This window comes from Phocoena phocoena, chromosome 8 (genome assembly GCF_963924675.1).
Source record: "Phocoena phocoena chromosome 8, mPhoPho1.1, whole genome shotgun sequence".
Classification (NCBI taxonomy): domain Eukaryota; kingdom Metazoa; phylum Chordata; class Mammalia; order Artiodactyla; family Phocoenidae; genus Phocoena; species Phocoena phocoena.
The window spans coordinates 96,114,692-96,606,088 of record NC_089226.1 but is presented as its reverse complement, the minus strand read 5'-3'; the positions used below and the strand labels follow the sequence as shown (position 1 = coordinate 96,606,088).

At 46.7% G+C, this 491,397-nt stretch overlaps 9 protein-coding genes and 2 non-coding genes across 30 annotated transcripts; 5 read left to right on the top strand and 6 right to left on the bottom strand.

The window, feature by feature from the left end:
• Positions 1-8,465: 8,465 nt before the first annotated feature.
• Positions 8,466-13,501, bottom strand: ZNF408 (zinc finger protein 408). Its single transcript, XM_065882686.1, has 5 exons — positions 13,437-13,501; positions 12,854-13,131; positions 11,583-11,644; positions 11,101-11,360; positions 8,466-10,036 (listed from the first exon to the last, which is right to left on the bottom strand). Exons 1-5 carry the CDS (start codon positions 13,483-13,485, stop codon positions 8,517-8,519), a joined length of 2,169 nt encoding a protein of 722 aa, XP_065738758.1. The 5' UTR covers positions 13,486-13,501; the 3' UTR covers positions 8,466-8,516.
• A 3,149-nt stretch (positions 13,502-16,650) lies between these two features.
• On the top strand, positions 16,651-41,063 carry ARHGAP1 (Rho GTPase activating protein 1). 2 transcript variants are annotated; one of them, XM_065882581.1, is made up of 13 exons: positions 16,651-16,767; positions 17,530-17,711; positions 17,930-18,025; positions 24,711-24,798; positions 28,841-28,972; positions 29,348-29,434; positions 29,635-29,733; positions 30,105-30,212; positions 30,292-30,368; positions 30,542-30,619; positions 30,993-31,121; positions 31,305-31,408; positions 31,554-33,222. In XM_065882581.1, the coding sequence occupies exons 1-13, from the start codon at positions 16,718-16,720 to the stop codon at positions 31,722-31,724; spliced, it is 1,401 nt and encodes a 466-aa protein (XP_065738653.1). In that variant the 5' UTR covers positions 16,651-16,717; the 3' UTR covers positions 31,725-33,222. The 2 variants fall into 2 exon arrangements, with proteins under 2 accessions (XP_065738653.1, XP_065738654.1); XM_065882582.1 differs by lacking the exon at positions 16,651-16,767 and adding an exon at positions 41,051-41,063 and having other exon boundaries at positions 17,579-17,711; positions 31,554-31,711.
• ATG13 (autophagy related 13) lies at positions 38,417-61,762 on the bottom strand. Of its 7 annotated transcripts, none has more exons than XM_065882573.1 (17): positions 61,694-61,762; positions 60,647-60,727; positions 60,144-60,263; positions 55,545-55,591; positions 53,902-54,042; positions 50,614-50,654; positions 49,571-49,667; positions 49,167-49,265; positions 48,262-48,355; positions 45,480-45,578; positions 44,612-44,722; positions 44,074-44,213; positions 42,110-42,224; positions 41,483-41,560; positions 41,199-41,315; positions 40,317-40,445; positions 38,417-38,494 (listed from the first exon to the last, which is right to left on the bottom strand). In XM_065882573.1, the coding sequence occupies exons 1-17, from the start codon at positions 61,760-61,762 to the stop codon at positions 38,417-38,419; spliced, it is 1,656 nt and encodes a 551-aa protein (XP_065738645.1). The 7 variants fall into 7 exon arrangements, with proteins under 7 accessions (XP_065738645.1, XP_065738646.1, XP_065738647.1 ...); XM_065882574.1 differs by having other exon boundaries at positions 44,612-44,695; XM_065882575.1 differs by lacking the exon at positions 45,480-45,578.
• Positions 59,125-59,197, top strand: TRNAG-CCC (transfer RNA glycine (anticodon CCC)). The gene has a single exon. It is a non-coding gene; the product is annotated as a tRNA-Gly (tRNA).
• A 24,481-nt stretch (positions 61,763-86,243) lies between the features above and the next one.
• On the top strand, positions 86,244-94,180 carry HARBI1 (harbinger transposase derived 1). Its single transcript, XM_065882962.1, has 3 exons — positions 86,244-86,275; positions 87,380-88,198; positions 93,319-94,180. Exons 2-3 carry the CDS (start codon positions 87,529-87,531, stop codon positions 93,696-93,698), a joined length of 1,050 nt encoding a protein of 349 aa, XP_065739034.1. The 5' UTR covers positions 86,244-86,275; positions 87,380-87,528; the 3' UTR covers positions 93,699-94,180.
• A 7,877-nt stretch (positions 94,181-102,057) lies between these two features.
• Positions 102,058-276,778, top strand: AMBRA1 (autophagy and beclin 1 regulator 1). Of its 5 annotated transcripts, XM_065881380.1 has the most exons (19): positions 102,058-102,222; positions 131,842-132,095; positions 132,462-132,520; positions 133,395-133,578; positions 134,215-134,387; positions 135,366-135,432; positions 135,984-136,130; positions 136,401-137,437; positions 162,131-162,217; positions 166,500-166,679; positions 178,244-178,324; positions 178,954-179,054; positions 231,718-231,828; positions 244,361-244,549; positions 245,403-245,557; positions 259,017-259,156; positions 266,360-266,452; positions 267,734-267,927; positions 275,202-276,778. In XM_065881380.1, exons 2-19 carry the CDS (start codon positions 131,961-131,963, stop codon positions 275,684-275,686), a joined length of 3,618 nt encoding a protein of 1,205 aa, XP_065737452.1. In that variant the 5' UTR covers positions 102,058-102,222; positions 131,842-131,960; the 3' UTR covers positions 275,687-276,778. The 5 variants fall into 5 exon arrangements, with proteins under 5 accessions (XP_065737452.1, XP_065737453.1, XP_065737450.1 ...); XM_065881381.1 differs by lacking the exons at positions 102,058-102,222; positions 162,131-162,217 and having other exon boundaries at positions 131,961-132,095; positions 275,202-275,686; XM_065881378.1 differs by lacking the exon at positions 102,058-102,222 and having other exon boundaries at positions 131,961-132,095; positions 135,984-137,437; positions 275,202-275,686.
• On the bottom strand, positions 211,985-212,089 carry LOC136127713 (U6 spliceosomal RNA). The gene has a single exon (XR_010656167.1). It is a non-coding gene; the product is annotated as a U6 spliceosomal RNA (small nuclear RNA).
• Positions 276,779-285,448: 8,670 nt separating the features above from the next.
• Positions 285,449-286,885, top strand: CHRM4 (cholinergic receptor muscarinic 4). Its single transcript, XM_065882242.1, has one exon. It carries the CDS (start codon positions 285,449-285,451, stop codon positions 286,883-286,885), a length of 1,437 nt encoding a protein of 478 aa, XP_065738314.1.
• A 1,328-nt stretch (positions 286,886-288,213) lies between these two features.
• On the bottom strand, positions 288,214-290,247 carry MDK (midkine). 2 transcript variants are annotated; one of them, XM_065882250.1, is made up of 5 exons: positions 290,193-290,247; positions 289,828-289,904; positions 289,511-289,678; positions 289,234-289,395; positions 288,214-288,539 (listed from the first exon to the last, which is right to left on the bottom strand). In XM_065882250.1, exons 2-5 carry the CDS (start codon positions 289,901-289,903, stop codon positions 288,514-288,516), a joined length of 432 nt encoding a protein of 143 aa, XP_065738322.1. In that variant the 5' UTR covers position 289,904; positions 290,193-290,247; the 3' UTR covers positions 288,214-288,513. The 2 variants fall into 2 exon arrangements, with proteins under 2 accessions (XP_065738322.1, XP_065738323.1); XM_065882251.1 differs by lacking the exons at positions 289,511-289,678; positions 290,193-290,247 and having other exon boundaries at positions 288,514-288,539; positions 289,828-289,903.
• Positions 290,248-291,524: 1,277 nt separating this feature from the next.
• DGKZ (diacylglycerol kinase zeta) lies at positions 291,525-333,513 on the bottom strand. 7 transcript variants are annotated; one of them, XM_065882005.1, is made up of 31 exons: positions 333,296-333,513; positions 303,310-303,418; positions 302,919-303,014; positions 302,522-302,596; positions 301,258-301,314; positions 300,790-300,858; positions 299,864-299,935; positions 299,640-299,756; positions 299,469-299,540; positions 299,103-299,198; positions 298,728-298,810; positions 298,564-298,624; positions 298,359-298,472; positions 298,129-298,269; positions 297,607-297,685; positions 297,358-297,413; positions 297,132-297,194; positions 296,958-297,031; positions 296,758-296,869; positions 296,274-296,473; positions 296,029-296,129; positions 295,847-295,926; positions 295,687-295,756; positions 295,505-295,545; positions 294,812-294,951; positions 293,925-293,956; positions 293,616-293,659; positions 293,024-293,144; positions 292,912-292,945; positions 292,558-292,657; positions 291,525-292,304 (listed from the first exon to the last, which is right to left on the bottom strand). In XM_065882005.1, the coding sequence occupies exons 1-31, from the start codon at positions 333,511-333,513 to the stop codon at positions 292,188-292,190; spliced, it is 2,844 nt and encodes a 947-aa protein (XP_065738077.1). In that variant the 3' UTR covers positions 291,525-292,187. The 7 variants fall into 7 exon arrangements, with proteins under 7 accessions (XP_065738077.1, XP_065738079.1, XP_065738081.1 ...); XM_065882007.1 differs by lacking the exon at positions 333,296-333,513 and adding an exon at positions 323,928-324,103 and having other exon boundaries at positions 302,522-302,599; positions 302,919-303,011; XM_065882009.1 differs by lacking the exon at positions 333,296-333,513 and adding an exon at positions 321,660-321,937.
• Positions 333,514-342,812: 9,299 nt separating this feature from the next.
• Positions 342,813-376,977, bottom strand: CREB3L1 (cAMP responsive element binding protein 3 like 1). 2 transcript variants are annotated; one of them, XM_065882244.1, is made up of 12 exons: positions 376,876-376,977; positions 357,997-358,225; positions 354,700-354,884; positions 352,025-352,103; positions 350,060-350,217; positions 349,278-349,427; positions 349,066-349,124; positions 348,809-348,877; positions 346,724-346,823; positions 345,698-345,824; positions 343,211-343,478; positions 342,813-343,024 (listed from the first exon to the last, which is right to left on the bottom strand). In XM_065882244.1, the coding sequence occupies exons 1-12, from the start codon at positions 376,975-376,977 to the stop codon at positions 342,988-342,990; spliced, it is 1,563 nt and encodes a 520-aa protein (XP_065738316.1). In that variant the 3' UTR covers positions 342,813-342,987. The 2 variants fall into 2 exon arrangements, with proteins under 2 accessions (XP_065738316.1, XP_065738317.1); XM_065882245.1 differs by lacking the exons at positions 352,025-352,103; positions 354,700-354,884 and having other exon boundaries at positions 342,988-343,024.
• Between the last annotated feature and the right edge of the window lie 114,420 nt (positions 376,978-491,397).

Genomic DNA, 491,397 nt, shown 5'->3' with positions numbered 1-491,397 from the left:
TTTTTTGTTTTTTTTTTTTAATTTATGGCTCTGTTGGGTCTTCGTTGCTGCGCATGGGCTTTCTCTCTAGCTGCGGCGAGCAGGGGCTACTCTTTGCATTTCGGTGCACGGGCTTCTCACTGTGGTGGCTTCTCGTTGCGGAGCACGGGCTCTAGGCATACGGGCTTCAGTAGTTGTGGCACACAGGCTCTAGAGCGCAGGCTCAGTAGTTGTGGCGCAGGGGCTTAGTCGCTCCGCGGCATGTGGGATCTTCCCGGACCAGGGCTTGAACCCGTGTCCCCTGCACCGGCAGGCGGATTCTTAACCACTGCACCACCAGGGAAGTCCCCCTAAATGTTTACCTCAAATTTGTATGCATACACCCACCAGATCAAGAGAGAGAACATTTCTAGCCCCCAACATACTTGTTGGAGTCATCCCTGAGATAACCACTGGTCTAACCACCATCACCATAAATCAGTTTTCCTACTTTCGAACTTCATGTAAATGGAAACCAGCAGCATATACCTGTTTCTGTCTGACTTCTCTTGCTCAGCATGTTTCTGGGGTTCATCCCTGTTATGTGTATCGACATATCAGCAGTCTGTTCCTTTTAAAACTGTGTAGTATTTCACTACATGAGTATTGTAATTTCATTTATCCGTTCACCTGCTGGTGGGCATTTGGATTAGTTTCCAGTTTGGGCTATAATGAATAGTGTGGCTGCGAATATTCGTATGCAGGTTTCTGGTGTAGATAAGCACTAATTTCTATTGGGTACATGCCCGGGGATGGATTTTCTGGGTCACAAGGCAGGCGTATGTTTTAATAAGCAACTCTGACAAATAGCTGTCCTGAGCGGTTGTGTTGGTTTACACTCCCACCAGCAATGTTTGAAGACTTCTGGCCGCTCATATCTCACCAACCTCGATCTCATCCATCCATTTCACATCAACCATTCTGATAGATGTGTAGGTGTCTCATCGTGGTTTTAATTTGTATTCCCTGTTGACTAATGATGTGGAGCCTACTCTTCTTTTTTTCTTGGAGAGGAATGGTGAAAAGATCTCACCTCACTAATTTCTTTAAAAATTCCATGAGTAAGAGGAGGGGGCAGAGCTCTTGAGAAGTGGAGAGAAGAGAGGTGCGGTTTCGTCCTTCCTGCTTCAAGTAGGTGATCCTCCTTTTTCCGAGGACAGGCTTGGGCCAGTGCTGAGTCAACCTGAGAGGGAGAAGAGAAGGGGGTGTTGCTGGCAGGGAGAAGGACAAAGCACATAACACATGGCACCTCTTCTACTAAGGGTTCGGGCGGAGCCAGGGGCCTGCTGACTTCCCCCTCGTTCCCTCGCTGTCAGAACCCATCACTCCCGACAGACAAGCACCGCAGCATGAATGAGAGCACTGATTTAGGAGGCCGGTCCTGGGTTTCACTATCTGTAAAATCAGAATTATAACAATATTCACTTCACAAGGCTGTTGTCGAAGAACTTAAATAAGATCATACTGGTCACTCTGCAGACTCTGCTTCGGAGCTGCAGCCCCGCTGAGTCCATGGCACACTCACGCACAGACATGGCCGTTAAGGGGCAAGTCTTGGGCCGTGACTACTGTTTACAAGCTGTTTACAGACGATGTTCCAAAGGAGAAAACTTCAGTTCTCTAAGCACTGGGAAGATGAGATCTGGTTATAAGGGTTAAAGCTTTCCAAGGCTTATTCCTGGATTTATGCATCAGGATGATGAGTTTACATGCCATAATGGTACACACAGCAAGTCCATTTAGGGGGAGAACTTTTCTGATGAGAACTTCATTTTGAATATGTCCAGACATCTGGTCCTTGGCAAATGCTGGACCCAACCCAAATGGCTCTGTGGGCTGTCTGCACAGCTAAGACTGATGGGTTGGATGGCAAGCATGGGTTCTTTGGCCGGGAGAGAGATAGCACGGATATTGTGGAGGCCATGGGCATTTTGAGTCCAGGAATGGCAAGACCAGCAAGAAGACTCTAGGCCATTCTGAGAAATTTGATTTTGTGTTTTATCTTATCCCCACCATTCCTTTTGTTCCTGTGGAGAGCACCTCCCAGCTCTCAAATCCTGTTATCTTTGTGCTCTGACTCGCTGTAATTCTTTGGATTCCAGGTTTAGCTGGATTCAGAGTTTAGGCGTTATGAAGTAAAAACTAAATTACTCCCCCAAAGCATATTATGCTTGTAAAGTCTCACAAGTCCTGCCACACAGTAAGCACTCAATAAACAGCACTATTACATGATATGATGCAACAGGAAATCCACAATGCTGCCTATGAAGTGTTCTTCCTAAAAGAGTGAACCTAGGCTGGATCAAACCTCTAGCTTTACTTACTAGTTTACAGGAAATACAGACAACAGAGGAATAAGTTAGACACCACCACGAGGAATGAGGGACACTTGACAGGACAAGTGACCGTGGTTTCTCTAACAAATTCATGATGGGGCAATGCAAGGGGTGGGTGGGAAAGACTGTTCAGAATAATAGAAACCTAAGAGAGACCTAACAACCAAATGCATGAAGGGAATAAAATGACCATGACTGATTTAAACCTTTGAACACATCAACTGTAAAAAGACTATTTTAGAACAAATAAGAAAATCTAAACATAGATTAGATATGCAATGATATGGAAGAATTAGTGTTAATTTGCTAAGTGCTATATGACACATTATTATATATTTTTTAATTTCTCATGAGTTACAGATTACACTGAAGGATTTACAGCAAAGATGAAACAAGCAGGGCAAAAAGTTAGCGATAATTAAATCTAGGCAGTAACAAGATTGTTACATTATTCTTCTAAATGTTCTGTGTTTGACAACATTCACAGTGAAAAGTGGACTTAATTCCTTAATAAATGGAGGCTAGTATTATCAAGTGGGTTCTAGTTGGACAGCCTCCCTGTTTTCCTGGGTGAACACAAGACTGTACCTACCCTCTATTTTGCAGAGAGGACCAAAGGAGAGCACCCCTCTGTGAATGTGACTCTGGAGGGATCCAAACACCTCCATGGGTGCAGGGTCCTAATAGACTGAGCACACCCTCAGGCTGCAGGGCCCCCTGCAAGCCTCCCAGCCAGGAACCGTCTCTCTGGAACTCTCTCTGGGCCCCGTGGTACTTGCAGCCAAGAGTGTCATTCCTGCTTTCAACACAAACACATACCTGCACCCTTAAAACAGATCCTACTTCCCTCTGAGAACAAGGCCATAATGAGGGGTTGCATTTCTGCCCAACAAGTTGGCATCAAACAAAATCACGGGTGAAGCCAGCATTATACTGTAAAGCGAAGCTCTATAATCACTGAAAACAGTTGAAATATGTTCCAGGACATAGAGTTACAGAATTTCAGAGCTGGAAAGGAGATCAGATATTATTAAATCCAGACGTTCTGGGTTTTTTTTTTCTGTTTTCGGTTTTTTTTGTTTTTTTTTCTTTTTTGGCCACGCCACGCAGCATGCAGGATCTTAGTTCCCCGACCAGGGACTGAACCTGTGCCCCCTGCAGTGGAAGCGCAGAGTCTTAACCAATGGACTGCCAGGGAAGTCCCAATCCAGATGTTCTGAAGCCTAGGGCTCTGTGCATGTACTACAGGGTGGCCTTGTCCTTTTGCATATTAAAAAAAAAAGAACTCAAAAATTGTAAATTTATCTTAAGACAAAAATAATTTTTTCCCTTTTGGCTGAAATTATGTCTTTTTAGATGGTTAATTACCTTATTTCTTCCTCAACCTGATCAACAGTTTTCTATTTTGACTCAAAAATATGAGTTTCTATTTAATAAAAAAAAATTTTTTAAATACAGGACCCACAGAAGAAAAAAAAAGTTACCAAAAGGGCTTCACGGTGGAGCCGAGATTGGGATCCACTGATCTGGTCCAATTTCCCCATGTCACTGTGAGGAAATGGAGCCTCTGAGCTGAGAAGCTAATTGGTCAAGGTCATACAGAGAGTTGGGCGAGGACCAGGACTCGACTCCTGCCTCCCACGCCATCGCTGCAAGGGGGACTACGGTACACCCAGAGGACACACACCCAAAGTACAAAACTATTGTGAGTGATGCTGACCTGCCCAAACAAGCACTACCTGTAGGCAACATGTACCTCAATCTTGCTTGTCTTCCAAGTTAAGAGGGCTGATTCCAATACTATTAATAACCAGCTACAACTTATTAATTGCTCACCATGTGCCAGGTATGTAGCACTGATGAGGTACATACTACAGCTATCCCCATTTTATGGATGAGGAAACTGAGGCATGGAGAAGTAACTTGCCTGAGTTTATGCAACTAGTTAAGGGCAGAGCCATGATCCACACCCGAACTTGTCTAGTCCATGATGCTCTGCATTGTTTAAAGGTCCCTAAACATGAATCAAATTTTATTCTATTGTAAGATTTTTTTTCACACTATTAAAGCTGCAAATCAGGATAAAAGATTCTTTATCTCCTGCACTTTCTGACGTTTGGCTCAGCTACACACACACTGCATGGTTTTGTTTGTTTGTTTTTGGCCTCGCCATGCAGCATGCAGGATCTTAGTTCCCCGAACAGGGATTGAATCTGTGTCCCCTGCAATAGAAGCATGGAGTCTTAACCACTGGACCGCCAGGGAAGTCCCCTCACCCTGTGAATTTAAATTTGCATCTGTGTGAAGTAAGTCAGAAAGAGAAAAACAAATATCGTATATGAATGCATATATGTGGAATCTAGAAAAATGGTACAGATGAACCTATTTGCAGGGCAGGAATACAAAGGCAGACGTAGAGAACGGATGTGTGGACACAGTGGGGGAAAGGGAGGGTGGGATGAATTGGGAGATTAGGTTTGACATTAATACACCACCATGTGTAAAATAGATAGCTAATGGGAACCTGCTGTACAGCACAGGGAGCTCAGCTCGGTGCTCTGTGATGGCCTGGTTGGGTGGGATGGGGTGGGGGAGGGAGGTCCAAGAGGGAGGGGATGTGTGTATGTGTACGGTATGGCTGATTCACTTCTCTGTGCAGCAGAAACTAACACAACATTGTAAGGCAATTATACTCCAATTAAAAAAAATTTTGCATCTGTGAAAAGGTGTCCAGCAACATTTTCAATGCAACTTTGCTCTATAGCAAAAAGCAGCATTCAAATTCAGTGCTATATACACCAAACAGTTCAAAGTGACTTTATCAGGGGATGGAGAAAAGGAGAAGTAGGGAATAAAGGGACTTTCAACATTATAATGACACAAGAATTATTTTGATTGGGAGGAGATATTTTCTCAATGAAAAAAATATTCCAGTGATCAGCCTTTCCAAGAACAGTCATTGCACTTTATTTTCATTTTAAGGGCACTAAAGTGAGTTTCAGAAGACCTGGGCCCTGTCCCGGTTCTGCTACTCACTGGTCTCATGCCTTAGAAGGTGACTTCTCTCTCGGCCTCCATTTTCCCATCTGTAACATGAGGAAGTTGGACGATGTTCTCCGATGCCCATTCCCACTTCAGCCATGAGCGCTGGCTGAGCAGACATGCTCAAACCAGGTGGCTTTGAATTTGTTGGCTTTGATCTGACACTGCTCTGCATCACCAGGGACAGTCTCAGTGGAGAGGAAAGTCCCTCATCTGTGTGGGAATGTGACAAAGGGGGGTAAACATCCCAGGTTTTGGTCTGAGGACAGTTGTGGGGTGTCGGCAGGCCTCCCCAGCAACCTAAACCATCCCCACTTCCCTGCACTGTTCAGTATCAAGCAATGGGTATGTCCCCAAGTTAGCTAACAACGCTGGGCAGACACAGCTGAGAGGTTACCTGAGTTGGAATGACCCGCCTGAAGCTGGAGCTGGAAAAGAGTAGGACCTACCAGACTGAGCCAGGGGGTTGGCTGACTCAAAACTAGTATTAGCAGCTGTTTTTCAGGCTTTGGATGGTGTGGCCCTTCTCTCCACAGATCATCGTCACCATCTCTTGCTGTCCTCCCTCTCCTTGGACAGTTTCAGAATGACGCTTTGCCAAGAAGTTATTCACACTGGGTGGGTGGATGGGTTAAAGTCAGTGCAAAGCAGGAGACATGGGGCTGCTTATGACACGGAGATTGAGTGCTGGGAAGCCAGAAGACACGTCATGTCACGGTCCTGGCTCTGCTGTTTACTGAATGTGCGGTCTCGGCAGTTACCAATCTGCTCTGAACCTGTTTCCCCATCTGTGAAACACGCGGCACAACACAATTTGCAGGACAGAAGGAGGATGGAACAAGAATGTAAGTTCCCCTGTCTCTCTTGCCTCCCCCTCCTCAAAGCAATGCCGTCTGGCTCCCAACTGCCCTCACTCAGCTCACCAGCGACTGGCAAATTTCAACCTTCTCAACAGCAAAGGACATCGTTACCCTCTTCTTCCTTGTTGAGATGCTCTTCCATCAGCTTCTGCGACTTACACGTTGCAGGTTCTCCTGTTTCATCGGATGCTGACTTAGTCTCTCCTGAGGAGCCTCCCCTCTCCCCGCAGGTTGTGCCCATTTCCCACTGCTTTCTTGAGATCTCTCCCACAGGCACCTCGACTCAAACCATCCCCAGCCAAAATCATAGCTGTCCCGCACCGCCCCCCCACCCACGGCTACCTAACTTGCTAAGTCAGAAAGCAGGAGTCAGATCTTCCTCTCTCCCTCAGTCTTTGACTTTGGTCACTTCTACCTCTCAGAGAACTTGTCCACCCAAAGCCCTCCCCACAGCCTACAGCCCCTGCCCTCACCTCCTTCCACGCTCCGCCCTGGCCGCTCTGCTCCTTGCTCTTGCTTGAACTCGTTGGGCTCTGCTGGTACTGTTTCCTCTGACTGGAATCCAGCTCCTTCTGCAGACATCAGCCTGGCTCACTCCTCTCCGTAGTTCAGGTCTCTGTCACATTACTGGAGGCCTTCCCTGACCGCCCTCTGTAAAATCACACTCCCCATTCAACCTCTCCACTGCATTACTTTTCTTCACTGCATTTACCATCATCTGACATGTATTTGTTTATTGGCTCTTGCCACACCAGAACGTAACTACATGAGAGCAGAGACTGTTATTACTGCTATACCCCTAACAACCAGCACGCGGGAAGTGCTCAGTATTTGTTGGGTGAACGACAGCATTTCCACTACCACCCATTCCCAGCCACCTAACTGATTTCCCCACAACTGCACCTTGCCCACTAATCCTCTCCAGTGGTCTCTTCAATCATGAATCTGATCGTATCATTCCCCTGCTCAAAACCCTTCAAAGAGCCCCTCAATGTCCTGAGAATAAAGTCCAGTCTCTTGAAGCAAGGCCTGTGTGACCTGACCCTGCCCCCCTCCCCTCATTCTCTGCTCCAGCCATGCTGGTCTCAGGGCTCACACCCAGGGTCTCACCATGGGGCTTTTTCACATGCAGCCCCTCACATCCCCACCTTCCCCCACACCTCCTCATTCAACAAGTCACAGCTGAAATGCGGGACACTAGAGTGTGGAGGTTAAGAGACTTACTCCAGTGCTAAACTACGTGGATTTGAATCTCAGCTCTGCCACCTAGTAGCTCTGTCACCTTGGGCAGGACACTTACAGCTCTTTGTTCCTGACTGTCCTCATAACTATCTCACAGGATTGCTATAGGATTACAGAAATAAACTCACATAAAGGACTGGCCCACAACAAATGCTGTTTATTATCATTATAATTTCTTGGGGACACCTTCCCTGATGCCCACAAGCGAACCCATCCCACTAAACACACCCACAGCACCAGGGAGTGCTCCTCTTTAAACTCTTACTGTTGTTCTTTGCCCCTGGTAGACCTGAGCTCTGTAAAGGGAGCTGCCTCTGTCTTGTCCACAGCTGCGTCCCCAGCACCTCGGACAGGCCAGGCCCGCAGCTGATGAAACATGAAACACATGTTCATTCCTCACTCTTTCCCTCAACAGGGCTGCCTTCGGCCAGATACAAAGAAGGGTGCAGACCCGCCCTAATCCACCTCCAAGGAGTCTGGTGTCCTTCAGCACAGAACAAAAACCAACCTCACAGGCCTTCAGTGGTGAGAAAAGCTGCCAAAACAATCTAATGCCTGACTCAGAGACTTGTCAGCTGAGTGTCTCTGGCCTTTTAACCTTCACAAGTCATTCCGTTTGGTTCCAAATAGAAATGCCTGTCCTTCAGGGAGCTGGATGGGAGTGACTATTCCAGCACTAAGCACCCCAGCAGGGCAATAGTGCTGCCTGCGACCTGGCTACCTCACTGGGCAGGGTCACTTCCACAACGTTTAAAGAACAAGCACCTTGAGGAGTTCCCAGGGAGGGTGGCAGGACAAGCTCTCCTGGAAGCTGATAAAAAGATCTCACATCTAGAAGTGGTTTACCTTATTAAGAGTCTTGGGAAACAAAGTGGTCGTCCATAAGCAGGAAGGGGAGTCCTCGACCTGCTTCTCATACACTAGTCTCTATCAGGGAACCCAAAGAGAAAGATCCAGACACCCAAGCTCAGAAACACCAGTCTTTGTACAGAGCTCTGCTGAGGGAAGGTGAGGGTGGTCAGGTGCCCGTCTCCACCTCTACCACTTCTGCCCAGGTGCTAAAGCCCATGTCCTTATGGATGAGCACCAGGCTGGGAGCAGGACCTGGCTCCTCGGGCACCACAAAGCACTTATCCTGGCTCTCGGAAAGGGTGACCTCGAAGACGTCCGGGGCTGGGGACCCGCCCCGTTCACTGCATGTGTCCAGTAGTTCTGGCTCGGTCTGCAGGAGCACCACGGTGGGCTCTGAAGCGGCAGGCGGCATACAGGGTGGGCTGGAGGGTGCCCCGGGCTGATGACTGAGCTGATGCCGCTTGAGGCTTTGGAGGAGAGTGTAGCCCATGCCACAGGTGGGGCAGCGGTAGGGCTTGTCGGCCAGGTGGGATTTGAGGTGGCGCCTCAGCTTGGTCGCCAGCGTGTAAGCACGGCCACACTGGGGGCACGGGAAGGGCCTCTCGCCTGAGTGCAAGCGCTCGTGCGCACGCAGCGTGTGGGGATCCCGGAGGGCCTTCCCACACACGGGGCACAGGTGGGCCTCCCCGGTGTGGGAGATGAGGTGGCGCCGCAGTTCAGGCAGCTGGGGGAAGGCGTCAGCGCAGTGTGGGCAGCGGTAAGGGCGCTCCCCTGTGTGCAGCCGCAGGTGCCCGCGCAGGCTGCCCCGCTGGCGGAACGCCCGGCCGCAGTGTGGGCACAGGAAGGGCTTCTCCCCCGTGTGGAGCCGCATGTGGTTCCGCAGGGAGCCCTGGTTGGCCAGGGGCCGCCCGCACACAGGGCACGGGCACGGGGCAGGGGTCGCTGGCACCTGGTGTGTCTTGCGATGCAGCCGCAGGGAGGGCCGGCGGGCGAAGGCCTTGCCACACTGGTCGCAAGCAAAGGGCCGGGCACCTGAGTGTACAACCTGGTGCTCTCTGAGGTCTCGCCGGGTGCCGTAGGCCTTGGTGCACTGAGGGCAGGGGAATGGCCGCACCCCACGGTGGCCCAGCATGTGGGCTTTGAAGCTCTCCTCTGAGCTGTAGCTCTTGCCACACTCGGTGCAAAGGAAGGGCTTGTGGCCCGTGTGCACGAATGCATGCTTCTTCAAGTGGCACAGCTGCAGGAAGGCCTTGCCACACTCGGCACAGCGGTACCGTCGCCCCCGCTTTGGGGAGCCTCCCACCGGGCCAGGGGCGCTCCGCAAGCATGCGGGTAAGCCAGGGTGCTGCTGCTCTCCACTCTGCTGGGCCCCGGGCTCTGAGGTCTTCGCTCTGGGTGGACGTTGATCACTGGGGCTACGCAACTTCCTGACTAGGTAAGCACGCAGCTGGGGGCCCCTGGCAGAAGATGAGGAACTGGCCTCACTGCTCTCAGGGCCCTGCTGGGGAGTGGAGCTGCTCTGAGGTTCAGGTGGCATCTGGGTCTGGGGTGGGTCCTCCTCATCTACATGGCCATCCTGAGGCAATGGGCCGAGTGGCTGGCTCTCCTTGGAAACTTGGTCCTGGATTTGGGGCTTAAGTCCAGGGCTCACCGCCTGGATGCGGGGCTGTGACTGGTGACCAGGATCTGCAAGGCAAGAGTGGGGTGCTGGGCTTAGTAGAGACTGTAGCAGGGGGTCATGGTGGTCTCACCAGAAAATTATAGGAATATGTGTCTTCTCCTCCTCAGCCCCTGAACTGCAATGGGAGCAATGACACCAATCTCCTCCCTGGAACATGAGTCACACACTCTGTTTATCTTTCTGTCCAGTCTCAGGTGCCTTCTGGGGAGGCTCTCCTGGGAACCATAGTGTCTAGACATCTGGATAATTTCTAGAGAAAGGCCATCCCAGAGTGCCCTTGTTCTCCCTCTGGAGACATGCACTTAGGATGAGTTGAGACCACCACCTCCTCACTTTAGGTCACGTGAAAAGAAAGGAATCCCCAGCCCCAGCCCAGACAGAAAAAACATAAGAAAACTGGAAACCTTATACACAACTTGCTGTCTTTGTCAGTGTGACCTTACTATTCCAGAAAACTTAACTCAGGAAGATAAAACTTGCAAATATCTATACAGTTGACCCTTGAAAAACACAGGTTTGAACTGCACGGATCCACTTATACGAGGATTTTTTTTCAACAGTAAATACCACAGCACTACATGGTTGAATCCACAGATGCAAAACCACAGATGTGAAACCTCGGATACGGAGGGTCAACCATAAGTTATACTCAGATTTTCAACTGCCCGGAGGGTCAGTGCCCCTAACCCCCGTGCTGTTCAAGAGTCAACTATATTGTTCATTCCAAGGAAAAGACCTGTCACTCTTTAATAAAAAGCATCAAATGACAGTTTACATCCCCAAACTCTCTGAACCTCTTACCTGAAAATTCTAGCCTTGCTGTCTCCACAAATCCTAAACTACTATGTCATGATCCTTACCCAATACTGATCGAGCCCCGACCCCATCCCACACTGAAAAATCCACCTTATACCAGACTTCAAAATTTCGATAAATATCCAGGCTTTGCCCTTCCCTCTCAGAAATGCTACTGTTCTCCCCTACTGTCTTACGTCATAAGCTTTGCTTTGTCTTATCAACAGGTTTTTTTGGTGATAATTGGGGAAGCCAGCATTTATTTGACACATACCCGTGCAAGGTTCTGCTGCATTCTCCCTGGGGGAGGCCACTTCCTGTTGTACAGCAGACTCTACTTCTGTCACCACAGCCAAGGATGCCTCTTCCTCTAGCCTGGGCTGGGTGGGGCTCAGGCCCTCCGAGGGAGGCTGGGGCCACATCAGCAGCTCAAAACCTGGCAGCACGACCCGGTACACCTGCAGGTGGAGCCTCTCGCTGATCCGCACCGGGGCCACGTTTCCCTCACCCTCCAGCCTTCCCCGCTGCACCAAACTGCAAAGCAGAGCAAGAGTTAGCTCAGGAGATCCCCTTCAAGTGGCCCTCCCTGAAAGCCCCAGCTCCTGGGCAGTCTGAGTCCTAAAGGATCCCAGGCCTTTGGAACACTCACTGCAAAGATCCCTGGGTGGGAACCAGAAGCCAGCTTCCGGTTCCATCCCATGCCACAACAGAAAGCCTCAAAGGAACATCTTCACTACATACTCTCCTGTAACTTACCTAGTCCAGCCTGAACTCTGCTCACAAGCACACACATCTCCCCATGGGCCTAGTGACACGTCCTGAAATAAACCAATAAAAGTCTTTCTCCCATGTGTTTGAGGGGACCAGGGTGAAACAAACAACAAAAAAACCCCTGATGTAACCTCTCCTGAGACAGGTCTAAGATGAAGCCCCTAGAAGGTTAATGGTCTCTGGTCTGCCTCTATAGGACTATGCCGTTCGAGTTTTCATTCAATAAAGGCCAAAAGAACTGTCCCCTCACCTCCCCCCAAGGTGTGGTGAATGACTGAATCGCACATATTATTGCCTTTCAGTGAATACCAAACAGAAGAAGTAGTAAGAGGTACATCAACCTTAAATTTGTTTTTCAGGACTTATGCAATGAAATCCTTTACCTGTGCTTTTTCAACTTTTGCTCCAAATAATCCTGGAGAATTAAAATAAAGGAAACGGCCATTCCTTTATTTTACATATGAGTTAAACGAGGCATGCCATCTAACTAGCTATGTGACAAAGCTAGGATTTGATCCCATGGCTTTTTTTTTTAAATAAATTTATTTATTTATGTTTGGCTGCATTGGGTCTTCCTTGCTGCACACTGACTTTAGTTGCTGTGAGCAGGGGCTACTCTTCGTTGCGATGCGTGGGCTTCTCATTGTGGCGTCTTCTCTTGCTGTGGAGCACGGGCTCTAGGCGTGTGGGCTCAGTAGTTGTGGCTCGCCAGCTCCAGAGCACAGGCTCAGTAGTTGTGGCACATGGGCTTAGTTGCTCCACGGCAAGTGTGATCTTCCCAGGCCAGGGATCAAACCCGTGTCCCCTGCATTGGCAGGTGGATTCTTAACCACTGTGCCACCAGGGAAGCCCCCCCATGGCTTTTTAATTCCAAAAACCTTTGCTCTTGACTTTCGTCGTCATTGCTGACACTCTACTAATCCAACTTTTTTTTTTTTTACATTTTGGCTGCGCTGTGCGGCCTGTGGGATCTTAGTTCCCCGACCAGGGATCGAACCCGCGCCCCCCGCGGTGGAAGCGCTGGAGTCTTAACCACTGGACCTAGGGAAGTCCCATCTACTAATCCACCTTTTAATAACTTTTTGCACCTCCTCGGCTACCGCAAGTGAGGGGATGAGACCGTCCCTGAGAGAGAGGGCATAAACCATCTCCTATCTCTTGAAACACCCTGCATCTTCCAACAAACTGGAGAGTTACCGAGAAACGTCTGATCAAAATTCTCAGTCACGGAGACGTAAAGCCCTATCCCTCAATACCTCCTTCTGCTGTGTTTTCACTCCATGGCCCTTCTGCTCGGAGACAGACTCCTCTTCCAGTGGCCCCCAGAGCAGTCCTGGCTGCAAGGGTTCCCCAACACACCAGACCCCCAAGCGCTGCTCCTTGATGAGTGAGGGGCCAAGGGCCAAGCCCCGCGGGAGGCTCTTTAGAGCGAGGATGGCTCGGGTGGGTCCGGGCGAGAGGTCTTTGAGTCCCTGTGCACAGCTTTCTCTGGAAGGGCTCCATCCTGAGTCCGGGCCCAGCCGTGGATCGGGGGCTGCAGGGACAGAGAAAGACAGTGAGGAAGCGGCCCAAGAGGTCGTGGGGCGGGGAAAGGTGAGGGAGAAAACCCGAGGTCCAGCTAGGCCTCAGGAGTCTGAGAGATATGTAAGGGCTCTAAGGGGGCCCCGGAAAAGTTTGAGGCGGTTCGAGGGCTCTTAAGAAGCTCCCAGAGGTTCTGAGGGCACCGGAGGAGGATGCCAGGCTCGGAAGGAAAAGGGTCGTGGGGGGAAAGAGTTGACCAGAGAACGTCAGGAGTATCTAGGCCAGGGCCGAGGGTCGGAGACATCGCAGGTCACTCACCGAACTGCAGTCTCTCCCACTCCAAGGGCAGCTCCTCCGCCTCCTCCATCCCGGGTCAGAAAGCCTCCCTCCGCCGGAAGTGAGACTCACCTTCTCAGCTCCCCCCGGAAACAGTCATTGACTACCAAATTTCCTTTCGGGAAAGAATCTTAAGAGTCAGACCTCATTGGTGCGCAGGACTGAGAGTTTGGCAGGAGCGGTGAAGCAAATCTCTGTCCGAGAACAATACGAGTTTAGAATTCCGGAGGTCTACTAGGGATTTGAGTATCCGGTAGAGAGGAACTAATTGTTTCAAGGGCTTCCTTTTGGGAGGGACGAGTCGGACGGTTATACTGTCTCTCCTCCAGGCGGGAACGTAAGCGGGCTCGTAAGGAAGTGGGCGGGGCTCCTGCGAAGGCCATGTTTGGACCGGGCAGTGGGTCGGAAGTAGGTCGGAGGTGTGGCGGAAGTGGCTGGGGAGTGAAGCGACAGGGAGGGGGTGGTTCCCATTCGACCGCGTAGCCGGATGTTTGCCTGTCCTTGACAGGCGTGGCAGAGGGAGCGGTGCCCCACCACGGTGAGCTGCTGGGCGCGGGGTCTCCCTGGGAGGTGGTGGGGGAGGGAAAGGGACTGGCCTGGTCTTCGGAAGGGATGGGATCCGGATGGGGAGGATCCGACCGGAACCGAGGAAGGGAGCAAGGGTGGAATGGGCCCTGGGAACCTGGCCTTCCTGCTGCGGGGATTCGGCCCGCCTCGAGGGTCTGAAGTGAGAGGACTTTGCTTCCTTGCTGCCTTCTTCCTGGCCTCCTCGCTCGCTGTCATTGAGCAAGCTCGTGGGAAGGGGAAGTCTCCCTGGTCCGATCTGGGGAAGAACTAAGACCAAGATATTTGGGGGAAGTATTCCACCTTTGCCACTTATTAGGCCACACTTTCATATCTATTTCTTAATCTGTGAAATGGGATAATTACACCCAATCCGGGTTTTGTAAACCATGAAGCTCTATGCAAATGTGATTGTAGTTAAAAGTTTTGCTGTTGTTTTGTGGGATTTGCATTTTCACAATTCTGGAGCCCCAACTAGGAGGGCGATCCCCAGGCCAGAGAATACGATTTTAAGTTATTTCAGTTGTCCATGGAGGAGATTAAAAGAGAAGCTTTACTTTGCCCTTTTGCAGAACTTTGAGAATCTCTTGAATGACAGTCCATTAGAGAAGTATTGAGGGATTGACCTGCACAAAGCGACCACCTTAAGGTAGACGTGGATTAAAATCTTGACCTTGCTGTATGATCCTAAGCAACTTGCTTACTTTTTCTGGTCCTCGGCTTCTCAAACTGTAAAATGGGTTTAGTAATACATACCTCACTGGTGCTGTTGTGAAAAGATAATTTGTATCCAGTTCATGGTGGTTGGTTCCCTTTTACTCTTAGGATACAAATTGATTTGTTCAGTCATTCAGCAAATGACTGAGCATCAACTCTGTGTCAGATGTAATTTTGAGGAGGCAGGGTTTCTTAAATGGGAAAGAGGGCCTGTGAACCCCTTAAAATTTCATGCAAGATTTCATGCATGTGCTGATTTTTCTTAGGGAAAAAGTCCATAAATTTCTCCAGAATTTCAGAGAGCTCTAGGACTTCCCAAAGGTTAACATGCCTCCCTAAAGTGATTCTTGAAGATTATTGTAAAGGTAGAGATTTTACCAACTGAGAAGGGAAAAACTAATCTGACAATAAGGATTATTTTGCAGAGTGGAGCAGGACTTGTAAGTGACAGGAGTCTTAGGCAGCTAGGATGCTTCATTTCTACTACTTTATGTTACACTTGCCCTGTACTAGCTTCCCTCCCCCTCCCACTGAGTGGGAGCTGAGCTTCTGGGCTCACAGAGGGCAACAGCTGTGGGTTGGAGGGTAGTGAGGGAGGCTAGGCTGGTTGGGAGGTGGAAACAACTGTGATTAGTTGGGCTGGAAAAGGAGTTTATGGGGTGGGGGAGGGGTCAGTTCTGGAAAAACTGACAAAATAGAAGAGTTACTGGAAGAGGTGGAGTTCAAGCTCATCTCCCTTTTAGAGAGTGTCCCTCTTCCTCCCTCACGCATACTTCAACTCCCAGCTGTTCCTTCTAATCCCGTTGTTCACTTCAGCACAAGTAATTTAGAATGCTGGAGAATTATATTTCTGGGAGGAGCCTTCACTTCTGTAGATGAGGAAATTTAGGCCTAGATAGGAAAAGGACTTGCTCAGCATCTTTGCGACTCAGTCAGGACTATAATCCAGTTCTCCATGTATCTCATCCCATGTTTTTTTCACTGCATCAAGCACCCACTCTGTGCAGAAAGACTTCTCTGGAACTGCTGTGGGCAGGGCTGAAGGAGCTCTTGGTGCCTGGGCAGTAACCAAAAAGAAGGGATGGAGAGAAGGCTCAGGCCTGGGGAGGGTTACTGTGAGCTAAATTCTGTCCCTGTTACCTGACCAGGGGCCCCTTTGGGGGAGCCCTCACAGCTTCCTGGTTGAATATGGGGAGGAGCTTATAGCTGAATCAGGTGTGGATTTCTCAAGACTGAGGGCTGCTTGGAATGGGGAGCTGGGGTGAGGGGTACAGCAGCACTCGCTGGGAGATATGCATTCCCAAACAATAGAGAACGTCTTTCTCTCTGTTTGTGGTAAGGGACTTGTATTTTGGTAGTGAGCAGTGAATAAGGGTAGCAGATAAGGCCAGAGGAGAGGAAGGGGAAGAGAAATAAGTGGGTTTTTTGGGGGTTTTTTTCTGGCTGTTTGGCGGCTCAGTTTTGGCTCAGGAGCTTCAAACAGCTTTTGCTGCTGAATCAGTGTGGTTGCCCTGGTAACAGGGTAGTTGTTGCTAGGTTGTTGCTAAGTAAGTAAGTAGGGAGCTGCCGGTTTGCCATCCGGACGGAGTCTTTGCTGTGATGTGCGCAGGCGGTTGTCACATCGCTCAGAGGTGTTCAGGATCTGGAGCTGGGCCCACAGTTCTCCTCTCTTCTCCCTACCCACGCCTGGGTCTTGTCTGTGCTCCTTATCTGCCCTGCTGATTCTGTGACCATATATGTCATTTTTTGAGGCCGCAGGAATGCACTGGACTTAGAGCAGCCTCTTTGGGGTTGGATGAGTGGGTTGAATTGAAACTCCCGCCCTCACACATATGGTGAGCTTGTGAAGGGAGAGGGATTGGCTTCCGGTTAGGGCTGAGGGCAGAAGGTGCCTCCTCCAGGCTGCACTCAGCCACATCCATGAGGCCACACCCCAGACCTGGGCAAACCCAGTTGCAGAGTTGGCTCCTCTCCCTCCCCGCATGCAACAGCTGTTGTTCTGTTTTCCACCTCCTGGATCTCTGGACTCTGGGTGTCATGGGCTTCCTCCTTGCCCACCTGTACCCCCCTGTCCTTAAGGTGGTCTCTTGATCTTTCCCACCTTGAAACTAGTGTCAGGAGCTCCCCCCAGAGTAGATTGGGCTTGGGAGCCTCCAGATTGTCACAGTGACTGGCAGGAAGATTCCATTTCCTGCTCCTCATTCCTGTCCTGGGGCAAACCCAGCTGGGCCCCTTGGCCATGGCCTTTCTTTTTTAGGTCTTATGGTCTCTGGCTACCTCATCTTCCCTGGGGCAGGAGTGACGGATGGAGTAGCCAGGGCCACAGCTGACCTTTTTCAGGCAGGGGTTTGGAGCAGCCCTGTGCTCCTTAGATTCTTGCAATATCTCTTCCCCATCACTGCTGGGGCCTGGGAAGCTTCTGTGCTCTATGACCCTGGAGGAGAGGGGCATGGCCCTTGAACCTCTGCAGTTGGGACTGCTCGACTGAACCAGCTGGGTGGTGGGCAGTGCAGGGCCTGGCACCACTCTTCCTTATGCAGCTGGAGGGCCTGAAGGCAGGCACTGAGTTGTGCCATCCTGTGCCCCAGCTGCCTTTTCTGGCACCATGCCAGAAAAGTGTGGAGCCAGGAAAGCCAGGAGGAGCTACATGGAGCTCTTGGCAGGGATGAGGAGTGTTGAGGAACAGGGACAAGGGAGCTCAGAGGAGGAAAGAGTGGGAGCAGGAGGGCTTGCTGTAGAAGTTATGGGTGAAAAGATTGTGTCACTGACCTGCCAACTCCCTCCTGTCCCCCAGGGTTCTCTTCAGGTTCTGCAGCGTGAAGCTGTGGGGCAGAGGCTCGGCCATGGACCCGCTCTCAGAGCTGCAGGACGACCTGACTTTGGATGACGCCAGCCAGGCTCTGAACCAGCTGAAGCTAGCCTCCATTGATGAGAAGAACTGGCCCTCAGACGAAATGCCCGACTTTCCCAAGTCAGGTGGGTACGGCTGGATCTCAGCAGCCATAAGCACCTGAGAAGGGAAGACCCCCTTCCTGTGGAAGACCCCAGGAGGACAGGATGTGGGCAAACAGACCAGCCCCAGGGTGGGGCTGGGAGCACAAGCCTTACTGGGAGGAGGGCCAAAGAGCATGAATCTCAGGGAGAAAATTATGCCAGACCCCCAGATGATCCCCTGATTTTGCTGTGTTCCTCAGATGACTCCAAAAGCAGCTCCCCGGAACCTGTCACACACCTGAAGTGGGATGACCCTTACTACGACATTGCCCGGCACCAGATTGTGGAGGTGGCAGGTGAGCACACCCAGCCTTGCACCTTTTCCCTCACAGTCTGCATCCCTGGCTTAAGGAAGCCAGGCCCTCCTGCCTTAGGGGAAGGGGCTGCAGGGGAGGGGCCGCTCTGACCCCTGACCCTGGGGCTATTGAGGCTCCATGTGTCATTCATTAAAAATACAGACTTGATTGTGATGGCCACTTGGTCTGTTCACCTGCAACCACATCCTGACCTGTGACCTCAGCATCTCCACTGGCAGATGGCGTGTGGGAGGCACTGTGAAAGCCCTGGGTTTGATTTCTCGCTCTGCAGTCTGAGCCCATTCCTTCCTCACAGGATTGCTGAGAGGATGACAATGGTGAACGTATATCAGGACCTAGCCCACAGCCAGAACGTAGTTGGCCCTCAATAAGTGTTCATTCAACTCCCTTCCCTTTGCCCTCAGGTCAGCTTTTCTTCCCCATCAGTTATTGGGGAGCAGGGAGGTGCCAGTCCCTCCGGGGAAACCGTACCTCCAAGGAAGTCTAGAATGGCAGAGCCTCCTTCCAGAAGTTAGGAGGCACATGACTCCTGGAGCATCAGGTTCCCTGCAGATGTGCTACCCTGCTACGAATGAGCGCAGAGCCCCCCTTGGGTCTTGGCCTCAGTGAGCTCCCGCCCTCCTGTTCATAATGCAGGACCCAGAAGCCTCCAGGAGCAACCGAGGTAGCAGAGATGTTGATGACCTGGTTTCTGCCTATAGGGTCCTAGTGCTAGACGAAGAAATTGGAATTGTAGGATCCTTTGTCTCTTCTTCAGCTGTAAGCAAGGATGGCAGCACGGCCCTGCCCTGAGGCATTGGGGTGGGCAAGGAGAGCCAGGTAGCTTGTGGCCCCTGGAACCCTGAGTGGTGCTGGCTGAGGGGGCCCTGGAGGCATTCGGCCATAGGGAAGCAGCAGGGAGCTCCGTCTCTCCTGAATGCTGTGCTCAGGGAGGGATGGGGCAGTTGAGAGGGTTGTTCCTAATGTCAAGGTGTTTCCTTGACATCTGTGTTCCTGATGCCTGCCCTGGTCTGGATTGGAGGACTTGGCTATGGCCTCTGTCACCCCTACAGAAGCAAGGCTGAGAGTTCTTTTTTGGCCTGGTCCTGCCATGAGTACAGCAGAGTCACCTGAAGGCTCAGAACTTTCCTCACTCCTAGAGATGGACCTGACTGGGGCATGGGGATGTCTGATGTGAAGGAGTCTCTCTGCTGACATCCTCCTGGCTATGTGGCCAAGTCACAAGGCAGAGCAGGGAAGACTGCCCCCATCCCCACCAGGTGACCCCTGCAAGCAGAGCTGCAATATGTTTCTGTCTCTCCAGGGTGCGATGAGCCTGAGGGGGCCCAGCCAGGTAGGTGTGTAGGTGTGTCCCTGGCTCTCTGTGCTTGGCCTCTCTGGGCTGTGGATCAAGAAGGGCTCTTGGTGGAGGCCAGGTGGATCCAGCTTAATTGCAGCCCCACTCCAGGGAGCTGGGAGCTGGGAGCTGGCGGTACTTGGGAGCTGGAAATAGCAGGGGATTTATGGGAGGTTTGACAGGGTGGGGACTGTGTGGGGAGCCCACACATCCAGAGCCCAAAGGGAAAGGAGCTCCAGGGGAGGGGGGGTCTTGTCCATGGGGGTCGTGGGGCTGGCTGTAAGCAATGGCCGGGCTCGAGTGCTGGCTCAGGGCCCCTCTGGTGGGGTGTCCCCCATGTGTGTGCCTCTCTGACTGCTGAGAAGAGTTTGGATTGGCACTGCCAGAGCAAAAGTTGTTTGATGAGGCTATGGTGACTTCCTGGGAGGCCAGTTTCCTGGCCTTGGAAACCAGAGAAAGAGCCCACGTTGGAAGGAAGGGTGTGTTATGTCCCCAACTCCTCCGTAGCCTCTGTTCTCCCTTGCTGGCAGTAGCTGTCATGCTCCACGGTCAAACCTGACTGGTCCACATGGGTTCTTTCCAGTGGTGTGCTGGTAAAGGTTTAATAGTCTGCCCTCCAGAAAGAAAAAAAAGAAAAGGCTATTATTTGTAACATGTGCAATTTCTAACTACAAATAGCAGATTTCTGGCCACCAACGATGATGTCAGCTGGCTTGCACTATTCCTGACAATTTCACATTTTAACCAATGTGCCCCAGCCCCCCACCTCCCATCTCCTTGGTTGGCCTGCTCTCAGGTCACGGGAGGGTGCTGGTCTGGCGGGTCCCAGAACGCCTGCTGGAGGAGCTGCTCTGTTGCTGATTAATACCCAGGTTCCCCTGGGAAGTTCCTGATCCGTATCTTGGGAATGCAGAGGTTTCATTCTCTGGCGGCTGGTCTTTTCCTGGTGCTTTCAACAAACGCTGTGCCTCCTTTTTGAGCCCTCTCCCTCAGTGCTCTGGAGCCACCAGTGCTGCCAGCTCCTTCTTTCCCTTCTTTTTCCAGGGTAAATCTGTTTGAATCTTCTGAGATGAGGAGGGGACTCCCAGGCCTTTATACACATGCTTCTTGTAGGAGCCATTACCCTGCCTGCTGGCAAATGCCCGAGCCACTCAAGGACTTGGGCAGTGGGACTCCACTCCAGGGAGGAGAGGACGGGCTAAGCCCTGGGGTTGACCATGTCTTGTTCTTTGCTAGTCTGGGAGTCTTGCCATCCAGTCCCTCTCTGAGCCCCCTCCTTTGTCCCCCATCCCCATCCTGACTTTACTTGGCATGCATTTATAAAACACCTACTTTGGGAACAAGTCCAGTACTCAGCACTGAGGATTTTTTTTTTTTAATATTTATTTATGCCTGCGTCAGGTCTTAGTTGAAGCACGCGGGATCTTTCATTGAGGCGCGTGGGCTTCTCTCTAGTTGTGGCGCATGGGCTCCAGAGCACGTGGGCTGTGTAGTTTGTGGCATGCAGGCTCTCTAGTTGAGGTGCGCGAGCTCAGTAGTTGTGGCGCATGGGCTTAGTTGCCCAGTGACATGTGGGATCTTAGTTCCCCGACCAGGGATCGAACCCACATCCCCTGCGTTGGAAGGTGGATTCTTAACCACTGGACCACCAGGGAAGTCCCCAGCATTGAGGATTCATTGAGGAACAATGCACATTCCCTCCTTCAAGGAGCATACAGTCCAGGGAAGCAGTTCTTGAAACTGGTCAGGAGTCCTCCTTGAAAATATGAAAGGTGTGGACCTCTTCTCCAGAAAACACGTGCACGTGCTTGTAATATTTTTTATATAACATCATGACATTGGTGGATGCCCATTGATGGAAACCTGGTTGAGAACCCAAGTTCCTGTTTACAAGTTGCTGGGGCAGCTGAGCGGTGGAACTACAGGCCTCTGGCCTCTCACCTCAGTTGCTTGCTTAACCAGTTACCCCTCTTTAAATACCAGAGCCTTGTGAGCTCAGACTTTCTGCTCTGCCTAAGTCCTCAAATCTGCCGGCCAATGAGGGCTGCCTTACTGTTGGAGGGCAGTGATGAAGAGAATCTTTTAGAATCCTCCATGCTCCTCCCAGCATTTTCCGCTATACCCTGGGCGTTTCCTCTGCTTAGAGGGGAGTAGACAGATGATGTCCCTCCGCCCCAAAGGCTCATAATAGAAGGCCCAGGGGTTTCTGAAGCTCCAGATTGTCCACGAGGGTGGGCTGGGCAGTCTAACCCTTCATCCCTGCCCACTGCCAGTCTGCTCTTTCTTCTGTCAAAGCCTATGGGAAGTGAATCAGAGCAGGCCACAGAGCCACCCCCAACTGGCCTGGAAGGAACCCAGCACCTCAGGATCTGGTCCAGGGTGTGGAGGGGAACAGGTGACACCTGGTCTTTCAAAATAGACCTGCTGCTGGATGGAGCTGCACCGTCTCCTCCTCAGACATACCTGCAGAGGGTTCTCTGCTTGTTAAGTCTGGAGAAATTCTGCCCCAGGCTTTGGGAAGCTGTCCAAAGCAGTCTCATATCCCAGATAACATGGTGAGCAAACTCAGAAATAGAACCGTGCATACCATGTAATGCCGACCTGTGACAGGCTACCAGCGTTTATTGAATACCTGCCACGTTGCTGGGCTCTGGACCATCTGGACATTTAAAGATGGACAAGACAGTCCCTGTCTTTGAGCTGCTCACAGCCACTAGAGGAGACAGACACATAAATAGTTATACAGGAGAGTCAGTGTTGTGACAGAGACGGGTGATGGTTCATGCTGGGAGCTATGAAACGGGACAGCTAACCTGCCTGCGGGGAGGAGGAGGGGACACAGGCTTCTGGGAGATTATGCCTGGGATGAGTCTTAAGGATTCAAAGGAGTTAGCCTAGAGGAGGGGAGCAGAATTGCCTAGAGGAAGTCTGTCTGGCATGAGAGACAGAGGCTAAAGCCACCTGCTGCAGACTGGGCCAAAGGTGTGCATGGTGTGAGCCTGCAGAGGGGGTTGGTGGGGCCAAGCCTCAAAGTCCTGTGAGCCTTTCTAAGGGGCTTTTATACAGCTTGGGGTGGGGTTCAGGAAGAAAGGAGTCGAGGCAGGAGAGTCAAGGGCGGGTAGATGTTTCTAATTCTCCAAGGCTAGAAGCTGGGGCAGTTTAGAAAGGAGAATGGAGCCTCTCTCTGGGCTTGGTGGGCCAGGCCTCAGACCCTGACCCAGGAAATTCTTGGAGGGTCCTGGCTAGGACCTTTGGCTAGGGCCAGCAGAGACTAGGCAGTGTTCTGGGTGGAGATGGAATCACTGGAGGGGTTGATCCAGAGGCTGGACACAGTGGGAGACTGCTGGGAGTGAGGCAATAGCTCAGGCCAGAGCACCAGGCTGGGCCACCAGCAGGGACTGGGGCCATGCTGCCCACATTCCAGAAGCCTTCCTCAGCCCCTCCAATGAGTCTTGCCCCAGCCCTTGAGAAAAGGGTCAGAGCCTTGGCAACCACTTTGGAAAAGCACTGAGTCCTGGGTTAAGTCACTCACTGACCAAGAAGGATCATCAGGATCATGGTTTATTTAACATGGAGAAGACACTCAGCAAGTTGTTGGGGAATCCCTGAATCCTCAGAGGTGGAAGGAGGACAGACTGTGTGGGCTGTGTAAGTGGTCTTTTTATTTGCCTCTGAAGCAGTGGGGATTAGGCAAGAATGACTCTGGAGAGGTGTGAGGGTAAAGATAAAGGGAAGGGCCCTGGGACATGGGGGAGTGGGGACCAGGCCTTGTCCCCATCGAGCTGTGCTTAGAGTCTCTGGTTCACACTGACCCTGGAAGAGCATCTCACCTTGGGAGGCTGTGGCATATGTCTCAGGAGCTCCCCAGCTTCATGACAAAGCCAGATGGTCAGACCATGAAATAGTGACTAGTTTTGGACAGACATCCCTCAGTGGTTACACTCAAATGAGCACCTTCCCAAAGTGTTACAAACTCCTCTCTACTCCATGTTTTTTAGAATATCCTTAATGAGAAAGGAATGATTTTTAGAAATGTCCGGAGGTCAATCAACTGTGGCAAATAATTCTGGCAGTAAAATCAGAAAGTGTTGTTAGTAGTCAAAAACAAGACATGACTGTTAAGTAATCAGACTGATTTCCTCATTGGCCTCAGGCTTTCTGAGAAGGTACCTTCAAGAAGTTTTTCAAATACAGGCTGCTCACAGGAGATGCTTCTGGAATAGGTATGGAGTTTTAAGATGATGTATGGCAAGATAACAGTTGCTTTGGCGGGTGTGACTTTTTTTGTTTTCTTAGTTATGGTGAAATTTATATAACATAAAATTAACCATTTTAGGGGCTTCCCTGGTGGTGCAGTGGTTAAGAATCCGCCTGCCAATGCAGGGGACACGGGTTCAAGCCCTGGCCTGGGAAGATCCCACATGCCACGGAGCAACTAAGCCCGTGTGCCACAACTACTGAGCCTGTGCTCTAGAGTCCGTGAGCCACAACTACTGAGCCTGCGTGCCACAACTACTGAAGCCCGCGCGCCTAGAACCCATGCTCCGCAACAAGAGAAGCCACCACAATAAGAAGCCTGCGCACCGCAACGAAGAGTAGCCCCCGCTCACCGCAACCAGAGAAAGCCCGTGCACAGCAACAAAGACCCAACACAGCCAAAAAAAAAAAATTAACCATTTTAAAGTGTATACTTTGGTGGTAGTTAGTACATTCACAATGTTGAACAACCACCACCTCTATCTAGTTCCATCATTTCATCCATTTCATCCATAGTTTCACCCATACCAACCCCCATAACCATAAGCATCAATCCCTATTCTCCCTTCCTCCCAGCACCTATAACCACTAATTTGCTTTCTTTTGTTACAGATTTACCTATATAGCTCATATAAATGGAACCAAACAATATGTAGCCTTTTATGTCCAGCTTCTTTCACTTAGCATCATGTTTTCAAGGTTCATTCACAATGTAGCGTGTATCAGTACTCCATTCCTTTTTATAGCCAATAGTCCATTGCATGGATACACCACATTTTCTTCATCTACTCATCCATTGATGGACATTTGGGTTGTTGGTGCCAGGCATGACTTTTTAAGAAGTCATGTTATTTTTTAGTGCCCCAGCTCTGTAGCCCTGAGACCACCTGTCCCTCTTTCTTCAGTGACACACCCTTGAGTGCAGGCACCTGCCCAGAGGTCTGTCCGCATGGGCCACTCTGGCCCCAACGCTAAATGGTACAGTCTCCAGGCCTGGCCCCTTTCAGATCCTCACCTGACTTCTCTTGGCTTATTGTTCACCCACTGTGCTCCACCTTTCTCCACACCTAGGAGATGACAAGTATGGGCGGAAGATCATTGTGTTTAGTGCCTGCCGAATGCCCCCGAGCCACCAGCTGGACCATAGCAAGCTCCTGGGGTGAGTACCCATGGGGAAGTGATGGAACCCGTGCTCAGATCCCCACTACAGCCTGGAGCCATTTTCCTTACTGTCCCTTCCTGCCCCGGGGGTACCAAGCCACCTCCCTCAAGGCCTCCCCTCTTCTCCTGAGGGATATTGGGAGCACTGGGCTAGGTGTCAGAACTGGTTTCTAGTCCTGGAAACCATCTGTGTGACCTTGGAAAGTGTGTTCATCTCTTTACCTCTTTTTCTTCACTCTTCTTGGGGAATAATAATACAGCCCTTGGTCCTCATAGGAGTGAGATACTGCATTTGAAAATGCTTTGAAAAGTAAAATACTGTCCAAATGTGAGGACTGATTATGATAACGATATGGTGCACTTCTGAGGCAGTTGCGGTTGTTCATCATTTACATGAATAATTAGTGTTATTTTGTGCCAAATCTGGTGCCAACAACTTCTGTACCTATCCAGGTTCTAATAGCTAAATACAGGTAATAGCTGTTTGGTCTAGAAATCTGATGCAAGTCCAAAGGCTGACTGAAAGCAGGAGTTTGACAGACTGTGTTCTGATAAGTGTTCATCGTTGAGCCACCACTAGGCCAGTGCTGGGTCCACAGCAGGTGCGGGATCCCTGGAGGCAGAGCCATAACTGACTTCCTCCTGAGGCTCCTCAGTGTGTGTACAGTTTCCATCTTGCACTCCTTTCCTGACACTTTAAAGCACTTGCTGCAATTGCAAATGTCTGCCCCGCCCTTACCAGCTCTTTGGGATCCTGAATGGTTGTGTGTGCGGAGGGGCTGGTGTGGGGGTGGGGACAGTCCGGGGCTACAGCAACAGAAGGGGAGGGCCTGACTGCAGAGCCCGTGCAGTCCTGTGAGCCAGGGCCAGGCCCGAGTCTCTCCAGCTTTGTGTGAATGCTTTCTCTCTGGTCTCCTGAGCCCTCCTCCCACTGCTCCTCCACCGTGCAGGCAGGCAGAGCCTTCTCCAGGCCCGTCATGTGGCCCAGCCAGGAACAGGCCAAGAAGCCCAGCCTGAGGGTGGCTGAGTCACCTGTCCCCCTTTCTGGGTTTATTGTCACAGCATCTGACAAGGCAGGTGACAGACTCCTGGCCAGATTATGGGCTGAGTGGGAGGAGGTCAGAGGAGGTGGATGGGAAAGCACCCAGCTTTCAGGAGAGAGCGTGCTGAGCGAGGCTGCCTCCACTCTGGGGCTTCATCTCCTTCGGGAAGCCCTCTGTCACCCATCCTGTCCATCCTCCACTCCTTCCCAGTGGGATCTCCCCGCCACCACCTGGCCGGGCAGGGAGGTGCTTTCATCATGCATCAGTCCTGTCATCTTATTTTCAGTCAGATTATCTCAGACCTGGCTTTTCCCAGCTGTCCAGCCAGATCTGGGGGGTTGAAATAGAAAGTGCCTGAAGCTTGGATGCAGAAGACCAGTTAAACTTCAACTCTGCCTCCTACTAGCTGTGTGCTTGGGGTCAGGTCTCTCCTGAGCCCTGTGAAATGCCATTGTATTCATTTGTAAAGTATCACAGATTTCAAGAATGTAGAACAATGTAGATAGCTATTAAGAAAAAATACAGCAATAAATAAAGTCTCCCATAAACCCACCACCCAGAGAGAAAACCACTGTTAACATTTTAGTGTATTCACTTCCCATTTTTTTCTATAACATATACAGAACTCTATAGTCAGTTTTGTATCTTACATAATGTTTTTATATTCTGAGCATTAAACATTCTTCAAGGATATCCTTTCAAAAAATTTTGACATATGTGTATCCAGAAAAGTGAACACATTATGTATACTACTTGATGAATTTTCAAAAACGAAATACACCCATGTCATCCACACCTACAAACTTCCCTTTGCTCTTCCAGGCAGTACCCCAAAGGGTAACCACTGTTCTCACATCCAACTTCACAGATTGGTTCTGTCTGCAGAAACATCCTGTGAGGTATTCTATTTATAGATCTCCTGTGATTTATTTAACCAACATTCTGTTCTTGGACACTTACTTTGCTGCTCATTTTTTCCCCCCATTATAAAACAGGCTATAATGAACAGCCTTTTACAAAAACATTTCTGTTCATCTTTGATTAGTTCCTTGGGATAAATTCCTGGACATATTTTTATCAGGTCAGAGTATGAACATTTTATAGCTTCTGATAAACATCACTTTATTGACCTCCAAAAGGTCATAACATTCATCAAAGGATGAGTGTATTTTCACTACAACTTTTGCTATTTTATTTATTTATTTTTATTTATTTTTTGCGTGGCATGCGGGATCTTAGTTCCCCAACCAGGGATCGAACTCATGCCCCCTGCAGTGGAAGCACAGAGTCTTAACTGCTGGACCACCAAGGAAGTCCCTAACTTTTGCTATTTTATAGTTGCAAAATGCCATTCTTTTATGTGACAGCTCTTTTCAAACTGCAAAGTGCTCAATGTGTGTAAGGGGTAAATTACTGTATAGTGATAATGATGGGAATCAAGATAATAAATCCAGCATAAGACACCTCACATGTCCACCAGTGCTGGCACCCATGGACCAATGTTTAGGTTAGCCTCTCTGGGATAGGTCAGGTTGTGTCTGGGCACTTAGTCACATCCTTGGGCACTTCCCAAGGCTCCTTCCCGGGCTTCCCTGGTGGCTCAGTGGTTAAGAATCCACCTGCCAGTGCAGGGGGCACGGGTTGGAGCCCTGGTCCAGGAAGATCCCACATGCCGCAGAGCAACTAAGCCTGTGCGCCACAACTACTGAGCCTGCCCTGTAGAGCCCGTGAGCCACAACTACTGAGCCCATGTGCCACAACTGCTGAAGCCCACGAGCCACAACTACTGAGCCCGTGAGCCACAACTACTGAAGCCTGCACGCCTAGAGCCCATGCTCCGCAACAAGAAAAGCCCCCATAATGAGAAGCCCGCACACCACAGTGAAGAGTAGCCCCCACTCACCGCAACTAGAGAAAGCCAGCGCACAAAACTGAAGACCCAACACAGCCAAAAATAAATTAACTAATTAAATAAATTTAAACAAAAGCCGTCAGATTTCTAATTAATAACTGTAAGCTTTCCAAATCATTAAAAAAAAATAAAAAAGGCTCCTTCCCTCCTTTCCCTCCTCCCCTCCTTTCCCTCCTCCCCTCCTTTCCCTCCTCCCCTTGGAAGCCCTTAGCATTCCTGCATGCCCAGCCTCCCAGCCTGGAGTGGTGTTCCTGCTGGGGCCTGGGAGCTGTTGGCCAACCAGAAAGAGGGTTTTCCACTGGGCTCCTCTCCCTTTCTGGAATTCATGTTCACTCAATTTGTACTTCTCCACCTCAGGTGGGCCCAACACCCGTATGTGTGTTTGTGTTGGGTGGTAGGTATTGTGTTGTGAGCATAGGGAACTTGAGGTGTGGGTCTTTGGTCCACAGAACGTCCAGTGACTGGAGCAGGGGAGGGGACCCTCTGACCACCCTGATCCCCTTTCGTGGGCACAGTGTTCTACAGACAGCGCTGGGAGTGTAAAAGGCAGAGCTGTCCCATGATCAACAAGGCGAAACTTGGAGTTAGTTCACCTCCAGTCTCCACCACAAGCTGTGTGACCTCAGAGAAGCACTTGACCTCTCTCAGCCTCACTGCCCTCGCTCGTAAGAAGGGGATAGTATTGGCCTCCATTATAATGAGGAAGGCACGAGATATTGCATACAAAGTGCTTGGTAGACACTAAGCTTTAATACTGGTAAATGGTGACTGTCATCATTACTGTTGACTCAGGGCAGTCCTGTGAGTGAAATGTTATTCCCATTTTTACTGCAGGTATGTGAGATGGCTCCAGTTAGAGTCCTGGTCTCCTGACTCCTAGTCAGTGCTCAAACCTGAGATCTGCTGCTGTTCTTATTATTCCTCCACGCAGCCCAGCCACTACCTCGTTCCTCCTCCACCCCAACATGGTGACTGATGCAGCCAGAACAGACAGGGCAGGAGAGGGGATTCCTGGGGCACTGGTTCTGTCTTAATGGGGCCCCATTTGCATACAGGGCGGCCTGAGGGGGGCTCATCTCTTACAGATACCTGAAGCACACCCTGGACCAGTATGTGGAGAGTGACTACACGCTGCTCTACCTGCACCATGGCCTGACCAGCGACAACAAGCCCTCCCTCAGCTGGCTCCGGGACGCCTACCGGGAGTTTGACCGCAAGTGGGTTAGGGCCTCGGAGGAGCTCCAGGGCCCGGGGGCCAGCAGCTCTGCCGGTTCTGGGCTGCCCTCTGCTTGGGCAGGAACGTATTCCATGCCAGGGGAGGCGGGTCCCCCCTACCTGGGTAAACTAAACACAAAGAGTCTCAAGTTGGAATGGCCTGGGCTTAAATCCCAGTTTCTCTGCTTACTCGCTCTGTGACCTTTCATCTTACTTAACCTCTCTGAGCCCGTTTCCTAATCTGTAAAATAGGGCAACAATGGCACTTACCTCAAAGGCTTACTATGAGTCATCAAATCAGTAACTGTACATTAAGAGCTTAGCTCTGTGCCTCTCCTACCATGCCCACTCCTGAGTTCCCCGTTCTGCCTCTGCAGGTACAAGAAGAACATCAAGGCTCTGTACATCGTGCACCCCACCATGTTCATCAAGACCCTGCTCATCCTCTTCAAGCCCATCATTAGGTGAGTGGGCCCAGGGCGGGGCACTCGTCTCTTGTGCTTCCCCTTGAACTGTGAAGCAGATACCTGAGGAAGCCAAGCATCCTGGGGACCGACCACTTTGGGGCTAGGCCTCAGTCTGATCTGGGTGGGCTGCTGAGGAGAAAGTGGAGGCCTGCTGAAGCGGGCCTACCCTGGACCCATACCCTTTCTTCCATCGGCAGCTTCAAGTTTGGGCAGAAGATCTTCTATGTGAATTACCTGAGTGAGCTGAGCGAGCATGTGAAGCTGGAGCAACTGGGGATCCCTCGCCAAGTGCTCAAGTGAGACCGCGGTGGGGGCTGTGTGTGCCCACCGGGCACACTGTCCACATATATCATGTTTGTGGGGGTAGGATGTGCCGGCCAAGGGGAGAAGCAGCCTCGACAGTGCCAGGATACACAGGGGAAGCAGATGTGATGAGTAAGGGGCAGCACATGGGGTCAGACAGAGCAAGTCCAGATCCCGTATCTGTCACTGAAAAGCTCTGTAACTGAATCTCTTTAAAGTCTTCACTTCTGTGTAAAGCTGGGTTGGTGGGAGGACTGAATGAGGTTATCCATGTAAGATAGCACAGTAAGTGCCTGAAAAAAAGAGTTGCCATAGTGACTGCAGAACCAGGTAGGGGCCCTGACCCTCCCCGCTGCTTCCCCAGGTATGATGACTTCCTCAAATCCACCCAGAAGAGCCCTGCGACAGCCCCCAAGCCCATGCCACCACGGCCCCCTCTGCCCAACCAGCAGTTCGGGGTCTCCTTGCAGCAGTGAGTATGCGAAAGGTGGGCGGGGCTGGCACCTGGGGACCAGGAGGACTGCAAACCCGTCACTGCGTTGTGCCCACAGCCTCCGGGAGAAGAACCCAGAGCAGGAGCCCATTCCGCTCGTGCTGCGGGAGACCGTTGCCTACCTACAGGCCCACGGTGAGTGCCAGGGAGCCCTCTCCCCTCGGGAAGCCGCTGGGCAGGGCTGGGCAAGGTCCCACGTGCGCCAGCACCCACACTGACCCTGACCAGGACCCCAAGACACAGAATGGGTGGGGAGTCTGCACGTTGCCCCAGAGCTCTGAGACTCACCAGGCCCCACTGTTTCCCAGCTCTCACCACTGAGGGGATTTTCCGGAGGTCGGCCAACACCCAAGTTGTACGGGAAGTGCAACAGAAGTACAACATGGGTGAGTGGGCCCAGGGGTGTGTCGAAGCCCAGAGGGCCAGTACAGATCGTGCGTGCGCACACGTGTGTGTGTGTGAGTTTTCTGTGGCATTTGGTATGATTACATGTGTCTCACTCCTGCCTGGTTGTCCCAGGCCTACTTTCTCATAGGTCAGGCTTCTGGAGCCTGGGTTCAGGGTCATTCAGAGGCGAGGAATAACTGTGCTGTGTGCTCGGGGGCCCCACTCCCCAGATGGCCTGACCCTGTGCCCCCTGTCCCAGTGGGAGGAGGAGGCTTGTGGCCAAGGGTGAAGTCAGGCTGTGGGGCCTGCTTGGCCTCCGGATTGGCTGCTGGTCTCCAGGCTCGGCCCAGCTCCTCCCCTCCCCACCCCCAGGGCTGCCTGTGGACTTCGACCAGTACAATGAGTTGCACCTGCCAGCGGTCATTCTCAAGACCTTCCTCCGGGAGCTTCCTGAGCCCCTGCTCACCTTTGACCTCTACTCCCACGTTGTGGGCTTCCTCAGTGAGTGCCCCTCTCCCCCTTCTCCAGCTTCTGCAGGGTGGGGTTGCAGCTGGACTCAGAGCAGGCAGATTTGGCCTGTCCTTCAAGGAAAGTCTGGTTGGGTCTTCCCCCTAGCCTCATGACAGGGCTTCCCGAACCAGTCCAGCCATGGGCCCCTGTGACCTGGGCCCCCCTTCCTCATAGACATTGATGAGAGCCAGAGAGTGGAGGCCACGCTGCAGGCCTTCCAGATGCTGCCCGAGGAGAACTACCTGGTGCTGCGTTTCCTCACTGCCTTCCTGGTGCAGGTGAGACCTCGGCCTGGGCCTCTACCGCTTACCTGGAGGAGAGAGGGAGGAGGAGTTGCCGTGGCTGCTGCTCCTGGGCGTGGTTGCGAGGCGTGGGAGGCGGCATCTGTGGCTTCCTGCTGCAGCCCCCTGATTCCTTCCACAGATTTCTGCCCTCTGTGACCAGAACAAGATGACCAACACTAACCTGGCTGTTGTCTTCGGCCCTAACCTGCTGTGGGCCAAGGATGCTGCCATCACCCTCAAGGCCATTAATCCCATCAATACCTTCACCAAGTTCCTCCTGGATCATCAAGGGGAGCTGTTTCAGCCCTGACTCCAAGGGGCTCTGAGCCCAGCCCCTGCCCCACCCGCCCCCTTCTCTGATAGCCCCGGTTTGGACTCTTCCTCTTGGCTTCAGCCTTACGGGAGCCCAGGGCTCCTGCCCAGAAAGGGGCTGTGAGCCCCCTGGAGACAGAAGCTGGAGCCAGCCAACTGGACAGCTCCTCCTCCCCTCCTGTCCAGCCCACCTCACCAGCCCCAGAGGCCTCGCTGTAACCACAAGACATTTTTCTTCGCCTTATACCTCTCACTGCCTCTTTGGATCCCTGGCTCCCGCCGGGCTCTGCAGAGCTGGCCTTGCTCTTCAGGCAGGAGGACTGGGCCCAGCAACAGCTTGCTTACCTGCTTTCTCCTGCCTCTTCCCCTGGCAACTGGAGATGCCAAAATCACTGCCGGCTGGGATGGTAGCTGGGGCTGGTCCTCCCCTTCCTGACTGCTGGGGAATGAAAGGCTGAGCTGGCCTGGGCTGGCCCTGCTGTGACTCCTCCCTGTCTGGGTGAAGGCCTGGTTGCAAGCACCCTGTTCCTGTCCTCCCCTCTGGTGGCTCAGCCTCTGGTATTTACACAGTTAACGAATGACAGCCTGGAGTCCTATGTCTGCCTTCTCTTCCACACATCCTGGGTCAGCCTTTCCCAAGTGGTACTGCCCCCAGGGTGTCTTAGCCCCCTGGTTCTGCCAGGACTGGCAGCTTGGATGATAGGGCTGAGTCCCAGCATCCATTCAAAATAGACACCCCACTCACCCCTGAGAGCCTCCTAGTGTCTGGTCAGACCACTGACAACCAGTCCCTGCCCACTCCACCCCCCATGCCTTGCCTCCCCTCCCTTCCTACTTGGACAGATCCTTAGGCATGTCTGTTGTGGAGTCACACCGGTCCCTGCTCTGGCCAGGGGTGATTCAGTGCCTCAGGATCTGGGGTGGCTCCTTCCTCCAGTTTTGGACTCCTGGAGGGGCTGGGTAGAGATTTTGCTAATTAGATTGGCCCCTGCCAGGTAAGTTCTAGCAACCTCCCCTTGGACCCTGATGATGATGGATATCCCTCTTTCCAGCTGTCCCTTCCTGGTGAACTACCTTCCTGCAGCCCTGGCCAGAGCCTGTACTGTGGCGGTCCTCATTGACCAGTCCTGCCCCATCTGCGAGCCGGGTGTGGCCTGGGCCTGACCTCACTGGGCTCTTTTCCCAGGACACTAGCATGTCAGGAGTCCCAAGGCCTGGTGTGGCTGCTATCAGTCCCTGTGTCTCCAGGCCAGGCCCAGGCTTCTGATTTCTGCCTGCCTTCCTTTGTATCAGGTGTTGCTCAGAGCCCCATTTACTGGGGAGCCTTGTGGGTCTATTTGGTCTCTCCCCTATCCACCCCCAACTGGTCTTTACCTGGGGGTGGGGGGACTTGTACAGTGAATCAAGTATTCACATTCACAATGACTTCCTTGGCACCAATCATGTATTTCACCTTTGCACTTTTTATACTTCAATAAAAATGGAGATGGAAAACTGCCCATCTGGCTGATAAGGAAGTGGGCATGGAGGCTCATAACTGGGTGGGAGGTGTGGTATGGCTGCGGAAGAAGAGCAGATAGGGCTTCAGGAAGTCCCCTCCCCAGTCAATCTGACCCCTTCCTCATCCTGCTCACTTGTGAGCCGGTATGAAGCCAGCTTTCTGACCATATTCCAGGCTTAGAAGTGTGAACAGTCCCCTTCCTTTTTGCACCTATACATTCCAACTGGCCACCAAGTGCTATATCCTAAAACCAGGACCTCTCTCCCCGAAACAGAACAGACTGTGGTGGACCACAGCACAAGCTTTAGAGTGAGACCAGGGTTTGAATCCTAGTTCCATCACTCACAACCAGCTCTAACTGGTAATTGTCATGTAACTGGTCCCATGTCCGAGACTGTTACTTCATTTCTCTGAAGATCAGACACACAGTCGTCCCTATGTGTGGGGGACTGGTTCCAGCCACCTGACCCCGTCACCAAAATCCAAGGATGCTCAAGTCCCTTCTATCAAGTGGTGTAGTATTTGCAACATAACCTACACACATCCTCTCTTTACATCATCTCTAGATTACTTATAATACCTAATACAATGGAAATGCCATGTAAATAGTTGCCAGCATGCAGCAAATTCAAGTTCTGCTTTTTGGAACTTCCTGGAATTTTTTTTTTCCAAATATTTTTCTATCCAAGGTTGGGGGAACTCTCGGGTGTGGAGCCCACAGATGCGAGGGCCGACCGTAACATATACACTACATAACAGAATGAGTGCCCAGTGGGAACCAGAACGATGGTCATTTCACAGAGGAATGAAGTGATAGTCCCAACCTTGTACAGCAGCCAGGGGTAGAACCCTCATCTCCCAGCCATTCCGGTCCTCCCCACCCCGCCCCTCAGCCTGAGAGCCTTGGCTGTTTCCACCTGCCACCTAGTCACGTGGAGGCTATGAAAGATCCAGCTTTCCTCTTTCGAGCAGTTTTGCTTTGCTTTAAAGGTTAATGTGGTAAATTTTACGTTACATGTATTTCACTACAATTGAAAAACTAAAATGGTTTGTCCCAGGGAGGGCAGGCCAGAATTCCACTTGGCACACTGGTCAAGTTCCAGCTGTCTGCTGCCTGCCTGCTGACTGCAATCAGGAGGCTATGATGGCCTCAGGCAGGCCTGTTCTTTTTTTCTCCTCATTGCTTGTTGGGGATGAGGAAGCGGGGCCAAAGCTGCAGGATCAAGACAATGGTTATAAACACGGGCACTGAGCTCCAGGAAGCCAGTCCGCCTGCACAACTGTGACCTTCGTCCAGGTAGCTCGAACAGAAGGCACTGGCAGCCTGTCTCCCTGGCTCTGCTCAGCTCTAAGCTGGGTGACTATTTAGAACAGAAGGGCAGTGACCCAAAGAAATGACAAGACAGGGAAGCAGGAGACGGAGAGCTGTTTACTTGGGTTGGGCTCCTGGCAGGGCCTCTGCCGAGTGATTCAAAAGCCAGTTTACCCCTGCCTTGGCAACAGTGGGTCTCTGGGGGCAGAGTGTAGTGACATGGCTTAAAAGGGTAGGATACCATCAGATGAGGGGCAATTGAACACTTTGCTTTTGGGGGACCCCTACCTGAAGGTGAGGACTCCGACAGTCTTTCCACCATTTCTGACCCAGGAGTTGGATGCGTGGTCAGGTATCATGGTCAGCGTCACATGCAGTTCACTAACAAGCAAGGGCTCCCAGGGCCCAAAGCGGCAGCAGTGGGTGGGCCCATTCTTTTCAGCCCCAGGTTTGGGTTGAATCTAGAATTTCTAACTAGTCCTCTTCTGCCCTGGGGCGTGGCTTCTGGCCTGAAGGGCATGGGAGACAACCAAGACAGCACTTGCCTGGGTTTGTCAGTCTCCGGTCTCTAGAACCACCTCTTCCTCTGGGACACCAGCTCTACCTTCCACTCCCTCCCGCCACTGCAGGCGAAACAGGAGGAAGGAGCTGTTTGTCAGATCAGGGCAGCTAAACAAACATGCATGGGACCTGGACTTCTACTTACTTCACTCAGTCCCTTCCCTTCTGTCTGGTTTGCTCAGCCACAACCCCTCACACCAGATCAGCAAATATCCCAGCGGTCTGGGGAGTCCCCCGCCCCCTGCTTGGCCTCTGCTGGAAGCATGGCAGGGACCTGTCACTTGTCTTTCCCTCTGAGCCAAAGGCTGTTGCCCAGGGTGAGTGGTGAGCTGTGCTGCGTAGGAAGGATAGAGAGCTGAAGATAACGGCCTACCCGTTCTGAGGTTTTTACTATGGGCGTACCTCACATGCACGCCTACTTCATACATGTTATCTCACTGAATACTCTCACACAACCCTTGAAATGGAAACATTACAGCCAAGGAAAATGAGGCTCTAAGAGGTTTCCTGGGACTTCCCTGGTGGTCCAGTGGTTAAGACTCCGTACTCCCAATGCAGGGGGCCTGGGTTTGATCCCTGGTCAGTGAACTAAGATCCCACATGCTGCACAGTGCCGCCAGGAAAAAAAAAAAAAAAATTCCCGACCAGCCCAAGGCCCCAGGACTCCAAACAGCCTGAATGGCTCTGAAACCTTGCTGTGCCTCACATGGCACCGCTCTTCCCTCCACGGAGCCTGTCGGTGACCCGGGGCTGCCCAGTGGTGGGAGGAAGTGGGCTAGGTTTTTCGACAGCTTGCAGGACAGGAGGCTATAAAGTACAGAAAAAGTTTATTGGAAATCCCTTGAATACATTTTAAAGTATAGCTCAATATTTCCAAATAAAGTAGGCTGGAGGAGCGGGAGGGGCTCTCCCACCTGGAGACATGACTGGTCCCAGCCCTGTCCCGGGGGTGCTGTGCGGGTCCGTCGAGGGCTCAAACCTTTCATTGTACAGGGCTGAGGGACAAGGGCCGGCCTTGACAGTTGCTCTGCTCCTCCCAGGCTCAGCTCAAAGTCAGGGCTCAGCCTCCCTGGCCTCTCACTGATGGGGTCCTGAAGAGAGGCTGCTGCCTGCAGAGGCCAACAATTAGGCGTCAAAGAGGCAAATGGCTAACAGGCCTTTCCATGCTTGGCCTTGGAAGAGGGCAGCGGCTGACATATTGGGATGAGGTGGGGGAGTGGGGGGCAATCAGTAACTTACCAGGGCCTTCGCCCATCTCAGTGCTGGGGCCTGGGGGGTAAGCCTGGATTGGTTTAGCAGGCCACAGATGTGCTCTGGCCCAGAGACAGGATGGCCAGCTGGACGCCACTACTGGAAACACTTTTTTTTTTTTTTTTTAATTTTATTTATTTATTTATTTATTTTTGGCTGCGTCGGGTCTTCGTTGTTGTGTGCGGGCTTTCTCTAGTTGCAGCGAGCGGGGGCTACTCTTCGTTGTGGTGCACGGGCTTCTCATTGCGGTGGCTTCTCTTGTTGCAGAGCACGGACCCTAGGTGCACGGGCTTCAGTAGTTGTGGCTCGCGGGCCCTTGAGCACAGGCTCAGTAGTTGTGGCGCACAGGCTTAGCTGCTCTGCAGCATGTGGCATCTTCCCGGACCAGGGCTCGAACCCGTGTCCCCTGCATTGGCAGGCGGATTCTTAACCACTGCGCCACCAGGGAAGCCCTGGAAACACTGGAGAATGTGTGCACAGAGGCAGGGCTCAGCCCAACTGAGGCAGCATCAGAGCTGACCCCAGCCCTGAGATCAGCCTTGTAGGTGAAAACAATGCCACGTGCACTTGCTAACAAGCAATTGAGGGCCACCTGCTCTGCTGCAGAACAGCTGCTGCCAATGAATACCCGAGGTGGGCCAGAGAAGCGGGGTTGGGCCTATCAGTTAGGCGGGGAGGAACAGATGGTCAGTGGGTGAGGCTGGGCCCTTGACTTAACTCAAGTAACAACACCTGAATGCCCAGTTTTGGTTTCTCAACAAGGAACCAATCCAACTAATAAACCTCAGGGCAGTGTACAGACCCTGGGGTTAAAGAAAGGTGGTGGCTAGGCCTAGCAGGAAAAGGCCCATAACCCAGCCCTGAGAATCAGGAACCAATGCCCCAGGAGGAGGGGCCTCTCTGGCCTTCCCCGGGGCCACAGCGCCCCTCGGGCACTACACGTGCCACAACTCTGGGGAGTCATCACATTTCGCACCCAAGACTTCCTGGGCTGCCAGAACAGATTCAGTCTCTCTGGGGAAGCTGGGAGATTCAAAGTTCTCACCAGGAATATGTACATGTCCAAGGCAGAGTGTGATGTCAGTTCAAATGCAGCAATTCTGGGAGGTTCTGCTGCCCTCAGCCAGCCCTATTCTTGGATCCCACCAAATACACATGGGAAGGGAAATCCTCAGGGCAGCAACCTAAATCCAAGGAACCTCTACAGGAGGAGGCGCTGCCCCAGGAAGAGGCCCTCCAACCTTCCCCAAGTGAAAACGTCTAACCTCAAACATGTTTTTTCTACAAAATATCTGATTTCTCTGAAAGTAATAAATATTTACTGGGTTCTATAACCAAGGAGCAATGACAGGGGAAGGGAGAGGAAAGAGAAGAACCTTTGCTGTGACTCCAATGACAGAATCCTAGAGAGGGAGGCTTCTGTTTCCATGTAGCTGAGCACAGGCAGCCGCCAGGGCTGCTCGGATGGGCTGGCACAGCCTTCAAGGGTGGGAATGGCTGACTTTAGGGTTCTCATCACCTAGGGCAGGAAGCCTGCCATACTGCCAAAAATACAGGCACGGGGCAGAGAGAGGGAGAGAGAGAGGGGAAGAAGATACCAGAACTAACAGAGAAAGACCTTGAAGGAGAGCTTCCTTCCTTCCTCCTCCTAGCACTGTCTCCTTCCTCTTTCTGCCTCCACACCAGTCTCTGGGCCACCAGCTGGAATGTCGAATGGTGGATGGCAACAGCAGGCAGGCGAGGGGCCAGCTGCTGGGCAAACCCGGGGCAGGGGGCCGGTAGGAGGAGCGGGATGACAGCCTTTGTGAAGCAGCTGCTGAGGGCGGTATAAGCACAGGGCCCTGCAGAGGGAGGTCAGAGGGTGAGTCCTCTCAAATGCTACCACTGCTGCCGTGAGTCTCCAGGAGTGCAAGAGCAGGGACTTCCGGGTCCCCATGGGGGAACCAGCCTCCCCTCCACCTGGCTTGAAGCGGGGCAAGGGATGGGAGCAGCTGACGAGTGGGAGGCTCTCTGTCTCCTGGGACCACAAAAAGGGGATGCTGCCGGTACTCGAGGACACCAACTTTTACTGCAGGGTTTCTACAAAGGCATCAAATTCTCGGACATTCTTCTCGTGCACAGCCAGCTTCTCTGGTAGTGAGTCCTGTACCGGGAGGGGAGAGAAAAGCTGCTTATTCAGGTAGGGCCTTGAAGCCAGCTGTCACCCTGGGCTGAAGGGAGCATGGCAAAGAGTCCGGCTCAGCAGTGCTGGGTTGGAGAGCAAAGTGCGGAGCAACTGAGCAGGCACTGGCCAGTGGGCCTTTGCCCAGCAGGGGTTAGTGGGGGCTGGGGAGGCGGACAGAACAGCCTAGGGAATCTAAGCCAGCCACACACACAATGAGATGGAAAAGGACCATGCCAACAACGGGATGACACAGAGAAATTCAACGTGAAGTATCTTTGGCACAGATGAGACTGACATTAGAATAACACAGTAGGTTTAGAGCCCTACAAATTCAGAACGTGTACAAATGATTTCTTCACAGCCTGCGCTGGGCAGGCATCAGAATCCCCCGGGGGCACATGAACAAGGCAGTCCCAGCCATACTCCCAAGAGATTCTGACCCGGCAGGTCCACGGTGAGGCCTAGGAATCTGCATCTTTATATCAGCTGAGAAGGGGATGGGTTAGATGGGGTTGAGAGAGAACAATGAAAACAAAAAAACAGAACCATGAGGAGTTAAGTTTAACTGCCCTCAGGTATCAACCATTAATTAAAATTTGGTCCTAATCAGGTGGTCTGTCTCCACTGATGAATTTGCATTTGAAGAGCTCAGCCATCACAGAAGACTTCCTGATAGGCACGAGATACTTGGTGCCACAGGACTTACAAGGCAGCCCAGACAGGCCAGATGCCCGGGCGGGTTTGGGAGGCTGGGGCAACCAGCCAGCACTGGCTGCAGCCTCACGTTGAGCCTTTGGACTCCGGTTCCTTCCAGGCAAACTTCAAATGAGAGGCCAGGGAGCCAATGGTTAAAAGCCTAAAATCAGAAGCCAGACTCTTAGGGGTCAAAGCTTGTTTTGCCAGCTCAGTGTAACCACCAGCAAGTTATTTGCTCCCAGTGTCATTTTTCTCATCTGTAAACTGGGATAATAAGAAAACCTACCTCTTAGGGTCATTGAAGATTCATGTAAAGCACTTAAAAAATGCTTGGCACCTAGAAAGCTTCAATAAATGTTAATAATAATGACATTATTGCTGTATTATTATTACTGAGCATGTTTACCTGATTAAAGCAAATCAAGGGCAGCTAAACCTAGATTCCTATTCCTAGAGCCATTCCTCTGATTTCGACACATGAGGTGATATACCCACCTCAAGCAGAGGGACCCTGACATCTTGTGGCATGGGGCACCCTGAGTTTGCGGCTGTGCAGGGCACTCCTCTGCCCTTCAGAGACAGGAAATAGGAAACACCCTAAGCGGAGATGTGGTCATTACAGTCAGTATCAGGACATCTGGCTGAACACGAGAACCAGGGAACGATCTTTCCGAGGAAAGGGCAAGAACACCAATGCTGGGGACCTTCTGTTTCTTCTGCCCTGTACCATTGTCATCTGCCTGGCAACCTTAACAGCGGAAGGCAAGAGCTGTTGGAGCAGCCTGGCTTAGTGGCATCAGCAAGCAGAAGACATCAGGCACCAACAACAGGCGTGTGTGAGAAATGCCGTGACAAGAGTGCCGAGAAAAGGAGGAAACGAGCGCAAGCAAATCTGAGATAATGACCGCCAGGCACAATGCAAATCTCAAGTGTGATTCCAGGAAGGTAATGGTCTAAAAGTCCCCGTCCTGTTACAGGGAAGATGGGAGGTGTGGGCATGGAGGAGTAACAGGAAGAAATTTCCAGGCCTGTGGAGTAGGAATGACCATCGAAGGAGGAAAGGAGGCCAGAGGATGAGGTGGGGTGGGGGAAGGGGTTTCCATACCAAGTCCTCAGCCATGGACTGTGCCCCGATATCTATGGAGAGGCTGCTCAGCTGAGGGGGGTTCTGAAATTCACGATAGAAGGTCCCCAAGTCCATCGGAAGAATGTCGTCTTTAGAAAAAGCTGGTTTCTTAAAAAACAAGACAGACTCAAGTTTAGCTTGCCTTGGACCACAGAGGAAAATCAGAGGGGGTAAGCTATCAACAACCCTCTTTCCTTCCAGTAATTAGCAAAGAAAAGGCTCCTCCAGGCTTATCTTAGAGAAATCTTTACACCTTTCTCTTCTGGGCAGCTGAATTAAGCCTGGTGATGACATCCCTCTCCCCTGGTTTTTTGTCTCCTTCCTTCACGCTCCTCTCCTTGGAAAAGGGCTATCCAGGGACTTCCCTGGTAGTCCAGTGGTTAAGAATCTGCCTTCCAATGCAGGGGATGCGGGTTTGATCTCTGGTCGGGGAACTAAGATCCCACATGCCACGGGGCAGCTAAGCCCACGCCACAACTAGAGAGAAGCCCGCGTGCTGCAACGAAAGATCCCGCGTGCCACAACTAAGACCCGATGTGGCCAAAAATTAAAACATTTAAAAAAGGGCTGGGGGCTATCCATTCATGAATAGAACCTATGCAGTTACCACTGGAAAATCCCATGTCAAGTTGAATTTCAATCAAAGACATGGCACAAAATGCCTTACTGCTGATGGGCCTCCAAATGCCTCCCCAAGCAGGGTGTAAGGGCAGGTTCCCCACATAAGATGCACAGCCAGCACCCATTCCCTCTGCCTATACCGACCCATCTGATCCCTGAAGTCCTATTCAAGTGCAACGGATAATTCCAGGTTTATTGCCCCCGAAGCAGCAAAGGTCAAGGAAGATGACAGCAACTTACGAAGTCGATCATGACAAAGTCATCCTGGGTATTGCCACTGCTGCCCCCACTGGAGCCATCAGAGTGCAGGCTGCCCTGAAGAGGAGATGTAGTCTCTGGGGAATCTGGAGGATTCACCTGTTTCAGAATAAGGCAGAGGTAGGGGCTGGTTCTGGGCACTGGCTGTAAACCAAAAGCCAAGAAGCACGGCTAATGGTCTGTGGAGGAATAGTGAATGACTCGCCCAGGAAGGATGACGACTACGGCACCATCTCACTGCAAACTTCAGTCAATGGTGGACTCACCATGGGATCCACATCCTCCAGTTCCAAATTCTTGGCAGCAAACATGGCAAAGGGTATGTCCAAACTGGTCAGGGTCACCTGAAGAGACATGGGAGAAAGTATTAGTGTCCCCCTTCCCCCAGCTTGCCTGCTTCCTCAGAGCCCACCAGAAACCTGGGGGTCCAGCACGTTTGCACACCTCAGCTGACGATGCCATCCCTCAGGTTCCTGTCTTGTTGGAGACCTCTCCAACCTCCCGTGCCTCCCACTGCGTGCCCACAGCATCAACAGGGGTGAGGGCTCCCCAGGACCCTGGGAATTCAGTTTTGGAAGCTGGACCCACAGTAATTCAGTAACAACTGCTTTTCACTGGCAGAGCTGAAGAGGAACTTCCTATTTCAAGTTAGGCTGAGGCAATGCCACTTCAGTGTAACGTGTCTGTACCTAATGGCGTGGTCTCCTCTCCTATGTGATCACAGAACAATAGTTAACTTTTCTGGAGGGATGTCACAGGTTATTAACCCTCTTCACAAAATATTCACACACACACACAATTTCGCATGCGATTTCAGTGGTTCCACAGATCCCAGGTAAGACCTCACTCTAAGGGCTCACACATTCTCAGAGTTGCAGGGGCAGAAAAATCACCTGGTTGATGGGTTTGTTGACAAAAGCCCCCACTTTCCGGACAAAGATGGTCTCCAAGACATCATGGGGGGAGGCCCGTCCCTCACTGCTGTTTGACACAGTTTCAGTATCCTCACTGGAGGAGAAAGGTAATGTTGATTCTCATTCTCAAACCATAGCAGAGCCTACTTGGTTCCCCATAAGTCTACCAACTTGTGAGGCTGCAGCCTAGGGCAGGAGTTGCCCCCCACCAGCTCACACATGTTGGAAATGTCAATATGAGGTCTGGCGGCTGCCACTGTCACCCTCCCTTTTGAATTGAGAGCAGAGGACTGCATTTCCTGGAAAAGCTAAAAATTATGCATATGTTAATTGAAACTTGGTGTTACAACGGTGTAGAGCTTACATAAAATTTAATCTGTAATACCAATGCTAAGCATCAATCACCGTGCATCTAGCAATCATACATATAGGCAAGCAGCTCTCATAAGCAGCTAATTTTAATATTAATCTAATTACAAAGCCAGCCTCAAGATTTTAGATTTTTCCTGTCCTGTTTTGTTTTGCTATCTAAAGCTCCACACCATGTTTCCTCCCTTCTCTCTGCCCCCAGGCATCCCTCTGTTCAGCAGATGTTCCAGGGACACTTTCAATTTGGCTGCTCCCACTCCCTCCCTCTAGACTGAGGCTGAGTCCTGGAAGATGGGGGACTCCAGGCAGCAGAAACAGGGGCCCATACTGTCGCTGCCAGACTAGTAGTCATAGACCTTCAAGCAGCAGGGGATGGGAAAGCCTCAAAGCAGGGGCTCAAGATGGGGAACACTATGCAGTCCACGTGGCCTCTAGACTCCAGCCAGCAGGGAGGACCAGCATTTAAGAACCCCCTACACAGGGTCCTCTGTCTTAAGTTACTCCCAGTCATACCCCAGGAATCAAGGCTCAGAAAACGAGAGTGTAAAATGACCAAGAGGATCCTCCTTTGATTCTCTGACAGGAGGAAGGATAAGAGGATGGAGGTTTGGGGAGCCAGGAATGAAAGTAATTACTTTTCCTGATGGATGGCACAGAAAGATCTTCCCAAACAATCTCCCCCTCCTCCATCTCCACTGTGGGAATGGAAAAAAAAACCCAGGAATTTCTATTATCTGAAAGTTCGTTTAAGATGTGGTGGGGCAATCAACGTCATTATCTCTGAGACCTTCCAGTTAAGGGAGGGAAGGGCAGGTCAAGACAGGCCCAGCTTCCCACAGAACTCCGAGTGTAATGGAAAGAGCAAGCCCAGGCTTTGCAATCCAAGGAGCTAGGCTTGTGTCTGGCCATTTTGTGAGCTAAGTGCTCTCTTAGGCAAATTGCTTAACCCTTCTGAGATCCTCTCATCTTTTAAAAGGAGGTAACCGTGGTGATTTTTGCAGGGTGGGATTATGAGGACTTTTATTTCCACCTAATCAATGTCTTCAAATTTTGAATTTTACAGACTGTTATCACTTCTGCAATCAGAAAAGATTTTTTTTCTTTTTTAATTTTAGTGAGGGAAAATAGTTGTTTCTAAAGGATCTCCATGAGGCATTAACATAGTAGAAAAAGAAGATCAATCCTAACTACCACCACAGACACACTGTGACTCCCGATGTCAGGGTTATGGTTAACGACGCCCTGTTCTGGTCTCAGAAAACACTGAGGATGCCAAGGGAGTCAATCCTGGGGTAAGAGAGAAACATCTGAAAAACACCTTCACTGGATGAGGGTGAGAAGCACCAAGCCCGATGCTTGCTGTTAGCAGCAGTGCCCAGGGAGAGCTTCCTCACGTATCAGCTGCAAAGTACGATTCTTATTGAGAATTTTAAGGATTCCACATTTTCCCCTCAAAGGCCAAGCCTGAGCCAATGCTGAAAGCTACTCTTTACTGATACCAAATAAGCACATGTATCGGGGAGGACAGGTCCCTGGCTGGTCCGAAGAGCAGCAGAGCCAAGATGTGAACTCACCTGCTGGAAGGTGTGGCAGCACAGTGGGCCCCATCAGAAGGGGTGTAGGTTGTCAGTCTCTCCTGGTCACCAGCCTGGGCACCGTGGGCAGGCTGGTTGGGAGCAAGGGGTACCCCACCTTCCTTCCCGGGAACCATTAGCTTTGGGGAAAAATGGAAAAATAGAGCGAATCATGGCCGTGTCAGGTAGAAGGGGAAACTCACGGCCTAGTTCCCATGATGGTATCTGCTTTCCAGCTTTTCCATCACCAATGCTGCCACCAAGTGGGCAGGAAAACTTGGAAATCTTTATCCTCTCTGGGGCTCAGTTAATGGAAGACATGCATGGAAATGACTACAGAGGGAAAGACAGGGAGAAAACACTTGGGAAACTCTTCTTTCCTTTTTTGAAGTCTAAAAGGTCCCCGCTCAGAATCATCTTAGTCCTCCAAAGCTACAGAAGAGCTTTGAACACTGGTGTCTCAAGAGGCCCTTCAAATGTGTCAGGGCAGGGGAGGCAGCATAGGAACCCCTAGTGTCCTCCCCATCTTTAAAGATACCTGGTAAGGGTGTGTGGTGTTTAAGCCGGCAGCAAACACGGCTGGACAACCCAGGTCAGCTGATCCAACGCCCAGGGCAGCAGGCTGACAGGAAAGGCGAGAGCTTGAGAGCTAAGCAAGAGAAAAACAAAGAAGGGCAGAGGAAAGGAGGAGGAAAAAATAGGCAATCCTAGAGTATGACTAATGATCGAGATCGGCAGAGAGGTAAGGAATGGATCCCAGCCCACATCCTCATGGTGCGGGGGGCCTGATGTAAGGGTTAAAGACAGACCAGGCCGTTACTCTGTAAATAAGAAAGCAGACTTGTTTGCAGTGGGATTGAGATTCCCAGCTCTGTGCCTTCCAAAAGCCTCAAATGAGTTCCTTGCGCCCCCTTTTCCCAGGGGCTCAGCTAACTGTTTCAGTTTCCACCCCAGTAGATCTGTAGAGCACAAGCCTGGGCAGAACTCGGAGCCAAAGTCATCGGTTTTTCCCAGGTCATTCTATTTTCTCCTTTGACCTTGAGGTCCCTTTGAAACAGAAGCAGTCTTCTCTAATCACACCCTCCATCACCACTGGGTTTGGGAGGGTTCCTATTTATACTGAAAAAGAAAGAAAACCATTCTTGGATGGTTTATTTGGAAAAAAAGATATAAGCAACTCCATGTATTTTTCACATCAATGGTAGGAGGAGGGGCAAATGACAAATCCTATTTTGGGCTGCTGTGCTATGGCTGCATACTGTTAAAAATCAATTACCATGCCTCAAAATAACCCATAGAAAACTTGGGGATATTTAAATAGCTATACCTTGTCCTTTATTTACAGTTTTTAAATAAAAAGATACCGTCTGATTATATATACCCCCTTCTTCCCAGTATGGACTCACTTGATGGGAAAAGGCCAGTCCTGCCATGGGGACCCTCAGAGTGTCCGTCACCACAGGAGTAGGGGTCTGAAAATGTGCCTTTGTGACAGTAAACACACACTGTGCACAGATACACACAGAGACAGGAGAAACAAGAGAAGAAAAAAGAAAAGGGACTTGAGAAAGACGTGAAAAAACTCTGGAAAGGGCAGTTGCAATAGAGGCTGAAATGTACAATGAAGTCAGGAGGGAAGCAGGGAGAGAGCTGCGTGACTGCCTTTGGAAAAGGACCGCTTGGAAGGATGTGAAGAAGAGATGTTTATCCCTGGTGCTCTCCCTGACGAGCAGGTGGAAAACAAAGCTGAGTTGAGCTGCTATGACTTGGCGAAATCTGAACCAAGCATTAGTCTGTCTTTAGTCAAAAGAAGGTGGAAGTTAGAGAACAGCTTCCAATAGGAAGGTCCTGAGAACAGACACAAGTTGTGCTAAGCAGGAATGAGGACACTGAGGTCAAGATGTTAGACTGAAAGCCTTTTTCTGGGGACTCAGGATCTGCGGGCTCAGATTTAAACAGTTGACGTTTGTTGGCTGGAACTTTAAAATGCTCAGATACCCAGCTGCAAACTTTCCTACATAATCTCAGGGAAGATGAGTTGGGGTGTGCAGGTGTAGGCATCAGGATGTGTGTGTGCACGCTCTTACAGTCCCTGACGGTGTAGGAGAACTTCATGGAGTAAAAGCTAGGGCATTTTCAAAACTCATGATTTCAAAGCTAATTATGGGTATGATGATAGTTTTGGGTCTTGCTGTTCCATCTTTAAGTCTCACCAATTAGCTAATTAACGCCTAGAAATGGAGGTAGGACCTTAAGTCACAGTAGCAGGTTCAGGGTCACAACTATTTCTTGACTCAACTCTGTGCCCAAATGACACAATGATCCTTATTTTGTTGGGCGGGGGGGAACCCAGCTCATTAACATGTATTTACTGGATTCTAGCAAAAGCTCAAATAGAAGTTGTTGAACAATTATGCAATTCCCTAGGTTAAACCAAGGAAGAAACTATTTCAATATTTACAGGAACAAGGAGACCAGATGGCATATGATTTTTCTCTCTCTGTTCTACCATCAAGGTTCTAAATGAGTATTTCTGCACCAAACTGTACTGGTCTTGATTACAGGTACTCAGGGAGAAGTGACAAGGTTCACCCATGGGGTGCTCAGTATTGATGAGATCTTGACGTGATCTACTTTTAAACTGTAAGAAGACACAACTGATACCATGAAAAATACAGACTCTCCTTACGCAGGTTAACAAACTTTTTTGCAAACATCAGGTACAGAAACTACTTAACTTCCCTTTACTTTTGGGGTCAGGTCGAATTTCCACCGTATCAGAGAAAAAGACAAACTGATTTGTTAAGGCCCAGACTCACCATGCCTCATATCTCCCAAGTTTATATACTGTTTATGAATTTATCACGTGTAAAACAAAACTGTTTAATGAACATTACATGACATATTCACATTCTGATGATCTTAAAAAACAATCTACTCACTAATGTGCACTAGTAAGAAAGTGGGCTCTCCCCCCCTTTTTTGGTCAGGATTGTTCCATGTCAGCAAGCATACCAGAAGCTACCCCCTCCCAGAGCAATGGCGACATCCATGCCTACATATACTAGTAGGTGGAGGGAAAAAACCATTTCCACACCCCCAAACCAAACTGTCTAGGTACCTTTACAACAAGAATCTCTTTAACTCTAAACTGGGACAACAGAAATAGTAGTGATCCATGGATTTTGTAAAGTGCTTCACATACCAGTTAGCTTTTGTGCTTAACTTCTGCTTTTAAAACAAATTAAAACTATAATTTTAATCCAATACCTAACAACCCAGGATATAATAAATTAAAATTTTTTCTTAATTAAGAAAACATAGAAAATAAAAATGTATGGATAGCTACTTAATTTGTTGGGTCCCCCAAGTCAGATGGTGAAAAGGGATAATCTGGGCTAATTTCAAGGAAAGTAGAACTGACTGATGTCTAGAACCATCTAACATGAAAGCAAAGAGGAAGGAAATAATACAGATGATGGGCAGGCAATGGGTAGAAGATGAAGACTTGGGGTGGAAGGGAAGAAATGTGCCCCTGAAATTCAGTCAGCTGGCAAAAATGATTCCTTATCTGAAGCAGTCTCAGTACCACATACATCATACACTTCTTTGTGAGAAGTTCTCACATTGTTTGGACACTGTGTTTACTGAAACTGGATTTGACACTGAAGATGGACTCGAGTGGAAAAGTTAATGGTTAAAAATGTTCAGAGAGGGAATGCAGATAGGCAGATATCTGTGTAACTATTAAGAAAAACTGCACAGCTGGTGTCTTACTGGCATTTTATGCTAAATTATCATTGGCTCCTTTTGTGCTCCTTCCATTATGAGGAACCACATTTACCACTTCAAAGAAGAAGTAGCTACCAAATTAACAAGTGTAGGTTAGAGTACCTCTCTGGTACCAGAACACATTTCTGATTTTCTGTGACTGATTTTCTAGGGAATTTTCAGATGTCCCAGGAAGGTAAAGGTTACATGTAATCTTGCAGGTTAAGAATGATTACAGACTAGAAACACTGCAATATTACCAGTTGGATAAGAAGGCTCTCCTTCACCCCTCAAAATAACCTCCTTGAAATAATCACCATCACCACCAAGAGACTGTATCTAAATTTTGACACCATTTCATAAGGCCCATATATGTACCAAATAACTACTGCCACCCCAGATCCTGTTTCCCCCTACCTGGGATGGAGGGGAGGTGGAAAAAGAGGTGGTGCACACTTCTTGAGAATCTTCCACAGAAGGATATGTTACTCCAGTGTCCTCACCAGCGGTTCTATGGTGAGTGGAAAAGAAATCATGAACTGACTGATGGCAGTCAATTTCAGAAAGGATACAAAGAGAGGTCAGATATGGATGCAAGTTGTGACATGAACTGTTTCAGGCAGAGTTCCTAATGGCAAGAGAGGTATGTTGAATCCTTGATAATTTCAAACATTTCCAGAAAGCAGCATCTAGAGGTTGACAATGGCTTTTTTTTTTTTTTAATCCAAACATTTTACCTGACATATCATTTGAGAGGATTTTCTTAAGCCTGGCCAGTGTTGTGACCAAGAATTATCAGCAATAGAGAATGCAGTGAAACAAAAGTCTAGACTCTAAAGACAAAACCTATCCAACTTCATGAGTCCTTTATAGAAAGGGAGTATCTCTCCTGATACAAATCTATTCCAATCTCTAGAAAATTCTGTTATCTGGGATCTAGGTCTGGAGATATTTGATTCTGATGTATAAAACTGCATTGTGCCAGCCAATGGTGACCTGAAAACCATTTAATTTGCAAAGGACATTCTACAAATTACTGCCACTCTCACAGTCTCGAAGTAAAATCAAATCAAAAGTCAAATCACTACTGTCCAGATCCAAACTATGCAAGAATCTTCTGAGACCTGGTCCACCCTGAGTCTTGGTATACCTTATAGGCAGCAGCAAGAATGAAAGCTGGCCACTCCGCTTCTCTCCACATGGCGTCTCCATCAGTGCCCCCTGCCTATCAGTGAGTGCTGATAAAGGTGCTCTATGGACCTGTGCAAGATGGATGCTTCTGCCTAGCTGCAGTTTGGGGAAGTGTTTTTCACATTCCTCACCTGTAATTGCAGGGATGCATGGGCGAGGAGCTGGGATAGGGACGGTCCACAAAGTGATCAATAATAATCCCCATGATAGGTGGGGTCCTCTCAAAGTGCCTGTAATGCAGTAAGCAGATTGCCGTATTTGTTAGAATGCCTTGTCAAGTCCCCCTGAAGTCCTCAGAGAGCCCCTTGCCTCTTATCTATTGGCAGGAACCACAGAGCCTTAACTACTACATCCCTAAATATAAACCACAAATTTTACATTGGCTCTGGGACACTCAGATTCTCCAATCTGGAAGAAGGGTTCTCTCAATTCAGCAATGGAGAAGCTGAATTGTAGGCTCAGCCACAAGGTTTGGAGGAAAACAACTTTAATATCTTTAGAAGAGTTCTATTGGATTCCAAAGCTCTTTCCTCACCTGGTGGACATGAATGCCAAGTTAATTCTGTAAGCACAAGAAAGAGTGATGGTGCCCACAGGGGTACCCACTGTCCCAACACGAACTGTCTGGAAACCTAGGAAAAGAGATAAATAATTAGGTTTTTCCAGAGAATACTTACAGTACCCACAGTCTGTCTTTCCCTGAACCACTTAGCCTGTTGTACAATCTCTGGCATTACCCACTTAGCACCCTGAGTGCAGCAGCCTCAATTTCATACATACGTGTATGTGTGTATATATATATATATTTTTTTTTTCAATTTATTCTATATTGACCTAATATTGCCAGGGGAAACAGCATTCTATTTCCAGATAAAACTACCTTCAAAGAGGTAAAATGATGATTAGTCCTAAAGCTTGAACAAGTCCTAACCAACCCTGTCCAGATGTGCTACTAAGACAGCAAAGGGGCACAGGGAGTTTCTCACACAAACACCTCAATTTATGAAGTAAATGCACTCCCACCCAAGTTGCCACCCCAGAACTAAATATAGAAAAGAGTCAGAGTGTTACAATAAAGTTTTCCTGGTGTTCTTGGTTTCATTTCCAATTTTTCAAAATTGTTGATGCTCATCAGAGACATTTAACATGCTCATTGTAGAAAATTAGGAAAACAGACAGTCGTATAAAGCAGGGGTCCCCAACCCCTATGAGACCGGGCCACAGAGCAGGAGGTGAGTGGCGGGCAAGCGACTGAAGCTTCATCTGCCACTCCCCATCACTAGTATCACACCCACTTCCGTGGAAAAATTGTCTTCCACAAAACCGGTCCCTGGTGCCAAAAGGTTGGGGACCGCTGGTATAAAGAGTAAGAAAGAATACTGAGTTACTGGAATTTTTGGGAAAATTATTCACTCATTCCCTGGTGGCTCTTTGGACCACCTATCTGTCTTTTCCTTACTTGTATCACTCATACTAAAATCACAAGCTATGTATTATTACAGGCAGCATCCAAGCATATCTCTGAAGTCAGGAGAGCTCTTAACAATACTACAAATGTTTTTCAACCTTGATACATACCTTCTCCTAAGCCATTCAGCTGAACTTCCCCAAAATATATTCTGTAGGGAAGCAAGAAAAAAAAATGTTACCTGATTCTTTATTCTAAGGGCCTACATACCAAACACCGAGAAACAAAATAAACAAAACCAACCCTTCTTTTCTTATCTGCATGAACATCTCTCCTAATGGTGCAATATTGCTACCACTTGATTAAGCTGTAGACATGGGCATGTAGATGGAGAGGACTGGTTAAGAAATTAGGAGAACAGGGACTCCCCTAGTGGCACAGTGGTTAAGAATCCGCCTGCCAATGCAGGGGACACGGCTCTGAGCCCTGGTTGGGAAGATCCCACATGCCGCGGAGCAACTAAGCCCGCGCACTGCAACGAAGAATAGCCCCCTGCTCACCACAACTAGAGAAAGCTGGCGCACAGCAACGAAGACCCAACGCAGCCAAAAAGAAATTAATTAGTTAATTAAAAGAAAAAAAAAAGGATCAGTTAGTAAATATTTTATGCTTGTGGGCCACATAGTTTGTAGCAACTACTCAGCTTTGCTGTTATACTGCAAAAGTAACCATTGATAATAGGTAAACGAATGGAGTGGCTATGTTGTAAGACAATCTTATTTATAAAAACAAGGGACTTCCCTGGTGGTCCAGTGGAAAAGAATCTGCCTTCCAATGCAGGGGATGCGGGTTCAATACCTGGTTGGGGAACTAAGATCCCACATGCCGCGGGGCAACTAAGCCTGTGCGCCACAACTTCTAAGCTCACGTGCCTCAACTAGACAGCCTGTGTGCCCCAAACTACAGAGCCCACGCGCTCTGGAGTCTGTGCGCCACAACTAGAGAGAGAAAACCTGCATGCCACAACTAGAGAGAAGCCCACATGCCGCAATGAAGAGCCCGCGTGTCACAATGAAAGATCCCGCATGCCTCAACGAAGATCCCATGTGCCACAACTGAGACCCGATACAGCCAAAAAAGAAAAATAAATACATAAATTAAAAAATATATATTAAAAAATAAAAGCAAGCAAAGGGTCTGCTGACCATAGTGTGCTGACTCCTGCCATGAAGTAACACACGAATGATGTTAATAAACTGTCGCCAAAGGAGACTTTGCTAGGTACCCTGTGACAAAAGCTGACCATCAGCTCGCTACTCATCTGAGTATTGGTACAGTGCTTTAAATAATCTGGTTATGTTCCACTTTTTCTTGGTTACATTCTTTATGACACTCAGGGGCTAAGCAGAAGTTTTCTTCACAGATAGTACACAATAGAACTTTCATGCAGTCTTGATGAACAACAAATTCAGAATGATTTTTGATAACAATGTAGTTTCACAGTGAAATTGTCAGATCTACAGGATCAGGGGAAAAATGACAGTACAGCAAAACAAACAAACGAACAAAAAACCAAGACAAGACTATTGTTTAACGGTCTAAGGCTATACTGTTAACCTGTCACCAATAGTACAAAAAGGAAAAAAAGAGCTAAATCTACCTCTGACATAACGTACTTCTCTATGGTTTAAGCTACAGCTATTTGTATCCAAAAAGCAATCCTAAATGATAAGCAATCAGTGAGCAATAAATACTGTATTACGCCAGAGATACAATGAAGACTTGAAACACAGGTATGAAAAGGACCAGGAGTCCTAGTTAACTAAGCTGATGACCAGTAGTGTAACATGGCTACTTACAGAAGAACCAAAGTGAAGGAAACTTAGCATAGGTAAATGGGAAATAAGAGTTAGAAAGGAATCTATTATATCTAAATAAAAGTCTAATAATTTTCAAATGGAATACTCATCCTGAAACCTGGGAAAACAACAAAAATGTATTAAAGACTTGGAAAAACAAATATAGGTAGGGTTGCTGGATTATTTCAACAGAACTAGTTAAGTCTCTAATCCTTGGTCCTTCCATCCTGCTATACTAATTCTTCTAAATATCAGCTCTAGAGACTTCCCTGGTGGCACAGTGGTTAAGAATCCACCTGCCAATGCAGGGGACACGGGTTCAAGCCCTGGTCCGGGAAGATGCCACATGCCACAGAGCAACTAAGCCCATATGCCACAACTACTGAGCCTGCACTCTAGAGCCCATGAGCCACAACTACTGAGCCTGTGTGCCACAACTACTGAAGCCCACGTGCCTAGAGTCCGTGCTCCGCAACAAGAGAAGCCACCACAATGAGAAGCCCGTGCACCGCAACAAAGGGTAGCCCCTGCTCGCCGCAACTAGAGAAAGCCCATGCGCAGCAACAAAGACCCAAGGCAGGCGAAAATAAATAAATCACTTAGTTAAAATAAATAAAATAAAGATCAGCTCTATAAATAAATGTAAGCCAAAGGCTAAAACCCATGGCTCATCACTAATATGAAACAGACTCTTGGATGATTTAGGAACCCTTGACTTTCCATGCTCTGCTCTCACACTTTGCTACACATCCTCCTCACCACCGCTCTGGTCCATTTGACAATCTGAGTACAGCTCATTTCCACCCCCCATTTCTGTTCCTTGCCATCTGCGGTACACCCCACCTGGAATGATCATGCTCCCTCACTTCCAACAGATGAAATTTTCACTGCCTCAAGGTCTAGCTGGAATGCTACTTCCTCCATGAAGCCTGTCTTGATTCTCCCACCCAGAACAAACTCTTTCTTCCTGTGTTTTCACAGCACTTTTTTTCCTGACACTGCTATGCAAATTCTGCTTTTTACTGTGACTATGCATGTACCAAACCATTTCCCCCATTAGATTAGAAACACCAGTACGGCTGGGCCTCTGTATAGTTCTTCCTTGGGCCTACCACAATGCTTGCCTCAAAAAAGCACTCAAATATATGTTGATGTGAAATACTACAAGGAAAATACTCAAAGAACTGTTAACCAGTTCTTTATATCCACAGACAACTAATTAAAAACACAATGAATTAGCAGTTTGTTACACAAAAAGTTTTAATCTAACTCTGGAATATAGAACATTGTGGAGTCTTCCCAGGATAGCCTGTTTTTCAAAGTCTTAACTTCCTTTTCCAGAAATGAGATATATATCAGTAGGACTTCAAAATCCATTCTACAGGAGTCATGACTGTGTACAAACAAAAGAATAACGAACTTGGTTGCTTTGCAAAAAGCTGAGGTTCAGAAGGGAGAATAGATAGACAATCATAGTAAAGCTACAGCATCAACTATCCAAACGTCTGTCTAAAAACTAATCATGGAATACCTGAATGCTGGTCAGACGATGTGCAAAATGATGAGGCCGATGAGTGAATCATGAAGGTGACTGCTTACCTATACAATATGACATATTCATGCCCTTGTTTCCTGGACAGTCTGTAAGCTGGTGTCACCCTAGTTATAGCAAGGAGAGACTTCAGTAGCAACGACAGTCTGTTGTACACGGCATAGGAAACTTTGATTTCTTTATCACACCTGAGGAGCAAAGACACTATCAGCATTCTCCTACTCCACTAATGAAAAACAAAGAACAGAAATGCAATGAATAGAGATGTTAGTTATGTTCCATCTAGCTACTGAGATTAATTTGTTAGCATTAGAATATATATATAAAATTGAATCACTTTGCTGTACACTAGAAACTAATACAACATTGAATATCAACTATACTTCAATTTAAAAAATCTAAAAAAAAATCTGTTAGCATTATTCATAAATTCTGATAGAATATAATCTGATTTGCAGTCTAAATAACCTTTCACAGAGTATTACAGTCAACAGAGATAGTCACAAATTAAGTGCTGGAACTGTATAAGATTAAATTTATTATTAAAACATGTTCTGGGGCTTCCCTGGTGGCGCAGTGGTTGAGAGTCCGCCTGCCGATGCAGGGGACACAGGTTCGTGCCCCGGTCCGGGAAGATCCCACATGCCGTGGAGCAGCTGGGCCCGTGAGCCATGGCCGTTGAGCCTGCGTGTCTGGAGCCTGTGCTCCGCAACAGGAGAGGCCACAACAGTGAGAGGCCCACATACCGCAAAAAACAAAACAAAACAAAAACGTGTTCTGAACTAACGTTGTAGTTAGAGTTCTTTGTCAGTTTATCAACAGATTGTTGAAGCTAGCCAAAGTTTCACTTTCTCATGCACTACACAAAGGCAGGTGGGCACCAAAAGGTACCCAATATATTTTTTTTCTAGCTTTGAAGCAGTTATCTTTCTAAGAAATAAAGCAACACCCTTAAAAACAGTAATTCAATATTGCAATTGTATTACTAAAGGTGCAAACAATTTCAATGTACTATCTTACGAGCAGTTTACCTCTATACATCTAACAGGAACTCTGGAGAAGTGTTTGGTACTAAAATTTTGGACTATAACTTGGCAGTTGCTTTCTATTTAAGAAAGAAAAATAATGCCCATACCACTCATACTTATTAATAAGATTTTTCTTCTGATGTGTTGCTATTTCCTCAATTTTCCTATATATTCTTTTTGAAAACTAAAGCTTTGGGCAGGAAGTAAGCTAATCTGCCCTGAAAGAAGAAAATGGAGGGGGAAAATAACATGCATTTCCAATCCGTGACCAACACAGCATGTCTAAAGGAGTAGTGAGGGGAAATCTTATTGGATGTCTGCCACATAGAAAACAGACAAAACAGAGTAGTCATGTTACAGGAGCTCAAGGGATTTAATCAGAGAACTATCTGTACTCTGGGAAAACAACAAATCCTTTTTCAGCTTTCTCTCTGCTCCTCTCCCAGTGGTGTCTGAGTCTCTCTGGACTGACACTCCCTCTGAAGGTCATCTCTGTGCCTGGGCTGGAAGCCAAGCATGAAGCAAACTGTAGCAAAGACCTATTGGCTCTGTTAAGTGGTCAGAACACTCTCCATGACTGGTACAAAGCCCTGCTTTTCACATGATGTCGTGCACTTTATCCTCAGCTACCACAACGAAGGACCCTAAAACAGACCACTTACTTTTCATTCATTTCCAGACACCAGATTTCTAGCTCCATGGAATCTCCCTGTAGATGGAACAATTCAAAGATATTTCAGTTTTTTTTTAATCTTTTTCCTTATTATAAAGCACTATACAGTCACTATAAAAATATTAGAAAGTATAAATAAGCAAAAAGAAGAGACATCAACTTATAATCCAATCAGTGATTTTTCTTTCTTTTTTTTTCCAATCAGTGATTTTTCTAAATAAAAGTGAGATCATACTATATATACTATTTTTATCACTTTTTAAAAAAAATTTATTTATTTATTTTTTGGCTGCATTGGGTTTTTGTTGCTGCACACGGTCTAAGCCCCTATCACTTTTTATCAATAAATACAACATAGAATTTTCCTTATAATTAAAAATTCTAGTTGACTTCCCAGTGGCACAGTGGTTAAGAATCCAGCTGCCAATGCAGGGGACACAGATTCAAGCCCTGGTCCGGGAAACTCCCACATGCCGCGGAGCAACTAAGCCCGTGAGCCACAACTACTGCGCCTGCGCTCTAGAGTCTGCAAGCCACAACTACTGAAGCCCACGCACCTAGAGCCCAGGCTCCGCAACAAGAGAAGCCACTGCAGTGAGAAGCCCACACACCACAACGAAGAATAGCACCCGCTTACCACAACTAGAGCAAGCCCACACACAGCAATGAAGACCCAACACAGCCAAAAATTAAATAAATAAAATTTAAAATTTGACATTATTTTTAATGGCTGTGTAGTATTCCAACATATGACAATTATTTTATCCAATCAGTACCCCCATACTTGGACATACAGCTTGTTTCTAAATTTTTACTACTACAAACACTGTGATAAACAGACTTGAGACTAAAATTCTGTATGCATCCTGAATTCTGTATGCATCCTGAATTAGTTTCTTAAGGTAAATTTCCAGAATTAGAATTGTTGGATCAAAGAATATTCATGCTTCTAAGACTTTTGCTATGTATGTCCAAATTGCTCTTCAGAAAGGCCAACACTTCAAATCATGGAGAGAGCCTTTCCCTCCAATTCTATAGAGGATATTTTTAGGTGATACTCACAGTTAAATATCTTAACAAGCTCCTTACTTAAAAGTCTTTTTAGCTATTTGATGTCTTTAGCCAAACTGTTCAGTCTCTCTATGTGTTACTCTGAACAGACTTAGTCTAGTGGGTGGGAAAGAAAAAGAAAAGACCAAAGCCAGAATCCCTTAACCCTGTAACATTCCTGTGTGTCATTTAGTGAGATGGATAGTCACATACTTTTGAACACAAGTAATCTTTTTACAAATCAGCTGTAAGAGGGCCATTCTTTTAGGTTTGGGAATAAACTCGGGTTAGTTTGCGGAGTAGAGATTTTTTACTTGTTCTAGATCAAATTTAAATATGTATTCTTAATATATATCCTTTTCATCACAGTGTCATCTCTAAATGACATGATGAATTTTGAATCCACCCCCCCCCAAAAAAAAAATCAAGGGATGACTGGACAGTAGGAAGTATCCAAGATAAATTGGTGTGGTTTCTCTAGGATAATCACAACCGTTTAGAATAGGATTACACAGATGCCTGAGAGAGGAAAGAGTTCTTCCAGGGATTCCTTTTGGACTCCCTATGGATCGCTAAGAAAAATAATCCACAGTATAAATTGGTAATTCAATAAAGAAAAATACGAAGTTTTGTTTTATTTGGTGCTTAAGGTTGCCATGGAATAAGTACTGACATCATTCGTTCAACAAAATTGAGAGCCTACTGTGTGCCATCCCGGGCACTGTGCCATGCAGAGAGATGATTATTTATTTATATCCTGCCTCATTTCAAAAAGAATTTTTTTTTTAAATTTATTTTTGGTTGCGTTGGGTCTTCGTTGCTGTGTGTGGACTTTCTCGAGTTGTGGCAGGCAGGGACTACCCTTTGTTGCAGCGCGCAGGCTTCTCATTGCAGTGGCTTCTCTTGTTGCAGAGCACAGGCTCTAGTCACGCAGGCTTCAGTAGTTGCAGCATGCGGGCCCGGTAGTTGCAGCGTGTGGGCTCAGTGGTTGCAGCACACGGGCTCTAGGGTGCACGGGCTTCAGTAGTTGTGGCTCACGGGCTCTAGAGTGCAGGCTCAGTAGCTGTGGTGCACAGGCTTAATTGCTCCATGGCATGTGGGATCTTCCTGGACCAGGGCTCGAACCCATGTCCCCTGCATTGGCAGGTGGATTCTTAACCGCTGCGCCACCAGGGAAGTCCCTCAAAAAGAACTGAAGAGGGCTTCCCTGGTGGCGCAGTGGTTGAGAGTCCGCCTTCCGATGCAGGGGACGCGGGTTCGTGACCCGGTCCGGGAGGATCCCACATCCCGCAGAGCGGCTGGGCCCGTGAGCCATGGCCACTGAGCCTGCGCTCCACAATTGGAGAGGCCCGCGTACCGCAAAAAAAAAAAAAAAAAAAAAAAAAAAAGAACTGAAGAACTACACAGATAAATAAGATGTGGCAAAGCTGCTGACCTCAAGAATAAAAGTGCAGGGACTTTTGGTTAAGAATCTGCCTTCTAATGCAGCGGACGTGGGTTCGATCCCTGGTTAGGGAAGTAAGATCCCACAAGCCGCAGAATAACTAGGCCCGTGTCCCTCAACTAGAGAGAAGCCCGCGCACTGCAACAAAAGATCCCACATGCCATGATGAAGATCCCAAGTGCTGCAACTAAGACCCGACACAGCCAAAAAAAAAAAAAGGATAGTATGAACAGGAACATGTAATGATCACCCACCATATGTTATGTAGGGTAATTTACAAGTAAGAATGAAATGAGGAAATATTATAGCTCTGCAAGACTGTGAAGTGTCATGTTACTTTGGTGGTGTTAGGGGAGGTGGGGTTAAGTAATTCGGCCAAAGTTGCTCAGCTAGGATCTGAATTTGGGTCTGTATAGCTCCAAACTCATTTGCCTTTTATTATACCATGCACCCTCACAATCCTGTAGTGGATATCGATTAATAAACATGAAAGCAAGAATATTTGCCTCAATCCTAGCATGGAATAAGGTGAACAAAAACACATTAAAAAAACCCCACAATACAGCAAGTTATACTCTGGAAAGAAATGTAAAGAAAACACACAGGAAATCTAAAGAGGGTTTAGAAAGGGAGATCCTCTAGAGCAGCGGTCCCCAATCTTTTTGACACCAGGGACCGGTTTCATGGAAGACAATTTTTCCATGGGGGGAGGGTGGTGTGGATGATGATGGTTCAGGAGGTAATGCGCGTGACGGGGGGATAGTTCAAGGCAGTGTATACGAGCAATGGTTCACACGTTAATGACAGCGATGGGGAGCGGCAGATGAAGCTTCACTTGCTCGCCCACTGCTCACCTGCTGCTGTGCAGCCCAGGGGTTGGGGACCCCTGCTCTAGGGCATATAAGTCTTGAAGGATAAGTAGAAACATATCACATATAGATGATATATATGAAGATGAGGGTGAAGAGTCTATTCCAAGTTGTTGGAAAAATAGGTACAAAAACTACAACCTCCTCAGAGAATAATGAGGTGATCAGAGAGGGAAGGAGCAGGAATAAGGCTGAGTTGGGGGACTTTCCTGATGGTCCAGTGGCTAAGACTCTGCACTCCCAATGCAGTGGGCCCAGGTTCGATCCCTGGTCAGGGAACTAGATCCCACATGCCACAACTAAAAAATGATCCCGCATGCCACAACTAAGACCCAACACAACCAAATAAATAAGTATTTTTTTTAAAAAAAGGCTGAGTTGGAACCAGAGTGTGAAGAGCTTTGAGTGCCTAGTTAAGACACCGTCCTGGTGGAGGGAAGGGAACCCTCCTACACTGTTGGTGGGAATGTAAATTGGTACAGCCACTATGGAGAACAGTATGGATTTTCCTCAAAAAACTAAAAATAGAGCTACCATATGACCCTGCAATCCCACTCCTGGGCATATATCCAGAGAAAAACATGGTCCGAAAAGATACATGCACCCGAATGTTCTTTGCAGCACTGTTTACAGTAGCCAAGCATGGAAGCAACCTAAATGTCCAATGACAGAGGAGTGGATAAAGAAGATGTGGTACATATATACAATGGAATATTACCCAGCAATTAAAAAGAATGAAATAATGCCATTTGCAGCAACATGGATGGACCTAGAGACTGTCATACTGAGTGAAGTAAGTCAGAAAGAGAAAGAGAAATATCCTGTGATATCCCTTATATGCAGAATCTAAAAAGAAATATACAAATGAATTTATTTACAAAACAGAAACAGACTCACAGACTTAGAGAATGAACTTATGGTTACCGGGGGTGGAAGGATGGGGGGAAGGGGTAGTTAGGGAGTTTGGGATCGACATGTACACACTGCTATATTTAAAATGGACAACCAACAAGGACCTACTGTATAGCACAGGGAACTCTGCTCAATGTTATGTGGCAGCCTGGATAGGAGGGGAGTTTGTGGGAGAATGGATAGATGTTATATGTATGGCTGAGTCCCTTTGCTGTGCACCTGAAACCATCACAACACTGTTAATCAGCTATACTTCAGTATAAAATAAAAAGTTAAAAAAAAAAAGAAGACACCCTTCTGGCCATAACCTTACCTCAGAAGTCTTGAGTGAGATCTCCACACACATAGACCTCCCGATGGCAGGCAGCTGCCCTGCCAGCGCCTTCTTTGCTTCATGTGTAACCTCTGGGATGTCTTTGATTGCTAAATTGAACTAGAAAACAAAAGGAACTTTGTGTTAAACACTCACAAGGAACATTATGGAAACATAAAGTAGTAAGATTGGATGCTGAGCAAAGCAGGCATTGCTCTTGACTGATTAAGGACATTCATTTACTTCTCCCTTCCCCATAAGATATCTTGCATCAAAGCCCCAAAACTCAGGTTGAAAAAGCTTTTCACAGCAGAAAGCCAAAAAACAAATACATCAGACTAACACTGACGAAGAACATACTTTCCAAGTGAATGGATCAAATGGAATTAGGTATTTTAATGTTATGATTTAGTAATACTAGAAATAGCATTATTTATTACTACACGGTGATTCCTTGTGACAAACACCATAGTATATCCCTTAACAAACAATTGGAATTTTACCCAGTCTGAACCCGTTGGGGAAGAAGATGAACGAGTACAAATCTTCTCGCCCAGTCGAGCCTGGACAATCACTTGGACAGTCTAAAAAAAGCAAACAAAAAATCAAAGATAAAAAGTTAAAACAAATTGATCTGGCTCCTAATCAGGGTTAAAACCCTCCCAATGCGGGATTTAAAAGATGCCAATGATCATAACTATACTTCAGGAAAGGGTAGGATTTAAAACCTTCAAGAACAGGTAGGAAAAAAACATGGCACAAGAATAATACTGTAAATATTCCTGAGGGCACAGTGTCAACCAATTAGAGAAATTACAATTTGAGGCTTGTAATCTATAATATTCTCACATGGCAGAAGGAAAGTTGCACATGATGGCTCTGACTTTCATAGAAAAACAAGTCCAACCATAGGTTTAAATATTCACTGCCATACACTTATGTAATCATAGTTGATTTAAACCAAGGATTCCACAATTATTCATATGACTTGGCCCATATGGCAAAAGTCTTCCAACTAATTTTACAACCAGAATCTACCGCATGGATTATTCTTACATAGCAATGGTTGAGAGGAAGGAGTGAGAGTGGTGGAAATGATTTTTAGATTTAGGAAAATATGCCTTCTAAAGCATTCAAAATTCAGTTTTAATTCTTCATTTACCCAGAAGGGAACAATAAGTGAAAGTGAGACATTTCAGAGGTTGTTGATGCTTACGGAAAGATGCCCAAACTGCTGTCCATTCCAGTCCGCAGTCTTTGTTCCCACCCCAAGGGAACACACTGTGCCAATAACCTGGCATAATAAGTTTGACATTTCTGCAAACAGGCTTGCAAAAAAAATTTTTTTTGAACAAGTAGCTGAGGAAAATTGGAAGCTACTTTTTAGTTACACCCCCAGTACCGCCCCCAAATTTCACAGTTTGGTTTACAACAGACAGAAGTATCCCTTAAAATGGGCAAGCTGCAAGCTGTTATGCTATATTTCCAAAAAGGGAGAAGCACGGAAGTTATTTCTAACAGTTCTAGGCTCAAGAGAATGGATATAGTACCTTGAGGGCAAAAAACTTAATGAACTTGTCCAGGTCCTTTCTGTCCTGGGAATTGAGATCAGTTTCCATTGCCTATAGGAATCTAAAACAGGAAAAAAAAAAAGTGTTGAAAAATGTGACTAATATCTTTTAAAAGGGATTGCTACAACAAAGCATACAGAGATGGTATTGTCTACTAGCTGTATGAATAGTCACGTAGGAGGTAAAAAAAATTTCCCCCCTGACTAAAGACACCAAAGTGAAAAATACATACTATCTTTTGAGCAAAATAAATTCCACACAAAGAGCTAAATCTATAGACCTTAAAAATAGATGAGACAAGCCATTTTACCTGAATCTGAAACTTTGAGCTTTTAAATATAACTTATATATTAAAAAAGTTATATTACTTACCTATTAAAAAAGTTTTATTACCCAGCATATTGAAGACTAAGTGCTAATGAGACAAAAAGTTTATTAAAACATAAAGTGAGTTAACATTCTTTCAAAGGGCCAGTAAATCAATTTAACTTTGGGCGGGAGTGGGGTGGGGTGGGGGTGGGTTTTGGACCCCTTCTGAGAATCCAATGACATGACAAGCCCTTTCTCCAAAAAAATGCACAAATATAGAAACTTTGGGTATATTCAGGGAGTTCATGAGTTTCACGAAGTACATCATAAACCCCAGGTTAAAATGTTTTGAGAAGGGGCTGGTATGAGGAAGAAAGCATTTACAGAGAGAAGAGCATGAACAAAGGCGTAAAAGCCACAGAGAGCAAAATGGGTTTGGAACTATTAAGTATCCCAATTTTCCAGCGGTTGTGTATGGCTGGCTGGGGCCAGATCATGAGAGACTTAAATACAGTGCTAGAGACTGACCTACATCTAATATGCCAGAAATGGGAGCACCCTCAAGGCTTTTGAGGAGAGGAAGCAACACAATCCAAATGGTGCTTTAGATGATAGCTTTGCTGGCATATTGTAGAATAGTTTTGAGTATGGAAAGCAGGGAAACCAATTAGGTCCTTGGCAATAATTCAGGCTCGTGGTCAAGGCTAAAACTCTAATACAGATACAGACATGATTTGCAAATAGTATGGATGGGAAGTATTTTAAAGGAAGAGCTAACAGGATTTAAGGACTGAGTGCAAAAAGTTTAATGGGCTTTCAGAAACACAAGAAAGCCAGAGGGACAGCTAGTTTTAAGGAAAGGTATAAACAAAAGGATAGAGTTGAAACAGGAAATAATGAATACAAGTTAAAAAAAAAACATTGTTCTCTATTGAGGTATAACTTACATGTAGTGAAATGCACAAATCTTAGGTGTAGAGATCAATAAACATTTTGTATGTAAACACTCATACAATGACAACCCAGATCGAGTTATAGTACATTTCCAATAATCCAGAAGGTGCCTTTGTGTTCCCTTGGTCAATAAAACCACCAAAAAGCAACCATGATTCTGACCTCTATCACTATAGATTAGTTTTGTTTGTTTGTTTGTTTGCTTTTTTAAGAAAATGTTGGGGGTAGGAGTTTATTAATTATTTTTGCTGTGTTGGGTCTTCGTTTCTGTGCAAGGGCTTTCTCTAGTTGTGGCAAGCGGGGGCCACTCTTCATTGCGGTGTGCGGGCCTCTCACTGTGGCGGCCTCTTTCTTTGCGGAGCACAGGCTCCAGACGCGCAGGCTCAGTACTTGTGGCTCACGGGCCTAGACGCTCCACGGCATGTGGGATCCTCCCAGACCAGGGCTCGAACCCATGTCTCCTGCGTTAGCAGGCAGATTCTCAACCACTGCGCCACCAGGGAAGCCCCTAGTTTTGTTTGTTTTGAATTTCTTACAAATGGAATCAAATAGTATTAACTCTTCTGTTGTGTACCTTCCTTTATTCAACATTATGTCTGTAAGATTCATTTATAATGCTGCATGTAGCAGTTTATTCTTTTTCATTGTTATGTAGCACTCCATTTTATGAATATGCCACAATTTATAAATTAAACTGTTGATAAACATTTGGGTTGTTTCCTGCTTTTAGCTGTTATATTCTTTTTTTTTTTTTTTTTTGGCTGCATTGGGTCTACGATGCTGCGCACGGGCTTCCTCTAGTTGCGGCGAGCGGGGGCTACTCTTCCTTGTGGTGCGTGTGCTTCTCATTGCATTGGCTTCTCGTTGCGGAGTATGGGCTCTAGGGCATGCGGGCTTCAGTAGTTGTGGCTCATGGGCTCTAGAGCGCAGGCTCAGTAGTTGCTGTGCACGGGCTTAGTTGCCCCACGGCATGTGGGATCTTCCTGGACCAGGGCTCAAACCTGTGTCCCCTGCATTGGCAAGTGGATTCTTAACCACTGCGCCACCAGGGAAGTCGGTTATTATATTCTTACATGAGAGTTTTCGTGAATATAAATACTCACTGCTATCAGATGTAGAGCCAGGAGTGTTGTTGTTGGGTCATAGAGTATGCATATGCAGGCATACCTTGTTTTATTGCACCTTGCTTCACAGATATTGCCCCCTCCTCTTTTTAAAAAACAAATTGAAGGGGCTTCCCTGGTGGCGCAATGGTTAAGAATCCGCCTGCCAATGCAGGGGACACGGATTCCAGCCCTGGTCCAGGATGATCCCACGTGCTGTGGAGCAACTAAGCCTGTGCGCCACAACTACTGAGCCTGCCCTCTAGAGCCTGCGAGCCATAACTACTGAGCCCACGTGCTACAACTACTGAAGTCCACGCGCCTAGAGCCCATGCTCTGCAACAAGAGAAGCCACCGCAATGAGAAGCCCACGCACTGCAAAGAAGAGAATAACCCCCGCTCGCCGCAACTAGAGAAAGCCCGCACACAGCAACAAAGAACCAATGCAGCCAAAAATAAATAAATTTATTAAATTAAAAAATTGAAGGTTTGGGTCAACCCTGTGTTGAGCAAGTCTATCAGCGCCATTTTTCCCATGGTGTTTGCTCACTTCGTGTCACAGTGTCATATTTTGGTAATTCTCAAAATATTTCAAACCCTCCACCAGCAAAAAGATTACAACTCACTGAAGGCTCAGATGATGGCTAGCATTTTTTAGTAATAAAGTATTTTTAAATTAAGATATGTACATTGTTTTTTTTAAGACATAATGCTATTGCACTCTTAATAGTCTATAGTTTAGTTTAAACACACTTCTATATGCACAGGGAAACAAAAAAATTCATGTGATTCACTTTATCACAGTGATCTGGAACCGACCCACAATATATCCAAGGTATGCCTTGGTGTTTAGCTTTGATAGATACTGCCAAACAGTTTTCTAGGATCTGTACCAATTTACATCACCACCAACAGTACCTTAGAGCTCCCAGTGTTCCACATCTATACTACCACTTTGTATTGCTGATTCCTTAGCCATCTTGGTAGGAGTGTGGTGGTATTTCATTTAATCTGCATTGAATGACTGATGATTAGAGATGAAATGATGACTGCCTTTCCTCCAATGATACCTTTTCATATGTTTATTAGACATTTGGATATCCTCTTTCATAAAGTGCTAGTTCAAGCCTTTTGCCCACTTAAAAAATTAGGTTGTCTTTTTCTTACTGAATTGTGGGAGTTTTAAAAAATATATAGTGGATTCAGTACATTGTTGGATATGTACTGCAAATACCTTCTCCCAGTTTGTGGCTTGCCTTTCTTGTGGAATTTGTTTCTTATCGTGAGAGTCACGACATACTAACGGACAATGGCCAGACTATATATATAAAGATAGAGCTCTGACCCACAATCTGCAAAAATCCAGCCCAGGAAGCCAACCTACTATCTACACTTACCAGTCAAGGAAGTCAGACTATCTCTAGCAACCAGTGCAGGAAGTCAAATGATAACCCCTGTAAAAACTGGCCCCAAACAGCCAGGACTTGATTAACTGACAGCTTCCCTAATTTTTATCCCTGCTTCCAACTTAGGACCAACCAGAGAAAGCCAAATATGTACCCCAACCAATCATATAGAGTACCCCCACTTGTAGTCAGGCTGCCTACAGCTTCCTTGTGCCAACAGCCCCAAATTAGGACATTCCTGAAGGCTTCCCTGCCTTTTTTCCATTATAAAGCTTCCCCAGTGGTCTACCTACCTTTGCATCTCTGCCAAAGGCAAGCGCTGGAGCGGACTCCTCTGCTACCGAAAGCTCTGAATAAATGGCCTTCACCTGTTCTCATCTGGGTGGTTTTTATGTCCACATTAAATACAGATTTATTGAGGTATAATTGACAATATCAGAAGTATAAGTTTTGACAGGTTTATAACTGTAAAATCATCACCACAAAATAGTGAACATAACAATTACTCCCCAAAAGTTTCCTCATGTTCCTTCGTACTCCCTCCCTCCAGCCGCGCCCCCATAATCCCCCATACCTAAACAACCTCTGATATGCTTTCTATCACTAAAGATCCCTACCTGCATTTTCCAGAGTTTTATATAAATTAAATCATACAGTATGTACTCTTTGGCTTCTTTCACTCAACACAATTATTTTGAGATTCACCCATGTTATATTTTTTTTCACCCACGTTATATTCTATGTCAATAGTTCATTTCTTTTTTTCTTTAATTTTTTTTTTTGATGTGGACTGTTTTTTAAAGTCTTTATTGAATTTGTTACAATATTGCTTCTGTTCCATGTTTTGGTCACAAGGCCATGTGGGATCCTAGCTCCCCACAGGGATCGAACCTGCATCCCCTGCATTGGAAGGTGAAGTCTCAACCACTGGACTGCCAGGGAAGTCCCGATGGTTCATTTCTTTTTATTGCTGAGTATCATCCTCTTATGGAGTTTCCTGATGATCAGAGGTTCTTTATTTTAGTAAGTCCAATTTATCAACATTTTCTTTGATGGTTAGCACTTTTCTGTGTCCTGTTAAAAATTTTTTTGCTGATCTCAAAGTCATGAAAATATTCTCCTACATTTTCTTCTAGAAACATTACTGTTTACCTTTCACAGTTAGATTCATGATCCATCGAAAATTAATTTGTATATGTGGTGTATGTTAGGGATCAAGGTTCACTATTTTTTGCCAATCAGTTCAGTTTATTTAATAGGTGGAGTTAGAAACACCTGAAGATCTGTCTGAAAATGCTAAATCTGAAGCTAATGGAAAAGGTTAAGGCTGAGATTAAAGTTGGAGATAAATCTCAAAAAAGAAGGAATTATTAAAACTATAGCAACAGATGAAATCACCAAGGGAGATAACAGAGAAAAAACAAAACAACGACCTTGGAAAGCATTTGCATAAAAGAACCACAAAAAGAAATGCAAGAACTAATCAGAGAAATAGGAGATAAAATGATTTCTGAGAAGTTTTCATTGAAACTGAGGGGAAATTAAAGTTTCAAGATTGAAGGGATGGTCAAACAGTGTAAGTTCTTGTGGAGGAGGCAAAACTTTACCTCTACGCATATTAAACTTTGAGCTGGGACTCCTTCAACAAAAAGGCAGATTAACAAGAGCAAAACAGTTTACTGACTAATGCAGCACCTACCACAGAGGAGAAATCTCAACAAAAAATAACTCAAAGCAGTGGCTTAGAACTATGGCTCATATGGGGTCTTCAACAAAGAATAATAATTTCATAGAGAAATGACAAGACAAAGGAAAGCAGTTTTAGGCATTCAAGGGTGCAGGCTGTGGGAGGAAACTAAGGGAGCAAGGTTTGTTTGCAGATTTCTCTGGTGTCTTCTCAGGTCTGATAAGATTCTGTCTCCAGTAAAAAAGGGGAATTTATATCCCGCCTTTAGGCAGAAAACGGGAGGGCACAGAAAGGTTCTCCTGCATTTGCTGCTTCTTAACTGCCTTCAGCTCAAAATAATTATGTCAAAGAGGCGTATTTTGGGATGACATATTCTGGATTCCTTCATTCTCAAGAGGAAAAGGCCACTGGACTTGGCATTACGTTGTTAATGACCTTTGAGAGGAGAGTTTCTTAGGGTGGTAGTGAGGAATGGATTCAGCTACTTCTGAGATGTTAGACAGGAAAAAAGCTCAAGCTTTTCTGTTAAAAGGATTTTCCCTGTAGGATAGGAATATCTGAGCAAATTTATAGGTGGGGGGTGGGAAGAAACCAATGAAGGAGAAATAAAACCTTTGAGAAGAAATAATTGATGAGATCCACAGGAGAATCTACTGATCAAATTACAAAGGACTCATCTTTGGGGGCCTATCAAATAATATGCTTGACATGTACACCCACCTTCAGGCCTTCCTAATTTTGGTTGAAAAGAACACTAACAAATATTAAAGTAAAAATAAAAAGACCTTTTAAAGGGTTAAACAGCTCAAGGCCCTGAAGCAACACAGCAACAGATCTGAGATAAGAACAGTGCTGGAGGATTGGGCTGCCCCTATCTTACACTGAAGTGGGGAAGTGCTCCCATTACCAGAGCATCTACCAAAGCACAAACATTATAATGGCACAATGACTCTTGTGACTTTTTGTACCACTGGAAGCACTCAAAGGATTATGTAACTAGAGTTAGTTATTGAGCCAAAAAGGGTGGTCTCCACAGAGAAAAAGTTCTCTCAAAGGTATCAGAGCTTATTGTCCCCTTAGGCCTAGGCTATCTATCAAGGATATTAGTTCATCCTTTACAAAAGAAATGTAATAGAAAGTTTACTTTTGCTTTGCACTTTGCAAAATTCCTTCTTTGAGTGCTCCAAGGAATATAAAGGGAAATTTGGTACAAACATTAAAAACACTGAATTTTTTCTTATTTTCTGCCCTATACTACGCTAGTCAATTACTGAATCCTTCAAACTTATGCTTATACAAAATCCTTTATATTAGCAGCATTTTCATTTCCATAGATAACTACACCTTAATCCAAGTCTCATTTCTTATCTGGAAGAGACTCTCTTGGTTAGTTACTTTACCTTTGAAGAGGATAGGCTATGCCATCCTAAAATATGCCACTTTGGCATAAAGATTATTTTTAGCTGAAGACATTTGAGATTCAACAGATGTAGAAAAGAAATCTTCTCAGAGCTTCCCTTATCTGACTAAAAGCGGAAACTTCTAAGAAATGAGGACTGCCATAAATTCCCATTTCAGGTTGGCTTCTACCCCAGGAGAGAGACCTAACATAAACCTAATATAAATCCCCTATCTGGGGGAGTTTCATAGTCATGAAGAAGATGGAAAGACCATTTGCACCCACACAAGATAAAGTTTGTTATCACAAACTTTCTTATTTCCCATTTGTTCTCCTAAACACCCATTCTTCTTTCCTAAAGAAACTAATTTTTCTTCCCATAAAACCTTTCTCCCCTCTCTTTCTCCTACTGAGTTAGACATTTAAGTCCCAAATTTTTACCACCTCCTTGAGCTATTCATCACTGAGCACTCCTGTGGTATACACTTTGCAGGCATTAATAAACTCTGTCTTTTCTCTTGCTAATCTATCTTTTGTTGGTTTAATTTGCACGCCCCCATCTGCTGAATCCAAGAGGTTATAGGAAAAGTTTCTTCCCCAACACCTCCTTCTAGATTATACTGTAAACCTCAGGTAAACCACTGAAAGGCTAGTCTAATAAAGCATTATGTCATCATATTGCTCCTATGTACCAGAACTTTGGGCACACTCCTCAGTCTGACCTTCAAGAGTCCACATACAAAGTCAGCGGGGAAAATAGGTAAAGTGATTTTGCAAAGGTGATCAGAGGTTTGCTGGTACTTTCAGGAAAGATCTTGGTCACTGAAACTAGCAAATAAATGGTGATCCTGGACAAGGATCTAGTCCTTGGATGTACATGCTCAGGAAACTAATTTTATTAGTTCAGTCAAGGTTTGGGGGACTTCACTTACAAGGGACAGTTTACATACCATAAATCCAATTTATTAATTGAGAAATAAAACTGTCGATAAAAGAAGCATCAAGTGATCAACATGTTGCCTTTCCTACAAGGAGACTATTTTGGGAAAATAAAATCATATCAACCCACTATTAGCTTCATATATCCTTCTCTACCTCAGGAACAAGCACATTGGAATTCTGCCACCAAGAGTCTAGAGAGGGCCTTCTTAGTTGACAATGAATGTATGTGACTTTCTTTCCTTTAGACTTTACAGACCACTGCCCATATCAGTCATTGTCACCAACATGTTATAACTGCCAAAGACCCTTGATGGAACAGGTTTTAAGAAAATATATCAGCTGCTAGAAGACTAAGCCAAAGTAGGGCTTTTAGGTTACCACTTAGTTTAAGTCAAGACCACTTTACCTCTCAGCATTCTAGTCTCAATTACATAGAAAACTCTTCTGCAAGTGAAATACGAGGGAAGGAGGCAGGGCACAACCTTTGAAAGAATGACATAGCCTGAGGACATGACGTAAACTGATTAGAACCAAATGGGTCCAAGATGGCAGACAAGTCGACTTCCACTAGACCTTGAGCCTCAGTACACGCTCACATCAGCAAGCTAAATAACACACCCACAGGCGCCAGGACAGTTTCAAGACGGACCCTAAGGATCAAAAAGTGGGCAGTGGCCCAATTCCTGGAAATCCCCACCCCTTCCTAAAATAGCTGGAATACTCCTCCCACTCATTAGCCTATGAAATTACCCACTCCTATAAAAACTGACAATCCCACACCCTGGTGCCTTTCTCACCTTCTGAGATGGCCCACACTCTGTCTGTGGAGTGTGTTTCTCTCTAAATAAATCCACTTCTTACGTATCACTTTGTCTCTCACTGAATTCTTTCTGCTATGAGACACCGAGAACCTGAGCTTCATTAAGTCCTGAAACCATGTGTGTGATCTCAGTTGGAAGACCATGGGTTTTGTCTGGGTTCGAGTTCCGGCACGTGGGTTCAAGTGCCAATCTGAGGTGCAAGGTTTCACAAGCATTCAAATCTCATGTCCCTTTCCTGTTAATATGTTGAATAAGCAAGTTCATCAGCGCTACTTATTACCTTATTAAAGTTTTTTGCCTTAGAGACATAAACCAATTACTATGTATGATTTTTGGATATTTACAAAAAGTTTTATGTGGTTCCCACCCACATATATTTGATTAAATTTACCAGAGGTCACCTCTAAAATGGCTTAATTAGGCCAAAAGTATATTTATGAATCATAATGCTCCTAATATTGCTGTCCCTTCAAGTTTCATCAGAATCTATTTCCCCAGACTTGCCACTTGTAGCTTTTCTTGTCTGAGAAATACCTCACTTAATTAAGGCCCTTCTTCAAGGCTTAAGACATTTAACAAATAACAAAAACTATTTACTGGACCTTGATTAGCAATTTCAATTTAGCAACATTCTCTACACATCATTTTCATTAACAGAAGTTCATAACAACAAATAATTCTGTCAGGTTCCCACAGTGTTTAGAACATGTGCAGACTTGTGCCAAATTAAAATGTTTTTAAACAATTATCTGAAAATAGAATGGATAAGCAAAATGTGGTATATACATGCAATGAAATATTATTCCACCTTAAAAAGGAAGGAAATTCTGACACATGCTACAACATGGATGAACTTTGAGGACACTATGCTAAAGTGAAAAGAACTAGTCACAAAAAGACAAATACTGTATGATTCCACTTATATGAGGTACTTAGAGTAGTCAAAATCATAGAGACAGAAAGTATAATGGTGGTTGCCAGGAGCTGGCGGGAAGAGAGAATGGGGAGTTGCTGTTTAATAGGTAGAGTTTCAGTTTTACAAGATGAAAAGTTATGGGGACGGATGATAGTGAAGGCTGCACAGCAATGTGAATGTATTTAATGCTGCTGAACTGCTCACTCAAAAATGGTTAAGATGGTAAAATTCTGTTGCGTGTATTTTAACACACACAGAAAAAGAAAAAAAGATGCCATTACTAAATAAATAAAGTTTCCCATTATTATGTAATGGTTGTAGATAATCACCAACTCCCAAATACCAGACAGAAGATTCTACAACACTGTTCAAGTGCAAATGATACAATCAGGTAAGGGAAAAGTACAGTTATCTGGATAGACAGGTTTTTTAGATCTTTTACTTACTTTCATACTGAAATGCTAATTTTAAATTTAAAAAATACGAGTTCTTCTTAGGCAGACAAAACCCATTTATCTCAACTACTTTCCCAATCCTCAATTAAAAGCACAGAAATATAAAAGCTATAAATAAACCCAGAAGAAGAAATAACAATGAAAGATGTCAACAAAATATTGGGGGGAAAAAGTAAACACACTGGTAAAGGATAAAGGTTCAATGTTTTTTTCTGCTCACTCCTAAAAAAAGGGTGGAGGACTTAAAAAGCATACACACAGACAAGAGATAACAACATCAAAGTTCGGGAAGGTAGAAAGTAGAAGGAATACATAACTGACTAAGCAGAGCACAGCTGATATCCAAGCCAGCAGTGGGAGAAACCCTAAACAAAGAAAGCTCTTCTGAACCAAAGAACCTAAGAAAGTCTAAGGAATTAGTCACCAGGTAGCTACTAAAGTAGGGTGGCAGATGGGGCTGAAAACAGGAGGATTATTTGAAAGTCCACGGAAGAAGCAGTTAGACCCCACTCTAAGCCCTACACCCACTCCATGACCCCACTCAGACCAGAACTGCCCTTCCTTCCTAACGTTAGAAGGCTGCACATTGGGAGGTCCCCAAATGGTGAAGTAGGAAGACCTTGATCTCACCTCCTCTCACAAAATTTACAATTATGTACAGAACTATTGAAGAAAAAGACCCTGACCCTAACTAACCCTAACCTACCAGAAAAGATCTTCTACAACTACAGATATAAAGAAGGAACCACAATAAGATGGGTAAGAGTGGGGAGTCCCAGTACAGTCACAATTCATGCCCCCGGTTGAGGAACCCACTAACATAAGAATAATTACCATTGCAGAGATTCTCCCCAAGGAGCAAGCGGTCTGAGTCCCACATTGGACTAACCAGCCTGGGGGTCCTATGCCAGGAAGACAAGCCCCCAGAATGTTTGTTTGGCTTTGAAGGCCTGTGGGGCTTACATCTGGGAGCACCAGAGGGCTGTGGGAAATTGAATGGAATCTCTTAAAGGGCACACAAACTCTCATATGTGCCGGGACCTTTAAGGCAGAAGTAGTAATTTCAGAGGAGCCTGGGTCAGAACTACCTGCTGATCTTGAAGAGTCTCCTGGAGAGGCAGAAGGCAACTGGAGTTCACCCTGGGGACATAGATACTTGTGGCAGCCATTTTTGGGAGCTTGTTCTACCACATGGACACTGGTGCAATCACCATTTTGGAATCCTCCCTCTACCACTAGCATGGTGTGTGTGTGTGTGTGTGTGTGTGTGTGTACACACACACACAAAGGAATACTACTCAGGCACAAAAGAGAATGAAAATTTTCCATTTGCAACAACATGATGTACCTGAAGGGTATTACACTTAGTGAAATAAATCAGAGAAAGTCAAATACTGTACATTACCACTTATATGTGGAATCTAAAAAAAACACAAATGAATGAATATAACAAAACATAAACAGACTCATAGAGAGAGAGAAAAAATTAGTGGTTACCAGTGGGGAGAGGGAAGGGGGGGCAAGATAGAGGTAGGGGATTAAGAGATATAAACTGCTATGTATAAAATAAATAAGCTATGAAAAGTTGCTGACTAACAATCAATCAACCCATCAATCACCTACAAGAATATGAAGCCAATATTTTACATTTATTTAATTTATTTTTTTGGCTGTGCCATGCGGCATGTGGGATCTTTATTCCCCAACCAGGGATTGAACCCATGCCCTCTACATTGGGAGCATGGAGTCTTAACCACTGGACCGCCAGGGAAGCCCAGTAGCCAATATTTTAGGATAAATATAAATGAAGTATAATCTATAAAAAATTTTTATCATACCTGAAACTAATAATATTGTAAATTATACCTCAATTTTAAAAAGTAAAAAAACATTAAAATAAATAAAAATAAAAAGGACTGGACATTAACTTTTTAGAAACAGTGAATCAAAAACATGGTGAACTTTGGTTATCAAAGTCTTTTTTTTTTTTTTTTTTTTTTTTTTGCGGTACGCGGGCCTCTCACTGTGGTGGCCTCTCCCGTTGCGGAGCACAGGCTCCGGACGTGCAGGCTCAGCGGCCATGGCTCACGGGCCCAGCTGCTCCGCCGCAGGCGGGATCTTCCCAGACCGGGGCACGAACCCATGTCCCCTGCATCGGCAGGCGGACTCTCAACCACTGCACCACCAGGGAAGCCCAGTTATCAAAGTCTTTATGAGACACTCCCTCTCCCACCTCTTGAGCCCACTTCCTCACTAAGCTTGAAAAATACTGGCAGCCACAATGGACACTTCTATCAAGTGACTGGTGATCCTTGGCTGTCCCATTCACATCTGAGCATGAGGCACCAAAAAGCCAGAAACTCAGGGTATATGAGTGACGCTGGTAAACTGGTAGGGCTCAAAGAGGGTCATCAGGAACAAGCTGGGCGCAGCCTCACCCTTTTTTCTATGGAAAGAAACCTCAAGTGTCAATATATAGAGGTTTTTCCCTCCAAAGACACTTAATTTCTCCAGAGAAGCCTCCAATCTCCTGCTGAAAACAAGTTTTCAACTCCTTTGGGTGAGTTACAGGAGTGCAACTGTTGGATCATACGGTAAAAGTATGTTTATTTTATAAGAAACCATCAAACTGTCTTCCAAAGTGGCTGAACCATTCTGCATTCCCACCAGCAATGAGTGAGAATTCCCAATGCTTCATGATCTCTCCAGCATTTGGTGTTGTCAGTGTTTTTGGATTTTGGCCATTCTAACAGGTGTGAGATGGCAACTCATTATCCTAAAAGATACCCCTTTTGGGACTTCCCTGGTGGTCCAGTGGCTAAGACTAGGTACTCCCAATGCAGGGAGCCTGGGTTTGATCCCTGGTCAGGGAACTAGATCCCACATGCCACAGCTAAAGATCCCGCACACTGCAACGAAGATCCCGCACGCCACAACTAAGACCAAATAAATAAATATATATATATTTAAAAGATATATCTTTTGCAAATATTTTCTCCCAGTCTGTAGCTTGTCTTCTAGTTCTCTTAGACAACCTTAGTTTTTTGAAAAGCAAATTTATACACGGAACTAATCTAATATTGAAGAGTTAAAGTTTCCTCGATTTATCTTAAGGATGAATGTTATTAAGCAAATTCAGTTGTTTTGAGTAACAGCTCCTGGCATATTAACAATATTGCTTTCATATTTGTTTAATGCCTACTTCTATTCACACATACTCTACAAAACAGTAACCTCAAAACTATTACAGAGATAACAGGACATTCTACCTGCAATTAAAAAAACAAACTTGCTGACAAATGCTCAGCACAGCATTATTTTCAAGACTGATAAGTGTTTAAATAACACTTTATACCCATAAAGTGTTTGTTTGTTTTTTATTTGCGGTATGCGGGCCTCTCACTGTCGTGGCCTCTCCCGTTGCGGAGCACAGGCTCCGGACGTGCAGGCTCAGAGGCCATGGCTCACGGGCCTAGCCGCTCTGCGGCACTTGGGATCTTCCCGGATCGGGCACGAACCCGTGTCCCCTGCATCGGCAGGCGGACTCTCAACCACTGCGCCACCAGGGAAGCCCCCCATAAAGTGTTTTTAAACTCATGTTTGTCATGCAATATGTAAAAGTTTGGGGAACACTGAAATTAAAACTGACAATTTTACATTTGCTTCTTCAACTAACAGTGGAAGAGCAGAGATAATCTTTTCTTGCCGTAGTCATTATTCTACAGCAAGAATTTTCACATTTTCTCCAACACTGGTTTCAAAGGCAGTTGTACAATAAGTGGGGGGAAAAGAATACTTCTTCACAGTAAATTGCCACTTAGTAAATGTATAATAAATAAAGATTTAGGAAAACCACCATTTTGGAAGTTCCCTGGCGGTCCAGTGGTTAGGACTCGGAGCTTTCACTGCTGTGGTCTGGGTTCAATCCCTGGTCAGGGAACTAAGATCCCACAAGCCGTGTGGCGCGGCCAAAAAAAAAAAAAAAAAAAATCACAATTTTGCAATCATCACAGGAATAACTGGTTCAAGCAAATCACCAGTAGATGATAAAACCACTGTAAATATACCTTTTGCCAACAAATTTTCACGCAGTCTTCCTGCTTATTGACTTATTAATTACAAAGAGAAGTCAGATGAACACAATCTTAACAAAGTAATCAAAGAAACATACCAACAACTGAAAAACTGACATTACATCCTCTTGACGTGATGTAGGGAGAAGGACATGTCACTTATATAGCTTTTACATTAAAACTGTATAGGGGCTTCCCTGGTGGTGCAGTGGTTAAGAATCCACCTGCCAATGCAGGGGACATGGGTTTGAACCTTGGTCCGGTAAGATCCCACATGCCATGGAGCAACTAAGCCCGTGCGCCACAACTACTGAGCCTGAACTCTAGAACCCGTGAGCCGTAACTACTCTGCCTGTGTGTCCCAACTACTGAAGTCCACGCATCTAGAGCCCATGCTCTGCAACAAGAAAAGCCACCGCAATTAGAAGCCCGCGCACCGCAATGAAGAGTAGCCCCCCGCTCACCGCAAGTAGAGAAAGCCCGCACGCTGCAATGAAGACCCAACGCAGCCAAAAAAAAAAAAACTGTATAACCCAAATCTAACCATGAGGAAGCAATCAGATGAGCTTATATTGAAAGACAGGGCATTTTACATAATAATGGACTTGTACTCTTCAAAAAAGTCAATCTTATGAGAGAAAAAGTCTGAAGAACTGTTTTAGAGTAAAGGCAATAGGAGTATGACAACTAAATACAATGCTTAACCCAGGACTTTTTTTTTAAGTTGCTATAAAGGAGGGTATTGAAACAATTTGGCAACATTTGAAAATTGACTGTACACTACATAACCAGTATTGCATCAATATTAAATTTCCTGAATTTGATACAATTACACTTTGTTCAATGTTCTTTTTTTTTTTTTTTTTTTTTTGCGGTACGCGGGCCTCTCACTGCTGTGGCCTCTCCCGCTGCGGAGCACAGGCTCCAGACGCACAGGCTCAGCGGCCATGGCTCACGGGCCCAGCCACTCCGCAGCATGTGGGATCCTCCCAGACCGGGGCACAAACCCGCGTCCCCTACATCGGCAGGCGGACTCTCAACCAATGCGCCACCAGGGAAGTCCCTGTTCAATGTTCTTGTCTTAAGAGATACAAGTAACTTTTCTCAAGAGTCCAGAGGAAAAGAAAAAAGTAAGAAATCCTGCGTTGTTCTATTATACAGTATGTGATACATACAGAAAGAAGTAAAGCAATGTGGCCTACAGAGAACAATGTATGAATGTAGGTGAAGAGTATATGAAAGTTGGGGCTTTCATGAGAGTGAAGGAGACAAGGAGTTCAATGCACTGCGCCATGTCAGATATGAGTTCAAAACTCGGAGGACATCCAACAACAATGTGGACTGAACTAATGTTATCAGTCACACCCCACCCCTGCCCACTACAGGTACATAAAAATGCAAATAAGATATGACAATAAAAAGGTTTTGATACGCAGCTAAACCAGAAGGATTGAAACATCCCAGGTTCCAGAAAAAAAGGTAAGTTAAAGCCATAGATATAAGGGAAAATTGATGCCAGGGAGCTGAGGTTTATGGAGAGCAAGGTTAGATTCTTATAATGAACACATGAGAACAAGAGTGGGGTGTGAGGGAATCATACCTCAAGCTTATGGGCAGGTAGAAACCTCCCCTGCAGAAAACCCCAGAGCCAAGTGCTTCTTGATCAGAGGCCAGAAGAATCCTAGAGAAGCAATGAAGAGCTTTGCCATCTATCATGGCAAGGTTGGGAGGTGGGGAAGTTACTCTCAAACCTTCAAAAGAATACATCAGTAAGGTACACAGATATAAGATCCAAAATTACACTACCTACATGGATGGTAAGGAAACAAAAAGCCAAGAAATTAACCTAAAAACTTGTCCAAAACCACTGAAACTCCTAGAAACAGGCAGAAGGAAGCCCGAAGGAGGCCTGAGAAGCTTTCACAGACTTGGATCATCAACAGCCTACTGCCAGGCCATTCATAACCCTTCCTTCCAACTTTTAGCTAGATGAACTCAGAATTTAAAAATCTGCAGATTGCACATGGAAATAAAACACCAAGAACTCAAAGAACAAGACAATGTGAGAGACTACACATCTGAGATAGGAGACTGGGCAAGCTAAGAAGAAATACGCTTATTTATGAACTTGTTAAACACGTTGACTTAGAATGTTAAGGCAGTAGGTTAAAATTTTTTAAAGAATCACTTTATATAGTTTTTCTTAACAGAGTTATAATTCACATACCATAAAATTTACCATTTTAAAGTGTACAATTCAGTGCTTTTTAGTATATTCACAAGGATGTGCAACCATCACCACATTTTTATCACATTGAAAAGAAATCCCACATCTGTTATCCATCACTCCCCTTCCCCTTCTCCCTGTCCTTGGCAACTACTAGGCTTTATTGCTATGGACTTGCTTATTCTGGAAGTTTCACATAAAGGAAATCCTATGTCACCTTTTTGTGACTTGCTTCCTTCACTTAGCATGTTTCAAGGTTCACTCTGTATTTTAGCATGTGTCAGTACTTCATTCCTTTTTATGGCTGAATAATATTCCACTGAATTGGCAGACTACATTTTGTTAATTGACTCATCAAGTGATGGACATCTAAGTTGTCTCCACTTTTTGGCTACTGTGAATAATATTCCTGAGAACACTCATGGGTAAGTTTTGGTGTTAACATATGATTCTCTTGGGTATATACCTACAAATGAAATTGCTGGATCATATGGTGATTCAACATTTAATTTTTTTGAGGAACTGCCAAACTGTTTTCCAAGGCAGCCATGCCATTTTACATTTGGTAATGGCTTAATTTAAGATTAGGGTATATAATGAGTACGGAGATGACAGACATTATGAATGGGTCTTTTTTTTTTCTTTTTTCTCCAAGTATTTCCTTGTTACTCCTTTCCCTTTTAATCCATAATATACAACCCAGATAAATAGGCTAATGCTGTATTCTTTAAGGTTTTTTTTTAATTTACAAAAACAATGGATAGTTCTTCTCTCAGAAGACAAATGTAGTTGTAATTTGTATGACTTCAAGCTAATTTTAAAAAGTTTTTATTATGAAAAATTTTACACATCACTCAGCTTCAACAGTGTAGAATAAGGTCTGCCCTTAGCCTCTGCCAGAAACACAGGTAATTTCTCCCTGGAAGAAAATAATGTTGTCCTAACCCATAAATTATCTCTATAATTTTTCATATACAATTTCTGGCACATGTTAAAGTAAACCAGGCACTCAAGGAGACAAACACAAATGATCAAAATCCAAAAGATATTAGAAACACATTAACAGTTATCAGACACAGACCTTAAAATTACTATGCTTAATATGTTCAATTAAATGAAGCACAAAATTGAGAATTTGGACAGAGAACAAAAATGTATAAAAAGTAGGTATGATCCAGCCAGATTAGTAGGGAAACATAAAAGTGAGCAAAAGAGAATAACAGTAGATTATAGTAGGGAGTCAATGCAGATTCTTCTATAGGTAAAAATTTAGGGACATTAATCTGAATATAGAGAGGGGGAGATGAAATAAAGGGATTAGAGGCAGGAAGACCAGCTAGGAAGCCATTTCAGTAATCCAGATGAGAGTTGGTGATAGCACTGGATTAAGGTGAGGCAGTCAATAAAGGAAGGAAAGAGCAAATATTTTCAAAGAAACAACTGAATAATTTGGCAAGAGATTATACAAAAATGACCCCAGATAATATCTCCAGCCCCTAAAACTGGGAAAAGTTAATTAACATCAATTATTGAAAAAATAATTATGTTTTCCAATTTTTAACAGTTTTTAAATGTTCTGGATTCAGGCTTAAAAGCTGAGTATGGCAAATCAGGAACAGTTAATAAGAAAAAACAGTTAAGGGAGTTCCCGGCGGTCCAATGGTTAGGACTCTGCGATTCAACTGCAGGGCGCACAGGTTCAATCCCTGATCAGGAACTGAGATCCCGAAAGTTGGGTGGTGCAGCCATAAAACAACCCCACCCCCCCAAAAAAACCAGTTAGGTACAAGTTCAAGGGTAAAGAGAACAAAACTGTAATTTCCCTACTTTCTAGGCATCAGAATTAGTAAATCATAAAGATCTTTTTTTCCATTTAGAAAGTTCTTTGTAGACAAATGAGAAACAGAATGGAAAAGTTTAAACAACTGAAATAGTCTTCTACCAAAAGAGTTACAAAGAAAGTCTGAAAATAAAGAAGAAAGCAGAGATACACTCACTTGGGCGGGAGGGGGGAAAGAGGAAGAAAAAAGAAAGAGGGCTTCCCTGGTGGCACAGTGGTTGAGTCTGCCTGCTGATGCAGGGGACATGGGTTCGTGCCCCGGTCCGGGAAGATCCCACATGCCGTGGAGCGGCTGGGCCTGTGAGCCATGGCCGCTGGGCCTGTGCATTCGGAGCCTGTGCTCTGCAAAAAAAATAAAAAGAAAAAGAAAAGAAAAAGAAAGCAGGGCCTTCCCTGGTGGTGCAGTGGTTAAGAATCCGCTTGCCAATAGAGGGGACACAGGGTCGAGCCCTGGTCTGGGAAGATACCGCATGCCGTGGAGCAGCTAAGCCCATGCACCACAACTTCTGAGCCTGCTCTCTCGAGCCCGCGAGCCACAAATACTGAAGCCCACGTGCCACAACTGCTGAAGTCTGCGCGCATAGCGCCTGTGCTACGCAACAAGAGAAGCCACCACAATGAGAAGCCCGCTCACTGCAACGACGAGTAGCCCCCGCTCGCAGCAACTAGAGAAAGCCCGCGCGCAATGAAGACCCGACGCAGCCAAAAATAAAATAAATACATTTAAAAAAAAGAAAAAGAAAGCAGAAGTGTCGATATTTATGACAATTCCAGACCAGAAGTGATGAAATGAGATTAAAAGGGACATTCAGTAACGATAATCTCTGAAAATATGATAGCCATAAACCTTTACATGTAACCAATATAGCAATAAAATACATAAAGCAAAAATTCCTAGAGATACTAGGAGAGCTTGATAAAACCAAAACTATACCTGAAGATTCAACATACCTCTTTGATATATCAAGTAGATATAAAAAATTTGAGGATCTGAATAATAAAAACAAGTCATTCATATATATATATATATATATATATATATATATATATATATATATATATGGTGGCATATAGTGCGAGTCACTCAATCTTTCTGTACTTCAGATTCCTTTCTCATAGGGTTGTGGTGAGGATTAAATGAGATAGTTCCTATAAAGAGTACTTGCCACATATGAGATCCTCAATAAAGCTCTTAGTTATCTAACTCTACCTTTCACATTATTCTCTTAGGTTCAAGGGACACCACAAACTGATCATGTTCTTGACCATTAAAAAAATTTTTTTCCAAGATGTTATTGCCCATAATTCAATAAACTAGAAACATAATAAAAAGTTAACCGTGTATACACTAGGAAGCTTTTTATAATAAACATTAAAATAAAAACCAGTTACAAATGATCTAGAAATTAACAAAATGAAGAATATTGGACAACAAATGAGACACAAAAAAAGAAGAATTCAGAGGAAAACTTATAGTCTTTATAATTTAAAAAAAAATCTCAAATAAGTATGCAATTTAAGAAACCAAAAAGTAAAGTAAACCAAAAGAAAATGGGAAGTGGGAATAAAGATAAAAGACAAAAGCTGTGCTTGATTAACTAAGGAACAATTTAAAAACCAGTCTAAAGAATACATAAGGCCAATATCCGATTTCTTGAAAATTCCAACAGAAATAGATTAAAGCATAAAAACACCCTTAAGCTTATATTTAAAACAGGGCATTTAAACCTCCACAAGTATTTCTCTACATAATCTCTCCTAATGACATAATAGCTGTGGGCAATACAGGAGGAAGGTGAGGGTGGCGACAAACCACCCTGGAAAGCCTGGAAAGAATAATATGATTTTTAACTCTATTTCTTTCATATTTGTATGAATCAAAAGTCAACAGTGAAAACAGTATCTTCCAAAATAAGAATACTGGGTTATCACTTCTATACATTCTTTATTTACCTTTATTTTTAGTAAGATACTGTTGACAGACTGTGCATGTTGAGTTGTTTTTCTATGTAGTGGTGATTCACAATCTTCTCCCTTCTCTTGTAACCAAGGGCATATGGGGGACACCACCAGGGCAAAAGCAAATTTCTTGTGCCACCTATGCTGGTATTTAGAGGCTTTCTCTAACAAACTGGCTCACATTTACTCTACAGTTAAAAACAATTATTTAAAATTAATTTTACATCCTCTTAAGGGATTTAAAATCTGTTTAAAGATTCCAAACTAATTTTACACCCCTTTAAGGATTTTAAATCGTTAAGATTTAAAACCCAAACTTCAAGTTGTTGCTTTTTTTTTTTTTTTTTTTGGTGGGGGGGGTACGGCATGCACCACTCAGCATGCAGGATCATAGTTCCCTGACCAGGGATCAAACCTGTGACCCTCTGCGGTGGAAGCGTGGAGTCTTAACCACTGGACTTTGAGGAATTCCCAAGAAAAGCTTCTTTTTCCCCTTGGTCATAGAGGTCTAGTTAGCCTCCTCTGCATTCTCCCTTTGCATACACTGCCTTTATCCTGTCAGGGACTGCCTGCAGTTTTTTGGGGTTTTTTTTGCTGTACTCGCGGGCCTCTCACTGCTGCGGCCCCTCCCGTTGCGGAGCACAGGCTCCAGACGCACAGGCCCAGCGGCCACAGCCCACGGGCCCAGCCGCTCCGCGACACGTGGGATCCTCCCGGACCGGGGCACGAACCCCTGCCCCCTGCACCGGCAGGCGGACTCCCAACCACTGCACCACCAGGGAAGCCCCACCTGCAGTTTTTACTGCTCTCCACAACTTGACAAAGAGGAGGCAAGGACCAGTAACCCCGTGCACCCTCTCTTCTCTTAAATCCATGCATGAAAAAATGAGGCCCTATGGAAATTTATTTTACTCAACACCCCAAGTTGGAAATTACTTCTAAATTATCCACATATAAAGTTTAGGCAAGCTTTTTCCAAGAAGAAACTTTTAGTAAAGTATACATATTTTAAGACTCTAAAGTCAACATACAAGCCAAAAAAATCTTAAGCAATACAGTAGTTCAAATATTAGCTGAATAGCCTGCATTTCTTACTCAGTGAGTTTCTATACTTTTCTTCCATTAAAAAATAAAACCAGGGACTTCCCTGATGGTCCAGTGGTTAAGATTCCTCGCTCCCAATGCAGGGGGCCTGGGTTCGATCCCTGGTCAGGGAACTAGATCGTGCATGCTGCAACTAAGGATCCTGCAGGCGGCAATGAAGATCCTGCGTGCTGCAGCTAATACCCAGTGCGGCCAAATAAATAAAGTTTTTTTAATTTTTAATATTCATTTTTGGCTGTGTTGGGTCTTTGTTGCTGCGCGTGGTCTATCGCTTGTTGTGGTGAGCGGGAGCTACTCTTCATTGCGGTGCCCGGGCTTCTCACTGCAGTGGCTTCTCTTGTTGCGGAGCACGGGCTCTAGGCACGCGGGCTTCAGTAGTTGCAGCATGCAGGCTCAGTAGTTGTGGCTCATGGGCTCTAGAGCACAGGCTCACTAGTTGTGACGCATGGGCTTAGTTGCTCCACGGCATGTGGGATGTTCCCGGACCAGGGATCAAACCCATGTCCCCTGCATTGGCAGGCGAATTCTTAACCACTGTGTCACCAGGGAAGTCCCATAAATAAATATTTTTTTAAATAAATAAAAACAGGACTTCCCTGGTGGCATAGTGGTTGAGAGTCCGCCTGCCGATGCAGGGGACACGGGTTCGTGCCCTGGTCCAGGAAGATCCCACATGCCGCAGAGAAGCTGGGCTCGTGAGCCATGGCCGCTGAGCCTGCGCGTCAGGAGCCTGTGCTCCGCAACGGAAGAGGCCACAACAGTGAGGGGCCCGCGTACCAAAAAAATAATTTTAAAAAACCAAAAACCAAAAAACTTAATTTGAATAATAAAGGGTCATAGAGTGAGGAATGTAGTGCTCCAACCACAGTGTTATGAATGTCATTTTCATCTCTTCTATAATAATGTAAAAAGTGTTTAAAAAGTAAACACTTTAGGGATTTCCAAGCATTACTAAGATTAAATAAGTTCCCTCCAGATAAAAATTCCAAAATAAATAACTTCCACTCCGAATGGAACAAAATGTAATTGCAGAGCTTTGGTAATGAACCTTATCAAGTGACAGCAATAAGTTCTATAGCGGTTGCACTTTCTGATTAGTCAAAATTATCTTTGAAAACTCACTCATGTAGTAGGACTCATGTCTTTGGAAGCTCAATGTTAATGTCTTAGGCTTCTTTTTGCATTTAGGCTATGGACACCCTGCTCTGAGTCATGGAGGTCATAAGCTGATGCAGCTGGGTGGATGCAAGCAGGAAAGACAATGGAAAAAAAGAGATTGCTTGCCCCCACCTCCATACGGTACAATTCCAGTACGCGTATATGGCAGGACTGAATTGTGTCCAGCTGATTTTTAGTCCTTAAATAAAACAATATAATTTGGAGTATTTAGTAGCTGAAGATCTGCAGTTTTTGATCTGCAGTTTCCACTTGAGGGAAAAAAATACAAATAATAGGAACTGTTAGGTGTAAGTAAAGAAATAGCAATTTTTATGAAATGTAAATCTCAAAAGTTGCCATAGCCGTCTTAACTTCCGACCCAAAGGGGTACAATTTGAAAACAGCAGGAGAATTAACTATATGCATTTTACTACACAGATCAATATATATGACCTTTGCTTCATCACTTATTCATCATCCCCTGGGTATGAAAAATATTAACTCAGGATTCCCTTCCACAAGCACTTACAAGACTTCTGCTCGGCTGAAAAATGGAGTTGAAAGAAACAAACAAAAACATATAATTTAATTGGAGCCATGATATCCACACATGAAAGGACTAACACATAAAACAACACACAATAACCTGGAGTTAATTTAGTGTAAAGAAAAGACCTGTTGTTTCTTATTATTGCACATCTCCCATTGAAGGTGTTCAATAAATTCTACCACCTTAGGAGATGACTTTTAAAGTAAGTGTAATGAAAAAATAGGCACTTTTGTCCTTTAAATATTCGTTCATTCACATCCATTCCCCCGCCCTCCACCCCTCTCTCTCTGGCTGTGGGATGGCCAGAGAGGAAGGAATACTAAAAGTGAAACGCTACACTGAATTGACCAGAAAAACTTAGTAAATAACTGAGTGAGAAAGTGAAAACTGAGATGAGTTAGTGATGAATCCAAGAAGGTGCTTAGCCACTTACCCAGAGATTTACTTAATGAGAATGGATCGCAGGTTTCCACAGGTCATTCCACTGCCAGTAAGAGAGTCGTGAACCTTGGGTCCCTTTTTGCACTAGTCAACAGTCACCCTCACCTACACGCGGAGTACATATTTGGCACTCAACAAATCTTGATTGAACGAGAACCTATCTCATTCATACTGGTACCCAACCACAGAGTTATGGGCCCACAAATTCCTTCCAAAATGCCTTTAACCCAAAGAGCTGAGAAAGCAGAGTCGAAAGCTCTGGGCATCTCTGTAAGGACTGGGAATGATCAAGGGCCAATGAAGCCTACAGTAACCCGACTTCCCAAAGAAAGCTTAGGGGACTGACCTACAGCTAATAGGCTTCGGCTTCGCCAGGACGTACCCGACAGGCCGCAGGCCGCAGGTCCACAGCCTCCCACCCGGGGGCGCTGAGAGATCCGGGGGTATCCCCCCTAAAGTTAGTACCTGTGAAGCTGCGACACAGAGAGTGGCTCGGGGCTCTCATTACGGAGGCCGGGGCCTGGGGCCGGCCAGCTGCGCCTCCTGGCTGAGAGCTCCGCGCTCCGGAGCTGCTCTGACAGCACGGGTCGCAGATAATACCTCACGCCTCAGGAGCCTCGTGGCTCGCAGGCCCCGGGAGTTTCGTTCCCAAGACTGCGCGAGTTGTCGCACTCACGTCTACAGGCGCTCTTCAGGGCTTCCCTCACAGCTCAAGTGATCACTCCTGCCTTCAGCCCAGCAGCCGATCGCTTCCCGGCGCCGCCATCGTTACTGTTTGTTTTCATCCGCTTCGGTGACGGCGGTGGGAGGAAGAGGGCTATGGGGGAAATACAGCTATCTAACCTCAGCCGCCCTTTCGGCACAGTATGGATGACCTACTTAATCTCTTTCCTCTTTGACGTTCCCATAAAAACTGGTTTCCTTACCATGTAAGTCTGATTCACCAATCTCTTCAAGCGTCTCAGAAAACAAAGGCGTAAAGAGGCGGTCTTTGAAAGAGCGTGAACCTTTGGGCCGTGTGTGGAATGTGCGCCGACGAATCGCAGGTGGCGGCGGCAGCTGCAGTGAGGACACGGCTTGGGGCGGGCGGTGACGCGAGAGGGCGGTGCCTACAGAGAGCGCCGTGGCGGCTTGTGCTCGGTCGCCGGTTCCGGAGGAGGGCCGGACCCGGCTGGGTGGGTGGGAAGTGCGGCTGGTAATCTGGCAGCCGCCGAGAGGTGGGTGAGCGGCCTCGGCTGACTTTGAGTGGCCGGGGCAATCACACTTCCGTATTCTTTTCTAAGACATCTTTTTAAAAGCCTTAGAGGTGGAGTGTCCTCTCAGCCCTAGATCTTCCAGCCTCTTCTTTTGCGCCTTCCTTCCAACCTATCTGGTCTTCCCTACTTCCTTGCCCTCAGCCTCACGATTTGGATTTCTTGGGGTGAGGGGAAACGCTTTTGTTACAACACAGAATCTCCCGTCTACCAGCCTGGGTCGTGGGCGGTGTTTTGCCCCTTCTTCCCTTGTTAGACTAGTTTGAACAACGACACTCCCCCCTCCCCACCCCCATCTCTTACCCCTTACTTATCAGGTGGAGCCAGAGGGCTTTGGGTAATGAATCCTGCCGTGACTAATCCCTGTCCTGGGTAGCTATGACTTACGTCAGCTGCTTCGTGGCCTGTATAGTTAGGAGCAGACCTCTTTTACTTTGTGGATAATTATGCCATCACCTCCATTAATCTTTTGTTCTTCCCAATGCAAATGCCAGGCATTAAATGAGCCACCAAAATTCAGCTCCCATTCTCCTTCATACCAAAGCAAGCCTGTTGTATTGCCATGAGTTAGTGGAGAAAAACCGAGTTACAGTTATAGCACCTTTTTTTTTTTTTTTTTGGTACGCGGGCCTCTCCCTGTTGTGGCCTCTCCCGCTGCGGAGCACAGGCTCCGGACGCGCAGGCTCAGCGGCCATGGCTCACGGGCCCAGCCGCTCCGCCACATGCGGGATCTTCCCGGACCGGGGCACGAACCCGCGTCCCCTGCATCTGCAGGTGGACCCTCAACCACTGCGCCACCAGGGAAGCCCTGATGTGGATGATTTTTAAGGTCTTTATTGAATTTGTTACAATACTGCTTCTGGTTTTTTTTGTTTTTGTTTTTTTATGTTTTTGGTTTTTTGGCCGCAAGGCATGTCGGATCTTAGCTCCTCCACCAGGGATCAAATCCGCACCCCCTGCCTTGGAAGGCGAAGTCGTAACCACTGGATCGCCAGGGAAGCCCCTGAATCACTTTAAAGTCTTTGGTAGGTTTCTAATGTTTTTTGTTTTTTTCTTTAACCTTTACAGAGAGAAGATTATAAATGCCAGAGCCATTTAAATGATGGTTAGCTGTTGAATTCTGACACTTCCTTAAATACCTTCTTGCACCAACATCTTCAGTGGGAAGAGTTCAGGAAAAGTAGCAGAGGGAAGGAGAGACAACAGTTACATGTACCATGGCTATACCAATAACAGTACTTGACTGTGATCTCTTGCTATATGGCCGAGGTCACCGCACATTGGACCGCTTTAAGCTGGATGATGTGACAGATGAATACTTGATGTCCATGTATGGGTTTCCTCGACAGTTCATTTATTACTTGGTGGAGCTCTTGGGGGCCAGTCTTTCTAGACCTACTCAGAGATCCAGGGCTATTAGCCCAGAGACACAGATCCTTGCAGCACTGGGCTTCTATACCTCAGGTTCCTTCCAGACTCGGATGGGAGATACTATTGGAATCAGTCAGGCATCTATGAGTCGATGTGTTGCCAATGTCACCGAAGCGCTTGTGGAAAGAGCTTCGCAGTTCATCCGCTTTCCAGCTGATGACGCCTCCGTGCAGGCTCTGAAGGATGAATTCTATGGGTTGGCAGGGATGCCAGGGGTCATAGGGGTGGTTGACTGTATCCATGTGGCAATCAAGGCACCAAATGCTGAAGACCTTTCCTATGTGAACCGCAAAGGTCTTCATTCTTTAAACTGCCTCATGGTGTGTGACATCAGAGGGGCACTGATGACTGTGGAGACAAACTGGCCGGGGAGCCTCCAGGACTGTGCTGTGCTGCAGCAGTCTTCTCTCAGCAGTCAGTTCGAAGCTGGGATGCACAAAGAGAGCTGGCTGCTTGGTAAGTCTGCAGGTGTAAATGCTTCATTTTTGAAACTATAAAAAAAAAGTTTGGGCAGAGTAGAATGAAATATAGGGGTCTATAGACCTGAGACTCAGTCCTGTTCTGTTTTAAGCACGACCTCAGATGAGAGCTCTCTGAGCCTTAATTTTTTTTTTTTTAAGCCTTTATTGAATTTGTTACAGTATTGCCTCTGTTTCATGTTTTGGGTTTTTGGCCTCTAGGCATGTGAGATCTTAGCTCCCTGACCAGGGATGTAACCTGCACCCTCTGTATTAGAAGGTAGAGTCTTAACCACTGGACCACCACGGAAATCCCCAGCCTTAATTTTTTTAAATCAACATTTAAAGGACACTTGTTAACATTTAAAAACATACAATTTGACCCAGCTCTTCTTGGAGGTACATGTTCAGAAATATGTAAAACAAAATTACAGGCATTTGCATTGCAGCAGTGTTTTGTACTCACAAACAACAATAGCAACGACAACCCTACAAAAGCATTCCCCTTAAATATAGCCAAGATACTTATCAATGCAGATCTGGTTAAATATAGTACATCCATACAATTGAGCCTTAATTTTTATCATCTGTAAAATGGTGAAAATAATGCTAAGGGCAGTAATACCTATTGTTAGGATTAGGGAATATATATGAAAGTTCACTCTAAAGTATTGTGAAAATGTATTATTTTTGCCATTGGTGATTGTCACCATGATATCTGTATGAAAATGATAGTAGACAGTGCATTTATTCAGTTCTTATGGAAACTCACTTCATAGATCTGTTTGCCTGAGTGCCCTCGGAAAGCCTGGCTTAATGATCTGAGTAGGACAAAAACCTATTCAGTATTGAGCAGTGCAAATTGATGTGACTGTAGAGCTGGGAGGAATACAGTTAGTTAACAGTGATAAAACCCTCGAGCCTGGCAGCTTTTTTGTTGTCTTTTTTTTTTTTAAAAAAAGAACCATTCTATGTAAGCAATAGGACAAGGGTTATCTTGTACACAACATGTTATGTGGGAGATGAAGGCACATTAAGGATTGGAAGACCTCTCTTTAAGGCCACTAATCACGTCTGCACTGCACATGTTCATAACACAGTGTTTTACATGTAATAAACACTCAGGAATTTTTCTCTTTAATGTGCTGATTGGCAGTTAAAGAAAAACCTCCCCTTGGGACTTCCCTGGCGGTCCAGTGGTTAAAACTGCACGCTTCCACTGCAGGGGGCACAGGTTTGATCCCTAGTCAGGGAACTAAGATCGCACATGCCACACGGGGCAGCCAAAAATAAAGAACCCTCCCACCCCTGCCCACTGTTCCAGGTGAGGAGAAGAGACTGCTGTCACACTGATTGGTTTAGAGCTGCCAGGGTACCATGAGTAGCATCTTGGAACTTAACTGATTTTCTTCAGTTGTTGCTTCTTTTTTTTTTTTTTTTTGCGGTACGCCGGCCTCTCACTGTTGTGGCCTCTCCCGTTGCGGAGCACAGGCTCTGGACGCACAGGCTCAGCGGCCATGGCTCACGGGCCCAGCCGCTCCACGGCACGTGGGATCTTCCCGGACCTGGGCACGAACCCATGTCCCCTGCATCGACAGGCAGACTCTCAACCATTGCACCACCAGGGAAGCCCCCAGTTGTTTCTTCTACACACTGTTGTCAGTGCCCCACCTTCTAGTTACCCTAGTGGAAATTTGTCTTAATCCCACCTTTTGCCTACTCTGAATTTTCAAATTCCATTTTCATACGACTCACACCAAGAAGTGAAGGGAAGACTGTTTGCAAGTGTCTCATCCAACTACTTCTTCAACAGCTGGGGAAGTACTTGGGTTCCAAGCTGATTTCTTATGAAATCACTTTGGTACCCTAACTCTAAAGCCAGCTAAGGGGACTTCCCTGGTGGCGCAGTGGTTAAGAATCCGCCTGCCAATGCAGGAGACACGGGTTTGAGCCCTGGTCCGGGAAGATCCCACATGCCGCGGAGCGACTAAACCCGTATGCCACAACTACTGAGCCTGCACTCTAAAGCCCGCGAGCCACAACTACCGAGCCTGCATGCTGCAACTACTGAAGCCTACACGCCTAGAGCCCATGCTCTGCAAACAGAAGCCACTGCAATGAGAAGCCCTCGTACTGCAACGAAGAGTAGCTCCTGCTTGCCGCAAATAGAGAAAGCTTGCGCGCAGCAACGAAAACCCAACGCAGCCAAAACAAAAAAAGAAAAAAAAAAAGAAGATGGTTGATTTTATCTTAAGAATACCATCAGATTTGTAGAATGGTACTAGATTTGCCAAACCTAGAACTAGCTGTGATTCCCCCTTGTTTTTTTTGGTTTGTTTGTTTAGCATATTTTCATCTTGGGTGTCATCCCTTCATGTCCTCATTCTCGTATGCCCCTTCAGAGGGCATCACCTAATTCCTCTTCTCTAAATGTACCTGCTCCTACAAACAATTCAGCCTGAGTTATTTCTTCAGCCCTTGGGCTAGTCTTGTTAAGCAGCTTTGGGTAAGATCTGCCAGAATGTCTCTTGGATGACTGATCATGTAAGCAATTGTAGTCTGTTTAGGAATTCTGTTCCTAATCCCCTCCTGAGTGTCTGTCTGCCAGTGGTGCTTGGATTATAACCAGTTAATGATGATGCAGCATTTTATAAGAGGTCTACATTAACTAGCTTGTCTTGTATGTCTTCCCAATTAAGGCTCATACTGTTTCTTAAGAGACGTTTAACAAATATCTAGTATCTCTTTGTTTTGCTAGTCATCTTAAATGTTTTTCTTATTCTCTTTTACAGCATTATACCATTGTTTTAGTGACTTTGAGTCTGACATTATTAGCATTTAGTGACTAGCTCCTTCCTCTTCCTGTGCCTAACATATCAAAGGATGGGTGACGTTTATTTTTATTTTCTCACTTGTAAAATAAGGTCAGTAGTATCTGCCTAGTGGAGTTGGGATTGGACAAGTCATAGATATTATTTTCATTATTATTTACAACATCAGTTTCTAAAATTCAGTATTTAGTAGGGATGAGTTCAATTAAAATAGGTTGTACTTAGGAGGAAAAAAGTCAGCTAAATATACAATTTGAAAATTTTGTGAGCCATCTCAGATATTTAAAGTTAATCCAGTATACCTGAAACTAATACAATGTTATATGTCAATATCATTCAAAATAAAGTTGGGACTTCCTTGGTGGCACAGCGGTTAAGGATCCGCCTGCCGACACAGGGGACACAGGTTCGAGCCCTGGTCTGGGAAGATCCCACATGCTGCGGAGCAACTAAACCCATGTACCACAACCACTGAGCCCACGTGCCACAACTACTGAAGCCCGCATGCCTAGAGCATGTGCTCCACAACAAGAGAAGCCACTGCAGTGAAAAGCCCATGCACCGCAACAAAGAGTAGCAGCCAAAAATAAATAAATAAATTTATTTTAAAAATAAAATAAAGCTAACCCATGGGGAATTCCCTGGCAACCCAGTAGTTAATACTTGGCTCTTTCACTGCCACAGGCCAGGATTCAATCCCTGGTCAGGGAACCAAGACCCCAGAAGCCGCATGGTGTGGCCAAAAAGAAAAAAAAGAAACGTAAGCTCCTAAAAGAGAGGAGTGCTATATGTTTGGAACAGTGCCTAGCACTCTCTGAACAATCCATAACTATTTACTGAAATTGATGGTGGGTGAGGAACACAGCAACTATACAGGTTGGTATTCCTCAGGTCTATTTGTCTCAAATTTCTAAGGGGTTGTTCCTCTGAGACATTTCATCTTCTAGATTTAGTGAGTCAGGACAATTAAACATTATAGAAGCACTGCACTATTGTAATGGGACATTGCACCCCAGTTTTGTTTTGGTTTTAGCACTTCCCAGGATTATTCCATAAGGAAGTCACTTAAGGGAAATGCCTTGTGTATATTATTTTAATTGACTTCTGATTTTATTTCTTTATCCCTATTACTACTTGCATCATTATATTTATGGTCTCCTTGTTAATGTGAAATTCTACCTGTTCCTCTATTACAAAGGCGTGGTTCTAATGAATATAATATCTAGGAAGGCAGAACACCTGAGTTCTCATCTCTGCTGGGAGTTTTCTCTTATTCTTCTTAGCACTGGGAGATTGAATGATTATTGTCTATGAAATACTCTGAAATTCCTAGGTAGTGCTTTCAAACCTGACATTTTAATGGTAAAGTCGGAGATTTTTCCTCACAAGTGTTTTGAGGTCTCCTGGCAGAATTCTCTTCTTCTCTCTTGCACTCTTGCTCTTTAGAGATTTTGAAGATTGGCTTGCTATGTGATAGTTTCTATTAACCTTTTTTATTTTAAATTTATTTTATTTATTTTTGGCTGCGTTGGGTCTTCCTTGCTGCGTGCGTGCTTTCTCTAGTTGCGGCGAGCAGGGCCTACTCTTCATTGTGGTGCATGGGCTTCTCATTGCGGTGGCTTCTCTTGTTGCGGAGCACAGGCTCTAGGCACGCGGGCGTCCATAGTTGTGGCTCGCAGGCTCTAGAGTGTAGGCTCAGTAGTTGTGGCGCACAGGCTTCGTTGCTCCGTGGCGTGTGGGAACTTCCCGGACCAGGGCTTGAACCCTTGTCCCCTGCATTGGCAGGCGGATTCTTAACCACTGTGCCACCAAGGAAGCCATATTAACTTTTTCTTAAAGAACAATATCTCTGAATTCAGAAAATCCTGGAATTCCCTGGAGGTCCAGTGGTTGGGACTCCACGCTTCCACTGCCGGGAGCCCGGGTTCGATCCCTGGTCAGGGAACTAGGATCCCACAAGCAGTGCATCGCGGCCAAAAAAAGAAAATCCAGGAATTTCATTTCCTCCAGTGCCTTCACCGCTGTCCTACATTCTTTCAGACTTAGCTTTCTTTAGCCGGGTCAGCTTTTCTCTGTTGGTTTTAACCAAGGGTATTCCCAGCCAAGATTCACTCTGGTCTTCCTGCTCATGACTAGCTATGGGCTCTTTATCACAGCATTTCCCCTTTCCTTTGGCTCCGGAAGCTGTTGCATTTTCTTGTCCATTCTCTGTACATGCTCCTGGATTTTCCTTTTTGTTTGTATTCCAGTTATAAACATCTGTGATGTCTTTGGGCCTTCCCCACAGGTGACAGTTCCTTCTTTCTCCGCACCTGGCTTATGACCCCACTGCACATTCCTGAAACTCCAGCCGAATATCGCTATAATATGGCCCATTCTGCAACTCACAGTGTGATTGAGAAGACTTTCCGAACCCTCTGCTCCCGATTCCGCTGCCTGGATGGATCCAAGGGGGCACTGCAGTACTCACCGGAGAAGTCCAGCCACATCATCTTGGCCTGCTGCGTCCTCCACAACATCTCCCTGGAGCATGGGATGGATGTCTGGTCCTCTCCAGGAACGGGACCCGTGGAACAGCCTCCTGAAGAAGAGTATGAGCACATGGAGTCCTTGGACCTAGAGGCTGACCGTATCCGTCAGGAGTTGATGCTCACTCACTTCAGCTAATGTGGAAGGTGGGAAGCGGGGAGGCTTTCCAGAAGGAGCTGTGACAAACTTTCCCTCTCACCACCCCCTACACAGTTCCATCATCTAGCATAACTGAGCGTGTGGACACTTGTCACAAACTGACATTTAATCTGCGTGTTTTAGAAAGGTTGAGGCTAGGCCAGAATATCTCGATTCATTTGCAAGTTTATTAACTAAACCAAAACCTCCGAGACAACAGTTCTCTACTATCCATTGAACACCAGGTTAGCACCACTCACTCATTTGAAAGTTCTTGGTTGCAGACGTTTATATCGTGCTTACAAAATCAAAGCAGTTGATCTAGAGATTTCAAAAGAAAACAATATTTGTCCTGAAAGATTTGGATGGCATTTTAGCTTTTCTACTTTACTACCTATATAGGCATAATCTGAGGCAAGTGTGAAGAGTAAATTTCAGTTGGGAAATGGTCTTCTGACATAAATAAATGGCTACTAATGTGATTTTTCAGCTTTGTGTTTTTTTTTTGTTTGTTTTTGTTTTTTTTTTTTTGCGGTACGCGGGCCTCTCACTGTTGTGGCCTCTCCCGTTGCGGAGCACAGGCTCCGGACGCGCAGGCTCCGCGGCATGTGGGATCCTCCCGGACCGGGGCACGAACCCGTGTCCCCTGCATCGGCAGGCGGACTCTCAACCACTGCGCCACCAGGGAAGCCCTAGCTTTGTGTTTTTAAGAGGAGGTTAAGGACAGTCCAAAACCTCCATCTTAATTCTGTCTGTAATAACTGAGCTGTGACTTGGACCTAGTTCCCAGGGAGAACATCTAGACTCCAATCTCTTACTTCCAACCCTGAGTAGGAGCTAAAGGCTAAATGGGTTTAAGAATTCAATCAGCTTAAAGAAGACAAGTCAAATAGAGACAAAATAGCAAGCTTACACTTTACAGGGGATCTAAAGACCCTGATAGATTGATGGGCAAAGGAAATTCACCCAGGTTTAGACAGTCCACATCTAAATAGATCACATTTCTTATGATCATGATGTTAGGATGTCTTTTGGGCCATTCTGCTTTGAAGTTCCTTGTTCAGAAAGAAAGTTTAGGGGATACAGAAGACGTATTAAAAAGGATAGGTAAGGGCTTCCCTGGTGGCGCAGTGGTTGAGAGTCTGCCTGCCGATGCAGGGGACACAGGTTCGAGCCCTAGTTCGGGAAGATCCCACATGCTGCAGAGCGGCTAGGCCCGTGATCCATGGCCGCTGAGCCTGCACCTCCGGAACCTGTGCTCTGCAACGGGAGAGGCCACAGCAGTGGGAGGCCCGCGTACCGCAAAAAAAAAAAAAAAAAAAAGGAGAAGTAAAAGGAATATAATTTCTTGGTTTGAAATGAATTTTGGAGTTAGACCTACTTGAATATCTTCTGTGCAAAGTGATGGACAGAATTTCTCAGGAAATAAATAATCCTCCACCAAGTCTTATTCTAAAATTATACTGATATAAAAATAACCTGATTGGAATAATGAAAGTGTGAATTAGGTTCACACATTGGTGCCTTTGCTGGGACAAAATAGAGACTTTCCTGAGGATTGTTTTGTTCCCAGTTTCTCAGCCACTCACCCGTGTGATCCCTCTGAATTGTCCTCATGGATCATTTCCTACCTGCCTTTGGCAGTGTTAATCTGGTGATTTTCAAAGTAAAGAAATGAACAGCTGATGACCAAAGAAATGTGGAAATAAATTGAAGATGACTCATCCACAAGATTAAAAACAATTATGGATTATTATCTGCTGTTTATTTCTACTCCAAATGCTATTTTCCATCATCGTCCTGCTCTGTAAGGAGTGGGTCCATTTGGCAGGAGGTTGAGCTTAACAAATGCAGTGATATTTCTGAGATGGGAGTGGACAATGAAGGGGTGACTGGAAACTTTTGTTCTATTTATTATGCAATAGAGGTGCCCTGTTATGTTTTTTTTCTTTGTAAAGTTTAACCTGTGTCCCAAGCTTGCTTTGTCTCCCTGATAAGGCAATATTTTTTTTTTTAAGGCAATATTTTAACTCTCACAGTCTTTCCAAGTTTCCTGAGATGGGTATTTTTCCCTCTAAAGTTTTGGTTCTATTATGAGTATTGCATGAGGAAAGGCATACTGCCACCCGTGCATCTTAAGAGGCAAGGTGGAGTGTAATCTTGGAAAGTGCCTAGCATTTTAGCTTTAGAAAACCACATTAAAGGAAAATTGGGATTTTCACAACTTAACTCATTAGATGGTGACATGAAGCCTCAGTGGGAGGGACAGTCTGGGGGAGAATAGCAATTTCAAGCCTATTACTTGCACACCAAAGATAATTTCTAAGTGCTGAACAGACTGAGCATTGGCTGGAAGTGTTTTTCCCTGGGAGCATTTTATTTCCTAATTCCACAGAGTAACTGTTAAAATCTATTCCTTTAATCTCCTTTCGACCTGGATTTTTATAGGCCAGGATTTTTTTTCAGTCCAGTTACACTTTCCTCAGAATGACCTAGGGGAGGGATCACAATCTGTATTTCCAAATTGCCAAGGGTTTGCTTATAGGGGCTTTTTATAGGTGCCTGAGAAGTCTTCTCTTGAGGTCCTTATTGTGGATTTATAGTATCTTCCTGGTATAGCTTTGGGACAAAGTCAAGGATTTCACCTGTCTTATATAAGCCTCATCTTCCCGTAGATGATTCCATCTGGCCAGCATAGAAGTTCTCCAGATTTGCCCTTAGCTGTTCCAAGACAGCAAAAGTCCCAGGATGTATTAAGGGAAAACTACAATATTGGGTTATCAGCGGTTTACTAATTCCAAATTATACAAAAGAGGGACCATAAACATATTCTTAGTTTAAAATGAACTAAACAGAGATGGAGCTCCTTTCTTGGACTGTAAAGGATCTATAGCAAGTTAATCTAATTTAGGGACAAAGAAACAAGACACAATTTTAATGGGATCATATATGAAAAAGTATAAGAGATAGGGAGGAATAAAATAGAGACTACGTAGATAATAGACATACTACAATTGTATCCCTACCTGAAATAATAAACTGGAAACTCAAGAACTGAGCTTAACAGTTGATTTCCCTGACAGTGTAGGGGAAGTTAAGAAGAGATCAAGAAAATAAGAAATTGGAGTTTTAACCACTGTGCATGCATATATCCTCAGGTCCCTTTTGCTCCCTAGATTCCACCCAGATTTTACAAAATTGTGGGTATAAGAGATAACAGACTCAGAATTAAGTTAAAATGGCAATGCAGGAAGGAAGAAAAAATACTAGTTGAAGGCTGGAGACACCCCAGGAACCTAACCACATAAAATTCACAGGCTTTTCTTTTTTTAATGTGACTACCATCTAAGACCCTACTTCATGATAATCAAATAGGAGGTATGAGATCTCTTGATATTAAACAAGAACAAGAAAAGTAGACCTTGAAGTCACAGGCTGGTAAACTTCAAAAAGTCTTTTGGAAAGGAGTCTCCATGTTTGCCCAGCAAAACATTCAGTTTCAGTCTGTTGAGACTTTTTCTAACCCTTACATATACAGCTGTCTTTATAGAAGGGCTGATTTCCGTGCCATTCTAGAGTCTTAAAATGTTCATACATTTCAATCCATTGATAAATTCCACCACTAGAAATTTATCCTATATAAATAATTCCAGAGAAGGAAAAGCCTGTTATGGTTCTGTGAATGGTTACCTGCTGTTCTGGGATCTCTCCTCTTCCCTGGGCTGCTCCTACATCACTACACAGCTTCTACCTTTACCGTCCAACCCAAAGTGTGTACATTATGCCACAGTGCCATGAGAGCAGACTACCAAAGAGCAATAGAATTGCAACGCAGAACCTACAAGCGGCTCATCATTTTGGCTGCTCAAGGCCTAACTCCTCTTCCTGGACTTTGTAATAAGATGACTCATGGTACTGCTACAGAATCTCATCTTAGGTTCAGGCCTGATTCCTACCACCCAATGTCGTAGGTTTCTCAGAGCCCAGAGCAAGATAAGGAACAGTCTCCTCCCATTCTCTCCTTTCCCCTCCCTTCACCCTTTATCACAGGCAATTCCCCCAGGTCAGTAAGTCCCAATCCTCATTACTGGTTTAGTCATTTTTTAAAAATTAATTAATTAATTAATATATTTTTATTTTTGGCTGCTTTGGGTCTTCGTTGCTGTGTTCAGACTTTCCCTAGTTGTGGTGAGCGGGGGCTACTCTTCATCGTGGTGCGTGGGCTTCTCACTGTGGGGGCTTCTCTTGTGGAGCATGGGCTCTAGGCGCGCAGGCTTCAGTAGTTGTGGCAGACGGGCTCAGTAGCTGTGGCTCACAGGCTCTAGAGCGCAGGCTCAGTAGTTGTGGCACACGGGCTTAGTTGCTCTACGGCATGTGGAATCTTCCCAGACCAGGGCTCAAACCCGTGTCCCCTGCATTGGCAGGCGGATTCTTAAGCACTGCACCACCAGGGAGGTCCCCTGGTTTAGTCTTTCCAGATTCTTTCCACGTGATTGACAGTGGCTATATTTATTCTTAGGGTGACTAACTCTCCCGGTTTGCCCTCAATTGTCGCAGTTTTAGCATGGAAAGTGCTGTGTCCTGGGAAACCCTTTAGTCCTTAGCAATCTGGGACAGTTGGTCACCCTACTTCAGGGGAAGCATCCTCTTACCTTCAAGGGGGGGTGACTCCTCTAGAAGAATCCTATCAGAATACAATAATCAACAATCAACATAGTAATGAGTTATTGAGTTTTTAACACCAAGGTGTAGGCTTCTGTGTTACATCCCAAGATGATCTTTCCTTCTGCCCACCTGGTTTCTTTTTCTCAGGTCTTCCTCCAGTGTAAAAAGATTTCTGTGTGTTTGAGGGTTTCAACCCCTGATCTTTTGTGATCTACTCTTCTGTCCAAACAGACTTGATAAGAACAAATAGGAGTTTACTGTCACACTTGAAACAGTTTCTCTAATGAAACTTATCTGTAAAGATGCAACTCTGTCTGCAGAAAAAACCATTTTTTGCATGGTTTCACAGAGCAGTCTAGCCTCAGTTTCTCAAACATCTCCATTTTCAGATGTTGATTTTAGGTTTATATTTGCATAACCTTCAGGTGTTTTTCCAAACATAAATGTCTCCAGATTTGAAAAACTGAAAACTTCTTATAGCCTCTAAAGTAGTTTGTTTAGTTTTCCTCACTGAAATCAAGGTTTCAAAATAAAGTCATTGTATGGGTCAAGTTTGAGTGAGGGCTGTAGCTTTAGAAATTAAGCCCCACAAGCCTCCCCAAGAAGGAAGCTTCCCTAAAGCGTGTATTCTAGAAGTAGAAACTCAGCCCTGGGAAACAGTAAAGCAAAGTCTATTTGCCTGCTACTCAGCTGGCTCTAGGAATTTGGCAGACTGCTTATTTAGTCATCTCCTAGAATCCACTTGCCCCTGACTTTTCATGGGTACATGACTTCCCAGGATAAAGACAAATTCCTAGTTAGGTGTGGCTATGTGACTAAATTCTGGCCAGTGGAATGTAAGTGGAAATGTCCTGTGCTATTTTCAAGATGTGTCCTTATGGCTAGGAGACATGCCTTTCCTCTTTCAGCTTCCTGCTGGTTGGAACGTAGACACGATGGCTAGAGCTTGAGCAGCTGTCTTGGATCTAAGACAAAAAAACACTTGTTGAACATGTCACAGCAACCAGATAGAAGCCTGGTCCCTGATGCTGAATGGCCACACCTTACCCTAGATTTCTTTTATATGACAGAGAAATAAACCTCTGCCTTGATTCCTTACTCTTTTTTAAAAAAATTAATTACTTAATTTTTGGCTGCGTTGGGTCTTTGTTGCTGCATGCAGGCTTTCTCTAGTTGCAGCGAGTGGGGGCTACTCTTTGTTGTGGTGTGTGGGCTTCTCATTGTGGTGGCTTCTCTTGTTGCAGAGCGCAGGCTCTAGGTGCACGGGGGCATCCGTAGTTGTGGCACGTAGGCTCAATCGTTGTGGTTTGCAGGCTCTAGAGTGTGGGCTCAGTAGTTGTGGTGCACGGGCTTAGTTGCTCTGTGGCATGTGGGATCTTCCCAGACCAGGGCTTGAACCCATGTCCCTTGCGTTGACAGGTGGATTCTTAACCACTGTGCCACCAGGGAAGTCCTGTGCAGTAGATTCTAATCATTAATAATAAGGTTATAACTGCCTCTTTCCAGGAGCTGCAATACCTATTACACAGAAAATGTTTGGAAGCAAGATACATATTCAAAATGGGAAGCATGTTCAGTAAATCCTTTCAATGGAATATTGTGCAATTGTTTAAAATAACTATTAAAGACTTTAATAGGGAAATTATATAATGCAAAAAAATAACACTATTGTATCTCTGCTTAAATTAAACTTTAAAAATTATGTAGAGGAATTCCCTGGCAGTGCAGTGGTTAGGACGTGGTGCTTTCACTGCTGTGACCCGGGTTCAATCCCTGGTTGGGGAACTAAGGTCCCACAAGCCACACGGCACGGCCAAAAAATTAAATAAAATGAAAAATTACGTAGAATATTTCCAAGGACTTCATGAGAACATGAACAAATTAAAAGTTCATGTTTTGGACGCAGATTGTTAAATTCTTTCTTTTTAAGCTTTTATAAATGTTGCTATAATGTTTACTCATTTGAAAAGTCCTCTAAAACAGTGATAGACAAGGGACTTCCCTGGTGGTGCAGTGGTTAAGAATGGGCCTGCCAATGCTAGGGGACAAGGGTTCAAGCCCTGGTCCGGGAAGATGCCACATACCGCAGAGTAACTAAGCCCATGCGCCACAGCTACTGAGCCTGTGCTCTAGAGCCTGTGAGCCACAACTACTGAGCCCATGTGCTGCAACTATGGAAGCCTGCACACCTAGAGCCTGTGCTCCACAACAAGAGAAGCCACCACAATGAGAAGCCTGTGTACCAGGACGAAGAGTAGCCCCACTCTCTGCAGCTAGAGAAAGCCCGTGCACAGCAATGCAGACCCAAAGCAGCCAAAAATAAATAAATAAATTAATTTTTTTAAAAAAGTGATAGACAATAAAGCGTTTTGTCTTCATATTATGGATGCTGGTCTTATCCTGCATTTTATGCATATGAGTTGTTCCTTAAATATTTTCATGAATTTAAAGGATTAAAAAAAAATTACAGGGGCTTCCCTGGTGGCACAGTGGTTGAGAGTCCGCCTGCCGATGCAGGGGACACGGGTTTGTGCCGGGTCGAGGAGGATGCCACATGCCGCGGAGCAGCTGGGCCCATGAGCCATGGCCGCTGAGCCTGCGAGTCCGGAGCCTGTGCTCCACAACGGGAGAGGCCACAACAGTGAGAGGCCCGCGTACTGAAAAAAAAAAAAAAACAAAAAAAAAACAATAAATTGTAAATAAAGCTAATGTTTTAAGAATGTGGGCTTTCACTTTGATTAGATTATATACTCTTTAAGGGCTGGGACTATCTTTTCTTTTTACACCTTTACTCTCCATGTCTCCTCCCTCCTTCGAAGGAGGTAAGGTAAACTATTATTGCTCACAGTTGGTAACCCATATTGTAGTGATCTATATGATTTACTAAATTGTGCCTGGGATGAACATATTAATCCATGTTTGTGCTGACCATATTAGTCTGTCTACTAAGAGACTTCAGAAAAAGGCTATTGTGATGATAAAAATGTAAACACACTTCGTTAAGTTCAGAACCCAAAGAGACTTTGTTATTACGTAAGAAGAACACCTGTGGCTCTAGGCCTTTGGAATAAAATAAAAGAGAAAAGCAGTACGTGTATTATTTTTGGTTTTTTTTTTTCCTGTCTTAAGATCAGACTGCAGAACCCTGAATTTTCCAGTTTCTCTCTGCTATGCTTATGGGAGCTAAATTGGAGCTTTAATAGAGATTATTCACTCTGTTCCTCAGTCTGGGATTCTCTCATTCTCTCTGTCATACCTCTATCTATCAATCAATCAATCTATCATCTTTTTCATTCACCTGTTTCATGAGGAAACTAAGGTCAAATTTGCTCAGTTGGGATAGTGTTGAGAGTCCATAAGGTAGTCGCTGAACTATAGTTAGATAACGTGTTATTATACTATGACTTGATCTTCAACTCTCAAGAAAAATTCGGTTCTCTAAACAATTTAGACAGCAGGCAGCTGACACAGAAAATGGCAGAAGCCCAGTCTGCTTTACTCCGTGGCTTATGATCTGGGTTTGTTTATTTATGCCTTGGACAGGAGTGGGACCTTGAGTTGGAGCGAAGCTGTTTTTCGACGCTCGACTCTAGTTCCTTGAACGATTGTCTGGGCGCTCCTCCTTTGATGTCTGGGCGTTCGTGTATTCGGTGATCTTTTGCGCCGTCTTCTTGCTTGATGTCTTCCGAGCGGTGGCGGCGCCGGGTGGAAGGCTGACTTATCCGTGAGGCCCCGCGCTCAGGCTGCTTTCTCCCGCTGGTCGGTAGAGCGGACCCCCTGCTTCCTCCTTGCCTCTTCTTCTAGTCTGTGGCTCAGTCCACTCGCTGGGCTGCAAACTGAGCCCCCTCCCGCCTTTCAGGTAGGCCACGGGAGGAGCCTGGGAGGCCCGGCCCGGCCCGGCATCCTTCCGCCGCCGGGTTGAGAAGACCTTGGCGCCGGCGGGTGGGTGGCGGGTCGGCAGCGGAGACACGGCCAGAGGAGGAACTACCCGGCTGAATTCGGGGGCGCGGTCGGTGAGGCGGCGGGAAACTGAGGGAGAAGCCGGAAGGACGCAGAGATGGTGGGGCTGCCCGGTGCGGTTCGTAGGGAGGGGATGTTGGCTCTGGGGCGGGTGTCGGTACCCCCAGTGTGTGGGGAAAGTCGCTTTCCAGGAACGGATAGAGCTTTGCGCGCTTTGGCTCTCCTCTCTTCCTCCCTCTCCGCCCCCCAAAGGCTCCGAGTGTCATGACTCAGTTGCACTGGGGACACTTTCTGACTCTGGCCTTTGAAGGGGCCTTTGAATAGGTGGAGGCTTGTGGAACAGGGCCCTCTGGCTCCTCTGAGCGAAGTGTCATGTTCTCGCCCTTTTTGGGTAGGGAAACTGAGGCTGATCTAGTACGTGACTTTTCCCCGTAGCCCTGACAGATCTTGAAATGCACCGTAAGTCATTTTTTGTTGTTTACCAATTCAATTCCCCCCCCCCCCCAGTTTACCAGTCATTTTATCCACATAGTGATTTGCCGTTTGATTGTCTGTGATCCCTCCTTGCTAGGAATATAGAGTCCGTCACTGGGGATTGCAGAAGTAAAGGGACCACGCGATCTTTGGCTGGTTTGCTTTTGAAAGTCTGTATCATTTTAGCGAGAGTAGAAAGAAACAATTTCTTTGTTTCTTGGTAGAAAATTTTGTTTGCTGTCTGTTTTGCTTTCTGGTTGATACTTATTTCTCCTTCTTCCCCTCAGCCTGCTTCTCTTTGGAAGTCTTTCAACTGTGGTGTTAAGTGGTTAACGTCCTGCAGGGGATGGTCAAGATTTTGAAGTCAGATATTTATCCTCAGAGAGTGCTTTCTAGGAAGAGTCCGAATAAAACACAAGGAGTCTCGTTCGGACCAGTTTTGTATTTGCTTAGTGGCTTAGTTACTGCATATACTAGAGTTAAAAAGCCTGTGTGTAGGAATCATTCAACTATTGAGATATTTAAATGGAAAGTTAGCATTCTGGGGATTCCATTATGTTTTCCTTTTCTCTCCCAGCTTGGAAATTTTGGAGACTACACGTTCTTACTCGTTTTATTTTCATTGGATTCAGTGTCATGATTCTAATTTGTGTAATATCTTTGTTGAAGAAAGTAACCTAGAGGTCATTCTAAGTTGAATAAGTATTTCCACAATACATCTGTAGAATCAGTAGGAGATAGGCTTTCTTAAGGGAGAAGAGACTAAATTTGTAGTCCTTGGATGGAAACTATACAAGTCTATGTTCTTTAACAGATTTAGACTTCTCATATGAGTTTTGGAAGGATTATTGTTCCTTATTATTATTATTGTTATATTATTATTTTGGTGAGGTCAGCAGGATTTAAATGAAGGGCCCTTGATCATGAGTGATTTCCTAGTTACCAGGACCTTAGTGCTCCCAGAAAGGGATTCATGAAGAGTCCTGAGACTATCTTTATGGAGAATCTACTTTGGGAAGTTAGGCTAAGAATGTGTGTTCTCTGGAAAAGTTTTTATGGTAGAAGAGAATTTATATCAGAGGAAAAAATTTAGAGAAGGAAGGGACATTACCCTCTGGAGATTGATAGGTTCTGCATAGAATTTAGAGTTAGTGTAGTATCTCAGTGGCTACTAATGAATGCTAAATAATAAATAGAATTTGCTCTGAGTGTCAGGAAGAAATGTTAGGAACATTTTGTTATGCTTCCGTAGAAAATAATTAGCAGAGGTTTAAGTTGAATTGAGGAGGACAAGAAATCTGGTTGTGCTGGTGGGGAGGGGTAGAGCTTCTTATCAGCTTCTCCCCTGCTTTGTGATAGAAATTCACTCAACTCTTACCTTTCTTGGTTAAATCTTGTGTTCTTTCAAAGTCGATCAAGCTCTCTCCTGGCATTTCTTTTCAGAATTTACAAATTCAGGATGTGACTGAATTATTCTGTCTTCTCTTCTCTTGGGGATTGTTAAAGATGTGAAGTTCTTCGAATGTCTTCTAGAACTTGTCCTAGAAGGAGTTATGTATAGCACTTGAAAAAGATTAGTTATGTATATCACTTTGAAAACAATCAGTTATTTTTATTAACAGAGTAATAACTTATTTTTATACTGTATAATTTTCAAAATATTTTCGGCTTGTGTTAGGATATTTATGAAACTTTTATTCTTTTGATCATGCTCCTTTATGCTGCTTATTAACACTGAATCCAGAACAAACATTTATGGCCTTCAAGGATCTTTATGAACGTTTATGTTGACAGTTTATGTTGACAATTTATCTCACTCTTCCCATTTATCTCACTCTTAAAGGAATTGGAGAAAAAGTTTGTTGTTAGCACACTGAGGTCTCTTTTTTTAAGATACTTCTCATCCCTGATAGAGTTACTTTGGAATGGGATGCAAATCTTTTTGCCCAGTGGTTTGGTTTACCAAAAAAAAAAATACCCTTAAGTTCCTTTAATCATAGTCATGCTCGTTTCTTTCTTCAGTTGTTCCTCATAAACCCAGAGAGAACTTTCTGTTTCTTGTCATAATTTTTGTTTGTACGGAAGTGCTATGGTACAACTGTACTACGGTTGGGGGGTAATTTATATTTTATATTTTCGAACCCCTTCTGCCCCCAAGTTAATTAGATCGTTTTTTTGGGTCCCTTTTTCTCAAAGCTAAAATTAGTTGCTGATAGATAAAAATGTTGTGATCGCTTATTGTCAGAATATATTTATATGCTCAGTAATATGTGGCAGTCTGCCAAAGTGATGTGGCTAGAAGAAAACAGATTAAGGAATCAGGAGACCTGGGTTTAAGTCCTAGGTTTACCAACTTACTAGCTGAGAAATCTTGTACAAACTATTTAAGGAGGCCATAGGGAAGGTTACTGTCCTTTATTGAGCATTTACTGTGTGGTGTTCTTTGCAGGTGTTAATCTCACTGAATGCTCATAACAGTCCCTTAAGGTAGATATTAATTTCCCATGGATACTGGACACACAGAAAGTAAATAATTTGTCCAAGATCACACAGCAAATATGTAGCAGAGCTGGGATTCAAATTCAAGGCTTTGAGTGCTTTTATGTGTCTGTATTTAAAGAATGGGAAAGATAGTACTTCTATCGTAATACTTCTGTTGAGAAAAAAAATACATGAAGCTGCTTTGAAAAGATAAAGTACTCTTCAAATGTTAACTTCTGTGCTGTCTTACAGCAACAATGAACAGATGTCATCTGGGTTCTTGGACAGCTTGCTTCTTTGAAGGCAGCATTATGCCTGACAGTCATGGAGGATAGAGGTGACAAACATTAAATGCATTGGAGACGCTTACTACATGTTTGTGGAAAGGAGTAGGTCCTTGGAAGTGCTAGTGAAAGAAGTTTTAGGTGCTGCATGTTACTCCCTCTATTCCAGTTAGTCCTGGCTTGTTTATGGATTAGTGCAGTCTTTTCTAACTTGTTCTGTCTCTTCCTTCGCTCTTAGAGTTGATAATCTTCACTTCACCTAAATTTTTTCCTTTATTTATTGAGTATTGTTGCACTGCGTTTTTCCCTGAGGTATGAAATATTCCAGTCAGACCTTTTGGATATATTCCTTGATTGTGACTGTATGTTTCAACCCTTACCTTTTCAGACTTTTTTTCATCTACCAAATATTTATGGACGTCTCATTAGATGCTGGGATACAAAAGTAGACATGAGTGTTCCTGCCCTTATGGAGATAATTCCAGTGGGGAGCAGAGTTGACCAGGTATCTGATAAAAATTGAAATTTAGGCTGTGCTATTAAGGAAACAAACAAGGGTAGACACAGAGAGAGATGAGAGAGATGAAGGAGTGAGGAAGGCACTGGGTGTTCACGGGGATTGGGGTCTTCAGCCATGGCATCCTTAAGCCCCCTAAAAAGTTGGAAACATACCATGATTCAGTAAATTAATGTTCCCCTGTTGCCATTGCAATGGAAGTCTTCATTTAAGATTGCTACATAAAATATTTGTCTGTTACTTAATGTATGATGACACTGGATTTGGCATAGTAAAGGATAACTATGACTTAATGAATATCCAGCATGCTTGACTAATGAGTTTAATTTTTTACTTCTTATGTGTTAGTTTTCATTTATTAATTTTTTTCCAAAAAACACTGTTCTTTGGAAGTTGAGTTGAATGAATTTGAAAACTGGATACATGCCTTCAGGTGTTTGTAGCAGGGAATAAGCTGAGGTATTTTGCTTCATATAAAAGGAGAGACTTAGGAGAATTGTCGTGAAATTGAGAGAGGGAAAATGTAGGTTGCTGTTGGGTGTGTATATAATAACACCTACAATCTTGTTTGGTACTTTTCCTGCAAGAAATTAAAAGTGTTTTGCAAACATTTTTTCCTACTACTTACTGGAATTATATTTCTATCTGTAGGATTCACCGAGGCAAATTTCACATTTCATGATTTCATCATTTGTTTATTTCTGCTTCCCAGGATAGAACATAGATTCTCCCATGAACCACAATTACTTTGTTTTAGGTATATATGCCTATGATATAATGAAACATCTGAAATTTTGCTGAATTGGAGAGGATTAATATGCATGTTTGACGTGGGGCAAGAATTGGAGTATTTCTGTCTAGCTGACCTGTGAAAACAAGGCAAAAAAATATGTCTTGCCAAACTCTTGAAATAATAGCATAGTGGTCTTGACTCTGGAGCCAGGCAGTCTGGGTCCAAATCACCGTGCCAGTACTTAACTAGCTCTGCGACTTGGGCAAGTTAATTAACCTCTCTGTGCCTCTCCTCATCTGTAGAATATCATACGGTTTGTTGTGAGAATTAAATGAGTTGACATATGTAAAGTGTTTAGAATAGCACATAGCACTATATATGCCAGCTGTTATCATTTTCAATATTGTTATAATAAGCTAAAGATTATATGTTCTTCAAAAGCAGAACGGATAATAGTGATGCTTAGATTGAAGTTTAGGGTCTTTTGAGAAAGCTTGAATAAGGAATAGGAAGTTAAAGCAGCATATTTGTCCCTCCTTCCCCTCAATGTCCTTCAACTTATAGTGAGAGGATGAGTCTTTACTGGGAAAGAGAAAACCTCCAAAGCAACAGTGTCTGAAAGAGTTCGAGATATTAGATTGAGGGCAAAACTTTGAGGATTTTGTAATATATGTAGCAAAACAGTCTAGAGCTATTTTAGGAACAGAAGAACATTTCTTTGCAAAACAGGTAGAAAATGATAGTATCTGAATTTTACCATCTATCTGAACTGTGCTTGGTGCTGGAAGGATTTTGAAGAAAGTGATTAAAGTTTTGGAAAAGGGTGATATTTAGGGAAAAGTCAAAGCAACCAAATCACCTTGGGTAAACATCTGGAAGAGTGAACATATTTTTTGCTTAGTGGTAAAGACTGAGCATCCCGTAGAGTTAGTTTTTCTGTTTGTTTGTTTTTTAATTAATTTTACTTTTGGCTGCGTTGGGTCTTCGTTGCTGTGTGCGGGCTTTCTCTAGTTGCGGTGAGCAGGGGCTACTCTTCATTGTGGTGCGCGGGCTTCTCATTGCGGTGGCTTCTCTTGTTGTGGAGCACGGGCTCTAGGCACACAGGCTTTAGTAGTTGTGGCACGCGGGCTCTATTTTTTTTTTTTTTTTTTTTCGGTACGCGGGCCTCACGCTGTTGTGGCCTCTCCCGTTGCGGAGCACAGGCTCCAGACGTGCAGGCCCAGTGGCCATGGCTCACGGGCCCAGCCGCTCCGCGGCATGTGGGATCTTCCTGGACCGGGGCACGAACCCGTGTCCCCTGCATCTGCAGGCGGACTCTAAACCACTGCGCCACCAGGGAAGCCCGGCACGCGGGCTCTAGAGCGCAGGCTCAGTAGTCGTGGTGCACGGGCTTAGTTGCTCCACAGCATGTGGGATCTTCCCTGAGCAGGGCTCAATCCCGTGTCCCCTGCCTTGGCAGGAGGATTCTTAACCACTGCGCCACCAGGGAAATCCCAGAGTTAGTTTTTTATTACTGTTATCCCTTTATGCATTATAAATTGTGGGTTTCTTCAGTCTTTGCCTTAACTGTTTATGTTTTCATCTCCAAATCTCTATAATACTCCTGCTCTGTCATTTAAAAAAGCCTATTTAATGACTGTAGTAGAGTCTCTTTTTTCAGTCATTCATCCAGTAAATATCTATTGAATGTTTTTTACCTCTGTGGGAGATGGTGAGGATACCCTAATAAGAGCTGATCAGAGCCAGTGCTTATTGAAGTGCTTTGCACCAGGTACTGTACTGAGTGCTTTGTGTTGTTGATTCTTTTCATTCTTATAACAACCTTATGGTGTAGGTACTTTTGTTCTCCCCATTTTCTAGATGTGGAAATGGTGGCACAGAGAGGTTAAGCAGTTTGCCCAAGGTCATAGAGCTCGTACGTGGCAGAACCAGGATTTGAATCCAAGCAGCCTGGCTCCCCTGCTCCTAATCCCTAAATTATACTGATTCTAAACTATCAATAGTTTAAACAATTCTAAACTCTCTAAACTACTGCCATTATACCAAGAGTACGGTGAAAAAAGTAGACATCGTCCATACCCTTATGGAGATTATGATCCAGAGGAGAGAGAGGCAGTAAACAAAAAATACACCAATAGGGCCTTCCCTGGTGGTCCAGTGGTTAAGAATCTGCCTTCCAATGCAGGGGATACTGGTTCATCCCTGGTGGGGGAACTAAGATCCCACATGCCACGGGGCAGCTAAGCCCGCATGCCACAACTAGAGAGAAGCCCACTGCTGCAACGCAACGAAGAGCCCGTGCTGCAACTAAGACCCGATGCAGTCAAATAAATAAATATTTACAAAAAAAACACCGATAAATGTATAATTACAAAGTATGTAAAGTCTTATGATGGAAAAGTAAAAAAGATTATAGCGGGGGACATGAATTATATTGGAGCTTTGGGGGAGGTTTCTCTGAAGAAGTGATATTTAAGCAGAGACTAGAAGGAAGAAAGGGGAAGGGAAAGGAATAGCATGTGTGAAAGCCTTGGGGTGGGAAAGAACTTGGCACATTTGAGAAGCTGAAAAAAGACGGGTGTGCTTTGAATGCAATGAGCAGTGGGTAAGAATGGGGGGCATAGGATGAGGATAGAGATTTAGGCAGGACTGTGTCAAGGATTTTGGATTTTTTTCCTAGGTATAATCAGAAGCCTTTGAAGGTTTTAAGAATGAGTGTTGTAACCTAATATATGATTTAAAAAAATTATTCTGGCTATGTTGTGAAAATTTTTGAAAATCTGTGGTGGAAAAAATTGGAAATTGTGGAAAATTTGGAAAGAGAGGAAGTGGGGAAAGTCTAATAATTAGGCTGCCTTATAGTGGTCCAGGCAAAAGATGACAATGGTTTGGATTAGGCTGTAGGCAGAGGAGATGGAGGAAAGTAGAAAGATTCAGTAGATATTTTAGAATTAGGACAGAACGACTTAATGATGGATTGGATATGTGGGAAGAGAGAGGTATCAGGTATGATTCCCAGATTTCTGGCATGAGTATCAGCATCTCAGAAGTTGCCATTTCTGAGGTGGAAACATTGGAGGAGGGGTAGGTTTTAACTTGAGTTGGGGAGTGGAATGAAAGCCTCAATTTTAGTCATGCTAAGTGTGAGATATCTGTGAAATAATACACGTGGACCCATCAAGTAAGCAGTCATTGAGCTAATGCTCAAAAATGGCGCTGGAAATAAATCTGGATGCCCCAGTATATAGGTGTTAACAGTCAAGGAAAATGGATGAGTTTACCCAGACGAAAGGCATGTATAGACTAGGAGTAGAAAAGCACTTAGGACCAAGCTGCAAGGAATTTAAGAGAAAATCTCAGAAACTGGGAGAGGAGCATGTTTCAGGGAGGAAGTGATCACCTGTATTTTGTTTGATTTAGCAACACAGAGATCACTGATGATCATAGCAAGAACGGCATTGGAGGAATGTAGGGCCAGGGCCAGATTAAAGTGCGTTTAAGAAGTGGAAAGGGAAGAAGTGGAGATGGTCTGTATATTTAGATTATTACCATGTGTGTCTTCCCATAAGAAGTAAGACTTTAAAAAGAAGTAATATCATAAGGTCCATGAACATAGGAACAGTACCTTTTCATTTTGTTGTCCTTGCCTGCTTAGCCTTGGTGTCTTGCGAAAAAGTTGTATTAAAGCAGAAAGGGGCAGGGGAATGAGGATATTCTCAAGATGGTGAGATAATGATTCTCATGGTCTTTATATGTGACCTTGGAGTTTAAGGCTTTATGTATACTTTTTAGCTTTGCTTTTTAGCTTTGCTATCATTAGCCTTTCTGTTTTCACCTCCCTACCTAATGGATCTTTTGTATTTTAGTATTACTGGTTTTGGATTTTTTAAATTATTATTATATTTATTAACCACCTGCTTTGAGCAAGCACTTTCTTTTTTAAAATTAATTATTTATTTTTGGCTGCGTTGGGTCTTCGTTGCTGCACGGGCTTTCTCGTTGCGGGGTCTACTCTTTGTTGCAGTGCGCAGGCTTCCCATTGCGGTGGCTTGTCTTGTTGTGGAGCACAGGCTCTGGGTTCATGGGCTTCAGTAGTTGTGGCTCGCGGGCTCTAGACCACGGGCTCAGTAGTTGTGGCGCATGGGCTTAGTTGCTCCGCGGCATGTGGGATCTTCCTGAACCAGGGCTCGAACCCATGTCCCCTGCATTGGCAGGCGGATTCTTAACCACTGTGCCACTAGGGAAGCGCCAGTTTTGGTTTTTAAAGTTCATTCCTTACCTTTATCTTTTTCTTACTGCTTTCCTATGGTCATTATTGCTACAGCTAATTAGCTGATATGCTTGGTTATTTACTTTATTTCCCTTTATTCATTCACTTATTTATTGGCTCTTGTTTCCATATGGGATACTATATAACTCTAGACTTTATTTTGGTTTGTATTTTGTTTCCCATTTACATATTCTTTGCTCAAAGTCTAATTGACTATATTGAAGTAATATTAAACATTTTGGCTACCATTCTGCCTAGACTTTCCTGGAAAGGGTAAGCATTTTATGGTTATTGTGCCCATTAGTTCTCCTGGCATTCTTTTTTTTTTCTTTTAAAATAATTTACTGAGGTAAAATTCACATAACACAAAATTAACCATTTTAAAGTGAACGGCAGTTCAGTGGCATTTGCACAGTGTTGTGCAACTACTACCTCTATCTAGTTCCAAAACATTTCCATCATTCCAAAGTAAATTCTCTTTCCAGTTGAGCAGTTTCTCTTCATTCCCCCCTTCCACTAGCCCCTGGAAATGAGCAATCTGCATTCTGTCTCTATGGATTGATATATTTTGGATATTTCATATAAGTGGAATCATCTAGTATGTAACCTTTTGTGTATGTATAGACCATAATTTGTTTATCCATTCATCCATTAATGAACTGTTTAGACTGTTTCCACCTTTTGGATATTATGAATAGTGCTACTGTAAACATGCACGTGCATGTACTTGCTTCAGTTGTTTTGGGTATGTACCTAGGAGTGGAATTACAGAGCCCTATGGTAATGTAACTGTTATGATTCTTCCTAAACCATAGGGATCAAAGCCAACATCTGCAGTTTCTATAGAGTGTGCGATGTGACAGTTGTTGGCTTAGATTGGGAATGAGAATCTCTTTTCGTGTGGTTAATTTTTTGAGGAATTGAGTTCTCCTTTACTCATTTTGTTATTTGCATTTTACTGATGGGATAATTGAGGTACAGCATCTGCATGGTTTTAACTTCATATCTTCTTCAGAGCAAGTCAGTGATGGAACTGGGAATTTAAGACTCTTAATCACGTTCTTTGTCTAGGTGACCCACTGAAAGCCATGTGGCATTTACATGAAGCTGTTTGAAATAGGTTTCCTATATTTTATAGTCTCTTGAAGGTGGTGTTAAGCAGATGTTTTCTTTCCATAGTGGAGAAGACAAGAGGGAATGTGTTTTTTTTTTTTTTTTTGCGGTATGCGGGCCTCTCACTGTTGTGGCCTCTCCCGTTGTGGAGCACAGTCTCCGGACGCGCAGGCTCAGCGGCCATGGCTCACGGGCCTAGCCGCTCCACGGCATGTGGGATCTTCCTGGACTGGGGCATGATCCTGTGTCCCCTGCATCGGCAGGCGGACTCTCAACCACTGCACCACCAGGGAAGCCCGGAATGTGTTTTATTTGCAACGGAAAAGATATAGATTACAAATTAGAAAGAACTTCCTGACTACAAGATACTGGAATGTTACCAAGGAAGGTTGTGAAATATCTTTCCCAAAGACTTTGTAACTGTCTTTCTAGGATGATTTAGGTGTGCACTTGTTAAGTAATGAGGGAGATGACAAAGATGACTTCCTGAGGTCCCTGGTAACCGCAGGAAATAGTTGTTTGATGGTTAATCAGACAGTATCTCTGGCATTTTAATGAGTATATTTTCATTTTCCTTATGAAAAAATAATCATTAGAGAGTAGGTGAATTGCTCAAGGTCTCCTGGTAAAATAGATTAGCATTCTGAATCTTCTTGGCTCCCAAGTTGAATGCTTAGGGATGTGTTCTTTATTGTAAATGAGTCTTTTCATGGCTATATGATGTATTATTGTTATAATTCTTCCTAAACTGTAGGGGGTCAAAGCCAATACCTGCAGTTTCCATAAAGTTGATAGTTTGAGAGTTGTTGGTTGGGCTTAGATTGGGACTGAGAACCTCTTTCCTGTGAAAATGGATTTAGTCTCCTGTTACACATATAGAAAAGGGAACACATTATCAGTAACAGACTAAGGTAATAGATTTTTTTTTTTTTTTTTTGGTTAATAGATTCTTAATGACTAGTTTAGGAAGGGCTAGGTTAAAGTTGCTTGGGTGAAGGTGCATATGACATCAGCATATTTTTGGTTTGTAATGCCTGGAGAAATAGAAGCCAGAAGATGGGCAAATGAACATTAGATTCTGTTGTAGAACTTGAACATAAAAATACTCATTAAATGCAATATTAAGTAGCCAATTTAAATGCTCAGCTCAGGAAGTGCCAAATTTAAGGTGCTCAGAACAACATTAACTCATTCACCTGACACTTGCGGTCTGCATTGTGGTAACTCATAAGGGATCTCAGGTCCATTATAAACATTGTGCTTTGAGATCCATGGGTCATTGACTGACAGGGAAACTATGGGAAACTAAGCTGGGAGGGGGTATTACCATTGGTACCTTTAATGAAGGGTTTGTTAGGTTTGTTTATTTTAGTTGAGCTGTGGGAGCATTTACTTGTTTACTTCTTTGCTACTGAAGATAACCATCAAGTATATTTTATTGAGCTTTCTTGAATTGGCAACAACTGCTACCTCTGCAGGATAAAAGAGGGGGGAGCCAACTTTCCAATACTTAACCATCTGCTGGGAAGTTTATATTTGTTCGTCCACGTAATGTTAATAACAAACCTATGAAGTGGATGGTGGTATCTCTGTTGTAAAGGACAAGAAAAAGTGATCCCTCTTCAGGGGTCTCAGGTCTGTTACCAGAATCGTGCTTTGAGGTCTACTGGTCCTCATACAGATGGTGAGTGGCAAAGCTGAAATGGAGAAGGCAGCCTTCTGTATTAAGCTAGTGTGTTCTTTCGAGGTGCCTAAGGGATGGCCATGAGAGTAAGGAAGAGCTTTGGTTCTCCCATTCTGCTTAAACCAGAGCAGCTCAACTTTGATCGCTTTTATATTTTAGTGTTTTCACATAAGATTTCATTTGGAAAAAGGGTTTTGCTTCTATAAAAACAAAAAAAGGAAAGGAAGAAAACATGGAAAACCACTGTGGAATCATGAAAGAAATTAGTTAAGACAACCTGAAGATTGAAAAGATGGCTAATTACATAACTACCGATCAGGAAATCATGTCAGAGTTTGAAGTGACTTGATGTCACAGCCACCTGTGCAGTGCAGTTATTCTGTTCCTAGGGAGCATAGGATAGTGGGAAAAGAGTATGGACTCTAGAGTTTAAATTCTAGCCCAGCCCCTGGGTAGCTGTGGAATTTGGGGATTCTTCTTTAAACCTGGTGTGCACCAGTGTACAATACAACACCTATCTTTCAAGAGTTGTTGTAAGGATAAGAAATATCATGTAAATACTGTGAGTGCCTGACTCATAGTCGTATCCGCCCCAATACTAGCTATTGCTAAGATGATGATGATGTTGATGATGGCAATTTTTTAGTGTATGAACATTGCCTTCCCAAATGCCTGAAGAGCTGCCTTATCAAGGATAGGCAGTCCTTTACCTCTGCATATATGTATCTCATCATGCTTAGCATGTCTGTTTTTGATAAAGTTCATCTTTAAACTACACATGATTCATGAATGCATCTATCATTGATGAAATGAGAAAACTTGAACATCACTAAGTTTTTCATTGGACTTGAAAGAAAGAAGCAGGAGTGGAAAGGAATTCCATACAATGAGTTGAGAGACCTGGGCTTTTGTCTGAGAGCTGCCCTTATGAGTCTTGTAACAATGGACAAGTGAATTTTTACCTTTTTAAGTCTCTATGTTCAAAATGATGTCTAAGTCACTTTTAACTCTGCACATCCATGATTTCACCAAAAAGGTTAATTTCTTTTCATTGCCAAAATTTCAAAAAATTACAGCATTAAGGAGCTTTCTGCTGATTTGAACTGGCAGCTTCTGTTCATACTAATTGAGCGTGTCTGGGGCAGTGTTTTGTATAGAAGGACATTGCAGACCTTTTGCCAGAGATCACAAAGAGAAATATGTGACTTGTAGAATATGAGTGGAATTGAAACTAAGAACAATTGTAAGGAAGCTAATGTCACTTGATTTCGGGAGGAGAGCTGGATTCTTCAAACCCACAGCACTTTGTACTTCCTTGAGGGTAACACTCGCCACATATCAATATGGCAGTTATAGTTACAGTATATTGCAGTTGCAGTTTGAAAGCTCTTTGAAGTTGGAGGCCTTTTTTGCGTTGTGTTTGTTTGTTTTTACCTCTCTTTCACTGTCATCTATGATAGGTCCTGGCACATAATATAGTCCCCCCAGACATGCTAAATGGAAAAAAAGGTTGAATCAAAGTCAGCAGACATTTAGAAAATGGATTCTGCCTAAATACACTTATTACACTTATTGAATCTCTTCTGTTGACATGTGATATTATAGGAAAACCTGATAAAGTGGAAAAAGCACTTGTACCTTTGAATGCCAGCTTTACCACTTGCTGGCTGTTTGATCATGGGCAAGTAATTTCACACCAAGCCAGGTTTTGGTCTGTAAAATGGTAGTGGGGTAGAGGGCGCTCTAGAGATACAGTACATAAAACATTAAGTGCTTAATCGTGGTAGTTGCTTTTTTACAAATGGATGTCTTAAATGTTATCAACAATATATTTTGCACTTCTGCTTGAAGGAGGAATACATTTTCAGGGAAGTTTGTTTGCTATGGCTTCAGTATGTGGGAGAATTATCCCCCCCTTGCAGTTTTCTGAAAAGAAATCATTTAGCATTTCTTCCTCCATGGGCCCCCGGGATGGTTCCATGGGGGACGCAGAGAGGGGGATGGGATCCTCGAAGAGCTGCTGAAGAACTTGCATTTTTGCAGATCTCTTTAGAATGCTACTTGTATATTGTGCTCTCACTGAATGCACCTGGCTCAGCTATGGCACATTAGCACGGTAAACATTTGTCAGATTTGCCCCAGTCAGAAAATTTTCTATACCTGCCATCCTGCTTGGCACTTAAATTTTTTTTTTTTTTTTTTTAGCTCTCTATGATATAGTGATGATAGGTGAAGAAGATAGGCTGCAGGGTAATGTGTAGTATGTATGATCCCATTTTGATACAATAAACAAAAAGTATTAAATGCATGCCTATTTGTATGAGCAGTGAGTTTGCATGGTTATCTCAAGAGGGAGGGAATGGAATGGGTAGGGAAAGAGATTGACCACAGACTACTGTTTACAAGAGACATGTGTTGCCTTCATTTCTGATTAAACTTTTTGTTTACAGGTTATTGTAGGTTTACGTGCAGTTGTAAGAAATAATAGTGAGATAGATCCTGTGTGTCCTTTACCCAGTTTCCCCCAATGGTAACATCTTACAGAACCATAGAATACTGTCACAACCTGGGTATTGCCATTGACACAGATAAGATGCAGAACATTTCCATCCCACAGGATCTCTCCTGATGCCATTTTATAGCCACTGCTGCTCCCCCCGCCGCCCGCACCAAATCATAATGATCTGATAGTGCAGTGGATAAAGTTGCAATAAAGTTTTTGTGCAGATGATCAAGGGAAGATATCCCCTGGGGAAGATGGCCCATCTCCCACTCCCCCGGCCCTATCTGTCCCTGGCAACCTGTCATTTCAAGAATGTTATGTGGGACTTCCCTGGTGGTGCAGCAGTTAAGAATCTGCCGGCCATTGCAAGGCACATGGGTTCGATCCCTTGTCCGGGAAGATCCCACATGCTGCGGAGCAGCTAAGCCCATGTGCCACAATGACTGAGCCTGCGCTCTAGAGCCCGGGAGCCACAACTACTGAGCCACGTGCCACAACTACTGAAGCCCACGTGCCTAGAGCCCGTGCTCTGCAACAAGAGAAGCCACCACAGTGAGAAGCCCATGCACTGCAATAGAGTAGCCCCCGCTCGCTGCAACAAGAGAAAGCCCATATGCAGCAACGAAGACCCAACGCAGCCAAAAGTAAAATTAATTTTTTTAAAAAAGAATGTTATGTGAATAAAATCATATAGTGTGTAACCTTTTTTTTTTTCTCTTAATTAAAGAAAAATTTTTTTTGCCTGTGCTGCTAGTTATGCGATCTTAGTTCCCCGACCAAGGATTGAACCCAGCCCAGGCAGTGAAAGTGCTGAGTGCTAAACACTGGACCGCCAGGGAATTCCCAGCATGTAACCTTTTAGAATGGCCTTTTTCAATCAATGTAATTCCCTGGAGAGTCATCTAAATTGCATGAATCAATAGTGCTCCTTTCTTTTCTTTCTTAATATTTATTTACTTATTTATTTATTTGGCTGTGTCGGTCTTTAGTTGCAGCATGCAGGATCTAGTTCCCTCACCAGGGATGGAACCTGGGCCCCCTGCATTGAGAGTGCAGAGTCTTAACCGCTGGAACACCAGAGAGGTCCCAGTGCCCCTTTCTTTTTAATTGCTGAGTAGTATTCCATGGTTTGGATATACTTCAGTTTGTTTAATCACTTGCCCATTGAAGAACATCTGAGTTTTTTCCCAGTTCTTGACTATTACTGATAGAGATGCTGTGGACATTTGTGTACCTTTTTTTGTGCGAACATGCGTTCTCTGGGATAAATGCTGTATGGTATATGTTGCTTTTTTCTTTTGGCTATGCTGTGCCACATGTGGGATCTTGGTTCCCCAATCAGGGATTGAGCCCATGCCCCCTGCATTCGGAGCTTGGAGTCTTAACCACTGGACCGCCAGGGAAATTCCTGTACTGCTCCCCCCACCCCACTTTATTGATTGATTGATTGATTGATTGGCTGTATTGGGTCTTAGTTGCGGCACGCGGGACCTTCGTTAAGGCATGTGGGATCTTTTTGGTCGTTGCGGCGCATGGGCTCTTCGTTGCAGCATGAGAGCTTCTCTCTAGTTGTGGAGTGCGGGTTTTCTCTCTCTAGTTGTAGCACATGGGCTCTGTAGTTGTGGCGTGCAGGCACCAGAGCGCGTGGGCTCTGTAGTTTGCAGCACGTGGGCTATCTCGTTGAGGTGTGCAAGCTCAGTAGTTTGGCGCGAGGGTTTAGTTGCCCTGCGGCCTGTGGGATCTTAGTTCCCCGACCGACCGGGGATTGAACCCGCGTCCCCTGCATTGCAGGACGAATTCTTTACCACTGAACCATCAGGGAAGTCCCTGTATTGCTTTTTTAAATTAAAAAAAAAGAAAAGGAAAAAAATTAGAGGTAAAACAACTTATTATATGATTGCCTTTCAAAGTACACATTCAAACCCTACATTCTTGGTGTACATAACCTATTTATGTTGATTTCTGGTGTTTTGCTCTAGCAACAAGGCAATAATAATAACGCTGTAGTTTTCCTTGTTTCTTTCAACTGATAATCTGTGTATTTATTACAAATAGTAATTAACACTCACAGCCTACCAGGAGGCAAGTAATGGTTAGTGCTGGTGTGGTTAACTCCTTTATAGATAGGGAGGTTGAGGCATGGGTATTGTGGAATTTGCCTAAGGTTACAGTACTGTGTTCTGACTCAGATTCACTCAGATTTATTCCTTCTCTTTCTGTCTCCTGAATTAACTCTTTGTAATTTTGGCCTAGGTGTGAGGACACGAAAAGGATTTTTTTCTGTATCTGAGGTTTAGTGCTTGTTCTGTAGAAACAATATAGTGTAGTGGTTAGAGTATGCACTTTGGCATCTGATTTTTTCTTTTTTCTTAAGTCTTTATTGAATTTGTTACAGTATTGCTTCTGTTTTATGTTTTGGTTTTTTGGCCCTCAGGCATGTGGGATCTTAGCTCCCTGACCAGGGATCGAACCCACTCCCCCTGCATTGGAGGTAAAGTCTTAACCACTAGACTGCCAGGGAAGTCCCATCTGATTTGATTTTGAATCTCTCCTCCACATGGACAAATCATTTAACCTCTCTAAGCCTCAGTTTTGTGATTTGTAAATGGGGATAATGATAGTACTTATCTTCATAGTGTTGCTGTGAGAAGTAAATGAGATAATGTGTGGAAAAGTGCTTAGCACTGTCAGGTGTGTAGCACATATTCAGTGAATGTTCGATAAAAGTACTGCTTTAAATATGTGTGTTATACTCTGCCACTGGGCTTGTCTTTATCAGTTGGTGGATGATTGGATAAATATTGGGATCTTACTGCCATGTACTTGTAAGGCTTTAAGATTGCTGTAACTTTTGAGATAAGAATACTTTCTTTTAATGCTATTTCAAATTTAGTCTTATATATAATTATTTAAAAATAGGAAGTGATAGGACTTCCCTGGTGGCGCAGTGGTTGGAGGTCCGCCTGCCGATGCAGGGCACGCGGGTTCGTGCCCCGGTCTGGGAGGATCCCGTGTGCCGCGGAGCGGCTGGGCCCTTGAGCCATGGCCGCTGGGCCTGCACGTCCGGAGCCTGTGCTCCACGGTGGGAGAGGCCGCAGCGGTGAGAGGCCCGCGTACTGCAAAAAAAAAAAAATATATAGGAAATGATGTTGGATTATATTTATTATAGTATTAGTTTGTATGAAAATATTTTAAAGTTTCTCCTGAGTTATTCATATTTTCTCAGGCTCATAGTCATAGAAAACTAGAAAGTGATTCTGAACTGTTGATTTCCTTCCTTTAATCTGTCCCCCCCAAAAACATTACTTTTCATATTTTCTTCCTAACATTTATCAGTACTTGAAAGTGTCATCATTTTTTAAATTACGTAAATAATCACATAAGCTCCTTGAGGGCAGGTATTTCTCATTCACTCTAGTATCCTCAGTGCCTAGAATAGTGCTGAGTACATAGATACTCAGTAAACACTTGCTGGCTGGCTGTTATTGCTTTTCCATCTTTCCAGTCCCCCTTAAGTGTTTTTTATTTGGGAAGTAGGGAAAATACCATCCAACTTCTAGTGAGAGCTTAAAATGAGTAGGGTAGGTTCTTAAAATCCAGTGCCTTATTTTGATTGGCTGAGAAATGTCATTGGCAAGGTAGAAGGGCATCTGGACCTTTTAGCATAAGAGCTCTGCATTTAATAATTTGACTTCTCCTTTTCCTGAAGCCTTGAGGGAAATTTTTCCTTTCCCTATTCTAGTCAGCCAAGAACCTGACCTGGGCTGACTCTAACATTGGAGAACACTGAACACAGTATCTGCTGAGCCAAGGACTGAGAGTCAAGCTCTGATACTATCTGAAGGAAAAGCCTGAATTCAAATCCTGCTTTGCCTACTGACTCATCTTGCAAACCTAGATGAATTTCTTAACCTCTTCCAGGTTTAAATGTTCTTATTTGTCTGGTGAGTAATCTTACCTGTCTGGGCTTGTGAGGATACCTGGCTTAATGTTCTCAAAGCTTTTTACAGTACTGTTGCTGTGGCTCCAGGAGTTTCCAGGAACTACTGGGGGCAGTGTGGTACTCCAGGGAGGAGAGCTGGACTCTTTTTCCCAAAGACTACGCAGAAAACAGAAAGATGTGATCCTTCGTGATTTGAAATCGGCTCTACTTCAGCCTCCTAATGTTGTTGGTGGATGAAAGGTATGTTGTTGCCAAAGCCATTAGGTCTGTTTGCCGAGGCAGCTGGGGTCAGTTCCCATTTCTGGGGTTAAGCTGTTCTTGTTTCTGTGAAATTTCTTCCATCAAAAGCTACTCTTTTTTCTTTCTTTTTTGCTTGCTGGTAGGAAATCTCTTGCCATTTTTGTGCACTTAGCAGTAGCCTTCCTGGTCCTGATTCTGTTGACAGCTTGGGACTCAAAAATTGAGCTTCAATTTCTTTTTGGTTCAGTGGTTTCCTCTGTGTTCTTCCTTGAGTTTTCAGGGGTTCTCAGCTCACTGTTTTCCCAGAAGAGTTTGCAGGTGAAGCTTCGTTTCTTTTCTCTTCATTCTTCTGAGGTAAGTGAGAGTAAGGAAGATTGTCAGTCTCAAATTTGGGTCTTACGGCTTTCTGTTTCTAGCTTTGATCATAGGAGCGTAAACTTTACTATGTTGCAGACATTAGGTTATATCATTGTGAGTTACTTTAGGAAGCCGTAGTCAGCAAAATCTATAGCAGAAAAGCTGGTGTTTTTTTCCTCCCCTTCGTTATAATAACAGTCACTAGAATTTTTTAGTTTTATATGTTCAAAGCATTTTGGAAAGTTGTTAGCTTATTTGTGATATACCCTGTAGTGGTCTTCCTTACACTGAGTTTATATATAAAAAACGCCCTGGGGAGTGTATGAGAAAAAGATAGATATGAGAAAAAGAGGTTACATTGCTTGCTTATCTCTTGGTAAATTTGGGCTGACAACCTTTTACAGGTACTTGATTCACTATTGTCTCTTAGCCTAACTTTCTAGAGGCAGACCAGTTGTATTTTAGAGTATTTATAATTTTGAACATAAATGCTGTGCATGTCTACAGTACAGGTGCAGGTTCTATTAACATTTTTTTTTTTTTTTTTTTTTTTTTTGCGGTACGCGGGCCTCTCACTGTTGCGGAGCACAGGCTCCGGACGCGCAGGCTCAGCCGCTCCGCGGCATGTGGGATCTTCCCAGACCGGGGCACGAACCCGTGTCCCCTGCATCGGCAGGCAGGCTCTCAACCACTGCGCCACCAGGGAAGCCCCTCTATTAACATTTTATTTCTGGTCTTTGGCTGCTTATAAAGGGGCTGTGTATAATTTTGATTGTATAGGTCTTGATTCCATCAAATTATTTGCTTTTAGTTTGTCGGGTGATTAATTAGAGGTACTCTCTGATTCTGCTTCATAGCCACCGTAGTTTCCTTTGCACTTTCTGTTAGAGCTGCATGTGCCGGACTTCTTTGTGTGAAGTCCCATTTATTGTTTATTCTGATTACTGTTGGTTCCTAACTTGACTTTTACTTAGAAAAGTTGTAATCCTGCCTTGAACTTTTTGCGACTCCTAAGATACTCCAAGGATATTATTCCTTTAAGGTAGAAAGAGAGAGTGTTATTACTTTCAGTTTTTATATGTAGAGTGTGATTTGTTCAAGATTATATAACACCTCAGTGGTAGGAATCAGTCATTGAAGCTTCTTACCTATTAGTCTTATCTTTACCCATTAAATCACATCACTTTTATATCCAACACTCTCAAGCTCAGAAGATACAATATCCCATATTCCCAACCTTGCTTTCAGAAGATCCACTGCTTTTGTATTTTGTTCTAAATATGCTATGTTTCAAATATGAGTATAAAGAAGCATTGTTATATGAGTATAAAAAGTACAAAAGACTCCTGTCATCTCTGTATATGTATTTTTTTAGGTTTAGCCCCCCCTCCCCCTTAGTAGTGGTAGGGATGGATTTGCTCTGTTCATACTCTGTTGCCTGGCCTTGTCTTGATTAATGACATGTACATAATGAAATGACTTGTTGAGATTAGTTAATAGTACAAAGTTTTCTTTTTGGAGATATTTGACTCGTAGAAATTGAATTTATGACCTTGAACCAACAGCACTACCTATAACCACTTTTTTTTCACCTAGGTGTTGCTATTTGTGAGAGTTTGGTGTTTGTTTTGGGCTTTCCTCACAGTTGGATATAAATACACACACATATTCATTCTCTTCTATGTTAGGCACTAAAGTAGGTACTAGACTAGGACAGACATGATTTTTGCCCTCACAGAGCTTATAGTCTAGTGAGGAAGATAGAGTCCTAACAAGGCATTACGTACACTGGGTATTAGGTAGTAGTGTTTTAGTTATCTGTTGCTGTACAGAAACCATCTCTGGTGTGTGTTTTTTTTCCAAAACTGGCAAGCATTTCTCCAGTTCTCAGCAGACACTGACCGGGTGTCCGACAAATTTAGCTCAGTTCTGACGCTCTCTACCTGGATATAGCATCTGATCCCCCAGGTTTAAGGGCTCAATCCCAAGAAATTGCACCCCCTCAACTTTAGACGCTGATTGCAAGTCCAGGTTGTAACCTGTGCTTCTGAGTGATGGGCTATAGGTGGTAGGTTCCCACAACCCCCTTTTTGGGTTGGACTAATTTGATAGAGTGGCTCACAGAACTCAAATATTTACTTATATTTACCAGTTTATTATAAAGGATTCAGATGAACAGCCATATGAAGAAGTACATAGGGCAAGATCTGGAAGGGTCCCAAGCACAGGAGCCTCTGTCCCTGTGGAACTGGGGTGCGTCACCCTCCTGGGCTGTGAATGTGTTCACCAGCCTGGAAACTCAAAAAATCTTGTACAGTAGTATGTATGTATGTGTGTGTGTATGTATTTTTTATATCCATTTGTTTACTCATTTGGTTTCACTGGGTCTCAGTTGCGGGAGGTGGGCTCCTTAGTTGTGGCTCGCCAGCTCCTTAGTTGCGGCATGCGGGCTCCTTAGTCGTGGCATGCATGTGGTATCTAGTTCCCCGAGCAGGGATTGAACCCGGGTCCCCTGCACTGGGAGCGAGGAGTCCCAACCACTGCGCTACCAGGGAAGTCCCTTCAGTAGTTTTTATAGCGCTTAATCTGCAGGCCCATCTATCCCCTTTCTTCTCCCAGAGGTCAGTGGGTGAGACTGAAAGTTCCAATCTTCTCATCACTTGGTCTTTCTGGTGACCAGCCCCATCCTGAGGCTTTCTAGGGGTACCTCCCTAAGTCACCTGTTAGCATAAGTTTAAAAGAGACTCCTTATGAATGACAAAAGACTTCTATCACTCAGAAAATTTCAAGGGTTTTAGGAGCTCTGTGCCAAAAATGGGGACTAAGACCAAATATGTATTTCTTATTATAAATCACAGTATCACACCACCTCCAAATTTGTGGCTTGAGACAATGATGTGTTTCTCACGATCCTGTGGGTTAGGAATTTGGGCAGGGTTTGTCTGGTTCGTTCTTCTGCCCTGTGTCGCATCAGTTGGGGTCACTCATTTGTCTACTTTCAGCTGGTGGCTAGGCTGGGTTAGACAGGGCATCAGGGTTTCAACTCATTGGTCTGGCACCTTCAATGTGGCCTCTCCTAGTAGTGTCTTATCATCCAGGTCTCTCTATATGGTCTCTGTCTCCAGTGGGACATCCTGAATTTCCTTGCAGCCTGGTGGTTGGCTTCCAAGAGTGAAGGTGGATGCTGTCAGTCCTGGAACTGGCACATTATCGCTTCTGCCATATTCCGTGGTCAGAGCAAGTCACAGGGTCAGCCCACATTCACGGAGAGAAAAATATGTTCTTATCTCTTGATGGGCAGAGCAGCATGGGAGTAGGGTAGAAGGAATTGATGGAGACTGTCCTTGGAGAGAACCTGTCACAGACAGGTAGACTAAGTTGTGGAGAATCCTAACTCTAGCAATGCACGGAGGTCACTAGCATATGTGTCTGCCGTGTGGATGAGAAAGGGCTGGTATGAGGCTCTACATTGAAGACTCCCCTTTTTCTTTCCTCAGGTGTGTTGATGTCATATTTCATGTTTGACAAAGGGGTATGCACAGACATGACAGTATGTTCAGTCACATTCTTTGTTGACCGTGTTTTTTGGACAGAGTATGTTCAATCACATTCTTTGTTGACCGTGTTTTTTGAGATTTATGTTCTATCCTGGTTGCTGTACAAAAGTAAATTACTGTGGCATCTATCTCTGTTTCCTAATAGGTAATTTTTTAATTTGGATGGAGTTGGTAGGTTTGTAGGGTAAACACATAGTAGCTGAATTTCATGATATAGTCTTATTTGGCACTTTATCAAATTCAGAGTATTTATGGTCAAAGGTTTTGAAGTCCCCTTTTCTCGCAAAAACTATGTAAATAAGTTGCTGTAAAGGAAGGAATGAGAATTTTTTTCATTTTTCCTCAGCATCATTTTTTTTTTCTGGCTGCACTGTGGGGCTTGTGGGATCTTAGATCCCCCACCAGGGATTGAACCCATGCCCTTGGCAGTGAAAGCGCAGGGTCCTAACCACTGGACTGCCAGGGAATTGCCCTCAGCATCATTCTTTAATTTCTTGACCTTTGAGGAAATGAACATTAAAAATAGAAAGCAAGCTGATTTCCAGTTGATATGGTAAGACAGTGAAACATTGATTGAGGGCCTAATACATGTGAGACCACATAGGAGAATTTATCTCAGGCATTAGGGAGTTTTCTGTTGTAATGAAGTATGTAGACTGTGGAGCCAGACTGCCTGGGTTTGGATTCTGAATCCAGCACCGACAGTGTGACTTGTTCTCTTAGGGTCTCATGTACCTGAGGATTGTAAATGAGTTACTTTATGTAAAGTGCTAAGAACAGTGGGAATGAAAAGGACTATGAAAGTGTTAGTTATTATTATTTTAACCATTATCTCGAGATTTTATTATTATTTTTTTAAAGGTTACAGTGGTAAGGTTTTTTTTTTTTAATATGAAATGGTTTGGAGACCTTTGCAGTGGACAGTCTCATTTTGCCTAGAAGAATTTGTCTTTAATTAGTCTGATTGTTTATAGGACTTTGTGGCCTTAACTATTTTATTAGATTCTGTAATTCTTCATTATAGGATGAAGGTATTATTTTGGTACAAGCACTGGAATTATATAGTAGCAAGCACTTTTCATTTGGTAAGCCTTTTAATCCCTGTGGTAATCCTATCATATACATACTGTCTTTTACGATGATGAAACTGGAGTACAGGGAGGTTAAGTAACTGTTCCAAGAAACCTTCATGTACCAAGAAACCTTCATGTACCAAGAAAATGACAGAGCTGGGATTCAATTGCCAGTCTGATTTCAGGACCCATATATCACTATACTATACTATCTCTTATTTAGAAATTATGGATAAAAAAATTAAACAAACATTACTTAAAGTTTCTCTATCTGGACTTAAACCACAATTAGCAGTTTGGTATATCCTAGGATATCCTTTAGTACTCTGCATACAGTAGATACACAACTCAGGTAATAGTTGAAGTTCTTATGCTTCCAGGTGTGTTTGCTTTCAGAGTTTGTTACCTGATAACAGTTCTAGATTTGTGATGCTTTGCCCCAAATTCCCTGCTCCCCTCCAAGTTCAGTCTACTCTAGGAGTCAGGCAAGAGCTATATAGAGGCAGGGATGGTTGCTGCTGTGGTGCTTACATTTTTGGACTCGGATCATGTATGGTGTCATTTGAAGTGTCCTGAAATGCCCTATAGAAAGTCCTATTAATGAAAACCGAGCTGCCAGTTGTAGAAAACCCTGTGTATTTCCACCCACATGGAGTTTCTAAAGAGTACTGGGCCACTTTTAGGCCTCTAATTAAAGGCCTGACATTTTGTAGTTAATTTTCCAGTTGTTGGGAGAACTCTACTTATGCAGGTGATCCTAGGTTTAGTATTTAAAGGATTTTTTTTTTCTTTTAAAGAGTTAACCCTCAGGACTTCCCTGGCGGTCTATCAGTTAAGACTCCGTGCTTCTAGTGCAGGGGGAGCGGGTTTGATCCCTGGTTGGGGAACTAAGATCCCGCATGCCACGTAGTGCGGCCAAAAAAGAAAAAGCAAAAACAACAAAAAAAGAGTTAACCTTGGGTTGAATCCTGTATGTTATTTTGGGATATATGTTGGTATTACATGGCTGATTTGACTCTTAGACTTTGCCTACATGGGCATAGTGAAGTGAAGAGAGATGCAGTTACTCAAATAAATGAGATCATTGGACTGCATTTTAACAGTGCTTCCAGGCCTAATAACTCTGATTCATACCCCTGGAATGCTATTGGTAGGGAGGATTTGGGGTGTGAATTATTAGCCAGGTTTTGCAGATATAGCTCTAAGTTGTTGGTTCTGTTTTTTAATTCACTTTTTATGTAGAGGTAGCCCAAATCTCATTTAATTATTTTTGCCACACAAATGAGTACGGTACTTTCCCTGAGTACTTTTTATTTTGTTGTCTGGTAACAGCCTTTGAAATGTTTCTTAGGAATCTGCTACTCTTGGGAATCGTGGCATCTCAGGTCTCAGAGGTTTTAATTGGCCATATTGTTTGGTGAGGGAAACCATGGTGAACCCCAAAGAGGATTCAATAATAATGACAACAATAACAGCAGTGGTCTTAATGCTCCACCACACTTTTCTTATTGGAGCCTCACAACAACTTGATGAGGCAGATATTGCAATTCCTATTTACAAAGGGGGCAGAAAAGTCTCAAAGAAGTTAAATAACTTGTCCAAAGTCATATTGCTTGAAGCTGGAGTGAAATTGCTAGCATAAGGTGATCAAATTGCAAGGAGAACCTGTAAGTCTGACTTTAGTTTCCACTGGGCTGTGCATAATCTCTAGGTGACTTTTATTAGTGCTCGTTAAATATAATTTTGTCCTAGAATTAAGCAGAGAGAACCTTTCAAGGTAGTTATCTTCCCATCTTTTTAGAGTGATCATCATTATGGGGGGTGGTGGTTAGAAATGGGGTGGAATAACAAATAATATTTGTGTTATGTACATATCCCAGTCGTGCCCTTTTGGTTGTACGTGCACGAGGCTTTTGGTGATTGAGGATTGATTCCGGGGGCCTGTGAAATGGTATCACAAAGACTCTTCTTGGCACCCTTTGTCCCGATCTGGTTTAAGGGACAGATTGGGAAACTTGTTTCTTCCTCCTTTTTAAAAAGAGAAATGAAAAACACACTTGACTGGCACTTCCTCCTCAGCAACAGGCCTGCCTGACTGCAGTTTGATTTAGCTCCTTTTGTTCTTTATGGAGAACAAAGTGAAATTTCTTCTCAGGTGGCGTAAGGAGTGTATCAGGAGAAGGCTCCTTATGCTTTTAAAGAAACAGAGCAAATATTTTTTCTTCAGACAAAAGAGAGACTGTGCAGTTGTTTTAGTTCCTTTGACTTCTTGCCATCAGTCAGACTTTCTCTTGTTTGAACTGTTGGTGTGTTTAGGTCTCTGGGAATTGGTAGAGAGGCTCTTCAGTAATCCTGAGCTTTAGTTTTTGAATTTTCTTGATAACTGGTATTTGTAGCAGCTCTTCCCTCGTCCTTCTGATTCCTGTGGGAACTTCAGACTGCATCACAGTTTTCTGAATCATCCAGTGTTTGTGACCTATATTTTCTTCCTCTTGAGTTACATGAGGTCAGAAGGTCAGACTTCTTTTAGGAATTGGACTGCTGCTGTGTTCACCACATGTTATAAGATTATAAATGGTTAAAAAGTACTTTTAATGTTGCACTATAGGGCAAGGAACCCTCAAAACTCATTTCTGCTGAAGTTCTCTATATTAGGTAAAAGAATGATTGGCTCTAAAAAAATTATAGGCTCAGTTAAGGGTTAAGGTGAATGGATGGGAACTGTATTTCAGATTTGTGGCAGTTTCACTTCCAGACTTTTGGTCTTTAAACCATGAGTTATCAGGGTCACCAAGGAGATTATTTCTTTCCAGTTAGTTCATCCTTAGTTTATGCAGGAGGTTGGCCAGCACTGTGTTGACATATTCATTGTGTACATAGTATTTATATTGTAGGCTACTGGGGGATGAGAGCTGTACTACAAGGATACAGGCTAGAGTGTTCCTCAGTCAATCCTTAGGGAACTTTGTGCTGTATGTGACTAGGAACTTGGAATTATGTTTTTCTGTAGAATCTTTCTGGGTTTTTAAATTTTAATATTCAGGGAGAAAACTCATTTCAGCATAGGCGATAAGTATTTTTCCTTCTGTGTTTGGATGCATCTAGTTGTGTACTTTTTAGATTGCAGCCTTTCGTGAAGTGTAAAGAGCTGATTATTGTTTGACTTTTACAATAAGCATTTATTACTTTTTAAATTAAAAAAATGAAAAGAACACTGCCTTTTCTGTTGATTGTCACCTATAATCCTGCCACCCAAAGAGAACCATGGTTAATACTTTTTATATTTCTCTTCTGTCATTGTTTTTTTTTTATGATTTAAAAAATTTTATTTATTTATTTTTGGCTGCATTGGGTCTTCGTTGCTGCGTGTGGGCTTTCTCTAGTTGCGGTGAGTGGGGGCTACTCTTTGTTGCGGTGTGCGGGCTTCTCATTGTGGTGGCTTCTCTTGTTGTGGAGCATGGGCTCTAGGCGCACGGGCTTCAGTAGTTGTGGCATGTGGGCTCAGTAGTTGTGGCATGTGGGCTCAGTAGTTGTGGCTCACGGGCTCCAGAGCGCAGACTCAGTAGTTGTGACACACGGGCTTGGTTGCTCCGCAGCATGTGGGATCTTCCCAGACCAGGGCTTGAACCCGTGTCTCCTGCATTGGCAGGTGGATTATTAATCACTGTGCCACCAGGGAAGTGCCTCTATCATTATTCGTAAAGATTAAAAAAAAATAAAATTTGGATCATACTGTATATGTAATTTTCTATTCTGCTTTTTTCACTTAACATGTATTTTTCCACATTATTAAATATTTTAAAAATAAATTTTGAATAGGTAATTTCAAAAATAAAAATGACATAAAAACACTGAGAAGTCTAGCTTCTATCTTTGTCTCCATTTACCTTGCCCCTCCAGTTCCTAATAGGTGACCATTAATTTCTCCTCTTTTTCAAAAGTTAGCCTTACTATATATGTTGTTTTGCTCCTTGCTTTTTCCTCCTCTGAACAATGTATCTTGGAGACCTCTTGCTGTTAGTACCCATAGAACCTTCCTTACCGTAGTCATTTAGTCCCCTTTAGAGACTTGGGTTGTGCCCAATTTTTGCTATTACAAACAATAAGAAGTAGTAATTAAAGGGAAAAAAATTAAGCATTTACTCTGCTTCAGTTATTAAGGGAAAGTTCTTTCCAGAAGAATGCCAGCTAATAAATGTAGAAATAATGATGGAATTGGAAAATCAATGTATTCCAGCCCCCAAATGAAATAATTTAAAAAGGAATCATCAGTGACTGCTAAATGATTAAGCAAAAGGTTGAAGAGGAACAGCATATTCACATGGTGCCGAACATTAGCCACAGATCAGTAGTTGTAAAGGGGGAAATATACCTTTATAAAGAGAGCTCTGGCTGTTACAGACTCAACCAAGTGATCATGTTTTGCCAGATGATCATGTAATTTACCAGGTCTCACTAAATGGAACAGTCTGAGAATATGATGTGCTGCATCATGAGATGAGGTACATAGGTAGCATCACCTGAGAAGCATTTTTGCCCAAGCCTCTTAACCTAAATCTAGTCAGTGTTTACAGGAAGTATTAGGGATAGAGATGCAAGCTAAATGGCACTGTGAGGAAATAATCAGACAAAACTAGGATGTAACTGTCAACTGCAAGTCAACAAGTCAACTCTCCTGGTCTTTTTAAAAAGCTTGTGTTGTAAACAAACAAGCATAAACAGAACCAACCAAAATAAAACTTGGAGGCCATTCTAGAGTAAAAGAGACTAAAGAGACATAACATCCAAATTCGTTGCTTGAACCTTGTTTGGATTCTAGATTTTTTTTTTTTTTTTTTTTGCGGTACGCGGACCTCTCACCGTTGTGGCCTCTCCCGTTGTGGAGCACAGGCTGCGGACGCACAGGCTCGGCGGCCATGGCTCATGGGCCCAGCCGCTCCGCGGCATGTGGGATCTTCCCGCACCGGGGCACGAACCCGCGTCCCCTGCATCGGCAGGCGGACTCTCAACCACTGCGCCACCAGGGAAGACCTGGATTTTTTTTAAGACACTTTTTGGTGTATTTGGTGTATTAAAGGCACAAATGATAATGTGTGTGATAATGGTATTGTGGTTATGAAGTTAAATGTCTTCATTCTTAGATGCACAGTGAGGTATATAGGATTAGAGTATCTCAATGCCTGCTGAAATGGTTCGCAGGAAAATTAAAACAACCCTTATATATCTCTATCCATAGAGATAAATGAGGCAAATTTGACAATATATTAGCAATTCTTGAGTCTAAGTGGTGAGTAGTTGGTATTTATTCTACTGTTTTCAACTTTTCTGTATATTTGAATTTTTTCAAAATATAGTTGAAGAAACAGTGTTGCAATGAATGAGGTTTATATACGTATTCCTTTCAAATGCCATTTCATTGGGCTGCATAGTCCATTGTTTGGAGGGACCACAATTCTTTAATTGTTGCACATGTGTATATTTTGCTGCTATTTGACATTTTAATAGGATTTGTGTTTATTTTGTGACAGTTTTATACAGTTAAGGCTTGCAGTGGATGAGAAAAAGGAATTGAAATTTTTTCTTCTCTTTCCTCTGTCCTCTATTCTGGAACTTGAGTGGGGAAGAGAAAAAGAGAATGAGAAAGGTACCTCGAAGTGGTTCTGTGTACTTCCTTTTAGGTAGGAGATAGAATTGAAGCTGCTGCATAAGAACCATACCTTAAGTAATAGCCTTTTAAAATTGGTTACGTGTCCTTTAGTTTGGAGGCTGCCCAAGTGATAAAGAGGACTACTAGCAACTAGGGAAGCAGCTTGGCACAGAGCGGGGAGTGCAGATTTTTTTTTTTTTTTTTTTTTGGCTGTGCTGTGTGCCATGCATGATTTTAATTCCCGGACCAGGGATTGACCCTGTGACCCCTGCATTGGAAGCACGGAGTCCTAACCACTGGACTGCCAGGGAAGTCCCCGGAGTGCAGATATTGTGATTTGTTTTTGACAGGGTTTTAGACCTTTTGGTTAGTAAAAAAGTTTTTACTGCCTGATAAAAAGAATAACTCCTTTAGACAATGGTCTCTTCTTTAGATATAAGGCTGAGCTATGGAGGATATGGGAGGAATTTAAGGATGAAATATTCTTGGAAGAAAAGTTCTGGGAGAAGGGTCTTTTCTGAGAAGATGTCATTAAATATGAAAAGAACAGTACTTTCCTCTTTGAGCTAGAATCATATTTACAGTGGGAACCTTCTCTGACTGCAGAATAGATGTTCTTTGACATTAATGTCTATACCTTAGATTTCCATGAAGGCAACTTACAAGGACCTGAATGGCCTCATTTTAGCTGCTTCAGCGTGTAGAGCTATTGCTCACTCCTTCTCTTCCCGGGCCTGGTGTGACAGTGGCTACTGAGGACCATGAAGGTTGTTCCAGAGAAGAATGCTGTCCGGATACTCTGGGGGCGAGAACGGGGCACTCGGACCTTTGGAGCTCAGCGACTTCTGCAGGAGCTGGTGGAAGATAAAACCCGGTGGATGAAATGGGAGGGCAAGGTGAGAAAAATGGGTGTTTTTCACATAGGAGTTGTAGGGGTGACAGTAGAATGGGGCCTTAGAATGGGTTAATGACATAGAGTTGGGGTACAATTTATTTTGTGTAGGAGAATTGATATATCTAACTTGGTTTTTTGTGGGAGGAGGTTTTAATAAATTTGGAAGCATAATGGGCTAGAAATAATCATTTTTCTTTAGAGCTAGATATTTTTCCTGAAGGTAATTTAGATTTATCTCTCTCAATTTGTAGCTTGATCATTGTCTCCAGTTTTTAGATACTAGTCTGGAATGGTTTGGTGCTTTTGAGATAGAGTGAGCCATAGTTTATAAATAATGTATTTTAACTTTTGTTTGTTTATTTCTCAGAGAGTAGAACTGCCGGATAGTCCACGCTCTACCTTTTTATTGGCCTTCAGCCCAGACAGGTACCACCAAGTCCTTACCTAAACTTTACCTGAGACTTGTGACAGCATTGCTTTCTGTGTATTTGGCCTAGCTTGATCTTCCAAGTCAAATCCCTAAAGGCTCTTTTTTTTTTTTTTAATTTATTTTATTTATTTATTTTTGTCTGCGTTGGGTCTTCTTTGCTGCGCGGGGACTTTCTCTAGTTGTGGCGAGTGGGGGCTACTCTTGGTTACGGTGCGCAGGCTTCTCATTGCGGTGGCTTCTCTCGTTGTGGAACACGGGCTCTAGGCGTGTGGGCTTCAGTAGTTATGGCTCGTGGGCTCTAGAGCGCAGACTCAGTAGTTGTGGCACATGGGCTTAGTTACTCCGCGGCATGTGGGATCTTCCTGGACCAGGGCTTGAACCCGTGTCCCCTGCATTGGCAGGCAAATTCTTAACCACTGCGCCACCAGGGAAGCCCCCTAAAGGCTCTTTGAAGCACTGAATGAACAGAGCTTTGCCAGTGTTATCAGAAAGGGAAAGAAAGTAGATAAGCAGTGCTAACCATAAAAATAATGGGAATAAGCAAAGGAATCTATGAACGTCGAGGATCAGAACTTGGAAAGTTTCTCAATAAGAATCCTTTGCCTGTGTGATATAGGCCACCAATAGTGTGATAGTTTTCCCTGCTGGAAAGAATATTCTCTGAAGGGGTTATGTGTCTTCTGGGGACAGAATGGAGAAGCCGAAAGCTTTTAAAGATGAGAATGTTTCTGTTGTTTGTAATGCCCAAGTCGTAGTATTTATCATGTTGGGATGGGGAATAAGTATCAATTTTCATTTTTGTCCAAAGCTGATAAAGTTTGTTACCCTCCCACATGCTTCACATTTACTTCCTCCTCTTTGATTCCCTAGGACTCTCTTGGCCTCCACCCATGTAAACCATAATATCTATATCACGGAGGTGAAGACAGGCAAGTGTGTTCACTCTCTGATTGGACACCGCCGCACTCCATGGTGTGTCACTTTTCATCCCACCATCTCAGGCCTTATTGCTTCTGGCTGCCTAGATGGGGAGGTTAGGATTTGGGATTTACACGTAAGTGTTTCCTTTTCTTTGGTATTCTAAATGCAGAGACTTGTTTACCCTTGGTTTCTTAACTCTGGAGGAGAGACTAGCCAGGTTCTTAGGACTATATCTGAGTACTTACTCAGTAATCATTGCCTACTTACTGATAGGGAGTCTAGCCGACAGCCCTCCGTTCTAAGATGAACACCCTATTTAACTGTCTGCCCATTGTGACATAGTACAGGACACTCTAAGACGTCTTCAGGATGGATTTCTCTTGTTTTAGATCAAGGATTGTACTGTATTCTGATGATGATCATCAAAGCAACATGCTCCTTGTCCTGGTGACTGGCTAGTGGGTTGTTGTGCACCATGTCATGCACCAAGCTTGAGTTTTCACAGGCTACAGAAACAGGAGCTGTGCGGGTGCTCATTGCTTATGGATTGTAAATGACAAAACTGAGCTGACAGTAATGTTTTTCTGATAAAGTTGTGACACTGCCAGATCACTGGTTTTGTACGTCGTTTTCAGAGGACATACTTTTAAAGTAGGCCCTACAAGTAGTCGTTTTATGTTAAATGGACCCTTTTTTTTTTTTTGAAATTGACATCTCAGTCTGCTGGCAGCTTGTAACCTAAGAATGTCTGGGATTTGTTCATTCATAGGGTGGCAGTGAAAGCTGGTTCACAGATAGCAACAATGCCATTGCCTCCCTGGCTTTCCACCCTACGGCTCAGCTCCTGCTGATTGCTACTGCCAATGAGATCCACTTCTGGGATTGGAGTCGACGGGAGCCCTTTGCCGTGGTGAAGACAGCTAGTGAGATGGAACGGGTCCGGTGAGTGCTCTGCCCACCAGCAATGTCTGGCGTAGGATTAACATGGCAGAGAGCATTCACCCGTGCTTTCACCTCAGGAGACAGATTATTATCTCCGTATTATCCCTGCTTGGGGCAGGGTGTTATCCCTACGGCTCTTCCTACTTTTTAAGCATCTGGCTAATCAGCTAGGAAGCAGTTCATATTGTTCATTTCAGCTGTTCCATATTGGCCTCATCTTCTGATCTCTGTAGACTATGGCTGTTAGAATCTTTTTTAGGTTCAAAGCTATCTGGTTTGGTATAAAGCCTTTTTTTTTTTTTTAATAATCCTGAAAGGTATTCACGTGGTGGGTAGCTTGGTGGCTAAGTTGCTCATCCCTGGTTTTCTGGAAATGGAAAGTGGAGGTGTAGATATGTATCCAATCTGCTAGTAGATATTTACATATTTAGCCTTCAAAATCAGCGCACATATTGCCTGAATTATAGTTGATGCATTGTTTTCCTTTGGTCCTCTTGGTATGGCAGTTGGATATTAGCTAATTTTCTAGCCTCAGCTGTGTCACTTGATGCTGAGACTGTTCCTTGTCACCAGCACTCATGCTTCTTGCCAGTGTAGCTGCTGTGTGAGGGGAGACCTGAACCTGTGGCAGAGTATGGGAGCATTCTCTGCTTTACTATTATGATGGGCTCTTAGACATGAGCAGCTGTGTGCTTAATGTAGCTAGCTGCTTCCTGGGATGGAAGCCCAGGTGTTTTTTGAAATTATTTTTGCGATACGTATTCCCTTATTCTGGCAAGTGTGAGGACGTGAGAAGAAGTATTGAGCTTTATTACTTTAATCTGTTTGAAAGTTTTGGAAGTCTGTAGCATTAAGTGGATACCTCGGTGATCCCACAATTGTCAGTAATGATTTCCAGACGTTTTCTCACAGGTTTCCTCTTCTTGGTTAACATAATTTCTCTCTCTGTGTCTCTGTCCCTTTCTTCTGTGCTTTCAGTCTGGTGAGATTTGATCCGCTTGGACACTACTTACTCACAGCAATTGTTAACCCCTCTAATCAGCAGGTAAGTTAGTCAGCAGTTTCAACTCTGTCTAAACTGTGGGTTATTTTCTCAACTAGTGCTCTAATTCTGATTATATTGGACTTCAATTTTCAATGTCCAAGTGTTTCTTTCCAGTCAAGATTCAAAACTAGCTTCAGACTGTATTCAAAGTTACAGCCATATTGTGACTGGGGAGTCCATTCTGAAACCCCTGAGTGATCGTCCCAGTAGAAGTAACCAGGCCGTGTTGGATAACTTGTCATTCATGTGCCTCTGGCTGGTTGACATTTTGCTTCCCCTTACTGCCTCCATGTCATGGAAATGCCTTTTGTAACAGAGTTGGTTTGCCAGCTGTACTCGTTCAGAAGTGTTGCTAATTGGAAGTGAATAATTTAAAACCATATGATGATTCTGAATCTGGAACCAGTTAGTTCTCAGTACTTCAAGGATGGAGCTGTTGCCTCTCTAGAAAGGTTTTCCTTGGATGATTATCAGTAGTTTTTCTTGATTTACCAGCAAGTTCTACCTAACTACCTGGCTCTGCCCCCGCCCCACCTTGGTCCACGTTGCAGGGTGATGACGAACCAGAGATCCCCATAGACGGAACAGAATTATCGCATTACCGTCAGCGTGCTCTCCTGCAGTCACAGCCAGTGCGCCGGACGCCTCTCCTCCACAATTTCCTGCACATGCTGTCCTCCCGCTCCTCTGGCATCCAGGTGGGAGAGCAAAGCACAGTGCAAGATTCTGCCACCCCCTCACCCCCACCGCCTCCCCCTCAGCCCTCCACGGAGCGTCCCAGGACTTCCGCTTACATCCGGCTCCGACAGCGGGTCAGTTACCCCACAGCCGAGTGCTGCCAGCACCTTGGGATCCTGTGCCTTTGCAGCCGCTGCTCTGGCACTCGAGTTCCTTCCCTCTTGCCACACCAGGACAGTGTACCCCCTGCTCCTGCCAGGGCTACTACCCCTTCCTTTTCTTTTGTACAGACCGAGCCCTTCCATCCCCCGGAGCAGGCCTCATCAGCGCAGCAGGACCAGGGCCTCCTGAACCGGCCGTCTGCCTTCAGTACAGTCCAGAGCAGCACTGCCGGCAACACGCTCCGCAACCTCAGTCTGGGTCCCACCCGTCGCTCTTTGGGAGGCCCTCTGTCTAGCCACCCTTCTAGGTATCACCGAGAAATCGCTCCCGGGCTGACAGGATCTGAGTGGACCCGGACAGTGCTCAGTCTGAACTCCCGCTCTGAGGCGGAATCCATGCCCCCGCCCAGGACCAGTGCCTCTTCAGTGAGTTTGCTGTCTGTGCTGAGACAGCAGGAAGGTGGCTCTCAAGCATCTGTGTACACTTCAGCCACAGAAGGGAGGGGTTTTCCAGCTTCAGGGTTGGCAGCTGAGTCAGATGGAGGGAATGGCTCTAGCCAAAACAACTCGGGCAGCATTCGCCATGAGCTTCAATGTGACCTGAGACGCTTCTTTTTGGAGTATGACCGGCTTCAGGAGCTGGACCAGAGCCTGAGTGGGGAAGCGCCCCAGGCCCAACAGGCCCAGGAAATGCTCAACAATAACATTGAATCTGAGAGGCCAGGCCCCTCCCACCAGCCCACCCCGCACAGCAGCGAGAACAACTCCAACCTGTCCCGTGGCCACCTGAACCGCTGCCGCGCTTGCCACAATCTCCTGACCTTCAACAACGATACCCTGCGCTGGGAAAGAAGTGCACCTAACTACTCCTCTGGTGAAGCCAGCTCTTCCTGGCAGGTCCCCAGTACCTTTGAGGGCATGCCCTCGAGTGGCAGCCAGTTGCCACCTCTCGAGCGGACTGAGGGCCAAATGCCGAGCTCCAGCAGGCTGGAGTTGAGCAGCTCTGCTAGCCCACAGGAGGAGAGGACTGTGGGGGTGGCCTTCAACCAGGAGACAGGCCACTGGGAACGAATTTACACCCAGTCCAGCAGATCTGGAACTGTGTCGCAGGAGGCCTTACATCAGGATATGGCTGAGGAAAGCTCCGAGGAAGATTCACTCAGGAGGTGAGCAGATGCTTTCCTGTCTTCTCCTGTATCCCTTACTTTCCTCCTGATATCTCTTCCTTCAGTCCTGTGGGTGTTGTGGCTGGATCTGGAGTGTCTGGGATCCATGCATCATGCATGTGGTTCTGATTTCCCTAGCTTCCATTGCATCTTCTTGGAAAATCTTGCTGTGGTGGCGGAAAGAGGATAAGGCCTGGCAGTATGAGTCAGGTGACTCGGCTTGCTCCTTTTCTGGCTAAGCTCATGTGACGTTTAGCCTTGGAGGAGAGTTGTAGATGAGGTTAGAGAGGCATGAGGAGGTAAAACCGTCGACTTCCTCTGCTCTGCTTTTTGGCCTTCTCCAAGGATTGTATGTGCAGGACTGGTTATTGTGAAACAACAAAATGTCCCAGAGAGACTAGGAAAAAGTAGTAAAAGAGAACCCTGCTTAGGACATATTAGTGTATTGGCTCTTTGATTGTGTTGCTTTGGACAAATTCTGAAACCATATCTTTTGGAACATTGCAACTTGACAAAAGGAAAAGAAAATAGTACATATATATGTCAAGAAAAAGTTTTTTGTTTTTTTAGAGATATATATTTTTTGGACAGCAAGTTAGTTGCTTAGTTAAGATTCTTTGAGTAGATCTTCCAGATGGACATTCACCTCGAGGTGGAGAAGAAGAAATTCATAGAAGGAAGGCCTCTCCATACTTGGATTGGCATCCCAGGCAACTCTTTCATGGAAGAAACAGAGTGGGTGTAGTTGATCGCCCACCACATGTTCCGTGTATGGCTGTGTGCGCATCTATCTTGATTTATTAGGGACTTCTTTCTGTAATTCTGTAAAGGTCAAATCTAGCATAATCACCAACTCCCAGAATATGCCTGTTGGATCCAAACAGCATATTGCTGTGCATTACATCCTCTGTTGAAGCATCTGAAGTTTCTCTGACATAAGCTTCTAGCAAGGGTGGGAATATGGATTGTGCACATAATGTACTTGTTATTTTGGGAGAATGCTTTAGAGAGTTACCCAGTTAATAAGTATTTGTTGAATTATATATTTTTTTTCTAGCACTGTGCTAGGCACTGTCAGGAGTACAAAAGCAGTATAATACCTGGTCTTTGCCCACTGGCATTATACAGTGTTGTTGTAGAGGCAAGACTTATTTACATGTAATTACATAAAAAATGTAAATGAGCCGAATGCTTCATTGTATGGTACTGAGATTAAATGTAGTCTAATTTCAGAGAAAGGGAAGGATCATCAAAGAAGGCTTTACAAGAATAAGTCTTGAAGATGGGTAGGATTTGGAAAGGGAAAGACCTTTTAATTTTGAGGATATAGCACATGATAAGGGAGGAAAGGGCATGATGAATTCAGGATAAGAAGAAGTTACTTAAGGGCAGTTAGTAACGTGAACACAGGGAAACTTGGTCAGATATGAAAGAGAGATGAGGTAGCTGAGATTGTTACTCTGCCCGTTTGATTGAGGCCAGTTCTGGATTAACATCTAAATTGCCAGCTTTGGAATACTTTGCCTTGCATAATGACCCATATCAGGAGCCTGAGACTCTGTTCTTCCTTTTTGTCAAGAGAGGTGAGACAGTAGCAAGCATAGTGCCTGACATATAGTAGGCATTCAAAAAGTTTATTAAAGGTAGCCATAAAGGACTGTCTACAGTTATTGCTCTAAAAGCCTACCAGTGCCTGTTTCACTAGCATCAGTGGGTTTGTGGTCAGCCTCTGTCCGTTCTGTTCTAGCAGGACCTCTTCATGTGTTGCTGTTCTGAGAAATACCTGAGTTGTTTATTTTTTTTTTTGCGGTACGCGGGCCTCTCACTGTTGTGGCCTCTCCCGTTGCGGAGCACAGGCTCTGGACGCGCAGGCTCAGCGGCCATGGCTCACGGGCCCAGCAGCCCCGCGGCATGTGGGATCCTCCCGGACCAGAGCACGAACCCGTGTCCCCTGCATCGGCAGGCGGACTCTCAACCACTGCGCCACCAGGGAAGCCCTACCTGAGTTGTTTAAAACAAACTCTGTTGTTTGATAATAATTAGAGATACCAGTTACTGAGAGCCTACTACTGTGTTCTAGCTTTGCATTAATTATTTCTAATTTCCACAGTAACTCTGTGCGATGCAGGTATGAAATTTCCCATCTTCCAGTTGAGGAAAGAGTGGCTCAGAGAAGTCAAGTTTCTTGTTAAAGGTCACACAGTAGGTTGCTGAGTGGGGATTTGAACTCCAGTGTGCATGACTAAAGATTTTTTTAGGCTGCCCTCCACGGTGTGTGTTTTTTTAATTAATTAATTAATTAATTTATGGCTGCGTTGGGTCTTTGTTGCTGCATATGGGCTTTCTCTAGTTGAGGCGAGCGGGGGCTACTCTTCGTTGCGGTGCGCGGGCTTCTCATTTTGGTGGCTTCTCTTGTTGCAGAGCACGGACTAGGTGCGTGGGCTTCAGTAATTGTGGCATGCGGGCTCAGTAGTTGTGGCTCACGGGCCTAGTTGCTCTGTGGCATGTGGGATCTTCCTGGACAGGGCTTGAACCTGTGTCCCCTGCATTGGCAGGTGGATTCTTTTCTTTTTTTGCGGTACGCGGGCCTCTCACTGTTGTGGCCTCTTCCGTTGCGGAGCACCGGACGCGCAGGCTCAGCGGCCGTGGCTCATGGGCCCAGCCACTCCGCGGCATTGTGGGATCTTCCCGGACCGGGGCACGAACCCGTGTTCCCTGCATTGGCAGGCGGACTCTCAACCACTGGGCCACCAGGGAAGCCCCTGGCAGGTGGATTCTTAACCACTGCGCCACCAGGGAAGTCCCCATGGTGTATTTCTTAAAGTGATAATCTCATTTTTAGGTGAACCATTTTTATGTTTTTCTTTTCTTTTAACTTTTTGTTATGGAAATCTTCAAACATATAAAAATTAAAAGAAAAGTAGTATAAATGAACTCCCATATACCTATCACCTGGCTTCAGAAATTTTCAACACTCGTCTGTATCCCTTATCCACTCCCAGCCACCCAGACATCATATAATTTTGTCTGAATATACTCCAGTATGTTTCTCTAGAGCAATTCTGTCTAATAAAATGTTCTATATCTGTGCCATATAGTATAGTAGCTACCAGCCGCATGTGGCTATTCAGCATTTGAAATGTGGCTAGTGTGATCTGAGAAACTACATTTAAATTTTAACTAATTTAAATGTAGATAGCCACGTGTGACTAATATATTAATAGTCACTTCTTAATAAAGTGGGCCATTTAAAACCAGAAGCTATTAAGGATGTATCAGAATTTTTTTTAGGCAAAAAGTAGTATGTGTTTGTGGTTTAAATAAAAAAGTTCAAGCATTTAGAAATGTTATGTTGTAGAAAATGAAGTCCCTTGTCATCTTGCTGTAAACAATTTTATATGTATATATATATATATATATATATATACACACAGACACACACACACACACGCTTTTTAAATTTTAAAATATACAAATGCGCAGTTCTCATTGTAAAATAGTATATTAATCCAGTGGTTACATTATTTATGGAGTTGCTTTTCAAATGAGCTTGAATGAGGTATACCACGAGGGTTTACAGCCTATCAAAAATGAGGTATCTTGTAAAATATTCTAAGTGCACACCCATTAAAGAAGGGCCACCACTTCCTCATAAACTGAGGGGCTGCATTCTGGTATAAATCACTAATATATACTTGTGTTAATCAGCATCTTCTACCACCTTCTGAAGGTCCAGTGTTCTCTGGCTGATGAGCGGCCTTGCTTGGATTTCCCCAGCAGGTGTCACTGTTGGGCTAGGCTGGCAGGGAAGAGGTGTCCTTACTGTGTGTGTGCACGTCTACTTGAAGGGAGGGGGTTTATTCTTCAGCCATGTAGTAGGAGATGGACTAAGGAGGCATGTTTTGATCCTTGGTGTTGCTGATATAATCTATAGTGTTTTCAGATAGTGAGAATATGAAGCAAAAGTGTGTATTTCAGTGTAGCTCTATGTTGCTGAACAGTGATGCACGGTTTATCTCCTTTTGCCTCTGGGCAGTGGAAGGTGACTGTCTCTATATAGTCTGACTCCAAGTTACAGTTTATAACTTGGATGGCAGACCCTTCGCTTCACCATGAGAAGCTTCTTTTGGGGTCTGATAGCCCAGGACTTAGCAGGAGAAGATGAAGGTGTTGGGGCTTCTTGCAACAGGGTCCCTGTGGCCGTGAAAGGCTTGTATTAGGGAAAAAAAGAAAATTATTTAAATGGCATCTTGAAACTGGAGAAAACCTAGAGTTTGTTTAGTCCAGTGTCTGTATGTCTGCCTGTCTCTGTCTCTTTCTAATTGATGAGAAAACTTAGATGCAGAGAGGGGAAGTGACCTCCCACTGCTGTGGCCTCTCCCGTTGCGGAGCACAGGCTCCGGACGCGCAGGCTCAGCGGCTATGGCTCACGGGCCCAGCCGCTCCGCGGCATGTGGGATACTCCCGGACCGGGGCACGAACCCGTGTCCCCTGCATCGGCAGGCGGACTCTCAACCACTGCGCCCCCAGGGAAGCCCGGAAGTGACTTTAAAGAGGTGCCTGTAGCAAAGATGGGAGTCAAACTTCTGGGTCCTAAAGAGGGTGCTCTTTCGTCCTCTTCATTTGAAATTAGTGCTTTCACACATCAGTTTTCTCTGTCAAAACTTCTAGGGGCTTCCCTGGTGGCGCAGTGGTTGAGAGTCTGCCTGCCGATGCAGGGGACACGGGTTCGTGCTCCGGTCCGGGAAGATCTGACATGCCGCGGAGCAGCTGGGCCTGTGAGCCATGGCCGCTGAGCCTGCGCGTCCAGAGCCTGTGCTCCGCAACGGGAGAGGCCACAACAGGGAGAGGCCCACATACCACAAAAAGAAAGAAAAAAAAAAAAAAGAGTAAGGGAAGCGTGGGGGAAGATAAACCCAGGCCTTAAAGGAGCGTGGCTCTTGTTATAACCCTGGGAATTGGGCTGGTGAAATAATTACTCTGATTGATCGATTCATTCATTCATAGGTTGACAAATATTTACTAAGTACCTACTGTGTACCATATACTATTTAAGTACCAGCAAGAAGTCTCTTATTCTAATGAGAGAAAGAAAATAAACACATAAATAAAATATCTAGTATGCCAGATGATGTTAAATTCTATGAAGAAAAATATTTGAAAATGTAGGTGTTTCTGGGGTGGAAGTTTGTAGTGTTAAATAGGGTCATCAGAGGAAGTCTGATAAGGTGACATTGGAGCAGACACCTCTTCCTTCCTTCAAGCAAGTAAGGGAATAAACTGTATACATTGGGGGCAAGGGCATTCTAGGCAGAGAAGGGCAAATGCAAAATCCCTGAAACGCTTGGCTGGAGCACAGTGAAGGATGGAGTGATAGAAGATGAAGTTAGAGAGGTAATGGGGACCAGATTATGCAGGCCTTCTAAGATATTTAAGGGATTTTACATCTTACTCTGAGTGATTTGGGAAGCCTTGGGAAGTGGAGTAGCATGATCTTTTATTTTAAAAGGATCATGTGGCTGCTGATTGACAATAGACTGAAGAGGCTCTGCTAAATAGGGTAAATTAAAGTTAGGCCAGCATCACACACTTTTAGATTAATTTGTGTCTTGATTCTGTGGTGAAAACCAGAAGGCGGGAGTCAGTGATTGTGTCAGAATTAGAAGGGCCTTAAATGTTTGGATGAAGACTTGCCAAATAAATAAAGAAATAAAGCCTCTTGGCAGGCGTATTATCTGCAACAAAGCCACCCCCATCCCCCAGGCATGACAGCATGTTATTGAAACTGTGAGGAAGGGAGAGCCTGAAAAATTTGTAGTCAGCAAGGTATCATAAATGGAATTTTGAGATGCCTGTTTTGTTTGCTTACAAAACAAATACAAAGTCATTTGTAAAAATTCAAACATAGAAATGTGTGATTTATCTATCTATAGTGAATGTCCTCTGCAGTGCTAACCACTGTTAGCAATTTGTGTGTTAACTTAAGAATTTTTTCTCTGCAAATGAAAGCACTTTTTTTAATTTATAAAAATGGGATCATACTAAATCTACTCTTCCACCGTTTACATATTTCACTTAATATGTCATGGACATTTTTCCATGTTGATGTGTAGAGATCTGCTACATTCTTTTTAACAATGGCATTGTATTCCACAATTGGATGCACCATGATTAAACAAGTCCTCTGTTGACAGAATCTGTATTGTTTCTGGTTTTTGCGTGCAGAAACAATGCTGTAGCATCTTTGTGTACTTGTGCAGGTGTCTCTAGAGGAGGATGAATTTTCAGAACTACAATTGCTGGGGCTGAAGAGTGTGAACATTGTTAATGGTAAAAATTAATTGTATTCATTATTACTAATTTAAAATGTATAAAATGATATTTTCTATTTTAGTGAGCATAATTTTATAGATATTCATAATTTCATAGATTAGGACTCCTAGTCCTGTGTTTTTTCCCCTCCCATAAGGTCTTACGTTTCTTAGTTGTAAATCCTACCACCGGGCTTTTCAGGAATCTGATCCTCAAGGTTGAGAAGGACTTCTAACATATGCCACCTGGAGGTGTTCATGTACTTTTCTTCTCCAGTAGCCTTGTATGAGGGAGACTTGGTTCCATCTTTGACACTCACTTACTGGCTTTGGGCCACCTAGTCTTCCTGGCCTTGTTAAATGATTGAGAGAGTCCAGATATTTCTTGCCCCATCATAAGGCAGTAACATTTAGATATTTAAGTTATTTGTTTTCGGGGATAGTTAGAAAACCCACTTCTCTCTTTGGCAATATGAGGGTGAGGGTAGAAGAGAGGGTACCTGGTAATCTTTTTCCCCTTCTCTGCTCATCCGCCCAACTAAGTCACTCTGTATTTGAGCCTCTGAATTCTGAGTGTGATCTCTGGTTGTATCCTCTGTTTCAGTGACTAGGACTTTTTCTGTGAAGGGCAAATTTGTAAACACTTTAGGCTTTGTGTAGGCCATATGGTCTCTGTTGCAAATACTGAACTTTGCCATTGTAGCATGAAAGTAGCCATAGACAATAGGTAAGTGAATAAGTATGGCTGTGTGCCAATAAACTTTACTTACGGACACAAATGTGATTTTTATATAATTTTCACGTGTCGTGAAATATTCTTCTTTTGATGTTTTTCAGCTATTTAAAAATACAAAAACCATTCTTAGCACATGGGCTATACAAAAACAGGCAGTAGGCCAGATTTGGCCTACAGACCATGGTTTGCCAATCCCTGCTTTATGTGAATATGACTTGGAATGGAAGAGAGTTGGGTGCTATAGTAATAAAAGGCATTATGATAAGGAGGGCCCTGGAAGAGGTAGGGATGGGACCCCTGCACTTGTCTCTCTCTGTACTTTGGACTAGATGTCCTGAGTATTGGCTCTTGTAAGATTCTTTGACGGTTAAGAGCAGGCTTAAGTGCCTGAAGAGTTTCTTGTTTCCTCTGCTTTCTGCCCTGAAGCAAGGTTTTCTAACCTTGCTATATATCTGTCTTGGGAATTGTTTGCAAGTGAGGAGGCTTGCCCTGGTGTTAGGGAGGGTGTGAGCCTCCAGGTCCTCCAGGCTGTATGCTTGACAGGCAGCCCTTCCCCCACTGCAGGTCAAATTAACACCTGTTGGGCAGATCTAAATTATCCCCCATCATCCCTCTGTCTGGGGCTGAATGGTGTAGAGCAGGCTGTGTGCTTTGTATACACACTGAGAACTTGAAAATATGTAATCGCTTCTGTCAGCTCAGAGTGTTGGAGTGCCACGGAGACTTCAGTGGGATCTATGTGTACTGCAAATATATTTGGAGCAATTTCCCGTGTACTCATTTTCCCCCCTTCAGATCCCCTTCTCTACTGTAATCTGTTCAGAGTAGTGCTCTAAAGAATGTGTTGGAGGTTTTGCTAAGACATTAACACCAGGTGTACGGGGTTTTGTTTGCATAATATATTTTGCTTATTGTAATCGGTCCCAGCCCATTAGAGCTGTGCAGGTAGCTTCTCCTCCTCTAGGATTTCTTATATATTTATGGGGAGGAGGAGGATCCAGTACATCATCTGCTCCTTCTTGGAAGCACTCCTGACAATGTGTTCACATGAGCAAATTTGGCTTTAGCAGGTGGGCCTGTTATATTAGCCCAGAGATTGCAAAATAACCTTCAGGTACATTTGTTTGGCCCTCACGATGTCACTAAAAATTTCAGTTTTTTCTACATAAATCCAGATTTCTGGATTCTCTTGAAAAAAAATTAGATCTGGCTTACATTCCCACATAATAACAATCAGCAGGAGTTGAGTAGCTGTTGCCCCTTTAGTCAAGGTGTGGACTTTCTTTGTGCCTTAGTCTGCACTGGGCTGACTTCATCCATTTACATTTCCTGCTTAATTCCAATTTTGTGTTGGTTACCACTGCATTCATTAGCTCAAGGTCTTCTTAAGTTCCCTACCCCTTGTCTCCACCAGGGGGAGGCACTGGACATGGCAGTGCTCTCTCCTCTACCCCACCCATCCTGCCTAATTCACGCATAAAGGGCTCCCCTGCTGGCAGTAGGCTGACATGCTCACAGCCCCCTCACCTGAAAAGCTGCCTGACTTTTTAATAGCAACATTTAATAAACTCCTCCTTTGTTTCCAAAGAGGGAAGGTGGGGGTGCCAAGCTTATTTGCTGGCTGGGGCACCATTTAGTGAGCAGACCTCTGTCATGTCAGGTTATGCAGTATGAAAGTAACCTTAACCTACCTTTCATGATGAACTATGTGAAATCTTGGACAAGAATGTCTGCACCTCTCCCTGTGAGCAGAGTGCCTTGGACAGAGGGATGGGTTTCCATGAGAAGGCCAAGTGATTTGGATGTCACCCGCCAGAAAATTAAAATCAAGTTAGAGCAAGAGTAGAAACTTGTAATAGTAAAGGAATCAAAGGCTGGGCTGAAAGTATGACCTTGTCATAGAAGGAGAATTGCAGCTTGTTAACATTGTGCTCTTTTCCTTTGCTGCATCAGAGAGTATGAGTTTGAATCTTTTTGCCTCTTTTCCTTTTTTCCTCCCCTACACATGTTCATATACGTTTCTCAATTTTCCTCTATCTCCCTGTTGTCTCCTTGGATCACTTCACCTCAGCAAGGTGGCTTTTATCTTTTGCTTTCTTTGTTCTGGTGGCAAATGTAACCTATTTTGGGGGTCTTTTTTCTTACTGTGATAAAAAACCATAAATTTACCCTCTTAAATTTTAAATGTACAGTGTTGTTAAGTCTATGCACATAGTTGTATAGCAGATCTCTAGAACTTTTTCTCCCTGCAAGAGTGAAATGCTCATTGAACAATTCTCATTTCCCCATCCTGCCATCCCCTGGCAACCATGATTCAGTTTTCTTTTTCTGTGAGTTTGATTGCTTTAGATCCTCATATAAGTGGAATCATGCAGTATTTGTCTTTTGGTGATTGGCTTATTTCACTAAGCGTAATGTCCTCAAGGTTCATCCATGCTGTAGCATATGACAGGATTTTCTCCTTTTTAAATGCTGAATGATATTCAGTTGTGTGTATATACCACATTTTTTTTATCCATTCATCTGTGGATGGACCTTTAGGTTGCTTCCACATCCTGGCTACGTGAATAATTCTGTAATGAACATGGGTGTTCAAATATCTCTTTAAGATTCTGTTTTCAATTCCCTTGGATATATACTAAGAAGTAGTATGGCTGGGTCATACAGTAGTTATATTTTTAATTTTTTGAGGAACTTTTATGCTGCTTGTCATAGCAGCTGCACCATTTTACAGTTCTACCAACAGTGCACAAGGGTTCCAATTTCTCCACATCCTTGCCAACATTGTTATTTTCTGTTTGGGTTTTTTTTGTTTTTGGAGATTGGCATCTTAGCATGCATGAGATAATATGTCATTGTGGTTTATTTGCATTTCCCTGATGATAAGTGATGTTGAGCATCTTTTCATATGTTTGTTGGCCATTTGTATATATTCTTTGGATAACTGTCTATTCAAGTCCTTTGCCCATGTTTTAATTGGGTTTTTGGTTGTTATTATTAAATTGTAGGAGTTCTTTATATATTCTGGCTATTAACCCCTTATCTGATAAATAACTTACAAACATTTTGTCCTATTCTGTAGATTGCCTTTTTATTCTGTTGGTTCCTTTGCTTAAGTTTTAAAAGTTTGATGCAGTCCCAGTTGTCTATTTTTGTTTTTGTTACCCGTGGGATTTTTTTGTGTATAGTATCTAAGAAATCATTACCTATTCCAATGTTATAAAACTTTTCCCCTATATTTTCTTCTGTGAGTTTTATAGTTTCAGGTCATATGTTTAGATTTTTAATCCATTTTGAGTTAATTTTTATCTGTGGCATAAGATAATGGACAATCTTCATTATTTTGCACGTGGATAGCCAGTTTTCCCAGTACTATTTGTTGGGAAGACTGTCCTGCCCTCATTGTGTAGTCTTGGCACCCTTGTCAAATATCATTTGCCCATACATACAAGGGTTTATATCTGGGCTCTCTATTCTGTTCCATTGGTCTATATGTTTGTCCTTATGCCAGTACCATACTGTTTTAATTGCTATAGCTTTGTAATATGTTTTGAAACCAGGACAGGTTAGGCCTCCAGCTTGGTTCCTCTTTCACAAGATTGTTTGGCTATCCAGAGCTCTTTTTGAGATTCTGTATGAATTTTGGGATTTTTTTTTTCTCTTTCTGCAAAAAAAAAGGAAAAAAATGCCATTGGGATTTTGATGGGGATTGCATTGAATCTGTAGATTGCTTTGGGTATTATGGACATTTTAACAATGTTAAGTCTTCCAATCCATGAACATGGGATGTCTTTCTTTTTATTTGTGTTGTTAATTTTTTTCAGCAGTGTTTTATAGTTTTCAGTGTACAAACCTTCCACCTCTTTGGTTAAATTTATTCCTAAGTATTTTATTCTTTTTGACACTGTTGTAAGTAGGATTGTTTTCTTAATTTTCTTTTTAGCAGATGTAACCCTTTTAAAACTAAGACAAGAAAGAACTCTTCTTTTTTTTTTTTTTTTTTTTTTTTTTTTTTTTTTTTTTTTTTAACTTTAGTGTTTTCCCAGAAGTCTAGCACTCTTTCTTTTCTGCATGCTTTTCTGATTCCTTTTTATGCTTGTCTCTTTTGAGTTCTCAAAATTGAGGCAGAAGCTGGGCTGGTCATTTTTTGTTAGCTCCTTGAAGGCAAAGGACCATTGCAGTAATGGTCATCCTAACAGAGTTACTGAATTTTTTTAAAAAAATTTAAATTTAATTTAATTTAAAAAATTTATTTATTTTATTTATTTTTGGCTGTGTTGGGTCTTTGCTGCTGCGCGCGGGCTTTCTCTAGTTGCAGCGAGTGGGGGCTACTCTTTGTTGCAGTGCATGGACTTCTCATTGCAGTGGCTTCTCTTGTTGCCGAGCATGGGCTCTAGGCACGCGGGCTTCAGTAGTTGTGGCACGCGGGCTCAGTAGTTGTGGCTCGCAGGCTCTAGAGCTCAGGCTCAGTAGTTGTGGCACACGGGCTTAGTTGCTCTGCGGCATGTGGGATCTTCCTGGACCAGGGCTTGAACCCATGTCCCCTGCATTGGCAAGTGGATTCTTAACCACTGCACCACCAGGGAAGCCCCCAATTTTTTTTTTAATTGAAGTATAGTTCATTTACAAAGAGTTGATGAATTTATAGTCCCTCCTAGAGCAACTAAATTTGGCAGCTGTGTTAGATGGTACTATTTTGGATGGGGTAAGTTATATGTGAGAGAGAGAGAGACAGAAGGAGAGAGAGAGGTGTAGATACATCAGAATGTGTTTGTCGTGCGATCTTTGGCCAGTGGTTCTCAAAGTGTGGTCTTCAGACCAGGAACATCAGCATCTCCTGCTGATGTGAGAAAGGCGAGTTTCTGGGCTCATTCCAGACCTACTGAATCAGAAACTTGGGGTGGGAGGTGTGCAGTCTGCGTTTTTAACAAGCTCTCCAGATGATTTTGATATGCACTAAGTTAGAGAATACTGTTTTAGACCACCCAGGAACTCTTAACATCACAACCACCACCTCCTCCCTAAATCCCTGAAGTGTACTAAAATTCCTTTGCATCATCCATCACCTTTATTTTTCCTTTTGCTCCTGTCCCATGTGTGATGCAATGTTACTTTAACTCTCATAGTCTCCTTAGGTTCCCCCTCTTTTCTTGTAATGTATTCTAATAGAAGGATTTGGATTTGAGCAACTTAGGATTCAAATTCTGGCCGGATTGTGTGACCCTGGGCAGATTAAATATCCTCTCTGAACTTCAGTTATAAAATCGTTGTTATGCAGGTTAAATGAGTTAAGCATCAGTTGCTTTTACATGTTCAGATGCTCAAGAAATGCCAGCTCTTTTCTCTCTTTCTCCATTATTACTCTGCTGAAAAAACAAACAAACAAAAAACCCAAAAAGCAAACAAAAACTCCTTTTGCCCATGACACATTCCCTACAGGTCATTTTCTTTTGTATCTGTTAGTACCGTGTTTTTTTTTTTTTTTTGGACTTAAGTCTTCATGATCTATGAAATCTCACCATGTAAAATTGGAGTAAACCAAGTGCATAAAAATGTGAGGTGCTGTATAAAGGAAAGGGTAAGGAACAGCTATTGTGATAGGGCTAGTGCCAGTTACTCCCCTTAGTCATTTGCAGCAGACGCAATGAGATTCTATTTTAGAAAGTGTAGTGATACAGAAAGTAGTTTGGCCCATATAGCAAGGGAATGGGATATTATCTTCATTTTTCCTGCACTCTATTATAATGATCTCTGCAAAAGAAACGATTTGCCTCTTGATAAGAGAGGGAGTACAAATAGCCTTAGTTTCCCCAATTCTAGGGTCACCTTCAATATTGAGAGGGAGCCGTCCAGGGCAGAAGTGTGTTTCAAAAAGAAGGAGAGCCTGATTGAGACAAGTAGAAAAGAGTAGAAAGTCTTTCTAAATTGACATTCACCCTTTTGACCAGTACCAAGACCTCATGCTTTGGACAGTGAGCAAGTTTGCACTGAGTTTTATTGTTTAAGGTCCCTTTCCAAATGTGTTGTTTGGTGTTTTGTTTTGGTAGCCGAGTTTCCCTTGTAAACTAACTTTTAATGCTGCTGTTGTAACTAGCTTGAAAGTTCTAGAAGATTAGGAACTGATTCATTCATCTACTGATGCATAACCAACCAAAAAACAAAATTAGTGACTTAACAATTTTATTATCTTTCATTGTTCTTTGGGTAGACTGGGCTCAGTTAAGGAATTCTGCTGGTCTTGCTTGGGGTCTCTCTGGAGTCATCTATCTGGAGGCTCATTTGGAGCAGCTAGGCCTATTAAGGGCTCCTCTCTCCAGTAGAGTAACCAGACTTTTTATGTAGTGGCTTAGCACTTCCAAAAGTGACAGTTCCAAGAGGGAGGAAGCTGTCAGTTCTCAAAAAGGCTTAATCCCAGAACTCACCAGTTTTTGTTTTTTTTTAAATTTTTCACCACGTTTTCTTGATTAAAGCAGTTAACAGGCTGGTCTAGATTCAGTGTGGGAGGAGACCACACAAGGGCAAGAATACCAAGAAGTATGATTCTTTGGAGTCCATCTTCAGATACTAGCTACTGCGGGGACCATATCTATTTTATGTACTAATATATACCCAATAATAGACACTCAATAATTATTTGTGGTTTGAATCAGTGGTTGGATGGGCCAATAGCCAGATTGGTGGATGGTTGACTAACTGCTCTTGTTGGTCTATTTGGGTGAGACTTATGTGATTCTTAGGGCTGAGATACCCATGTCTCTGCCTTTATAGTACCAGTCCTTCTTCAACACATGTCTTTCTAGGAAACCACCTTTGTAGGCATAGTGACTTGGGTGGCTAGGTGTTCCCTGCAGGTACTTTGGGAACTGTAATCGAGGGAAGAAAAAAATAATCATTTTTTATTAGACTGTACTGGCTACTATAGTTATGTTCTTAGTTAATCATAACAACCTTGTGAAATAGGCATTTCCCATTAAATTTGGACGCTGAGGTTAATGAACTTGCCCAAGGTCACACAGCTAATAAGTGACACAAGATGATGAGTTAAACTGCAGTTTGTTTCTGAAGCTAAAGCATGGACTTACCTCATATATTAGTTATTCAGTTTCCCTTTGTTAATCTCAGACTGTTAAGATGTGTCAGAGGATTTCTCAAAAGCAGCACTATTAACGTTTCAGGCTGGATAATTCTTTATTGAGGTGGAGGAGGGGGGAGCTGTCCTATGCATCATAGGATGTTTAGCAGCATCCCTGGCCTTTACCCACTAGATGCCAGTGTACTCCCCCCACCCAGCTGCAACTACCAAAATGTATCCAGACATAGGTTTCCTGGGGGGAACCCCCTCCCATTGAAAACCATGGATAAGTTATTTCATGATTTTCTGTCCCCTGACCTTGCTGTTTTTTGATATTACATTTCACAAGGAACTGGCAGTGGCTTCAAACTATCTTATTTTTATAATAGTTATAATCGTACTGCCTGGTTCTGATGCTCTTGAGTCATGCCTTTCTCTCATTGCCTCTCTTCTCTGTTGCCTTGTCTTTTTGCTTTTGTCTGATTTTGCTAAATAAAATGCAGCTGGATAAAGTGTAAGGACTTTCTACCCAGGTATCGATTCAGCAGGCATTCAGATCTGTGAGATTATAACCATTAGTGCTAGAGAAAAGAAGGCAATTTAGATCTTCTAATTATAGTGGAGTGGGGGGGGGATGCATAATATTTAGGAAGCTGGAAATTAAATGGCTTCCAGGCTTCACAGAGTTAATCTTCATGGTAGTACTGATTGACATGCATGTGCAATTCTTTTGGGAAACGGGGGAGGAGAGTGGAAATTGCAGGTTTTCTCCTAATTGTAGTTTAGGTGTCATTTATGACAATTTCGTGTTGTCTAGACAGAGGGAAATGGTAGAGAAATTATTCCAGTGGAGTCAAATGCTGAGTCCAAAGGGAATCAAGAAGGTTCCTGAGGTCGGGATCAGGGTGGAAGGGCAAGTAGTATACCCCTAGAGGCGAATCAGTGAAAATCAAATGTCACTAAGAGAAGCAGTTCAGAGTGAGCCCAGGATATAAGAAAAGTGATTGTACTCTGAGCTTTGGGTTAATGCAAGGGCTGACAGTGGATTGTTTGGGGGCCCAGCTGGGAGTCTCTGCCCTCTTTTCTATTTCTATAGACTCCAGAAACCTAATTGCTTGAACAGACAGCCAGGAAGGCTGCCTCTTTGCCTCTGGTTAATAAATGCCCCAGCCCACTGTGCATTCCTTTTTCCTCATTCTCTTGTTAGGCTTCATTTACTAACTTCTCTTTGCTTTTCTGATGTTGGCCCTAAGGTTTTATTTCATATTGTAGAGTATGCTGTTTGCAGTATACCAGGGTCAGTAGAACGAATGGCCCTCGTTGAGGGTTTTTAAAATTTCAGGTCAGGAATGTGAATGTGAAGAATGATCTGAGAAGAAATGTGCAAGGTTTGCTGTTATTGAAACAGTAAATGATTATATCATATATCCTTTGTAGTATTAGTAGGTCTAGAGATAGACTTTTTTGGAATTGTCTATTATTCTGAATAAAACTAGCTGAGGGGGACTTCCCTGGTGGTCCAGTGGTAAAGAATCCGCCTTACAATGCAGGGGACGCGGGTTTGATCCCTGGTCAGGGAGCTAAGATCCCACAAGCCATGGGGCAACTAAGTCTGGGTGCTGCAACTACTGGGCTCGCGCACCTCAACTAGAGAACCTGCATGCGGCAAACTACAGAGCCCACGTGCTCTGGAACCCATGCACCACAACTACAGAGCCCATGAGCCCTGGAGCCTGCACACCACAACTAGAGAAGAGAGAACCCATACGGCACTAGAGAGAAGCCACGCGCCGTAAGTAGAGCCCTTGCGTCGCAATGAAAGATCCTGCACGCCTCAATGAAGATCCTGCATGCCACAGCTAAGAACCAGTGCAGCCAAAAATAAATAAAATAAATTTTTAAAAAATTAGCTGAGAATTTAGGATTATTGAATTCTGTAAATCTCTTCTTGATTTGGGGGGAAACCAGTCAATTAGGATTCACTGCCTCTTTAAAAAATTTTTTTTTATTTTTAACATCTTTAATGGAGTATAATTGCTTTCCATTATTGTGTTGGTTGCTGCTGTATAACAAAGTGAATCAGCTATACATATACATATATCCCCATATCCCCTCCCTCGTGCGTCTCCCTCCTACCCTCCCTATCCCACCCCTCTAGGTGGTCACAAAGCACCGAGCTGATCTCCCTGTGCTGTGTGGCTGCTTCCCACTAGCTATCTATTTTACATTTGGTAGGGTATATATGTCAATGTCACTCTCTCACTTTGTCCTGGTTTACCCTTCCCCCTCCCCATGTCCTCAAGTCCATTCTCTACATCTGTGTCTTTATTCTTGTTCTGCCCCTAGGTTCTTCAGAACCTTTTTTTTTTTTTAGATTCCATATATATGTGTTAGCATACAGTATTTGTTTCTCTCTTTCTGACTTACTTCACCCTGTATGACAGACTCTAGTAACTGCCTCTTGATTAAAGTTCAAACTTGCATGTCATGGCTGCTGCTTGTTGGTATGTGTGCATGTGAATATCAGAACTAGCTCTGGAACTTGTTATTGGTATGATCCTACTCATCCTTTGGTGAAAAGCCACTGATCTAAATTCCTAGTTTAAAAATGTCTGTGGTCTGTGGGCAGACCTCCCAAGTCTCCCAGAGAGAAAGAATTGGAGACAGAGTAAACATGTCCATGTAGATCACCTTGGACCTTTGAGTTCAGATGCTGGCAAAAGTGAGTGTTTATTATAAATGGACGTTTCATAACTATAGTGTGATATGTTGAGGATATACAGGAGCTAGACATAGTGCCAACCAATCATTTTACAATTGTATTAAAAATAACCTATCAACTATGCTCCGATATAAAATAAAAATTAAAAAATAAATAAATAAAAATAACCAAGTACCTAACGGTCAGCAGAGGGTCCGCTGTTCTAAGAGGGGTCTGACTGACTTTTCAGGCAAGACTTTCGTATAGCCAGATACACAGTTGCACACCCCGTATGAATTGTTTCCACCTTCTTCCCTCTTGGTGTCTCTGATTATATTGTGCTCTGATATTTTGCCATCAGTTGCTCGCTGCACAGAGACATTGAGGGATATGTTAATGTTTTGTAAGATGTTTGTCTGGTAAAAGGCTTTACTTTGAGCCCTGTGAATTGTTTATGCTGGATGATGATAAAATAAGGCTGATCCACACAGCAGGCACTGTGAGCTCTTTCTGTAGCATGTCTGTTTTTTTCCTGAGGTTAGCCTTTTAGCAGTGCCACCTTGCCTTGGTCTGCCCCACAGCAGGAGCAGGAATTGCCTGCCAGTCTCTTCTGGCAACTGCATCATGTGCTGTAAGTGCACGCCTAGAACTAGGGGGCCCTGCAGGGATCAGATGAGTGCCTATCGTTGGATAACTTAAGCGATAATTGCCAGTGTGTGAAATGGGGAGGCTTGGATGCCTCTGCTTTAAAGCAGAGATGTCAATTTGGAAATCATAATAGAAGTGTCGTTGCAGAACACACAATTATTTTTTTACAAAGAATAAGGGCTTGTCATCTCCCAGCCCTGGCATGCGCCAAGGCAGAGATCTGGGGCTTGCCGAGCAAGATGCAGAAATGAAGGCAATATTGTATCCAAGTTTCTTTGGCCTCCCACCTCTTCATTCCCCTGAAAACATTGCCCTCTTTCCCCTGTGAGGTCTCTTTCGGCAATAAGCTGTCCAGGAGCATCAGTGGTAGTTTCCCAGGCAAGTAGCCAGCCTCTGACTTTATGACTTAACAAGCCTCCTAGGGAGCAGGCTGCACTGCATTTATCAGGATAACTATGTCAGCACTTTAACCTGAAGGGCTTAAGTGACCGAAGGGATGAAGAGTGATGTAAGCAGTTTCTGAAAAACTAGTTCCTTCAGGAATTTCAGTGTGAGTTTTTGGACATCTAGAAACCTTGTCTGAAAGTCACAGGGTCAGTGAGGGGCAATCAGATATGTCTTCTTGCTTATTTTCCAAGTCTACTTAGGCCTGCTGATTTATTCACTTAGATATTTATTGGTCTCCTATTATGTGTTAATTAGGATGTGAGTTTTAATGGGGATAAAAAGATGACTTGGACCCAGTACTTGCTTTCATGTACCTTGTAGTCCAGTAGCAGAGAGAAGACGATATACTTACTAGGAACTGCAGTACAGGTGACTTGGGAGAAGGCCTTTTAAGAGAGGATTCAGATGCTACGGGGTGTGGGGGAAGAAAGGGTGAACATCTGGCTAGAGGAATCAGGTATTTGAGCTTTGAAGGAGTTTTACAGACAGAGATGGGGAAGAACTTTCCAGAAAGAAGAAATGGCCAAGCTAAAGACAGAGGTGAAACAGTGAGGGTGTGTTTAGTTTAGCTAGAGCAATAGTTCTCAAAGTGTGGCCTGGGATCCCTGAAGTCAAAACTATGTTTATAATACTGAGATGTTCTTTGTCTTTTTCACTCTCTTGCATGAGGGTTCAGTGGAGTTTTCTAGACACTACATGATGTGTAATGAGGTTATTACTCTGATGGCCAATGGAATGTGTACTTGTGTATTAAATTTTTCTCAGTTTTAATTTCAAATATAGTACATATTGATAGATAAAACCCATATAAACCAAAACTCTTTGGGATCATTTTTTAAAAAATTTTATTTATTTTTGGCTGCATTGGGTCTTCATTGCTGCACACAGGCTTTCTCTAGTTGCAGCGAGCGGGGGCTACTCTTCGTTGTGGTGCGTGGGCTTCTCATTGTCGTGGCTTCTCTTGTTGTGGTTGTGGAGCACAGGCGCTAGGTGCGCGGGCTTAGTAGTTGTGGCTCTTGGGCTCTAGAGCGCAGGTTCAGTAGTTGTGGCGCATGGGCCTAGTTGCCGCGCAGCATGTGGGGTATTCCTGGGCCAGGGCTCGAACCCCTGTCCCCTGCATTGGCCGGTGGATTCTTAACCACTGTGCCACCAGGGAAGCCCCATCAATACTTTTTTTTTTTTTTGTGGTACTCGGGCCTCTTACTGTTGTGGCCTCTCCCGTTGCGGAGCACAGGCTCCGGACGCGCAGGCCCAGCGGCCATGAGTCACGGGCCCAGCCGCTCCGCGGCATGTGGGATCTTCCCGGACTGGGGCACGAACCCGTGTCCTCTGCGTCGGCAGGCGGACTCTCAACCGCTGCACCACTAGGGAAGCCCCCCATCAATACTTTTTAAGATTGTTAAAGGAACTCTGAGACCAAAAAGTTTGAAAACGATTGCACCAGAGCATATAGTATGTTCAGAAGGAATGAGAAATTTGGCTGCAAGGCTTTGGATGTCAAGCTGAGGAATTTGGATTTTATTTCCTAGGTGGAAGGGAGTTATTCCTTTGGGTTTGGCTTCCCTGAACTGAACTAGCAGATGTCACCCAGACATCAGAGCCAGACTGGGAAATTACTCTTCAGGCATGGGGCACCAGCATCTTAGCTTCTAAGAGCAACTTTCCTTATCAGTATATATAGGTCACAGTTTTAGCAATTGATTGTTTCCAGTGATTGGAGAAGGTCTGTACTTGTTTGTTGGCTTTAGTTTGTTGATTTTCTCTGTGATTTGACAATTAGTTAAAAGAATATCTTTAGGATATAGTTGTTTATTAAGGAAGAGTTGTCACTGGCTTATTTATTTGTCTAGACTGGTACCCAAACTTTCTCCTTCTCTACCCCGATACCCATTGAATTTGAAACAAAGGTTCTTTTCTTTTTTTGTTTTCCAGCCGCGCTGTGCGGCTTGTGGGGGTCTTAGTTCCCGACCAGGGATGGAACTCATGCCCCCTGCAGTGGAAGCGCAGAGTCCTAACCACCGGACCACCAGGGAATTCCCCAAAGGTTCTTTTCTTTTGGGTAACCCATCTCATCTGCCCTGACAACTTTGTTCTTTTCCAGAGCTTTCTTCTACTACTATTTTTTATTGTTTTCCTAGTCATCAAAGGATACAGCTGATATAGGGAACTGTTGTACATATTCAGAGTATTAATTAAGGAAGGAAGAAATAGTTGTACTCATTTAAAATATTAGGAATTTTACAGCTTGGATTGTGTATTGACTTATATTTTAGTAGGGCTTAATATTAATTTTTGATAACTTATTCTAGTGTGTAATACTTTGATTTCAAGCTTTTCTGTTACATTCCTTAGTGACTCCACCTTATCTTTCAAGGGATTTTATGTAAGCAAATGTTTTAGAGCACAGGTGGGCAGATTTTTTTCTGTAATGGGCCAGGTAGTAAATATTTTAGTCCTTTCCCTATTAGGTCTACTCAACTCTGCCTTCCTAGCTCCAAAGCAGCCACAAATGATATTCTTTTTAATTAAAAAAAATTTTTTTTAATTTATTTTTGGCCGCGTTCGGTCTTTGTTGCCACACACGGGCTTTCTCTAGTTGTGGTGAGCGGGGGGCTACTCTTCGTTACGGTGCGTGGACTTCTCATTGCGGTGGCTTCTTTGTTGCAGAGCACAGGCTCTAGGCACGCGGCTTCAGTAGTTGGAGCACGCAGGCTCAGTAGTTGTGGCACGTGAGCCCTAGAGCGTGCCGACTTTAGTAGTTGCTGCACGTGGGCTCAGTAGTTGCAGCGCGCGGGCTTTAAGGCACGTGGGGTCAGTACTTGGGGTGCACGGGCTTAGTTGCTCCATGGCATGTGGGATCTTCCCAGACCAGGGATTGAACCTGTGTCCCCTGCTTTGGCAGGCAGGTTCTTAACCACTTCGCCACCAGGGAAGTCCTCACAGACAATATTTAAATGGGTGGTTGTGGCTGTGTTTGGATAAAACTTTATTTATAAAAATAGGCAGCTGGCCCAGTACCTGTAGTTTGTCAAACCTGCTTTTTAGAGGCAACTTGCTATTTGAAGAAACTCTTTTTAATAAGTGAGTAATTCTTTTGAAAATGAGTAGTTTTCTCTTTAGTTTTCAGTGGTTTACTTTTAGATTTTGTATATTGGATGTTTTAAATTTTGAAATAATTTCAGACTTGCAGAAAAGTGGCAAAAATAGTGCAAAGAATTCCCATATACTCTTCACCCACATTCCGTAAATATTAACATTTTACCACATTTGCTGTATCATTTTCTTTCTTTTGCTCTACCTGTATGTGAATATAGTTATGCCTTTATTTATAGTTTTTGTATTTTATATATTTGTGATAATTATATTCTATAAATATTGAATTTTCTTAAAATAGTGTATAGTTTGATAGAACAGTGGCCTTTAGACTTAAAAAAAACAACCTCTGTTAGTAAAAGGCTTTTGAGCAACCTGTGTGTGTGTGCGTGTGTGTGTGTGTGGCATTATGGTTATACATTTTAAATCAAAAGTTCTATTATTTTCTTCCTGTTCTCCAGTGGATCAGAAGAGCAGAACCCCTGATGAACCTCACTTGAACACCACTAGTTTAGAGAATAAACCCGGCAAACTTGTAAAGAAAGGTTTTTTTTTTCTCTGTCAGAGCTTCAATGACTCTTTAAAACATTTCTAAATAACAGGTCAGAATGAAATGGTAGCTTCAAGCTTGAACAAGCTTGTCTGAGCCCATCCTAAGTCCTACCTGACTTCATATTACTCAACTACTTGATTGATCATTGTCAAGTGAAATTTGTGGTGGCCAGAGCAGAAAGCGCTCAGCTGCCATTCCATTCCTTTTTCTTGTGTCATTTCCCCATCTATGGCTCTTTGCAGGAGGCTAACTGTTAGAGAGAAAGATCTTTCTTTGAGTTTCCTAGGAGTGGTGGTGATATTTACTCGTTATTTCTTTATTCAACACCAATTGGCAAAGTGTTTTGTTTTGTTTTGTTTTGTTTTGCTGTACGCGGGCCTCTCACTGTTGTGGCCTCTCCCGCTGCGGAGCACAGGCTCCAGACGCGCAGGCTCAGCGGCCATGGCTCACGGGCCTAGCCGCTCCGCGGCATGTGGGATCTTCCCGGACCGGGGCACGAACCCGTGTCCCCTGCCTCGGCAGGCGGACTCTCAACCACTGCACCACCAGGGAAGCCCCTGGAGAAGTGTTTTTTAATCCTTCAGATAGTGTTTGTGTTGTAACTGTAGAGAACTTAATGTTTCATCAGTGATACATGTATGGGGTGCTATTCACAGTAATTGGCTCTCCTGATTTTGTGTATTAGCAGTTAACATGCCATATGTGTATGACTTGCTAGTCCACTGTATTGCCTGAGGAGCAAATGGTGCCAACAGATTCTAGTAAGTAGGCACAGGGGTTATATATATGTTCCAAAAGAACCTCATCAGGGACTCCCCAGAGACAAAACTAAACATTTTGGTGTAACTCTGTTTTAAGACGCCTTCCTAATTAAGGTAAGAATTTAGGGTGGGAAGTAGAGTTTGCGGGATTATAAAATGGAATCATTAAAATTGAAATTGTGTAAACCAAGCTCTTCTGGTTCAAGAATCTCCTTCACAGCATCTCTAAAAAGTCATCTCATTTCTTTGAGTACTGTCACTGCCTTGGCAGAGTAGTGGGTAATATTGGCCTCCTAATTTGGCAGGGTCATTTTTCAGGCAGAAGTACTTAAGAAGGATATATACTGGTCACTCTGGAGGATGCCTCTTGTCAAAGGGCCTCTGCTTATTAAGCAGACATTTGGAGGGTAACACGACAGGGCTCAATGAAATTCAAGACTCATTCCAGAACCCTCTGGGATAGAACAAGCTTCTGGGTGTTCCAGGGCAGTCAGCTGCTCTCAAATCTTGCTTCTGTTCTTCAGCTCCCGCCTAATTCCTATAGGACAAATTTATTAGTAGTGAATATATGATGGCCTAAATTGATACTCTTTCAAAATTTCGCTTCTCTTCTTTCTCCAGTCTGTGTACCTCTCACTATCCCTTCCTCTCACAAATAGTCCGTATTTCAAGATTCAAAGACATGCCATTATTTTATGTGCTCCTATGATAGAAAAAAATCTTGCCAATTAAACTGCGTCACACAATTATAAAATGTATCCTAATTTCAGACACATTAAAACGTTGGGGGGGGGGGAAAGCGTGTCTTAGAATTGATGAAACACAGCATTTCTGCTGCTGTAAACAGTGGTATCATTGAAGATTCAGGTTTTCAACCAGAGAGAAGTTGTTTTATTGCTTTCTTCTCTTCCTCATTGGTTTTATTGTATTCACTCCCTTCAGTGGTAGGACTATTTAACTTGTCCTAAGTGTGGGGATTATAAGCCTTGTCTAGATCCAAAACATCATGTAACAGTTATTTTCCTGGGTGGGAAAGGTAGCAAGCCAGGTTGACAGGGCCTCTGTTGTATCTCTTTCCCAGGCTGTTAGGGAAAATGCTTCGGTGAGCCAGTCGCTGGGATAAAGTGACTGCACATGACTATACCTAAAGCCAGCTGGTTTTAATAACAGTGAATTGAATTAACTCAATTGGAAAAGATTGGTAGCTGCTGTCCTTATCCTGCAGATGTGCTTTAAAGAAGAGTCCAGCAGGGAGCTGGAGACCTGCTCCTGGTAGAGCCAGGCAAAATGCTGCTGGAGAGGAACAATATGCATTTCTTTCTGAGTCCACTTCCTTTGAAACGTCTTCTATGGTAGGAGCTTGATTGGCTGCCAAGGCACATTTGAGTTGGGAAGCAGTGTGGCAGACATGGCAAACTGGGGGGCCCCGAACCATGTTTGTCAGATGTTTGTCAAACTGGCCTTTCCTGTACGAAAAGGAAAAACAATGTTTTAGCTAAAATGTAACAGGAGATTTCATGCAAAAGTCCAGATTTTTGGCTTCCCTTAAATAAATGGGAAGAGCCAGTGTTACTGGACCTGCATTCTAGTTGGGACTCACACTGGATACATGTACATAGTGGTTTGAAGCATTTTGGAGTTGACAGGCCTTCACTGGAGTCCTGGTGCTATCGCTTGGTAGCTGTGTGCTGCAGTGCAATACACTTAACTTCTAGGCCCATTGATCTCATGTATGTATAGTAATGCTTACCTTTTCAGGCTGTGGTGAGGTTTAAATAAAGAACTACATGTGAAGTGCTTAGTATTTGCCTGACACTAAAAAAGTGCTCAATAAAATATGTGTGTAACACATATGATCATTGAATTGACAGTTGGGCTAGATTATATAATTAGAGATTTTTATCAGTTGTTAAGAGAACCGTAGGAGTACTCACAGAAAGGGTGTGGGCAGAGCAGAATGTGTAGAAGATAAGGGGCTGTGGATTAGGATGACATGCAGGAACTGAACACCAAGGTAAATGTTGGCACTACATGATAGTCTCTCGGTATGCCTCATTTTCCTCTCCCATGTTGATCCCAACCTCCTATTTGTCTACTGGAGGTACTGGAAATAGAAATAAGATCATGTCTCTACTGCACTGACGGAAGAGCAGTATTCACCATGATACAATGGCATATCCAGCGTGGGAGCTCTGGAGCTCTTCATTTACTTATGCCTCTAAGTGCTTATAGGAAGGGTGTGATCCCAGATAAGAGGTGTTAGCTAGCTGCAAAGGGGGATGTTATTTATCTCTCCCCCCATTTTTCCTTATGAATGACCTCTGAGTTGGTAATTGACAGGGATTATTGCCATTTTTTTAATCTCTGCTAGGAGGCTGCTGGAGTCTTCCCTCATTTCATTATCCCGTTATGATGGAGCAGGATCCAGAGAGCACCCAATTTACCCAGACCCAGCGAGGTAAGGCCAAAGTGAGAAATGGCACTAGGTGGGGGGGAGGGACTGCCCTTGGGGTTGCCAAGCTGTTGGAAGCCCCATTCTGTGCCTCTCTGGTCCTGGTGCTCTTTTACTCTTCAGTTACAGTTTTGAGACAGGTGGTTCAGGTGATTGGGAAGTATTACAGGTAAGTGAACAGAGCCTCTGGTGACAGGGTTATGACTGAGCCCGTGTCCTTTGGGGCTCATTTTTGTAAGTGGGACACTAGAGGAGGGACCTGAGGAGGTCATTGGCAGAATCACAGGATATTTCTTTTCTGCTCATCAGAGAGGCTGTTGCCATTCAGATGGACAGCCAAAAGGGAAACAAAAGTTTTTTTATTAATAGGGAAATCACTTACAAATTAAAAGCAAACAATTCTCTCTCATTTGAGAGAAAATTTAGAACATGAAAAGGCGGAAATCAAGTTCATTCAGATGTTGAAGTTTTGGAGACTATATGACGGAAGAGATGACTGACAAAAGGGTAACTGAATAAAACAAGTTGACACATTATTAAAGTGCTTGCCTTACCCCCATTAGAAGACATTTGAAAAGTTCTTGAAGAGATAAAAAAAAAAAAAAGAATTCAGATGAGTTTAAGGCCCACCTTTACCTTATACTGGTAACTCAGGACCGAGGATGGGGTGTTGAGTTGTTATATAACATTTATTTATAGTGAGCAGCCCTTTGGGGTTGTCACAGCAGGACTTAATAATTCTGTTAATGATCCGAAAGGGGGATAACCTGCACATTCTCTAGCAACAGCAGACCGTACATTGTGAGGCTTTGCCAAAAGAAGAGGGTAATTTATAATGGTGGGGTTGAAGTTAACAGTGTAGGTCAGAAAAGGCTAAATGAGCTTTGCTGTAGATTAAGAATTTCAAGTCCAAGGTTTTTGTTTCCAAGGTTATTGAGTGATTTTGTTGTTACTACAGTTATGTCATGATACTGAGCATTCTTTCTGAGATACTAGTGAAAAGATTCCCTGTTATCCTCTTACTTCCTTTTCCGTACCCCAGAAATGGCAGATCAGGGAACATGGGGATTGATGACTTTAAAACGGGCAGGCAACTTAGATGATGACTGAAACAAGGAAGTTTATGTTAGTCTCTAGTCATATTTGAAAGTAACAAGCCCTAAATAAGAGAAGGAAATATTTTGCATGAATCAAATTCTTTGAAACCCTGAGAGAACTTCTTGCTGTGAAACAGTTTCTTTTAGGACAGTAATGGGAATCTCATCCCCAGAATTTTTAACCTGACAAAGTTTAACGGTGACTCTTAAAGACCATTATTTGTCCTCCTTTCATGTAATAAATTTGTTATTTATTCCTACTCAGATCTCTTTATCACAGAAAGGCCAAATTTTGTGGTGGTGTTATTTTTACATTTTCCCTTTAAACACAAAAAAGGGTTTTTTGGAGGGGGAAGTATTCTTCCTTGAAGAAAACTTGAGTTATTTAAAATATTCACTTGGAACACTTTTAGAGTTTGATAATTATCCACTCTTCAGTAGGAGGATGATTGTTACCTCATTACTGGTTGTTTAATTTCTTTTTCCTCTTAGATTTCACCCTGCATAATCTGTATAGGTCAAAGCCTTTATGAGACATGTCAGCATTCAGATCCTTAGCTTCACTCTGGATATCTAAAAAGATGAGGCTATGATGTACTTGTACTTAATAATTGTGAATCCATTTTTCTTTACCATTGATGCACAGTTATGTAGTTTAGGGAATTCCTGTCCAATGGTGAAATTAAACAATTGAGGTTACCTAGTGCTGAATTTTTTTTTTTTTTTTTTGCGGTATGTGGGCCTCTCACTGCTGTGGCCTCTCCCGTTGTGGAGCACAGGCTCCGGACGCGCAGGCTCAGCGGCCATGGCTCACGGGCCCAGCCGCTCCGCAGCATGTGGGATCTTCCCAGACCGGGGCACGAACTCGCGTCCCCTGCATCGGCAGGCGGACTCTCAACCACTGCACCACCAGGGAAGCCCCCTAGTGCTGAATTTTTACCCCTACATAAAAGGACAATCTTTATTTATTATTGTCAGCATCAACATTATTTCTGCCTCTATCACCATAATATAATTTTTCCATTAGTTAAGGTAGGCTATCAACTCAGTAATGAGTGTATTTATGGTCACTTTTCAGAATCTTTTCAAAAAAAAGAATCTTCATTCTCCTCTTAAAACTTTTTTTTAACATTCTTTTCTACTCTGACTGACTTGAGAATTTAACCAACAACAATTGATTTCTACTGGAAGATTTCTGTATATTTGGTAGCTATAGGAACAACTCAAGAGTATTGGCTTCTGTCTGTTGAAAATTTAGGGTTCTTGATTCATCCTTGCCAAATGCATGGGAACAGGTGCCCAAAGAGACAGTGAAAGTTCCACAAGTTGAAACTTTAAATCTTATTCTCTGATGATCTTGGCCAAGGCCTCTGTACGTCCCATGCCCACCTACTGTATAAAGATAATTTGGATTCAGAGGTGCCAAATGCAGCATATTGTTCCATAACACAGACTTTTGAGTTCCAAAGATTGTCACCTGGCCTGCTTGGAAATTCTGCTTGATGGTTGGCCAGAAGGACACCACCTCTGATGACAGGCATTTCAGAGGCAGCCCTGTTTCGTGAGGCAGTTGACTGCAGGATCTCCTTTGGTCTGAGTGAGTAGATTTACTGAGGATTTACCTAGAGGCTTACTTTGTCCAGGGGTAATGAAAGGTCAGGCAGCAAGATGTTTGTACTTTTCCTACCATTTGGATGTAAATATTTCCATTTCCATTCTCAATCAGTTTTTCCAGATTTCCATTAGAAAAAAAAAGTTGCATGCTTTTTTTTCCTTCTATATTCAAACATTATAGAAGTTAAGGTCCCTAGGAATCCATATCAGGATTGTTGTGTTTCATTTTTTTTGTTCTAATTACAGAAATAAATATTTTTATATACGTATTAGTATATACATATCATTCTTTAATTTTTCCCCCACTTAAAATTTTATTTTAGAGGGCTTTCATTGTGCATATATATTCTTTTCAATTGTTATATAATGTTTCTTTGTATAGATGTAATTTATTTAATCTGTTGGTGGACATTTGGGGTGTTTCCCAGTTTTTCACTAGCGCCAGCAATATATATATATATCTCTTCGTATCCTGGTGTATTTCTGTAGGATAAAATTAATAGTGGAATTGTTGAATCAAAGTTGGCAGGTTTTAGGTCTTGGGCAGGTTTTAAGTCTTGAAATTTCTTAGTAATCCACTTAATATTATATATAAAACATTTTTCTGTTACTGTTCTTCTCTCACTTTCTCAGTTCACAGCCTCAAATTATATGTGTTGTGAAAGATGGAGGAAAAACTTGAGAAAGAAGGGAATGTGCAAATTGTATAGGACAGTAGACATTTTCATGGAGTATGAAGACAGTGAACCATAGCTGGAAGAATATAGACCTTTTACTAATTTAAAGTAAATTAAGTCTTTTAAGACTAATTACTGAGAACAGCCATTGTAAGAGAGAAGAAGAGTGACTGTTGTCTTCTGTGTTGCTCAGTGCCCACGTAGCCTATGATGCTCTGTCATAAGAAATAGAAAAAAGCTGTTGTTTTCTTTTAGATTTTCTGTTCTCCTGAGTATATTTTACTCTCAGTCTCTATCCTGAATATTTTCTCTGTGTTAAAATATCTGGATAATCTGTAAAGGAGAGATAAGAGGTTCAAAGAAGTACTCTTAAGGAGCTAGGACAAATCTGGAGCTACAAGTATTTGTTGGAGAAGAAAGGAGCCCTGCCTGGTGAAGGTGATGCCTGAAGATGCCTTCTTTAGTCATCTCGGGTTCACCATCTCTTGGCCTGTTTTCTCATCTATAAAATGAAAGAAGCTGTGGTCCCTTTCATTTCTTATATTTTGAATATGGATGATTAAGGAAAATCTGCGAATCTATATAAAGGTCACACCCTGAGAAGTTAAAAGAGGTCCCTTAAGAAACTAAAAGAAAGGTCCAGTGTTAAACTCTTGGAAGGGGCAGCTGTTGATCAGATGATGACTGATTAAACAGCTGTTTGCCTTATCTCAGAACAGAAACACTGGTGGTAGTCTGACAAGCATATTGTGCAGTACAAATCTCCTGGTGAGTTAAATGCCGTTTATTTTTCATGTCTCCAGAGTTCGCCTCAGCAGGGAGATGTGATGGGAGAGCTGGATTTCACAGTATTCCCCACATTAGTGCTAGTTTGTGTTTGTTCATCTCTGTTTCTCTCAGATTATCTCCTGCTGCATACTATGCCCAGAGGATGATCCAGTATCTCTCACGGAGAGACAGTATCCGCCAGCGTTCTATGCGCTACCAACAGAACCGCCTCCGTTCTTCCACCTCCTCCTCTTCCTCAGACAACCAGGGTCCATCAGTAGAGGGAACCGACTTGGAATTTGAGGACTTTGAGTAAGTATATATTCAACTTGCTTTCTTACCCCTCCTCCCGAGCTGTGAGTGCTTCTAAGTTGGCCACTGTCTGAGCAATAGTGGTTTGACATTCTTGCTTCAAACCCCTAAGTTATTATTTATGAGAAATAGGATGGGGTGAGGGACAGAGGGTTAAAATGCCCAGGGCACTCCCACCTCTGGTAGTTGCATTGCTGATTCCCTGAAGCCTCTGGGAAGAGACAGCCCATTGGTCCCCAGGCCAGGCTGGGAGAAAATGGCCGCTGCTCTTTAGGCAACTTTTAAATTTCCCATTTGCGTCAACAGTGACTGTGGAAGTGCTTCATGTGGACTGTCTTCATAACATCAGGGAGGCAGGAGGGTTGGTGTTTTTTCTCTTAAGCAGAGTAGATACAGAGATTAACAACAAAGACAATACTCGGATTTCCCTAGGAGACAGATTCTCTCAGTACCCTTAATCACACTGCTTCTCTGAGGTCCTACTCCCTTGTCCCTAAACGTTCTCAGTCTCCCTGTACCCCCAGTAAGGATCCTTTGGAAGTTGCCTGTCAGATTAATGTGGGGGTTGAGAGGTCATTCCTTGCTCTGCTAGTCTCTTTGAGCGGTCGGCTGGGGTACGGGGGTGAGCTAAAGGAGCAGCGTCAGCCCCGGGCTCCAAGGTCAAGCTCCCCAATCTTCCTGCTGGGTTTTACATTCTCTGACCTGCTGCTCCTGACCTTTCTAGCCATGCATTGTGTTTCTTTCCATCTTGAAACTGAGCTTTCCTGGCTTGTACCAGATTGGACATTTGGCTCTTGCTTTGATTCCTATATTTTGATATTCTCAAAACATGCAGAATAAGAGGGAACGGTGGTTAAACATTTTTCTTTCCCCATCTTTTTTGCTGGCAGTACTGGAATAGGACAGCCTGTCAGTCATCTTCCTTTTTTTTTCCCCTTCATCTTGACATAGCCTGGTCAGGTCTGGGATCTTAAGAGCTCCTGCCTCCCTTCCACCTTCCTCTTTCGTGAGCTGAATGAATAGTTCCCCGGGAGCCATCTTGCAGTGGAGCTTTATGAAGTGTTTGAGAAATATCTTTGCCAGAGAGGACCAAGAAGGTGGGAATACCCTTCGTACCAATTGGCCTTCCCGATACAATCCTTAAACACACTGGCCAATTGTGTACTGGGAAGCAGAAGGAGCACTCAGTGGGAGGCTCATTCGTCTGAGGAAGATGTAAATGTGAAAGAAATGCAAGGTTGCCCTCAAACAGCTGTGCTGTGGCAAACGGAGCAGGGGTGGTGGGAGAAGGGCCCAGCTGCTCTGTGACTCTCAGATGTGTCCTTCTGCCTTAAGTCCCTGCTGGGGGAAGATGGACGTGGGCACAGCAGTGAAGGGAGAGTCTCCACTCCTTTAGCCAGGCAGATACCTGTAGGGAAATATGTTCCCCTGTAGAAATGATTATTTTTCCAGCACCGGGGTCTATTCAGGGAAGCAGTTTCAACGCACAGTGCCAAGGCTGCTGGGACTTAGTGCTGCTGAAAAGCCTCGGTAATCCCGTGGAGCTCTGGGAGTCAGTGCAGATTGCATAGCCCTCTCTCCACGCATGTTTGGAAGGCTGTTATCTCTTCGCAGTGGTGAAACGTGGGGCTCATGCCTTTGAGCTGTATCTTGCCTCGTGACTTGTCCTTCACAGTGGAGTTCTGGGTTAGTTTAAAATGTTCTGTTCTCATCTTACCTTCTCTTTCTTCTGTTACCACCTCCTCCCTTTCCCCTTCCTTCCCCCTTGATTTTCCTGTGTCAGACTGCCTCCTCCCTGTGCTCCCCACAGCCCACCTGTGCTCTTGCCTCCCCCTGGCTTCAGCGCAGCCTGAATTTACATCACCCTCTTCACCTTTCATGCACTGACTTACCATTGTATTGCTCCCTGGTTAGTAACAATGGGCTGGTTTCTCTAAAGCCCCTCCGAAAGTCCCTCCCCTTGGTGTGTGCCTTTCTTGTGGGGCTGAAGCAGACTATAAACTTGTTTTTAATAGCAGCTGTGGATTAGTCACCTCAGTATTAGCAGTCCAGGTCTTCTAGTGAAGGTTGTTGCCGGCTGGTTGATGCTGAGTTACCGTCTGTTCATTCTTTCTCTGTCTCTTTCCCCGCCCTCCTCCCCCTACTGTAAACCAAGGGCTGCTTGTGGTTGTGCCTCTTCTCTTAATTTCTAGGTACTCTGAGGAGAGAGAAAGTGAGAAAGTAGGGAATGTACCAGCCCATTTAAATTTCTCTGCCCGAATCCTTTTCCTCAGCTTTGATAACTAGAAAGAAAGTTACAGGCTTATACAGTCATAATTTATAGTTCTTTCAAGTACAGAGAAGCAGATTAACTTAGATATGGCCGGGAATCCTAACACTTAGGGTACCATTAAGAGAGACTGTTCTTCTCCTGGGTTTCCTCACCTTCACAGCACAGCATGGTCTTGCCTTTGCCACCCCACTCCAACCTCTTCACTCTCCTTCCATTTGCTAAGTCACAGATCATTTTGCCTTTCTCTAGCTTGTCCCATCCAGGTGTAGAGGGACCTCAGAAAACAAAAGGGAGACATTACGCAGATCCCATCTTTTTTGGTTCTCTTTGATCATCCATTGAATGAAAGGTATCAGCTATCACATTTTTCATGTATACTAATTTATAACATACACAACATTTGTAGTATATATAAATACACTAATATACATATGTCTTTTAAAATCTTGTTTACTCCTTATAATAACCCAGTGAGATAGTTGTTCATTTCATTGTGTTTTTTAAAATAAGGATACAGAGGCTTGACCAAAGTCAGACATGTCTAAGATTAGAGATCAGGAGCAAGCATGTTTAGTGTCTGACTTTAGTGTCCTGCAGATTTAAAAACCTTTAAAAATGATGTACAACCATATTTGAGCCCTTGCTCCATGAGCTTGCTGTGCAGCAAGACTATCTAGATTTATCGCTAGGGAAGATAGGTTTGAAGGTTGGTCAACATCAGGTTAAACTTTCTATTCTTTTGTGGTCTGGATTAATGACCGTCTTCCCAGGCAGGCATCTTCTCCTGTCATTTGTCTCTGTCTGCGGCAAAGATTGAGACTTCAGGGTCCCTGTGTTTATCAAAATGCACAAATAGGACATCCAGAAACCTGCTGTCAGGTGGTCTGTCCTGAAGCCCTCAGCATCTGTCTTTGCATAAAGATGTTCACAAGCAGGGTAAAGGTGTGGCTGCCCCGACCCTGCTGTCTGCCTCCTTCTGAGCTCAGACCACCTGCTAGAATGTAGATAGCAAATAAGCATAAGGAAAACTCACATTTTTATTTTCACCATCCCTTTGGAAAGAGGGAGGGAGGCTTTTATGAAGCCCAGGTTGAGTGCTGTGTTCCTGTAGTTTCTAAGGCCAGCAAAAGAGGTGGTACCTGTGACTTTATGACTGTTGTTCAACCTACCCTCACCCTCCCCTCTCATTTTATCTGTTATTCTAAATGTAATTATAATCCTAGAATCATCTCCAGTTCATCTTCTTGCCTCATTTTTTACCTGCTTTGCCTTCCAAGGCAAGGATACCCTGAGCTAATGACAGAACTGGAGAAGCTTCAGATTAGATCAGTCACAAATATCTCCAACACTGCGTAATTATATTCAACTTTTTTTTTTTTTTAATTATTAATTTGGCTGCATCAGGTCCTAGTTGCGGCACACGGGATCTTTCTTTGCAGTGCGCAGGCTCTTTGTTGCAGCACACAGGCTTTTCTCTAGTTGTGGTGCGTGGGCTCTTAGAGTGCGTGGGCTTAGCAGTTGCAGCGTGCAGGCTCTCTCGTGGTGTGTGGGCTCCAGAGCGTGCGGGCCTAGTTGCGGATCTTAGTTCCCCGACCAGGGATCGAACCCGTGTCCCTTGCATTGGAAAGCAGATTCTCAACCACTGGACCACCAGGGAAGTCCCTCAACTTCTTAAAAATTGTTGCCAGCACAGAGAGAACAAATCCTTCATTCACAGTTGTGACACCGGTCTGTACTTGGGGAAAACGTCTCAGTGAGAATTCTAGTCTTTCAGCCTGGTCTTTCAGATGAAGTGTCTTGAAGTCAGTTACATTTGTTTTATTAACTCTTCTAATTTATCTCGTTGTATTTGGGTTCCTTTTACCCAGAAATGCATATTGTGACCAAATATGCAAAACCGTTTCATTGTGAAATGAATGACAGTCATTTCTGGTTGCCCAAGATGGGTTCTGGTTCCTTAGTTTGGCATGATATGTTCTAGCAGTACCACATACACATGTGCGGAGGAGCCTCAACCAGAAGGCTTTCATGGTCCCCTTGCTAGACACCTTGTAGCAAGGAAGTCATTAAAAGGTCTTCTTGGGCTTCCCTGGTGGCGCAGTGGTTGAGTGTCTGCCTGCCGATGAAGGGGACACGGGTTCGTGCCCCAGTCTGGGAAGATCCCACATGCTGCAGAGCGGCTAGGCCCGTGAGCCATGGCCGTTGAGCCTGTGCTTCCGGAGCCTGTGCTCCGCAACGGGAGAGGCCACAACAGTGAGAGGCCCATGTACCGAAAAAAAAAAAAAAAAAAAAAAAAAAGGTCTTCTTGGTATATAATGTAGCTGAGGACAGTTCTGAAGGCTGTCACTCCATTCTGCCATCTGACTGGGTGTGGCATAGAAGTTACTCGCCTTTATAGTTCAGAATTTAATATTCTTCATCTGCCCTTTTGCCACTATGGAAATTTAATTGAGTCACACAAAGAAAATATGTTAGAAACCCGATGATGTTACTCTTATCTGTCTATAGGTGAAATCCTGACAGCTTTGTGAGACTCACATACTTGTGTCAAGTTCTCATGGCTAGAAATTCCAGGAGAGCGAAGTCACATGTCCTTGGTAGTGTTTGCCCCTGCTCTCTCTTCTATGCCCCAAATTTCCAGGACTCCTATGGGAGTCAGTGACTACTAATAACAGTTATGTTACTTATAGCCGAGAAAGGGAAAGGGCAGATCTTCAGAGCAAGAAGTTGTGTACTTCATTCTGAAATGGGGTTGCCTTTGTTTCTTCCTTTGACTTACCATAATCTCTTTGATACTAGAAGTGCAAGAGAAACTATAAGGGAACACGCTGTAAAGTGACTGTTCTCTTTACAGACTGGAACCTGCCAAAGCAGTCAAGGATCAGGCAACCAGCTACAGTTATTGAGTGGTGGTATTATATAGAAGTAGTTCTTAAAGTGAGATGAGATAAGAAACCATTCACTTCCTTTTTACCAGAGTTTTAAATAATTTCATTTAATTGATGTTTGTGGTGGTTGATTGTTTTTTACAGCGTGGGTTTATAAAAGAGAAAGTCTTAAAATAGGACTTTTCTCCAGATATACTTAGAAGAAAGGCAAATAAATGCATAGTCATAGAAACATGAAACAGCATGGAGCATGTCAAGAATTCCCTTGTTGACAAGTATGGTCAGGTTGTAAAGTCCAAGATACAGCAGGAGATGAGCCCCGAGAGTTAGAGTGGTACCAGATCTTGGGGAGTCTTGTGTGCCTTGCAAAGGAGGAGAACTGTACCCTGCAGGTGAGAGGGAGTCACTGAAGAGTTTTAAGCTATGGAATAACATCAGATTTTTACACAATATCTTATAAGATAGACTGTAATAAGGTACACCTAAAGTACAGGACAGCATTGTATGAAGGGAGAGAGTACTTGGGGAGATGTGAGAAGGCTTCATGGGTTTCAGCTAGGTGTGAAGACCCCATAGGACTTCAACGAATTGATGTGGAGGATGGAAGTAGGGAAGGAGATTCTAGACAAAGGAGTAGCTTAAGCAAAAGCCCAGACACAGAAGATTTACAGGGTTTGTTCAGAGACCCTGCATACATCTGTGGTTAGAGCAACGGAGTATTTGTACTTTGAGCGATAAGATCGGAAAGACATGGACTGTGGAGGGCCTGAAGTGCCTGGCTGAGAAATTTTGGCCTTGTTTTTGTCTAGGGACAGCCATTATTCAACATGTGTTTTAGGCAGCGAATTCTGACAGTGGTTGTTAGGCAGGTGGCAAGTATATGGATGCAGGAAAACCAGTTAGAAAACAGTGGGCAAAATACATATGCGGACATATGAGGACTGAATGTTAAGTATTAGACATAAGAGGCCTTGGTGTTTTATAAGAGTGGGGCCTGTTTGTGAATGTTCCTGGGGAGATGAGCTGTGTGAGAGCTCAGCTGCCTCACTTCCTACTTCTCCAAATAAAATGTTGCCGGAGTCCTTTTTTACTCTTACTGGAACTGATTTTGAGCTAAGTTTATAAAGTAGCAAGTGACTCCCAGAACAGCTGTGATTGGAACTGGGATCTCCTGTTAGTGCCCACTGGTTCCCAGAGCCTGACAACTATTGTCTAGGGAATAGCCCCGCGTTCCAGTTTCGGCTGAGCCTGTGATATGCCATTTGACCTTTGGCAAGTCCCTCTCCTACCCTAGGCCTCAATGTCTGACCTTGTAAAATTAGATTAGATAATCTCTGAAGTTTATTTTAGCCCTAAAGCTCTTGGATCTTTGTTGGAGCTAACTACCTATCTTAGAAGGATTTCCCTTGTACTCAGCAGAGGTAGAATAATGAAAAGTTTCAGAAAAGTGGAGAGACTTCCTGAGGATTAGGAATAGGATATCTGGTACCTGTGGAGCCCCAACAGATTTATAAAATATATGCCTACCTGAATTCCAGCTCTTTCCTGAGGGTTTTGAGCCTATTGCTTAGAAATATATAATATTGCTTGGCAGCTTTAAAATTAGTATTCTTTCTGGGCAACTAAAATACATATGAATATTTATTATGAGGAATGCTAGGAGAAGAGAAAGAAAATGGAATATATCTGGATTTAAAGAATTAAACAGCTGTGAAGGAAGAGGGGGAAAGGAGGATAACTATCACTTAGAGATATGTATTTATTTTTTAACATAAAATGCACAATAGGAATATGGATTTGCATAATACATGCAGATGAAATTAAAGGTAGAACAAGAAAGGAGAGGACTTCCCTGGTGGCGCAGTGGTTAAGAATCCGCCTGCCAGTGCAGGGGAAATGGGTTCAAGCCCTGGTCCGGGAAGATCCCACGTGCCACGGAGCAACTAAGCCTGTGCACCACAACTACTGAGCCTGCGCTCTAGAGCCCGTGAGCCACAACTTCTGAGCCTGCGTACCACAGCTACTGAAGCCCGCGTGCCTAGAGCCCGTGCTCCACAACAAGAGAAGCCACGGCAATGAGCAGCCCGCGCACCGCAATAAAGAGTAGCCCCTGCTCACCGCAGCTAGAGAAAGCCCGCACGCAGCAACGAAGACCCAATGCAGCCAAACAAACAAATTAAAAAAAAAGAAAAAAAGGAAAGAAAAAGAAAGGAGAGGAATTTGTAAGTGGTAATTATCTGTTATATTACTATTCCTTGGAGAAAAATTAAGGCTCTGAAGTTCCAAGAGACCTATGCTATTAGGTATCCCCTATGAATGATATCAGCTGGGCCTGTGCCTTCCTCCCAGAAATCTAGCCCTGACATGTGTGCACAGTCCTTCGAAGTAGAGTCTAGAGCCTTACTAATAGCACCCGAGTAAAGAAAGGACTTGGCCAAGATCACTGTGCCATCCAAGGACAGGAACACCAGCTAGGCCTTCTATTGTCTGGAGATTGAGTAGAAACTGAAGAGCACAGGGAAACAAGTATTTTTTTAATGGTCTAATTTTCAGCACAGTCAACTGTGTATTGTCAAGAAGATAATGGCCTTTTGAGCTTTGTGCTGCCAGAGCTTTATTTACAAAGGCCCAAGTCAGAGCCATTTGTCACTGAGTAGTAATGGCAGCCTGACTCTCTGGTTAGGACTCAGACAGCAGTCTGTAGGTGTATTTCACATTCCTTTAAAATACAGCTTCTCTCTGAGGCAATTAATCCCAGGCATTTAGCAAGAGTAGCTGCTGTGTTTTTCCCTTGTTCCATAGATGCATTTTCTTGTATTTGGCAGTTGTCTTGGATGCTTGTTTGAAGGGTGATTTTTCCTTACAAAATCTTTATGAGAAAGTCTTATTTTTTTCCCCCTCTCCTTCCCAAATAGCCTTCTGAGAGTTAATCAGAGATGCACAGAGTTCAACAACTGGGAAGGCCATTAATAACTCAGCCAGCTTCTATCCTGCTGGCTTAAAGGCAGCTTCTGGCTGATGAAATTGATGAGGATTTCTCTGGTGTTTCCCTGAAAAGTATTCTGGTGAGAAAGAGTCCTCCAGTGATAGAGGAGTGGTACCAGCGTGCTTGCATACTCTGGTCTTCACTGTTTTTGTTTTTTTTTAAGTACTACCCTTGAAAAGGGCATGGGCTATGTTATGTTAGGCCCAGTATTTATCACCCTCCATTATTCCTAAGGTAAACTGTCTTTCTGGGTCTGCCTTTCTCCCACTGTTCACCTGGCAAACATCTTCTAATCTTTAGTCTCTGCCTAAATTTGCCTTCTTCATCTCGTGGAGGCTTGCTCCATGTTGGTCTTGTATCAGCACTGAAGTGAGTGTCAGAGTCTGTGTAGTTTTCTAAATTGAACATTATTTTAAGTACTTTTAATTTCTTTGCCCTTTTCTTGAAACTTTTTTTTTTCCTTTTCTTGAAACTCTTAACCACTCTTCCTCTCCCCTCACTTCTACCCTGACCCCGCCCTTGCAGATATCCTTTGCATTGAAGTTTGTTTCCCCATCTCAGCTCCTTATTTTGAATTTTCCCTTCTTTCTAGACTATAGAAGCTAGAGTCATTAGTTGCTCTTTTCACCTCTAATTTATTTAAGGCCATGCTTTTAGTCAGGGATTTTTGTGTGCCAGCATTAAAACATGGGGCTTTTGCCCTCTACTTGCTTAACTTGTCCTGTGGTTGGACATTCTGGCCTTTGCCACCTTACCCATTCATGTTTTAAGTTTTTCCTGGTCAGGAAATGTTTGAACTGTTCTAGGCTATTTTCTCCTAGATGCCTGTGTTTTTTTCCTCCCATAGGCAGCATCTCATTTGCGTGTTCACTACATTTCACATTTTACTAATTGTTCTGTGTACAATTCTGTCATTTCTCCTACTTTGCTAGTGTGCTCAACACTTTCAATTTGAAGTCTTCTCTATATTTTATTGAGATGCTGTTTAACTCCTACTTCCCCATCATTAGTCAAGATGTTAAACTGAGGACCAAGAGATACATCTCCACTCACTTAATATTATTGCCTCTTTTGCGGTGCCTAATGTAACCATCATTCTGAGACTGCTTGTATCTGAGCCAGCTGATTTTCATATATATATATATATATATATATATATATATATATATATATATATATATATATCTCTCTCTCTTCCGGTAATCTCTAAATAACATAAAGCCATTATCTCTGACCATGTTTTGCCCTTCCTCCTCCCTTTTTTTTTTTTTTTAGACGGAAGGAGAAATTGAATCAGAAAGAAGTTAATTGTTTTTAGGTTTTAATAACAATTAAAAGAGGCTTGTGAAATATGTCATAGGAGCCAAATTTTCTCCCAGCCCTGGCATTTGTCCATTTTTCTAAGTTATCTTCATATGTCCTTTCACCCAGCTCTGTGTCATGTTTGATTCTGGCAACTGCTGATCAGTACTGTTTCCTGTACATCCCTCTCCTTCCCTGCTCTTCAACTCTGCTAATGCCAGATAGAGCACTGTTTATTGTCCAGAGAGAGAGGGCTCTTTGGTCCTTGTTCAGAAGTAAATTGTCAGCTCCACAGCGTGGTTCTGGGAAGGCCAGCTCTTTCTTAGCTGTAGAATAAAGTAATTGGATTTGTCCCATGATGCTTCTTTCTATAACTTAATTTTCAACCTTCTTGAGGCTTAGGACCCTTCCCCCCCCCTTAGGACCCTTCTTAACTTTAATATGTGTTCTAACTTCTCTCATGATAATTAGTTGCACTTTTAGTGCCCATCTGTAAGTAAAATATACTGTTATGAAAAGCTGTCATGAGTTCACTTGTACTTTTAACCGAGTTGGTACTTTGATCACAACTTGAATCTACATATACTTGAAAAATAATAATATATTTAATTTGGGAGCTGTCTTATTTGTTTGATATTCAGCTACTCCTTATAATAATTTGTGGGCTCCCCAGAGCTGCAGTCTGCTGGTCAGGAACTTCTGATCTCGTTGTTCTTTATAATCCCTTTTTCACTTTCCATATGGTCTTATCTCTCTTTCCTTGCCTCTCCCTTCATCTGTAGAGTTTCAAGTCACAGGAATATGATATGTTAAAGAAAACAGTAATATGCTTTCTCTTCTGGGAAAATAAAAACCAAGTACTGACTTTTAATGGATCAGCTTCCAATATCCCTGATATTGATTTGTCTCTAAATGCTCAGCATCCAGTTCCACCAAGATATAAAAACCTTCCTAGGCTTTCATTTCTGGTTTGTAAGGGTCCCAGTAGTACACTTGAAAGCCAGTGTTGTCTTAACTTTGGTTACAGTGCCAGTTTGAAGATTATCTCATTAAGTTGAAGATAATCCAAAGGAAGAATTCAGAACATACCCCAAATCAAGCTCTCAAGAGGTTCATTTATTTTGTGGAGTTGGTTAAACAGCTAATTAACTGCTCTATCCAGCCAGAGTGCCCTTTGGCTTATTGTTCCTTTGATGCATTGGAAACTAAGCCACGTGAAGTTTCTGTTGTCTTCTCTTGTAGGAAGCAGTGAAGTGTAGTGGAAAGAGCAAGGGCTTCAGAGTCAGATGGATCTTCCTTGAATCTTGTCTCAACCACTTACTAGTTGTGTGACCTTGGGCATTTGCCTCTCTGGTCCTTAGTTTCCTTATCTGTGAAACAGATCTAATGAGACTTAATGGGAAACTCAAAAGATTAAATGGGGTAACATATTAATAACCTTTGTATTAGGACTTAGTAGATTTTTAGTAAATGGTGTTTATTACCATTACTTTAACAGACCATAAAGAAAACACTAGACTTTTTTCTTTTTAATCAAATGACCAAGCTTAGGATTGCCTTGTCTAATAATCTTCATCATTGTTAATTTTTCAGTCTCTAAAAGAAAGGACTGCCTAGTCTTTTTCTTGTGTTGTTTTTCTTTCATATATCTATGCTTTTTCCACACCAAGGACCTAAACAGATTTAAAGATAACCATTTGTTGAATGAACTTGATGGGAGAATTCTTATTCCTTCAAGATCCCGGGAAGCCAAAGTTTCTCTGTCTTTCAGTCTAGAAAGAGATATGTTTATATACATATCCATTCTAAATCCCTTTAGAAGATCTAAACTTGGCCTCAATTTCAGATGCTGCAGAGTTCAGAGACCACATTATTTCAAGAAAAATCTTCCTTCTTACTGAACTGTTTAGTAAATGCTCATAAATATTTTAATTGAGGTACTCCAGAAACATAGTATATTAATGTGCCACCCAAATTAGTAAGCAACCAGATGACTAATTTCTCTGGGACCTTCACCTAAGTGTAGGAATTTAGTTTGCGGGATGTCTGTCTTTTGGGCTGGTGTCTGTTTCTGCTTTAGTGACTCTCTTAGGTGTAGTCTTTTTGTTTTCTCCAGGGACAATGGTGACAGATCCAGGCACCGAGCTCCACGAAATGCCCGGATGTCTGCACCTTCACTTGGACGCTTTGTCCCAAGGTAAGAACTGGATAGTCAACTTTTATGAGAGACTTTTCTGAGGGAGGCTTTATGAGAGGCTGGGATTTTTAAACCTACTTTCTGGTAGGTTTGTCCTGGACAGACCTATTTGGACAAAATTATTTGTCCTGGACAGATAATTCCAGATATGGACAATCTGGTGGATTGTCCATATCTGCAGTTATTTCCTAGTGAGCCTACAGTCCAGCCCTGCCACCTAAAGAATTGACAGGAAATGATTAACCACAATGAAAAGACATAGAAAAATGGATTGGGAGCATCCTGTTCAAGAATAGAAGCCCCGGGAAACTTTAGAAGAAAGATTGGAAGAAGATGCAAACGTGTGAGAGGAATTGTACTCTGCTCTAGGTTTCTTTGGATTCCTAGGCTTAGTGGATCCCTTATCTTTGATTGTTGAGGGTTGGTAGATAGTATATCTCCTTTGTTTTAAGGCAGTCTGTAGTAGGCTTTTAACGCGTGATTCCTTCATATAGGCGTTTTTTTAAATTAATTTTTATTGGCGTGTAGTTGCTTTACAATGTTGTATTAGTTTCTGCTGTTCAGCAAAATCAATCAGCTATGCATATACATATATCCCTTCTTTTTTGGATTTCCTTCCCATCTTATAGGCGTTTCTTGCTGCCTGAGTACTTGCCTTATGCTGGGATTTTTCATGAACGTGGACAGCCTGGCTTGGCTACTCACTCTTCTGTTAACAGGGTCCTGGCAGGTAAGGAGTTGTTTCTTTGGATTTTGAAAATTTAAAGGGGGAGGGAGCCGTGTAAAGCTTTCCCCTCCTTTACCTATGTTGATGTGATGGCATCTTGGCATCTGGCTGAAAACTCTTTTTTAAGGTCTTGTACTTGGTTCCTTACTTCAGGGCAGGAAACTACAGATTGAGGAAAGCTGCTTCTTTTGCCCATTCCCACTTCCTTCAGACATCTCTTTTTTAATTAATTAATTAATTAATCTATTTTTGGCTGCGTTGGGTCTTCGTTGCTGCACACAGGCTTTTCTCCAGTTGCAGCGAGCGGGAGCTACTCTTTGTTGCAGTGTGTGGGCTTCTCATTGCGGTGGCTTCTCTTTGTTGTGGAGCACGGACTCTGGGCACGCGGGCTTCAGTAGTTGTGGCATGTGGGCTCAGTAGTTGTGGTGTGCGGGCTTAGTTGCTGCACAGCATGTGGGATCTTCCCGGGCCAGGGGTCGAACCCATGTCCCCTGCATTGGCAGGCGGATTCTTATCTACTTCACCACCAGGGAGGTCCCCAGACATCTTTTTAAAAATTTATTTAAACCATTTGTTTCTTAATCCAGCAAATAGACTTTTTAAATTGAATGATAAAGATGCCTTGCTCATGTTTTATTGTTGAGGTACGCATGAGCCAGATCCTGTGATTTAATTAGGACTGAAAGCACACCTCTCCAACCCATTGCTGCTGCCAGCACATGGAGTTTCCAGGCCCTGTGGAAGAATCTTCAGAGGAAGAAGGAGGAGAGGGACCCATGGAGCTGGCTTAGAAATTTCCACAGAATAGAAAATGGACTGGACAAACCCAGCCGAGGCAGTTTTATGGTGGCTGAATAACTTAGTGACCAACGTTTGGGGGCTAATATGCGTGATGTGACTGGGCTGAGACCCAGTGTGTGCTGCTGCTTCTGGGCAGTCTAGAGAAGGAAACAAAGCAGAATCTATTTTTTTTCTAACAAAGGTTTTTCTCTTTTCCCCCTTCCCCCCCACCTGCACTGCCAACTTGTAAATTTATGTATGTGAAGGCATTAAAAACTATAAAAATCAAGCCACATTTTGGTGTATTTTTTAAAAAATAAATTAAATTTTTGGCTGTGCTGGGTCTTCATTGCTGTGCGCAGGCTTTCTCTAGTTGCAGCGAGCGGGGGTTACTCTTCATTGCGGTGCACGGACTTCAGTAGTTGTGGCACGTGGGCTCAGTAGTTGTGGCTCGTGGGCTCTAGAGCACAGGCTCAGTAGTTGTGGCGCATGGGCTTAGTTGCTCCACAGCATGTTGGATCTTCAGGGATTGAACCTGTGTCCCCTGCATTGGCAGGCAGATTCTTAACCACTGTGCCACCAGGGAAGTCTCTTGGTGTATCTTTAATAAGCATCTTTATTTAAAAAATTCACATGACATTGCATTTTGGAAAATCTGGGCCACGTGGTGGTTAAAGGTAGAGAGGGATCGGTGTGAGGCAGTAGCACTGTCAGGCTGGGGGAATATGATTTCTGACCAAGCTGTTGTGGCAGCTGGTAAGCCATGGGACCTGGCTTCCTTTAAGTATAGTATCCTTGACCCAGTGTCAAGGCCTAGAAACCCCAGAAACCTCAATGGTTTCTCTCTACTGGACACCAGGGTTTCATAGGCCCAGGCTTGGTGGGGGAGTAGACTGCACCATGGTGTCCTGACAACCTTGACTGAGGAGGGCCCTAGTCAGTAAACAGACCCCATGGCTCTCCTTGCTTGGCGCTTCTGTGTGGCTTGGCTAATGGCACGTGGAAGCTCCTCACTGGCAGATAATCACTTGCTGCCAGACAGTACTACAGAGTTCTTCTCCATCCTTCTTTGTTCCAGACATCTGCCTCTACCACCCAACACAGCAGCTCCCTGCTCCTCTACTGCTGGGAAGTCTCTATTTCCTTTGCATTTAGTTTTTTTGGAACAGCTGTATGTTGTTTTTCTCTCCTTTGATCTAATAACTCTTTACCTCCATTTCTTCTTCCCTGCTTTATGCCCAGAGGTCTGACCCCAAATAGTCCAGTTTCACTTATGGATACCTTTGAATATAGGGGTTATGTTCCAGCAGGCAGTTTACAAACATGAAATCTACTGAGAAAAGTTCTCTAACAAAAGATGTAGAGTGCCTTGAGAGGAAGGAAATCTAGGCTCTCAAGAAGCTCATTCTTGAATTAGATTAGCGGATGGTTTCCATTCACATTTAAACTCATTTCTCCCATTTTCTCAAGATGCATGTTGCAGAGTATCCACTGGTCTTTTCTTCTTTTTTCTTCTTTTTTTTATTGAAGTATACTTGATTTACAATGTTGTGTTAATTTCTGCTGTACAGCAAAGTGACTCAGTTATACACATATATATTTTCTTTTTATATTATTTTTCATTATGGTTTATCCCAGGATATTGAATATAGTTCCCTGTGCTATACAGTAGGACCTTGTTGTTTATCCATTCTGTATGTAATAGTTTGCATCTACCCCACTGGTCTTTTCTTAAATGCCCTCATCATTTGTAGACATTTGGATGTCCCTCCAGATTCTGTTGACAGTTTTGTGTTACTTTTATTCTTCTCTCGAGAAAATTCCAATGATAATAATAACAGCAACAAAAAAAAGCTTAACATTCATTGAGCATTGGCTGTATGCTAGGGAGTGTTTTAAGTGCTCTTCCTAGTCATATTTCATTTCATTCTCACAGTAATCCTATGAGATGGGTGCTATTATCTAACAGTGGTGGGAACTGAAGCCCAGAAGGCTAACTTGCCCAGAGTGATGCAGCTAGAAGTAGAGGAGCCAGAAGTGAACCAGGCAGTGGGACTTCTGTTTCCTAGTCTGCCTGCCTCCCCACAGCTATTTTTAAGGACAGAGCATCAAAATAGCATTCTTCTTCTAGGTCCTTAATCTAGAAAAGGGAAAGAGGTCCCAGGGAACTTGGCTGATCTTCAGGGGTTTTCTTATTTGTTCTAATTCCTCTATTTTAAGTGGTTTCTAGACATAGCTTTTTGTGACCCAGTAGTGCTTGCTAAGGAAAATCTTATTATATAATAGGCCTTTCCCCGAGCCTTCATGCCCTCCTGGACACAGATGTTTTGCTTTCTATTAAACTTATTTTGTGATCATGTAATAGATAGAGCTGCTGTAATAATGGCTTTTGAAGTGAAGACAAATTAGTGTTTTAGCAGTAAGCACTCCCAGTTTTCCTGGAAAGGCACTTTCTCTTATATGATTGGAATGAGGTTGTGATGGTCTCAGAACAATTAGATTCAGTAGACGTTTGTTCCGCAGCTGTGTGCCAGGCACTGTTGTAGGCTACCAGAGTGAATAAGACAGACAAGATCCCTGCTCTTCTGTAGCTCAGAGTTTAGGTGGTTGGCTGTACCTCAGCCTTGCTGTTTGGTTCTTAGCTCCAAATATAAGGCAGAAACCTTTGTATGGTGAGTGGCTTTTTGTAGGGGTGAAGCATGGAAATTTGGCAGACCTGGAGGGACAAAGTATATACACACCTGCAGTTTTAGGAGGCATTACCAGTGGCAAGTGAGTTTTCAATGGACCCTAGCCAAAGCCATTCAGAATCATCAACAAAAATGGATTTGCAGAAAATTAAGATCCATTCTGCCCACTTCCTCCCACAAGAGCCTGAAAGCAGTAATATAAAACAGAAGCTGCTACAGAGAAGTGTTTTGATAGTCTGTTAATCTTCATCTCTTCCGCCTTATCTTGTTGTCTTCTCCACAATTCTGTAGGTTCCTGGTGGCCTCCAGTCACCCATCAACCCACACCAGGCCCCTTCTTCAGCAACACAAATTCTGAACCTGTACTTAAAGAGGTATAACTACATTTAAAGCTACTGCAACTTTACTGGTATATTTTTGGGGAAACACGCAAAAGTCTGGGGCGCTCCCCCTGCTGACTTTTTAGCAGACAGCTCTAGCTCTGTATAGTAATAGCAGTCTGTAACAGAGAAGGAAATGAAGTTAATGACTGCCTACTATGGGCCAGGTACAGTCCAAAGTGCTTTCCCATACATTATGACAGCCCTATGAAGTAGATAGTGTGTTTCCATTCTGTAGGGAAGAAAGCTGAGGTTCAGAGAAGTTACATTACTTGTCCAATATAATGCAGTGAGAGGCAGACCTGGAACTTTAAACCAGGTCTGCCTGACTCATAGTAACTCTGTTCTGCCTTCTGTGCCATGTTTTGCCTGAGTTCGAGTAGGGAGTATCTGCCGAAAGGTTCTTAAGCCTATAATATTTTTCTGCATGCTTGAGACCTGATATAAGTGAAATGAGAAGCCCTGGCATTTGACGTCTTCTTGGTAATTACTGGAAGAGAAACGCTGAGGGATAGGGACCTGGGTAATGTAGTGTATTAGTTATCTGTTCTGTCTAATCTTTTTGACTTTCATCCTAATGAGCATCTGCTCCGAGCAGATGTGGTCCTGATGGATTTAATTTAGTATTTTGATTAAAATCAATGGGAAGTGTCAGGATTTTTTTGCTTCTAGCTACAGGTCATTGGGGCCTGGTTGAGTGTCATGGGCTTTGTGCCCAGTCATCCTAATTTCTCTTAGGATTTCTTCTTTGAGCCATTAGTTTAGGAGTGTGTTTTTCAATTTTTACAAATTTCCTTCTGTTGTTGCTTTCTTATTTAATTTTACTGTGGTCTAAGAACATACTTTGTATGAGTTCAGTTACTGTAAATTTATTGAAACTTGCTTTATGGCTTAGCATATGGTCTGTTCTGGAGAATGTTACCTGTGTGCATGGCAAGGTTGTATATTCTTTTGTCGCCGTGTGGAGGGTTCTGTAGATGCCAGGGAGATCTACTTGGTTGATAGTGTTATTCAAGTTTTGTATACCCTTGCTGATTTTCTGTCAGGTTGTTCTACCCATTATTAAGAATGGAGTATTGAAATTTCTAATGTTATTCCTGAATTGTATATTTCTCCCTTCAGTTTTGTCAGTTTTTGCCTCATATATTTTGGGACTTTGTTATTAGGTACCTATATATTTGTAATTGTTTTGCCTCCCTGATGAATCAACTTTTTCGTTATAAAATGTTCCTCTATCTCGTGTAATATTGTTTTTTTTTTTCAGGTATAGATGATGGTACAATATTATATAAGTTTCAGGTGTACAACATAGTGATTCACAATTTTTAAAGGTTATATTCTCTAGTAATATTGTCTTTAAGTCTAGTTTTTCTTACATCAGTATAGCTACTCCAGCTCTTTTATGGATGTAGGTTGTGTAATATATATTTTCCCATCCTTTTACTTGCAGACTATTTTATATATCAGAATATAAAGTGTGTCTCCTATAGAAAGCATATAGTTGTTTTTTATCTAGTCTGAAAATCTCTGCCGTTTGATTAGATTGTTTAGTTCATTCACATTTAATGTTATTAATATAGTTAGATTTTTGCCTGCCATTTTGCTGTTTGTTTTCTGTATTTCTAATGTCTTTTTTTATTACTGTTTCTCCTTTACTTTTTCTTAAAATTAATTAATTTGTTTGTTTTTATTTTTGGCTGTGTTGGGTCTTTGTTGCTGTGCGTGAGCATTCTCTAGTTGCGGCAAGTGGGGGCTACTCTTTGTTGCGGTGTACGGGCTTCTCATTGCAGTGGCTTCTCTTGTTGAGGAGCACGGGCTCTAGGCGCACAGGCTTCAGTAGTTGTGGCACGTGGGCTCAGTAGTTGTGGTTTGCGGGCTCTTGAGCGCAGGCTCAGTAGTTGTGGCACACGGGCTTAGTTGCTCGTGTGGCATGTGGGATCTTCCCAGGCCAGGGCTCGAACCTGTGTCCCTTGCATTGGCAGGCAGATTCTTAACCACTGTGCCACCAGGGAAGCCCCTACTGACTTCTTTTGTATTAAGTGGATAGCTTCTAATGTGCTATTTTAATTCCTTTCTTGATTTTAAACTGTACTTTATCAGGATCTACTTCAGACTTATAGAGACTTGATTCTGGTAAGATACAGAAACTTTGTTCCATTATAGCTACATTGTCATACCCCTCCTTTGTGCTATTATTGCTATGTATATTATGTCTATATATTACAAACCCAGTGATACAGTGTTACAATTTATTGCTTTATGTAATCTCATATCCCAGGCATCCTTCTGTTTGCCTGTTGTGAGTAAAATAGAGCTACCCCTTTTGCAAGAATTTACTTTTCTTTTTCTTGTTAACTTTATTTTTGGTTGTCTTTTGCCCCTCTCCTCTTTTTTAAAAACAGTGGTCCTCTTTCTTAGATATTCCCCACTTTTCTGGTATCTTAGGGAATTACTCTCAGGAGGCCTGTCTAATCTAGTTTGGCTAGCTAGGTGGACTCTGGGTCCTCGGGCTTGCTGACATTTAAGAATTAGTCTAATTTCTCAATTTAATATCATAGTTGTTTAATACAACAGATGGCTTAATTACTGTATATCAGATCTTCATTTGAGTTGGCAAATCTAGGAAAGATGAAAAGTAGTGAATACAGTTGAAGGCCATCATGGTATACTTACATGAGTATGAACAGAAGTGAATGATAATTCTGGTGTTGGACCCTTTATCTCCTTGGCTGGATGCTTCTCCATGTTCTTTACCTCTCCGGTACCCAGTTGCCAGGCTAATAAAGTAAGTGGCACATTCCAACTCAACATCAATTAAGATAGCTGTTTATAAACCCCAGATTAATGGACAATTAGTGGAGGTGGTACTAGCTACGACCTCTTTAATAATTAACCCAATTACCTTTCATTCTGCTCCAGTGATGAAAGTAAAGGTGATAAGGGGCTGGCTTGGTTGCCTGGGAAGCAGCTCCTTCCAGAGAACCCAGCTTTCATAGATGCCTTACACAGCATCCAGGGCCTTTTACTGATTTGGTTTCCACCAATCACTGGAGCATCCATGCTCTCTCTACCCCAGCCCTTTGCTGCATCTCCTTATTCCACTAGTGAGAAGTATGCTTGTCGAGAACCTAGGTCCTGGTTTCTAAGCTGAATTATCTGTGCTTCTTCAGGCTTTTCTAGGGGAGAATATTGGGCCTTGTCAGCGAACTTTTCTGTTCCTTTTATAATGTGTGACTAAGTTTTTCTGTGCCTCCATCTCTGTCTACCCTAGGAAATTTCCTCTTGAGCTCTCCCCACTGATGCTTAACACCTGTGCTCTTTCTGTACCGTCACTTTGAAATGTACATAGAACTTTCTAAATGCTTAGCATTTTCCAGAGCTCTTTGGGTCTTTTTTTTTTTTGGCTGTGTTGGGTCTTTGTTGTGGTGCTGTGGCTTCTCTTGTTGCGGAGCACGGGCTCTAGGTGTGCGCGCTTCAGTAGTCGTGGTGCGTGGGCTCAGTAGTTGTGGCTCACGGGCTTAGTTGCTCCGTGGCATGTGGGGTCTTCCCAGGCCAGGGCTCAAACCTGTGTCCCCTGCGTTGGCAGGTGGATTGTTAACCACTGCACCACCAGGGAAGTCATCTTTAGGTCTGTTAAAAGAATTTAATGGTTCTGCCCTTAATGGAGTTTACTGTCTAGCCAGGTTGTAGCCTGAGTTTCTGTGTGTTTTTTGTTTTTGTTTTGACCCTGCCTCTAAAAATTTAATAATTCCCCTGAGAATTTAACTGCCAATCCTAATAGATTAGCGTGTGTGTGTGTGTGTGTGTGTGTGTGTGTGTGTGTGTGTGTAACTCAAACCTGGGCTTGGACCAAGAATTTATGGGTTTTGGTGCAGTTTGAAGTGACTCTGAATGTGCCCCCATTTGTGTTTTGCATGGGTCTGTGAGCCTGAGTGGAGCTTGGGAAGGACAGCTGCCACTTGCAGTGTAGAGTTGGTTTGAGAGGCAGTAGAACAAAATGTTCAAGAGTTTGGGCTCCAGAGCTAGACTATCTAAGTTCAGATATTCATGCTGCTACTTCCTAGCAGTGTAATCTTGGTTAATTTATTTTACCTTTTCTTGGGACTCAGTTTCTTCATCTGTAAAATGGGCGTAAGAATAGTATTTAGCTCGTAGAATTGTTTTGAGGATTAAATGAGCTAATATATATGAAACACTTAGAATAGGATTTTTTTTTTTGCACAAAGTAAGTGTTCAATAGATTTTAGCTATTATCATTATGATTTTTATTGTAAATCTTGGGGGCCAGCATGAGTTAGAGCTGTGCTAGTCTCCTCAATGATTATAACCTTGCTCATCTCTCACTGTTCTTCTGTTTTCCTCAACAATGGTGCACTTCCTGGGTACCAAGCAGGGCTTTCTCCCCTTTGCTATGGTCAGAGAGTTGAAAAAACTGGGAGCTTGTGCTCTAAGGCACCAACAGATGGTAACCTGAAGGTCCCTGTGTTGATAGTTTGACATGCTAATGTGTCCATTGTTGCCTGTAGTCATGTCAACCAAGGGGGTTAGATTAGAGGAGTCAGAGTTTGCATTTGAGAAACCGTTTTTTGTCTCCCATCAGAACCTGCGCTCATGAAATAAGCATCTACTCTCCAGACTAAGTGCTTGCTCCTATGTAACCTTGGCAACATGGGACTCTCAAAGTGGACCAATAACATCAGCATCATTTGGGAACTTGTTACAAATGCAAATTCTTGATCCCTACCTCAGACCCACTGAAGCAGAAATTCTGGTTGTGGGCCTAGGAATTTGTTTTTAAAGAGTCTTCTAGGTGATCCTGGTGCACTTGAAAAATTGAGAACCACTGCTCTAGATTCACTCATTAAAGCTAGGAACAGAGGCAGAGGGAAGAAATGGGAAGAGACGACTTGCCACACATTAAGGAGTGTGCCTGCAGGAATCTAAGATTTGTTGGTCCTAGTGAGCTCCTGGCATATAACTCTTCTTGATCTGGAGCTAAGAGTAATGGGGGAAAAAATGAATGAATTTGTTATTACCTACAGAGTGCTCAACTGGTATATAAGCCATTTTTACTCGATAAGCTTTTATTGAGCTTTTGTTGTTTATATGGTACACTGTTAGGTATATGATAGTACCCAGATGAAAAAGACATGATCTCTGCTCTCCATAAGCTTACTGTCTACTGCGTAAGCCCATCGTGCTCAGAAATAGCTATAGGACAGTGTGTATTGTGCTAAATGCTAAGGTAGACGTATACACAGAAAACTGGCTATGAGAGCACAGAAACTGCCAGCATTTCTACAGCAGAAAATATGAGTCTATTAAGCTTTTATGCTGGGACAACAGGTTCTTGTCAGCTCTGCTAGGAGTTTTATTCCTAGGAGAAATTGACCTATAACTTTTCTTGTAACTTCTTAACCAATTTCTTATCTCTTCCCCTTCTTCCTCCTGAAAAAGAAAGGTTAGCATCAACATATCTGTATTGAGACCCCACTGTTTACTTGTACTGTAAGTTCTCTGTACTCTGGGGCTTCCCTAGACCTAGAGTGATCTCAAAGTTTGTTGAGTCCTGTGGGATGTGTACTTCTTAGAAATACTACTCATTTTGAAGGTGCCAGCTGAAGATGCCCTCTAAGGCTATAAGTACCCACTGTAATGCCAGGACCCTTTTACTTTTCTTAGGTTATGATTGGTATGTGCTTTGATATGTTTTGCAACCCCTCAAAACAACAATATAGAAATCTACAGAGGAGATGTGAGGAAAGAAAGAGCAAAATATAGGTCAAAGCCCATTTTTTCCAGTGGAAGCAATAGCCAATCTCCACTTTACTTAAGATTAGAGGTCTTATACATACTCTGGAAAGACTTGAAACAGTCTTCTTTGCTGTCCCATCTACTCCATCATTTTTTACCTAAGTGCTTGATACTCCACCTCCTTCTTTTTTTTTCTTTTTTTTTTTTTGCAGTACGTGGGCCTCTCACTGTTGTGGCCTCTCCCGTTGCGGAGCACAAGCTCCGGATGCGCAGGCTCAGCGTCCATGGCTCACAGGCCTAGCCGCTCCGTGGCATGTGGGATCTTTCCAGACCAGGGCATGAACCCGTGTCCCCTGCATTGGCAGGCGGACTCTCAACCGCTGCGCCCCAGGGAACCCCCAACCTCCTTCTTTTTTAAAACTCTGATCTCATATTAGCTTTTCTTCCTCTTTCTCAGACCATGTCCTTGGGCAGTCTCATTTATTCCAAACTGACTGGAAATGCCATGGGAGCTGACAGACAGCACCTCTCACCCTCTCTACCAAAGTAGATGCAACCCATGGGTGTTAATTTCTTTTCTTTAACACCTGCTGATCCACAACGCCAGCTCTTCCCCAGGGTCCTTGTGGCACTCAGCTAGAAACCAAGAGTAAGCACAGATATCTTGGTATATAAGCCATGAGGTGGAAAGAGGCACCTGCAGGTGGGTGACCAGGGACCTTTTGAAGTGTTGAAACTCTTTGCGGGGGGGGGGGGGGTGTTTCTTTTGGCCAGGTGTTTAGTGTCACCCCAGAGCCAGAAAGTTATCCTGTAACTACATACGTCAGCCTGTAAAAACACTCTCTCCTATTACAGGGGTACCATGATGAATCCCTGGGTTTATCATAAGCCCAGCCCACTGCAGCTGTGTGCCATACAGAAGGGGCCCAGCTTCATTCCTACTGCCTTGAGCTGTGGAGTTGTATACTTTGGGACTGCTTGGCAAGCAAACTCATGATTTTTACTCTATGGCTCATGGCTGGTGAAGCACAAGCCAAAAAATACTCTTCTTAGAGAATTTCATCCAGGCTACAAAGGAACAGAGGGAAAACTGGACAGGAGGTAAAAGGTGGAAGTTCCCAGTGGGAACAAGAGTCTTCAGGGGGGTTGGATATACTGTAGGCATGTGAGGAAAATATATCATTCATTTTCATGAATAAATCTGTCTAAAAAGGTGAATTTTCTCCAGAATCTGCCATATTGCCAGTGGCTGCTTTTGGTGGTATTTGCTTGTTTTTCCAACAGCAAGATTTCACAACAGAGGCTCTTTATTGTAATATCCCTGGACCAGTAACACAAATGGAAAGAATGACATGGAAATATCTAGTCCCTCCTGCTTATCGGAGAGTTTACCTAGGCAAATAGCTCGGAGACTGTGACAGTTTTATAGCAGCATTTAAAATTTTCCAAAACACTGCCCCTTGTGCTGAATTGGCAAAAGGGTTGTGGACAGAAAGAATGCAGTAACTCAAGCTTAGATTTGACCATGAGCTGATGTTAGATCACATTTGCAAAATGTGGAGAGTGTGGTGGAATTCAGTGCTTCAAATGTGCTAAAAACAAAACAAAGACCCAGGAGCACTTACTATATGCCAAGTGGTGCTCTAAGCACTTCTCACATATTTCTTCACTTAATCTTCATAATATTCCCGTGATGTCCTGTTATTACTCATTTTTATAAATGAGGAAACTGAGGCATAAACAGATGAAGTAATTTGCCCAAGACCACAGCTAGTGCTTGACAGAGTAGGAATCAGAACTCAAGCAATCTAGCTTTAGATTGGGACTTTTCAAATAGAACCGTCATGGGGTATGGGTGATTCCATGTTGGTAGAAAAAGAGGCTGAAATGTAAACTCTGGCTTTACTTTAAGAAAACAAAAATAATTTGTTCAGCTACAAAACTGCTACTGGGCAGGGCGCTACAAATTCTCATATACTCTTGTTGCAGCTCCTTTCCACTAGAAAGAGCCCTGTAGAAGAACTACATTCCCAAACAAATGACTTCTGAAGAGGTAATTACACTGTTGCCATCCCATTGGGAAGGAGGCTGGGTTGGTGATTACATTCCAAAACAAAGCTGTTTGGGTATAATTGCACTGTGCTGTTCTTACCAGTCTGGTAAGGCAGGCCTCTGGTCTCTATCCACATTTATTTTTGAGATGGAATCCAAATAGCATTCAATTAATAGGCAAGGCCTAGGCATAGGGAAGTCAGCCAAAAGAGCCAAGATGACAGACATTAACTTGCTGTTGGCATTTTCCTTCCACTGAAGTTTTCCAGACCTTTAAGTACCAGCAAATTTGAGGGAGAGACCATTTGAGGAAATATATTTGGCTAATGAAGGGTTAGAGACCCCCGCTTAGACGCTGTGCCCCAAAGCCCTCATTGGTGTTTATACATGAAGAGGAAATGGTTAGGTGGCAATGAAATTTCCCTCTCATCAGGAGTTTTTGCTCTATCAAAAGTTGGCCCTTCCTTAAAATCTTTCCCTAAAACTTCTGGTGTGTGTGTGTGCGTGTGTATACATATATATTTATATTTATACGTATTTTGTGTGTATAGCTTCTAGTTGTCCATCAAAAAGCCCCTCTCTGGTTCTGTTGAGATTATAAGGCTAATAACTTTTGTCAAATTTCAGCAATAATCTCTAGATCTGGACTGGAAGAAGAAATTAAACTAATTATTTTGTTTTATGATTCAGAGGACAGAAAACTGCCAGTGACCTCTTAGGCATGCTTGTTGAACTGGAGCAGAGAAAGGGGAAATATCTATGTTATCAGGTTGAGGGTTACACAGACCCTTCGGAAGTGGTGTAGCCTTGGCCGTTTTATCAGTTAGCTTTTGCTGCCTCACAAACCACCCCTAAATTTACTGGCTTTAAAAAAGTGTTTACTGTTCCTTAAAATTCCATGGTTCCTGTGTACAGTTCATCTGGTCTGAGCCAACTTGGCTGCTCTGTGTCAGTTGATGACTTGGCTGGGTATTGATGGTCTTAGTTGGTGTAATAAGCAGGACATTGGACTGCTGAAGATCTCCACATACTAATCGCTGGAACCTGTGAATATGTTACTTTATTTGGCAAAAGAAACTTTGCACATGTGATTAAGGTTACAGATTTTGAGATGGGGAGAAGATACTGAATTATCTGGGTGGACCCAGTCTAATCACATGAGCCCTTAAAAGTAGAAGAGAAAGGCAGACAGGTCAGTCCAAGAGATGCAGTGATAGAAGATGGGAATTGTTTGGCCCTCAGCTAACAGTCAGCAAGAGAAAAAGAACCTCAGTCCTGAAACTGCAAGGAACTGAATTCTGCCAAAAACATATGAGCAAGGCAATGGATCCTTCCCTAGAGCCTCCAGAAAATAACATAGTCTTGCCACCACCTTGATGTTAGCCCCATGAGAGCCATGTTGGTCTTCTGACCTGCAGGAATGAAAGCTAGTAAATTTATGTTAAGCCACTAAGTTTGTGGTAATTCATAATTATAGCCGCAGAAAACTAATAAAGATGGCTTCACACATATCTGGCAGTTGACAGGCTGGTTGGCCTCAGCTGGATGACTTGTCTCTTTTCTCTTCACCAGTTTCTTCACAGTGTCTCAGGCTTACAGAGAGAAACGAGCTGTCAGGCCCCAATACACAAGCACTTTGCAAGTCTCTGCTGTCACTTTTGTTATTGTCCTGTCAGCTAACGTAAGCCACATGGTTAAGCCCAGAGTCAGAGAGGGTACTCTCTTTAAGGGCATGGATACAGGGGGGCTTAAATCATTAAAGGCCATTACTGTAACATTCCTCCACAACGAAGTAGATTTTTGAGATCTGAGGTAACCTGGTAACTCATTCTAAACAAACTGCTTTTTAAAGTGTCCTTACAAATACATGAAAGGAAAGTTTCAGCATACCAAGGGATACAGATGTACAGATTTTGAATTCCAGAGAAGCATCTTGGTCTAAATCATTATTTGGTTTATTCAGAGAGACATGAATTTAGAAATAACATCCAAATGGGAAGCTAGATCCTGGTTTTCTAGACATAGCATTTCAGAGAAACTGCCTTTTCTCTTTCTCTGTTTTCTGGGATGTAGCCCTCTATTTCTGTGTGCTGGAGGGTAAAAAGATGTGCAAAAGAGCTCTGTGGGTGGTTGGGCCCCTTGGGGCCACATGTATTTCTGTGTAGGAGTAAGACTGACAGAATTAACTGTGCGAGCACTTACTAAATTGGCTGTAAGTGAACCTGTACCCGTGGCATTATTTATAATCCCCAGCTCCTTTAACAGAAGCAAATTGGAAGAAAAGTTCCTAAGGCAAGGGATCTTTGTGTGCCCAGTCACTGTGGCACATTATGCGTTTTTATAGCAGTAGTTGGGAGAAGCTAGAATTCAGTTCTCCTCAAGCATAGAAGTTAGCTTTTGCTTGGCCTTATAGATGAGATTGGTTAAGAGCTATTTTATGGGCTCCAAATGTGAATGCATGGATTGGGCCTCAGGGCATATAGAGACAAATTTCATATCCACTACTCATGCTTTTAGGACATCCTTGATGTTCAGAGCCATCTCCGTGATTGGTGGGGTACAAGCTCTGCTGTTGGTGAGCTCTGAATTTTGCACTGGGCAGTTGGGTTCAAAATAGGATGGCCTGTGTACAAGAAAGATGTATACTTATCATAGGAGATTTAAGCTGGCTTTCACAAGAACTTCATCCAGCTCAGCAGGGCACCCAGTGGTTTAGTGTGTTTACTGAACATCTCTTTGCTCTGTCTCAAAGCTTAGCCAAGATTCATGAAATGACTGTGAGGCATAAAGGGAGCTGCCACAGCTTGGAGAGTGTGTGTGTGTGTGTGTGTGTGTGTGTGTGTGTGTGTGTGTGGCCATATTTTCTACTAGAAAGTGAAGAGAAGCTTAACCTGACGTGGGGAACTGTAGATTCCACTCCCCAGAGGAGGTGGAGCAGTGGTATGCCTTGGGAAGGAAGAAGAGTGCTGAGAATGGAAGTGTAGAGACTGTTTAAAGAGGCAGAGACTCTCCCCAAATAAAACTACAGATTGTCTCTTATTCCCTTGATAAGAGGTTAGAGTGTGTAGTGATGGGATTCAGCCAGTATCCTTCCATTCCTCTGCCTTTGCTCTTTGGGTCCCCTACCTTTACCTTTATTTATCATGGGTCATTGAATTTGAACTCGATGTTCTTTTAGGCAAAATGAGTACAGCTAACATAAGACCTAACTGAGAGCTTATAAAGGTCACAAAGTGTTTCTTGGTCTGAATATTTTCATTGATTCTGCTGAAATGAGGTGACTGGGAGAAAGGGATAAAATGTTATATTGCTTACTAGGTAAACTAATTAAACCTGAACATATCAATACAAAGCTTGAGATAAGTTTTTTCAAATGCCCAGTTTCTCCACCCGCCATGTTCCAGGTAGAGAGACTACAGGGACAGCTTAAGAACAACTGCTCTAAAGAAGTTTCCAGCTATTCTAATCTTTGTCTTACCAAGGAAGAATTTTAAGGTCCTATGGGGTAAAAGCAGCCAGCATCAAGGGTGAGCTTGGGAATTCTTAGATACCTCTCTGGCACCATGATGCAACCCAAGCTACCCTTAAAAATAACACCATCTAAGTGATGTGGCACATATATACAATGGAATATTATTAGTCATAAAAAGAAATGAAATTGAGTTATTTGTAGTGAGGTGGTTGGACCTAGAGACTGTCATAGAGAGTGAAGTAAGTCAGAAAGAGAAAGACAAATACCGTATGCTAACACATATATATGGAATCTAAAAAAAAAAAAGGTTCTGAAGAACCTAGGGGCAGGACAGGAATAACGATGCAGATGTAGAGAATGGACATGAGGACACGGGGAGGGGGAAGGGTAAGCTGGGACAAAGTGAGAGAGTGTCATGGACATATATATACTACCAAATGTAAAATAGATAGCTAGTAGGAAGCAGCCTCATAGCACAGGGAGGTCAGCTCGGTGCTTTGTGTCCACCTAGAGGGGTGGGATAGGGAGGGTGGGAGGGAGAAGCAAGAGGGAGGGGTTATGGGGATATATGTATATGTATAGCTGATTCACTTTTGTTATACAGCAGAAACTAACACACCAAACTAACACACCATTGTAAAGCAATTATACTCCAATAAAGATATTTAAAAAAAGAAAAAAATAATAATACCATCTAAGTGAAAACAATGAGCTTGCTCTGCTGGCAGCTTCAGGACCTAACCTGTCCCCACCCCACCTATTGAACTGCCAGCCCTAAGACTCATTTATAGAATTTCTCGAGCTGCCACTGGGTGGAAGTACCAGAGGAATTGGACATAGAATTTGGAGGTTATAGTGGTGAAGGAAAGGCTGACTGGTGGTTTATGTCCTTCAGCTTCATGTTTACTTTTTGTCCCATTCTACCATTATTTCCAGGTACACTGTGTTTTAGTTTTGGTTAGTGTGGACTTATTGTTAGTCTTTGTTCTCAGGCATGAAGTGGAGTTGCTTACCTTTTCCTTTGTGTTATTAGTGTCTCTCCTACGTGGGACACTACGTGTTATGTGCTAATGCACTACAGAGAGAGACAGTGTTCTTTTCTGGCACCTGAGGAAAAATTGTTAGAGTTTAGAAATCTTGAAAAAAAATAATCATAGTCTTGGTATCTGGGGATCTCCTTTATTTAAAGATGCCTGCTCGGTGGGGGGGGCTTCCCTGGTGGCACAGTCGTTAAGAATCCACCTGCCAATGCAGGGGACACGGGTTCAAGCCCTGGTCTGGGAAGATTCCCACATGCCACAGAGCAACTAAACCCGTGCGTCACAACTACTGAGCCTGCGCTCTAGAGCCCGCGAGCCACAACTGCTGAGCCTGAGAGCCACAACTACTGAAGCCCGCTCACCTATAGCCCTTGCTCCACAACAAGAGAGGTCACTGCAATGAGAAGCCCGTGCGCTGCAATGAAGAGTAGCCCCCGCTCGCTGCAATTAGAGAAAGCCCGTGTGCAGCAATGAAGACCCAACGCAGGCCCCCAAAAAAATTAATTAAAAAAAAAAAGGAATTCTGGATAAAACATGGTAAATACCCTTTAAATAAATAAATAAAGTTGCCTGCTGGGGATTCCCTGGTGGTTCAGTGGTTAGGACTCCACCCTTTCACTGCCAAGGGCCCGGGTTCAATCCCTGGTCAGGGAACTGGGATCCCACAAGCCTTGTGGCATGGCAAATAAATAAACAAGCAAACAATACAATACGATACAATACAATAAAAAATAAAGATGCCTGCTTCCTTTGCCCTCTTCATTTTGTATGCTAGACTTCCCTCTTGTACGTCTCTCCTGATCTGAGACCTTAAAATGAGAGTGAAAAGGATATGGCAAGAAATTATGGGATTCTTGTAGCAAGAGCTAAGCAATGTTGGTTACAATTTGACTATTTCACATTTTATAATTTTACATGACTCATAACTTTTGTGTGGGGAGCATAACTGAAACAAACTATCATACTTGAAGTGGCCTCAGGGCCCTGTCTGTGAAGGAAAACATTGGAATTTTGAGTTCTTAGACCTCATTTTGACAAATTGAATTATCCTCAGAACTCCTCTTATATCTTTCTTTTTTGTTTCTTTATTGGGCAGTCTGTGATGGGAGGGGATTTTTGTGTGTGTGCATAAATAGACTCAATCAAACAATATTGCAGATTAATACAGGCAAGATTAAGGCCCAGTCTACTTCCCAGAGAAACACATGCCTCCCCATTCCTTTTTCAACCTAGGACCTGGACGTTAAACTTGAATATTTCACTTACGTTCTCCTTTGGCTTTGATGTTCGTAAATGTTGAACGTTAGGAGCTACCAAGGCGTCACACCCATAACTGCTTTCTTGTGAGAAGCCAAAGGTTTGAATTCTTCTTTTAATCATAACGAATCCTTTGTATTCCAGATTATACCTAGCATTGGGCCTTGGAGGCTGCATGCCAGTTACTTGACTAGGATTTAAAGTTAGTTGGTTTGCTATTCCACTTTCAGAAGGACCTAAAATACTTTATTACTTATTTATTTATTTAAAAATTTTTGCTGTTGATAAGACTTCTTTTCCATTTAAAAATTTATTCAGTCCATCTCACTCGCTTTCTCCTCTCCTCCCCTCCCCTCCAGGTGCTTAGGTTGATCCTGTGGGAACATAATGTTTTCATCCTCATTCTGTAGATATCTGTGGACCTTCTTAAGCTGAGCCTTAAAATTTCCATTTCTCAGCTCTTCTCTGTGTTGCTTCTCTTATGACTTTCTTGACTTCAGCTTTTCTTTTTTAATTAATTAATTAATTTATTTATTGGCTGTGTTGGGTCTTCGTTGCCGCGCACGGGCTTTCTCTAGTTGCGGCAAGCAGGGGGCTGCTCTTCGTTGTGGTACCCGGGCTTCTCACTGCAGTGGCTTCTCTTACTGTGGAGCATGGACTCTAGGCATGTGGACTTCAATAGTTGTGGCACACGGGCTTAGTTGCTCCGTGGCATGTGGGATCTTCCCGGACCAGGGCTCAAACCCGTGTCCCCTGCATTGGCAGGCAGATTTGTAACCACTGTACCACTAGGGAAGTCCAACTTCAGCTTTTTCTCCCCATCTTTCTTGCTCTAAAGATCACGTCCAGCATCTCCTTAGAAGAAGATAGATAGGGATTAGGTGTCCTCGGTGAACCAGTACTGTATTTCTCTCCTTGAGCCTAATTTTTATCTGCTAGGCATAGGGGAAAATCTAGAATGAGTATTAGCCCTTTGTATTGGGTTGGCCAAAAAGTTCTTTCAGTTTTAAAGAAAAAACAAAAGATATATTTTTCATTTTCACCAAGAACTTCATTGAACAACGTATTCACTGTTTTCTTCAACTACCTTCTGCCATTTTTTTAGGCAACTTCATAATTCTATCTTCCCAAAACCTTTTATCTTTTTGAGCAAAGAACTGTTCCAGGTGCCTTTTCCAGTCTTCCAGGGAATTGAAACGTTTTCCATTAAGAGAATTTTGTAAAGACCGAAATAAATGGAAATCCAAAGGTGCAATGTCTAGTGAATACGGTGGATGAATCAGAACCTCCCAGCCAAGCTGTAACAGTTTGTGCCTGGTCATCAAAGAAACATGCCATCTTGCGTTATCCTGATGGAAGATTATGCACTTTCTGTCGACTAATTCTGGACCCTTTTTGTCAAGTTGTCAAGTGCTGCTTTCAATTGGTCTGTTTGGGAGCAGTACTTATAGGAATTAATCATTTGGTTTTCTGGAAGTAGCTCATAAAAGAGGACTCTCTTCCAGTCCTACCATATACACAACATCACCTTCTCTGGATGAAGACTGACTGGCCTTTGGTGTGGTTGATGGTGGTTTATTTCACTTGCCCCATGATCTCTTCGTTCCACATTATTGTACAGTATCCACTTTTCATCGCCTGTCACAATTTGTTTTAAAAATGGAACGTTTTCGTTACGTTTCAGTAAAGGATCACACGTGGAAATACGGTCAAGAAGGTTTTTTCGCTTAACTTATGTGGAACGCAAACATCAAAGCGATTCACATAACCAAGCTGGTGCAAATGATTTTCAACACTTGATTTGGATATTTGAGTATGTCGGCTTTCTCCCGCGTGGTATAACATTGATTATTCTCAGTTAATGTCTCGATTTGATCCTTATCAACTTCAACTGGTTACCTGACTGTGGAGCATTGTCCAACAAGAAATCTCCAGCACAAAAGTTCGCAAATCACTTTTGACACGTTCAGTCAGTCACAGCACCTTCTCCATACACTGCACAAATCTTTTTTTGCATTTCAGTTGTGTTTTTACCTTTCTTAAAATAATAAAGCATAATGTGCTAAAAATGTTGCTTTTTTCTTCCATCTTCGATTTTAAAATGGCTACACAAAAATTCACCAATTTTGATGTCTTTTTTTAAATGCACACTGATGTGACAGCTCTCACATGCAATCTAACAAAATTGTTTTGAATGAAGTTAAAGGCAACTAAGTGCAACTAGAGCCATCTTACGGAAGAAAACGAATGAACCTTTTGGCCAACCCAATAGGTTTTTTCTCCCCTCTGTCCAATAGACAGTATAGCTGCATTAGAAAGAGTAGAATTTAGGGTAGAAATTAGGGTCTCTCTTTGTATTTGAGAAGTATGTGAATGGATCTGTTCTGTTCATGTCAATCTTATACCTCAGAACAATGATTTGTTCATTTATTCCCTTATTCATTGGAAACTATTTTCCCCTTGTGGTTCTAATACTTATTAATTTCATTATGAAAATAATCAACCAGGAAAAATACCAAAACTGAATGATTTTACTATTGCTCTCATTGTTTTTCAGACAGATAATATAGTTTGGGGGGTTTTTTTGTAGCCACATTGGGTCTTTGTTGCTGCGTGTGGGCTTTCTCTAGTTGTGGCGAGTGGGGGCTACTCTTCGTTGCAGTGTGTGGGCTTCTCATTGCAGTGGCTTCTCTTGTTGCGGAGCTCAGGCTCTAGGCGCACGGGCTTCAGTAGTTGCAGCATGTGGGCTCAGTAGTTGCGGCACGCAAGCCCTAGAGCGCACGGGCTTCAGTAGTTGTAGCTCACGGACTCTAGAGCGCAGGCTCAGTAGTTATGGCGCACAGGCTTAGTTGCTCCTCGGCATGTGGGATCTTCCCAGACCACAGATTGAACCCGTGTCCCCTACATTGGCAGGTGGATTCTTAACCACTGCGCCACCAGGGAAGTCCTGATAATATAGTCTTATAGTCTTGTTTTTAAGTTTGTGTGTAATAAATTCAGTGGAATATACTTGTTTTTTTTTGGCCGTGCCACATGGCATGTGGGATCTTAGTTCCCTCACCAGAGATCGAACCTTTGAGCCCTGCAGTGGAAGCGTGGAGACTTAACCACTGGACCGCCAGGGAAGTCCCGAGTGGAATATACTTCTTGAGTGCTACAACTTGCTAGGCCCTACACTAAGTGCTGGGAATTTTTAACAGAAAAAAATAAGTTAACTTTCAGGTTCAGTTATTATTTTCGTATCTTTTCAAAAGTGCTTTGACTTACTGTAAACAGACGTCCTAGGTTTTATCTGTTTCCTTACTCTTGATCATTACGTCACTCTGTCACAATTTCCCCCACAGGTAACAGGAAAATAATTAACTTTGATCTGTAACAAGGCTTTACCCAAAGATATCAATAGAATACTTAGCCTATCAGAGAATTGTTACAAAAATGCAAGTTATCACTTCTCTAGTTTTCCTTGTGTCTCTTAACCACACCTAAAGTTCCTACCACTCAAACCAGGCTTCAACAGCCTTTTCTTCAACAAGCTTTTTTGGGAGGTACAGTGTCGTTCCAGCTTAGCTTCCTTAGATGAGGTCAATTGTTTCTCTGGCTGTCAGAGACGCTGTCATTCTGATGTGATACGGGAAGATACAGTCTTTAATGAGTGCCTTTGGCGCTGATTGTCAGTTGCTTATTTCCTGGTGATGTTGCATTAAAGTATTATTTAACCACTAAATTCAAGTTGACCTCTTAGTCAAGGAGGCAGCTTTGCTTTCCTGAAGGGAGGCTGGCTTTTCTTATACAACCTAGCATGCTGGTATGCCACCAAGTTTTGTCTGGTGTGTGAAATGCAGTTTTGCTAAACAAAATTATTTCAGTGTGAGGTTGACTTTGGGCCTGAGGATGTCACACATGTGTTCTAGAGTAGGATATAAGTTGGTAGGAGTAAGAGGTAAGATGCTGGTGCCAAAGACAGAGCTTGTGTTTCCTAGAGCATGTGAGAAGTTAGGTTGGAGTGCGAACAGTCAGGGCAGGGAGTACTGTTCTGCTCATTGATGCGGTACCAAAGGCCATCAGACGTGTGCTGTGAGACACTGTCTTATTAAAATAGTGCTGGCGTTTTTATTAGTGTCGACTTTACTGTTGCGTTGAGTCTTTTAATCCCTTCAAAAATACTGCCAAAAAATCTAGTACCCAAATGGTACATTGTGAACACAAAAAGACTGAGAACTACTGATCTTGTGTGCTAGAAGGTGAACTAGACATTGACGGCCGGGTTTTTGTCATTCTGGCTCTTTCAATAATTCACAGTGTAATTTGAGTGAGTCATTTTGTGTCTTTGTCCACTTGACAGGTGAGGATGGGGTGCTTACCTCCATGTTCCTTCCAGGGATTAAGTGGAAAAAAATGGTAAAGCACTCTACCTTCTTTGAAAAATATATTATCTGAAGTTAAAAGGAATAAAAGTAGATGTTTGCCTTAGCGCCCAGGTTATTTGCAGTACATGAACTACTTGGGACAAGCCAGGACTGCCAACTTTAGATGTTCTGGTGACAGGAATACCTTGATGCTAAGAGACGGTCTTAGGAGACTGAAAAGGATCCATCTCAGCTTAATAAAATGAGTTGCTGAAGCACATCTGAGTTGTGCTAGGCACCCTTGGGACATAAATACTTCTTGATGAACTAAATAGAGGTGGTTACAGCAGCAGTAACAGGAAGCAGGACTTGTCTAGGGTTTGTGCATAATCTTCTCATAGGCTGAACGTAGTTTGTGAAGTGTCCTTTGACTCTCCTTGAGTAATTATTTTGATCTCTTCTCAGCTTTTCCAAGAATATAATGTCAACCAAAGATCTTAGGCCATTCCCTACTCCTTTGTAAAAGTTATGTGGATATGAAATAAGACATCAAATCCTGAAAGTAGAAAGTTATTTCTTAACCACTTTGGGAGGTTAAAAATGCCAACATAATCTTAAAGAAATAATCTGATAAAGCAAACCTGTGTAAATGAATTTATTATTGCCTTGGGGAGAGGCCATATAGCTTAATACTAATGACAGCTGAATTCAGATTTCATCTCACCTCTTACTAACTGGGTGACCATGGGAAAGTTGTTTAACTTACTGAGCCTCAATTTCTTCATCTGTAAAGAGGGGTTCTGTATAAGCCTTTCAGTGACTACGGTATTTAAAATTGCCAACTTTTCACCCTTTGTACTTTCCATTCCTCTTCTCTGTTTTATATTTCTCCATGACAGTTAACATAATTTAACGTGCTGTGTGGACTCATGTCTTTGTTATATGTCTCTTCCTTCCCACAGAATGTAATTCCCATGAAGGCAGGAATTTTTGTCTGTTTTGTTCACTGTCTGGCATGTAGTAGGAACTCACTAAGTATTTGTCTAATGAATAAACAGATTTCCTGTAGGATACTTGTGAAGATTGAATGGGAACATTTATTGAACAAGAACTTATGGTGTCCCTTGGCACAAGATAAATATTTAGAAAATGGTAGCCATTATAGTTCATGAAGTATCTTTCTACATTTTTTTGAAAAATGAACATAAACCACAGTGCTCAGTTATATCTGAATGCAAAGTATGGATATTCGATGATTATAACTTTAAAAAAGTGAAATATATACTTCTGCTATGTCTTATTCTTAGATTTATTTTACTCTCAAGGTAATATATTCAAATTGTACCTAGGGTGTTTAATGTATTTATAATTTTACAATGTTTATCCTTGTATTCTCATATTTGTATACATATTTTCTGTCTCTCACTAAATTATTCGTTCCCTCAAGTCAAGAACCTTGTCTTTTTTCATATTTCTAGTGCCCAGTGCTTCTGTTATAGCCTATTTTGCTGTAATGCAAGAGTTATATTCCTAAGACATTCAGTATAATAAAATAAATTCTGTTTTAAAAACAGTAGTTTCAGGGAATTCCCTGACAGTGCAGTGGTTAGGACTCAGAGCTTTCACTGCTGAGGGTGTGAGTTCAATTCCAGATTAGGGAACTAAATCCCACAAGCCGTGCAGCATGGCCAAAAGAAACAAAACAGTACTTTCATTTGGAGGCAGGAGGGTTATAAGAGCTAGAGAGTTCAACATACAATAACACATTTTACCTGAGGCAATTTCAATTAAAATATATTACAGCTATATATATATAAGCATAAAGCCTATACCAACCAAACCTAACATTTGATTACATCTTCCTTTTCCTTAAGAGTGATGGCTGGGCTTTTTTTTTTTTTTTTTTTTTTACCATTTTAAAACATTGAAGTGTAGTTAATTCACAATGTTGTGTTAGCCTCAGTTACACAGAAAAGCGATTCAGTTATAAATAAATTTAAATATATATATTCTTCTTCAGATTCTTTTCCATTATGGACTATTATAAGATATTGAATATAGTTCCCTATGCCATACAGTAGAGCCCCGCCACCCATCCACTTTATATACAGTAGTGTGCATATGCCAATCCCAAACTCCCAGTTTATCCATCTCCCCCTCCCTGCCCCTGCTGTCCCCCTTGGTAGCCACAAGTTTGCCCTCTATGTCTGTGAGTCTATCTCTGTTTTGTAAATAAGTTCATTTCTATCATTTTTTAAGATTCCACATATAAGTGATACATGATATTTGTCTTTGTCTGACTTACTTCACTCAATACGACAATCTCTGAGTCCATCCATGTTGCTGCAGATGGCATTATTTCATTCTTTCTATGGCCGAGTAATATTCCATTGTGTGTGTGTGTGTGTATACACACACACACACACACACACACACACACACACACACATACATATACACACACCACATCTTTATCTATTTATTTGTCAATGGACATTTACCTTGCTTCCATGTCTTGGCTATTGTAAATAGTGCTGCTATGAACATTGGGGTGCATGTATCTTTTTGATTAGAGTTTTCTCCGGATATATGCCCATGTGATTGCAGGACCACATGGTAATTCTATTTTTAGTTTTTTAAGGAACCTCCATACTGTTCTCCATAGTGACTACACCAATTTACATTCCCACCAACAGTGTAAGAGGCTTCCTTTTTCTCCACACCCTCTCCAGCATTTATTATTTGTAGACTCTTTAATGATGGCCATTCTGCTTGGTGTGAGGTGATACCTCATTGTAGCTATGATTTGTATTTCTCTAATAATTAGTGATATTGAACATCTTCTCATGTGCCTGTTAGCCATCCATATGTCTTCTTCAGAGAAATGTCTGTTTAGGTCTTCTGCCCATTTTTTGATTTTTTTTTTTAATATTAAGCTGTATGAGCTGTTCGTATATTTTGGAAATTAATCCCTTCTAAGTAGCCTGGTGTGCAAATATTTTCTCCCAGTTCATAGGTTATCTTTTCACTTTGTTTATGGTTTCCTTTGCTGTGTAAAAGCTTTTAAGTTTAATTAGGTCCCATTTGTTTATTTTTGTTTTTATTTCCATTACTTTAGGAGACGGATCCAAAAAAATATTACTGTGATTTAGGTCACAGAGTGTTCTTCCTATGTTTTTCCTCTAGGAGTTTTATAGTATCTGGTCTTACATTTAGGTCTTTAATCCATTTTGGGTTTATTTTTGTATATAGCGTAGAAAATGTTCTAATTTCATTCTTTTACATGTAACTGTCCAGTGTTCCTAATACCACTTATGGAAGAGACTGTCTTTTGTCCATTGTATATTCTTGCCTCCTTTGTCATAGATTAATTGACCATAAGTGTGTGGGTTTACTTCTGGGCTTTCTATCCTGTTCCATTGATCTATATGTCTGTTTTTGTGCCAGTACTATACTGTTTTGATTACTGTACTTTTGTAATATAGTCTGAAGTCAGGGAGCATGATTCCTCCAGCTCTGTTCTTCTTTCTCAAGATTGTTTTGGCTATTTGGGGTCTTCTGTTTTTTCCATACAAATTAAAAAAGAAATTTGTTCTAGTTCTATGAAAAATGCCATTGGTGATTTGATAGGATTGCATTGAATCTGTAGATTGCCTTCAGTAGTATTGTCATTTTAACAATATTGATTCTTCCAATCCAAGAAGACAGTACATCTTCCATCTGTTTGTGTCATCTTCAATTTCTTTCATCAGCGTCTTACAGATTTCAGAGTGCAGGGGTCTGTTACCTCCTTCAGTAGGTTTATCCCTAGGTATTCTATTCTTTTTGATGGTAAATGGGATTGTTTCCTTAATTTCTCTTTCTGATGTTTCATTGTTAGTATATAGAAATGCAACAGATTTATTAATTTTGTATCCAGCAACTTAACAGAATTCATTGATGAGCTCTAGTAATTTTCTGGTTGCATCTCTAGGATTTTCTATGTATTGCATCATGTCATCTGCAAACAGTGACAGTTTTATTTCTTTTCCAATTTGGATTCCTTGTATTTCTTTTTCTTCTCTAATTGCTGTGGCTAGGACTTCTAAAACTGTTGAATAAAAGTGGCTAGAGTGGACATCGTTGTCTTGTTCCTGATCTTAGAGGAAATGCTTTCAGCTTTTCACCATTGAGTATGATGTTAGCTGTGGGTTTGTCATATATGACCTTTATTATGTTGAGTTATGTTCCCTCTGTGCCCAGTTTCTGAAGAGTTTTTATCATAAATGGATATTGAATTTATCAAAAGCTTTTTCTGCATCTATTGCGATGACCATATGGTTTTTATTCTTCAGTTTGTTAATGTGGTGCATCAAGTTGATCATTTTGCAGATATTGAAAAATCCTCGCATCCCTGGAATAAATCTGACTTGATCATAATGTATGATCTTTTAAGGTATTGTGAGAGCCAATTCGCTAGTATTTTGTTGAGGATTTTTGCCTCTGTGTTGGTCAGTGGTATTGGCCTGTAATTTTCTTTTTTTGTGATATCTTTGTCTGGTTTTGGTATCAGGGTAATAATACTGGCCTCACAGAATGAGTTCTGAAGTGTTCCTTCCTCTGCATTTTTTTGGAATAGTTTCAGAAGGATAGGTGTTAACTCTTCTCTAAATGTTTGGTAGAATTCACCTGTGAAGCAATCTGGTCCTGGACTTTTGTTTGTCAGGAATTTTAAAATTATTGATTCAATTTTAGTACTGGTAATTGGTCTGTTCATATTTTCTGTTTCTTCCTGTTTCAGTCTTGGGAGATTTTACCTTTCTAGGAATTTGTCCATTTTTTCTAGGCTGTCCGTTTTATTGGCATATAGTTGCTCATAGTAGTCTTTTATGATCCTATATATTTCTGTGGTGTCAGTTGTAACTTCTCCTTTTTCATTTCTGATTTTATTGATTTGGACCCTCTCCCTTTTTCTCTTGATGAGTCTGGCTAAAGGTTTATCAATTTCATTCATCTTTTCAAAGAACCAGCTTTTAGTTTCATTGATCTTTTCTATTGTTTTCTTAAGTCTCTGCACATTCTTATCACCTTAAGTCCCTGCACCACCAGGGAAGCCCCTCAGACATTTTTCTAAATTCTTTCCACTTTGAATGGCCCACAACCTTCTTATGTTTAATACGTTGAAAGCCAAACTTTCTCCCACTCCCTATTTTTAGTAATTTTACCAACATTCTTCTTGATGCCCAGGTGCTAGGCCTGTAAATTTTTGTGGGTTATTACTTCACCCCAGCTACCTATATTCTGTTTCCTACCATGTATAGGTGATTCATCCCTACTGGAGTGTCTCATTGTTTCTTCTTTCTCTTCTCACTATTCTTACCCTGGCCATTGTCATACCACTGCAGTTTTCTTTCTGGTGGCTCCCTGTTTCTAGTCTTCCCACCTTTAAAATATTTGCCAGGGCTTCCCTGGTCGCACAGTGGTTAAGAAGCCACCTGTCAATGCAGGAGACACGGGTTCGAGCCCTGGTCCGGGAAGAAACCACATGCCACGGAGCAACTAAGCCCGTGTGCCACAACTACTGAGCCTGCACTCTAGAGCCCGCAAGCCATAACTGCTGAGCCCACGTGCCACAATTGCTGAAACCTGTGTGCCCAGAGCCTGTGCTCTGCAACAAGAGAAGCCAACGCGATGAGAGGCCTGCGCACCGCAACAAAAGAGTTGCCTCCACTCACCACAACGAGAGAAAGCCCACACACAGCAACAAAGACCCAACGCAGCCAAAAATAAATAAATATGCTCATTGTATAAAGAGAATGGGAAAAGAAGAGTTACGACTAGCAACTTAGGACAACATTTCTCCTCCAGAAGAAACAAAATTGTATACGAAAGGCAATATAAATTTATTATACTATTCCTGTATGCTATGAATATTTATATAGTCATAATACTGTAAATAATTAACATTATTTAACCTAAAAATGGGGTATAACTATTTTGGTAGGATGAGGGAGGAAAGAGAGCAGGAGAAATCATTTCCCATCTTAGGAAGCCAGTAGATAATTGCTGAAATTGAAAAATTAGTAACAGCAGAAATATGACAGTTAATTATCAGAAGAAAAACAGCTAAAAGATTTGGAAAGTAATTGCTTCTGGAGAGCAGAAATCAAGGGAGAGGATGGAGCAGGAGGCTGCTCTTTAACTTTATTAGCCTTGTAATACTCTTTAACTTTTAAAATTATGTGTATGTAGTATTTTGATAAAAATTGAAATTTAAAAACTATCTACCTTGTAATTCCCTTACTCAAAAAATTTCAAAGAGTTTCTATTTCCTGCTGTACAGATGACAAATTCCTTGTCATTTTTTAAGCCTCATATTATATTCTGCTTTATATGAGCCTTTGCTTCCCACTGAACTGATATTAGCCCTTGAACCCTGAATCACCTTGAGCAGTAGCCTCTTTCTTCCTTGAATCATTCTCCCCCTCTCCTCCTTTCCAAATCCTTTGCTCCTTCCTTTAAGCCCTAGCTCCTATTTCTTCCCTAAGCTTTCCTGGTTTCCCCTCCCCAGGCCCAGTGACCTTTCCTAAACAGCTGTGGCTCTAGTCATCTGTACCATTCATTAGACACTTAAGTGGCCTTTTCTTGTTTGTAATGTTTTTTTTTTTAAGATAATTTCTAAGATGGATTATTATTTTTTTTTAATTTATTTATTTATGGCTGTGTTGGGTCTTCGTTTCTGTGCGAGGGCTTTCTCTAGTTGTGGCAAGCGGGGGCCACTCTTCATCACGGTGCACTGGCCTCTCACTATCGCGGCCTCTCTTATTGCGGAGCACAGGCTCCAGACGCGCAGGCTCAGTAGTTGTGGCTCACAGGCTTAGTTGCTCCGCGGCATGTGGGATCTTCCCAGACCAGGGCTCGAACCCGTGTCCCCTGCATCGGCAGGCAGACTCTCAACCACAGCGCCACCAGGGAAGCCCCTGTAATGTTTCTGACATAACTCTTATCTCCCCAACTGGATTATTGGCTTCAGCCAAGCAAGAAGGACATCATATTACCATTTTATGTACATCTTCTACTATGTATGTTTGATAGATATATGTTTAATATTCAGTTCTCATTCAGCCATCAAAAAGCCTCTGGTTTGAGATCACTACTCTATTCTGGGCATGTCTCAGGACTCCGTACTTTGGTCTAAAAATCTATCTCTGTCAGCCTTAGTGAGGTTGAAAGCCAAGGTTTTATCTCTTTGCTGGTGATACTGTCATTGGTTGGCACAGTGTGCCTGTTTTTATAAAACATAACATGGACGGTGATTTAGGGCAGAGGATATATTGGTTGAGGGTGTGGGATCTGGATTGGTTGGTTTGCATGCTTGTAGGCAATTGTTTGCTATCTCTAGGAATTAACTAATACAGGGAGGGGCAGTCTTGTAGGCAATTGTTTGCTATCTCTAGGAATTAACTAATACAGGGAGGGGCAGTCTATCAGTCTGTGTGGCCCCCAAGATATCAAAGCACCATAAAATATAGAAAACAAAACCCACTTGATACAGTGACGTGCACACTCACACAAAATTTAATTTGCTATTTCAGTGGTTTCTTGGAGCTCCTGAAGACTGTCTGTAGACCCAGTGTTTAAAACCCAGTCTGGGCCCTGGGAGCTCTATGCCTTTGAATACAGTAGTTGAGTTTAGGCTACCTCTTCATAAGAAGGTCTGTAGTTAATTATCTATTAAGGCAACAAAGTGTAGCAGCTGCTCAATTTTTTATGGTAAAGCTTTCCTTTCTACTTTCTTTTGACTTTTACCCTAAGAGCTTATATGTGGGTATTTTGTGCCAAGAGGGATAAGCCTGTATCCCCTAATTGCTACATCAAGTCTGTACTCCTAGGGCTTCCTGATGACATTTTAAATACATGGAAATTTGAATGCATGAACTGTCTGGTGCTGATTCTCTGCTGCATTTCTGCTCTGGCACCTGCTCCTCTCTTCTTGGAGTTTATCCCATTGCCTAATTCTGTACATTGTCTCCAAACCTTTCATTAAGCATTGTTGGAAATTTTGCTTTTTAACCTCAGCATCCCCGCTTATCTTTTCAACAGAAACAGAACTGTCTCTGGCTACTAGGCATTTCCTTGAGTGAAAAGCTCCCCATCTCGCCTTTTCTGACTTTTCAGAGCATGAAATGGCTGTGGTAATCCTGTTGGCCTCAAGGCCAGAGCCTTGCAGAGGCAGACAAAGGGGACACCGTGCTCCCAGCTCAGATCCTCCAGAGTCCAAAGGGAGAAACTTTTTAACCTTAAACCAGCTTGCAGTGGAAAACCTGGCCACCCCTGCTTTGTTTTGGCTGCAGTTAAGAAGGAAGTAAATTCCTAGAGTGTTTCTCCTGCATGTAACCATCAATTTCTTAGTGCCCTGAGTACTGTATTTTGTAGATTTCCAGAGGTTGGGTACTTTCCTAGAGTTCAGAAATCAAACAAAAGTGGTTTTAGGAATTCTGGAGGTGTCCTTCTGCTGGTTGAATGGATGTTTCTCAAAGCCAAAGGTACTCTGGCTCCAAGGCAACAAACTGAGTTGCAACTATGTGGTTTGTGCAAAGTGCTCTTTTTAGGGCACAAGGACTGAGAGGTACTTAAGTCTCTCACAGGGATTTAAGATAGTCCGTACTCTGCTAACAATATAGTAGTAAGAGTCTACACATAGTCAAAGAAACCTTTGTTTCTGTGCTTAATACAGAGTTATCGCACACCTTCTGTGGTAGAGCATCAAGATATTTCATACAAAGATGAGAAAATCATGTGTTGTCTTCCTGTCAAAAGAACCTATTTATGGGAATTCCCTGGTGGTCCAGTGGTTAGGTCTCGACTCTTTCACTGCTGAGGGCCCGGGTTCAATCCCCTGGTCAGGGAACTAAGATCCTGCAAACCGCATGATGTGGCCAAAAAACAAACAGGGAACCTATTTATAATGGAGTGTGGGGATTCAGGTCCAGGGACAGTGTTGAGCAGGAACAGAGCAAGTATACTTGGCTTACAGATTTTGAGTTGGACCTCTGGTGGACTGAATTTTGTACTTGTCTTAAGTGGACTGAATAATGGCAGAGTCCTGCCTGGACAGGAGGGTAGGAGATAGAGCAGAAGGAATATGACAGAATAAGAGAGAGAAACAATATGCTATGGGGCTTCCAAAGAGAGGATCATGTCAGGTTAATGAGATCAGTAGACTTCTTGGAAAAAGGGATTGGGAGAGTCCTTGATCAGGGACGGGGATTGGGGGATTTTAGGAAACATTTGTTAGGAGAGAGAGGAAAGAGTCTAGATAGTAGGAACAGTATGAAGCAAAGTATAAAAGTGGAGATATATTTAAAACATATTTCCAGAAACACATGACTAAAGAGCAGTAAGAGATAAGCACAGAAATGTAGATGGCAGACAGATTGTTGAGGGCCTTGAATAACAAACCAAAGAACCGAGCTCAGTTTAGGCAACGAGGAGCCATTAGAGATTTTTGAGCAGATGAGTGACACAATCAAAACTCTGCTTTTAGGGCTTCCCTGGTGGCACAGTGGTTGAGAGTCCGCCTGCCGATGCAGGGGACACGGGTTCGTGCCCCGGTCCGGGAAGATCCCACATGCCGCGGAGCGGCTGGGCCCGTGAGCCATGGCCACAGGGCCTGCACGTCCGGAGCCTGTGCTCTGCAACGGGAGAGGCCACAACAGTGAGAGGCCCGCATACCGCAAAAAAGAAAAAAAAAAAAAGATGGATTGGAGTGAGGAGAGTGGAGAGGAAGATAGATAGATGGTTTTGTAAAGGACAAGGGCCCATAGCTTAGTGATAACTGCAGGATTCTTTCATGATGTTACTTACTCACACCCTAAGTGGCCTATAGAGAAGTTCGCATGTTGTCATGCATTCTTTATGATGACTACAGACAGAGTTCGTCTTTAAAAGGTATGGGTACCATTATGCTCACTGGCTTTCAGGCATCCCTGAAGAGTGATAGCAGGCCCAGTGTTTCCTTAGGAGTTTATATCAGCAGCTCTGGCAGAAAGGAAGAGACTAAAACATACCTTAAACTCCTTTGCTTTCCCTTGTGAAATATCCCTTTCAAAAACTAGAATTTTGCCACAGGCCTGTCTCAGAAATTTATCTAACCTGACATTAAAAATAAATCTTAGGTTTCTTCAACGTAAGATTTTTTTTTTTTTTTTGTGGTACGCGGGCCTCTCACTGCTGTGGCCTCTCCCGTTGCGGACCACAGGCTCTGGACGTGCAGGCTCAGCGGCCATGGCTCATGGGCCCAGCCACTCCGCAGCATGTGGGATCTTCCCGGACCGGGGCATGAACCCGTGTCCCCTGCATTGGCAGGCGGACTCTCAACCACTGCGCCACCAGGGAAGCCCTGGTAAGATGTTTTAAGGTGGCATCTAAGAGAAAAGCTTAGGGCTGGGCATCTGTTTGTACATTTCGTCTGTGCAGACAGACTGTTCCTAGTGTGAACCCAGGAAGCCTATGGCCTTAGAGCCTCCGCTTTTGTTGGGTACAAAGTTTGTGTGACCATATGCCATTCATAGCTGCCTGCTGGATGGTTTCACCAGTGCAGTAGCTCAGGCTTTACATGGTATAATCACCTTTACATGATTCACTGAGACACAGGATATGTTTCTGTGGGAGAAATCTTTCATGTCAAGAATTCCAAGTAAACGGAATATGGCCGTCTCTGCCCACCTTTGGAATTTAGTGGGACTCCACATCCCAGAGTATTTCACTTTAACCAATTACTGCCTCACCCGTTCTTTGTTGGACAAGGCTTGAAGATTGTGGGGAAGCATTTAAAGGTCTTTACCTTGTGTCCCCAGCTTCTTGCTTGTTTACTTCCTTCCTATCCCCTTTCTCTCTCCCTTCAATAGTGAGAGATTTTTTTAATATAAAGAAGTATAAATACATACATACAGGCACACACATATATAACAAGCATCTGTGCCGCCACACCAAGATTTAATAGTTGTTAACAGTTTGCCCTGCGTGCCTCAATTCTTTTTTTTTTTTCTGGCTGCCACGCAGCATGCAGGATCTTAGTTCCCCCGACCAGGGATCGAACCCATGCCCCCTGCAGTGCAAGCAGGGAGCCCTAACCACTGGGCATCCAGGGAATTTCCCCCCTCAGTTCTTTTTTTTTTTTTTTAAATATGGCACACTTCACGAATTTGCGTGTCATCCTTGCGCAGGGGCCATGCTAATCTTCTCTGCATTGTTCCAATTTTAGTATATGTGCCGCCGAAGCGAGCTCCCCCCTCAGTTCTTAAAAATAAAATCTTTTTAGATAAAGTCGAAGTTCCCTTTGACTTCCATAATTATATTTCCCGGTCTACCTAGAGGCAGCCTCTATCATGAACTTGGTTTATATAATTGCAGTCCCTCTTTTATAACTTAATATGTTAGTAAAATATCATTGCTTTGTGTTTGTTTTTTTAAATTTATTTTATTTTTGGCTGCGTTGGGTCTTCATTGCTGGGCGCGGGCTTTCTCTAGTTGCGGTGAGCAGGGGCTACTCTTTGTTGCAGTGTGCAGGCTTCTCATTGCAGAGACTTCTCTTTGTTTTGGAGCATGGGCTCTAGGCACACGGGCTGCAATACTTGTGGCTCGCGGTCTCTAGAGCACAGGCTCAGTAGCTGTGGCGCACGGGCATAGTTGCTCCGCGGCATGTGGGATCTTCTCGGACCAGGGCTCGAACCTGTGTCTCCTGCATTAGCAGGTGTATTCTTAACTACTGCGCCACCAGGGAAGCCCTGCTTTGTGTTTTAAGAGTTGTATTTTTATAAATGGTATCATACCATATGTATCATTTTTACAACTTTTATAATTCAATATTATGTTTTTCATCAATCCACAATGACACAGTTTGATTGATTTGGTTTGTTCCTTTTAATTGTTGCCTAGTATTCATTTATATACATTATTCCCTATTGAAGAACATGAAACTTTCTAGATTTTTACTATAACAACATGCCTTGAACTTCCTTGACATATGTCCTTGTGTACATCTGTAGCATTTTTTGTAAGATATTCACCCAGAGGTGGAATTGTTCTGACTCCTTTTTAGTCAAATAGCACAGATTTATTGGTTACCAAAGACATAACCCTCTTCTTAGATGTATGAAGGGCATCTCAGAGTATCATTCTGACTGTCACTTGGTAAAAATGGAAAACTTGAGGTTTTTGAATTTTATTGCAAACCCAGGATCAAGGAGTTTTTCTCAAGTCCTTCAACTAGTTAGCTTCATAGAACAAATAAATGTATATGTCGAATATAGGGGATATTAAATGGTAAAACGTACAAGATTTCCATAGATCATTATAAAGGTAACTTCTCACTCTTCCTGTTTTCCCTTTTAAATCTTGTTTTAAAAAACCCCAAAACTGGGCTTCCCTGGTGGCGCAGTGGTTGGGAGTCCGCCTGCCGATGCATGGACGTGGGTTCATGCCCTAGTCCTGGAGGATCCCACATGCCGCGGAGCGGCTGGACCCGTGAGCCATGGCCGCTGAGCCTGTGCGTCCGGAGCCTGTGCTCCGCAACAGGAGAGGCCACAACAGTGAGAGACCTGCATACCGCAAAAAAAAAAACAAACCCAAAAACCAAACAGGTCCACTGTAATTCAGCTAATATCAAAATATGTACTGTAAAATGCTTAAGTCTCTCCCCACCACTCTTATCCTCAGTCCCATTCCCCAAAGGGAATTCTAAGTCCTGCGACTGTACAGTATTTAAAATTTAAGTATAAAGTTGACCCCTTTCTCTCAAGGAGTTCACCATCTTTGGAGTATATCTTTCCAAATTTTTCTCTATGCCTCATCACACACATATATATTTATATACCTATTTTTTTCTTCATTTTGTTTTTTTATAGAGATGGGATCATACAGAACAATATATCAAGGACATCTTTCTGTGTCGGTACATACAGATCTACTTTATTCTCTTGGATGGCTGAATGGTGTTCCATAGTATAATTGACCATAGTTTGTTAAGCTGTTTTTTTCTCGATGGATGTTTCAGTTTATTTATAATTAAAGACATGCTCTTTTTGCAAACTGTAATTGCTTAGTCCCATTCCTGGATGTATATACTGGACTGAAAATTAACATATGATTTGGTTCTTTATAATTCAGCCTGTCCCTATAATAGATATAGATAGTAAGGACTGTCTAGGGCATGTCTTCTCACTTGTGGAAGGACAGTTCATAAGGCTAGCAGTGACCTTCCTTGCAGCTCCCATTGGTGCTCCTCACCCTTTGTAACTGTATGAATGGCAAAATTCTAAGTTCTGCGACTGTACAATATTTAAAATTTAAGTGAAAAGTTGACCCCCTTCTCTCAAGGAGTTCACTATCTTAAAGAAGAAAGAGACCAGGCAGTATCAACTGAAAATTGATGGCTAGGTGTACACAGAGATATAAACACTTGAACTCATTGCAGACTTTATATACAGGTAACCTACAAGATGACAAATGTTTTGTGTTATGAAAATGGCTAATGCTGTGTGGGGAGGGATTTCTCCCTAATTCTGAAAAGCTTCCAGAAGGAGGTGAGATTTTATTTAGATTTTATCCAGATTGTTGTCTAGCTTCTAGGTGCATCCTTCTGAGCAGTATCTCAATATGGGGCTTGTTAATAATGCTTTTCCACTTTGTGCCTGATATTAATGTCTGAACAGTGGATTTTAATTAGGAACTATTTCAAATTAGCTATCTTTATGTGACAAGTGTTGTTCTCCCAGGATCCCAGAGCACACGCCTGGCTCTGGGGACTACTCACGTTTCCGAGCAGTTTGTGGTTTGAAACAGGCCCATTTACCAAGGTCTCTCCCACTTATTTTTGCTCCAGACTTTCCACCAGTTGGTGCCTGCACTTTACTCTTTTTTTTTTTTTTTTTTTTTTTTTTTGCGGTACGCGGGCCTCTCACTGCTGTGGCCTCTCCCGCTGCGGAGCACAGGCTCCGGATGCGCAGGCTCAGCGGCCATGGCCCACGGGCCCAGCCACTCCGCGGCACGCGGGATCCTCCCGGACCGGGGCACGAACCCGTGTCCCCTGCATCGGCAGGCGGACCCCCAACAACTGTGCCACCAGGGAAGCCCCTCTGCCTGCACTTTAGAACAAAGGTCTAGAATCTTTTTTCCACCTCTGATCTGGAAAAAAACAGCCAGACTGGGCCAATAGGACAGAATGTCTTTTTGAGTATCTTAAAGGATCTAGTTACTAAGATTTTTATCAGGCTCACTTTTAGCGTAATCAGGATGTAGTTTTTACAAAATGCTCAACCATCTTCCTTTAAGCAGCTGCCACCACATGGATTAGGAATTACTAACCTTTTGACCTTACTCAAAAAACCCTAGTCCCTTTACAAAAACTAAGTCAGCTGGATGCTTTATCTCAATGTCGCAAGTCCTAAAATATGCAATATTTCCCTTGCACTAACTTGCAGGAAACCCATATGATCCTCGACCTTATAGATGTTTCTTTCACTCCAAAGTGAATGTGAAGTTGGCAGTCAAGACCGAGTATTGTATTCTGTATCCACTTTGTGATCTGACTTCACCTTTGCCCTCCAAGCCCAAGGGTCTTCTTTGTTGGCCCTCAGAGCTTACTCAGCCTTTCTGTCCCTGGGTAAATGGTAATGTGGCAGTGATTGCAGTGAAGTGACACCATGCTGTCCTTGGAGCTCGAGAGTCTCCTCTAAACTGAGTGAGCCATGCTTGAGTTAGAGTCTCACAGGCTTGGGGCCTCTGTGCCTTCCCCTCTGGGAGCAGCCTGTGGCCTCTTTCTTATATGCTGGCCCCAACTGACTCAGCCCAGTAATGCTGTACCCCGTAATGTACAGGTGTGATTTGACAGGAGCTTTTCACCCTTTACAAACTGGGCCTCCTAATGAGAATGTAGGCTCATAGAGCAATAATTCACGTGTAGGTGGCCTGTAAGGAAAGTTTTAACAAAAGAGTTGGTTGAGAAGCTGATTTATTTTCTTGCTTTAACTCTCTTGTCATGTGCTGAGTGGGGGCGTAAGAGGAGGGGCGGGTGGGGAATGGTGCTGCTGAAAGCATTTGTCTTCATTTCTGCCATCTCCCAGTGTTTATTACCCTGTGATCGGCAGATGAGGAAAGCTGCCAGTCAAACCCACGTTCAGCACATTTCCATTTCCCTTCATTGCAGATTTTAGGCTTTTGAAATTTGCATCCTCTTTGCAGCAGTAAAGGTCGTTTCCCTCCTGCTGCTGACAAGCCCAAGACCCTCTGGTCCAATTCTTCTCACTTGTGCTTCCACCAAACAATAAAAGCCGCAGGAGCCTCAGCAATCTAAGACAGGTGATTGGTGAGAGCTCTTCAGTGTTTGAGTTGGTCAGTCGCTCTCTTTATCTTTCTCTCTCACCTCTTATCTCCCTCAGTACTTTTCCCCGCCTCCCCCCACCCCATCTCTGCCCATCCGTCTGCTGCTCAGGCACCCACTGTAAGCAGCCCCGTTGTGCTACGGTGAGATGATGACAGCTTTCCGGACTCCTTTCCTGGCTTCACTCGGGGACCTGCCTAAGCCAGTGTCCTTCCAGCAGCAGAGGTTGCTAGGACCTAAATATAGGAAATGCCAGGTTGTGAGGGATGTTGAAGTGGAGGTAGAGTAATTCTTAATACTCTCATCCACCTGCATGTCTTCAGTCAGAAGTAGAGGCTTTGAGGAAATCCCTGCCTGGTGGGAGTCCAACGCAAGGTTTTTTGTTTTTGTTTTGGGGGTGTTGGGCTTTTTTTTTCTCCGTTTCTCCTGAACACATTGGGGTTTGGAATGCTGTTCCTAAATATCTTTCGGTAGCTTGTGTTCTTGTGAGCTTATTTGTGTTTGTCTTAAATAATGTTTGTGGAAGAAAGGTAATGTTATTCATTTCTTTGAAAATGGATGTTCTGCTTTCATAATTACTTGTCCCAATTACATCATTAGTGTAAGTGTAGATAATTGCTTCATTAGGACATACATATCGAAGAAGGGGAGGTCTACAGAATGGGTGATGAAAACAGGCCTCAGCGTCTTCATCTACCCACGCAGGAGCATCTTAGCTTGACTTCAGAGAGCTAGCAGGTACCAGTCACCCTGCCAACAGTCAAGATTAATCCTGGGTTTTAATGTGATAGGAGGAAGGAGTGAGGACCCAGTGAAGAGCAGCTTACTCCTTTGCTTTAGGCTGGTGATGCTTTGCTGAACTCCTGCTGACACTGGTACCATCAAGGCACCGTGATGTAATCATTGACGATCTCTGAATTGGGAAGCAAAGTAGTCTTGTGGCAGCCCCACCACCTTTGGACTTTCTGGAGCTTTCTAGGTCTATTGGCATGAGCCCTGTGCTCTGTTTGACCTCTTTGAATGACTTTTTTTTTTTTTTTTTTGGAATGGCTTTTTAAGGGGAAATGACCATGCCAGGCCTAGAAGTTACATTCTCCCATCAGACCTAAGGACCACCTGTAGGTTTGAATATGACTGATTTCACACCATGTCTGTGTGAATGACTTTATGTGTGCGCTATCTAGTTGTGCATTCTTTTTTTTATATAAATTTATTTATTTTACTTCTTTTTGGTTTTTTTTTTTTTTTGGCTGCATTGGATCTTCGTTGCTGCGTGCAGACTTTCTCTAGTTGCAGCGAGTGGGGGCTACTCTTCGTTGTGGTGCGCGGGCTTCTCATTGCGGTGGCTTCTCGTTGCGGAGCACAGGCTCTAGGCGCACGGGCTTCAGTAGTTGTGGCATATGAGCTTCAGTAATTGTGGCGCGCGGGCTCTAGAGCTCAGGCTCAGTAGTGTGGCACACGAGCTTAGTTGCTCTGCGGCATGTGGGATCTTCCCGGACCAGGGCTCGAACCCATCTCCCCTGCATTGGCAGGCAGATTCTTAACCACTGCACCACCAGGGAAGCACTGTGCATTCTCTCTTTTAAGACACATTTAAAACGAATGCCAATACTACGTACGTGTTTCCACTTATATGAGGTATCTAAAGTAGTCAGATTCATAGAAACAGAAAGAATTGTGGTCTGAGGGGAGAGTGAAAAGGGAAGTTGTTTAACGGGTATAGAGGTTCAGGTTTGTAAGTGTAAGATGAAAAAGTTCTGTTTCACAACAATGTGAATATACTTAACACTACTGAACTGTAACTGTAACTAACTGTACACTTAAAAATGGCTTAGATGGTAAATTTTATGTTATGTGCTTTTTGCCACAATTTTTAGAAAAGCTAATATCAGATTCTGTGTACTACTTACTCCAGATAGGAAGGCTCTATCCACTGCTCTGGCCCTAATGACCATCAGGTTAATTTCTCTTCCTCCTCTTGGCCTGTTACAAAGCTTACTCTGCTATGGCCACATAATCCTGGTTTGAATTGTTGTTTTGAGAAAAATTTCGATGACACTGTGATGCGTAGAAATCTTTCATAGCTGTTTCTTTCCCCTTCCTTGCACAGTATCTGTATTCCAGGCCTTACTAATATCCTTGTTGAGTTCACAGGCTATATAATTTATTATTTTGTTGGCCTCATCTAATGCCTTTGACCTCAACAATATCTTTCTTGGGTCTGCTCCTAAAGTTCATGATTTGTATGTGGACTAATGCTACCCTTGTTTTTATGAGCAGGAGCTTTAGAGCCTTTAGGAGTTTACTGGACAATAAAATTATGTTGGTTTAGGGACCCAATTCCTGCTAAGAGCACGTATAGTCAGGAATTCTCTGGCGGTCCAGTGGTTAGGACTCCATGCTCTCACTGCCTAGGGCCCAGATTCGATCCCTGGTTGGGGAGCTAAAAACCCCACAAGCTGCAGGGTGCGGCCCCCCCACCAAAAAGGGACACATATAGTCAATGACATCTGTATCTACAAAATACTTACCCTTTAATTTATGTTAAATATGTTTCGGACCTGGGAATTCTCTGGTGGTCCAGTGGTTAGAGCTCCACACTTTCACTGCCGAGGGCGCAGGTTCCTGCAAGCTGCACAGTGAAGCTGGGGGAGGGGAAAATTTTATATATATGTGTGTGTGTGTGTGTATATATATATATATATATATATATATATATATATACACACACACACACACACACACATATATATATTTCGGACCTTTACTGTATAATGGTTGATCTCAACATCAGTTTCAGTGACCAGTTAGAACAGTTATTAAACAGCCTAAGTCTGATAGACCACATACCTTACTGAGAATATTTCCTATGTCATAATTATAGTCACCCATATGATATTTTGGGGGGTCTTTTTTTGTTTTAATTTATTTTTTATTGAGGTAACATTGGTTTATAACATTATATAAGTCTCATGTGTGGAATATAAAAAATAAAACAAAAATAAGTGAACAAACCAAACCAAACCAAACATGTAGATACAGAGAACAGAGTAGTGGGGTTTTATTTTTGTGTTTTTACAGAAAATGATGTCCCCTAATACTCCTCTTTTATTTTAGCCTCAGAAAAAAACAAAGACTCGCTTCAGCTATAGGTGATATATTCAGAATTGTTTTGTTTTGTTTTTTTTAAATTTATTTTTGGCTGCGTTGAGTTTTCATTGCTTCGCGTGGGCTTTCTTCTAGTTGCGGTGAGCAGGGGCTGCTCTTTGTTGCAGCGGGCGGGCTTCTCATTGCGGTGGCTTCATGTGGGCTTCAGTAGTTGTGGCACGTGGGCTCAGTAGTTGTGGCTCACGGGCTCTAGAGCACAGGCTCAGTAGTTGTGGCACACGGGCTTAGTTGTTCCGCGGCATGTGGAATCTTCCAGGACCAGGGCTTGAGCCCGTGTCCCCTGCATTGGCAGGCGGATTCTTAACCGCTGCGCCACCAGCGAAGACCCCAGAATTGATCTTTGAAAGCCTACTTTTTCCTTCCTTTGGAAGGACATAAATCTGTTTCCCTCAACACTTTTATGATTGCTAGGTTCCATGCAGTGTGTTTTCTATAAATAAAAACTATTATCTTAATCTCATGTGAACCTGTGGTTCAGTTATAAAAACATACAGTGGAACATTATTCGACCATAAAAAGGAATGAAGTACTGATAAATGCTAAAACATGGATGAACTTTGAAAAAATTATGCTAAGTGAAAGAAGCCAGACACAAACAGCCACTTACTGTATGATTCCATTCATATGAAATGTCCAAGAGAGGCAAAAATTATACAGACAGAAAATAGATTCACTAATCTCTTCCCTTGCTTAGGGCAAGGGAGGGAGTGGGGCAGAGGGGAGGGGAGTAGCTGCTAATGGGTAAGGTATTTTGGAAGCTAGGGAATGATGAAAATGTCCTGAAATTAGGTAGCAGTGACGGTTGTTGTAAATTTGATTTTGATAATGGTTGCACAATTGTGAGATATACTAAAACCCCTTAAATTATATGCTTTAATTAGGTAAATTATATGATATGTGAATTATATCATAATAAAGCTGTTATTTTTAAACAAACTACATATAGTTTGGTCATTTTCCTCAATGTCAAAACCATAAATGAGAACTAAGAGAAACATCTACCCTTGGAGGAAGTCTTGTTATTTGCCACCAGGAACTCTTTCCAGGTCCCCAGGCTATAGAATAGTTGACTATGATCTTGGATGAGACTTTTTAAATTGGTGATAAGGTGATAAAGTGAGAGTTACAACATGCTTAGTTATATACTCCTTCATGGAACAGATTTAAAGACTGCATTTTTTAAAAAATATATTTATTTATTTTTGGCTGCATTGGGTCTTCATTGCTGTGTGGGCTTTCTCTGGTTGTGGCGAGTGGGGGCTACTCTTCATTGCGGTGGCTTCTCTTGTTGCAGAGCAGAGGCTCTAGGTGCGTGGGCTCAATAGTTGTGGTGCACAGGCTTAGTTGCTCCGCGGCATGTGGGATCTTCCTGGACCAGGGCTCAAACCCGTGTCCCCTGCATTGGCAGGCAGATTCTTAACCACTGATCCACCAGGGAAGTTCCTAAAGACTGCATTTAAATAAAGCTTTCTGGAAAGAGGAATAAATGTTCTTCCTAGGATGCCATTCAATATATACTTATGAAGAATGCTTTTTATGTCCAAATAATCCTGTGTTGTATTGTTCTAAGAATTATTTTTCATGGACAAAAACCAATTTATTATTTACAAAGAACTCAGACAATCTATAAAAAAAACAAAAAAACTTTAAAATACCCAAACATAAAAATACACAAAAGGTGCGGGTAAGCAGTGCACAGTAAAAGAAATAAAATGAGCCAGTAAACAAATACGGAACAAAAAGATGCTCACCAATACTCTTAAATTATTAAAGAAGTGTGAAGGGATACCAAAAGTGGAATTGCCATATTTTACTTCATAAATGGAACAAAAGTTATATTGAATACTGTTTTTAAATAATAGCATTATTGAGATGTAGTTCACATACTGTATAGTTCACCTATTTTAAGTGTACAATTCAGTGGTGTTTAGTATATTCACAGAGTTGTGCAATCATTGCCACTATCTGTGTATTTCAGAACATTTTTATCACCTTGTAAAAAACCCCATGCCCATTAGCAGTCACTTCCCCCTCCCCCCTCCACTTCCCCTGCCCACTCCAGCCCTAGGCAATTTCTGATCTACTTTTTGACTGTTGCTTTGCCTATTCTAGACATTTCATGTAAATGGAATCATATAATATGTGGTCTTTTGTGGCTGGCTCTCTAAGAAGAATTTTGAAAAGTTGCTTAGTTCTTCAGTTGGATCTGCCTTGGGGTTTCTAGTTTCAGTTCTACTGACCAATTAGCAAGCTGGTTCTTGGCTTCATATCACAACCAAGCAGAAGAAGAGTAACTGTGTTTCTCGGCTGATGGCGTGTTTTAGCCCCCAGCCCCATTCTTATTCTGTCTTCCCAGCAGCAGCACAGTCAGACGGCTGTTCTGAATTAGGCCGCCTCAAATGCATCAATTTTATAGGACTGAGATATAATTTAATCACTTCCTTCTTTGTAACTTGCCCTTCTTTAACCTCCCGAATTAGCTTTTCTGATAGATTTGCTAATGATTCCTATTGTTGCATATTTTCACTGTACTGTTGAATCATACTCTTCATATCCCTGCTCCTAGAACAGATCTTGGAGAGAGCCTAAAAAGCTCTTTTGGAAAAAAGGGTCCCTGATTCTCCTTTCCAAGGAACAGGAGAGAAGAGTCTGAGAGAAGCAGAGGTAGAAAGATGTATGCAGACTTGGTAGAGCTCACCTACCATGTGACTGTCATGACTATTAAAATTTTATCCCTAGACACATTCCCAAGGCTTCCAGCCTGCAATTTGAACACAGGACTCAGAGAATGAGACTTAGCAGTTTGGTTTTTGCCATGGTTGTTTTCTTTTTCTTTCTTTCTTTTTTTTTTTAAAGAAGAGAAGGTTTTTTGTTTTTTGTTTTTTGTTTTTTGCGGTACACGGGCCTCTCACTGTTGTGGCCTCTCCCGTTGCAGAGCACAGGCTCCGGACGTGGAGGCTCAGCGGCCACGGCTCACGGGCCCAGCCACCCCGCGGCATGTGGGATCTTCCCGGACCGGGGCATGAACCCGTGTCCCCTGCATCGGCAGGCGGACTCTCAACCACTGCGCCACCAGGGAAGCCCGTTTTTTGTTTTTAATATAAATTTATTTATTTATTTTTGGCTGCACTGGGTCTTCGTTGCTGTGCGCGGACTTTCTCTAGTTGCAATGAGTGGAGGCTACTCTTTGTTGTGGTGCGTGGGCTTCTCATCGTGCTGGCTTCTCTTTGTTGCGGAGCACAGGCTCTAGGCGTGCAGGCTTCAGTAGTTGTGGCACATGTGCTCAGTAGTTGTGGCTCGCGGGCTGTAGAACACAGGCTCAGTAGTTGTGGTGCACGGGTTTAGTTGCTCTGCGGCATGTGGGATCTTCCTGGCCCAGGGCTTGAACCCGTGTCCTGTATTGGTAGGCGGATTCTTAACTGCTGTGCCACCAGGGAAGCCCTCCATGGTTGTTTTCTGATGGTTGGCCAGGATCACTGGATTCAAGTTTCTTTTCCCTTTCATTTTGTCTTTCGTCAGAATAATCTTCATTTACTCTTTTGCTCTGAGGCTCCAGAAGAAGAACTCTGTGGTTGTGAGGTAGAAAGTGAACTGCTATGACTAACAGTATGCTTATGGACAGCCACTCTTTCCACCGTTTCCTAGAACATGAATGAGAGTCTTGGGCTCTCTCTCTCTCTCTCTTTTTAAATTAATAGACTTTTTTTTAGAGCAGTTTTAGGTTTACAGAAAAATTAAGTTGAAAGTACAGACAGCTCCCATATACCTTCCTCCTTCCCCACACACCCATAGCCTCCCCCATCATCAGCATCCTGCCCCAGAGTGATACATTTGTTATAATTCATGAACCAACCTTGAAACATCACTATCACCCAAAGTCCATAGTTTACATTAGGGTTCACTGTTATTGTTGTAAATTCTGTGGGTTTTGCCAAAAATATGGTGACATGATCCACCATTATAGTACCGTACAAAATAGTTTCACTACGACAAAAAAAGTCTCCTTGTGCTCCACCTGTACATTCCTCTCTCCCCCCAAACTCCTGGCAACCACTGATCTTTACTGTGTCCACAGTTTTGGCTTTTCCAGAATGACATATAGTTTAGAATCATACAATATATAGCTTTTTGCTTTTTTCACTTAATAATATATACTTAAATTTCTTCCATGTTTTTTCATGGCTTGATAGCTCATTTCTTTTTAGAACTGAATAATATTCCATTGTATGGATGTACCACAGTTTACTTATCCATTCTCCTATTAAAGGACATCTTGGTTGCTTTTAAGGTTTGGCAGTTACAAATAAAGTTGCTATAAACATCTCTGTGTAGGTTTTGTGTGGACATAATGCTTTCAACTCATTTGTGTAAATACCAAGGAGCATGATTGCTGGATCATATGGTAAGAGTATGTTTAGTTTTGCAAGAAACTGCCAAACTGTCTTCCAAAGTGGCTGTACCATTTTGCATTCCCACCAGCAAGGAATGGGAGTTCCTGTTGTTTCACATCCTGTTCCGCATTTGGTGTTATCAGTGTTTTGGATTTCAGCGATTGTGACAATCCGTGTAGTGGTTTCTCTTTGTTGTTTTAATTTGCAGTTCCCTGATGAGGAATGATGTTGAGCATCTTTTCATATGCTTATGTGCCATCTGTATATCTTCTTTGGTGAGGTGTCTGTTTAGATCCTTTGCCCATTTTTTAATTGGGTTTTTTGTTATTGTTGAGTTTTAAGAGTTCTTTGTGTATTTTGGATACCAGTCCTTTATCAGTTAAGTGTTTTGCAAAGATTTTCTGCCAGACTGTTGTCTCTTCATTCTTTTTAACAGTGTCTTTCACAGAGAAAAAGTTTTTAATTTTAATGAAGTAAAATTTGTCAATTTTTTCTTTTCATGGATTGTACTTTTGGTGTTGTATCTTAAAAGTCTTTGCCAAGCCCAAGGTCACCTAGATTATCTCTTATATTATCTCCTAGGAGTTAGAGTTTTGTGTTTTACGTCTAGGTCTATCCAATTTGAGTTAATTTTTTGAAAAGTGTAAGGTTTGTGTCTAGGTTTATTTTATAGTTTTGTATATGGATATCCAGTTGTTTCAGTACTGTTTTTGAAGAGATTCAATTCTCTATTGAATTGCCTTTGCTCCTTTGTCAAAGATCAGTTTACTATATTTGTGTGGGTTTATGTCTGATCTCTTTTTTCTGTTCCATTGGTCTAGACATAGATCAAGACTAGGTCTAGACATAGATCTAGAGTAGACATATTCTTTCACCAATGCCACACTATCTTGATGACTGTAGTTTTATAGTAAGCCTTGACGTCAGATAGTGTCCTCCAAATTTGTTCTTTCTTTGCATATTGCGTTGGCTATTCTGGATCTTTTGCCTTTCCAGATAAACTTTAGAATCAGTTTTTTGATATTCACAAAGTAATGTTCTAGGATTTTGACTGGGATTGCATTGAATCTATAGATCCAGTTGGGAAGAATTGACATCTTAACAGTGCTAAATATTCCTATCCATGAACATGGAATATCTCTCCAATATTTTTTCAGATCTTTTGTGATTTGTTTCATCAGATAGATCTTGTACATGTTTTGTTAGATTTATACTTAAGGTTTTCCTTTTTTTGGGTGCTAATATAAATGATATTATATTTTAAACTTCAAATTCCAATTCCATTTATTCATTGCTGGCATATAGGAAAGCAGTTGACTTCTATCTTGCAACTTAATATAATCACTTAACAGTTCCAGGAGGTTTTGCTTTTTGCTTGTTTGTTGTTTTATTCTTTGGGATTTTCTACATAAACAGTTATGGTATCTGTGAACAACGAAAGTTTTATTTCTTCTTCTCCAATCTGTATACCTCTTACTTACTTTTCTTGTCTTATTGCATTAAGTAGGCTTCCAGTACAGTGTTGAAGAGGAGTGGTGAGAGGAGAGGAGACATCCTTGCTTGTTCCCAGTCTTAGGGGGAAAGCATATACAGTTAACCCTTGAACAATGTGGGGAGAAAGGGACTCTGACTCCCGCACAGTTGAAAATCCATGTATAACTGTACAGTCAGCCCTCCATATCTGCTGTTCCACACCCTGGATTCAGCCAACTGCAGATCATGTAGTACTGTATACGTATTTATTGAAAAAAATCTGCATGTTAATGGACCCACATCGTTCAAACATATATGTTTTTCTAGGGTCAACTGTCGTTTCTCACCTTTAAATGTAGCTATGGGTTTTTTGTAGACATTGTTTATCAACTTGAGAAGTTCCCCACTCTTCCCAGTTTGATGATAGTTTTTATCAAAACTAGGTTTTAGAGTTTGTCAGGTGCCTTTTCTGTATCTATTGATATGATCATATGATTTTTCTTCTTTATCCTGTTGATGTGATGTATCATATTATTAACTGATTTTGAAATGTTTAACCAGCCTTGCCTACTGGAATAAATCCCCATTTGGTCATAGTGTGTAACTTTTTTTTTATACATTATTGTATTCGATTTGCCAGCATTTTGTTGAGCATTTTTACTTCTGTGTTCATAAAAGATATTAGACTGTAGTTTTCCTTTCTTCAATGTTTTTGTCCAGTTTTGGTATCAGGGTAGTGCTGGCCTCAGAAGCAGTCCCACTTCTGTTTTCTTGAAGAGATTATGGAGATTTGGTGTAATTTCTTCCTTAGGTGTTTGGTAGAATTTACCAGTGAACCCACCTGAGCCTGGCACTTTCTGTCTTAAGAGGTTTTTAATGATTGATTCAGTGTAATAGATATAGGCCTATTCAGATCATCTGTTTCTTCTTGTGTCAATTTTGGTAGTCTGTGTCTTTCAAGGAATTGGTCCATTTCACCTAGCTTATCAAACTTGTGGGCCTTGAGTTGTTCATAATAGTCCTTTACTATCCTTTTAGTGTCCATAGGATCAGTAGTGATAGCTTGTCTTTCATTTCTGGTATTAATAATTTGTATCTTCCCTCTTTTTTTTCTTTGTTAGCCTGGCTAAAGGTTTATTGATTTTATTGGTCTTTTCAAAGAACCAGCTTTTGATTTCATTGATTTTTTTTTTTTTTTCCTCTGTTGATTTCCTGTTTTCAGTCTCACTGATTTCTGCTCTAATTTTGATTATTTCTTTTCTTCTGCTTACTTTGGATTTAATTTGCTCTTCTTTTTCTTGTTTCCTAAAGTGGAAGTTTAAATTATTGATTTTAGATCTTTCTTCTTTTCTAGTATGTGCATTCAAAGCAGTAACATTCCGTCTAAACGCTGCTTTCGCTACATCCCACAAATTTTAATTAGTTGTATTTTCATTTAGTTAAAAATATTTTAGGGCTTCCCTAGTGGCGCAGTGGTTGGGAGTCCGCCTGCCGATTCAGGGGACACGGGTTCGTGCCCCGGTCTGGGAGGATCCCACATGCCGCGGAGCGGCTGGGCCCGTGAGCCATGGCCGCTGAGCCTGCGCGTCCGGAGCCTGTGCTCCGCAACAGGAGAGGCCACAACAGTGAGGGGCCCGCGTACCGCAAAAAAATAAAAGAAAGAAAGAAAAAAATATATTTTAAAATTTCTCTTGCAATGTCTTCTTTGAGCCATGTGTTACTTAAAGTGTGTTGCTTAATCTCCAAGTATTTAGGGATTTTTCCAGTTATCTTTCTGTTACTGATTTCTAGTTTAATTTCCTTGTGTTCTGACAGCATACTTTGTATGATTTCAGTTCTTTTAAATTTGTTACAGTGTGTTTTGTGGACCAGAATGTGGTCTATCTTGGCCTAAGCTGTTTTTCAAGGAGAACATTACTAAGGAGTCTGGGTCCTATGCATTTGCTCTTAATTCTGAAATGAAGTGCTTCTCTTCCTTGGTCCTGGCACATTATTTGGGCCAGTCTCCTACAAAAGAACCTCTGTCTATGAGCTGTTGACTCCAGAGCTATACCTATAGAGGAGAAGCATACAGAGATTGGAGTAAATGATTAAATAATTTTAATGGTCATTTATTAGACACTTACTATTTGCCATCACTTTACATTTATTATTTCAGTAAGTTTTCCAAATAGCCCTATAAGTTGAAAGAATTTTTATTATCTTTTTACAGATAAGGAAACTGAGGTTCAGAGAGATTGATTTACACAGAATGATACTAATATAGGTACTAGCAGGAAGAGTCAAAATCGGGTCCATCTGATTCTGAAGCCCGTATTCTCAGAAACAATGTTAAAAACAGACACATGAGATCCCAGTTCAAGCCAAACTCTAATCCATGGCAGAAATGGAAAACTGGAAGTTTGCTAAAGGAATATTTGTATAATGCTGTGCCTTTTATTGGTTTCTCTCCAAAATCAGTATCTCCAACAGTTTTGGTGCCTTTAGCAGCAAGCATTCCAGTAGTAGTGCTTCCTAAGAGCACCTATCTTGGAGTAAAATGTAGGCTGTATTTATCTAACTTGGAGTTTCCCAACCAGGAATGATTTTGATCCCCAGGGAACATTTGACAATGTCTGGATACATTTTTGGTGGTCACAACTGGGTGACTACTGGCATCTAGTGGGAAGAGGCCAGGGGTACTGCTAAACATCCTACAGTGCACAAGACCCACCCTACCCCCTAAACAAAGAATTATCTGACCCAAAATATCAATAGTGGAGGTTGAGAAACCCTGAGTCTAGCTTGTTCCATTCTGTTATTACTGAGAAAACCTTGATCCCTCAGAAATCCCTCAGCATTCTGTCAGGATTTGGTTTCCAAGGCTAAGTGCCTCCTATGTAAATACTTTGTGGGTCAGTCCATTAATTCATTCTGGCACATTTCCGGTACCTTGAGCTTAGCAGCCAGAGGCCTGTTAAATGGTTGGGCTTTTTTTTTAATAGGGTGCTACTTTTTCTTCCTGATGTTTCTTGAGAGACAGGCTCAGTTGGCCTGCAGCTCTTACAGAAGAGAACCTGGTGACAATACTCTAATCTGTTGCTGGCATCTTTAGCTCCCTAATCTATGTTTACGCGGCACTGAAAATCAACTCTTCCTGCTGCCAGGCCCCATTCCTCCTTAACACTCTGGCACCACTGGCAGAGAATACCTCCCTAGTCTCTTCCACACAGTACAACCATACATGATTATTTTATTGCACAGCTGTTTTCCAGAAGACGTTTCCTGAGGCATGGATATACAGGATGCTTCTGGAGCTGTGAGTTGGAGCCTCAGTCATTTCTGTTCCAGTTGCAGATATATCCACAGTGCTCTTAAAGCATCTGGTATTTTCCTTAACTGTTTTCCTGTTTGTAACTCTCGTCCTCTCCCCCAGATTTTAAGCTCCTACGATATGGGGTTTGTTTTTTCAATTTTTTTCGTATCCTGTCTTAGGAACTAGCATTTCTTTCATCATATACTAAGAAAATCAACTTGCCTTCTTCCATTTTGGGTTATATGCTTTTCTGTTAAAAGTTGGAGGAAATTATAAGGAACTAAAATCATTTGAGAGAGACTGGTGGTCAGAGGTTGATATCAACCATCTAGATAAAGATAAGCAAGCCAGAGGAACAATTCATAAACTCAATGGAATTGAGCCTGGTTCCAAATAAAACTGAATAATTCTTTCCTGAGTAGTGGACCTTGGAATTTAAAAAGTTATTTTCATTATCAAGGAGGCCTAGAAAACTCAAGAAAGTTCCTATTAAGGAAGTCCTATAGGGGAACTTCCCTGGTGGCGCAGTGGTTAAGAATCCACTTGCCAATACAGGGGACATGGGTTCGATCCCTGGTCCAGGAAGAGCCCACATGCTGCGGAGCAACTAAGCCTGTGTGCCACAACTGCTTGAGCCTGTGCTCTTCAGCCCGCGAGCCACAACTGCTGAGCCCGCGTGCTGCGACTACTGAAGTCCGTGCACCTAGAGCCCATCCTCTGCAACAAGAGAAGCCACCACAATGAGAAGCCCGCACACCGCAACGAAGAGTAGCCCCCACTCGCCGCAACTAGAGAAAGCCCTCGTGCAGCAACCAAGACCCAACACAGCAATAAATAGATAGATAGATGGATAGATGGATAAATAAATAAATTTATTTATTTATTTACAAAAAGAAAGTCCTATAGGTAGCTTACCCTCCTCATGACCCAGAGGTTCAGCAAAATTTCCCAAGTCAGATATCATTATTACAGAATTTTCTGTAAAGTTTAAGCAAAGGCATATATTTACCTCATTTAAGTGATATGCCACAGGGCCCTCAATAGGGATTTTTTTTTTTTTTTTTCCTGCATTGGGTCTTCGTTGCTGTGCACCGGCTTTCTAGTTGCGGCGAGCGGCGGCTACTCTTTGTTGCGGTGTGTGGGCTTGTCATTGTGGTGGCTTCTCTTGTTGTGGAGCACGGGCTCTAGGCGTGTGGGCTTCAGTAGTTGTGGCACGTGGGCTCAGTAGTTGTGGCTCACGGGCTCTAGAGCACAGGCTCAGCAGTTGTGGTGCACGGGCTTAGTTGCTCCATGACATGTGGGATCTTCCCAGGCCAGGACTTGAACCTGTGTTCCCTGCAATGGCAGGCGGATTCTTAATGACTGCGCCACCAGGGAAGCCCCGTCAATAGGGATTTGAGGTCAGTGGGTCATTGACAGAACCCTCAAATGCTGTCTTTCTTAGGCCTTCAGAGAAATCATGACCATTTTGAACAATGTCTTTGAACCTGCAAGATTATAAAGAATGTATTGTTTGGATGGTATTGGTTTATCTAAAACAGTATTTCTCAACCTTTATTTTATCATTACCTTCCTAAGGAGCCTTTTTAGACATCTTTTTCCCTAATCACCCCCCTCCCATGAAATTTTAATATCACAGATAATGCTGTGTATCTGTTCATGTACTGCAGTACTTTGGCAGGGATTGGGGATTGTACTCTCTAAGATTTTTCCCCCACCATGAACAGTTTTCACCCCCATGGGGGCAGTCCTGCCCATGTTGACGATATGTTAATCTAGAAGTATCATCATCTTGGGAATGAGTTGTTTGTACCTTTCTTAACAAATTGAAACAGGGACAAGGACTCTGTCAGTAAACTAATGTTAAAAAAGAGTCTTCTCATGCAATGGCCTGAAGCAACTGAGGAAGAGTGAGAAGACTACTTTTCTCATATTTCATAGCTTATATGGAGGACATTTTCTCTCTGAACAACCTCTTGACCATCTGAGGAAAGAACAGGGAAACACCAGGAGTAGCAGAGCAATAAATGCAGTGCTCTAAAAGGAGGGGAAAAAAAAAGACAAGACCCTCTTGCAGTGAAATGCAGAGGAGGAAAATGGTGATACTGAAGAATCTGGGTATAGAACTGTCCATTGTTCCAAGGCTAGTCAGCTCTAACAAGTTCAGTTTCTCAGTCAGAGTTGATTTGCAGCAGAGAATACCATTTAGGCTGTGTAGCACATAAGAATGTTCTATTCTCCCAAGAGGGTTTGGCTCTGTCTGATCAGTAGGGTGGGTGTGTATGAAATGCACCTCGGAAGGAGGAGGAGGAAGAGATGACATGTTCAAGTAAAATGAAATACAACTGCAAATTAAAGTGTCACCCTGTTTTAAAAAAATCCCTTTTTTATTTAATTGGTTACCAAGGAAAAAAATGTCATACAGAAGTGTATGTCTCAGGGAAAGTTAAACTGTGAGATGTTACAAGTGAATCTGGATTCAAGGAAGTTCTCCTGGGGTGGGGCAGGGCAGGAGTTATAAAATACTGCCTTAATAAAAATATTCTGAGGGGGAAAAGCTAGGCTCATAAATTTCTATTGTGTTACATGCCAGAGGTCCAGAAGAGATTAACAAATATTACCTCATTTGTTCTTTGCTGTCTCTCTCTATCCTATCAGCTGAATGCTGGCTGCCTCTTCCCTGGGGGAGCCTCCTTTTGAGATGTTTTATTAGGAGGAAGGTCATATACAAAGGAGATGCTTTCTCCCAAAGGGTGCTGCTTACCACAAAGACGTCCAGGGACTGAATGCTTTTCTGTGTTAATGGTGTCCTACCATTTTTCATGTGTCTTTCCCAGAATTTTTATGAACATCCATTTGTCTCTTTAGATTGTGAGCCTACCAGATAGGATATATACAGTACGTGCCACATTGTTGGCACTCAGTAAATGTTATGTAATAATGGGAAGGGAGGCTGATTTATATTATACTATACTATACTATACTATATTGTATTATACTATATTTACATGTAGAATTGTTCTTGAGAAACATGTCTGGTTTCTCTGAGATAGAGACTTGACAGATAGGACTTGTCAGCTTTCTTCAGCCTTAGTTGTGATTCTTCCTTTTCTCCCTTTTCTACTAATCCTAGTTTTGTCTCATGTTTGCAATGGAAACATATAGATAAACACTATAATGTGCTTTCTTTGTCTTCTCCCCCACCAGGGGCAGTGATTGGTGATGGACAGTCTGCCGTGGCCAGTAACATTGCCAATACTACCTACCGGCTCCAGTGGTGGGACTTCACTAAGTTTGACCTCCCAGAAATCAGCAATGGTAAGCCAAGGTAGAACTGGGGATACTGGTGGAAGGTCTGACTCTTACTGGTGAGCCAGAGCTCAGAAACCACATAGCACTGGATGTTTCATCGCCTCGTTGAGCAGCTGACTGCCGTGTGCCATCTCTGCAGTTCTTCTCTGACTCTCGTTAAGCAATTCAGCAAACGTGTGTTGAGCACCCACCCTGAGCAGTGAACAATACTTTGGTACAGTGGTCAGAACAATGATAAGGTGGACACCAAAATGAAGGTATCTGCCCCAGGAGTTTACCAACTAGTAGTTCACTGTCGCAAGCCTAGAAGTGTAGGTGGAACTGAGAGGAAGAGAAGGAGAAGGGAGTGTAGGAACTGAGAGCCAGACCCTTGAGGAAAGACTACAGTGATGATAAACTCATTTATTAATCTAGATCTGAATAGAACAAAGAGAGTGGCCTGATTGATGTGTGATTTACAAACATGTCTGTCTGTCAGTCCGTTTTCCCAGCTTCTACGAGTCCTCAATCCCATGTCCCAGTTGTTCGATTGAAACCACATCATTTTTTCAAAAATTAATTAATTTAATTATTGGCTGCATTGGGTCTTCCGTTGCTGTGTGCGGGCCCTCTCCAGTTGAAGCGAGTGGGGGCCACTCCTCGCCGTAGTGCGAGGGCTTCTCACTGCCACGGAGCACAGGCCCCAGGCGCTCAGGCTTCAGCAGTCTTGGCACACGGGCTTCAGTAGTTGTGGCTCGTGTGCTCCAGAGCGCAGGCTCAGCAGTTGTGGTGCACGGGCTTGGTTGCTCCGCGGCATGTGGGATCTTCCCGGACCAGGGCCTGAACCCATGTCCCCTGCATTAGCAGGCGGATTCTCAACCACTGCACCACCAGGGAAGCCCAATCACAGCATTTTAGACATCTCATTTCACTTTCTATCTGATGACGGACTCTCACACATCCTTGGGAAGTAGTGGTTCAGCCTCTGCTTGAACACTTCAGATAGGTCACACTGTCTGATGAGTTGGCCCTAGTCCATCACTGCTAAATTCCTGTTCAAATGTTTTTTCTTATACCCAGCCACCATTTCCCTTGCTGTCACTTCTTCCCATTGGTCCTAGTTCTACCTCTGAATCTCCATAGAATAAGTTTAATGACGTCTCTTCTGAGTGACAGTTCTCAAGCTATTTGAAGATAAACTGCCATTTCCCTTTAAATCATTCTTTTTGGGCCAGAATTCCTGAGATTCCTTTTACAATCTGGTTTTCAAATCCTTGACAGTTCTGCTCATTTCCTCTTTAAGCTTTGAGGTGGCAGAACAACGTAGAACACTCCAGATGAGAGCTGTCCAAAACAGAGTACAATGATGGTTTGGACAGTGTTAGTTCAGCTTAAGATTTCAACAGCTTTTTCTGAAGCCACTATTGAGTTTGCAGTCACTTAAAATTCCTTGATGGGACTTCCCTGGTTGCACAGTGGTTAAGAATCTGCCTGCCAATGCAGGAGACACGGATTCGATCTCTTGTCCAGGAAGATCCCACATGCCGTGAAGCAACTAAGCCCATGCGCTACAACTACTGAGCCTGCACTCTTGAGCCTACAAGCCACAACTGCTGGGCCCGTGTGCTGCAACTATTGAAGCCTACATGCCTAGAGCCCACACTCTGCAACAAGGGAAGCCACCGCAATGAGAAGCCTGCTCACCGGAATGAAAAGTAGCTCCTGCTCACCACAACTAGAGAAAGCCCGTGCACAGCAACGAGGACCCAATGAAGCCAAACATAAATAAATAATAAATAAATGTATTTATTTATTAAAAAAATACTTGATAACTATTAATAAACCAAGACTTTACTGTCCTGTACTTACTTGTACAGTTCGAATGTTTTAAAAACCAAAGGTTTGTATTTGTTTCTGTTAAGTTTTATCTTAATAGTGTCAATTGCTCTTCTTAGTTCCTGCCTCTCAACATTTTTTTGAACTTCGATTCAGCCCTTTTTTCCCCAACCTTACATCATCTTCTAATTTGATAAACATACTTTCTCTCTCTTTTTTTTTTTTTTTAAACACTAAGTACTTTAATTCTTTTTTTTTTTTTTTTGGCTGCATAGGGTCTTAGTTGCAGCATGAGGGCTCTTTTGTTGTGGCGGGAGTGCTTAGTTGCCCCAAAGCATGTAAGATCTTAGTTCCCCGACCAGGGATTGAACCTGAGTCCCCTGCATTGGAAGCTGGATTCTTAATCACTGGACCACCAGGGAAGTCCCTCTGTCTTACTTTGTTTTTCTGGTTTTTAAAAAAATATTTATTTATTTACTTATTTGGTTGTGCCAGGTCTTAGTTACGGCAGGCGGGCTCCTTAGTTGAGGCATGAGAACTCTTAGTTGTGGCACGCATGTGGGATCTAGTTCCCTGACCAGGGATCGAACCCAGGCCCCCTGCATTGGGAGTGCAGACTGTTTTTTAAATAAAAATTAATACATTTATTTATTTATTTATTTATTTTTGGCTGCATTGGGTCTTTGTTGCTGTGCAAGGGCTTTCTCGAGTTGCGGTGAACAGGGGTTAATCTTTGTTGCGGTGCGTGGGCTTCTCCTTGTGGTGGCTTCTCTTGTTGCCAGGCATGGGCTCTAGGTGCGCAGGCTCAGTAGTTGTGGCACATGGGCTTAGCTGCTCCACGGCATGTGGGATCTTCCTGGACCAGGGCTCGAACCCGTGTCCCCTGCATTGGCAGGTGGATTCTTTTTTTTTTTTTTTTTTTTTTTTTTGGCAGGTGGATTCTTAACCACTGCGCCACCAGGGAGTCCCGGGAGCGCAGACTCTTAACCAGTTGTGCCACCAGGGAAGTCCCCCCTCTGTCTTAACTTTGGATTGCTAGCAAAACTAGTGCATCAGTCAGGACTTTGCACCAAGTGTTGTGGTATGTTCCTGTAGGCTTGCTCTGTGTCAATTTTGGTTCACGAATTTGCACCTAGGCTTGTTTGTTCGCATGTGAAGCCCATATTTTTCTATCTTGTCTCTAAGGTATTGTAAGAGTTGGTCAGATACCTTAAAGTAATCAAGATAGCCCCTTCTATGGCATTTCCCAGTATGCCAATCTTGGTATCCTTATCAGACCATGAAAATGAGGTCAATTTTTTCATGTCCTGATCTTAGTGAAACCTCAGTAGCAATCATTTTTTTCTAAGTGCTTTTAAGCCGCATGTTCAATAATCTATTCTTTACTAGAAATCAAATGCAATCTACCTTTTCCCTTATTAAATACTGTTTGCTTGTTTATAGATTTCTGGCCCAGGTGTTTGCCATAATTTTCCCTAGGTACTTTGTTTCGTTATTTGCTTCGTTTCTTTTATTATAATCTGAAATACATTTACCGAAGATTTTTAAAATATAAAAGGAGATACAGTGAAAAGTTTCCCAATCCTGCTCCCAGCTACCCACCACTCCACCCCATAGGCAACCACAATGAGCAGTGTCTTGCATACCTCTTCAACGATATCGTATGTATATACAAGTACATGCAAATGTTTGTTTTTCCACCTCTACTTAACCTAAATGGTAGCATGTTATACATACTTTTCTTTCTGTACCTTGCTTTCTTTACTTTATGTCTTGGTGATCTTTCCGTATCAGTACATAAAGCATTTACTCAATTCTTTTTTAATGGCTGCCTAGTATCCCACTGTCCTTTATATATATATATATACACACACACACATATTTATTTATTTATTTATGGCTGTGTTGGGTCTTTGTTGCTGCACGTGGGCTTTCTCTAGTTGTGGCAAGCGGGGACTACTCTTTGTTGCGGTGCGCAGGCTTCTCATCGCGGTGGCTTCTCTTGTTGCAGAGCACAGGCTCTAGGCATGCGGGCTTCAGTAGTTGTGGCACACAGGCTCAGTAGTTGTAGCTTGTGGGCTGTAGAGCGGAGGCTCAGTAGTTGTGGCGCATGGGCTTAGTTGCTCCGCAGCATGTGAGATCTTCCTGGACCAGGCAGGCCGATTCTTAACCACTTTGTCACCAAGAAAGTCCCCCCACTGTCCATTTTTTAACCAGTTATTTTTTAACCAGTGTTCTGCTGAGGAATTTTTTTTTTTTTTTTGGTCTGCTCCGGGTCTTAGTTGTGGCACGTGGGATGTTCGTTGTGGCATGCAGAATCTTTAGTTGCAACATGCGGGATCTAGTTCCCTAACCACGGATTGAACCCAGGCCACCTGTGTTGGGAGTGTAGAGTCTTAACCCCTGGAACACCAGGGAAGCCCCTCTGCTGAGGAACTTTTGTTTCCAGTCTTTTGCTATACAAACCATGCCACAGTTTGTCATATGTGCAAGTATATCATAGGATAAATTCCTAGAAATGGAATTGTAGGGAGGAAGAATATGTAGATTCGTGATTTCGGGAGATACTGCTAAATCACCCTCTGTAGAGATGATACCAATTTATACACTCCCTTGTGGTTCATGAGGGTGCATGTGTCCCTAAACTCTTGCTTGTAGAATGTGCTATCATATTTTGGGGTATTTACAAATCTGATGGTAAAAAATACTATGTAGGTGGGACTTCCCTGGTGGTCCAGTGGTTAGGGCTCTGCACTTCCACTGTTGGGGGCAAGGGTTCAATCCCTGGTCAGGAAACTAGGATCCTGCAAGCCGCGTGGTGTAGCCAAAAAAAAAAAAAAAAAAAAATAGTATGTAGGTATTTTAAATTTGTATTTCTCATATTATAAACCAGGTTGTGTGGCTCTGCATACATTTAGCCACATGTGTTGCCTTTTCTTGGCTTGTCTCTGTGCTTTACCTATTTTTTGTGTGTGTGTTGTTGATCTTTTCCTTACCAGTTCTACAGGAGCTCTTTATAAATCAGAAAATTAACTCATAATAGGAGTTTCCTGGTTGTCATTTGTCTTTTGACTCTGCTGAAGGTTATTTTTGTCATAGAACTTATTTTAAGTAGTCAGAATTATCCAACTTTCCTTTTATGGTTCCTAGATTTTGTGGCAGCATCAAGAAGATCAGTTAGTACTTTTATATTTTAGTTTTTTACTTTAAATCTTTGATTCATCAGAAGTTTAACCTAGTCCTAAATAAGCAGAGTATGATCCAACTTTTCTCCCATGTGCTACTCATTTGTCGCAACCAGTTTATAAAATGATCTCTTTGTCCCCATTGATTTGGGATGTCACTTTCATCCTGTTAATTTCCTGTTGAGTATTTGGATGTATTTATTCTGTCTCTTCTGTCCCAGGGATCTGTCTGATTATTCATGTAACAGTACCACATTGGTTTAAGTTTGAGGCTCTGTTTTAGAATCTGGTAGGACTAGTCTCCTCTTGTTATTTTTTTAATCCAAAATTTCTTGCCTGCTTAAACATTTTGGTTTTCTGTATGGACTTTAAAACTACCTCGCTTCTTCCCTTCACCCCCCTGAAAAAATTCTGTTAGTGTAATTAATGCGATCGCATTGAACATATAAAGTAACTTAAGGAGACTCAATATTGTTATGGTATCTTCTTATGTAAGAACATGGTATGATTTTTCAGTTTCTCCAAGTCTCTCTTGTGGTCTTAGGAATGTTTTAAAGTTTTCTTCGTGTAATTTTATACATTTTTAAAGTTTATTGTTACAAGCTTTAAAAAAAATTCTATTTTACTGAATTTGTTTACTAATTATAGTTGTTATTCAGTTAAATCTCATGGGTTTTCTAAGTATGTTATCTGTAAATAGTATTAATTTTACTTCCTCTGTTCCAAGTTGTACACCTGTGATTTCTTCCTCTTGTCTAAGTGCATTGGCTGCTACCATCAGAACAATGTTAAATAATAGCAGGCATGCTCATATCATTCCTCATTTCAGTAGAAAAACTTCTAGCTTTTTCCCAGTAAGCATATTGCTGACTTTTGGGTTGAACCAGAACTAGTTTATTGTTTTAAGGAAGTCATTATTCTTATTTTATTGTGAGTTTTTAATCAAGAATAGATACTCGGAATTCCCTGGCGGTTCAGTGGTTAGGACTCCCCCCTAACCGCCCCCGCAAAAAAAAAGAATAGATGTTAAATTTAGTCCTGCCTTATCAGCATCTCTGAAGATGATCATGTTTTTTTCTCTCCTTTGACCTAATAATGAGATCATTATGGTTTTTTTTAAACAAGTGTCTGGAGACTTAATTGACCTTAAATTAATTTTTAAATCCCAATAGTACCAATAAACTTCCCTTGATTATTATTGTTTTTAATTTATCTATTTTTGGCTGCGTTGGGTCTTCATTGCTGCGCGGGCTTTCTCTAGTTGTGATGAGCAGGGTCTACTCTTTGTTGTGGTGCGCAGGCTTCTCATCGTGGAGGCTTCTCTTGTTGCGGAGCACGGGCTCTAGGCATGCAGGCTCCAGTAGTTGTGGCTCGCGGGCTCTAGAGCGCAGGCTCAGTAGTTGCAGTGCATGGGCTTAGTTGCTCCATGACATGTGGTATCTTCCCGGACCAGGGCTCACACCCGTGTCCCCTGCATTGGCAGGCGGGTTCTTTTTTTTTTTGGCAGGTGGGTTCTTAACCACCACCACCAGGGAAGCCCCGAAATCATTATGTTGATAGATTCTGTAATATTGAACCCAACCTTACATCCCTTGAATAAACCCCACCTGGTTCATGGTATATGCTTTAACATTAAATTCTTTCCATGTAGCTTGCTAATAATTTACTTAAGAGTTTTTTCCTTGAAATTTGTGAGATGGATCTATCCTATTCTTTTTCATAAAATCTATGAGTTTTGGTATCAGTGTTATGCTTGTGTTACAAATATAATTTGAAAGTTTTTCTTTTTGTCTGGAACAGCTTAAATAGTATTGGAATTACTTGGTACTTTTTATACTTTAAAGGTCGGAGCCTGATGCTTTTTTCTTCCCTTTTTTTCACAAGCATAGGGAGAGGTAGTTCTTCGATAACGTTTTCTTTGTGAACTGTCCTGTGATGGTTAAGCAAATGAACTCTTCAGCTACCATGTCCAGGTTCAAGTTTTGCTGAGCCACCTTCTAGCAGTGTGACCTTGGTTACTTAATCTCTCTACACCTTAGTTTCCTTGTCTATAAAATGAGGGTTATAATAGTGCCAACCTCATAGGATTGTTAGGAGAATTAAATTAGTTAACATTGATACATGTCAGGCACTCTGTATGGCATCTGGCACTTTCTGTAGTAAATGGTCAGTAAATGTTAGCTCTTTTTATTATGTCTTTTTCTTGGAAATTATACTGTGATTCTTTGAGAGTATGGCTATAATTCTAAAGTCACCCCTGCCCCTGTTTTCAGTACTCTGAGAGGTGTATTTTCCATCTCTGTAAAGTCATGTTCATGTAAAAAAGATAGTTCTCTTTTAACCTGTTGCCTCATCTGTAATTGGCTTCTGATCCTTCTGAAGCATGTTGTTTCTCCCCAGTTGGAGACAATTTTCTTTGATAGAAAAACCAAATATTCAGAAGAATACAGGCATTGGATATGCTGCTAGCAGAGCTGAGACAGTCTTTTTGGTTGTCCTTAACATTCTTTGTACAAGCCTCCACTTGTTCTGACTACAACTTCCTGTCATTCACCTTCTGTGTTCCTTCTTACTTCCTTTGATCATGGCTGTTGTAAAACCTGAGCTGATCAAAAAGCATCATGTGCAACCAGATTGACTCATTTAGTTTGGCTCACCTTTCTTCCTCATTTAAGTCCTGTGCGGTGTTAGAATTCTGCTTTTTAAAAGTGCCCTATTTTTCTTAGAGTTTTGGCCTTGGGAAATACTTGGCATTCTAGGAGTTTAGGGCGTATATGTCTGATGGTGGCCATTGTTCCTTGCCATGGTATTACCCTCTAGAATGACAGTCACTTTCACCTGAGGCTCCTGTAATTAACTCTAACTGCTTTTTCTGGTTGGTCTGAATAAAGTCTAGTTACAGTTCTGAATCTGGTAGATTCAGCTGTCAGCAGAGTTCAGTTGGGAATCTGTAGGATTTGTTTCTGAACCTTGCATACTTCACAGAGGAGGGAAGTGTTTGGCTTTGGCACAGCTCATGCCTGGGAGCCACTGGCCCTCAGTTTTACTCACGTGTTCAGCAGCCACTGTGTTGTTAAGAGGTCATCTGACTTATCTGAATTGAATTTAACTCTTTTCTAGAATTAGGCTAAAGAGTGTTACCACCTGTTTCTCTTAGTTGAGATACAGGATTAATGAATTACTATCTGTAAAGCGTTTAGAAATTTGTGAATAAGGCCTCATATAACATAGATAATTTTGAAACCGCTCTCATGGGGAAAAAAATAGCTCATTAGATTCACTGTGGTTTTTAAGAGTGAACTCTTATGGGAGAATAGCATTAGTCACCAGGGTGCCCTGACGGAACGGACCTTAAGAAACCCAGGTGCTGAGCAGTGTGGGGCACACACACATCCAGAGAGGATGTAGTGATTGGTGCCGTTGGGAATGCTTATATAGTGTCATTGGAGCTCTGTGCAGGAGGTCCTATTCTGAACTCTGAGGGCTCAGAGATAGTGAAAAGGAAATTTTCCTGCTGATTTAAACCCCTTTGGGTTTTCCAAATCCATATCTAATGCATTTGTAAAAGTACTGCAACTGCTCATCGCTCCCGTGGCCTCATCTGGCCAGCCAGCAACAGGCTACAAACCGATCTTTGTACAAGGTGTTTGTTTATAATTTATGGAGCTGATAGAAAGGCAGAGCCCTCTGCTCCTCCAGGCATCAGTACTTCTTACCCCTCCCATTACCTGCTAGGGCATTTTAACTTGGAAATCATTTATAATTAGGAGGAGATTACATTGCACAGTCTGGAACATGGCTTCCTGCTGTCTTCTGCATCGTTTTTGCTCCTCCTGGAGCTGCCCCCTGAAGCTCTTAAGCAGTTTTGATTTGAAAAATCCTTTCTTTCCTAGACTTTATTTCCATTCTCAGCTGCCCAGCTAACTGCTCCATCATCATTCCCCACATGTGTTTTGCCTTTAAGTGCAGGGCAGTTTGCTGGAGCTCCAGCTCAGGGGTCAAGGACTGTTTGGTGAGACAGCAGTTTTCAAGTGTGGTCCCAGACCAGCAACATCAGACGCCTGGGAACTTGCTAAAAATACAAATTCTCAGTCCTCACCCCAGCGTTCTGTGTTTTAATAAGCCCTCCAGGTGATTATGATGCATGCTGATACTTGAGAACCACTGTGGTAAGGCAAGGCAGGGAGCAGAACAAAGGTTTCTAGTGGTGTGTGGGTTGCCACTGTCTTAAACTGTATTTAACTTCACCTTTTTCTCTACCTGCTTACATCATTATTGAGTCCAAAAAGGATGAGCTCTCCTTGTCATTAGTGCATTACGTTGCTATGGCCTGAGAAAAGAAGTAACAGAGACCCAGGAAATCTCTCCCTTTGTAAATTAACTCATCAAAATTTCAGCCTTACGAGAAGAAGCTGCATGAGCGAATTGAAGCAGTGACCACTCACCACTGTAACTGAACATTTCCATTTCCATTCCATGTTCCATCTGAACATTTCCATTTCCATTGCTTGTTGTATATTAATTTCCAAGAAATTAATATACAACAAGCAATAAATGTAAATTGCTAATTGGAGCTTTGAAATATTAATGAAACTGTAAACACACCACCCACCACTCAGTGAAGCTACCAGATCACTCTGTGCCTATTACATCCCCTTCATTATGGTAGAAGTAAAACCCTAGATCTCTAGCTGTACAAGTTCTGAAAGGGAAACATGCTGCTGGAGAAGCTCCATTTTAATTTTTAGCATTCTCTTTTCACTTGTTATTTGCATATCTCTCTCTCAGCTCACTGCAGGAACTGGGAGCAGTTGTGAAATTGGGTGGAGTTGAGGGGAGGGGACAAAATTTGGGAGATGGCCATTGACTTGGAATCATCATAATACAGTACAAACACAAACACCATGGCTTGAATTTGAGGCTGACAAAATGCTTTTTGTCTATATGCCCAGTTTTTCGTGGGCTTAAAGCCGAGCCTCCCAAAAGATGGAAAACCTTACTTGTACTTTCCCCCTCACCCGCAGACCCCTCTTAGTAATTAATCTGGCAGTATCTAGTTCAGTGCTTTTCTAATGTTGGTGGTGAGTTTTGAGGGTCATCGTAGGCTTCTATATGTTTGACTGAATTGCAGGTTAACACATACAAGCTAGATGTCTGTAACAGCGACATAGAAAAGCCGACTTTCATAAAATACTCACCATGCATTTTTGGGACATTAAATGTAGATAAAATGGAAACCATACAAAGCTGTCTTAAAGCCCACAGAGTCCCATTTCCTTTTCTGTTTATTTTCATGTCCTACTTAATACTTGTCATTGCTTTCTTTCTCTCTCTGCCTTTGATGGTTGCAGTCTAAATTGTCAGTTTCTTTTTACCTTTCTGAGGATTGTGCCAACATAAAGGTTAGAAAACCAAGATGGACTCACTTTTTTTTTTTAATTTATTTTATTTTTGGCTCTGTTGGGTCTTTGTTGCTGCACGCAGGCTTTCTCTAGTTGCAGCGAGCCGGGGCTACTCTTCGTTGCGGTAGGCAGGCTTCTCATTGCATTAGCTTCTCTTGTTGCAGAGCATGGGCTCTAGGCACGCAGGCTTCAGTAGTTATGGCACGCGCAGACTCAGTAGTCATGGCTCGCGGCCTCTAGAGTGCTGGCTCAGTAGTTGTGGCACAGGGGCTTAGTTGCTCCGCAGCATGTGGGATCTTCCTAGACCAGGGCTCGAACCCGTGTCCCCTGCATTGGCAGGCAGATTCTTAACCACTGCGCCACTAGGGAAGTCCCTGGACTCACTGTTGAAGCTCCTGCAGTTGCTTTGGTTCTGTATCCCCAACTGTAATCATGTGTCAGTCCTGGGAAGGGGGAGGAGATTATCTTTTTGGCAACAGGCTTGGGACCCTGAGTAAGGAGCAGACAGTCTCAGTGCTAACTAGATAAATCTAGCCATACAGGCTTGAGCAGATGGTGGGTTGGAAGTTGAGCAGTACAGAGCCCTAATGGTGATAGCAATGAGTATTTGGATGTCATTATCTTATTAGTTAGCAAACAGAACCATCCTTGTGGTCCCTCCTCAGCTTTATGTGTAATGGTGCTGTACGTGTCAGCCCCCAGGAGTTGGCACAATAGCCTAATCAATGTGTTCTGATGTCTTTTTTGATCTCCTCTGTCATCTCTATGGCTTCATTAAAAACACACACAGGGAAAGGGGGATGAATATAGAGTTTTAGAAATCACTCTGAATCCCTGATCCCACAAGTCTCAAGTTCCCCCTGGAAAGCAGCTCTTTGTTTTGTTTTCCTTAAGGTAATTTCCTGGGGAAACTTGCCCTTGACCTTCCTGGTCAGGCCATTTGGCTTCCTAGAGTAGATCCCCTGGAATCTGGTGAGGGCAGTTGAACTTGCCTTTTTGTTTGTTTTAACCATAATGCCTCTGACAGTGGACATCTGAAGTGATCTCCTTCAAATAAGAGAAAGTGAATTAGTCTCTTTGCATGTAAGTAGATCTAAATGAGACAGAGCCCAGAGGAGCTTGGTCCCTTTGGATGTGTTGTGCTGTTCTGCTCATGCCCATGGTGTGGGCCATCTGATTCCAGGCTCACATCAAGGGTAGGCCACTTCCTCCCGGCAGGGATTTGCACAATGGGCCTCAGAGAGGGATTCAAATGAAAACCGGAACAAATCATGCAGGCGCAGCCCCAGAGCTAGCTAACATCTCATTAGTCCTGTCATGTGGCACGATTCTCCCCACGGACAGGCATTCCTCCACCCCACCTCCGACCCCACCCGTTCCCTCGCTGGTGCTGAGCCTGCCTGCTGCCTGGCTGACTGTGCTTAATTCTCAGTAACTGCTACGTGCAGACTGGGGCTGCCCATGGTCATTGGCTTATGGTATGGGTGAGGGATAGAGCGTAGTGAGAAATGAAAATAGTTCCAGCCATCCAGCCAGGGCTAGGCTTTGTTTCTCTTTATCCTCTCTTGTGGAATTAGGGATTAGCATTAGCAAGGAGCCATCCAGAAGACTGAAGTCTCTAAATGCTCCAGTTTTCTTAAATGAGAAAATAAGATGAAAACTGGTGAAATGATTTCCTTCTCCAAGGTCACATAGAGATGGGGAGTAGGATTCTCACCCCCAAGGAAGTTTTACCTGGATCACCTATTTCTTGGAATCAGTGGGTTTACATTTTCATTCATCTCAGTTTTGGACAATAACAGCTGTTGAGTGGCTCTCCAGGAACAATTTTTAATAACTTTTTCCCTAGCTCATCTCTCAAATGATGTTTCCTAAGTGTGAGCTGAGGCTCAGCATGTGGTTATGGTTGTGTTGACTCTCTGTAGTTTCCTATTAAAGTGGTAGAAGAGACATATCTTTTGTGTGTCTTGTGTTGCTTGTTCCATGACATTTTAGTTTGATAAGGCAGCCTTTAGTATTTCTAGAGAGGGTTCAGGTTCAGGCCCTTAGAGAGACCCCCAGATTTCTTGACCCAGAATTTTTTATACCATCAACTCCAAACTTTCTTACCCTCTTTTCTTTCTTTGTCTGATGCAGCCTCCATGAATGTGCTGGTGCAGAACTGCAAGATCTACAATGATGCCAGCTGTGACATTTCGGCAGATGGCCAGCTTCTGGCGGCTTTCATCCCTAGCAGCCAAAGGGGCTTTCCTGATGAAGGCATCCTGGCAGTGTACTCTCTGGCCCCCCATAACCTGGGCGAAATGCTCTACACCAAGCGATTTGGTAAGGGATAGGAAGCCCAACCTGGTGACAAAGGGATGCTGGTACCTTGGCCTGGGCATTCCTGGTGAGGTATAGCTTAGGTGGGAGTAATGGTCACATACTGCCCCTGCTTCACTGGGGCACGTGTCAGAGGAAGATTGCTTTGTGCTGGCTAGTAGCATTGCAGAAGAATCTCAGAATAAGAGTCCTCCCTACCACAGTGGCATCACCAGCATACTCCTGTTGTTATGGGCAGGAATAAGGGAGAGCTTCGTTCTTGGCCATGGCTTGGGGAAGTGGGCACACACACACTGCAAGGCCGTTTGGCATTGTGTATTAAAAGCCCCCAAAATGTATGTTCTCTTTGATCCAGTAATTTCACTTCTAAGGAAATAATCAGAAAACTATGCAAGATTTATTCAGAAGGATGTTCACAGCAGTGTTATTTATCATAGAGAAAAATGTCAAATTGTGAAGAGTTGCTTAAAGAAATAATGGTGCATTAATAAGGCAGAATACCATTTGGCCTTTAAAATGCTCTTACAGAAGACTATTTAATGGTGAAAAATGTTCGTAATGGATGAAGTGAAAAAAGTAGATTTCAAAATAGTATTTACAGTATAATAATTTTTATAATGTGATTCTATGATAATACTGATTAGCATTTATAAAGTACTTTTTATGTGTCAAACACTGTACTCAATACTTTACATGCCTTCTCATTGTACTCTTCACTACAGTCCTATGAGATTAACCCCAGAATGACCAAACAAAGATGAAGATTAGAGAGAAAGAGAAAAGACTAAGAGGGAAAATTATTCCCTTGTAATAGCAAGAACTCTGGGAGATGTTTCTCTGTTTTTCTGGCCCTCAGGTCCCAATGCCATTTCAGTGAGCCTGTCCCCGATGGGTCGATATGTAATGGTGGGCTTGGCCTCACGAAGGATCCTGCTGCACCCTTCCACGGAGCACATGGTGGCCCAGGTCTTCAGGCTGCAACAGGCCCATGGTGGCGAGACCTCCATGAGGGTGAGTGCATTGCTCGTGGCTTCACTGTATGGCGGCTCTCCTAGGCCTGGCTGGCAGGGTAATGCAGGACAAGGTTGTGGTCTCCCAGCCAGGACCAGAGATGTCATGCCCATAAGGAGCCAGGAAGGACTCCAGTCCAGCCTAGTAATGACCAGCAGACCACACTTTTGGAAGCTCTGGACTATTAAAAGGCAGGGGCTTTCTCATACCCTAAATCATGAGCTGGGTCCCCAGAGGCCTGAAAGGATCTTTGCATAAAGACCAAACTGAATACTTCCTTACCTCAACATGAAACCTTTAGTCTGGAGATACACAGAGAACCCAATGAAATATTTATGCTTCTTTTTAAAATAAATTTTTCAGGACGCAAGCTATAAAAAGAGATAAATAGTATACTATGAAATGTTCTTTTCCTGAGGTTGTAATCATGATGGAGGATAAGGACTTTGGGCAGCTGCTATGCTCTTAACTGTCCCATCCATGTCAGTAGCAGAGAAATGTTCTATTTAGGACCCTTTCTTGTCTGAAGCCGTCCTTGCTTGTATTGCCATAAAAGCCTTCTGGGCATCCTGGGGTTAGTGGCCTCCTGGACTCAACCTGTCTAGTTTCTGACTGAGATTATTCCCACATCCCATGGGTGCTCATTTGGCCAGGGTTTTGTCAAGGGGAGTTGAGCATTTGAACACCTCTCTAATTAGATGGTGTTTAAGCTCGGTCTCAATCTAAGAACCTGTGAATTCCCTTAGCACGTATGCTGTGCCATTTATAGTTTTATGCACTTGTTTATGTGTTGTTTTGTGTTTTCTTTAGCAGTGTGGTGTGTATGTTTAATCCACCCAATTAGGTTCAGTGTAAGCTCCTTAGGGGCATATCCCCCGGGGTCCCTCATTTAGTGCCACACATGTAGATACTTGTTGAATTCAGCCTGGAATATGAAGCATTTGTTTTAAAGAAAAAACCCTAAAGATAGGACCCATTATATACAAAGCAATAGAAAGTGGGTGACCAGGTGTGGTGTCTCCAGCCTCTTGTCCCTCCTGTCTCCTACAAGGACCTTCTATCCAACTCTACTGAGCCACTTTCCAAGCCCCCTGAATTAGTAAGGCTCTCTCTTGCCAGGGTACCTTTACCTGGAGTGCCCTTTTCTCCCTGAAACCCAACTGCCTGCAAGCTCTTCCCCTTCTATGGAACCTTCCTAAACAGAATTGATCACTCCCTCCTGTGCCACCCCTGTACCTGTACACTCTCTGTGTTAACACTCATCACACCGAACTGCAGTTATTTATTTCCACATCGTTCTCCTCTCTTGGCCCATGAGCTCCTTGAGAGTAGGATCGTGTCTGTTTCATCTTTATGAACTCCAAATACCTAATAAGAAACCTCTCATTTAGGAGAAGCTGAATAAATGAAAGAGAATCTCAAGAAAAGCATCCTTATTGTTTCTAGGTGGTAACTAGCAGAACCATTGATGGGTGACATCGTGTCCTGCCATGCCTCTGAAAGGGTAGAAACAAGGCATTCTCTGCTCTTGACATCACAATGACAGGAAAGTTCTGATTCTTGAATCCATGTGACTAGAAATATTTGACATTGAGTGATTGGGAGAGGACTTTGCAGGAAGTTCATCAATCCTATTTTCTTACCTAGATAAATGAGGATGGAAGGTGAATTTTAGTTTAAATATTCTTATCTTAAGCAGATTTGGATGGTAAAAGTACCTGGTGTCTGCTTTTTACCACCTAGAATCTTGATCCTTGCTGTTCTTCTAACCCTTCCTACCTAATTGTGGAATAATTGTTTCTAATCATTAAGAGAGGATCTGATTTCAGCAACACTAATGGACATCTTCTGGACATCCAGAAGAGGACCTCCAGCCTCTTCTGGAAGCGAGGGCTCCTGCCCAACTTTTGGGCACAGCCTGCCAGTCTTCCATCCTAGCAAGGTTCCTCTTTTCTAAAAGTAGCCAGAAACATCTGGCTAAAGGCAAACAGCTCCAGGGCGGGAGCCAAGATGCTGTCACATATGGGGCCGTCAGCTCAGGGAATGCAGTTGGAGAAGTCTGCTGTGTAGGGGCTCAAGGCACCTAGCCAGCTGCTGCATGCCTCAGGACAAGAGCTACTTCTCAGCATTCCCAGCAGGGCTTTTTTGATTCTCATTAGACCCCATCTGCCACTTAGGAGAGGGAGCTGAAGTAACTAGAAAGCTCTCATTTGGGAAGCATTTTTCTCACACAAGAGGCAGGATCCGGGCTTCTCAACAAGGTTTTGCTCACCCTGTGTCCACCCAGTCTGACTTTAAACCCCCGTGCTACAGAAAGGTTTCTGGTTTTCCAGGTCTTGGTTGCCCCTTACGTCCAAAGGCACCAAAGCATTCAGCACATGTCCCTGAATTCAGTCACTGGTGGAAGGGAAGACACCAGCTTTTTTGGATAGCTGTGCTGTACCACCGTTTAAGGCAAGAAGTGCATTTTTGTCTGAGAACAGGGAGCGAGGGTTTAATGGGACAGTAGAGCATCTCCCTCTTTGCACAGGTAAGTATAGGTGGCTGTCTCCATCTGTAATGTCAAGCTCTGTCCTTGAAGGAATTTGTGGGTACTGGGCCTGTCCTAGAGCTTTTCTACCCAGAATCCCCCTTCTCTGTGATGTTACCTCTTGGAATTCACCGTGGTAACGTTCAGAGAGGTGAAATTGTTGGGCCGGCAGACATTCCCAGGAGAGCATCCTCCAGAGCATCAACTTATTTTAATTCCCACTAAGTGACCATCTCTCCCCAAGAGATGATCTCTTACACAATCCCATATGAAAACTCCTGTAAAAATGAATTGCTAATTGCTCTTCGCCTTGGCATGCTTATTCTAAGCAGTTCTTCAGACCTCTGGATCAGTGCTTCTCAAACTGTGCTCCTTGGACAACCTGCATTAGAATGCATGGGGTCCTTGTTAAAATACAGACTCCACTTCAGACCAAAATCAGAATAAGAATTGGGCAGGAAGGGGACCGGGTATTTGTATTTGTAAAACAAGCTTTCCAGGGCTTCCCTGGTGGCGCAGTGGTTGAGAGTTCGCCTGCCGATGCAGGGGACACAGGTTCATGCCCCAGTCCGGGAAGATCCCACATGCCGTGGAGCGGCTGGGCCCGTGAGCCATGGCCGCTGAGCCTGCACGTCCGGAGCCTGTGCTCCGCAACGGGAGAGGCCACAACAGTGAGAGGCCCGCGTACCGCAAAAAACAAACAAACAAAAAAAACAAGCTTTCCAGATGATTCTGATACGCACTTGAGTTTGAGAACTGCTGTTCTTAATGACTGCTTTCTTCATTTTAGGTTTCTGCCCTCAGCCTCTTCAGCAGAGGCAGAGATACAGTCTCAGGTTTACTTCTTATCGTGGTTTTATGTGTGATGCTTTGATCCTTTGCTAATTTTGTTGCAGGCACAGTGGTGTTTGTGTTCTATCTCCTATAAAACTCTTAGCTTTTTGGCTGTCCGTGCTTCACCTCCCATTTTTCTCAACTGTTGTTGCTTTACAGGGTTCTCCCTTGAATATCTCTATGTGCTGAATTATTTTCTTCCCCATGTTGAGTTTAATTATTATCCTTGTTTCTAGGATCTAGGGTCCTCAGATATTTCCCTTCTCTGCTTACTAAGGCTAGGCTTAGTCTTCCCAATTTAAGTATCATTGGCAAATCAGGAAAAATAAGACTAGGCACATATTTTATCTCCCCCTTCCGTCTGTCGATTCAAGGCTCTTTCAGGCTGAATATGCTACTATCTCTGCCTCAGGGTCTTATGTGCCATCTGACTCCCTCACACTTGAGCCAGTAGGACTTTTTGTTAATTTCTGTTTGGTCTTTAAGTTAGACATTTAAAGATTGCTAAGCTGAAGTTTTGCTGAATTCTCAAAACACTAAACTGCCTGAGTTCTCTCTCTGCTTTTCATTTTCTAATTGGAACAAGGCACAATATTGTAGCAGAAAACTGCAATTAATCTTCTAAAATTATGGTAACTTACACAATGTAATAACTTTGGTTGTAACCAAGTGAAAGCATAATAACAAAAATATAAAATTATTAATGAAACCAGAAATAGTCATATAGCAAACTATGCCTCCAGTTTGTAATAAGTGCTGTTTTACCTAGGAATGGGGGCAAACGTCAGCAGTCGAGGTGTGGGTGTAGGTGGGGAGGCAGTGCTGGGGCAGTTTGGGCAGAAGTGATGGACAAGGGACTTGGGTGGGAGAAGAAGCCCTGGGACAGAAAGCAGTTTAGCTCTCCTTTCTCCATGGGACAGCATTGTGCTCTTTAAGGCCAAGCCTCAAATATCAATACTTAAGGGTCAATTTTATTGAAAGCTTTTTCTCTGTGGCTATGTGGTGAAACTGTATTCAAGGGTTGAGCAACTATTACCCAGACAGATTGTTAGTTTGGAGGGGGTGTTGGAAAGAAAGCCTGCCCCTCCCTCCCTCCACCCCTCTCTCTCCCCCCTCTTCTCCCCCTTCTTCCGCTCTTCTCTCCCGCCTCCCCCAACCCCTTCTTGACCCTGAGAGTTCTGCTCTTCAGTAGTAGACAGTCCCCTTGTATACCTTCTCCCTCTAGAGCTCCAGCTCTGAAGATATGCATCCCCTTCATTCTCAGTAGGTCCTAGGCAGCTGGAAAAGGAAGCAGATTTTTTTTAGACCTACAACCTACTTATATCTAACTGGCCAGTAGTTCTCAATGTGTATTCCCCGGGACTTAAGTCAGCATCATCAGGGAACTTAATAGAAATGCAGCTTCTCAGCCCTGTCCCAGACCTGCTGAATCAGAAGCTCTGAGGGTAGGGCCCAGCCATCCTTGTTTTACCAAGCCCTCCAGTTGAGTCTGCATGCTGAGTCAAGATTGAGAACCAATCATCAACTGCATGGGGATCCCAGTTAGACCTCATCTGTCAGTATAGCTTTGTCGTTTTCTTTTTTGCTCTCACCTTGTCTCTGGAATCTCATCTGGTTTATTTCTATGGCTCCTTTAACCAGATCTTTCATATACTTTCAGGAAGTTGAGAAATTGATGAGTACCTCCTGCCCATAGCATTTCTGGATATGCTAGCATCCTAGTGATGGTACTTTAAAGACTAATGCTGTGGAGCCTTTTTCCCAATTCTAATTAAAATTCTTGCCTGCCCACAGTTGACTTTGTTGAGGCTCTTAACCGTGATCCCATTCCTGTTTGCCTTCGTGCTATAGAATACAGAGATTCTTAGGCTTAAAAAGTGAGAAGAAATATCTTTCTCTCCAGGACCTTCCCCATCTGAAGGTGTAGTTCTTGAGTTCCTTTTTCCAACATTCAACTCACTGTTATCCTTGGATGGAAGATGCCGCTGTGGTACCCATTAATGGATATCTTAGTGTCACCCTGGTTATAAAGAAACATTAGTTGGCTTTCTTTATTTCATACAATTTCATAGCCATCTTCACAGAACAGCCTAGTGATGACTGATTATTATTATTATAAGTTCATTAAAATGAACCACAGAAAAGGCTTGGTGTCCAGAGTACTCAAATTAGTCATAACTAAATTGTAGCTTAGACCCTGGGTCGGGATGGGTAGCCAGCTCTGTCAGCACTGACCAGCATTATGTAACTAACATGCATAGGCTCTTTTGGCTTATCCTATCTCCATTCTTCAACATATAATCTTTACTGTGGCTTATTCCTTGCCCTGAATTTAGCCTGTGATCAAATCCAGTCATCAGTACTTCCTAGATTCTAAAAGTTTGGTTTTCAAAAGTGACCTAGAGGGCTTCCCTGGTGGCGCAGTGGTTAAGAATCCATCTGCCAATGCAGGGGACATGGGTTCGAGCCCTGGCCCGGGAAGATCCCACATCCTGTGGAGCAGCTAAGCCCGTGTGCCACAACTACTGAGGCTGTGCTCTAGAGCCCATGAGCCACAACTACTGAGCCCATGTGCTACAACTTCTGAGCCTGCACTCTAGAGCCCGCGAGCCACAACTACTGAGCCTGCGTGCTACAGCTACTGAAGCCCACGCGCCTAGAGCCCGTGCTCCGCAGCAAGAAAAGCCACCGCAATGAGAAGGCCATGCACCGCAATGAGGAGTAGCCCCTGCTCACTGCAGCTAGAGAAAAGCCTGCGCGCAACAACAAAGACCCAATGTAGCCAAAAAAAAAAAAAAAGTGACCTAGAACTCTAGTTCAATCCAGAGTATTCTCCAGCAATCTAAGGGAACTGAGCTTCTTCTTAATCTTGTCTGGGCTTGGGAGTGGCAAAAACCAAAAATAAAGATATTTTATTTTTGTATCCTAGAAGGGTACTATTTCTTCAAGGGGAGATTGGGATAAAAGAGAGACAGTTTTGTTGTCAGAAATGATTTACTCCTTCCTAAGATTTTGTCCTCATTAATTTTCTTAAAGCTGCTTGTCAGTTGAGTAAAAGCTGCTCCCGCTGCAATTATCTTAAAGTTGAGTTCTGAGATGTGGTACAAAGCATCTATCCTCAAAAAGTTCCTTTCTTCAGCATGTTGTAGGAAAGGGGGAGGAGGTATGAGAGAAGTCAAGGGTGTCTCTGATGCAGTTTGTCAGAGAAGGGAGGGGGCAAAATAAAAAATTAAAAATAACGTTAGAGCTACAATCAAAGCCATTAATTTAGGCAAATTTTTCCATGACAGATTCCTCCGACTTTGATGCTTTCTTTCCTCCATGGCTTTTTAGTAGAGCACAATCTATGCTGCATTTTATTATTTTCACTCAGCAAAATTTTATTGCGCCCCTACCCTGGGCCAGGTACTTTGCTAGGTCTGGGAATACAATGAACAAAATGGATCTGGACCTTGCTCTCCTGGTGCATACGTGCTGGACACCTGGCTTCTTAACGGGTCTTTTCACTGCTGTATCCCCAGCCTTCACTGTGCTTGGCACACAGGAGGCACTCAGCATTCGTTCTGGGAATATGTCGCTTTGAAATCTTGTGTGCTGTGTATTCCCTGCACGTACATGAACACACACCCCTACTCACCAGCACCATCAGTGTGCCTAGCACGTGCCTCAGGAAATGGTAATTAAACATAAGTATTAGATATAATTCTTACGAAAATATAGAGTGTCTTGCTAGTGACCACAGTTCTGCCCAGTATCAGTGAGTTTCTCAGGGTTCCAGTCACAGCACTGAGAAATGGTGAGAGATTCCCAGTGGCTGTTTCAGAAGTGAAAGGCAAAACATTTTGTTTTTTAAGAATTGGTAGGAGGGGCTTCCCTGGTGGCACAGTGGTTGAGAATCCGCCTGCCAATGCAGGTGACACGGGTTCCATCCCTGGTCCGGGAAGATCCCACATGCCACAGAGCAACTAAGCCCTTGTGCCACAACTGCTGAGCCTGTGCTCTAGAGCCCGTGAACCACAACTGCTGAGCCCGCGTGCCGCAACTACTGAAGCCTGCGCACCTAGAGTCCATGCTCCACAATGAGAGAAGCCACCGCAATGAGAAGCCTGCGTACTGCAACGAAGAGTAGCCCTCGCTCGCTGCAACTAGAGAAAGCCCGCGCGCAGCAACGAAGACCCAACACAGCCAAAAATAAATAAATAAAATAAATAAATTTATTTTTAAAAAAAAAGAATTGGTAGGAGAACCAACTTCTGCATTTGTAGAAGCTGAAAGTATTTTATTTTAACCCCCGTCCTGAGCTTTCTTCTTTCAAAAAAATATGGATCAAGTAAAGTGTATGAATATATTGAAAGACTCCCTTATCTGAGCTGAATATCTAGAACAACTACTCATTTGGCCATTTCCTTTGAGATTTAGAAAACTGAGGAAGTTCAAGAACTTGTGCTGTGCACAGAGGTGTGGGCACAGGAGGAAGCAATTATTTTAACTTCTGGGAGTTCCAGGAGCGTTGAGTGCCTTGGTATTTGATTTAGCACAGAAGTAGATCCCTCAACTGAAGTAATCTCTGTGCTTCAATCCTAATAGCCAGAGATGGACTTTGGAAAGCATCAGGCCGATTGAAAAATAAAATTCTTGTTCTCTGACTGTCCTTGGGATCTCTTTGAGGGGAACAGGTGAATAAGACAAAGTTTCTAGGTCTCAACAAATCACAGGAGATTGGCTGGAAATGACTACAAGGCATCAGGTTATCAGGAACAGAGGAGGGCAACAAGTTCCCAAGAGATAAGAAAAGGAGCTGTTTGCGCTTCTTTTCTGCTGGGGGAGCTTTGGTTTAAACAAGAGTGTTCTAGGCAGATTTGTTCCTGCTTCAACTGAACAAAGAGTCTGGAAAGTAAAGTGACTTGGTATTCCGATTTTTGTTTTTAAATAACCACTTTAAAATCAACATTCTGTGAGTTCTAAACTCCAAAGTAGAATATAAAGAAGGCTTAGAGACAGTAAAAGAAATTAAAGGTTCTGAAAAACAATCACATTTTCCTAGGGATGAAGAAACTCCAGTAATTGATGAATCTAAGCAAATCAACCCAAAAGAAAAAAAGGATGACTATAGTATCCCTCCCCCTGCCTGTTTTGGGATGTGTGCATTTCTCAGCCTGTGACAAGAAGTGTAGCCATCCATTTCCAATGAAAAGGTCAGCTGTCTCTTAGCATCTGCTTTCCACTGATGTTTTTTCCTCTTTCCAGAGAGTTAATTCTCCTCTAGTAACCCTCTCTAAAAGCTTAAAGCCTCCCTTGATTCTCATCACGACCCAGAAGGCATTTCTCCTCCTCACAAGTCCTTTCTTCCTCAAAGCCCGTTTGGCTTGCGACTTCTCTCATGGTCCTTCTGGCCTCAGTTTCCAGTTGTCCTCTTCCTTCAGCCAGCTTTCATTGTCTTGGTTAAAACAAGGGAGATCTGCCGACCGCACTTGACCTCTTGCCACAGTGGCAAGGTTCCAGCTTTTAAGGATAATGAGATTCCCAAATGTAAACAAGAAAACTGCAAAAGTTTTTTTTCTTTTAGCTTCTTATTTGGGCTGATCTGAGCAATGCAGTTTGCTACTTGGACTAATGGTGTGAGCTTTATTGACATGTGGTAGTAAAGAAAGCATCTTGTTGAGGGCAGCAATACATTTTTCCTCTAAATTTTAGAAGGATGGAGAGGAAGGTTTCCCACTGAGTTCCCCTGGCTACCTCTCGTTCTTTTCCTGTCTATCTTTGAACAAGAAACAAGACGCTTTTAGTTTTGATCTGGGAACTGTTTTCTTTTGTTCCTACTTCCTATTAGAGACTTTGAGGGATAGAGGCAAGTGGTACAAGAGATTGTCTTGGACCCCTGAAGTAGAGGAATTATCTTCTCCCACTCCTTAGAACTGTAAAGATCTTGGTGACCTGACTCATTCCCTATTGACATGCTGAGACTGCACTGACTCTAAAAAATTTGTTCCTTCTAGCTCATTGATCCCAATTCCCTTCACAGATGTTAGACAGAAATGAGAACAGCCTGCCTGGGGAGGGGGGTTTCTGTCAGCATTTGTCATCTACCAGGGAATAGCTGCCCTGGAGACAGGTTGAAACCAGGCCTCTGCAAACATGAATCAGCCAGGTTTTGTATCCAGCCCCACAAAGGGACCCCAGAACCTGATAATCCTCCTCCAGTATATGGAGTTTGGTGGTGTAGCTTCATAAGGTGTCACTTTTGTCAGAGAGGGGGAGGCATTTTTGGCAGGTCCCCGGCTTTGTCCTTAACATCTGACAGGGAGCTTCTGGGCACCTGACTAGCGTTAAGGAAGGTTTTACTGGAGATATATTTGGAGTGCCTTAAAATAAAGACCAGAGCTTCCTTTACTGTCTCGGATCTTCTTTCTTGTCAGTGCTGATGAACTTTGGGTTTATGGAGCCAGCCCCCATTGAAATCTGGGAGGAGGCTCACAGATCACCCAGTCACTGGGTTGGAAAAACTGATGGCTGAAACCATAAATGGTTTGGGAGTAGCCAGAGCTATAGCCATCTGTCAGCATTGGGGAACTTGTTGCCCAGTATTGTCTTGTCTCTAGGGCTAATTGTGAGGAGTAGTTCCTGTCCGTGAGGTACTTTCAGAGCTGTTAAACTGCGGCCAGAGAAAGGAATGGAAACTATACCTCTGGGTGGTTTTCCAAATGGGCCAGATTCTCATTCCCCTAGGGTCCTTTCATTCCAGGCATGTGTGAAATAGGAACATTGGATCAGATGACCTCTCAGAACCTGTAAATCAGTGATCCTACCCATCCTGCATCCTCTGTGTCATCTCCTTGTCATCTCCTTCCTTCTCACCCCCACATTAGAGTGTGATAAGTAAGCAAGTGCTTATCAGGAATTCTGGAGGCTACTGATCTTCACGTGGCATTTTCTGGCTTCCTGCCACAAAGCAGGATTTAGCCTAATACCCAAACACTGGAGGAGATGGGCTCTTGGGAGCTGCCCTTTCAACACTGTTTAAGGACTTGGGCAGGGTGGGGAGCTGCCAGAGTCGGAGGACAAATCAATACCCCATGACTCCTATAGCCATGGAGGTTGTGAATATCTGTGTAGCAAGGTCTAGGGGTCTCAGCCTTTAATTACTTCTCTCCAGTTGCTCTGACCTTGTCTCACCTAAGCTGGGTCACCCATCATACTGGCTTCTTGATGGTTTTGTCCCCAGAGCAAATTCCTGTACTTAGAAGCAAATTGATAGTATTTGCTTGTTAATCCCTCTGCAGCAACAGACTATAAAAGGTAAATTTGTGACGTGTGAGAGGCTTTGTTTGCTTCTTTCCTGGTCTGGAACATTTCTAGAAAAGAATCCTTATTCTTGTGAGACCGCGGTCAAAACACTCAGCGCAACCTCAAAGCATTTGATTTACTAACTGCATTGTCTCCCTTCTTGCAAGACCACTTTCTCTGGCCCTTCTGGCCCATTGCCTGCAATAATGAATCATTATGATTTTAGGGGAGACTCTTGTGAATCCCATTAGAACTGCCACAGGCAAAAAATAAGGCTCCCCTCATCGAACCCACTGAAATTAACGCACATCCCTTCTGAACTCTGGGTGTATCCCCAACTTATATTATCTGACCTTTGGGAGAAGAAAAATTTAACAGATTAAGTGATCCCAGCCACAGTTGTCTGATCACAGCCACTTTGTCCTTTTGATTTGTATATCAAGTCATATTTAACCATATAGCCAATAGGTTGGACAGAAACCATTGATTATCTTCTGGAAAAGTGAAAACCTCTGTGAGAAAGGATGAAGGCCCCACACCCATCCCCTGAAAAGAGTTGATTAGGTGCAAAGGGGAAAAGACTGGCATTGCCATCTCTGTGGACAGTCAGCCAGTAGTGAGGCCGATGGAGAGGAGTAGCCATGAATTCATTCCAGGCTCCTGCCAGGTATGTACGTGTAAGGAAGGGATTATCCAAAGGTCAGGCAAGCATGTTCTGGATGACTAGTTTAGAAATTCGTAAACTTCATTGGACTCTTTTTCAGTAGTCTCCTCAGGCCAAAGATTTAAGGAGCCCTGGTTAATTCTTAAATTTGGAGTTGAGTCATATGGGGAGGACATAGGAGGTAGGAGGTTCTTAAGGCAGCAGCAGCAGCCATGGGGCAGTCTGTCTTATGCCTCAAACCAGAGCCAGTTCCATATTTGTAACAGACCCATTCGACCTCAGGACCATAACAGGGCTGTTCCAGCAGTGTGCTATAAGCTGCCCAGGCACATTTCTCAGCACCACGAAGCTGGGGAATTTTTATAACAGGATTCTCTGTGTGTGTGTCATTACATCGAGCACACGTGCCGCTGTCTTCTCTAGTCCAGAGGCTGTCCTGGTAAAGGCCTTTCAGATAGCTACCCAAGGCACATGAACAAGTTCCCAAATGCAGGACTTCTTATCACTTGATTTCTGTAAATGGTGTGGACCCTTAGCTCAGTATTTACCTTTTTGGGGGAGCAGGGTCTCTCATCAGGATAATCAGAAAAATAATATTATTATACTGACCTGAATTCATTTTTTAATATTACTTTCTAAATCACGCTCTCATTTGTTCTCTCATTTTTTCCCCTTCCATCAACCCTTAGGGACAGGTAAAGACAGATGAAGTTCATCCTTATTTTATAAAAACCTGAAGAGGCTAAAAGAGAAAACATCGTATTGACTAAAACTCCAGTTTATAGATTCTCAGCCTCACGTCCTTTTCATAGGGCCTGATGATGTGTTTTTCTTTTTTTTTTTTAAGCCCCAGATGCAAGTTCATGGTAATAATAACAAGAGTTACCATTTATGAGCTTGCACCACATCAGGCATTTTATATACATCATTTCTTTTAATCTCCCCTATTATTTGAGTGTTGGTGCTGTCTCTTTGTGTGTGTGTGTGTGTGTGTGTGTGTGTGTGGTACGCGGGCCTCTCACTGTTGTGGCCTCTCCCGCTGCGGAGCACAGGCTCCGGGCGCGCAGGCTCAGCGGCCATAGCTCACGGGCCCAGCTGCTCCGCGGCATGTGGGATCTTCCCGGACCGGGGCACGAACCTATGTCCCCTGCATTGGCCGGCGGACTCCCAACCACTGCGCCACCAGGGAAGCCTGGTGCTGTCTCTTTAAACTGAGATCCAGAGAAGTTGTTACACAGTGACGCCAGGACTCAAACCCAGATATTTCTAACTCTTAAATAATGCCCTTCGTTCTTCCACTGCCCTGCACCTGTCTCTGACTAAAGTCGATTCTGGAACATTGTGTAGATCAGTAGCCAGATATCACCTTCAGCCCAACCTGAGACAAGCTAAGCTGCCCCCTGAGAAAATAGTAGCTTTGGAAAGATGTAGACTAATGAAAGGAGACTCCCTTTGAAAAATGGAACTGATCTGTTTAATGGTGATTTATATAAGCTAGAAAGAAATCATATACGTGTGTGTTCAAGATTCCCATCTGCCCTGCTTCCTACATCTTATTGCACCTTTTAGGTTTCCTTAACAATAGCAGTTTTAACATTGCTTTTAATTAGATGAATTAAGAATGTTCTTTGATGTTATCACCCCCTCCCGCCCCCCTATCACCTTCAGTTCCCCATTGCAGTGAAGAGTGCTGTGATTTCCATGGTAACAGGACTACCAGTGGAGGTTGGCTCTCACTGGTTGGTCTGGTCAGAGGAAAGTTTGGGGCAGTCCTTCCTGGTGTGCTAGGCTCTGCATGGGGCTTTCCAGGGGGTTACCTTAAAAGTGATGAAGTGAGAAATGTTAAAGGCTATGAGGAGAGCATAGTGAAGCTTCATGCAGAAGGGCCCAAGTATGCCCCTGGTATTTCCTGACAGTCCTTAGCCCTCACCTGAAGTAAGAGGGTCCCACCCTCCCCTGTGCTTCCCCAAGTTCTCAGATATATGTTAAGAGTCATCCCATTCCCAGTCCAACCATCTCTTTTCTTCCCTGTGGTTAACTTGCTTCAGGCTATAGGAGGGACTTTGTTCCCCTTGGATTTTGTAATTATTGGTAACAGACTGTTTCTCCTCCCATTCTCTTTTCTTCCCTCTTTTTTCCTCACCCAGAGAGTTTTCAACGTCCTTTATCCTATGCCTGCTGACCAGCGGAGACATGTCAGCATCAATTCTGCCCGGTGGCTGCCCGAGCCAGGGCTCGGCCTGGCCTATGGTACCAACAAAGGAGACCTGGTGATCTGCCGACCAGAGTGAGTGGCTCAAGGGGCTGGCGGGGTGGGGACTCAGGGGGTCATCCAGGCTGAGGACTGGAGTCATCAGCATTCACCTGTGGATCTGGCCAGTGAGGTGGGGTCTTTTTTTTTTTTTAATTTTATTTATTTTTTTATACAGCAGGCTCTTATTAGTTATTCATTTTATACGTATTAGTGTATATATGTCAGTCCCAATGTCCCAATTCATCACACCACCACCACCACCACCCCCGCTGAGGTGGGGTCTTCTAGATGGGAAATTCTGCTAGAGCCTGACTCGTTCTCGGCGTCACTCCTCAGTGTGTCCTTTTCACCTAGGGGATGGTAAGGTTAGCTCTCCATTCCAAAAATCTTCAAAAGACTGGTATAGTTATTAGGTGTTTTTAAATCTAAGGCAGTATTTTTTTTTCTTTGTTTTCCCTCGTTCTCTGGTTTCCTAGTGATAGTAAAGTTTCCCTGCAGGCAAAAGCATAGATATCAAAGATTCCTTTCTAAACCCTTTTTGAAAAATTCAACAGGTGGTCTCAGGTTTGTGTAAATGCCATAGACATTAACTTAAGAAACAAAATTGGAAATAGAATATTGTTAAAGCCCTAATTTGTCAAGCTATGGATCTCTGACAGCCTGGCTCTGTCTGTGTCCTGCCTGTTTTCTTTTCTGCTTGGGGTTCTGGCTCATAATAGTGAAGGCAGATTGAAAAGCTTAGTTTAGAATAAAAATGATAATTAACTGGTCTTGATTGAAGTAGGGGGTAGGAGGCGACAGGGAACCAAAGCATCTCTGTCTTAAGTCCTGATGACACTCGCTTCTCCCCTTCCTCTGGCTTTTTGGAGGAGAGAGGTCTGTTCAGGTATCCTTTCACTCAAGACCCTGGGAATCAGCCAGGTCTGTCATCAATTTCCAGACCCAGCCAGGTGGGGAGGGTGAAACTCTGTACTTCAGTGCAGATCAGGCTGATTGCTGCGTGGGCTACTGTGGGGTTCCAGCCGACTAAATGCCACTTCTGCCTCCAGGCCGTCCTAATGTTGTCCTTCAGTTGGTGCAGAGTCTTCTCCAAGGGTAGCCTGCAGATCACAGAACACGCACGGTGTGGCTGGTCTGGTAGGGTCTCTGGCTGCTGGGAGTGTCCATGTTGCCTTTTGATAGGGCCCTTGGTGATTTTTCCTAAAGTGTGTATTTGGGTCAGTTCTTGTGGCCTGGTAGGTGACTGGTGATTGAGCCCTTGTCAGCTGAGCTAGGTCGGTGGCCCAGGAGAAAGAAAACCTGGTTCTGATGACAGCTCTTTTATTCCACCTAGAATTTTTGGAGCCCCTTCCAAAGGGAAGCTGCTGTCTCAGCCTGACCTAGTCAGGCTCTTAGGGCTGGGAGACTGCTTGATTCTGCCAGCTACACTCTCTTCAGACTCAGTGTCCACAGAGCCCCTTTCAGTAGCTCCTGGTGCCTCTCCAGAACACAGCCTGCCTCTTTCACGACTGTGCCACTGTTAACCCAGGTGCTTTATCTGTCCGTTTCTGCCCTCCCCCGAGCCTGTCCGTAGTCTCAGGATCAGTCTTCCCTGAACGATTTCTTTTTCCCCAAAGCACATTATCTTACCTCTTCCTCTTTTCTTAGAAATTCATAAGAGGACTCTAATAGGCATCTTTCCCAAAACTGGAAAAGAATTCTGGATTATAATTTCACTCTTACCAACACTGTAGTTACAGGCCTTTCTTCCCCTGTTTCTCCAAGACAGCCTTCCTTAGCATTGTTGTCTTGTCCCTGGCTCCAGCTACTAACCTTTGTCCCAACCAGACTCCCAGCCCCTTCTCTTGCAAAAGCGATCTGCTCTTACAGAGGCAGTGTCTCTGCTCCCAATTTGTCATGGCCCCACAAGGCTTTTATGTCTACAACCCCAGCCTACATACTTGGTGTGAGTCACAGACATCTCAGCCAGACATGAAGCTGGCTTTGGCCTCTCTTTTCTCCCCATATGTCATCTTCAGCATCCACCGTCTCAGCAAGCTGGAGCCGTCTTGAGCTGCCTGGGGAGTTCTCTTACCCACCAGCAACTCAAGTCTCTTCCATGACAAGATAGCACTAACGGGCTTCCCTAGTGGCGCAGTGGTTGAGAGTCCGCCTGCCGATGCAGGGGACACGGGTTCGTGCCCCGGTGTGGGAAGATCCCACATGCCGCGGAGCGGCTGGGCCCATGAGCCATGGCCGCTGAGCCTGCGCGTCCGGAGCCTGTGCTCCGCAATGAGAGAGGCCACAACAGTGAGAGGCCCGCGTACCACAAAAAAAAAAAGAAAAGAAAAAAAAAGAAAAAAGATAGCACTAATGTTTGACACAGCGAACAGCACCGCATCACAGACCAAGTTGTGTTGGACTCAGAGCTAGTTGAGCCTGCCTTTTTGGTGTTGCTGTTTCTTCTGATTTCTTGGGTCATGTGGGTAAATGCCCCATACCTTAGAGCCAGTGTTTAAGGGTACCATATAAAATTAAGATGGACATGACTTTGTCCCAAGTTGTCCAAAGCTTCTCCAGTTCTCAGTCACCTTCATTTCTGTACTTTAGGCAGGAAATACTATGAAAAATATTCAGGTAAGTAAGTTTAGACTCACCCGAGGTCTCCCAGCAGATCAGTGACAAAATGAGCCTTCCCAGTTTTCCGATCCAGAGCTCTTTCCTGTAGCTGATTCTTAATGTTTTTTCAATCAAAAACCCCTTTAGAATTCCGACGAAAGCAACATACTCTCTTCCACAGAAGAATATACCGCAAGAACACACAATTTTGTAACTCTTTTAAGACCTCAGGTGAAGAATGTAGCTCTGGATCATGTTGAGGCATTTAAGTGGGTCAGGTGATTGATGCAGTGGGAAATCAGAGAGGATGAGTGAGAACATGTACATCTTTTTTAACAGTCTCTGAGTGATCTCCGGCTTCGAACGAGGAGAACAAATAAATAGGGAAGTAGAAGCTCAGGGTTGCTGCCTGGCCCCGCGTGATGCAGCTCCCTGGCACACCCATTCCCAAGGGCACATGAGCCAGCCAGCCAGCCAGCTGGGCCAAGATTACAGCCCTCCCTCCAAAACAGGTGGTTGTCTGCCTTTGTCTCAGGCACAGGCAGCTTTACCACATTTTGTGCTTTCAATCCTATTCTTGATTTTTCCTCCATTGTCTTAGCCTTGGCACTCTCTCCAAGCACAGAGACATAGGTAACAAGCTCCTTGGGCATCTCTTGAAGGTATTAAAACCCCACTTGACAGTAGAAAAAAGCCTAAGGAAACACTCCATCTCTCCAGGCACAGAAATTCTTAAGACAGGTGAGGAGATGGACCACTGGCCCTTCCACCCATATACAGAGCCATTTCAGTGGCTGATAGCCTGGTGTCCCCCCCGCTCCCAGCAGTGAGATGCTCCTTTCTCCTTTGCTTTGCTCTCTGACCCGCCACCCCTCCCAAGCTGCTCCTATGCCTCTGGCTGTCCGCCAGCCCAGCTAGCCCCCCCACCAGTAACCAGGGTGGGTATGAAGTGCCAGATTGATGTGAGGGGCTGCTTGCTCACTTCGTCTCATAGATCAGCCCTACAAACGGCGGGGTGGGGAGGTGCTGGGAAGACCTCTGAGAGTCAGCTCAGAAGACAGAATTCAGAGACTCATGTCAGAAGAAAAGTAGGCTGGGGGGAATTCCCTGGTGGTCCAGAAGTTAGGACTCGGTGCTTTCACTGCCGAGGAGGGCAGTTCTGTGTGAGAGCGTTTTCACCACCGAGGAAGCCAGGCTGGCTCTTAGCTGTGTTCAGGGAGCCCCAAGGGTCCCAGCTGTAAGGAGTCACTGAACCAAGACCAGAAGCACAGCTCACAGAGGCTGTTGAAGGAAGCCAGGAAAGCTGACCCTGACTGGCCTTCTCATTCTTCTTCACCCCTCTGTGTGTTTGTCTAGCTTCCAGGAAGAACCTAGAGCAAACAGTGGTGACTCATTCATCCTCCCTAAGGTCCAAGGAGGAAGGAGAGGGTTGGGACTGTTCTTTTTTTTTTTTTTTTTTTTTTTTTTTTTATATTTTTATTTATTTATTTATGGCTGTGTTGGGTCTTCGTTTCTGTGTGAGGGCTTTCTCTAGTTGTGGCAAGCAGGGGCCACTCTTCATCGCAGTGCGCTGGCCTCTCACTGTCGCGGCCTCTCTTGCTGCGGAGCACAGGCTCCAGACGCGCAGGCTCAGTAATTGTGGCTCACAGGTCCAGTTGCTCTGCGGCATGTGGGATCTTCCCAGACCAGGGCTCGAACCCGTGTCCCCTGCATTGGCAGGCAGATTCTCAACCACTGCGCCACCAGGGAAGCCCCGGGACTGTTCTTTAGCTTACAGATGGAAATAAGCAACACTGAATATTGAACACTTAGAGTTTCATTAGCCAGAGAGGGTATCTTCAACTCTGTTCCTTGGTACAGTGCCTGGAATTTCAACCAAATCCATGAGCTTGTCATAGTCAAGCTGGTCTGACCATAGAAGGTAGAACAAATCATGGCTGGAATTGGACCTCTTGGTGGGGAATAGAGAGGATTGGGGTTGGGGGGGAGAATGGAATAGGATGTTGATAGCCTCCATCACTCCTGTTCTGTTTGGCAGTTGATATCCTCGGTCAATGGCCAGAGTTCATAGCCTGGAGCTGATGGCACATGCTGCCAGATGGAAAGTGTTGGAGGAACTCTTTGACCATCAGCATCATGCTGGCAGTCGCAGCTCAGAGAGTGTGCCTTCAGGTGGACTTTTCTCTGAGATGGGAAGGAAGGTGCCTGGTCATGCAATACGTGGTTTGGTATAGGTTTGGTGTGAGCAGTTTGTTGTCACTAACCAGCCCTGGGTAGCAGGAATTACAGACAAAGGATTTGGCGGGGACCCATGTGGTATTGCCACCTGTCAATAAATCTTGACAAGTTTGTAAATCAGAGACTCCCTGGCAGCTGGCTTCATGTGGTGCCTCATGCAGCCAAGATTTGCTCATCAAAAATTGCAGTGGTGGCTTTGTTTTCTGGGGGCCTCTGCTTTTGTTTCTGGTCATTTGCCTCTTCCCTCACGTAAGGTCTTCTCTCACCTCTGCTCTCCAATGCCCTGTTGTTCTCAGACAACCCTCACAAAAATAGCTGAGTATCTGGTGACTCAGCTCCCTGTGGTCTCGAGGAGAAACAGCAGCTCACTGAGATCCAGGAAACATGGCCCGCCACCTCCTGTGCAGCTGTGGGAGTGGCGGAGATTCGGGTTGAGGTGTCCTGGCTCAGGGTGCTGACCTCAGTCCTGGCCCCCGGGCTGACCGCAGGTGTTGTTACCCTGAACTTTAATTCTTTATTGATGTTCTTTCAGAGGGCTCGTCTGAAGATCACACCAAATCTGCCCTCTAAGAGGAGCTGGGAGGGGTTTAGTCCAGAACAGGGAGAGGAAGAGTACTTCTGTTTGGCTATGGCTCTTTCCCACAGGTAAAGCCTAATCCCCAGAATCTTAGTGCCCCTCTAGTGATGGATTTGGGGTCCCAGTGCCTAGGCCCGTTTCCTTTCACCTGAGGTAGCACAGCCTCCTGACATGCAGTCGCTCACCGTGCAGGCCCCATCAGGCCCCTACCCTATCCAATCCTCACATTTAGGAAGGAATCACCTTACGTCACCCCCCCACAACTCATCTTTTCCTGGCTGATCCTCACAACCCACTGACTTTCATTTGTTTGCTCTTTATTGAAGAAGTTCTGTCGTTAAAGGAAGGTGACCTCAGCCTCTAGGTTAAAAAGCTGGCTTCCGTTGGAGCTTTTCTTAGTCAGCTCAAGACGGGGTGGCTTAATCACCAGAAATTTATTTTCTACCATCTGGAAGCTAGAAGTCTGAGATCAGGTGCTGGCATGGTTGAGTTCTGGTGAGGACTCCTTTCCTGGCTTGCAGACAGCCACCTTCTCACTGTGTCCTCACATGATGGAGAAAGAGAATAAGATCTCGTTCTCTCTCCTTATAAGGCCAGAGTCCTTTTGGGTTAGGGTCCCAGTCTTATGACTTCATTTAACTTTAATTACCTTCTAAAGACCCTATCTCCAGATACAGTCACTTTGGGGGTAGGGTTTCAACATGTGAATTTGTGGGGGATTCAGTCTATAGCAGAGCTCTTCAAGCACATGTGCATGCCCTGTCCCTCTTAGGAGCAGAGCTAGATTTTTTGAGTATCTCCTACAATCTCTACATAGACACTGGAGTTCTCATCAAAGGGCTCAAAGACAGCTCTTTCCCAACTCTTATCCCTCTTCCTTCACCACCGTCAGCAGCACCCCACCCTCAACCATGTGATTGGTGCTAGGTAGCTGTCTTGCATTTTGGGACCCACCACTGGCAGCCAGGCTTGCTGCCTGAGGTGGCACATCAGTATAGAAAGATAAGAGGCCACTGCTTCCCTTCTGGCAGTTTTGCCTGCGTGAGGTTGGAAGAAACTGCTTGATACTCCATTGCAGGGAAAGAAGGAACCAGGAGAAGATTGGCAGCCCAGAGAACTTGATGGATAGAAGCTCTTCTCTGTGCTGTCAGCAGTCCAGCCCATCGCTGCTGCAGTTTTTCTCCTCCCTCCCCCAGGAGAAGTTTGTGAGCCCTCCCGGGTCATCTTCTGCTCTCCCAGTTGCTTGTCCAGCCTCTACGTGGCAAAGGAGCCTCTAGGGCCAGAATAGAAAGAGATGTGGGCCTCTCTGGCTCAGCGGGAGCTTTTTCCTGCTTAGACTTCTGAGCTCCAGGCAAAGTAAAAATGTCAAGGTGCCCTCATTTTCCTTTCTCCTGATGCCGTGGCTGTAGGGAAGACCCAATGGTGAGAGCCTGCACTCTCTGTTTCTGAGCACTAAGCACGCCCTTTAGACAGGGCTGTCCGTGGCACCTGGTGTCTCCAGGGCCATCTTAGCTCCTTTCTCATATGTCTGACGTACACGCAGAACTCACTACCTGACTGGCATGGCTATTTTTTAGCTCTTCTTTAGCCCCAAAGAGGAGCCAGTTAGGCTCTGGGGGATGGAAGAGGCTAAAGCCACCGCTCCAGGCTTTGGGGCTGTTGGAGATTTGTCTGGTCTGCCCTACACTGAACATCCTGATGCAGGAATATCTTTGGTCCTGGCCTCAGCCCAGCCCCAGGAGAGGAAGGAGGGAACTGCAAGGAGTTCTGGCCGTTCCGTATCTAATGCCTTCCACCTTTTCTCCTTCCCAACTGATTTTCAGGGCCTTAAACTCTGGTGTTGAGTACTACTGGGACCAGCTGAATGAGACTGTCTTCACTGTTCACTCCAGCAGCCGAAGCAGTGAGAGGCCTGGGTGAGTTTGTGAAAGAGGAGGCCCGCCCTCCCTTCTGCAACCAGTGGGCTCTGGAGCAGTGCCCTCAGACTGTGCTCCAGGGCTCTGTAGCTGCCCGTCCTCAACCAGAGCAGCTCCTCTTTGATCTGCTTCATGCATTGAGCTTTTGCATGTGATTTTTTTCGAGAAGAGTGTTTCATGGCTTAGAAAGAGAACAGAACCTCTGCCCTCAGAGCCTTGATTTAAGACAGGCTAGGATACCGTCTAGCCCTCTCATTCTGGCATGATATCTGGGCGAGCTGCGGTGAGGAGAGAGGAGTGGACACTGGAGAGGGATGCCCTCCCTAGGAAATTGCTTGTGGGCAGTCTCCCACATGACCCAGGCCTCAGGGTCCAAGCTGCCCAGAGCTGCAGCCCTGGGACAGACCCTCCCCAGGAGCAAGTGAGAGAGTAGGAACCTGGTACTGATCCTCTCATCACTTAATTCATTAACGAAGACTGGAACATTTTGAGAAAAAGTCCTGGGTCAATGATAAAGCCAAAGCAATCACTGCTTCCTAGAGGGAGTACAGGGCACAGCCGGAGGAGTAATCCCCAGAAGCAGCTACAAATAGGAGTGGCTGGTGACTGTCTTGAAAGTCCTGGGCTCCCTCTGCTGCCAGCTTGAGCTGTCCTGAGGGTCAGTGCCTAGGAAATGCCCAAGGAAGGGGGCGTATAGCTTGGGGCCTGGGCCTTACTCATTGGCAGCTGGCGCTCCCTGCTTTTAAGGGTCTATTTTCAGAAGGCCCCAAAAGAGGATCCCAGAGCAGCCTCACAGGAGTCCTGGTGCTTTTCCTCCAAAGTGGACATTCAGTGGAAGTTCCAAGAATTTAAACTGGAATCTTGTCAGCATTATAGTTAGAAAGAAGGAAAAGCTAAAGAGAGAAAGGGCCCTCTTGGGCTGCTCACCCTTTTTCCCGTGGAGCTCAGCTAGTGGCTTCCCGAATCTAAGGAAGCGTCTTTTAAGATCAGCCATCTCTACCTCCCCAGAAAGGCCCTCGTTGTTTGAGTGACTGGACCAGCTGGGTTTGCAAAACTGGACGGTTCTGCGCCTCCTTTCATTGTCCCGGGGTGTGGACTGATCTGGAGGAGAAAGGACACAGGCGAGTTCACCGCCGTCGGGAGGCAGCCGCGGGAGCGGGCCTCTCAGCCTGCAGGCCTTGGTCCAGGCTGTGCCCTGGGGATTGGCATGGAGCACGCGGAGCTGTGTGTGGTGTGCTGTCCCCAGCCCTGCCCGACTCCGCTCTGCCTTTCTCTCCGTAGCACCAGCAGAGCCACATGGAGGACAGACAGAGACATGGGCCTCATGAATGCAATTGGGCTGCAGCCCCGGAACCCCACCACCTCAGTGACATCTCAGGGCACCCAGACCCTGGCCCTTCAGCTGCAGAATGCCGAAACACAGACAGAGAGGGAGATCCAGGAGCCGGGGACAGCAGCTTCAGGTCCTGGTGAAGGTAGGAGCCATGTAACACTAGAGGGGAAATGAGGCCGGGAGAGTGGCGTGGAGTGGGGGCTGGGACCATTCTCACCCCTCCCTGAGGCTCCCGGCCCCTCCACACGGACAGCTGGTGCAGGGCGAGCACCACTACCGTCAGGGTGAGTGCCCCTCACGTGGTGGTGCCTTCTCGGGCAGGAAGGTCATTCCCCTGATCTGGGTCACTGCTCCGGCAAGCCGAGCTGCTCTCACAGCTTTGCTCAGTCCCACCAAGGACCCTGATCTCCTTATCCTCTAAAACTTGGAGGACCCAGGGTGTTCTTCCGGAGAGAGAGCACAGAGAATCATCTAGATAGAGAAGGCTCCCTGCTGTGAGCTCTCGTTCCAGAGACACGCACCCCAGGCCTCGGGCTTCCAGGACCACCCCACAGTGTAGCTTGTCTCCCCCTGCCGCCAGCTTGGCGGAGTCGGGACTGCCACAGGTGAGGCCCTCACACACCCTTGCTTCATGGCCATTTTGACTGCAGCCTGGCACGCAGTCACCCCCTTCCTCTCACCTATTGCAGGTGTGGCTCAGCCAGCTCCGCCCTGCCTCTGCGCTGGCCTCACACTGCTAAGAACCAATTAGCACTTCCCAGCGGTAGCGCTTGAGCCCCTTTGGAGTGTGTTGGCAGCTGTGTTAAATAGGCTGTTCTCGCTCAGTCACTGTCCTTACCCCCTACCCCAGCCCCTGGCTGCTCCAGGCTCCAGACAAGGCAGCCTCCAAACAGACCCACATTTCCTAGGTCCGTGTTAAGCCATTTGCTCAAGAGAGACCATGAGAAGAGAGGACAGGTGTGCATCGGGCAAGGAGTAACTAATCTGCCTGTGTCACCTCCAGGGAACAGCTTTCCAAACTGCAGCCCCCCAGCAGGGCACTGTCCCTGTCGCTGCCATGAACTGACACTTTTTACAGTTAAGTCCCTTCTTGGTCTGTGGCCCAGGCCACCTCCTACATCTGTTGGGTGGAAGCCCCTTGGTGTAGAGGTAGCGGCTGCAGCAGCCCAACACAGCTCCGAGCCTCACTGAAGAGGAGAGAGCTGGTGCTCCTCCAGCCAGCCCCAGGCGGAAGTCCTTGTCTGAGGCGGCACCCCTGCCGCGATCTCGTGGCCATTTACTGACTGTCTCCCATGCATTAGCCGCTGGGGTTGCAAAGACAGATAGGCCTTGGTCCTTCCCCAAGGAACTGGACATCTAGACAGGGAGGCAGGCACCCAGCAGGTAATTGCTTCACACGATAAGGACCTCGGGGCCACGGAGGAGGGGGGCCCACCTCCCAACTGTGGGGCTCGGGGAAGGCTTCTGGAGGAGGTGACCCTGAGCTGAGTCTTCAAGAATAAGTAGGAAAATGTCAGGCCAAGTGGGATGGGGGCAGGGGGCAGGCATTCCTGGCAGAGGGGACAGCAGCTGCAAGGGCACCAAGTTCAAAAACATTACCGTCTGCACCGAGGACCACTCACTAGTGGGCTCTTGTTCCTGGCCTGTCATCGCGTGTTGAGACTGAGGCTGGATGAGCAGGAAGGGCAGATTACAGGGATCTGGGTCAGAAGTGAGGCCTTCAGCCTGAAAGTGAAGTGCAGCAGGGGCTCCCCACTTGAGGAGAAGAGCATCCACCGGTGTTTTCACCTCCCAAAGAATCCTCTGATATTTCTTGATTAGCATCAGCTTATTTCTGGCCTCCAGTCAATTATAAGTTCCTTTCTTCCTGTTTTGGGATGCAGATGATGGGCTGGCAGGAGGAAGGAGGTTCTGTTTTCCAGTTTGAGACCAGAACCTGATTCACTCCCAGTCTCTCCCTGCAAAGTAGAACAGGTGATGGAGGGTGAGCCCTTCAGAGGCCAGAGGCACTCTTCAGCAGAGGCAGCAGTTGAATAGGCTGTTCTCTAGAACGGGAGCCTTGGCAGGGTGGTTCAGGATGGCTCGCTGCATCTGTCTGGCTTGGTGAACTTTGCCTGGAGCTCTGGACCTCCAGCTCTGAAAGGGACAGCATCGTAGTCCCTTTCAGAAAACCCCACACCTAGAAAGGAGTATGGGGAGAAGATGTGTGGGGCGTTGACCAATGGGTGTGACTGGCCAGCCTTGTCCCTCCTGGGGCCAGGAGCGTTGTTCTGAGGTGCTTACCCCACTGACCACCGTCCACTACTGCTGCTCTGGTAGGGGGACCAGGAATCAAGAGTCTTCTTGGGCTCAGACTTCCTTCCTGGTCCGCTTTCCCCATCTGGCAGGCAGACACAGCAGCGACACACACACACAGGCACGCGCACACGCACAGACAGACACACACACACACAGACACACACACACACACACACCCCTACCTGCCTTCTGTCTCCCAGTTGGCAAAACTACTAGAGGAAACCACTCATCAAGTTGGTTAACTCTTCTGGGCTTAGCTAGAAGGTGGGGCTGGTTGGGGGGTACCCCCTCTGCACCCCTCCACACACCAGGGCCCAGTCTATTAGTCTGGGCAGCCAGCTCCACTTGTGGTGATTACCATTCTGTGGACTGGCCCTTTCCCACTGGTTAGCACTGAAGGGTCCCAGGCTACTCATTTTCATGTTCTATGAGAATTTTATTAAAATCTGTTCAGTTCTGTCTAGGACTTCCCGGAAGAGCCGTCCACAGGGGGAGTTTGCAGGTATTGGCTTTTTTACTTGTCCAGCTTTAAAGCTTCCCTACCCTGTCACTCAGAAAGGGAGGGGAGGCATTCCCTGGGCTCGCTGTTTGCTCCCAGCTCTGATACAGTGCCTGCCTGGCACACAGTGGGTGCTCAAGAAGTGTGTGGAATGAGTGAATTGAGGAGAGGCAAGGCCCTGCCTCTGAGCTTGGTATGTGCTGCACTATTTGGGGAGCCCATGGCTCTGCCTCTGACCACTGAGAACGGTTGCCTGGACCTTTTTGTTGTCTGGTGAAGATGACAGACCAGCTGGGCCAGGGAAGAACAAATGTGAAAAGGGAAGGAAAGGGTGCCCCCTGAGGTCAGGAAGGGCAGCTCCTCCTCTGATGCAATCTGGCTTCCCTCTCCTGGGCAGTGAAACCCCCAGAACTGGGCATTATGGGAAGTTACTGATCCCATTCTGGCCTCTGTATCCAGAACGTACCTTAGAACTTGCCAAGGAAATGATCTCATGTCAACACTAAATCAGTTTACCATTTTTCAGAGACAAAAAGAAATGCTTTTGCTACAGGGAAGGAGACAGCAGAATTAACCCCTGTGGCCGCCACTGCTCCTGGAGCTAATAGCTTGGATCCCTAACCATGGCTGCCACTTCTCTCAGGCCCCAGTGTGTTTTCCTCTTGAAGAATGTGCTGGCTGCCTACCTTGGCTCGCAGCCTTGACTTAGAGCTCCCAAGAGACAAGCACAGCTCACAGCTCTCTAGGCTGAAGCTACCTACACCCAGCCCTGAGGAAATCGTTCGTGTATACATTTTAAACTCTTCTATCCCATCTTTCGTGAGTACTTACTTTATGTCTGGTATTGTATTAGGCGCCATGAATCCACAGGTATTGCAAAGGGAATCTGATTCAGAGATGAAGCCGTGTCTCTACCCTCAAAAATAAGTCCAGAAAGGAAACAGACATATAACTGTGTCCCCATAGCAAAAGGGTAACGTGTGACCGGTTTTCAGAAGCCACCTTAAGTCTGGAACGCCTGTAGGCAGCCTGGGAGCCCTTTATTCACCCACACATTCGACAGGTAGATGCCAAGTGCAAGCCCAAAGATGAATAAAACTTAGTCCGAGACCGTCAGGAACTTAGAGCCCAGAGGGAGAGAACTCTGACGCAGAGAGGTGTGGGTCACTGTGGGGCCCAGAGCAGGAGCAGCCACTCCCAGCTGGGGACCTTGGAAGGCAGGGTGAGGGAGGTGGTACTTGTGTTGGCCCTTGTAAACAAGTGGACTTCGGATGTGGGGAAATGGGCAGGTGCGTGGCAGGTAGAACACCCACAGTGTGTGCAGGCAGGGGCGCTGGGCACACAGCAGCACTGAGTCTCTGGGTTCAGGAAGGGGGATGGTCAGGGAAACAACTAGGACCTGACCAGAGAGGGCCCTTAAATGTCACGGTGAGAACCTTAACTACTTGAGGACTCTTGGAGCTGCTGGGTTTTAAACCGAGTATGGACTTAACCAGAACTCAGTGGATCAGAGCTGAATTAGAATGGTAATAGCAGCAGCATGGAGGCTGGGTGGAAAGGGGAGAGAGAAGCAAGAAGACCATTTAGGAAAGACAGCCACAATTGCGGTGAGAGGTGGCCAGGCCTGGAGCCACTGGCACAGTGAGAAAGGACAGGAGGTCCCAGACCCGAGTGCCAGCAGCAGGGCAGGACCTAGCTGTGACAGCTCCCCTAGGGCCCCAAGGCAGACCTGCCCCGCCCCTCAAAGTGATCTACAGGAAAAGAGCTGATAGTTCACCGGGCACAGCCCAGCCCACTGAGCTCCAATGCCAGCAGGCCGTGGGCCAGCCTACTGCATACCCCAGGCCGGGCTGGGGAGGCCCTCAGTGCATAGCGTTCTTGGAAAACTGTGGCAGTGGCAGCACAGGGAGGTCCCCATGGGCCCTCTCCAGGTAGCCCTTTTGGCTCACAGGGTAGAAGCTGTGCTGGCACCAAAGCCCTAGGTTGACCTTTCCTCTTACCCCTACCCACTGCTGAACAGCTTTTCCCTTGAGAGAAGTACTCTGAGAGCCCTTCAGGTTCTCTTTCCTTCTGCCCTGGGAGTTGGCACTGAGCTGTATGAGGGGGAAGCATGTAAGGGCAGCTTGCCTTGAGGGGTTGGAGGTGGGAGGGTAGAATTTACTAGAAAATCTGGAGAAAAGCAAGCTGGACATAAGTGAGAGCCCAGGCGGAGTCCCTACTCAGTGCTGGGGGGAACTGTCTCACTGAGACCCAGAGGAAGAACTACCAGCACATGCCTGCCAAGCACTCGCAAGGAGGGAAGAGATCTAACGGGACTTCGATGCAGCTAAGCTGCAGAACTGGCTGCCTGGAAATCTAGCTCTGACAAGGTGAGCAGAGAGAAGGCACTGGACAGTGTGGGAGCAAAGAAAGTCTTGCAAAGATAGCTGTTGACAACAAGTACCCCCCCAAAAATTCAAACCTCACCATCAAAGCTGCCCAGACTGCAGAATCCCAAAGTGGCCAACAGGTAGCCAAAGGAAACAAATCCGTACATAGTTTGGTAGAGCAGCCCTGGCAGCCTGGGAGCCTTGATCATAGTTGCCCACAGGCTTGGACTGCATGTCTGCCCAGTGGGGGCTGAACACAGGCTGGAGGAAGGTCCCTCAGGGTGGGGCTCTTCCTGCAGAGTCCAGGTTATTCACAACAGCCACCATTGACTGAGCACCCGCTGTGTGTCAGGTGTGTAACGGGCATTATCTCATTCCCTCTACCCGACAGCTTGCAGGTTGGATGTTTCATCCCTCTTTTGCAAGTCAGAAAATTGAGGGGTACTTCCCTGGTGGTCCAGTGGTGAAGAATCCGCCTTCCATTGCAGGGAGACACGGGTTCAATCCCTGGTCGGAGAACTGAGATCCCACATGCCATGGGGCAACTAAGCCCTGATGCCACAACTACTGAGCTCGCGTGCCTCAACAAGAGAGCCCGCGTGCCTCAACAAGAAAGCCCGCGTGCCACAACTACAGAGCCCACATGACCTGGAGCCTGCACGCCACAGCTAGAGAGAGAAAACCCGCATGCCACAGCTACAGAGAAGCCCGTGCACCACAGCTAGAGAAGCCTGCACACCGCAATGAAAGGTCCCGCGTGCCTCAACGAAGATCCTGCGTGCTTCAGCTAAGACCCAACGCAGCCAAAAAAAAGATAAAAGAAAACAGGAATGTGGGTGTCAAGGGACTTATCCTAGGTCACACAGCTAGTGAGTGGCAGAACTAAGGTCTGAGCCAAAGCCTTGTCTGCTCACAGACAAGGGAATACTCAGGCTTTTGGGGAAAGAGCAGAACCTTCTCTCTTCCTCCCTAGAGGTGCAGACTGAAGCCTCCGGCTGGGGCAGTTGGCTTCCTGTAGTGAAAAATGAGGGTATCAGGCATCCAGCCCCGGGAGAACAGTATGTGGGAAATAACTTGGGAAAGTTGGTGAGTAAAGTGGGACAAGAGGAGAAGACAGAATGCCTTCTAGAGAACAGTTAAAAATCGTCTTCCTCGAGTGCTTTTAGGAAGTGACATAAACAGAACAACAATGAAGAGAGAGAGCACAGCTTTGAAACGGAGCAGAGCAGACCATTTGCCTTCTAGCCACACCCCGTACAGTGCCCTCGCTTTCCAAAGACCAGGCAGTGCCCTGTTCCAGGGCCAGGTCTACCAGGTTACCCAAGACAGGGAGGAGCAGACACAGCCAGCTCTCTGGGCTGCCTGCATTAGCTGCATGACCAGTCTGCCTGTGGTATCCAGAGGGTTAAAACCAGACTCCCAGCTTCTGGTCCAGCCCTGCCTCTTAACCAGCTGAGCAGCCTCGGCCACCTAGGCCTCAGTTTCACCACCTGTAAAACAGAAGTATGAATTACGATTGTTTGGGGAGTCTTATCTAGTTTTCAAGTCCCTGACTTATTCTTTTTTTTTTTTTTAATATCTTTATTGCAGTATAATTGCTTTACAATGCTGTGTTAGTTTCTGCTATTCAACAAAGTGAATCAGCTATATGTATACATACATCCCCATATCCCCTCCCTCTTGAGCCTCCCTCCCACCCTCCCTGTCCCACCCCTCTAGGTCATCACAAAGCATCCAGCTGATCTCCCTGTGCTATGTAGCAGCTTCCCACTAGCTATTTTACACTTGGTAGTGTATATAAAAGTCCATGCTACTCTCTCACTTCGTCCCAGCTTACCCTTCCCCCGCCCATGTCCTCAAGTCGGGTCTCTACATCTGCATCTTTATTCCTGCCCTGCCACTAGGTTCATCAGTACCATTTTTTTAGATTCCATATACGTGCTTTAGCATACAGTATTTGTTTTCCTCTTTCTGGCTTCCCTCTGTATGACAGACTCTAGGTCCATCCACCTCATTACAAAGAACTCAGTTTCGTTCCTTTTTATGGCTGAGTAATATTCCATTGTATACATGTGCCACATCTTCTTTATCCATTCGACTGTCGCCTGACTGATTCTTGAAATGAGGGATTGGCCCTCTTCTTGTTTCTGCTTTTAGCTAGAATCCCCCAGTTACTACTAGCGGTGGCCTGCCTAACTCAGAGGCCCAGGCCAGCAGTTAATTCCCTCCCTCCTGCTTTGTGCCTTCCAGGCGAGGGCTCGGAGTACGGTGCCAGCGGGGAAGACGCTCTCAGCAGGATCCAGCGGCTGATGGCGGAAGGGGGCATGACAGCCGTGGTGCAGCGGGAGCAGAGCACCACCATGGCCTCCATGGGTGGTTTTGGCAACAACATCATCGTCAGCCACCGTATTCACCGCAGCTCCCAGACGGGCACCGAGCCTGGGGTCGCGCGCGCCCCCTCGCCCCAGCCCTCCACCTCTCGGGGACTGCTCCCGGAAGCTGGGCAGCTGGCAGAGCGAGGCCTGAGCCCCCGGACAGCCTCCTGGGACCGGCCTGGTACCCCTGCGTGGGACCCACCCCAGGCAGCCCTGCCCGCCTCCTCCCCCGTCCCCCTTCCCAGCACTGAGGGACCAGCCCTGCACTGCGACCTCACCAATAACAACCACCTTCCCGATGGTGGGGGCAGCAGCCTGGGGGAGGCTGCGGGCCCCAGTGGGGAGCCACGGAACAGGTAGAGACGTGTGTGCACTGGTGCCTCCCCTCGAACCGCTGAGCAGAAACCGGACCTCACAGCTGACTGGGAACTGTATGCGCAGAAGAGCCGTGGGCTGTGGAAACAGGAAACAGGAGCAAGAGGGTGGGGGGTTGAGAGGGAGTCCGAGTCAGCCAGCGTGAGGGAGTCAAAGGGGCAAGGCTTGCCTCCAGGGACTAGAACCTTCTAGGATCTGGAGCCCAGGGGAGCCACAGACTGCTGCGCTCAGTGTGAATGGAGGTGGAAATGGGTATCCCTGCCATGAACCCCCCTTTCTCCTGGAAACAAGGCTCAAGGGACTCAGCCCTGGGCAGAGAGCCCTCAGAAGGGTGAATAGTCTTCCAGATCTGGGCCAAACCATCCTGGACGGTGGCCAGTGGGCCAGCTTCTCGCTGTTCACCTGTTGTGCAGGCAGAGCCACTAGGAGCCCTAGTGCAGGAGGAGCAGCCTGGCTCCCAGAAATCAGCTCCATTTCTGAGCCTTCCAGAGCTTCAGCCTCTCTTGATCATCTTACCCCACAGAGACCACAGTCAGGGGTCAGGCCAGGCCTCCAGATTCCTGAGGACAGGGACTTCCTGCACTTAACTGTTGGGGAACAACCATGGAGTGAATGGGGCAGCCTGCTTGCCTGAGACAGGATGGGGGTCAGGGGATGGTGGGCAGGTCCTCGCTCAGGAGTGGGGGGTGTAGGCTGGCCAGCCCCCAGCGCTTGTCCACCAAGCTTCTCCTTCCCCACCACCCCCCAAGGCCCTCAGAGCAGCACCTGTGGGTATCAGTATTAGCTGAGCCTAGGCCAAAGCCAGCCCAAGGCTGGGGGAGGGGATGAGACTCCAGGTCAGAATGTGAGGTCTTGGTCTGTGATTTAAGGTGTTGCATGTGGAATCTTGAACTGTACATGTAGTTTCTAGTGGAGAAATTGAGGCTCTGATTATTTTGTTTTTAGTATGAAAATGTGATTTCTTTTCTGTTTGTAACTCATCATAGAAACATTGTGGTGGGAGGAGAGGGGATAGTCTGACTGCTAATGAGGGAAACACCAAAGATCTACATCATTAAAATGATGACATGCCCCTCACCAGTCTCCTCTCTGTTTGTTTCCATGGGGGTTGCGGGGGTGGGGTAGTGTTGGGGGGGCTGGGAGAGGACATTGAACTGAGCCGCCCTGGTTCTCCCAGGCACTGTTTCTGGTGCTGCTGTCCTCCTAGGTGGGGAGCCCCGTGGTGCCTCAGCAGAAGCCACTCAGGTAAGGGCTGCCACCTCTGCTTCATGCTGCGCCTGTGTGCCTTCACCTCCTGCTTCCCAGGGGCCTGCTAAGGACTGGAGCAACCTTCACAGTAACAGGTGGGTAGGTAAGAATGATCTAAGGTTGCTCGTCATGATTGCTTCCTACCCAGGATGATGGGCCTGGAGTGAAGATGTAACTGGCCAGAAAGCTGGCTCCCCTGCAGTCCTGGGAAAGCGCCCATAATGGGTGTCTGGGTGAGCCAGCAGGGAGCTTGGCCTTATCTACAGGCATCCCCCAAAGATGCCATTTGCTGGCTGCTCAGGTTTCCCTTTACTTTGTGTCAGTACAGCGGCTGAGGGGTGTGCTGTGGTCATGGGCCTTGGACACTTAGTTTTAAGTCAGTTAGAAAGCGGAAGAAGGATGTTTGACCCTGCTCTCACAGAGGCATACAGGGAAATCAGAGCCACCGCAGGGCTTTTTGCCAGCAACAAGTACTTCTTGAGTAACTTTTGTGTGCTCAACTCTGTCCCAGACACTATGGGGCATACAGAAGTATAGGTTCTGCCCCAGCGGAGGAAAACCAAAAGATAAATGGGCAAGCAAATAATACAAAACACTGTTAAGAGTTATATGGTGAGGAACACTAGAATTTTTTGGAAAACTATTATATTACAGCACACTCTGGACTAAGACACACCAGCTGTGAGACCTTGGGCAGGCCACTTGCCTTTTCTCTTGCTTCATTTTCTCCCTCTAGGAGGCAGGGCTTGTACTCTGCAACCTCTTAAAGTTAATTCCAGCTCTGTAAGACAAGGCCTCCTTGAAGAGGTGAGGTTTGAGCTACGCATTAAAGGATGAAAAGAGTGCACTGCAATGCGTGCCCTCCACCCACATACTGCCCCCAGTGGGAGAAAGAATTCCATGGTCCAAGAGTGGGGACTATGTTGAATGTAAACCGTGTGCCAAGGATTCAGTGTTTATTATCTCTCAGTCCTTAGCACAAAACCCCTCTGAGGTGGGTACTGGTACACCCAGATCACACAACTAAATGGTGGAGCCAGGGTTTGAACCCAGATGGGACCCTGACGTATTCTGTTACTTTGAAAAAGGGGGTATGAGGAGGCTTTGTGGATGAAGTGACCTAAATTCAGTCCTGCCTGGCCTCGCCTCTGTCCTTGCTGGCCAAGGATGAACCCAGCCCCTGCCTGTTGGAGGCCCCTGTCAACACATTCCGTCCCCCTACCAACCTCTTTCCTCAGAAAGCCCTTGCTGTGTGGGTAGAGCCTCCCCAGTAGGGCCTTCATGGGCCCCCTTGCATATTATGATGAGGTTATGGGGCCAGCGGGGCAGAGCTCAGCAATCCCCTTGGAGATGAGGAAATAGGTTCAGAGCAGTTCTGTGGACCCAAGATGTCTATGGACCCAGTTGGATCAAAGAGAGTACAGACTAAACCAGGTCCCCTGGTTCCTGTCTCAGCTCTCCACGTTCTGGGATTGGGGGAGGCCAAATGCCCTACACCATAGTAGGGATTTTGGAGAAACTGGAGCAGGTTTGCCTGACAGCTTCTGGAAGAATTCAAGGCAGTGGGTTGGAGACATTTCTAGTGATAAGTTTCTGTGGCTTCCAGTGACCTTGCTTGTTTCCCCATCTTACAGTTATAAGTGTCTGGCCTTCTCCCGGCCTGTGTGTGTGCACACACACTGTCACCCTCCTAGGAGGACCACCCTCTCCTGGACCCTAGGAGGGATGTGAAAAAGGGAAACCAGTGAGTACAGACTGTCATCTAATTGTCATATGAACCAACCAAGCCTGTTTCCTCATGTGTGAAGTGCGAGCAAAAACAATAGGGCTTTTTCATCCTTTGGTTATGAGAATCATGGGAGCCCAGATTGTTCATGTAAAGGACCATGGCTTCTCACTGCAGCCGACTGCCAACTCCAGCCGTCGCCTTGGGGAGCGGTAGGACCCGACCTCTGCCTCATTGTTCAGCACAGAGGGCTCCACACCAAGAGCCCCAAAGGGCTGCCTCTTGCCTGAGTTCCCGCCCCTTCTCTGGCAGCTCCTGCTGCCTCCTGCACTGGTGCGGCCTCCACCTCCCCCGCACACACAGCCCCCCGCCCAACCCTTGGGGGAGGGTGGAGGAGGGGCGGGACTTGAGTTGATTTTCCAAGAGAAGAACCCATCCGTCTTAAGGTTAATTGGGTGTTTGCGCTCAGAGAGTTTGGGGTGACAGGCCCGGGCGTTGTGGGAGCGAGTCGGACCTTGACCGGCCCGAGGAAGGGCCGTCTCAGAGGGAGGCAGAAACGCTGGAGCCTGGGCAGGCGGAGCCGAAACCCCAAGGTCAGGGCAGAGGTGGAGCTCTCCGAGGTGCTGAAGCCTCCCTGCTCTCAGTCCGGCGAGCGCCCCAGCGGACCCTCCTGCTCGGTGCAGGCAAGGCCCCAAGTCCCAAGGCTCCGGCCCGCGCGGTTCCCGGACACTTCAAGAGACCAGCAGCTCGCCCTCTGGGATCTCGTTCCGGGCTCCGCTCCAGGTGACCTTGGGCACTCGGCTTTCCCGCACAAGCATCGGTGAACCTGCCCTCCAGGCCGCGGCTGGATGAGCAGCGCGTTCTTTCCCGGGGCTGGAGAAAGGGTGCGCACCCACTCCCCGGCTTGGAGCGCGGGAGCAGGGAACAGGGCGGCAGGAATGGGGGGGTGGGCGGGGTTGTGTGCGATGAGCCGGCTCCTCTCTCCCTGGGGACCATTGCCTGGCTTCTCTCTCCAGCTCCTTCCCAGGCCCCGACGGCGCCCCTCTTCTGTGGCTGCCCGGTAGCCAGTACGCAGCCTCGAGGCTCGAAACTGCCGGCCCTCGGCTCTCTGCCCCGACGGAACCGGGGTGTCAGAGCCTACCCCAGCCACCCATAACCTCCTGTTGGGGTCAAACACTCGCGCCTCCGTGGTCCAGCTGCGAGCCGGGCAGTATAAAGAGTGAGGTCCAGGCGGGGCGCGAGACCACCTACCGGTCCCGGGGGCTTGGTCAGAGCGGAGATGGGAACGCAGCCAGACGGGGCTGCCAGCTCCCTTCCCAGCCCACGAGGGGGCGCCGCGTCCCCATGACAACGCGGACACCCCACCCCACCCCCAGCCTCCCGGGAGGGCAGCGCCCCCCGCTAAACAGCACTGGTGACCGTGGGCGGTGCCCCCATAGTGCCCGAGTGGAGAGCTGCCGGCCGGCTCCAGGGAGGGGCGCGCGTAGCTGGGGTCCCCGACGCCCGGGGTGGTGGCCCCCGCGCGTCCCCGTTGGGTGGCCGGCCCGGGGCGGGCGGCGCGGGCCCACCAGGATTGGCTGCTTCCCCGTGACATCACGCGGCTCGGGGAAAAGTGCGAGCGTGAGCGCGAGTCGGAGCCACAGCGCTGGGAGCTGCGGGCGGAGCAGGGGCCGCCCCTCTGCACCCCGTCCCCGCCCCCGGCCCGCGGCCCGGCCGCCCGCCCCACCCGCTGGCCCGCGGGGCCACCTGCCCGTCCAGCCGTCTGTCAGGTGCGAGGAGAACTGGGCGGAGGTGTCTGGTAAGTGACTCCGCGGCAGCGCGGGGGCGGGGAACCCGGTTGGGAGAGAAGGACGCGTGGCTTCTGGACCCTCTGAGGCGCCCCGAGGCGGGCCCGACTGGGCCAGGGCCTCAGGCTCCTTCGGGGGCGAGCGCGGCGCTGGGAGCTCCAGAGGGCACGGGGGCGAGGGGCCCGCTGGAAGCAAGGCCCGGAGTCGCCCGGAGGCATCTCCGGGTGCGCCTCTGGGAAGGAATGGACTCTCAGTGGGTCGGGTGGTGGTGGTGGTGTGTGTGCCCGCCCACAGCCCGCCAGGAGCCAGGGGCAGCCGTCGGGGGCGGGACCCCGCACTTCTGCCCTCCTCTGGCAGCTCTGCAGGGCGCCGGGCGCTGGAGCCCCAAAGAGCCTTTTTCCCGCCCGTCTCCCCGCCCCCCACCCCCCAGCGCTGCCAGCCCACTCCAGTCCGTGGAGTCCTCCATCAGCGACCTTGAACTCCGACGGAAAACACCACTGCCCTCTCCTGGTGCCCCTACCCCCTCCAAGACTCCCCACCTCTTTTGCCCAGGCTCAGAGACTGGGAGGTCCAGCGCCAAGGCCCGAGCCCCAGGGCGGAAGCTTCAGGCTCTGGTGCCAAATCCCCTGCGCGCTTTCTCTCTCCCCGCAACTCCTGAGTCTCCTCTCCCGCCCCAGGGACAGATCCAGAGACCACAGCCTTCCCGGAGCCCTAGAGTGAACGACTAGGAATCGAGGACCCACCCCCACCCCCGGCGTCCAGGGAACACGCTCCCATCGCGTCCGGGAAGGGGGGGGGCTCCAGGACCCGGGAAAGCACGGTGCCCACGCCCAGAGGCTGCAGGAACTGCGCTCTAGGGAGTTGGGGGAGGGTGGGGCACGGGAGAGCCGGGGCCCCTTCGACAACCACGGAGACATGGAGGAGCCTCCAGATGGGCCCAGCAATAATTCCCAACAAGGCCCGACCAAGCACTCTCCTGCCAGGCAGACTGGGCGCCCTTTGGCGATAACTGCACGGTGGGCACATTGAGCTGAACCTAGCGTCCCGCAAGCCCGGTTGAGAGACTCTAGCAGCAGCCCCTCGACAGAAGTCAGTCCCAGCCTGGGACTCTGCACCGCAGCATTGGGGACGCAGACACCACAGGACTCTCTGCTAAGAAGACGCCCCCAAGGTCAGGGGGTCTGTCGCAGCCCAGATTGTAGTCCGGTCTTGTCCTGCCGGCGACTCTTCCCCATGCACAGGCGGGGCGCCATCTAGACACCGGTTCTTGGCCCGACCTTCTTCCTACTCAGACAGCCGAAGTCTGGGCTGAGCCTCCCTACAGGGGCGTTTAGAATGTGGCGGGTCACCCACTGTGGGACCTGCATTTGCTCGTGTACACAAGCTCACAGGTACAGGCACACCCGAACCGTGTGCATCCCCCAGGCCGCAGCACAGCACTCCAGGCGCACACACGCATGCACATGCACGTGTCCACACCGCGCGAGCATGCTCACATGCACACGGGCGCACTGGTATCCAGGCGTGGCCCAGCGCGCGCACACACGCACATGCAGACAGCTACTAGCTTCTACTCGAGCTTCCCAGTAATCACACACAAACAGAACTCGCAGTCGCCTTCCCGCCCACACTTTCCTTGCCGCGTGAGGGGTGGAACCAGGCGCCCTTAACTTTCCCACCATTGAACCCCGTGCGGAGCCAAAGGCAGCTACGGGGTGAGGCCTAAAGGCAGCTACGGGGTGAGGCCTGTAGAGGGGGGCCCCAAGTCCCTCCCCTGGGAGGCCCGGCCTGGGACCTCCACTGCTTTCCCAGTCGCCTTGGAGTTGGGGGCGGTGGCGAATAGCGGCCATCCTCTCCAGGTCCGGAGCTGGCACCCAGGGACCGACATTGCCATCTAGCGGTGCGCACATGCCTGGGCGGCGGTTGCTCGCCTCCCCAGGTTTCGGGCGGGCCTGCGTCCCAGAGAAACGCTCCAGAGGAGGGTGCAGTCAGAACGTCTGCGGGTGACCCCCAGGGGTCCAGAAAGATAGTTTGGGTGGGGAACAGGGAGAGTGCCTTGCCGTGCCTGCAGTTGGCAGCTTCCCCAAGAGGGCCCAGAGAGGGACTAAACCCTTGGCCACCTGATTGGAGACTAGCTGTACAGATGGAGACAAGAGGTCTCTTTTCTTCTGGGAAAGCTAAGTGTGGGAGCTGGCAGGGAATGAGAAGGGGCCCTACCCAGGCCTCCCCTGACCCACCCCTAGTGGTGCGGTTTTGAGGAGGGGAGAGCAGAGGCGGGAAATCAACTCTAGAGGCAGTAGCACCTTGCAGTTAAGAAGGTGGCTCCTGGGTTCTAATCCTGCCCCCGCCCCTGCTTACACACTGGGTGACTTCAGGCAAGTTAATTAACATTATCCTCATCTGTACGAAGATACTTACTTCAGGAAGATGAGCATACTTATAGCACCTGCCTTTTCAGGCTGCTGTAGGAATTAAACCCGATAATCTGTATAAAAAGCTCAGAGGGATTCCTGACATAATTAACACTCAATAAACAAGAGCGATTATGTTTTTCCTATTTGATACCTCGAGCCCCATTCTGATCTCACTGGCCTGTGTCCTGAACCTGGGAGGCTAGAGCGAGGGTTTCCTTGGGGCTGGCTAACAGGTCACTCCTGCCCACCCTGTGCCTACGGGCAGGTGCCTAGGAAGGACGGCCTCTCCATGCTGGGTGCCTCTGCCCTTCCGCCCCGCCTCAGAGGGTGGTGCCTGAGGTTCCATTCTGGAGTCTCTCAGCACTGAAAAGGGCTGTCAGAGACCCCCCGCCCCCCAGGAGAGGGCAGTATCTGGTCTTTGCCCTTGATTCCTCTGCGACCTTGGGGGTGGCACCACCCCTCTGTGAGCCTCTCCTGTGAACCTAGGATTTGGGCATGAGAACTGAAACTACCAGGCCAGGAGGCTGGGTCTGCATCTGCGTCTGTGATGGTGGCTTAAGGGGACTGAAGCCAGGCTTGGAGAGGGGGCGTCACCCTGGCACCTGGCTCCAGCGTCCAGTGCACGTTAATGCTGGAGATGGAGTTGAGTTGCTGACCCCCACTGCTGCCGGCGAGGGAGGCCGCCCCGGGACAGGCATCCTCTCTGTTTTGCAGATGAGAGAGGAGCAGGAAGGTGAGGTGGCTTGTGCAAGGCCACACGGCCAAGAGCCCGCTGGCCGTGGAGCCTGGGCTGTGGGGCGCGTGCTGCTTCTTCCACACCCCACTGTCTCTCCTCTGCTTCTCTCACACAGACGCACAGAACTGCATATACGACAGGGAGCTGCGGGGCTGGCATGGCTGTGATGGGCCTGTGTGCGTGTGTAATGGTGCGCGTGTTGGCGGGTGTGAAGGAGGCTGGGCTGAGCGGCTGCCCTGGCACAGTGCCCTGGGCGTGGGCCTCCCTCACACGCAGGGGAGAGGAAGAGGGGGAGGAGACGTGACGAGGCTCTGGGGAGGAGCCTCGTGCTTGGAGGACCCCAGCTGGGGCGCCGTGGTGTGTACCGGTGGGCCGAGGGGTACCCTCAGGGGCTGGCCACAGGCTCCCCTGCTGCAGCCCCTCTCTTCCCTCTGGTACACTCGCTCACCCTTTGGGTTCCCTGTCAGGCCTTGGGGAGGGCACTGGCCCCTGGGAAGCTGTGTGTGTCTTTCCTCAGTTGATGGGCCCTTTAGGCTTCTGATTCTTCACAGGTCTTAGCCCCTGGCTGCTGACAGACCCCAGCTACCCTTGCACTGCATCCCCACGCCCTGGGGACGGGGGAGGGCTCCGGGAGGGGGTGCCACAGTGGCACTTTCCTCCTCCTCCTTCTTGGATTCCTAGTTCCATGTCACCTCTTCTGGTCCTCTGGGAAGATTTCCCCAAGGTGGGATCACTGGCTCTTGTGGCTCTTTGGGCCTCCCTCTACCAGAACCCTTAGCTCTGGGACAGCAACATGAGATCAAGGAGCTGTGGAACCTCGGGCAGTTTATTTAACATCTCCGTGCCTTACTTTCCTCATCTGTTAGTAAAAAATAACAGTATCCGGGACTTTCCTGGCGGTCCAGTGGTTAAGACTCTGTGCTTCCACTGCAGGGGGCTTGGGTTCATTCCCTGGTTGGGGAACTAAGATCCTGCGTGCCAAGCCACATGCCACCCCCCCCCACCAAAAAAAAAAAAACAAAAAAAACCCCACCAAAACAACACAGTATCTACTTCATAGGTTTGCTATGAGGATGAAATGAATGAATACTTATAAAAAGTGTAGAAAGTGCCCGGCACTGAGTAGACAATAAATGTTCGCTGGTAGTATATATTCTTGCCTTTGTCCCTAGTGCCTTCTCTAGGGATTGGAGGGCAGGTCCCCGGTAATGTTTGGTTAAGAAATGACCAAATGGGTAAATGAATGAATACCTCTGACCAGAGCCACATACTGGTATCTGGGACCTCTCTTTCCCCCAGCCCTCCACCCACACTGGCCTTCTGTCCATGCCTCACACATGCCTCAGGGCCTTTGCTCTCGCCATTGCCCTTGACTAGGCCACTCTCTGCAGCTCTTCTTGTGGCTGCCTCCTCCTCATCCTCCAGCTCACCTCCTCGGAGAGGCCTTCGCTGATCACCCCTCTGACTCACTCACCATCACCTGCCCTTGTTTTCTTTCTAGCACTTTTTTGTGGCTCACATGCTTGTATGTCTCCCCTGCTAGGGTTGTAAGCTCCGTGAGAGTGGGGCCTGCGTGTGTCTCCTTCACTCTGTAACCCCAGCGTGTACAACAATGCCTGTACAAGAGTAGGCACTCGATAAAGGACGAGTGACCGAGTACGGGAGGAAGTGATGGGACAGAGTTCTCTAAGGATGGAGTTCTGCAGGATGGTGATGTTCCTCTGTCTCCTTGACTCCAGTGTACCCCACCTCACCCCTCTAGTCCACTTCAACCATTCACCCCTTTCCTCTCTCCTTCCTCCTCCAGACGCTGCCCGCCCACTGCTGCTAACCAAAATGGCGAACTTCACACCGGTCAATGGCAGCTTGGGCAACCAGTCTGTGCGCCTGGTCACGTCAACCCATAACCGCTATGAGACAGTGGAGATGGTGTTCATTGCCACGGTGACAGGCTCACTGAGCCTCGTGACTGTCGTGGGCAACATCCTGGTGATGCTATCCATCAAAGTCAACAGGCAACTGCAGACGGTCAACAACTACTTCCTCTTCAGCCTGGCATGTGCTGATCTCATCATAGGCGCTTTCTCCATGAACCTCTACACCGTGTACATCATCAAGGGCTACTGGCCTCTGGGTGCCGTGGTGTGTGACCTGTGGCTGGCCCTGGACTATGTGGTGAGCAATGCCTCTGTCATGAACCTGCTCATCATCAGCTTTGACCGGTACTTCTGCGTCACCAAGCCCCTCACCTACCCCGCGCGGCGAACCACCAAGATGGCAGGCCTCATGATCGCCGCTGCCTGGGTCCTGTCCTTCGTGCTCTGGGCACCTGCCATCTTGTTCTGGCAGTTTGTGGTGGGCAAGCGGACGGTGCCAGACAACCAGTGCTTCATCCAGTTTTTGTCCAACCCGGCGGTGACCTTCGGCACGGCCATCGCTGCCTTCTACTTGCCTGTGGTCATCATGACGGTGCTCTACATCCACATCTCCCTGGCCAGTCGTAGCCGAGTTCACAAGCACCGGCCCGAAGGCCCTAAGGAGAAGAAGGCCAAGACCCTGGCCTTCCTCAAGAGCCCCCTGATGAAGCAGAGTGTCAAGAAACCGCCCCCAGGAGAAGCTTCTCGGGGGGAGCTGCGCAACGGGAAGCTAGAGGAGGCCCCTCCACCGGTCCTCCCCCCACCGCCACGCCCAGTGGCTGACAAGGACACCTCCAATGAGTCCAGCTCGGGCAGCGCCACCCAGAACACCAAGGAACGACCACCCACAGAGCTGTCAACCACAGAGGCCACCACGCCCGCCACACCCGCACCTCCCCTGCAGCCACGGACCCTCAATCCGGCCTCCAGATGGTCCAAGATCCAGATTGTGACGAAGCAGACAGGCAACGAGTGTGTGACAGCCATCGAGATTGTGCCTGCCACGCCGGCTGGCATGCGTCCGGCGGCCAATGTGGCCCGCAAGTTTGCCAGCATCGCCCGCAACCAGGTGCGCAAGAAGCGGCAGATGGCAGCCCGGGAGCGCAAGGTGACTCGGACCATCTTTGCCATTCTGCTAGCCTTCATCCTCACCTGGACGCCCTACAATGTCATGGTCCTGGTGAACACCTTCTGCCAGAGCTGCATCCCTGACACCGTGTGGTCCATTGGCTACTGGCTCTGCTACGTCAACAGCACCATCAACCCGGCCTGCTACGCCCTCTGCAATGCCACCTTTAAAAAGACTTTCAGACACCTGCTGCTATGCCAGTATCGGAACATCGGCACTGCCAGGTAGGCAGGTAGGGGTACCACTGGAGGTGCTGGTGTGTTCGCTGGGGACCACGTGTCAGCTGCTGCCAGAGAGAGATGTGGAGGCACTTCTCAGTGTTCACGTTTGCCGAAGAGAACTGATGTTCCCGAGACCCCGTGAGCCTCAGGAAGAGGCTCTGGCTGGATTCAGAGACCAGGTCTCTGCCCAGGCCAAAGAGGATCAGCCCCAGGAAGTGACCAAACTGGACAGTCTGACCCATCGCTCTTGTCCTGCCTCAGGGAGCTGGGGAGCACTGGCCTATGTGGGCACCTGCCCCACTATGACCAGCCAGCGTGGCTGAAAGAACGGACATCTGGAGGGGAGCAGAGCCCAGCACCCCTCTGGGAGGAGCAAAGGGGCCAATGCTTGGGAAAGGAGGCTCAGGGAGGGAAGGGTCCCCCATCCTGCTGTAATCGGTGCTTTCTGCCCCCCTGTACCCCGCATGTAGGCTCAGCCTCCTCTTCCTATATCTCTCTCCAGGGGCAGAAGTCTCCCCTTGCTGCAGCTACTCAGCAGGGCTCTGGTTGGGTGGGCGGGTCAGTGGGTGAGCTGGCTGGAGGCCAGGCAGAGGGGGCTCCGGGCACCCCCTATGGCACTACCCTGGCCACGTTCAGGATGGGCTAGCAGGGAGATCAGGGGTTCACTCAGGAACTGGGGCCTGGCCACCTACCTCCCCAGGCTGAGCTGAGTGGCCCCTGTCTTTCTGAAGAGTTGCCCTCCCTCCCCAAGGAGAGGGCTTGGCTCGGGTCACACACAGTGAAGGTGGGACTGTGGTGAGTGGTATTCACGGCTGGCCTCTGCAGCACGAGGGACGCCCTGGTGGGTCACCAGGGAGAAAACGGGGGTGGACTTGACCCACACACAGGCTTCAGTGACAGTTGGGGCAGGGCTGGTGAGGCAGGCAAGCGACCCCCATCTCTCCTCTCTCCACTGATAGAACCTTCTGGATTGGCAGTGGGCTGGACCAAAAGACCTTTTCCTGGGGGAAACTGAGATGGGGGGAATCAGTTCTAATGAGTCTCCTGGGTTCCCTCCCCCAGCCCTGGCCCCTGGAGAAACAGGACTGAGAGGCTCAGGGGACTTGATGGGGGGCACCCTTCCAGGGGTCAGTAGGGGGCCCTGGAAGAAATTTTCATAACCGTTTTTTCTCCATGAGCTCTGGGGGGCACTCACCGCCAAGTCTTCAACCCCCTGAAAGCCACCGTTCCCTCCAGCCCTCTCTTTCCTCCATTCTCCCACCTCCAACAAATCACCACAGCAAACTTCCTGGGAAGGGGCTTTTATATATTAAAAGAAAGCTTTTATTGGGGAAAAAAAAAAAAGACATTTATTTATTTCTTAGTAATGGCATCATTGGGGGAAGAAGAAAAGCAGGTACAGGGGAATCAAATCCCTTTGGGTGAGGCTCAAGCTGCCTAGAATCCCTTGTCCCTCCCCACTTTGGGCACTTGGGGTGGGTGTGGGCAAGTGAAAGGGAAGAAGCAGGGCATGATTGATAAAGCTAACGAGTAGGCAAAAGGCACTGATGGGTTATATCCTGGGCCGGTAGAGGGAGGGCGTGGGCCAGGCCTCCGAGTAAAGCCAGGGGGCTCCTTGGCATCCAGGCCTGGCCGCTAGTCCTTTCCCTTCCCTTTCTTGGCTGTAAAACAAGAAAGAAAGACCGCATTAGCAGGGTTTGGGTGACCCACTGGAGACCCCCTTCCCCCCAACACAGACATTAGAGAAGAGAAAATTCTGCCCCCTGGTGGTTCTCTATCAGCTAGCCTGGAAGCCCGTGGGACAGGACAGCCATTATGATGCTGGACATTCCTCACTCCCCCCAGCTTAGGCTTTGGGGATCAGAAAACCTTCAAGTTCCCGGACTCAGTCCTGGTCCCAGCAGCCCTGGACAACAGCCTCAGTCCCCTCACCTGAGAAGTGGGCAGATTCCACTCTGCCCTGTTGGCCTCCAGGGCTGCTGTGAGTCAGGAATGAAGCTAAGGGAAAGAGGAAGTAAGGACTGTGAAGTCCTTCCCATATAGAAACTGCCCCCACCTGCTAGAGAGATGACAAAGCCAAGCTGTTCCAGTACGATTTCCCTGAATCCCAAGCCAAAGGCCCCAACAGAACAGCTGACTTTGTCCTGACTTGAGCCAGGATTTCAACCTCCCGAGCACCCTCTGTGGGGGCCCTCAGTACCGCCCACCCAAGGTGTCTCTACCTACAGGGAAACCTGGTACAGCAGACACGTCAAAAATTCACTGGCCAGGATCCAAAACGTCAGGCTTTATCCACTCCCTTCACAGGTAGGGGCAGCCACCTGTGATGACCCCACCCCTGGCCCCTCTGCTAACCTTTGGCCTTGGCTTTGGTCTTGGGGGTGCAGGGCTTGGTCACACGGATGGTCTCCTGGCACTGGGCATTGTACCGTGCCTTCTTCAGGGTGCCTTGGCGGGCTTTGGTGCCTGTGCCCCCATCACATGCCCCCCAGCTCTCGAACTTGTACTTGCAGTCGGCTGGCGGGAGAGTGCCCGGGTCAGAGCTGGGTGGCCTGTGGCCCCCTCCACGGGTCTGCTCAGGTCCCCGTGAGGCTGGGCCCCCTGCCTACCCTCCGCCTGCGCCCCACCTCACCTCCAAACTCCTTCTTCCAGTTACAGGGGACCCGGCACCGGATGCGTTGCGTCTGGGCCCCGCAGGTGCCCTCGCGGAAACCCACGCCGCAGTCCTTGCTGCTAGGGGTGCAGGGCCCCCAGATCCACTCCGCGCACTCGCTCCCCGGGCCTCCCTTCTTCACTTTGTCTACAACGCATGGGGAACAGAGCTCAGGACCCAGGCCAGGAGAGACTCACTCGGAGACCCCCTTCCTGGAGTCCCGGCCTCGGAACCGAGGCTGCCGGCCTCACCTGCCCGGCTCCAGCCCTCCTTAAACCCCCCACCCTCCATATCACCTTTCTTTTTGGCCACCGCAGAGGTGAGCGCCAGCAGGGCGAGGAGGGCGAGGAGGAGGAAGCCTCGGCGCTGCATCCTGGGGGTAGAGCACGGGTCAGAGTCCTCACTGGGGGTCGCAGGCGTGAACCTCCCACCCCCTTTCCCCAGTTTCCAGGCCCAAAGGGTCGGGCGGCTACTGCGGTGGCGGCGGACTTGGGGGGCTGGCCCCTCCCCGCCAGCCGGGGCGCACAGCGGGAGGAGTCTCCCCAGGGGCCGTCTGGAGCCCGGGACTCAGCTCAGACCCCCACCCCGCCTCCAGCCCCCAGATCGGCAGTGGCCGAGGGGCCGAAGCCGCCGCGCGCCCTCCGGGGCCCCGCACGCTCACTCGCTCGCTGCCCGCGCTGCTTCGCTCCCTCCCGCGCCGGGCCCGTCCCGCTCCGGCCGCCGCGGCCCCTTTTGTCTCCAGAACCGGTCTGAGCCGGTCACATGGGCCCCCGCCCCCTCCCCCCCACCGACGAAGGACCTGCCCCGCCCCCTCCCCTCAAACCCGCGCCGCCCCCGACCCCGGCGTCCCCGCCTCCGCTCCCTCCCCGAGCCCCCCGCGCCTCTACCCCCTCTTCCCGCGGCTCGGCCCCACACCCTCGCCTTGCCTCGTCTCGCCCGGCCGGTGCCCTCCGCTTTCAGACGCCGGGCTCTCCTGGCGTCCCCAGCCCCAGCCCCGGGTCTCCGTCCTGTCCCGGCACCCCCTGTCCCGGCACCCCCAATCTCGCGCTCCCTCGGCCCAGGCCCCTGTTTGCCGTCCCCGCCCTCTGCCCCCTCCTCGGGGCCGTCCCCTTTCCCCTCTGGACGCCAGCTTCCCTTCATGGCCACGGAGCTTTAGGTGGAGACCAGGAGGGAGCACGGAGCCCCGGGTGTGTCACAGGTCCCGGCGCGGGGCCCGCGTTCGAGCCTGTGTGCGGCTCTGTCCGTCGAGCCCCGGGTGCAGTGATTAACCCCGTCGAGGCCCCGCTCCGCCTCCCAGGGCCCGCTCGACTCTCAGCGCCCCATAGATGCTGGGGAAGGAGCGCCAGCCCCCGCCTCGGGTCGCTTCACCAGGTCTGCAGTGAGATGCTCTGCTCAGTGTCGGGATGGGGCTCGGACGGGGGACCCCAGAAAGGCGCACGGGTCGGAAAGGCGCGGAGGCCACTGCGCCTTTCTCCACGCGCAGCTTGGCAGGCGCGCGGGGGGCGGGGGAGCTGGGGAAGGAGGAGCCCGCAGGCCTGGATTTGGTTAAGATTTAGAGCCGACAGCAGCCGTCTGAAAAGTTCCAGACGCGGCCCGGCAGCGGCTGCAAACGCCCACCCCTTCTGAGCCTGGAGGCTCGGGGATCACCTCATCCGATACCCTAAACAGCGAAAGCAGTTGAGGCCAGGAGGAGGGGGTTTGCCCCAGGCCATAGGCGCCCCCGCTCCACCTCTTTCACTTTCATTGTTATCTTCCCCGCGGGAAGCGGGAAGCAGGAGGAAATCAGCTCCTCCCCCGGCCACGACCAGCGCGGCAGCCAGGCAGAGGTCAGGTCCCGGGCAGCCCCTCGGACCCCACCCCGAAACGGGAGCCAGAATCCCTCGAAATGAGTCTGGGTCTGGGTCGACGGTGTCCAGTCCCCCACCCGGAGGATAACTCAGCAGATCCCACCGCTTCTGGAAGACCTCCCCCACAAAAAAAGAAAAGCGGAAAGGAAAAAAAATCCACTTTACTGAGTCACGCCCAGCTGTAAACATGTCACCGTGAAAGCCCCCACCCCCACCCCCACCCCCAGGCCACACAGTCGGAGGTGAAATGACTGGGTTTGGGAGGAGGGTCACCGGGTAGGTGCTAAGCGGGGCAGCGGGCAGGCAGATGCAGCAGGCTCCGTGTTTCCGGGAAGAAGCCCTGGGGGCGGGGGTGGGGGGGTGGTGTCAGGGCGGGAGAGGGGCCCAAGCTCCCAGGAGCCTCAGAGTGAGGGTCCTAAAGGACCCGGAGGCTTAGGAAGCGTCTTCCTGGGGGCTCCCTCACAGGGCCTCAAGGCCCTCTGCCCTCCGGGCTGCGGGCCCTCAACTCCAGGGCACCCACTGCAGGGAAGGTGAGGGCCCCCCCAGCCCCGCCAATGGTCTGCCCAGCCCAGTCCAGTCTCCTGGTCCCCTGTGAGCCTCTGGGTTAGGCTGAGACCCCACCCCACCCGCTGGCCCCCAGCTCCTCAGAGTCCAGCCCTAGGTCTGGGCAGCTCCACAGGGAGCAGCACAGGGCCTTCCCTGGGTCCTGGGTCCCGGGTCCCTCTGTGGCCCTCCGCCTGGAATGTGGCAGTGAGGTGGGCGAGGAGGGGCTGGTCCTCTGGCGGCCCGTCGCCCTGCTGCGAGCGGCCTCACACAGCCGTCTCCTGGTCCTCCCGCTGGATCATCTGGTAGTGCTGCCGGTTCTCCAGGTACGCGGCCAGTTCCGTGTCCTGAGCCCTCTCAGCCCGCTGCCGGGGAGTGTCGCCCTGGATGAGGGGGGGCTGCCATCACCTCAGGGACCTGTCGGCCCCAGCAGGCTTAGAAGATGGGGGCTCTTCCCTCGGGAGCAGCCAACTCTTGCTGGCTCAGGTTCTCGGGGTCTGGACTGTGCTGGTTGAAGGACAGCTTTGAATCCCCGGAGGCGGCCCTCCCCCAGACTCCCCTCTCCCCGGGCTGGAGTTTGGGAAAGGGTTGCATGTGTTTGCGTGGATCCCCTGCCTGCCCTGCTAGTCTGCTCACCTGCTGGTCTGTCTTCATGAGAGAGGCCCCGGCCTCCACGATGTAGTGGCAGATGGTACGCTGGCCCAGGGCTGCGGCCTGGTGCAGACAGGTCTCCCCGCTGGGGGAACAGGGGCTGGCTGTGGACCCCGTCCAGTCCTCTGAGCCCTCCTGTCTCCCAAAGGCCATTAGAAAGGGCAGGAAGTTCAGGGTCCTGGGGCAAGGCGGGGGGGGGGGGGGGGGGGGGGTGGCCCAGAGGATGACAGATGTGGCCAGGAAGGGTTTATGGGCTCTGACAGGACCAAATGGGAGGGGCTAGATAAAGACGGGACAGTTTCCAGGGTAACCGGGGTCCTGCACTGCCCACATACTCACTTTTCCTCCACAGCATCAAGGATCTCTGTGGGGGCTGGAGAAGGGGGAGGGGAAAGTCAGAGAGGCCTGGCAGCCTCTCCTTCCCCCCAGGGGCCCCAGTGGCACAGCTCACCGTGGTCCAGCAGGTAGCGGACCACTTCCTTGCTGCCGGTGCTGACGGCGTGGTGCAGGAGCGTGCGGCTCCGCTCGTCTCGGTGCATAAGGTCACCCCCGGCTCGGTGCAGCTCCTGGAGCTGGGGGCAAGAGGCAGAGCAGGGCTGGGGCTCCTCAGGGCCACCCTGCTTCCAGCCACAGAAGCGCCCCCCAACTCACACAGGCCCCAGGCTCCCTAGGGGCCTCTGGGAGTCTTTCTGGAGCGCAGGGGAGACACGATGAGCTTCTCTCACCCCAGGTGCCCCTGGACACCCCGGGAGCACTGACGACCGAGCCTTGGAGCCTGCGGTTCCTCTAAGGCTCGATCCTTTCTGAGCACCAGGGACAGGCAGAATGAGCTAGGAAGCCCCTATGCAGGGACATCGATTGTGGGCTGGACAGGGATGGGGGGCACGGCTGACTGGAACAACCACACGGAGGCCCCACAGAGGCCCAGGTGACGACAGATGACCGCACCTCAACAGATCAGCTCTTGGCCCAGCCCAGAGGCCCCACTCCCCAGGGCCTGAGGGGGCTGCCAAGGGGAAGAAGCCCGAGCTTGGCACTAGTACCTTACAGAAATCGTTCCTCTTGGCAGCCTCGATCAGCTCTTCACCTGCACAGAACACCTGCCTGTTACTCTCTGGCGCTGGACGCCTAGGCATGTGTCGGTGTGTGAATATACGTCTGAGGTACTATTGTGCAGAGAAGGGGGCCTGTTGGGGCACGTATGCCAAGGCCTGTGGGCTCACGGTGACTGTGACGTAGCTGTGTTCTTGTGAGGCTGCGTGTGGGCTCCACCCCACCCGACCCCACCACCCCACCGAGCCTCGGTCCTAGGACCAGGGAGGAAACAGGGGCCCTGCAGGGAGAGGCCTCACCTGTAGGGGGTGCAGCATCCCCTGGCAGTGACCTGCAAACAGAGCAGGATGAGATGTGGCAGGGCTACGGGTGACATGGCTACAGCACAGGCCCAGCCTGTCGCCCTCCCCAGCCCCAACCCGGGGTGCCCTCTGTCCTTTCAACAGTTTATTGAGTGCCTCCTATGTGTCAAGTGATGTTCTGGGCACTGGCAACACAGCAGTGAACACGGCGGGTAGAGAACTTGCTCTCAGGGAGCTTACATTCTAGTCAGAGAGACAAACAAGTAAACAAATAAATAAGGTATTTTGAAACAGCAGGAAGTGCTACAAAGAATAGGGGACAGGCTAGTGTGATTGAACAGCAACTTCAGGTGGGGCTCCTGGGAGACTCTGAGGAGGAAACACCCACGCTGAGAGATGAATGGAGGGGCAGCTCTGTGAAGATCGGGGAGGCAAGGAGAAGTCCAGAGGTGGGCAAACTTGTGCCTTAAAGAACCCAGAGGCGAGTGGGGCTGGACTGTGGTGATGGAGCAGGGAGGGCGCTGGTGGGGTCAGAGACCACCAGGCTCCGGCTGCGTGGATGAAGTGACCAGGTACAGGGGGAGGGCACATTGACTGCAGGGTGGGTGCTGCGGAAGAAGGTTCCAGGCTGGGGGGAGAGAGCAGGAGGCCAGGGGCTCCGTGGTGTGCTCAGACGCGGCGGGCGGATGGTGGGGTGGAGGGCTGGCAGGCTGGGTTCAGTTTGCTGCCTGTGGGTCAGTGGGGCGGGGCCGGTGGGGACCACAGGCAGCTGGACGTGCGTCTGGCACTCAGGGAAGTGGCTGGGGCGGAAGACAGGGCTTGAGGAGCCGCTGCCTTACGGGTGGGATTTACAGCCAGGGCACTGGCTGAGGCCTGGGACTCACCGGGGCCTGGGTGAGCAGGGCGAGGTGGGGAGAGGGGAAGAGGGGGTTGGGAGGTCGGGTCGGGCAGACGCCCCCAGCAGCTCAGGGTCCAGGATATAAATCTCATCCTGTGCGATCTCGGTCACGTAGTTGAGGTGTTCCTGCGGGTGGGGAGGTCAGGGCCGAGAGTCAGGGCCCTGCAGGGTGGCCGGGGTGGTGGTGAAGGGGCTTCCAGGCCAGGAGACCTGGAGAAGCCTCTGCTGTGAGCAGGAACGCTGAGAGGAGGCAGGCGGGCCAGTGGCCCTGCCAGTCCCCTGTCCCCTCCCCCATTCTCCTCTCCTCTCCTGCCACCCAAGCCCGTACCCTGACCTCCACACAGCGGGCCCCCCAGCTGGCCAGCCCCTTCCTACTGCTAAGCGTTTACCCAGGTGACCAGGCCTCTGGCCAGAAGTGCCTTTCCTTCCGTGTCTGGATGGATGACAGCTGTGCCGTGAGGGCCGCCCCCACCCCACCCCACCCCAACCCAACCCAGCGAGCCCTGTCCGGGCACACGGGCTCCCTTCTCCCGTCAGCACCATCCCTGTGCACGGCCCAACCGCGGACACTATGGGACGCAAGGACGGCTGTGCCCGGCTGTGGAGGGTGGCCTAGCAGGACAGGGGACACTGGGGCCCCGGAGTCGGCGGCGGACGGAGCAGGACGGCGAGTGCTCACCTGGGCCCTGTCGATTCTGTAGAAGCGGCTAGCAGTGGTGGCTGTGGGGAGAGAGGTGGCTGAAGAAGGGGGCCCTTGTCCAGGCCTAGGTCTTCTGCCGCCCCACCCCACCTAGGACTCCCAAGGGAGGGGGCAGGACACGGCCCGGGACCACCCTGAGACGGCCCTTCGGGGCCACTCACCATCCAGGAAGCACCACTTGGGGGAGAGTTTCTGGCACGTCGGAGACTTGGCTCCAGCACCTTCGGGCTCCTGTAGAGAGAAGCAGAGGCCGGGGCTGGGGGCGACCAGAACCCGGGGCAGGAGGGGGCAGCCCAGGCAGGCCCCAGACCTGCTCCTCACCTGCCTGAGCCTCTCGATGTGGGCGCGGCACAGCTCCAGGTCGCTGTCTCCGGGGACCACCACGGTGCCCAACGGCACGGCTGGAGGACAGAGCGGCTGTCAGCAGCCGGCTGCCCCCACCGCCCTGCCCTCAGGGGACCCGGCGCTCCTCGGAGCCCCCAGCCCCCCCGTTCGCCACTCACAGGCCTCTTTGAGCTGCTCCTTGTCATAGTGCAAGGCCTCGTAGTCGTGCATGCTGACCCTGCTCACCTGGATCCGCAGCTGCTCCGGCACTGGCTGCTGGCTGCGGGCGGGGCGACCACACAGCACTCGGCAAGGGCTCTCCTGGGCTTCCCGTCCCCGCCAGGCACCGAGCCCCACCCAGCTGCCCCGGGGGACTGTGAGCCTCATTTCCAGATGGGAAAACCGAGGCTGGGGAGGGGCATACTCGCTGTGCAGGGGGGCGGCGCTCCGCCGCTTGGCCTTCTGCACCATGGTGGCCTGATTGCGCAGCGAGATGCGGATGCGTGAGGCTGCGAGCTTGCAGGGCTCACCGTCCACCTGCACTGGGATGGCCTTAGACGTGGTGAGCAGCACCTCTCGGCACTGTGTCAGCCGCTCGCCGTGCCCGCCCACCTGCAGCGCTGCCTGTGGGCGCGAGAGGCTCAGGCCAGGGGCCAGGGGATGGCAGGACCTCAAGCTCCGCTTTTCCCAGGGATGCTCTGGCCAAAGTGAGAGTGACCCCCCGCCCCGTGGAGAGCAGACGGAGGGTGAGACCCCAGCCAGAGAAGGAGGTGAGGGTCAGCTCTCCTGTCCTGGCCAATGAAGGAAGTTTGGTGACTGCCCCCCCCCTTTCCATCTTGGGGCCAGGCTCCGGGGCACTGTGGGGACAGGGCCGGGGCTCTAGGCGGTCCCCGTGCTGGCTCACTCACCAGGGATGTCATGGTAAAGCCAATAACCTCGAGGTAGCCATCATCATGCCGCTGGGGCTCGAAGTCATGGTGCTCCCCAGGGTGGCCCCAGGGCATGGTGCCCGCACAGTACCTGGAGGGGAGGGCACCACAATGGGCTTCAGGGGACGGGCGTGCAGGACAGAGGCAGCAGGGCCCACACAGAGCCCTTCCCTCCTCACCTGGGGATGTTCAGGAAAACAATGCACTGGGGTTTCAGGTCCTGAATCTTGGGGGTCAGGTCAGTCCCGTCACACTGGAGGCGGGAACGGCGGAGGGTGTAGAGGGTATATGTACCCAGGTGGTCTCCCTTCCGCTGGGCCCGCCCACCCTGCCTGCCAGCATGGCCCACTCACCACCACGCGGATGTGCTTGGCCAAGTCCTTGGAGCTGCCCATCAGGAAGTCGGAGAAGGCTGTCTGTGGGAGACAGAGGGCGTCACCATCTGGTGACAGGTAATTGCCTTCACCGCTGCCACGCAGGGGTCCTGCGGCCTGGGAGACACAGGTAGGCAGGGGGCACAGGCGGTAGAACAGGTGGGCATGGGAATGGTGGGGCGTAGCTGGCAGACCCCAGACTCACCCCGGCGTAGAACATCTTATTCCGAAAGCGGCTGTTGAATTTCTCTGGGTTGGCCTCTGGGTGGTGACAAGAAATAGGGGACAGTCAGTTGTTCTGAGCCTGCTGGGGCTTCCCAGGCTGGGGTCAAGAGGGAGGGTTGAGAATGAATGCCTTTTACTGGGAAGGGCAAGATCTGGTCCTCTCGGGGACCCCCTCCTGTATCCCTCCCTCCCCAGCCTCCCCAGGCCTCCTCAGCAAAAGTCTGCCAACCTCGAGACTCGTGAAACTCCAGGGTGACGTGGGCATCAAAGCCCAGGCTGAAGTAGTTGTTGAAGACATCCAGCGGCAGCTGGAGAAAGGCCAGGGACGGGCATGAGGGCTGGCCGGCTCAGCCCCCGCGTTTTCAGGCCTTTCCCACACAATCACGTCCACCAGACAGCTCTGCCCCCAGCCCCCCTGCCTTGGCCCTGCCGTCTGAGCTCCCAGGCTAAGTGCCCCGCGCACAAGGGCACCCCGTGCCCTGCTGGCCCTCTCTTCCCATAGCCCTCCCCCCTGACGGGCCGTGTTCTGCAGGAGCCCCACGAGAGCCGGGACTTGGTTTTGCTCGCTGCTGAGAACAGACGGTGCCCGGCAGTAGCAGGTTCTCAGTAAATATGTGCTGAGTGACAGCTACCTCTTGAGGTGAGTGCCGTTACTCCCTCTTCCTGTGAAGAGGCCGAGGTCTGGAGACACCAAGAGTCACCCCGGGTCCCAGGATCCCAGACACCCCCGGCCCTGCCCCGGCCAACCCACCCGGTCGGTGGCCCCCTCATCTCGCTCCTCAGGCCCCGCCTCGGGGTTGGGCTCAGCATGGAGGTCCCAGCGGTCCAGCTGCACCACGTTGCCCTCCTCTACGTGGGAGAGGATCTTGGACACGGGCTCATCGGTGTAGCCCTGGGGGGAGGCAGGAACTGAGCCCCTCCGGGGTCTGGGCCTTCCCTGCTGCTCCGCCCTCCCCAGCTCCCTGCCCTGTGGGCGCTCACCCCACCCCAGTTGAGGGTGCGGGCCAAGTCGTTGCCGGTGCCCAGGGGCAGGATGGCGACGGGTGGCGGTGGTTTTAAGCGCAGCTGGTCCAGGGTGGAGAGGATCCAGCCAACCTGCAGCGGGCAGAGCACGAGAGGCCAGGTCAGAGTGCGAGGCCAGGGCCGGGCCGGGCCGGGCCGGGCCGGGAGGGGCAGGGGCGCTCACCGTGCCATCGCCCCCACAGGCCAGGATCCGCAGGTTGTGCACCCGACGGTACATCTCCAGCCTGGGGTCAGAAGACAGGAATGGGGTCAGGGTCCGAGTGCTGTACCCCGAGCGCCAGGCGAGCCCCCGCCACCATCCCCACGAGAGCCCTGGCAAGTACTTACGCCTCCTTGGGCCCTCCCTGGCTCAGGTCAAAGACTTGCCGGGGATTGAGATACCAGAGGAAGGACTGGATGATCTTGGCGCCCTGTGGGAGACCAGGAGCCGACAGGGACGGGGCGGCGGGGGGTGGGGGGGAGGCAGTCAGGGGTGGCGTGCTGAGGTGGAGAGATGCGTGGGGAGAAGGGTGGGAACTGTGGGAACAAGGCCTAGGCAGGGGCGAAGGGTGGAGACAGAATTGGATTTTCTCAGCGTCCCTGGGAAAGAGGAATGGGGCAGAAGCTGCAACAGAACCTGGGAACAGCTGCTGCGGGGAGGGGCATGAGCTTGACCCCATCCCTCCCCCAAGGCACTCGGTGGAGAGGGCAGGCTGTGGGTACCTGGTTGCCCCCACTCTTGGGGTTCACGAACACCAGCAGGGGCTTCATGAGGGGGGACGGGGTGGGCCTGATGATGAAGGGTCTCCAGCGGCCCTCCTTGGAGACACAGAGAGCCCATAAGGCTCTTTCCTGTCTTGGCAGACCCCGCCCCCGTTCCCTTGTGATCACACCGGGTCACACCTCACAGTGGGCCTGGCCATAGAGAGGCACCTCGGATCTGACCTCTCACCCTCCTCAGGGCCGCAGAGCCCAAACTGACCCACTGGTGGCCGAGCTGGCAGCATCAGCCCAGGGGGCTCAGCATCCCCCAAAACAGGCCCCTCTCTCCTGTTCCCCTCCAGCTGCCCACCTGGTCCCAGGTCTAACCTCAGGCCCTTTCTTGCTAGATTTCCTCTTGAAGGATGCCCTCTTTTTCTTCTTGCTTGCCTTGAGGGTATTCTGCAAGGGAAGCAAGGATGTTGGTGACAAGGTGGGTGGGCCCAGGTGGCTGGCAGACCCTAGGTGTCTGCGGGGGTCAAGGGTGCGGGCAGGACTCACCTGGGGCCTGCGGGCACGGAGGATCCAGGTGGGTGGGATGACCACGGCGGCGTGGACCCCCAGGGAGCACGGCTCCTCGATCTGCTGCAGCATGAAGCAGGACACCTTGCTGTGGTACTAGAGGGGGTTGGTTGGCGTGGCTGAGCCGGAGCCAGCTGAGACCCGGGACCCCCAACCCAGCGCAGCCCGGGGGCCAGCCTGCAGGTAGGGCGAGCAGCACTCACGGCTTGCTTGCACCAGGAGCAGCTGATGGCCACGATCTCCTTGCTGTGGAAGGTGAACTTCTGCTGGAAGCCCTAGGGCGCACAGGGTGATGAGGGCAGCCAGGACCCAGCCTGGAGCAGCAGACCCAGCCCCCTTCCGGTGCCAACCTTTCTCCACCCAGGGCAATGGAGCACGTTTTTTAAAAATAAAAGAACTGTAAGATGAGTCCCTAGGGTAGGGAGGGAGGCTGAGCCAGGTGCCCACAACTCTCTCTAGTGAACTGAGTGATCTGCTGCAAAGGGGTCCACAGCTAACTCCTGCCTGACCCCAATCCCTCCTTCCTGACCCAGGCCCGCCAGGCCCGCCAGTGCACTCTGAAAGTTCTTTATGGTACCGATCACATTCATTCCTGCTCATTCCACACATGCTCCTCGCGGGCCTGCTGTGTGCCCCACACTGCTGGATACTGAGTGGACGGAGGAAAGAGGGACCTCTCAGAGCCTGAACTTACTGAGGGAGCAGACAATAAATAAGTCAACGAAACCACAACCACTGTGGACTGTGCTCAGGAAGCCCCCTGCAGCCTGTCTGGGAGCCATATCCTCCTCTAGGAGGACAGGGACCCGCTACCCAGCTCGGTGCTCGCCACCCAGCAGGCCCTAAACACGCATCTGCCGAGTTAACGAGTGAAGAAGTCTAGATGCTTCTCAAAGGGCTCACTCGCGACTTCAGAGCAGTCCAGAGACGCTGCTCTAGAAGGCTTTCCTCTCTGCCCTCCTGCTCTGCCCAGGGACCTGGCTGCTCTGGACCTGGCTGGGCACTGCAGCCAGGCTGAGAGTGAGCCCTGACCACGGTCACTGATGGATGGGCCACACGAGGCTCAGGGGCCGTAGGGCCTGGGGCCAGTGGGCAGGAGGCTGGCCAACTTCCTTGGGCAGGGCCTCACCTTCCCACAGTGCCGACACTTGCCATCCTGGCGTCGCCTGTGTACCCAGTGGTGCCGCACAAAGGTTGGCTGGCGGAGGAGAGAAGTGTCACCGGAGTAAGTGAGGGGTGGAAGCTTTGAACATGGCCTGTGCCCCTCAATATATCAACAGTGAGGGGCAGGGGCTGCAGGATGCTCTCTGCAGTCCTGTGTGTGAGAAGGGGCTGAAGACTTCTCCCCGTGGCCTGGAGGTCGGGGCTCAGAGGAAGTACAGAGAGAACTGGGAGGCACAAGAGGTAGGCAGTGCCCTACCCCATCTGCAGGCAGGGCCAACCGGGCCTTCCCCTTTGAGACCCTCAGAGCCTCAGCCCTGTACCTCCCTGGGCCCCAGAGCCGCCTAGAAGGAGCTGAGCCCCTGGTGACACTCTGAAGACACTGCAGAGAGGTCCACTCAGGAAACCTGGGGCCCTAACTACCCTGGGCACTTACCTCACGGACGTTCCTGGAGCCTGATTCACGGAAGGATGGCTTACAGCGGAAATTGATCTGTGAACCATGAAATGATCACCAAAACATCAGAACCTCCCTTTGTGGGGTCAGGCATATGGCCACCCCCTTCAGGAAAGTGTCACTCGGAGGCATCCTTGCAAGGTAGGGATAGCCCCCAATCATCCTGGGAGCCCTGAGAACGTGAGACACCTCTTCTCAGAAGCCCTCCTACATCCCCGCTCCTCTCCACTAGCCAGAAGGAATCTTTCCTTCCTCTGCCCAGTGTTCTGGGATGAGGGAGACAGCAAGCTCTGTATCCGTCTCCCCCACTAAAACAGCACCAAGGCTTACCCCTCCTATACCTTTCCTCACCCTCCAGCACTCCCAACTCAGGCACATGCCGGCAACCCAGTCCCTGCTTGCTGACTGGTCCCTGGAGATTGTTAGCTCATTTGTGAAATCCTGGTTTGATTTTCACCTTAGGGGGTGGTGTGATGGGTCTATAGTGCCTGGGGCTACACTGGTTTCTCTTCTCCTAACTGTCCCTGCTTCAGCCTTAGCAGAATTGTAGGGAAACCTCACACTACGAGTTGGGGGGTGGGGGAAGCAGTCCACGTTAGCCTTGTTCATGCCATTGCTAGCCCTACGGGATTTCTCTTATGCTGGTCTGGGTTTCTGCTGCCTGGGGAGCCCTGATGGGCCATGGCAGCCCTCCCACCCTCTGCCTGGACCCACCCGCCCAGCTTTCCTTCCACCTCCCTCCCTGGAAGCACACGGCCCAGACGTGCCCCCAGCTGCAGACACACCGTGGACAGTGGTCCTTGGGGAAAGGTCTTTACAGTGGCAGCGTGGAGGGGACTGAGCCAGGCTTCAGGGCCGCACAGGACTGGCCCTGACACAGCTGGGTTGCACAGCTCCAGCAAGGCATGGCCCCTTCTAAGTGTTAGTTTGGGAACTGATAAAATGGTGTCTCGGTCATCATTCATTACTTCATCTGGTTGAGTAACAGTCTACAAGCCCCACTCTGTGCCAGGCTTGTTCTGGGCAGTGGGGTCACAGTAACAAGTAAAGGGGAGGAGCCAGGATGCAAATGCAGGCATCTCAGCTCCAGGGTCCTTGGCTCTTCACCACTACGCACACTGGGGTACCCCTGGCAGGTGATGTTTGTGTAACATGAAAATGCGTGTACAGATACACACGTGTGCGCACTGGGAGGGCTTTAGCACCCAAAGGGGAGGGGCCGCAGAGCCTGAGCAACACTCACCTTCTCTAGCTGTTCAATGCAGGGGGTGTGTACCACAATCTTGCACGCGGCACACTTTCTCCGGGACACTGATTTCTGCTGCGGGAAAGAGAGGGCCCCTGAGGCACCAGGTAACTCCACCCAGGATGCTGCCCCAGGGCAGGCAGAGAACTCCTCGCACCTGCCCCAGCACAGCTGCCCACTGTGTGCACCGGGAAGCCCCAGCCCCGGCATCAGGACACAGCCCCATTCCTCTCACCATCCTCGGGCAGCCCACCGCAGGGGTGCTTAGGTGAGAGCCTTGTTTCCGCCTTCCCCTGGAAGGGCAGCAGCCTGTCAGGCCCGCAGGCGTCGGCCTACAGGCTTCTAGACCTGGCTCCACCACCAGGGGGCAGTGTGCTGCACAGAGCTCACTCACCAGCATCTTGGCTACACAGTACTGCTCTCCAACATAGCAGAAGTCCCCGGACACGTTGGTCTCAAACCAGATGTGCTCCCCATACGTCGCTGACTCCTAGACCACAGGATGAGCACGCTTAGTGCACCCCTGCCCTGCCCGACCAACCCTCCCTCTCCCAATACAAACCTGCTCCAGCTGCCACAATCTACTTTGCTCCATCCTGTTTTCCCCACTGTCCCTTGGCTTTAAGACTTGGCTCAAACGTGGCCATGCCAGGTCTGCCCTGACCCCATAGGCCCACGGGCTCTTCTCGCAGCTGCCCACAGTACCCTCAACCCGACTGCTCCTGTGGCCCTGAGCCCGGCGGGGACTGGTCCTCATTTGCCCCTTGCAGCTCCCGGCCACTCACGCTCCAGTCCACAGTGCTCCGGATCTGCCGCTCAGGCTCACTGCGCGGGGCCCCGGGAGCTGGAGGAGGGGGTGCCAGGTGCTGGAGGCCTGACTTGGTGATGGCTTTCCTACAGAAAAGGAGATAGCTGAGGCTAGCTGAGCACTCGGCGACTCTGCTTCCTTCCCCTCACCTACGATCTCTGCCCTCACCGTGACCTCAACACCGGGTCAAGACAGGGACGGCGGTAGGAAGGGCAAGAGGATGCCCTAAGGCAGCCCAAGACTCTGAGAGGATTCCCGAGGAGACTGGGCCCTCCTCAGAGTCCTGCTGGCTTCCGAGCATGGCTCAGAGCTCTTCCCGAGCCGGGGGCCCTCAAGCCAGCCCCCGGAGGCCACTCGCCCTGCTGGCTGCAGCTATACCTACGCAAGCAGGGCACTCCAGGTCTGGGGTCCGGCTGACTTGCGCCGCAGGGCTACCTGGCGTCTGCGGGACAGCGGGCGCACGCAGGCAGGCATCCTGGGGCCAGCTGCGGTGCCCGAGGCTCTTCGGCCCCCCAGGCTGAGGTGCTGGCCTGAGGGCCGCTGCGGGCTGAGGGTCCGGTAGTAACCATGCAGGCCCCAGAGGGCGCGGTCTTTCACCACGTCAGCGGGCAGCAGGTGGGAGGAGGCCCGGCGCCGGCGCCAGCGGGGAATGGGCAGCACGGGCAGGGCTCCCCGATGCGGGGATGGCCCCGGTCTCTTGGTGCCTGGCTGGGTGGCCGCCAACGACGCAACTGTCACATCCTCCTCCTGGACCCCCTCCTCCTCATCCATGCCCAAGAGCCCGGCCAACAGCAGGGGTGCGCCCAGACGCGGGGCCCCAACAGCGGCAGGCTGCAGGGCGGGCACCTCATCCACGGTGAAGCGGGGGTTGCAGGAGGGGGGCGCGGTGCTGGAGCGCCGGCGGCTGGAGCGCGGGGCCCCCACCCCGCAGCCCAGGAGGCAGCCCTGGAGCTGTGCGCTGGAGCGGCGCCGCTGGACCAGCGAGGAGGAGGCCTGCCCTGCAGGCGAGCGGCGCCGGGCCTTGCCTGTGGGCAGCCCCACGCTGCCGGGCCGCCTCTGCCCCTCTCCAGGGCCTGGCGCCTTCCGCTGGAAGTGTCTCCTAAAGAAGGTCTCCATGGCAGGGGCAGGCGGGTGGCTGTCGGGTGGAGACCGGGGGCATGAGGAGCTGGGCCAGGCCACGGCGCACCCTGTGCCCTGGAGCCCCGTCACAGCCGCTGCCCTTGAGCAGAGAAGGGACACTTGGGAGGCATTGGGGGGGGCGCATCTGTGGCCTCTGAGCTCCATAAACGGGGTGCCTGGGGGTGCCAGAGGATCCAGCAGGGAGCCTGCACTCATCACTGTTCCCTGTGCGGCCCCAGGAGTGCTGGGCAGGAGGGGCTGCCAGCTCCCCATCTGGGATCCCCTGTCCAAGCACCATGATCCACCAAGCTCTAGCCTAAAGGGCTTCAAGTCCCTTGCCTGAAGCTGATGGAAAAGAAAAGAAAAAGGAAGGTGGAAGCCTGGAGCCGACCTAGACAGACTGAGGGGCTGAGGGCAAGGCTTTTCCTCTCCTTAGGCCTTTGTTTTGCCACCAACACAGGGCAGGTTAGGCTTAGGTGTCCCCTCCTGGAACATGGCACAAGCCAAGCCATGGTAAGAAAATGAGGCTCTCTGAAGAGAAATTCAGTCCTGATACGACCCCCTGACTTGCTGTCAGGCTGACAGTGGCACTAGAAATGGAGAGGATCTGACGTCTGCCTTGGGGATTGAAGGCCCCGGGGAACTAAGGCCCCCCGAAAACTGGAGACGCAGCCGCACAGGGCGAGAAGCCACCAGGGGGACTTTGTGTGGGAAGCCACGAGAGCCGAGAGTGCCTCCGCCTCTGGGTGTGTGTGCGCTCTTGCTCTGAGGGGCTGACAGTAAGAACTTTTCTGGTCTTACCTTTCTGAAGAGGCACAGTACAGACATCCCATGTGTGAAAATGCTGGATGATGTCAGAAAACCCTTCCAGCTCTGCTCTGAGGAAGCCCATGAACTGCACCTTGACCTGGGGGCCAATGCTCGAAGCCCAAACGCTGAGAATTCCAGACACTAAGCTACCCAGAGCTCCTCCTGCAGGAGCCTTGGCGACCACCCTTGCTCAAGCCATCCTCCCTTGACCTGGTCTGAACACAGGCTCCGCTTCCTCTGCCAGCTCACCTACCCCCTGCCGCCCCTTCCGCACAGGCGGCTGGGAGCACCTGCGCCCTCACCTTCCCCTAACAGTGCGGGGAGGGGCAGGAAGCCTGGTATGCTTCAGGGGGGCAACGCCTCCAGAATTCCCAGGGACACCTGTGTCCTGCCATCAAGTACTCTCCTGGGCCCTGGCAGCCACAGGGAGGTCTGAGTCACGGCCATGGGACACCTGCCTGGGGCTGACAGGAGAGATACGTCTGCTAGCTGAGGGCCTCTGAGAGAGGGTGGGAGCCCTGGACAAAAGGTGGAAGATGATGTGTCTGAGGAATCGGGGCTGGGCTGCATGTCCAGCGCCTACTCCTCCCATCCAACACCCCCACCCTTGATTTGCTACTGCCCTGTGGGTCCGGGCAGGCAGTGTCAGGCGGGGCCCTGGATGGCTGTGGAGGTACTGACACGGAGGCACCCATGCCTGGGGAAGCAGTGCTCGGGTCTGCCCAGCTCCGGGTCTCTGCCTCTTACAGTCTGCCAGCCTCTGCAGGTGACAGGGAGAAAGGCAGGAGAGCTCTTGGCTTCCTCCTAAAGTCAATGCAATCATGGCTTACGTTTACTGAGCGCCCACCTGTAACAGGCATGGTTCTAAGCCCTCTGCAAACATGTGTACCATTTTATAAACCACAGCATCCTAGGGACTTCCCTGGTGGCGCAGTGGTTAAGAATCCACCTGCCTATGCAGGGGACACGGGTTTGAGCCCTGGTCTGGGAGGATCCAACATACCGCGGAGCAACTAGGCCCATGAACCACAAGTACTGAGCCTGCGCACCTGGAGCCTGTGCTCCGCAACAAGAGAGGCCGCGACAGTGAGAGGCCCCGCGCACCGTGATGAAGAGTGGCCCCCGCTTGCCGGAACTAGAGGAAGCCCTCGCACAGAAACGAAGACCCAACACAGCCAAAAAAAAAAAACAAAACAAAAAACCACCTGCCAATGCAGGGGACACGGGGTCGAGCCCCGGTCTGGGAAGATCCCACATGTCGCGGAGCAACTAAGCCCGTGCGCCACAGCTACTGAGCCTGAGCTCTGTAGCCCGCAAGCCACAACTACTGAAACCTGCGCACCTAGAGGCTGTGCTCCGCAACAAGAGAAGCCACCGCAATGAGAAGCCCACACACCGCAGTGAAGAGCAGCCCCTGCTCGCTGCAACTAGAGAAAGCCGGGCAACGAAGACCCGACACAGCCAAAAATAAATAAATACATAAAATTTAAATAAATAAACACAGCACCCTAAAGAATAGATACTGTATCATGCCCCGTTCCTCATGGGAGACTGCGGAGGTAACTTGCCCAAAGTGCACAACTAGTCTGTGCGGAGCCACTGCTGGAACCTGCCTCTACCTGAACCCCAAAGCCCGCGCCCCAGAGACATGGCAGAGAGCAGGGTCTTCCCTGCTGGGCCACGAGCTGGGACTAAGGTGGAATGCGGGGGAGGGAAGGGAGCCATAACAAGGACAGTAGCGGTCCCATTTACCCATCACCTACTATGCGACGGGCCCTGGGCTAAGTGCGTTCGTTTATCATCTCGTTTGATCCTCACTACCACCACCTCCTGAGGCAGGATCGATAGCTCCATTACAGAGATGAGGAAACAGGCTTGACGAGGTGCAATAACGTGCTCCAAGATCACTCGGCTGGTCAGCGGCAGGACTGGGACCTGAACCCAGGGCTGCCTGACGCAGGGTCTGCTCTGCACCCAGGAAGAGGAGCCTAAAGGCCCAGCTGCCCACTGCCCCAGGGCACTGGCTTGCCAGCACTGCCCCAAGGTGTCAGCTTTCCCTGCTCGCCTGGTCAGGCCACCCTGTGACAGCTGCCCAGCCCGGAGGAGATTAGTCAGCCGAACACACCGCCTGATGCGAGTGTCGCCCAGAAAACAAAAGGCCACAGTCACTGGCGGGGGGGGGGGGGGGGGGGGGGGGGGGCGGGGGGGGCAGGGCGGGGTGCGGCAGCTGCTCTCTGGGTGGCAGTGAGGGCTGGACCCTGCCTACTGCCCCAGACCCACGACAAGAGGCGCCGGCAGGACGAGGTCGCCCGCACATCCGCCTCATGACACGGGGGCGACTTACAGGTGCTCCCCTACCACGTTCGAGCCCACACACTGCCCCGGGGTCTCCTCAGGCGCCTGACGGTGTAGTCACTGCGAGCGGGGCGGGGCAGGCTAGGCCAGCCTGGCCTTGTGTGGCCACGTGCAAAGCCCCTTCCTCACGGGCCTCAGTCTCCTTGTTGGTCCAAGGAGGCAGTCAGCTGGCTGACCTGACGCCTTATGACAAGCTCTCCTCTAAGGCACCCACTCCTCTACGCTCCACCCAGGCCCCATGCTTCCTGTTCCTCCCGTCTCCATAGAAACCTCTGTCCTCTGGTCAGCAGTGGCCTGACTCCTGACTTCCTATCTCTGCTGAGGCTTTTCCTGGGTCTGCTCAGAAGCCCAGCCTGGTCTCAGGCCTGTCCCAGCCTTTCCTCTGCTTGGGCGTGGAGCTTCTCCCCACAGCACAGCTCCGAGTGGCAGCTTCTTGTCACCTCACGCTCTGTCACCTTCCAGGTACCACATGGTATGTGTAAAGGTCACCGGAGGACGCCCCACAGGGCTCTAACACCAACAGCAGAGCACGAATGGCTGCCCCTCAGCCTCCCAGTGGGGGACCTGGGGTAATCCTGTCACACCCGAAGGGGACAGAGTGGGAAAGGACTCACGGGCCCCGTCAACTGGCTGCTGGGAGCCTGGGGAGGACAAAGGATGCTACAGGGAGACACGCACAGTGGTGGCTGGCCATGCACCCCGGTGAACAGCACCGAGTGGGGCTGCAGGTGGCCAAGCTAGGGCAGCTGCCGGGGGTGAGCGGACACGAGTGCCTCAGCTTCATCGGCGACTGGCTAGGAAGCACAGGACTCTTGGCCTCCCAGCCAGACTGTCTCACACTCTATGTTAGCTTCAAGTGGAAAAGCCCATGAGCCTTGGCATCCTGTATCTGCCATTGCTTTCCTGGGCTGACCAACTAACCTTTCCGAGTCTCAATTTTCTTATCTGAAAAATGGGGATGAAACGACCTAGTTTAGGAGGTTTGACATAAGGGAGGTTCGGATGAGATAACAGTAGAAAGTAGAAAGATAACAGCTGGCAGAGAGGAGGGGCAGGGCAGGGCCTACGCCTATAGCAGACACCAGGGCGTGTGGATAGTGTCACCACCTGGGGTCTGTCTCTGCCCACGGTGGGGGTGGGAACCCGGAAGGGGAAGCTGGAGCTCCCAGGATGGCCACCCCCACCCCGAGGAACAGAGCCTGGCAGCCAGAGCTGCCTGGGTGTCTGCTCCTGCTGTGATGAACGCCCTCTGCCCCTGGCACCAGGCCTGGCCCCCCGGGGATCCCTCTGCTTCCAGAGGTGCTCACACAGGCCGCCCTGTGGGATTCAGTCAGAGTGCCCGTTCCACGCTGTGGACGGGCCCCTCACGCCCCTCTTCCCGGTGCAGGCTGGGAATGGTGCCATGTGGCCCCATTTCCAGCAGCCCCAGAGCCGGGGCCTGGAGCTGCTTCCCCAGGGTCTTGCTGCTCAGAAGCCACCTCTGGCTGCTTTGCTCCCACGGCCCTGAGGCTGAGGTCAGAGGAGAGGAGATGGGGACTGCTGGAAAGGGGGCCTGCCTGGGGCTGGTGAGGCAGGGTTCCTAGGTCTCTGTTCACTAAAAGGATCCTGCCCAAACCAAACCAAACCAAACCAGAATGCACAGTGGGGAGAGGTGGGCCAGGGCTGCATGGCAAAGGAGGCGACCAGGCCAGTCATGTTTACCTCAACAGGGTCCTGCCCTGGCTCAGGGACAGGAGCTCAGACAGGAGCTCTGTCGGCCTACGCTTTGCCGGTCCCTTTCCATCAGCTTCAGGAGCCTTGACTGGGGATGGTGGTGCCCGGCCCGCCCTGATCCACCCCTCCCCAGGCCCACCCAGACAGATCCAGGAGGGAGCAAGCAGAAGGCAAGGAAGGGTTGAGGCAAGCCCCTTTGACCTGATCTGGAAGGCAGGGCGGCAGGCAGGAGGTGGGCCAGCGGGCGGGGGCTGGGGTCCTGGGGGGGGTGCAGGCGAGCCCCGGCTCCCGCTCCAGCTCCGGGCCGGCCTCCGGCTGAGCAAGTCCTAGTTTGGGGAGTGAGCTGCTGTGGCTGCTCCCCTGCCCCTCCCCCTCGCCACCCTCCTCCCCGACGCCTGAGACGGCCGTTATGAAAATAACCCGATCGGTAAGTGACTGCACTTCCTCTCCCAGCAGTGCAAGCAGGAGGCAGTGGGCGGGCACACACTCGCGCACGAGCCTCGCCTCCTGGCTTCTCTTCCCAAAGTCCCCAGAGGCCGGCTGAGCAACAGCTCAGTAGCCTCCCCTCCACGCGGCCCCCGGTACAGCTCAGCCCCTGCCTCAGCTCCGGGAGGGTTGGGGGGAGAAGAGGCGGGTCACCCTACACCCTCTCGCACCCACTGGACAGGTATTCCGGGATCTGAGGAAAGCAGCTGAGACAGCTAAGCACCAGCTTCAGACAAAATAACTGCAAAAATAAGCATCTGTGGCGTGTTTCACAACTTACTGAGCACTTTTCCACAAGTACTGCCGGACAGGAGGCTTGTAACTCCCCTGTGCAAGGGGCATTTTGCTCCCAGCTGAACCCCCAGGGCAGCTGAGGCTCACGGAGGCCCGTGACTGCCCATAGCTCACAAGTGGCTGAGCGGAGCCTCCTGATCCTGGGTTTCCCAGCCCTGCCAAGGGGGCCTGTCAGATCCAGAAGCAAGCCAGCCCATGTCACACGCATCCTGCCTAGAACGCCACCCCTCCGTTAACACTCCTAGCCCCTGGGATCTAGAGTGGCAGCTCTCAAACATCCTGGTCCCAGGACCCCCGTACACTCTTAAAAATTACTGAAGCTCCCCAAACAGTTTTGTTTATGGGGGTTATAGCTATTAACACTGACCATATTAGAAACTAAAGCTGAGAAATATTTAAAATACTATTTATTCATTTGTTGAAAAACAATAAACCCAGTAACTGTTAATATAAATAACATACTTTTATGAAAAATAAACTATCTTCTAAAACAGAAAAGTAGTGAGAAGGGTGGCATGTTTTAATTTTTGCAAATTTCTCATGTCTTGCTTAATAGAAGACAGATTTTAATACCTGCCTCTGCAGTCAATCTGTTGTGATCTGTTGTTTCGGTTGAAGTACGTGAAGAAAATTCTGCGTCCCATGGCAGTTAGAGAAGGAAGGAGAATTTTAATAGCCTTTTCACGCAATTATGGGTATTCTTCTCTGCTACTACACCCAAATATGACAAGTGGTAGTTTCTTAAAGGTTAGTGGCCACGTGGAATCTGAACTTTTCACTGGTCTGTCTTGCATTCTGAATTTTGAAACATCAAGCATAGGTCATTGGAAAATATTGGTTTACTGAGTTAGGCAGACCTCCACACACTGGAACAAAGTTTCCAAAATTGTAATTTTCACTCAAGTTTTATCAATAGCAACACATTTTATCAATAGCAATAAATACTGATACTGTTTTTGAAGTGACAAGCTCACTTCATTCATTTTTGAGAAAACGTCTGCTAAATATCCAAATCTGAAGAGTTCTGTCTGTCGTCAGGTGTTCTTTCAAGTTTAAATGGTGTTCCTTAAAAAAAAGAAAAAAGTGACGAGTAGGGCTCGCAACTCAGTCACAAAAGTGCTTTTTCAAGACAGCCATCACAGTTCGGTTTGCAGCAAAAGTACTGCATGTATATTTCACATTTCTTCACACAGAAAAGTGTACTCAAGGATTTGGGCTTTAGAAGATTAATATATTTATTGCATTTTTCTTGTTGTGAGTGTGAAGAATACAATGGCTACAAGTTTATGTTGGGGCCACTGCCTTTGTCTGTGCCGAGGCTCCAGTAGTTTTACCCACAGTTGCTTTTATACAGTGAGTACAAATATCAACACAGTGAGAAGGACACAAACTAGGGCAGCTCTGAAAGTATTATTACGAAAACAGTTTTGACCTCAACCATCCCCTGAAAGGGTCAAGGGCAACCCCAGGACCATACTTTGGGAACCACTGATTCAGAATAAATTCTAAATCCTCTAGCCTAGCAAACGTGGCTTCTGCAATGTGGCACTAACTCAACTTCCTATGCCTTGATACAACCCTTGGTGCTAACCAAGGCAACTTATTCTCTGCCCCCTAATCTGGCTGAGCCCAAGCTCACTGCTGTGCCCTTGCACATGGCATACCTTCTGCCTGGAATACCGGCCTCCTTCCTCACCTCGTATCAAAATCCCACCTGCTCACAGCTGCCCCAGCCAAGAGTACCTCACTCCCACTGATGACTCCACACCACCCATCTGGCTCCTCTGCCATGGGACCCCTGGAAGTTCTGATTCTCTCAAATCCATATGCCTCGTTCCTCCCACCCACCAGACAAGCTCCTGGGGGGCCAGGGGCCAGATCTAGTGCATCTGGGCAGCTCAGCACGTTGTCTGGCAGTGAGTCCAGTGTTTACTGCTGATGGGCTGAGGAGGAAGGAACAGGGAATTCCGTCGAGGAGGGACCAGAGCCGTAAGGGGAAGAGAAGGGCTTCCTCCACCTCGGGTGCCCCACCCAAGGGCTGACCACAAGGCCCAGGCTACTTCTCTTTGCTGGGCACAGGGGGACGGCAGCAGCCTTTGTTTTAGCAGTTGCCTTCCTCTCCTCTCCAGAGGACCCAGAGAGTGACAGCTGAGGCTCCTTTCCGGGCTGGGTGCCACTGCCCACTCCACGTTCTCCAAGGCTTTCCTTATGAAACCCGGCAACAGGGTTTGGTGACAGGAAGTCACAGGTGAAGATGTGGGCAAGGAGGGGAGAGGAGCGGTTGCCTCAGATGCCGTGGGGTGGGGGGCAGGCCAGGACCCCAGCTCTGAGCTCCTTGCTGAAACATCCCCAGTCTCTCTCTCCTTGTATCCTGAGTCCCTGTCTCAGGGTCTGGCTCCTGGTAGGCCTTGGAGAAATGTCTGTGGAATTAATGACTGGCTCATGCCTTTAGAGCCTCCCCTCCAAACCATCCTCCTACTGCCACCAGAATTCATCCTAAAGTGTCCACGTATCCTTCAATGGCTCTCTACTGTCAGGGAACAGAATGCAAAGACCTGGGCCTGGCAGTCAACAGGCTTCTTGGCCTCCTCTCCCATCTCGCTTTCATACTTTTTACATTTTACTTGACAAATACATAACTCACTCCCGTCCTAAGTGTTTTACAAATACTAACTTTTTTTATTCATAAAATGTAATAGTAGTATTATCCCCATTTTATACATCAGAAAACTGAGGCACAAAGAGATTAAACAACTTGCCTGTGATCACGCAGCTAGTAAGTGGCAGAGCTGGGATTCCAACCTAGGAGTCTGCTCCGGGTCTGTGCTCTCAATGCTCTCAATCCTTCACTCTACCTCTAGATGCATCTGTCAAGCAACGCACAGGGGTCTCTTCCTGCCTGTGTGCGTGGCACCTGACAGTCTCTCTGCCTGGAACACCATTCTCTTCTGCTCAGTGAACTCTCCTTCATCTTTTTCCTCTCATATTTTCAGAGCTGGCTCAGATATCGGCTCTGCCGGAAAGTTCTCCCCAGCCTCCTCTCCTGGGCGCTAGCTGCTCCCACGCTCAGGCCCTCTCTTGGTTGTTCTGGGCCATCAGCGCTGGTTTGCAGCTTGGTATCCCCCACCAGACCGTGCACCCCTGGGACCATGTGTTACTCATAATTGCATCCCCAGGGTCTAGAAGTGCTGGATGTGGTTTGAAGAGTGAATGGAGGGAAAGGTGAATGGTCCAGGCTCAGCCTCAAGGATCATGCTGAGAGCAAAGGGCTGTGGGCCAGCGCAGTGACCTAGTGGCTGGCCAGTTCTGGAGGCCTTCCTGCCAGCCTTGGGTGGACAAGTTGCTGGTGTGGGCTGAGCTCCTGTGTCTCAGAGGCACATAGTGAAATCGATCCCTGATGGGAATGCCGATATGTCTCCCTCTGAGTTTCGCAACACCTTGCTGGGAGCATTACGAAGCCCCTGCCGGCCCCCACGTCCCTCTTCTCTTGTGACTGGTCCCTCTTGCTGCCTTCTCCTGTGTCTGCAGCAGGCTCCCATTCCCCATCTGCCAGGAGCAGCATTCCCCCTTATCCCTCATTCAAAATTTAACTCCCCCTCTGACTCTTCTGACCAAGTTGCTCCCTCCTCCATCTACTAGAAGATCTTCTTAGAATCAGCTGTCAGCCCCCAGGGCCCCACTCGGCCTCCCAGGCTTCATGCACTCCACACAGGGTTTTTTTTTTTTTTTTTTTCCTGCCTCGAAGACAGAAAATGTGCCTCCAATCTTCCTGAGAGGTCACAGGGGTCAAAGGTGCTTTCCGAGGATTTGGACTCAAAGGTCCAGAGGTGTCCTGCCTCTGACCGGCTACGCAACCTCAAGCTGAGTCTCTTACCCTGGCTGGGCCTCAATTTCCTCATCGGATTAATGGGGATAATACCACCTTGTCTTCCTCATGGGATATTGTGGGCTTGAAAGAGAAAGTGTTCATGGTAACCCATTCCTCAGTTTACCAAAACTTTAAAGACAGAAAAATAACTCCAGAGGCCTGAAAATTAGGACAACCACTTTAGTGCACAACTTGGCTACAACTGTCTAAGCTGAAGATACACTGCTCTGTAACCAAGCACTGGTGGACAGAACACACAAGGAGCCATGTCCCAGCACAGTCTCTGAAGGATTACTTGCAATGGCAAAAAAACTACCAACAACCTAAATGTCCGTCAACAGTTACAAAAAGGAATGGTAGATGGCAGTTAAAATGGCTTCACGCTACTGCTCGTGTTTCAAGACAGTTAAATCTCTGAAACAACACGGAGGGAAAAACCTAAATTCAGAATACGTACAATACACCATTTAACTCAAGGGCAAAGCCATACAAAACAGTACTATGTGTTACTGTGGATGCATACATACATAGGGAAAAAAAATCTTAAAACAGGCATGAGAATGTAAACACCCAAATCAGGACTGTCGTTTCTCCTGGGGAGGGAGACAAAGAGGCCTCCATCTCTGTCTAAGGCAAATATGGCATAATGGTAAGATCTGACCAAGCTAAGTGGTAGGTGTTAACGTTATTCTGTATACTTTCCTCAGGGCAAATACTTAATACTTTTCAAAAGATTTTTAAGTATTAAAAAAAAAAAAAGGCCCCCAGAGGGAGACCAGCTTCTGGGCGGTTGCCCTGGGTCTTCCATGGGTGGATTTCAGCAGTGGCACCTGCCAGGAGCAGCATTCCCCCTCACCCCTTGGAGCCCCAAGTATTCCTTACACCCTCTCCTGGTAGGAACCCCATATCTGTGAAGCCGGAAGGAAGGTCTCACCCGAAAGGATGCCTTTCAGAGGAGGGCGAGTGGCTGACAGGTTGCGTCAGTGGGGTGTCTGCGTGGGCTGGGGCCCCCTTTCACAACCACCCCCGCCCCAGTAAAATGTCAGCTAGCTGGGGAAGGGGGGCGGAGAGACAGGCAAGCTGTTAACCCGCGAGATGCTGCAGCGTGGGCGGCGCGGGCCCAGGCTCCTAGACAGCTATTTTGGTTCAGCCCTGGCAGGGGAGAGGCCTCTATGTGGGAGCTCTGAACTGGCGCTAGGCCAGGTGCAAGCGGCGGGGAGGTCTCTACAGTGGAGGGAGAGAGCTCGGGGCCCTCCCTCTCTCTTCAGACCTCTCACCGTGAGGCCCCCGTGCGCTGTGTTCTCCTCCTTAACACCTCCCCCCAGGCCACAGGCCCCCCACTGACTCCAGGGTGATATCTGGAGCTCCTGTGAACAAGTCCCTCGAGTCATCTGCTCCCTGCACTTTGAAAGCAAGATGAAAGGTCCCAGACTTGCTCCTCCACTCCAGATCCAGCCAGGGAGCCACATGACATCCTCCTTACAACCCGAGTCTCCCTACCCAAGGGTCTCCCCACCCTACCCTGCTCAGCCTTGCTCCCCCCCTGGGGCTAGGATCCTGGTGGCAGTTCTCCCTTGGGGTTGGGGCACAGATCATTTCAAGGGCCTCACTCTACTCCCACACAAGATAAAGATCTCTCAATTTCAAGGGGTTCAAGCACTTAAACCCCTTCTTAGCCTCTACCAGTTTGGTGATGGGAAAATAAAAGAATAGAAGAAAGGAGTGCTAGTAAGTAGGGCAGCCTGGTGTTACGAAAAGATACTTGGGTTTGGGCTCCAGCGCAGGCTGCATGATCCTGGGCCAGGCCCCTGACCTCGCTGAGCCTTGCTGTCTCATCTGTAAAATGGGAATAAAATCAACTACAAGATTGTTCAGAGGATTACATGAAATTGATGGATTTACAAGCTTCTGGCAACCGTTAACCGCCAGAGGAAGATGAGCTGGCACATCCCCTGCATCCAGACGAGTGTAAGAGGGGTGGCAGGTGGGAATTCTCATCTCCTCGGCCTCTCCCTCCTCTACCTGGGCCACAGAGCCCTCAGTCTCATCAAACCTGCTCTGCACCACCTAACCATGCCTCTGGCGTCTCAGCTGAGGAAGGGGGCAGACGAAGAGAGACGGCAGAATGATAGCTCCTCAAGGGCACCTGGTCACTGCTCTGGCCTGCCCTCTTCCACCTGAAACTGCCTTCCAAGACTCCCACCTGTGACTGGAGTGCCCGGCGGGCCCGGTGCTGAGAAGCCACAAGGCAGCCCTATGTGAGGATGATATCCTAAGGGCATCGGGGCTCCCACACGTGAAGCACAGGGGAAGCAGTTCAGGGGGGCAAGAAATGAGTGCCTAGCATCACCCAGAGGTGCACCCTGCTAATCTCGCCCAGGAGTGAGGGGAGACGGTGAGCCTGGATGCAGGTGCAGGGCTTGCCCCCTCCCGCCCACGCTGCCCCGCCCCCCATGCCAACCTAGAGAATTACTCAGGTGGCGGCAGGGGGGAGGGGAGGCGGAGGGCAGGTCGGAAGGTGCCGGATGAGGATTTCTCCGAAAGCAGGGAAGCCTTTGGGGTCCTGTGATGTGGTACAAACTGACAAGCTGCTGGAGTTAGGGGACTGGCACTGAAGTCCCAGATAACCCCTAGTTAGCTGTGAGACCTCAGCCCAGTCAAGGTCAATGCACTGGACCTCAATCTTCAAGAGAGGGGCCGGGGTCGGGCCAGGTGATGTGGAAGCTCACGCCCAGCCTGCCTTCTGCTGCAGCCAGAGTATCAGGTAGCTCAGTAGCGGGGGTCTGTGCGGGTCCACTCACAGCAGGCCTGTGGTACAAGTGGACAGACGGCAGCAAAGGGACTCTCCCCTCTCACGGCCCCACCGTGGCAGCTGTCGCCCCCTCGTGTCGCTCTAGCGACACTGCAGGTCAAGTTTCCAGTCAGCTCCTGGACCTGGAAACTCTCTCGCCTTTGTCGGGGGACAGGGATCCAACCTCTGCTTCTCCTAGGGACCAGCACAGGCCAAGCCTCGGGGCCAGCATGCCCACTCGGCTCCCCCTCTGCTCGGGGGGCGACTGGTGAATTCTGGAGAGGGCTCTAGGAAGCGGCAGGGGCAGGCCTGTTTCTCCCTCTCCCAGGGTCACTCAGTCCTTCCTCCGTCCTTGCCTGGGAGGACACCCACTCTCGTGCTCTCTTTTGCCAAGTGAGAGTCCCGGGCGGCTCCACATCCTGAGACTTGACCTTTTCGGAGGACAGCACGGAGAAAAAATGACGAGCTGCCCGCCCCCTCCCCTGGCCTGTAAGCCAGAGCCGCTGGCGGGTGTGTGGCAGCAGAGGGAAGACCGCGGGCTCCCAACCCAGGTCCCGGCCTGGCCGGCTCCACGCTGGCACACCATGTCGCGTGGGGAACAAGCAGAGCGAGGTGAGCCGATGCACGGCTCAGTCACCGAAGCCCCTTTTTCTTCCCAAACCTGCGGGAACCCAGGGACTCTGGCTTACACCTGCCTCCCTTGGCCACCTGGGCAGCTCCCAGAATTAGCCTGAGCAAGACAAACCACTCAAAGAGGCACCTTTTGCTCCCAGACATCCCGGCACTACAGCCCAGATTCTTGCCTCCGAACGTGGGGCGTCCCTCAACGCGTCCCTTCCGGATCATTGCAAAATCAACCCAAACCGGCACTGCTTCTGCTCAGGCTGCCCGGCGGGGACGCTCTGCCATCCTGGACTTCAGGACACCTGGTCCCGCGTGGCATCACCTCTAAATGGGACCTACTGTCTCAAACTTGTCCCACAGGTGCGTTTTCTGCCCTCTAGGAATGAATGACTTTAAGCACTAATGAAGGGCAGGGGTGGCAGAGCCAACGCTTAGGCTCCCAGGGGCTCTGCAGGCTGAGGTGCCTTCCGTCTAGATGTGTGAAGGGCCAGGTAATTTCTGATGCCGCTGGGGTGCAAAACCAGTTAATCCACAAGCTGCGTGACGGACAGGGCCAGAGGGTGAGGGGGTCCTCTCCAGGTGGGCCCTGGAAGAGCAGGAGGAGGCAGAGTCAACTTCCCTCCCACTTCTGACTGACCACCCCTCAAGGCCAATAGAATCTGAGAGGTAAGCACAGAGGAAACCCAGATGCCCTGGGGAGGGCAGAACCTACACCTCCTCATGTGGGAGTGGCTGATGTTTCCCGGCAAGGACAGGCGAGGTGGAATGGAGCTGGCGAGGTGGAATGGAGCTGGGGAGGAGCATGGCTCAGCCGTGTGCCTTACTGGGCTAAATAAAAAAGGGGAGACGGCAAACTGCTCCCCAGAGTCCAGAGGGTGAACCAGATGTGGGAGGCTGCAGTGGGCTTTAAGAAAAAGCCTCTTTAAGGAAGAGGCTGAAGAGGCTGCCATTCACAGACCGTTCTACCAGACCAGACCAGGAATGGCGAACATGTGGCCCATGTACCATCACTACACCCCCAAGCCCCCATTAGAGAGCGCTAGTCGATTCCAGAACTCCACCACTGAGCCAAGATCCGAACGCAGACGTCTCAATACAGCTTCTGCAGCCGTGACCACCCTGTTATCCTCCCTTCCAGCCACTGTCTGTTCGCCTTGCAGGTCCCTCAGCCCCAAGGCCTGAAGTGTGTATGGCTGGGTGGGGGAGGGGAGCAGGAAGGGGGAAATTCAGAGGGTGGATGCCCAGTGAGCAGCAAGAGCCAGACTGAGAAGGAGCTTGGAGCCTGGGGAAAGACGGAGGGCTAGGTTCAGCTGGGGCACTGGGGAGTTTTGAGACTGGCAACTCGCAAAGGTGGCAGGACCAAGTAAACAGCATTAAATGGAAGGTGCCAAGGCAGTGCACTATTCCAAATATCTGTCCCCCGAGCCTCCAGTCAAAGCAAGGGGAGGCAGATCAGCCCCGTGGACATCTGATTCTCCAAACGCCCAGGCTTGTCAAGGGGAAGTCTTTAGTCCACTGCCCTCTCCCTGACTCTACTGGGTTTTCCAAATACATTCATTTCTGTGTGCCCCAATGCCCCAGCACAATGCAACTATGCAGGGGAGACTCCTTACACACTCCCGGAGGTGCTGTTTGATTTTCTTCTCATTAAGGCATCCTGTCAGATCACTTACCATCCCCAGAGTGAATGTAATACTGTGGTTCTCAAACTTGGTAGCACCTTAGAAACACTTGGGAAGCTTTATAAAATGCCCAGCCCCGGGACTTCCCTGGTGGCACAGTGGTTAAGAATCTGCCTGCCAGTGCAGGGAACATGGGTTAGAGCCCTGGTCCGGGAAGATCCCACATGCTGCGGAGCAACTAAGCCCGCGGGCCACAACTACTGAGCCTGAGAGCCAAAGCTACTGAGGCCTGCGCACCTAGAGCCTATGCTCTGCCACAAGAAAAGCCACTGCAATGAGAAGCCTGCGCACTGCAACGAAGAGTAGCCCCCGCTTGGCGTAACTAGAGAAAGCCCATGCACAGCAACGAAGACCCAACGCAGCCAGAAATAAAATAATTAAAAAAAAATAAAAGGGGCTTCCCAGGTGGCGCAGCGGTTAAGAATCTGCCTGCTAATGCAGGGGACACGGGTTCAAGCCCTGGTCAGGGAAGATCCCACATGCTGTGGAGCAACTAAGTCCGTGCGCCACAACTACTGAGCCTGAGCTCTAGAGCCCGCGAGCCACAACTACTGAAGCCCGCGTGCCTAGAGCCCGTGCTCCTCAACAAGAGAAGCCACTGCAATGAAAAGCCCGCGCACTGCAAAGAAGAGCAGCTCCGGCTCGCTGCAACTAGAGAAAGCCTGTGTGCAGCAATGAAGACCCAACGCAGCCAAAAATAAATTAAAAAAAAAAAAAAAGCCCAGCCCCATCTCCAGACCTGATGAGTCAGACATGCCAAGGGTAAGATCTAGGAATCTGTAGTTCCTAAAGCACCCGAGGTCACTGTGATGTTCTGTTTGGAAACCTGGTATAGAGAAAAGGATGTGGGTTTTGGAATCAGACTAGAGTTCAAACTCTATCTCTGCCTCTTACCTGCTATGTGACTCTGGGCAAACTACTCATCTCTTTGAGCCTGTGTTCTTCTCGTCTATAAAAATGGAGAAATAACATCTGTCCGGATTATTTTAGAGCATTATGTAAAGGTACTTGCTGTTCTCTTGCTTCTTATCCTTCCTCCTGAATGTGTCTGAGGTTCACTGCTACACACACAAACCTGTGCCCTTCACAAGGGGCAACAGCCAGAGGTCAGAAGAGCCCGACACTTGGTACCCTGTGGGCAGGGACAGGAAGCCTCCGGCGGAGCCCCTCCCTCCCCCTCACAAGCCTGTGAACATTGGAGGCTACATCCTGCAGAGCTGGGTGTAAACTGCTCCGGCAGGCAGGGCTGTGGGTGACAAAACAGAGGTACAAGAAGCTTTGTTCCCTGCCCCGTTTTATGTGGCATTGAAGCCTGCCTGGTTTCACAAGGGCCTACAGAGCTCCATCTGCCAGTGTGAGGATCCAGATCTTTGTGTGTGGCAACACAGTGCAGGCACAAAGAGCAGGGCCCTGCTTAGGGTAGGGCAGGCAGAGGGCACAGGTCAGCATTACAGGGATGCCAACTTGTACAGAAAAAGACGACCCATGTTATTGGTGGGTGAGGTCAACCCTGGGAAGGGACAGGACAAAGCTCGGGGGGCCAATTGCCATGAAGCCTGGACAACTGAAGAAAAGTGAGAGGGAGACCCTGGGCAGACTCCAAGCGGTCAGAGTCCAGTCTGAGTTGGCTCTGGGGTCCTGAGCTGATAGGCTGCAAGCTCCGTGGCCACTGTAGAAGGACAGGGTAAGTCAGGGAGAAGTCCAGGGAGCCAGGTGGAGTCCTCATGGGGCTCCATCTCCCCTCACCTTCCACCAGAGATGCACTGGCAGGAAGCGGCTCCCAGCCAACACCAGCACACATGCCACGGGTTGCCTGCACTCAATCTTTCCACACCCTCCCCACAGCTCCTCACCAGAGTCCTGGTCAAAGCCCCGTCACAGGCACAATATGGTGACATTTGGCGTGCTGGGGGAGAGTCCAAGATAGAGCTTGAAGAGTCAGCACCCGATCCCTTTCCCAGCAGGGCTAGACGCGGGTAGGGGGAGATATGCCTACTGCCTAGTAGAGCAGAGGTTGAGGTCTCCCTGCTAATTAAGAGCATTGTAAAACAGGTGGCCAGGAACCCCCAACTCCAAGGAGAAGCTGAAGATGCGGAGCGATTAGGTCTGTGACCAGTGCTCCGGGACAGGCATGGGTCGTTAACGGTAGTATCAACGAGGCCATGTTCTGCGGATGTCACGCAGTGGTGGTAGGCAACCCGGCCACACCGAGGACCAGAGTGGCGACGTGACCGCCCACCTCCATGGGGCCAGGAGGCTCAGAGGGGGCCCTGTTTCATCAGTGCCAAGAAGGGGATCGTGACCAGTCATGGGGGCCCTACCTGCTGGTGCCAGGGGTTTAGGTGATTCTGTCTCCCTGCTGGAGAGTTGGAAGCCGTCCCTGCCTCGGTACCACAGAGAAGGCGCGCTAAGCTGCCGGTGCCAGGGAATGACCCCCACTCGGTGCCAGTGCCCGGATGCTGGGGGATGACCCCCACGCAGCGCCAACGCCAAGACAACCCGGGTCGCCGGTGCCCGGGAACACCCCGCTCGGTGTCAGTACCAGGTGGCCGAGGGATGCCTCCCGCCGCCGCCGCCGCGCTCACCTGTGCCCGAAGAGACGCAGTCCTGGGAAACGCCGCTTGCTGAGACGCCGGGGCGCCTTGTCCGGCTCGGGACCGGCGTCGCGCTCGCAGCCGCTGGACGAGGCGGAGGCCGACTCGGAGTCGCTGCTCCGGGCCTCGGGGCTGCCGTCCCGCGGCTCCATCCGGCCCTAGCCCCGGCCGGCGGCGGGCCCGCGGAAGACGCCCATGCCGGGCCGGCGGCCGGGGCTTAGCAAGCCGGCTCCTCGCCGCCCGCCGCGGCCATGGCGCGCGCTCGCTCCGCCCGCCCCGCGCCGCGCGTCCCCGCGCTCCACGCCCAGGTGTTGGGGAAGCAGCCGCAGTCGCCGCTCCAGGAAGTGCCGCCAGCTGCGGCCGCAGGACCCCGCATAGCTGGCCGGGCCGCTGCCTGCCCGCCGCGGAGCACGCCCCCTCGGCTACGCGGTGGCACCGGCCCGCCGCGCCCTCTGCCGGCCGCCGGCCGAGCTGCAACCCGCCTGGGCCGCCAGAGGGGGCGGGGGGTCGAGAGGGGGCGGGGCAACTGAGCCCCGCCCACAAACCCAGCTGGTCCGCCTCCGGGATCAGAATAGAATCTCCAACCCGACACAGCCCCCCTGCGCGCACCCAGGCACACGCAACCTTTTTTTCTCCCTCTTAGCCCCGTCTCCCCGCACCAAACAACCTACATACTCACAAGTGAACACTCGCGAGGGTGGCTATCACCACCTCCCCTCCCACATCTACAAGGAATAGACACCTCTCTCGCACACCCTGTGCCCGTCACAGCCACTCATACAATCTCCACTCCTACCCTCTTTGCTCTCCCAAATCACGCCCTCGGGAACAAAAGTCACACAGTGCTCCCCATACGCACAGAACAGACACGCCTCTCACACAATTATGCTCACTCATTACACAAACTAACACTTCCCACACCAGCCTCTCACACTCAGAAATGTATACCAGGACCAAAGTCACTTAGTGACCCTCACACACACTAACCACACGTTTCTCATTCAAATTCATCTTTCTAAATCCAAAGCTGTTTCTAATCCTTTCACACTCCTAACACATAGCACTTTCCCAACACAATATCCGACGGAACCTGTAAATCTCTTACACTACAGGAATCACCTGCACACCTCTTACATACTCATAAATACATACACAAAAGCAAGGACCACACTCTCATTCCGCAACATCCATGCCCTCAGTGAACATATACGTCTTTCTCCTATTCCCAAATATAACCCAGGACAACGGTTACATGTTGCCACATCCCTCTTACATATACCTCACCCACCCAGAAATATACCTCACAACCACACACAAACACACCCCCATGGGCAGCAAAGGTTGTCCCCCTCAAGAGATGAGGACAGCAAGTGGAACCAGAGCAGTCGCCTGTGGTGGCACAGCCAGTACACATGCTTGAGAATCAGCAGCTTGGGGGCAGCCTCTGATAGCCCCTGCAGGGCTGACAAAAGGAGGCCAGGAAGCTGGAGAGTATGGGTCTTCTCCCTCCAAACCCTGCCACCCCGATGCCCATATCAGCTGCCTGCTGTTTCTGTTAGCACTCCTCTCTGCAAAGCCACATCCTGTGTCACTTCACTTTCACCCTCTCTGGGGTTCTGGCAGCCCCTTTTCCAGCCTCAGCCTGCCACACATAGCCAGTGCCGGGAGCTGTGACATGTGGGCAAGCCTGCCGTTTTAAAAAAATAGCCAGCATCTAGAAGCTCAGAACCTTCTCCCAGCTTCCTTCACGTTTCCTCTAGGCCTGGAGACCAGGGAAATGGGGCACCAGCCCTCCCAGCAGCTGCAGGTGCCAGGGTGGCAGTGAAATCTGCAAGTGGGCCGGACACGGTCCTCCTGGGGTGCGTGGGTCCCTTTGGGAAAGTTTCCCAATGCTTCTGACACCAAGCTCTGAGGGAGGAGACCAGAGGCTACTGAAGACCCCACTGAGTCTGCACAAGGCACCCAATGCCACACTCTTGTGGGGACTTCTCTGCCCAGACCCCCCCGCGGTTAGCTCCCTCGACTCCTAGCCTTCTGCAAGCTCAGGCCCCACCACACTGCCCCAGCAATTCAAACAACAGAGCCCTTCTCACCCTGCCAAGAACCCCTTTGCCATTTTCTGCACCTCTGCAGAGCCACTGGACACAGGGAGGGGCGTAACCCCACTTCTGTCACTCCCCCAACCCCAGATAAAAGACTCATGGAGGGACTGAGGGCCAGAGGTCCCTGTGCTCATTCTCCGGCCACCCAAGTACCTACTGTGACTGGGGGGCCTCAGCTGGGATCTGTGGCACGTCCCAGGAGCGGTAGCGCCACATCTGCCTCAGTGCGCCAGGCCGCTCTCCTTCTTCTGTCTCCAGAGCCTCCGCGGGGCCCAGAGCCGCAGCCTCATCGCAGCCTCCCCCGGTACTGTGGCCGGCCCCCAGTGTGCTCATCCTGCCCGGCGACTCTCTTCCTCTTTCGGCACTTCCTGACCAGGGGGCCCTGCGAGAGGCCGGCCGGCTGCCCCGTCGAGGACCATAGGCCTCGTAGGCGCCTTCCGCTGGCCAGGGCAGGAGGCTGGCTGGGAAGAGGAGCTGCCCCGGAGGGCAAGAGGCAGGTGAGGACAAGCCCAGCCCAGCAGCCAGGAGACAGCACCAAGTCAGAGGCTGTCAGGCAGCCAGCAGGCCTGCCCAGGCTGGAATCTGAACCTGGGCCCCAGTCTGGCCTTCCTCTCCACCTAACTGCTCCGATCTTCACCTCTTGGTCCTGCTGAGGTCTCCTGCTCCCTCACAACCTCTGGGTGCACTGGGACCGTGCCCAGCCCACACACAGCTCTCTCTCCTCTCAGCTCTGTGAGCACCACACCGTCTAACACACGGACAGTGGCGGAGTGGAGAGAGTAACCAGAATGGAGCTAGAAGATGTGGGCGCACGTCCTGTTTCTGCCACTTACCAGCTGTGCACTCTGGATCAGGTCAGAGAGGTTTACCTCTCCAGGTCACCTGAAATCCTTTTTGGAATAAGGTAGGCTATAAACAGATAAACTGGTGAATATGTGTGTCAGGGAGCCTTTCTGAGCCTCAGTTTTCTCATCTGTAACATGGAAGGGGGCAACAGTAATAACTGAGCTTGTGGAGTTTTAGGAGGATTAAATGAGAGGCGAAAGGGTTTACAAATGAATTCATTCAATAAATATCTATTGAGTGCCTTCTATCTGTGCATCAGGCACTGTATCAGACTAGATAGCAGTGTGCAAGGAACCAGCGCTCTAACATTATGTTGCTTAGATTCTATTCTAAACAAATAATATATGAAATAATGTCCGGTAATGAGATGAGATGAGCTATAGAGAAAAATAAAGCCAAGGCGAAGGGGGAGGAGGATGATGACAGCGATGTTACTTAGGTTAGGGGGACTGGGGAAGGCCTCCGGAGGTGACACGTGACACGTGAGACACGTGAATTGAGAGAGCACATTATGTGACAGTCTGGGAGAACAGCAGTCCAGGTGGAAGGAACAGTAGGAGCAAAGGCCCTTTGAGTAGGAATGGACTTGATGTGTCTAAAGAATAGCAAAAAGGCCACACTGGGTGGACTTTGAGGCCATCGTGAGGATTTGGTAAATAAATAGTAAGGCATGCGCTGGCTCTTTGTTATTAGGGTTGGTTCTGGGATGGAAATCATACATTCCTTAAGCACTCTTTAGTCACGCTGCTCTATAATTAGTTCTTTAGCTCTGTATGTGTTTGTTACCCCGGAAAGATTGTAAATTTCTCGAGGACAGAAAGGGTGTCAGTTCAATTCAGTTCAGTTCAATAAACGTTTATGCTACAGAACCTGCAGACACAGGAATGTACACCGATGCCATCCCAGCCCTTAGGAACCTCCATCTGGTGCTGTAATCACCTTTGTGTCCCTCATGACTGGAACATAATATTTCTCAATAACTATTTGCTTAATAAATCATGACTAATTAATACTTGGTAATAATAAAAAATAGCTGATATTTCTTGGACATTTCTGTGCCAGAAACCTTTGAATTCTTGTGACAATCCTATGACATAGATCTTGTTATTTTCCTCCTTTTACAGATGGAGAAACTGAGGCACAGAGCGGCTAAGCTCATTTGTCCAAGGTTACCCAGCCTGTAAATGGTAGAAATAAGAATTTCACCACAGAGTCTGTGCCCGTAAACGAGACATCCTATTGCCCCTCTAGGATTGGGGACATAGCCAGGTGATGCCGCTGAAGCTTGGCAGCCCCTTTCCCAGTGGCTCTCCCTCCAGCCCATCACCCTGCCTCAAGGCAGGTCCTGTGTGCTGTGGCCCAGCAGAGACTCTGCCAGCCAGGCCAAGGTCTATTCTAGAAGGAGGCTGTTGCAGGGCCCTGTCCTCCTCTCCCAGGGATTCTGCAAGTAGCTTGAACAGTTAAACAGAGGAAATGGGGCTGGGCTTGTTTTCAGTCTGAGGCTTCTGGCAGCCCTGGAGTAGCAGGGAGCAGGAAATGTGACGCCTGGAGGGGAAGCTGGGCAGGCTGGAGGCTCCTAGAGGCAGAGCAGTCCTAGCTGTGGGACCACAGTCCCCCTGGGCTTGTACTCACTGAAGCTGTCAGTACTTTGCAGGTGGGGTGGGGAGGACAAGGCTGGAAGGGACAGGTGCACAGGGCTGGGGAGGATGCCCTCGGCAGTTCCTAGGACAACGTGTGCCAGCACTGGGGAGCTGGGGACCCCTCAGAATCCACCCAGATACACACAGGAAGAGGAATCTGGGTAAGAAAATTATTCTGGGCTTTTTTGAGGCCCCAGAGGGTGAGGTGTTCTACTTTCTGTGGCCTGGATGAGCAAGTGGGAGCTGGGGAAAAGAAATGTACCAGGGCACTAAACACTTAACCCACGATCTGGACAGCCACTGCTCTCACAACCAGCCAAGCCAACCTCCTTGGCCTGACCTTCAAGACTCCTTGTGTTCTGGTTCCTTTCTTTTTTGTCTCTTCGTCCAAGCTTTCCCTGCAGAGATTTTCTCTCAGCTCACACCATGCTGGTGCCTGCCTCACAGTAAGTACTCAATAAACATTTCTTCCCTCTTTCTTCACACTTCTTTTAACATGCTGCCCTCACCCCTGCCATTTCATTCTGCTTATGCTGCTCTCCTTGCCCTGTCTGCCCATAAAGCTTGGCCAATCAAAATCTCCATCTCTCAAAACCCCAGCCCAAAGAGCAAAAGTGGGAAGGTGGAAAGAGTTGGTTCAAACCCCAGCCCTTGCTGTGTGATGCTGGGCAAATCACTTAACATCTCTGGGTTGGATCAGATGATTTCTAAGATCTTCTCTAGCTCTGACAGTTTCATTTGAATCTCCTTCCCTGATCTCCAGGTTTTCACTCACTCATTCATTCATATGACAAATATTTTATAAATATCAATACCTACTAAGTGTCGAATGCTGCTCTAGAGCCAGCACTCCCATCCCACTGATGTGTCTCTGACACTCCCCTTTGTTCACCCCAAATATTCCTCTATTATGTGACCTTTTATGCATATGAGTCTTGTCTCCTTACAAGAGTCTTGAACCCAGGGTAGCTCCTAGCTCTGTGCGGGGTGCACAGTATGTACTTAGTAACTTCGTATGAAAGTCGAAATGAGCTGAATATAGCTGTCCAACAAGCAGAGCAGAGGGAGGGGGGCTGGCTTCCCGTTCGCATGAGTGGCTGTGGTGAGACATGAGGGATTTTGGGAGCCCATGTCCCTTCCCAGCAGCTAAGCCTGTGATCCAGGTACCTGCTGGGGGCCCTTGGGAGCAACCCAGAGCCGAAAAGCACCTGCTGACCTTGGCCCCTGCCCAGGTTCTGGGCCTCTACCTCCACAGAGGAGACAGATGTACCTGAGCTGGGTTGCAGGTGCTGCTGGCTAGTGACAGATGGAAATTTGATTAGGCTCCTTCTGGGTAGCCTCATTAAAGTCACGTGTGGGAGGAAATCTGGAGGAGGGGCTGGGGACCCTTTCCCACTGGGGCAAGAGAGCTGTGGGCAGAGCACAGGCAGCTCTGCAGTGAAGCGTGGTCCCTCAAACCATGATCGCTCTTGGAAACTGCCTATGGCACCTTCCAGGTCCCCAGGCTGGAGGGGAGAGGAGCTTGGGTGTCTGTTCCCTTGCTCGGGGTCAGCTAGATCTGCCCTGAGGAGCTTCCTGCTGCTTCAGGCCTGGACTGCAGCACCAAGCTCCCAGGGCAAGATCCGCAGGTCTCCTGCCCTTCAAGCCTCCCGTCCCCATCTGTTGGATCACAAACCCTGATTGCAGAACCACCTTCCAGCCCTCACACTCCTTTGCTATTACCCCTCCCAGGGATATGTGCACTTAGTACAGAGCCAAAAGAAGAGAGCCTTAAGGATGAACGTCCAGGCCCTTGAAAGCCTGACAACGGGTTTGGAGTGAAGCTGATCTGAGTCTGGATCCTGGCTCTACCAGTTACTGACTGGGATCTTAGCAAATTGCTCAACTTCTCCGAGGCTCAGTTTCTCATCTGTAAGATGCTGCCGAGTGATCCTCAAATCCCCCCCTATCCTATGAGTCCAGATGAGTCTTCCTTCCCCAAACACCTGTAGGCCAAGAACACTGGTTAAGCACAGTGGGGCCCAGCAGAAACCAGATGTGTTCCCGGTGCCTTCCCTACCCACTTTGTGCATCCTTAAAGACAGGTCTTGGGCTTCCCTGGTGGCGCAGTGGTTGGGAGTCTGCCTGCTGGTGCGGGGGGCGCGGGTTCGTGCCCCAGTCCGGGAGGATCCCGTGTGCCGCGGAGCGGCCGTGAGCCGTGGCCGCTGAGCCTGCGTGTCCGGAGCCTGTGCTCCGCGACGGGAGAGGCCACGACAGTGAGAGGCCCGTGTACCGCAAAAAAAAAAAAAAAAAAGACAGGTCTTCCTTAGCCTGTGCTAACCCTTGTGCTTGGGACCTGGATCCTTGGGGGCTTCTCTGTATGCCCTGCTCTGAAATGGCACCAACTGAAGGAAAGATGAGACTCCAACCCAGGCTTCCTGATGTCTTTTTAGCAGCACAGCAGAGAAGAACCTGTTCAAGTGCCTCTGCTGGAACTGGTCCTCCCAGCTCCCCTCCAAAAGGCCCAAGGTACTTATGTCCTCTGGTGCGGGAGGTGCAGGGCATGAGATGCTGAGGGGGCCTGTCTCAAGCGCCCTGGGCTAAAATAGGCTCAGATAAGACCCTCCTTCTGGAATCCCAACCCTACAACTCCGCCTTCACATAAGCCTGGCCCCACCTCTAGGCACAGCCTTCCTGGCCTTTGACTCACAAGTCAGCAAGAATCTTGGGTCCCTGAGGGGAGGAAGGAGTTCCGGGCCGGGCCTGGGCCCGCGCCCTTCCCAAAGGAAGGAGAACGATAGACCCCCGGCTTCCTGCTTCCTCTGGCAGCGGGCCCCCTCCTCCAGCTCCAGCTCTTCTCTCTGCCCCCGGTTTTTGCATTTTAAATTCAGGACAGAATGTGATCTCTTGCAGCTCTTTGCTTTATCCCGTTGCTATTTAAATTACAAATCGGCCCCATCTCCCTGTCACTCTTTGGTTATTTTTAGCTTCTGGTAAATAGCAGCAGGGAGAGTTGGATCAGGTGCCCCTCCCTCGAGGAGCTTGGTACCCACAGTCCCATGCCCACAGCAGGGGGCACCCTCCCCTGCCAGCTGGCACCCCCAGTCGCTTCCCCCCAGCCCCTCCGTGGGGGTGGAGGGGGCAGGGGGAGGATTGCAGCCTGGGACGTGCACAGAGGCTCAGCCCTTGCTCTTACCCTTTGTTAAACTCTGCCACTCCCAGGTCTCATCAGCCATCCATCACTCAGGGCGAACCTCGTTCAGGGGCCTTTCTGAACCTCTCCCCGGCCCCAACACACAAGAAGGTCCAGCTATAGAGGGCAGAAGATCTAACTTGTGTCTCACCCACACTACAAGTCAGGAACTTTACATCTCTTATCTTCTTTCATCTTGCCAGCCACCCTCTTGTACAGGTATTATTGTTCCCATTTTCCATAGAGGAAATGGGGTCAGAGGTGAAAGTGATTTACCCAGCTAGCAAGGGGCAGAGCTGGAATTCGAACCCAGGTTTCTCTGACCCTGAAGACTGCATGCATGTGCATTGCACTGCCTCTCTCAGTGCAATGCATGTGCCACTTTGCCCAATGCCCATGTTAATTCCTAATGCCCACCATCAGCTGTCTTTCCCATGTGTTTGTCCTGTCCCATCTGCTGGATCGGGGGTTGGCAAACTATGGCCAAGGGCTTCATCTGGTCTGCTGCCTGATTTTGTATGGCTGTGAGCTAAGAATGGTCTTTACAATTTTAAATGGTTGGAAAAGAGCAAAAGAATATTTGTGACAGTAGAAATGATATGAAATTTAAAGTTCAGCGTCTATAAATAAAGTTTTACTGGAGTCCAGTCACGCTTACTGGTTTCCATATTGTCTGTGGAGGCTTTTGCACACGGTGACTGCAGAGCGAAGTGACAGAGACCATGTGACCTGTGAAGCTGGAAATATTTACTGTCTGGCCCTGGATGGAATCATACTTTTGTTGAGGGAAGAATGTTATCTCATGCTTCCATCTCATACAGTGTCTGGCCCAGGGTCAGAGCTGCAGACAGAGGTGCTGACCCTCCTTCAAGGTCTTTCTAGGGCCACAAAAGCACCCAGGACAGGGAAGCCCCCTACCAGCCACACCCCAGTGATCCAGCTCACACTTTACCCTTGCTCTCTCTCCTCCAGCTTCTCCGCAGGTGAAGTCAGTGGTTTCTGAACCTACTTGGCTGTCAAAATTACCTGGGGAGGTTTTTAAAAGTTGGCATGCCCAGGCCCAATCCCAGACTCTCTGTAACAGGATCTCCAGGAAGGGCTTTAGAAATGATTTTAAAAGAGATGCTCAGCTGATCTGATTTGGGAACCACTGGGCTTATCTCCAGAGGTTCAAGTTCTGCATCTTCTGACTGCTCCTTTCAGACCAAATCCAGTGTCCCTTGTACCCCTGGCTTCTCCCAGGCTGGAGGCCACCCTCCAATGGTCCCTTGAGCCCAACCCTGAGCATTTAGGACTTCCTTGAGTGTCTGGGAGTTTTCCTCAGGCCCAGATGCAGACACAAGATGTCCTCCCACTTCCCTCTCCCTATGAGTTTCCACTGGCAGAGACCTGCCATCTCTCCATCCCACTAAAACAGCTGCCAGGGCTGCTTCCAGCCCACACCAGAGCTGTGGGGTAAAGGGAACCTATTTCCCAGAAACCTCCACGTCCCTAAAAGCTCCTACTGTGCTGCTGAAAATCCCCATCCTCACTTATGTCAGAGGCAGCCAGGCCTCAATCCTGCTTCTGCTGCCACCCCTCGCCCTCGGATTTTTTTGCCCCCGCATTTCTGTCTAAAAGCCTTTTCTCTCTGTGAATGGCTTTCAACTGCTTTTCTTAGCAACTCCTCACAGCGGGGTGGGAGGTCTAGTTGCAAGCCAGAGCTGCGTGGAACTGTGGCAGGCAGAGGATGTGGGAAGGGCCACCGTGGGCCTGGCTCTTGCCAGCCCCCAGCGGCTTGTATGAGGAAGAGCAGCATTGGTCACAAGGCTGTTTAGGATGGCAGCCACAGGGGAGGGCTGAGTCATTCCACTGGGGTCCCCTGGGCAGCCCAGGGCTCTGTCTCTTTCCCAGGGCTTCCTCTCCCCTCTACCCAGGGTGCTCTTCTTGACCTGACGCTCTGTCCTGCTCTGGTCCTAAGATGGGGCTTCTGGCCTAACCGCAAGGTATGAGGAGGTGCCTCACTTGATCTGTCCAGGGGTGACAGCTGGCATCCGCCCTGGTGCTTCTTCTGCAGCCCTCACACAGGTGACCCGGAGGTCTCCTGATCTTTTCACAGTCAGAGAGGAGCCACAGCTTGGTGACCCTGCATCCTTAGTGACTAGAGGCCTCAAGTTTGGGCTGTGGAGGGGCCTCCATTCAGGAACCACCCTGGGGGAACCCCAGCCCTTGTGGCTATCTCTGAGTGTGCGTGTGTGTGAGTGTGCATGTGTGTGCGCACACAGCATCCTCGATCTCAGCCTTTTGATTATTCTCTGCCCCCATCCCTCTGAGCCTCTACCCCACTCTGGCACTCTGGCTTCCTTTTCAGCTCCAGGTGCTCTTTGTTCCTGACCTTGGGTCACCCTCTTATGTCATAGGTGAAGAACTGAGGCCCAGAGAGAAAGAGAGATTGTCTAGCTCAAGGACACACAAGTCACTGGCAGAGTGAGAATACAAGCCAGGCCTCCCGACTCCCAGACTAATATTACTTTTATTCTATGCCCCATCACCCATCAGTCTCTTTGTACTCTCTCCTCCCCCAGGGGACTTTCAGGGGCCCTTCTCTCTGCAGCTAGGGGACGGACGACGCCCTTCTCTCAGCACGGTGTTCTAGAAGAACTCAGTAATGTAGCTCAGTGTACTCCCGATTCCTCATAGGCCCCAGACAGTGAAGGTAGGGCCCATGGGAACGTAACTTCCTGCCCGTTTATTCCGAGCATCTCACTTCATGATGGTGGAAAAGTCCCCTCCTGTTCTCTCTCATCTTCCCCCAAGTGATGGAGGCCCGATGGTCTCATAGCCATTAAAAATACTGGGGTCCTTCAAGCTCCCAGGACTGGTCAGTTTTATGAAACACCCTCCCAGAAGCCCCACGTAGCAGGGCAGCCTCAGACACATCCCAAGTCCCCGGGTTGTAAACAGGAAATTTGTCCTCTCTAAACAGGCCGATGGTTTCAAGGACTACAGACACCTCGTTGTCCCTGCTGGACCCTCCAAAGGCCCCTCTGAGCCAGGGGCTTTAGAGGGGCAGCAAGTCCTGGTTGAGGCTGTGGTCTGGGAGAGGAAGAGGATGGCGAGGGCCGCCCCTGTCCTGCCTCCACCACCCTCCTCAGATCCCTCCTCTGTGTAACGTACGCACCCTTACTGAGGGGCAGTCCTCCCCCACCCCATCCCAAATCATAAAAGTGGTCTCTGGGGCCCGCTCCAGCTGATTCCTCTGGGCATAGGTGGTGGGACCTGGGAGGCCGGGAATCTTTCACAGGCAGAAGACGTTTAAGAAGATTCGGGTGGGAGTGCAAGTTTCAGTCTGCCACTGGGATGCCGGTGAAGGTCTGCTTGGGCAGAGGGGTCCAGGAGGGGATTCCTTCCCCTTCTCTAGGCAGCAGGGTCTCAGCCATGGTGGCAGCGAGCATCATTTCGGTCACTTCCACAGGCCAGTGCCTAGCACAGGGTCAGCCTACAGGAAAGCTCAAGTAAGGCCTATTGAATGAGTAGGGGGTCCCTCTTTCCCCTAGAAGAAGAGCCAGGAGCATCTCCTGGCTCTCCCCAGCAGATAGAGGTTCGTAGGATCATGTCTTGGTTATTTTTCCCCTCAGCGCCCAGTACCATACCTGGCACACAGCGGGCATCAGTAATTTCACGTTGAATGAACAGGGCTTTCACTGTTCATTAGAGAAGGGGTCCCAGAAGCTCCCCCTTGGACACAGAAGGCAGAGACCCCTTGGTAGTCATTTCTGAAAACCCAGGGCCTAGAGCAGTGTCAGGCAAGCCGCAGGCGCTCAATGACTGCTGACTGAAAAGGGGAGTGGTCCCAAGCGCTGGGCTCCCCTCTACCCGCATTCTTACCTGTAAGACACCTGCTTTCGTAGGTGCATCTGGCGGAACCGCTCCTCCACCGGGGGTCCAGCGGCCATGCCCCGTGGCGCCTCGAGCCACTGCTGCTGCGAGACCTCGGCCTCCGCCCCCCGCCGGCAGCGTCGCCGCACCACCTCTTCCTCGGCTGCGCGGCAGCCTCCGCCAGCCCCGTCCCCGCGGGGCCCTCCGCCGCCCGGCCCCTCGGCCATCCTCAGGCCGCCCTCTTCCCGCGGCTCCTGCGGCCTTTCGGGGTTCCCTGCTCAAGTTCAGTCTCCCTTCTTCCTGGGCCCGGGAACGCGAGGCGGAGAGGGAGGTCAGCGCCGGGTCCCGCACGCCCCTCCCGACGCCGGGGCTCAGACGACGGGAGCGGCAGCTGCTGGACACTGCGCCTCGGAAAGGCCGGCGGGGATCTTCCCGGGCCCCTCGGGAGGGGGTCTTGGTGGGTGTCGGGGTGCTGCGTGATGAGCGCTGGGGCGGCCCCCGGACGGCTGGAGCCGCAGCCTGAGCGGAGCCAGAGCCCGGGCGATGAGCGCGCGCCTGCAGCCACCGCCGCTGACGCGCACCGGAGTGTCACCTTAGAGACACCCGCCAGCCCGCGGGGTCCGGTGCGGAGGGCGCCGCCCGGCCCAGCCAGCCCGGCTCGAGCACTGGAGGAGCGAGCCCGGCCCAGCCGGCGGCGGGCACGAACCCAGCCCTGGGCGCCCGCCAAAGCCCACCCCTGCGCCCCCTCCCCTGTACCCTGCAGCTTGGCAGCGGCCAATCACCGCCCCGCCCGTCGCTCAGCGGCTGTGATATACCCACCTTGTCCCGCGCTTTCCGGCTTCGGCATTCGCCGCTGCGGCGGGCAGGTGGGGTGGCGGGGGCGGTGACACGAGCTGGCTTTAACCCCGTCGGCGCCACGGGACTTTACAAACCCAGTTCGATTTGGGGAAGGGGCACAGGAAGGAGAACATACTCTTGGACGCCTGGAATGTGGGGATGGACCCGATTGCCGGTAACACTGCCTCTAGGCCTAGAGCTCTTCTCAACCCATCCGGGAGAGGGACCCAGCTCGGGGTGGGTGTGGGATGGAGAGCTTCCCGACCCTGGAGCCTGGCAGCCTCCTCAAGGCCCAGCTGCCTCTTGTGACCTGCCCCCTGAGGCTCCTGGGCCAGGGTCTCCCAGAAGTTTGAATCAGCCTCCTGGGTCGGGAGAGGGGGGACCCAACTACGAAAGGAAAGACTAGAGGTCTCCTTGGGGTCTTCTTCCCCCTGGAAATCCCATGGTTCCTCCTTGCATCATCTCCTCTTGTCATTGGGGTGTTCTTCACCTGAGCCTTACATCTGGATGATGGTGGGACCCTGGTTAGCTTCTCAGGTCTAATGCCTCCTATCTACTACCCCAGACTCATCTTTCTGAAGTCAACCTTTGACCGCAGCATTTACTCTCCCTCTGTAGTATTTAGTGGTTCCCCCTTGCCTATACTTCAGCCTAGCATTTGAGGCCTGCCTTGATCTTCCCACATCCTATCCTCCAATTCCATCCATTTCCTTCCACTCATCTGTGTTCCTTATTCTGGGAATTGGCATCAGGGCTGTACAGCATTGTTCATCTGAAATCTCCTTCTGTTGCTGTACTTCAAATTCTGAGGATCCACTAAAATGCCTCCTCTTCCAGGAAGTCTCCATGGATGGCTCCAGCTGAAAGGCACTCTTCTTCCTCCCAGATCCCATTGCCCTCTGCACCCAGTGTCTAGTCTAGTCTGTCTTATCTTTTCCCACTGACTGTGAGCCCAGGAAGGTGGGAAGGACCAGATTCTCAGAGGTAGAGAATGGATTACAGAGCGGGGAGAGCTGTACTGCTCAAGGCTCCTCCAACTCTCGCCAGCCCTACAGTGGCTGTCCTGCTCTGTGCTTTTGCTCACATTGTTCCCATTGCCTGGAATATGTGCCCTTCTCTGAAATCCTGTCTATCCATCAAGGCCATTCTCAGGTGCCACATCTCCCATGAACCCTTCCTGGCACTCCACTACAGATGCTGTCTCCCTCCTTCAGCCCCATAACTATTTCCTGGGCCCCTCTCTGGGCATTCCCCTTCACCCTCTAACAATAATTAACATCTCATTTGATTCTTACCACAAGCCTGGGTGGTAGGTATTATCACTTCCTCCATGTTACAGATGAGGACGCTGAGATGTCATTCAAGTGCTTTATTTGCTCAAGATAGCTCAGGTGAGGTGAGTGAGTGGTGAGCCAGGATTTAAATCTAGGTATTTTGGCCCCAGAACTCATGCCCTCTTCCACTCTCCCGTGCTGCCTGCCACACAGTAACAGCCTCACATTTGCCCGTTTCCCTCATCTGTAAACTCCCAAAAGGCGGATGCCCCAGCTCTGCCTCCACCCTCTCTCCTGGTCCAGCAATCCCATCTTGGATGAATGGTATAAATGGAATTGCATTAAACAGCTTGGCCACAGGGGAGCTTCCTCCCTAAAGCCAAGTTCTAAAGAAGCCCTGTTGCTGAAGAGGGTGGGCTGGGGCACTTGGGAGTTCCTCCTTCCCCACATCTTCGCCCCTGAGATTGCCTTTAGGATTGCTAATTTTCCAAACACCCAGGCCGCCTATACCAAGAATTATGGTAATTCTAGCTGGATTTGACATTCCCTCACAGCTGCTTAGCTGCTGGGTTGCCTGTTGGTTTCTTGTTCAGCTCTTTCCTTCGAAGCTCTCCCTGCTCAGTCCTTTTTAAAGTGAAGCTTCTCCACTCTGTCCTCACACCTTCCCCACTTAGGACCAGCTGCTGACCGCATTATTTTTTAGCTGTGGCTCTGCCCTCTTCCCGAGAATCCAAGGGAAAAATGAAAGCCCCCCTCGCTCCCACCCCGACCCGCTTGACCACCTTCTGCAGCCTCTCCCAGCTGCAACTCTCTTCATGGAACGACTGCAGCCATCGTCTCTGTGCTCAGAAAACAATAGCTAATGCCTTTTGAGTGTTTACTGCATAACTGACCTTGTGCTAAGGTCTTCATGTGCAAGCTTTCGTTTACCTCTCACAGCAACTTTAGGAGGGTGGGTACTGTTCTTCAGTTGAGGGTGCTGAGGCTTCGAGAGGTTTGGTAATTTGCCAAGGTCGCATACAAAAGTGCAGCATGGACATCAGACCCATGCTCTTAACTGTCACCCCGATGACAGAGAGACTCGGGCTCCTTTGGAGGTGAATTCCCAGCCTGTCTCCTCCATCCCAATGCCCCAAGGGGCACCTGTTACCCACATCAGATAGGTGCCCCATTTGGCCAGGGTGGTCCACCCTCTGGAATTGGAGCCTGGCCCTGGCCCATCCCAGCTCCAGGCATCGCCCACAGCTGCTCTCCCTGCTGCTAGAGCTTTGGTTTCCAGGTGTAACAAAGGGTTTGTTGTGGCAACCTGAGTAGGATGACTGGCCCCGTGAAAGCCATCACACGTGTCTGCGGCAAGGCCAGCTGCCAGGGCTGACAGTAGAGTGCAGAGCTGCAGCTCCATCACTGGGGCCATACTGGGGATGTGCCCCCTTAGCAGCAGTGACACAGCGCTGAGGAGGCGGGATGTCAACAGGTGGCTTGTGTGAGGGGATTAACCCTGCCTCCTAACATGGGTGGGGAAGACTGCCTGGGATGGACAGGCATAGGGTGGTGACCGCAGATGACCATGCTTTGACCAACTTGCCAAACCCTGGGCTCCAGGACGCCCCACTGTGCTTGGATCTTGTGCAAGGATAAGAAGCTCGGCTGTGGGGAAGGAGGGAGGAAGCTGTGCTGGGATGAGAACTGGAGAGCCGGAGGGGCAACATAAGCTCTGAAGCCAAACAGACCTGTCTTCAAGTACCCACTTTGCCACTTACTAGATGTATGACCTTGGTCAAGTCATTTCACCTCTCTGAACCCCATGTTGTTCATCTATAAAAATACTCACCCTTTAGGATTATTTTGATTCCTAATTGGACATGTAAAATTCTCAGTCCAATGCTTGGCGGATGGTCGCAAATCAATAATGGGAGGATGCTAGATTTCAAGCCCTTTGCTATCAGGAGCTGGGTCTTGTTTGTGCTCCAAGGTCAGCATGGTGCCATGTACCTAAGGGATACTCCGTAAATATTTGGTTTTTAAAAATTTTTAATTTTGGGCTGTGTTGGATTTTCGTTGCTGCGTGCCGGCTTTCTCTAGTTGTGGCGAGTAGGGGCTACTCTTCGTTGTGGTGCATGGGCTTATCATTGCGGTGGCTTTTCTTGTTGCACGAGCTCTAGGCATGTGGGCTTCAGTAGTTGCGGCACATAGGCTTAGTATTTGTGGTACCCGGGCTTCAGTAGTTGTGGCTCATAGGCTCTAGAGAGCAGGCTCAGTAGTTGTGGCACATGGGCTTAGCTGCTCTGCGGCATGTGGGATCTTCCGGGACCAGGGGTCGAACCCGTGTCCCCCGTATTGACAGGCAGATTCTTAACCACTGTGCCACCAGGGAAGTCCCAGTAAATATCTGTTGAAGGATGAGGCTTTGTCTCCTACTCCTCTGAGTGACTATTTCAAACTCTCCCCCTTCTCCCCAGTGCAGCTCCCATGCCCACCGTCCCCATTGCCCATCCCCAAACTTCACAGCCTTATGGGGGCTCCCTCAGTTTCCTGTCTCTCCATGTTCTGCACTCACAGCGTGCCCTCCATTTCTGTCTAGGCTTCTCCAGTCCTAAGCGGATCTCTTTGGACTTCCCTGCTGGTCCAGTGGTAAAGAATCTGCCTTGTGATGCAGGGGATGCGGGTTTGATCCCTGGTCAGGGAACTAAGATCCCACATGCTGCGGGACAACAAAGCCTGCACGCCACAACTACTGAGCTCCCGCGCCTCAACTGGAGCCCACGTGCTGCAAACTACAGAGCCCACGCACTCTGGAGCCTGAGCGCCACACCTACAAAGCCCACGCACCCTGGAGCCCGCGCACACCACAGCTAGAGAAGAGAAAATCCGCATGCGGCAACTAGAGAGAAGACTACATGCTGCAACGAAAGATCCTGCATGCCTCAACGAAGATCCCATGTGCCGCAACTAAGACCGGACTCAGCCATAAATACATAAATAAAATAAATTTAAAAATAAATCAATCTTTAAAAAAGGAATAAAGTATTTCTTTTAAAAAAAAAAGTGGATCCTTCCACCTTCTCCCTGAATCCTTTCCTCTCCCCCACCCACCCCCATCATCCATCATCTTCCCTCTCTATTGGGTCTTTGTCTTCTAGAAATAACCATGGTCAACTCTCCTCCATCTAAAAGAGCAGCCCCAAACTGCTCTTGATCTCTCCTACATCCCCCCTCTAGTTGCCACCCTCTGTGACAAGTGTTCACTACATTCCCCGTCTACCCCAGTCTTCACATCCGACCCACCTGTCCTCACTTCCACCCGGGTCTCACTTCTGCCCCAGTTCTTCCCTACACAGCTCCAGCCACGGTCACTGGTGACCTCCTCATTATCAAAGCAAATAGACACGTTGTCTTCTCATCTTTTCCAGCCTCTCAGATAGCATCTGACACTTGTGAGCACCGTTCCTAGAAGCTCTCTCCATCAGTTTCTGGGGCACTCACCTCTCCTGGTTTTTCTCCCCTCTCCGACCATTCCTTTTCAGCCTTCTTGTTCACTCCTCTTCCTCCACTGTCTCTTAATGTCCAACTTCCCTGGAGTCCTTCCCTAAATCTCTCTTCACTTTGTGTAGACCCAAGACTTTTTTTTTTTTTGCAGTACGCGGGCCTCTCACTGTTGTGACCTCTCCTGTTGCGGAGCACAGGCTCCGGACGCGCAGGCTCAGCGGCCATGGCTTACCGGCCCAGCTGCTCTGCGGCATGTGGGATCCTCCCGGACCGGGGCACGAACCCATGTCCCCTGCATCGGCAGGTGGACTCTCAACCACTGCACCACCAGGGAAGCCCCCAGACCCAAGACTTTAACATACCACTTGGATGCTGACAATTTTCTAATCTGCCTGAGATCCCTTTCTGGCAAGCCCTAGACTTGCATGCTAATGTGAACATTCTACAGGCAGCTCAAATGCAAGATACGATAAAACGAATTCTTTTTCTCTCCAAACCTGCTCTTCCTCCTGCATTCCCTGTCTCAGCGAAAGGTCTCATCCACCACCACCGTGGCCTCCAAGTCAGACACCTAAATGTCATGCCGGGCTCCACCCTCCCTCTTGCACTCCACAGGCAATTTGATGTCAAAGCCTGTTGATAATTCCTTCTAATTATCTCCAGAATCTGTCTCATCTTCACTATACCCGCTGCAGAGCCCCAGGACAGGCAAATCTGATTATCTCATGCTCCGGCTTAACCATATTCAGCGGCTCTCTATCACCTTCAGGATAAAATGTTCTTTCTTTAGATCCCTGCAAGGGCCCTACTTTCTATCAGGGCCAGGATGAGGGTGAAGCAAGTTGGGGCTCCTAGGGTGCCAAATTTAAGGAGGTACTCACTCTCAGGGCTATACAAGTGCCTCCTTAAATTTTGCAGGCTAATCACCCCCCTTGCCTCAACCGGGTCCTGGCCCTGCTTTTCATGGCTCTGTGTCTGCACCTGACATTCTCTCCACCCCAAACACCCTAACCCCTTCTGTACCTCGCCAACTCCTACCCATCCTTTAAGACTCAGTCCAAGTTGCCCTCCCTGACCCACAGAATCTGAATTACATGACATTCTTCTGCATCTCCTTAGCATCCTGTACACCCCTCCATCACACTGGCTCTGATGACTGGTTTACTCCCCAGCCTCCTCCACAAGCCTGGGGGACCTTTGAAGGCAGTTTGTTGAATGACTAATAGAGAGAATGGATGAATCAATCAGGAAAGGGGGTGTGCTAAAAGTTATTGTTAATAATAATCATAGCTTTGGCCCAGAGCCCAGACTTTAATGGCCTTGCTGCAAAAGCCTGTGTGTTCTAGCAGTTAAAACTGATGCCCAGCAGCAGGCAATGAGGTCCCCATCAAGTGGTCAAGATGAGGCTGTGGGAGGAGGACAGAGGATGGGGCTTGAAGGCCAATTCTTTTTATTTTTTAAAGATTTTTTTTTGATGTGGACCATTTTTAAAGTGTTTATTGAATTTGTTACAATAATGTCTCTGTTTTATGTTTTGTTTTTTTGGCTGCAAGGCATGTGGGATCCTAGCTCCCCAACCAGGGATCGAACCCGCACCCCCGGCATTGGAAGGCAAAGTCTTAACCACTGGACTGCCAGGGAAGTCCCTTGAAGGCCAATTCTGAGGCTCCATAGTTCTGTCTGGTCTTGTCCATCTTTTCCTCTGGTGGGCGGCTGGCCCAGGCGCCATCCCACCACCAGGCCCCTTCTCCGAGTATGAAAGTATCATGCCTGCATGATAAAGTCCAAATGCCAGAGCAAGGCATTCAAGGCCCTTCTGGATCTGGGCCCTGATCACTATCCAGCCTCAGTTCTCAGCATCCTTGCCCTTTACTTTCTGGCTGTTCTGAACTATTGGAGGTTTTCTTGAAGTTTTCCTGCTCTCTCTCCCAACTTTGAGGCCTTAGCCCAGGCCGTTTCTTTCTGGAATGCCCCTTTCTCTCTCCTGCCTACTTCCAACAGTCCTTCGTGTCACCTCTTCCAGGAAGCCCTTACTGCTTGTCTGGGTGAGGCACCCTCCTCTGTGCTTATAATAGCACCCCTAGCTTGGCTCTTAGCTCACTGTATTGATACTGCCTCTAAATGCACAGCTAATCTTTCTCAGAGCCAGTGTACGTTGGGCCCTGTTCTAAACCCCTTATATGATTTACCTCATTGAATCCCTACAACAGCCTCATGTACTGAATCTTAGTTATATCCTCTTTTTATAAACGGAGAAGTGGAGGCTCAGAGAGGTTCAGGTTACGTAGTGTCTTAGCTTCCTACACGGCATAAGGAATTACTACAAACATGGCTTAAAACAACACATGTATGATCTCAGTGTCCATGGCTCAGATCTGGGTACAGCTCAGCTGGGTCCTGTGCTCAGGCTCTCACCAGGTGGCAGTCCAGGTGTTGGCTGGGCTGGGGTCTCATCTGGAGCTGAGGCCCTCTTCCAGGCTGTTCAGGTTGTTGGCAGAATCCGATGCCTTGCCACCATACCATGAGGCCTTCAGCGCCTAGAGGCCACCCTCTCCATGTGGTTCACAACAATATGGCTGTTTGCTTCTTCAAGGCCAGCAGGAGACTATCTCTTCAGGAAGGGCTCAGTCCCTCTTTTAATGGCTCTCACCTGATTAGGTCAGGCCCCCCACCCAGGATAACCTCCTTTTTAATTAACTCAGAATCAACTGATTTGGGACCTTACTTACACCTGCAAAATCCCTTTACTTTTTCCATGAAAGGTCACCTAATTCCGGGAGTGACATCCCCTCACATTCACAGGTCCCCTCCAGACCTTAGGGGAAGGGATGAAACAGGGTGTGTATGCCAGGGGGCAGCAACCTTGGAGTCATACTGGAATTCTGCCCATCGCACATAGCTAGCAAGTGGCAGCTCCAGTAGCCAAACACAGCTGTTCTTACTCTGAAGTCTGTGCTTTTAATCCAGCTGAAGCAAAGGATACAAGAACCAAGAAGTTGGCAGGTCTTAGGAGGACCAACCTGAGTACGGCGTGTACAGTGCCTGGTGCAGTGCCTGGCCACCCTAGGTGTTCGTTATCGCAGTTACCACTCCCTAAAGGCCATCTTGGTGGCTTATATGCCTTTCTGCTTCCATACTCAGCAATCGTAGGTACTTGGAAGAGCCTTGGGGTGGGGGAATTGCTGCAGAATTCTTTGACCATCTAGTTTGAACTCTCGCCTGGCTGGAAGAGGGAACTCAACGCAAATGCTTTCTCAAACCCCTCACCCCCAATCACCTCTGGTCAGAATATAAAATAAACTTACCCTTCTTACTCCTTCATCCTTCAGTCCCACCCCCCTGCCCCCAGCCCAACGATGAAGAAAGGCACAAAGTCAGGAATTGATGCTGCATCTTTTTTTTTTTTTTACTTATGCCTTCTTAAAGCATGTGCTGAGCTGTTGGGTGAAGCAGTTTGGCAATTAAAAAGGCCCAGCGCTTGGGCAGCGGCAGGAGGAGGCCAGGTGAGGGGTGGGGGGAACCCTCTTTCCTGGGCCAGGGAGCAGCAAAGCCCGCACTAACTTCATAAAATATAAAACAAGGGAGGGGTGCAGGTCGGAGGGAGACTTGTAAAATACAATATCTTAGGGATTGGCAATAATAAAAAATAAGGTTCATTATTTACAAACAATTTCTGTTCTTGGTCTCTGTACAGTGGGGGGAAGGGTGGGGGTGTGTGTCGGTCTGTTGACGTGTGTGTGTGTGTGTGTGTGTGTGTGTGTGGCTGTGTGTGTGTGTGGCTGTGTGTGTGTGTGTGTGTGGCGGGGCTGGGGCAGGGAGGCAGTGGTCCTGTTGGTCGTTATGAGAAAGGTAACCCAGTGAGTGGTTTATCTGAGAAGGACGGATGGCTGTGGAGAGGTGGTGAGAACAGAGCGGTTGGCCTAAGGGGACAGTCCAAATGTGTGGGGAGAGGAGAGGCCCCAGTCAACATCTGGGGCAAAGGTGGGCTGGGGGGAAGACGGACCCCAGGGGGCAGGGGTACTAGCCGGATCCGGGTTAGTGAGTAAGACAACCCCTCTTCTGAGTGCCAGAGGGTACGTCCTGTGTCCTTGGTCTTGGCACGGCCTAGGAGAGTTTGATGGTGGTGTTGGGGCCCAGATCCCTAGAGAGAGAAGAGAAGTCAGGGGTGACTCTGTCCAGGGACGACCCTCTCACCCCTCTGCAAGCTGGATCTGGACACGGGAGGGACGGGGCCTTGGGAGGGTGTGGCTGAGGACATGGGGACCACGGGCAGGCAGAGGGCGGGGGGAGCCTGGGACCCCAGGAAGGGAAGGGGTCACCCACCCACCTCTCGTGGAACCACTCCTTAGGGTGGGAGAAGTCAGAACTGGTGCTGTTTCCACCGACGTCCTTGGGCCAGGCCTCACTCAGGTACTTGCTGGTCTCGTGGGTGCTGTCCAGGTGGTCATGCTGCAGGTGGTCCTGGGGTTGCTGCTCCGCCGGACCCCCGGGCTTGATCTCCCAGCCATCTGGGGGCTCCACGGGCAGCAGGGCGCTGTGGCCATCCTCCCATGAGCCTGGCCCCTCATCATAGAACAGGAGGCTTCGAGAGGGCACTGGAGAAGGAGCTCAGGGTGAGCCACGGTGCCAAGAGGCTCCCTCCCCATCCAGGCCACATTCAGGGCCTGGCGTTTAAGGACCTGGGCCCTGGAATCTTACGGGCCTGGATCTGAATCCCAGCTCTAGCAATTCTGAGCTGTGTGACTATAGGCAAGTCATGCCTTTGTTTTCACCTTTCTGAGCCTCAGTTTGCTCATCTGTAAAATAGGAATACGGGGGCTAACCTCCTGTTGATGTGAGGTTTAAATGAGATAATAGAGTGATTGAAACTGCACTCAGAGAAAGTTAGATCTTCCTAAGCAGAGGGTACTGGACTGGGGCATCTGAGACCTGGGTTCTGATCCTACTGTACCACTCACTTTCTGTGAAACCTTGAATTAATCCTTTTCCTGTTCTAGGCCCTAGTCTGCCCTTCAGGGACATGAAAAAAAAAAAAGAAAACACATTTTTTGGATATCTATCACGTGCCAGGCATTGTAGGCATCCTTTAACCTATATCAAATCATTAACAGAAACTCTTAGAATGAGATATTTTTAGCTCCATTCCACAGAACAGGAAATTGAGGCTCCAGGTTGCCAGGCACGCTGTCCCAGGCTAGTCTGCAGTGAAGGTGAGATGTAAACCCAGGTGTGCTTGACTCCAGGACCCACCACCGCCCTTCTCACTCTCAGGGCCCGGATCTCACAGTCTATGTGAGCGGAGCCCCTGGAGCTGTGCGGTGCACCAGCTCTGTAAGCCAGCCTGCTCCAGAGGTCATCTCCTCTTCGCCCTGCGGACACTGGGCCTGAAACTCACTGCGCTCACTCAGAGGGGCTCATTCATTCCCTCGCTCCTCTGGCTCCTCTGACTCTGGTTTTGTCCATCAACACTCCCTCCCTCTCCCCCTAACCCCAGCCCTCCCCCCCCCCGCCTCATTTCCATTCCTTCCTCTCCAAGGTTCCCTGTATCTCCCAACACACATAGGCCCCTCAGGCCTTGGGAAAATGGACACGTGGCTCTCAAGACCTTACATCCCTGCCACCCACCTCCCTTAGTAACTGTCCTGTTCTCTCCTTCTCAGGCTGCTCTGGTCCAGGGAGTGGTTTTCACTCCCCACCTCTGCTTCCTCTTCCCCTAACCCTCCCCACGCCGCTTCCTCCCCTCAAGGCCCTGCAGGCTTAGCTCATTCTCCCTGAAGTACCCCTCCTTCTTGAAACTCACCCCTCCCCAGCTTCTCTCTCTCTGACCTCCCATCTGTTTCCTCTTCCTCCTCCTGCCCTGCTGGATAACTCGCTCCTGGTGAATGATGAGGGACTGTCTGGAAGTGCCTCCGCAGGTCTATCTGGAGTATCCTCTGCTTCTGGGAGCCCGTACTATTCTTTGTTGCACCCTATACCAGTTCTCCCCTTGCCACTGTGTGTCGTATCTTTTCTCTCCTCTTGTGAGCTCATCAGAAAGGAAGCGATTGTGTTCATTTAGTAGGTGCCTGCTGTGTCCCAGGCACCGTGCTAATGGCCTTTGCGCACCATGTCATTTAGTCTTCACGACAAATGTGCTCAGGAAGTGTGGAACTTGTAACTCCCGTTTTCAAGATAAAGAAATTGAAATTTAGCGTGAACACACATGCCTGAGGTCACGCAGTTAGTGAGTGGCAGATATGACTGACTCTGAAGCTCTACGCTCTTAACAATCCTCACAGTCCCCTGTGGGATGGTAGCTATCTGAGCTCACACTACCACTACCCCGCCTCTGCCCATGACAGACATTACCAGTGGATCCTGGCACTCCTTCCTGTTGATCCTGAGTGGCGCCTCAGAGTCCTTCTTAACACAATGCTTCAGGCAGCCACCGCCATCTTACGGAAAATGTCCCTGGAGCTGAAACTGATTTCCTATCCCAGTTGTAAAATACTGATGGTGCTTAGCAGATGTCCCTACCAACTGGCACCATAATACATGGGGGCTAGGGTGGAAACATTCCCGTTATTCCCTAAACCTACCCCGCAAGCCACTCCTGGGTGGGCTGGGAATCCGGGGCTCTTCATTGTAGTCCTAATTCTATAACTAACATTGAACACATCATAGACCCTTTGGGGGCCTCAGTTTCCCCATCTGCAAAATGAGGAGGTAGAATGAGACGGCGCCAGCCCCAAACCTGGCTCCTCTCTTGTGTCTGGCTTCTGCTCAGAAGTTGGGGCTGGCGTGGGGGGAAGGCAGCCTGGCTCAGGGCACTCACTCTGACTGGCAGTGTAGACGCTGTCAGTGGCCATGGGGTCTTCCTTCACAGTCTGGGAGCCGGAGGAGAACTCAGGGAGGCAGGGCACGAGGGAGCCCAGCACCAGGACGAAGCACAGGGCTGCCACCTGGTAGTGGAGAGAGAGCGGAGGGGCTGCAACCCTGGCCACCCCTATCCTCCCCACGCCCCCGAGCCAATGGGGGCAAAAGGCTCAATATTTTTCCAGGAAAGCTGCTCCCAGAGGAGAAGGTAGAGGCTGTCGGGACATCTCAGCCCATTGTAGGGGGCCGCCCCAGGCAGTGCTAGAAAAGAGGGGGAATTGGCCAATGTGGTTATCACCTATGGGGTGGAGGAATCAGGAAGGGAAGGAAGGGGTAGGTGTGGGAGGAGGCTGAGATTGGGGCAAGGGAGGGGGACGTATCTTCACACCAGATTCCCAGCAGGATTCCCAGGAAGGTGGGCCAGCAGGAGGAGGTTAAGAGTCACAGAGCCCAAACTAACCCCTGCCTCTACTGGGGCTTTGCCACCTGAGAGCTTGAGGATCTCGGAGGGCCTGGGGAGTGATTAGCCAGGAGGCGACAGGCTGTACAGCTCCAGGAAATGTGGAAGAGGGGCTAGCAGAGGCCTGAGCCACAGCCTAGGCACTCACCCTCCATTCCAGAAAGAACCAGGTCCATACTTCCCCTCATCCCCCCAGCCCGTCACTCCACTCCCCTGGGCCTGAAGAAGCTGCCTCCTCACGGGACTTGCCCTGCCATCCTCTAGCTGAGTTCACGTGAGTCACTACACATCCACACTGTGTTAGAACTGGTCAGGGAAGGTCATGTTCTAGAAGGTTCCATGGACTTGGGGAAAAAGGCTGGGGTCTGCTGGACCCACTGCACCAGGTACTAGGATGGTTTACTCTGGTGACACCGCCCACAACATGGCCAGGTCCTTGAAGCTCTGCCCGCCCCCCACCCGTAGAAAGCCAGCCTGGGGAAGACCTGTCTTCCTGTGGCCCTGCGGTGAGGGAACAGCACCTACCATGAGGCAGGTCCCAGTCTGGGTGGCAGCCATCTTGTAAGGTCTGGAGATCTTGTTGGTGACCAGAGTCTGGAGTTTCTGCAGCTGCTGGAGCAGGGTCCTGAGGAGGGCACAGCGGTCACCCGGCAGGTTCTGACCCAGCAGGCATCTCTGCCTCAGGGAGCTCTCCCGGGGAGGAGCTGGGCAGCCTCCAGACATGGCTTCCACGCCAGGTGCCCGTTTCAGTCAAGACAGAAAAGGTCACCTCCCACGTGGCTCCTCTGTGGTGTGGCTGGGTCACCCTATGGAGGCTCAGGGGTGCCCCACGACGCGCTCCTGGCCAAAGGGGGGGGTTGGAGGAGAGCCTGGACCACCTCAGCTGAGGCCACTTTCTTTTTCTTACCCTGCACCAGCCACAGCTAAATTGACCCTCCCTCCTTTGTATCCACGGCACCTTGAGCTGACACGAAGGACACATCTGGCAGCTGCCTGGTATATGGTGAGGAGCAAGTGTCCAGGAAATGGTAGCTACCAGTTTTGTTAATTTTGTTGCTGTTTTTGCTTTTATCACAGCACCTGTAACACTTCGTTTATTTATGAATGTCTATGTCAGTCTCCTTCACTAACTATGGGCTCCCTGAGGGCAAGGACTGGGTCCCTCCCGGCGAGGAATCCTCTGGGTACCCACAGAGGGTGCCCAGCCCACCCTTGGTGAACAAATGTTTAATTCTCTCTTTCCTCCACCCAGCCGGTCGGTGGGGTTGCAGTTCCCAGAATGTACAGCAGGTGGCGAAACAGCTCCAAGGGCCTCGGCCTATTTGGGACTAGGGAGGAATCTGGGCCAGAGGAAGGGGGTGAGGGGTGAGGGCTCCCGCCCCCCATCCCTGAGTCAGGGAGGCATTCTCCAGGTCATTCAGGGGAGTGGCTGGATCCCGCTGGAGAAGCTGGGGGAGAAGGAAGGAAAGAAGGAAAAAGCCTTCTGTTGAGCACCTGCTACATACTAGCTGTTGTCTGTTATTTTAATTACTCCCAGCAAACAATTATTACTCTCACAAACCTACTGTGGGCTCATGGCTGGTCACTATCAAGAATTCAGAATAATAACAAGAAAAAACGAAGAAGAAAAGCTAACATGAATGGAACATTCTCAAATGCCAAGGACAGTGCTGGCCCTTTACTTGCTAGGTCTCATTGCATCGTCACATGAATCCTGGGAGATACTGCTTCTATCATCTCCATTTAGACAGAGAAACTGGGGCCCAGAGAGGTGTATGTAACAGTTTTTCCAGGGTCACAAAAATGGCACCCAGAGTTGTGACTTTACGTGGCTACTGCCTGCCAGGCCCTGTGCGGGTTCCATACTAATGTTTCTCAAGCTTCATTGTGCGTGTGAACCACCCAGGGGTATCGTTGAAATGCAGATTCTGATTCGGTAAGTCTGGGGAGAGTCCTGAGATTCTGCATTTCTTTCTTTTTTTTTTTTAAAGATTTTTTTGATGTGGACCAGTTTTAAAGTCTTTATTGAATTTGTTACAATATTGCTTCTGTTTTATGTTTTGGTTTTTTGGCCGCGAGGCATGTGGGATCTTAGCTCCTCGAACAGAGATCGAACCCACACCCCCTACATTGGGAGGTGAAATCTTAACCACTGGACCGCCAGGGATGTCCCCTGAAATTCTGCATTTCTAACAAGCCCCCACGTGATGTTAATGCTGCTGGTCTGAGAAACTCGCTTTGGGTGGCAAGCATGTACACCGGTAGGTTCTAACCTTAAGGTGCATCAGAATTACCTGGAGGGTTTATTAAAACACAGATCATTGAACCCTCCCCCTGGAGTTCCTATTCAATAGGCCTGGCATGAGGCCTGAGAATAAGCATTTCTAACAAGTTCCCAGGGGCTGCTGCTGTGCTGGTCTGTATCACCACATTTAAGCACCTTACCAGCCTTGTCTGGTATCTAGATGGGAAACTGAGGGTCCCAGGCTGCAGAGTCCCTGTTTCTGGGGTTCTGAACTCAGTGACCTCTCCTCTCTCCTGCCTCCCAGAGCTATGCCATAGCCAGGCACTGGCTGCAGGGGCCGGGGGGACGCAGGTGGCACCACCCACCTGTTGGCATTCTCCAGGGTCTCCACCTTCTTCCACAGTTCGTTGTTCTCGGATGTAAAGGTCTCCACCCTGTGGGGGCCAAGCAGGCACAGGCTCGGGGGCAGCCCCCAGACTCACTGCTGCCCCCTTAGCCCTGCCCACCAGCATCCTAGTCCCCATGCCCCCCCACCCCTGTGAGAGAGGGCTGGGGCGAGCAGGCCAGGCTGGGGAGTAGGGCCCAGGCCACCCAAGCCGCCCACCTGCCCAAGACCTCTTACTTCTTTTCTAGACACTCCACGTACTCCTTCTTCTTACGGCGGCTCTCCTGGGCCGAGATCTAGAGGGGGAAGCCCCCAAGCGGGAGTTACCACAGCACATATCTGCTTCCTGGGGCTCCCCAACTTAAGGGCTGGCATCACCAGGGGAGCAGAGCCCTCCCCCCGAACCAGGGAAGCCCCAGGGCAGGAGCAGGGCCTGGCTCACGCTTTACCTTGTTCTTGATTTTCCTCCGGACCCTCTTTAAGGCCTTCTCCTCAGCTTTGGTGAGGGGGAGTTTCGTGGGGATGGGGTAGCCCTCAGCAATCAGGGTGCGCTTTTCTTCCTCCGTCAGGAGCAGTGGCCCCGACGTCCCCTGTAATTTCTGTGGGAAGGGTGACACGATAGTTAGGAACCAGACAGCCCTGCATTCAAATTCCAGCTCTGCCATTTACTCTTCGCGTGACCTGGGCAAGGCACTCAACTCACTGAGCCTTGGTCTCCTCATCTGAAAAAGGGGCAGATCTGAATTAAATCCAATAACATGTATCAGGTGCTCAGGACGTTGCTGGGAGCCTGGCATGTTTGGCCCTCTGTATATTGCTGGGGGTGGAGTGGTCCGGAGATCCCATCCTGGAACCCACAGCCTCAAAGCTTATTTGTCCAGGGCCCCCTAAACAGCACCCACCTCAGACACCCACCACCTCTTGGGAGGTTCCATACCCATCCCAGTGGATTCTGGGCCTCCTGAACATTGTTCTCCAAACAGTGCCCTTTGGGGGCAGCCTGGGCCATCGCCCTGAAGGCGAGGAATGTCAAGTTCTAGTCCTGGCTCTGCAATAGTGTGGGTTCGGCAGGCCTCTTGGACTCTCTACCTGTTTCCTATTTACCCCAAGGCACGATTAAAAGATTGTCACTCCCATCTGCTGGGCAGGCACCTCTCTGAATTCTGATGGGGGTGGGGATCAGGCACTCAATTCCTTGACTCTAGGGTCAATCCACCCCCCAGCTGCTTACGTGAGGGGCAGTGAGGAGCGGGGAGGTGGAGATGGCTGTGGAGGAGCGGGCCATGGGCCGGATGGGGCTGGAGGGGGGCAGAGAGCGGGGACTCTGGGAGCCGTCACTGTCGCTGCCATGGCTGCTGGGGGGCGTCGGAGGCATCTGCACCAGGTCCTCTGGGGAGAGCAGGAGAAGCCAGGTTAGCAGGGTGGTGCCCCATCTCTGGTCGCACAATCGGAGTTCAGCATAGCACGGACCTAAGCCAGCCCGGAATGGCTGTGGGACTGGCTGCTGGGGCCTTGACCACTATAACATCGGAAGCCCCTCTGCCATGTCAGAAAGATGAGCTGATGTCCCAGAAGACAATTCCTGAGTGCCACCCCATCTCTGACTCCACAGAAGCCTGGCTCCTTTAAGCCTGGTTCTTGGTGGGGATATCACAGAGGCTGGATTCTTGGGGTCCCTCCCCTACCCCTGACTTCACAGCGCTCAGGATCTTTGAGCCTCCAACTTGGCAACCCCAGGAGGTGACTGGAATCTGCCCATAGCAAGACCCATGGGGATCAGGCTGGGCAAGCCGCAGCCTCTGTCCCTTTCTTTCCACTGCGAAACCCCAGGGTGTCCATTTTCAACCTCAGCGTAACAGGACAGCAGGCACTGGGCTTTCAGCAGACCCACCAGGAGCGCTACTCTCCCCAGCATGCCTTCTGTGCTGCCTCTCTGAGGCCACAGCATCAGGAAGATCGATGCTCTGCAGGTGGTCAGGAAGAGGCCTGGGCAGAGCCAAGAGGACCAAGAGCCTTGCTGCAGGGAGAGCTCCCAGGCCAGCACAGAATGCCCAGATTTAAGCCCAGGTGCGGGAACCTGGAGCTGACTGCACCGCAGAGCCGGGCTGAGGCTGGCAGGAGGAAGCACGGCATCCTTCCGGGCTCGGCCCATGACTGCCTCCTGCAGGAGTCCCCTCTCCCTTCTTTGGCTCTCATTTGCCTATTATGGATGCCAGACTGTAAAGACCACTGAACTTGGACTCAGAGAGACCTGAGTTCAAGTCTTGACTGTTGCACCCCACAACTGTGTGACCTATAGTTATGTTTACTTAACCTCTCCCAGCCTCGCTTCCCTGCTGAATGGGGGTGAAAGGACTCCTTGCATGGAGCCAGGAGGATGCAGTGGGCTAACGTATGGGAACACGCTTTACGAATTGAAGGGCACTCTACAATGTAAGGTGTTTTCACACTGGTCCCTTTCTACCACCTGTTAATTCTGTATCTTCCCTCAGAGGCTGGGACCAACTTCAGGGTGAAACTTGGGCGTTATTCATCTTTCTAAACCTTGCGGTACTTAGTCCAGGGCCTGAATAAGCACAGTAGATGCTTAATCAATGTTTGATGAATTAATGAGGTGGGATTGGAAAGATTCAGTTAGCCCTTTCTCTTTCTGGTCAATCCAAGCAGCTTCCTCTGTTCTCTTCTCCCCTGTCAGGTCTGGGGATGTGCTTTCAAGGCTTCCTGGGGGTCTGCCATCTTTAATCCATAAACTGCTGTATAATTGGTGGTTTGTCTGTGGCTCACACTACTCTGTGATCTACTTGGGTACAGGGACTGTCTTCTCTCTCTGCTTCCCCAGCTCCTGGGACTAGGAGATGTCCAGTGAACTCTAGTTGGATGGATGGATAAATGGATAGATGGATGGATGGACAGATAGATGGATAAATAAGTAGATGGATGGGTTGACTGATGGCTATAGAGTGGACTTCAAGTAAAGAATGATGGGAGGGGTGAGAAGGTGTTGATAATAGTGATGACAGCTGTAGATTGTGTAAGAAGGGGACCAGAGGGATGGAGAATGGGCAGGGTGGGGAGGAGAGAATATTCTGGGGAGAGGTGGGAGGTGTTGAGGGAGATGGGTGGGCCGGACCAAGGGAGTAAAGAATGCGGTCTGTCCAAGACTGGAGAGGAAGAGTCCCTCTCTGGACACACTTACCTGGTGTCACTTTGAGGAACTGGTTTACCTCCTGAGGCTCTGCTTTGATCACTGGCAGCTGAGTCATCTCTCCTGGGGCCTGAGGAAGAGACAGGCCCAGCTCCGTCAGCTGCCCCGGGGGGCCCGTCCCCACCATGCCATCCAACCTCCCTCTCTCCCTGGGCCTGGGGGTCTGCCCTGCAGCATTAAGGAAGTATCTGGGACTTCCCTGGTGGTACAGTGGTTGGGAATCTGCCTGCCAATGCAGGGGACACGGGTTCGATCCCTGGTCCGGGAAGATCCCATATGCCATGGAGCAACAAGCCATGGACCACGACTGCTGAAGCCGGCACGCCTAGAGCCCGTGCTCCTCAACAAGAGAAGCCACTGCAACGAGAAGCCCGCGCACCGCATGGAAGAGTAGCCCCCACTCGCCGCAACTGGAGAAAGCCTGCGCGCAGAAACGAAGCCCCAACGCAGCCAAAAAATAAAAAATAAGTGGATAAATTAAAAAAAAAAAAAGGAAGTATCTGGGCCCAGGGTTCCAGGCACATTCCAGAGGAGCAGAGGTAAGTTCTCGTGCTTAGAGAAGTCAAGTAGACCTAAGAAAAGAGAATGGTGGCCAAGTAGCATCGTTTAGCCTCTAAGCTCAGAGAAAGGAGGGCCTCCTGTGGCCTCTGAGGCCAGGGCCATCTTTTTGGTGGAGGCTGACCCTACACTGACTGTGAGCCCATGTGGGTTGCCATGAGGACGGGAGGTAATGTCTGGCAGGTTGTAGTTGTTCAATGAGCGGTAACAACAGCACAGACGAAGGAGGCATTAACTGGCTGGGGGCGCAGGGAAAGCTCCCTGAGCAGCTGAAGTTTGAGTCCTGATGTATAAATAGGAGTATTCCAGATAAAGGATGGGGCAGTACGTAGATGAGGGGAGAGGCATTCCAAGAAGAGGGAAAAGCATCTGCAAAGGCACAGAGGCACAGAGGCCAGACAGAGCACAGCTTAGATCTGGAAACTGCAAGTATTAAGGGTGTCCAGAGTGTAGGGTGCCAGAGGTGGAGTGGTGAGAAACAAGACCAGAAGATCTGGGGGGAGGGCGTGGGGAGGAGGTGAGTAGAATCCAGACAAAGAAGTTTGAAACAATGAGGAGCCCCTAATGGGTTTTTAAGCAAGGGACTGATAGAATTAGATTAATGCTTTAAATAAACACGCATTCCTATTTCTTTATGCCATCCCAACTTGCTGTTCCAGAAAGGACATCAACAGGCATGGCTTCCTACACATGAGGACCAACACACATACAAGGGGTGTTCTCTTTGAGAAGGCACTGTGTTGGGTGTTGGATTTCAGGGCCATCTCTCCCCTCCAGGTCTGCAGCCAGCAGAGAGGTCATGATATCGTGGGTGGGACCCAGAATCCGGAATTTAGGCAGGTGCGTAAGAATCCCAGGAGGTTAAGGCTGGCAGGGACCTTGGAGATTCCCTGGTCTACATCCCAGCTCAGGCCTCAAGTGACAGAGGAAGGGACTGCGATGCAGTAGGGCGACAGCTCTCATGTGGGTCCCACGCTCATCATTGTCATACCAACTCCTGGTTCCTGTGCCTTCCACTAGGGGGTCTCGGCCTCACTAGAGCGGAAAGTGTGGGCTCTGGGGTCTGGCGGCTGAGTTTGGAATGCAGTTCCATTGCTTCTGACTGTGCCGTGTGGGGCAAGTTGCTTAACCCCTTCCACCTCAGTTTCCTTCTCTGAGGCATGCGCACAGCTTCCAAGACCCTGGCTGCCGCTGCCGTCATGCCTTCCCTTTCTGCTATGGCGAGGGCTGAGGAGTCGCAGAGCCAGTCCTAGAGGTGGTCCCCAAAGATCCTCCCCATTTGCAGCCAACCCTGAATCCTCAGGTCCCTTGTGGAGTAGGAGGGGCTGACCTTTCTCACTTTTGGTCCCATACATTTTGATCAGGTGAGCTGCGTGGCCAGAAGGGGGCAGTGCCAGCCAAACCTTGACTCTAGGGATTTCAAGGTAACCCTCATGCTGTAGACTCAGGGGTAGGACCCTCTTAGCAGTAGTTCATGCTCCCATTTTACAGAGAAGGAAGCTGAGGAAAAAACAGGGAAGGCAGCATGCCCAGAGCACAAATGAGAGCAGAGCTGGGACCCAGGCAGGGCGTCTCCCAGGAGCCAGGGGTCTGGGATGTCAACTTTGGATTTACAGCCAACTGCTCTTATCCATACATTCACGGGGGTGAGGGCTGGCATGAGGGTGTGGGTTAAAAATACTCACCTCATGAATATAAACAATTGAAATATGGCATCATTTTTATATTTCCATTTAGGTGTTTCTTCCTTTTTAAAAATCCAGACACTTTGAGAAAATTAAGTGGCCTGGGATGTCTCCTTCCCTGAGACCCTGGACTGGGCCCCTGATACCCAGCCCTGCCTGGGTCCCTGTCATTTTTCTTCTGCACAGTGAGGGCCCCAGCTTATTCCGAGGGTGCTGTGGTTTGAGCCCGTTCTAGGATGGTGAAGGGATGGCTCAAGGGATGGGCAGGGGTCTGGTCTGGGAGTTCCGACTCTCAGTCCTGAGGGTCACATTGCTCCCTGTTCACAGAGACCCTGTGTGCACAGGGCTTTGGATTGCTCTTCCCACAGAGACCCATCATCCCTCCTCCCTCCCTCAGCCCCTACTAACAGTCCCCAGGCTCACCTGGTGGGGGATGGGCAGCCTGGTCAGGGGGCTGAGGCCCAGCAGCGGGGTGGTGGCCATGGCGGCAGCGGCAGCCATGGCTGAGGAGGCAGCCAGAGGGTCCATGGGCAGCTCCGGGCTCTGCTCCTGCTTCACCATGACGGAGCACAGTTTGTGTCCCAGCACCCACGCTCCGTGTTCCATATCTAGGGAAGGGGGCAGGACCCAGGCTCAGGGGACTCCTAGAGCAGAGGGCTCAGCCCCTCTCCTGGCCCCTTGGAGCTGCTCTGGACAGGACTGTGGAGAGATGCTAGGGTATATCGGGAGGCAGGCGGAAAAGGGCAGGGGCCGGCGCTTGTGAGGTAGGAGGGCGAAGTGGGCTGGGGTCAGAAGAGGTGGGGGCATCTTCTTCATTCAGCAGTTTACAGAGTGGGCTTGGACAACAGACCCCTCCTGACTGGCTGTGTGACTTTAGGTAAGTTGCTTAACGTCTCTGAGCCTTAGCTTCCTCATCTGTAAAAGTACCTGACAAGAAGTAAATGTTCAATAAATGGCAGCTATTGTGAATACAATTATTGTTATTCAGTAAACATCTGCTGAGCACCGTGCTGGGTGCTGGGGATCTGGTGAGAGTCACGAGCAGTTTAGTGCAGTTAGAACGCAAAGGGAAGGAGATGGGGTCAGAGAGGCCAGCAGGGATGGCATGGCCTTGGAGCTGCGACTTTGTCCTAAAAGTAACGGGGAGGCACTGAAGAGTTTTAAGCATGCTCAGATTTGTAATGTTAAAAAAGATCATTCTGCCTGTGTGTGCAGACTGGCCCGGCAGAGGGAGGCAGGGAGACCCGCAGGAGGCTGTTGAAATTGTCCAGCGAGAGAAGGTGATGCACATGCTAAGGCAGTGGCAGTGGGGATGGAGAGGAAGGAACATACTGGAGACAAATTTAGAAGGAAGAATCCACAGGACCTGGTGCCTGGGGGGGCATGTGGGGAGTGAGGGCTGATGCTCAGGTTTCCCAGGGCAGTTTCTACCTCGTGGGCCTCCTGGCCTCACCTGGGTCACAGGGCTGCTGGGCATCCCCCCTTTTCCTGATGGGTGCCACTTGGAGTCAGCCCTGCCCCTGTTGGCCCCAGCACCTGGCTCTGGTGAGGCAGAGGTCTGAGGAGCCAGCATGGGTGGGCTAGAGGGGACTCTAGCCTTTGGAACCCACTGTGGGTGGGGAGAGGGGTCAGCAGCTGCCTGATCCCACCTCAGAGGCTAGGCCCCACCCTGCTGGGAGGCTGAGGGCCTCAGTTCTGGGCTGCAGGCTGCCCCTGGGCTCCAAGAACACCCACAATCTTCCCAAATTACAGGGCCAGCCCGCCGGCCTCCGGGAAGCTGCCCCCTGCAAAGGACCCACAGACAAACTGCTCTAAAAATAGACTTGGGGTGGTGAAGAATTGCCAGGCTGGGAGGCTGTCCACCCCACATGCTACTCTTCCCCAGGCTGGGGCCTGACACCCCATCGAGGTGACCTCCAGAGGCTGGGCTGAGGCCAGGGCACACAGGGAAGTTGAGACCTCCACAGACACGAGCCCTGGAGCCGCTTAAAGCCCCAGAAGGTGTCCCTGCCCTCAAGCGGCTGGATGGGGGCTGGGTACGAAGTCCCGTCTCTGCCCCTGGGGAATCTCAAAGACCCTCAGAAGCAGCTCACACTTCTTGCACTGAGTCTAATTCTAAGCTCTTGCTGCGTGTGAATTTGTGTATTCCTCCCACCAACCCTGGCAGCGGGCACTGCTCGTCTGTCCATTTAATAGTTGAGAAGATTAAAATACTCACTCAAGACCATTGTCCTCCAAAGGGAAAGAGGAATAAGAGCCCTGTTCATGGTTCTAGACACGATAGTTTTAATAGGACTTTTATACACATAAGGAAATAGTCACTAATTATATTTATATATATATATATATATATACATACACACACACACACACACACACACACACATATATGAAATGTGCTGGGCACTGACTGAGCTGGGTACTTTTCATATATATATTTTTAATCCTGGCCAGAATTCTCAAGATACCTAGTGTCTTCATTTTGTAATTGAGGAAACCGAGGTCCAGAGAGGTTAAGCAACTTGTTAAAGATCACACAGCAGCCGGTTGAGGCGCCGGGATGCACACCAAAGCCAGTACCCTTTAGCGCCCCTTAATGCCGGCAAGTGTGGTGGGTGGCATGGGTGTGAGGTTTAGAATCAGGGGGTCTGCTTGCTCCCAAGTCCCTGCTCTGCATTTACTGTGTGCGTAACCTAAATAACTCAGCTTTCCCGAAGTCTCACTTTCCTTATCAGACAAATGGGGAGTATGATAAAAGTGATTCTGACCTCACCTGTGAGTTGTGAGAGACAAATGAGATAATAACATGAAGGTACTTTGTGAACTGGAGAGTGCTATAGAAATGTTTATTGTTATTCCCATTTGTAGATGAAGAAACTGAGGCTTATCAAGGCTAAGACATATGTCCAAATATGATGGAGCCATATGAGGAAATGCCCAAAGAGACCATTTCTAGGTGGGGCACAGTCTGGAGTTCTCAAATGTTGATCACCTGAGAGGAAAAACTCAAAGGGCCCTTTGCTTAAAAGGGAGGGAGGTGGGGGAGAGGAGAGCTTTAGAGAACCCTACCTTTGGCAATAAAAGTAGGGTGCAGGGGAGTTCCCTGGTGGCCTAGTGGTTAGGATTCCGGGCTTTCACTGCTGGGGCCCGGGTTCGATCCCTGGTCGGGGAACTGAGATCCTGAGATCCGTGTGATGTGGCAAAAAAAAAAAAAAAAAAATAGGGTGCAGGTGTTTCGCCCAGGTAACATCTCAGAGGACATCACAGTGTGAGGAGGTGGTAAGGTTCTAGAGTCTTGGTGACTTGTCCACATTTATTGTTTAATCCTCCCCTCCCCGCCAGCTGTTCCATCTAAGGCTGGTTCCCAGAACTAAGCATGCATCAGAATCACCTGGAAGGCTGGATCCTCCCCACAGGGTTTCTGATCCAGCAGGTCTGGGTGGGACCTGAGAATCTGCATTTCTAACAAGTTCCCAGGTGTTGCCCCTGGTCTGGGACCCACCCTTTGCACATCACTGACCTAAGTCAGCCAAAGACCCTCTTGAGAAATGCCCTTGTGGGTCTGACTTGCGGAAGAACAAAAAGGCGAGGGGCTGCTCTGAGAGGCTTTTGTGGGAGCCCCCTCGGGTCTGGTGTCCTTCCTCTGGGTCTGGTGTCCCTCCTCTGGGTCTGGTGTCCCTCCTCGGGTCTGGTACCCTGGGCCCTGCCACCCCTTCTTACCTTGGGTGGTATCCTCCATCTTGATGGGCACAATGGGGCTCTGGGGTGCCGAGTCACCGCTCAGGGAGTAGCTGTGCTCGGCCTGGATGCCCGGTGTGGGGGAGTCCAGTTCCATGTCCAGTAGAGGGCTCTTCTCGTCCAGCACGGGGTCATCAAAGAAACTGCTGAACAGGTCGTTGGAGAAGTCCTCCATGTTCTCTGCAAAGTGGTCCAGGTGCTCAGGGAAGTGCTAGCAAAGGGGGAGGGGAGAGGAGGGAGTCAGCTCACCCTGGAAAGGGGGCGCAGATGCTGCTCTGGTGGTGCCACCAGTCCTGCCACCACCACCACTGTCCCCACAACCTCCGCGTTACTCTTCCCTCCATCATTAATACCACCACCACCAACACCAACTTCTCCCCAGCCCACATCATCATACCAACTATTATCATTTCTATCACTACTGTCACCCCATCATCACATTACTGCCACCACCACCTCCACCACCGTCTCTAGCCTCTCCGTCAGTATCCTCAAGGGTGAGTCCTGGATGGTGTGAAAGAATCCAGGTGATAGGACACAGGGCTTTAGTGCTGGCTCTGTGACCTTGGTCAAATCACTTAGATTGCCCAAGTCTGTTTCTCAGTCCACCCTACTTCCTTCATGGGAGGACTAAGTACTAAAGAATAAGTGTATCTATGCCAGCAAGTTTGCATTCCAAAGGCAATATCAGTGACTTTTGTAGTCTCTTTTGCTGGAATGCGAGGTGGTGAGATTATTGAGGACTCTGCCCCCCTCATTAATACAGTCCCCATTTGTCCACATGGCTCCAGTGTCTCCCTTTTCCCAGCCATTCTTTATACCAAGAGATTAGGCTCCAGAGCCATATCATTTGGATTTGAATCCTGGCCCTGATGCTCCTAGCTATGACTCAGTGCTGTTCAAACTGTGGGTGGTGACTCATTAATGGGTTGTGAAATCAATTTAGTAGGTCACGACCAGAATTTAAGAAAAAAGAAAACAGAACAAAATAGAGTAGAAAAATATCAGAGTGCACATAGGGAAGTTAAATACTTGGTAGATTTTTTTAATCTCAGTTGTGTGTGTGTGTGTGTGTGTGTGTGTGTGTGTGTGTGTCTTCTTGGGAAGGATGTCAAATATATTTCTTAGAAACAAAATAGTCTGAAAAATATTGGTCTCCACGATCCTGGGAAAGTTGATTAATGTCTCTATGTTTCATTTCCTCCTTTGTACAGTGGGGATGATAATAGTTCCTATCTGCTAGGGTTATTGTGAAGATTAGACAAGTTAATGCATGTCAAGCATTATAGTCCCTGGTACATAGTAGCTACTCAACAAACCTCTTATTAGTAAAGCATCCAGTGGCTGGCACATAGGAGGTGTTTGTTTTTTCTCTCTAAAGAATTATAAATATGTAAGGAAATGTTGTTCATTCTTTTTTTTTCTGGCCGCGCCACACAGCATGTGGGATCTTAGTTCTCTGACCAGGGATTGAACCTGAGCTCCCTGCAGTGGAAGCACAGAGTCTTAACCACTGAACCGCCAGGGGAGCTCCCTGTTCATTCATTTTTTACTGACTGAATGAATTTGCTGGGGCTTTGCTTCTGGCCCTGGGGTCCCACCTGGAGAGTGGGTAAGGACTGACTTCTGGAGTCCGGAGTTGTTGGCTTTCTGGCCTGGAATACTTGGAGGCTGTCCTAGTCTGGAAGGGATGAGCAGAAAAGCCCTCTGTCTGAGAATAAGATTCATAGCTGCATGAGCATCTGTGTGTGGGGGGCAGGGGATGAGCCCAAGCTCTGCAGATAAGCTTGCTTTTGACTCCTAGCTCACTCCTTGCTAAGTTTACTTCACTTCTCTGGGTCTCAGTTTCCTCATCTGTAAGGGGGAAATAATAGTTCCTACCTCACAGTGTTGTAATGAGGATCAAATATGTGTTAGGTGCTTAATGCTACCCTCATAGGATTATGAGGATAAAATGAGGAAATACATATAACACATGTATACAAATAACATACGTATATATCTGTACAGCAAACACAGGTAACACTGAGAACAGGGCCTGGAACGCAATGAGTGCTCAACAACTGTTAGCCATTGTTATTATCAAAAGCCTAACTCTGGGCCTGAGGTGAACGGAGCCTGGAGCCAATGCAGGGAGGTGGCTTGGTCCTCCCCCCAAACCAAGCATGGATCAGAGAATCCATGATAAAATGAGTTCAGAAACCCATCGTCTTAAGTACTCTCTCCTCTCCCCAGCTTGTCAGAACTTACCATCCCTATCCTACACTTTTCTTGTGGTTTTAACTTTCTGAAGTGCTTTCATACACATTGTCTTATCTAATCCTTACAATTACCCAAGGAGACAAGGAAGTTGCATATCTATATTTGACAGGTAGGGAAACCGAGGCTCAGGGAGCCAAGGAAAGCAGGGAAGCATCCACAACCACAGTCACACCCCCAGTCCTCCCCCAATGGCAGCAGACGTTCCCCTCATCGGGAATTGCCTGCCTGTCAGACTGTGAACTCCCTGAGGTAGTAGGGTCTGGACTTGTTTACCTGCTGGGTCCCATCCCCTGGCCCAGGATAGACACTCAACAGCTATTGGCGGAGGGACAGCGCCTTGTACCCCAGAGGGCAACGCCATCAGTATGTCATTCGTCCCATCAGTGCCTGGGGTGAGGCAGTACCAGGAAGTCAGAGGCTGAACAAGTCTCCAAGACTGTGATCTCAGCCAAAGGCCATTTACAGTGTGCAATGCCCCCCAGCCACCTAGCCAGCCACAGTCTGGACTGTGCTAGCTACGCCCTCAGCACAGTCTGGGTCAGCCCACCTGGGGGCGCCCTCTCTCTCCCTCTGTCTCTGTCTCTCAGGGTCTCTGAAAGGCCTGGGGTGAGGCCCAGTGGGAGGGGGTTGTGAAGAGCCTAATGAGTCAGCTGCTAAAGCATTTCTGCAGCAGCTGCTTCTCAGGCGATAAGGGTTTGCCAAGCCCTTTCCCCGGGCCTGGGAGAGGAGAGAAGCTTCCTCCAGTCTGGGCCGGGGTCCCTAAAGGATTCCAGGCAGATGAGCCAGGTCCTCCTCAGAGACCCCTTTTGGGGTGCCCGCAGGCACCTGCTGAGGGAGGTCAGTTGGTCCCTGCTTTGTGAGCAGTCCCACCCCACCTGCTGGAGACAGCAGCAAAGGCCCAGCAGGACAGAGCTTCCAGAGGGTGGGAGCCAAGTGGAAGGGGAGGGCGGCCAAGGGGCAGGCGGATTGCGGGTGGGGGACAGAGAACCCAGTCCTCCTTGCTCAGGGCTTCCCTGTGTGCTGGGTGGACCTCTGGGGGCAACGGTGGGATGTCCCATCATCCCCAGGCCCACCTCCTGCTCATGCGAGAGTGCCAGAGGGCCTCCCTTTAGAGAGCTTTGAGCCCTACTTCTATCTGGTGTCTGGCCTCTCAGAGCAGCCCATTTATGGCTGGTTGATACCATCAATTTAGAGGCAGAAGGGACCTGAGAAAGCCCATGGTCCACGCCCCCTCTCCTCACTTGCTAATGAGGAAACAAGTCCAGAGAGGGGCCTACCAGGGTCACACAGTGAATTGGTGATGCTGAGGGAGAGGTTATCCGCAGCTCTGGGGCTGCAAAGGAATGTGGAGCAACTTCTCCTTCCTGTCCTCTCTTCTTCCTCTGTACCCACCCTCCTCCCAGCCCTGGAAAGCCCCCTCTGGAGATCTCAGGCCTCCTCAGCTTGAGCAAGGCCCCTTGTCCCTTCTCCCACGCCCCCAAAACCACAGCCAGCTCTTTCTCCAGTTCACACACAAAAAGTTCAGGTTTCAGACTACCTGATGGAAAACGATTGGGGCAGCGAGTCAACGTTCTGAGGGGGATAGGGTTCTACTGGGGGTGAGCGTCCTACTGGGGGTGCCTTTCCAAGCAACTGGGGTGGGAAGCCAGAGAAGGAAATATTATGATTTGTTTCCCTCCTTGTTGAAGACTTTTTCCAACAGTCTTGCCAATGTAAGCTCCTTCCCGGCTGCCACGCGCAGCCGGCGCCGTCTCCACTCTCTTGGAGGACAGGTCCCGAGCTCTCGGGCTCTCAGCCCCGCGCACCCCTCCCCCTCCGCAGCATCTCCTCCCGGAGCCGGGTCTCAGCTGCCGACCCTTTAAGTTTAAAGGAGAGTGTCCAGTCGGCCCCGCGTGCCCAAGAGAGGTTAACGCCTGCGCGCGGGAGGCCGCCCCGCGCCGGAATCCAGCATGCTCATTGGTCGGATCTGCGGAGGTCGTGGCCAATGGGAGGAGGCTGCGAGACACCCGCCGCTGGAGCCGCGGGGAGAGGGAGGGAGGAGGGCACTGCTCGCGCCGGGGAGGGCTCGCGGCTTCCGCCGAAGGCGCGAGGTGCGCAAGGTTAGAGTGTGTTTGTCTTGTGTCCCTTTCTGCACCTGAGGCAGAGGCAGAAATGGCCCCTTTGAGCTTTCAGGGGCGCCTGGCAGTTCTGTGGTGCCCTAAGACCCTTATCAGCTGCGTGGCCTCGACCCTGCACCGGGAGCCCGAGGAAGTGAAGACAGAGGCCAGGCCCCAATTCTTAAATTCCTTCGCGGCTCTTCCAGCTCAGCGACTTCCTTCCCTCCTCGAATAATCCTACCTTGGGCGCATTGATGGGGCAACGGGAGTCTCTGTCCCAGGTAGGGGGAGGTGGGACACTCCAGGGCGGTAATAGCGCCGTCTGAGGCTCCTCTCAGTTCCCCTCCCCTAATTCCTCCCTGGGGGTCGATGCAGAGAGAAGGAAAAGCTCTGGGGGCGCTGCTGTCACCTGAGGGTGTGTGTGGGAAAAAGGTTCCCCCACCTGCCGCAGCCTGAGAGCGCCCCCTTCTCTCTGGTCCCTACCCCTCGGCGCCTGCACCCCCATCCCGGGCCCCTCCCCCTCCCCCGGTCCAGGCTGATTCAGTCTGTGTTTGGGGGAAGGAGGGAGGAGGCCGGAGTGGGTCCAGGCTGAGCTGTGGGATAAGGAGTGGGGGGAATGCCGAGCCCGGACATTCCTTCCGAGAGAGTGAGCTCTGGGGAGCGATGGGAGGAGAGTCCTCTCACATTTCCCCTTCCCCTCCCCCGCAGGTTAGCCCCCCCCCCCCCACCTCCTCCACTGACCCATACATTCCGGGACGGTTACTTGCCTCGTGGTCACTAGAAAATTGCCCCCATTTCTAGCTGAAGGGCAACCAGCCTGAGTCACTGTTGTGCCCTGTGTGTGGCGGTGAGGGGTGGGGGGTAGGGTCAAGAGAGAGCAGGGAGGGGCTTGGGGAAGTGAGGCGGGCCCCTGGGTACCCAGTGGTCCTCCTAGTCCTGAAGCATCCCCATCCAGTCATTTGGGGATAGGGGGAGATCCAGGTATCTTCCCAGAGGTAGACTGGAAGGCTGTCCTATGAAGGAAAAAAGGCCCTAGACTCAGACTCAGGAGGCCCCCGTTCAAGATCCATCTGTGCTGTGAGACCTGGGCAGGGGCAAGTGGTGTCTCCTCTCTAGGCCTGTTTCCCCATCCATTCCCCAACATAGTCTGTGTTCCTACTGAGGCAGGGGTGGCAGGCATAGGGTGAAGTGGACTAGTCGTCAGAAAGTGGCCTCTTTTCCTCTGCTCTGGCATCTCTGGGGACTGTGAAGGGACAGAGCCAGTTTTCCTCATCCCTGGAGGCAGCCCCTCCCTGAGCCTTCCTGGCAGGGCACAGGGGTGAGGGGAAGCACATTGTTCCAGCCTCCAACCTCACTCTCATCCCCCATTCCCCACAGGCCTGGGGAAGGCGGCTGCTGAGGTTTCATATTTTCCCCCTACCGAACTCTTCACCACAGAGCCCAAGTCCAAATAAGCAGAAATGCTTCCCTGTGTGTGTGTGTGTGTGTGTGTGCGCACATGCTACACAGACGTGGGCTGTGAGGTTCTTACACAGGGAAACACCATCTTCCTGACACCACACAACATAAGATCCCCACATTTAGACACATTCAGACTGTTCCCTATACAGCCTGGCACAGATACTAATGTACATACACACTCTCTGGGCTCACATAGGCTGACACTGGCAGGCACTGACACAGACCCAACAAGGAAACACTCCTCAGATGTGATCAGACAGACACAGACTCCCATGTGCGCACATACACACACATACGTGCAGTTACCCGAGACAGTCACGGTCACAGACGTGGGCATGCACACTCTCACACAAACACACACAACATCTCACAACACCACAGCGCTGAATGCTGACTGTGCCAAGCCACATGCCTGAGTCATGTGACCCCCAGCGAGGGAGCGTTGGGAGTCCCGGGCTTGCCTGGGACTGGGATGGTGAGGGCTGGGACTGGAGGAAGAGGTACCATGGGGTCTGAGCTTTCCCGTGCCTGTGTGCTGGAGAAGAGAAGTGGGAGAGGAAAGGGCAGGCTGGTGCCCACCACAGGCTGCCGCTGTGCAGAGCAGGGTCCACGGTCTCTGCAGCCCCCAGCCCTGTTAGTCTGGCTCTCCAGTTCCCCCTCCTGACACTGTGGTAGCCCTTCCCTGGCCAGACCACAGGTCCCTCAGGAAAGTGAAGAGCTGGCCTACAAGTTCCCAGCCAGCCCCTGGCATCTTCTGACCGGGCGGCCCATGTGCTGTGGCGCAGCCTTGGGGTGGGTGCCAGGTACTGTCTGGGCAGAAGGAAGCGATGGCCGCTAGTGCCGCCGCCCAGGGCTGGGATTAGCTGTGACTGGCACCACTGAGGGCACAGCAGCCCAGGGTCTGGCTGCTGGAGATGTTGGTCCCTAGGCAGCAGCCGGAGGATCCCTGTGGGACAGCTCAGGACACTGGAGACTAAGTGCCAGGGCTGGCGCTGGGGGCCTCTGGAGAATAAGGGCATCTAGTCCCATCCACTTATTCATCACTCGTGCGTTTGTTCAGTGTTTACTGAGGACCTACTGTGTGCCCAACCCTGTGGATACAGAGATGAATAAAGCCCAGTTCCTGCTCCCAAAGGGCTTCCTGACTAGTGGTGTGACCACCCATTTATGAAGGTAGGTGCAAGGCTTGAACTCTGATCTGTCTCCAGAACATTCTCCACCTTGGGATCTTCTAACATAAATATGACCATGTGACTCCCCTGCTCACTATCCACTAATGACTTCCGCTGTCCTTAGGCTAGTTTCCAACTTCCTTAGTATAGCTTGAAATGATCCAGCCATGTTACCTCTGTGTCTCGTTGTGTCCAATTCTCATCTGTGTCTCCAAAGCCTAGCACTGGTCCCAGCACGTGGTAGGTGCTCAGCTCTTTGCTGAGTGACTGAGTGACTGAGTGGGCGAATGAAGGAATGTGCCAGTGAGCAAATGGACTGAGGCCTTTCCTTCTGCAGCTGAGCCTCCAGGAGTGACTGCCCTGAGTTCCGCTCTGCTGCCAGCCTGCTTCTGCCCCAGGCAGTTTCCATGCGCCTGGACGCCTTCCCTCGGCTCCTCCCTGGTGGGGCCCCTTGCACCCATTCTCTGGGTTGTTCTTTCCCAAGGCCTTTTTGCTCTTAAGCCCCAGCCAGACCAGGTACCTGGGGACCACAGTCCCCAACTCAGCTCTGGAGGAACTGTCCCCAGGGTTAGGCCAGGTCCCAGAGGATAAACGGAGCCCAGTGGCCAACCGGCCGAGCTGCTCTTCCGGCCCCTGGCCAGCTGGAAGGCCCTCTTGGGCTGGAGCCTGCCACCAGGCTCTGGCTGGAATTCCCTTGGCCTCTTCCCTCTCCTCTGTGCACTCAGCATTCGGCCTCTGGCTTCCTCAGCGGTCCCGGGCCTGTCTGAGTTGTCCTCAGGTTTTATTTTTGGAAGAAGTTGCATTCTCTCTCCTTATTTACTCCCTTCCTTCAGGGAAGGTGTGGGACCCCTGGGCTCGGCTGGGGATCAGGCTGTGACTCCAGCCCCTGGGGTTTGGACTTCCCTAGGGCTCCAAGGAGGGGACCTCCAAAGATTCCTGACCGATCTGATGCTTCAAAGCCATCTGACTCTGCCCTCCTGCCCCCACCCAGTGTGTGACTAATGCCTGCCCCTGCCCTTCTTGAAGAGCCCCACGATAGCCAAAAGAAATCATTACAATTTTAGAGCTGAAAGGAATTCTGGCATCATTAGGTCCATCCCCATTTACTTGTAGAAGCAATGTAGTTCAATGGTTATAAGCAAGAGAGGCAGACAGATCCAGTTCTAATCCTGGCTCTGCTGCCTACTGTGTAGCCTTGGGCAAGTTACTTAACCTTTCTGAGCCTCTGTCTCAGCTATGAAGTAGGGGTACTTATATCTACGCCACCTGTGAAGCTGCTGTGAGGGTTAAATGAGACAACATTTGTAAAGTGCTTTGTACAATGCAAGACACATAGAAGGCTCTTTTCAAATGTAGCTATTATTATTATTATTATCATTATTATTACAGAGAGGAAAACTGAGAGCCAAGGGAAGGAATGGACTTGCCCAGGATCACACAGCTCAAGGTAAGCAGCCATTCCCAGAGTCTTTCCTCTGTCTCCATCTCCCTTCCAAGGAGAAGGGAGGGGGCAGGCACCAGCCCAAAGGAGGAATCGCCTTGAGTCAGTCGCATGGGCAAACCCCTGGGTCTCTCATGGCTGCCTCCTGCATCAGGCCTGGGCCCTCCTCTGACTCAGGCATTTCCTCCACTGCCCTAGGGGCTTCTTGCTTACTGGGGGTGAGAGGTCCAGGGAGGAGACCCCAGGCTGAGGGTCCACCTCAGCCCCAAGGTGGACCCCAGGCCAGCGGGACTATGAGAGGAGGGGGAAATGCTGGGTCCTGACATCACAGAGCAGAGAAGCTGGAGCCACAGCCATGCAGGCCAGCTGGGGCCCTTCCAGCACGTCCAGATGTCTCAGGAATGTGCTGAGCTGGGAACCACCTCACTCCTTCCCTCACCACCCCCAAGCCCTCATCCCCTCATATGCTTGCTCAAGTTCTGCCTCTGCCCCGCCTCCTACCCTTCCTCTTTCATCTCTCCCTGGGAGAGCCTCATGTCCACTGTCCCTCTGGTTCCTTGTCACAGTCCAGCTGCCTCTCAGACCTCTGAAGGGGTCACCAGAGGCAAGAGCCCTTCCCCTTCTGCAGACCCCCTGGTCTGACTATGAAGGATGCGGGGGCGGGGAGATGGAAGCCTGAGCTAACTGGGAGGGGAAAGTTCGGAGCAGATAGTGCCTGCCAGATCGCAAATGTGGAACTGGTTTGCAGCCCTGGGAGAGAAAGGGGTGAAGGCTTTGGGGTGGTAGAGGGCAGGGTTGGGCCTCTTCTCCGGGAGGATGATGAAAGGGGCTTTGGGTATCTTGTCCCAGTTGATGGGTGGGAGGGCCAAGGAGAGGAGGTGCCAAGCTGGGCTGGGCTCAGAAGGAGGGCTCAGATCCTTCTAGGCCGCTGGGATCAATGGGGATGTGCTTTGCCTGATAGTGGAGGGTCCTGAGAGGGAACCCCATTAGGGTCTTGGGGTTGGGCCAGGAGGCACGACATGGTTCAGACTGGAGCTCTCAGCCCCAAAGAGGGACAGCTTGTGTCTCCACAAGGGTGGAGTTGCCTTGGGCCTCCCCAGGCCAGCCTGGCCCCAAGTGCTGGGGATGAGAGAGCCAGAAGGGAACTGGTGCTCCTGGCCAGTGTGAGAGTGACATCACGGCAGGGGGTAGAAATCAGAGGAGAGAAGGGACCTGGGGTCAGTTGCTGCCTCGGCCTGCTCTGGGCACAGAGAGGAGCCCACAACGCTGTCTTGGGGGAGAGGCCCTGATCATCCAGACAGGCTGACAGCTGGGATGCCCTAATGGACTCTAGACCTCCTAGCACTGACACGGTTCAGGGGAGCTGGGACCACTGCCCTGTCCAGCTCAGAACTATCATTGAGAACTATCACTGGCTCCCTTCTGCCTGCTGAAAAAACTCTCAGCTCCGAAGCACAGCATTCAAGGTTTGTCACAAATTGATCTCAACTTTCCACTATAGTTGGAACCCCTCATCTTTCCTTTCCCTCCAGCCTCATTGGATGACTGCTCCCAGTTCCTTAAACCTGCTGTAAGCTCCATGGCTGCAGGGCCTTTGCTGGTACCATTCCCTGTGCCTGGAAGGCCTTTGCCTTTTATCTCCTCATTCTAACTCCTATCAGCCTTTAAGGCCCAACTCAGTGCTGCTTCCGCCAGGAAGCCTTCCTTGATCACCCAGCTGGAGGAGTCCTCTCCATCTTATACCACTGTAGCATTCATCGGCCACTGGTTAATATCATGCCTTGGACTCTAATTATCCACAATGGGACCCATCTCTCCTTCTAAACTTTAACCACCGTGAGGGTAGGATATAGGATGGATTTCATCCTCGAACCCTCTGCAGGGCTTCACACAGGGACTGGCATACAGTATACCTAATAACAATAATAGCTAATATTTATATGCCAGGCACTGTTCTAGTTCCTTCCATGCAGTACCTGATTTAAGTTTCAGAAGATCAGGTAGGTACTATTAGTACTGCCATTGAATGGTTAAGGAAACTGAGGCACAGAGAAGTTAAGTAGCTTACCCAGTTTATTCAGTTAGCAAGTGGCTGAGCCAGGATTTGAACCCAAGCTCTGATTGCAGAGCTTGTGCTCTTAAGCACACATGACAACACTGGATGTTGAAGGAATAATGATCGATTTCCTGCTGTCCCATCCCAGCACCTAGGGCCAGATACAAAATATGGGCCCCCATTCCAGGCACTGGGTCCTCACATGGGGCCCCAGATTTGCTTATCCCTGGCCATCCCTCTCCTGATGCCCAGAAAGACATAGCCCTGAGAAGAGGCCTGGGGTCTTTTGCCTTTACCCAAAGAAAATAGCCTTAAAGCTCCAGAGAGGTCCAACAGGTAGGCAAATAAAATCCCTATGGTTAGGGGTCAACAAAGGCATGAAGATGGGACATTCCTCCAAGGGCAGTCCAATGCTGAGGACCGTCCTTTTGGGCAGGGACAGCAACAATCAGAATGAAAACAGCAGCAACAACTACTGTTTATAGAGGGCTTGCCGTGTGCCATGCACTGTGCTAGGCTCTTTGCAAGAGTTGTCTAACTGAGTCCTTGTAAGAACCCTGTGTGCTACAGTCATCCTTACTTAATGGATGAGGAAAATAAGCTCAGAGAGGTTAAGGCACCTGTCCAAGCTCACACAGATGACAAATGGTGAGAGCCAGAATTTGCTCCCAGGTCTGGGCAGGGCTAAAACCAACCACTAATGGTCACCCCATGCCACCTCAGGTATGGCTTGGCTCCCCAGCGCTTGTCGGGGTATCTGCCTTCTGACCTGTGGACTTGCTGTCTGGTCAGGTGGTGTCTGGGAATAGACACCAGGTCTCAGGAGAATGTCTGTTCAGAATCTGCCCAGAATGGAATGGATTTAGAGTCTACAGCTCAACTTTTCCCCAAGCTCATGCAACTTTGAGAGCCCAGGATATTGAGAGCTGGGTCGATTTCTTTAGCTGGGTAGTGAGTACCCAGGTATCCATTTTATTACACTTTGTAATTCATATACATGCATTATATATATTCTCTTATGTGCATGATATATTTCATAATAGAAAAGGCCACCATAATTAGGAGATTGGGATTAACATATACACACTACTATATATAAAACAGATAACTAACAAGGACATACTGTATAGCACAGGGAACTCTACTCAATATTCTGTAATAACCTATATGGGAAAAGAATCTGAAAAAGAATGGGGAGATATATATATATATATAACTGATTCACTTTGTTGTACACCTGAAACTAGCACAACATTGTAAATCAACTGTACTCCAATAAAAAAAAGAAAAAAGAAAAGGCCATCATGATAGAGTGAAAGGTAGATGTAGGATTTAGGTTAAGATTCACTACTTGATAAATAAAATCCATCTAAAAAAAGAAAAGTACCATCAAAGCTGAAGTGTGGGAGTGTCCTTTCTCCCATTACCCATCCACCCACTCGTTCATCCATCCATCACCGCTTCTCACTCCTTCCTTCCATCTATTCAATAAATAAACATTTCCTGAGCACCCAGTCACTACAGCTATAACTAGTGAATAGATAAAAACAATTGCCTGACACTCCCTGCCCTCAAAGAACTCTCAGTCTAGTTCAGCAATGAGGAAACCAAGGGGAAGTGATTTGCCCAAGGTCACACAGAGAGTTAGGGAGATGAGGTGAGGAGAGGTGAGAACATTCTAGGCAGCAGGGAACACATGGGAAAAGGCTTGGGCCTGTCTGCCTCCACAGCAAGTCCCCTCAATTGCTGCTTTCAAACTGCCTCCTGGCTCTCCGTGAGGGCCTGAAGAGCCTGCCTTACTCCACTGCTGCTTTCATTTTTGTTATTCTTTTGGAAGAAGAAGAGGGGGACAGCTGCTGCTGTCCAGCTGTTCTGTCAGACCACACAGCCCAGCCCAGATGTGTCAGCCTCTTTGTGATGGGTGAAATGGCTCCTGGGCCAAGGGCCAAGGAAGCTGCAGTGAGGGCTCTGTCCCGGGAGAGTTGGGAGAAGAGGCACCTTCAGCCCGGCAGCAGAGAAGCCCAATATTCCTCCAGCTGTCAAGTTGGCCTCGCTCATGATGTGGTATGTCCAGTTCATAAGGATCAGGATTTTGACATTCCAAGGAAATCACCCTTGATCTATTTTCTCTGATGGTCAGAGTTCTGGGCTGTTTCTTGCCCCTCCCAGCTTCCGCAGAACCAGACATCCTCATGCCTACCTTCTGCCCAGTCCTGCTCCCCAGTTCTACCATTTGCTCTGCCTGCTGAAGCGGGTTACTTCGTGTTCCAGCCAGAGCAATGCTCATGGTCTTGACTTAACTCCACCCAAATCTTCTTCCTCCATCCTGCCCCCTGGAGCGCTGAGACTTCCAGAAGAACAGCCTGTTCTCCAGCATCTGGAGCTGGTTTCTTGAGGGAGGTTCAAGAGCAAGCCAGGTCCCACAGTGGGATGCTCTGAGAGGGCTTTGGTACCAGGACTTGCAGGAGGCGCATCGTATGGGGAAGGGAAGACACAAAGCGGGGCTGGCCTTCGTCCTCCCCTGTCCTGGCACAGTGGCCAGGCCAGACATAAACAGACCCTCCTGGGGAGTCCTGGAAACTGCAGAGAGCAAAGGTCCAAGTTCCCAGGTGGGCCGGGGAGTGGCATCCTAGAGTGAGGATGAGGAGAGGGCAGGGGATGGGATGTGCGGTCTCTCCTCTGACAGGCCAGGCAACGTGCTGGCTCTGCCCTTAAAGCTCTAGGCATCCATGGTGCCCTAAGGATGGGAGTGAGTGAGCGTCATGGCGGAGCCCCTCTGCTATCTGAGATCCCAAACGTTCCTGCACTGGAGGGCAAAGTCCAAACCAGAACAAGAGCGGGAGAGAAGATGATGATTTCTCTTCCTTGACTCCATGGGACCCTGTCCCGAGAACAGCATTTAGATGTCCCCTCCTCTGTAAGTGTCAGTTTTCTCATCTGCACAGGGGCCAATGATGCTTATATAACAGGCTCAGGAAAAGGGACACGGCCCCAGTCCTCCCTGCTGAAATACCTTCCAGTAACTCCTTTGCCTATAGGGATGGGGATATTGGAGAGGGAGGGTGGGGAGGTCACCTCCTCTGAGAACCTTTCATGACCTCCAGCCTGGCTGGAGGCTCCTCTTTGGGCTCCCATCATGCTCTGCTGTATCATGGCGCCCCGCGGTGCTGCTCTGTCTGCTTCCCTCTCTGTCTCTCTCATTTGGCTGTGAGTGGCTGGAGGTCATTCTGCACAGTGACCAACACTGGCGCTCCTTTAGTTCCCAGTTGTTAAAGGACGGATGTATGTATTGAAAAATAACCAAGCGAATTCCCAGCTGGTCCAGGGAAGCCGGAGGGACTTCACAGCAGATGGGGACACAGGCAGCATTTTTGTGGGACCCAGTCCGCATCACCCTCAGGGCTGGCTAGGCCAGAACCTGAGAATCCAGGGCCCCTTCTGGAATTATCAGTACACTTCTTGAACACTCAGGCCTGTCTTTTTAAAAACAGTCTCCCCTTCCCTTATAGGGACTGCCTATAAGGGAGTCTGAAGTCATTTTCTCTACAAATACAGTAGACCCTTGGAATAGAGCAAAGTACACTACAATGTGACCAAAACTTGGCTTCTGTCCTATGTCTGGGACCCATCTCAAATAAAGGTGGGAAAAGCTCTTATCTTTGTGGGGCTCGTGCTCCTCTGGAGCTTCCTCAGTTTGGTTTGCTGCATATGCACTAAGGTTTCACAATCTTTACTTTTGTGCTTTTTCTGATAGTACAGACCAACTGAAAAATACCAACATAACTCCACATTTTGGATGATTGAAAATTTTGGACTCAGCTTATTGTTTTATGGTTGAGTTTTACTATACTAAACGCCTATTTTGTGCCACGGTACTGTGCTAGCTTTATGGCAATGAACACAACTGACATGGCCTCTGTTCTTAGGGAACTTGCTTTCTCACAGAGGAAGTGGATAATAAGCTGATAAAGTAACAGCAAATTGAGATACGAGCTACGAAGAAATCAAAGGACTGAAACAGGGACTTCCCTGGCGGTCCAGTGGTTAAGGCTCTGTGCTTCCACTGCAGAGGGCATAGGGTTTGATCCCTGGTCAGGGAACTGAGATCCCACATGCTGTGCGGCAAGGCCAAAACAACAACAATTACAACAACAACGGACTGAAACAAAACAATAAGGGGTCCCACTTGAGGTGGTTGGGGAGGCTTCGCTAACGAGGCTTCCTTTGAACTGAGTAAGATGAGGTGGAGAGAACTGGAAAGCATTCTAGATGTCAGGGATAGCATGTGCAAAGGCCCCGCGGCAGGACTAGAAAAGACTTAGTTTTAAGCTGGGTGAGTGTGGATCCAGGAGTCCCAGCAAACTGGACAAGGGGAAACTGGGGAAGATGGAAGCCCTAGAGCCAACTGGTGCTCAGGGTGAAGCCTAAACCACAAGTTCAAATCTGCTGTGCATCTGTCAGCTGTAGACTATCCTACACCAGGGGTTGTGGGGGTCTGTGCCAAGGGTAGGGATGACTCAAGGCAATGATAACTCATTGGAAACCTTCCTGAATTTCAGAGACAGTGTGGGCCGCAGGACCCTGATGGCTGGGAGTAGAGAGCATCCTTTTTCCTCTTCCTTAAAAAATGTGGGGCCTGGCCTGAGGGTTAGGGAAAAAGGATTCATTCAGCAACGGTTGGTTGAAACCCCCTCTGTGCCAAGCACTGTGCTGGGCACTGGGGATACAGCAGTGAACAAGACAGTTAAACGCCTGCTCTCAAGGAGCTCACATCCTAGTGGGGGGGGGGCAAAAACAAAATTAAAAGCTGCCCAAAACAAACTTAGTGTTTTAGAGAAGGAGGTGTCTGGGGCGATCTCCCTTCCTGAAGGGGAGCGCTGAGATTTGGGTTCCTCCATTAGTTTTTCTCTATTAGCTCTTTTGTAGTGGATTCTACTTGGAGACCAGAGTGCCTCGGCCCTTGGGTCCTCTTTCCTGTTGGTGAGAATTTAGAGAAACACAGGCACATGCGCTGGCACCCCTCCCCTTTTAAGGGCTGTTAAAGGCCCACACACAGACATAGGAACACCCAAATGCACATACTTCTCTAATCTCCCTAAATCCCCCAAAGGCTGGGGTGGTAGAAATAGTAATGGTAGTGGTTCTCTGCTTCCCTACTCAGCTCACAGGAGAAGCCAAGCTGGGGGCCTGGGGAGCAGTGATCAGGTTTAGCCCTCACCACCCCCCTTCCCCTGGGCTGGTCCCCGGTCCTTGTCATTCCCACACCTGGCCTCACCAGCTGCTGGGAGGTGAATGAGTGTGCTGGGCAAACATCCTTGCAGCTTCCTGCTGTGCCCCTCTGAGACAACAGAACTCCTCTTCCTCCTTCTCCTCCTCCCCACACCCTCCCAGCTGGGGCTTCTCTGGGATCCAAAGCCATTGCCCTCTAAAGAAACCAGAGTCATCCTTTCCCCTGAGCCGGAGGATGGACCTAGTGTCTCTCTCTGGAGATATGACCTGTTCTCCCTCTGGTCCTTTATCCCAGTTCTCTGAGCACCAGGCCCTCTCTCATACCTGCCCAGGGGCTGAGGGGTCACAGGGTCCAAGGGAAGACGGCTCTAGGGAGGCCCCATCAGGAACTGTGGGAGAGTGGGGAGGGGATGGGAGGAGAAGCCCCCTCATCTGGCAGGAAGGGCAGCTCCTTCCGAGGGATGTCTCTGAGAACCACATAGACAAGATTGCAATAGGATGAAGGTATTCTCACAGAAGGAAAAATACAGCACCCCTGGCCACCGCTAAGCACACATGGCTTATGCAAAGTATGCAACTCATTCTCCTGTCTCTGTCCAAGCAATGGCATATTTCTTACACAGCTGTGTTCAGGGTAAGCATCCTTTTTGATTTTTGCCTTTTGTACAGAGTAACAGAGCACACACGGTTTCCACCGTGACTTTATGGCTTTTATCTGGATTTTTAAGAAGCATAGTGAATAACCTACCCTCCATCTTCCAGACTGAGAAGCACACAAACTTCACCCCTTTCCATCTTTAACCCTGGAAACACTTTCCTGTCCTCATGCAGGATGAAGAGGGAGTTGGGGATGGGGTTGGTATGGGGTCCCAGCTGGGAGGGACCTTAGACATCTAAACAATGGAGGCACCAGAGAAGGAAGGTGACCTGCTCAGGGTCACAAAGCAACTCCTACCAGAGTATTCTTTACCACTACCCCATCTAGTCTCCAGAGCATGTTAACTATGGAAACTTACCTGGCAGGCATCGTCCTGCATTAATCTTTAATTAATATTCTCAGTAAATCTCTATAATAACACTATGGGGAAGCTTCTGTATCTCCATTTTTCAGATGAGGAATCCAAGGCCCACAGGAATAAAAGTCACTTGTTTGAACTGCCCAGCTGGCTGGTGGCAGAAGCACAGCTAGAACCAAATTTCCTGATTCCCAGCCCAGGAGTTTTCTTTCCTCTTAGAAAGTCTTTCCTCTCCCCCTGCCTCACCTGGCCTTGCTTAGGCCTGAGATAAGGAGCTTTCCCAGCAGGGCTTTCCCTCCCCAGTCCCAGTACTGGATACCACTGTCTGATCATGATCATGCCTCCTTTCCTGTGCTGGACCAAGGCCCAGATGAGCAGCTGGGGATGCAAGGCTGAATGGAGCAGCAGGAAGAGGCTGTAGGCGGCAGAGTTCATTCAGAAGAAAGTCCAACTCAGAGCTGCTGAGGGCTGAGGGAACCTCACCGGGGGGCTCTGCCCATAAAGGTACACGCTGCAGCAAACTCCCTCCCTCTGACCAGTACCTGTTACCAACTCCAGGAGGGGCGTATGGAACCCAAGATCCCTGCTACTTCATTCCTAGGATCTGTGCCAGACCATCCTTAGAAAGAATGATCCAACCTCTTCCCATTTTATAGACACGGAAACAGGACCAGGGAGGAAAGCTGGTTGCATGGCCCAGGCTCACAGGGAGAGGCAGAAGCAGAGGCAGGACTAGAACCCAGGTCTCCCCACTGCTGTTTCAAGCCCTCTCCCCTCTTCCCCTCGGCTTGTCTGCAGAAGTGTGCTCTCTCTGACTGGAACCAGGGGCCTTCCTAGAGAGCAGGGTGACCTGGGTCTACTGCCTAATGGAGGACCGGGAGACCTCTCACCCCATGCCTCCTTGACTCAGGTTTCTGTCCCTGGACTTGTTCCCCACCAGCAGCCTGGAACAGTTTAGGTGGAAGTCCAAGATGCCCAGTCCTTTAAGTCTCAGTGCACTTGGCCCTTGTCTTCCAGGTTTATCTTAGTCCCAGGAGTTAGAGGCCAGCAAATAGAGACCCTTGAGATGATCACTGGGTGTGTGTGTGTGTGTGTGTGTGTGTGTGTGTGTGTGTGTGTGTGTGTGCTGGGGGGGAAGGGGAAGAGGGAGAGACTGGCAGGTCACTGCATGGGGTGGGGGAATCCCCCCAGATCCCCCAAGCAGCCCACATTTCATCCCGGCAGGCCCTTCTGAACCCAAAGATTCTCTCCCATTACCGAGCCCATCCCCCCGCCCCCCAGGGCCTTAGGGCTGAGCCTGAGAGAGGGAGGGAGCGAAGAAGAAAGAAGCCACGTTTCCTTAGGGAGGGAGGGGAAGAGAAAGAGAAGGACAAGCCCGGAGACAGAGACAGCCACGAAGCCACAGGGAGAGAGAGACAGTCAGGGAGACATAAGGGACAGAGAAACAGACCTAGAGAAAGACCTCCCTCCTTCTGAGCGACCACCCTGTGCTGCGCTGACCAGTTGAGGTCCCTCCCTGGGGGGTCTCCGGCCTGACTTCCTGGGGAGGCCAGGGCAGCACCCCTATATTTCCGGGTCTGGCACAAAACTCGGGTCTGCCTCTGGCCCCCCAAGGGGCATCTGGTCTCTGGCCCTCGAACACTCCCCTGTGCGCCCCCCAGCGGAGAACCAGACGCAGAGCCACCGAGGTCTTAAAGGGGGCGCAGGAAAGGGCGCCGCCAATTTGCGCGCAGTCTGGTCCCGGAACCCCAGGGTGGGTGGAGGACGATTAGAAGACTTGGGGGGGGGGCAGAATTGGTGTTTCTTGAGGTCGTATCAGATGGCCCCGACGCCTCGACTTTCCCTTCCCCTAGAAGGCCGAGGCCAAGGTATCCATGGACGGAGCCTCCAGGAGGACCGTGCACGGGCGCAAGCTCAGAGGCGCCAGGTTCGGGGTCTAGGGAGGTGTCGAGGGATCTAGTCACCAAATCTCAGAGCTCTAAGCACGTGTCTCTCAAGGGGACCCTGCACCGAGCCCCCTCCCTCACTTCTGCCCAGTGCTGTGTAGTCCAGTCCTTCAGGGGGCCCCAGGTGCACCGCGAAGAGGAGTAAGGAGTGGTGGAAGGAAAACACAGACTATTCATCTTACCGCATTGTTGAGGAAATCAGACTCGTTCAGATCCCCCAAGTCCAGGAAGCTGGATCCGGGGAACAGCCTGTCGGCCGGGAAGGGCTCCAAGACGGCGTCCATCGCGGCAGGCTCCGGAGACCCCCTTCGGCTGGGCTTCCCTCACTCCAGGGCGGCGGCGCGCCCTGCCCAGAGCTCCGGCCCGAGCGCTGGCAAGCGGGCGGGGGGCAGGTCCCGGGCAGAGCCCCGGGGGAGGGGCAGGCAGAGGCTGCGCGGCCCCGGGTAGGGGGCGCGGGGGCCGCGGAGGCCTTAGGGCAGCGGCGCAGAGCTGGCTGGGCTCAGGGGCCCCGGGCGCACCGCGGGCATTTAGCCGACTCCTCCTCCTCCCGCTCCTCCGGGGGCACAGCTGGCTTCCATGGGGAGCCCAGGAGTGGGGCTGAGGGCTTGAGGAGCCCCCCGGACTGGGTGGGAGCCGGGGGCGGGGGAGCTGAGCGCTCCCCCGAGACTGGGTGACTGCCGGGCGCTCCGCTCTCTCTGCGTCTCCCTCTGCACAGCTTCTGTCACTTTTCCTCTCTGTGAAACCGGGAACCCCTTGGCTGGTTAGCCCAGCTGGCTGAGGCGCCACTCCTCCACATCAATATTCACGATAATTTCATATTAATGAGGAGAAGGAGCGGCCTGAGGAATCGTCCCTCCTCTTTTAAAGAGACAGCTGCGAGCTAGTCTTGCCAATCTTTTTTCTCTGAGAAGATAGGGGCTTGAAGCAAAATTGCCCTAGAGCCAATAACTGTGTTCCTTGAACCTCAGCATCTTAAGGCTTTGCCAACCACACTCCCATAAGCTCACGAGGGAGCTGAGTTATTTCTATTCTTCCGGGCTTATGCTAGGGCCTGAACCAAATCCAAAGTCAGGGAATTCCATCTCTTGGGCCCCTCAACAAATCTCCTTTCAATGGGGAGATTTTCAGGTCTCCTCCTCCAGGAAGCCTTCCCTGACCCCCAGGCTGAAGCAGTTACCATCACTACACACCCACAGGGCATGGTGTGCTTACCTCCATGTGGTGAGTCTAATACAGTATTGTCATTGTTTGCTCATGTGTCTATAAACCCACTGGACTCTGAGATCCCTCAGGGCGAGGACTGTATCCAGCTTTCCTGTGTGTGAAAATGCTGGGGGGGACAGGAGAGATGAGGTAAGGACCCCTCTTCTCATCAATCATCGAGTACCCCTAGTGTTTCTGAAGAGCAAGAAGTTGGAGAACAGTAGTCATGGGCTCTGCGTGAGCCAAAATGTAGGTTGGCTGCATGCTCCATGGTCACAGGACACTCCCAGGCCCCCTGGATCCATTACCTAAGTGGCCCGCTCCAGAGTACAGCTTAATCTCTTGAAAGGGCTGATAAACAATCACCAGGCACCTGAACAAATGCAAGTGGTCAGAAAGTCACTCCCTCTGAGGGCTGGGCACACTGTTCCTGCCCAGAAGTCATTAATAGGATTAAGTGTCTGGAGCTTTTAATTAGCTCAGGAACCAAAAGCCTTTAAGAAGCAGAGATGTCATCGCAGTTAAGCCAGGGATGTCACCCAAATTGCTCTCTCAGTGCCAAGGTGGGGAAAGGGCACACAGCTAGGCTGAGATAGCAGCTGTTTGCCTGGGGCGGGCAGGCAGGCCTGTGGCTTTCCCCCATCTCCTGATCCGGTTGACATAGTTCTGGAGAATGACGTTCTGACCCTCCACATTGTCATATGACTATTAGCTCCTGGGCCTCCCGGAGAGTTTGCTCTTGAGAAGCTGGGAATACAGCCCATGCTCTGGGGACCAGTTCACCAGCAATGTAACTCTGAGAAGTTAGGCAGGGCCAAAAAGAAACCAGTTCACTCTCTAAACAGTAACAGGTAGAATTAGGGTGCTGAGACCATGGGAGTTTTCCCCAGGTGTGTCACCTCTGGCCAACTGGGGAGCAGTCAGATACTGAGAATGTAGCTGATCCTTTGTGGGCGTGGGGGGTTGCCATCTCTGGCTGGGCAGACAAGTCAGTCCATGGTGGGTGAGCTTGCGACTGCAAGTGTCTGGAGTCCTGGCTCCCGAGCTGGAGTCCCTGCAGGTCCCCAGAAGGAACAAAAGTGCCCCTCTGCCTGAGGTTGGCAGGAAATTGTGCCTGTGTTCCTCCCAGCCTGCTCTGTAATTAGAGACATAGGCACCACTTAAGTGATTGGGGAAGATTATACAGTTTTAGATAAATAAGATTAGAGTGTCCTCTCTTTCCTGATTCTTACCCAGGTGAACACCCCAGGAAACCACTGAAAATAATCCTGGGGAGACACTCTGGTTCCAGCACCTCCTGTGGAGTCTGAGAGGCAGGGGGTCCCAAGAGAAATCCTGGCGGGAAGGGACGGGGAGAGGAGAGGAGAGGAATGGGCAGTGTGGAGCCTGGCACGTACAGTAGAGAAGGATGGCAGGGGGGTTGTTCACACATTCTACAAGTATTATTAAGCACCTGTGAACAGTCCCTAGACCAGGCCCTGGGGATACAGTTGTGATTAAGTACTTAAGTTCTAGAGTGAATGAGGAAAGAATGGGCAAAAAAAAAAAAGAAAAAAAGTTACGAAGATAATTTCAAATAGTAATAGAACTATGAAGGAAATAAAATAGTGTGATATGATTGAGTAGGTAAGGAAGCCCTCTCTAAAGAGGTGATGTGTGATCTGAGAACTGGAGTCATTTATGGGGCAAAAATGGAGGGAAAAGCATTCCAGATAGAGGGAACAGCAAGTAGAGGAGAAAGCAAGAGAAAGACTGGGAGGGGCAGGCAGTGACATGGGAGAGAGAGGATGAATGTGAAACCCCAAGGCCCTATACACACTCGCTATGGTCTCACTGATTCTATTCAAGTAGTGAAAAGAATTGTGCCTGTTCAGATTAGAGGGCCCACCTGAAGCCTTCTGTAGCAGTCATCCCTTCGGTATCTATATCTCTTAAAGATTTTCCAGCAGAGGAAAGTAGACAGCTCACCGGGTCTGCAGTCTGGGTTCTGACCCAACAGGGAGGGTCTACTTCCTCCAGGCCAGTCCTGAGCTTGAGGCCCAGATGCCTCAGGCCCCTTCTCTACATCTGAAGAGGCGGGGGAAGGAGGCCCAGATTGGTGCTGCAAACACCCCGAAATACTCCAGGTCAAGAAAAGCTCACAGACCGTAGCCCCTCCAGTTGTGGCCTCAGGAAAATCTGGTTGGTGCTCTCAGCAGTGGCTCCAGCTGTGAAGCATAATGCATAAAGATGCTCCAACCCACACAGTGACGCACAGGAGAGAAGGGACAGAGGTTAGCTTCCTGCCTGTCCCAGACACTGAAGGTCAGGTGGAGAGAGAGGCGCAGGGAATGGGGGGAGGTAGGGTGAAGGACCTGCCTCTTTAGGAAGCCTGGAGCTCCGATTTTCCAGGCTTCCATCCTGGAGCCTCCAGGAGGGTGCAAGGCTGGGTGTTTACACTTGGCAGGCAGGCTCTGGGTGGTGGTGAGAAGGTCGCCCAAAGTAAACCTGCCTTGTTTGCCTGGATTGTAAAGGAAAAAACGCTTTGGCACACTCTAACAGGAACTTCTGAGAAATGAAAACATATTCATCCTGGAGATTAGGCTGACTTCCGGGGCACAGAAGGGGGCCCTTTGTTCTCTTGTGGCTCCCTAAAATGGGCCTCATGGCTGCTCTCCCTGTAACCCCCACAGGGCTAGAAGTGGAGTCCCTGGGGTTGCACCCTGCCAAGAGGGCGGGGGTGGGCCTCAGACCCCAAGCTCTCACTCTTCTCCATCCCCTTGGCCTGTGGTTCCTTCCCCGCTCCCCCCGGAACCATAAAAATACCTGACATTTATTGAGAACTTGCTTTGTGCCAGGCACTAAATACTTGACTTATATTACCTCGTTTAACGCTTGGAACAAGCTTGTGAGATAAATATCATATTCACTGATTCTGAGATGCACATTTACACCTCTGAAATCAGAATGTGTCTTATAATCGGTAGTATGTTATACTTGAATGGACAGTGTTTTTTCCTTCTTGGCGTACAGTACAAAAAAAATGGTGTATTGTACAATTGATGACATCTTAGAGTCGATGAAACATGATATTATTATCATCCCCGGTCTGCAGAGGAGAAAACGGAGACTCAGAGAGTTTATATGGCTTACCACTCCTTTATTTTGCAGGGAACCGAGGCCTCGAGCCATAAGAGGCTTTCCTCAGGTCAGCCAGCTTCAATGAGACAGAGATAGGACTGAAATCCAGGCCTCCAGGCTCCTCACCCAGGGCCCTCTCCACTCACCCCAGATGAACTGGGTTTGCTCACCAGGGAGAGGCAGGCGCTGAGGGGAGGGCCTTCCAGGGCCTTCCTCAGCAGCGAGGAAATCACCAGTCACTCTGTCTTGGAGAAGGGCCTTAAAGATAGATTTTTTTCCCTCTCCAAATTCTCTGAAGACTGAAGTTCCTTAAGGACTAAAAAAACACTTGTTTCCCTTCCAGCTCCTTTTCCTGGTAATTATTTTAGCTTCTCTTTCCCTGAATTTCTGCTCTACTGTCCCATCTTTGGACTGGAGGCAGGCCCGCCCCTTGGCCCTCGGTCTGCCTGCTGCCTGGGGAACAGCTCCACCCGCTTCCTGCTTTGCTCTCGGCCCTGCTCTGATCTCACCCTTCTTTCTTCCACCTCGAATCACCTGCACTAACTCTGCTTCTAGATGCCTCTATAACCCAGGCTGCTGGCTCCAACCCCGAAGACGTACACTCAGGCATACTATGTCCTCCATCTCCCTCGCTCTCTGAGTCTACAGTCAAGGGAGGAAAGTCAATAAGGCTAGTCTTTCCTCTTGCCTCAGTGAGCCCCCATGTTGTCGGGGACACGCCCCTGCCAATCCTGCTTCACTTAGGGCTGCAGAGCTGGAACTGTGGGAAGGGCAGGGGCATGGAAAGTCAGAGGCTTGACTCTGCCTGTGATCTACTGCACTGTAGATCTACCCCCACCCTACCCCGTAGCCTAGGTTTCCCCAACCTCCAAGGCTGGTGAGGCTGAACGGCCCGTCACCAGGAAGCGGAGAGGCAGCATCGGGCGTTTAAATCAAAGGCTTTGCTAAAATGCAACCAGGCACGGTTCACTTCAGCGGGGACTGATGGCCACCCGGGTTAAGCCAGGGCCTCAGATTCTTCCCAGTCAAAGGAGGGTTTTGGATAGGATAGTCTCTGAAATTCCATCCTACCAGCTCTGAACCGCTATGATTCTGTCTCCCTCTGCCCAGAAAGCAAATATAGGCCTTGTGTGTGAGGAGCCCATGTGTTCTCTGGGCATCGATTTGGCCAGGAACTGAGTGTGCTGCCTGTGGTGGTGTGACTGTGCGCACACATGCCGCTGGGTGGATGATCCCGTGTCTGGAGGTGTGGACCTACATGTGGGGCTCCTGCCATCCGTGCACATGTACAGTCCTCTGGAGGAGAGAGTGCCGGTTCACACCGAAGAGCAGGCCCACCCCCCGTGCACATCCATGCCAGAGCGTGCGGCTGCAAATCTGGTTTCCATCTTCTTCCAATAGGCAGCTGGGCTGGGGGAGACTGAGTGGAATATTAATTGTGCTTTTGCACGTGGCTGAGCTCCATGAATGTGGTGGTCGGAGGGAACAGCCTGAAGCTATGTGGGGAATGAGGGGGAAGCCACAGGAGCGGGGTGCCCTGGGGTTTACGGGCACACTTGGGAGGAGGCAGAGCCCTGAGACCCAAAAGGGTGGGTGGCAGGGGGAGGGAGAGGGCTTCTGAGACTAAGGATCTGGGGACAGCGGGGAAGATACTAGCTAGGTTTAGGGTGATTCGGATGTTTGCCTGATCCAGAGCCCGGCACATAGTAGGTGTTCAGTAAGTGTTTGCTGAATGATTAAATAGCTGACTGCTCGAGTGCATGAGAGATCTCACAGATACTCTTACCTGGGAGAAGATGGAGGACTGAGTAGGTAGAAGGAAGTGGGCACATTTGAAGCACCTACCATAGCAGCCCACTCTGAGGGTCACCGTCAGGCGTTCTATTTTATCTCAAACACAGAAAGGCCTCGGAGATAGTATCACCTTTGCTGCACACACCCTCCCCTCCCCACTTGCCCTTTTTGGAAGGTCCAGGTGAGAACTTTTTCTTTGACTTCAGGGCCCAGAAACGCTGGCTGCTTCCGAGAGGTGGGTCTGTTTTTTTTTTTTTTTTTTTTTTTGCCTGTGCCGGGCAGCATGCAGGATCTTAGTTCCCCCACCAGGGATCGAACCTGTTCCCCCTGCAGTGGAAGCATGGAGGCTTAACCACTGGACTGCCAGGGAATTCCCAGAGGTGGGTCTATTTTCTATCTAATGGACACTCTGGATTTTATAGCTCACTGCCTTTCCTTCTTTACTTGGGCTGTCAGGAAGCTCAGAGATGAGTTTGCTGGAGCCCACCTCTTGCAACAGGGTCTCATGGGGGTGCATTTCACAAACTAACTGCATCCCTGGCTTCATCTTAGCTTTTTAATCCCCCTCCTCCATATCCTTTTCCCTCTATTAATAGCCATTTAATTCCATTGTCTGTAGGGTTTCTCAAGAAACTTTAATACACTCTGAAGTGAGACAGGTATAAATACAAAAATATTTTTACTTTTATAGGTGAAGAAGGTGAGGGGACTTCCCTGGTGGTCCAGTGCCTCAGACTCCACGCTCCCAATGCAGGGGGCCCAGGTTCCATCCTCGGTCAGGGAACTAGATCCCTCATGCCGCAGCTACGACCCGGCACAGCCAAATAAATAAATAAACATTAAAAAAAATAAAAACAATTAACCATAAAAAGAAAGAAGGTGAGGCTCAGAGAGGTTATGTTATTTGTCCAAGGTCACACAGGTATTAAGCAAGAGAGTTGGGAATTTGAGCTTGGATCAGTTTGACAATATTTTCACTGTGCCAGACTCTAGGAGTGGACAAGATGTACAGCAATCAGGAGGCTTTCAGGGAGTTGGGAGGAGCCTTTAACTCTCACTGGCCCTCATCCAGTCTCTGCTTCTTTTTTTAAATAAATTTATTTATTTTATTTATTTTTATTTTTGGCTGCATTGAGTCTTCGTCGCCGCATGCGGGCTTTCTCTAGTTGCGGTGAGGGGGACTACTCTTCATTGCTGTGCGCGGGCTTCTCATTGTCGTGGCTTCTCTTGTTGCAGAGCACGGGCTTTAGGTGCGTGGGCTTCAATAGATGTGGCACGTGCGCTCAGTAGTCATGGCTTGTGGGCTCTAGAGCACAGGCTCAGCAGTTGTGGTGCACGGGCTTAGTTGCTCCATGGCATGTGGGATATTCCCGGACCAGGGCTCGAACCCGTGTCCCCTGCATTGGCAGGTGGATTCTTAACCACTGCACCACCAAGGAAGCCCCAGTCTCCGCTTCTTGAAGAGCAGGTCCAGGTGGGGATTCCCATCCCAGGTCATGCACAAAGAGGGGGCGCTGGGGGTCCTGGGCATCCCCTGTCTTCAAGGACCAGTCCTAGGCCCCATAGCTAAGCAGAACAAACAGAAAACCAGCAGAGCTGGTCTTGGCAATCACCGGTTAAAGCGAATATATATTCCAGATGCTCTGAGGAACGTTTCTGGAGCCTCCAGAATTGAAGGGCGGACCAATTCCCTGGAGGAAAGGAATGGATTTGGGCCCAGGGGAGCCACATTTTTTCTCAGCTCTATGGCAAGCAAGCACCAAGGGTCCAAGGATCAGGGCAAGGAGCTCCAATGCTGCATATTCCACACCTCTATTCCTCGCTATAGCCCTTCAGACCTGCCCACCTAGAGTCTGTCTCCCGTGGGGAGCCCCTGGATGATGACTTTGGGATTCCCCAGGGAGGCCTTATACTTACCTGTTAGTGAATTCATTCCTTACAGGGGATCACGCATGTGCTCCCCAAACTTGGGGACCCCTGGGGAAGGCACAAAGGATGAGCCTAATCTAGGGGAAAGGGGTGTTGTTATTCTGAAAGCCGTAGTGGAGAATGACAATGTCGGTCAACCCAGGGGACACCATCACACTGACAGTGACACAGAGCCAATGAGTAAAGACTCATTTCCAGATAAGCCCTGAGGTCTCCTGTGTGGGATGCCTTCAGACACAGCCTGCATGGCCTGGAGGAGAAATAATCATAGAAATAATGATTTTCACAAACTGCCGTTTGTTGTGGACCCGTTGCCCTTCAGTGCTCTGCCAGTTTGCAGTGCGCATCTCAATCTTCTGAATCTATAAAGAGCTCCTATAAATCAATAAGACAAAGGCCAACAATCCAATAAAAATATTGGCAAAGAATATGAACAGTGAGTCTGGTACATTTATACAGTACTATTTATCATGTCCCAGGATCTATCTAAGCACTTCCTCTGCATTTTCTCATTTAAGCCTTACCACAAGGCTTGGAGATAGATAACATGATTACTCTGTTTTCCTGAGGCTCAGAGAGGTGAAGACACTTGCCCAACGTCACACAGTGACTTGGTCTGACTTCATAGTCTGTGATCTTAAGGTACGAGTTGGGATGAGAGTCACCATTTACGGGGACCCAAGGCCTCAGGAAAACCTGACAGGCGCTGGGGAGGGACAGTGACAGAGGGTCAGCCAGCTGAAGTGAAATCCTGTCTACTCAGCAACTTGGGAAGAAACCTGGAGCCCCCAATACCTAGGGAGAGGGGTTTTTTGGGTTTTGTTTTGTCTTTTTAAATTTGTTGAATAGATAATGCATCACATGACTCAAAAAATATATATATATAATGGGGCTTCCCTGGTGGCGCAGTGGTTGGGAGTCTGCATGCCGATGCAGGGGACATGGGTTCGTGCCCTGGTCCGGGAGGATCCCACATGCCGCGGAGCGGCTGGGCCCGTGAGCCATGGCCGCTGGGCCTGCGTGTCCGGAGCCTGTGCTCCGCAACGGGAGAGGTCACAACAGTGAGAGGCCTGCGTACTGCAAAAAAAAAATACATATATATATATATATATATATATATAATAATAATGAAAATTAATCCTCTCATCCCTACATCCTATGTCCTAACCACTAAGTTCCCACCCTTCAACCAGCATATGATTAATTTTATTACTTTCTTGGGCATCCTTCAGTGGGGTATGTGTGTGTGTGTGTGTGTGTATGTGTATTCATATGTATATACATCTTTTCTCTCTTTTTTATTTAACCAAAAAGGAGCATATTAAATACACTGTTCTAGGGATTTCCCTGATGGTGCAGTGGTTGAGAATCCACCTGCCAGTGCAGGAGACACGGGTTTGAGCCCTGGTCCCGGAAGATCCCACATGCCGAGGAGCAATTAAGCCCGTGCACCACAACTACTGAGTCTGCGCTCTAGAGCCCGCGAGCCACAACTACTGAAGCCCACGCGCCTAGAGCCCGTGCTCCGCAACAAGAGAAGCCACCGCAATGAGAAGCCCACACACCACAATGAAAAGTAGCCCTGCTCACCACAACTAGAGAAAACCTGTGCACAGCAACGAAGACCCAACACAGCCAAAAATAAAATAAATAAATTTACATTAAATACACTGTTCTACACCTCCCCCCCTCCATTTTATCTGTTTTGGAAATCTTCCACATTAGTACATAGAAAACTTACTCATCCTTTTTTTTTTTTTTAAGTAGGTGCATAGCTACCAATTGTGTGACTGTACCATAATTTATTTACCTGTCCCCAACTGATGAACATTTAGATTGTTTCCAGTTTTTTACTGTTAACAAATAATGCTATAATGATAGCCTTGTTCAGGCACTGTATATATGTAGGATAAAATCTCGGAAGTGGTATTGCTGGGTCAAAGAGAATGTGCATATGTAATGTTGACAGATATTGTCAAATATTTCATTTCGACTTACCCCCTCACCAGCAGTATATGAAGCTGTTGGTTTCTCTACAGTCTCTCAAACAGTGGATATTATCAAACTTCTGAGTGGCTTCGTTTGCATTTCTCTTATCATTAGCGAGGTTGAGAGTCTTTTTAGATGTCCTCGAACAATTTATGTTTCCTTTTCTGTAGACGCTTTTCATTCTCTGACTTTTAAAAAATTGGTGGTTGGTCTTGTCTTATTGATTTCTAGAAGCTCTTTATATGTTAGGGAGATTGTGATATGATTTGCAGCAGCAGTGGGGCCACAATTGGCATCCCCTCTGGGAAAGGCTGTGGAGGTGGATTCTTCCCCACATCTCCACCCTCTCATCCAAGCCCAGCCATTGATTCAAGGAGCATTCATTGAGTATCTCTTGAGTGCCAGGCTCAGTGCTTAGGCACCTGAAACCAGAGGTGAATAGACAAAGTTCTCAGGTTGCTGGAAGTTCGGTGGGGTAATCAGACAGGTGGTGGTCCAGTGTGAGATGAACTGTAGTTCAGGGGTTCAGAATGAGTGCTTCAGGAGCCTGTGGGAAGAAGCAATAGCCTCTGCCTATCCCAGTAGACTCTGACACCTGTCACCTGTGTCCACCTGGGGCTACCGAGGCTCTGCCTGCCTCCCCTCTCCCTGTGGGTTCAGCCCTCAGACTCTGACTGCAGAAATGCTCTGCTCCAGGAAGATGGCTCCCTCAGTACATATTTACAGAGTGCTTACCACACACCGGTCTTCCCTGAGCTCATCCTGTCGGCTCTGCCTCCACGTGGCCTCCTTCCCTGGCCTGCGCTGATCCTCACCGCCTGATTCTAACCTGTCACGCATTTCTTTTTACTTTTTCTTCTTTTTAAAAAGTATTTATTTATTTGCACGCCCTGGGTCTTAGTTGTGGCACGTGGGATCTTAGTTGCGGCATGCGAACTCTTAGTTGCGGCATGTGGGATCTAGTTCCCTGACCAGGGATCGAACCCAGGCCCCCTGCATTGGGAGTGCAGAATCTTAGCCACTGGACCACCAGGGAAGTCTCTGTCGTGCATTTCTTGCCACCTGTTTGGGGGTGTCCGTGCCTCCACTGCTCAAAGGATTGTAATCTCTTTGATGGTATGATGGGAGACTTTCCTCTGGGTCCCCTCCCCTTGGTGCTTAGTATCCGGTGACGCTCAGTGAAGGCTTGTTGGATGATTGATCGTCAGGTGGCTTGGATGTTAGGGAAGTTGGAAACCATGGCTCACCTGAATTGGGGTGTGTATGTCGGGGAGGTGGGGATGGCCCATTAAGCACGGGAAAGGATGGTAAGCCAGCCCCAGCATCAGAGGTCAGCCAAGAAAGGGTTAAGCTTGCCAGAATTTTGTGTATGAAATGGCACCAGGGGGGAAAAAATACAGACTAGCAATTGAGCCCTGTCTCATCCTGGTTCAAATGACATTGTCTGAGCTTCCCCAGCCTCGCCTCCTGCACTAATTACAGACCTTCCCTAGGGAGGGAGACCAGGGCCCGGAGGTCCTCATTACAGGCTTGCTCGCTGGAGGGAGCAAACCCCAATGACTGAACTCAATGACCAAACAAACTCTTTTGAAGAGAGACCCAGGGGGTTCCTCTGTATATCGCTGCTGCTGCCTGGCTGGGAAAGGGTTAAGAAGTAGGCATGCATTGGAGGGACAGGCCAAAGGGAAATAGTGGGGGGCCAGGCTCGGGCTAAGGTACCCCTCCCCAACTCTACTTGCCCAGGCCTGGGCTCCCTTCTTGCCTTTGCCCCCCACGATGGCTGCCACCAGGGCTGTGTCAGGGCCTCCTCTCTGTGGTCGGCTGCCGGCCGCCTCTCCCTGTGGCCTGTGGAGACCTCGCCTTCTTTAATCTTCCATTTATCTCGAGGCCTCACCCCTGTGAGATCGGCTTTGATGTGGGGCCTGCTCCCAGGGGAGAAATCAAGGGTTTCTGAGGCCCAGTCTGGACTCTGCCCACTGCCCCCAGCCCAGGCGGGGCCCAGAGGTCTCCCAGCCATCAGGGCCAGACAGACCCCCGGGGTGACCTCAGCAGCCAGGGCGAGAGCTCTGGGCCTTAACCTTCAGGCAGATGGAGGGGCTGCTGCCCCAAAGTGGAGGAGAGGGCTCCGAAGTAAGAGTTTTGTTAGCACATTGTGTAATTTATTTTTATACCTGTCTCCCCCATGAGGCTGTGAGCACAATAACGAAAGCAGCAGCAGCGTCCTTGCGTGCCAACCTAGCACCAGGCACGAGGCTGAGCATCTTCCGTTTATAACACCATTTAGTCCTTATAACTGTGTGCCATGGGTATCATTTCAAAGGGGAGGAAACTGTGGGTTATTGATTCATTCATGTTTGTAAAGATTTATTGAGCTCCTACTATGTGCCAGGCACTGCTCTAGGCGCTGAGAAAGTAGCAGTGAACAAAGTGGGCACTTTCCTACCCATCTGTACTGAAGGGGAGACAGGCCATTAACAAATGGTCAAATACACATAGTATCATGTTCTATAGTATAAAGATACGGCCTTGAATAAAAGTATCCTCTCGAGTCAGGGCCCTCATTTTGGACTCAGTGGTGTCCTCTTCTGTGAGGAAACAGAGACCTGAGGGGAGGGAAGGAGTTAGTCATGTGACTAAGGAAGAGAAGGGGCAAAGGTCAGAGGTTGGAGGGATCTTGTTTTGCTCCAGGCACAGCCAGGAGGCCCGTAGGATGAGGGGTGGACAGTGAGAGGAAGCGAGCTGGGTAAGAGGGCAGGAGCTGGTCTTGTGGGGTCTGCTGAGGAGTTTGGAGCTTATTCTGCGTGTGATGGGAGCGATTGGAGGGGTTGAGCATGAGATGGACTCAGAACGTAAGTGGCAGAGGCTGACAACCAGCTCCGCTCACATGGCTAGAAATGGAGATTTAAACACAGGTGCGGTCTGACTTGAGGATGGCAGCTATGCTGCTGTCTTCCGCAAGGGACAGGGACTGTGTCTCACTGGCCTCTGTGTCCCCTTGCCCAGCAGAGGGCCTGGCACAGACTGAAGGTCCAGCAAAGGCTTGGGGATCGCTTCTGGCACTTCCACTGGCCAGGCAGTGAGGTCGGGCAAGTCATTGAGATCTCTCTGAGTCTCAGTTTATCCATCTGGAAATGGGGGAGGAAACAACATCTGCCTTGCCTGTAGGACCCCACCTGGAGGGGGGCCTGTGAGACCTGCTATCCGGAAGGACTTTGTACGGTGGAAAGTGTCAGGAAACGCTCTGCTGTCTGATTTCATCTTTCCTCACTCCCAGGACAGCTCTTGACATCACTGCTTAGGGGCACAAATGTGTCCTCGTGGCTGTCCTGCCCCATGGGGCAAGGCATGCCCGTGTCACCTGCCTTCGGTATGTGTGAGCCTGTGTGTATGTCTGTTTACCTGTGGTGACAGCACCTAGAGGGTTGCTGCCTTGGCCTGGTGGTCTATGGGAACTTGACCTCCAGACTTTGGGGAGAGGGAGTGGAAGACATAGAAACAGGGGCTTCTCTCCCCCTCATCCATATTGGGGCCCCTGGAATTCCCATAGCTCCTTCTATAGCCTCTGTCCCAACTCACAGTGGAAGGTGTGGGGATTGTCTGTACACCTGTCATTCTATCCCACCTGCCTGTGGGCTCCTGACGGCCAGGACTGCACCTTGTTCTTTGTACCCTAGGAAGCAACACAGTGTCTGGTGTATGATGGATGCTTCATAAGTGATGGATGGATGAATGAATGGTCCATAGTCCTTGCCATCAGAAGGGCCTGGAGTTACAGGGCTTCTGGACTCTACTTTAGCCAGGTCACTGCTCCTAGGTGGGCCTCAGTTTCCTCTTCTACAAACAGGGTTTTTGTCTTCATTCAGTCCGTCATCTCTTGTGACTGTTACGGTACCATGGTATGTTCTAGGGAAACAGACACTAATTAGAATCAGTGCTGCCCTCAGGAAGCTGAAAGGTGTCACAGGCAGAAACTGCAACGATTGCAATGTAAAGTGATAAATGTCTTTATGGGGAGAACCAGAGCGGCTCAGAGGAGGGAGTGGTCCGCTCTGCATTGAGGGGAGGACAGGAACATTTCACACTATAAGGGGTTCTTAATGTGGGTCTTGAAGGATGAGTAGGTGTTTGTTAGATAAACAAAAAGAGAAAAGGGCATTCTGGGCAAAGGGAATAGCATGGCAAAATCCTGAAGGTACGGCAGAGCCTGGCGCCTTTGGGGCACTGCTCACAGTTGGAAATGGCTAAGACTTTTCAAGGCAGCGAAGGCGTGGTGAGGGGGTAGGATTGGAGAGGGCAGCCCAGTGCTATTTCCTGCAGGGCCTTGTAGGCCCCCTAAGGGATGCTAAGAGCCGTTCTGAAGGCAAATGGGAGCCACCGGCAGATTTTACAGAGGAAAATGGCATGACCAGGATTGCATTTTCCATAAACCACTCTGCTGTGGTATGGACAACAGATTGGAGGCCAGCAAGACTAGGTAGGATCAGCAAGTGGAATTATGAGGCTGCTGCTGTTATCCAGGCGGATGTGATAAGGTCCCGAGCAAAGTCAACAATGGCTAACGGTTCTCCAGTGTTTACAGTGTGCCAGCCATGCTCTGTGATAAACATTTGCAAATATTATTGCATTTCATCCTCATAGCTACCCTGGGATTACATGTTATTATGATTATCACCTGTGTATTATAGATGGCGGCACAGAGGCTCAGTCACAAGGCTAATAAGGGGCAGAAGAAGACTTAAATCCATCCACCCTGACTTCAGCCCCCAACATTCTGCTCACTGATGAGGGCAGTGGGTGGAGACAAGGGCTTGGAGTCCAGAGCTGGGTAGCAGGTGGGACTACCAGGACATCGGTCAATGGGATCAGCAGTGAACACAAACAAACGAGCAGGTTTGAAGAACCCTGCCGCTATAGGTCTGGGATTCTGGGACAGTGTCCAAGCTCAGGAAAATTCCAGTGTGTCTCTGGTGCTCTTACCATGGACCTCCCCATGGCATGCTGACACGAGGCCGGGCGCTCCACCAGGCATCTCTGTTGCAGCTGGAGTCATCACTGCCTTTACCTCTTTTCCTGCAGGAGTTCTGGGAAAAGGAGCCCCACCTCCCAGTTCAGGCCGTGGGAGGAAATTTTTGCGGCCTCCCCTGTCCTTCCAGGACCCTGCCCCTCACAGAGGGCACTACTAGTGTGTGCACACTGGTGGGTGGGTGAGCTAACACTGGTCGTCTCTGGACCAGGTCCTGGTTTTCACTTGGAGACCCATTTCCTTGGGCCCTGTGGACTCCCATACCAGAGTCGGGCGGAGTCCCCTGAAAGAGTCTGGCTTTTTGTTCAGAGCTGGGAAGATGGTATCTGCTCCCTAGTAAGAGGTTTCCAAGTGGCAGTGTTGGTTCTGTTTGTGCTTCCCCTCCTGGGCCACAGTTTGAGATGCTGGCCTCCCCACTTACCTCTGTGGCCTTTTCCAGGCCTTGCAGCCAGCTGGGTCAGCTGATGGCTGGAGGCTGGTGGACCCTGAGCAGGGCTGCTGATTCACCCCCAGTGGGGAACCCTTTGGCCTCCGTGTAGAGCTTTGATTTGTCCTTCACAAGTCAGGGTGCTGCTTTTCCTTTTTAATAAATAAAGCTGAACCTGACTCACAACTCAAGAGAGGCTCTGGTGCTCAGTCACCAGCATCACCATGGTAACCACGTCATCCATGAGCACTTGAAAAGGAAGTTATCAATAGCAACCTGCCTCTTCCTTCTTACCTCACAGCAGCCCTGGGCTTCCACAGTCCTGACCCTTGGGGCTGGGTGAATGGCCCAGCTCTAGGCCTGGGCTTCCCCAAAAGCAGGCAGTTGAAAGTAGGGACCCGAGGTTCCCACTCATGCTTACCTATCTGCCTCTTGGACATCCTTCCAGAAGGACCTGAAAAAGTCTCTTTCATGCTGGGGCACTAGGGGCAGACATGAAGTCCACATTTTAAAGCCATGAATCCATGGCTTTGTCCATGATTTCTGTTGGGAGGACAAAATTGTGTGGTGGGTACAGCTGCAGAGATGATAAAACCTAGAATTAAAATGAATGTGAGGATGTTAATAATAATAATAACCGTTTATTGAGTGCCTACCACCATGAGTCAGGCAGCGTATAAGAAGCTTTATATACCTTGTCTCCCTTGCTGTAATTACTTTTCTAGAGGCAATTTTAATTAATAAGTTAATTTAAATTAGTTAAATAATAATATCTAGAATTTGTTGAGTGTCAGACAGTCTGCTAAGCACTAATGTTTATTTTCCCATGGGAGGCACTATGATTATCCCCATTTTACAGATGGGAAAACTGAAGCTTAGAGAAGTTAAAGAATTTGTCTGAGGTCACTCAGCTACCAAAGGATAGAACTAGGGTTTGGATTCAGTTGTGTCTGGCAGTCACCCTCATTATTTTATTATCTCCTGAGGCTCAGTCAAGACACAAACTACATACTGAGCAGAGAGAGGCTCCAGGTTCGCCTGGTATAAGAGATTTTCTCCAAGAGCCTTGATTGACATTTTTCCCCCAAAATGGTTCCTGGTCACCCTCATCAGGGTCAACTGGGGAGACTGAAAGAAATGCAGATTCTAGGCCCACCAACATCTATTGCATCAGATTTTTGGGTGTGGGCCCTAGGATTCTGTTTTAGGCAACTCTCCATGTTGAACTCTAACACTGGAGAATTTAAAGTTGACTAAGTTCCACGGCCCTGAGTAGAAGCTCGGAAAGCATTTGTTGGGTTTGAATGAAAAATGAAACAGGCCCCATTGAGACCCCCCAAGCCTCGTCAGGGCCAGGTCCTCCCTTGGCTCTGAGAGTCCACTGGTTTCCTCCTACTCACTCCCTACTCCCACCCATCCCCCATGCCCGCACCCCGACCCTGAGCAGAGCTGCCCACTTGGCTCTGCCCACTCCTGTGACTTCCCTTGCAGTGGGAACAGCGGGATACAGCTGTTGCCAAAAAGCTCCATTTTGGGGGGTAGAAACAAACTCAGGCCCATAAGTCAGCTTTTAAGGCAGATACTACCCTGACGCCCCAGCCAAATGTCTTGGGTGGGTACCCACAGGGTACAGAGGAAAGCTTGGGAGCTCTTCCTCCGACAAGTTTTAACCATAGAAGAGGCTTATTTATCAGAGCAAAGCACCCAAGTATCAAGTAACAAGGCACTGGATCTGTAAGCAATGCTATATGCATATTATGGACTATTAAGCAACCATTAAAAATGAAGAATTTTGAAGAATATTTAATGATGTGGTAAAGTGTTCACCAAAAAAATAAGAGAAAAATACAGAATACAAAGCTATATGCACTGGAAAGATGTTCGTGAAATGTGGCAGAGAGGCCAGTGCTCCCCTAGCATCCACCCTCCCCTTCTGCTGTAGTAATAGAACCCCTACTTAGAAAAGATCCTATTTCCCAGGGGCCACGGGGCTGAGTTCTGGTGGGTGGGGTATAAGCAGAAGTGATGCATGTGAATTCCAGGGAGTGTCCTTTGAGGAGAGGCAACTCCTTCTTTGCTTCTTCCTCCTGGTGCAGCCGTCTTGGGTCCCGAGTGGGGGGCACGTGTTGAGGATGGGGACCCCCAGTTAGAAGAAGCCTACCTAGGTCCCTAATGGTCACAGAGCTTCTGTACCAGCCTGGGCTCCTTCCCTTTGGATGTCATTTACTAGAGAGAGAAATGAACATGTTTAAGCCGCTGTAACTTTGGGTTTTCTGTCATTTGTAGCTGAAACAATTACAATCAATATAAGATATGTTGTTAAGTAAACAAAATATGCAGGTTCAAAATAATATGAATTGTATGATTCCAATTTTATTTTCAAATGTGTGTTTACATATATTTACATATGTACTTAGAAAAGTGGGCAGGAAGGTTAAAAACTAAAATGTCAGCAGAGGTTATTTCAGGATGGTGAAGCTACAAGTATTTCACATGTACTTTTGTTTGCTTATCTGTATTTTGTACTGATCTACAACAGAAGTAGTACTTTTAGGATAAGGAAAAATAATAAAAGGTATAAATGACCCAATGTATGATCCATATGGGTCCAAATCCTAAAAAATATACATTATTCATGATTACATGGAAAAAAGACTGAAAAGAAGTATACTAATATTAAGTAAATATTAATATTCGAGGGCATGGGAAACTGTTCAAAATATATTGTTGGGGGAAAAGCGTTATTAAACAGTATAATTCTAGAGTTTTGTTTTGGTTTTGTTTTTTGGTAAAAAGAAGAAAGTGAACCTAAAATGAATACAATGTTACATGCCAATTATATCTCAGTTTAAAAAAAAAGATATAAATACATGCTAGAAAAAAGACCAGGAGAAGATAAGCCAATATATAATGGTCTGATTCCAAAGTAGAGATTTTGGTGATTCTTATTTTTCTCTTTATACTGTTTGGCATTTTTGAATTTTTTTCCAATAAACCTGTATGAATCTTATTTATTTAGAGAAATTTAAACAATCCAGAAAAGAATGTTACAAAGAGCAATAACACACGTACATCCTCACTGCCCAGAGTTAAAATGATTAATATTTTGTTATACTTAATTCCTGTCTTTATTTTTAAGAAACAAAAAGGAACAGTAAAGTCCTCTTTATGTATGTCTGTCATGATCATTAAAAACACTTAAATTAGAGAGGACTTGCCCTGTCTGGGACGGCCAGGGTGGGGCTGAGGGAGGGCAGGAGGGAAGCACTCAGGCCTGTTAACTTCCTTCCACCTTCAACCAAGGGTTTGGCTCCAAATGCCTATTTCCAGGACAGAGGCAGCCTGGGTACAAGGGTGCCAGATTGGCCTGGCGCTTCCCCTGGAACATACAGTGGCAGGCAGGGCTGAAGGAGGAGGGTCCCAGCCGAGCACTTCCCTCCTGAGGTCAGTTGGTGCCCAGCTAGTGTTTACAAAGAGGGTGCGGCCCCAGTCGCCCAGCTCTGAGGCCTTTGCTCTCAGGGGGAGCTGGCCCACAGCAGGCCACAAGCAAAGGGTGGCAAAACCGCTGTCTCCTAAGAAGCTCAGAGGCTGGGAGGATGCTGGGAAATGAGGGCCTGCAGCTAGGTGCTCACGTGGTCAGTGGAGGTAAGGAGGTCCAGGAGGAGGAGGAATGAAGGGAGGAGGCAGGGGCACTCCCATTTACTAGACCTTCTGTGGGTATAGTTATTACCTCCATGTTACAGAAGAGGAAACTGAGGCTCAGAAGTGTTGGGTCACTTGCCCCAGCTCTCATAGCTCCTATCAGTCTGGACTGAGACTCAGATGACCCCAAGGCTCATGCTCCTGCAGCCACACCAGGCTACGGCCTGGGGCTGTTAGGAGGGAGCCATTCTGCATGACTCAGAGCCTGGAGCAAGGCTTGGGGTCATTGGGAGGTTGATTTCCAGGAGGTGGTGGGCTCTGGAGATGAGGTTTCTGAGGCAGCTGTCCTTACTCAGTGTGAGTCCACAAGGGCATCAGCCACCGTCTGGCTCGGAGGCTGAGAGAGGCTGGTCGAGTCTGAACGGATTTTGGAGAAGGAGTTTCCCAGTGTCCTTTCTTCTTGACTTTATAGAGAGCAAGAGCCTCCAGGCCCATAGCCAGCTCTTCAGGAAAACATCAGAGCATCTCCCCAGAACTGGGAGGGGGATGAGAGTGGAGCCACCCAGCCCTTCCCACTCACCTGCCAAACGACCATCCCTTCACTGTCCTCTCCTGGGCCAAGGTGGGGGCCAGGCCGGTGTGTCCACACGTGTCTGTGTGTATGGGGTCACCCCCCGCCAGGCAGCACTAGCCACCTCCGGGTGGACCACCATTTTCAAGCCTGCAACATCTGGCAAACATCACGAAGGTGCAACAGGCCTGGAGGCCCAGGCTGAGTCATGGATGAGCTCTGTGAGCGATCCATTTCCCAGTGGGCCGCCTACTTCCTTGACTCAAATGCCAGGACCAGTGCCCTCTTGATGCCAGGGCCATGGGCCGAGAGAGACACATTAACTCCTCCTTGGGAGGCTGAAGTCTTCTATCAGGTGGAGTTGGTCGAAATTTTGGCTCTGCTGAATTCTGGCTATGGGATCTTGGCAGTTCCTTAACCTCTCTGAGGCTCAACGCCTTTATCAAATGGGGATGGTTTTGTTGATGATGATGATGACAACAGACACATACCTCCTCTTCTAGTGGCTGGAGGATTAAACCCGAGAGTACACAGGAAGTGTCTGTGTGTTTCACACAGAGCCTGGCATATAGCAAACACCCAGTGGAGGCACCTGACGCTTGCATCGTCCTCCGCCTCTGCCACCCCCAGCCCTTTGTTGGCATCCGGCCTTTACCTGGAAGCGGCAGGGGAGGGACAAGACCTCCATCCCCTTCTCAGGCATTGAATGTTCCCCTGCTAGGACCGTGGCAGCTAGAGTGTCCGAGGACCAGCTGGAGGAAGAATTGTGACTGAGTCTGAGGTGTCAGGAAAATGGGTGCCCGTCCTCCAAGGGGGGAGACCAGCAGGTGGCCCCTGGATGCAGAACCCCAGATCCTGCTGCTTTCCGGCTTGACTGCTCCAAACAGGGCCCCACCTTATCTCTTCTGCCCCTGCTCTCTGAAGACCCTCACAGACAGGTCACCAATTCCTCTATTGCTGCCCAGGTTATTATTATTATTAACAACAGGTATGACTGCTACTCCCAGTCACTGACCACTGGCTCTGTGCCAGGCATGGCACTAGGCGTTATTTCGTTGTCATGACAACACAAGAGGGGGTACTCTATTTCCCCCCAAATATGGAGGAGGACACTGAGGTCCAGAGGGATTAGGTGACTTGGCCACACGGGGAGGAAGTGGCCCAGCTTAGATTGTATTGAGGCTGGGAGAACATGAGGGGCAGAATGGATCTCGCTGGGCAGGAAGACATCCTGTAGACTCAGACTTGCCAGTTGCCAGGGCTCTTGGTCTGGGGTCCGTGAGGTCCTGCTGGAGGTTGCTCCATTCTGTTCATGGTCACCTTACCTGGCACCCAAGGGGCACCCTAGAGGCCTGGCTGTAGGATGGAGCTTCTGCCCACCCTCATGCTTGGGAGTTTCCTGTCTGCTATGGTCTGAATGTTTGTGTCTCCTCCCAAGTTCATATGTCGAAGTCCTATGCCCGCTGTGATGGTTTTAGGAGTGGGGCTTTTGGGAGTTGCTCATGAGGATGGAGCCTCATGAATGGGATTAGCGTTCTTAGAAGAGACCCCACAGAGCTCCCTGGCCCCTTCTGGAAGAGGGCTCTCACCTGAATCCGACCATGCTGGCACCCTGATCTGGGATGTCCGGCTTCCAGAACTGAAAGAAATAAACTCCTGTTTTTTATTAGCCACCCAGTTTATGGTATTTTGTGATAGCGGCTCGAACAGACTAAGACATCACCGCTCTGCCCAGGGAGATCCTGACCACCCTGGTTGGGTCCAGTAGACCCTAACTGACGGAGCTGGCCACACTCTTTGTACTTGACTCTGACTGCCTGCTGGTCTTTGCCAGTCTTCTCCTTCACTCCAGTGACTGTGTTTCTCTCTGGTCTTAACTTCTTCCCCATCGGCACTGACCTCACAGGTCTGGGGTCTCACCATGCCTTTCTCCCAGGCCCGCCTAAGTTATAAAACCAGAGAAGATGCTGTCAAATTACAAAGGTCTCCCAGCGAGCATCTGGTGGAGAACCTGAGGTCAAATCCCGCTCTGTCACTCCAAGCAAGCCATTTCACCTCTCTAAGCCTTAATTCACTTATCTATAAAATGGGGCTAGCAATGATGCATCCTACAGAGCCCTTGTGAAGAGAAAATGAGCTCATATATGTGCTCAGCACATGGTGAGTGTCCTATAGATGGTGGCGTGGGAAGAAAGGATTGGAGTTGCTGCTGAAGCACTTCTGGACCTTCAAGGTCCTGGCTGACCAGGGTCCATTCACTGGTCATTTTCCTGGAGGTCTAATTTTCCCACATTCCAGTTGGCTGAGTAATGAGGCTGCCCTTTCCCCAGTCTGTACGAGTGGAGTCCTCATGGCCGAAAGAAGAAAGTGTGTTGCCTGGAACTGGCATGTGCCCTGTTTTGGGCACCACTGATGGCAGTCTGGATGGTTGAGCGATGGGCACAAGGAACTCGAGTGTCCTTGCTGCAGGATCTACTGTATGTATGTCTGAGCATACATGTATGTATGTATGTGTGAGGCCCCTACCTGCCTGCTTCTCAGCAGAGTCAGCCTCTGATTTCTTCTGGAAGGACAAGGCTGTGACAGTCCAGGCCCTCCTCTGGGCTTTCTCTACTGTGCTGCAGGGCAAGAGGTCTAGTAGCCACTCAAAAACTTCCTTGTGTTCAGCGTAGTGTTACAGAATCTTGGGACTCCAGAGCTCGAGAAGGCATCAAACAGAACCCTAGACCGTAAGGGAGTGGGGGCAGGAGCCCAGAGGGCCCTCTTGGTAGACTGTACATTGTTAGTGCTAGAAAGTTCCTCAGTGTGGACACAGAATGACACAGAGAGCCTCAGGCAGGGCCATGGGACATTAGAGCTGGAGGGGACTTGGGATGTTTCTGCTGGAAGGTAGGCTAGAGTGTGTTTAATTCAACTTTCTGATTTTATAGCTGGGTCTGTGAAGAATTTTCTAGAGATGAGGTCCATGCTACTGCTTTAGGTGTTTAGGCTGCGGCAGAGAGAAAGACAAATGTTTATAGTTTATCTGTGATGTTGTCATTTCAGGTAAGAGAAGAAAAATAGTGACTGGGCATTTATTCCACCAATATTTATTGACCTCTTCTGTGCTAGGCCCAAGAGGAGTGAAACAATGTAAGGTTAGAAGTGGCAGAAAAGTAATGTGAGCTGGTTTCAACAAAAGGACATTTATTGGCTCACAGAACTGGAAGACCAGAGGTAGAGTGGGTGTTATGGACTGAATTGTGACCTCCTCCCAAACTCATATGTCGAAGCCTTAACCTCAATGGGACTATATTTGGAGACAGGGATAATTAAGGTTAAAAGAGGTCATAGGATGGAACCCTAATCCGATGGGACTGTTGGCTTTATAAGAAGAGGAAGAGACAACAGACTGCTCTCTCTCTCTGCAAGCACACAGGGAGGAGGCCATGTGAGGACACAATGACAAGGTGGCTGTCTGCAAGCCACGAACAGAGGCCTCACCAGAAACCAACCCTGGACTTTTAGCCCTCTAGAATGATGAGAAAGTAAATTTCTATTGTTTAAGCCCACCTGTCTGTAGTGTTTTGTTATGACGACCCAAGCAGACAAGACAGTGGACCTCAGAGTTGTTTAGTCCAGAAACTCTGACTCCATTTCCCTGCGGTTCTCTCAGCTCTGTCCTCCTTGTTTGTAGCCCATGTATTAGGCTGGTAGCAAGAGCACTGCGATAGTTCCGGGCCCAGCAATGTGCAGAGGAAGAGAAAGAGAGAAGGTTGCTCCACGATGTTCCCTCATAAAAACAAGAGAGATCTTCCCCAGAAACCCCTATTAAACCTTTCCTTGTATCTCACTGGCCCTTAGGTCACAGGCCTAAAAGCCTCCAAACAGAAGTGTAAGCAAAACAGAAGTTTATGTCTCTTTCATATCATAGAAGAGTTAGGAAAAAAAGCCATCCAAGACTGATGGGTGGGCTCCACCATCCTCCAAATGTGGCTTCCCTCTCTAGGTCCAGGGAGACTGTTCCAATTTCTATTACCTCTCAGAAAGGGGGAAGGGCAGGGGAAGGACAAGGGAGCACATGCACATTCTTTGCGAAGGCATAGCTTAGAAGTGGTACAATCGTGTCTGCTCACAGTCCTTTGGTGAGAACTTAGACTTGTGGCTACATCAAGCTGCAAGGGAGGCTGGGAAATGTAGTCCTTACCAGGCAGCTATCCGCTTGGCCCCAAACTGGGAGTAATGTTATTAAAGAAGGGGAGAGCGGATATTAGGGAACCAGAGAAGTCTCTACCACACACTGATTAGTTCAGGCCCAGGTTCCCGAACCAATTCTTGAGAAGGGTGGTGGGCCCACCCCTGGAGCTGGGCAAGGGGTCAGCTTCCCTTGAGGCATATGGGCTTGCTTCAGCCTCTGTACTCTGGGTCTGTTTGTTACGGCAACTTAGCTTGTCTGCTAAATAATGCACTGTGCCTTGTATACTCCTTAGGAAGCTGGAAGTGGGGTGAATGGGTCTTGGGTAATCAACCAGCAGGGTCCACTGCATTGCCTGCCTTTGAGGCCCTCTGACTCTAGGAAAGGGACAGATTTAAATACGTCACTGTGGGTCAACATAACAAATGGTAAACTAGCAGCAATATATAAATCCCAGTGAAAACAGAGGGAAGAATTAAGAGAAGGCCTCTAAGAAGGGGTAAAGGATATCATGAGTTCATTTTGTCTGGGTCTTAAAGGATATGTGGGAATTCCCCCAAATGACTTTGGTTGGGAAAGAGCCTTTCAGATAAAGAGAACAGCAAAATCACAGAGGCATGAAGGCCTACAGGGTGTGGCTAGTGGTCTGGTGTGGCTAGGGAGTGGGAGGGCGGGAGTGATCTTGGGAGCAGTTAACAAAGGGCACCTGAGAGCCAGGGGCGGGAGGCAGAAGCCCGTCTGACAAGCCTCTGGAAGCCATGCAGGGTTTCTAAGCCAGCAGAGACATGGGCAGATCTGTGTCTTTCTCTGAGGTAGAGACTGGAGGATGACTCGTTAGGAAGCTATTTCACAAATTCGGCTGAGTAATGAAGAGAGACTGCATCAGGGCTGTGGTGGTGGGAAAGGAGACAAGGAGATAGTCTGCAGAGAGATTTTGGTGGCAGAACTGACAGAACTTGGTAACCGGGTGACTGAGGGGGGTTGAGCAACGACAGGCAGAGGGGGGAGTTAAATATGATCCTAGGTTTATTTGCTTGTGCTAGAAATCTGGAGAAGGAGTACAAGGAAAGCAAGTTTTGGGGGTGAGAGGAGAAAACAACTACCCACTGTCCTCAGCCTGGTCCATGACAGACTTCTCTGGGTGCCTTGAATGTATGACGTTCTCTCTTAACTCAGCGCTTCTGAACACTCTGTGCCTACTCCATGGAACACTGCCTCACCCTCAAATCTCTCGCTGGCTAATTCCTCATTTCCTCTAAGAGCCTTTCTTGACAACCTCCTCCAACTTAGGTGAGAAACCCTCTTTGATTTTCTTGTAGCACCCCAGGGCTTTTCTTTACAAGCCTCTAACTCAGGCTTGTTTAATCACTCAGTCACTTCCATGAGGGACCACATCTGTCTTGCTTGCGGCTTTATCCTCAGCACCTTGTCCAGTGCCTGGGCACTTGTGCTGGGTTTGAGGTATTCAACAGTTGTCAATGGAACTAGGAATTGGCCAACAGTTTCTATCAGGGCTCACTCAGATGTAATGCAAAGCAATGAGGCCACCATGGGGACAGGTGACGTGACCCTTTAGTAGGCCTGGATCACTCTAGACCAGTGGTTTCCAACCAGGGGTGATTCTCTCAAAGACATTTGGCGTGTCTGGAGGCATTTCGGGTAGTCCTGACTTGTGTAAGTGTGTGTGTGTGCTACTGCGTCCAGTGGGTAGAGGCCAGGGATGTTGCTAAACATCCTACACAACGCACAAGATAGCTCCCCACAACAAAAGGAGTATCCAAGCCGACATGCCAGTAGTGCCCAAGTTGAGAAACCCTGCTCTAGAGATGGGTGAGCCAACTGGATGGCCAAGCGCCCATTTGGAGTACTGGCTTCTATGGGCCAACTGAGGAAGAGCAAGAGAAGCTTAGTAGCTGTCACAAGAAATATGGACTTGTGATGTGCAGCCAGGAACCACCTTGGATTGGTCTCAGTCAAAGGCCCAACACCTCGGGCAGTTTCTCCTTAACTCAACTCCCGGCTGTAAGCCCAGGAGGCCCAGCCTGGCACTTGCCTCTCTCTGACTCACCCCACTGGGTTCCTCTTGCTCTTTGGTGGAAGTGGCCACCACACACTCTTCCCACCCCATCTGCCTCGCTGATTATTTTCAGCTTGGCTTGCAGAGGCCCAACGCTGCAATTACACCCCAACCTCAATGGCTCCTTCTGAAAATAACATTTGGGTCGAAGAAAACCTCAGTCTGGTGGGCTGGATTTTATACTAAACAGTTAAAGAGTGGGTGTGGGCTTGGGGGTGGGGATGGGGACAAGGGAGTGGCAGGATGGTACAATTAAGAGAAGAGTCTGGAAGAAGGGGAAGGAAAAGGAAGGGAAGAGAGGGAAGGAGTGGCGGCAAGGGCTGCTGCAGAAAAAAAAATATATTTACGGGGCAGGGGTCAGACATCTTTTAGAAGTCTTATGCCAAGTCTTCATTTAAACCCCTAATTGAGGGTTTTGTTTGCTGAAATAACTCACCCCTACCCCCAATCATTGAGGCCTGGGAAATTCATGTCTGCCTGGGGCCAGATGAATTACTCTCTGGGCATACCAATCTTTGTCCTAGCTAGTGACCAGATTTTCCGACCCCCAAATAGGAGCCACATGGTTTGACACAGGATTTTTGTTCTCTTTCCAGGCGAGCATGGCAGTCTGGGAAATGTAGTTTCAACGCCGATAGGTGGAATTTCTAAGCAGTTCCATGGTCAGTGGAGGAGAGAAGACAGGACCTTCAAAGTAGGGATTCCCAGGGAAATTAGAGATTTACGGGTTACTTTAATTCAGAGAAGAGAAGAAAACACTAGAAAAGAGAAACTTTGTCCCACCCAGGGGGCGGGGGAATAAGGAGAGAAAGACCTGGAAGCGCAGTTTGGATTCCAAAGGAAGCGGACAGAGAGAAGGCTGTGTGAGGTGAGATTTGGGAATATAGGCAAAAGAGTCCCACACGTTAGTTAAAAGCTCAGTTCTGCAGTCAGTCAGACTTGGGTTCAAATCTGTAGTATGCTAACCACCTGGGGGATCTCGGCAGTAACTTAGCCTCTTTTTAGGCCAGCAGTATAGGTCTAGAGCAAGGCTAGTAGAGTGTGCATCCTGGCTCTGTGACCTTAAGCAAGTTCCCTAACCTCTCTGTGGCTCACTTTTCTCCTCTGTAAAATGTAAACAACACCCACCTTCTAAGGTGTCCGAAGGACTTAGAATCTTAGAACAGTGCCTGGGACATTGGCAACCACTCAGCATATGTTAGCTATTGTTATTACCTCTGGAGTTTTTCTTCAAATGTAGTAGACAAGACACATTTTAGGTAACACATACTTTTTTAATTTGACTAGTTATGAGTTTATTTTCAAGTGTATTAAAATATATGACTAGCACATCAGAGCTGTGGTTTCACTAATGTTGTTGCTTCAGGCAAGGCTATGTAGAAAAAGGGAATCGATTTAAAGTTAATTTTAAAAATAAGGAAAGTTAATAAAATAAAAGTCAACTTAAAATATATAATATAGGAGGAATGTGAGTATGGAAGAAAATCATGCAGGCAATACCTAAATGGCTCAAAAATTTGGGAAAAAATCTGCAATGCCATGTTCCTTTTTGCTTATAAAACCTTCTAAGGCACATGGGTGGAGAAATGAAGGAGGAAAGATACTGATCTAGATGCTATCAAAACTTTGCCTCTTTCCTCCTCTGTAACCACTCTTCTTCCCTCTTTGAGAATTCAGTAGAAGGGCCCAGGCAAGCGAGACCTGACGCCCTAGTGAGCTTTGGAACCCCGAAAGCATTGCGGACTTGGGGGGCTCGGGGAAGAGAGGCCGAGCTCTGGAAACCGAAAGCCAACTCCCCAACTTCGCTCTCCTGTCGCGTTTAGGGCGATTCGGGCCTCTCTGATTTTTTTGGATCACTGGGTCAATCAGTCAGCCAATGCCTCGGGAGAAGTTTAATTAAGCTCAGATCGCCGGCGCGAGCTGCCAAAGGTCTCCCTGCCCGCCCCGCCCCCAGCACATCTGGTGAAAAGCTTCTCCCCCTCCCGGCAGGACGGGCCGCAGCCCGCGCAGGCGCATCGGCAGGACGCCCAGCGCCCCGCGGCCGGCTCGGCTCCCAGAACAGCGTTGCAAACTGTTGCATCAGACAGCAAGCAGCCGGCAGGGCCGCCAGGGTTTCTAGGAAGATAGGAAAGGTTTGAGATCTTCTGTGGTCGCTTGGGAGCGTTGGCGGCCACTCAAGGTGTTTACACGCTGGTAACACGATCCACTGAAATCTCACGCTTGCGCCAGTCGGGGGGTAGGGACTTAGCCACAGGTGAAATTCGCTGAACTCCGCTGCTGCATCTGCTCCCACCCCAAGGCCCCAGGCTGGACCAACCGAACTGGGATTCGCTGTGCTTTACTAAGAGCCAGGGCCCTGAAGGAGTGAGCAGGGTTTGATTCCTCTTCCCAAGAACAAGAATGCCCCCGAGGAATTTCTCACTCTGTGAAAGTGCAAAACTAATTTCCCCGGATAAGCGCTGTTGTCGATTCCCAAAAGGACTTGGAAAGATCCCAGTAGGAATGTTTAGTGGTTTCCAAATCTCTTCATCCAGCAGCCGAACACGCAGACACTGACCATCAAAAACTTCTTGGTGGGTGGACATGTCCTCCTTCACAGATAGGCCTTCTTTTGGTACATCTCAGTCCCCATGTTATGAAGACTTTGGACATTAGCCAGACAGAGGATGCACAGTCATGAACTCAGTGCAGACACAGCACACACATACAGGTTCTCTAGACCCAAACAGCTCTGCAACTCAGGTAATGGAAAAGTCTTCCTTACTCTCCCTCAGTCTTCTGGTCTCTGAGCCACTCCTTCCTCAAGGGGAGAGAAAATAATACTGTATCTAGAAGGGGTGGGCCAGTCTTGGGGGTGGGATGTTCAAGAAGAATGAGTACTGATTTAGAATCTACTTTCTAAAGGGATTTCCAAGGATGTAATCTGAATCCTACAGTTCAGTCCTCTCTCTCACTTTTTTTTTTGGGGGGTGGGGGTGGGGGAATGGTTTAAAACCAAGATCATTCAGTATTAATGGATTTTCCAAAAAGACAAAACCCGGCAATTTACCTTATGCATTCTGTCTTTGCTAGGGTGTTGATGGTGGAAATCTATTCCATTTGAATAATCTTGAAAGCTAAAACAGGCCTAGTGTTCTTCCTTGCCCTCATTATTATGAATCACTCAGTCCCAAGATTCAATAGAAAAATGACCGAAAAGACTCATAAGCATTATCCCACACATCCTTTTGCCAGATAGTCACTGTTGTTTGTTTAAGCCAACATTTTCCTTTGGACAGTGGGGTATTATGGAACTATGGGATTTTTCACCATAGTAGATGCTTCATAAATATGGCCTGAGCTATTTTGGTCAATAGTGATCTTATAAACGGAAGGAATGACTACTAGAAAAGGAAGGAGCATGGGCTAGTGCTGGAGCTGGAGCATTTCTGAGCCCTGCTTCTGAAGTTATATCAGGACCCAAACCTTCAACCAAATAGGTGTCACCACAGTGGCGTCTGTGGTCACAGAGTGTGATCTCAGGGAGCTGCCAGAAGCTGACAGAATGTCAGATATGTCTAAGCAACAGTCCTCACCTGGAGAAGCAAGTCATTTACATTATGGGGCCTCTCCAGGCACAGAAGTTGGAGCCAGGAGGTCAGAAGCTAGGTGGGAATGGGAGAAAGTAACCTTCTGAGCTCATGTTAGGTTCTCTGCTGTACTGCTAGGATCTACACATCGTGGGCCCTCAATACATGTTTGTAGAATGAATGCACTGAAAGAAAGAGGGAAGCAGCAGAGAGAGGAAAGGTCAAAGAGGTCTAAGAATTTTGCAAGAAGCAGCCTGGGATGTTCAGGACTCTCTGGTGTTGGGTAAGAGGGGAATCCTTGTAGTTCAAAGACATATGGTGAGAGAGTCACAACTGTTAAGTGACAAGTCTCAAGAAGTTCCTTCTGCTTTGGTTTCCCAGTTTGGAAAACCTCCAGTTAGTGGTTCCAGAGCTGGCCAGTCAATCTCTTCAACCAAGCCTAGCGACATCATCAATCATTGCTTCACCTCAACAGAATTCCCGGAGCAAACTTCTGGAAAAGTAAGGAGTCTGAGGGAGGGTGTGTGACTGAGATCCAGAGGACAGGAAAATCCCCCAGAAGCCATCCTTTAAAGCCATAAGCAAAGTGGTGGCCCAGATGACTAGATGATGGAGACAGACACTAAAAATGTGATTCGTTTTCCACATTCTGGGGGCACTCATAAATTCTCAACACTACACCCAGCCTAAACTCAGACAAACCTTCTGTTCTAAAGGCTTATGATCTAAATTCCTTGTGGAAAGTCTGTCTTTGAAATGTTTAAGGCACCTCATTTAATCCTCATTTTCACTTCAAGTCAGGTACCTCCTCCCTGAGAAACCCACCACATTTGAAGTTTGTAGCTGGCCTTCCTTCTGTTTTTGCTATTTATGTGCCAATTTAAAGGGTGGAGAGAGCCACATTAGTTTAAAAATAAAACACAAATAGCAAAATGAGTCTTGGTTAAAGTAAAAACCACAGAAGGGATTTTTTTTTTCCCTCTCATACTTTTCAGATTTTCCTAGAACCACCTTTATTTCCTCAGAGCCCAGACATAGAAAGTGAGTGGGCCTCTCCAGATGCTCTTCCAAGGGAAAGCTGAACGCCTCATTCCTATTCTCCTCTGATTGCACCTTGAGGATTTGTTTTCCTATTTTAGACAATTGAGTCTCAGACTGGGTCTCAGAAAGCTATTGAAGCCTTTGCTACACACGTGGTATTTCTGAGCAGTCTTAGAATAGATTTTGGTTTGTTTTTGCATGGTTTGTATCTTACCTCTTTTGTTCAGCTGTATCACCTTGTACATTCTGCGTGAAGGGTGATGGGAACATCACTTTAAAGTCAGATACTCCTGGTAGATTCCCAGCATTGCTACTTACCAGTCTTGTGGCCTTACCTGTCAAATGAGAGTAATGATGCACACCTCTCAGGGCTGTAATGAGGATTAAGGAGTCAAGGCACAGAGAAGACTCAGCACAAAACAAGCGCTTAATACACTGTAGCTATTATTTAAAAAAGATCCTTTTATCTCTTCGCTCCTTCCTTAACCAATCCTCTCCTATTTTGGAGAAGGAAAGAAAGTTAGTCATCTGTTCCCATGGATGATTTTTATCAATTTTTGCATCACCAAAGGGTCTATCAGAAGGGGAGACAAGGCTGAGTTGACTTGTAAACACCTGGGCCTTTTAATGGGATGGGATCAGTGTTCTTGCCTCTCAAGAGGTGACCAGACCAGCAGTGCAGGGACAGGGGAAACACTGAAGGCCGATGGTTGGGTGGTAGGAGCACAGAAGATGGGGAAGAGTGTTCAGGAAAAGCAGGCCCAGGGCTAAGGCGAGGGGCCATATGGGGTGCCAGCTACCCGCTTTGGGGTTCTGAGTCTAGCTCCTGCAGGCCGAGGCCCGCCCACCCCGGGGTCTGGTAACCGTGGGACCCGAGGCGCGTGCGGCAGCGCCCTCTGCCGGCCGCGCGGGGCAAGCCGCCCGCCCGGCAGTTCTGCAGGTGGGACCCGGGATCCCTCTCGCTGCCTCCGACCCCGCTCCATCCCTTCAGAGGACCTCGTGGCCCGGTCCCCGACCGGATTTCGGGAGAAGCGTCCCTATCTGACGCCTGTGGGCTGAGCAGAGACGATGCTCGAAAACATCCAATTCATCCGGGATCGGAGGCCGCGGGAACCCACCCCAAACCCGCAGAGGCTGCGCCTCTGGGACCCGGGGCCAAAGCCTGCTGGGCTGTCGGATCGCCTTTGGCCGAGACCACGGGTTCTGCGGACAGAGAGGAGCCCTGGGTTCGCTTTCCGCCTCATCCATTTTCCAGCTAGGTGACCTTGGGCCAGGTACTTAAATTTCCATGAGCCTTAATTTCCTCATCTTTAAGATGGAGAAAATGATCCCGACTTTAGTGGGTTGACATGACGATTATGTGGGATCAGACAGCCTGGGTTGGAATTCTGGCACTGACTTCAGCTAGCTGTGTGCCTGGGGCAAGTTACTTAACCTCTCTGTGCCCCGGTTCCCTTCAAAATAGGGATAATAAAGGTACTTACCTCCGAGGGTTGTTGCCTGCAAAGCGCTGAACACAGTGCCTGGCACAGAGTAAGCGCTCAATAAATGGTGGCTATTGTGGTTGTCGTTATTATTGTTCTTAAGACCGCTGAGCACACGAACAGAACTCTAGCTGGCGGCTATTATTAGTCTTTCCTGGGTCCGGCTATTTCTTTCCCGGCATTGTTAAAATCTTTTACCAGGCGCTCGCGTCCTAATCAGTAGCCGAAGGACAGCCGGCCTTCCCGAGTTTGGAAAATCGAGGTTCCCCTGGAGGAGGGCCAAGAACGCGGCCGCGGGCTGCAAGGACCGGGACCTCCCGGGCGGGTGCCTGCGCCACGCCGCCTCCGCCCGTGCCTCCATTAGCGCGCGTCAGAGCCGCAGTGACGTCGCCAGGTCCGCGGGCGGGGGGGAGGCGCGGCCTGGACACGCGGGAGCCTGGGGTGACTGGGATGGCTGTGGTGGCCCGGCCGCGCGAGTGCCCTGCTGCCCCCCGCGGCTGCGGCCGAGGCAGCCCGAGGAGCTGCGGGAAGGCCCTGGCCGGGGTTGCCTCTCCCGCGCCTGCGGGCGCTGGGCGCGCCGGGGCTCCGCCTGCAGCCCCCACGCCCCGAGCCCGCCCAGCCCCGCGCGGGGCTGACCTCCTGGCAGACGCTTAGTGTCTGCGTGGTCTTTCCCCTCCTGTCCTCTCTTCCCCACACCCGCCCCAATCTTATTCCTTCTCGTCCCCAGCGACACGCTCAGTTTCTTCCTCCACCTTCCTTCTGGACCAACTCATTTGCTGTGAGTGGTTATTAACCACCCACAGGAGGCGCCTCCCACTCCAGGCTCCATCTGCAGCCCTCGGCGCGCCCATCTCTTCGCTGGCCTGGCCGGACAGTTCCACTTGGCTTGCCGTGCACGCATCTCCAACTCGCCGAGTCTGGTCCATCTCAGTGATGGCAGGACCATCATCCTAGACGCCTCGCCCCTCTAGACACCTCTCCAGGCACTCTCCATTTCTTCATTCTGATTCCAGCCAGCCTGGTTTAGGGGGCCCTCTCCCATTGGCTATTAACATATTCCCCTCAAGGATCTCCCTGCTGCGCTCCCGCCTCCTTCAAATCCATCCTCCACACACCGCCAGCGCGATTACCTGCAGTCATGCCTGGCCATGCCTTTCCCTGCTTAAGGCTGCCCAGCCTGGGACCCCAAGCCCTCTCTGTCTTCATGGCCACCGTCCTCTGCCATTTTCTATCTGATACCTTTCAGAGCTAGCCCTGGGTGTTGCACCATGCTGGGACCACACGATTCAAGGTCTTCCGTATCTTTACTGCTGTTGGGCCCTATCAAGGGAATTTACTCCCCACTCCCCCTCCTGCCCCAGCTGGCTTCCTCTTACTCATTCCCCAAAGCTCAAGATGTGAGTCACGTCTTCAAGACTGCCTTCCCTGTTCTGCTATCTGGCTGAGTGAAGTGTCTCTGGACCCCCAAACTTTCTATCCCTGCTGCTTTAGTTGTATTTGGCATAAAGGCCTGATCTTTCAGGATGGCCTCTGAGGCCCTGCCTGGTCTGTAACACTGCCCCCCACCTTCACCCACAACTCCAGCCTCTTCCTCCCTGGCTCTGGCCACAGTGGGGGTCTCAGTTCTCAGCCTCTGTGTTCACCTTACCATGCCAGTGGCTTGGTACAGCCTGTTCTCTCTGTCTGTACCTTTCTGCCCTTTCTCAGCTACTCAACTTTTGGCTCTCATCCTAAGTAAGCATCATTTCCTCAGACTTCCTCCCCTGACCCTCCCCCACCCACCCCCAATTCAGTTGAATTCTCTTTTGATGGATCAAAGCATACAAAAACACCTACAGAGGATAATATTCTTAACACCTGTTTATTCTGTACCCCTTCCCTGGCACCCCCCCCCCTTGCCAAAGCTTAACATTTGCCGTATTTTCTTCAAATCTTTTTTTAAGGACATAAAACTTCACAGATCTAGGTAGAGTCCTCTGAACTCATTTCTGTCCCTCCCCTAAGGTACCTGATCTCTTGCATTTGGGGTTTATCGTTCTCATTTATGCTTTTGTATTTTTTTTACTACATATGTTTGTGCCTATAAACACTTCATAGAATTGTTTGGCATGTTTGTAAACTTTGAAGAAATGGCATTTACTGGATATATCATTGTGTAACTAGTTTTTTTCACTCAGCATTATGACTATGAAATGTAGCCACACATGTAGTTCTAGATCATACATTTTCACTGCTGATTCGGGTCCCATTGGATGAGTTCAACACACTTTACCCATCTCCTTCTGGAGAACATTCAGCTTATTTTCAATTTTTTTTTCGTTAGAAACAATTAATATTTTTTATACCCATCCCTTTGTGTGAAAGTGAGCCACCCAGGAAGATTCTTGGGTGTGGAATCGCTGGCCTCAGGTCGTGTAAATTGGCAGCTTTACTGGGCATGGCTGAACAGTTTTTCAAAGCGGTTGTACCAGTTTACACTTCGATAGCAGTATATGAGTTCCCATGCTTGGCTTCCTCAACAACACTTGGTAATGTCAGGCTTTAAAACTTTTGCCAAGCTGGTGGGTGTGAAATGGTATTCCAGTGTTTTAATTTGCAATTCCCTGTTTACAAGAGAGACTGAGCATACTTTCATGTGTTTACTGGTTATTTGCCTTTCATCTTTTTAAAATTGTCTCTTGGTTTATTTGACAGTGCTTCTATTGGATTATCTCTTATTATGTGTAGGAGTCCTTTATATATTCTGGGTACTAATTCTTTGTCAGGCTGTAGCCCATCTGGTATCTTCTACTCCACTCAAGCGCAGTTTTAAATCTGTGTGATTGATTAATGGCTGACTTTCCCACTAGACTATAAGCTCTATGAGAAGAGGGACCAACCTCCACAAGGCATGTAGTATCTAACACATACCGGGACTTAATAGTAAATATTTCTGTACTGAGGTGTATTGACATTATTTGTCTTTTTACATGCTTATCACTTCATCCCTCATCCTCAGTGACCCACAAGGCTGTAAACTCCTTGAGAGGAGGAATCTGGAGCTATTTTATTCATTTTTCATGTCTCCATCTTTGTATCTATCACAACATAACACCTCTGGCACAGAATACATATCCAGTCAGTTTTGCTTAATTTCCTTTGAGCTTTCTCTTTCTCTTCTTTCCTTTCTCCTTAGCCCATCTTCTATCCCTAAGCCCAGTTATATGATCTATAAAATGAAGGAATATGAAAACCTCAGCTGTTTATGAGAATCACACGATACAATGTATTCGAGGAAGTAGAGCAATGCTTAGCACACAGTTAGCGCTCAATAAGTGGTGACTTTTCATTATCCCCAGAACAATCATTTTGGTGACTAAAGATACACTCTATTTAATTTTAACAGCAGAGTTCTTTCAGAGAGAGAATAAAACTGAACTTCCTGAAGATCTGGTGAGCGTTTTTTTTCCCCTCCCTTTATTGGCATTTGACCCACTATATAAGGCTCAGTCCCAACACGATCTCTGAAAAGCATCAAATATCATTCTTCTCCCTTTCTTTTATAAATTCCAGACATATCAAAGGCATATGAACCATACATAGAATTCAAACCTTTAAGTGGAAACATATAAAGGCCAATTCCACATCTTTGGCCAGAAGTCAGAGAGCAGAATAAAGGTCTGTCAGTGATACCAGAAGTGGGATTTAGTGGTTGCAGCCAGGGACAAAAGCAGAATTCTTACATCTGTTTCCTACATCTGCCATTGATTGTGTGACCTTTGATCTATTTATAAAATGAAGATAATAATTCTTGCTTTTTCTGGAGGTTGAACTTCATTAATTACTCATTTTAAAATGCTTTGAGATCCTCAACATGAAAGGCAGTTTGGCTGTATTTAAACAGCGCTCCCAAGAGGTAAATGGCCCAGCAACATCTGTCCAAGCAGCTCGGGAATCTGATCTCCATTTTACCAGAAAGTGAGGCCCGGGAAGGCAGATTGCTGGTCCAGAGTTGTAAGTTGTGGACAGACACGGGGAAACCCCCTTCATCTCCAGCCCCAGGCTCACAAGAATGAGAAATCTCAGGGCAGCCTTATTTGATCAGGATGTAGTGCTACTCTGAGGCCCGTCATCTCTAGGGTTTCATCGCCACATGAGGAAAGCAGGTGACTGCACTGGGCCCACTGCAACGTGAGCCCACCAGCGAGAACAATTAGACCCACGGTGACCGTGGGCAGCGGCCTCTCCCCAGAAGGCTCAGGGGAACTTTGCTGAGAGATGTAACAGGAGAAGGTGGGCTGAACCCAGAAAGCAGCGTAGGCAGGGCCCCTCTGGGGCCCGTCATCTCTAGGGTTTCATCGCCACATGAGGAAAGCAGGTGACTGCACTGGGCCCACTGCAACGTGAGCCCACCAGCGAGAACAATTAGACCCACGGTGACCGTGGGCAGTGGCCTCTCCCCAGAAGGCTCAGAGGAACTTTGCTGAGAGATGTAACAGGAGAAGGTGGGCTGAACCCAGAAAGCAGTGTAGGCAGGGCCCCTCTGGAGGCTGACCTTCTCCTCAACTCAGAGATCTGGGAAAGGGACCTAAAAGAAAACAACGGAGACGGCTGAGATCCTTGTCTGACAGCTCTGCGTGGTAGCATCCTAGGGCTGAGCTGGCCCCTACGGCGGCTGTTAGAGCCAGTGACAACTGTGCGGTGGTTTGAGGAGACAGCCCTGGAGCCAGAAGAGCAGGCTTTAAAATCCAGCTGCGAACTTACCAGCCGTGCTGTTTGGTCTCTGAGCCTCAGCACCCCAACTAGGGGTAGGGATAATAATACACCAACTTGTCAGGGTTGTTAGAGAGATTAAACAAGAAGAAGCAGGTGACAGTGTGCCACTTGTGGAAGGGATTCAATCACTGCTCATGAGAAAGATGAAAACACTACAGACTCATTTAGGACTGAGCAGAGTTCTCTCCCTTTTCTTAAAAAAGTTTTCCCCTCTTTATTCTTAAGCTAATACTTGTACATGATTTAAACAAACAAACCGCCAGAGAACAAAAACTACAACATCACAAAAGAGGATTCGGTGAAAAGTGTCTCATTGAAGCCTCTTTTTTTTTTCTTTTCTTTTCCTTTTTTTTTTTTTTGGCTGCTCAGCTTGCAGGATCTTAGTTCCCTGACGAGGGATGAAACCCATGCCCCCTGCAGTGGAAGCACAGAGTCCTAGCCACTGGACCACCAGGGAATTCCCTTATTTCAACCTCTTATTGCCCATTTCTCCTCCCCTGGTGGCAATAAATATTATCAGGTTCTGGTGTATCTTTCCAGAGATAGTCTATGCGCATATAAGGATCTACCTGGATTTTGAACTTTGCCTTTTGTTTTTTTTAACTAAGCAATGTATTTTTTTGGCCGCACTACTACGTGGAACTTCCCTGACCAGGGATTGAACCCGTGTCCCCTGCATTGGAAATGAGGAGTCTTAACCACTGGACCACCAGAGAAGTCCTAAACAATGTATCTCGAAACGAATTCACTGTCAGTATATATAGGGCTACCTCATTCTTTTTAAGGCTACATAGTATTACACTTCATTTATTCAGCCAGTCCTCTACAGATAGACATTTAGCCTGTGTTAGTTTTATTTATTTATTACCACCAATTTAGTGGCTTAACAACAGCACAAATCTATTATCTTACAGTTTTGTACATCAGAAGTCTGAAATGAGTCTTGCTGGCCTAATATCAAAGTGTTGGCAGGATTTCCTTCCCTTTGGAGACTCTAGGTGAGAATCTGTTTCCTTGTCCATTCTAGCTTCCAGACGTGTCTAGACACTTCTAGACCTGCATTCCTTGGCTGTGTCCCCTTCCTTCATCTTCAAAGCCATCAACCATTGGTAGAGTTTTTCTCAAGTCCCATTATTCTGACTGTCCTTTTATGCTTCCCTCTTTCACTTTTAAGGACTCTTATGATTGCATTGAGCCCACCCGGATAATCCAGGATAATCTCCCTATTTTGAGGTCAGCTGTTTAGCAATCTTAATTCCATCTGCAACTTTAATTCCCCTTTGCCATGCATATTCACAGGTTCTGGGGATTATGATGTGGACATTTGGGGGGGCATTATTCTGCTTACCACAAAGTTATTGCCTGTCTTTTACTATTACAAACAGAACTAATGAATGTCCTTGTATAAATGTCACTTCCTACCTGTGAGATCAAGTCTGAGAAGCAGTGTCTATGTGAAAGGGCATGCATTTAAAATTTTTTGGAAGGTATTGTCAAATTTTACTCTAAAGGGATTGTACCAATTTGCACACCTACCACTAATGTACCAGTGCAATTTAAAAAATTAGTTGCCTTTTTTATTTTAGAGCAGTTTTAGGTTTACAGAAAAATTGATCAGAAAGTACAGTTCTCATATACCTCCTTCCCATAGTTCCCCCTCTTATATACATGCTATATTACTGTGGTACTTTGTTACAGTTGATGAACCGATTTTGATACATTATTATTAACTGAAATTCCTAGTTTACACTAGGATTCACTCTTGGCATCCTACGTTCTATGGGTTTTGACAAATGTATAATGACATGTACCCACAATTATAGTGTCATACACGATAGTTTCACAGCCCTAAAAATCCTCTCTGTTCCGCTTATTCATCCCTCTCTCTTTCCCACCCCAAACTCCTAGCAAAGACTGATATTTTTATTGTCTCCATAGTTTTGCCTTTTTCAGAATGTCATATAGTTTGAATCATATAATATGTAACCTTTTCAGATTGGCTTCTCTCACCTAGCCATGTACATTCAAGATCCCTTCATGTCTTTTTGTGGATTGATAGCTCTTTTTTTTTTTTTTTTAATCGCTAAATAACAGTCCACTGTATGGAGGTACCACATTTTATATAGCCATCACCTAGTGAAGGACATCTTGGTTGCTTCCAAGACCTGGCAATTCTGAATAAAGCTGCTATAAACATCCATGTGCAGGTTTTTGTGTGGACATAAGTTTTTCAACTGTGCCAATCTTTTCACACCTTTGAATACGCAGTATTTTAGTAAACTTCTTCATCTTGGCTAACCTGATAGATGACAGTGGTATCTAGTCATTGTTTTAATGTACATTTCTTTAATGAAGAGTGAAATTTGACATCTTTTTATATTTATATTTTAATTTTTGGCAATGGTCTGCTCATGTTTATTCTTCTAGTGGCTTGCTTTTTTTTTTTAACATCTTTATTGGCGTATAATTGCTTTACAATGGTGTGTTAGTTTCTGCTTTATAACAAAGTGAATCAGTTATACATATACATATGTTCCCATATCTCTTCCCTCTTGTGCCTCCCTCCCTCCCACCCTCCCTATCCCACCCCTCCAGGCCGTCACAAAGCACCGAGCTGATATCCCTGTGCTATGCGGCTGCTTCCCACTAGCTATCTACCTTACGTTTGTTAGTGTATATATGTCCATGCCTCTCTCTTGCCCTGTCATGCTTTTTTTTTTTAAGTGAGTGATACATACAATCTTTTTATATAACAAGGAAATTGGAAATTTTTTTATATTTTTGTAAATATTTTGTCCAGTTTATTATGTCTTTTGATTTTTTCCATGTTGAAATTTAAAATATTTATAAAGCAAATTTTTTTTTTTTTTTTTTTCTTGGGGGGTACGCGGGCCTCTCACTGTTGTGGCCTCTCCCATTGCGGAGCAACAGGCTCCGGACGCGCAGGCTCAGCGGCCATGGCTCACGGGCCCAGCCGCTCCGCGGCATGTGGGATCTTCCCGGACTGGGGTACGAAGCCGTGTCCCCTGCATCGGCAGGCGGACTCTCAACCACTGCACCACCAGGGAAGCCCGATAAAGCAAATTTATACCTCTTGTTTTCTTTTGAGGCCTTTGTGGTTCGTGTCTTGACGTTCCCACTTTGAGATTTTAAAAAATTCTCCTGATCAATTCTCATGTTTTTATGGTTTTAATTTTTACATTTAAGTCTTGGATACATCTGGGTATACTTAGTTGAAAGGAGCAAGGTAAGGTTACAAGTGCTGCCCTCCCTGCAGCGCCCGCCCCCCCGCATTGTTAACCCATCAAGGAATGTTGTTCCAGTATCATTTTCAGAAGAATCCATCTTTCCTCTTATTGGAAATACCACCTTGATTATATACTAAATTCTAGTGGGTAATTGTATCTTTTCTAGTCTTTTGAGCTGTTTTGCTTATCAAAGCTTTCCACTATTTTAAAAATTAATTTTATTTTTAAAATTTATTTTTGGCTGCGTTGGGTCTTTGTTGCTGTGTGCAGGCTTTCTCTAGTTGCGGCGAGTGGGGGCCGCTTCGTTGCGGTGCGAGGGTTTCTCACTGCGGTGGCTTCTCTTGTTGCAGAGCACGGGCTCTAGGCACACGGGCTTCAGTAGTTGTGGCACGCGGGCTTCAGTAGTTGTGGGTCAAAGGCTCTAGGGCTCAGGCTCAGTAGCTGTGGCACACGGGCTTAGTTGCTCTGCGGCATGTGGGGTCTTCCCAGACCAGGGCTTGAACCTGTGTCCCCTGCATTGGCAGGCGGATTCTTAACCACTGCGCCACCAGGGAAGCCCCTTCCACTATTTTTTTAATTACAGATTTACTGGGATATAATTCACCCCTTTAATTATACCATTCAGTGTTTTTAGTATATTCACCGAGTTGTGTAGCCAACACTGCTCTCTAATCTCACAACATTTTCATCCCCCCACAATGAAACCTTGTACTCATTAGCAGTCACTCTCTACTCCTTCCTGCCCCTAGCTCCTGGCAATCACTAATCTTCTTTTGGTTTCTATGGATTTGTCTATTCTGGACATTTCATATAAATAGAATTATCTGGTATGTGGCATTTTATGATTGACTTCTTGCACTTAGCATAATGTTTTCAAGGTTCATTCATGTTGAGGCATGTATCAGTACTTCATTCCTTTTTTTTTCTTGATGTGGACCATTTTCAAAGTCTTTATTGAACTTGCTACAATATTGCTTCTGTTTTTTTTTTTTTTTTTTTTTTTTTTTTGCGATAGGCGGGCCTCTCACTGTTGTGGCTTCTCCCATTGCGGAGCACAGGCTCCGGATGCGCAGTCTCAGCGGCCATGGCACACAGGCCCAGCCGTTCCGCGGCATGTGGGATCCTCCCGGACCGGGGCACGAACCCGTGTCCCCTGCATTGGCAGGCGGACTCTCAACCACTGCGCCACCAGGGAAGCCTGCTTTATGTTTTTGATTTTTTGGCCATGAGGCACGCGGGGTCCTAGCTCCCTGATGAGGGATCAAACCCTCACCCCCTGTATTGGAAGGCGAAGTCCCAACCACTGGACCGCCAGGGAAGTCTCCTTCATTTCTTTTTTATTGGCATATAATATTCCATTGTATGGCTCTACCACATTCTATTTATCCATTCATCAATTGATGTACATTTGGATTGTTTCCACTTTTGGCTCTTATAAATAAGGCTGCTATGAACATTTGTGTATAAGTTTTTGTGTAGATATATGTTTTCAATTCTCTTGGGCATATATAGAGGAGTGGAATTGCTGGGTCACATGGTAACTCTATGTTTAACATGGTGAAGAACTGCCAGAATGTTTTCCAGAGTGGCTGCATTATTTTACATTCTTAACAGCACTGTATGTGGGTTCCAATTTCTCCACATCCTCACCAACACTTGTTAATGTTTGTCTTTTTGATCTTAGCTATCCTTGTGAGTGTGAAGTGGTATCTGATTGTGGTTTTGATCTGCATTTCCCTAATGACTAATAGTGTAGGACAACTTTTCCTGTGCCTATTAAACATTGTATATCTTGTTTAGATACATTTCTATTTAAATTCTTCGCCCATTAAAAAATTTGGTTATCTTTTTTATTGAGTTGTAAGAGCTCTTTATATATTCTGTCTCTTATCAGATATATGATTTGCAAATATTTTCTCCCATTCTGTGAGTTGTATTTTTATTTTCTTAATGGTGTCCTTTGAAGCACAAAAGTTTTTAATTTTGATGAGGTCCAATTTATCTATCTTTCCCTTTTGTTGTTTGTCGTTTTAGTGTCATATCTAAAAAACTACATTATGTTTTTTTTTTTTTTTTTTTTTTTTTTTTAATTTTTTTTGCAGTATGCGGGCCTCTCCCATTGCGGAGCACAGGCTCCGGACGCGCAGGCTCAGTGGCCATGACTCACGGGCCCAGCTGCTCCGCGGCATGTGGGATCTTCCCGAACCGGGGCACAAACCCGTGTCCCCTGCATCGGCAGGCAGACTCTCAACCACTGCGCCACCAGGGAAGCCCTACATTATGTTTTAATGTTTGGCAAAGAGTCTATCCTCACTTCCCGCACCACCCCCCCGCCCCCCCGGCCTATTCTTGCATGCTTATTTTTTCTCATCAGCTCATGTTGTTCCAAAAGCAACTCTTTCAGTATGTTTTAAAAATTGGAATCACTGTAAATATGAATGATTTGTGAGAACTGACATCTTTACATCAGTGCATCTTCCTATTCAAAAACAGGATATGTCTTTACATTTATTCAGACTATTAAGTCCTACAGTAGCATTCTAAAGCATTCTTCTTATAGATTTAGCACATTGAAAATAGTTGTGTTTTTTGCTGTTGCTCATATGAATGGAATCTTTTCTTATATTTGTTGACTGGTTGCTGATTGCATGTAAGAAAGCTACTCACTTTTGTATATCAGCCATATAACCAGTCATCTTATTTTATCGTTATTGAATGATTTTCTTGATAATGCCCAAGTTATGTTTTCTAGATATACAGTCATATCATCTAAAAATAATGATAATTTTGCTTTCTCCTTTCCTGTTTTTATACTTCTTACTTCTCTCTGTTTTCTAATTGTATGGGCCAGCACTTCTAGAACAGAGTTAATAATGATGGTGTTAGTGGAAATCTTTACTTTGCTCCTGACCCTACAGGAAATGCTTCTAGGTACAGACTTTGCAGAGAGGCAGCTGTCAGTGTCTCTTTCTGAGTCTTTCTTTTACTGTGTTCTTTCTGTCAGGTTTCACAGTGTTATACTAGCTTTCATAAAAAGAATTTGGAAGTTTTCTTGCTTTCTCTTTGCTCTGGAACAATTTAAATAGCAGGTAGAATCCGCCCATGAAACTGTGTGGACTTGACACTTTTTTGGGGTATCGTTCTTTGAAAACATCCTCAATTTATTCTGTGGTATTTAGTATGTTTCAGGTTTTTTGGAGTATACATTTTAAAGCTCTTCTAAATTAGCTGTAATATTTTCTATTTCCTAGAAAATTATCTATTCAACTCAGGGCTTTCAACATTTTGGCTTAGGCTGACCAAGGTAAATGCTTATGATTTTATTAATTAGTTTGGTATCTGTAGTGGTTTCCCAACTCTCATTTCTTATTTTGGGTATTTGATCTTTAAAAAACTGGTGGGAGATCTTCCACTGCAAGGCTGCCTGTTTATATGGCCAGTCTGAGGCTGAGGGTTCCCAATGCAATCTCCCAATGACCAGCCAACTTGGTTTTGTTTGAGATGATGTAAGACAGACATTCCTTCGTGTACATGGCTTTTGCTGTGATCAGTTGAGTGTTTGGCACGTGCCAGCCCCTGTGCTAAACTCTTTATGTGTATTTTCTCATTTAATTTTCACACCATCCCACAATATAGGTAATATGGCATTATTCCCATTTTATCGACAAGGAAACAGAGACTCAGAGAGATTAAATAACTTGCCCAAGGTCCCACAGCTGGTGGCTGGTAAAGCTGGGACTCTGACCAGGTCTGTCCGCCTCAGGACTCATTCTAAGTAAAGGGCCTTCTTCCGCAGCCCCTACCCCCACTCTGCACCTGCCTTTTACCTCACCTGCTGTCGGCAGCACAGCAATGGCAGCAGTTCGTGGACTTCTAACTCAGGCCTGTGTTCTCTGAACTTCTGAGGTGCCTCATAGTGTGGCCCCCACTCCACCTCTTAGATAAGTTTTGAGGGCTGGCTCTGGGCCAGCCACGGTGCTAGGCGCTGGGAAAACGGCTCTTATAATCTGGTGGGGAGGTATCTGTGTCACCAGCTAAGTAAGATTCTCATTTAAATGGCAGAAACAAACCAAACCAAACCAAACCAAAAAACCAGCCATCAAATCATTGTGCCTTGAGGTACAATTGTAGAGAGAGCCCAGGACTAGTTTGAATCATACACGTCTGACCCTTAATAGCTGCGTGACCATGACATGCCACTTTATGCCGCTGAGCCTCCGTTCCCACATCTATAAAATGTGGATAACATCACACATTTTTCACATTCTAGGGATGCATCTTACAGTTGATGGTATCTCTCAAGGATACTTGGCAGTGCTGTTTTTTTTTTTAAATTTTCTTATTGTTACATAAAATAGTAGTGTGTCCTATTGATGATCTTAGATCTGATGACATATGATAGTAATCACATGGTTGCTGTGAGAATGAAATGAGATCATACAAAGTGGAAAACCCCACACAAATTCAGGTAAAGCAGTGCAAGAAGCACTGGCAGTGATTCTAATCCCAAATCTGTTATCACTATCTTGTTGGATGACCGCAGGCAAATTACCCCTGTTGTGTGGTCCCCACATTTCCTTCTCTGGACTTCCTTCTCAGCAAAATGAGAGATTTATTTAATTCATTAATTCAGCCAACATGTCCTGAGCACATTTTCTGGGCCAGGCACGGTGCCCCTCGGGGAGGACTTGGCTCAGCAGAGTGAGGGAACAAGACTTTCCTTGTGAGCAGTGCTCTGGTAAAGGTAGAGACGGGAAGGGTGAGCTGATCTCATGCGGCTCTTCTAGCTTTAATTTCTGTCCTTCTGGAACTAGGAGGAGGGCCAGATAGGGCAGGTGTGTTTGGGGAGGCCAAGTGGTATAGGGGTTAATGTACAGGCTATGGAGTTGAACAGTCTTGGACCACCAGCTCTGTCACTTTCTAGCTGTGTGACCTTGGGCCAATGACTTAACCTCTCTGAGCCTCAGGAGCCTTAACTGTAAAATGAGAGTGACTAGAGTTGCTGTCTCCCAGGGTTGTATGAGTATTGAATGAAATGCAGTATGTAGAGCGCTCAGCTCAGTGCAGACCAGTAACCAAGCAATTAATGAATGGTAACCTGCCTTCTTCCCTGCTCTCCCTCTTTCCTTCCTTCTCTCTCCTTCCTGTTCTTCCTTTTCTACCTCTTCCTCCTTGCCCCCCTCCTTCTCCCCAATTTACCTGCTGTTCTTGAGAAACAAAAACTTACTGTGCAGGAATCCCCTGTCCAAACCTTCCCACTTTGTATTTGGAGGTCGGCACAGAAAAAACGACTGCTGCATAGATTGGCCTCTCCCATTGCTGGCCTTTGCAGTGACTTCTACCCTTGCTGGAAGTTTCTGATATCTGTCTGCCATGACTGCCCAGCAGCCAAAGGGTCTCAAGCAGGATGTTTTCCTCTGTGAGGCAGGGTGGACACGGGGCCCAAGGCGTAGGGACTTTTCAAGGGCCTGGGGAAAAGTTTGAGATCTGAAAAAAGTTATTGGCACCAAAATAGGAAAAGGAAACTGTAAAATCAAGAAGTGTTTAATTAAAAATCTACAAAATGTAACATTGTGTTCACGTCATTAATTGTTAAAATTTAGTGTTTCTTTATATTTGAAAACAATTTATAGGTTGGATTTTACTCACTTTGTAAGAGTTCCCCAATATGCACGATAGTTACTGAGAAATAATTGCCAATTGTAAGTTGAGTTGTTCACCAGTTGTAAATTAAATGAGTATGTTTAGCCAAATTCAGTAGCAAAAGTATTAAAAACCCTTTCAAAAATTTTACAGGTACAATAGTTAATATGGAATATTTTAGGTATTTTATTACAATACAAGGCCTCTCTAGGGCCTGGGAAAGTCTTTAAAATGCGTTATGCTGTACATGGGAGGCCAGTAACCCTCTCTTTAGTTCTCCTATTTTTTTCCCTAGGATAGCTGATTATTCTAACCTTTTGTAAGAATCTGATATTTAGAATTTGTAATAATTTTTTGAAAATGTTCACAATGTAATAAAAAATTGCAGGATATTAAACTATACATCAGTTAGATCTCAAGTTAAAAAAATTCATACATGCATTAAAAAAAATCTAGAAAGAAATATACTAGAATGTTAACAGACTCTCGGTAGAAAAACGTGCATAATTAGCTTTTCTTTTTTATAGTTTTCAGACTTTCCAAATTTTCTACAATGAAAATGCATTACAATCAGAAAAACAATTTTTGGTAGTTAAAAAATTTTTTTTTCTTACTACAAAAGTAATTTATGCTCATTATAGAAAAATCACAAAATACATACAAGCATAAGGAAGGAAAAGAAACATGCAAATTCCACCCACCCAGAGACAACCACTGGGTCCTTCCAGACCTTTTTTATGCATACATAAACATTTATATTTTTATCACAAAACGGGATCATTCTGTACATAGTACTGTTTTGAAAACTGCTTCTTTCCCTCACAGTATATATTGAGAACATTTTTTTTTCAATGTCAACAGCACATTTCTACAAGATGATTATAATGGCAGCATACCACCACATTTTAAGGAGGAACCATAATTTACTTAACCTCTAATTATTAGACATGAATGCTACTTCCCAGTTTTCTCTATTACAAATGGTACTGTAATGAAAATATTTTAAACACCTAAGAATCTTTCATTTTCACAAGGAAATCATAAAACACTACCTGACTTTTTTTTTTTTTTTTTTTGCGGTACGCGGGCCTCTCACTGCCGTGGCCTCTCCAGCCGCAGAGCACAGGCTCTGGACGCGCAGGCTCAGCGGCCACGGCTCACGGGCCAGCTGCTCTGCGGCACGCGGGATCCTCCCGGACCAGGGCACGAACCCGCGTCCCCTGTATCGGCAGGCGGACTCTCAACCACTGCGCCACCAGGGAAGCCCCTGACATTTATTTTTTGAATGATGCCAGGCTCTGAGGATCCAAAGGTGTTTAGAGGTAGTGATTCCTGCTGTGAAGGAGTTTCCAGTTCGGCAGGAGACAGTGGCAGGAGCCACGAGCTCTGCCTGAGAAAGCCGGGAAAGGCTTCTCTGGGAGGGTCACACTGAGCTGAGACTTGATTGAGTGGGAGTTCACCAGGAACACAGGGTAGGGGAAGCGGGGAGACCTTCACAGACACAGAGAACAGGACAGGAGAAAAAGGGAAAGTAGCATTTAATCTAGAGCCTGGGATGTGCTGGCTACTTTCACGTTTTCTCATTTAACCCTCACATCAACACTGCAAAGGTAGTGTTTTGATTCTTACTTTCCAGCCAAAGAAACTGAGGGTACTGGGCTTGTTTAGCTAGAGGTAGAGCCAGGATTTCACTTACTCTAAAATCCAATCTCCTTTTTTTTTTTTTTTTTTTTTTTTTTTTGCGGTACGCGGGCCTCTCACTGCTGTGGCCTCTCCCGTTGCGGAGCACAGGCTCCAGACGCGCAGGCTCAGCGGCCATGGCTCACGGGCCCAGCCGCTCCGCGGCATATGAGATCCTCGCGGAAGGGGGCGCGAACCCGTGTCCCCTGCATCGGCAGGTGGACTCTCCACCACTGTGCCACCAGGGAAGCCCCCTTTCTTCCTTTCTTTTCTTTTCTCTGATGATAGCAGAGGCAGTCCTGTGCTCCGAAAGAAGGTAATCCCTGGCCATTTTAAGGCCTGTGCTACCCCCTGACATAAAGAAGTACTTAAGTTCCAACCCGCTTTGGTCTTTTCCTAACAGAGCTTGAAAGAGAAGTGGGAGCGTCCAGTCGCCATCTTGGGTGCTGTGTTTTGCCGCTGCTTGACTAAGCTGTTTTCTTTCCCCTATATCTTGGCACAAAGACGCAAAGTTAGTCTGAGAGTGGTGTGTTTTGGGGATGGTGAGACATTCAGTGGAGCAGGAGTGTGGGAGTTGGGGCTGGGGTTGGGGAGAAGTGGAGGGTAAGCCGAAGAGGTGGGCCATGCTAAGGCCCATGTTCCCGATGTTTGCTAGGGAATGGCATGGTTAAACGGTTCCTTAGGAAGAAGAGCCAGACTGCTCGAGAGAGGACGGTTTGGCCTTCAGGGAGCTGGTGTTGGAGAAAATATGACATGGACCAAAAATAACAATAGTTAACATTTTTTGATTGCCAGGCTCTGTTCTAAGCATTTCAAATATTTTAATTCTCTTAATTCTTGCTATTGTTATCCTTGTTTTCCAGGTGAGAAAACTGAAGCGCAGAGAGGTTAAGTAACTTGTCTAAGGGCACACAGTAAGTGGAAAAGCTAAGATTTAGACTGAGGCAGCCTACTCTTAACCTTTAATCTAGTTTAGCCCTTGCAAAGCTGAATGAAGCCGCCTGTTAGCTCCAGGAAGACAGGGGCGGGGAGAGCGGGGGTGGGCCTTTGTAAGTCTGATCACCAGCGCAGAGCCCAATTTCTGAAACATAATGCACTGTCAATAAATATGATTTATTAATATTTATTATCATAATAATATAATTAAAGAACACTATATTAATGTATATTATAATTGTATATAATATTATAATAATATTAATGATTAAATGTGGATGAAATTTATCTGAATTAAAACAGTGGCATGGGGGTGGAAGGGAAGAATGTTTCTGAATTAGAATTGCAGGATCTGGTGACAAGACATGGGGTGAGGAGTGGAAGGGGAGGATTCTGGGTGGATGACTTGGTTTCCAGGTTGGCGAACAGGAGGGGGGTTGTGGAAGAGCACTGTCCTTGGGCCATATTAACTCGAGGGGCCCGTGGGGTTCAGCCTTGGCCCTGAAGAGCACCTCCCATGGGAAATATATAAAACTTGTTCTTCTGGTTTTGATAGCAAAACTAACAGGTTTACAAACTTCTCACATGCTAATTAAGAAACTAATTAAAACCCATCAGTTCTAAAAGGCATATGGTTTACTTAAGGTTGATCCAAGATTGATGTTTGCTAAAAACAATGTTTTAATAACTCATAAAATGAATTGGCTCTAATAATACTAGCATGGTGTTCTAATTTACTGGTTATGTTTCACATGTGTTTTTTTCCCATTTGGAAGAAATTAAATGAGATAGCCTAGATAAAAATGCCTAATGTCTCACGATCATTTAAAATTAGTTTCCTTGTCCTTGAACTCCACAGCAACTCTGTGCAGTGGGTAAGGTCTTTATCCCCCTTTTACTGATGAGGAAACAGGCATAATTAAGAGAAGTTAAGGGACAAACACAAGAAGCTTCTGCAAGGAAGTAGAAAAGTCAGAACTCATACGTAGCTCCCCCACTATTACTGTAAAATAAATTATCCCCAAACTTAGCAGCTTAAAATAGTAAATATTTATCTCACACAATTGCTGACAGTCTGGAACCTGGGAGTGGCTTAGCTGGTGGTCTGGCTCAGGGTCTCTCATGAGGTTGCTCTCAAGCTGTTGGCTGGGACCTCAAGGTCTGAAAGCTTGACGGGGGCTGGAGGTTCCATTTCCAAGCTCACTCATGTGGCTTTTGGCAGGAAGCCTCAGGTCTTCTCTATAGGGATGCTCATGACATAGCTTTACCCAGATTGAGGGATCCAAGAGAGAGAGAGAGAGAGAGAGGAGAAGGAGAAGAGGAAAAGTGAGGAAAAGCAACTAAGATGGAATTCTTTATAATCTAATCTCAGAAGTGACATTGCATCAATTCTGGCATATTCTACTCCTTAGAAGTGAGTCACTAGGTCAGTCTACACTCTAGGGGAGGGGACTTCACAAGGGTGTGAAAGCCACGAGGAAGGGATCATTGGGGACCATGTTAGAAGCTGCCTACCAAGGGCACCTTTTCCGCTGGATACAGTATCTTGTCGTTTTCATCTTTGCAGCTACTCCCCCCACCCCTCCCCCAATACGTTATGAACGTCATAAAGTTGCAGTGTAACCAGTTTGGAGTGATGCATATTTTCTGTAGACAACAGCATTGAACTACTTAGCAAATCAGGAAGTGGAAAATGGTTATAAAGGGATCCAATTACTTTCCTTGCCAAGCCAGTGTAAAATGTGACATGTGAAAATTGGTGAAAAATTAATTAGGACAATTAAACTTATTTCCACTTAAATACATTTAGGTGTTAATTGGTGGTCTGACTTGAGGTTTATTTTAAGGTGGATTTGTTATCTTGACTCTGTCCTTTAAGAAATGATCTCTGTTTAAATGCCAGGAAGCCTCCTGGTCTTGCTGAGAAACAATGTCTAGTTCATTGTCACGGTTCTTCTCCAGATGGGACTGATCAGGGTCAGAATGGCCCAGGAGGCAAAAAGGCATTTGCTTTGGAAACCCCATCAGGAGGAAAATCTTTCCACTGCCTGAGGGGCTTTTCTGGGAAGGCTAAATGGCAGTGGGAAAGGCATTGGATTATAAGTGGAAAATACAGGGACTCCTTACATCTTTCTGCTGTCACTCTGGGCAAGACTTTGCCTGGGTTTCGTTTTCTGTATCTGTAAAATGAGGTGGTGAGAATAGATAATGTCTGAAGTCACTTCACCCAGAAAAGTCCATGACTGTCAAGTACAGTGGTCTCGCTATGGGAGGGATCCCCTGCAAGGGTTTTCTTTAAAAAATTATTCTTAGTGTGATCTCTTTGCTAGAATTTGTTTCATAGAGTATCCATCTGTCCTGGTTAAACATAGTAGGTTGAAAGCGTGTTTACGTGCATGCTGTTTTTAAATCCCATCGAAGTGATAAGGATGAAGGGCAAGGGCAAAGGGGGACACCAGTGGACAGGAGAGGGGGGGCAGGAGCAGATATTGCAGAGCCTGCAACGGGAGATGCTCACGAGAATACAAAACGCTTGCCCTGCAGAATCCCAGAAAGGCCCAGGAATTCCACGGAGTCACTGAAGGTGGAGTGAGGGGAATTAAGTGAAAGCCTGGATGACTGATTGGTGACTTTGCCTTCCCCTGACACTTCCACCCTCCTTCACCACCTCCAGGCAGGAGACCGGAAGATTCTTCTCTGGAAAGACTAAGCAATCCCAGAGGAAGGAGCTCCCCAATGAAAAAGTCAATGTGCCTCCTGGTCACCTAACAGTGACTGCCACCATTGATAAGCCAAGTCACACTGGCAGCTGCCCATCAGCTTTTAGTGTCTCCTTCTCAATGTGACCGCACAGCCAAAGATCACCAGACATGTGAGGAAAGCCTCCCGACAGGAGAGAGAGACTAAAAAAGGTGGACAAAAGAAACTGAAAAGAAAAAGAGACAATGCAAGGAACAAAAGAAAAGTATAATAGTTTTCCCCCGATAGACGAGAAGACACTCATCTCAATTTCTGCTCAAATGTCAGTTCATCAGAGAGACCTCCCCTGGCCACTCTGTCCAAAACAGTAATCTCCCATTACTCTCCACCTCCTCATTCTGCCTAATTTCAGAAAGAAAGAACAGAAATAAGTAATACGAAAAAAATCTCCCCAGAGCCGAAAGACATACATTTCCAGTTTGGCAGGGGCCGCCAAGTGCCAAACACAATGGGCAGAAGACTCCACTAGAGCACATCTCGGTGAAACTTCAGAACCTCAGAGGTAAAGAAAAGATCCTAAAAGCTCCCTGAGAGACCCAAAAAAGTGGGCTTTTACAAAGGATCAGCAAATCAGAATGGCCTCAAACGGCTCAATAAAAACATCAGAAGCTAGAAGAGAATAGAGCAACGTATCAAAATCCTGAGGAAAAGTGATTCCAGCCTATAATTCTGTATTGAGTTCAATGATCAATTAAGTGTCAAGGGGAAGTACAGACATTTTAGACATATAGGCTTATCTTTCTTGGAATAAACCAAGAAAGAGGGTGACATAGGGTTCAGGGGGTCCATATCAGGACTGTGGCAAAGGAAGCTTCCGGGATGATGGGAAATGGAAACAACCAGTCCAAAGGGAAGGAGAAAAACAGAAGGTTCCAGGAGGGAGGTCTGCGAGAAAAAAGAGAAGGGGGAGGTGACCTGATTGCTTGGTGTCTGGAAATGTTAAAAGGCTGGTAGAAGGTGTAAGAAGAGTCATTGTTAGATATCCAGAATACTAAGCAAATGAGAAAGAAAAAAAGAAGAGCTAATTACCAATTTCAGGGTAAACAAAAATTTGTCCAAGAAAAGAAGCATATCTTGGTACGCTAGTTCAAGTGAATAAATATCATAATAAAGCAAACATTAGGTGTTAGCTTAAGCAAGAGTTGTAGCTACATTGAGCAGAAGAGGGGAACAGGTCATGCTTTGGAAGACCTCACTCATCATGCTGGCCAAGGGATGACGGAGAAACACACAAATCGAGACATAGCCTCTATGCTTGTTCTTTAGACATATGAAGGTTAATACCAGAAAGAAATGTGCAGAAGAGTGATGGTGGTTGCCTCTGGGACTAAAAGGAGCTGTTTTTTGTTAAAAGTATATTTAGTACAATTTGACTTCTTAAACTAGGAGCGATCATGATATTGAGAAAAATCAAGATGAAGTTTAAAGACTGTATCCCATGTATAGACAGTTCAGATTTACCCCTTCATCGACAGCCAGTGTGAACAGAAGAAAATCATGGCCAGAGGTAGGACCTGGCTCGTGCTTACACTGCTCCCTGAGTGTGAGGCCTGGAGGTTGTCCTGCTTGCAAATCCCTATTGGTGATGGATGTCCCACAAGTCTGTAGTGACCGTGGGGAGAGAGAGTAATGGGTTGAGTGAAAGGATTATGGGTTCAAATTTAGTTTCTGCCGCATATTAGCCAAGCAGTGTTAGGAAAATAACAAATCTCACACATTCCCTGAGCACCCACCAGGACTTTTGTTAGATATTGGGGATACACATATCCGTCCTCGAGGAGTTTAAGGATGGGGATGGGTTAGTCTCCTCACAGATAAGATAGGAGTTCATCTACTGTGTGTATGAGCCTGGCATCGAGCCTGGCCGCTGGGCAGACACAGCAGTGCTGGGGGCCGTGACCCGCAGAACACACAGAAGACTGTGGGATAAAGAGAGGCCGGGAACGCGGCATCATGGGGCAAAGACCCCAAATCAAAGCACTTGTGCTTGGGGGGGGGGGAACAGTGATGCCTGTTCCATCCAACCCTGGCTGAGCTGTACCATTATATTCCTTCTTTAGAGTGTCCCTCTTAGGACTATCTTCAGAGAGCTGGGATCTTAGGATTTTAGAGGTGAGAGCCCTACAAAATATCTAGGCCACTTATTCCTGCACTTTGGCAATTCATAAATCATTTCACTGCAGTCCTGTGAATCCGTGGGTGGGGACCAACACTGAGTGGAGGCCTGCTTCAGGCACCCTTTTGCTCACCCACTCCTTCATGTTGCAGGTGAGGAGATCAAGGGTTGAGCACAAATCAGCTGCGGAGATGACAGCAGAGCTGGACCGAGAGCCGGCCTCCGGGCTCCGTCCTCAGCCTTGGTTGCATCACATGTGTGCCCTCAGGTGAGCAGTCAAGAGTGGGGTCACGGACTAGCTCTCGCCGCCGTGGAAGGAGAGAGGAAAACTTGAGGAGAATGACTTCCCATTGAGGCTAGAACCCTCTCCCACACCTTCCCAACACCCCCAAACTGCCTGCAAGATAACTCTGCAGCCCCTGATTGGGTCTCCGCCTTGGACCTCCTCCTCAGCCTCTCCTCTCTAAGACCCTCTGCGGGAGTCTTCATTCTCCGACCCTTGTAGCACTGGAAGCATTTGACATTGTTGGCCCTTCTCCTCCTTGAGCCCCCTGGTATTTGGCACCAGCGTCTGTTGGTTCCCCAACTGGCCCCTAAGCAGGCCTTTCTCCTTCACTCACTCCTCTTCTGTCTTGCAAATGTAGGTTTTCCTTAGAATTTATTCTTCATCCTCCAGTGATCTCACGCATTACCACTTACATACATTCCCCAGCTTTTATCCCAGTGTCGTTCTCTCCTCCAAGCTCCAGACTCATGTTGTTAATGGGTGTGTTGACATCTCCACCTGGAACCCTGGAAGGCACCCCAAGTAACGTGTTGCAAACAGGAAGCTTTGTTTTTCCTTCTAAACCTGCTCCTTCCCTTTTCCCTGTCTTGCCTAATGCTATCACCCTCCATTCAGCCTCCACTTTGGAGTCAAACTTGACACTTCTTGCTTCTTTCCTGCCAGTTTCACACCAGTCACAAATCCAACCCATCCTTTCTTAGAAATGTCTTTCTAATCTTAAAAGTCTTCTAAACCCACCCACCTTCACTGCCTGACTGTGTTGTTTCTTCTTTTCGCTAGTGCAATATTTTCCTCATTGGTCTGCACTCTCTCACCTCTCTTCAGCCCAGCCTCTTTATCATCTAAAACACAAACCTGAGTATGCTACTTTCTTTCTGATGAAACCTCTACTAGAATAAAAATAAAAACAGCAAGGAGAATTTTTTAAAGTGTAATCCTCAGTGCTGGTGAGGATGCTGTGAAACAGGCAATCTCATTTATTGCTAATAGAAATGCAATTTGTCGAATCATTTTAGAATGCTGTATAAGAATACAACATAAGAGCTTAAATATCTTGTCTTTGACCCAGTGATTCCATTTCTGAGAAGCTAAGGAAATAACCCCAGCTATGAAAAAGTTTCATGCACAAAGATATTTATTACATCATTATTTGTATAAAGAAAAATGGGAAATAACTTAACTATATTACAATGGAAGTAATCTATGATACTGGATGGCCTATTATACAGCCATTAAAAATGACATTTACTCATAGAGGACTTCCCTGGTGGTCCAGTGTTTAAGATGCCATGCTTCCACTGCAGGGGGCGTGGGCTTGATCCCTGGTCAGGGAACTGGGATCCTGCATGCCACACAGCAGGGCCACACACACAAAAAAAGACATTTACTCATAGAAAAATAAGACAAAATAAGATACACTAAAATATAAGTAATGATTACTTCTAACTGGTGGGATTATGGATGATTTTAATTTTCTTCTTTATAATTTTCTATATTTTCCAAACTTTCTACCATAAATAACTATTATAATTAGATAAGAAATTTATTTTTAAGTAATGCTTAGAATAAGTTTATGGTAACTGACAAAAAAAGCAGCATACCAAATTGTACATAAAACATAATCTTGATACACGAATAAGAGCAATAATGAAATACAACAAACTTTCATCCCAATTGCTTCTAGGTGACAGCACCATGTGGGATTTTTTTGTTGATTTCACCTTCCTGATTTTCCAACTGTAGTGGAAAAAGAATGAACATTTGTGTGCATAGGTACATAAACACACACACACACACAATATTAAGGAACTCTTCATTGCCCACAGGATTTAATTCACACCCCTTAGCGTGGCCTTCATGCTACAGGGGCACCACATGACATTTTTAAAAATTGAGCTGTAATTCACACCATAAAATCTACCCTCTCTGTACCGACAGCTCAGCGGGTTTTCCTACACTCACAAAGTTGTGCAGCCATCACCACTAGCTAATTCCAGAATATTTCATCACCCCATTTATTCTGGGCATTTCGTACAAATAGAATCATACACTATGTGGCCTTCTGTGTCTGTTTCTCTCACTTAGCATAATGTTTCGGGATTCATCCATGTTGTGGCTTATATCAGTGCTTCGTTCTTTCTTACTGCCAAAGAGTATCCGTTGTATGGCTGTACCACATTTTGTCTATACATTTATCGATTGATGGGCGTTTGAGTTGTTTTCACTTTTTGGCTGTTGTGATTCATGCTGCTTTGAACATTCATGTACAAGTTTTTGTGTGGACATTGGTTTTCAGTTCTCTTTCTCATATAGGAATGGAATTGCCAGGTCATATGGTAACTCAATGTTTAACTTTTTGAGGGACTATTTTCCAAAACACCTACACCGTTTTACATTCCTACCGGCAATGTATGAGGGTTTCAATTTCTCCACATCCTCGCCAACACTTGTTAACGTCTGCCTTTTTTATTATAGCCATCCTAGTGGGTATAAGGTGGCAACTCATTGGTTTTTTTAAATAAATTAATTAATTAATTTGGTTGCGCTGGGTCTTAGTTGCAGCAGGCGGGCTCCTTAGTTGTGGCGTGAGAACTCTTAGTTGCAGCATGAATGTGGGATCTAGTTCCCTGACCAGGGATCGAACCTAGGCCGCCTGCACTGGGAGTGCAGAGTCTTAACCACTGCACCACCAGCGAAGTCCCATCATTGTGGTTTTTTTTTTTTTTTTTTTTTGGCAGTACGCGGACCTCTCACTGTTGTGGTCTCTCCCGTTGTGGAGCACAGGCTCCGGACGCGCAGGCTCATCGGCCATGGCTCACGGGCCCCCGCTCCGCGGCATGTGGGATCTTCCCGGACTGGGGCACGAACCCGTGTCCCCTGCATCGGCAGGCGGACTCTCAACCACTGCGCCACCAGGGAAGCCCCCATCATTGTGTTTTGATTTGCATTTATTTCTTTAATGACTAATGATGTTGGGCATCTATTCATGTGCTTACTGGCCATTAGTATATATTCTTTTTTTTTTTAACATCTTTATTGGAGTATAATTGCTTTACAATGGTGTGTTAGTTTCTGCTTTATAACAAAGTGAATCATTTATACATACACATATGTTCCCATATCTCTTCCCTCTTGTGTCTCCCTCCCTCCCACCCTCCCTATCCCACCCCTCTAGGTGGTCACAAAGCACTGAGCTGATCTCCCTGTGCTATGCGGCTGCTTCCCACTAGCTATCTATTTTATGTTTGGTAATGTATACATGTCCATGCCACTCTCTCACTTTGTCACAGCTTATCCTTCCTCCTCCCCATATCCTCAAGTCCATTCTCTAGTAAGTCTGTGTGTCTTTATTCCCGTCTTACCCCTAGGTTCTTCATGACCTTTTTTTTTTTTTCTTAAATTCCATATATATGTGTTAGCATACGGTATTTGTTTTTCTCCTTCTGACTTACTTCACTCTGTATGACAGACTCTAGGTCCATCCACCTCACTACAAATAACTCAATTTCGTTTCTTTTTATGGCTGAGTAATATTCCATTGTATATATGTGCCACATCTTCTTTATCCATTCATCTGATGATGGACAGTTAGGTTATTTCCATCTCCGGGCTATTGTAAATAGAGCTGCAATGAACATTTTGGTACATGACTTTTTGAATTATGGTTTTCTCAGGGTATATGCCCAGTAGTGGGATTGCTGGATCATATGGTATTTCTATTTGTACTTTTTTAAGGAACCTCCATACTGTTCTCCATAGTGGCTGTATCAATTCACATTCCCACCAGCAGTGCAAGAGTGCTCCCTTTTCTCCACACCCTCTCCAGCATTTATTGTTCGTAGATCTTTTGATGATGGCCATTCTGACCGGTGTGAGATGATATCTCATTGTAGTTTTGATTTGCATTTCTCTAATGATTAATGATGTTGAGCATTCTTTCATGTGTTTGTTGGCAATCTGTACATCTTCTTTGGAAAAATGTCTGTTTAGGTCTTCTGCCCATTTTCGGATTGGGTTGTTTGTTTTTTTGTTATTGAGCTGCATGAGCTGCTTGTAAATTTTGGAGATTAATCCTTTGTCAGTTGCTTCATTTGCAAATATTTTCTCCCATTCTGACCGTTGTCTTTTGGTCTTGTTTATGGTTTCCTTTGCTGTGCAAAACCTTTTAAGTTTCATTAGGTCCCATTTGTTTATTTTTGTTTCTATTTCCATTTCTTTAGGAGGTGGGTCAAAAAGGATCTTGCTGTGATTTATGTCATAGTGTTCTGCCTATGTTTTCCTCTAAGAGTTTGATAGTTTCTGGCCTTACATTTAGGTCTTTAATCCATTTTGAGCTTATTTTTGTGTATGGTGTTAGGGAGTGTTCTAATCTCATACTTTTACATGTACCTGTCCAGTTTTCCCAGCACCACTTATTGAAGAGGCTGTCTTTTCTCCACTGTGTATTCTTGCTTCCTTTATCAAAGATAAGGTGACCATAGGTGTGTGGGTTTATCTCTGGGCTTTCTATCCTATTATCTCTGGGCTTTCTATCCTGTTAGTATATATTCTTTGGAGAAATATCTATTTAAATCTTTTGCCCATTTAAAAATTAGGTCATTTGTCTTCTCACTGTTGAGTTGTAAATATTCTTTGTATATTCTAGACACTAGTTCTTTATCAGACATATAATTTGCAAATACTTTCTCCCATTCTGTGGGTTGTTTGTTTACTTTCTTGATGGTTTCCTTTGAAGCATAACAGTTTAAATTTGATGAAGTCCAGTTTATCTATTTTTTCTTTTGTTTTGTGCTTTTGGTGACATAGCTAATTTATTATTTAGGATTTTAGACTTCCTGGCCCAGTCCAAGGTCATGAAGATTTACACCTAGGTTTTCTTCTGAGAGTTTCATAGTTTTAACACTTACATTTAGGTGTTTGATCCAATTTGAATTACTTTTTGTATGTGGTGGGAGGTGGGAGTCCAACTACATCCTTTTCCATGTGGATATTCAGTTGTCCCAACACCATTCGTTAGAAATACTATTCTTTTCTCATTGAATTATTTTAGCACGCTCACTGCAAACCAATTGACCGTAAATATAAAGGTCAGGTGACATTTTTAGCTTAATTTCTAGCTTCATCACACGTCTCAATTTGCCAAGCTTTTCCTTTCCCATCTCTGATACCTTTGGAAAAACTGGTCCTTCACCTGACTTCCATTTGTCTTGTTTGCTGACCATCTTCATTCTCTTGATGTTATCTGAACCCACAGCCGTCCCCTCTTCCCCTGGCAGTCAGATTCAGGGCTCTTGGAGCATTTTGCTCAGACCTCTGTCATTACTCTATCCACATTGTATCAAAGTTATTTACCTGCCTAGAAGGATATACTTGAACCTATCCAAGAGCTGCAGTCACGTCTTCTTTTTCTCTGAAGCACGTAGCACAGCACCTGGCACCTAACAGGGATTTCATAAATGTTGAGTGACCATTGACTGAAATTTCTGAAAACTAGGACTGCAGTGAAGACTTCAATGGGAAGAGAAAAGAACAAATTATATTGGATCAATGCCTCCCATCCTCTCTTTCTCCAATCCCAGAGAACAGTATTTGTTCACTTATTCTAGAAGTTTTTACTGAGTACCTATTATGTGCCAGGCATTGAGCTAGAAGCTGAAGATAACATGGTGGACACAAATAGACGTGATCCCTACCCTTAACGGAGAGTACAGTGTAGAGGGTGAAATCGACATCAATCGAATAGTCATATAAACTTGAAAAATATGAGCCCCTGTCATGAGACCACATCTTGTTCTCTCTACCTACCTCCTGCTCGTGTGGTTATTGACAATTCGGCCACCTGGCTCCCTGACTTCCTCTGTACCTCTCCTCCTGCCATTGTCCACGGTGACTGTAAGATCCACATAGACGACCATGCATCCCCCTGCCTCTCGTTTCTTTTCTTTTTTTTTTTTTGCGGTACGCAGGCCTCTCACTGTCGTGGCCTCTCCCGTTGCGGAGCACAGGCTCCGGACGCGCAGGCTCAGCGGCCACGGCTCACGGGCCCAGCCGCTCCGCGGCATGTGGGATCCTCCCGGACCGGGGCACGAACCCGTGTCCCCTGCATCGGCAGGCGGACTCTCAACCACTGCGCCACCAGGGAAGCCCTGCCTCTTGCTTCTTGATGCCTCAGTGCCACGATCCCCGTCGTCTACCTCAGCCACAGAGTCAAACACAGACCTGGCCACAACCACAGCCCTTCTGGAGTTTCCGTTCTAACCATCCTAGTCAGATCATCACCACACATCACCCCAGCTCAGTTATCCTGGGACTCCCATTCCCACAATTCTCTGATCCTGCTGAGATCTCCAATGCCTCGACCACTTTTTTCACTGTTCTTACCAGTCCTGACCCAGGCCCTCGCTGTCCTCCTCACCCAACCTGGACTCCATGGCCTAGTATTATGGTTGCTCCATAACATCCTTGCTCTGCTGTTTCCACCTGCCAAAACCCCCACCTTGGTTAAACCCAACAGAGCACCTCCTTTGCACCTGCATTTGGGCGCAGGAACGAGGCTGGAGAAAACACCCACAACAGCCAGGACAGGTTTCATTTTACATTTAAGTCTGCAAATCAGTGGACTGCCTCCGCACCGCCCAGCGATCCTGTTGCAGTGCCCAGTCACTCTGCCACTCTCCAAGATGCCTCTTTGTCCCTTCTCCTCTTTTCTCCAGCTTCACTGCCCTTCTCTTGCTGGCATCTTCCTATTCATGGGGAAAACAGGCCATCAGAATGCTCATTCGCCACCACAAACTTACCAACCTCCAGCAGCCATACATGTTTGCTCTGTCCTCTCTTCTGTTGCAAATTACAAATCATCCCTGTGCCTGTGTAATGCCAAGCTCTCCACCTGGGCCCTGGACCACATTCTTCCTCACCTGCTCAAGGACTGGCTGCAATTATCTCCTCTCTCATGAATCGCCATTGTTGCCCTAGCTCCTGGAGCCTTCCTTTCAGCATACAAATATGCTGTAATACTTCCCATCTTAACACAAATAAAAAACAAACCGGAAACACCCTCCACAGAGCTCATGTGCTCCCCTGGCTCCTTCCCTATTTCTCTGCTCCTCGTTTTGAGCAAAATTCCTCAAAAGACTTGTCTGCATGCCCTCCAGCCTCATTTAGTACTTTCCCAATTTGCTGTCTCAACCCTAGCCACCCTGGCCTTCTGCTGTTCTTTGGGCTTACCAAGTTCATTCCTGCCCCAGGGCCTTTGCACTTGCTGTTCCTTCTGTCTGGAGTCGTCTTTCCACACACCTTTGCATGGTTTGCTCCCTCATTTCACTGGGGTCTCTGTTTAAATGTCATCTGCTCAAAAAGGCTTTCTCTGCTACCCTTTTGGAAACCATTACCCCTACCCCTGATGCCACACCAATCCTAACCCAGCTTAATTTTCCTCATAGCACTGATCACTGCCTGGCATTCTATTACACATGTATGTGTTTATTTGATTATTGTCTCTTCTTCTGTTAGAATGGAAGCAACCCAGGGCCTTCTTTTGTTCGCCACTACATTTCCAGCCTACAGAATACCATCTGACCCATAGTAGGCACTCAATAAGTATGAATTAATGAACGGATGGATGGCTTTACACGATTCTATGAGATTGTAGAAGGGAAGGATTCACCCAGTCAGGAGAGGTGGACAAAGCTTCTTTGAGAAAGTGTGCTTACACTGATATTGGGACAAAAAGAGAGGGTTAATCAGGTGAGGGAGGGAGGGATAAAAGTTCTAGACAGAAGGAGTATGCAAAGGTCCTGGAGCTGGAAGGAGTGTGGTGAATTTAAGCTGAGAGAAGGCCTGCTTGGGGGCACAGGGAATGAGAGGGAGCGGGTGTGCGGCGGGCAGGAGACCAGGCCACGCAGGGCCTGGAGGGCTGTGATACTGCTCTGGCTTCTGTCCTAAGAGCAGTGGGAGGCCTTGGATGAAAGGCACGATGTGATTAGATTTGCATTTGAAAAGATCCCCCCGATCCACTTATTATTGCTAATAATGATGATATGATGATGATGATAAACGCTTGCATCTGTATCGTAAAAGGTCTTTTTCAAAGTATTTTCACGTCCCCTACCCTAGCCTCAGCTTCTTGAATCCATCAATAAAAGCTCCCGGACTTGAGGATACAGAGTTCTCCTGTTACAGGGATCATGTTTTCTGAATCCCAAATCAGGGCACATGGTCTGACAAAGGACTCCCCCCCTCACCTTCTTTTAGAGTATCCAGAAAGCTGTACATTCCGATCACATTGAATTCCACATTTAACAAACTGCCTCAATTAAGAAAAAATATGCGCAGCCATTGAGACTGTTTCAGAAAGCTAGGAGAAAATTATTACTGTAAGTGATAATAAATTATTACTGTAAGTGGTAATTCCCCCCAGCCAGCCCCGTCCTCACCAAAGCATGATCACACTTTTACAGTGACATGTGTCCTGACATTGTTGGGCCACGAGTTCAGTACATTATGACAATTTTCAAAGTCAACCAGATTCTCCCTCCTCCCCTCAAAAAAAGCAAGTGTTCCTGTGAGTCCAGAGTCTTCCTCTCATTTTAGGGGTGGGCAGGAAAGCAGAGGGAAGGATGAGGCCTGAGCCTCTTGGGAGTCAAGGGATCGAGGGGTCATTTCCTTCTGAGCAGAATGTCCCTTCAGCGAGGTATCCCAGGCTAATATGCTTCTGTCTGTTGCTATTGTGTACTTTGTTTTTGTTTTTTGTGGTACACGGGCCTCTCACCGCCACGGCCCCTCCCGCCGCGGAGCACAGGCTCCGGATGTGCAGGCTCAGCGGCCATGGCTCACGGGCCCAGCCGCTCCGTAGCGCGTGGGATCCTCCCGGACCGGGGCACGAACCCGCGTCGCCTGCATCGGCAGGTGGACTCCCAACCACTGCACCACCAGGGAAGCCCGCTGTTGTGTACTTTGAATGATGATGAACCCACCGAATTTATGACTGGGAGACAGCCCTGGGGAAGGCAGGAGTGGACAGTGTGCAGTACCGGGGGCAGGTGAGGATGAACAGAGATCATCTGTTTAATAGATACTAGACATAAACGTGCCTGTACATGCACAAATGCATACAAGGTCACTGAAATCAAGTCCTTTTCTCAGTTTGGCCAGGAGATGGGCAAAGGGACTTAGTGAGATCTTGTAAATAGACCAGTGGGCGTTAAGGGGTCCTTCCAGAAGTCTCCTGGAGAAAAGCAAGAAGAAAGGGTAACTTTCTGGGCGATGACTGTGGAGACCAGTCAGAAAGGGGAAGGTGGAGTGAACTCTAGGGACCCGGGAATTTATGGCAATCAGCTGTCAGAACTGAGAACATCAACGAGTCACGTTCGTTCCCTTTGGTATTAGTAATTGGCATCATTTCACTGGGAAATAAAAGGCTGAGACGTGATTTTATAACTGCTTTTAAGTAGGGAGAAGGTTTTCCTTTGGAAGATGGTCATGAGCTGTTTTCAACCCTTAGGAGGAGGAAACAACTCATTCCCAAGCTGGTTGTAGATTTCAAGAGCTTTTCAGCTTAAATATAAGAACTGCCTGACCCTGGGGCTGGCTCTCAGTGATGACTCAGGAAGATCCCAGAGTGCCCTGAGCTCTGAGTACAGAGGCTTGGAGCTGGAGATCCCTTGGGAGGTGTGTTGTCCTGCTCCCCAAAGCCTCCTCCTCCTCCAGGTGTGGGGGGCAGCTGTGGGTGGGGCTACCCAGCACCTGCCCAGAGCCCTTAGCTCTCTGGAGGGATCCTCAGGTGGTGAACCCAGTCACTTTCCGGGAAGGGCAATCTCCTGTCCTCTTGGGGTGCAGTGGTTGAGTTCTCCATCGAAACTGTGAAGACAAAAGGACTGTGTCCTCTCCGGGGCCATGTGACAGGAAGAGAAGTATGACAGAAGGGAGTCAAAGTGGGAAGAGACAGCAGTCTTAACTGATGGTTGTTAAGAGAAGCAGGTGACCACGTAAACGCATTGCTGAGGGGAGCTCCTGAAGTTCCATTAGCTTCAGGGTAAATCTGCCTTTGGTGCCCAACATTGTACGTGCATGCTGTCACTGAATCTCCACAATATTCCTATGAGATAAATATTGTTCTTTTGCAATTTTCCAGAAGAGACTGAGACTTGGGGAAGTTAGGAACTTGTCACACAACTAGGGTGTGGTGGGTGGCCAGGATTTGAAGCAGGTTAGCCCGACTCCAGAAGTGCCTCTCTAACCACTGCTCTCCACTGCCTCCTCTTACTCTCCAGGAGCTTCTAGTTTCCCAGAGAAGCCAAGAACATATAAGTAGTCCCCTCACTTCCTTCCAGTGAGTCACTTCATCAAAAACAGGGAGTTAGCTAGGAGGAGGTAAGGAGAGACAAGTGTTCCAGACAAAAGGATCGTGCAAAGGTCCTGGGGCTGGAAGGAATGTGGTGAATTGGACAAGCTGAGAGAAAGGCTGCATGGGGCACAGGGAATGAGAGGGACCTGGTGTGAGGCAGGCAGGTCTCAGGTGTTGGCATTCCTCCTGTTTAGAATAGCTACACCCCAACTCTGTTCTAATTTTCTCCACTGCACTTTTTTTTTTTTTTCTTTTTGGCACACCACGTGGCATGCGGGATCTTAGTTCCCCAGCCGGGGATCGAACCATGTACCCCCTGCAGTGGAAGCGCAGAGTCCTAACCACTGGACAGCCAGGGAATTCCCTCCATTGCACTTTTGATCAACTGATACACTCTACGTTTATTTTCTGTCCCCCTGCCTTCTTCTAGAATGTGAGCTTTATGAAAGCAGGGACCACATTTGTTTTGTTTATTTCTGTGTGCCCAGTGCCTAGGACACTGTCTGGCAGTGTAGAAGGCATTCAATATATTTATTGAATTAACCAATGAAGGAATTAGTTATAGTACCAGCCTGTTTTTGGTAAATGCCTGAAGAATTTACAGCCATCAGGTGTTATAGCAGTTAGAAGACCAAAAACATTTCAAACCAGGGGATTATCAGAGAGGCTTCCAAAAGGAGGTCTGCCTATGAAGGATGGCTAAGCTAATATATATATTTAGGAGGCAATGGTAGGGGGAAGGGATAGGATGGTAACGGTCCAGCAGGCTGCTTGGCATGCCTCCCAGCCTCCGCCAGCCTCCTTGGATGTGGGCCTCTGTGCTATATTCACACATCATCTAAGTGGGTTGTGAAACACAGACACTAGCTACCAAGGGATGCTATGGTTTCTCCTTCCTTGGAGATCTTTAAAAATAGGAATAAGAGATCAACTGTCCTAAATTCTTTAGGAAGGGAAGCACTGACATTGTTGGCTCCTACAGTGTATCAGGCAGTTTAACTTTGTCATCTGATACAGCATCTCAAGAACCTGTGAGGCTGGCACTATTATTATTATCCCCATTTTATAGATGAGGAAACTGAGGCTCAGGGAAGGTAAGTCCAAGGTCACACACCTGGTACAAGATCCGAATCTCTGACTGCAGAGGCTGCAGTCTTCCCACTACCCTCAGGCCCTGAGGCACTCTCTTCTAGGCTGTCTTTTCAGGGCTTACACGTTCTGTATTAGAATAGCACATGGTGCTACTTAAGGTTGACTTGTGATCATTGTGATGGCAAAAGTGACTCCTGTCACGTGACTGAATGCTGTTGATTTTAGGCAGCATTTCTTTGAGGCAGGAGCTTGGACCAGACAACCCATTCATGCCTCCCCTTCAGTGCTGTTCTAGTTACAAAGAGTGCTGTGGGTACCAGTAACAGCTTTTTAGTCTAGGGGAATATGGATTAATCACTGAATTAAACACTGGGTTCACCATGTGGAGGTGTAGTTACATTAGTGCAGTGATGTATTGCCACACCCTGTAGGTAGAGAGACATGGAAGTAAGTGTGTAAGAATTTTACAGGGAAGAAGAGGATGGCGGGGAAAGTGAAAGTTGGGACTTGGAAGGCACATGAACTTGACCCCTTATGCATGCCCTTTGAGAAGTGGCATGAGGCTTTGACATCAGACAGCCCTGGGTTCAAATCCTTGCTCTGCCATTTCCTAGCTGGGCAGTCTGGGGCAAGTCAGATAAGATTTCTCTGATAGTCATCATCCTTTAGTTGTGTATGATAGAAACCAACTCGGGCTGCCATGAGCAGGGAGGGGTCACAGAATGGACAGAAAAGCCCCAGCCCCTGACCTCAGAAAGGGCCAATGGCTGACCTCTTCAGAGTGCCCAGCAGCGCTGGCCTGAGCATTACTCCATGCAGGCCGAGGATTACAGGAGAGCCCTGTGTCCCTCACCTCTGGGCAGGAGGGTAGGGTACATTGGCTGTCAGTTTCATCAGTGAGGGAGGGGAGTACCCTGAAGCAGAATCAGGGCAGAAACTTTGGATAGTCACTACTGCTTCTGAGCCTCAGTTTATTCACCTATAAAATGGGGATAATGATACCTGCCTTGCAGAGGTTTATTATAAGGATTCAAGTTAATATAAGTGAACTGGCTTCCACAAAATACTTCCAGTAAACAGTAGTTATTGTTATGATATAGTCAAATCTTTATTATCCCTTTTGCAGATGGTCTTTGGTAACTTATTTATTTGTCAATTCCAGGGTGCATCTTTTTAAAAAAAGGAACATATCCCTGCATAGCTAACATAATATTGATATCATAGTTAAAACAATTAACAATAATTCCTTTATATCATCTAATATGTCAAAATTTTTTTGCAGTACTTAAATCTAGCTTGACGACTGCCTGTCCCAGCATGGTCTCTCTGTGGCTAATGGAGGATAAGCTTATTGTAATATTCGCCTAAGCCAAACAGAATTGGAAAGGTACATTTGTTAGAGGAAAAAAAAATGATGGACTGTATTTCAAGACTAAATAGAGTTGATCTGGGATTTCCCTCTGTTTTGGTGTATTCAGGTCACCACTCCCCCTCATTAGTACCGGCTGTATTTAACACTGCCACAGTTAATGAAAGCTTTAGTAGTTAAACACGTACACGAAATTCCCTATTACTCCAGGGTGCGTGTCTCAGTCTTCTGGTGCGATTCAACAAATATTTATTGAGTGCCTACTATATGCAAGAGATTTCTCATTATAACCATTCTTGTGGAGTTCTTGAGCCAAACTTAAGTTTTTTTTGTTTTTTTTTCTAGTAAATTTTATACATCAGAAGCCAGATTTGGCTGTCTAAAGTGGGAGAGGAGGAGAATTACTTGTCTATGAATTTTAAGATCTACTAAAAGGAGCCCTCCTGGTTCCCTTGGGGACAAACATTTCATAATATAAATGTTTAAAAATCAACCAAGATTAAAAAAAAAAAAAAGGTTAGCCTGTTTGTTTCTTCTCACCCAGTGACGCTTTTTCTACCAAAGAAAAGAAGGGTCTTCTGCTAAATCTAGGAAACCACAGCCTTTGTGGTTTTGTTGAAGCAGGGAAAGACAGCAATTCCCAACCTGGAGTCTTCCCCAAAGACTGCTGTTTCCAGTTCCTTGAGCCAGAAATTGCTGCTTTCAAGACAGCAAGAGGAGAAAGAAAAGTTCTGAGCCAGGGTTAAAAAGGTACAGAATATAGTGTTTTATAAGACCAGATGTGAGCAATGATGTGGGGAAAATGGGCCCTCTTAGAAGCTGCTGGCGGGAGTGTAAATAGATACAACCTTTCTGGAGGGCAATTTGGAAATACTATCAAAAGCCTTAAAAGTGATCGTACTCTTGGAATTGATCCCAAGGCAATAACTAGGGCTGTACTCAAAGATTTATCCATAGGAACAGTCATTGCAATATTGTTTAGAATAGTGGAAAATTGGAAATAATCTAAATGTCCAGTCATAGGGGACTGACTTAGGTTGGTTCAGTAACTTATAGGGCATCCGTCCATCATGGAATATTGTTCAGGCATTAGAAATAATGTTGTATCCTGGGATAAACCATAATGGAAAAGAATATAAAAAAGAATGTGTATATATATATTATATATATATATATATATATGTATGTATAACTGAGTCATTTTGCTGTACAGCAGAAATGAACACAACATTATAAATCAACTATACTTCAATTAAAAAAAGAAATAATATTGTAGAACTGGAGGTCCCAGGATCCATGGTTCAGGGAGTCTGAAATTATATGCAAAATTGTGTGTGCGTGTGTGTGTGTGTGTGTGTGTGCGCACATTTTGGGTGAAAGGGAGAATTCTTATGGATTCTTAAATAGGTGCATGACCCAAGAGAGTAAAAAAAGCACCATTGTAGAAAATATTTAAAACAGAAAGATGTTGACAACATATTATTAAGTGAATAAATGAAGGATAGATTAAAAACAAATATAATGTGATCTTAATTTTTTAAAAAAATGTTTGTGTGTGTGTAGGAAAAAGATTAAAATGTTATCCACCAAAATGATAATCATGGTTATCTCAGAATGGTAGGATTATAGGTGATTTTTTCATTTTTTTGTTGAATTTTCTAAAATTGTTACCATGAGTATACATTACTATTATATTTCTTAAAAGAACTTTTTAAAAAAACGTAAGAGTAGGGGCTTCCCTGGTGGCGCAGTGGTTGAGAGTCCGCCTGCCGATGCAGGGGACACGGATTCGTGCCCCGGTCCGGGAAGATCCCACATGCCGCGGAGCGGCTAGGCCTGTGAGCCATGGCCGCTGAGCCTGCGCGTCCGGAGCCTGTGCTCCGCGACGGGAGAGGCCACAACAGTGAGAGGCCTGCGTACCGCAAAACAAAACAAAACAAAACAAACAAACAAACAAAAAAACCTGTAAGAGTATGGACCCTACAATCTAGAATTACAGTGCCTGGGTCCTGACTTACCAGCTGAAATGTCTACAGTAAGCTTCTTAACTTCTCTAGGCCTCAGTTTCTCCATCTGTAAAATGGGGATAATAGTAGTTCATATTAATAATTGTAAAACACCAGGGCCTGGCCTGAGGTAAGTGCTCAGTGAAGGTTGGTTATTGTTAACAAAACAAAAGTGAGGCAGTGTGGTATGTGCATGAGCTTTGGAGATGCATAGGCTTGGGTTTGAACCCAGGTTCACGGCTCTTTAGCTAGTGATCCCCTTATATGAGCCTTACTTTTCCCATCTGTAAAATGGACACAATAATATCTACCTTGAAATCAGCTAGGCTGATTTCAACACTAGAGAAATACATGTGCCTAATGTATAGTAAGGGCTCAAAAAATGATAGGAACGTTCCCACTAAAGTAGAGTGTCTCCTTTGGGAATTGACAATCAGTGTTTAAAGAACTAATCCTTTTGTTTTTTTTCCCACACCTTAACACAAATGACTCCTCATTTACCTCATGCTAAAAGCACTGCAATGAAGAGGGTGGCTTAGCACAGGCCTTCAAAAACTAACATTCCACCTGTCTAGCTAATATTGCCACTGTGATTACTAGTAAGTGTTACCTCTGGAGTTATTATCATTTTTTAAAGGCTGGCATTATTTTTCTTTCTTTTTTTAAACTGAAGTGTAGTTGTCTTACAATATTATATTAGTTTCAGGTGTACAACATAGTGATCTGATATTTTTATAGATTCGCACCATACAAAGTTATTACAATATTATTGACTATGTTTCCTGTGCTGTAATGTACATTATGTCCCTGTTACTTATTTATTTTGGAGTTATTACTATGTACTGGTCCTGGGGTGAATCATTCTTGTTTTTCTCTGTTCCTACTCTATTATCTCCTATTTCCAGAACTGAGCTACTGACGACAAAAAAAATATTGCTTATATATAAAAGAGGAGTTATTAGAGTTGACTAGAGCTTAGCCATCCTCTTCTTTCAATTTCCTTGTGTGTCCCGAACCCCACCTCCATAAATTATCTAACTAAGATATTACCTTGCTGAGGACCATCATCTCTTCTGAAATTTTATGGGATTTTGGTATTTGCTAAATATTTAATATGTGCTTGGCACTGTGTGAAGTCGTTGTCATATGTCGTCTTGTCTAGGCTATAGGCTGAATCTTCACTTGCCCTCATACTCCACAACCAATCCACTGGCAATTCTGTTGGCTCTTCTTTCAAGATAAATCCATAATCCAACTACTTCTCCGTACCTCCACAGCTACTACTTTTGCCAAACCACCCTTGATTCTTACCTGAATTAAAAAAAAAAATAGACTTGATTTTTTAGAGCATTTTTACATTCACAGCAAAATTGAGTGGAAGGTTCAGAGGTGTCCCCTATCCCCTCTGCCTGCCCCTAGCCTCCCACATTATTAACATCCCTCACCAGACAGGTACATTTGTGACAATCAGTGAACCAACACTGATACATCATTATCACCCCAAATCCATAGTCTATATTAGAGTTCACTCTTGGTGGTGTATGTTCTGTGGATTTTGACAAATGTATAACGACATGTATGCCATTAGAATATCATACAGAATAATTTCACTGCCCCCCAAAAAATCCTCTGTGCTCTGCCTATTCATCCCTTCCTCCTCCAACTCCTGGCAATCACTGATCATTTTGTTTTCTCCATAGTTTTGCCTTTTCCAGAATGTCATATAGTTGGATTCATATAGTATGTAGCCTTTTCAAATTGGCTTCTCTCACTTAGTAATATGCACTTAAAGTTCCTCCATGTCTTTTCATGGCTTGATGGATCATTTCTTTTTAGTGCTAAATAATATTCCATTGTCTGAATGTATCACAGTTCATCCACTCACCTACTGAAGAGCATCTTGGTTGTTTCCAAGTTTTGGCAATTTTGGATAAAGCTGCTCTGAACATCTGTGTGCAGGTTTTTGTGTGAACGTTTTCAACTCCTTTGGGTAAATACCAAGGACCACGACTGTTGGACCATATGTTAAGAGTATGTTTAGCTTTTTAAGAAACTGCCAAACTGTCTTCCAAAGTGGCTGAACCATTTTGCATTCCCACCGGCAGTGAATGGGAGTTCCAGTTGCTCCATATCCTCAGCAGCATTTGCTGTTGTCAGTATTCTGGGTTTTGGCCATTCTAATAGATGTGCAGTGGAATCTTATTGTTGTTTTAATTTGCATTTCTTTTCTTTTTTATTTATTTAATTAATTTGTTTTTGGCTGCGTTGGGTCTTTGTTGCCACGCACAGGCTTTCTCTAGTTGCGGCGAGCGGGGGCTACTTTTTGTTGCAGTGCGCAGGCTTCTCATTGTGGTGGCTTCTCTTGTTGTGGAGCACGGCTCTAGGCATGCTGGCTTCAGTAGTTGTGGCATGTGGGCTCAGTAGTTGTGGCTCATGGGCTCTAGAGCGCAGGCTCAGTAGTTGTGGTGCACGGGCTTAGTTGCTCCATGGCATGTGGGATCTTCCCGGACCAGGGCTCGAACCCGTGTCCCCTGCATTGGCAGGTGGATTCTTAACCACTGTGCCACCAGGGAAGCCCTTGCATTTCTGTAATGACATATAATGTGGATATTTTTTTCATGTGGTCATTGCCCTTCATATATATCTTCTTTGGGGAGATGTCTGTCAAAGTCTTTGGTCTGTTTTTTAATCTGGTTGTTCATCTTCTTATTGTTGAGTTTTAAGAGCTCTTTGTATATTTTGGATAACAGTCTTTATCAGATACATGTTTTGCAAATATTTTCTCCCAGTGTGTGACTTGTCTTCTCATTCTCTTCACAGTGTCTTTCACAGAGCAGAAGCTTTTGATTTTAATGAAGTCTAGCTAATCAATTATTTCTTTCCTGATCATGCCTTTGGTGTTGTATCTAAAAATTCATTGCCAAAGCCAAGATTATCAAGGTTTTCTCCTTTGTTATCTTCTAGGAGTTTTATAGCTTTGCACCTTTTACATTTAGATCTATGATTCATTCTTTCAAGTGTCCTTAGCTACTTATGATCCATCTTGAGATTATCTTTGTGAAAGGTGTAAGGTCTGTGTCTAGATCTTTTTTTTTTGCATGTGGATATCCAGTTGTACCAGCATCATTTGTTGAAAAGACTATCTTTTCTCCATTGTATTGCCTTTGCTCCTTTGTCAAAGATCAGTTGACTACATTTATGTTGGTCTATTTCTTGGCTCTCGATTTGGTTCTCATATATGTACCTCATATAAATCTTGTACATATTATGTTAGATTTATACCTAATTATTTCATTTTGTGTGGTGCTAACATAAATGGTACTGTATTTATTTATTTATTTATATTTGGCTGTGTTGGGTCTCAGTTATGGCACGCAGGATCTTCGTTGCGGCATGTGGGATCTTTCATTGTGTCAGGTGGGCTTCTTTCTAGTTGTGGTGTGCAGGCTCCAGAGTGTGTGGGCTCAGCAGTTGTGGTGCATGGGCTTAGTTGCCCTGTGGCATGTGGGATCTTAGTTCCCTGACCAGGGATTGAACCCATGTCCCCTGCATTGGAAGGTGAATTCTTAACCACTGGACCACCAGGGAAGTCCCAATGGTATTGTATTTTTAATTTCAAATTCTGCTTGTTCATTGCTAGTATATTGGAAAGCGATTGACTTTTGTATATTAACCTTGTATGCTGCAAACTTGCTATAATCCCTTATTAGTTCCAGGAGTTTTTTTGTTGAATCTTTCCGATTCTCTTTATAGACAATCATGTCATATATGAACAAAGAGAGTTTTATTTCTTCCTTCCCAATCTGTGTACCTTTTATTTCCTTTTCTTGTCTTATTGCATTAGTTAGGACTTCCAAGATGATGTTGAGAAGGAATGGTGAGAAGGGATATCCTTGCCTTGTTCCTGATCTTCATGGGAAAGCTTCCAGTTTCTTACCGTTTACGTATAATATTAACTGTAATTTTTTGCACATGTTCTTTACCAAATTGAGGAAATTCCCCTCTATTTCTAGTTTGCTGAGAGTTTTTATCATGAATGAGTGTTTCATTGTGTCAAATACTTTTTCCTCATCTATTGGTATGGTTATGTGATTTTTCTTCTTTGGCTTGATGTGATGGATTACATGAATTGATTTTCAAATGTTGAACCATCCTCCCAAACTTGGGGTGAATCCCTTTTGGTCATGGTGTATAATTCTTTCTATACATTGTTGGATTAGCTTTGCTAATATTTTGTTGAGGATTTTTGCACCTATGTTCATGAGAGATACTGGTCTGTAGTTTTCTTATAATGTCTTTGTCTGGCTTTGATATTAGGGTACTGGTAATGCTAGCCTCAAAGAATGAGTTAGGAAGTACTCTCTCTGCTTCTATACTCTGAAAGAGACTGTGCAGAATTAGTATAATTTCTGCCTTAAATTTTTAGTAGAATTCACCAGTGAACCCATCTGGGCCTAGTGCTTTCTGTTTTGGAGGATTATTAATTATAGATTCAATTTCTTTAATTTACATAGGCCTATTCAGATCATCTATTTCTTCTTGTATGACTTTTGGCAGACTGTGTCTTTTAAATAACTGGGTCATTTCATCTAGGTTATCAAATTTGTGGGCATAGAGTTGTTCATGCTATTCCTTGATTATTCTCTTAATGTCCATGGGATCTGTAGTAATGTCTCTTTCATTTCTTTTTTTTAAAAAATTAATTTTTAAAAAAATTAATTAATCATTTTTAATTTTTTGCTGCGTTGGGTCTTTGTTACTGCGCACGGGCTTTCTCTAGTTGCAGCGAGCGGGGGCTACTCTTTGTTGTGGTGCATGGGCTTCTCATTGCGGTGGCTTCTCTTGTTGCGGAGCACGGGCTCTAGGCACGCAGGCTTCAGTAGTTGTGGCATGCAGGCTCAGTAGTTGTGGCTCGCGGGCTCTAGAGCGCAGGCTCAGTAGTTGTGGAGCATGGGCTTAGTTGGTCTGTGGCATGTGGGATCTTCCTGGACCAGGGATTGAACCTGTGTCCCCTGCCTTGGTAGGCAGATTCTTAACCACTGTGCCACCAGGGAAGCCCTCTTTCATTTCTGACATTAGTAATTTATGTCCTCTTTCTTTTTTACTTAGCCCAGTAAAGGCTTATCAATTTTATGTACCTTTTCAAAGAACCAACTTTTGGTTTTGTTGGGTTATTTTTCTATTGATTACCTATTTCAATTGCATTGATTTCTGCTCTAATTTTTATAGTTTTTTTTTTCTTCTGCTTACTTTGGATTTAATTTCTCTTCTCTTTCTAGTTTCCTAAGGTGAATGTTCAGATGACTGACTTTTAGATTTTTCTTTTTGTAATATACACATTCAATGCTATCAATTTCCTTCTAATCACTGCTTTTGCTGTATCCCACACATTTTAATAAGTTGTGTTTTCATTTTTATTTAGTAAAATATTTAAAATTTTTTCTTGAAATTTCTCCTTTGACTTATGTGTTATTTAGAAGTGTGTTGTTTAATCTCCGAGTATTTGGGGCTTGTCCAGTTATCTTTCTGTTATTGATTTCTAGTTTAATTCTGTTGTGGTCTAAGAGCAGACATTGTATGACTTCTATTCCTTTAAATTTAATGTGTGTTTTATGGCCCAGAATGTGGTCCGTCTTGGTGAATGTTCCATGTGGACTTGAGAAGAATATGCATTCTGCTGTTGTTGGATGAAGCAGCCTGTAGACATAAATTATATCTGGTTGATTGATGGTCCTATTGAATTCAACTATGTCCTTACTGATTCTCTACCTGCTGGATCTGTTTATTTCTGATAGAGGGGTGTTGGAGTCTCCAACTGTAATAGTGGGTTCATCTTTTTCTCCTTGCAGTTCTGTCACTTTCTGCTTCTCATGTTTTGACACTCTATTGTTAGGAGCCTATACGTTAAGGATTGATATGTCTTCCTGGAGAATTGACCTCTTTATCATTATGTAATACTCCTCTTTATCTCTGATAACTTTCCTTGCTCTGAAGTCTTTTCTGTCTGAATTAATACAGCTACTCCTGCTTTCTTTTGATTAGTGTTAACATGGTATATCTTGCTCCATCCATTTACTTTACTCTATGTTTGTCTATTTAAAGTAGGTTTCTTGTAGACAACCTGGAGTTGGGTCTTGTTTTGTTGATCCACTCTGACAATCTCTGTTTTTTAATTGGTTTATTTAGACCACTGATGTTTAAATTCTAAAGCGATTATTGGTATAGTCGGATTAATAGCTACCATATTTGTTACCGTTTGCTATTCATTGCCCTTGTTCTTTATTCCTGTTTTTGTCTTCTACTCCTTTTCTTCCTTTTGTGGTTTTAACTGAGCATTTTTTGTGATTCCATTTTTTCTGCTTTCTTAACATATCAGTTATAATTCCTTTTTTATTCTTTTTAGTCATTACACCACAGTTTGCAATATATATTTACAGCTAATCCAATTCCACTTTCAAATAACACTATACTACTTCATGGGTAGTGCAAGTACCTTTTAATAACAAAATAATCCTATTTCCTCCTTCCTGTCCCTTGTATCATTGCTATCATTCCTTTCACTTACAAGTAAGCATGTGCACACACACACAGACGCACACACATATTGAATACATGGTTACTATTATTATTTTGAACAGTTCTCTGTTAGCTCAATTAAGAATAATAAAAGTAAAAGGTTTTATTGTACCTTCACTTATTCCTTCTCCATTGCTCTTCCTTTCTTTATGTAAATGAAAGTTTTTGACCTATATAATTTTCCTTCTCTCTAAAGAACTTTTAGCATTTCTTTCAAGGCAAGTCTACTAGCAACAAACTCCCTCATTTTTTGTTTGTCTGAGAAAGTCTTTATTTCTTCACTTTTGAAGGCTAATTTCACAGGGGACAGAATTCGACGTTGGTGGTTTTTTTCTCCCAGCACTTTAAATATTTCACCCTGCTCTCTACTTACTTGTATGGTTTCTTAAGAGAAGTCAGATGTATTTCTTATCTTTGCTCCTCTATGATAAGGTAATTTTTTGTTCTGGCTTCTTTTAAGATTTTTTCCTTTATCTTTGATTTTCTGCATTTTGAATATATGTCTAGGTATAGTTTTTTTTGGAGGTGGGGCACATTTATCCTGCTTGGTGTCCTCTGAACTTCTTGGATCTGTGGTTTGGTGTCTGACATTAATTCGGGGAAATTCTCGGTCACTTATGCTTCAGATATTTTTTCTGTTTCTTTTTCTCCTTCTGGTATTCCCATTAAGTGTATGTTATACCTTTTGTAGTTGTCCCACAGTTCTTGGTATTCTTGGGTATTCTGTTCTGGTTTTTTTTTTTTTTTTTTCAGTCTTTTTTCTCTTTACTTTTCAATTTTGGAAGTTTCTATTGAGATAGCCACAGGCTCAGTGACTCTTTCCTCAGCCATGTGCAGTCTGTTAATGAGCCCATCAATGGCATTCTTCATTTCTGTTACTGTGTTCTTGATCTCTGGCATTTCTTTTTGAGTCATTCTTTTTATTTATTTATTTTTGGCTGCATTGGGTCTTTGTTGCTGTGCGTGGGCTTTCTCTCGTTGTGGTGAGATGGGGCTACTCTCTGTTGTGTGTGGGCTTCTCATTGCGGTGGCTTCTCTTGTTGGGGAGCGTGGGCTCTAGGCTTGTGGGCTTCATAGTTGTGGTACGTGGGCTCAGTAGCTGTGGCACACGGGCTTAGTTGCTCCGTGGCATGTGAGATCTTCCTGGACCAGGGATCGAATCCACGTCCCCTGCACTGGCGGGCGGATTTTAAACCACTGCACCACCAGGGAAGTCCCTTGATTCATTCTTATAACTCCCACCTCTCTGTTTACATTACCCATCTGTTCTTGCATGCCGTCTACTTCATCCATTAGAATCCATAGCATGTTAATCATAGTTGTCTTGAATTCCCAGTGTGATAATTCCATCATCTCTGCCATCTCTGAGTCCGGTTTTGATGTGTGTTCTGTCTCTTCAAGACAAGTGTTTTTTTGCCTTTTGATATGCCTTATAATTTTTTCTTATTAGGAGGACATGCTATACTGGGTAAAAGGAACTGCAGTAAATAGGCCTTTAGTAATGTAGGGTAAGGTATTGGGGGAAGAAAGCATTCTGTAGTCCCTTGATGAGGTTGCAGTCTTACAGTGAGTCTGTAGCCCTGGACTGTGAATTTCACAAGTACTTCTCAGCCTCTCCCCCCCCCCACACCCCATCCCCAGCTTAGATGGGAGAGGATGAGGAGTGAGGGCTGGAGCTGGGTATTTCCCTTTCTCCATGTGGATTATACTGTGGAAACTGCCCAGTAGTTTAGACTCTTGTAAAATAGTTTCCCTTGAGGGCAAGCCTTGTTAAGAAGAACTGAATGCTTTGGTATATTTCAGAATGGTTTCTTTTCTTTTACCCAAGCCGGAAGCTGGAGGGGTTTTTCTCCAATATTCAACATGAGAACACGGTTGAGTCCCTGGAGGTAAAACTCACAAAAGTGTGGGCACCTCTCCATGACTGGGTCTTCTGGAGTTTTTAACTCTCAGACTTGTGCTCACTGAGCCTCAGGAAGTTTGTCAATTACAATGCAGGTTTTCCTGCCCAGGCACTGCTTCCCACAGATGTTTCTGCTCGTGGTCTCTGCTCTAAGTGGTGATTCTATGTATTGGCCTGGCTAGCTGTCCAGATTTATGGGGGCAGCAGTTTGCCTTGAGACCTCACTTCTCTGATGAATCTAAACTGTGTTTTCAGTTTTTCAGCCTTTTACTTGTTGTTAGGACAAAGTGATAACTCCCAAGCTCCTTACAGCTGGACCAGAAACTAGAAGTCTCACCTGGATTTTTGCTATAGCCTCCTAACTGGTTTCCCTCTTCTGCCCTCACTTAAACATAGCAGCTCAAATGAGACTTTAAAATGTACATTAGAATATGTTACTTTCCTGTTCAAAACCCTTCAGTGGCTCCCCATCTCCTTCAGAGTAAAAGCCAAAGTGCTGTACCTACCAGTCCTAGGCATCTGCCCTGTCTTCAACACTCTGCCCTAATCTCCATCTTCTCTGCAGCTGTAAGGTCTCCTCCAGCCATCCTGGCTGCCTTGTTGTTCCTTGAACTTTCCACGTGTGCTCTCACCACCAGACCTTTGCACATGCTGTTCCCTCTGCTTGGAATAATCTTCCCCCAGACACCTGCCTAGCACAGTCCTTTGCTTCTCTCAACTCTTGGTTCAAATGTCACCATCACATCAAGTGTCACCACTGGGTTGTCACCTAATCACGCTATAGATTATAGTAACTCTTCCCCAGTCACCCCAATGGCTTCCTTCTCTGCTTTATTTTTTCCATAGCATTTATTACTACCTGATATACCATATATTTTACCTTTTTTGGTTCTTTATTTACTTTCTTCTCCCACTGGAAAGTAAAGGCCACGAGGGCAGCAGGGGTTTGTCATCTATATTGTTCACCATTATATCATCAGTGCCTAAAATAATACCTGGCATATAATAAGTCCTCAATAAATATTTGTTTAATGGATTATTACTGTACTCACATAGATGAGGCAAGGGATGGGACTAGAGTTCAAACTCAGGTCTTCATGACTCAAATCTCGTGTTCTGAACGCATATGCTACATTGCTACTGTGTTGAATATTGAATATCTGATGTGTTCTTGCAAATGGCTATTTCCTACACTCTAACAGTTTTCTATTTCTTGACTCTCGCTGGAGTTGATTTTTCTGAGTTAGTAAGAACTCTCTATGAACTGCATCCTGATATTTCCTCAAGATCATTGCATTGCAAAATAGGCTGAAATAAGACTGCCCACTGCATTACCTGCAGAGCTCTCTCCTTCCTCTCGCTTCACTGCAGCCTGTCTGCCAGCTAAGGTCAGAACTGCACTGCTTCTGGCCAAATGCAATCTCAGGTTAAGTAGTCAATATGACGTGATCTGCAAAGTAAATTAGAAAAACCCAAGCGACCAATGACAGTCCCTCAAGTTTGCATGTTTAACAGCCTTCGAAGTGCCTTCCAGCACGCTATCATTTTTTAAAAACTAAATTTATTTACTTATTTATTATGGGCTGCGTTGGGTCTTCGTTGCTGCGTGCCGGCTTTCTCTAGTTGCGGCGAGTCGGGGCTACTCTTCGTTGTGGTGTGTGTGCATCTTATCGCGTTGGCTTCTCTTGTTGCAGAGCATGGGCTCTAGGGCATGCGGGATTCAGTAGCTGTGGCGCACAGGCTTAGTTGCTCTGTGACATGTGGGACCTTCCTGGACCAGGGCTCAAACCCATGTCTCCTGGGTTGGCAGGCGGATTCTTAACCATTGTGCCGTGCCACCAGGGAAGCTGCACTATCTATTTTGATGCTTACAGTGACCTGCTGGAGAGATCACTGCCTACCCCATTGCTTAGATGAAGAAACAGAGGTCACAATTAGTAGCAGTGCTGGGACTAGAATATGGGTCTTCTGATCCAAAAAGCCCAAATTCTCCTGAAACTGAGCTTCCTTCCACTGATTTCAATCCTGCCTATCATGAGGTTTAGTTTACACTTCTGCCGACTTTTCATACACAGCACTCGGAATCTTGGTAGACAAATAAATTGTGCAAGTGGGGAGAGACTGGTGGTGTTTTGAATGCATGTAGTTTTTGGTTGCCCAACATTCTGCTCCCTTCTTTTCCTTTTTTTTTTTTTTGCGGTACGCGGGCCTCTCACTGCTGTGGCCCCTCCCGTTGCGGAGCACAGGCTCCGGACGCGCAGGCTCAGCGGCCATGGCTCACGGGCCCAGCCGCTCCGCGGCATGTGGGATCTTCCCGGACCGGGGCACGAACCCGTGTCCCCCGCATCGGCAGGCGGACTCTCAACCACTGCGCCACCAGGGAAGCCCTGCTCCCTTCTTTTGATAAGAGCCCCAATTTCTGTTTTGGGCAATTGCTTCTGCTCCAGTCTCAGTTGCGTTGTCAATCCAGGTGGCAAAGGAGAGGGCATTTTACTCAAGCCAAGCCGGTCAGATTCAAGGACTTGGGATCTTAACCAAAATGGCAGAAGGACAGCGTAACATTGTGCAAGAAGCAGCCCTAACAAGATGGTTGATTAGCTCCTATTCCAGGATGTCGTGGCTGTCATTGTTCCCAGCTCTTTCAGCCTCATTCTCAGCTGTCTCTTGATTCTGTGAACTAGCCCCACCCTCCCAATACATCCCCTTGCTTAAGTTAGCCAAAGTTTGTTTCTGTTGTTTGCAACCAAAGACTCCTGCCTGGAGCAGGGAAGAATCATGGGAAAGCTAGCCTCCTTCAGCAAGACTGGAGCCCTTTTCTGTCAAGATGAGCTGGGGTGAGTGAGTGGACTGTGGTGCTCTTCTTGGTCAGTGGGTCAGTGTGTGCCGGCCTGCTGCCTTCTTTCTTGGGACCTCACAACCTGGATCGATGTGGGACCTGGTAAGACTCTTAAGAAAATGAAGGATCAGGTTGAGGAGGATGTGGGTGGAATGGGGCTTTGGGATACCCCTCAAGGACTGGAGAAGGAGAGAACAAGGAGACTCAGGGTGTCTTTACACAGCTGCAGGAGTTGTCCAAGCAGGAAGAATGAGATCCAACTTGGGAAACACCTTTTGCTTTGCTAAGCAAGTTTTGTGAAAGCTGGGCTTCAGTGTCACTCTCAGGCCCCAATTCTCATATTTTAGATGAATGTCAAAGTTATTAGACAATTATGATGGAATGGGGAGTGGTGCTGGTAGATGAAAGGGAGATTCATTGCTGCCACCCTCAACATACAGAGAACAGAGACTTTTCTCCCAGGTGCCCTCTCCCCACTTGCTGCTTCTTCACTGGTCCTGATACCCACCACACACCTCCTCTGCTGTGGACATAGTGTCTGGATATACCACTTGTATCTGATGACGGAGAGCTCTGAGCCCATGTGACTGTATGACTAAGTGGATCTGACAGAACCCATCTTGTGATGGGCAGCTCTGGATGCAAGATCACTTAATGTCCCATAATCAGATGCTCTGCGTCTCCCAGGGCTCAACAGAACAGTGGTTGCTGGTTTTTGAATGGGATATACAATTCTCTGTTACAGATGGCATGGCCTTGTTCCGGAACCCCAGGGGGCTAGGTTGTGATTCTTCTTGGGGCTTGCCGCAAACTCCGCACAGTGTCTTGTCCCGCCATAGATGCCTTGAATACCACAGAGGCAATTGCACCACAGCCTGCACCTGCTGCAGAGCCCTTTCGTGCTCTGGGCCCCACTGAAAGCTGACAGTCTTCCTTGTCACTAAGTAAATGGGTCAGAGCAATGTCCTCGAGTGTAGAACATGTTGTCTCTAGCACCTGAAAAGGCCTGCTAGGTTGTGGGAAGCAGACTCAAAGATGGTCCCCAAATGATCCCCGCCCCCAGCACTCACTCCCTTGTGTACTCTCCTCTACTGGTGTATGGAGCAGACCCTGTGGCTTGCTTCTGATGCATAGAAAATGGCAGATATGATGGGATGGCCCTTCCAAGATTAGCATCCAAAAAGGCTGTAGGTTCTGTCTCGGGAGACCCTCTGGTTCTCTCTCTGTCTCTGTCTCCGATCACCAGCTGCTGTGTTGTAAGGACACTCAGGATACATGGCGAGGTCCCAAGGCCTACCTGCAATTGCAGGAATGAGCTTAGAAAAGGATCTTCTAGGGCCTGCCAAAGCCATGAGAGTGATCTTGGAAGCAGATGCTCCAGTCTTAGCTGAGCCTCAAGATGACTGCAACCCTGACCAATATCTTGGTTTTCAGCCTCACGAGAGTCTCAGGGTCCCATTCTTTCCAATCAGATCCCCAGATCTTTCCAATCAGCTCTGCTAGTGTTGAGAATTCAATCTTCTTATAATTAAGTTCTGGGCCTGATCCTCTGCCCTCTGGTACAGGAGCTAAGAGTCTCTTTATATGCTACCTTATACAGGCTACCCTCAAGCTTTTACACTTTGCCTTATATTGGTGATTAATCATTCTGGGCCTTTCGTTGTCTTTCTTCAGTGAATCAATCCACTGCCCCTCCCCTAACCCCCAGCAACAGCCATCTCATTCTACAGTCTTTACAAAGTGTTTACAAACACTTGATAAGCTGCAACCCCGGTGCGTTAATGTCCAACTGTGTCCCATCCCAGGTCATCATCAGTGAAAATTTTAGCAGTTGCACCCTAACCACATGCCCGGTGCTCTCACTGTTGACCTGCCATTAGTCATGAGGTCCTCAGAGCCAGTCAGCCAGCAAGTGATCCGCTTCCAAAGTCTCATTTTTGGGACTGCTTTCTTAGACCAACCATTGTAGGTCAGGTTTCCTGGGAAACAGGCTCCGAAGTAGATATTTGCATGCGTGTAGTCTATTGAGGAGTAGTTTTGGGAACAACACCTGTGAGGGGAAGGAAAGGAAGCTGGATTGGGCAGAGAGAGAAGCTGGGCTCTGGTGCAGTCACAAGAGGCCGCAGTGAACTTTATGGGGAGATCAGAAGCTGGAATGGCCCTTTAGAGTTGTCCAGTCAAGGCAAAGAGGCCAGGCTTCTGTACCCACTGTTGACCCCTCGCTGGTTGCAGGCTGCCCCAGAGAGAGGGCATCATCTTGGGTGGTGCAGCTTCCTTTGATGAAGGGCAATTCCTGGAACAGACTCACTGTGAGCAGTCAGCAGCCAACACTCACAGCTGGGAGAATACGTATCTCGGCCTTGAAGGCGGACCTGTGTGGCTCATCACCACATCCACTCCAGAGGGTGCTGTTTCTAGCCTCCTTTTACAGATGAGCAAAACTGAGGCACAGCCAGGAAATAACAGAGCCAGAGCCCATGCCCTTAACCTCCATGCTCTGTGCCTTTTTTGAAGGAGGAAGAGGGAGAGAATCCTTCTCCCATTCCTGGGATCACGGCCAAGTCAGGGAACAAGTTAGAAACATAAAATTTGCTTTTGATATTCCCCCATCTCCGTTTTGATGCCCTTCTATCACCTCTTAGAGTGTCTTCCCTAGGCTCTGAAGTCACGAGAAGAGCATTCCAGGCTTGGGAGTGGAAGAAATGGTGTTGCCTGGGTGGGTGTAGGCATGACTGGTATAGAGCAACTAATAGGCTAATTTGGTTGCAAAAAAAAAAAAAAAGTTTGTAAAGGCAGATAGAGAAAGATAAAGTGGGAGAGCAAGGCTAAATTCGCACTAGAGGTCTTGATAGTCAAGCTAAGGAATTTGTACATGGTGGCAAAGGAGTGGAGGGTTCTGAGCAGAGGGGGTGGGTGAGAATGATGTGTGCAGACGGTTGTCTGAGGAAGATTTAATGTGTCCCTGGGGCCAAGGATGAACTGGCAGAAACAAAGACTAGAGGAATGGAAATCTGTTACGAGGCTGTTGCCAACAGTCCAAGAGGGCAGAGGAAGCAGAGAGAAAGAGAGAGAGAAGGGAAAAGAAAGAATGGTGGGACAGGCATTATGAAGGCAGCATGTCAGGAATCTATGTATATATTAAAGACAATCTTAGAAGGTATCAACAACAGGACTTCAAGGATGCTAATTAAGCAAAGGGTCCTATAGCAAAGCTCCATAAAGATGAAACCTCTCAAGGGCTTTCCACGGAAAAGGCCACAGAAATTGTTTTGTCACAGTAAAAGTCTGAGTACCCACACGGCAACTAACCCTACGAGTACAGGAGGCACGTGGGCACACGAGTGTATTTGTCGATCTAGGTGAAGATTTTATTTAACAACACTGATAGGGTGCTTGCTGTGTGCTAGGCGCTGTTCTCTTTATGACTATATACTCACTGAATCATTTGTTGTCATTACAATTCTGTGTTGGTGCTATTATTATCTCCATTTACAGATGATAAAACTGAGGTACAGGGAGGTTAAGTAATTTGCCCAAGCTTACCCAGTAAGTGGAGGAATCTGGATTCAAACCCAGACAATGTCTCCACGTTCCGTTATGTTAACCACTGGGCTCTGCTCGTGACACTTTGGGATTAACCGTGATAAAAATTAAAGTGGGGATAAAATAGATAATCACCAACTTACCGATATGCCCAACTGGGCTTTAAAAATTCCCAAGATTTCTCATTTTTATTTTAAAGGTGACTGCTTCCCCACTTTTATCCTGTGACCTCATCTTACCTTCTCCCTCAGATCTTTAATTCATAAATACCTTTGGGGAAGCCACGCCCATTACCATGTCTCAGGTTAGATCATGAGCCAGAGCAGGCTGAAATAATCGTATGTTATCAGCAGTGACAGAAATGGTATAGCATCCTTAGCTTAATTGCAATAGTCATTTATTCTTTCATTCGGTGCTTCATTCAGTTGTACAGGAAAGAACTATCCATTCTGCACAGGCACTGGGCTGAAAATTATAAACATGAAGATGAATAAAGCTTGGCCCCTACCCTTGAGGAGCTGTAGTCTTCTTCTATTGCCTCCCCAAGACCCCTAACCCAGAATTCTAAGAGCAACCAACAGTCAGGGATGCAGAAGAACATTCCATGGTTGTTGGAAACAGTTAGGGGGTGGGAGTTTGGTGGATGGATGTAAGGAAACTGGAGCAGTTATTCTATAATGGGAAATGATAGCCAATTCAACACCTTGTCTGGATACCCTTCTTTTCAGTCTGAAAAAAAGCTCATCAGCTATTTTTTTCACACTCTTGGAAGAAGATCAGGGGGCCCTATTTTACTGATATTTTTAAATATCAATGGCTTGCGCAATGTGGCTAGAATTCTCTGTCCTCCAATTTCATCAGCTTCATTTCTATCTTTTAAAAAACGTTTGGTAGATAGAAGAATATATACAATGTATATCTAAGTACAAAGCATAATAATGAACATTCGTAAACCACCCGACTTAATAACATTTCCAATTCTGTTAAGCTACTGTGAACTCCCTGATCCAACCCTCTCCCTACTCCCCAGGGGTAACTTCTGTCCTGAATTTTGTGTTTATTGTTCCTTTGATTTTTAGGGTAGTCCTATCACATGGATGGATCCCTAAACAATATAGTGTTTACTTTTGCTCGCTTTTTTTAAAAAAAAATGTATTTATTTATTTATTTATGGCTGTGTTGGGTCTTCGTTTCTGTGCATGGGCTTTCTCTAGTTGTGGCAAGCGGGGGCCACTCTTCATCGCGGTGCGCGGGCCTCTCACTATCGCGGCCTCTGTTGTTGCGGAGCACAGGCTCCAGACGCGCAGGCTCAGTAATTGTGGCTCACGGGCCCAGTTGCTCTGCGGCATGTGGGATCTTCCCAGACCAGGGCTCGAACCCGTGTCCCCTGCATTGGCAGGCAGATTCTCAACCACTGCGCCACCAGGGAAGCCCTTTGTTAGCTTTTTAAAAATAGTTTTGTTCAGTATAGAATCAACTGTGACTTGCTTTGTCCACTCCACATTGTATTTCTAAGATTCATCCAAACTGCTCCATGTGGCTGTACTTCATTTTCACAGCTGTTTATTAATTCATTCAATAAACATTGATTGAGCCCCAGTAATATTGTATTAGGTGAATATATCACAATTTATTCATTTAGCTTCCTGTTTGGGTTGTTTTCCTTTTTTTTTTTTTTTTTTTACATGAATAAATGCTACTGGGAATATTCTCTTACATGGCTCCTGACACACATGTGCAAGAATTTCTCAAGAGCACTGGCTTTCCTACTGGGATTCATGATTTGTAGTGGCCTGTGAAATCAATTTAATAGATTCAACCAGGATTTTTAAAAAAATATGGGGCTTCCGTGGTGGCGCAGTGGTTGAGAGTCCGCCTGCTGATGTAGGGGACACGGGTTCGTGCCCCGGTCCGGGAAGATCCCACATGCCACGGAGCGGCTGGGCCCGTGAGCCATGGCCGCTGAGCCTGCGCGTCCCGAGCCTGTGCTCCGCAACGGGAGAGGCCACAACAGTGAGAGGCCCATGTACCGCAAACAAATATAAAACAGAACAATAACTACCTTAGTGCATTTCCTGTGGAAATGGTTAAGTATTGTTTTGTGAAACTTTTGTTTCAGTTATGTTTATGTGTCCTGGGCTGTGATGTGAAGTTTTTCTTTTCATGAGTGTTAGAAAAGTTTGGAAACCCTTGCTCCAGGGTTGTGCTTCTTGAACTATCTGTGGGTAGATTTAGAAAAATTTCCAATCTGTCACAGATTATTTTTGTAAAATACCATAAAAATGAATTACTTGGAAAATGAGATTATTAAAAATTCAAAGACATACACACAGAAAGCCCAGTTTTACTTGTTATATTCAACAGGCATAAATTATATTTCAATAAATATAGTAGGGCAATTATTCGCAATAGACAAAGGGCAGAAGTAACCCAGGTGTCCATCAATGGATGAATGATAAACAGAAGGTGGTATATAGATTCAATGGAATATTATTCAGCCTTAAAAAGGAAAGCATTTCTGACACATGCTACAATGGGGGTGAAACTTGAGGACGTTATGCTAAAGAGAAGTAGGGCAGTCACAAAAGGACAAATACTGTATGATATTCCACTCGTATGAGATACCGAGAGTAGTCAAATTCATAGAGCCAGAAAAAATGGTTGCCAGGAGTTGGGGGTGCAGGAGGAATAGGGAGTTATTGTTTAGTGGGTATGGAATTTCGGTTTGGAAAGATGAAAAAAAAGTTCTAGATCTGGATGGTGGTGATGGTTGCACGAAAGTGTGAATGTACTTTTAATGCCACTGAACTGTACACTTAAAAATGATTAAAATGGTCAAATTTTATGTTATGTATATTTTACCATGATAGAAAAGTCTAAAAAATTAAAAATAAATATAGAATGGCAGTGTCAAGTTGCTATCAAATTTTCTTAATCCTTACTGTCAATTTCTGTACTTGTCTCAAGGTGGCTGGCTTGAATCAGATCATTCCTTCACATACTGGCACAAGTCTGTGGACTGTACTTTGAGTGGCAATGTTCCAGAGTATAAACCTAAGAACAGATAAATTGACATACAGGCTACACACATGCTCACCTTTACAAGATAATCTCAGATTGTTTTCTAAAGAGGGAAATAATTTCCACTCCCACCAGCAGGTGTGTTAAGAGTTTCCTGTGTGCCTTGTCCTTGCCAATGCGCTCAGTATTGTCAGAATTCTTAATGTTTTCCAATCTGGTAAGTATAAAATACTATCTCATTTTGGTCTTAATTTGCATTTCCCTGATTATTAAGAAATTCGAGCATCTTTTTATATGTTTATTGACAAGTTGTGTTTTTTCTTATTGAAATTCCTCTTTAAGTCTTTTGCTCATTTTTTTTCTATTGAGTTGTTGGTATTATTATTATTGATTGGTAGGAGTTTTAGCCAACAAATATTTATTGAGTACCTGCTATGTGCCAGGCACTCTTCTATATGCTGGGAATAAGGCAGTGAACAATAGATCAAAATTCCTTGTCTCATTTAGGAGTTTATAGTCTACTGAGGAGAGGGGTGGAAGGCAATCAAATGATTTAGTTACATGTATAGTATGTATGGTAATGATAAATGTTATAGCTAAAAATAAGGCAGGAAAAGGCAATAGGCAGGGAGTGGTGGTGAGCTTGCAATTTTTTAAACAGGGGACAGGGAAGGTTTTATGAAAAACAGGACATTTGAGCAAGGTTCTGAAGGAGACCAGGAAATGAACGTGCAGACAGCTATAGGAAAATTTTCTTATGTATTCATTTGTCAGTTATGTGCATTACAGATATCTTCTCCCACTTTGTGGCTTGCCTTCTCACTTTCTTTAAGATACAGTTTGATGGAAAAAAAAAAAAAAAAGATACAGTTTGATGAAAGACATTCTTGTTTTTAATATAGTCTAATATATCAATCTTTTATTTTGTGGTTGGTACATTTTGTACCTTGTATAAGAAATCCTTCTCTCTCCTGATATGATAAATTGTTCTATATTTTCTTCTAAAAATTTTAAAGTGTTGCCTTGTACATTTTGCTCTTTTTTAAAGACTTTTAAAATTTTTATTTATTTATTTTGTCTGTGCTGGCTCTTAGTTGCGGCACGCAGGATCTTTTGTTTTAGTTGCAGCATGTGGACTTCTTAGCTGCGGCATGGGAACTCTTAGTTGCAGCATGCATATGGGATCTAGTTCCCTGACCATGGATCGAACCCAGGCCCTCTGCACTGGGAGCGTGGAGTCTTGGACCACCAGGGAAGTCCCTACATTTTGCTTTTAATTCACGCAGAATTTACTTTTGGATATGGTGTGAGATAGGAATCCATCTTTTTTTCCCCCATGTAAATTACAAATTGTGTACCACATACTGGATAATCTCTCCTTTCTCTGGTGGTCTGCTGTGCCATCTCTGTCATAAATCTGGATTCCATATACGTGTAGTTCTGCTTTGGGGCATTCTATTCAATTCCATTGGTCAATTTATCTGTCCCTGTACGTATATCACACTACATTACTTTGTAGTATGTTTTATATATAGTAGAGAAAGTCCTTACATCTTATTCTTTTTTTTTTTAAAGAACTGTTTTATTATTTATTTATTTATTTATTTATTTATTTATTTACTTTTGGCTGTGTTGGGTCTTCGTTTCTGTGCGAGGGCTTTCTCTAGTTGCGGCAAGCGGGGGCCACTCTTCATCGCAGTGTGTGGGCCCTCCACTGTTGCAGCCTCTCTTGTTGCAAAGCACAAGCTCCAGACACGCAGGCTCAGCAGTTGTGGCTCACGGGCCCAATTGCTCCGCGGCATGTGGGATCCTCCCAGACCAGGGCTCGAACCCGTGTCCCCTGCATTGGCAGGCAGACCCTCAACCACTGCACCACCAGGGAAGCCCACCTTATTCTTTTTTCCAGAAATGTCTTGGCTTCTTTTAGGACTCTTCCCTTCCATATAAATTTTAGAATTAGTTTGTCAAATTACTTAAAAAGCCCTCTTGAGATAAGGACTTGAGTTGAGTTGACTCTATAGATCAATTTGAAGAATGTTGATGTTATTTTCATATTATGACTTTTTATCCATGAATGTGGCTCATCTCTTCATTTACTTGTCTTATGTAATGTCTTTCAATAAAGTAAATTTTTTTCTTTTTAAACGTCTTCCACACCTTACATCATGTTTATTCCTAAGTACCTTAATTTTGGTTGCTATAACTGACATCTTATAAAATTAAGCTTTCTGTTTATTGGTGGAGGGTAGAAATGCAATCAATTTATATTATTCACCCACCTTGTTAAACTTTTAAAAATTAATTCCAGCAATTTCTAGTCTATTGTGTTTTCTAAATAAGCAATTATATTATCTATAAAGATATGTCTTATTTCTTCCTTTCCAAAACTTATACATTTTATTTCTTTTTTATTATTGCACTGGATAGGACTTCAAGTACAGTGCTGGAAAGAAGAGTTGATGTGGACATTTTTGTCTTGTTCCTGATTTTAAAGCAATGCTTCAAATCTTTCACCTTGAAGAATGATGTTTGCTGTAATTATTTGATAAAAGCTCTTTATCAGGTAGGACATTTCATTATGAATTGATGGTAAATATTAGCAAATATTTTTTTCTACACTTGTTTTGATAACCATATGGTTTTTCTCCTTTATCCATTAATATGGTGAATTATAGTAATAGCTTTTCTAATGTTAAATCACTCTTGTATTCCTAGGATCAACCTAACTTGACCACAATACATTATCTTTCTTATACACTGCTGAATTCAATTTCTAGGATTTTTGCATCTAGGTGAAGAAATGAGATTGGCCTCTAATTTTCTTGACCAATTTAATTTCTTTATATTCCTCCAACAGATATGTCACTGTAGCTAAGCACAGGTCAATTATCTCCAATTTAGAAGGCCCTTCCTACCACTGCTGGCTACTAAATAGCCTTTCCATTCTGGCTTTCTCTCCTAACATCAATGCATTGATGCCTGGGTACCAGCCACAGTAGAGACCAAACACCCTCCTGGAGGTCAGTGGCAGGCCTGAAGAATCCAAACCCTTGGAGGTCTGGCTGATTGTCCATCCACATCCCTGCTCTCCTACTCAAAACTCACTTTGTCTAAGAAGCTCTTCTTGATTACCAGCCTGTGATCTACTTTGAAGGCGGGGACCGTGTGTTTTCCGTCTTTGTATCCCCAGGGTCCAGCACAGTATGTGCACACAGAAGTTGCTCATAAATGTTTGGGAAACTGAGTTTACCCAACCCAATTCTGAGTGCTTCCTGGCTGAGGTGACCCTGATTTAATTTTTTTTTTTTTTTCAAAATAGTCGAGCTTTTTTGCACTCATTACAGGCATAGGCTCTGTCTCACAAGACAGACAGTGGTTATTTTGTAGATGAGAATTTTGTCTACTGAGGAATTGCTTTTGACTTTCCAACTGCAGAGCCTGCCCTTCACTGACCCAAAGAGTCTTGTCCATCTGTGTTTTCATCCACATCCTTCCTCATAGATTGGAAACTCTAGGTAGGCTTCGCTCTTTAAGGTTTCCAGGAGGGCGTGTCCTCCGTGCTTTCATGCCACACCTTTGCCCATGACCTTTTCCTAGCCTGCCCTCTCTCCAACCCCTCTTCTCCAAATGAACTCCTTCTCTGTCTTTTCCCTTGTACTCAAAGGTCAAATCCTCAGTGAAGCCCCTCCCTACTCTCCTCCTTCCCTTCCTCTCTCCTTGGAGTCATTCTTTCATCCTGTGTGCTCTTCAGATGTTGTATACACGTGCCTATTGGAAACAACAACAACAACAACAAAACCCACTTTCTTTTAAACCCTGAAATACTTCAGTGTATATTTCCTAAGATCAGGATCTTCTCTTACAGGGGTTACAGTACAGTCGTCACAATCAGGGTATTTATCGTGGATACAAATACATCTTCGAATCCACAGTTCATTTTAAAATTTCATCCATTATCCCTTTCTTTAACTTTATTGTAACAATTGTCACATTGTTTTATAGATGTTTGTTCACATTTTTCTGTATCCTGTGTGATCACATGCACACAATATCACACCCCAAGGGTCTGGGCTTGTATCTTTTCTCTTTGATTCCAGTAAGGTGACTTGTAAGGAAGTTTTGTCTTGTGTGTGTTTAATTAATTAACGCAGTTATATGACTTGTTTTGCTTCCTCTAGTCTTCCCAGTCTGGCCCTCCCCTCGTCACTCTGGCTTGTGCTCCCTCATTCTATGGACCCACACCCTCCTCCTCTCTCCATTTTTCTCTCTCTCTCTTTCTCTCTGTCTCTGTCTCTATCTCTCAAAAACCCTTACACTAACGTCATTCTGAGCCTTCATCTATACTAAGTAGTAAATGACTCATGGTGGCTTGCAGTGTCCTTCTTCCCAGTGGTAGATACTGAGGGACAAAAAAAATAAAATGAATAGTACGCCTTTCCTGTCCTCGATGACCTGCATTTCTAGTGTCCTGTGTATTTTGGTTTCTTCCCCAAAGGCCAGCACCGTGGCTTGCCCACCACTGATGCGTGCTGGCTCCTGGTTTGGTGAATGGATGTAAGCACGAAAAGATGGCTCCCGAGATGGAGAGCCCAGGGTCCAGCACTCTCTAGCCAGGCCACTTGGCCACATAATCGATGGCTGGACCTGATGTTCCAAACCAGGGTTATTTATTATATTACTTCTCTTTAGCTTATTTAGAGCCAACAGGCTGTTCTGAGAAGCATATCAGACTAAAAACTTGGAGTGCTCGTTTTATGAGGGAAAAAAAATCACTAAGAGACGGAGGAGAGAAATTGAAAAAGGACTGAAATTCACCTCTTGGGGGTTGTCACTATTTTAAAACGCTTGACTTTGTAACTGGTATCATTTATCCCTTAAACGCTTGGAGCTCTGTGGAGGAGAAAATACTGCAGAATTTGTAGACAGATTCCCCTGCCCTCAGTAAGCTTGTAATTTATGCCATGGGCCTTATTTAGCTCCTAGCTTGCCCCCTTGTCCCATTGCTCACTGTGTCTTTCCATTCTTTGCATTGTTCTTATGTTTATTTAATTGCACTGTTGATGACAAACCTTTGTGGAGGGCCAATAATATGCATGACAATGTAAGAAACGGGGGAATTAGGTCCCAGAGGGCTTATAATACAACCTCGACTAGGTTTCTCTGTCTTTCCATCTCTCCATTGCTTTTTGTTTTTTCCTTGGTGTTCAGTGCGTTCTCAAGAAGGCACCACCCTTCACCTGCTCCCTCCACATCTCTTAAGTACTAGCCTCTTCCCCAACCCACATTTGACCCTTTGGCTTCCTGTCCCGCCTGCCCCCTTTTCCTCAGTGAGGCGTTTCGGGACAAGAACTCATTCTTCACAGGTTGGGCCAAATGGTTTTATCGCAGTGGAAAGGAGACAGAATCCCTGGTCTTCCATCTTTTTCTGGGCAACAGGGCCCAGGCGCTCCTAAGGCACTTTGAGGCAGAAGGTGATTCCAGCGGCTGACGAAGCCCAAACTCTGCCCAAATGTCACCTTCCTCTGTCTGCAGTGTTGGGGAACCCCTCGTGTGCTGGCAGTAAATCCTGCGACAGCTGGTTCTGGGTAAATGAACCTGATCCCTGCAGGCTCCAGGGGAGAGGCCTTGAGGGGCTTCTCTGCCCTCAGGGTCGTTCTGCTGTGGGACTGGTTTCTTGGGGGATAATTAATGCTCCTCTGTCATGGTCCCAAATCAAACAGAGTGGTGGGCTGCTGTTATGACACCTTGCGATATTTGTTGACACCATTTCCCTCCTCAAATTGCCATCCTATCTTCCTGAGGTGAAGGGGAGGAGGGGGAGAGAGGTGTGGAAGCCATAAGAGGAAGGCAGGGAAAAGACTGAGGTCACGTCTCAGCCCAGAGGGGCGCTGCTCCCTACTGTGCCTTATCTGATGCTTTGTCCAATCTCCTTGGTGTCTCAACCCCCCTGGGGTTCTGGCTGCTTCCCTCTCCCACCCCCCCACCGAGGTGATTTTTCACAGTGAGTCCACGTGTTCCTGACTTTCAGCTTCTAGCTCTTTCTCAATTCTAGCCATTGTTTCACTTTTAAATGTACATTAAATAGCCCATCTTTCTTTGGTTCTTTTCACCTGGCTGGTGTTTGTAGATGGAATGAACGTCCTTGATTTATGAGTTAGCCAAGCTGTGCACAATTGTTTCTTCATCTTTACTCATGGATTCTTCCATCCCTTAATCACTCTTGTTTTTCCCGGAACTGTCACTTTCTCTACATTTGTCTGGTAATGGGGCAGCTGCTTCCGTGTCCAGTTCCTGTTCTCAGCGTCTGAAGAGGGCAGTTGATGTGCTCAGGCCCCGCCCCTGCCCCCTTCGCATTATGAACCAGCTTGTTGCTGATGGCTCAGCACTTAACACTTTCATAATTTCACCCACTGTGTTTATTAAAAGTGCATCCACCAAGGAATAGCATAGTTCACCTCCCTCTCCCTTTCTCTCTCTCTCATTTGTGGGTGGAAGGGTTGTTCCTGATCTGTGAATGTATTTACTCACTGTTGCTTCTGAATAAGGCCCTACACCTACTTCAATTCTAGATGCTTTTCTGAATCTCCGATTGTGTTGGGAATTCTGGAATAGACATGAGGTGGAGGAGGGGACTCCGGATCTAGTTTTATGCAGCCTGGGTTCAAATCCCAGCCTTCCCTCTCCCCCTTCCTAGCTGAGTGACCTTCGGCAAGTCCCTTAACCGCTAGAAGCCTTGCTTTCCTGATCCATCAAATGGAAATACTATCACCCACTCCTCAGTGTTACTGTAAGGATGAGATGAAATGATTCATGAGCACAGCACGGGGCAGGTACTCAGTTTATATGCATTTTTTTCTGTCCGTGGACTTGGTTCCTTCTCCAGGTGCTTCCCAGACTTCAGGGGTTTGTAGACTAGGAAAATCTCAAAATACATTTTGATGAGCATGAAGTTGGCCAACTTTTTCTTTTGCCAAGAAAGAACAGTATATAAAAAAAACAACACAACTGATCTCCATCTCTTGTCACTAAATTTCACAAAAGAATATTTGAAAACAAAAAATAAAGAGGACATCATTTAAGAATTAAAAATGGAATACATTTAGCTTACGAAAACCTCTCTGCATTGTTCTTATTTATCTTATCTCACTAGGGATGGGTGGAAACTTGGTTCACAGATCAGCATTTGGGAACTCTTGCCCTCACTGACAACTGAGAAGGGCTTTCCAGATGCGCCTATCCTTGCTGTGGACACCTTGCCCTGAGGTGGGGAGGGGGTAGGCGGAGGGTGACAGAGCAGCGCGTTTTTCCGTGTTAAGTTTAAAGAGCTGCTGAGGTGTGATTGCTGAGTCCGGGGACCTGGTGGACGATTGGAGAGCAAATGTGAGAAGCTGATGTGCACAGTATAAAGTATGTGAAGAGATCGGAGGCAGAACGTTTCATGTCTAAGTTCCAGGTAAAATAACGGCTGTATTTGCATTTGAGTTTTTTGTTTGTTTTTTTGTTTGTTTTTTAAGACACAAGCGAACAATCAAAACTTGCCGCATCCGTCTGTAGCTGAAGGGTGTTTGGGTTCATGATTTCACTCTGACCCTCTTCCGAATCACCTGTGGTTTTTCAGACACACACACCAACAAGTATACTTTGGGGTTGAAACATTCCATATCTGGTCTAAGTGCAGAGGTGAATTGTTTTTGAGAAGTTTGAGCCAACTCTGCTCATCTGGTTTCGCTTAGGGGAGTGTGGAAAAATCCTTATTCCTTCCTAGGAGAAAACAATCACACAATACACAGATACACACGAACACGCTCATCATCTAGGATCTTTTAAAGTCAGGTTAACTCATACCTGGGTGGGGAACATTGGCCAGATAGGAAATCTTAGTGGACAACAATTGATCTGGTGTCTGGAAGCAGGCACAGAGCAGGCCTACACCCTGTCTATGTCCTGTGGGAGCATAGTGCCCTGGGCTAGGAGACTGCACTGGAGCCCTTGCAGAGAAAGAATCACGAACACCTACTGTGTGCTGGGTACTCTGCAAAGCACCTCATTTATGTTGTCTTGTCTGACCCTCACATAAACCCTTGGAGCCAAGCATTATTAGAAGGCCCGTTTTACAGATGAGAAAACTGAGGCTTACACAACTTTTGGCAAAAGTTGTCCAAAGTCACACCAGAGCTGGTCAGTGCTAGAGCTGAGATACACATGGAGGCCTTTCTGACTGCCATTTCAACTACTAGGATGTTTAGCTCCTAAGATCTTAGGTCTGACAGACTTGAACTGACTTGAACCATCCCTTCTGGGGTGGCATTTGGAAAAGGAGACATCACACACACATACACACAAACACACACACACACATTTAAAAAACTCTGAAGCACTCCTAAAACACATAGTGTTCCCCCCTTTCTTTAAAAAGGCAACCTAGGAAACTTTCTGGAGAAGAATTTAAGCCTTAGAATGTTTATGCTCTTTGACCCAGCAATTGCCCTGCTAAGAATTTATCTGGTAACTAGTATGTTCCAGGCTTCTCCAGCCCATTGGTCCAAAGGACTATGCTCAAGTGTTCCCTCCTCAGAGGGGCCCTGCCCACCCAACCTGAGGTGGCTCCCCCCTCCTTCACCCTTCCTTGTCTTCTTCAAAGCACTCCCTCCAGTTGAAATGACAGGATGTAACTGTCAGAGGTGAGTCCCATGATAGCAGGGACTTTTCTGCTTTGCCCCTGCTTTATCCCCAGTGACTAAATCAGCATCTGACTCATTGAAGGCCCTCAACAAAGGTTCACGAAGGAATGAATGAGCTTACGTTACATAAATCCCTCAGATCTCAAACTCTGCTTGACTGACAGCAGATCTAGTCTTTCACAAATGTCTCGCTCTTCCACACCGCTAAAGTTCCCCTTGAAGTTTCCATAAGTCCTGGCCCTGGTCATCACTCACCACCTCTGTTAGTGAGTGGAGGGGGACACCCAGGCATGTCCCTTGAGACCAGAGTCCACAAACCCTGGTCTCCTGTTGTGTCACTGCGCCTGCTGTCCTCCCTGGCCCCAAATGCTGCCTCCTCTTAGAGGTATCACACCACTGCTGGGTGACTCGGGGCTCACCCATTGGTGAGGCAATTTTAGGCCTGCAGACCTCTGCCCATTTGCACAGGCACTGAGGCAGCCCCACTTTCATCAAGTTCAGTTTGGGAGTGTCCTGAAGCAAAGTTGTCTAAGCCCCAATGTGTTCTAGCCCTTTCCCTGCACCCCAACAAACAGACGTGTCACAAAGCACCTCCAGCCTCAGGGCTGCTGGGTACGGTGGGGTCCACTCTGTGTCTACAACCTGCGTTCTCTCCAAGCCCAGGCCCTGATTCAGCATGAGGGATCCCTGAGGAGCGGGGAGAGGCACATTTCAGAATCAGAATGAGGGCTTCCTTGGTGGCACAGTGGTTAAGAATCCGCCTGCCAAGGCAGGGGACACGGGTTCGAGCCCTGGTCTGGGAAGACCCCACATGCTGTGGAGAAGCTAAGCCCATGCACGCCACAACTACTGAGTCTGTGCTCTAGGGCCCGCAAGCCACAACTGCTGAAGCCCGTGCGCCTACAGCCTGTGCTCCACAACAAGAGAAGCCACCACAATGAGAAGCCCGCACACCGCAATGAAGAGTAGGACCCGCTCACCGCAACTAGAGAAAACCCGCTAGTCGCAACGAAGACCCAACACAGCCAAAAATAAACAAATAAAATAAATAAATTTATTTAAAAAAAAAAAGAAAGAATCAGGATGAGCATCTCTTGGTGACGAAGGGTGGTTGAGAGAGACAGAAGAGGCCCTCCCCCTTCCCTGAGAAGGCCTCCTTGCCTACTGCCCTCTCCTCTGGGTTCTTTTTCTGCAATCTGGGCTCAGTTTTGTTGTTGTTTTCTTTTAATCAACTTTATCAAAGTATGATTTACATACCAAAAAATGCACCCATTTTAAGTGCCTTAAAACTGTATAAACTTGTGTAACCACTACTACATAGAACATTCCCATCACCCCCAAAAGTTCCCTTGAGTCCTTTTCAGTCAGCCTCCCCCATCCCAGGCACTGGTTTGTTTTCTGTTCCTATAGTTTTACCTGTTCTAGAATTCCATACAGATGGAATCATATTGAAGGTACTCTTTTGTGTCTTCTTTCACTCGACATATTTTTATGATATTTCTGGAAAATGTTGTTATACAGAGCAATGGTTTATTTATTTTCATTGCTGAGTTGTATTCCATTGTCTGGATAGACCTCAATTTGTTTATACATTCACTTGTTGATGGACATTTAGACTGTCCCTGTTTTTGGCTTTTACAAATAAAGCTGCTATGACTATTTAGTATTAGTGTTTTGGTGGACATGTTTTTATTTCTCTTGCGTAAATACCTAGGACTGGAATTGTCAGTGATATGGAAAGTGTATATTTAATTTTATAGAAACTGTCAAACTATTTTTCAAAGTGCCTACGCAGAGGAAGGTTTGGTCTAAATCCTTTCACCGGTCTTGTCTAAGTTACAGCTTCTGCCCTTCTATAACTCAAACGAAATATCAGATAAATATACCTATTTATATATTCTCAAGGATGTTCATTGCAGTCTTGTTTACAAATACAAAAAAAAAACAAAGAAAAAACTGGAAATGATCCAAGTGTCAAAAAATAGTAGACTGCTGATTCTTGGAGTGGGGCAAGAAAAATATTAACACAAGATAAACCTGTAGCATCTTGTAGTGCCAGAAAGTAAGGAAGTGCTCAGAGAAACAAAGACTAAACCCACAATGATGAATGTCAAAGAAATGCAGGAGCCAAATGAAAGAGCTCCCAATGGCTGAAAGTGGAACAATTTGAGGAACAAAACAAAGTAATATTGGATTATAACCCAAAGTATAAAATAAGTACCCATGAGTCCATGCTGATATTGATGATTGAAAAAATAAAAAGTGAAGGAGAAGAGACATATTTCCCGTGCAGAAGAATTTCAAACGATTTATGTAGATACCCTGCCCACAAAGAGGGGGATTAACTCCTCACTCCAGAGTGTGGGCTTCACATAGTGACTTTTTTCCAAAAAGTACAGTGTGGAAAAGGGGGGGGGTGGAAAGGGAGTAACTTGACAGAGGAGAAACATGACAAACAGTACACCACCCAGGTGATCAAGGTCAACATCAGTGATGATAAGTCATGTTGATAGTATGCACCCTTGATGGGATGTGCTGAAAATGGCAGTTACCTCTGTGGCCTTCTTCCCCAAAACATAGCCCCTGTCTAATCATGAGAAAAACATCGACAAATATCCCAATTGAGAAGCATTCTACAAAAGACCTGGCTAGTATTTCTCGAGACTGTCAAGGTCATCAAAAACAAAGAAAGTCTGAGAAACTGTCACAGTCAAGAGGAGCCCAAATAGCCATGACAACGGAATGTAATGTGGGATCCTGTATGGGATCCTGGAACAGAAAAAGGACATTAGGTAAAACAAGGAAATTTGAATAAAATATGGATTTTAGTTAATAATGATGTATCAATGTACATTCATTAATTTTAACAAAGGTACCGTATTAACGTAAGATGTTAATAATAGGGGAGACTGTTATTTGGTTGGGTGTGAGCTATATGTCTCTCTGTACTAAGTTCACAATTTTTCTGTAAATCTAAAACTGTTTAAATATAAAAAGTTTATTTAATCTCCCCCCCAAATTGTGGACTGCTTAAATAAATTATAGGAGCTTCATAAAATGGAGTGTACTACATCCTTTGGAGTGGATGCAATAGATATTTGTGTGTGGCTATAGAAAGAGAGTTTCAAAACATTGTTAAGGTGAGAAAAAGTCAGTAACGGAACAGTATGTATGCCACGATCTCATTTTACAAATACATTCACATGGGAAACGTGTAGGGGGCTAAGTCAACAAGCTAAGAGAGGTTATCTCTAGGTGGTAGCATTTCCAATTGTTTAATTTATCTTTCTTTTTGCTTACTTGTATTTTTCTCATTTGTCTATGATAGCTCAGTGTAAAAATAGGATGTCATAGTCAGAATCCTAAAATGACCTCCAATGACCTTTGTATAATCCCTTCCCCTGGAGTGTGGGTGGGTGTGTAAATATGTCAGCTGCCATTCCTTTGATAGGTTACATATATGGCAGAGGTGAGGAGGTTTTTGCCGATGTAGTTCAAATTCCTAATCAGTGGACTTTGAGTTAATCAAATGGGAGATTCTCCTGTGTGGGACTGACCTAAGCAGCTGAACCCCTTAAAAGAAGACATAGACCTTCCCTGAGATCAGAGAAGATCCTGCTGGTCTTGAAGAAGCAAGCTGTGAGGGAGTGAATTCTACCAACAAGCACACAGCTTGGAGGAGGACCCTGAGCTTCAGATGAGACCCCAGCCCTGGCCACCACCTGCACTATAGCCCCAGAGACCCTGAGCAGAGGACTCAGCTAAGCCATGCTCAGCCACGGAAACTTTGAGATCATAAACTGATGTTGTCCAAGCCACTAAATGTGTGATAATTTGTCACGTAGCAATAGAAAACTAAGAGATGGTAAAAAAAAAAAAAACCCAACAACAATAAACAAAGGAAAAGGCAATTTAGGACAAATAGAATGAGATAGCTTCATTTCCAAATAAACTCAAAATGCCATTCTTTTTTGTTTTTTTTGGCGGTACGCGGGCCTCTCACTGTCGTGGCCTCTCCCGTTGCGGAGCACAGGCTCCGGACGCGCAGGCTCAGCGGCCATGGCTCACGGGCCTAGCCGCTCCGCGGCATGTGGGGTCTTCCCAGACCGGGGCACGAATCCGTGTGCCCTTCATCGGCAGGCGGACTCTCAACCACTGCGCCACCAGGGAAGCCCAAAATACCATTCTTATCCAGCTTTTGGGCTTGTTTGCTGGGCTCTTCATACCTCCTCACTCTAAAGTCTTTCAAACAATGTAGGTAAAGTTGTTTGTATTTTATGCCAATGGATTAATCATACCAAATGCTACGGATAAGAGGACAGATACTTTTAAACTATATGTAGCTGTCATCCAGTAAACTCAAGCGAGTCGGAAATAACTCAGCTGTAAAGGATGAAGGCAGAGAGCTATTAGAGTGTCTGTTCCTCCCACCCCACCCCCACCCCCATGGAAAAAATCTTTTTTAAAATAACATATAATCGTTATTTTAAAAATCTAACAATAGAGACAAAATGAAAGGACATCCTTCTAGGAAAGTCATTTTTAAGATTAAGAAATCTTTGAAAGAAGGGTGTGTGAGGAAGGACTGTTTTATGTGAAAGAGGGAAAAGGCTCAAGTTCCTGCACAGGTGCTGTGCCCTGGTCCCAGGCAGCCCCCATAAAAGCTGTCCTCACAGTCATCATCGTTAAACGCGCACACAAGCCCTTTTATGTCCCGTACATCGTCTTGTTTGTTAAGTGCCTGTAGGGAAGAGATGGGAGTTTGCGAGAAACAAAGTGAGAAGCCGGTGGTCTCAGAGGTGAGAGCTGACATCCATGGGGCTTTCCCACACCACGTTCAGGTCACACTTGCCCTGGGACCCAGGCAGACCCTGGGTCCAGACCAGGCTGGCTGGGAGGATGCTGTCATAGGGGTCGTTACACTGCTCTAGTGTCCTTTTGACTTTAGAAGGAGCAGAAAAGGAGGCTACCTTTGAGGTGTGATTTCAAAGTTAGGGATAAAACTCTGGGCTCAAAATTATTTCAATGACTACCTTTCACTGCGCTAGTGGTTCACCGTTAAAGATTCACTTGGGGGGATTTTGAAGGGTTTTCTGTTTTCAAGAAGCCCTTCATGAACACAGATATCCCTGGGAGACCTTTTTAAAGGCTAAACCTCGGAAAAGATTACATAGAACCAATTGATAGTAAGAATGGCTGAAAAGTGGAAAGAAAGAGAAAGGGGCCAAATTCCTGGAAAAGGTGGTGGAGAGCAGCCTCTGCCTGTTTCACTGCCTTGTGTAAACAAGAGGCGTGTGTGTGTGTGTGTGTGTGTGTGTGTGCGCGCGCGCGCGTGTGTGTGTGTGTGTGACTCCCCCTTCCTGCATCCTTCTCAACACAGCTCCCCAAGGTGTCACTACCAGTTGGCTGGGGCAGGCTGGTGAGATGAGGCCTCGCTGACGTGAGCTCAGGTCCTGGGCAAGCCTTGGCTGTTTGGGATAAGACTTGAAGAGGTCAAGGTGCAGGACAGTAAATGAGTTTTGGGATGCCAGGATTAGTGTAGTAATAATATAATTAACCACCTGAATGTTGTTTGTGATATAATATCATCTCATGTAATCCTTATAAAACCCAGTGAATACTCCCAATCAACAAACAGATAAGAAAAGGCTCCGCTAGTACATATTGGTGCCAGAATTTCCATCTGAGGCTTCTATCACCAAGCTCATATTTTTTCTACCACCCCTCCAGAGCCTGGCTCTGTTGTCATAGATCTAATGGGGGTAATAGAATAAGAGCACAGAAGTAAAGAGGAAAACCTTTCCAATCCGGCTTTCACTCTCATCATTTATCCCTGAGACAACATGGCTAAACTCACCACCAATAATCCCCATGTTCCTGAATTTCATGGGCATTAAAACATAAAAACTTAAACAATTCACCAATAAATTTTTGTTTGAAAAATGCAAACCATTCCAAAGTATACAGCGTAAAAGCGAGTCTTCCTTTACTGATCCTTACTAACGCTAAACCACTTTTTAGGTTAATCATTGTTGACAGTTTGCTAGATATTCTTCCAGACATATGTCTATGTATTTATACCCATGTAAATCTAAATACGCAAGTATACAGGTTTATAAATGTATACCAATAAGAGTTTACTATATCTATTGTTCTACAACTTACCTTTTCACTTCAACCTGTCTTGGGGGGCTTTCTATTTAAGCGTCTATAAATTTACATTATTCTTTTACTCTGCTGCCCAGTATTCAATAATATATGCCATTGTCTTCTTTCTACCAAATGACATTTATGTTATTAGCAGTTTTTCAGTTTTACAAACGATGCTGCAGTGAACAGTATTGTAATCACAACCTCTTGTATATGAGTGAGCATTTCCCGAGTACAGATACATAGAAGAGAAATTGCTGGGTTAAGAGTGTATGCAGTTTCTATTTTTATAGATGCTGTCAAAACAACCCCAAAGTTGGTACCATTACATTTCTGCCAACAAGATGTGAGAGTAACCCTTCCCCATCTTTGCCCACCCTGAATATTATTAATCTTGAAAATCTTAACCATCTGGTGGTTGAACAGTGATATCTTATTGTTTTAATTTATATTTTCTGATTAGTAGTGAGGTTGAGCAATAGGTACTTTTAAAATCTTAACTTAATCTCTCAGCAATTGTTGATACTCTCTCCTTAAAATACTCCCTTTCCCTGGCTTCTGTGACAAGCCACACCACACTGCCCTGGCTTTGCCTGTATACCTCTGGTCATACTCTTTCAGTCTCCATCCCTGACTTCTCCTTCTCCACCTGGCTTTAAATATTGATGTTCCTCGAGGTTTGGTCTTAGTCACCTCTCCCCGGTTCCCCCAAACACGCAGATCTCTTAATTGACGTTCTCTCCCCAGACAATCTCATTCAGGCCATTTCTGCCTTCGAACTTCATCTATACACCAGTGACTCTCAGATTTGATGTCCATCCTCTCCTCTCCTGTTTCTCTAGATCTATCTACAGTATTCCACATCTCTACTTGGATGCCTCAAGTACATGTTAAACTCACCATTCCTAACATGAACTCAAGAGCTTATTCACCCAAACGAGACCTTCTTTAGGATTCCCAACTCAGTGACTATCTCACCAACTTCTGGTTGCCCAACAAGAACTGAAGGACTCATTCTTGATGGTTTCCTTGCCGTGATCCCAGTATTCAGTTCATCCCAAGTCCTATTGGCTCTTTGTCCTGAATATCTCTGGAGAGTGTCCGTTTCTTTCCTTCTCCACGTGCCCCACCTCCCCAGAACTTGTGCAATGGCTTCCTAACTGGCTGAATCCATGCTTGGTCTTGGCCAGCCTATTCTCTACAATATAACCAAAATGATTTTCAGAAAGCAAATCCGATCATGTCATTCCCCTACATAAAAATACAGCAACCAACTTGTTAAACACAAAGTTGTTTATAATTGTTGGAAGAAAGGAAGAAAAAAGAAAGAGAGAAAGGAAGCAATAACTTAAATATTCAACAATAACAGATTGGTTAAACACATTTAGTTCATCCATCTGATAGGACATGTAGATATAAAAAAAAGTGTAGTCCTAATAAATCAACTGCAGTTCAATTAAAACAAAAAGTGTAGTTCTATCAACTATAAAGGATCAGATAATTGCTATTATTTAAAAATTTAGAGCAGTGGTGACTGATAGAAATATAACATGAGCCTCATATATACTCAAAAATTTTCTAGTAACCACATAAAAAAGTAAAAAGAAACAGGTAAAATTAATTTTAATAATATATTTTATTTAATCCAATATATCAAAGATATTATCATTTCAACATATAAAAATTATTAATGGGATATTTTAAATTATTTTTTCACACCGTCTTTGAACTCTAGTGTGTATTTTATACTTACAGCACATCTCAGTTCGGATGCTAAATTTTCATCAGAAATACTGATCTCTGAAGATTTAGGTTTCATGAAACTTACAGTTGAAAAGTAGAGTCACATACCCACATTGTTCCAAACATACTTAAACAATTTCCAGTAACTGAATTGAGGATCAGTTTTAACTTTAAATGTACATTAATTTAAATTCAATTAGAAATTTAGGTCCTCATTTGGAGTAAGCACATTCCAAGTGCTCGGTTGCCCACATGGCTAGTAGCCACTGTATTGGATAAAGCAGTTCTAAAGTCAAGTAAGGACTGCAAGTTCCCTAATTCATTTTTAAACGTTGCAAACGTTATTATAAAAATCCTTCAAGGGATAAAAATATTATAGCCCAACCTCTCTTGGGAGTAAATTCTAAATAAAATATTAGCAAATGGAATCAAGCAATATTTAAAAATAATCATAACTAAATAGGGTTTATTTAAGGAATGCAAGAATGGTCCTTCCTTAGCTTTCCTGTTGGCATAAAAGATCCTGTTCAAAATTGGCATAAAAAATAAAATGCAAATAAACTTAATGAAAATGGGTGTTTATAAAGAAACTATAAAACCTTGCTAAAGGACGTGAAAGAAGGCTTGAAAAATGGAGAGGCACACTCCATGATCCTGAAAGGAAAGACTAAACATTAGCAAAGGTGTGAAGTCTTCTAAAATTAATCTGTAGTTTTAATGTAATCCCAAAGTGCCAAGAGAGAACATTTGTTGGAAGGCGGAGGGGACTAGTTAAACTAATTCTAAAGTTTATTTAGAAGAATAAACATGTGGAGAATAGCCAAGAAAATAATGAAAAAAGGATAATTTGTTCTAACTGATATAAAAATGACCTATAAAACTGTAGTGATTAAAAACATCGTGGTACCAGTGCAGGAAAAGACAGATAATGGAGATAGGCCCATGAATATAGGGGAATTTCATATATAACAAAGATGGTATTTCAGTGTGGTGGGGAAAGTATTTACTATTTAATAAAAGTTATTGGTATCACTGAATATCCTTAGGGGAAAAAATAAAAGTTATGTCAAACCACACCCCAAAATAAACTCCAGATAATTTAAAGATGTGGATATTAAGAAAATTAAACAAACAAAAACCTTGAAAGTTCAAGAAGATAATACTGGAGCACATTTTAAAAGAATTTGTGGGGTGAGCAGAGCCTTTGGTAATATGGCGCTAAACCACAAGTCATGGAGGAAATGATTGACAGGTTTGACTATTTTGGCAGACACCACTGGTTACCAATGAGATGTAAATAAAAATCTGCTGGGGACCACTAGGAAAGATTTTCCTTCCTGATGAGAAGACAGACCTGAGAGATGAAAAAAAAATTGTCCTTATCCTCTTCCTTCCTAACTGGCACGAGAGGATGTAGTATTTGGAGTGTAGTAGCCATCTCATTTTACAAGGGGAGACACTGTCAACACATTATAGATGGCAAATTTGAAAGATGGAAAGGGACTGATGACATCGATGAACCATCTAACCAATTCTGGGACAACCTACCTCTGGATTTCAGGTTAATTAAATAGTTAATATTTTAAATGGTTTAAACTGCTGTTACTTGACTTTTCTGTTCCCTAGGATAGATATAAACATATAAAAATAAAAACATCCTATGGCACAAGACACAATGAACTGAGAAAACAATTTCAACATTGATGTCAAGGTTAATAGCCTTAATAAAGGTGATTACTTAATAAAAAAAATCTCTACTCACCAGAAAGAAAAAAAGAGAATAAGAAAATAAAATGGGCAAAAAACATAAACAGATAATTTGTAAATTAAATTCAACTGACAAAGATATAAAAATACACTCAACCTCACCAATAATCAAAGACTTACAGATTGAAATCACAATAAAATATCATTTTTGGCCATCATACTGGCAAAGATAAAAAGAGTGATAATGCTGGAGATGGTGTGGAGAATCATCTTATCTCTTGTTGGAGAAATGTAAATTGGTACAATTTTCTACAGAGCCATTTGTTAATATGAATCAAATTTTAAAAGATGTATACTACTTTTCTCAGCAATTTCCCTTTTAGGAATTGTCTTAAGGGAATAATCAGACTTGTGACAAAGATATATATATACAGTGATATTTAGTGCATTATGCCTTAGAATAGAAAAAAATGGAAATAATTCAAATGTTTCCAACAATAGGTGATTAGTTAAATAAATTATGAGCATTCATTGAATGGAATGGAATTCTATGTAGCCATTAAGAAGGATGATGCATTACTATATGTGTTAACATGGAAAGATATTCATGATCTAGTGATAAGTAGGAAAAAGCAGGTTACAAAACACTATGTGTTATGATTCTGTTTATGTAAATGTATGTTTATACATATGTATATACATACATATAAATAAAAACTTGAAGGATTTCTTTTTTAAGAATAGTGATTATCTTTAGGAAGTGGGAATCTGAGGGAATTTATTTCTCTGTATTGGTTGAATATTTTATACATCAGAAGAAACAAAATTGATTCCAGTTTAGGAAATAAAATGTTTCCAGAATAATTTGCAATGATATGAAAAGAAACATATGAGATATTGCTAAGTTTAAAAATAGAATACAAGTCAATGTTATAGTACGGTTATTTTATTTTATTTATTTTTATTTTTTTAATTAATTAATTTATTTTTGGCTGTGTTGGGTCTTGTTTCTGTGAGAGGGCTTTCTCCAGTTGCGGCGAGCAGGGGCCACTCTTCATCGCGGTGCGTGGGCCTCTCACTGTCACGGACCCTCCTGTTGTGGAGCACAGGCTCCAGACGCGTGGGCTCAGTAGTTGTGGCTCACGGGCCCAGTTGCTCTGCGGCATGTGGGATCCTCCCAGACCAGGGCTCGAACCCATGTCCCCTGCATTGGCAGGCAGATTCTCAACCACTGCGCCACCAGGGAAGCTCAAGTAGGGTTATTTTAAGAGTGGAGCTAATTTTATTGAAAATTACCTGGAAAGTTGTACACCAAAATGTTAACAGTAGTTATCTCTTGGGAGGGGTGTCGGGGGCCGGTGGGGGGGGAGGTGGGATTGAATGATTTTTATTTTATTGGTGATACTTCCCTGTTTAAAAATAATTTTAAAAGATAGTTGTTACTCTTAAAAAAACAAAAGAAAGAAAGGAGGAAGGTGGGAGGGGGAGGTGGGATGGACAAACCAAGACTAACTTGGACCAAGCCCTCTTGGAGGACAGCTAGGATCCTGAGACGCCTTCAAGATGGGTTGATTTGATGGCTTTAAGTACAACCCCTGACATTTATTTAAATTTTTTGGTTTTTTGTCTCCCAGCTGGAGACGTCCAACATCCTGGGATCTGCACAGGGTGAGCCCAGGAAGAGGACAGTGGACACTGACACATTGTGGAGTGGCTCCGTCCAGCCCATAAGGATCCCTTTTCTTCTGCCTCCTTAAGGGGCCCTGGCAGTATCACTGTGGACTGTGCCAGGGTGACCCTCTGGCCCAAGTGGAGCAGAGCAGCCTCTCCTAGACATTCAGAACTGGGCCTGAGAGCTGGCCTGGGCCTGGCTGGCCACTTGGGGTGGCTACACAGAGCGGAACACAGCTCTTAGTTGAGGCCTTAGAGCTCACTTCTATTTCCTGAGGTTCCTGGTACATTAAGAAATAAAGAAACAAGGTTACAAAAATGATGGTATATTTCTAATGTCTATATGAAACAAATTAATCCTTTTAACACCAAAAAATATAGTGCCACAAAAACGATCTGTTCACAAGATAGTTACAGGATTTATTAAAAATATTAATTCATGGTGCACTACAGGCAGTGTGGTCTGGCGCCAAAAACGCCTGTGTCAACCTCCCGCTCCCCTCCCGCCACACGCCCCCAAGGCTGTGAACTCCATGCACAGGAGGAAACCCAAGTGCAGCTGGCAGCAGGCAGACGTGGGAAGCCGCTGCTCCAGCTTCCCATCCCTTGCCAGGGCTCGAGTCTAGGTCCTTCTGAAGCCCACTGATCTAGCCCCCTGAGACGCTCATCCTTCCAACGAGGTCCCTCATTCACTAACTCCGCCTGACGGTGAATATCTTTCTATCACGGGCAATCAAAAGAACTTCCGAACAACTTGCCCACATCCCAGATTCTTATTTTTCACTTGCGATGAATTCGCCTCCCAGGGAGAAAGGGAATTTTCAGCTTCCGTGGCCCTAGTCGGCAGTGAGTTCATGCATATTCTCCCGAGGTGGAGGAGGATTGTTTAAAAGATGCTGAGTGGCAGGGAGAAGAATGTCACCTCAACATCCCTCCACCAAGCTGGGAGAGGTTTGGCTGAGTCTCAAGGGCACAGGTTCAGACAAGGGCAGGCTTGGCTGCCTTACTGTGAGCTGGAGTCATTTTCCTAGTGGTGAAAAATGTTGGGGAGCCTTGGGGCCCTGCTTGAAGACCTCTCCTAGAGTGGCTTGGTCCTAAAACTGGTTTCCGAAGTGGGGTGAAGAAGGTGAGGCAGGGTATATGTCCTCTAAGGGTTCCACTTGGTTCTGTGGAAAAACAGAGCAGTAGAAGCTGGTTACCCTTATTTCTCTGTGGTTCCCATGGTGCCTAGCAGTGAGCCTTAGATAAAACAGACCCGCAGTAGCTGTTTGTGGTCCCCGGTGCTGCTGGCCACAGAAAGCCTTTGTCCTTTGCTCTTTGCTCAGGCAGCCCCAGGAGAACTTCTCGTTCCAGGACTCACCTCCTCCCCTCCCATTGCAAACTGGAATTCATTCATTTAGTCAACAAATATTTCCTGAGCACCTACTCTGTGCTGGGCTCTGACTAGGGGCTGGGAATACAGGGGTGATGAACCAGACAGTCGTGGCCCTCTCTTGGAACATTTACATCTTTCCATATGACCTTTCACCACCACCCTCAAATATACGTGAGATGAAAACACTCACAAAAAGAATCATGTCTCATTTCTCTAGACCCACCAAAGACTACCAAACTTGTGGTTTGAGAGAGAGAGAGAGAGAGAGAGAGAAGCACTTGCTAGAGAGAAAACTCCTAGTTTTGTGGAAGTCCCCTAGAACAAGGGGCCCACTTTTGTCAGTCCTTGTTCAAAAATCCCATGTCCCCCACTCAATGCACATACATATGTTACTCTCACAGTTTACATTCATAACATGTCCAGCTGGAGAGTGGCGAAGTCTGCCTCCCACATTATACAGAACGGATTGGCAGCTGGGACTGAAGGCGATAGAAATAAGCTATTGATCAAAGGTTATAAAAGTACTGCCACTGGTATCCTGTGATGCTTGCCAGCTGAGGGCAGCAGTAAAGTGCTACACAAATGCAATAACATTTATAACCCGAGGGCAAGTGCATTTTACATGAAAATAAAAAACTGATCCTCTATTTAAGTCTTTCCCCCTCCTTGGGCTGGTTGGCCTTTGACAAGTGCATGGACAGATGCCTAAGCAGGGCCACTCTGGATAGGCTGGCCTTTTACTCTCTGGGTAGGTGACATGGGTTCTCTTTTTCCCCATGCCAGTGCCTTCTGGTGGTCTTTGGAGTAACCTGCACTTTTAAAGCTTTTCTGGCAGGCAGAAAGAAGAAGCCATGTCCCTCCATCCTGAAAGGCCCAATAACGCCTTGGCCCCATGGCCTGCCTTGGTTTGCTTTGTGGACATTGCCTGGTCCTGTTGGGAGCTGAACTTTTCACTTGAATGGATGCTGGAAATCACTCTTTAGAGCTTCATTCTGTGACATTTGTAAAAAGGAGAAGTCCTATTTTAGGGAGAAATAAATGGAGAAGAGATATGGCTCTGGAGGTACTGCAGAATAGTGAATGCGTCATAATGACTGGACCTGAGCAGCTCAGCTTTTTCTTCCAAAACTCACCAGACCAGTGCTTCCTAACGTGTTCACAGGAACATCAGTCTTGTAAGATGCTTAATAAACAACTGGGCTATATAATCAAATAAATTGGGAAAATACTTCCTCTTGGAGATTCTTATTGGGTCTTTGCAATTTAAAGGCTCTGAGAAGTCCTGCACTAAGGAAACAGTGTAACTTTGCTTAACAGCATTTCGTGGGTTTACTTGATTGCCAAACTTCCCTCTCACTTAAAATTTCTTTGATGTTTTCTCATTTTATTACCTAATGCCTATGAACAACAACACAATTTGGGAAACGCTGCCAAGGTACTTACGAAAGGATATGATATTTTGCCTGTTGTATATTGTATGCCTACCATGTGCAAGACACTTTACGTGGATTATTTCTAACCACCAAAACAGCTCTGCAAGTAGTATTATGCCTATTTCACAGATGAGAAAAATGAGGCTGAGAGTGGATAAATAACCTTCCCAAGACCATTCAGCTAAATAATAACCAAGATTCTCACTTAGGCCGTTCTGACTCCAAACTCCACATTTCCTATACCATATGTCTTCCTACTTGGGATAAAGACTTACTTACATCTCTTTTTGCCAAAGAGTAGGTGAGTTGCTCTTCTTCAGAGATCCTTGTCTCAGAATTCATTCATTCTTTTTAAAGCCTTGCCTGATTTATCTCTTAGTCTAGCAGTACCCTATATCTCCTTCCTCCTGGCTCGTGGGAATTCCCATTAGAAAGCAGAACCTGAATCTAAGTAGCCATGGGCAGGAATCCCAGTTTTGCCATTTACTATTTATGTAACTTTAGGCAATTTACTTAACCCCTCTCTACCTCAATTTTCTTACCTATAAAATTTTAAGTATGTACAAAACATCTGGCCCAGAATGCTTAGTAAATGGCAGCTGTTATTTTTACTGTTAATGATTAACAGTAAGTCTTCACAGAGGGAAAAAAAAAACTCATCAAGAAAATTTTAGGGGGGCTTCCCTGGTGGCGCAGTGGATAAGAATCCACCTGCCAATGCAGGGGACACAGGTTCGAGCCCTGGTCCACATGCCGCGGAGCAACTACGCCCGTGTGCCACAACTACTGAGCTTGTGCTCTAGAGCCCGCGAGCCACAACTACTGAAGCCCACGCGCCTAGAGCCCATGCTCCGTAACAAGAGAAGCCACTGCAATGAGAAGCCCACGCACCACAATGAAGAGTAGCCCCCGCTCACCGCAACTAGAGAAAGCCGGGCGCTCAGCAACGAAGACCAAATGCAGCCAAAAATAAATAAGTAAATAAATAAACAAAAATTAAAAAAAAATAAGAAAATTTTAGGGATCCCTGTTTTAAATCCCCGAACTATCCTGGTATGATAAGATACAGATATTTTTGTGTTGCAGATGAAAAAACAGAAATCTGTTAAGCCAGCGGCTTTTTCAATGTACAGTTAGCAAATAGCAGAACTAGGACTTAGATTCCAAGTTCACAGAAATTTAATACACTTCGACGTGTCAAATAGCTAAATGTACCTGAGAAGGCAGAGAAATTCAGATTTAAAATTTTGGGAGCTATTTCCAATTGAAATCCAATCAGCAATGAGGATAAAATATCTCTGAAATTTAAGTTTGGTAAAATGAAAAATGAGAAACTTTAATTTTAAAAGTTAGATCTGGGCTTCCCTGGTGGCGCAGTGGTTGAGAGTCCGCCTGCCGATGCAGGGGACATGGGTTCGTGCCCCGGTCTGGGAAGATCCCACATGCCGCGGAGCGGCTGGGCCCGTGAGCCATGGCCTCTGAGCCTGTGCGTCCGGAGCCTGTGTTCCGCAACGGGAGAGGCCACAACAGTGAGAGGCCCACGTACTGCAAAAAGAAAAAAAAAAAATTTAGATCTAAAATTAGATTGGAAGCAGGGCCCACGTGTATTACCCACTACCATATCTTGTTTGTTTACTTTTTCCTGTTATTCACAATTACTCAGGCCAAATCATTTTCCCTTAAAACAACATTTTTGTAAATTGACTTAGGTCCCCATAACAGATGAACATAAAATCTCCACATTAATGTTGTCATACTCTCAGTTGGTTTTGCTCTGTGATCTTTTTGGTTTTGCCTAGGCTGCTGAGGCGAGGATGCTCCAGGATGAAATGAGCTGTCTTTAGGCAAAGTTAGTCACAAAGCTGAGGTTCGAGCATTTCGGCGTGGAATGAGTCTGTTCCCATCAGCCCACTGATGTTTATCATAGGAAATGTAGTCTTCATCCAGATTGGAATTGGAATGAGTTTTTCTTTTCTGTTAGATGAACAGCAACAACACAATGTACTTGGAAAAACGAGTTTGTGCTTATGCTAATTGAGGAAGTAGTATTAAAGTGTTTGTGGCTCTGAGACTCATAACCCCTGTACCTTCGTGGAGTCAAAAGTCCCCAAGTGGCTATTGGAAAATGCTTCTGGTTTTTTAATTCTCACTCTCAATGAGTTAGGAGCACATATTGCTGTTTCTGGTCCCTACTTCTCTGTGTTATCTCCCTATCCACCAGTGAAATTCTTAGCCCAAAGTAGCTAACCCACTACTACCTCTAGTTTCATTCACCCACCCAGATGCTGGGATGGTAGAAGTAGTGTTATTTTAAGTTAAAATTAAATGAATTCCTCTGTCTTTCATTTACAGCACTAGTTTTCAGTAAACTCAGTCTTTTGCAATTTCTATCTCATCAGTTCTCTGCAGGCAAAGAGAGGAACATGAGCAGTATGGTGTGCCCATTTTACAGATGGGAACAACAGAGGACTGTACCCCAAAGCTGGGAACAACCTCTCTCCCATCTCATCACCATCATAATGTGGAAGAGATTTGGCTTATTCATGGAACAAAGTGTAAAACACAAATGTTCAACCTCTGTTTAGCCCTGGGGGAGTAATAAAGCTTTCATCAATAGACATCTATAGACATAATGCTTTGAGTCGAAAGTTTTTGAGTTCTGTGAGCCTTAAAAACATTTATTATTTGAATAGTTTTCTTAGCATTGCCACCCATGGGGAAATACTATCCCATTTTAGGGATGAAACTAAAAGAAAAGTACATTGGCTGGACGTAAAAGGAGAGAATAAAGTCTAGGTCTTCTGCTTTTCCACTCCCACCACTTTGGGGTATGGTTCTCTGTGTGTCTAGCTCGGATGCACACAGATGTTGAGTTTAACACTAATGGGTATCAGGTTCATCCAGAGATCATGACCTCAGTATATAAATTATTCAGCAATTAGGTTGATGTGACTATTTATAGGTCATAAATCAGTTATAAACTCAGAAATATGAGAACAGGTCCCTAAATAGGCAATTGTTACCTATCAAGGGCTTAATTTAAATATGCAAGGTTGAAGCCAAGCAAATTACATATCTGATACCCTATGTGTTGGGCTTTGGGAGAAGTGGTTAGGATGGGTGCATTAATTATAACAAGGGATGAGGGGTAAGTCCTGCCATGACAAAATGGATTTCTATCTTGAGCAAGCTCCAACTAGTTGGTAATGGCTGATGCACTTCTCAACAAGCCGTGGTGTTGAGAAGGATTCTGAGGCCAAGTTCAGACCTCTGGTAACCCACAGGCCACAGATTTGCCATCCCTGACTTGGGTATTTCATGCTCTTTATCCATCAGTGACAGATGTTTCCTCAAAATGAGCACACTGGGTCACATTTATTCACCAAAATTGTCCTGCTGAATCTTATACTCTGATGCATCTCCTACAACCAATCAAGGAAAAAGAAACCAAATTGCCTCCTTTCAAAGACCCTTAGAGAGATGATAAGCCATTTGCAAGATTGAGATAATGAAGAAGAAATAAGGACACTCTAAGGTCCAGCTGTGACAAATCAGGCTGCTGGCTGGATTTGGGGTAACTCCTTGTTGCCGTCATTCAGAGGGGCAGATTTCTCTGCCATGTCTGGGTTCTGAGACTCAGACTGCCTCCTCTCTTTTCTTCTTTAGTAGTATATCTTTCTCTATTCAGGATCCAAGTCGATTCAAGTGCATCCTTCCATCGTATTTCAGTGTGAAGGAATGCCAGGCCAGATACATCTGAGGTCATTCCTAAACTCTAAGTTGCTCCAGTCTCCTAGCCGTGGATAAAGCCCTAAATGAGTCCCCTTCCTTCAGTGGACAGGGCTTTCAAGGATCTGACCCCTGGGATTATGATTCCTGTGGCTGCTGCTTCTCTCGTTCCTCTCTATAGGCCCACATCAAACAAACAATCACTCCTAGACCTTACTCTGGTTTCTGAAAAATCAGGTCATGTCCTGTTTGGATGCCAGGCACACCCCTGTGGCTTTCTGTTCAGAACCGCACTATCTTTACAGCTCCTTGGTTCAGCACCCTGCCTGCCAACTCCAGGTACTCTGCTTTGTCTCAGGCTTAATTCTGCAGGCTTTCCCACAGACCAACCCTCCCTGCTGGTCCTGGGGCTCAGTGATAGCACCCCTTAGCTATTTTGATCCAACTCCCCTTCTGTGCAAAATTTCCCTTTTTTTCTAAAAGAATTCTTGAGATCTCTGTAAATTCTTTCCTATTGTCCCAAGGGGCATCACCCTAAATAGATAATAATTTACATTTATTGAGAGTTTATGTGCCGGAACTCATCTAAACCTTTACCAGTGTTATTTCATTTAATCCTAATAACAATTCTATTCTTATCCCCATTTAACAGATGAGAAGACTGAGGAACTTGAAGTTAATTGTCCAGAATCATATAGCAAGTGGTAAATGGTGATATGGCTTTGGCCATCTGATCCAACTGATCATTTTGCAAAACTGCCACGTGATAATTCAAAATCACATTTGGACAGCAAAGGCAGTTGCTATCTCCTCTGGGAAATCTCCACTGCTTTCTTCCAAATTCATGATAACCTTTTTCTTTACACCCCTAATGATAAAACACATGTTTATGACAGAATTCTCAGACCTTTAAAAACACTCAATGATTACATAGGTGTGTGCGTTTTGTGAAAATTCCTGATGTGATTTGTACGCTTCTCTGTATGAATGTTATACTTTAATTAAACAGTTTATATAAAAGATACCCTCAGATACCTCCCTGCACCCCCATTTTAGGACTGCAATGCAATCTGCCAATGCTTTTGGGGAAGGTGAATTTTACAGCAGCACGTAGTCAGATTTCAATATTCAGGATGAACGTACATTGTGCTAGCTGGGCATGCTCTGCCTGACCCCATGTGTTTTATGTGATACAGAGTTTGTAGAAAACTTACTAGAACATTATTTCAATAAGGGGAGGAGAACCTTATGTCATTGCAACAAACTTGTGCCCTAACTGATTTAACTCGGAAGATGAAAGGTTGCACACTACAATTTAATGCTGCTTTCACTTGTTTGGAATTTGGGTTGTAACATATTTATAACAGGGTTTCACTTGTATAGCTGTATTAATTAGTTCTTCAGATTTCCAGGTTTCAGTGTTCACAGAAAAGAAATAACAATAAAATGATATGTATTTGTGCAATGTGATGCAGTTTACCAAAGACCAATAATAATATTTATCCAGCACATGTAACTTATTTAACCTCTGTGACAACTCTATGAAGTCATATGATTATTTCTATATTTTGCACACAAGGAAACTGTGGCTTACAATACTGCCTCATCTACCCAAGGTCAACCCAGGACTGTATGATTTCAATGTTCCTCATTCCTCAAGAATAAGCCCTGCTACTTCTCATGAACAGCTTGGACCTTCACAACAACCCAGTGGATTAAGTATTATTGTTTTACCCATTTTGGACAAGGAAATAGGCCCAGAGAGATAAAGTGATTAGCTAGACATTTGCAGAGCCCAGACCCAAGCTCAGGTTTTCACACTCCAAATCTGGGAATGCCTTCCACTAGATAACATCCTTGCTCAAGGCCCACAATACAATTTATTTATGTTGATAATAGATAAACTAAAGGCACAAATAACAAGATGATAAAGTTCTTTCCACATCCCCAGTCTTGGAGGATCTCCCTGTGATACTTTTAGCAGCTCAGCAGCTTTAGGGCAGACATTTCTACAGCTCTAATTGAAACCATTTTAGTTTTTACCAACAGATCCAGCC

Coding starts and splice junctions, on each gene's coding strand:
- ATG13 (XM_065882573.1), bottom strand. CDS start 61,762: ATGGAAACTGATCTCAATTCCCAGGACAGAAAGGACCTGGACAAGTTC. Junction 41,316..41,482: donor TGGAGGATGTGGATCCCATG/GTGAGTCCACCA, acceptor ATTCTGAAACAG/GTGAATCCTCCAGATTCCCC. Junction 38,495..40,316: donor AGTCCATGGCTGAGGACTTG/GTATGGAAACCC, acceptor CTCCCGGTACAG/GACTCACTACCAGAGAAGCT.
- HARBI1 (XM_065882962.1), top strand. CDS start 87,529: ATGGCTATACCAATAACAGTACTTGACTGTGATCTCTTGCTATATGGC. Junction 88,199..93,318: donor CAAAGAGAGCTGGCTGCTTG/GTAAGTCTGCAG, acceptor CCTTCCCCACAG/GTGACAGTTCCTTCTTTCTC.
- DGKZ (XM_065882004.1), bottom strand. CDS start 304,448: ATGGAGACCTTCTTTAGGAGACACTTCCAGCGGAAGGCGCCAGGCCCT. Junction 296,130..296,273: donor GCCGCCCCCCTGCACAGCGA/GTATGCCCCTCC, acceptor CCCCGCCCGCAG/CCAGCAGCCAGTGCCGGAGC. Junction 295,757..295,846: donor ACATCGAGAGGCTCAGGCAG/GTGAGGAGCAGG, acceptor TTCTCTCTACAG/GAGCCCGAAGGTGCTGGAGC.
- ZNF408 (XM_065882686.1), bottom strand. CDS start 13,485: ATGGAGGAGGCGGAGGAGCTGCCCTTGGAGTGGGAGAGACTGCAGTTC. Junction 11,645..12,853: donor TGAAAACACAGCAGAAGGAG/GTATTGAGGGAT, acceptor GGTTTATTTCAG/GACGTGTCACTAGGCCCATG. Junction 11,361..11,582: donor CAGAGTTCAGGCTGGACTAG/GTAAGTTACAGG, acceptor TCTGCTTTGCAG/TTTGGTGCAGCGGGGAAGGC.
- CREB3L1 (XM_065882244.1), bottom strand. CDS start 376,977: ATGGACGCCGTCTTGGAGCCCTTCCCGGCCGACAGGCTGTTCCCCGGA. Junction 350,218..352,024: donor GTTCCTCAAAGTGACACCAG/GTAAGTGTGTCC, acceptor TGCTCTCCCCAG/AGGACCTGGTGCAGATGCCT. Junction 343,025..343,210: donor AAGGAGTGGTTCCACGAGAG/GTGGGTGGGTGA, acceptor TTCTCTCTCTAG/GGATCTGGGCCCCAACACCA.
- CHRM4 (XM_065882242.1), top strand. CDS start 285,449: ATGGCGAACTTCACACCGGTCAATGGCAGCTTGGGCAACCAGTCTGTG.
- MDK (XM_065882250.1), bottom strand. CDS start 289,903: ATGCAGCGCCGAGGCTTCCTCCTCCTCGCCCTCCTCGCCCTGCTGGCG. Junction 289,679..289,827: donor TGCGGTGGCCAAAAAGAAAG/GTGATATGGAGG, acceptor CATGCGTTGTAG/ACAAAGTGAAGAAGGGAGGC. Junction 289,396..289,510: donor CTGGAAGAAGGAGTTTGGAG/GTGAGGTGGGGC, acceptor CTCTCCCGCCAG/CCGACTGCAAGTACAAGTTC.
- AMBRA1 (XM_065881378.1), top strand. CDS start 131,961: ATGAAGGTTGTTCCAGAGAAGAATGCTGTCCGGATACTCTGGGGGCGA. Junction 133,579..134,214: donor TTAGGATTTGGGATTTACAC/GTAAGTGTTTCC, acceptor GTTCATTCATAG/GGTGGCAGTGAAAGCTGGTT. Junction 267,928..275,201: donor AGCTTCAGGTCCTGGTGAAG/GTAGGAGCCATG, acceptor TGTGCCTTCCAG/GCGAGGGCTCGGAGTACGGT.
- ARHGAP1 (XM_065882581.1), top strand. CDS start 16,718: ATGCAACAGCTGTTGTTCTGTTTTCCACCTCCTGGATCTCTGGACTCT. Junction 28,973..29,347: donor TACCGGGAGTTTGACCGCAA/GTGGGTTAGGGC, acceptor CTGCCTCTGCAG/GTACAAGAAGAACATCAAGG. Junction 31,122..31,304: donor CCACGTTGTGGGCTTCCTCA/GTGAGTGCCCCT, acceptor CCTTCCTCATAG/ACATTGATGAGAGCCAGAGA.